Raw genomic sequence first — 532,780 nt, forward strand, 5'->3', positions numbered from 1 at the left:
AAGCCCAAAGCCATTGACTGACTGGTTATCTTCCTCCTCTATCATACTATCCTAAATATCAAGTAGCCAGAACATGACTGGTTGACAGCCACCTTGCCTGAAGACCTAGTTGTCATCATTGACTCAAGGTCCCTTGGAGCCACTAAGAATAGCTACAGAGGTATTTTTCATAACTAGAGGAGATCGGTGTGGATTTGAAAGAACACCAGTCCCATCTGAAGTGTCAACTGCTGAAACTCACTGTGAGGTAGCATTTTTCAAATGGAGAAGATTTTAGCCCTGACTCCCATGACTACTTTTCTCTCCAACACGACTTATTTCAGGAACAGTTTAGGAATAGAACTGGCTTCTATTCAAATTCAAGTTTATCACCCGCATACATTTTTGTCTCCACATCCTTTCATCTCCATGGGGTGTTCATTCTCTTTTGTTTCAGAAGAAGAGGTGCCAACATGGGCTGAGGCAATGCAGTGCCCAGACAAAAGGAAGGGTCCCCTGACTTGGGAAACACCTAATAGGTTAAGTGGCACTTTTACTTGGAAAGTGAATTCTGGACTGGAGAGATGGCTTAGTGGTTAAGCACTTGCCTGAGAAGTCTAAGGATCCAGGTTCGATTCCCCAGTACCAGATATATATGGTGGTTCATGCATCTAGAATTTTTTGCAGTGGCTGGAGGCTCTGGTATGCCCATTTTCTTTCTCTCTCTCTTTCTCTTTCTCTCTTTATCTAATAAATAAATAAAATAAAATAATTTTTGAAACTAGGTTTAGTGGTACACGCCTTTAATCCCAGACCTAGGGAGGCAGAGGTCAGAAGATCACCATTAAGTTTAACGCCACCCTGAGAATACATAGTGAATTACAGGTCAGCCCAGGCTAGAGTGAGAACCCTCCCTCAAAAAAATAAAAAGTAGTGAATTTTCACAAAAGATAAAACGTTTTAGAGATGCATGTCATGTCTCATTAAATCAAAATCTTGAACAAGTGCCAAAAGAGTCCTGCAGTAGGAGAAGCCTGTGACACACTCAAACATTATGTCTACGCAATCCATCGAAGTCTCCATGTTGCAGAAAAACTGCGACTCACAGCTTTCAAAACAACTTAAGCCCTAAAGCTCCCACATTCTGGAAACTTCTGGGGCATCCCAGGAACTCAGGAGTATTCCAAAGGTCAGCTCCCTCCTCTCCTGGCCTCCTCCCTCCTTCATGTTGATTCCCAACCAATGTTCTTTAAAAATCGGGACAGCAAGAAGAAATGCGTTTCCTCTGCTATTTTTAAGAAAAGAATTGTTGAGCTTAGACATGTCTGTCACTCACACCCAAAGTGTGATTGACACTTTACAAAAGGGGAGGGGGATGACAATTTCTGCATAGAAGAAGTCTTCTGTCGATTCAGAAGCATGAAGTTTTTGGCATGCCACTTTTGGAGGGGGCAGGGCTCTTGGAAAAAAATCTAGCTAATGTGGAATACATGTGTTTTTTAAATATTATATTTATTACTTATTTGCAAGCAGGAAAAAATTAAGGGGGAGGGGGGGAGAGAGAGAGAAGGCCCTCTTGTCACTGAAAACAAACTCCAGGCGCACGTGCCACTTTGTGCATCTGGCTTTACGCGGGTATTGGGGATTTGAACCCCGGCAATTAGGCTTTGCAAACAAGTGCTTTTAACCACTGAGATCTCTCTCCAGCCCACATTTGTTTAAATGCACTGTCCAGATGCCTTCTGGAGCTCTACAAACTCTTTGAGGATTCTTTCTCACTCAGCATCTGTGGATGGGGGGCGTCGATTGATAGATGCAACATTGACCTTCAGGCACACAGTAAGCTGGTGACCATCAAAGAACAGGCAAATATTAATGGGTGTGCTGTCCTTACTAAGGCAAGAAAGACAGTCAGGGCCTTTGAGAAAGATTCTCAGTATAAGGTGTTCTCCCTTATGTTAACTCACTGATGAAAGGAACTGGAGTCTAATTCACCAAACACTCCAGTTTAGCCATGGTTGCTTCTGGAAGGTAAGATCATTCCTGTAGGAAGCTTATTCCTTAATCCCACAGAGACCTGGGAAGGTCCTAATTTGTGCTGTTACAGTGACAACTCTCAGGGAAGACCACACAGACACCAAGTAGCCGGAAAGGAATCTTTATTAGCTGGCCAGCGACTCCAGGAGCCTGAATGCAGTGCCAAGCTGCATTTTAGGACTCCTTTTATAGGAGAAAACTGTAAGATTTCACATCTTACTTTTACAGTTCAGAAGTTCAACAATCATACTCCTATAAAAACAAGAACTAATTTCAGTTGATTTTAGGAAAAACAGGAACTTTTCCAGATTTTTCCCTCCTTGCATTTTCCCTCTCCTGCAACTGCAAGCAAGCAGCAGTTAATACAGAAGCTAAAGATGCATTTAGCAACAGTGAGAAAAACATCTTGTCTTGTGTTGACCCATTACGTTAAAAGCAACCAAGCATAAAGCTCAAGTGCAGGTGAGACCATATCTTGCAGTACCAGCTAGGTTGAACTTCCTTGCATAAGTTCACAATATGGAGTCACTCATGTCCTTCTCCAGCTTAGGCTCTTGTCACATTGCTGAATGTAGTGTCTGATACTGAGAATGCAGATATGCACACAACAAAGTTCTTGCATTCATAGGTCTTACAGGTTAGAGAGAAATAGAATAAAGTAACTTAGAATCAAATATACTACAAAGAGGAAGTGTAAGGTGACATATATATATGTATGTATGTATATATGACATATCATATAGATAGATAGATAGTTCACCATACATTAGAAATGATGATAATGATAGGTAGTCATGAACACGGAACATCTAATTTAGAATTCCTAAATCCCAGTAGTAAGTACATGCACAAAGGCACTGGGCTGGAATGGAGCCCCTTAAGAGAAAATAAAAGTAAAAAACCAGAGATAAAAACAATGTTAAATGATCCAGGTATGGTGGTGCACATCTCTGATCCCAGTACTCGAGTCTGAAGTAGGAAGATCGCCATGAGTTTGAGGCCAGCTTGGGCCTACAGAATGAGTTCCAGGTCAGCCTGGGCTAGAGTGAGACCCTACCTTGGGGGTGAGGGGAAGAAAAACTAAACCAAACCAAAACAAAACACTGTAAGCGAGCAGAGAGAAGCCAGAGATCAAGCTACGACTAGTCAGTCAGTCAGAACTCTTGGAACATAGAAATGAGTTCGTTCAAGCAGAAAGGGAAACTTGTGGCTGATACTTCTAATTGTCCTTATACCTATGCTGACTGTCTTCCCTGAGCAACAGAACCCCAAAATTCTAGATGGGAATGTGGCTTCCTCTAGTAAAAACTACACTTTCCAGAATCCCATGTGATTCAGTTCTGGCTGGAACATGACAGAAGCCCGTGTACCTTTCACCATGGCAAGGGCACAAGAATCCTGGATACAGATGTCTGAACATCTTCTACTTGAAAGAAAATTATACTGGGCACTTCTATTCCATGTTACCATGCTTATTTTGCACTTCCTGTTATTCTCCACTAAGCTCATTCTTAATATGTTGTTTATTTATTTAAGAGAGAGAAAGAAAGAGTCAGAGTAGGTGTGCCAGAGCCTCTGGCCACTGTTCATGAACTCCATACATATATCCACCTTGTGCATCTGGCTTACATAGGTCTTCGACCTGAGTCCTTAGGCTTTGCAGGCAAGTGCCTTAACCACTAGGCTATCTCTGCAGCCTCTAAGCACACTGAATTCATTTGTTAAAAATAGAGTTAAGGGGGCTGGAGAGATGGCTTAGCGGTTAAGCGCTTGCCTGTGAAGCCTAAGGACCCCGGTTCGAGGCTCGGTTCCCCAGGTCCCACGTTAGCCAGATGCACAAGGGGGCGCACGCGTCTGGAGTTCATTTGCAGAGGCTGGAAGCCCTGGCGCGCCCATTCTCTCTCTCTCCCTCTATATGTCTTTCTCTGTGTGTCTGTCGCTCTCAAATAAATAAATAAATAAATAGAGTTAAGGGCCGGATGTGGTGGCACACACCTTTAATCCCAGCATTTGGGAGGAGGATCACAGCCAGTTGAAGGCCACCCTGGGACTACACAGTGAATTCCAGGTCAGTTTGGGCTAGAGTGAGATTCTACCTCAAAAAACAAAAACAAGCCGGGCGTGGTGGCACACGCCCTTAATCCCAGCACTCGGGAGGCAGAGGTAGGAGGATCGCAGAGAGTTTGAGGCCACCCTGAGACTACATAGTGAATTCTAGGTCAACCTGAGCTAGAGTGAGACCCTACCTTAGAAAACCAAAAAAAGAAAAAAACAAACAAAAAAAAAAAAAAAAGAGTTAAGGAAAGACCTTTCATGATAAGATTATGAGCTGTTAAACTTACAAACTTCTGCGGCTTTTATAACTTCACTGATTAGATACTTAATATAAGAAACAAGCCTGGAGAAAACGTATTTGCATATTCATTAATGTATTCATTGACTTAATCATTTCAACATGTGTTATATACAGAGTATGTGTAGGTGTTGTACAAGACAGAATTCACCAACTATTTGACACCTTTCGTAAAAGGACTTACAATTTAGAAACACAGGAAGTGTCACGTAAACTGCAGGTCACCAATAAAGGCAGTTAAGAGAGGGGTGCTGTTGGAGACATCTGAGGTGATTATATATAATGCCCTGAGCCTGAGAAAGCTGAACTGTTTTTGTAAAGCCCACTCCAGTTCAGAATCAACCTCAGTTCCTACTTCAAGTCTCAGCACAGCAGGAAACTTGAGAGAAAGCCCTTTGTTTGTTTGGTTTAATCATTAACAGGACTCTTCTGACAGAAGCAGACCACTCAGACAAAGTAAACAGGCAAAAATCATTCCCTCCTCTGAAACGTGGAATTGACAAAGAAAAACTCAGCCAAACACTGAGCTTCAACCAACTGCTGGTGAAACCTGCTTTATCAATGTTGTTGCCAAAGAGCGTCCCCAGTCATGGGCCTGTCACCATTGCTGAGATCACTCGGGAATCAGTATTGAATGAGGTCACTTGGTAAAGTGCTTGCTTAAGTTCAGTCCCTACATTTCACAAAGAATGCCAGCACATGGCACACACCTTTAATCCCAGCACTCAAGAGGCAGAGGTAGGAGTATCACTGTGAGTTGAGGCCAGCCTGAGACTACATAATGAATTCCAAATCAGCCTGGGTGAAAGCAAGACCCTACCTCCAAAACAACCCAAAAACTAAATAAGAAGCAAAGGAGTCTGTATGTTATGATGCTACATATGAAAAAGAGAATATAGACAAACACCCAGGGAAAAACATCCCAAAACTCACTCAAGGGCTGGAGAGATGGTTCAGCAGTTAAGGACCTTGCCTGCAAAGTCTAAGGACCCAGGTTCAATTCCCTAGTACCCACATAAAGACAGCTGCACAAGATGGCTCATGCGTCTTGAGTTCATTTTGCAGTGGCTGGAGACCCTGGTGTGTCCATTCTTTCTGTCTCTGAGATAAAGAAAGAAAGGGAAAGAAGGAAAAAGAAAGAAAGAAAGAAAACATTAAAAAAAAAAACTGAATAGACATTGCTTCAGAGAAGTGGCCAATAATTTCACAGACAGATGCTCAAGGTCACTAAATCCTCAGGGAAATGCAAATCACAATCTCTCCAGCCACTGCAAATGAACTCCAGACATATGAGCCACCTTGTACATGTGGCTTATGTGGGTACTGGGTCCTTAGGCTTCGCAGGAAAGCACCTTAACTGCTGTATTTGTCAGGGTTCTCTAGAGGAACAGAGCTGATAGAACGAATTATATTAAAAGGAAATTCATTGGGTTAGTTTATTGCAGTTCAATAGCAGTTGCAAGCTCGAGAATCAAGGAACCTGATAGCTGCTCAATCCATGTGGCTGGAAGGCCTGGAGGCTTCCTGAGGAGCTACTGGTTTTCAATCCACATGGGTCTTCAGTCTGTGCTGGTCTTCAGTCCATGCTGGTCTCCAGTCCACACTGGTCTCCAGTCCACGCTGGTCTCCAGTCCTGGCTGGTCTTCAGTTCATGCTGTTCTTCAGTGCTGGCTGGAAGGCAGCAAGCAGCTCTAGCAGCCAAGTTGAAGGGAGCTCTTTTTACCCAGAGCTTCCTTATATAAAGTCCCCCTCTGAGAGGGGCCGCCCACTCTAGAGGAAGGGCTCACCCTGGGGGAAAGACTTCCTCCTTCAGTTAATCCTTCTTGGAGGCAACCTCAGAGACCCACACAAAGGGATGTCTGTGGATTAATAAATAGATCAAGTTGACAACAACTTAACCATCACAACCACTAAGCCATCTCTGCAGCCCCAAATCACAATCTATCTGCCTCTTTCTCTCTCTGTCAAATAAATAAAATTGAAAATAATAATAATAATAAAGCACTGGAGAGATGGCTTAGCAGTTAAGGCATTTGATTGCAAAGCCAGAGGATCCCTCTTCAACTCTCCTGGACCCACATAAGCCAGTTGCACAAGGGGGTGCATGCATCTGGAGTTCCTTTACAGTGACTGGAGGCCCTGATATGCTCACTTGCTTGCTCTCTCCCCCCTTCTTTCTCCCTCTCAAATAAATAAGTAAATAAAATATATTTTAAAAATTAAAAAAAAAAAACCTTAAGAAACTGACAGTAGCTACAAAGTTCTAGAAAGCAATACTAAGGACTTAAGACTTCCTTATGACCCGTCAGCCCTGTTCAAATTGCCATCATAAGTACATTTGGCTTTTATGATCTGAAAATTAAAATTGAGAAACTGATGGGCAGATGGAGAAGTTGGACACAAATGTAGAAAATTATGAAGGGACTTGTTCCTGAAGGTGTTACAGGTGCTAACCAGTCCTTTATTTCTTTCATAATAATTTCCACTTCTCAACCTAGTACCCATGTGAAGCTAGATGCCCAAAGTGATGCATGTGTCTGGAGTTCATTTGCAGCAGCTAGAGGCCTTGCCACACCCATTCTAATTCTCTCTCTCTCTTCTCTCTCTCTGTGCTTGCAAATAAATAGAAACTTTTAAAAATGAAGTCCTGATCCATACCAGGTAGACAGCCTTGAAAACACTGTGTTAAGTAAAAGATATAGTCACAAAGGGTGAATTATTGCATCTTCCAGTCTAGGTGAAAAGTCCAGTTACATGTGCATGTGGATGCTAAAGGTCAACATCAAGTGTCTTCTTCAATTTCTCTCCACCTTTTTTCTTTTTGAGGAAAGTCCAACAGATTGGCCTTTTTTTAAAAAAAATATTTATTTATTTGTTTTAAATTATTTATTTGAGAGTGAAAGAGAGAGAAAGAGGCAGACAGAGAGAGAGAGAGAGAAAGAGAATGGGCATGCCAGGACCTCCAGCCACTGCAAACGAACTCCAGACGCGTGCACCCCCTTGTGCATCTGGCTACCGTGGGCCCTGGGGAGTTGAGCCTAGAACCGGGGTCCTTAGGCTTCACAGGCAAGTGCTTAACCATTAAGCCATCTCTCCAGCCCTTAAGATTTATTTTTACTTATTTATTTATTAGAGACAGAGAGAGGGAGAGAGAGAGAGAGAGAGAGAGAGAGAGAGAGAGAGAGAGAGAGAGAGAATGGGTGCGCCAGGGCCTCTAGCCACTGCAAATGAACTCCAGACGCTTCACCACCATGTGCATCTGGCTTACGTGGGACCTGGAGAATTGAACCTGAGTCCTTAGGCTTCACAGGCATGCACCTTAACCGCAAAGCCATCTCTCTAGCCCCACCGTTTTTTTAATGAGAGAGAACCAGGGCAAGAAAGAGAGAGAGAATTGGTACACCAGGGCCTCTAGCCACTGTAATCAAACACCAGACACATGCACCACTTCGTGTGTATGTGTGACCTTGTGCATATGTCACCTTGTGCATTTGGCTTATGTGGGATCTGGGGAGTTAAACATGGGTCCTTAGGCTTTGTAGGCAAGTGCTTTAACTACTAAGCCATCTCTCCAGCCCTATTTTTAATTTTTAAAAATGTTCCTTATTTATTTGAGAATGAGAAAGAGGAAGAGAGAGAATAGGCACACCAGGGCCTTGAGCCACTGCAAATGAATTCCAGATGCACGTGCCACCTTGTGCATCTGGTTTATGTGGGTACTGGGAAATTGAACCTGGGTCCTTAGGCTTTGCAGACAAGCACTTTAACTGCTAGGCCATCTCTCGGGCCTCACCCCCTTTTTTTAAAGCAGGGTCTCACTCTAGCCCAGGCTGACCTGGCATTCACTGCACCTTCTCAGGGCTGGCCTGGAACTCACAGCGATTCTTCCACCTCTCCTTCCCAAGTGCTGGGATTAAAGGCGCACACCACCATGCCCAGCTCCCACCTTATTGTTTGAGACACAGTTTGTGACTGAATCTGGATCTCATGGATTTCTCTAAACAGACTGGCCAACAAGCCCCAAGAATCCCTCAACCTCCACCTCCCCAGTGCTGGAAATATGGGCATATGCCGCCAAGTCCAGTTTTCACATGAGTGATAGAGATCCAAACTCCCATCCTCACGCTTGCATGGTGAGCACTTCACTGACTGAGCCATCTCCCTATCCCTGAACTTTGCACTTTAAAATGGCAAAGTTTGTTTTCCCAAGATAATGTTTAGTATCAGGAAATTGTACATGGTCTTAAATGTAGAAAGCCATGGTTTAAAGGTGAATGGTTTCAACTTTTTTAAAAATATTTTTATTATTTATTTGTGAGAAGAGAGAGAGAGAGAGAGAGGGAGAATGGGCATGCCATGGCCTCTAGCCATTGCAAACAAATTCCAAATGCATGTACCACCTTGTGAACCTGCCTTTATATGGGTTCCAGGGAATCAAACCCTGGTCATTAGGCTTCACAGGCAAGTGCCTTAACCGCTTGGCCATCTCCCCAGCCCTCAACTTTATTTTTAGGCGTCAGTAGAAGAACATGATAGAAAGCAAAATGTCCGCAGTGATAATTATTTCTAGGTGGTAGAACCTGGTTGATTTGAGTTTCCTCCTTTATATCATTTTATATCTTCAAATCTCCCATCTTTTGCAGCAGTTAAGAGGCCCTGGTGTGCCCATTCTCTCTCTCTCAAACAAACAACAACAACAAAAAGAGCTGCTTTCACTCAATCCTGTCCACATTGCAGGTTTATGGCTAAAACAGGATTGTGATTTTAAAAAAATTTTTCTTTATTTATTTGCAAGGAGAGAGAGAGAGAGGGAGAGAGGGCTCCCATCTACCTTTATAGTCAGAAAAGAATAAGTAACCAAAAATAGAATCATGGGCTGGAGAGATTGCCTAGTGGTTAAGACACCTGCCCACAAAGCCAAAGGATACACGTTCGATTCCCCAGTACCCACACAAAGCCAGATATACAAGATGCATCCAGAGTTCATTTACAGAGGCTGGAGGCTGTGGTTCACCCATTCTCTCACCCTCTTTCTCTGCCTCTCTCTCAAATAAATAAATAGGGTTAAAAATATTTTATTTTATTTAAAAGGTAAGTTTTAAAGCATCATCTTTGTAGGCATTAGTGGTGCCACCACTGTCAAATTGTTGTCTCCTCTCTGAGCACTGTGGCATGTGGACCTCACAGAGCCATTATATGGGCCATGTGATATGTCACAGTGAACAGAAGTCATGTGTGGCACTGCATTTATTACTGTGCGGCAAAATGCCCCAAACAGTGCTTAAAATCATAATCCTGGGCTGGAGAGATGGCCAAGCGGTTAAGGCACTTGGCTGCAAAGCCTAATGACCAGGGTTAGATTCCCCAGAACCCAGGTAAAGCCAGATGCACAAGGTGGCGCATGCGTATTTAGTTCATTGGCAGTGGCTAGAGGCCCTGGTGCTCTCTCTCTCTCTCTCTCTCTCTCTCTCTCTCTCTCTCTATCTCTATCTCTATCTCTATCTCTATCTCTATTTCTCCTTGCAAATAAGCAAAGAAAAATTTTTAAAAATCACAATCCTGTTTTAGCCATAAACCTGCAATGTGGGCAAGGTTGAGAGGAAGAGGCTCTTTTTGTTGTTGTTTGTTCAGGGACACACCTGAGCATGCAGCTGGACTCAGAATGAGCTTTGAAAAAGAAAGGCTGCTGACCCACAAAGGCTGGTGGTTAACTAGCCTGAGTCAACATGATACTTATGTCCAATTTTTCTTCCTAGATAGAACAGGAGGCCAGGGACCTGGACTGTTATCTTTATGTCAAAGCAAAGGACCCATAGGACACAAGTGATCATTCTATTGTCCAACTTCTACCCAGAAAGACCTAACAACCCAGAAGGGAAAAACAGAGTGTAATTGTTGGAAACATGATAAATCTACCTGAGATGCATAATATCAGTGATAGAAATTGCAAAAATGTGGGGCTGGAGAGATGGCTTTAAGGTTAAGGCATGTGCTGGCAAAGCCAATGGACCCAGGTTTGATACCCCAGTAACCACGGGAAAGCCAGATGCACAAGGTGGCATATGCATCTGGAGTTCATTTGCAGTGGCCACAGGCCCTGGCATGCCCATTCTCTTCCCCTCCCCCCCCCTGCCTCCTTCTCTCTCTCAAATAAATAAAAATAAATTTTAAAACAGGCTTAAAAACAAGAAATTACAAAATGTTAGTCACCATTCTGTTTGTTCTACAGAAGAAGAAAATTACAAACATTTTTCAAGATGAAAATAAAAGCAAAGAAATCTCTGATAGCCTTTTCATGAAAAAGTCTACAGTATCCACTCCATTCCTTATGTACCACTCAAACTATGTTAATCACACTTCCCCTCTGAGCAAGTGGCCTCTCAGGGCATCATGCTGGACACAGGAGTGCCAGGTTCTCTGGCTATGGTAAAATAAGTGAGTCCCGTGTATATGTCATTCTGATTGCATCCAACAATTTCCATCTTTGTGAAAAGTGAGAAAACTATTGGAGTTGGGTTAGCACATTTTTTAAAATGTTTTACTTACTTGCACATTGTGGTAGTTTGAACATATGTCCTCCATAGACGCAGGTGTTTTATTAAAGCTTGTAACTTGGGTCTCCAGCTGCCTGATTGGGGGAAGCTATCACTGGGGCCAGATTCTGGGGTCCAGCCCCGAGGTATGTTTGGGGGCAGGTCAGATTTGTAGCCCAAGGGTATACAAAGAGGTTTGAGCTCTGCCTGGGCCCCTGCTGTTTTACTGCCAATTTTGTGCTTACTGCTTTTGGTTTCTTGGGCTGTTTGGTTGTTTCTCCCTGCTGCAATGGACGGAAGCAGCTTTTCCCCCCACTGATAGAACTTCCCCTGGATCTGTGAGCCTGAAATAAATCCCTTCTTCCCCTAAACTCTGCCTGGTTTGGATGTTCATCCCAGCAACATGAAGCTACTACAACACACACACACACACACACACACACACACACACACACACACACACGCGCCATGCATGCCAGGGTCTCTTGCCATTACAAGTGTTATGTTTGTGTATGTGTGTGTGCGTGTGTGTCTGATTGTATATGGGTGGCTGGGGAATTGGACCTAGGCCAACGGGCTTTGTAAGCAAGTATCTTTAACCACGGAGCCATCTCCCTAGCCCCAGATTAACACATTTTAAATAGGCAAATAAAGATTAGAAAGCAGGATGCAAGGTTAAGCAGATGTAAGCAGATGAGGACCACAAGGGAGCCAGTATTACAGAAAATTGAAAAAGGTCATCGATAAGTAAATTTGGTCTAAAAGAACTCTGACCTGAAAAGCAATCAACCTTTAAAAGTTTCCTTTGCACTGCCACTCTTGTGTGGGAGCAGATGGTGTCTTGTGACATTTGTCCTTAGCCTAGCCACACACTTGGGATGCAGAATCTAGGGGGATTTTTTTTTTTTAACACCAGGATTTTCTCCCTTCCAAGTATTAACTAGGCCTGGCCCTGCTTAGTTTCCGAAATCAGCCAAGATCAGGCACAGTCACAGTGGTATGGCTGTAGACGCCACCAGAATTTTCTAAAAGGTAATCTAAATCTATATTCAAATGCACAAACAAATTGGTGTGAAAAAATTGTTTATGTTTGAAAGTAAGCATTAGTTCACGTTCCTAAAAACCTGAATAGGGAGCTGGAGAGATGGCACAGCTGTAAAGGTGCTTGCAATACCTGGGTGTGATCCCTTAGTACTTTTGTAAATCATGATGCACAATGTGGTGTAAGCATCTGGGGCTCATCTGCAATGGCAAGAGGCTCTGCTGCACCCATTCTCTCTCTCTCCTTGCAAATAAGTGAATTAAATATTTTTTAAAACCTGAATAGAATGGGGCATTGGTGATGCATACCTTTCATCCCAAAACTCAAAAAGCCAAGGTAGGAGGATCACTGTGAGTTCAAGGCCACTCTGAGACTACATAGTGAATTCCAGGTCAGCTTGGGCTAGAGTGAGACCTTATCTTGAAAGAAACAAAAAACAAAACACTGAATCAAGGGTGAAGATAAGGCTCAGCAGTTAAGGAACTCACCTGCAATGCTGAACTACCTGATTTGATTCCCCAGTACCATGTAAAGCCAGATGCACCAAGTGCATATGTTTGAAGTTCATTTGCAGTGACTAAAGGCCCTGGCATGCTCATTCTCTTTCTCTCTCCTTCTTTCTCTGAGAGAGAGAGAAAGAAAGAGGAAAAAAAAAGAGAAAGTATTTTTTTTTTTAATCCTGAATAGACATTGCTTCAAAGAAATGACCAGTAAGATACTACCTCACTTCATGGGGTGGCTATTACATGAAAAACAAAACAACAAAAAAAGAATTGACAAGAATACAGTGAAATAGGGACCTTTGTGCATTGCTGGTGGAAATGTTAAAATGGTGGGGAAACCATGGAAAAACAGTATGGCTGTTCCTCAAAAACAAACAAACAAACAAAAAAAAAACATCAGACATGGAATTTCCATATGATCCAGTAATTTGACTTTTAGGGTATTGGCCTAACCACTGCAAGCAGGCACTTAAGCAGATATTTGCACACTAATACTCACAGCACTGTTTCTAGTAGATTGAAAGCAATCCCAATGTCCACCATTTTAGGAATAGATAAACAACAATGTGGCATATAGATCCAATAAAATATTACTTTGCTTTTAAAGGAATGAACTTCTACAGTTTACAGTTCCAGAGGGCAGAGTCTATCAGGACAGGGAAAAAATGGCTACAGCAGGAAGCCTGACTCTCATAGCCACAGGAAGCAGAGAGAGAGAGAGAGAGAGAAAGAGAGAGAGAGGGGGGGGGACAGGATGCAGAGCTGGTTATGACACCTCAGGGTCCACCCCCAGTGACATATTTCATCTAGCAAGACTCCACCCCCTAAAGATTCCACAACCTTCCCAAACAGTGCCTCCAGCTGGGAATTAAGTATTCAAACACATGAGCCTATGGGGTGCATTGTGCATTCAAACTTCCTCAGGGATGTATTAGAGGAATTAAGATGAGAGAATATTCACTGTAGGTATTTTCTGTGCCTGTAAGCTTAACAACATTGATTTAAGGAACCAAGAGACAGAATTGAAAGATTTTGCCTTATGGGCTCTGACCTCTCTTCTCTGGGTCAAATTTCCACCACAGAACTGAACTGGGGACAGTAACATATGATAATCTGTAAGCATTGTGACTGTGGAGATTCATGCTATTAGACCAGATTGAGAAACAGGAACCTATGTATTCAGAATGAATCCATTTAAACTGCCTAATTGCATGGGTTAGATTTCTTTTACCTATAAGTAACAACAACAACAATAAAACCTGGTGGAAATGGCTTAACCATTAAGCTTCAGCTGTATTCACAGGCTGACCACCTAGATCTTTCCAACAGTTGTTTCATCATAGAGACACCAGTTGTTTCCTCATGGGTTTTTGTAATTATCTGAAATGTAATTATCCCTACAGAGGTGGGCAGCCAGAACCAAGAGTGTGACTAATTTACTGTTTGGGAAGGGAGTGATAATTGCTAGCCATATAGTTCTTTCTCTCCAGTTCCCCCATCATTAAGAAGATAGGACCCCAGTGGTCATTGGAGATCAGTCAGTAATGAGTGTGCCAGTGATCTAGCTTTGCATCCATTTAAGATATTACAAAAGAGCAATACTTCTTGACTGGGCTGCTTTTGTCCTCATGGGGCTATTTGTCAAGATCTAGAGGTGTTATTTATTTTTCCACTTCTGTTGTGGAAATGGGTATTGCTAATACCAGTACAATGAGCTCAAGAAAAGACACTCTTCAATGCATAGCACAGTCTCCTACCTCTCCAACAAAGAATTACATGGGCTAGAATGTCAGGAATGTGTAGTTTAGAAAAGCCTGTGGTAGAATATCACATATGTATAATCATGGTAGAAACAAAATAAAACAATATAAAAGACTACCTATTTAGATGCTGGAAGAAAAGAAATCGGCATTGTGGTAGTTTCAATGTGACGGTTTGAATGTATGTCCCCCTGGACTGAGGTGGTTTATTAAAATTGAGTTTTCAACTTGATCCCCTAGCAGGCAGATCCCTGCTACAAGTGGGTGTGTCACTTGGGGCAGATCCTGGAGACCAGCCCAAAGGTGCGTTCAGAGCAGTTTGAGCTTAGGCTGTTCAAGCTTGCTGCAGTCGTCTCTCTCCACTTGGACCTGTGGAAGCAAGCAGTTTCTTGCACCACTGATGGAGTTTCCCCTGGACTCTGTGAGCCTGAAGTAAACCCCTTCCTTCCATAAGCTGTGTCTGGGTGGATGTTTGTCCCACCAATGAGTTGCTGACTGCAACTGGCATCATGATTAAAAAGAAAAATCAAAACAAATCTTGGAATTAGAATTCACAACTGACAATTGACAGAAAACCATCAAGGCAGAAGTAAGTGGCTAAGAACACAATATACACTATTAGAAAGAAATGCCAAACTGCCAATAAGATATGATTCCTTGGGGAAGTTCTAGAAGTGAGATCCCTCAGGACTAGCACAAGCTCTTGCACTAACAAAGTTGTGGTTTTGAAAAGTCACTCAGCAATGGAAGGGCCAGTTTCCTGGATGGTTTTCAAACATTCTGCTTAGCAGTAGAGACACCTTAGGGATTTTCTGGTAAATGTATTCCTTCCATCCACTGGATCAAATCATGTACTTGACATGAAATGAACACTGTGAACCCTGTGGTTTCCTTTGTATGGAGATCTGCTCTCATCTTCTTGGGCGTTCTTTCTAGTGGATGGGAAGAGAAGAGGATTGTAGTCTAAACTTGAAAGAAATTATTGCAAAATTTGCCTTTTTAAAATAGTGTCTTCCTGATTGACTTAATGTAAATTTGACATGAGGGGTTTTATTTGTGGGTGTTGTTATTGTTGATACATAAAATACCTTTTAAAAATGATATAGAAGCCAGGTGTGGTAGTGCACGCCTTTAATCCCAGCACTTGAGAGGCAGAGGTAGAAGGATCACCATAAGTTCAAGGCCACCTGAGACTACAGAATGAATTCCAGATCAACTTGAGCTAGAGTGAGACCCTACCATGAACCCCCCCCCCAAAAAAAAGATATAGAAATCTGGGCTGCAGAAGTTGCTCAAGGTGCTTGCCTGCAAAGCCTAATGACCTCAGTTTGATTCCCCAGTACCCAGGTAAAGCTAAATGCACAAAATGGCACGTGCATCTGGAGTTCATTTGCAGTGGCCAGAGGCCCTGGTGTACCCATTCTATCTACCTCTCTCTCTCAAGTAAATAACTATATTTAAAAATTTTTTTGGTTTTTGGGTTTTTTTAATTTTATTTATTTATTTATATTTATTTATTTGAGAGCAATAGAGAGAGACAGAAAGAGGCAGAGAGAGAGGGAGAGAGAGAATGGGTGCACCAGGGTGTCCAGCCACTGCAAAGGAACTCCAGACGCATTCACCCTCTTGTGCATTTGGTTAAGGAGGGTCCTGGAGAATCAAGGCTCAAACTGGGGTCCTGAGGTTTCACAGGCAAGCGCTTAACCACTAAGCCATCTCTCCAGCCCTAGGTTTTGAATTTTTGAGGTAAGGTCTCACTCTAGCTCATGCTGACCTGGAATTCACTATTCTCAGGGTGGCCTTGAACTCATTCACGGTGATCCTGCTACCTCTGCCTCCCAAGTGCTGGGATTAAAGGAGTGCACCACCATGCCCAGCTTTAAAATTTTTTTTAATGATATAGAAACCCAAAATAGGATACCTTGAATCATTAAAAATAGTAAAGAAGGGCTGGAGAGATGGCTTAGCGGTTAAAACGTTTGCCTACAAAGCCAAAGGATCCCAGTTCAACTCTCCAGGACCCATGTAAGCCAGATGCACAAGGTGGCACATGCATCTGGAGTTCGTTTGCAGTGGCTAGAGGTCCTGGTGTGCCCATTCTCTCTCTCTTTCTCTGTGCCTCTTTCTCTCTCTCAAATAAATAAATTAAAATATATTTAAAAATATTAAAGAAGTAAAAATAAATAATAAAAATAGTAAAAAAAAAAGCCAGACACAAAATATTACATATTGTATGTACAATTCTATTTATTAGAAAGATTGAGAATGGGGACTGGAGAGATGGTTTAACTGCTAAGGAGCTTGCCTGTGAAGCCTAAGGACACAAGTTCGATTCTCCAGTACCCACATAAGCCAGCTGCACAGGGTGGCACATGCATGTGGAGTTCATGTGCAGTGGCCAGAGGCCCTGGTGCACCCATTCTTTCTCTCTCTCTGCCTCTCCCTCTCAAAATAGGGAAAATAAAATAAAATAGAAATATTGATAATAGGGGCTGGAGAGATGGCTTAGCAGTTAAGGCGCTTGCCTGTGAAGCCTAAGGATCCAGGTTTGATTCCCCAGTGTGCACATAAGCCAGATGCACAAGGTAGTACGTGTGTCTGGATTTCATTTGCAGTGGCTGGAGGTCCTGTCATGTGCATTCTCTATCTGTCTCTTTCTCTGTCTCTCTCAAATAAATAAATAAATAAATTATGTTTTAAAAATAAAACAAAAAATATTGAGAATAAACATATCTATAGAAACAAGGAGTAGCATGGTAGTTTGAACATAATTGTTCCCCATAGCCTCAGGTATTTTTGATTAACCTTCCTACGTAGTTCCAGGCTGGTGGAGTCTTTGGGAGGTGCAGCCTTGCTGGAGGCAGGCTTTAGGGTTGAAGATTCCAGTTGTGCTCTGTGTTCAGAACTGGCTTATACTTGCTGCTGTCTCTCTGCTGTGGATGGACGATGAGAGCCAGCTTCTTTCCCATGATGAAGGTCCTGCTTGAAGCTGCGTGCCTGAAATAAACCCTTTCCTCCCATCAACCACTTTTGGTCGGGTGTTTTGTCCAGCAATGACAAGGGAATTGCTACAAGTACCTCACTGTTTAACAGGCAGGGCTGGGGAGTTGGCTGCTCATAGGCTGTTGGGGTTGAACCACTCTGTAAACTTTAAAAGGATGAATTTCAAGCCCAGTGGGGGCGCATGCCGTTAATCCCAGCACTCAGGAAGCAGAGGTAGAATTGCTGTGAGTTCCAGACCACCCTGAAACTTCATAGTGAACCTGGGCTAGAGTGAGATCCTACCTTGAAAAAACCCAAAACAACAACAATAAAAAAGATGAAGTTCATGATGTATGGGTTACATCTTGATAAGGTTATTATTTTATTTTTTATTAATTTATTTTGTATTAACAACTTCCATGATTGTAAACAATATCCCATGGTAATGCCCTCACTCTCCCCCCCCCACTTTCCCCTTTTAAACTCCATTCTCCATCATATTCCTCCTATCTCAATCAGCCTCTCTTTTATTTTGATGTAAGGCTATTATTTTAAGTGTTCAGGATGAATTTTGTAAATTTCATCTTTTCAATTTTTAAAAAAATATTTTATTTATTTATTGGCAAATAGAGAAGGTAAGGAAGACAGAATGGGCACCTCCTGCCACTACAAAGGAATTCCAGACACATGCACCACAAACCCAGGCTCTTAGGCTTTGCAAGTAAGTGCCTTTAGATACTGAGCCATCCCTACAGCCCAAAATGTTCATCCTCATTGGCTTTCTTACCTCCAAAGTTAAGATTTTTTAAAATAATTTTTAAATTATCTAGTTATTTTGAGAGGGGGGCAGATAGATAGAAAATGGGTGTGCTAGGGCCTCCAGCCACTGTAGACAAACTCCAGATTTGTGTGCCACCTTGTACATCTGGTTTTACATGGGTAATGGGGAACTGAACCTGAGTCCTTTGGTTTTGCAGGCAAGCACCTTAACTTCTAAGTCATCACTCCGGCCCAAGATTTGTTTATTATAAAGTATATTACCAAGAGACACAAGAATTTGGACTACATGCCTGCGGAGTTATTTCTCTGAATATTAAATTTTTACCAAAAAAATATTTTAAACTCCTTTACTACTTGTTTTTTTTCTTTAACATGCCTTAAGGCCACATTATTCTTGGACCAGTAATAACTCTACCTCCCTTTTAATTGCTACTTTGTATTATTTTGTAATTTATTTTCTGCTTCTCTGTGGGTCTACATTGGGGTAGTTCCAGGTTTTCTTTAGTAAAAATGAGCCTCAGTGGGAATTCTTCATAAGGAATTTTGGTATGTTTCCACAAAATCAAATCAGATAGCTGTCTTTGGGGAGAATGTTATGGAGGTGTGCTATTTAGATTTGCCTATGTGATTTTACCTTCTAATAGACCTTGCTTTTCTTCATAGAGCTGCCTCTCCCTATCTCATGCAGTTCTGAGCCAAAGGGCCCTGGGGCTCTAGTCATGGTGACTAATCCTCCAGAAGTACCTGGGACCCAACAAGGACTGTCAGGCCCCTTCTCTGAGATTTCATATACAGATCCTGGGAGAGACGCACATTTGCTTTACTTTGGGCACAGCTCCTGGATGCATAAGAACATGGAGCACTGGAGCCAGACTACCACCTGCTGGGACCCCACAGATGAGCCAGAAAAATAAGTGAGAATGAGACTGATAAAGAGAAAAACAGATTCAAGAAGAAGGACCCAGGCTGGGGAGATGGCTCAGCCATTAAGACAGTTGCCTGCAAAGCGTGATGACTCAGGTTCGATTCCCCAGTACCCACGTAAAGCCAGATGCACAAAGTGGCACATGCATCTGGAGTTCATTTGTAGTGGCTAGAGGCCCTGATGCACCCATTCTCTCTCTCTGTCTCTCTTTCTCTCTTTGCTTTCAAATAAATAAATTTAAAAGAAGAAGAAGCCAGAGAAGGAGGAGAAGAGCCAATGGCCTCATTCAAGTCTCTGCCTGAGGCAATTTCCACCTCTAGGCTGTCCCCGGTTATATAACACATTCTCTTTCTGGAGTTGGTCAAGACATCAATTGGCATCATTTAACACCTGCTGTCAGAGCCTGGCTTCCCACTGGAGCATAGGCTGTGGTTGCTTTGTAGCTGGTATTAAGGGAGGAAGGCCCTAGGTACACACAATACGCAGCCTGCACAGCCCCTAAGAAGCACATAGTGGCTGTTTGGTGAGACTGCTTCCAAAGTTACCCAGCAACCAAAATCCCTTCCCTTCCTTACAAACTCACAAAGTTGGCCTGTGTGTGTGTGTGTGTGTGTGTGTGTGTGTTAGAAAAGAAAATTGCAGAAACAAACACATAATATAATTTACTCCAAGACCTAATATTTGAAACCATGGACCGCAGCTTGGTTTACAGACTCAAAAGAGTCACTGGAAACCAGGTATGATGGTGTATTCCTTTAAAACCCCACATTCAGGAATCAGAGGTAGAAGGATTACCATTAGTACAAGCCAGCCTGGGACTACAGAGTAAGTTCCAAGCCAGCCTGGGCTAGAGTGAGATTCTATCTCAAAAAAAAAAAAAAAAAAAAAAGTTGCCGGGCGTGGTGGCGCACGCCTTTAATCCCAGCACTCAGGAGGCAGAGGTAGGAGGATTGACATGAGTTCGAGGCCACCCTGAGACTACATAGTAAATTCCAGGTCAGCCTGAGCCAGAGTGAGACCCTGCCTCGAAAAATCAAAAACAAAACAAACAAACAAAAAAAGTCACTGGTAGATTATAAGTAATACTAAGAAATTTTGCACTGTTCTTAAAATTCTTGCTGTATTATACTTAGCTCCTTTCATAAAAATTGTAGTACCTATAGTTAGCCAGCTTAAGCGACCATCTGAAATACCATAAACTAAGAGGCTTAAATAACAGAAATTTGTTTTATTTTCTTTTTTAAATTTAATTTAATTTAATTTTTTATCTTTTCACAATTTTCATTAACAGTTTCCATGATTATAAAAAGTATCCCATGGGGGCTGGAGAGATGGCTTAGCGGTTAAGCGCTTGCCTGTGAAGCCTAAGGACCCCGGTTCGAGGCTCGGTTCCCCAGGTCCCACATTAGCCAGATGCACAAGGGGGCGCATGTGTCTGGAGTTCGTTTGCAGAGGCTGGAAGCCCTGGCGCGCCCATTCTCTCTCTCTCCCTCTATCTGTCTTTCTCTCTGTGTCTGTCGCTCTCAAATAAATAAAAATTTTAAAAAAAATTTTAAAAAGTATCCCATAGTAATATCCTCCCCCCCAGCACTTTCCCCTTTGACATTTTATTCTCTATCATATTACCTCCCCATCTCAATAATTCTACTTACATATATACAATACCAACCTATTAAGTACCCTCCTCTCTTCCTTTCTCTTCTCTTTATATCTCCTTTTTAACTTACTGGCCTCTGCTACTAAGTATTTTTTTTCTCACGCAGAAGCCCAATCATCTGTAGCTAGGATCCACATATGAGGGAGAACATGTGGCGCTTGGCTTTCTGGGCCTGGGTTACCTCACTCAGTATAATCCTTTCCAGATCCATCCATTTGTCTGAAAATTTCATAACTTCATTTTTCTTTACCGCTGAGTAGAAAACTCCATTGTATAAATGTGCCACATCTTCATTATCCACTCATCAGTTGAGGGACATCTAGGCTGGTTCCATTTCCCAGCTATTCTAAATTGAGCAGCAATAAACATGGTTGAGCACATACTTCTAAGGAAATGAGATGAGTCCTTAGGATATATGCCTAGGAATGCTATAGCTGGGTAATATGGTAGATCAATCTTTAGCTGTTTTAGGAACCTCCACACTGATTTCCACAATGGCTGGACCAGATTGCATTCCCACCAGCAGTGTAGAAAGGTCTCTCTTTTTCCACATCCCTGCCAACATTTATGATCATTTGTTTTCATGATGGTAGTCAATCTGACAGGAGTGAGATGGAATCTCAATATAGTTTTAATCTGCAAAAAATTTGTTTTCTTAATATTACTTGCTCACAGTTCTTGGCAAGAAGTCTAACATCAAGTTTCTGGTCTACTTAGTTAGGGTTAAGGATGTGTTTATTCCTGGCTTGCAGAGAGTCACCTTCTCAATGGGCCATCCCTTCCTACATGTGTGGTGTGTGCAAGCATGATCTATGTGTATATGCATGTTGTGTGCCTGTGGGTGTGGTTGTGGGTGTGGTATGCACAGGGGTGTTGATCCCTTCCTACATGGCCACTGATCCTACCCAGAGTCCCACACTCATGACATCACCCAACTACATACCCACTTCCTTATCTCCATATAACATCCCACTGGAGTTCACAGCATGAACATGCAGATTTTGGAGGGATACAAACAATGAGTCCATAATAGTTTCCAAATATTCCTAAAATATTTTCCATAATTATAATTCACGTGATATTTACAATAGCCATGTCATACAACGGATTATATTCATTACATTTGATGTCATCAAGAAGTTAAGGGACTTGTCTAGACTCACACAGAAGACCAGATACAGTGCCTCTCCTACTTCTCAACTAACTTTCATGGTCCACATGGGCCAAAAGTTTAACAGAAATTCTCTTAAATCAAAGTTGGGCAAAGTGGCACACACATTTAATCCCAGTACTCGGGAGACAGAGGTAGGAGGATTGCCGTGAGTTTGAGGCCACCCTGAGAATACAGAGTGAATTCCAGGTCAGCCTGGACTAACGTGAAACCCTACCTCGAGAAAGAAAGAAAGAAATTCTCTCAGTCACATGCAATGCCCTGTTAGGCAAAGCAGTACTAAGATTGTGGGATATTTGCTGTGTTTTTGTTGTGCTTTGTTTTGACAGCACACATTGCCATTTCTCTCTTCCTCCATTTCAATAGCAAATTATGTTAAAGTCAGTTCAATAAATACAGGTATCTATTGAGGCCAACATGGCTACAAAGGTTTCATGCCGAGAGCAACAGACAGGAATATAAAGGTTAATTTTATTCTCATTCTGTGACATTGGCAGCATTTAGCACTGGTATCTCTGTCCATCTAACGGCTCACCAGAGTCCCAGTTACCCTGGATCCCAGATTCCCACACCCACCATATCACTCTGTCTCTACGAGTCCACATCCAGTGACAGCCTCCTCAGTTGGTTTCTTTGCTTTTCCTGTCTACAGTGGATAAATGTGGTGGCTCTTCTCTGTCATCAACTCGAGAGGGTTTAGAATCACCACGGGAACAAATACCTGGGCATGTTTGTGAAGGATTTTCTAGATTAGGGTAATGGAGATGGGAAAATCCACTCTGAGTGTGGGTGGCACTGTTCCTTAGGCTGGGGATCCTGGACTCATAAAAAGGAGAGAAGGCTGAGCTGCAGTGTTCATGGCATTCTACTTCCTCGCTGTGGACTGAATGTGACCAGCTGCCACAAACCCCTGCTGCCAGGCCTTCCCTGGCATGATGGACTGCGTACCCTTGAGCTTTGAGCTGAAGTCAACTGCCTTTTTTTTTTTTTTTGGTATTTGTTGCAGCAACAAGAAAGTAACTAATATGCCAAATAAAGTATTGACAGCCAAGTTAAACTTGAATTTCAGATTAATAATGAGTAAGTGGGGCTGGAGAGATGGCTTAGCAGATAAGGCACTTGCCTGCCAAAGCAAAACACCCAGGTTCAATTCCCTAGGACCCATGTAAAGCCAGTGGTACAAGATGGTGCATGCATCCGGATTTTGTTTGCAGTGGCTAGAGGCCTTGGCCTGCCCATTCTCTCTATATCTGTCTCTATCTGCCTCTTTCTTTCTCTTTCTCTCTCTCAAATAAATAAAATAATGAGCAAGTGTTGAAAAGGAGAGCTCACATATTTGAACTGTGGTTATTTACTGTGAGATTGAAGTATAAATTTTACTAGACACCATACTTGCTTATGTGTTTTTGGTTTACCTGTTGATAGAGGCTTTAAAATTTTTTTTTATTTTTTTATTTTGGTAAGGAGAGAGAGAGAGAGAGAATGGGAAAACCAGGGCCTTTTGCCACTGCAAACTAACTGCAGACACATGCACCACTTTGTGTATCTGTGTACTGGGGAATTGGACCTGAGCCCACTGATTGAATTTTAATTCTAGCAACACTTTAAATATATATATTTTATTTATTTGCAAGCAGAGAAATAAGATAGACAGACAGAGAGAATAGCCATGCTAAGACCTCTAGCCACTGCAAACAAACGCCAGATGTATGTGCCACTTTGTGCATCTGGCTTTATGTGAGTACTGGGGAATCAAACCTGGGTTGTTAGGCTTTGTAGGCAAGCACCTTAACCACTAAGTCATCTCTCCAGCCCCTGGAAAAACATTTGTGTGATTCCATTCTGTTGTAGTCAGGTTCACATTGTTGAGAGAAATCACCCAACCAAGAGCAGCTTGTGGGGAAAAAAAAGAGGTTTATTTTGGCTTACAGGCTTGAGGGGGAAGCTCTATGATGGCAAGGAAAATGATGGCATGAGTAGAGGGTGGACATCATCCCCCGGCCAACATAAGGTAGACAACAGCAACAGGAGAGTGTGGCATACACTGGCAAGGGAAAACTGGCTATAACACCCATAAGCCCACCCCCAACAATACATTCCCTCCTGGAGGTGTTAATTCCCAAATCTCCATCAGCTTGGGAACCTAACATCAGAACACATAAGTTTATGGGGCACATCTGAATCAAACCACTACATTCCACCCCTGGCCCCCATAAACTGATATTTATACATGATATAAAATACAAAGCATTCAGTCCAACTTTAAAGTCCCATAGTTTTTATCAATTCCAACGATGTTCAAACATCCCCATAGTCCAAGATCTTTTGACTGAGTCATAATACCAAAAATCCCCTCCAAACCCATAATGACACAGAATAAACATTCACACTGCATAGCATGGCATTGGGCATAGCAAAGCAATATTCAGCCAACATAAAATTTAAAACAACTAGGGCAAACATCAAACTCTGCTTCAAGTCCAACAACTCTAGCCAGTGACAAATCTCCAAGTCCAATAATTCTAACCAACAACAAGTCTCTGGCATTCCATTTCCGCCCCTCCAGCTAGGCTACTCACAGTCTTGGAAAACTTCATCTGGGCCAGGAGCTCTCCTTGGCAGCCATCTTGTGGTCCCAACATCTCCACTGGGTCTCCACTGCAATCTACATACAGTTCATCCTCATGGCTCCACCGGGTCTTCATGCAGACGTCCAGCAAACCTGCTTCACACTGCCCATGGCCATTTCCAAAGCACAAGACCAAATTGCATGCTCAATGATCTTCTCTTTCCTGCATTTCTTATACTCCACAATACCAGGTAGGGTGCCAATTTGTTAATCCAGGGGAGAATAAAGCAGACTTTGAAGAACATGACACTCCTTGAACACTCAGGACCTTTCAAAAGAATCTACATTCTTCCTGTTGCCCCAGTACAAGTCAGCTGGCCCAATCTCAAAGGTTGTAATCTCTCAATTGCAGCTGAATGGGTAGCAGTTCTCCCAAAGATTTTTCTTCCTGTGCCATATCCCTCTGCTCACACCAGTTCATTTTTGTGCAAAGCAACCCTGCACAACTTCTCAGGACACGGGCATAAGAGCAAGCTTCCCACATAATCTGCTAGCCCAGTCCAAGCAAAGCTCTTTCTCACCCTCATAAGCCAAACCTCACAGTCCGTAGTTCTTACTGCATTCAGGTCTTCAACTCTGACCAAAATAGTCTATTAAACTGTACTTACAGCACTGCAAGGCATCTCTTAGGCCAAAGTTTCAAATCCTTCCACATTCCTCTTGAAAATCAGCACCAAAAGGCCAAAGCCACGCAGTCAGGTGTCTAGCAGCAATTCTACTCCTTGGTAACACTTTACTGTTGCAGTCAGGTTCGCATTGCTGGCAGAAATCTCCCAACCAAGAGTAGCTTGTGGGAAAAAAAGAGGCTTATTTTGGCTTACAGGCTTGAGGGGGAAGTTCCACGATGGCAGGAGAAAATGATGGCATGAGCATAGGGTGGACATCACCCCCCTGGCCCACATAAGGTGGGTAACAGCAACAGAAGAGTGTGCCAAACACTGGCAAAGGGAAATTGGCTACAACACCCATAAGCCCACCCCCAACAATACACTGCCTTCAGGAGGCTCCAATTCCCAAATCTCCATCGGCTGGGAACCTAGCATTCAGAACACCTAAGTTTATGGAGGACACCTGAATCAAACCACCACCCATTCCAAAAGCTGGCTTCAACTCTCCAATATTGAGCCCTGCTCTTAAGGGGGAAAAATTAACTTTTTAATGTCAAACACTGCAAGCAAGGTAAACTTGTTGGTTGGTTCCTTGAATAGGGCTTCTTACATGTGTGTGTGACACACACAGACACAGGGACAGAGGTCTAAGCAAGTCATCTCCCTGCAATCCCTCACCGTACTCCTTGCCTGCCTGGCCCAGCCCTTGGTGGAGAGGGCTGATCATTGTCTATTCCTGGAGGTTTCAAACAGGGGGTACTGCTCTGCAGAACAGCCCTAGCCCCTTGACTCATCCCCAGTATAGGGGCAACCATTCCCCCATTGGTGGGTTTAGGAACAGGACCCTGACAGGCTTGCCTGGTCCCTCTCTCCTGAAGTTGCTGGTCATCCCTGTGGCCTGAGGTTTGACCCTGGCCATATCTCAGCCACATTTAAATCAGTCATAAAGGTCCTGTGTTTGTTTTGTCTCCAATCACCTTGACTCCTATGCCAGCCTCAGGTGTTTCTAAACCAAGACAGGTGTTAATTGTTAATTATTAACCCTCTCAACCCTCAGTAGCTTTCACTACTGCTAATACTTGTATGTTTATTTGTGTTTGTTGAACTGTTCAGCTAATGTGTAGATTTGTTTCTTTTTTTTTTTTTTTTTTGAGGGGGAGAGGTTTGAAGGTTCAGGCTGGCCTGGAATTTACTTTGTAATCTCAGGGTGGCCTTGAACTCATGGTGATCCTTCTACCTGTGCCTCCTGAGTGCTGGGATTTAAGGTGTGTGCCAACACGCTAGCTGTGTCTATTTTATTTCTTTTTTAAGTGTTTTATTTATTTATTTATTTATTTATTCATGAGCGAGAAAGAGAGAGAGAGTGAGAATGAGTATGGGCATGCCAGGGCTTTTAGCCATTGCAAATGAACTTCAGATGCATGTGCATCTGGCTTGTGTGGGTACTGGGGAATCGAACCTGGGTCCTTAGGCTTCACAGGCAAGCACCTTAATCGCTACACCATCTCTCCAGCCCTGAGTCTGTTTTATTCAGTGCTCTACTCCCTCATGCTTATGATAAGCTGATCAGAGTTTGGTCCTTTCAGGGTCAGGTTGACTGAATAAATAAATACTACTTGTTGTCTGCCACAGAGCAAACCACCCACATCACTCTGAACATAAGCACAATGTCACCTGGGTTGGCCATTGCATCCTAACTCTAGTACTGTATTGAGAAGTGAGCAGAACTGGTCCCAAGCTCATAATGAACCTGCCCTATAATAGGTGCAAACTATCTACCAGGCATTCGGAGGACTGCAGAGCCGCTTGCAAAGATATGACCTCCTTGGCATGCGGTGCCCTCCTCACTGGGGGCCACACTGTCTGGATGTCTCTTCTGACACTGGATTGCATATCTGCTCATCTTCTGCCCTGCTCCTCCCCCAGCAATTCCTGGCTTCCTGCCTTTCCTAGGGCGCCCAATAAAGTCATAGGACTTATGAGAGATGATGTCACAGCCCATAAACCTCTCTGCATGGAAGGAAACAGGATGCACAATGCCCTTGGCTGTGCCAAATTAAAAACAAGACCCTGGGGAGACAGCAGGCTCAGCTGTCACTTGCAGACTCTTGGATCAGAACTTCTGAAGTCTCCCTGGAGATTCATAGCCTCACGATGCAGATGTAGGTGATACACCTCAAAAGTTGTTTTTGTCAACTTAGGCCAAGCATCTTACTTTGCCTTTTCTCTGGTTTGACTTGGTCTGTTGGGGGGCAGGGGACACCTCCAATAGGTAGTTCCATCCTCCATAGTTCCCCTCTCTACTGGCCTTTTCTCCATCTCACATAGTTGACCACTGTGCTGGTTTCAATAAGAATGTATGTCCTCCATTGACTCAAATGTTAAAATTAAACTTCTAGGGCTGGCGAAATGGCTTAGCAGTTAAGGCACTTGCCTGTAAAGCCTAAGGATCCAGGTTCAATTCCTCAGTACCCACATAAGCCAGATACACAAGGTAGTGCATATGTCTGGAGTTTGTTTGTGGTGGCTGGAGGCCCTGGTGTGCCCATTCTCTCTCTCTCTGTCTCCCTTTTTCTCTCTCTCATTCTCTGTAATAAATAAACAAATTAGGGCTAGAGGGATTGCTTAGTGGTTAAGGTGCTTGCCTGCAAAGCCAAAGGACCTAGATTCAATTCTCCAGGACCCACGTAAACCAGATGCACAAGGTGGTGCATGCATGCATCTGGAGTTTGTTTGCAGTAGCTGGAGACCCTGGTGTGCCCATTTTCTCTCTCTCTCTCTCTCTAATAAATAGATAAATTAGGGCTGGAGGGATGGCTTAGTTGTTAAGGTACTTGCCTGCAAAGCCAAAGGACCTAGGTTTGATTCTCCAGGACCCATGTAAACCAGATGCACAAGGTGGCACATGCATCTGGAGTTCGTTTGCAGTGGCTGGAGGCCCTGGTGCACTGGTTCTCTCTCTCTCAGCCTCTCTCTGTCAAATAAATAGATAAAATAAAAAAAAAATATGAGTGGTGGCGCACGCCTTTAATCCCAGCACTCGGGAGGCAGAGGTAGGAGGATTGCCATGAGTTCGAGGCCACCCTGAGACTCCATAGTGAATTCCAGGTCAGCCTGGGCTACAGTGAGACCCTACCTCGAAAAACCAAAAAAAAAAAAAAAAAAAAGTTTTAAAAATTAATTAATTAATTAAACTTCTAACTAGGATCTCCAGTCACCTAGCTGGAAGAGGTGTCACTGGGATGCTCTCTGGAGACCAGCCCACAGGTATTCAGAGAAGCCTGAGCTCTGGCAGAGTCCCTGTCTGCCACTTTTGGTGTTCACTGGCTGTTTGGTGTGTCTCTCTGCTTGGATCTGTGAAAGGGGACCAGTTTCTTCCACCATTGATAGAACTTCCTCTGGATCTGTAAGCGTGAAACAAACCCACTCCTTCCCTAAACTATGCCTGGTTTGGATGTTCATCCCAGCAAGCTGGAAGGAAGCCTTTCTAATACAACCATCCCTCCCTTTAATTTTCCCATACAGACTCCTTTGTATTTTTTACTGTGGTTACTGTGTGTCCTAGCCAAGGCCTTCTGGCCCAGTGATTCCCAACACAGCCAGCAGAAATTATCTGGGTAGCTTTGAAAACAATTTCTGAGCAGCACCAAGACAGATCACGTTAGAATCTCTGGAGACAGACGCAGCTGGGCATCGGCACTTAAAATCTCCTCAGCTGGTTTGAGCTGATAGGTAAAGATGCAGCCACACTCAGGGCTGGAAATGCGTATGTGAAGAGCAAAGTGCACAAATGACCTTCAGGCTCCCTGAGGGAACCAGCGTGGGATGGATGAGGGACTTCAGGGCTAGAACAGCAGCCATATGGGATACACCACACTAACTGGGGAAAATGTCCTCAAGCAGGTCTCACAAAACCCACTCCATACCCTTGTGGGAGACTGACAGAGGGAATGAACTGGAAGTTCTGAGAAATGCAGTAGACTTGACCCCTCGGATTCCCAGATTCACTTGAGGACACCTATTAACACCTCAGGGAACTTGCTTATGAAATTCCCCTAGCCTGATCTTTCGGGTTGACCAAGTTAAGTGGCTTTAATTCCTCATGTTTACATAGACCACCCTGCGATGGATTTCTACATTACTAATGGCTGGACCATGTATCACTTTAAGTGTCTGGCACTTCCTCCCACCTGAATGCATTCCTGCACCTAAGAATGACAATTAGGGCTCAAAGTGACAATGTTAGGCACAGCTCCTGATAGAATATTAATCAGACATTTGACTAAAGTACTTTAAATATTATCATTTATTTACTTATTCAACAAGTGTTGATTGAATACCCCTGGAATCACAGCCCCTGAACCTTTCACAGGAGTTGCTGTGACGCAGGAAGAACAGAGTCAGGACTGGGGAGATGGCTCAGTGGTTAAAGGTACGAGCTTGCAAAGCTTGCGAGCCCTGAGTTCAATACCCTAGTAGCCACGTAAAGCCAGATGCACCAAGTGGCACATGTATTTGGAGTTCATTTGTAGTGGCAAGAGGCCTTGGCACAACCATTTTTTTTCTCTCTCTCACTCTGTCTTGCTTTCTTTGTCCCACTCTGTCTCTCTGCTTGCAAATAAGTTTTAAAAATGGGGCTGGAGAGATGGCTTAGTGGTTAAGGAACTTGTCTGAAAAGCCAAAGAATCCAGGTTCAATTCCCCAGGACCCACATAAGCCAGATGCACAGGTGGTGCTTGCATCTGGAGTTTGCAGTGGCTAGAGGTCATGGCCCACCCATTCTCTCTCTCTCTCCCTCTTTCTCTCTCTCTCTCTTTCTGTAATAAATGAATAATGATTAACAAATAAATAAGGAGGTTGGGGCTGGAGAGATGACTCAGTGATTAAGGTGCTTGCCTGCAAACCCTAATGACCCAGGTTTGACTCCCCAGTACTCATGTAAAGCCAGATGCACAAAGTGGCTCATGCATCTGGAGTTTGTTTACAGCAGCTGGAGACCCTGGTGCATATATTTTCTCTCTCTTGCTCTCTCTGCTTGCAAGTAAATAATTCATAAATAGGAGGATGTATTGAATCAGCTAACACAATATGGGCTGAGCAGTCCAACAATAGCTGTCTGCAGGCTAGAGAGTCAGAGAAGGTCTTCAGTGACTCCCTTCTGCTCACTAAAGGAGGTTTTATGCAATGGTTGGAAGTGGGGATTCTAGAATCAAGCTGTCTAAAGTCACCTCCCAGCTTCCACATGGATAGTCAAAGGGCACCTAAAAAGCTTTCTGAGATACTTAATTCTATTTTAAAAAATATTTTAGTAATTTATTTGAGAGAGAAAGAGGCAGAGAGCCAGAGAGTGACTATGGGTGCTCCAGGGCCTCCTGCCACTGGAACATACCTTCTTGCATGTGACACTTTGTGTGTCTGGCTTTACGTGGGGGAATCAAATCCTGGACACTAGGATTTGTAAGCAAGTGCCTTTAACTGCTGAGCCATCTCTCCAGCCCTATTTTAATTTTTTTTTTTTTCAGAGAGAGAGGGATAGAGTCAGAGAGAGAGAATGGGCATGCCAGGGCCTTCAGCCACTGTAAACAAACTCTAGACGCCTGTCCCCCTTTGTGTGTGTGACATGCACTTGTGTCACTGTGCATCTGGTTTGTGTGGGACCTGCGGATTCAAACATGAGTTCTTGGGCTTTTCAGGCAAGCACCTTAACTGCTAAGCCATCTCTCCATCCCATGTTTTTTATTGGTAAAATCAAGGTGATATTGCAACCTAGTACTTATGAGAAGTAAGTAACTCCTACAACGTACCCATGAACATGTTTGGATGCACAGGAAGTATTCAACAAATGTCAGAAATTACTACAACTACTAATGTTGAAATTGAATCCAAATTCCTTAGGCGGATCCAAGCACTCTTCCCTCTAAACCCCGCATTTTATTCTTTTCTATTGTAGCCCCACCCTGATTTCTTCAGTCATCTGCTGAAGCTGGTAGATCTGCCCTCTGGCTTCCGCCTTATTTCTGGGATTGTACTCCCCCACTTCAGGGTGCATGACAAGCCACCCCATTCCCACAAAACCTCCCTCGATGATATCAGGCCCAGCCATCCCACCTGCATGCAGCTCTCAGGAATCTAGTCCAATCATCCCAAATTAAGTAAGCAACAAGTCATCTTTTTTCTTATAGTTTTATTGTTGTTGTTTTACTTTTAAACTATAAAAGTACAATTGAATTCGGTGCATAGCACATTACCATTATTGGTCTGTGGGAGAGCACTGATGTTATCATATTGTCCTTTGTTATCTTTTTTTTTTTTTTTTTTTTTGCAGTCAAACCATTTTATTAGAGGCGAAGGCAGGGAGGAGCTGAAGACATCCACCAAGTCCCACATCCTTTGCAGCGCAGATCTCTATGTTCCCCTTGTTGCTGAAAACTGTTATCATTATTTAAGCACCTCCCCTTTATTCCCCATTCCCACACTCTTATAACTTCCCCCTTCTCCCTGAACTTTGTATTAAGACTTACCCATATTAATAGATGGATTAATATGAACTATTTCAGGTAATAACCAAATAGCATTTCATTCATTGTGTTTTACTTCTCCACGCTGTCGTGGAAGGGCATGAAGTTCATTTTGTTATGGAAAATTCTGGGATGAAGCTGTTGCTGGGTTCTCAGTTTATGTGCCCGTTCATTCCTTATTCAGTGTAGATCTATCAGGCTTCTAGTCTAATGCTACATGTGACTAAAGCTGGAGATGCAACATCATCAAAAATAAAGTTACCTACCTTATTTGAATAGGGAGAGAATGTAGACTATAAACATGCAATGTCGAGGGGCTAGAGTGATGGCTCAGTGGTTAAGGCACTTGCTGGCAAAGCCAAAGGACCCAGGTTTGATTCTTCAGTACCCACGTAAAGCCAGATGCACAAAGTGGTACATGTGTCTGGAGTTCATTTGCAGCAACTGGAGGCCCTCATGTGCCCATTCTCCCTCTCCCTCTCTTTCTTTCTCAAATAAACAAATAAGGATGGATGGATAGATAGATAGATAATATGTCAAGCCCTAGATGCAAAATCAAGATGAAAAGAAAGAGGAGCAAAAGGTGATGGTTAGATGGAGTGGTCCGGAAAGGCCTTTCAGAAAATGTAGTGGCACTTGGACAGGTTGTATGGAGGAAAGAGTGGGCCATGTCATTAGCTGACAAAGGAGCATTCCAGATCAGAACAGACAGTGCCAAGACCTAAAGTCTTGTGAGACACTTCCAAGAACAGAAGTGGGTGGGACCCAAGTATAGGGATGAGGGAGGAGGGCAGAAGGAAAAGAGAAACTATCACAGGAGTAGGCTGGGGACAAAAAGATAGGCTTTTTTTTTTAATGTAACACTTTGGCTGCAATTCTGAGCCAAGTGGGGAGTATTTTATTTCTTTATTCATTGATTAAATTTCAAGCAGAGAAAGACAAAGAGAGGGACAGAGAGAGAGAGAGAGGAAGCACCAGGACCTCTGGCCACTGCAAACGAACTCCAGACGCATGCGCCACTTTGTGCCTCTGGCTTTCTGTGGGCACTGGGGCATGAAATCCAGGTGGTTAGGCTTTGCAGGCAAGTGCCTTAACCACTAAGCCATCTCTCCAGCCCTTGTGGGAAGGATTTTGAAGAAAAGAATAAGACCCAACTTAAGGTCTTTTTGTTGTTGCTGTCTAAAGGTTCCTCTGACAACTAAGTGGAGAAACATCGTCTTGCCAAGAATCTCCAGAAAAAATGCAGCTCTGCTCTTCTTCAATTTGGCTCCAGAAGACCCTTTTGTGTGAAGCCCTGAAGACATATTGATATCAGCCCTGTAAGTCCCATTTGGAACTTCTGTCCCCAAGAATCATCCACAATAAATGTATGCTGTTCATGTCACTGAGTTTGTAGTCATTTGTTATAATACCAAAATGGAAGATTTATAGATTAATTTATTGATTTATTGTTTGTTGGTAATATTCTTATTTTATGTTTTCATGAGAGTGAAAGAAAGAGAGAGAAAATTGACGTGTCAGGGCCTTCAGCCACTGCATATGCCATCTTGTGTGCATGTGTGACTTTGTATGCTTGCATCACCTTGTGCATCTAGCTTATGTGGGACCTGGAGAGTTGAACATGTGTTCTTGGGCTTTGCAGGCAAGTACCTTAACCGCTAAGCCATCTCTCCAGCCCTGGTAATATTTTATCAACAAATTAAATAACAAATATTTAATATTTGTTATTATTTGTTGATAAATCTATCTTCCTTTTTTTTCTTTCTGTATGTTACTAGAGATTGCACTCACGGCCTTGTACATGCTAAATAAGTGCTGCCAATAAGCTATATCCCCAGTCCTCTTTGGACTTTTAAAAATTTTTTTATTTATTTACTTGCAGAGACAGTGAAAGAGACAGAGGGCAGATAGATAGAGAGAGAAAGAGAGAGAGAGAGAGAGAGAGAGAGAGAGAGAGAGGCAGGCCACAGCCATTTGCCATTGCAAAGTAACTCCAGATGCATGTACCACTTTGTGCATCTGGCTTTACATGGGTACTGGGAATTTGAACCCTAGACCATCAGGCTTTGCAATCAAGCAGTTTTAACTACCGAGCCATTTCTCCAGTCCTCTTTGGACTTTTTGAGACAGGCCATCACTAAGTTGCCCAGGCAAGCCTTGAACTCAGTCTGTAGCACAAAGAGGCCTTGAAACTATGATCCTTCTGTCTCAACTTTCTGAGAAGCTGGGATTATAGGCCAATGTCATCAGGCCAGGCTCACTTTCTTTGATATGCATCAATAGTAGCTAGGTTTACTGGAAAGACTGAAAGATACATGACTGGCATTAGCTAAAACAACGGGAGAAAAATATTAATAATAGAATTTAGGGTTGGAGAGATGGTTTAGCAGTTAAGGTGCCTGCCTGCAAAGCCAAAGGACCCAGGCTTGATTCTGCAGGACCCACATAAGTCAGATGTACAAGGTAGCACTTGCATCTGGAGTTCATTTGCAGTGGCTGATGGCCCTGGGGTGCCCAATATCTCTTTGTCTTTCTCTCTCTCTCTCTAAATTTTTTTTTAAATTAAAACAGTAATATAATCTAGGTAGTGAGGACATAGGTCTTAGTTCAAAATTCTTATAATTTTTCTGTATGTTTGAAATTGAAAAAACTAAAATATAACATTGGAGAAGGAAGTTTTCATAAATATTATGATTATTTCCTCAATACTTTTGTTAATAGGTTCCCATAAAAATAAGCTTCACAACCTCCTAGGACCCCAGGTAATCCTCACATCACCAAATGGCGTGTGTATCCTCCTCCATCACAGCAGCCGCACCCACCAACCCCTGCGGATGGGGTCCGTCCGCCTCCTGCACCAGGCCCAGCAGCCTCAGCCACTCCTTAGCCGGGAAGATGCAGGGAGCCTTCACGTTGTCCACCACAAGCTGAAGTGGGGATGGCAAGACTTGGATCTCAGCTGCCTTGAGTTTCGTTCAGGATTTTCCTTCTCCCAGCCCCAAGCACGCATCCTGTGTCTCGCCACTCCTCTGTGCTCTGACACTTCCTGTGTCAGGTCCTCAGCCAACACTCAAGGGGAAACCATTGGGGACACTGTGCCCTGGTCATTCTAAAAATAACTTGTGTCTCCCCAGTCCTGGTGTGGTGGCTGTTGGCATTTTATCTGCAGGTCTTATCCACATGAGTATTCTATGCCTTTATTGCTTTTTCCTCTACTGTAGTTTTTGTTAATGCTTCTATGCATAATCCTGTATAATTACTATCCCCCTCCCTGTACCTTGTTATGATTGTTTTAAAGGAGAGCATCTTGCCTTAATAGGAAGCAAAACAGAAAAAATAAATGGTGATGGGCAGGAGACAGCCACAGGGGATACACCTTAAGACATTATAAGTGACCTTATTTCTGCTTATCTAAGAATGGTGCTGCTGGGGAAGTTTCCTGAGACTTTGGCCATACATAAATGCACCTGAATTAAAAGAGTTAAAGCCAGGTGTGGTGGCACACACCTTTAATCCCAGCACTCGGGAGGCAGAGGTAGGAGGATCGCCATGAGTTTGAGGCCAGCCTGAGACTATGTAGTGAAATCCAGGTCAGCCTGAGCTAGAGTGAGACCTCACCTCGAAAAGCCAAAGTGGGGGGAGATGGGTCTCCATCCTGCCTGGCGGAACATAGACCCTAGTTCTCTAAGGTAGAGGGGAGCATAAATCTTAGGACAAACCCACTCCTCCGCAGAGCACCCACTCTGGTGTCTGTGCGGGTGATTTGCTGGATTGGTGCCTGGGGTTTTCTCTCCTGGAGGTGTGCACTCTGAAGGGTGGAATTTGGGGGGGGCCTTCCCTCACTCGCTAGACTAGCCAGGAAAGATGGAGTCTAAGGCAGTACTCACCTCCCAAGAATCTAGCCTACTGTTCACTGCTTTATGTGCATTCATTCCCCCACCCCTCCTTAAGGGGGAGGGGGAAAAGTTACAACCAAACAAACAAAAAGTAAGTAGATGGTTCTAAATGTTTTAGCTCATGGAACTTGGTTAGGCTGCCTGGGGTTACAAGTCCCTAACCGACCTCTTGCAGTAACCAGAGTGATTGGAATTCCTAGAAGTGGTACCTTAGGGTCAGAATGGGTTTGGGAAAGTGGGGTGGTCCGGTATCTTCTACTTTCCCTTCCTGGATCTCACATTACATGGGTCACAGGTTTGTCAAGGAGGAGTGATGATACCATAGACTTGGCTCCAGAGCACTATGCTAGGAAGGTGAGAAGCCAGTTCAGAGGAAGAGCCACAAAAATGCCTTAATTTGAGGCCATATCTACACCTGCTGAAGCGTGATTTGAAGTTCTTGGTTTTGTCTTCCTGTCCTTCCCTCTCCTTCCTTGAGTAACAGGTGGGTGTTTTAGGCAGAGTTTCACATTCTCAAGTGGCCATTTGACTATTTACAGTCAAGGTGTAGAACAACTTTTAGATAATCTTTTTCTATATATTTCCTAAATCTTTACATGTGACAGATTATAAGGAAGTATTTGTAAACACTTTACAACTTTTCCCTTCATATCAAAAAGCAAAAAAGAAATAAACAAAACCCCAATTGAATTTTGCCTTTTAAGCCCTCAGGTTTACCTCTAACCAGTTGGCTCTGTTCACCATCAGAGTACTGGAATTCTGGAACCAAGCAGAGGACTTGTGGAGATGAGCTTGTTTCTACCAGAGTTGACTTCCCACTCTGCCTCCAGAATAACCCTAGCATCTTTTGATAATGGCCAGAATTTTCTTATTTCTTCCCAGTCTCTCCCAAAGGAACTTCACTCCAAATGCTCAGCTTGTCCCTGGAGTCCTCAGAGAATGAAATTCTAGTTCATAATGTGGTCCATTGTAACTTCAGGTCTTTAATGTGATCACTTTCCAACTTAAGAGATACAGGTGCAAATATTTGTACTACACTGGTAAAATACCTGATTCAACACTGTTCTGTTTCAGTATGAGTGGTGACTTTTTAATGTCTGGTTTCATTCCTGTAATACAGCCATCCAATTTTGTGAGGTGGGGTATAATAATATGGCTTTTGTACAAAAAAAAAAAATAAGATTCACAGGACTTGACAGATTGCTGAATGGTTAAGACACTTGCCTGCAAAGCCTAAGGACTTAGGTTCAGTTCCCTAGTACCCATGTAAAGCCATATGTACAAGGTGGCACATGCATCTAGAGTTAGTTTGCAGTGGCTAGAGGCCCTGACTTGCCCATTCTATCTCTTTTTCTCTCTCTTTATCTGCGCTCTCTGTCTCTCTCTCTCTCTCTCTCTTTCTCATGTAGAATCTTTAGTCAGGAAGCATACGGAGGTGAATTCTGGTGCTAAGCTGATTTTCTTCTTTAAAAAAAATATTTTTTGTTTATTTGAGAGAGAGAATCGGTGTGCCAGGGCTCCTAGCTGCTGCAAACAAACTTCAGACGCATGTGCCACTTTGTGCATCTGGCTTATGTGGATCCTGAAGAATAGAACCTGGGTTCTTTGGCTTTACAGGTAAGCACCTTAGCCACTAGGAAATCTCTCCAGCCCTCCTTTATATTCAGTCTGGGATCCCAGCCCATGGAAGGGTGCCCTCTGCATTTAGGGTGGGTCCTCCCTCTTCTGTTAAACCTTTCTAGAAATACTTTCAGAAACATTCCTAAGGTGCATTTCCATGGTGATTCCAAATTCAATCAAGTTAACAGAGAAGGCTAACCATCATGCTGTTTTCTCTGTATCTTCCTTTAGCAAAGGCCTTGAATTTCTCTGGAAATGTTTCATATATACCTATTTACACTGCCTGGTCTCCTTGGTAACTAAATACAGGTCTTCTAGAAAATACTGGAACATAGCAAAGGTAATTAGACCCTGTGGAAACTAAAGACTTAACCTTGACATCAGCAGCAATAAGAGGTAATCAACAGTGCCTAAAAGGAAAAAAAAAAAAAAAAAAAGCTATATAACCTTGTAGGATGCTAACATGCTGATTTGTAAATGAGTTGGCTCTCTAAGTTCTTATCACATCTGAACTTCATGAAGTACTTGGGAAATTGATAACCATTCCTTACTTCAGTGGAAAAAGGCGGGAGGGGGACTGAGGAAATGTTTCAGTGTTTAAAGGCTCTTTCTCTGAAAGCCTGCTCACTGGGGTTCAGATCCTCAGTGCCCACATAAAGTTGGACATACACAGTGGGCTCACATCTGTAAAACCCACATGGCTGGGGCAGTGGGGGATGGAGGCAGGAGAATGCTGAAGCTTGCAGGACAACTAGCCTGCATTTCCAGCCGTCAATATAGTAAGAGAGACCTTGTGTCAAACAAGGTAGAGGGAGAAGACCAGCACCCCGAGGTTATCCTCTGACCTCTACATACATGCCTTACCATGTGCACACCCATACATGCAACACAATTCCTTTTTTTTTTTTTTGGTTTTTTTTTTTTTTTTTTTTTGAGGTAGGTTCTCACTCTAGCCCAGGCTGACCTGGAATTCACTCTGTAGTCTCGGGGTGGCCTTGAACTCATGGTGCTCCTCCTACCTCTGCCTCCCAAGTGCTGGGATTAAAGACGGGCGCCACCACACCTGGCCACAATTCCTTTTTATAATATTTTATTTCTTTACTTGAGAGAGAGAGAGAAGCAGAGAGAATGAGAAAATGGGTGCACCAGGACATCCAGCCACTGCAAATGAACTCCAGACACATGTGCCACCTTTTGCATATGGCTAACGTGGGCACTGGGGAGTCGAACCTGGGTCCTTTGACTTCATGGGCAAGTGCTGAGAATGATGGTGCAAACCTTTAATCCCAGCACTTGGGATGATGAGATAGGAGAATCGCTGTGACTTTAAGCCAGTCTTGGACTACAGAGTGAATTTCAGGTGAGCCTGGGCTAGAATGAAACCCTGCCTTGGAAAAACAAAAAAATATAAAAATATTCTTTAAAAAAAAAAAAAAACAGGGGAAGCCAGGTGTGGTAGCACACACCTTTAATCCCAGCACTTGGAAGGCAAAGATAGGAGGATCACTCTGAGTTTGAGGCCAGCCTGGGACTACAGAATGAGTTCTAGGTGAGCCTGGGCTACACTGAGATCCTACCTCAAAAAAATAAATAAATAAATAAGCCAGGCAAAAAAAAAAAAAAAAGTATTATTTTACTACCATGGTGTTAGGGATCAAAATGCAATATCCCAAGTGTGGTGGTTTGGATCAGAAGTCCCTGACAAACTTGTGTGTTTTAAATGCTTGGTCTCCAGCTGTTGGCAATCCGGGAGGTGGTGCCTTGCTGTAAGCAGCTGTGTTACTGGGAGCAGGCTTTGGGATGTTATAGCCAGCTCCTCCTTGCCAAGAGCTTGGCTCACTCTTGCTGCTATCTTCTACCTGCTATGGCAAGGAGTGGTGTCCTGCCTCTGCTCATGCCACGCTTTCCCCTGACATCATTAGTCTTCCCCCAAGATTGTAAGTCAAAATAAACACTTTCCTCCCGTTTGCTGCTTCGGGTCAGGCGTGTGTCCTAGAAACAGGAAGGTAACTGCAACAGTACAGTACGATTGGTGAGTACGTTTTGCTTTTGCTTTTGTTTTGTGGAGCTAGAGTTTGAACCCAGGCCCTCCGTGCATGCTAGGCAAGAGCTCTGCCATCCACTACATCCCTACCTCATGCTGAGGATCGTGAAGTAAAGGAAACTGGCAGACCTCAGATACAAGTTCTCTAGGTTCTTTGCCTGCCCTTCTGTTGCCCCTGAAGTGAGTCCCAGAATGCCTCTTCTTCCAGAAGAGAACCATAGAAAATAGGACTATTGCTTTAACTTTCTATTGCCTTTCTCTGTAGCAGCTGGCCATAAAGGAAGTCTCTGACCCATTCGACAGTAGGCCGTTCCTGAACAGCCCTGCTCTATGCCCAGGAGTAGGATCAAGAAGAATCTAAATGAACACTTCCCCTCAATGTAGATTATTAGATCACTTGTGCTTTATGTCCCGCCACATTCCTACTGTAGCTCATTCTTCTTCAAACCTAACCACAAATGTAGTTTTCCTTAGACCTTTTGTTCTTCATTTCTGAGGGCTCTTGTGTCACACAAAACGTTGATTAAATTTGTTATGCTTTTATTTTGTTAACTTAGTGAGAAAATAAAAGGAAACAGCATTGACAGAGCATTTCAAAATTGAGTTGGGAGGCCATTGAGGAAGCTTTTGGTCCTTTGGCTACAAGCATCTGAGACAAACCAGAACAGCTGGGTAACTTCATACACTGTACCCAGTGCAGCATGTCAAGACTCTTGCTTATGGAAATTTCCATTTGGTATATATATTCTTTTCTCTATCTTCATTCAGTCATGTAGCCCTTGCTTTCTTTTTTATTGTTATTTATGTATTTGGGAGAGAAAGAAGCCGACAGACAGAAAGAGAGAGTGGACATGTCAGGGCCTCTAGCCACTACAAATGAACTCCAGATGCATGTGCTACCTTGTGTATCTGGCTTACATGGATACCAGGGAATCAAACATGCATCCTTAGGCTTCACAGGCAAGCACTGTAACCACTAAGCCATCACTCCAGCCTGCCCTTGCATTCCTTCCAATGATAGGAGTTTCTTGAAAAATGATTTTACTGACCCTGGAATAATTTAAGAACTTTTGCGTATATTTATACCCACTTTTTCTACTGTGATAGTTTAATTGTTAACTTGGCTGTATTTAGAATCACCATGGAAACACACCCCTGGGTGTCTATGGGGGTGCTTTCAGAAAGATTTAATAGAGATGAGAAGACCCCATCCTGAATGTGGTCAGCAAAATCCCATGCACCATCTCTGCTTCCTGAAGGAGGATTCAATGTGACCAACCACTTGCCAGCCAGTTTCCACAGACTGCTCTCTGCCCAGGGTGCAGCAGGGCAGGGACACCCAGACAGGCATCTTCTTTTTTAAAATATTTTTGAATTTTTTTGTTCATTTTTATTTATTTATTTGAGAGTGAGATAGAGAAAGAGGGAGAGAGAGAGAGAATGGGTGCACCGGGGCTTCCAGCCACTGCAAATGAACTCCAGATGCATGCACCCCCTTGTGCATCTGGCTAATGTGGATCCTGGGGAATCGAGCCTTGAACCGAGGTCCTTAGGCTTCACAGACAAGCGCTTAACCACTAAGCCATCTCTCCAGCCCGACAGGCACCTTCTTGAAAGACGCTGACTCCTCTGAAGGGTGACTTTGGATCAAGGATGGTCAGACAGGCTTGCCAAGCTTTCCCCAGAACCACAGTGCAGCTCACCTTACTTCTTTCCCTATGGCCTTCTTCTATCCTTCCCCATTCCATTCTCACAGTGGTTCCCCTTAATATAGCACTTGCACAGTGCTGAGGTTACCTTTGCATTGCTGGCACAAAGCACCCAACCAAAAACAGCTTGTGGGAGAGAAGAATTTATTTCAGTTTATAAACATGAAGAGAAGATCCACGATGGCAGAAGAAAATGTGGCCTAGGTATCACCTCTGCCACAGCAGGTGGCAAACAGCAGCAGGAGAGAGAGCCGAACTAACACTGGCAAGCTAGGGGCTAATAAACCATCAGGGTCCACCCCTAGCAACACACCTCCTCCAGCAAGGCTCCACCTCCTAAACTGCCACCAGCTGGGGAAGCAAGCATTCAGAACCCATGAGCCTATAGAGGGACATCTGATTTAAACCACCACACATGGGGCTGGAGAGATTGCTCAGCAGTTAACACGTTTGCCTGTGAAGCCTAATGACCAGAGTTTGATTCCCCAGGATCCACGTAAAGCCAGAAGCACAAAGTGGTGCATGTTTCTGGAGTTTCTTTGCAGTGGCTAGAGGTCCTGGTATGTCTCTCTCTCTCTCTCTCTCTCTTTCCCTCTCTCTCTCTCTTCTTCTTTCTGCAGGGTGTGGTGACACATACCTTTAATCCCAGCACTCAAGAGGCAGAGGTAGCAGGACAGCTCTGAGTTTGAGGCTAGCCTGAGACTACATAGTGAATTCTAGGTCAGCCTAGGCTAAAGTAAGACCATACGTTGAAAACAAACAAACAATCAAAAAAAGCACCACACTCATTTAATCTTATCTTGGTGTCAATTTCTAAGAGACACATCAACAGCAATAACAGATTTGACTAGGAGGTCACTATCATTTCACCCCTGTGAACATGAACCCTGCTTGGAGCTTCATCTGATGTGTGATCTTAGCTGACCTGTTGTATATTTAGGAGACTTGAGAAACACAACACAGCTCCAAGAGTACCTTCTCCTCACCTACTCAACTCCAGCAGTGTATGTTTATACTAGGTGTAGTAGTTTGACTGTCTGTGTCCCATAGACTTGGGTGTTTTATTAAAGCCTGTAATTTGAATGTCCAGCTGCCTAACTGGGGGTGGGATTGGATCCTGGGTTCCAAGCCCTAATGTGTGTTTTGGGGGTGGGTCTGATTTCCAGCCTAAAGTTAGGCAGAGCAGTCTGAGCTCAGGGGGACCTGCCCACTGCGGGTTTGTGCTTGCTTGCTCATGGTGCTGGCCGCTTGGTGGTGTCTCTCTGCTTGGATCTGTGAAAGGGAGCCAGTTTCTTCTGCCATTGATGGAATTTTCCCATGGATTTATAAGCTGAAATAAATCCCTTCCTCCCTTGAGCTGTGTCTGGTTTGCATGTTCATCCCAGCAACCTACAATTATCTATAATAGTAGGGTTTCTCAGCCTGAGTTCAACTGACATTGGACAGGATAATTCATTGTTGGTGGGGAGGGCTGTCTTATGCACATGAAGATGCTTGACAGCATCATGGTCTCTGCTTCACAGACGCCAGTATGGACCACCCCACAAGATGACTCAAGACTGATCCACATGTTCCCTATAGAACAAACTCACCTCTAATGGCTCTGTACAGAGAAATAAGAAAGTATATATACTATAGACTAATGAAAGTTACAGAATGTGGTGGTTTGATTCAGGTGTCCCACATAAACTTAGGGGTTCTGGATGCTAGTTTCCCCAGCTGATGGCAATTGGAAATTGAAGTATCCTGGAGGTGGTGTATTGTTGGGGGAGGGCTTATGGGTGTCATAGCCAGTTTCCCCAGGCCAGTGTTTGGCACACTCTCCTGTTCCTACTGTCCACCTTATGTGGGCCAGGGGGTGATGTCCACCCTCTACTCATGCCATCGTTTTCCCTACAGTGCAGCCTTAAGCATGTTACTATATATTTGTATTTATCCAAATGAGGGTAAAGGCAGTTCCTCAAAGACCACTGTGGTGGTTTGATTCAGCTGTCCCCCATAAACTTAGTGTTCTGAATGCTAGGTTCCCAGCTGATGGAGATTTGGGAATTAACACCTCCTGGAGGCAGCGTATTGTTGGGGACAAGCTTATGGGTATTATGGCCAGTGTTCCCTTGCCAGTATTTGGCACACTCTCCTGTTTCTGTTGTCCACCTGATGTTGGCCAGGGGGTGATGTCCACCCTCTGTGCATGTGTTCATTTTCCCTGCTATCATGGAGCTTCCCCTCAAGTCTATAAGCCAAAATAAACCCTTTTCCCCACAAGCTGCTCTTGCTTTTCTACCAGCCATGTGATCCTGACTGCAACAACCATCCAGCCAAGATTTCTGACACCAGCCATAAACTTAGGGACTCCCAGTATTGATCCTCATTTAAGATCGGCTGTCTACAATTCAGAGGTCTCCCGAGGCCCCCTCTTGCTCACTAAGTTGCTAGAATAAGCTTAAGTAACCCAAGAAAGCACAATACATAATTATGAATACAGTTTGCTATAATACAAATCAGACATGCAAAGTCAGAGTCACATCAAGAAGAACTGGGACCAGAGGGTTCCAAACAGAAAACCTCTGGGACGTCAAGGACACATCACTGTCCAGCATCCATGTGCAGGAAGCTTTGTCAACCCTGGAAGCTCACTTAAGCCTCAGAATGGAGTTTTTATTGAGGTTTCATTATCCTAATAATTGAGAAGTTTCCCATGTGCTTGAATTTAGTCTCTGGCTCTCTCTAATCTCCAGAGATTGGGATGATAGATCCCAACTCTCTAATCAAGTAGTGAATCTTTCTGGCATTTTCCATTTCTATCCCTAGCCATCTAATTAGCATAAACTATCAGGAGTCCACCATCACATTAGAATAAACTCTGAAGTGTGGCCCAAGGGCTCTATCATAAACTGAGTAACAGACATTCCAGTAAATTACAAAAGTTTAGGGGTTACTCTGAGTCCTTTAATCCTCCTGTTCTTTAAGGGTCCTAGCAGGAACAAAGACATTCTAAAGAAAGACAATTCTTCCCTCCCTTTGACTAACAGACTAAGTCCCCAAGGAATTGGAATTTCCCTAGAAATCTCATGTCAGAGGAAGAGAGAGGCTGAAACCCTGGTACTAGCCAGAAGAGGAATTTGTCTCCAAGGAAGAGATTTTATGTGTGGCAGTTTGAATTGGTGTTCCCCAGAAGACCCATGAGGTTTTAAAAAATATTTTATTTATTTATGTATTTGACACAGAGAGGGATTAAGAAAGTGAGAAAGAATGGGCACACCAGGGCTCCAGCAACTGTAAAGAAACTCCAGATTGTGTGCCCCCTTGTGCATATGGCTTACATGGGTCCTGGGGAATCAAACCTGGGTCCTTTGGCTTTGCAGACAAATACCTTCACTGCTAAGCCATCCCTCCAGCCCAGATCCATGAGTTTTATTCAAGCTGTAACTTGGCTCTCTGGCTGCCTGGCGGAGGTGTTTCTGGGGATGGATCTGAATTCTAGCACAGATATGCAAAATGCCAGAGCTCTGCCTGGGGTTCCCGGAGTGCACTTGCTTGTGGTGTTGGTGGTGGTTTTTCTCTCAGCATGGACCTGTGAAAGGGGGCCAGCTTCTTCCACCATTATGGAACTTCCCCTCTATTTGTAAGCCTCAAATAAATCCCTTCCTCCATGACTGTGCCTGGTTTGGAAGTTCATCCCAGCTACGTGAAGCTGACTGCTATAATATGGCTGTGACAACTTGTCAGACCAACTTGTTAGATAGACTAAAGCCAAGGATGGTGGGACCATACCTATACCAGGATAGTTGTGCATACCTCTTGTCCTCTATTTAAACCTAAATATTGTGTCAAAACCTCAAAGACAGACTGCAAGGATAGTTACTGGATCACTTTGCTCCATCTTCTTTCCAGTGTGGCCATAATGACTGAATCTCCTTTCTGTGCTTCTAGTATTGTCTCTTTAACTAGCCCGTGAGCAGGTGCCTGAGCCTAGCTAGTTAAGGCTGCTAGAGCCCAGGCTTTGACCTTAACAATTCTGCAACACCTCCATGAGGAGCTTAAGATAAAGGTCAGGCTTCTCTTTGAGTAAAACTTCTCTCTCTCTCTCTCTCTCTCTCTCTCTCTCTCTCTCTCTCTCTCACACACACACACACACACACACACACACACACACACACACACACACACACACACCTTCTCTGGGGCTCAGTTTTCTCATTATGAGATACGATTAAAAATATTTACCTTGGGAGCTGAGGAGATGATGGCTCAGCAGTTAAAGGTACTTGATTACAAAGTCTGATGGCCTGGGTTTCATTACCCAGCACCCATGTACCACTTGACACAAAAACTGACCCATGGCCTGGAGAGATGGCTTAGCAGTTAAGGCATGCCTGTAAAGCCTAAGACCTGGGTTTGAGTCCCCCTAATCCACATAAACCAGATGTACATGGTAGTGCATACGTCTGGAGTTCTGCAGTGGCCAAGGGCCTTGGTGTGCTCATTCCCCCCCACACACCATAAATAAATAAATAAATAAATAAATAAATAAATAAATAAATACAATTATTTTTTAAAAACTGACACATGAGTCTAGAGTTTGTGTGCAGTAGTGATAGGCTCTGTTGTACCCGTTTTTCTCTCTCTCTCTCTCTAGTATAAATAAATAATACTTTAAAATTTTACCTTGCTTCTTTCTTGTTAAAGAAAGCACAGGTGAGGATCCCAGCACACTGTCTAGCAGATAACAGTGTCATTCTTTTTTCTCTTCTATTTCCCTGCATGACCAAGTCACTGCCAAGAAAGAATGTTTCTTTCTTGTATTTATCAGCATATGTAACAAGGTGAGAGAATTGCATTCTCAAAGCTACTGGTACATTATTTTATGTTCTGTTTTCGCAAATATTTTAATAAGCTCTTGGAGATATATACCAGTGAGCACTTGTGGTTCTACTTCTGATACACAGTAGGATATTGTGGTGGTTTGAATCAGATGTCCCCCTCCATAAACCCATGTGCTTTGAATTTTCTGTCCCTACTTTGGGAGGCAGAGCCTTGCTGGAAGAGGTATGCCACTGGGGGGTGGACCTTATGATTTCTTGGCTCCCAGTTTGCCAGCTCACTCTGTTGCAGCTTTCTGCCTGCTGCTGTGACAAGAAGTGATGTCCAGCCTCTGCTCTACCATCCTTTTCCTGCCATCATGAAGCTTCCTCCCAGAACTGTAAGCCAAAACAAATCCTTGACAACCCTCTACTGCTTTTGTTTCGGTGTTTTGTCCCAGAAACATAAAGGTGGCTACAACAGGTGTGTTGGCCCTCTTGAAGTGAAGTGTGGACACGTAAGTGGAAACGACACTTGGGAGGGATCAAGAGTAGGTAGTAACTTGGCCACATCCCCTTTCTTGTGCCATGTTGCTCATGGCACATCCATCAGGTGCAGCTCTGGCAGAGAATGGTGTAGAACAGCCCTCAGCTGACCTCTAATGAACACTGCACTGAGCAAGAAACAACCTGTGTTTTCATTTCTTTTCCTTAAAGAAATACCAATTTTTATTTAGTTTTGAGGAGGGAGGAGACAGAGACAGAACATGGGTGTGCCAGGGCCTCTTGCTGCTGCAAACAAACTCCAGATATATGTGCCATTTTGTGCCTCTTGTTCACGTGGGTACTAGAGAACTGAACAAAGGCTGGCAGGCTTTTCAAGGAAGCACTTTAACTGCTGAGCCATCTACCCAGTCTCTGGGTTGTTTTCATCCCTGAGCACATGTGGTTTGTGTTGGGGGCCCTATCATAATCTAGACCTTTCTGACATCACATGTCAAGGGAGATTCTGAGTTTAGATGCAAGGCTCCATTATAGGAAGAAGAATTTTTTTAATGTTTTTATTTATTTATTTATTTGAGACAGAGAAAGTGAGGGGGGGAGAGAGAATTGGCACACCAGAGCCTCTAGCCACTGCAAAAATAACTCCAGATGCATGTGCCACCATGTGCATCTGGCTTATGGGGGATATGGAGAATCAAACCTGGGTCCTTAGGCTTAACAGGCAAAGCACCTTAACGGCTAAGCCATCTTTTAAGCCCCAGAAAAAAATATTTTAATTAAATTTATTTATTTATTATCAGACAAAGACCACTCCATGGTCTCCTGCCACTGGAAACAAATGCCAAGTGCATATACCACTTTTTGCAACTGGCTTTACATGGGTACTGGGAATCAAACTTGAGCCATCAGGCTTTATAAGCAAGCACCTTATCCACTGAACCATCTCTCTAACCCATAAAGGATGTTGTGATCACTGGTTGAAGAATGCAAGGAAGAAAAAGAGCAAAACAAAGCCCTAGGAGCATGGGCAAAGACATCAAAAAGCACTTTAATTTATAAAACATTGAATTTTGTCATATTCAGTCTCATTTAGAAAAATAATTATTTGGTGTGTGGGAGGTCTTTCATTTTTATAAAGTGATATCATTACATAATTTAAGAAGTTGTGACAGAGGATGCCATTTAATTTCCTCACAAGTTGATCTGAAATAGGTTAAAAAGAGGTAGATGGATTTTCTGGGTGCTCCTCATCTCTCCAATCCTATCCTATGCCAGGGATAAGGGGGGTTCTCTCTCTTCATGCCCCTGCCAACTCTAGACCCACCTTTATTTATTGTTGCTGTTGACTTGATCATATCCCTTTAGTATGAACAAGTTTTATTCATAGAAAATTCACTAATGGGAAAGTTAGGCCAATGTTTCCATTTATTTATGAGAGAGAGAGAGAGAGAATGGGTGTGACAGAACCTTTAGCCAGCGCAAGTGAACTCCAGATGCATGCACCACCATGTGCATCTGGATTATTCTTCTTGGGAATTGAACCTGGGTCCTTAGGCTTCACAGGCAAGCATCTTTACTGCTAAGCCATCTCTCCAGCCCAGGTCCTTTTTTCCTTTTTGTGTGTGTGTGTGTGTGTGTGTGTGTGTGTATTGGGGGGGGTTTCAAGGTAGGGTTTTACTCGAGCCCAGGCTGATCTGGAATTCACTGTGTAGTCTCAGGTGGCCTTGAACTCACAGTAACCCTCCTACCTCTGCCTCCCAAGTGCTGAGATTAAAGGCATGCAACACCCCACCTGGCCCAGGCTAATTTTTAGATTAATACAGAAGTTCAAGGTAAGATTACACAGAAAGTGGGAATTCATATTCAGAATGCAGCAGACCCTCTAAACTGAGGGAGTATTAGTTGTCTTCTAGATAGCCCACTTTCCCCATGCAGAGCTCTCTGGCCTGTGTATTTTCTTTTTTTCCTTTTCCTTTTTTTTTTTTTTTTAATTTTAGAGAGAGAGGGAACTGAAGCACGAGGGCCTCAGCCACTGCAATCAAACTCCAGATGCTTGCACCTCCTAGTGGGCATGTGCGACATTGTGCTTCCTCCGCTTTTGTGCATTTGGCTTACATGGGCTCTGTAGAGAAATACATGGGTCCTTAGGCTTTGTAGGCAAGCACCTTAACGGCTAAGCCACCTCTCCAGACCCTGAGTATTTTCTGTCACCACCTTATCGTACACATGCTGGCCCAAAAGTGTGTCCATGGGCTGGGAATATGGCTGGAACAAAATTTCTGGTAATCTAGAAATCAGTATGTTATGTAACTTTTCACACCATGGTGGCATGATCACATTGTATAATTCTGAACTTGTACAGTGGACAACTTTGTCAGGATTTGTGTAATAGAGCACCTGGGGCACACAGATAATTCTAATTAGCAACAAGTCTCTGGAGTTCCAATTCTGCCCCTCCAGCTAGGCTACTCACAGTCCTGGAACATTTTATCTGGGTCCAGCAGCTCTCGTTATTAGCCATCTCGTGGTCTCGGCACCTCCACTGGGTCTCCACTGCAACCCATGGTCCATCCTCACAGCTCCAGTGAGTCTCCATGCAGGCAATCCTGTTTCACACTGCCCAAGGTCATTTCCAAAACTCAAGACTGTATTACAAATTCAATAATCCTCTCTTTCCTACCTTTCTTATACTCCATAATACCAGGTAGGGTGCCAATTTGTTAATCCAGTGGGGAATAAAGCAGACTTTGAAGAACAGGACACTTCTTCAGCATTCAGGCCCTTTCAAAAGAGTCTACATTCTCCCTCTTGCCCTAATGTAGGTCAGCTGGCCCAATATAAAAGGTTGTAATCTCTCATATAATTGCAGCTGAACAGGTAGAAGTTTCAGACCAAAGATTTCATTTCTGTGACATGTCCCTCTGCTCATACAAGTCCATTTCTACACAAAGCGACCCTGCACAAGTTCTCAGGACACGGGTATAACAGCAATCTTCACAAGCAAAATGCTTCTAGTCCAATCCAGGCAAAGCTCTTTCTCATCCTCACAAGCCAAACTTCAGTCCATAGTTCTTACTGCATTCATGTCTTTCAACTCTGACCAGAATAGTCCCTCAAGCTGTACTTACAGCACTGCAAGGCATCTCTTAGGCCAAGGTTTCAAATCCTTTCATATTCCTTTTGAAAATCAGCTCCAAAAGGCCAAATCCATAGTCAGGTGTCTAGCAGCAATCCAACTGTTCTGGTACCAATTTTACTGTTGCAGTCAGGTTCACATTGCTGGCAGAAATCACCTGACTAAGAGAAGCTTGAGGGGAACAAAAGGTTTACTTTTGCTTATAGACTCGAGGGAAAGCTCCATGATGGCAGGGGAAAACAATGGCATGAGCAGAGGGTGGACATCATCTCCTGGCCAACAACAGATGGACAACATCAGCAGGAGAATGTGCCAAACACTGGCAAGGGGAAACTGGCTATAATACCCATAAGCCTTCCCCCAAATACACTGCCTCCAGGAGGCATTGATTTCCAAATCTCCATCAGCTGGGAACCTAGCATTCAGAACACCTGTTTATGTGGGCACCTGAATCAAACCACCACAGGAAGTAACTCAGATTTTGGGTGCTAGACACTCACATTCACACAAAATTTCAAGATAGTAGCCTCTGTGTTCTTGTATTATGACTTCAACAAATGACATTTATATGCCATAGAGGATTATAAAAAGAGTTCTTTGCCAATACAGTAATGTGCCAATATACCAATAAATTTAGGGTATCCTGTAATCTCGCCTTAGAATTTAGAGAATTCAGAGGGTAAGGCTTAGAGAGACTTTATTAGATCAAGAGAAAGAAAGAGGAGGAAATACAGAGAGCTTCTGCCTTCTCTTTATAATGTTATTGTGGTACGCCTTATCCTCGGGCCCAGGTGAGTCTAAGAGAACATATTGGTCTGGGCTCAGGGCACTGACTCAGGGAGAGGTCAGCACACCTGCGTTGAGGGAGGAGAGAACTGATTGAATGGGCTGATCAGATGCTGAACTCCAGTTCTATTGAAGCAAGCAGGCATGGTGTTCCTCTTTGGACCCTCTAACTAGCTACCTAATTCCCCCTCAAGATTATTTTAGAATTATTTTATTACAGAGATGGAGCTAATAGAGCTTAACAGAAGGAAAGAATACAGAGCTCCTGTATAGCAGAAGGGGGCCTTCATAACAAATGGGGAAACCCACTTAGAGACCCAGATTGAGGTCTCTTATGGGAGTTTACTGGATGGTGGCTGAATGGATTAACCCTATGCCAATACCAGGCATCCAGGTGCTACCAGGCTTTTAGCAAAGGGAGTGTTGCAGGCAGGTTTGTGTTGCTGTCAGAAAAGAGCAGCTTGTGGAGAAAAGGGTTTGTTTTCACTTATAGACTTGCATGGAAGCTCCACAATGGCAGTGGAAAACAATGGCATGAGCAGAGGGTGGACATCACCTCCTAGCCAATAGCAACAAGACAGTGTGACAAACACTAGCAAGAGGAAACTGGGAATAATACCTATAAGCCTGCCCCCAACAATATATCAGCTCCAGGAGGTTCCAATAACCAGATTTCCACCAGCTAGGGACCTAGCATTCAGAACACATAAAGTTATGGGGAACACTTGAACCAAACCACCACATTCTGCCCCTGGCACTCATAACTGGTAACCATTCATGATTGAAAATGCAATGCATTCAGTCCAACTCTAAAAGTCTCCATAGTTCTAATCAGTTCCAGTAATGTTTAAACATCTCCAAGGTCTTTTAACTGAGCTATACTACTACTACTAATAATAATGATGATAATGGCACAGAATAAACATTCACACTGCAAAAGATGACACTGGGCATAGCAAAGAAATATTTAACCAATACAAGATTTAAAACAAACGAGAAAGCATCAAACTCTACAGCTCCAAGTCCAACAACTCTAGTCAGTGACAAGTCTCCAAGTCTGATCATTCTAACCAGTGACAAGACTCTGGAGTTCCAATTCCACCCCTCCAGGTAGGCTCAGTCCCTGAAAAAGGTGCAGCAGCTGTCCTTGGCAGCCATCCCATAATTCTGGCATCTCTATTGAGTCTAAAACTGCAACCTATGTTTCATCTTCATAGCTCCATTAGGTCTCCACACAGATAATCCAACACACCTACTTCATAATGCCCAGGGCTATTTTCTTATCCAAAACTGTGTTGCCCCTAAATTGTCTCACTTTCGGCTTAAAATAAGGAATATTTGGGACAAAGCAAGCATGGAGAAATCCATGAACAAGCAACACCTGGTCTGTCCAACAAATATCCTGTTTGGATCCTGGGGAGAATGGGAGCATTGAGCCGCCACCAGGAAGCAAAATCGTGAAAAGGGCCTAGAAGCCTTATTCTGGAACTTTCTAAAGCTGGTGGGAGCTTTGGGTTTTCACCTCTCAACTTTCCTCTTTCTTCAAATTCACCTCATTTTTCCAGAGCCCATAGCATTCAGCTCCAACAGTGTCACACTCTGGCTTTAAGCCATCACTTGTCACCGAGGATGATTTTTACTGACGTCCTATTCTCTCAGAGATGACTGACTTAGGGGAATGCACATTAGGAATTTATAAACTTGTTTTCAAAGACACCACAGGAGAAGTATACAATTTTTTCACACATGGCTTTGTTCCCTTCTGAAAAGAAAATAAAAAAGCACACAATGGAATACAGTGAGATAAAGGAAGGGTCCTAAGAGATAACAATTGATTTTCTGTGAAGTCTTTTCTTAGACTGCTTTTTCCAAGAGCAGCAGGAGTCCCCCTCATATTTCTTAGGGGTTCTCAGAACCATTCTTCTCTCTCATCTTTCAAATGGAGGTGAGACCCCTCACTGAGAGCTGGTTAGGGATCAGTCCCAGGCTTCATTATCTATTCAGGGAGGACAGAAAACAGCACTCCTGGTGAGCCCCAACTGCACTGAGCCAGACAATGTGGACAGAACTAATGCCACCAGCGACCTAGTGGCTATGGAGGAATCCACCAGCCAAGAAGCCTGGTGAGTGGAGTTCTGCAGCAGCACTGGTGTCAGGGCTGCCTGTCTCAACAGGGAAGTCACCAGAGGAAGCAGCTGTGTCACGATGGTTTGCCTGAGGGTCCTTTCCTTTACTGTGAAGACCCTGGTGGGGGGGAGGAGTGCATGATGAACAGAGGCTGGAGAGATGGCTTAGTGGTTGTTGCAGCCAGGTTCACATTGCTGGCAGAAATCACCCAACCAAGAGCAGCTTCTGGGGGGAAAGGGGCTTATTTTGGCTTACAGATTCAAGGGGAAGCTCCGCAATGGCTGGGGAAAACACTGGCATGAGTAGAGTAGAGGGTGGACATCACCCCCTGGCCAACATCAGGTGACAACAGGAACAGGAGAGTGTGCCAGTCACTGGCCAGAGGACACTGGCTATAATACCCATAAGCCCACCCCCAACAATACACTGCCTTCAGGAAGCATTAATTCCCAAATCTCCATCAGCTGAGAGCCTAGCATTCAGAACACCTAAGTTTATGGTGGACACCTGAATCAAACCACCACAGTGGTTAAGACATTTCCTCACAAAGCCTAAGGACCCAGGTTTGATCCCACAGTACCCATGTAACCCAGCTGCACAAAGTGGTGCATGGGTCTAGAGTTTGTTTAAAGGGGCTGGAGTCCCTAGCATGTCCATATTCTCTGTCTCTCTTTCTCTCTCCCCCTCTCATTCTCTCTGACTTTCACTCTCAAATAAATAAATATTTTTTTAAAAGAAACATGATGAACAGGGGCTAGAGAGAAGGCTTAGCAGTTAAGGTGCTTGCCTGTAAAGCTAAAGGACCTAGGTTCGATTCCCCAGGACCCACGTAAGCCAGATGCACGAGGGGGCGCACACATCTGGAGTTTGTTTGCAGTGGCTAGAGGCCCTGGTGCACCCATTCTCTCTGTCTGTCCTTCTCTCTCTCTCTCTCTTTCTCTCTCTCTCAATCTCTGTCTCTGACTTTCTCAAATAAATAAATAAATAAAACCTTTAAAAAAAAACATGATGAACAGTTTTCATCCTAATAAAAGCCAATTGTTTCCAAAAATGGTAAGCAGAGGCTGGAGAGATTGCTCAGTGGTTAAAGGCTCTTGCTTGAAAAGCCTAGTGGCCAAGCTTCAATTCCCCAGAACCCATGTAAAGCCAGAAGTACAAAGTGGTACATGCATCTGGAGTTCCTTGGCAGTGTCTAGAAGCCCTGATGCACTCATGTGCTCCCCTCCCTGCTCTCTCTAACAAATAATAAAATATTTTTAAGTGGTAAACAAGCCAGGCATGGTGGTGCACACCTGTAATCCCATCTTTAATTGGAAGGTAGAGGTAGGAGAGTTGCTGTGAGTTCAAGGCCAGCCTGGAGCTACAATGAGTTCCAGATCAATCTGCACTAGATCCTACCTCAGAAAAAAACAAACAAGAAAAGAGGTAAGTAGAAGAGAAAATACATTAGACCAGCACTGTCCAGTGGAAACAATATGAGAAGCATATTTGTGATTTTAAATTTCCTAGTCATCATGTTAAAGAAAGGGTATAATAAAGAAGTAGATGAGGGCTGGAAAGATGGCTTAGAAGTTAAGGCACTTTCCTGTGAAGCCTAAAGACCCAGGTTTGATTCCCCAGTACCCATGTAAGCTTGGTGTACAAAGTGGCACATGTGTCTGGAGTTTGTTTGCAGGTGTCAATTCTGATATTTTCTCTTGTTGATCAAAGTGTCCTTCTTGAGTTCAATATATCAAAGTGCCACATTTTGTGATATTGTTTTTAGAGTCCAACATGTTACTCTGATCATCTCTTAACAATAAAATTTAGAGTTCACATGGGTACACAGCACAAACTTCTGTATTGATGAAGAATAATACATAGAAACTGGGGCTGAAGAGATGGCTTAGCAGTTAAGGTGCTTGTCTGCAAAGCCTAAGAACCCAGGTTCAATTCCCCAGTACCCATGTAAGCCCGATACACATAGTGGTATGTGCACCTGGAGTTCCTTTGCAGTGGCTAGAAACCTTAGCATGCCCATTCATTCTCTTTCTCTCTCTCTCTCCTCTTTCTTCCCAATAAAATTTTTTAAATATTATACAGCATATATATAAGTAAAAGAACAGATTACAAGGGGTGGTAAGGTCTTAGTGAGGTCAGGAGAAAAGACTGAGTAAAGGAAGGGTGAGGGTAGGGTTAATCAAAATCTAAGAGGGTACGAATAAGTCTGTTATGGGGGAAACCAACTGCTCTCTCCTTGGATTGGAGGCTTGCTCCACAGGAGGGAATACATGCCTGATACTGAAAATCTATGATGGGGGATGTGGTAATTTGAATGTATGCCCCCCCCCACCATAGCCTTAGGGTTTTATATATATTTGAGAGAGACAGAAAGAGAGAGAGAGAGTACATGGGCAAACCAGAGCCTCTAGCCATTGCAAATGAACTCCAGATGCATGTGCCACTTTGAGCATCTGGCTTTAGATGGGTAATAGGGAACTGAACCCAGGTCATTGGGCTTTGCAGGCAAGTGCCCCATCAGGTATTTCTTTTTTTAGAAATTTTAAAAAATATTTTATTTACTTATTTGGGAGAGAGAAAGAGTCAGATAGAGAGAAAGGATGGGCATACCAGGACCTCCAGCTGCAGCAAATGAGTTCCAGATGCATGTACTACCTTGTGATACTACCTTTGTGCATCTGGCTTATGTGGGTACTGGGAAATCAAATCTGGGTCCATAAACTTCACAGATGAGCACCTTAACTGCTAAGCCATCTCTCCAGCCCCCATCAGGTATTTGTTATTAAGGTTAAACTTCCTGTTTAAGTCTTCATCACCCTGCTAAAGGGGGCGAGTCACTGGGGCAGATCCAAATTCCAGCCCATAGGTGTATGGAAGGGTTTGAGCTCTGGATTCATGTTTGCTGCTTTTTGGTGTTTGCTGCTCTCTAATAGGGAGGCTCTTCCGCCCCATCTTCATGGCTTGCTCAAGATTCCCCTTGCACACTTTTCTACTCAGTTGATCTAATTCTACCCTTTCTTCAATGCCTTTCTCATTTCTATATTCCCAATCCTTCTTATCCTGGTCTACTCCCCGCTCACACACACATTCTCTCTCTCTCTCTGAGGATAGCACATGGGAGGCACTCAATACATGTTTTTTCAGTGAATGAATTTCTGCTGGATGTATATATTTTTCAATCATTTAAAAATATTGAGTTTTCCTTCCCACATCATCCACAGACCATTTATGGACAATTTTGCTCAGGGTTTGTAGCTTCTTTTTTACAGCAAAACATAGAACTGGTTCTTTACAAATTTATGAAATCAATAAATTTACTTCCCCTCTTGTTTTCCAACACTGTCCCCATTTCAGTGTTTATTGAATTCCAACTTGAAACACTTAGCATGAGGATAATGTAACAGTGATGAAAATGTTCTGTATCTTCCCTGCTTGAGTGGGGCAGCCACTAGCTGTATGTGTTTCCTAAGCACTTAAGATGTTTCCAGTACAACTGACAGACTGAATTATTATTATTATTATTATTATTATTGTTTTTTCCAGGTAGGGTATCACTCTAGCCCAGGCTGACCTGGAATTCACTATGTAGTCTCAGGGTGGCCTTGAACTCATGGAGAGCCTCCTACCTCTGCCTCCAGAGTTCTAGGATTAATTTTTAATATTATTTTATATTTTTAATATTTTTATCTTAATAATCATTTTAATATTTATATTATAATATTTAACAATTATCTTAATAATTTTTAATATTACTTAACTGATGTACATTTAAATGGCTATATGTGATTAGTAGGTGGTATACTGGAAAGTGTAATTCCAGCCTTATATATCACTTATTACCTCTTTGAGAAGTTTCCTTTTTTCCCAAAAAATATTCTTACAAATACTTCCTTTGTCGTTATATGAATTAGGATGAAAATTGGTCTTCCTTCCTGTTGTAGTTCCCTTCTCAGTGCTGGGACAAAGCCCCTGACCAAAGCAACTGACGGGAAGAAAGTTTTCATTTTGGCTTTCAGTCTGGAGGGGAAGCTCCATGATAGCAAGGAAAAGCATGGCACGAGCAGAGGCTGGGCGTCACCTCAGTCACAGCAGGTGGCAAACAGCAGCAAGAGGGTGAGTTCAACTAACATTAGCAAACTGAGGGTACTAACAGACCTCATGGTCCATGCCCAGCAGCATATATCCTGCAAGGCTCCACCTCCCAAAGTGCTACCTGCTGGTTAAAGCATTCAGTACACATGAGTTTATGGGGAACACCTGATTCAAACAACAACACTTCCTATTTTTGAATGTGAGAAGGTACTGTAGAAAGACATGGCTTGTTAAGAATCAAATTTTAAGCACAAGTAACATTTTAATTAAACCTAAGATGGTCAGGGGAAGAGACTGGAATGACAGGGACAGATTTCCTATCATTTCTTGTCCACATTTCACTATTACTGCAGTCAGCTCCACATTGCTGGGACAAACTTTCAACCAGACACAGCTAATGGGAGAAAGGGAGTTTATTTCAGGCTTACAGAGTCCAGGGGAAACTCCATCAATGGCAGAAGAAGCTTTTTACTTCCAGCAGAGAGAAAAAAAAGAACAAAAAAAAACTGCAGCAAGCAAACACCAACACAGCAAGCACAAACATACCAGAGCTCAACCCGCTCCCTGCGTACCTTGGGCTAGAATTCAGATAAGCTCCCAAACGCACCTTAGGGCTGGACTCCCAAGATCCACCCACAGCAACACCTCGTCCCTTGTAAGGCTCCACCCACAGGGCACTCAAAATTCAGGCCTGAGTCTGTAGTTTAAACATATGTTTAAATGATCACATTCAAACTACCACAACTACCAACAACAGAGCTGAAACTGTATTCTTAACATTCCTTCCTTGAGCACTAGGGCCAGGCACTCTACAAGCATTTTTTTTTAATTTTTTTTGTTCATTTTTTTATTTATTCATTTGAGAGTGACAGACATAGAGAAAAAGACAGATAGAGGGAGAGAGAGAGAATGGGCGCACCAGGGCTTCCAGCCTCTGCAAACGAACTCCAGACGCGTGCGCCCCCTTGTGCATCTGGCTAACGTGGGACCTGGGGAACCGAGCCTTGCACCGGAGTCCTTAGGCTTCACAGGCAAGCGCTTAACCGCTAAGCCATCTCTCCAGTCCACTCTACAAGCATTTTTATCAATGGATTCACAGTACCTCTGTGCAGCCCATTGAGCTGTTATCATCCTCTTCAACCAGGTGAAGAAACTGAACTTGGCTGAACGTCACCTCCCACCAGCTGGCTCAGGACACCTGCATGGTCCCAGGGCCAGGCAGAACATGGAACTAACTCTCTCCCTCCAGGCCCAAGACCTAGATATGACTAAAGTAAATCCAAGTACGTTTGAGAGACTCTCTCCCATCATCATTCTATGCACACACCCAAAAGGCGAAGCTGTTCACCATCAGGAAGTAAGCTATCTTTGAAGTCTCTCATTAAGCCACTCAGCTTATTAACTAACAAAAAGTAACAACTAGTGTTGCAATACAAACAGTTGTCCCCCATTTACAGCCCCCCTCCTCATTATGTATCTGTGAGGAGGGGACCCAGATCCTACTTGAGTCTTCATTTTCATTCAGCTCTTGCTAAAATTGTGAAGATAATAATTCACAGTACTTAACAGCAACAAAGAATCTCCAACCTATGGCATCCCCACCCCTGCCATGGGTTCTCCTTCTCCACCCAGCAGGGGAGCCCCAGCATTTTATAATTACACGGTAATGAAGAACAGAATCCTTCCCTGTTTTATTCTGCATTTCATTTCCACAGTAATTTGGTGTGTGTGTGTGTGTGTGTGTGTGTGTGTGTGTGTGTGTGTTTGTAGGAGGGTGGGTGTGAGGAAATGTAAACAGTTCTCATTTATCACAGCTTTAATTTAGACCAGATCTCCCCCTAATCCAATTCTGAGTGGTGGCACAGTTTATCCCAGTGAGCTGTAAACACTAATGAAGATCAGCTGGTGGGAAGGGGCGGGCCAGTGTTTCTGCTGGGTGTGCCGGCCAGGGGACGGACAACAGTCCAAGCATGTTCTTGCTTTGCTACCTAACATGACATAAGTTTGGTTTAGAACTGTCTGGTTTTATGGGATGTATTCTTCCAACAATTTAGGTGACTGCTTTACCTAGACATTATGGCTTATCCTTGCCCTTGTTGCAAACCAAACCAACATCAAACTCTTCATAACCTTGGCTGTAGATTCTAATACCCTATTGTAGTTACCTTCTTGTTACTGGGATAAAACACCCAATCAGAAGCAGCTGATGGAAGGAAAGGGTTTATTTTGGCTTACAGATGTGAGGGGAAGCTCTATGATGGCAGGGGAAAGCATGGCATGAGCAGAGGCTGGACATCACCTCTGCCCCAGCAGGTAGAAAACAGCAGCAGGAGAGTGAGCTGAACTAACGCTGGCAAACTAGAGACCAATAAACCTCAGGGTCCACCCCCAGTGACATACTACCTCCAGCAAGGCTCCACCTCCCAAACTGCTATCAGCTGGGGACCAAGCAGTCTGACCACATGAGTTTATGGAGGACACCTGATTGAAACCACCACACCTATGTTAGTGTCCAATTGCTGATCTAGTCAGTTATCACAAACAGTGACTCAAACAACACAAGTAAGTTATCTTATAGTTCTGTAGGCCAGAAGTCATATGCAGGTCTCACAGGTCTAAAATCAAGAAGGGCTGGAGAGATTGCTTAGTGGTTAAGGCACTTGTCTGTGAAGCCTAAGGACCCAGGTTCAATTCCCACATAAGCCAGATGCACACGGTGGTGTATGCATCTGGAGTTCATTTACAGTTGCTAGAGGCCCTGGGATACCCATTCTCTCTCTCTCTCCTTACCTGCCTCTTTCTCTGTCTCTCTCAAATGAATAACAGCAAGATCAAGATGTTGGTAGGGCTTCCTAACACATAACCCAATTCTAGTAATCCTTCTACTCTCTGGGACCAAAAATCCTTCATTCCTACCACTTGAACTGTCTCTTGTCCTTCCTGTCTTTACTTCCTTCCTTAGCCTACCCTGAATCTCACACTTAATTATTACTATGTCTTCCATACACGTTCAGTTCCCTCATCCCTCCTCTCTAGCATCAGTGTTCTTACCTGGCAAGACATCCAAACCTTCTGTGGTGGTTTAAATCAGACATCCCCATAAACTTGAGAAGGAGATAGGGAACATCAAGGAGGGGAAGTTAGACAGGAACACCCATAAGAGAAATATTAATCTTAATTCCATCTGCCAAATGGATCACAGACAGACAAGGCTGATTACTAACAGCCTGCTTACATCACACATTCTCCCTGCTATCTGCCACAGCAGCCACAGAGCTGGAATTACTCAGGTGCACATGGAGTTCAAGCTCAGCCCCTTCCAGACGCTGCACCCAGGTGTGTTGGCTTCTTATTCAGTCCTAGAAACATAAAAAAAAAAAAAAAGAAGTCCACTGGGCATGGTGGCACATGCCTTTAATCCCAGCACTTGGGAAGCAGAGGTAGGAGTTCGAGGCCACCCTGAGACTACATAGTGAATTCCAGGTCAGCCTGGGCCAGAGTAAGACCCTACTTTGAAAAAAAAAAAAAAAAAAAAGTCCCCTTGAAGGAGCTAGAGAGATTGCTCAGTGGCTATGGCATTTGCCTGCAAAACTTAACTATTCAAGTTAGATTCCCCAGTACTCACAAAAAAACAGATGCACAAAGTGGCACATGCATCTAGAGTGTATTTACAGTGACTAGAGGCCCTAGTTGGCCTATTCGCTCTCTCTCTCTCTCTTTCTCTCTCTCATCTTACAAATAAACAAAATATTTTTAAAGCTCACAAAGAGGGGCTTTTTCCACTTTCCCAGTTCCTGGGCTGCTCACCTCCCAGCACTTGAAGTTTTCATCACCAGTAAAGTTTAATTCTTCTCACCCTGATGGCTTAGCTGCTGCCAGCGGGGGAAGGGGTTTTTCTATTTCCTCATAGGCCCATGGATATGGGACCTTAGACTATGTGGGTGCATCCAGTACCCTTCTTTGGTCTATGGACTCTTCCTCACTACTCCTGACTTGTGAATAAAAATTCTAATAATTAAGTATCTTTATCAGCCTTATTTTATCTAATTCTTTGGTTAAATGCAGACACAAACTCAGGTTTGGGTTCACATTTGAACCCCCATAAAACATAACCCCATCACAAACCCATGTGTTTTGAATGCTTGGTCCCCAGCTGATGGCAATTTGGGAGGTGAAGCCTTGCTGGAGAGTATGTTTGGGGGGGCGGACCTTGGGTATTATAGCCAGCTCTCCCCTTGCTAGAGCTTGGCTCACTCTCTTGTTGCTGTTTTTCACATGCTATGACAGAGGTGATGTCCAGCCTCTGCGCATGCCTGCTTTCCTTTGCCATCATGAAGCTTCCCCTCGAGACTGTAAGCTAAAATAAAACCTCTCCTCTCATTAGTTGCTTTTGAATGGGGAGTTTGTCCTAACAATGAGAAGATAACTACAGCACCTTTCTCTGCCTGCTCTGAACCTGCGTGCAAACTGCTGGGAAACTGGCCAGAACAAACACACTATCACACATGACCTTAATGTTGCCCCCGCCCCAAGTGTATGGTATATCCCTGGCCTATTACTTCTTCCACTCTCCTCCATGACAGTTTCTGTTCTCAAACTTCTAGATCCTTCTCCACTATCCACAGGTTCAGCCAAAGGCCCATTTCATTGAGCAAACAGAAGCAACCAGAAAAGAATCTTTGTAAATTTGTATACGCATGTGGTCTTGTGGGCTCTGCTGTCCTTTCTCTGAACTGTGCGCTCTCTATCCACAGCCAGGGCTTCCTCATCTTTCTTGATTTTCCCCCTCCATCCTTGCATGAGCCTGGTCTTCCCCACACCCTTTCTGAAGCAAAATTCATGGCAGAAATTATTTATGGGATGAACCAGGTCATGGTCAGCTGGCTCCATGTTTGTGGGCCTGGAGTAAAGCAGGATACTATGATGAAAAGCTACAGCAGAAAACGTCTCCAGTGGGAATCAAGAGATGGTTAAGGTACTTGCCTGCAAAGCCTAATGACCTAAGTTTGATTCTCCAGTACATACAGAAAGCCAGATGCACAAAGTGGTGTGTACATCTGGAGTTCATTTGTGATGTAGTGGCTAGAGGCCCTGGTGTGTCCATCCTCTCTCTTTTCTCTATCTCTCTCTCTCTCTGTGTGCAAATAAAAAATAAATTATCACCAGGTGTGGTGGCACATGCCTTTAATTCCAGCACATGGGAGGCAGAGGTAGGAGGACTGCCAAGAGTTCAAAGCCGCCCTGTGAACACACAGTGAATTCCAGGTCAGACTGAGCTAGAGCAAGACCCTACCTCGAAAAGCCAAAAAATAAAATAAAATAAATTAATTAATTTATATTTTATTTTACAGTGAGAAAAAGAGAGGGAGAGAGAATTGGCACACCAGGGCCTCAGCCACTAAAATTGAACTCCAGATGCTTGTGCCACCTACTGGGCATATGCACCCTTGCACTTGCCTCACCTTTGTGTGTCTGGCTTATGTGGTATCTGGAGAGTTGAACATGAGTCCTTAGGTTTTGCAGGCATATGCCTTAACCGCTAAGCCATCTCTCCAGCCCTAAAAAAATTAAATAAAAAATAAATTTAAAGGCCAATATGGTGGTACATACCTTTAATCCTAGCACTCGGGAGGTAGAGGTAGGAGGATCACTGTGAGTTCAAAGCCACCCTGAGACTACGGAGTGAATTCCAGGTCAGCGTGGGCTAGAACTTGACCCTACCTCCCAGCACCCCCCAAAAAATTATGCAGGTTTTATATAGGTAGTGTCAGCAACTGGGAGGTCATGAATATCAAGGCCACCTTTGTGTCTGGAAGACAGCATTTTAAGAGTTCCTCCCCTTCCATTGGCTATTATATTCTTTCCACCATTTCTTCTACAATGGTCCCTGAACCTTTGAGAGTATGATAGATACGTCCCATTTAGTGCTAAACACTCCACTGTCACTTCTTCTCAGTATCTTAATGAGTTTTGAGTCACTCCAGTGGTCTCCACCATCTGAAAAGAGAAGTCTCTCTAACAAAAAGCAGAGTTAAAATTAATATAAGAGCCACAGTGCTCTTAAAAGGAATTCCCTTGATTGGGAAGACGGCTCAGCGGGTAAGAGCACTTGCCACCCAAAGATGAAGAGCTGAGTTCAATCTTGCCTGCCTTTTAGCGGCAAGAGGTTTGTCTGCTGTAAGCACTCTAACTCTTGGTGACAATGGGTTGCTGGCCAAGAGGACACAAGTGTTACAGATATGAATCCTTGACAGGCTTCCAGATACCTGTCAAGAGGCATTAAAGCAGGAACATGGGCTGCCAGGCCAGCAGAAGGTCCCATAGCATCAGGAGCCAGAGGCTATGGAAGCAGTGGGTCTCCTCTGAAGCAGGAGCCAGAGGCAACCCAAGGCAGCGAAGTCCAGGCATCGAGGGCAGGAGTGTCAGGGCAGAAGCAGGAACAAGTTCAGCACCCTAAACTCAATAGCTTCAGGGACCCTGAGGGGCAGGAGCCCCAGTACAAACAGCTCCAGGATTTCTGAGGAATAGGACCCCCAGAGCAAGCAATTCCAGGATCCCTGAGGGGCAGGATCCCAAGAGCAAGCAGCTCAAGGGCCTCTGAGGGGAAGGACCCCCAGTGCAAGCAGCTCCAGGGCCTCAGGTCCAGCAACTCAAGTCCAAGCAGCACTAGGGTTCCTGCATGGCAGCCCCACCCCAAGCAGCCTTTGCAGATTTTCATCCTTCCTGGGAATATTCTCCCTTCTAAGTCCTGTGAACCTGTGCTGAGGAGTTGAGTACAAGACCTTACATAAACACAAGCAGTTCTGATTGGCACATACAATAAGATGAACTCATGGGTACCACTCAGAAGAGCCAACGAACCTGTCCAAAATTCAAAAGTTCCCACTAACGGAACTGGGGATGGTTAAAGGCTCTTGTTTGGAAAACCTGCCCGTCCTGGGCTTGTGTAGTCAGTTCTACAAGCCTGGGATGAACAGCCAACCAAACACAGCTTTATGGAGGAAGGATTTGTTTCTGCTTTCAGACCCATCAACGGTGGAAGAAGCTGCCTCACATCCAAAGATCCAAGCAGAGAAACTGCAGCAAGCAGACACCAACACCAGCTCACAAACCCTGCCAGAGCTCAGACTTGCTCTCTCATGCCTATGGGCTGGAATCAGATTTGCCCCCAGTGACACCTTAGGGCTGGATCCCAGTTTCTGCCCCCAGTGACACCCCCTCCAGCCAGGCAGCTGGAGATCCAAGTTACAAGTCTAATTTCAACACGTTAGTCAATGGGGGACAACATTCAAACTACCACAGCTTGATGCTCCCCCATACCCATGTAAAAAGCCAGATGCAAAAAGAGGCACAAGCATTCGTTTGCAAGAGATTCTGTAGTGTGTGTGTGTGTGTGTGTGTGTGTGTGTGTGTGTGTATGCACATGCAAATGACTTTTTTTCAAGGTGGAGTCTCACTCTAACCCAGGCTGACCTGAAATTCACTAAGTAGTCTGGCACTCACAGAACTCCTCCTACCTCTGCCTCCTGGGTGCTGGAATTAACAGTGTGCACCACCACACCTGGCTCTACTGACCATCAAGTAGCTGGCTTTCAAAAAGGTGGTGGAGCGCAGAGCTCCCTGGCCACACTCTGGCCGCTTCCCAGGAAGGGTCCTTTGCTCCAGACTGTAGCATCAGCCAGCAATGCAAGAGGCACTCAAGTGTCCAATGCAATCAAACCATCTGCAGCTGTTGTCAGGTTTTCCTGTGCTTGTTTCCACAGAAGGGGAGAGCTCTTCTCCTTTCCTGTCTCACTTCCTTCATGTCCCCAGGCCTTGGGTGACTGTGTGCTTCCATTCTCGGCTCTGTCCCTGTGCTGCCAAGGCTCCCTTTGCATGACTTCAGTGATGCCTCAACTCTTTGTCAGGGAACCCTCTGATGCTCAGAACCCCTGGGGTCTCTTCGGGTACTAAAAGTGCCTATCACTTATAAGTGTGTCACTTATAAACAAAGAGTGTGAGCTGGGGAGATGGCTCAGTAGTTAAAGGCACGTGCTTGCAAAGCCCGGCAGCCCTGGTTCAACTCCCCAGTACCCATATACAGCTATATGCACAAAGTGGCCCAAGCATCTGGAATTCATTTGCAGAGGAAAGTGGCCCTGACATGCCCAATCTCAATTGCACTCTGTTGCCTTGTAAATAAATAAAAATAAATATTTATCTTAAAATTTAAGATATTTTAAAATAATAAAAATAAACGATGATGGGCTGGAGAGATGGCCTAGCGATTAAGGCGCTTGCCTGTGAAGCCTAAGAACTCCTGTTTGAAATCTCCAAATCCCACTTCTAGCAAGACCTAACAGTGACCCAAGCATGCAATGCCACACATGCCCACAAGGGGAGCACGTGATTGGAGTTTGTTCACACAGTGGCTGAAAGGCCCTGGAGTGCGCGCACTCTCTCCCTCCCTCTCTCTCTCAAAAAAAAAACAAGGAATGTAAAAGCCAGAGATGTGAAGTGACTTTCCCAAGACCCTGAGTGGTAGCATATGCTGATGGGCCTAGCCCAGACCAGCCTGGGCAGCTGAGGCTCATGGTGCAGGAATGAATGGAAGTAGGCTAGGTCCAGATCACATAAATTGTTGCAGATTTGGACAAAGCTTGATCTTCAGCCTGCCAGCAGTGAGGCACCACTACCTACATGCCTGGATCATATCGTCCACTTTCTCAAGGAACTTAATAAGTTCCTAAACCACCCCTCCTCTCTCTCTGTTGTTTCATTTGCTCTTCCCACCACATATCTTGTCTTTCCCTTTTGAGGGGGAGTTGGGTAGCCAGAGAGGAAGAAGGTCCCAAAGAGCTAACACTGTCCCTGTCTGCTGCAACAGAACCACACAGTTCAGCATCCCATCCAGTCTATCCAATCAGCTCTCTCACTCCTGAACCCAGACCAGTCAGCTCTCAGACTCACCTGAGCCTGAGGGTAAAGCCCACCACAATAAGATTATAAATAGATCTTTGTCAGGCAGGCCATCCCTCATCTTGGTTTTTCATCTCCCCTGAACTTCTAGGTCCTCGCTCTGGTAAGCCTCCCTCATTATCAGCCTAGCCAGTACCCTGAGTACTCCTGACCCCCACTCCCAGGTGGGCAACCTACCCCCTCCATTCCACGTGGTAGGAGCTTATGTGGGTGGTAGGGCATTGAACCTGGATCCTTTGACTTTGCAGGCAAGTATCTTAACCACTAAGCCATCTCTCCAGCCCTAGGCATGCATTTTTAAAACATTTTTATTTATTTGTGAGGAGGGGGAGTGAAGGAGAAAAGAAGTGAGAGATACAGATAAAGAGAGGGAACAAACTAGGGCCTTTGCATCTGCAAACAAACTTCAGAGACATGCACCACTTTGAGCATCTGGCTTTACCATGGGTACCAGGAAATTGAGCCCAGGCCATCAGGCTTTGCAAGCAAGTGCCTTTAAATCACAAGCCTATCTACACTGTAAAAGATCCTTTTTCTTCCCATTTTGCAGAGCTGTAACCTGAACTCACGTTTGTTTTAACTACCACACCCAGCTGATTTACTACAAGAACCTGGACTATCAAAGGAATTCAATAAATGTTTGTGGAACCAATGAATGAGTCAGAGTTCTCCCATACCAACACTACAAGGAACAGAGTTGGCAGTTCTTGCTTTGTTCAACGTTAAAAAAAAAAACAAAAAAAAAAACTGAGTTCTGGTTCCTGCAAATAATTACAATCTCCATGGCAAACACAATGTGCTAAGCTGACCAAAGCACAGAGGTGACGAATTGGTATCAGAAAAGAATTGCATTTTGCAGTCAAGATCATCCTTGTGGTGGCTCACACCTTTAATCCCAGTGCTTGGGTGGCACAGGTAGGAGGATCATCCATGAGTTCAAGACACCCTGAGACTACATAGTGAATTCCAAATCAGCCTAGGCTAGAGTGAAACCCTACCCCCCCAAAAAAAATCTCTTACAAGTGACCCCATATGGTTGTTTTCTGTGTACATATTAAACAAACATCTTCAGCCTCCAACAGTATAGTTTATTTGATCATGTCTTCATTTTCTGTTGTTTCAAAATGCCAGCTGGCTTTCATTGCAGTGGTTGGAAAGATGAAAAAAAGAAAGACAGGTGAAACTGAAGACCCTCTCATTTCCAAAAGAGGCTCTTGAGATATAAAGAAAAACTTTCTCTCCCAGCAGTCTTGGAAAATAGAAAGTGCCTGTAGATGTCAGCCCATCTTTTGCATGGCTTGTTTTCTATCATGGGTCCTCACTAAAAGTAAAATATAGCAATGATAAGGGGGGAAGAGTTGTTTTTATTCTTTGTTGTTAACATTTTATTTTTGTTATTTATTTGAAAGAGTGAAAAGGGGAAAGAGACAGAGAGAGAGAATGAATGGGCACACCAGGGCCTCTAGTCATTGCAAACAAATTCCAGATGCATGTGCTAACTTGGCTTATGTGGAATCTGGAGAATTGAACCTGGGTCCTTAGGCTTTCCAGGCAAGTATCTTAACCACTAAGCCATCTCTCCAGCCCTCTTCCAGCATTTGGATTAGAATCTCACTGGCCTTTCATATCAAGGCAGGAAAAAGTCTGGATAAATAATCCATAGGGTGGTTTAGAGTCCAGAGTAATTATCTGAACAGCAGAAGTGAGCGCGGAATAAACTTCCTGCTTTGATCAATCATGAGGTCAGTGGTAGCCAACCCCAGCTATTTTTGTTTTTTTTTTAACAGCAACTGCAATGAAAACAAAAATGTTTTTCTGTGGTCTGCTCAGCTCATTCACAGGGAAATCTCATTTCTGCTGATTCTTCAAAATCACCTCTCAGAGCTGGAGAGAAAGCTTTGCAGGTGCTTGCCTGCAAAGCCTAAGGACCCAGGTTTGATTCCCCAGTACCCATGTAAGCCAGATGCACAAGGTGGTACATGCATCTGGAGTTTGTTTGCAGTGGCTGGAGACCCTGGCGTGCCCATTCTCTCTATCTATCTGCCTCTTTCTCTCTAAAGAAAGGAAAGGAAAAGAGGATAAAAAAAGAAAAGTTCACCTCTCAGGTACAACATGGCATCAGGACTAATTAGCAGAGTTCATTTTCTGTCACCCTTGCACACAGAACTAAAGAATTTAGATCCAGGTCACTACTAGACAGATGTAATTCATTGTAAGTATGCAGGGCAGGCTTGTTTATTTACCAGCATTAATGTCTTTATATCATATATTGATTGAATGTGCACAGTGTTTTCTCGTCTCTCTCATTAAATCCATGTAAAACTATAGTTGACATATTTTTATGAGAATCTCTGATTTAAGCAATTAGGTTCTTGCATAAATTCAAAAGAGGTGATAAATTATGACCTTAAAATTTTCTGTGTAATCAATATTACTTAGATTACACAATCTAAGCTACATGTTGAATTTTTTAAAAATATTTTTGTTTGCAAGCAGAGACACAGAGAGAGGATGGTCATAACAGGGCTTGCTGCCACTGCAAATGAACTCCAGACACATGCGCCACCTTGTGTATCTGGCTTTATGTGGGTACTGGGGAATCAAACTCTGGTCATTAGGCTTTGTAGGCAAGTGCCTTAACTGCTAAGCCATCTCTCCAGCCCTAGAGATGATTTTTTATTATGCAGAAAAGCTTCATCCTTCAACATTTTTCTTACTCTCTGGGCATGAACTTATACCCAGGTTAAGTTTTCCCTTCAGAAAACCCTCTCTCTCTTTTTTATTTTTCGTTTTTTGTTTTTTGTTTTTTGGTTTTTTTTTTTGTTTGTTTGTTTTTTTGAGGCAGGGTCTCTTTAGCCCAGCCTGCTCTAGAACTCATCTATAGTACCAGGCTGGCCTTGAATTCACAGTGATTCTCCTACCTTTGTCTTCCGAGTGCTGGGGTTAATTTTTTTTTAACTTTTTCTTTTTATGTTACTTATCTGAAAAATAGAAGAGGCAGGCAGGGAGGAGGGGAGTTGGGGTGTGCCAGAGCCTCCAGCCACTGTAAATGATCTCCAGATGCATGTGCCACTTTGTGCATCTGGATTTACATGGGTACTGGGGAACTGAACTCAGGCCATTAGGCTTTGCAAGCAAGCTCCTTTAACCACTGAGTAATCTTTCTAGACCCGTTTGTTTTTTGTTGTTTTTTAACGTGATAAAGGAGGAGAAAAGAGGATGCAGTTCAGTTTTCTTTCTAACTGAGATGTCTTATCAGTAAATACCTAGGCTCTTGGATCAATTCCTGGTGAGCAGGACAAAATAAAATAATTAATGTGAGTTCAGGTGAGGTGAAATGGGAGCTGTTGACTTGACAGGGTGCCTGTGTTTTCATTCTGTTACAGCTGCACATTCTTTTCTCCCTCTGAGTGAGCCAGGGCTGGGCTGAGCTTTGGGTACATGCTGACCAGATCTCATTAGAAGGCTGTTAACCTTGACCATCAACTTGACTGAACTGATGCCTAGGAAATCAGTAAAGCACACTAAGATGTGTTTCCAGAGAGGGTTAACTGAGGGCAGAAGAAGACCTGTCCTTGAGGTGGGTCCTACCATACATACCATACCATACCTACATAGGCTGGGGGTTTGATAAAATTAAAAGGGGGGGGGCTTGACAGATGGCTAAGTGGTTAAGGCGCTTGCAAGCAAAGCATAATGAGCTGGGGTTCACTTCCCCAGTACCCACGTAAAGCCAGCAGCACAAAGTGGCACATGCATCTGGAGTTCATTTGCAATGGATATAGGGCCTGGCATGCCCATTCTGTCTCTCTCTTTGCTTGCAAATAAATTTTTAAAAAACACTAACACATCCTTCTTATGTGGGGGATATGTCTTCATACCACAAGTGAAAGATAGGCCACAGACTGGGGAGATGGCTCAGTAGATAAAGGCATTTGCTTGCAAAGCCTACCAAACCATGTTCAATTCCCCAGTACCTGTATTAAACCAGACAACATAAAGTGGAGTGTGCCTCTGGAGTTCATCCGCAGCGACAGGGGGCCTCGGTGAGCCCATTCTTTCTCACTCTTGCTATCTCTCTGCTCACAAATAAATAAATAAAAATATTTTAAACATAAAAAGATGATAGCCAAGGTCTAAGGTTCTTGGATTTACTGGCCATGGGCCTGGCACCTCTGATTTGAGTGCCTGCTTTGATCACTGTGGGCTATTGAGCCCTGACTATTTTTCCCATCTCTCCCATTCCTGCTTTCAGCTACTTCCCCTCTCTTTCATAGCAGTACCTTGTCATACTTGGTTTCTGTGATCAAAATAATGATCCACTTCCTTTTTAAAGGTTTTTTTTATCACTTTTTTCTTATTTATTTATTTGAGAAAGAGGCAGAGAGAAAGAGTGAATGGGCACACCAGGGCTTCCAGCCATTGCAAATGAATTCCAGACACACGCACAACCTTGTGCATCTGGTTTACGTGGATCCTGGGGAATCGAACTTAGGTTCTTCAGCTTTGCAGGCAAGTGCCTTAACTACTAAGCCATCTCCCCAGCCCAAATGGCATTTTCTTTACCTACCTTGTCATACTTGATGGTCTCTGTGACTGAAACAATGCTCCACTTCTTCCCTTGCTGGCGAGATGAATCTGTACTCATCCCTCAAGAACCAGCTCGAATTTCTCTCCCCGTGTGACCTTCTTCTCAGATCTCCTGCTCCCATCCTGACCACTCTAGCCAAAAGGAACCACCACCTCCCCCTCAACAGTCAAAACCTACTGTGGTGGTTTGAATCAGATGCCCCCCATAAATTCATGTGTTTTGAATGCTTGGTCCCCAGCTGATGGCAATTTGGGAGGTGGAGCCTTGCTGGAGGTGTGTTATTGGTGTGGGCTTTCCTTATGGTTTTACTGGACAAACATCAGAAGAGAGACACTGGGATTGCTCAATAGACAAGTCCTCTCCTTTGAAGAACATAGTAGGTTGCCCTTTGATATCTCATTTGAAATTAGGTGTGGGACTGGAGTCATTGATGGCTTAGTGGTTAAGATGCTTGCCTACAAAGCCGAAGGACCTGGATTCAATTCCCTGTTACCCACGTAATCCAAATGCACAAATTAGCACATGCAACTGCCTAGTGTGCCCATCCTCTCTCTCATAAATAAATGAAATTATATGTGGTCATGTAAGTTGCTTTGTGCAATGAAGTCACGAAGGGGCATATGACACTTATGGCAGGGCCATTTAGTTGCCCATGCACAATGCTGCAATGTCTCTGAGGAAATCCCACAAGTGAGTGCAGAGACTGAGCCCCAGCCAAGTTGAATGAACTTAACTGAATAATGAACTCCCACTGCCCCACCTGAGCTATGGAGCGTGTGCTCAAAACAAACTGTTTTATAAAAGCAATTGAGATCCAAGGATGATTACTTGGGGCTTTTGTTTGTTTTGGTGTGTGTGTGTGTGTGGTGTACGTGAATGTGCATATTCATGTTCATATGTATGGGCTCACTTTGAGTGGGTACATGTACTTGTGTGTATGTGGAGGCCAGAGGCCAATGCTAGTTTTCTTTCTGAATCACTCCACTTTAGTTTTTGAGACCAGGTCTCACTCTGCATCAAAGCTCATCTATTCAGCTAGACTAGCTAGCCAGCAAACTCCAAGGAGCCTCCTGTCTATGGTTCTCCAGCCCTGGGATTCCAAGTGTGTGCCGTTGCACCCAGCTCTTCCAGGGTTCTGGGATTCAAGCTCAGGTCCTCATGCCTGCCCACACTTGTACAACAAGTTCCTTCTTTACCCTCTGAGAAATCTCCCCAGCCCTGCTATTTGGATTTTTAGATTTTCTTTTTGTTTGTTTCTTCCAGGTAGAGTCTCACTCTAGTCCAGACTGACCTGGAATTCACTATGTCATCTCAGGCTGGCCTCAAACTCACAGCAATCCTCCTACCTAGAATATTTTTTAATTAACTTATTTGTAAGCAAAGAAAGATAGAAAAGCAACAGACAAAACAGACAAGAGAATAGGCACACCAGAATTTCCAGCTGCTATAAAAGAACTCCAGACACATGTTGCCACCTTGTGTATCTGGCTTTACATGGTTACTGGGAAATCAAACTCAGGTTCCTAGGCTTTGCAGGCAAATGCCTTAACTGCTGAGCCATCTCTCCAGCCCCAATTTTACTTTTTTGCATATGTATGCATGTTCATATAAGCGTGGGTGTATTTACACAGGTGTGTGAGCACATGTGTGCTCAAGTGTGTGCAGATCAGAGATTTACTTCAGGTATCTTCAATTACTCTCACCATATTTTTTCAGAAAGGATCTCTCGCTGAACATGGAGTTACTGATTTGCTGACACTAGCTAGCTGGCAAATCCTAGGAGTGGTGGTGTGATTCAGGTGTCCCCCATAAACTTAGGTGTTGTGAATGCTAGGTTCCCAGCTGATGGATATTTGGGAATTAATGCCTCCTGGAGGGAGTGTATTGTTGGGGGCGGGCTTATGGGCTTTATAGCCAGTTTCCCCTTGCCAGTGTTTGGCACACCCTCCTGCTGCTGTGGTCCACCTTATGTTGACCAGGGGGTGACATCCACCCTCTGCTCATTCCATCGTTTTCCCCTGCCATCGTGGAGCTTCCCCTCGAGCCTGTAAGCCAAAATAAATCTCTTTTTCTCAGAAGCTGCTCTTGGTTGGGTGATTTCTACCAGCAATGCGAACCGGACTGCAACACTAGGGAAGCTGCCTGTCTGTGCCTCTTCAACACTGGGGCTAACAATCATACACTACCCACCCAGATTTTTCCATGAGTGCTGGGCATCTGAGCTCAAGTCTGCACGTTTGCACAGCATACACTTACCCACTGACCCTATTTTACTTCAGAAAATAAATTATGCTTCCTCAAATTTTTGTCTCACCACATAGCCCAGACTGGCCTCAAACTCACAATGCTCATGCCTCAGCACCCTGAGTGCTTGGGTCAGAGATGTATGTCACTATTCTCAGTTATCAAGTTTTTTGTTTGTTTTTGAACTTTTTATTGGCAACCTCCATGCATATAGACAAATACCATGATCACAACCCCTTCCCGCACCCTCCTTTTCCCTTCCTCCACTGAATCCCTTCTTTCCAGTAAGTCTCTCTTCTATTTTGATGTCATGTTTCCTCTCCTAACATGCAGGTCTTGTGTAGGCAGTCTCAGCCACTTTGTTATGGCCAATTTGTGTCTGGAAGACAGTATCGTAAGCAGCCCTCTCCTTCCTTTGGCTCTCACGTTCTTTCTACCACTCTAACGCAATGGTTCCTGAGCTGTCTCAGTGCTAAACACTTCATTGTCACATCTTCGCACTCTGGTGAGTTTTGAGTCACTCCCAGTAGTCACCACCATCTGAAAGGAGCAGCTTCTCAAGCCAAAAGCAAGAGTGGGCATAAACATAAGATTCGGAGGGCAGTTTGGCGGTTATAATGTATTCATTTAGCCAGACAACCCTAGTTTCCCTCCCAGGGCTTATTACGTCCCTAGCCATAGGTTTTGATTAACTTTTCAGTACCAGGCCTGAATTCACTCTTGCAGAACAGGCCTCAGATCTCATCAGAAAGCTGTTGATTTCCCTCTTAACAGACATGTCACCATTGTACCAGTTGGCATATTTGGTCTGGCTGGCCACCAATAAAACTTGCAAGGTCCACCGCTGATTGAGAGACCACTGGTGACTTTTCTCCCCCAACAAGCTACCTAGCTCTTTCCAGCATCTTGATAGCTCAGCAACAGGAAGGAGGCTTCCAGCTCAGCTCTGGCTTGACTTCTCGGTGACCTGCAGCCCATGCATGTGGTGGTGTCAGTACAGCAGGGTCTCACCATCTAGTTTTGGTGGGCAATCAAGACTTGGCAACAGTCTGCAGTGTTCTGGGGGCATCATGGTCCTCCCTGACCAACAACTCACTGGAAGGTATCCCACCCATGGCACTGAAATTTTCTTATATCACAAAAAAAATTTTTTTTAGAGCCCGATGTGGTGGCACACACCTTTAATTCCAGCACTGAGGAGGCAGAGGTAGGAAGATCACCATGAGATCAAGGCCACTCTGAGACTATATACTGAAGTCCAGGTCAGCCTGGGCTAGAGTGAGGCTCTACCTTGAAAAAGTAAAAGAAAAAAAAATTTTAATGAGAATAATGTTCTTTTGAATTTTTGAAGATTATGAGTCTGTCTAGTACTAGAAGGAATGCTGCTGATTAAAGAGAGTGTGCCCAGGCATATCCAAACTTGACACTGAAATGCACCACTGTCAAAGTTCAAGCTCAAGACCTGCACAGCTGAGTTCCTGGTCAGAAACTGAACCCCCCAAAAACAAAAAAAATCCTCATAAGGTTTTAAGCAAGTTTTTGATTTTGTGTTAGACCACAGCCTGGCCACAGTCTATTCCTAAATTTAATTCTAGAACACTGTGATCTAAAAAGCACTCTTATTTCCCCCAAATTGAAGAACGGCATGATCAGTGTGATTTTGGGACTACTGAAGCAGACTGCTCGAGTTCAACTGTTTCATCCTGAATAACTTGTTGCCTTTTTTTTTTTTTTTTTTAAGCAAACAACATCTGTGACTTAAGATTTTTAGTTTGAAGTGTTTATTGCTTGAGACAGACAGTTCATGAGCCACCATGAAAAACCTGGAGTGTGGTTGGAGGTCCTAAGCTTCATCCCCAGCACAGAAATAAGAAGGAAAGGAGGACAGAAGGAGGAAGAGAGGGAAGGAAGGAGGGAGGAAGAAAAGAAGGAAGAAAGAAAGACTGGTTTAAAAATCTTTTCTTTTGCTGGGTATGGTGGCACATGGCTTTAATTCCAGCACTCAGAAAGCAGAGGTAGGAGGATCGCTGTGAGTTCGAGGCCACCCTGAGACTACGTAGTGAATTCCAGGTCAGTCTGGGCTACAGTGAGACCCTATCTTAACACCCACCCCCAAAATCTTTCAATCTCAGATTATAAATATTTTATTTTTTAAATTTATTTGCAAGCTGAGAGAGAGAGAGAATAGGCACACCAGGGCCTCCATCCACTGCAAACAAACTCCAGATGCATGCACCACCTTGTGCATCTGGCTTTATGTGGGTACTGTGGAATCCAATACTGGTCATTAGGCTTTGCAGGCAAGCACTTCAACCACTAAACCATCTCTCCAGCCCCTGATTATAAGTATTTTAATGAAATCAAAACTAAATATTATAAGCTTATTTTATTGAGATATACTATACTACAACCCTTCAAAGTATTTTCTTAGTATATTCATGAGCCACGTAGCCATCACCACTAATTTCAGAATATTTTTATCACTCCCAAAAGAAACCTCATTAGTAGTCCCTGCAGTTCCTGGCAACCACTAATCTACTTTCTCTCTCCATGGGTTTGCTTTCTCAGGGCATTTTTTAAAAATTATTTATTTATTTATTTATTTATTTATTTATTTATTTGAGAGCGACAGACACAGAGAGAAAGACAGAGGGAGAGAGAGAGAATGGGTGCACCAGGGCTTCCAGCCTCTGCAAAGGAACTCCAGACGTGTGTGCCCCCTTGTGCATCTGGCTAACGTGGGACCTGGGGAACCGAGCCTTGAACCGGGGTCCTTAGGCTTCACAGGCAAGCGCTTAACCCCTAAGCCATCTCTCCAGCCCTTAGGGCATTTCTTATCAATGGAAATATGGAATATGAATCCATTCGTGTCTGGCGTGTTTTACTTAGCAGAATGTTTTCCAGGGTCATCCCTGCAACAACAGGAATGCAGGTGTTACTCTTCACTGCTGAGTGGCATCCATTGTGTGGAAATTACACTGCATTTTATTTTATTTACTTATTTATTTTGATTTTTCAAGGTAGGGTCTCACTGTAGCCCAGGCTGACCTTGAATTCACTATGTAGTCTCAGGGTGGCCTTGAACTCACCACAATCCTGCCTCTGCCTCCCAAGTGCTGGGATGAAAGGCGTGCGCCACCACGCCAGCCACTCCATTTTATTTACTCAGTCATCAGCTAGCTGATGGACATCTGGGTTGTTTCTGTTTTGGGCTATTAGGAAGAACGCTGATCTGAGAAATCATGTAAACATGTTTTTAAAAATTATTTATTTATATTGGGTTTTTAAGGTAGGGTCTCACTCTAGCCCAGACTGACCTGGAATTCACCATGTAGTTTCAGGCAAGCCTCCTACCTCTGAGTGCTGGGATTAAAGGCGTGTGCCACCATACCTGGCTCGTAAAAGTTTTTATCTGTGCATCTGGTTTATGTGGGTACTGGGGAATAGAACCTGGGTCCTTAGGCTTCATAAGCAAGTGCCTTTAACCGCTGAAACATCACTCCAGCCCCCCCCCCACACACACTAGAATTTTTAAGGCAAAATACATGGCACAGATTTATGTAACTAGTCACTGGGTAGCAAAGTGCAGATTAAAGATCTTGCCTCTCTGTCAGGCCCCACATGAACTCCTGGGGAGAAAGGGACAGGTGGGAGATTTCCAGTTGACCATTTTTGGTCCCAGCTTTGTCTAGGTAGGAGTTCTCTCCCCAAACCACCACCTTCTGCCAGCCCCCTCCCATCCTTTCCCTGCATTCCAGCAGGGTTCTTAAACACCCCAAAGGTTCTCTACTCATTGGGACTCAGGTTTCTGAACACAGATGCCAATCACTGGTGCTGGGAGACAGACTAGTAAGGGACCATTAGGATTTTTCTGGACAATCATAAATACAGGCAGTTTTGACTTGATGTTGAGGGGGCCTATTTGTGTATGATACACTGGGCTGATTTTAGGAGAACTTATGGTCTATCATTTATATCCTGCACCCCTTTCAAGATGCTCCTCCCAATCTTTTTGTACCTGTACCCCTCTATATCTTGGGGGTTTGTCTAACCTTTTCCACCCTGAACTACATCTGCAGCTTTCTGCCTTTCACTTATACCAGTTCAAGACTCAAGTAGGCCACTCTCATTTTCTTGTCAGAGGAGAAAGGGTGGCTCATGGATGGCTGAATGGATTAAAAGTTAGGAGGTTGAAAGTAAAGGAATTTATTCTAATGTAGAATTTTGCTGGGCTGGAGAGATTGCTCAGTGGTTAAGGTGCTTGACTGCAAAGCCTGCCAGCTTGGGTTCCATTCCCCACATCAAGCCAGATGCACAAACTGGCACATGTGTCTGGAGTTTGTTTGCATTGGGCAGTGGCAGGGGGCCCTGGGGTGCCCATACTTTCTCTTCTCTCCTGCAAATAAATAAATATTTTAATTGTTTTTATTTTGAGGTAGGGTCTTGCTCTAGCCCAGACTGACCTGGAATCCACTATGTAGTCTCAGGGTGGCCTTGAACTTACAGCAATCCTCCTACTTCTGATATTTAATTTTTTAAAAAAGAGCTTTGGAGTGAGAGGAGAAAAAGAAGAAATGCTCCAATTGAAACTTGCAGTTTTGCCATGGAGACCTTGAAGATGAAGGAGGTAGGGAAATCACCTGTCATCCCATCTGTAATTACCATGAGGGGCCACACCAAATGATGCATTTGGTTTCTGTGTGTCCCAAGCTATGCCCAAGGATTATTTGTAGAATTACTTCTTATGAAAATAAAGAGAGCATTCAGGAAAAAAACCAGTAGTTTAACTGTTGATTATTTTGTCCCTGAGAATAGCAGACATGTTCGAGGGGAATCTCACAGAGCCTTAGGATCTCAGTGTCAGAAGCTAAGAATATGTCACTAATATCTTTTGTATTTTTCTTTTTCTTTGCTTTTCTTGTGTTATTTGAGAGAAAGACAGAGATGAGAGAAAGACAGAGAAAGAATAGGTGCACCAGAGTGCTTAGCCACCACAAATGAACTCCAGATGTATGTGCTACCTGTGCATCTGGCTTTACATGGGTACTGGGGAATCGAACCTGGGTCCTTTGACTTCACAAGCAAGCGTTTTAACTGCTTAGCCATCTCTCCAACCCTCGTTTGTATTTTTTTCTTTCCTTTTTCCACTTCTTCCTTTCTTCCTCCTTCCTTCCTCATTTTCATTTTGCACTTATACACTGTGGAAAGAAAGGGAAGCTTAGACTATGAGGATAGAAAAGCAAACAGAATATCCAGGACCAACCTCCCACAGGTCAAATCCCCAGAAGGACAGGTTGTATAACACAAAGGAAAGAAAAGCCCCAGGCTGACGCATCCTTGGAGGAGTAACCTGGCAAGTGGTTAGGAGCTTGGAGTCAAGATGAAGGGGCAGTAGGGCTGGTCCACCATGAGCCTGACCACTCTTCTGTTAAGAGATGGAGCTCATAGAAAGTGTGGATAGGCACCCAAGACACTGCACATGAGGCTTAGGCCTGGAGTGCTTAGGTGGGACCAGGTAGCTTTCCAAAGACCAAGCCAAGCCAGTCTCCCCAAGGCCAACAGAATAGAATGTGGGCTCAGCTGGTCACCCTGCTGCTACAACCAGTGAGGGTCCAGCAGGGAACAGCAGCCTTCCCCACCACCATTATTCCTTATCAAATGTCATCTGAAAATAAGATTTAAGTAAGTAAAAATATACCCACCTAGTGGCCACTATTTTCAAGAGAACTGCCATTTTCAATCAGGCTGGCTGACCATGGAGCCACAGTGATTCTCTTGTCTCTGCCCCCTCGGGACTGTGGTTACAGGCATGCATGGCCATGCCCAGCTTAAAAAAAATGTGTTTATTTATTTGAGAGGGAATGGGCACACCAGGGCCTCTAACCACTGCAAACAAACTCCAGATGCATGTGCCACCTTGTGCATCTGGCTTTACCTAGGCACTGGGGAATTGAACCTAGGTCCTTTGGGCTTTGCTGGCAAGCGTCTTAACCACTGAGACATCTATCTCTCCATTCCCATGCTCAGCTTTTTACATGGTGCTAAGGAATCAAACTCAGGTGGCCTCAGGCTCACGCAGGCCCTTGTGCTTGCACAGTGCTCTTAACCACTGAGCCGTTTCTCCAGCTCCAAACAATGGACTTTAAGGGTGAAAAATCTATGTATATTGTTAACAATCCAGTGACAGGAATGTGTGATACTTTTATATATATATATATATGTTTTAAATTTTTACTTATTTGCAAGCAGAGAGAAAATGGGCACCAGGGCATTTAGCAGGCGCCTTAACTTAACTCCATCCCTGTGTGGTACGTTTATAACACCATGTCTTGGAGCGTTTAGCTAAAGCCATAGTGTTTACTTGCTGGATTCAAGAGTGAAGATTTTTGGTGACCTACTGTGAATTCCTGAGCGGAAACTGTTTCTTTCTGGAAACAAGACAAAACAAAAAAATATGTGTTCCCCTTTTTGTTATTTTGGATGCATCTGTGGTCCAGTTGCAACATCTGGAACCTGTTGCATTTAGTTCCTTTTACAAACAAAAAGATTTCTAATATTAATTTTGTTTCTTATAGACATGGATATTTATTTAAATTGAAGACTGATCTGAAATTCAGTGTTCAGTGTTGGAGAAAAAAAAACAGATTTGTCTAATTTGTGGCTTGAAACAAAAGGTTTGATGATATTGGATTCTGGGGGAATTTTGTTGGTACTTGTCAGATTTCATACAAACACCCATTAAACATTTGAATGGGCTGTTTGGCATAGCATTCTTTTTAAACAACAAACAGAAATGTCAAGGAAATTCAAACAATGTTATACTTAAAACGTAGCCAGGGGCTGGAGAGATGGCTTAGCAGTTAAGGCGCTTGCTTGCAAAGCCAAAGGACCCAGGTTCGATTCCCCAGGACCCACATAAGCCAGATGCACAAGGTGGTGAATGCATTTGAAGTTCAGTTGAAGAGGCTAGAAGCCCTGGAGCACCCATTTTCTCCCTCCCTTCCTTCCTCCCTCTCTCTTGCTCTCACAAATAAATTAAAATGTGTTAAAAAAAAAAAAAAAAGCCAGCCTCAGGAGACTGACTCAGGAAGATCATGAGTTTAACCTGAGCTTAATAGTGCGCTGCAGTTCCACTTGGGCTATAATTAGGTGAAGGACAGAGGGGAGGGTCCCACTAAACAGAGAGCTTACTGGAAAGATGCAGGGGTATATCACTGGATGTAATGTATTTTTATTTTGTATTTATTTATTATTTATTTGCAGACAGAGAGATGGGCACACCAGGGCCTCTAGCCGCTGAAAACAAATTCCAGACACATGTACCACTTTGTGCATCTGGCTTTATGTGAGTACTGGGGACTCAAACCCAGGTCATTGGGCTTTGCAGACAAGCATCTTAACTGCTTGAGTCATCTCTCTAGCCCCTGTTTGTTTGTTTGTTTTCTAATTTTTATTTATTTATTTGACAGAGAATGAGGCAAATAGAGAGAGAAAGAGAAAGAATGGGCATACCAGGGTCTCCAGCCACTGCAACTAAACTCCAGACACATGCACTACCATATGCATGTGGCTTTATGTGGATTCTGGGGAATCAGACCTGGGTCCATAGGCTTCAGACAAACACCTTAACCACTAATCTATCTCTCCAGCCCCTGGTTGGTTTTGAAATTATTTATTCATTTATTTACATGTGTGTTTGAACGTGCATGTATGCACCAGGGTCTCTTGCTACTGCAGGGTGCAAGCAGATGTATGCACCCAGATTTATGTGGGTCTTGGGGAAATGAATCTGAACCTGAGGGCTCTGCAAGTAAGTTCCTTAGACTACTGAGCCATCTCTCCAGCCCCTCTTTTTATTGTTATTGTTGTGTTTATTTTATTTTTATTTATTTATTTGGCAGAGAAGAGGGAAGGAGAGAGAGAGGGGGAGGAAGAATTGGTTCACCATGGCCTCTGGCCACTGCAAATGAACTCCAGACGTATGTGCCCCCTTGTGCATCTGGCTACCATGGGTCCTGGGGAATCGAACCTGGCTCCTTTGGCTTTGCAGGCAAACACTTTAACTGCTAAGCCATCCCTCCAGCTCTGTTGTTGTATTTATTTATATATTTGAAAATAACAGACAGAGAAAGAGGCCGATAGAGAGAGAGAAAGAGAGAGAGAGAATGGGCGTGCCAGGGCCTTCAGCCATTGCAAACAAACTCCAGGTGCGTACACCCCTTGTACTTCCGGCTAATGTGGGTCCTGGGGAATCGAGCCTTGAACCGGGGTCTTGAGGTGTCACAGGCAAGCACTTAACCACTAAGCCATCTCTCCAGTCCCCTGTTGTTGTATTTCTTAGGCAGGGACTCAACTCTAGCTCAAGCTGACCTGCACTCACTCCGTAGCCTAAGCTGGCCTCAAAATCATAGCGATCCCTTTACCTCAGCCTTCCAAGTGCTACAATTACATGCATTAGCCGGGACAATGTGGTTTAATGTTCAGCTATAAAACAAAGTCTAGAGTGTTCCAAGGGATCTTAATCAAGATCATAATGGAAGAGATTGGATTTATCATCTTGAATCAAGCTACATTCCCATCCAATTGGTGTAGCTGGAAGAAAGAGATCTTGGCGCATCTTGAGCTGCACGTGGCTGATGGTCACGTTACAGACATCCCCTCCTCCTCTTTATGACTAACCCTACCCTGTTTGCTAATCCAATTCCCACAAAGTATGTTACCTATAAAATATAGTGAGTTGATGCAATGATACACTTTGTTTTAAAAAACCGTTTTGTTTTCCTTTAAAATTTTAAGAGTTCTAGGGCTGGAGAAATGGCTTAGAGGTTAAGGCACTTGCCTGCAAAGCTTAAGGACCCAGGTTCTATTTCCTAGTACCCATGTAAGCCACCTGTACAAAATGGCACATGTGCCTGGAGTTTGTTTACAGTGGCCAGATGACTTGGCATGCCCATTTTTATCTCTTTCTTGCTCTCTCTCAAATAAACAAATTTCCTTTAAAAATATTTTTTTTAATTTAATAGTTCTATATATATCTTAATATGCATTGCTTGAAAATGCAACACAATGAACCTAATTTCACAGGTATTATTGCTTAAGACAACTCAATTAAAAATATAAGGGTAAGAGCCAAAGGAAGGGTAGTACTGCTTGCAATGCACTCTTCCAGACACAAAATGGCCTGGATATCCATGACCTCACAGTGTCTGGTACTACCTACACAAAACCCTCACAACAGGAGGAAAAGATGATAACATCAAAATAAAAGAGACTGAGAGGGTGAGGGTTATGATAGAGAGTAGATTTGTGAGAAGGAAAGTGGGGAAGGGGAGGCAATTATCATGATTTATTTTTTATAATTATGGAAACTGTCAATAAAAAATGTTTTTAAAATATATTTAAATGACCAAGGAGATGGCTCAGAGGTGAAAAGCACTTGCTTGCAAAGTTTAATGGCCTAGGTTTGAATCCCCAATCCCTACGTAAAGCCAGATACACAAAGTGGAACTTGTGTCTGGAGTTTGATAGTAATGGAAAAAGGTCCTGGAGCACCAGTACAACAAAAATTATTACAGTGGTTTCCAACTGAATGAAGTTCCTACATGCCTAGTAATATGAATCTTCTGTCCAAAGTCCTAAGCTTTGGGAACTCAGGAGAATTAGCAAAGGCATTTAAGAATTCTAACTACCTTTCTTTCTCTCTACTCTCTGTATTGTTAGGAAGCAATTTGGATTTATTTAATTTAATTATTTTTATTTATTTATTTATTAAGCTACTAATCTTGCCACAATGAAATGGTTGTCATCAATTTTGATTTATTATTGGGCAGGGGGAGAATGGACACTCCAGGGCCTCTAGCCATTGCAAACAAACTCCAGACACATGTGTTACCATGTGCCTTTGGCTTACATGGGTACTGAGGAATTGAACCTGGGTCCTTAGGCTTCACAAGCAAGTGCCTTAACGGCTGACCCATCTCTCCAGCCCAATGCTTGATGCAGCATTGGGTTGGCTGCTCTGCTTTTTTGTTGTTGTTGTTGCATTTTTTTATTTTCTCAAATATTTTATTTTTGTTTATTTATTTGACAGAGAAAGAGGGAGGGAAGAAGGGAGGGAGAGAGAGACAGAGAGAGAATGGGTGCGCCAGGACCTCCAGCCACTGCAAACGAGAACTCCAGACATGTGCGCCCCTTGTGCATCTGGCTACCATGGGTCCTGGGGAATCAAACCTGGGTCCTTTGGCTTTGCAGGCAAACACCTCAACCACTAAGCCATCCCCCCAGCCCAGAATTTAAAGTTTTCAGGTAGAGAAACCCAAGAGTTTACCACCTCACACTGTGCCACTCAAGCAAATTTTAAAGAATTTACTTTGGGCCCAAGGAAAAGATTCCAGAAGGAAGACCTGAGAAATGCGAATAAATGATAAGTAAATAATTGTTTATGTTTGTGGGTGGGTCTAAAAACCAACTAATTCATTGGAGGAATACAGGATAAAAACTAAAATAGTGAACAATTGGTGGATGGTTTAGCAGGTTAAAACAGCCTAAAGTGATTGTATTATGTAAGAGGAGAATAAAGATATTTATTAGTTTTATGTAAAAGCAGAAAATAATTGCTTGGAAAATACAGCATATTTTATATATTATTTCAAATAAGTTGTGGGAGGGATAGTATAGGAAAAAGAAAGAACAGGATATATATACACTATCAAAAAAGAAGCTTCTATAAGTCATGATATTTTAGTTTTCTTTTGTTGTTGTTTTGTTTTTCAAGGTAGGGTCTAACTCTAGCCCAAGCTGGCCTAGAATTCACTATGTAGTCTCACGCTGGCCTTGAACTCATGGTGATCCTCCTACCCCTCAAAGGCATGCACCACAATGCCCAGCTTAGCTCTCTTTTTTTCTTCTTTTTTTTGTATGCCATTCTTCTTCATGGTAAATTAATATTTAAAAATTTTTTAGTGTGTGTATTTTAAGTAGAATTAAACCCAGACTCTCACCCAAGCTAAGCAAACACTCTACCACTGAGCTGCATCCCCAACTCTTTATTTGGAGACAGGGTCCAAGTTGCCAGAGCAGGCCTAGAATTTTCTATTTTCCTGCCTTAGCCTCGGCTTCACAGTAGCTAAAATAACGGGCCCATGCCACTAGGCCCAACTTCATGGGCGCTTATCTTTGAAGAGTTCTTTTCTCATGAGAATTCCTTTCAGTGTAAGTTGTAGAAGTATCCCGGTTGGTTTTATGTTTGCTTCACCCAAGCATTCAGAACCACCATGTCTGGGGAATCTTTTGGGAGGACAGGGGATAATAAAGTGAGAAGACTGACTTCTTCATTTTCAGATCCTAGTAATATATACATATATTATTTTTTAAGTTATGGTATATATTATAAATTACTTTATGTAATAATACATACGTACATATATAAATTTAAATGCCAAATGCATGAAATTCAGGCCTAGATTTTTACGTTTTAATCAGGATTAATTCATTTTTGGCTTTGTTATACAAGTCTGCTCATCTGTCTGTTCGGGTCTTATCTCTTCCCCTAATCTACCTTGCTCTGATGCTTTTCAGCAACATTGGCTTTTTATTGTGTGACTCAGTCCCACTTTCTATTAGTTTAGTCTTTCACACCCTGCCTCCATACATTTAGACCTGGAGTTAAAGATTAATACCACCTTATCCACACTGATGATGACCAACCATCCCAGTGTGTTTGTGATGTAGGCTTTTTCTCAGCACTAACATCAGTCAAGTCAGGGACAGAAAAGTATGGATTGTTCACCCCACACCCCAGCCCCTTAACCTAGAATGAGTTCAACCTCTCTGATTTTTTTTTTGACACCTGGGTAGTTCCCCCCCCCTTTTTTTAATGGGTGCATTACAAAGCAGTATTATAAAGATGGTTATTTCACCCAGCACCACAGTCTATTAGTTTTTTTTTTTGTTTTTTTTTTTTAAGTCCTACCATTTCCTCAGCTCTAAAAAGTCCCTTGTGGTGGCCCATGCCTTGATCCCAGCACTAGGGAGGCAGAGGTAGGAAGATCTCCATGAGTTGGAGGCCACCCTAAGCTTATAGTGAATTCCAGGTCAACCTGGCAAGAGTGAGACCTTCGGGGGAAAACAACCTGCCCACCCCCCCCCCCACCCAAAAAGAATAGTTGCTTTTCATCAATACAAAAGGGAAGTTTGAGGATTCAAAAGTCATAGCCAGTTACCCATGGTGTTACAAAGGTAATCCAAGGGGTCCCCAGTGTTATTTTCTCTGTCAACTGGCCAATAGCCCTTGCCCTTGCTGTGGCCCTAGTTCTCCAGCTCTGAGAATGTTCTAGAATTCTCTAGGTAGGCCTAGCTTCTTTCTATAAAGACAGGAGATACATTCTCCTGTATACAGGGCCAACTCCGTAAGAGGAACAAAAAGGTAAGGCCAACTCCCCTTCAGGCACTGATAACTGCCGCCTTGACCAAAAAAAGGTCTTGAAAGCTGTAATGGCTGCCCATCAGGTCTTCCCTTCCATTCTACTCCATCGACCTCAAAATGACCCAAAGGCGTCATGATGTCTGGGCTGTTGATTCTTCCTTCCCTGTTCTCCACAGACTTGCTTTTACTTCTTATTAGTTGAGGCATTTTATTCATGTTTTTTGTTGCTGGACTTTTGGGTAAATCTCGTTATTGGATGCTCCGGCCACCATTTTGGAAATTACAACCTTGGCAGAGGGAAATTACTTTTCCCCCAAATACAGAAAATCTGGTCTGTGACTCCCTCCGTACACATATTTATGTCATGAGGAGGGTCTCAAGGGCATTTCTAGGGGTAGGGTAAACGTTTGCAACTGTCCATCTGTCTGTCCAACGCCCGCCAGTCCGTCTGTGGGGTACGGGCCTGACGGGCAAGCACACACAGGACCTCGTGCACATCCTCGAGTGCGCACGCAGGCCGGGACGCCATCACTCGCCCATCCCCAACGTAGGTGCCCCCCCTTCTCGCACGCACGGGGAACGCCTTCGCCCATTGGCTGAGGCGGGAAGCACGTGCCCCTGACGCACGGCCACCCCGGAGCCCGCCAGGCTCGCGTCAGTGCGTGGCTGCCCGCTCACCCGGCTGGTCGCGCTCCTCCACCTCGTCCGCCTTTTTTTTTTCCCTTCCTTCCACCCGTGCCTCGGGGAGCTGCGCGTGCGTGCTGGTGACAGCCGCGGAACCCCCACGCAGCTTTCCTCCGCTCCTTTTCGTGCTTCGTCGCCTCACCACCACCTGCACACCCGCCGCCATCATGGTGAGTTGACGGAAAGGCCGAGCTAGGACGAGGCTCCCCCAGGGGTGGGCTTTTTGGGGGCCGAGTGAAGTATAGGGAGAGAGGGGGCTCAAGGCATGTGTCCCTCCAAGACCCCTCCTCCCCCGTCCTTCAAGTTCCGCGGGGTCTGCACGACGGGCGGCAGGCTTCGGCCTGCAGGGTGAGGGGTGACCGCGGCTCGGGGAGAAGATGTCAGGGCAGCGGCAGGCCCAGCTCTCGCTCCCCTGCCAGAGGATCACGTGCAAGGCCCGGGCTGCCCACGTGACGACCCCCATGTTGTCTGGCTCGGCTGGGCTTTAAGGCGAGGGGCCCACCGCACCCCCACCCTCCTTCCCCAGGAGGGGGGAGGGGGAAGAACTTGTCTCTGAGGTGGCGGCGTCGTCGTCGTCGTCGTCGGGTACTTGGAGGGGGCGGAGCTGCGTCCTGGTTGCCTGGGCCTTGAGTAAGGCGGCCAGTGGGGGAGGAGCTGCCTGAGGTGGCGTCGCGTGCCTGAGCGTGGGGTTCGGTATTTGAAGAGGGTGGGGGAGGGGAGGAGATTGAGGAGCTTCTGATTGGCTGAGCCTGCCGTGGCTTCACGTGCATGAGCGTGGGGTTCGGTATTTGAGGCGAGGGAGATGGGGGAGGGGAGGAGAGTGAAGAGCTTCTGGTTGGTTAAGCCTGGGCCAGTGGGGGTGGGGCTTGCTGACATGTTTGTCCTCTCGCCAGCGCGTGAGCGTGGGGTTTGTGTATTTGAGGAGAGGAAGATGGGGGAGGGGAAGAGTGAGGCGCTTCTGATTGGCTGAGCCTGGGGCAAGTGGGGGAGGGGCTTCCTGAGATGGCGTCAAGTGCTGCTTGTGTTCTGTCAGCTGAGGCGCTCTAAGCGTAGTTCTGTCAGGGACTGGGGGGGGGGGTTGATGAGAGGGGTGGAGCTGCTGCCGGTTGGCTGGGGCTTGCAAAGTAGGCCAATGGGGAGGAGCTTCTATGGTTTGTGTAGTCTGCGTTGTCAGCTGCTGAGCATCCACTGGGATTGGGTATTTGAGGATGGGGGAGGTTCTGATTGGCTGAGCCTTGTAAGGGGCCAGTGGGGGAGGGAAAGAAGCTTCTGGAGGTGGTGTCATGCGCTGAGTTCTTTCAGCTAAGGAGCTCAGTTCTAGCATGGGGGCGAAGCTTCTCTGAAGTGTGTGTTCCGTCAGCTGCTGAGTGATCTAGAGAAATGAACCTGGGTCCTTGGGCTTCGCAGGCAAGCACCCTAACTGTTAAGCCATCTCTCCAGCCCTAATTGCTTTTATTTATTGACGTTTTTCCATATGGTATTTTATTCTATTGATAGTCTATCAATATATTTTTCTAGTCTTAGTGGTATGTGTTGAAAGTGTCAACCACCAGGGAGGCAGGGGCAGGATTATTCCTTGAGTCCAAGAATTTTTGCCCAGCCTTGACAACAAAACAGGACCTTATTTGAAGAGAGGGAGAGAGAGAAAAGGAAAGGGGTTGGGAATGGGGAGATGGCTCAGTGGGTGAAGTGCTTTCTGTGCAAGCATGAGGGCTTGATTCGGATCCCAGCACCATGTAAAAGTGCTGGGATGTGGTGGTAGTTGCAATCCTAGCACTATCAAGGTGGAAACGAGGTTTTTCTAGGGGCCTGGAGTGATGGCTTAGCAGTTAAAGCACTTTCCTGCAAAGCCTAAGCCCATGTTCAACTCCCCAGATCCTACGTAAGCCAGATGCAGGAGGTGACACATGCATCTGGAATTCAATTACAGTGGTTGGAGGTCCTGGTCCACCAATTTTCTCTCTCCTTTCTCATATAAAAGAAAAGACCCCCCCCCCCAATACAGGCCAGGCATGGTGGTGCACACCTTTAATCACAGCACTTGGGAGGCAGAGGTGGGAAGATCACCATGTGTTTGAGGCCACCCTGAGATTACATAGTGAAATCCAGGTCAGCCTGAACTAGAGCGAGACCTTACCTGGGGGTTGGGGGGGGGAGGCTTTCCTAGGGCTTGCTGACTAGACAGTCTAGCTGACTCTGAAAGCTCTTAAGTTCAGTGCAAGACTGTACCTGAAAAAAATTAGGTTGATAGGGCCAAGAGATGTCTTAGTGACTAAATTGCTTGCCATGGGGCTCAGTGGCTAGCTAGACTAGCTGAATCTGCAGTCAGAGACCCAGTCTCACTAAAATGTAGAGTGATAGAGGGAAATACCTGATGTCTGCACGCAAGTGCAATCACACACACCTGAAACCATGCATGTGTGCATGCCACATACGTAAACACATGGGAAAAGTAGATGGCATGTTGCAGTAAGCTTCTGATTGCTGGTAAAAAGCACCCAACCAAGAGCAGCTTGTGAGAGGAAAGGTTTATTTTAGCTTGTGGAGCTCCATGATGGCAGGGGAAAACAATGGCATGACCAGGAGGCGGACATCACCTCCTGGCCAACCAACAGCCATAGGAAAGTGTGTCAAACACTGGCAAGGGAAAGCTGGCCATAACACCCATAAGTCGGCCCGCACAATATACTAACTCCAGGAAGTTCCGATCCCCAAGTTGCCAGCAGCTGGAGTACCTAAGACTCAGAACACATAAATTTATGGGGGACACTCGAATCAATCCACAGCAGATAGCAACTGAAGAAAATACCCAGTGTCAATCTCTGGCCTTCACATGTATGATCATACCCATACACACATGTACCCCCACCCATACAAACATGCATTTATACCACACACAAAAATTATGCATCATTGTTTATCTTGAGCATTTATTTGTTTGTAGGATATTTGATTCAGAGTTTAAAAGTATCCATAAGTCATCTATAGATCATGGATATTTTAGATGTAAATTATAATTATATATAAATACATAGTAAGAATTAAAATCTATGCTGTTGAGACTTGTAAAAATGGAGTAGTTTGTTTACTTTGTTAGCTTTGAGTGCCACCTGCTGGAAAAGGATTAAGATATGATGGGCCTTCCTTAAGAAATTGTCTATTAAAGTGGTGAGATAAGTTTTATATTTATTAACAGACAGTAAACGTGTAAGACTAAGCCAGAGTCATGCTCTGTAATATTTAATACATTTTCTTATCAAATTATTTATCCACTTTTAATTTTGTAAGCAAAATAAGACATGTCATCAGAGATCTTTTCAATAATACATTTTTCAAATAATAAAATAAATTCTAAAAGACTGATATTGAACAATGAAAAGCAAGTTCGTCTATAAAAAATTTCCTCCTCAATTCTGGTGGCACTGTAATGTGATTTCTCAACCAAATCAATGTTCAAATTTGGGGGAAAATAACTCTTGTTGCAGAGGACTGGTGGTTGGCATTGTGGGCTATTTAGTGGTATCCCTAGCCGCCTGTTTATCTAGTGCCAGGAGTATACCTCACTTATGACAAGAAATATCTCCAGATCCCTTTGTGCTCCTGGGACACAGCTTTCAATAGATTACTGCTTTCTCCTTTCATTGATTACTGCTGGCGTATTATTGTAACTTCATATCCTAGTAGGGTTCTCTGTTCACATGTTATACTTGTAAATTAAAATACATCAATATATTATGATGCAAGCATTGATAATAGTATAAGGTGTCGAATAAAACTATCCAAAGTTCGTTCATCAATGAAAAGGAGATTGATGACTAAAATAAGTCTCTTAAGAACTTCAGAATGACTGCTAATGTGCTTTGGTTTTTTGAATAAATGAACTGGCGGGATTAACATTCTAGGGAAAAGAGATCTAGTTATGCTCTCAATTGTCCAAGATATGATGCTTATATATATTCACATCTCAAAAAAAATTAAAGCTACATATGATGTTAGAATAAGGAAAAAATTTTAAAATAACATTTTTACTCTGTCACTTCATCGTTAGGAAATAAGTGTTATACTTAAATAAGGTAGTAGAAACAAGTAACAGTGTAAGCTTAAATGGGTAAAGAAAAGCAAAAACTTAAGTGATTTGACAATTAGGATTTCTAAACTTTGTGTGTATACCAACACATAGAGCCCAGAAAGTTGATATAGGGAATCTTTCTCAGTTGCCCTCTGAACATTACTCTTCCAGACAGGGTCTCTCACTAAACTCTGGTCTCTCACTAAACTCAGAGTTCACCAACCAGCTAGCCAATGAGCCCCAGATATTCCTCATCTCTGCCTTACCAGCGTTGGTGTTACAGGTGCATGTCTTCATGCCTGGAATTTTACGTAGATAACTGGGAATTCAAATTCAGGTCCTCGTACTTACTTGAGCGCTTTACACCCACTGTGCTTTCTCCCTAGCCCCTATTTCTAAAATTTTGTGACTAACCTTTCAAAATACACCTGTTGGCTCCCTGTCTATTTTTTTCTTGAACAGGTATATGTATAATAGCTTCCCCTTTTCCTTGTGACCTTTAGTGTTTATCTCCTATATAGTCAGTTCATAAGTGAATTTCAAGTGTATGTGTGTGTTATAGTTTCATGAAATTCCTATTAGATTTTTTAACTCTTTATTGATAACTTTCATAAATATAAACAATATACCATGATCATAAACCCCACCCATCACTCTCCTAAATCCCCCCTTCTTTCCAAGTAGTCTCTCTCCTATTTTGATGCCATCATTTTCCCCTTCTATTGTACATGTAGCTCAGACACTAAGAAGTCATGAATACTATGACCACTTTATGTTAGGAAGACAGCATTACAAAGCACTCCTCCCCTCCATTGGCCTTTACATTCTTTCTGCCACCTCTTCCACTATGGTCTCTGACTGCTTGGGTCCAATTAGTTAATAGGCTACTTGCACAAAAAGTCTATTGAAGTACTAAAACTACTAAATAAACTTGAAAACAAAATCTATTGAAAATAAATTCAAGGGCTGGAGAGATGGCGTAGCAGTTAAGCTGCTAGCCTGCTAAGCATAAGGATCCAGGTTTGATTCCCCATTACCCACATAAGCCAGATATACATGATGGCATATGCATCTGGGGTTTGTTTGCAGAGGCTGGAGGCCCTGGTGTGCCCATTTTTTATTTAAAAAATTAAAAACCTTGTACAAATGCATCTCACTGTTTATAGATAAATATTACTTTAAGAAAACATGAACATATATTAAACTAATAAAATATATGCTAAAGGCTGGAGAGATCGCTTAGTGGTTGAGGCCTATGAAGCCTTAACGAGGTTTAATTCCCCAGTACCCATATAAACCAGATGCACACAACGTAGTGCATGCACCTGAAGTTCGTTTACGGTGGCTAGCAGCCATGGCGCACCCATTCTCTCCCACCCCCATCTCTTTCTCTTTTTTCTCTCTGCTTGCAAATAAACGTTTTTTAAAAGAGAATAAATTCAAATACCAGGACACTATGTTGATAACTAACTTAGAATGAAAGTAATTTAGATGAAATATTTTATACTTTAAATACAAAAATGTTTCACATTGCATACATTTTTTTGTGTGCATATCTAAAAGTGTGTGCTTTTCAAATTTCAGTCTGCTGCAACTTCTGAGACTCCAAATTCAGCCATCTCCAGAGAGGCCAGCACCCAGTCATCCTCAGCTGCCACCAGCCAAGGCTATGTTTTACCAGAAGGCAAAGTCATGCCAAACACTGTTTTTGTTGGAGGAATTGATGTTAGGGTATTGTATTCATATTTCATTCACATTTTAAAATATGTTGTGAAGGCCTGGAGAGATAGCTTAGCATCATTATTAGTTAAGGCACTTGTCTGCAAAGCCAGGTTTGATTCCCCAGGACCCACGTAAGCCAGATGCACAAGGTGGTGCATATGTATGGAGTTTGTTTGCAGTGGCTGGAGACCCTTGCACCCCCCCCCAATAAATAAATACAATATGTTGTAACACCAAGTATAATGGCATACACTTGTACCAGCCACTTGGAAGCTAAGGCATGAGGATCACTTGAGCCCAGAAGTTCCAGACCTGCCTGGGCAACATAGACCCTACCCTGGCTTAATAAATTAAAATTTAATTTAATTTTGTGAATAATGGGATTTAAGCTTTGTTGAAGACCTAAAGTTTTTTTGGTTTTGGATTTCATAAAAATTTATAGCCCAGTGTGGTGGCACACACCTTTTATCCCAGCACTCAGGAGGCAGAGGTAGGATGATTGCCATGAGTTTGAGGACATCCTGAGATGACATAGTGAATTCCAGGTTAGTTTGGCCTAGAGTGAGACCCTACCTTGAAAAAAAAAATGATTCATAATTGATTCTGTGTTTAAAACCCATAGGACTGAAAATACCCGTAACTAAGTGCTGTAGGTAGTTTGAAAATACTTACAGAAGATAATTCTCATATCTTCATATCTCTTTACAGTAGACTTGAAAATATTGACGGATTTTTTTTATTTTTTTGGTAGATGGACGAAACTGAAATCAGGGGTTTCTTTGCTAGATTTGGCTCAGTAAAGGAAGTGAAGATAATCACTGATAGAACTGGTGTATCCAAAGGGTGAGTAAGTAGAACATGCTCACTGTAAATTCTTAAAATCCTGAACTTCTACAGGATCAGAGGAAGTACGGTGCTCAAACTGCCCAATGGTATGGAATGTATTGCTTTGTTAATTTATCTCATGAATAGAAATTTGTTAACTTTTATTTAATTCCCCTCATAATTTGTATTTCAAGATTGCCTATCTTTATTTTAATGAAACAAATAGATTGTTAAAGAATTGGGTTTTTTCACATTTCACTATAACTTTATAACTTCAGCTGTCTTGCTTTTGAAGTAAGTTCGATTTAGGTTCATAGATAGGTATCCTTCATCTTTTATTATCACCTCAGTTATTTAATAGAATTCTAGATGCTACAAACCATGTACTAAGTAGTAGTGATTTTATATTTTATTTGATTTTCTAGCTATGGATTTGTGTCATTTTACAATGACGTGGATGTGCAGAAGATAGTAGAAGTAAGTAATAGCCTTATGGGATATTCATCTTATTTAGCTGATTGACGCAGTGTTCACAGAGTTGTGTCCTGAAGAATTTGTTCAGTCTTAACATAAAATTCAGACAAAGATATACTTCTGTTTGTTTAAAATGAAAGCTTGGGTGGTTTAACCTATCAGAGCCTGCTTATTTGGGATCCTCTAGTTTCAAGAACTAAAGACAAGGGTTAGAGACAGTTCAAATTCCATTCACTACTTCTTGACACTTTAATACAGGGTAATAAGTAAGCTAGTTTTATGATAACACATTTTGATTTGAGACAGTTATTGCTCTTCTCTGACAATAGGCATTTAGAGAGAACTTTGGAGCACTTACCCAAATCTTGAAGAAAGACTTAAGATTGTAGTTTTGTTACTGTTTTGTTTTTAGTCACAGATAAATTTCCATGGTAAAAAGCTGAAACTGGGTCCTGCAATCAGGAAACAAAATTTATGTGAGTAAAAAAACATTATTCTTATTGGAACTGTTCAGATTTTCAAAGAACTATAAAGAACCATAAATGGGTTTTGTTCTTTTTTACTTTTAAAAAGGTGCTTATCATGTGCAGCCACGTCCTTTGATTTTTAATCCTCCTCCACCACCATTTCAGAGTGTTTGGAGTAGCCCAAACACTGAAAATTATGTACAGCCTCCAACCATGATGAATCATCCCATTACTCAGTATGTTCAGGTAAGAATTGCCTCTACTCCTGTTCTTTCATTGAATATAATCTCCAAGCCCTCTGAAATTATACCCATAATTTTTGTAATGAATGTTATGTATTTAATTATGTTTCTCTTTGTAACCGTGTTGTGTGTGTGTGTCTGTCTGTCTGTGTGTCTGTCTGGAAAAAAAAAAAAACAATGAAGGATGGGTTTATTGCGGCTCATAGTTTTTGAGTATTTAATTCATCATGATGGTGAGATCATGGCAGCAGGTGGGCCAGGTAGCTGGTCACATTGCAGGCACAGTTAAGAAACAGAAAAGGCTAAGTGCTGGTACTTTGCTCACTTTCTCCTTTTTCTTCAATTCAGAACCCTAGCCCATAAAATATTGTCATCTGCATGTAGGGTTGGATCTTCTTACCTCAATAAACCCAATCTAGAAACTCCTTCACAGACATGCCCAGAGATTCATCTTCTAGGTGACTAGATATTATAAGCTGGCAACCAGTATTAACCTTCAAAATTCTAACACTCAAACATGCCACTTTTGAGCCTTAACCTTCCACCTATGTTGCTAGGTTCATAGAAAATTCATTCAGGGCCTGGAGAGATGGCTCAGCAATTAAGGCACTTGTCTGCAAAAGCCTAACCCGAGTTCAATTCCCCAGTACCCAAATAAAGCCAAATGCAAAAAGTGGTGCATGTGTCTAGAATTCATTTGCAGCATCTACACTTGTTCTCATTCATTCATATTCTCTCTCTCTCTCCCTCCTGGCAAATATATTTAAAAAAGTTTAATGCATTCAGTCCAACTTCAAAAGTCCTCATAGTCTTTTAACAGGTCTAACACTACGAAAGTATAAGGGCAGACTTGGGCAATCTTTTAAGTGAAACCTCTGCAATGTTCAAAAATAGGTTATGTAGTTTCAACATACGGTAGCATAAACATTCTCATTCCAAAAGGGAAACATAGGGTCATAGCAAGGAAAGATTGGGTAAAAACCCAGCAGCACAAACACCTAAACCCTTGGCTTCATGTTCGGCATCTAGGGCTGTTCATGGATCCAAGGGGTTTAGGGTAAATCCACCCACCCAGCTCTGCGACATCCATAGCCTGCACTGCACAGCTTCTCCCTTGGGTTGTCCTGACTCCATACCTACAGCTTTCCTTGGATATCCCACAGTTATGGTGTCTCCACAACATCCTGGAATCACTATTGCAATTTAGGCTTCACCTCCACAGCACAGATTGAAGCAATGACTGCTCAGGGCCTTCATGCCACACATTGCTGGACTTGAATATCCTGAGAAAGTTTGGTTTAAGCTCCCATGACTCCCTAATTCTTGTGTGTCTCATGTCACATAGATGGCACTTGACAAATTGTCCTTCTAACTCAAGATGTAACCTTGGGCTTCTAGGCTGGCCATTGGGAAACAGGTTGTTTTCAAGCAGGTAACTCCAGTAGTGGTGTGATGATTTATATTGTCAAGTTGCTTGGACCTACGGTAGCCTAGGAAACAAGCTTCTACACATGACTTGAGGGAATATCTTCCTTAGGATAACTGAGGTGGGAAGATCCACCTTAACTGGGTAGCACCATTCCATAGGATAGGCTGGCAACCTGGACTGTATAAAAAGAAGAAAGCTGGCTGAGCCCTAGCGTTCATCACTTTCTTCTTCTTCACCCTCACTGTGGACTGAATGTGCCTCAAGTTCCTGCTACCATGCTTTTCCCCACCACGATGAACTATATAACCTTGCACTGTAAACTGAAACAAACCCATGCTCCCTTAAACTGACTTTCTAACGGGTATTTTCCCCCCTGCAGCAGCATTCTGGGACTTTTCTAGCTTGAGTTCCAAACTGTTCCATATTCTTCTTCAAATAAGAACCACATGATTGAATTTATCATAGTAATGCCCCACTTCTCCATAGTAACTTTTTGTATGACTTTCCTTATTGATGTAACAAAATTTGTGACAAAGACAACATTAGGGAGTTAGAGTTTATTTTTGTTTTGTTTTGTTTTTTGTTTTTGTAGGTGGGGGTCTCACTCTAGTCCAGGCTGACCTGGAATTCACTATGTAGTCTCAGGGTGTCCTTGAACTCACAGTGATCCGCCTACCTCTGCCTCCCAAGTGCTGGGATTAAAGGTCTGCTCCACCACACCAGGCTAGAGTTTATTTTTAATCATGGTTTAAGAAGTTCATTTAGGACAGCGAGGCAGGGATGGCGGCGGAGTGAGAAATGGAAACAGCCACTCACATTGTGTCCATAGTCATGAATAAGAAACATTTTCTTTTTTACCACATGAAGACAGCTTTCTTCCCTTAGTTTATTCTTCCCTGCAGTTATTACTTCTAGCTCCTTTTTAAAATTTCATTTATTTATTTGCAAGCAGAGAGAGAGTGGGCATGTGAGGGCCTCTAAACCATTGCAAATGGACTCCAGACACAGATGCCCCTTGTAAATTTGGTTTCCATGGGTCCTGGGGAATTGAACTTGGGTCCTTGGCCTTCATAGGCAAATGGCTTTAACCACTAAGCCACCTGTCCAGTCCCTAGCTCATTTTTATTTGCAGTGATTTCCAAGCCTCATGTATGTTCCTGATGGCTAGATTTATTTTAATTCTAGAATGTATAGAGTCTTGATGTACTTATCTATAAACTGTAAGCTTCTGGCATTTAGTATTTCTGGTCTTGATTAATACTGGAAGTAGAACTCTTATATGCATATTATGTCTGTTGGTACAAAATAACATTTTTTTTCTTGAGTCATTTTACGGTCTTCAGTTGAAAGTTTTTTCCAGAAAAGAAAATAATGGTGAAATAGTTCTGTAATATCTTACTTTTATTTTCTGTCTACCTGAAATGTAGGTACCTTCTTTTTTTTTTTTTTGTTTTTGCTCTAATATGACTAATAGAAAAAGTCCAGCTCATTTCTAACATTGACTTTGAATCATTTCTGATTCTAATTAGTCATTTATAGTACTACAGATATATTTTCAGTTAATAGGTATGACAGTTTTGATTATGCTGCACTGAATTTTTAGAAATGAAACACAAAAAAGCCATGAAGACTGGAGGAGTACTACAGATTTTCCATTGATGTTACCAAGGGCTATATATTGTCTAAAAGTTTGTATAAACAAATAGCAGTTGTATTAATTTAACTTGTGTTTCAGTCAGCTTCATATTGCTAGAATGAGCATCCAAACCAGATACAGTTTATAGGAGGAAAGGTTTATTTCATTTAGTGGTCAGATCCAAAGGGAAGTTCCGTCAATGGCAGAAAAATCTGGCCTCCTTTCACACACCCAAGCAGAGCAAAACTACCTTCAGCCAGTAATCACAATCAAGCAAAAAACGGCCACCAAACAGTAGAGACCCAGACAGAGTTCATACCTCTTTTCATACCTTTAGGCTGGAATCAGATCTGCCGCCCCCCCCCCAACGTACCTTAGGGCTGGACCCCAGGATCTGGTTCAAGTGATCCCTCTTCTAGGCTGGCAGCTAGAAATCCAAGTTTAAATAGACTTGGGCCATATCATATTGAAAATTGTATTCAGTCCAACTTCAAAGTCTCCATAGTCTTTACCAACTTTAAGATTGTTCCAAAGTCCCAAGTCTCATATGAGATTCAAGATTGTCTCTTAACTGTAAGTCCTATAAAATGAAACAAGTTACATCCAACAAATATCACAGAGTGAATGTTTCCATTAATATAGGGCATAAAAAGGAGAGACTTGATCAACGTAAAATCAATAACCATTAGACAAACAAACATACACAGTTCAAGTCCTATATGAATAACCAGGGATGATGAGTCTAGATTATCAGTTCTGTCCCTCCAGCTGAGCTGAGTAACCCATGAAAACCTCCATTGCAAGCCAGCAGCAATACGTAGTAGCTTGCACAGTCCTAGTATATACCCAAACATCTCTGGGTCTCCATTGCACACCACTGTCCATCTTCCAGTTGCCTCACTGGTCTCTTATCAAGGGCTTCATGCCCTGCCTCATATGCCACATCTCAGCAGCAGCTCCTGGACCGGTGTGTACTTCATGACTCACTCCAGGTTTTTTCATGTTTCTGAAAACAATACCAGGTTGCAGGTACCAGGGGTGAAATAAATCATGACTGTGAAGAGCAGGTTTCTTCCTTTGAGTCACCTCCCTTCAAAAAGAGTTAGCACTTCTACCACTCAGTCTTTCTGGTCAGAATCACCTCAGGCATTCTTACCATTGTGTCAATTAGTAGGGTCTTCTTCCTCAAGAATGCTATTGTGTTTGACAATAGCAGCTTCAGTAACCTAAAACCAGTCTCTCTGACTGTAATTTTAAATTTCTCCAATTTTAAATTGTATATCTCTGAGCTCTGTATCTTCCACCAAGCATATCTGTCCATTACTTTTATAAATCCAACCTTGATCAAAAACACTGTAGGCATGGAGAGCAGAACACAAGCCAGCCCTTATGCCAGTCACCCAGTCCAGCAAGGTTCTCTGTGGTCTCTCCTTACTTTAGAAAGTTCATAAGCAAAGGTACAAAGTACAATTCTCTCTTCATTTAGCATTTTAAAACTCTCACCAGAATAGTCCACAAAACTTGGGCTTACCTCTCTGGAAGCCATCTGCAGGTGCAGGCACCAAGTTGTCCCATTTCTCTAGCACAAAAGTTCCAGAAGATCAAAACCCACATAGTCAGATGCATCTCAGCAAAGACCTCAATTTTCAGTACCAATTTTTTCTGTCTTAGCTTCACATTTCTGGGATTGGACATCCAAACCGGACAGTTTATAGGAGGGAGATTAGAAAGCTAAGTTTTAATAAAACACCTGAGTCTGTTAAGGGACATTCAAACTACCACAACTTACATGGAAATCTGTTCTTCTAGACTTTTAATTATTAGACAGTATAAGATGAACTCCTTATGAAAATAAATACAGAAGGTAAATGGAGGCTTGGAAAATAAGTCTTATGTTGTAATTTTCCCTTCATCCTGTACCCAAAAAACAAACAGTTAACAGAATATGTTCTTCATGAAGGCATTTATTTAAAGTCCTACCTTTATTGATTAGAGAAAAATAAAAATTTTTATATATTTCCATTAGAAATAATATTCCTTAATTTTCTAAAACAAATTTACTTCATTAATCCATTCTTTCCACAAATTTTGCTCTCAGGCATATCCTCCTTACCAAAGTTCACCAGTTCAGGTGATCACTGGATACCAGCTGCCTGTTTATAATTATCAGGTAATTTTTTAAGGGAGGGGAAAATGACTTACTTTGGAATATTACTTAGGGTCTTCATGTAACTTTCACATAACTTTCTTATAGTGTGCTTGTTAAACTAAGTGTGCCTTAAATTAAAGGAAAAATGTACCGAGTCTGGAATTCAGACCACTGTACTATTAGACATAAAGAAATATTTTAACTACTAGGTAATAACTTTGTCTAGAATTGTCTTACAGATCCAAAGGGAAATACCTTCAATGGCAGATAAAAACTGTCCCCCTCTAAGGTCATCTCTCAAATAGGACTAGAAAAAAGCTATTTATTGCAATAGGCTTCAAACCACTATCTTTTAATTTTATTGAATGCCAGCTCCTAATGAAGAGGGGAGAGGGTTATATATGGAAGTAGCAAAGAAAAAAATAAAAAATAACAGATATTAGGACACATAAAGTACTTCTGTCCTTTATTCTGTTTTGTTATCATAACACATTAAAGGAACCAGCAGAATAAATACATCAACATTGTCTTATCTCCTATCTTTGTAAAAGTTACAGGTATATTTAAATTTTTTGTATCCTTTTTTTAAAGATGGCACCGCAGTGGCCTGCTGGGGAACAAAGAAGTTATTTTATACCTCCGGTAAAATGAATTAGCCAAACTTATATACACTTCCTATTCTTAATTTAAAAGTATTTTCTTGGCCAAGTGTAGTGGTGCATGCCTTTAATCCCAGCACTTGGAACGCTAAGGTAAGGATTGCTGTAAGTTTGAGGCCAGCCTGAGACTACATAGTGAATTCCAGGTCAGCCTGGGCCAGAGCAAGACCTTACTTCAAAAAGGAAAAATTTTATTTATTTTGCAGCCCTGTGTATGTCTATAAATATTTCAAATACCTTTTTTTAAATTTATGCATCATGCTCTTAATTTTTTGTTAATGTAGTTATATACTCACATGGAAGAAACTGCTTCTTTCTGAGATTCCTTTTGTGTGATAGAAAATAGAGTCCAAAAAAAGTAATATTAATTTGGATTTAGAGTTAACATTGAATCTTCCTAGAATCTGTCTGTGGTTTTTCTACTCATAGAAAATCTGTTGAAGAAAAACAGGTATTTTATGGTTAATATTACTAAATTTAAAAAAGTAAAACAAGAAGGTTCTACCTTTAAAACACCTGCGCTTTTGTTAACCTATCTTTAAGCAGACTGGATGTTTTAAAACACACCAATTTAGAGTTCTTAGGTACTCTTTTCTACATATGACAGTTCATTTTTCTCAAAATTTACTGATTCTGATGTTGATATGTACAAGACATTTTTTAAAAAAGCACTACTGAATTTCAGTTATTTGAGTTTAAAACCATGTCCTATTTAACTGAATTTCAACATAACCTACATTTATGAAACTTTTTTCATTAAAACTTTGATATCAGCACAGCAGTTTGAGGAATAGATTACTTAGAAATGTATTTGTATATGTTAATTTATCTTTTTTAATGTAGACTTATGCAGCTGTTAACTACCCCTCTAATGAAGTTGATCCAGGAGTTGAAGTTTTGCCAAATGATTGCTTGACGCATGAAGCTACTCCAGCCTCTGGAAATGGCCCACAAAAGGCAAATACCTAATTTTTCTTATTGATTTTCACATTTTATATTTATTTGCTAGGCTTTAATAATTGCCCCTTGAAAAGCAGGCATGTTTCCCCATTAAAAATGAATGTCATAGACCATAGAGCTTGAGAAACTAACACTCAGCAATGAATATCAAAGATAATTTAATTTTAGATGTCCCCAAAGTTGTAATGTCCTATACAGGCAGTTTCTGACTCAGCTAGTCTATCTTCCCTTCCAGTTTCATTGCTTTTTTTGTTTTTTCTTAACTCATAAGTTGATATTGAGTATGACAAATCCTAACCACTAGACATAAGTTAATTTATGATTTGTCAGAATGCTATCAGCAGTTTTCTGCAAGAAATTTTACCTTTGAAAAAATAGTATGAATTATAGCTACCTTGTCTTTTACAATTTAAACATTTACTTACATGTGGTATTTTATCTGATGGTATTAACTCTCAAGAATGATAGTAACTACACAATACTGGACAAAGCACCCATATCTTTTTTAAAATCATATATTCACTTTCAAATCCTAATACATACCTATTGGCTGGATAGAAGTAGGTAATACATTGGAAATACATAATACTGAAGGATTCCATTGAAGGGATGCTTCATTGGTGCATTTCTCAATGAAAAAAAATGACAAAAACTGAATGATGGGATGAAAAATCTGTTTTTTTGAAAAAATAAGGGTGTGATGGTACATGCCTGTAATCTCAGCACCTGGAGGCAGGAAGACCAGGAGTTTAAAGCCAGTCTGGACAACATGAGACCCTGTGTCTGTCTGTCTGTCACATATACACACATGTAGCTTGCAATGAAACTATACCACCAGATGTTTTTCTTGAAGGAGTAAAGTTAAAAGTACTTGAAAATAAAATACTTGAAAATAAAATAATAGTTTTAGTAAATTCAACTTTTTAACCAGTGCTTTCTCGTTGAGGAAGAGAATTCATATACTACTAAATGATAGTGTAGTAAGAGTTACAGATTGCATAAAAATTCTATAGAAATGAGTGTGTATGTTGGCTAAACTTTGGGGGGGAAAAGTGAATAAAAGGAGTAGTCTTTAGATTAAGTAAGTTTCTGTGTTTCAGAAATCTGTGGACCGAAGCATACAGACGGTGGTGTCCTGTCTGTTCAACCCAGAAAACAGAGTGAGAAACTCTCTTGTTGCTCAGGATGAGTACTTCAAGGTATAAGAATAGTATGCAGGATAAGACATGTATATGTGGTCTTTGAATCATCTTTTTCCCCTGTGATGTAACCCTCTGTGTTTTAAGTTTTATGCAGTAGTACTTGAGGCTGCTCAGATAATTAATATAGTATAGTTTGTGTTTAGGGAAGAAACCTAACAAAAGCTTACAATTCAAAGAGTTCATGAGAGAAGACAGGGATAAAACCATAGTTTTGCCAAATAGTAAAAGAAAATGTTAGAAACCAGAACCCAATGCATTGATGGTAAGAAACTACTCAGGATAATACAGTTGAACAATATGGAGAGGATAGAGAGGCAAAATTGAAGTGGTTGCAAAGAGGAGAGCAGAAAGAATGGAAATTTACTTAGAATTAGTGAAGTAGAAGCAAGTATGAGTGTTTGAATTTAGGAAAGGTGTTTGAATCTTGTTCTGTCCACCTTGGATAGATCTTATTTCTTACTAGGACTCCAGTTGCTCTGGGATTTTGGCAGTGTTTGGTTATGGGGCTAGAATCTTACACATACTAAATACTTGTTTACCACTGAGCTGTCCCCTCATCCTTAAGCTTCTATTTGTGTAAGTATAAGATGAGGGTGCAGATGATCAAAGGTCTTGGGAACAATCAGTTAATCCATTGGATGAGAATATTGTTTGTTTAAGGAAGAGTTTTTTTAAGTAACATGTTGATATAGGTATGCAATTTGGATACTATATATGTTACCCACTTAAAATTACTTGAGTATATTCACAGAATTGTGCAACTCTAACCACTATCAAGTTAGTTTAGAATATTTTAGTCACCTCAGAAACAACCACCCTATCCATAAGCAGACAATCCCACTTTATCACAAAAACTGTAGCCTTAAACAGACAATAACATATGTATTTAAAGGATTTTATTATTCTAGACATTTCATGTAAATAATACAGTATATGTATGGTGCCTGACCTCTTTCACTTAATATTTTCAAGGTTTATCAGGGTATCATTTCTTTTTAGTTATAACTACACCACATTTTATCAGTTCATAGATATCTGGGTTGTTTCTGCTTTGTGGCTATTAAGACTAAGTGAGTATTCATGTACCAAGTTATTGTGTATATGTGTATCTTTATTAGGATGAAATTATAGATGCATGTGGTAACTCTGTTTAACCCTTTGAGGAACTGCCAGGATTTATCCAAGATGACCACCCCATTTTACATTGAGAAGGCAGGGTGTTTTTGGGTTTTGGTTTTTGGTTTTTCAAGGTTGGGTCTTACTCTAGCCCAGGCTGACCTGGAATTCACTCTATTCTCAGGGTGGCCTTGAACTCATGGTGATCCTCCTGCCTTTGCCTCCCAAGTGCTGGGATTAAAGGCATGTGCCACCACACCCGGCTCAAGAAGGTAGTTTTAAACCACTTCTTTGTGTCTTAAAATAAAGGAAGGAAATGCCCATTAAAAATCTGTGCTCATGGGTTGGAGAGATGGCTTAGCAGTTAAGGCATTTGCCTGCAAAGCCAAAGGATCCCACTTCAAATCTCCATGTAAACCAGATGCACAAAGTAGCACATGCATTTGGAGTTTGTTTGCAGTGGCTGTAGGACCTGGTGTGCCCATTCTCTCTCTTTCCCTCTCTCTCCTTCTCTTTGACTCTTTCTCTCAAATAAATAAATAAATAAAAATGTTTTTTAAAAATCTGTGCTCATGACCCACAGTCCCCATGGAGTAGACCTGCATCCCCAAGGAGGAGGGCCTCTTTAGAAAAAGGGCCAGGATGAGGGAAAGGATGATACCAACATGGGTTGTTTACATATTAAGTATGTCCCTATCTAATAAAAATAAATTTAAAAAGGAATGATTAATATTTATGTAATTACATTATATTAACTTCAAATAAGTATTTACATTAAAAAACTGAAAAAAAAAAAACCTATGCTCAGCTGGACATGGTGGCACATACCTTTAATCCCAGCACTCAGGAGGCAGAGGTGGGAGGATTGCTGGGAGTTTGAGGCCACCCTAAGAATATATAGTGAATTCCAAGTCAGCCTGTGCTACAGTGAGACCTTACCTCAAAAAAAGTATGTGTGAGAGATGTCTTATCAGTAAAGCACTTGCCTGTGAAGCCTAAGGACCCTGGTTCGAGGTTTGGTTCCCCAGTACCCACATAAGCCACATGTATCTGGAGTTCATTTGCAGGGGCTTGGAAGCCCTGGTACACCCATTTTCTCCCCCCATCTCAAGTATTCTTTTTTAAATCTATACTCAGGGCTGGAGAGATGGCTCAGGGGTTAAGGTGCTTACTTCAGAGCCTAGTAACCAGAGTTCAGTTCTTCAGTATCCATGTAAAGCCAGGTGCACAAAGTGGTGCCTGCATCTGTAGTCCATTTATAGTGGCTGGAGGCCCTGGAAGCCCCATTCTTTCTCTCTCTCTTTTCTTTCAAGTAAATAAATGGAAAAAAAAAAAGTTGGCAGCTTGCATTTGTCTTTGAAATTGAACACATAAAGCAACTTGATTGTACTTTTGCCATGGTAAATCCCTCTTGTTTTAATTGCAGCCCCTTCTTAATCTTGTTTCCTACTTGATATCTACAAATTAGAGCTTTTGACCACTTTCTGTGATTGAACTGAAATGAATCATTACAAGTTAGATGATTTAGAAGTCACCCTTTAAAAAACTTTAAAAAAAAATTATTTGAGGGAGAGAAGCAGACACAGAGAATAGGCGTGCGAGAGCCTCCTGCCACTGCAGACAAACTAGGCATTTGTACCACCTTTTGCATCTGCCTTTGCATGTGTAGTAGAGAATTGAGCGTGGGCCATCAGGTTTTGCAAGAAAGTGCCTTTAACCACTAAGCCATCTCTCTAGCAGCAGAAGTTACCTTTTTGATAAAGCAACTGAACCTAACTCATAGGAAAGGGGCACAATTAAACTACTTGTATAGAAAAGAAAATACTTTCATTTATTATCATTTAAGTATACTTTCATTTTTGTTTCTTCTTTTAAGGCTTCACTTTCCTTTGATCTATATATTTATAAGCAACAGAGGGAAAAAAACACTTTACCATGTACAAATCTGTCCTCTGTATCCATGAGTTCTGGGTCCTTGAATTCAACCAATTACATAGAGATTTTTATTTTTACCCTGTACAGACATTTTCTTGTCATTCCCTAAACAATAACAGTATAACTATTAAAGTGGAAGATTCTTATGACTACAGGAAGATTACATAAGTCATGTGCAAATACTATGTTATTTTCTGTAAAAGACTTAATCCGTAGGTTTTGTTACACATGGTGGTTCCTGAGACCAGTGCGTCTGAGAAGACAAGTTGTTTTTTTTTTCTCTTTGTTTCTTAAAAGATAGGATAAGGATAGAGCCTTTAAGTATATAAGACTTAGAGGTTTTCATCTAAAAAAAAATGGCATTTCAGTCTGAAGTAGAGTGCTATTTTCAAGCCATAATTTCTAGCAGATACAATTTAGTTTGTAAAAACAATACTCGTAAGAGTTGCATACATTTTCTACCAGCTGTCATTGGGAAACAACTGCCTAGTCATTAATTTTAAAGTGCCTAAAATAAATCAGGCATGGTGGCGCATGTCTTTAATCCAAGCATTAGGGAGGCAGAGGTAGGAGGATTGCCATGAATTTGAGGCCACCCTGAGACAGCATAGAGAATTCCAGGTCAGCCTTGGCTAGAAGCAAGATCCTACCTTGAAAAAATACCTAAAATAATATTGATTCTAACTTGTAAATGATTATGATCTAACTTGTACATTTCTGAGTTGCTGGAATTTGCTTTTTGATTCAGCTGTGTAATAAAACCTAGCAAGTCTTGGTGCATTCATTACTATAAAGTTCAGGATTTCCCTCAAAGGATCTCCTTTTTTGTTTGAGTATAATATCCACATTAGGAATTTTATGATTCTTTTAGGTCAGTAGCTGTTTCAAGATATTTTCAGTGATTTAAAATGACTCTTTCTTCTAGGATAAAAGAGTGCATCACTTTAGAAGAAGCCGGGCAGTGCTTAAATCTGTGTGATCCTCTGCTAACTTTCTAGTCTCAAGAGAAGTTGCTGGTTCTGAATACTAAGAAGAAGCTGAAAGGTTTTCACTATTACAGAAACTAAATTCTAAATTTTGACTAACCACACTCCTACTTTCTGTAAAAGTTACTTTAGAGTGCCTAGTTTTATGTTGAGATTGTTCTTTATTAGATGCTTGTTTAGAAACTAGTTCTGTGTTTAATATATAATAGAAAGAAAAAAATTAAAAGTAAAAAATGATTTTCAAATACTTAAAGACAGTTGAAAGTAATACGATTCATCTGTAAGGATTTTTATTGAAATTGGCATTTTAAAGAATTTAAAAGCAAGTCCTGATTTTCATAAAAAAATTTTAACCTATTTTGAAAGTTCAGAATTTTGATAGCTTGAATCCAAGCATTTTACATCTCCAACAAGAACCTATAAACAGAATAGTATTTATAGTATTGTGCTTTGCATTTATTATTTGTCTAAAAGTTTACCACAAAAGCAGAATTTCTAAGACTGCATTTTTAATCAGTGGAACTCAATATATAGTTAGCCGTATTGAAGTCTTCCTTATCTAAACCCAGGAAAACAATTTTTAAACAGTCAAATCAGTGGGTCTTATATTTTATACAAAATATCCTTTATCTAGAATCCACATACACCTACATGCATATCCTATTTATTTGGTTGGGATTGGAATTAGGATATCTAAATTTCTGGGAATAATTTTATTTAAAGAATCCTGGACAGACTGACTTCACTATATGTATAAGCTTCATAGTAAGGTAGCATTAACCCTCCTTTTAATCTTTTTCTGAAATGCTAAATTCAGTGGCTGACTTAGATTGTGCAAAATATTGGTATTAAAGAATGCTGAATTTTTTATGTCATTTAAAAGTAAATCAGAGTATCTGAAAGAAATTGTTTTTATAAAAAAGCATTAAAATACTATTTGTTGCAGAGTAGATTTTTTTATTGTTTGCTAATATATTTCTTTTTGTAAAGTAAAATATGTCTTAAACAGTCAAAACAGGTAATTTTGGCATTTATAAATTACAAAACTTGTTTCATAAACATATCTCAAGAATGTGCTAGATGCAGGTAATGTGTTTTTAGATTAGATGGAAGGTAGCACTGGCACCATACCTTTCTAAGGAACAGTTTTATTGGAAGTATTTGACCTGCGATGGGCATGAATGACTATTAAAGTGCCTTGTTTGACTTCTTTCCTAAAACATCAAAAAACTGCTCACCCTTAATTTAATGAAACTGCCATTGTTCATGTCATCTATGCCCACTGGGGTTGGTAATTTCCATCCTGCATCTGAAGGGTGGAAGCTGTTTAAGGATTGCTGAGAAGGCTTTTATACATCAATATTAAAGAATGTCCTGAAAGTCATACTTTAGCAAAATCTCTGTCCTACTTTTTTGTGGTGTTATAATCTTACATGTATCACTCTGCAATACAATTGCCAGATTACTATACACAATACCTAAATTCTGAAAAGTCAATTGTTGTCCCAATATGACTTTAAGGAAAAGTAAGGGAATAATCTTAACTGTCTGCTATTTTGTGAAGCAAAGTATTTAAGAGTAATGTAGAATGAGGAATCAAAAGTCCTGAACCTTTCAAAATTGGAGATTAATTTTAAGTGTCCAATATGTTCCTATTATATACTGTCATTGCATAAATAAATAAAGCTTTTTCTGCAAAGTATTCTTGACCTATTAATGTTATTCACAGAAATGATGGGGAACTTTATGGATACTGTGTGGAGGAGTTTGAATGAATGACCCCCCAATATATTCGGGAGCTTATATTAAAAATAGTAATTTAGATCTGCAGCCTCCTGGCTGGAGGTCTCACTGTGGGTGGACCTTAGGGTCCAACCCTAAGGCAAATCTGAATTCCAACCTAAGATAGGCAAAGTGCCTGAGTTCCAGACTGGGGTTCCTGAAATGTGCTTGTGGTGGCTTTTGGCTTCTCCTCCTCCCTCCCCTCCCCCCTTCTCTCTCTCTCTCCCCCCCTCCCTACCTTCCTGTCCTTCTCCCTCCCTCCCCCTCTCTCTCCCTCCCTCTCCCCCTCTTCCCCTCCCTGTCTCTCCTTGGTCCTGTAAGAAGGGGCCAACTTTTTCTGCCATTATGGAACTTCCCTGGATCTGTAAGCTTCAAATAAATTCTGTTCTGTAACTGCCTGGTTTGGAAGTTCATCTCAGTCACCTGAGGCTGTTTGCTATGGTGTTTACAAGGTATAAATCCTTAAGAATCAAAGGTATAAATACTGCTCGATTTATTAAACTGACAACTTAAAACTGTTTTGTTACATTTTGTTACTCAGTCCTGTAAGAAATTGTTTATACATCTACATATATGTATACAGATATATACATATTTTATGAGAAAAATTGCCCCTTTTTTAGCTGAAAAGGTTAATATAGGTCACTGCAGTGCACTAACAGAAGACATAGTAGGACAGCTAGAGGAGACATCTGATTCCAGTCCCAACCCCTTGATCAAAGCCAACCCTGTACATACTTTTGAGGCCCACTTTGGACATGAGACCTCTGTCCCTTCCTTTATTTGGGAGTATTGTAATTACCCTACAGGATCTTTGATCTTTCATGTTACATTTGCTTCACATAAGGATTTATTTAAAGAAAAAAAAAAAGCAGTATTCACCATCTTTCCCCTTTCTAGTCCCAGTACTTGCATTTGTATGTTACCAAGATTCTCAACACAAAACCAAGTCTTGGGGACTGGAGAGATGGCTCAGCAGTTAAAGGTGATGGCTTGCAAAGCCTAATGGCCTGGATTTGATTCCCCAGTACCCACATAAACCCAGATGCACAAAGTAGCACAAGTTCATTTACAGTGGCAGAAGGCCCTGATCCACCCATTCTCCCTCCCCTCATTTTTTTCAAGGACCAAGTCTTTAGGATTAAAAATTCCCAATTTTTTCACAGAAAATTGAATTTGGGGCAAAATCAAAACTCCAGAAAAATTGGTCAGTTTTTTTACTTAAACATTTTCTTTGCAATGATTTTCTCTATACAAATAGCACCGTTATTGCAAGACAGTTGTCAGCTTCCAAAACCACATCCTTTGTAGTAGTTCCTGTGGTTGTACAGGCTCTGTATCCACTCAAGCCCTCTGTGAATTTTGAAGGTAAACTCATAAAAATAGGCTGCCACGTTGCCTAATCGTTTTGCTGGCTTTCACTGCTGCTGTTGGAGGGTAATCAGGAACAGCAGCAGCCATGAGGCGGCGTGCCACTCTGCTTTCACAAAGAGGGCAATAAGAGGGAGAAAAGCGGCAGTATTTCCCATTGACCAAGTCTTGCAAAATAGGGCCAGCTGTTGAGGATGATCATTTGGAATCCCTGAAACACTTCTTTGAAATGAGCATTGCTCCTGTTACATATTTTGAAAACTAATGTAGCCCTTCCCAACATTATGTATAATACGGTCTCTGTGTGTATAACTGACTTTTTTTGAGCAATTCCTCACCACCCATCAAGGACTCGAGTTTTCCATCTGTAGACAGTACATTTGGTGGTAGAAAACAATAAACATGAGAAGTTCAAGCTATAAACATGCGTTTTGAATGCTCATGCAAAATATCCAATCTGCATAGCAAAGAAATGATAGGTAATTCTGCATTGCATTTAGAGTTAAAAAACATCTGTCCAATATGGCTGTAGCTGTAGGCCAATCCCAAGAAAATGCAAAAAAATTGTCTCCTGATAGAGAAGTTGAAACTAGCACTATATAATTAAGTTCTATGGTAGCTATATTTTATATTTTTAACTGGTATGAAACAAAGTTTTCTAGTTGAATCTCTAGTTCATTTTCCCAAGGCAAGACTTTGTATCTTATGTGCAACTCCATTAAGGCTGCATGTCAGGAATGTGCTTTTTACCATGCTTAAAACTCCCAGATACCAGTTCACTAGGTCTTTAAGAATAGAACAAATGCTTGTGTGACTGGGATATTTTCAGGTCATGAAAGCTCTTTATTAATTTAAGCAGTAGTAACATTTCAAGCAGTTCAGGAAGTTTGAGGTTTTACAATCCTTAATTAGTTCTTTTTTACAGAAAACAAATTACCAAAAATACATTAAGACTATATAATCACATCTCTTTCTACAGAAGTAAATGGATACACTAGCCTAGTTCTACCTTGAGTGAAATATTTATTGTAGAATAAAGTACAGTTGATAGTTATCTGCACTGAGAGTGTCAGACTAGCTCTTCACAATTATATCCCTTTGCCTTTTTGGTTTTTAGAGGTAGGGTCTACTCTAGCTCAGGCTGACCTGGAATTCACTATGTAGTCTCAGGATGGCCTTGAACACTTGGCCATCCTCCTGCTTTGCCTCCCATGTTCTTGGCTGGGCCAGAGAAAACAGAGGAGAATTTTTTTTTTAATTTTTTTAATTTATTAGAGGCAGATACTAGGAATGGGCATGCCAGGGCCACTGCAAAGGAACTCCAGACACATATCAAGTTGTGCATCTGGCTTATGTGTGGGTACTGGTGAATCAAACCAACATTCTTAGGCTTTGCAGGCAAATACCTTAACTGCTAAACCATCTCTCCAGCCCTTTAATTTTCATCAGTGGTCACCGTACCTAATATTCAGGCTGTTTCACTGTATGAGAAAAATCTAAACAGTATTTGAGCAACTCACCAGCTCTCTGAGAAGAATTTAACTTTGCCCCTTTTATTTTCTAAACATGATTAGCACTTTGGTTGGTTGTATGTCTGTCTCTGACAAAATACTTGTGCACTCAGCATCTAAATTTATATCCATAATAGATCAAACCAATAGTTGATGGGCAAGTTTCCTCCGTGATACTAATCCAACAGAAGTCAAAGGATCAAAACCATTGCCAGGACTGGGAAGATGGCTCAGCAGTTAACACAACTTGCAAAGCCTAACAACCCAGGTTCCATCCTCCTGTACCTACATAAAAAGGACTGGAGAGGTGGCATAGTGGTTAAGGCATTTGCCTGCAAAGCCAAAGGAATCAGGTTTGATTTCCCAGGACCCATGTAAGCCAGAAGCACAAGATGGTGCATGCATCTGGAGTTGGTTTGCAGCAACTAGAAGCCTCGGCATGCCCATTCTCTCCCTCTCTCAAAAATGAATTTATTTATTTTTATTTTTTTCGAGGTAGGATCTCACTCTAGCTCAGGCTGACCTGAATTCACAATGTAGTCTCAGGGTGGCCTTGAACTCATGGCGATCCACCTACCTCTGCCTCTCAAATGCTGGGATTAAAGGTGTGTGCCACCATACCTGGCTTGAAAATATTTTTTAAGAAGACAGATGCACAAGTGGCTCATGCATCTGGAGTTCATTTGCAGTGGCTAGAGGCCCTGGCATGGCCATTCTCTTACCCCCACCTCACATCTGGCAAATAAAAATAAACCATCGTCAGAACTGTCATATCTTCTTTTCAAAGATGCAGACTCCAGGGCTGGAGAGATGGTTTAGTGGTTAAGCGCTTGCCTGTGAAACCTAAGGACCCCGGTTCGAGGCTCGATTCCCTAGGACCCACATTAGCCAGATGCACAAGGGGGTGCACACATCTGGAAATCGTCTGCCGTGGCTGGAAGCCCTCGTGTGCCCATTCTCTCTCTCTCTCTCTCTGCCTCTTTCTCTGTCACTCTCAAATAAATAAAAATAAACCAAAAAAATTAAAAAGAAAAAGATGCAGACTCCAGAGCTCCTCCTACATACTCATTCTAAAGGTCTGGCAGCCTATGAATGAATATGCACTTGTAGTAGGTGTGCTAGATGACTCTTCCTAGTCCGCACAAAGTGAACTTAGAAATGCTTCCTGCCTGGGGTGAGACTTTCAGTGTTACTAACTCAGGGTACTGGATGTGTTGGATAACACTTAGAAAATAACTGTCAAATCCATTATGACTCAAGGGATCTTGTTAGCTTGATCCCAGGAATACCAGCCTATAGGCAACTGTTAGTCGTGAACAAGCTAATTTGATTAAATCAAGTCTGACAACCAAGACTTGTGGCCTCAAGTGAAGGTTTGGGAGTGACTGCAGAGAGAAAACTGACCAAGTCCAACTACAGACAAGCCAGGTTGCAGCGGAGTGGACATTGTGAAGAGCCTCCTGGAGTGACTAACTTGTGTGTGCTTTCGGCTTACTTGAAAACAAAAAGTATTCCTTATTTTTAAATATGGCCTAACAGTGATATTCCTCATTTCTTAATATTTAAATTCTTAGAATCATAAAAATAACCAGAAATGTTAAAAGATCAAGCTCTACAAATAGACATTTGGTATTTGTGTCTTTAAGATATACATGTAGGTCTGGAGAGATGGCTTAGCAGTTAAGGCACAATGCCTGTGAAGCCTAAGGACCCAGGTTCCATTTTCCAGATCCCACTTAAGCCAGATGCACATGGTGGTACATGCATCTGGAGTTCATTTGCAGTGGCTAGAGGCCCTGGTGTGTCCATTCTCTCCCTCTCTCTCAAATACATGAAAAAAATATTTAAAACAAAGACACACATGTAATTTCACACAAATGTGTACAAATATACACCTTTAAAAAACAATGAAGTTCACTTAAGAAGCTCAACATCCTATTACTTTATTCTCTTGTGTGCCCTCCATGATGTTACTCTTCCTCCCCAACAAGAAACTACTAAATTTTTGATAGAATTTTCTGCTAAACAATTTATTTTTTTTCTTCACATAATTTTTGAACTTTATGTACACTTCCCATCTTGCTTTTTTTTTGTCTATTGTTAGACCCAATGAAATTTATTTGAGACAAGATTTATTTTCAAGGCTTTTATTATATTGAATAATGATGGTTTGTCCCTTTAGGAAGGAAAATTGGGCTCCTGTTTTGTATTTTTTTAATTAAAAATGTTTGAGTATTAGAGATTGATAGCTATTAGCATGTTGCTATGAACATTCTTTAAGGACCTTATCCCGCTAATCACTTTAGAACCCTCTGCAGGTAGATACAAGGATGCTTTTGTGTTTTTTGCTTGTTTGTTTGTTTTTAATGTACCTATTTGCAAGCAGGGGGAGAAAAAAATGGGTTGGCCAGGGTCTCTGACCACTGCAAATGAACTCCAGGTGCATGTGCCTCATTGTGTATCCATCCAGCTTTATGTAGTACTGGGAAATCAAACCCAGGTCCTTGGGCTTTGCAGGCAAGCACCTTAAGTGCTGAGCCATCTCTCCAGTCCCCACTAGGCTGTTATTTTTAAAATGTGAACTTCAAATCCCCAGTCACTTCTCTCAGAGCTTCAGTTGGTCCCTATGCCAATCTTGTGCAGCATTGTCCTACACCGTAGTCCCTGGTGCCAAAGGTCCATGTGCTTCAAGTATTATATGTCCTACTTTGAACCAGCCTTTGTTAATTAAGTACATAGTTCTCACTTTTTCTGTATCCTTTCTAAAAGAGCCTAAACTGCCACCTGTGTTAGAGGTGTATCTTGGCTTACAGTCTGGAGAAGCTTTATGATGACAGGGAAACGATGGTAAAGCAGAGAGGCTAGGCATCACCTTCTTGCCATAGCAAGTGGAAACAGCAGCAGGAGAGTGAGCCTCACGAACACTGGCAAACTGATGGCTAATAAACCTCAAGGTCCTACCCCAGTGACACACCCTCCAGATTGCCACCAGCTGAAGCTGAAACCTACAAACACAAGAATTTATGGGAGACATTGATCCAAACCACCATGGGATCTAACTTCATTGACATATAAAGACTGTCCCAGAAGCATTTGTTGGTGAGATGATTTTTCAATTTATTTATTTGAGAGAGAGCGGCAAATAGAGAGAATGGGTGCATCAGGCCCTCTAGCCAGTGCAAATGAGCTCTAGATGCCTGTGCTATCTTGTGCATCTGGCTCACATGGTCCTGGGGAAAGGAGCCTTGGTCCTTTGGCTTTGCAGGCAAACACCCTAACCACTAAGCCATCTCTCCAGTCCAAGATTTTTTTATTAAAGCTCCATTAAAGTGTCTTTGCACCTTTTCCTTTGTAAAATCTTGCATGGTGTTGCAGTCAAGTTTGCACTGCTGGCAAAAAACACTCAACAAAGCAGCTTGTGGGTGTGTGTGTGGCGGGGGGTATTTTAGCTTACAGACTCTAGGGGAAGCTATATGATGATGGGAAAATGATGGCATGAGCAGAGGGTGGACATCACTTCCTGGCCAACATCAGACGGGCAACAGCAACAGAAGACTGTACCAAACACTGGCAAGGGGAAGCTGATTATAACACCCATAAGCCCATGCCCAACAATGCACCGTCTCCAGGAGGCTTTAATTTCCAAATTGCTATCAGCTGGGGACCTAGCATTCAGAACACCTGAGTTTATAGGGGACACCTGAATCAAGCTACCACACATGGTTAAAATCACTTTATCTTATTGAATCAGTTCCATGTTTCCTTGATACCTGCTGCCCAAGCAGACTCTGCACACCCACCTCAGACTTCTGAAATGCTTGTGCTAAATGTCCACCTCCCCACTAGCTGCTTCTCTTCCCAGTGGCAAATTCCAGCCTGTAGCCAGTGTGGTCCAACCTGTATCTGCATGCAGCTGAGATCACCATGAACATGATCCCACACAAAATCATAGGGTTACTCTAAAGTACTTTTAAAATATTTTTAAATATTTTATTAATTTATTTGAGGGAGAGATGAAAAGTCAGGTGAAGGGAGAGAGAATGGGTCAGACAGGGATGTTAGCCACTGCTAACTAACTCCAGATGTATGTGCCACCTTGTGCATCTGGCTTTACAAAGATACTGGGGACTTGCATTTGGGTCCTTTGGTTTTGCCAGCAAGTGCTTTAATCACTAAGCCATCTATCCAGTCCATAAAGCACTTTTTACATGACAATGTTTTGTACATGTTTGCAAGTTTGGGGGTGCACCAATGTCCTCTGGGACCAAGACCATTAAAGCTTTTCTATTGTAGGCAAACATACCAATCATATGTCCTGGATGTCATTCTGACACATTTGCAGCTTTGCTTGGCTTCATTTTTTTCCCCTTTCTTGCTTTTTTTCCAGAGAGAGAGGGGGGCGGAGGGAGGGAGAGGGGGAGAGAGAGAGAGAGAGAGAGGGAGAGAGAGAGAGGAGAGAGAGAGAGAGATATCACTACAGGGCTGAAGAGATGGCTTAGCAGTTAAAGTACTTGCCGGTGAAGCCTTAGGACCCAGGTTTGATTCCCCAGTATCCACCTAAACCAGATGCACATGGTGGCACATGCACCTGGAGCTCATTTACAGTGACTAGAGGGCCTGGCACATCCATTCATTCTCTCACACTCCCACTTCTCATAAATAAATAAAATGTAAAGAAAAAAAAAACAAATGTATTGCAGTATAATTGGTATACAATAAACTGCACATACTTAAATTGCATGTTCTTGTAAATACATATTTCCAGGGCCTCCTGGTAATCCATTTCCCCTTGCAGTGCTCAGCTAAGCTGCTTAGCTTTCCAGTGCTAGAACTTCGTATCCCTGGAGTCTTGGTGTGTCTTCTTTGACACCACATGATTTTCAAGTCCATCCATAAGGAGATAGGTCAGTAGCTTCTTTGTATTGCTGAGTAGTATGACATAGCACAGATTTTTCCACAACTTGCTTATCCTTTCAAGAAATGTGGATGGAGGGCTGGAGAGATGGCTTAGTGGTTAAGCACTTGCCTGTGAAGCCTAAGGACCACGGTTCGAGGCTCAATTCCTCAGGACCCATGTTAGCCAGATGCACAAGGGGACACACACATCAGGAGTTTGTTTGCAGTGGCTGGAAACCCTGGAGTGTCCATTCTCTCTTTCTCTCTGCCTGTTTCTCTCTCTCTCTGTCACTCTCAAATAAATAAGAATAAACAAAAACAACAACAACAAAAAAAGAAATGTGGATTGAGCTGGGTGTGGCGGCCCACACCTTTAATCCCAGCACTTGGGAGGCAGAGGTAGGAGGATCGCCATGAGTTGGAGGCCACCCTGAGAGTACATAGTGAATTCCAGGTCAACAGCTACAGTGAGAGTCTACCTCAAAAAGAAAAAAGGGGAAATGGCTTGGCGGTTAAGGTGCATGCGTGCAAAGCCTAAGGACCCAGATTGGATTCTCCAGGACCCACATAAGCCAGATGCGCATGGTGGCACATGGGTCTAGAGCTTATTTGCAGTGGCTAGAGGCCCTGGCATGCCCATTCTCTCTCTCTCCATTCTCTCTTTTTCTAATAAATAAAAAAAATGTTTAAAAAGAAAGAAGAAAGAGAAAAGAAAAAGAAATTGTGGATGGACCAGGAGAGATGGCTCAGTAGTTGAGATGCTTGCTTGCAAAGCCTTCAGGACACAGGTTTAACTCCCCAGTACTCACATAAAGCCAGAGGCACAAGGTGGCACATATGTTTTGAGTTAATTTGCAGTGGCTAGATGCCTTGGCATGCTCATTCTCTCTCTCTCTCTCTCTCTCTCTCTCTCTCTCTCTCTCCTTTCTGCCTCTTTCTTACACACTAAAAAAAAAAGGAAATGTGGGTTGTTCACAGTGTTTGCTTATGCAAATAAAGTAATTGTGAACAGTTGTATACAAAGATGACTTTGGACATATGTCCCCATTCCATTTGAGTAAACACCTAGGAATTGAATGGCTTGGTCTTATTATAGGTGCATTTTACCTTTTTTTTTTTTTTTTAATGAGAGAGAAAATTGGCACACCAGGGCCTCTAGCCACTGCAATTGAACTCCAAATGTATGTGCCACCTTGGGCACATGCATGACCTTATACGCATGCATCACTTTGTGCATCTGGCTTACATGGGTTCTGGGGAGTTGAACCTGGGTCCTTAGGCTTCACAGGCAAGTGCCATAACTGCTAAGCCATCTCTCCAGGTCCATTTTACCTTTAATTTTTTTAATTTTTATTTATTTATTTGAAAGTGACAGAGAAAGAGGCAGAGAGAGAGAGAGAGAGAGAAAATGGGTGTGCCAGGGTCTCCAGCCACTGCAAACGAACTCTAGATGTGGGCGCCCCCTTGTGCATCTGGCTAACGTGGGTCCTGGGGAATTGAGCCTCGAACTGGGGTCCTTAGGCTTCACAGGCAAGCGCTTAACCGCTAAGCCATCTCTCCAGCCCCATTTTACTTTTTAAATAAAAATTTCGGATTATTTTCTGGAAACACAATTAAGGTGGCATCTTACCTCCTGTCACCTTTATGATCTATGACAATTGGAAGTTCCTATAAAAACATGAACCTTTCAGTCCAGGTCAGCCTGGGCTGGGGCCAAACCCTAGCTGGAGGCCCTGGTGTACTCTCGCTCTCTCTCTCTCTCTCCTTGCAAATAAATAAATATATTTAAAAACTATCTTTAAAAAAAAGAAGGGATAAACTTTTCCAAATCATTCTAATGTGAAGCCCAAACTAAAATCCACTGGAGACTAGAAAGATGTTTCAAATATTTAAGTAATGATAGATATTTTTATTATGCATTCCCTTCTTTCACGAACTCGTTTATGTACTCAGAGCTACCCAGCTGTATTTTATTAAGTATTGGGAGTATAGTGAAAACCCACACCCTACCCTCAAAAAGCTGGCAGGAATGTTGTTGGGTTTTGTTTTTATTTTTTATCTCTTGAAACTAGATTTTTCCATTGAGTGGCCATAGTCATTTCAGACAGTTTAGTTTTCAACTGATCTTTCTTAAAATTTTATAACCCTGACCTAAGGTCAGTCGTGATGAAAGGGAACGAAAAGTTACAAAATCATAGACATGTTTGAGAAGTTTCTGTTGGTTTTGCCTTTTCCCCCAGCCCCTTTTCCCACCTCCAATACTTATGAATATTTCGCTGTGGGAACATCACCTTTAAAAGGCCATCATACAGACTCAGAACAAACAAAACGAACACCTCTGGATCTGCCTCAGATTAACAATAAATAGTTAATTTCAGCTTAATTTCAACCATAGTGCTTTCTCTTTCTGTTTTTCAAATTGGAACTTCCCCAAGATCAGACTTTACAAATGTAAATTTTGTCAAAAAAATTTGATTCCCATCTCCATTTATTTTTAGTTAGTTACTTGCAAGCCTGGAGTGGTGGCTCATGCCTCTAATCCAAGCCCTGGGAAGGCAGAGGTAGGAGGATCACTGTGAGTTGGAGGCCACCCTGAGACTACATAGGGAGTTGCAGGTCAGCCTGGGCTAGAGTGAGACCCTCCCTACCTCAAAAAATAAGTGAATGAATATTTATTTATTTATTTATTTGCATGTATGTGTGTATGCATATGGGTGTGCCAGGACCTCTTGCCACACTGCAAAGGGACACCAGACAGTAACACTGCTTTTGGCACCCTAATAATGTGGGTGGCTTGAAATTGAACCCTACCAGCAGGCTTTGCAAGCTAGCAGAAGCAAGTACTTTTCACCACTGAGCAATCTTCCCAGCCTCTCCATTTTTATTTGTTAGGAATTCTCACTATCTGTCCTTGGATGTGTTGTCACTTTTATTTTGAATTCATTCTACCAGGAATAAATAACATTTAGAAATTGGGTAAAACCTTTTTTTCCAACATTTTAGCAAAGTTGCAGTGGTCGCCGTGGCTCTCTGAGCTTCGCTGTGCTGCCTAAAGACGCCAAGAAAGACAAAACCCAGTCAACAAGTCTGGGGGACAAGGCCAGAAAGAAGAAGTGGTCCAAAGGCAAAGCTCAGGACAAGCTCACTACCCTAGTCCTGTCTAACCAAGCTAAAAACTCTGTAAGGAAATTCCCAACTCCAAGCTTATTACTCCTGTGGTGGTCTCTGAAAGACCGAAGATCTGGGGTTCCCTGGCCAGGGCTGCCCTTCAGGAGCTCCGTAGTAAAGGAGTCATCAAACTGGTTTCAAAGCACCAGAGCTCAAGTGATTGACACCAGAAATACCAAGGGTGGAGATGCCCCCACTGCTGATGAGGATGCGTGAACAGGTTCAACTCAACTGACTGTACATTTGGAAAAATAAAACTATTAAGTCAAACGAACAAACAAAAAGAATTGGGTAAAAGATTTCTCTTTTAAACATTTGAGGTCATTTGATGAGACAAAAAGCACAGGTGCATAAGAAACAAGAAAAGCTATGGTTGTGGTATACTGTTGACTCGCTACGCCCAAAATGAAAACATCCAGAGTCCTGGGGAGTATCTCCAAGAACAAGGTTGAAGCATCCTATTTCAGCTCTCAGCTGCTCAGCTATGTTTTTCTTCTCTGCTCTTCTCCACTCACCAGTAGATCTTGGGATTCTGGCCCTCTCCAGGCCATGAACACGGTCCTAGATGAAGATAGACACCTGATCTTGGGCTGAGTGACATTGAACTTTCAAATGGAAATAATTTGGGGACTGGAGAGATGGCTCAGCAGTTAAGGCACTTGTCTGCAAAGCTTAAGGACCCAGGTTCAGTTCCCCAGTTACCTATGTAAAGCCAAATGCACAAAGTGACATGCATCTGGAGTTTGTTTGTAGTGGCTGGAGGCCCTGGTGTACCCATTCTCCCCCTCCCCCCATCTCTCTTTCTCTCTGTCTCCTAGCGAATAAATAAATAATGTACATTTTTGAAAAGGAAGTCATTTTACTTGAGTCAACCAAGCAAAACACTACACAAAATACAAAAGCATAGAAATGAATAGGGTCAGAGTCATGCTTCCCTAATGTGGACACTTTAATCTAGGACCCCCATACAGAGCTTGGTGCCAGACCCAGCCAGTCCACTTCTAGAAGTCCTCAGAAGGTGACACGTGAGCATGTGTCCAGAAACCAACAGTAGATGGCCTACTCATCAACAGAAATTGGCAATAAGCTAATTGTGTATCGACAGGACTAATTTGAACAGAGTCTTTTCACACTGTTTAATTCTTGGCCACAAAACAGTTATTAACTAAAATTTTCTGTGAAAGACGGATAGTAAATATAGATTTGTGGACCATATGGTGTCTGTCACAAATAATAAGTTCTGCCATTGTCGCATAAAACAGCCCAAGTCAATGTGGAAGGGAAGGGGCATGGCTGAGTTCTAATAAAATCCCTATTTATGAAAAACACCACCAGGTGGGTTTGGCTTTAAGGGCCTTAATTTGAAGACTGGCTTATAGAGATATGGATTTATATTTATTGGCATGCAGAGTTCATTGTAATATACTGTTGGGGGAACAGGCCCATCTTAGTATAGCATGGGTAGTATAAGGCTACGTATATAAAATGAATATTCATATGCATGCAAATCAACAGACAAGGGCCTAGAGGGATGGTCAGCAAACAGTATTGGAGAAATCACTAGGTTGAGAGATTTGCAATGATTTTTCTTTACACTTCTATATATTATCATTTTAACTTTTTAATATTTTATTTATTTATCTTAGAGTGAGAAAGAGAGAAAGAAGCAGAGACAGGGAGAGAATGGTGAACTCCAGACATGTTCACCACTTTTGTAATCAAAAGTGAGAGTAGCCTTAATCTATGGCCATAAACATCAGTATTTACAGGGAAGTTTGATGGGCATAATATATCTATTTAGCCAGACAACAGCAGTGGTTTCCCCACTAGAGCTGATGACTTCCCCAGCCGTAGGTTTTTGATTAGATTTCCAGTACCAGGCAGGACTCTCACCTTCCTCTCCCCTTGCCCCCCACTGCCATGGACTGGGCCTCAAGTATAATGACCGATTTTAGTTCTTTCTTCCTGATAATTGTTCAATCTGTTCTTTATGCTTTCTTCTCCTCTTTCTATCTTCTTTGTAATCAATTAGGTTAGATTAATTGGATTAATTTTGCTCCAGTTCCTTTATAGACTCACTAGCTTAATTTAGCTCTGTTTTATTACTTTACTGGTTGCATTCACTTGTTAAAGTGAAATAAATTTGGCCTAAACTTGAATCTGTACTTGGGTGATAAAGTTTGGCCCATAGCAAACTGTGCATCATAAACTGTACCTTAGCTTCCTATGCAAGCAAATTCTAACCTCACCTACCTAACCTAACCTTAAAGCTGAGCAACTGAGTCTCAGCCAATCACAGCACTTAACTTCCAACTAATCCCAGGCTGTCAACTGATCAACATACCGCATAAAGGATTCCATCTGCAGCCAATCAAGTTGTTTCTCTCTCTGACTACAAATACAAACTGCACCTATGGCGGAGCGGGTTTTCCCAACCAGCTTCAGCATGGAGCACTGCCTGGTTCTAAGAACCTTGTTCTTTGTGCTGGAGAAATGGCTCAGCAATGAAGGCACTTGCCTGCAAAGCCTAATGACCTAAATTCCCCAGTTTGATTCCTCAGTACTCATGTAAAGCTAGATACACAAATTGTTACCAGCATCCATAGGCCATATGTAGCAGCTAGAGACCCTGGTGTGCTCATTCTCTCTGTCTGTCTCTCTTCTATCTTTTTCTGCTTGCAAATAAATAAATAATATCCTTTTCTGAGGCAAGCCCAATAGACTGGCCTTCTTTTTTTTTAATGTGAGAGAGTGAGAGAGACTGACACACAGAGAGAGAATTGGTACCCCAGGGCCTCCAGCTACTGTAATCTAACTCCAGATGCATGCACCACCTAGTGTGCTTGCCTGTGAAGCCTAAGTACCCCGGTTCGAGGCTCGATTCTCCAGGACCCACATTAGCCAGATGCACAAGGGGGCACAGGCGTCTGGAGTTCATTTGCAGTGGCTGGAAGCCCTGGCATGCGCTCTCTCTCTCTCTCTCTCTCTGCCTCTTTCTGTCTGTAGCTCTCACATAAATAAATAAAATAAACAAAAAAAAATTTAAAAAGAAGACCCTTGTTCTTTTATTAAAATAATTGTTAAATTTCACTGGTCTAAGATTTCCTTTCAACACATTTTTATCTTATATCACAACAGACGTCCACATGATACTAAGCCACTTCACTCACAGCATGAGAACTTTTCATTAGCATAGTTCTATTTCTCTCCCTCAGGCTTCATGTTCTTGTCTTATGCTTTGTTTAAAAAATCGGTTTTTAATTTAATTTAATTAAATTATTTATTTATTTATTTGAGAGAAAGATGGAGAGAGAAAGAGAGACAGGCAGGTGTGACAGAGAGAATGGGCATGCCAGGGCCTCTAGTCACTGCAAACGTACTCCAAACACATGCACCACTTTGTGCATCTGGTTTACGTGGGCACTGGGGAATCAGACCTCAGTCTTTAGGTTTTGCAGGCAATGCCTTACCCACTAAGCCATCTCTCTAGCCCTAAAAAAAAAAAAAAAAAACAAGCCGGGCGTGGTGGCACACGCCTTTAATCCCAGCACTCGGGAGGCAGAGGTAGGAGGATCGCCATGAGTTCAAGGCCACCCTGAGATGACAGAGTTAATTCCAGGTCAGCCTGGACCAGAGTGAGACCCTACCTCGAAAAACCAAAAAAAAAAAAAAAAAAGAAAGAAAGAAAACAAACAAAAAAAAAAGTATTTATTTGCAAACAGAGACAGGTAAAGAGAAGAGATACAGACAGAGAAAGTAGATGCACTAAGGCCTCTGCAAACAAATTCCAGACACATGTGCCACCTTGTGCATCTGGCTTAATGTAGGTACTGGGGAATCAAACCTGGGTCCTTTGGCTTTACCAGCAAGTGCCTTAACTGCCAAGCCATCTCTCCAGACCCTGACCTTTTTTTTTTTTTTTTTTTTTGTTGTTTTTCAGTTTGCAACATTCCAGTTTGTTGCCCAGTCTGACCTTGAACTCACTCTGTAGGCCAGTCAGACTTTGAAGATTCTCCAAGTAGCTGAGATTACAGGCACCAATCAGACCTTTCCATGCTTATCTTAATTACTGCTGAGAAGTGCCCGGTACATGATGGGGGCTCAGAGCATGTTTGTTGAATGAATAACGGATGAAATGAGTGGACAATCTTTTCTTCATAGCATATCCCCAGAAATTAAGAACTATTCACAGGCTGGAGAGATGTCTTAGTGGTTAAGACACTTGCCTGCAAAGCCAAAGGACTCAGGTTTTATTCCCTAGGACACATGTAAGCCAGATGCACAAGGTGACACATGTTTCTGGAGTTTGTTTGCAGCAGCTGGAGGCCCTGGCATGCCTATTCTCTCTATCTCTCTATCTGCCTCTCTCTCTCTCTCTCTCTCTCTCTCTCTCTCTCTCTCTCAAAATAAAATATTTTTTTAATTGTAAAAAGAACTATTCACAGTGGGCATGATGGCACATACCTTTAATCCCAGCTCTCAGGAGGCAGAGGAAAGAGGATTGCTGAGAGTTTGAGTCCATCCTGAGATAACATAGTGAATTCCAGGTCAGCCTGAGCTAGAATGAGACCCTGCCTTAAAAAAATCAAAAATCAATAAGATAAGTTACTATTCAAGGAGACAGTGTGGTTTTAGAGTAACCCACCACTGCTCAGGAACTTTTAAGCTCATCAAGCATGCTTCATGTCACCTCTACAGGTCACTGGGTCCTGCTCCAAGCAACCAGTGTCTCATGTAGAGAGACTGCCAGTTTAGTTTGGCCTTTTTGTCACTATTCTTTTCTCCCCCACCCCATCTTCTGAGGCAGTTGAGGGGCAACAGGGCCCCTAAAAGTAAAAGTCCGAAATGTCATTGAGCCCACAGGGGGAGAACCTGGGTCCTCCTCATCTCCTTCCCTCTAATGGAGTCCTTGCAGCCTCACTTTGCTAGAGGACAGGAACGTAAGGAGAGGACCTACCTATTCCTTGTCTTGTTCTTTCCCAGAAGAGAAAGAGACAAAAACCTGATTATACCTGGATACCTGAGATGGGGGCTGGACTAACCAATTCAGTCCTTATCTGGTAAACTCCCACAGAAGACCCCAGTCAGGGTCTCCCAGTTGGCATTCCTATTTGTGGGAACCCCTCTTGCTCTACAGGAGTTCTGTGCTCTTTCTTGCTCTAATCTCTGTAATAAAACCCTTTAAAAAAAAACAACTTATTTATTTATTTTATTTTGAGAGCGAGACAGAATGGGCATGCCAGGGCCTCTAGCCACTGCAAACAAACTCCAGACACATGTGCTAAATATTTTTTAAAAATGAAGTTCTGTTTAGGCAAGGACGCTGGAGCTCACAGACAGCACCCTGGCCAAGATACATGTAAGTAGCTAGCAGCCGGGTCAGTTTGAGGGTAGCATCTCATCTGGCCGGAAGTGGTCAGGAATTGTCCTCCTAGCTGGTCCCCTCTGTTCAACAAGACAGAACTAAAGGGATGCCACAGGCCCAGTGCAATCTGCCACTTCTCCAGTAGGTGACGCCTTAAGCCAACAAAGCTTTCCAAGACAATGTCTGTGGAAATTGCTTTTCTTTCATTATTACAAGATTTTAAGTCAAAATCATTTTCTCCCCTTTCTTTAAAAATACACAATATAGTGTGGCTTCCTTGCCAGGCAGAAAATGAAATTTGTCTTAATCCATTGCCTAGGAGAAAGTGCTCGTCACAGTTGACATCTGTTAAATTTTAAACGAGGTAAGGACGGGAGGCAGAAGGTCTGAAATGCGCTCTTTGTCCAAGAACCGGGGCGGACGCCCCTCCCATGCGCCAGCTCTGCTGACAGCCCCTGTGGGCAGAAATGCAGAGGTGCCTTCTGCACCCCTCCAGCCAGGGAACACGTGTGCTCGAGTTCAAGTGTGGAGGCTGGGCACAGCCAGGAGGACCGTGCTGACAGCTCTATTACCTGCTACTGCCCAGGATGGGGGATACCAGGCCTGACCCTTGACACCACCCCTCCCCCACTTCCTCTCTGCACAGTGTGGAAGGCTGGGGAAGGAGAGCTTCACCCTGAGATGTCAGAAGAGTTCAGCATGTCCTAAATTCTATTCTTTTTAAATTATTTATTTATTTGCAAGAATTGGTATGGTAGGGCTGACATCTTGGCTGGAGGCCCTGGAGTACTCTCTCTCTCTCTTTCATTAAAAAAAAAAAAAGCCAAAAAGAAGAAGAAAAGGCCAACCTCCAGATGCATGTGCCACCTTGTGCATCTGGCTTAGGCGGATACTGGGGAATTGAACCTGGGCTTTGAGGTATGCACCTTAACCACCAAACCATTTCTCCAGCCCCTAGCTCTATTCTTAAAGCCAAATGCATTTTTCTTCTGTTATATTTCCCTCCAGCCAAGACTATTGAACCAATCACTCCAGCTTAATTAATCCTGTTATTATTCAAACTTCATCAGTTAAAGAATGAAAGCAGGATGTTCTGATATGTAGCTTAAATGTCTGCTCACAGTCCAGTCTCCAGCGAGAAAGGAAAGACTTTAAGAATTTTTTTTAAGTATTTTAGGGCTGGAGGGATGGCTTAGTGGGTAAGGCATTTGCCTGCAAAGCCAAAGGACCCAAGTTCGATTCCCCAGGACCCACGTTAGCCAGATGCACAAGGGGGCACACACATCTGGAGTTCATTTGCAGTGGCTGGAGGCCATGGCACACCCATTCTCTCTCTCTCTCTCTCTCTCTCTCTCTCTCTCTCTCTCTCTCTCTCTCCCTCTTTCTCTGTCAAATAAATAAATTAAATTAAATATTTTTAAAGAAGTGTTTTATTTATTTATTTACTTGAGAGAGAGGGAGAGAAAAAGAAGCATTGAAAGAGAGAATGGATGTGCCAGGGCTTCTAGCCACTGAAAATAAATTAGAGATGCATGTGCCACCTTCTGCATCTGGCTTTATGTAGGTACTGGAGCATCAAACCTGGGTTCTTTGGCTTTGCAGGCAAGTGCCTTAACTTCTGAGCCATCTCTCCAGCTACCCCACCACAGCTGTTGTAGTTACCTTCATGTTTCTGGGACAAAACACCTGACCAAAAGCAGTTGATGGGAGGAAAAGTTTTGTTTTTGTTTTTCAAGCCCAGACTAACCTGGAATTCACTCTGTTGTCTTAGGATGCTCTCAAACTCACAGTGATCCTCCTACATCAACCTCCCAAGTCCTGGGATTAAAAGCATGTGCCACCATGCTGGGCCTAGGAAAAGTTTTTGTTTTGGCTACAGTCTCCAGGGGTAGCTTCATGATGGCAGAGAAAAGCATGGCATAAGCAGAGGCTAGACATCACCTCTGCCACAGCAGGTGGAAAACAGCAGCAGCAGATTTGAGCTGAGCTCTGGCAAGGAGGAGCTGGCTATAACACCCCTAAGCCCACCTTTCAAAAACACACCATCTCATGCAAGGCTTCACCTCCCAAAATTGCCATCAGCTGGGGACCAAGCATTCAAAACACATGAGTTTATGGGGAACACCGGATTCAAACCACCACACAGGGACAGCCAGACAACCCTTCAGTCTCAACTGTCAATGCCATCCTTGCCCTGACCCCTAGAGGAGACATAGGAAGGTAAGGCAGTGATCCTGAAGTCTTCCCAAAGTTGATCCTCTTTCCCCAGCCTCCCCCAGGGCTGACATGATACCACTGTCCTGGCATGTGGAATGCGGGCAGCAGTGGTGGTTGTGGCCTGAGACACTTAGGAGCCTGTGCGTCCACCATCCCTGCCACACATCCTAGAGGCCACTCATTTGGAGTGATGTTCTCCTGACGGCAAGCAACCTGGCCTGGCCACAGGGCAAGAGAGAAACCAGGTGTGTCGGGCGGCAGAGATACCATGGGCTTCATTGTCACCTTGGGCTTCACTGTCGCTGCAGACTCCGGGAGCCAGGATGGAGCTCAGAGTGTGGAGCTGAGTGCCAGGCCTGCTGGGGAAAGCATCTGCTCCTGGCCTCGTCCCTACTGTACCCACTGTCTCCTCCTATAGCATTAGACTTTCATCCTCACAAAGTCGCCTTCCTTCAGGCTGGTTTGAGCTGGGACTCGCAGTTTTCACCTGAGACTTCTGCTTACCACAGAGCAGCCAAGATGTGCTGACATTTCTCTCTGGCTGTCTTCTCTTCTGAAACATTTTTCATGTCAGTAAATGTATTTGGAAACCACAATTTCAATAGCATTCATTATATTCATATATATATTATATTATTATATATTATTAATATATTATATATTATTAATATATTGTATTATATTCATATATATATACATTCATAGATTTCATTGCATTCTGTTGCTGTGTGATGGATTCTTTTCATTCTATATTAAAATCATAATTAAATTAATTAAATCATATCTCTCTTTATTTTCTCCAGGTAAGTTTCCAAATGCAGAATTTCTTTTCCAGTGCATAGGTCCATAAAGACCTCTGCTACATATCACCAAATTGCTGTCCAAGAAAGTGCTACCAAATTAGAGTAAAAGTGCCCTTTCAGGGCTGGAGAGATGGCTTAGCGGTTAAGCACTTGCCTGTGAAGCCTAAGGACCCCAGTTCGAGGCTCGATTCCCCAGGACCCACGTTAGCCAGATGCACAAGGGGGCGCACGTGTCTGGAGTTCTTTTGCAGTGGCTGGAAGCCCTGGCATGCCCATTCTCTCTCTCTCTCTCTCTTGCTTTGAAATAAATAAATGAAACTTAAAAATAAAATAAAATATATTAAAAGTGCCCATTCCATGCATTCTTGCTGAATTTTATAATGTCCAAAATATTTTTATTTATTTATTCATTTGCACAAGACAGAGAGAGAAAGAGAGAGAGAGAATGAGAATGGGTGTACCAGTGGCTCTTGTCATTGCAAATGAACTCAAGATGCATGCATCACTTTGCACATCTGGCTTTATGTGGGTACTGGGATACTGGGAAATCAAATCCAAGTTGCTAGGCTTTGCAGGCAAGTGCATTAACCACTGGGCAATCTCTCTAGCCCCCCAATTTATTTTTAGAGAGAGAGAGACCAAGAGAGAGGAGAAATAGAGAATTGATGTGCCAGTTCCTCAGCCACTGCAATCAAACTCCAGATGCTTGCACCAACTAGTGGGCATGTGCAACCTTGCTCCTGCCTCACCTTTGTGTATCTGGCTAATGTGGGATCTGGAGAGTCGAACATGGGTCCTTAGGCTTCACAGGCAAGTGCCTCAACCACTAAGCCATCTCTCCAGCCCCCCCCCCCCAAATATTTTTAATTTGATGAAAACTCGTCCTGGTTGTAACATAGGTTTTAATTACTAGTAAATTATTTTATTTTCTCTCACATGTCTGTCTTGAAAAGTTACTTTCCTTGTTGCTGAGACAGAATGTTTGATAGAGGTAAATGATACAATCTTGGGATTAGGTTTATTTTCTCTGCCCATTAAGGAACTTAAAGGCAGGAATGTGTTTGGAAGAGTAAAGTTTATTTCAAATTAAGAGATAAAGAAAACAGAGAGAACAGACTCCTCTGGGAGTAGGAACTGGCTTTTTTGTTTCTTTGTTTGTTTTGTTTTGTTTTTCAAGGTAGAGTCTTGTTCTAGCCCAGGCTGACCTGGAATTCACTATGTAGTCTCAGGGTGACCTTGAACTCACAGCACTCCTCCTACCTCTGTCTCCCAAGTGCTGGAATTAAAGGCGTGTGTCACCGCGACCAGCGGAGCTGGACTTTTATTGAATGAGGGAAGCTGACCCCTCTGGAGTCTGGGATGGGTCAGTTTAAACAAAGATGAAGGCACTGGCTGGTTCATAATACATCAAGGGTGGAAAATTCACTTAGGCTGGGAAGAACTAGGAAATGAATCATCTTCTTCACTATCTTGGGTCGCCATATTTTGGGTCTCCATCTTGGGTCCTCTAATGTACTCTAGAATATAACTACATACTGAGGGCCCTTTTTCCTTGTCTAGCTAGTGGAGGAAACTATCTGGCTCCTATGGTATATCGTTAAGGCAGGAAAGATTTATTATGGCCCACAGTTTCATGGGTCATCAGTCCATCCTGACCAGGAGGGCATGGCTGCTGGGGTAGCATCAGTAGCTTGTTCACCCCCTGGAGGATTAGGAAACATAGACCTCAGATCAAGGCCCATCTCTAAGGGCCTATATCTGCCAGCTGTGCCCCTCATTCAAAAGGTCTAATAACCTCCAAAACCAGTGTCAGCAGCTGGCTATCAAGTGTTCAAACACATGAGCCTGCACTAGACATTGAAATGACATTTAAATCACAATATTGTTTTAATAGTTTTGTGCTCATATATCTATTTTTAAAATATTTACTTATGACACAGAGAGAATGGGTGTGCCAGGGTCTCCAACCACTGAAAACAAACTCCAGATGCATGTACCACCTTGTGCATGTGGATTATGTGGGTACTGGGGCATCAAAGCTGGGTCCTTTGGCTTCACAGGCACACATCTTAACCACTAGGCCATCTCTCCAGCCCTTATTTTTATCTTTATTTACTTATTTATTTTTTTATTTTATTTTTTTTCTTTTTGGTTTTTCGAGGTAGGGTCTCATTCTGGTCCAGGCTGACCTGGAATTAACTCTGTAGTCTCAGGGTGGCCTTGAACTCATGGCGATCCTCCTACCTCTGCCTCCTGAGTGCTGGGATTAAAGGCGTGCACCACCACACCCGGCTTTATTTACTTATTTATTTGAGAGAGAGAAAATGGGCACACCAGGCCTCTAGCCACTTCAAACAAACTCCAGACACATGTGCCACCTTGTGCATCTGCTTACATGTGAGGTGGCAAATCAAACCTGGATCTTTTGGTTTTGCAGGCAAGCACCTTAACCACTAAGCTATCTATCTATCCAGCTTCTTATTTTATTTTCCTATTGAGATATTATTAAATTGTTATTTATTTCTAAGGACTCTTTGTATATTTTTGATATGTCTCTGTTCCCTGTTGATATAACAAAATAGATTATTTATAAAGAATAGAAGTTTGATTATTTATAAAGAATAGAAGTTTGGGGCTAAAGAGATGGCTTAGCAGTTAAGGCACTTGCCTGTGAAGTCTAAGGATCCAGGTTTGGTTCCCAGCTATCCACATAAGACAGATATGCAAAGTGGCACATGCATCTGTAATTAGTTTGCAGTGGCTAGAGACCCTGGTGCACCCAAATCTTTCTCTCTTTTTCTATCTGCCTCTCTGAAATAAGTAAATATAAATAAAAATGTTTTTTTTTTTAACATAGAAGTCTTTTGGATGTGGATTCTGGAATTTGGGAAGTCTAAGATCATGATGTGAGTATCTGCCCAGGCTAAGGACCTTCCTACTGCACACTGAGACAGAAAGAGGTTAGCTCAGGTCTCTTCCTTTATCTATGAAATCTAACAGTGTCATAGTGACATCTTGCCATGACCTTATCTAATCATAATTCTCTCCCACAGGTCTCAACTCCAAAGACCAATAAGATTCTACTTCAGAGATGAAATTTCCAACACAAAGACTTTTCAGGCCATGTTCAAGCCATAGTGGATATTAATTCCTTGTTACAATGTCATTGCAGGGCTTCCTCCAATTTTTTATTTGCTTTTAGATTTTTTAAACATATTATTTATTTATTTATTTGAGAGAGAGCTAGAGAGATGACTTAGCAGTGAAGGTGCTTGCCTGCAAAGTCTAAGGACCCAAGCTCACCTCGCCAGAATGCACATAAGCCAGATGCACAAAGTGACACTTGCACCAAGGTGACACACACACCTGAAGTTCAATTGAAGTGACTAGAGGCCCTGGTCCGCCAATTCTCTCTCTTATGCTCCCTCCCTCTCTCTCTCTCTCTCTCTCTCTCTTTCTCTCTCTCTCTCTTGTGTGTGCATGCTCTCTGTCCTAAAAATAAAAATAAATAAATAAAATAAGAGAGAAGGCCGGACCTGGTGGTTCATGCCTTGGGAGGCAGAGGTAGGAGGATCTCCATGAGTTCAAGGACACCCTGAGACTACATCGTGAATTCAAGGTCAGCCTGGGCTAGAGTGAGGCACTACCTCAAAAAAGAGAGAGAGATTAAAAAGGCAGATAGGAAAAGAAAGAATAGACACAACAGAGCCTCTAGCCACTACAAATGAACTCCAGATGCATGTACCACCTTGTGCATCTGGCTTTACATGGGTACTGGGGAATTGTACCCGGGTGTTTAGGCTTTGCAGACAAGCACCTTAACCACTGAGTCATCTATCTAGCCCTTAAATTTCTTTTTGTTTTTTTTTTTTATTATTTGTTTGAGAGTGATAGAGAGAGAAAGAGGCAGAGAGAGAGAGAGAGGGAGAGATAATGGGTATGCTAGGGCCTCCAGCCACTGCAAACGAACTCCAGATGTATGCACACCCTTGTGCATCTGGCTTATGTGGATCCTGGGAAACTGAGTCTTGAACCGAGGTCCTTAGGCTTCACAGGCAAGCGCTTAACCGCTAAGCCATCTCTCCAGCCCAAGTCCTTAAATTTCTTATACAGACATTTATTTATAAATTTCATGCCAGGATGAGCATCCAACCAGACACAGTTTATGGGAGGAAGGGATTCATTTCAAGCTTACAGATCCAGGGGAAGGTCCGTCAATGGTGGATGCAGCAGTTTACCTCCATAGATCTAAGCAGAGAGAAACAACTGCTGCAAACAGACACCAACAGTATCAAGCAGGAACCAGCAGAGCTCAAACTGCTGTCCACACACCTTGGCACTGGAATTCAGATCTGACCCCCCCCCACACACACATACACACAAACACACTCCTTAGAGCTGGACTCTATGATACCCCTCCCAATAACAGGTGCCCCCCCCCCAGCAGAACAGGAAGGTGGGCTGTCTGCCAGGGGCTGAAGTTGCAAATTGAGTTTTTTTAAGCATTTTATTTATGAGAGAGAGAATGAGAATGGGTGTGTCAGGCTTCCTGCTACAGCAAACAAATTCTAGACACAGGCACCACTTCACTTCGTGCATCTGGCTTTGTGTGGGAACTAGGAATTAACTCGGAACATCAGGCTTTGAAAGCAAGCACCTTTAACCTCTAAGCGACATCTCTCTATCCCCCTCACTTTTTTTTAAAGAAGGCATTGCTAAGAGAAGAAGGATATGATGCCTAGAGCAGTTGCAGTCATTTTGTGACCATGAAAGGGACAAGTGTCTTGTTATCTCAAGTCTGGAAAGTAAGAGACAGGAGGTTCTCAGGGCAAGCTGACTAGGTAGACGAGCCACATGGGCCAGTGACAGTGAGATACATCACGTGCCTTATTAACCCAGGTCACATTTTTAGGAAGCAGAAGTAGAACCAAACACAAGGCAGGCTCACATGTTGGTCCAGTGTGAAGCCAAAACCAGCAGATAAAAGACATTAAAGAATGGAGGTGATTTGTGACCCAGGCAAGGAGGGCTCCAGAGCCATTTCCGCAGCTCAGCCCTGCATAAGGGAAGCCTGGAGATTTCCTTTTTATTTTTTTTTTCCTTTAAAAAATTATCACTAGCAATTTTCATTCATATACATGATTCTTTTTCTTTTCTTCTTCTTCTTCTTTTTTTTTTTTTTGAGGTAGGGTCTCGCTCTATCCCAGGCTGACCTCAGATTCACTATATAGTCTCAGAGTGGCCTCAAACTCACAGCAATCTTCCTGCCTCAGCCTCCCTAGTGTTGGGATTGAAGGTGTGTGCACCACACCCTGCTTACATTACTTCTTTCCTTTCTTCCATTATGTTCTTCGAGCCTTGGAGCGGGTCACAGAGATGTCTCACTTAGCACTGAGCTTTCAACAGCCTCCAATTCTCAGCACTTTCATGACTCTGTGTGTGTGTGTGTTTGTGTGCGCACGTGACCTTTCTAGGCAGGGTCTCACTCTAGTCCAGGGCAACCTGGAATTCACTATGGAGTCTCAGGGTGGCATTGAACTCATGGCGATCCTCCTCCCTCGTCTTCCCGAGAGCTGGGATTAAAAGCGTGTGCCTCCATGCCGGGCTCTCTTTCATGAGTTTTGCATCTCCCCAGGAGTCAGTAGCTTCTCTGATCAAAGGTGAGAGCAGCAATAACCTGACAGGAATGGCACCTCCCAGGAAATATCTGACGATTTGCCGTTCACTGGTTCATATGCGAGCCTTTAAGCAGATCACTTTCCAGGAGTGGCAGCCAGAATTAGAGTCACCAGGAACCTGGTGCCAATGCACAACTGGTCCTTGTACCCCCAAATCCAGAGCTGCCGCCAGGTCTCCAAGGGCTCTGCAGGCAGTGCTCCCCGGAAGGCCAGCTGCCTTGTAATGCCCATTCACATTCTCCCTCCATCCCTCCCTCCTTCCTTCTCTCCTTCTCTTTGTCTCTCTGCTTGCCAATAAGTAAATCAAAATACCTTTTTTAAAAAAGTGAAGTTTGGGCTGGAGAGATAGATCAGTGGTTAAGGCACTTGCCTGCAAAGCCTAAGGAACTGGGTTTGATTCCCCAGTACCCACGCAAAGCCAGATGCACAAGGTGGTACGTGTGTCTGGAGTTCATTTGCAGTGGCTAGAGGCTTTGGCATGTCCATTAGCTCTCTCTTTCTCTCTCTGTCTCCTTGTCTCTCAAATATATAAATAATTTTTTTAAGTGAAGTTTGGGCTAGAGAGATAGCTCAGCAGTTAAGGCAGTTGCCTTTGATGCCTAAAAAGTTGGATTCACTTCCCCAGTACTCATTTAAATCCAAATGCACAAAGTGCTACATGCTCCTGGAGTTTGTTTGTAGTGGCTAGAGGCTCCTCTGCCTCCTGAGTGCTGGGATTAAAGGCGTGCGCCACCACACCTGGCTAAATATTTCCTTTTTAAAAAAATAAAGTTTGGGTTGGAGAGATGACTTAGTGATTAATGTGCCTGTCTGCGAAGCTAAGGATTCAGGTTTGTCTCCCCAGAATCCACATAAGCCAGACACACAAGGGGACACATGCACACGGGTGGCACATGTAGTTCATTTGCAGTGACTAAGGCCCTGGCAGTCCGATTCTCTCTCTTTTTCTCTCACTCTCTCATTAAAAAAAAAAAAAATAAAGTGAAGTTTTACTGCAGTGGTGGTGCACACCTTTAATTCCAGCATTCAGGAGGCAGAGGTAGGAGGATTGCTGTGAGTTCAAGACCAGCCTGACACTACATAGTGAATTCCAGGTCAGCCTGGGCTGGAGCGACACCCTACTTCAAAAAAACCAAAAATAAGTAAATACATAAATAAGTAAGGTTTTATCTCTACTTGGTGTTTCGATCCACCCCCCATTTCTTCTCCAAAAGGGCCAGGTGCAGAGATACCCCCAAAGAAGGGGCTGTGGGCTGAGCTCAAGCCCCCTGGGGAGGCATGGAAAAAGGGGACCCTGTTTCGGCCCACGGGGTCTCTCTGCAGCCACTCTGCCTTGTGGGAATTGTTTGCAGCACAAAGTAGAAGGCCACTGCCCCAGGGGAAGGATGGTGGTGGAGGGGACAGGATGTCCCCTTCACCCAGCCTGCAGGGGACTGTGCAGTCTGGGGCTGAACAGGGTCCCCTTGGGTAGGGCCTGGGAACTCAGCTCTCTTCCCTGCAGCTCTTCCTACTGGGGCTGCCCTATTCTGGTAACTCAATGGGAAATGCATCCACCCAGAGTCTGGCTGGCCTTGGGAGGAAAGTATGTGAACAAAGAGAGTTTCATTGCCAATTCTTGAGGCCATGTGTTCGCAGGGATAAACAGGAATACTATGGAGTGGGAAAATGGGCGTGTCTTACACATCACATCTCCACAGGCAACAGCCATGCCAGAAAAGGCCAGAAAAGGGGCTTTGTGCCTTTTTTTTTTTTTCCATTTGGACTGAGGAGGGGGAGCACAGCCCAGCGTGGAGCACGCAGAGCCCTTCAGACTTAACATCTCTAGATCTTCACTTTTGTATTTTTGCATGTGTATGGGTGGGGGGATACATGCATGTGCAGGGTTGGGGTAGAGGCCAGAAGTTGACTTGATCCTTGATCACTTTGAACCTTATCCCCCACCCCCAAGTTGGTTCTCACTCTACCCCAGGCCGACCTGGAACTCACTCAGTAGTCCCAGCTTGGCCTTGAACTCACAACAATCCTCCTATCTCTGCCTTCCGAGTGCTGGCATGCACCACCAGGCCTGGCTGAACCTTATTATTACTTTTAAAAATTATTTATTTATTTACTTGAGAGAGCATGAGAGAGAGAGACAGAGAGAAAGAATAGGCATGCCAGGGCCTCCAGCCACTGCAAAGGAACTCCAGACTCATGCACCACCTTATGCATGTGGCTTATGTGGTCCTGGGGAGTCAAACTGAGGTCCTCTGGTTTTGCAAGCAAACACATTAACTGCTAAGCCATATCTCCAGCCTGAACCTTATTTTTTAAAAGCATTTTTACTTATTTATTTATTTGCAAGAAGAGGGAGAGAGAGAGAATGGGTATACCAGGACCTCTAGCCACTGCAAACAAAGTCCAGATATATGTACCACTTTGTATATCCAGCTTTACGTGGGCACTGGGGAATCAAACCCAGGTTGTTAGGCTTTGCAGGAAAGTGCCTTAACTGCTGAGCCATCTCACTTGGCACCTTATTTACTGAGGCAAGCATCTCCCACTTGAAGCCAGATCTGGCTCATTTGGAGTGTAGCTGGCTAGCTTATCCTGAGAATCTCCTGCTTCTCTTCAAAAAAATATTTTTTGTTTATTCATTTGAGAGAAAGAGGCAGAGAGAGAGAGGGAGGGAGGGAGAGAAATAGAAAGAATGGACATGCCATGGCCTCACCACTTTGTGCATCTGGCTTATGTGGGTACTGGGGAATTGAACCTGAGTCTTTAAGCTTTGCAGGCAAGTGTCTTAACCACTAAGCCATCTCTCCAGCCCTGTGTCTTTCTTTTTTTTTTTAAAAAAATAATTTATTATTATTATTTTGCAAGCAGGGAGAGAGAGAGAGAAGGAGGGAGAGAGGGAGAATTGGTGCACCAGGGCCTCATGCCACTGCACATAAACTCCAGATGCCTGTGCCATTTTGTGCATCTGGCTTTTACGTGGGCACTAGGGATTAGAAGCTGGGCCATCAATCTTGCAAGGAAGTGCTTTAACCATGGAGTCATGTGTCCAGCCCCTCCTGTCTCTTTCTCTGGAGGGCATGCACACCTGCCTGGCACTTATGTGGCTACTGGGGATTCAAACTCGCATGCTCATGGGCATGTGGCAAGTGCTTTACTGACTGAGCCATCATCTCCCCAGCCCTCAGTCTTGAGACTAAGAGAGCATCAGTCTCATTACTCAATTGCAATAGAAAGTAGCTACATTTTCTGGAGACCCGACTTCTGAATCTCTGCTGGACTGTAACGACCACACAGGATGAGCTTTGGGCCTCTGCGCAATACATTTCTGACCCTAAGGGCCTCAGGAAGTTGACGTGCAGAGAGGCTGAGCGCCTTGGCCAGGATTGCACAGGTCCCTGGTTCCTCTCCGGATTCCCTCCTCCGAACCTTTTCCAGGTTTCCGAGTAAGGCCCAGGCATGAGGGGAGGCAGAAACTCCACTCTACAGCAGGATACTGGACTTATAATGGGGTGCTAGGGATTCAGGAAGAGTTCTTGAACCCTAAACCCTTAGGTTCATGTCTGATTTTAGTCAAAGAATTGAATAAAATAAGACTGAGAAAGATAGTTTTCAAATTATTATATTTACTGAGGGAAGTACAGAACCAAGGGAAGGAGATTGAATACACCCACGTGGCTTGAGAGTCCACTCGGAGGGCCTGACAAAAGCCACAGAGAGGCCGGGGGTGGGGGCTGGCGCACGCCTTTAATCCCAGCACTCGGGAGGCAGAGGTAGGAGGATCGCCGTGAGTTCAAGGCCACCCTGAGACTACATAGTGAATTCCAGGTCAGCCTGGGCTAGAATGAGACCATACCTCAAAAAAACAAAACAAAACAAAACAAACAAACAAACAAAAAAACACAGAGAGGACAGAGCAGAAAGTACAAAGCGCCCTTGCCAGTAAAGAACAAAAGGGGGTAAAGAGTCCATGTGGAAAGTAAGGGCTTGGGGTCTCTCCCCAGCCCTGCTGGGCAGAGCAGAGGGGAAGCTCACCAGCAGCCAGAGGTTCAGGAGAGGTCAGGAGGCACAGAGACCTTGCTCTTCCCCTGCAAACGTATTTATAGCCTTATGGTGGTGGCCCTGTCTTCTTGCTCAGGTGAGCCAGAGGGACAGCTGATTGGTTAGGGCGAGGGGCTGTCTCAGGAAGAGGCCAGCCAAGTTCTGGGGGTCTAATCTTGACCAACTACAATGTCAGGATTAGATTTAGATCCCAGGAAAGACCTTCCTCCCAAGAGGGGCCCAGGTTGTTTGTGGAAAAACAGGTCTAGGGAACCAGGTAAGAGCAAGAGCTAAGAAGTCAGAACATAGACTTTCCTGCCTTTAGGGGCCCAGTCACCTTTATTGCTGACAAGAGCTGCCTGACACCCTGTCAGGTGTGGTGGGAATTCTCTGGATCACTATTCCGCATAATGCTTTTCTCTACTCTAGGCTAGCTACAGTGAGAGTATCGGCCTTCTCCCAGGAGGAACATCAGCACGGGGATAGAGAAGCATGCTCTTCTGCCCCCCAAAACCAAAGCTCTGAGATGCAGTGTGGACCCTGCACCCTAAAGGAGAGATGTACCAAGTTTGTGCCCGAAATAGCAGACCTGGGAAGAATGAAGAAGTTACAAGAGCTGTTCTTCCTACCGGGAGAGACTGGCTGCTATTAGACCTCACTGAGAGAGGGGGCTATGCCCTGGTCCCCACCATATGTGGCTCAGTACCTAAGGGTGAAGTGGGGGACTCAAGTGTGGAGAGGGAGTAGCTTTGAAGAGGCTTTGTAGAAGGAGAAAGGACAGAAAGGAGATCTTCCTGGACCAAAGATGGAGATGCAAAGAACAGTGAGGTCACTGAAGGTAAGGCAGAGCAGGGCCAGGTGACCCCAGGGTGCATGACCACCCTTCCCTACCTGCTCCACTGCCATGTGAGTCCCAGAACTGAGACATAAGCCTGCGTATGAGGGGACTGATTTCTCTCTTGAACCATCTTCTTCTCCAGTTTGGTAGTTTGAAAAAGGATCAAATGACAGCAATTTCGAATCACTCAGTATAATGTCAGCAAATCCTGATCTGCCAGTCATCAAGTTCCTGTCATCCAGGGAGGAACACTTTGAGTGGAGATGAAATTTGGTCTATGTCAGACATACATTCTCTCTTCCTGCTCGGAGGATGCATGCCGGGCTCACTCCCAGACTGGTGTGAGGCCACCAGGGCCCATGGAGCTCTTGAGCTGGTCTTGATCTTCAGGAAGAGCTGGGGGCATCCCCTACAACATGCATCTATGAGCAGAATGGCCTCTCCTCAACATCCTGCCTGCAGTAGCTTTGCTACCAGAGCAACATCCCTGAGATCAGTTCACTCCAAGAGGAAACATTTCTTTTGGCTCACAGTTTGAGAGGATTTGTTCATGGTCAGTTGTGTGTTGCTTCTTAGCCTGCAGGGAGGCGATGGACATATGGTACCATGGCAGGAGATATGGTGGCCAGGGTGCAAAGAGAAGGCCTAAAACATTTCAGGAGGACCTACCTTGGTGGTTTGAATCAGGTGTCCCCCATAGACTCATGCGTTCTGAATCTTTAGTCCCCACCTGGTAGCAATTTGGGAGGTGGAGCCTTGCAGGAGGAGGTGTGTTGTTGTAAGGTTTTGAGGTGCTATAGCCAGCTCCCCCTTGCCAGAGATCATCTCACTCTCCTGCTGCTGTTGTCCACCTGCTGTGGCAGAGGTGACATCCAGCCTCTGCTCATGCCGTGCTTTCCCCTGCCATCATGGAGCTTCCCCTCAAGATTGTAAGCTAAAATAAAAACTTTCTTCTGGATGGAGAGATAGCTCAGTGGTTTAGGCCCTTGCTTGCAAAGTCTAAAGGACCAGGTTCAATTCCCCAGTGCCCACGTAAAGCCAGAGGCATAGAGTGGCACATGCATCTGGAGTTTGTTTGCAGTAGCTGGAGGCCCCTTCTCTCCCTCTCTCTTCTTATGAATAAATAAATAAAAATTTAAAAATAAATGATTGAATCTATAAAACAAACAAACAACAAAAGCTTTCCTCTCATTGGCTGCTTTGGTTGGGTGCTTTGTCCTGCAACACTGACGTCACTACACCACCGCCACACTTAAAGGTTTCACCACCTTTCAATAGTGCTAAGCTGGGTCAGCCTTTAACACATGGGCCTTTTGGGGACAATGCAGACCCAGACTAAAGTGCCTTCATTTTAATTTTTTTTTATTTTTTGGTTGGAACATAGATAGACACAGTGCAAATTTGTTCTCTCATTACACTGAAATCTGGTTAAAAGTGTCACATGTCGGGACTGGAGAGATGGCTTAGCGGTTAAGCGCTTGACTGTGAAGCCTAAGGACCCCAGTTCGAGGCTCGGTTCCCCAGGTCCCATGTTAGCCAGATGCACAAGGGGGCGCACACGTCTGGAGTTCGTTTGCAGTGGCTGGAAGCCCTGGCGCGCCCATTCTCTCTCTCTCTCTCTCTATCTGTCTTTCTCTCTGTGTCTGTCGCTCTCAAATAAATAAATAAAAATTTTTTAAAAAGTGTCACATGTCATACCCAGTGAGCATGCAAAAGTCACTTCAGAACACAGATAGAGGCGGAAAAGACCATCACCTTGATTTTAAGAATGGGGGGAAGGCTGGAGAGATGGCTCAGTGGTTAAAGTGTTTGCCTGAAAAGCCTAAGGGTCCAGGTTCAGTTCCCCAATACTCATGTAAAGCCCAATGCACAAAGTGGTGCATGCATCTGGAGTTCGTTTGCTGTGGCTAGAGGCCCTGGTACTTCCATTCTCCTCTCTTTCTCCCTCTCTCTTTCTCTCTCTCTCAAATAAATAAATAGTTTTTTAAGTAAGGTTTCAGGCATGGTGGCACATGCCTTTAATCCCAGCACTTGGGAGGTAGATGTAGGAGGATCACCATGAATTTGAGGCCATCCTGAAACTTCATAGTTAATTCCAGGTCAGCCTGGGCCAGAGTGAGACCATATCTTGAAAAAAAAAAAAAAGTTTTGGGTTGGAGAGATGGCTTAGCAATCAAGGTGCTTGTCTACAAAGCCTAAGGACCCAGGTTTGACTCTCCAGAACCCATGTAAGCCAGATGCATAAGGGGACCCGAATGCATAGGTGGCCTATGCACACTAAGTGGCGCATAGTTCATTTGCAGTGGCTAAGGACCTCACGTGCTAATTCTCTCCTTCGCTCTCATTAAAAAACAATTTTTTAAAGTGACGTTTTACCAGTGTGGTGGTGCACACCTTTAATCCCAGCATTCAGGAGGCAGAGGTAGGAGGATTGCTGTGAGTTTGAGGCCACCCTGAGACTCCATGGTGAATTCCAGGTTAGCCTGAGCTACAGCAAGATCCTACCTCAAAACAAACACACAAATGGGCTGGAGAGATGGCTTAGTAGTTAAGGCACTTGCCTGAAACGCCAAAGAACCCAGGTTTGATTCCCCAAGACCCACATAAACCAGATGACCAGGGCGGCACATAGAAAGCAGACAGAAACAACTACCAGTTACTGCCCTTTTCATTATTGAGAGCCAGAGACCAGTGTTGGTCACTTGTAAGCAGATAACCTAGTACTGTGCCCTTTGCCAAACAGTTTTTCAGCCACAAACCTTTTTTTGTTGTTGTACTTTTTGGGGGGAGGGTTGGGCTTTCAAGGTAGGGTCTCACTGTAGCCCAGGCTCACTTGGAATTTACTATGTAGTCTCAGGCTGGCCTCAGACACACAGCCATCCTCCTATCTCCGCTTCCCAAGTGCTGGGGTTAAGGCGTGTGCTAGCATTGGTCACTTTATTCTCTGCTGAAGACTAGACAAAGGCTTCCACTATTTTTAGGATGAAAAGCAAACATTAACAGACTAGGAAGGCCAATCCTCTGAAAGGTGAAAGGGCTTTATAGTTCATTATTTCAGACATACTGGCCAGAGCTGGATTCTGAAACTCATAGTTTGTGATAACATCACCTCCCAATAACCCTCTGTTGGCACTCAGTCAAGTCTCCTAAATTTGCCTGGGAGATGAGGAGCTTATATAATAAAGCCAAAGAAACATGTGGTTTGATAGAAAGATGTTGAAATTAAGCAAAAACTATATAGGGAAAAAACTTTGAACAATAGTCACCCTTATTTATTTATTTATTTTTCATTTTTCAAGATAGGGTCTCTTGCTGACCTGGAATTCATTGTGAATTCTCAGGGTGGCCTCAAACTCATGGCCTTCCTCCTAACTCTGCCTCCTGAATGCTGGGATTAAAGGTGCGCACCACCACTCCAGGCTCCCTTTTATATTTTAAGAAAATATGTTTAGTGATTTGGAAAGAGAGAAAGAGATGGAGAGAGAGAGACAGAGAGAGGAAGAGAGCATATGAGCATTCCAGGGCCTCCTGATATTGCAAACAAATATCAGGTCTATGTGCTGCTTTGTGCATCTGGCTTTTCATGAGTACTGGGGAATAGAACCTGGGCCATCAGGCTATGCAAGCAAGGGCCTTTAACTACTAAGCCATCTCTCCAGTGCCCTTTTTCTTCCTTCCTTCCTTCCTTCCTTCTTTCCTTTCTTTCTTTCTTTTTTTCTTTTTGAGGTAGTCTTGCTGTAGCCCAGACTGACCTGAAATTCACTATGCAGTATCAGGCTGGCCTCAAACTCACAGCAATCCTCCTACCTCAGCCTCTCCAGTGCTAGGATTAAAGGCATGTGCCACTATGCCTGTATTCCTTTTCTTTCTCTTTCTTTCTTTCTTTTTTTAATAGCTTTTTAAAATTATTTATTTACAAGGAGAGAGAGAGAAAGAATGGGCATACCAGGGCCTCTAAGTCACCATCAGCAAACTCCAGATGCATGTGCCACTGTGTATCTAGCTTTATGTGAGTATTGGAGAATCAAACCCAGGCCCTTAGGCTTTACAGGCATGTGCCTTAAATGCTAAGCCATCTCTCCAGCCACCCCGTTCCTTTTTTCAAGGACAGCTGCATGTTTCTCAGTGAGGAATAAAAAGTGGTAAGATTTTGGATAAAATTGTTCAGGAGCTGGAGAGATGGCTTAGCAGTTAAAGTGCTTGCCTGCGCTTGCCTAAGGACCCAGGTTCAACTCCCCAGCTAATTTTCAAGGCCATAGCGAAAATGATGTATCACATAGACGGGAATCCATGTTTGCACTAGGTCAAGGTTCAGCAATGTATACCAGCCTTTTTGGACTTGCAAAGCCTTTAATATGTGCTAGGTACGCATTTCTTCAGAGCCATGGACAGGGTCTCTGGTTTCTAGAGGGACGAAGGTTTGGTGACTGTTGCAGTTACCTTGTCATTGCTGGGACAAACACCCGACTGGAAGCAGCTTATGGGAGGAATAGGTTTATTTCAGTCTTAGAGATTCCAGGGAAAGCTTCATTATGATGTAAGAAGCTGGCTCACTTCATCATATGTCCACAGTAGAAGGACAATAGCCAGCACCCTTGGCTGGGCTGGGCTCAGACCCTCTATATCAGTTACCTTTCTCATGGCTGTGGCCAGATACCTGATTAAAAAACAAACAAACAAAACAACAACAAAACAGGGGGTGCTGGAGAGATAGGCATTTGCCTACAAAACATAACCCAAGTTCAACTCCCCAATACCCACATAAAGCCAGATGCACAAGCAACTGGAGTTCATTTGCAGCATCTTGGGGCCCTGGCATACCGATTCTTTCTCTGTCTCTCTTTCTGCTTGCAAACAAATAAAAATACTTAAAAAAAAAAAAAACAAGGTAAGGGAGGAAGGGTTTATTGTAGCTCACAGTTCAGAGAAGCACAGTCCATCATGGTGGAGAAGATGTGGTGTCAGGGGTGCTTGGTCTATGGTGTCCTCCAGGAAGAGAAGAAAGTGGAATGTGGTTGCTTAGCTTACTTTTTCTTTGTTGCTTTATGAATTTATTTCTTTTTAAGACAAGGTCTCATGTAGCACAGGCTGGCTTTGGACTTGTTAGGGCTAAAACAATCGTTAGAAGGCTGGAGAGATGACTTAGCAGTTAAGGTCCTTGCCTGTGAAGCCTAAGGACTCATGTTTGACTCTCCAGGTCCCATGTAAGCCAGACACACAGTGACACAAGCGCTCAACGTCACACATGCACACAAGGGGGCGCACGTGTTTGCAATTCAATTGCAGTGGCTGGTGGCTCTGGCATGCCGATTCTCTCTCTCTTTCTTTCTCTCACACTCTCAATCAAAACATAAAAAGGCAGCTTGTCTCAAAAAAAAAAAAAATAGTTAAGAGTTAAAACCAGTGAGGTTGGGCTTGTTGAGGAAGAGAAACAAGAGGGCTCACAGCTAGATAGGAAATAGCCAAGCTAATTAGATAAGAGGTGGGACTAGGCTCTGGGAAAAATACCAAAGCTGCTCTCAGAAGTTTCTAGACAGCTCCCTTGAAACCTTTCCTTGAAGAATATGTACCAGACATCATTTTCCTTTCGTCTCGTAAACTGCTCGTCGGATAGGGGCTCCAGGCCCTCCAGGCCCTGCAAATGAACTCCAGATGCTCGTGCTACCTTGTGCACCTGCTTTACGTGGGTACTGGGGAACCAATGCCGAGCCAACAGGCTTTGTAAGCAATTTCCTTAAATCACTGAGCCATCTTTCCAGCTTATTTATGTTTTTAGAGTTTCTGCTGTCCTTAAATATCTCTTTCTTAAATATTTATTTGAGGGAGAGAGAGAAAGAGGGAGAGAGAGAAATGGGTGCACAAGGACCTCTGGCCACTGTAGATGCATATGCCACCTTGTGCATCTGGCTTTTACTGGGGAATTGAACTTGGGTCTTTAGGCTTTGCAGGTGAGCACCTTAACCCCTGAGCCATCTCTCCAGCCCATCCTTGAAGATTTATTACTAAAGAAATTGTCGACCATTTGTAACCCCAGCACTTGGGAGGTAGAAGCAAGATGATAAGGCACTCAAGTTCATCCTCAGCCACATATGAAGTTCAAGGCCAGTTAGGCTATGATGAGACCCTGTCTCAAACAAAAACACACACCTCTGAAACACAACAAAACAACAACAAAAGGGAAGCAAAGATCCAGGTGTGGTGGCACACGCCTTTAATCTCAGCACTCCAAAGGCACAGGTAGGAATTTTGCCATGAGTTCGAGGCCACCCTGAGAGTACATAGTGAATTCCAGGTCAGCCTGGGTTCGAACAAGACCCTACCTCAAAAACCAAAAACAGAAAAAAAGAAAAAAAAAAAAAAAGGAAGCAAAAGCAACACTCAGGAAGTAGACGCAAGAGAACCCCCACAAGGTCAAGGCCAGCCTGGACTACATAGAGAACTCAAGGCCAGCCTGGGCTATGGTGTGAGACCCTGTCTGTAAAGAAGAGAAGAGAAAAAGGAAGGAAGAAACACAGGTGGTTAGAACAGTGGAGCTCGGAAGATGACTCAGTGGTTGAAGGTGCTTGCCCGCCAAGCCCGCCAGTGAACTCAGAGCCCCGGCGTCCATGTAAAGCTGGGATCACAACGGCTCCGGATCTGTAATCCCAGTGCGCCCATGGGCACGGGTGGCAGAGTCAGGAGGATCTTTCTCTTACTCACTGCTTCCTTGTCTGCCACAAGGGTGTCAGTTCGGCTGGAGGTGTGTATCGTGGCTCCAAGCTCAGGACACCTCATTTTTGTTAGAATAAAAAAGAATGGGACTTCCTAAGATCCTTTCCAACAGCTATGTTCAAACGGGAACCAGCCTTACCCACCATCAAAAGCACAGATAAACAAACGCTGGCCTATTTACACAAATAGACACAAAAAGACAGACAGCTTGCCATCAAAAAGAATGACTAACAATCCCACTGAGGCTGAATCTCAAAACCATTATGCTGAGTGAGTGAAAGGAGATGTCTATATAACTCCATAAATTTGAAATTCTGTAACAAGTGAAATTAGTCGTGGTGGTGGTGGGGGGGTTTGTTGGAGAGATGGCTCAGTGGTTAAGGCGCTTAACCTGCAAAGTCTAATGACCTGGATTCAATTCCCCAGGACCCAGTAAGCCAGATGTGCAAGGTGATGCGTGAATTTGGAGTTCATTTGCAGCAGTTGGAGGCCCTGGCGTGCCCATTCTCTCTCTCTCCCTCTGTTTGCAAACAAATAAACAAATTAAAAAACAATAGTCTATAGTAGGAAACAATCCCCAGAATCTTCTTGCCCTGTCAGGTGGAAGTTTGGAAAGACTTGGGAGATCTGCAGGAACTTCTGGGAGCGAATCTAACACCCTGGACCAAGGCTTGAGATGGGGCGGTCAGAAGTCATCTGTGGTGCACCTTAGATGCGTGCACTGCATCATGTCTAAGTTTTACCTTAAAAGGAAAAAACAAGTTGGGAAGATAGCTCAGTCGGTCAGGTGTTTGCCACGCAAGCATGGGGACCTGAGTTGGGTTACCCAGCACCCACATAAGAGCCAGGCACAGTGGTCAGTGTGTGAAATCCCAGAACTGGGGAGCTGGAGACAGGATGATCCTTTGGGATTGTTGGCTAGACTAGCCTAACAGGTGATCTCTGGGTTCAGTGAGAGATCCTGTTTTAAAAAAGAAAAAAAGTGGAGAGTGACTGAAGATGACATGGGATGTTGACCTTTGGCCTCCATGCGCAATCCCACACACACGCACGAACATACACACACAAGCACCTCACCCAAGACATTTTTTTTAAGAAGCTTTAAATTTTTTAAATTTTTATTTATTTATTAGAGTCAAAGGAAGAGGGAAAGAGAGAATGAGAATGAGTGCACTAAGGCTTCCACCCGCTGCAAACAGACTCCAGACACATGCTCGCTCTTGTGCATCTGGCTAACATGGGTCTGGGGAAATTGAACCTGGGTCTCCTGGCTTTGCAGGCAAGCACCTTAACCACTAAGAAATCCCTCCAGCCCCAAAGACATTTTTTTAAATGGAACACATGGGGCTGGGGAGATGCCTCAGTGGGTAAAAACACTTGCTTGCAAAGCCTGACAGTCCAGATCTGATTCCCCGGTATTCACTTAAAGCCAGGTGCACAAAGTGGCATATGCATCTGGAGTTCATTTGCAAAAGTAAGATGCCCTGGTATTCCCATTCTATCGCTCTAAAATAAATAGATAAAAATATTTTTAAATGGTGCATGCACAGCACACGTAAACATTGCATAACATGCATGAGCATGCACACACACACATGTGCACACACATACACAGCACCTTTAACCACTAAGCAACCCTCCAGCCCCACACAAGAGTTATAAGCAGAGGGAAACCTGTGCACCCATATTTCCAGCAGCACTGTTCACAAAAAGGCAGAAAGTGGAAAGCACCCAGCTGTTGGCTGAAGGGTGAATGTGGACACAAAGCGTGATCTGTACAGTGGAATATTCTGCATTTTTTTCTTTTCTTTTAAATTATCGATTTTGAGAGAGAACGAGACAGAGAAGGAGAGAATGCAGGTAGGGGTAGAGAGGATGGACGCACCAAGGCTTCTAACCACTGCAAACGAACTCCAGACACATGCACCCCTTTGTGTAGCTGGTTTATGAAGGTACTGGGGAGCTGAACCTGGGTCGCTGGGCTTTGAAGGCAAACACCTTAACTGCTAAGCCATCTCTCCAGGCCTGCTTTTCTTATTCTGAGACAGGGTTTCCTATGGTCCAGACCAGCCCCCATCTCCTATGCAGCTGAGAAGGATCCTGTGACCTGCAGATCCTTTTGCTCCCACTCCTTGGATTACAGGCACGTGCCACCTCGCCTGGTTTATACTTTGTCGGGGAATCAAACCAAAGGCTTTGTACAAAGGGAAGCAATTCTGACCCAGACTACAACATGGCTAAACCTTGAGGTTTAAACCATGAGGACATGATGCTGAGTGATGGAAGCCCAGCACAAAACAATACGGTAGTGTGTTTCCATGTCCATGAGGAACCTAGAGCAGTGAAATTCTTAGTGACAGGAAGTAGAAGGAAGGGTCCTGGGGACTGAGAAGATAAAGGAATCAGGAGTTAGGATCTAATGAGTACAGATTTTCAGTTTTGCATCAATGGGACATGTTTAATTCCACTGACTGCACTTAATTATGGCTGGCATGGTGACCCTGAGATGCCACAGTGAAACACGTCTTTAACGTGGGAAAACAGGAGAGATACAAGCATTGGACTCTAGGTAATGATATATGTGCTGAAATGTTTAGAAACCAAGTGTCCTTTTGTCCACAACTTTGCAACGCATTAAAAAATAAATAATGGGCTGGAGATATGGCTTAGTGGTTAAGTGCGTGCCTGTGAAGCCTAAGGACCCCGGTTCGAGGCTCAGTTCCCCAGGTCCCACGTTAGCCAGATGCACAAGGGGGCGCACGCGTCTGGAGTTCGTTTACAGAGGCTGGAAGCCCTGGCGCGCCCATTCTCTCTCTCTCTCCTTCTATCTGTCTTTCTCTCTGTGTCTGTCGCTCTCAAATAAATAAATAAATAAAAATTTTTTAAAAAAAATAAATAAACAACTATTACAACTTTACCCCTTTTAAAAAAAAATAAAAAAATAAAAAATAAATAAATAAATAAAATGGGGCTGGAGGGCTGGAGAGATCTTCGCTTAGTGGTTAAGGTGCTTGCCTGTGAAGCCTAAAGACCCAGGTTCGATTCCGCAGTGCCCACATAAGCCAGATGCATGAAGTAGCACATGCATCTGCAGTTCGTTTGCAGTGGCTGGAAGCCTGGCACATCCATTCCCTCCCTCTCTCTCTCTCTCTTTCTCTCTCTTTCTCTCAAACAAATAAATAAACTCTAGGGCTGAAGAGATGGCTTAGCAGTTCAGGTGCTTGCCTGCAAAACCTAAGGACCCACATTTGGCTCCCCAGATCCCATGTGAGCCAGATGCACAAGGTGACACATGCGCAAGGTCACACACATGCACAAGGTGGCACACGTGTCTGGAGTTTGATTACAGTGGCTAAAGGCCCTGGACTGCAGTAGGAATTTTCTCTTTCTCTCTCTCTCTCTTTTGCTCTCACTATCTCTCCCACTCTTGTTAAAAAAAAAAAAAAAAAAGCCAGTCTGTTGGGCTTGCCTCAAAAGAAAATCTACATGTAACTGCATAAATAAATAAAGAAATAAATAAAATGGGTGAGTAGTCTTGCAAATATGTGATTAAAAATAAGAGCAGTAAAGGCATGGTACTGCACACCTTTAATCCCAGCACTCGGGAGGCAGATGTAGTCTCGGGTGGCATGAACTCATGACAATCCTCCTACTTCTGCCTCCCAAGTGCTGGGATTAAAACATCCACCACCATGTTTGGTCTTCCATGAGTTCTTGATACACTCCAACTATACCCCATGGTAAAGCACTGAGCTCTGTAAAACAGCCTCGCAGTGCCTTCTTCAAAACCCCAAACAGATGCCTGCACTCGGGGAAGATACAGTCACTGCTGACCCTAAAAACCTCCTCCATCCCCTTGTTCCCACACTCAAGATTGCCTGCTCAGGGCCATCCTAAGAACAGGTTTCAACATCACCCGGCGCCTTTCTCTCCCCACTCCTCTTCCCTCCCCCTCCCCTACCCAGTCATGCCCCCTCACACACACCTCATGTTCCATCTGTCCGTCTGTCTGTGAAGCCTCGTCAGTCTCCTACTGGACCACTTTCTCCTCCTTTTCGACCATCACTACTGGACAACCCTTCTTCCACTGGGGCCCCAACCCTTCCTCCTTCCTACGGGCAGAGCAGAGTCTCCCAATGCAAACTTGGCCCTGCTGCACCCCATCAAAACCCCCAGTGCATGCAGGGAAACTTCAAGGTCCCCTGGGCCACTCACTCTTCAGCAGGTGGGGTTCTCCCCACCCCACCCCCTCATTACTCCCAATTCTTCCCAGAAAGCATGTGGCTTTGGCACGTGCTGGTCTATCTCCATCCAGTTCACTTCTGGTCATCCTTCAGATTTTAAAGTTCTTTTTTTGTTATTTATTTATTTATTTATTTGACAGAGAAAGAGGGGGAGAGAATGGGTGAGTCTGGGCTTCCAGCCACTGCAAACGAACTCCAGACGCGTGCGCCCCCTTGTGCATCTGGCTAACGTGGGTCCTGGGGAATTGAACCTGGGTCCTTTGGCTTTGCAGGCAAACAATCTCTAAACCATGCCTCCATCCTTCAGATTTTAGATCAGCATTGAGTTCAAGGTCACCCTCCCTGTTCCCCCTCTGTGTTGCTAAGTTCTGCCAAGGCCTCCACTGGGGACCACTTCCCACACTGGCTACTCTACATCATCTGCTGGGTTGCTGTCCTGGACATCTGTGTCCCCAACACAGTGGAGCCTGGAGGCAAAGATGTTTGGGCTGACCAATATGTCCCCTGGTTTAGGATAGATAGCCATTTGCTATTTAATGAAGGAGAGCGTGTAGCCAGGCCAGCATCCAGCCCCCCGGGAGGAGAGCCGGGGCAGTCCATCTCCGGGGCAGTCCATGGTTCATCGCTGGGCTCTGAAGTTGGGCCGTGGGACTCCTCAGGTCCTCCCTGATAGGCCTGCCGAGCCTGTGGACAGACACACTGCCGTCACCCCTCCCTGCTCCAGTCAGGCATGAAATGACCAAGCCTGACCCAGCCCCTGCTGGGTTTCCTCCAGCCCACATCTCCCTCCAGTCTTTCCTGGCACCTTGGCACCAGTTCCTCAGAAGACCCGCCTTGTATAGAGGGAGGGAGCCGGTGTGGGAGCTGCAGGCTGTGGCCTGTGCTCTCATAAGTGAAGGCTCCTTCTACCCTAGGTGGGGCAGCACCTGGCACCTGCCCACCTTCCACAGCCTGTGCACACCCACATAGCACTGCTCAGCCCACACATCTGTGTGTATGCTCACACACATCTGTGCACACACCCACACGCAACCTTGCACACTTCACCCTACCATGAACACCCACCAGAAGCATGCAAACAACACACCTACCCCACTCACAACCCATACATAGTCACGTCCCTGCCAACCTCTGCACACCCCCAATGCCCGTGAACACTCGTGAGCAACAGACCTGTGCCACCGCTCTGCTACCACCACCAAGCACACAGCTCAGCAAACCTGCACACACCCACAGACAGCTCTGCACACCCCCACACATCCAGACACGCGCACACACAGTGGCACACACCCATGCGTATAGACATCCATGAACATCTCACCCAGCCATGCATATCCATGCACATCTGGACACACACCACATATTGTACACACTGCCACACAGCCCTGACCACACGCAAACTACATGCCACGCAACTCACAACCCACGGTCACCCTGCAAAATCCCCCCCACAGCCTTGAACACCCACACCTATTTCTGCATACACCCTCATCCCTGCACACACCTAACCCTCCACCTGGTACACACACACGCACACACCAACAGACGGTCCTGCACACCCCACACAGCCACGTGCGCTCCCATACATGCCTGCACACACTTCTGCACACACACAGCACGGTGCCCCCACGAGACATATGCAAATAGCACACAGTCCACACCTGCCATCTGTGCACATTTGCTCACATCCTGCACACACTCAAGAGCCATGTGCATTCCTGCATACCCACTTTACCCCCACGTCCTGTCCGGCTCCAAACACCCATGAAATACACACAGCAACACACACAGATACTCACTTGCACACATGCCAGCACACCCTGAAAACCTCTGCACACTCCCCCTGTGGGTAGCCCTCTAAACCCATGAACACCCTTGCGTACCCACACACTCACTTCACATATATATCTACATATACCCATGCATACCCACACACCCCTGACATCCAGGCACAATGGCACCCCCCCACACACACACACCTGTGCACACCTCCCACAGTCCCACACACTGACACACATACACGTACCTCTCCACATGGTCATTCCCACATGCACAACATCATAGACTTATGCACACCCATGCATACACCCACAAAACACATACAAATAGCATCAGCCACGTATACCAGCTCCAATCCTCACACGTCTCTGCACAGTCCTGCAGGCCCTCCAGCCACTGCAAACGAACTCCCGACGCATGAGCTACCTTGTGCATCTGGCTTTCGTGGTTATTGGTGAATCAAATGTGTATTGTTAGGTTTCACAGGCCAGCGCCTTAACCACTAACACATCTTTCCAGCCCAGTGTTTTCAGTTTTGTCATGAGTGAATTTCTTTCTTTCTCTATCTCTTTCTTTCTTTTATTTATTTATTTGAAAGAGAGAGAAGCAGATAGAGAGAATGGGTATGCCAGGGCCTCTTTCAAACAAACTTCAGACATGTGTGCTACCTTGTGCGTCTGGCTTACATGGGTACTGGGGAATCAAACCTGGGTCCTTAGGCTTCACAGGCAAGTGCCTTAGCTGTTAAGCCTCCTCTCCAGTTCTGAGTGTATTTCTCACTGTGTCTCATGGTCAAAAATGTTGGGAACTCTGAAGAGTGGGATGCTCAAGCTCCCCATCCTCCAGGCGTCCTTTATCCATCTCAGTGCTCCTTTTAAACATTTAAAAATGTTATTTATTTTCATGGAGAGAGAGAGAATGAATGAATGAATGAATGAACATGGGCACACCAGGGCCTCTTGCCACTGCAAAGGAACTCCAGACGCAAGCACCACTTTGTGGATCTGGCTTTATATGGGAACTGGAGAATCAAACCCAGACTATTCAGGCTTTGCAAGCAAGTGCCTTTAATCACCAAGTCGTGTGTCCTGCCCCCAGTGCTCCTTTCAAAGACTGCTCCCTACTACATTGGCAGAGTGGTTCTGGGTGAGTGACAGGTCCTTGTGGATAGCTCTCCTCCAAGCTCTCAGCTGGCCTGGAGCCCACAAGGAGTTAAGGGCTTGCAGACTCCATGCCTGTCACCAAGTCCCTAGGTCAGAGCTTCCCAGACTCGTGGGAGCACTTAAGCATCCTCTTCTTTTGATTCCTAGCCACTTGGGAGCACATGTGACTCCCCAGCTATGCACGGACAGATAGTGGCCAAGCTCAGGGTGCTCTGTGGCTTCCTCACTACACTGGCCATCTCTGATGCATTGATAGGCTGAGAAGTGGCTAGAACCTTGTGTGACCATGGTAGTGTCTGACCATCTACTTTCATGGGGATGTTATGTGCCCCCTTCTGACAGACAGAGACCACCCACCTTGGGATAGGGACACCAAGTAGCTTTCTTTCATTACATCCCAACACATCTCCATGACACCTTTGCACTGACTCCTGGCTCCTCTGCGCCAAAGAGGCAGCAGTTTGTTAGAGAACAGCCCTGGGCCTGCAGAAATGACAAGAAAGTCAGGAAAGTGGTCCACATGGGGAAGGACTGGATTGGGCTCACTCTTCCTACATTTTAAAAATATTATTTATTTATTATTTGAGAGAGAGAAAGAGGCAGATAGAGAGAATTGGTGTGCCAGGGCAAACGACCTCCAGATGCATGTACCACCTTGTGTATCTGGCTTACGTGGGTACTGGGGAATAGAACCTGGGTCCTTAGGCTTTGCAGGCAAGTGCCTTACCTGCTAGGCCATTTCTCCAGTGCCTTCTTACTTTTTAAAAATATTGTTTTTGTTTTTTTATTTAAGAAGAGAGAGAAAGAATGGGGGCACCAGAACCCCTAGTCACTGCAAACAAACTCCAGATGCATGTACCACCATGTACATGGGTACTGGGGAATCAAACCTGTGTCCTTAGGCGTCTCAGGCAAGGACCTTAACCGTTAAGCCATTTCTCCAGCCCCCTACTTGTTCTTTGTTGTTGTTTTTTCGAGGTAGTGTCTTGCTCTAGCCCAGGCTGACCTCACATTCACTATGTAGTCTCAGGGTGGCCTCAAGCTCATGGCAACCCTCCCACCTCTGCCTCTGGAGTGCTGGGATTAAAGGTGTGTGCCAACACACCCGGCTACTAACTCTGCTTAGAAAAGCAGAGGGATCTAGGCAGGGTGCTCTGCAACTGAAGACAGGAAGTTCCAGCCCCGTAATAGAGCCTGGTCCTCTCCTGTTCTCACCAGCAAGAAGGTCAGTGCCTTGTACAGGGCGAGGGAAGTTGAGGAGGTGTTACCTTAAGACTGGTCTGGTAGTCTGATCTGAGGAGTCCCTAGGCCCTATGGGCAAAACCAGGGCTCTGGCCTGTGACCAGTCACAGTGACACAGATCAGTAGGTTTGAAAGGGGGCTTTGCAAAGCTCTGGACCATGCTGCCTCTGGTTGAGCAGGTGACAAATTGCAGCCCAGAGAGAGTAAGGGACTTGGACTAGTCCATGCAGCCCTTACCTATCACGGCACAGACAGAAGTCATGGCCCAGCCCGATGTCTGGTTCCCATTCTAGGTCATTCCCACCTGACCAGGCTGTCTGCCCAAGTCCCAACAGTATTGTAAACGAATTCTGGCAGAGGGACAGGCAGCCACACAGCCCATCTAAAGGAGCCTTGAAGGCCTCTGAGAAGACAGAGCACAACGACACGAGGTGAAACTGACAGCGGCAATGCATGCTATGACATCTCTGGCTGACTATTAATTTATTAAGTATTCCCCTATTCCCCAGGGCTCCCCTTAACCTCATAACCTCATGACATTTGGGGTTTTTGTCCAACCTCTGACTTAGTCACGACTCTTAGACATTGTGCATGGTTGCATCTGGCCGTCCCTTGGATTCCCCAAAGTCAGCGCTTCTGTTCGTGGTTAGAACCTCTATGGCTTGGCTGCTTCCTCCGACTAGTCATGACCGTCACCATGTTGAGGCAGCGCAGTTGAAACCACCAAGGGAGACTCCCAGGACATGAAGCCAACTCCCACCCCCTGTGGAGAGAGGGCCAGGCGCTCAGGCTCACGTGGTCTCTCCTCCCTGAGGTCATATGAGTGGTTGAAAATAATAATAATAAACTGGGTGTGGTGGTGTGTGCCTTTAATCCCAGCACTCCGGAGGCAGTGGTAAGAGGATTGCCATGAGTTCGAGGCCACCCTGAGACTCCATAGTGAATTGCAGGTCAGCCTGGGCTGGAGTGAGACCCTACCTCGAAAAACCAAGCAAAATAATAATAATAATAAATATATTAAAAATAATAATAAAGTCTGATGGGGGGGGGATTCTTGGTGTGGTTGCTTGCAAATCGTCCACAGGTCTTCCCAGTTATTTGGCTGATGGTGAGTCTCCTTATGGTCCTGTGAACGACCCCAGGAAACTCATGCTGGATTTTGATGGAATCTTCCTTTGGTCTATCGGTGCCTCTTCTATATTTGAGGTGAAGAGACTTGTAAAAAGTATATTAAGGGCTGGAGAGATGGCTTAGCGGTTAAGCACTTGCCTGTGAAGCCTAAGGACCTCAGTTCGAGGCTAAATTCCCCAGGACCCACGTTAGCCAGATGCACAAAGGGGCGTACACGTCTGGAGTTCGTTTGTGGTGGCTGGAAGCCCTGGCGTGCCCATTCTCTCTCTTTCTCTCTCTCCCTCTTTCTCTCTCTGTCTGTTGCTCTCAAATAAATAAATAAAATTTTTTAAAACTATATTAAAAAATATTTTATTGGGGCCAGGTGTGGTGGTGCATGCCTTTAATCCCAGCACTCAGGAGGCAGAGGTAGGAGGGTTGCCGTGAGTTTGAGGCCACCCTGAGACTCCATAGTGAATTCCAGATCAGCCTGGGCTAGAGTGAGACCCTACCTCGAAAAACCAAATATATATATTTTTTATTGGGCTGGAGAGATGGTTTAGCGGTTAAAATGCTTGCCTGCAAAGCCAAAGGACCCAGGTTTGATTCCCCAGGACCCATGTAAGCCAGATGCACAAGGTAGCACATGTACCTGGAGTTTGCTTGCAGTGTCTGGAGGCCCTGAGATGCCCATTATCTCTGTTTCCTTGTCTCTCTCTCAAATAAATAAATATTAATAGTTTTTGTAAAAAATTATTTATTTATTTGAGAAAGAGAGGAATAGGCAGAAAGAAAGAGAGAGAATGGGTGCACCTGGGCCTTCAGCCACTGCAAATGAACTCCAGACATGTGCACCCTCTTGTGCATCTGGCTAATGTGGGTCCTGGGGAATTGAACCTGGGTCCTTTGGCTTTGCAGGCAAATGCCTTAACCGCTAAGCCTTCAGCCCCTATTTTTTCTTTATTACTTTTTATCAGAGAGCTTGAGAGAGAGAATTGGCATGCCAGGGCCTCCAGCCACCACTCAAACTCCAGATCATGTGCCGTCTTGTGTTCATGCGTGATCTTGCATTTGCGTCACCTTGTGCTCCTGGCTTACATGAGACCTGAAGAGTCGAACATGAGCCCTTAGGCTTCATAGCCAGTGCCTTAAGCACTAACCCATCGTCTCTCCACCTGGCCCCTCTCTATTTTAAGAATGCCTAAGCAGGGCTAAAGAGATGGCCTAGGTGCTTGCCTGCAAGCCTAAGGACCTGGGATGGATTCTCCAGTATACATGTAAAACCAGATGCATGAGGTGGTGCATGCATCTGGAGTTCATTTGCAGTGGCTGGAGGACCTGGTGTGCAAATTCTCTCTCTCTATCTGCCTCTCTCTCATAAACAAACAAATAAGTAAATAAATAAATAAAATATTTGTAAAAATGCCTGAGAAGGGCTTAGTGGGTAGATTGTTTGCCTAGCATGTAGCAAGCCCTTGGGTTCATTCCCTAGCACACATGCCTGCAATCCCAGTGCTCTGGAGGCAAGAGGAACAACAGTTCAAGGTTATCTACAGCTACATAGTTGCAGGCTAGCCTGGGATAGTTGATAGCCTATGGAGAAAGAAAATGGGGGATTTCAGGGGAGATGCTCCCCAAACCAACGTACAAAGTTGTGAAGATTGGGCTTGGTTATGAACTTGGATGGATGAAAAGATGTCTAGACTGGGGGATGGCATCATGCATGCTTGTGGGGATGTTTTCAGAGAGGGTTGATATGTGGGACAGTGATTGGAGGGGAATGACCCACCCAGAGTGTGGGTGGAGCTGTCCAGTGGCTTGGGAGAGTAAGAAGGTAGAGTTTGGCCTGACAGCCTCTTTCTTTCCTGTTTCTTCCACCTTCCTTTCAATGTAAACTCCTGCCAAGAACTTCTAGACCCTGGGCACAGAATTGGGAATGTTAAGTGTCCCACCTCCTTGGATCAGACAGTTGTCTAGTGGTCTCCCTCTGCATCAGACAGACGCTAATCCAATCCACCCTTCTCATCCCTTTCTGGTCCTCTGGAGGACCCTGACTAACACAAGAGCCAACTGTGAATGGTCAATTTCCTGGGAAAGCTGGGATCCAGAGAAGAGTGGTCTGCACACATCCCAGGAAAGAGAGTGTTGAGAACAGAAAATATTGCTTTGCCTAGACCATGCTCATAGTATGTGTTTGCAAAAATAATGTAACTACTGTGGGTTGATGTAATTTCCCATTCTCAACTCCTTGTCCAAGATTACACTTTCAGTTGGAGGTGGCCAGGCTATATAATTCTGAACATTAGACCATATGTGTGGGGCTGGAGAGATGGCTTAATGTTATGGCGCTTACTTATGAAGCCTAAGGACCCAGGTTCGATTCTCCAGGTCCCACGTAAACCAGATGCACAAGGTGGCTCATGTGTCTGGAGTTCATTTGCAGTGGCTGGAGGCCGTGCCACAACCATTCTCTTTCTCTCTTTCTTTCTCTCTTTCTCTCCCTTTCTCTCTGTCTCAAATAAGAATACATTAAAAAAATAAGTGTGTGGGCTGAAGAGATGGCTTAGTGGTTAAGGTGCTTGCCTGCAAAGCCAAAGGACCTCAGTCTGATTCCCCAGGACCCACACACATAAGCCAGATGTACAAGGTGGCGTATGTATCTGGTGTTCGTTTGCAGTGGATGGAAGCCTTGGCAGCCTATTCTTTCTCTCTCTCTCTCTTTCTTCCTCTTTCTCTTTCCATCTCTCAAACCAACAAATAAATAAAAAATAAAATATAAAAAAAATGTGTTTGCAAGCTTATTTTCCCCAATAGGCATGCTGCTTTTTCCCCTTCGGACTTTTTTTCTGATGGAAACTGGCTGTGACACTTGAACTACAGCAGCCATTTGCAACCTTGTGGGCAAAGCCAAAAACATCGCGAGCTACAAATCAGGGACAGCAACTGTTGTCTTCAGACTCATGTTATCCAAGAGGAACAAATCCATGGGCTGGAGAAGTGGCTCAGCAGGTGCTTGCTTGCAAAACCTGATAGCCCAGGTTCGATTCCCCAGTACCCACAGGAAGCACAAGATGGCACCTGTGTGTGGAGTATGCTTGCAGTGGCTAGAGGCCCTGGTGTGCTCATCTCCCACCTCTCTGCTTGCAAATAAATAAAAATAAAATAAAAACTCACCCCACCAGTTGTTTACACCACTGAACTCAAGTTATTTGATACTTGTAACCAAAACAATCCTCACTTGGATAAAACAAATAATACATGAGATTCATTTGTAGTCAGACATAAGAGCTCAAAGGTTATAGAAGCTGGATCTTAGAGTTCTAGACTTGAATGGGGTCCTTTCTTAAAGTTTTCCGGTATCTATCCATTCAGACTTTGTGAAGGTGGAGAAGACACGCTTCTCTTACCCAAAGGGATCTTATAGTTAAATAGAGCTTAAAATTTAGGCCAATGTTGAACAAAGAATTCCCTTTCATGTTTCATTCCCCAATGGTTCAATTAAGCCAGTTTGCTTTTTTATTTCCCCCTCAGTGGCGCTCATGAACGGCTAGTTACCAGCTTTTCCTTAACAGGGGGATGGCTTAATTAAAATACTTTTCAGTTTCTGTTGTGTTTGTGTAGTTTGGTTTGTTTCTTGGATTCATTATTATCATTTTCTTTGACTTTCTTCACAGATCTGATTCCACAGGCCTCTAATCTTTACAACAGATCTGATCAAACAAGGAAGTGCGACAGAGTTCTGAAACCATGCGCAGTCACAAAAGACCTCCTCTGGTCTAGCCTGGTTGCGACAGGAGAACAAAATTGCAAGGATTCTTTCTTTTCCAATCCTCCAGGGCCTCGCAGGAGCCACCCAACCTTCCCTGGAGATCAAAATTTCTTGTCATCCTTGTTCCACATTACTGGAATCAAGATTCTTGTGGGCAAAGGGACAGGGTCACCTGGCTCTGGGTAGAGTCAATGTGCCTACTGTGGTCATTCTAGCCCTGTCCCTCTGAGGATCCTTGGGATGGGTCTCCTCACGGGACCTCAGTCCCTTTGTTAGGAGTATGTTCTCTGTTATCTTTCCTGGTGACTGCTCCCTGCTTGATCCTTCTGGTCTGAGGGAATGCATTTCATCTTTAGCATGTGACTCAGGCCTGGCTAATCAAACCTTCATATCATCCCCCCTCTCCCTCCTTGCAAATAAATCCTTGGCCACAGTGATTGGTTCAGGCATAGCCATGTGACTAACCAGACCAACCAGAGCCAATGACACTCAATGAAGGGACTTTTATAACCTTGACTAGAAATGAGCCTTTTTAGCAACAGTTGTTACTATTTTAGGCCAATGCACTGGGGAGTGACTTGTTAGTAATGAAATCTGAATCATGACCCTCTTAACCTCTATCAAATTCATGTTTCTACCTCATCTTCCACGGTCCTGTCTGGACACAGCTGTTGATGGACCCCTGACAAACGTGTGTGGGGAAGTTGCGGCCTTCTAGGTTTTCAGCGTCTGGAAGATGGGGTGACACAGGCATTTGTGGGTGACCATTGTCATCCAGTCATACCAGGAGGGGTATACTCCAGGAACAGGTGGCTGTCTGCTTGCTATGTGGCAGAGGATTCAGGGCTGTATTTTCCCTCCTAAGCATATTGTACTTCCAATATTAATAATGTTTTCTGGGAAACTCCCAGATGTCAGGGTTTGAAAATCCTGAGGCAGCTGCTAATTGTGTCTTGGTTTTGTTTAAGTGAAAATGCTAATGAATGTTTTTTCTGTGTGTCATAATAAGAACCAAAAACGGGAACTTGAGGCTGATGTAAGCTTTGGTCACTGTCCCCTTGTGGGCCACAGAACTCTTCCTTCCAATGATTAGAGTTGATGAGTCTTTTTTTTTTTTTTACTTTTTTTTTTTTAATTTTTTAGCGAGAGAGAGAGAGAGAGAGGGAGAAAGAGAGCCAGAGAGACTGTCATCTCTCATAACTTTTGTGAGGCAGGATTTGGGGAAGGCTGGCCTCGCTGGCTCTGGCTCAAGCTTCTCATAGTTTGAACCGGTAGGTGGCTACAGGGGTCAGGGTCTGCCTGCACCTCTCCATCTTGATGTGGTCTCCAGGTCTCTCTGGGTGGGTGGTCTCTTGGGGGTCAGATTGGGCTTCCTTGGAACTTGGAGGACTGTTAGTGCTGTAACTGAATGTTTCACAGCATATGCCATCCATCCATCCATCTACCCGTCCATCCACCCATCCATCCATCCAGGTGGAAACCGGGTCACCTTCTAGCTATAGAAGTCACAGAGCTTTACTTTAGCTCACACTGTGTTGGTCATAGTCCATGTCCTGCTGGGAAAATGACAGGGCACCTGGGGCTCATTCTGCAGGAGAGAGGCCGTTTCAGATTCTATCTGGACAATGACTCCACTCTCACTGTCCCTATTCTGAGCCAAGTCAAAGTGCTGTGGAGTTTTCTTTACACCTTAGGGTGACCAGAGCCCATTGCACTGGTATACAAAAAGAACCCAGCCTGACCCACTCTGTGTGTGTATGCATGTGTGTGCACGTGCACATGTATGTGTGTGTGTGTAAGTGCATGTTTACATGCATGTGGAGGCTAGAGGACAACTTCAGGTTTTACTCCTCGGGTATCATCCACCTTTATTTTAAAAAAGCCAATTACTTATTTTATTTGCAAGCAGAAAGAGAGAGATTACAAACCTCTGCCATCACGGCTGGCTTTTTTTACATGAATTTCTGGGTTTAAACTCAGGTCCTCATGCTTGCAAAGCAAGCACTTTCCCTATCTCCCCAGTCCCTGAGCCACTTTTAATTAACTACAGTGAACTTTCATTAAATTTATTTATTTATTTGCAAATACAGAGAGACGGGGAGAAGAAAGACAGAGAGTCAGAATGGGCACGCCAGGGCCTCCAGCCACTGCAAACGAACTCCAGATGCATGTGCCATCTTGTGCATCTGGCTTACATGGGTACTGGAGAATCGAACCTGAGTCTTTAGGCTTCACAGGCAAGTGCCTTACCCGCTAAGCCATCTCCCCAGGCCCTCCTTTGTTTGACACAGTCTCACTATGTAGTCCAAGTTAGCTTAAAACCTCCACCCTGCACCTCCCTTCTGTTGGGACTATTAGCCTGAACGTGGGTGAGAGAAAAATACAAAAGAGAGGATGGCTTTTGGACTGTTTTCCTCCTTAAGCTGCTCAGTCTAAGGACCTGGAGAGGACAGGGGAAGTGAGAGTAGGCCTTGCTTTATGCCTGGACCACCAAGGTCCTGTCCTGTGTGACTTCATTAGCTGTCTGATCAAGAAATGGCAACATTTGTACAATATTGATACTCCTTAATAACAGCATTTGCAATGGTGCCCGTTGCCAAAGCTTGGAGAAGAAGGCAGATGTTTGAGCCTGGCCTATTGCCACCCAGCTGTTTCTCAGCTGAGGCTGGGTGCCAAAACCAAGATTTTAGGACCATTAAGAAGCCGCTCTGGTGCTTTCCCCCAATTGCCAGGGCCGTTCAGCCGGAGTCCACACATGGGCCTGGGTACGGCGGGGCGGAGAGAAAGGGCCTCGGCAATGACTGGCAGAGTGCTCTGCTCCCAAATTCCCATTTCAGATGAGTAAAAGCCGACCAGACAACAGCAGAGAATGGGCAGACAGCCATGACAGTCAAGCGGGGAGAGAAATGGTATTTATTCATTTTTTTTAAAAAAAGAGAAATGGTATTTATTTGTGTACTCATCCCCTTGTTTCTTCTGTGACTTGTTCATTTATTCATTCAGCATGTTATTTTATGAGTCTGGATGCTGGGTAAGAGGGAAGTGACTAATCAGAACTCTCCTCTGGGAAGGTGGCTGGGTGGGGGGCAGGAATGGGATCATGGTCGCCCTTTAACAAAGTCTAGCCGTAGGGGAGGCAGGTGTTTTGAGAAGTTTTGCTCACACGTGGAATCCCAGCCATATGCCGAGAGCTCGAAGAGGGGTTAGGGATATTCAGGCTAGAATTGTCCTACTTCCTGCCAGGAGGAGGGGTGGGCGAGATGTTTATGTCCGTCAGTCATCAGGGTCAACTCACCAATGTCTAACGTCCCCCCGGTTACAACACACATGCCTACTTCCGGTCAGCAGGTGCCCAGCTGAGCTGGCTGCACATCTCGACCTCTGTTTCCATAGCCGCAGAGCGGAGGGTGGGAGAGGGGGCGGCAACCTCTTCCTGGCCAGTTCCAGGGCTGGTCAAGCTCTCAGAGCTGTGCTGATTTCTAGGCCAAGGTGTACACAGCATGGGCTGTCCCTGGTCAGTTACCTACATTACAGAAGGGTGCGGGGAATTCTTCCTCTTGCCCGTTTGCCTGCCATGCCCCATTGTGCCATGCCCCAGCTCACATGCTGACTCCCGCCCTCCTACCCCTGCAGGACCCAGGGGCGTCTTGTTCCTTTGCTGTCTTCATGGATGGATGCTAGGACTCTTCAAGGCACTAGTCACAACCTTCTGTCACCTCTGCGTTTCCCTTGGCTATTCTGAGGTCATTCCATGGCTTCCATGGTATGACAGGGTCAGAGAACACAGGCTCTTCTCTCCTCTGCTGCCTGATTCATGTGGAGCCCTGTCCTTAGGTTCCAGTTAGTGAGACAGTGGGACTTTGCCCCCGTTTGGGCAGATCTGTGAGGCATCAACTGAAGCCTGCTGTCAGGGACACCCTCCTGAGGATGCCTTGATTTTCCAAGCATCAGTTCCCGACTAGCTTCTGCCTGTTTACAGATACTGTCACACCCCAGAGAGCTGAGTTAACTCATAGGTTTACAGACACAAGCACATCTCTAGAGAGCTGTTCCCTCATAGGTTTATAGACATCATCACACCTCCGGAGAACTGTGTTAGCTCATAAATTTATAGATATCGTCTCATCTCCAGAGAGCTGAGTTATCTCATAGGTTTGGTCCAATTATCTGTCCAGTTAGTAGAATATAAACTATTTTACCAAACCTATGAGAAAATATCTGCCTTTTTGTGGCAGGGGCTTGATATGAAAGAAGTATAGAACTTGCCATGTAGCCTACACTGGTCTGGGATTTACCATCCTCCTGCCTCAGCCTCTCAAGTGCTGGATTACAGATGTGTGCCACCATGCCCACTTCTGCCCATCCCTTCTTTGTTTGTTTTTCTTGTTTTTCGAGGTAGGGTGTCATTCCAGCCCAGGCTGACCTGGAATTCACTATGTTGTCCTCTCAGGCTGGCCACGAACGCATGACGATCCTCCTACCTCTGCCTCCCGAGTGCTGGGATTAAAGGTGTGCGTCACCATGCCTGGCTCTATCCTTCCTTTTTAAGAAACCACCTGGACAGGATATTGGATTGTCTTTCCTCAAGAATTCATCATGTCCTCATTTCTACTTCCCTTCAGTCTTTTCTCCTGCTTGCAGTGTGCAGTGTACCCGTCCTCTGGGGCTGGAGAGTCTTATTCTTCCTCTTCATTTCCCCCCTGACTTCTGAGTCCTCTTCAACATGTGAAGCTCAAATACTAAGCTTTGAGCACGTGAAAATTTTTCCATGCCTTTCTTCTGAGAAAACAATTCCTAAAGAACAGATACCATATGGTTTGAGCTGGGAGGAGAGAATAATAGGAAATTGTAAGACATACAGAGATTAAAGAATATCAGCTAATAAATTATTCCTGGGGTGGCTTAGTGGTTAAGGCACTTGCCTGCAAAGCCTAATGACCCAGGTTCAGTTCCCCAGCACCCACATAAAGCCAGATGCACAAAGTGGTACGTGTGTCTGGATTTTGTTTGCAGTGCCTGGAGGCCCTGGAGTACCCATTCTCTCTCTGTCTGTCTCTCTTCTCTCTCTCTCTCTCTGTTTGAAAATAAACAAAATAAAACATTAAAAATTATTCTTTTTTAATGTACAAGTTTTATTTGGACATCTGTTTCGAAATTTCTAAGATATATACTGAGAAATATTTCTAGGTCATGGTGAGGTGACTTACGTAAAAACTAATTCTTTTGTATCAGACATATACTAACATTGAGTCATTTTTTTTTTTTCCCACCAGCTTTGGGTATCAAGCTCTGGGCCTCGTACGTACTAGATAAGTGCTGGAGCCCTAAGCCACAGCCCATACTTACAGTGGCAGTTTAGTAAGAGTGGGTTTGGTGCCTCTGATGGTCCAGCCAGTAGCTGCGATTGGGGCTGGGGAGAAGCCAGTGAATCAAGCATCTACTGTGCAAGCAGGAGCAGCAGATGCTGTAGTGGGCATCTTTAGTCCCAGAGCACCTACGAATACGAGGTGAGAAGTAGTGACAAGAGAATCCCTAGAAGCTTGTGGAACGGCTCACTTGGCAAATACAGCAGTGAACTTCGACAGGCCCTGCCTCAAACAAGAGGGACGTGGAAGAGGAACCCCTGAGGTTCTTCTCTGCCTTCCACACACAGCTTATCATGGCATTCATGGGTCTGTGCTCACACCCGTGAACATGCACGAAACAACAACAACAACAAAAAATTAGGAAATGTGGGGAGAAATCATTAGCATGTATAGTAGTCTCTTTTCTTGTTTCCATGATAAAATAGCTGAAAGAAGTCACTTTAGGAACAAAGGGTTCATTTTGGCTCATGGTTGGAGGAGACACAGGCTGGTAAGGCCGAGCCCTAGGAGCTTGCTCACCTCTGGGTGAATCAGGAAGAAGAGAGGGCCAGAAGCAGGATAGAGCTAGGAACCTCAAGCCTCTGCTCTTGGAACCGATGCTGCGGAACACGCTAGAACCTCAGCAGAGGCAGGAAACCTGTTGTTCATCCTCCACGGACCTTGGCAATGAACACCTCTCAGCAGCAGCAGCAACAACTTGTGGACTATCCAGAGAGACTGACTCTTACCACCTGGGGTCAGCCTTCAGTGAGTCCCTTCTCTCTGCGCTGTGACACAGTACCCATCAAAAGCAACTTCAAAAAGGAAGGATTTCTGTTGGCTTACAGTTTCTGGGTGCAGTCCATCATGCAGGGAAGGCATAGTGGTGAGAGATGGCTGGTGTGTGAGGCAACTGGTCACGTTGTTGTTATTATTATTTACTTATTTTTAATATTTATTTATTTATTTATTTATTTATTTATTTATTTGAGAGCGACAGACACAGAGAGAAAGACAGATAGAGGGAGAGAGGGGAAATGGGCGCGCCAGGGCTTCCAGCCTCTACAAACGAACTCCAGACGCGTGTGCCCCCTTGTGCATCTGGCTAACACGGGACCTGGGGAACCGAGCCTCGAACCGGGGTCCTTAGGCTTCACAGGCAAGTGATTAACCACTAAGCCATCTCTCCAGCCCTATTTTTAATTTTTGATGTTATTTATTTGAGAGAGAAAGAGGCAGATGAGCAAGAAAGAGAGAGAATGGGCACATCAGGGCCTCTAGCCACTGCAAACAAACTCCAGATGCATGCACCACCTTGTGCATCTGGATTTATGTGGGTACTAGTTTCTGAACAAGTATGCTGAACATGTCCTGCCCCCTGCCCCCCCTGCCCTCCCTTTTCATGGTCCCCTCCCGTTAGTTCTCTGTGTTCCCCTAGACAGTTTTACTGGTTCATGTAATATGTACATACATGATTTTTCCTTTTTGGTTTTTTGAGGTAGGGTCTCACTTTAGCCCAGGCTGATCTGGAACTCATTATGTAGTCTCAAACGCAACACTCATCCACCTACCTCTGCCTCTCAAGTGCTGGATTAAAGGTGTGCACTACCACTCCAGGGAAATGCACATGCAAAGAAAAAAAAAAAACATGATATTTGTTTTTCTGAGATCGACTTCAGTTACTTAATATGATTACCTCCAATTGCTTCCGCTTTCCTACAAACAGCATTAGCTTTCTTATTCTTTATAATTTTTAAAAAAAAATCCCACTGTGCAGCAGAGGAGGTGGCTCAGGTTAAAGGAGCTTGCTTGCAAAGCCTGCCAGTCTGGGTTTAATTTTCCAGCAGCCTCAGAAAGCCAGACTCAATGTGGCTCACGCCTCTGTGATCCCAAGGCATTTAAAACAATGGGAGGCAGAGCCAGGAGAATTGGAAACAAGTGTAGCATTTGTTGGCAGTCTGGCTGTTGCTTTGCATGGCCAGAGACTGTCTCAAAGGAGGTACAGCCAGGCATGGTGGTTCACGCCTTTAATCCCAGCACTTGGGAGGCAGAGGTAGGAGGATCACTGTGAGTTCAAGGTCACCCTGTGGATCTGTCAAGGAGCCACCGTGTGCCAGCGCTATGCCAGGGACGGCAACACTGCAGGGACCAAACAGGCACTGTTCCTTCCTCAGAAAGCTTTCAGACTAGCCACACTCGGCACTCATCTGCTGACTGAAAATGAAATGTGGCCTAGAGAGATTAAGAGACTCGTCCAAGGTGACACGGTTAATAAAGTATCTGCTGGGATTGGAACTCCAGCCTTTGTCTTTCCTCCAAGCCACCTTAAAAATGACAGAATCTGTATAGCTGCCATGCTTCCTTACTTCCTCCCTTGATCCTTCTCATTTCATAATTAGTACTGGAGCGAGGCCTGACAGGTCAGCCATTCTCTAATGTATGATGAATGAACACACGAGAGCATTGAGAAGGGTTCATTACAGAGCTGGAGAGATGGCTTAGCAGTTAAGGCACTTGCTTGTAAAGCCTGAGGACCCAGGTTCTATTCCCCAGTACCCATGTAAGAAAGACAGATTCACCAGGTGGTGCATGCATCTAGAGTTTGTTTGCAGTGGCTGGAGGCCCTGGCATCCATTCTCTCTCTCTCTCTCTATCTGCCTTTTCTTTCTCAAATAAATAGATTAAAAAAATTTTTAAGGGAGAGTTCATTATGACTGAGTTTTCTGGTGCTGTGCACATGCTGGGTTTAAAGGTGTGTGCCACCACGCCTGGCTTTTTTTTAATTTTTAAAAATATTTTAAGACCCGGTGTGGTGGTACACGCCTTTAATCCCAGCATTCAGGAGGCAGAGGTGGGGTGATCATCATGAGTTCAAGACCACCCTGAGACTACATAGTGAATTTCAGGTCAGCCTGGGTTAGAGTGAGACCCTACCTCAATATATATATATACATACGGGCTGGAGACATGGTGTAGTGGTTAAGACACTTGTCTGCAAAGCTAAAGAACCTAGGTTCAATTCCTCAGTACCCACATAAAGCCAGATGTACAAGGTGGCATATGCATTGGGAATTTATTTATTTACATGCTCATTCTCTTTCTCTCTCTTTGTCTCTTTCTCATTCTCTCTCAAATAAATGAATAAAATATTTTTAAAAAATTATTTATTTGAGAGACAGAAAGGGAGAGGGAGGGAGAGAGAGAGAAAAGAAGGAGGAGGCGGAGAAAGAGAAGGAAGAAAAAGAAACAACTGGACATTCCAGGGGTTCCTGGCACAGCAAACAAATTCCAAACACATTTGCCACTTTGTGTATCTGGGTTTACATGGGTACTGGGGAATTGAACCCGTAGCCATCTGGCATTGCAAGCAAGTGCCTTTAATTGCTGAGCCATCTCTCCAGTCCTCCATTTTAAATATCTATGGAATATATTGGACATACACACACATGTATATGGGGATTCACTTGCCAACACACATACATATATGTTGAACAAAATGCATATATATTAAATGTGTATATATATATATATATATACACACACACACATACACATACATACACATACATACATACACACACACATATGTATACATATGGAGGTATATATATATATATTCCTCCCCCCATCGCTGAGAGTAAAGTTTATTCACAGACATAAGCCAGCAAATGTATTTGATTGATGAACTAACCCATAAAAGTGGTGGATGTGGATGCAGATGGCTTTTGGCATGCGGGGGGCAAGGCTGCAAATAGCAGCGTGCTTCACACACTATTCCTGAAATTCAGTCTCTAATGGTGCTTTGCTCCAGGGAGCAAATTCTATCTCAGCCACAGGAGGGCCCCTGGTCCCTTGAACTGCCTGTCTGACACAGGCTGGGCATTCAGCAGTAAAATGAAGAGCAGACTCAGGAGTAGAATACCAGTAATTTTTTTTTTTTTTTTTGTATGGGTGGTGGGAATGGAATATTTGGCGGCCATCCAACATTTCCTCAAATTGGCAATGCCTGTGGGTGGCATTTTCAAAGTATTAGCTTGACTATAGTTTGGACAAAAGTTCCCGGCCCGCACAGATCAATGCATATGCGAAAACACCCTCTCAAGCTCTCTGCCTCCACTCCAATTCACACATTTCTTTCTTTTTCGTTTTGTCACCGGCTCAAGTGTGCTCTGTTCCAGTGTGACTGGGTGGGACCAACTTGCCAGGGTTGCTCCATCTCTGTGAACAAAGGGCAGAGAGGCTGCTCTGAAACAGCCTGGCTCTGAACGGAAGCCTCTGTCACCATGTCTGCTGGCAGAAGCCCTAGTCACCAGCTTCCTGCTAACCATTGAGTATGGAGCTGTGGCCAAAGGTGACCTTACTGTGGCTTCAAAGCCACTTCCAATACTCACTGTGATGATGGACCACTCTTGCTTCTCCAGGACATAGATGAGTTGACATATCTCACCCGCCAGGTCTGAAATGCCACCATTCTCAAGGTGGGCATAAGCTCTGGATTTCCAGCCTCGTGAATAAACAACGAGAACCTACAGGGCCACAAAGCTTTTAAAATATTTCATTTGTATTTATTTGAGATAGAGAGACAGAGAGAGAAAGAAGCAGACAGAGAGAGAATGGGCAGGCTCGGGCCTCCAGCCACTGCAAACGAGCCCCAGATGCATATGCCGCCTTGAGCCTCGGGTCCTGGGGAATCAAACATGGGTCCTTAGGCTTTACAGGCAAGCACCTTAATCACTAAAGCAATCTCTCCAGCCCTCACAAAGCTTTTGCCAGGCCCATTTTCTGCCCTAAATGGTTACTGCTCTTTGCACAGTTGATAGGCAAGTAGAGATGTCTGGGTCTAGCTAGATTAGGAGCGGTGACAGACTCAGGTGGAATTGTGGGGTTAGGGTGGACGAAGGCAAGCAGGAATCACCTTCCATGAGAGGATAAGCGTAGCTAGGATGCTGCACAATGGCTCTGGCTGCTGGTACCCAAACCTCAATCATTGCCCAAGTGGGGTGATGCTACAGAGGCCAAGACAGAATGGCTCCAGCAGGGGGGCTCCTGCCACTGAGCTCTTCCACGAATTAGAGCCTGGCCGCACTCCTTCCCGGTACTTGTCCAGACTGGGTTAACTCTTCTCTTTTTCCACACCCCATTAACTCAGGGCCTGCCTTTCATCGACTTCCAACAACTCAGGAGCCCGGTTCTGGGGACATCTGTGACCTGTTGTGCAGTAATAGCTTGGTTTTCCCCGTGTTCGGCTCCCTCCTCGAGTACTTAGTGTTAAATCATAGGGGAGGGAAGTGTGAGCAGAGGAAAAACAGCACTATTACGTGACCCCTGATGAGACCGCTGTGATAGAATTAAAGGCTGCCGCCCTAGGACATTCTAACAGATGACATTGTGAGGTTGCCAAGGTAACCCACCAGGATACAGTTCCAACATCTTTGGGGTTGTTGCTGGATAGATGAGGTCAGTTAGAGGTAAGGCCCAGCTGCCCAGGGTCTGTCCCCACTAGCTGACCAACCCACAGCAGCTGAGGGGAAACTGGAGGCAGCTTCTGTAAGACAGAAGTGAATCCAAGGTTTTGCAGAGAGTGAATTAGAACCCTCTGGGCTGCACAGAGCTTTAAAAGATACTAATGCCTCCACTGGTTCCTCCATCAACATTTATTGCACATATGCGCAGGGAGGAAGCATTGGAACATACAGGAGGGAAGGCCAAGAGTTCTAGAAAAATCCCAAGAAATGTACAGGGAGGGGGTGGGGATGTCATTTAAAACATTTAAATATACAGAGTTAATACTTAGGAAAACATCGAGTAGAAGAAAATGGAACGGTCAAAAGAGCTTATTCTGGTGTTTAAAAACAATATAACAGGTCAGAAAAAAAAAACCCAACAAAATAACAACTAAACACAAATAACAGAGCCATATACCAAAATGAAACTGCAGGCAAAAATTTTAGAGTAGACCAGGCATGTTGGCACAGGCCTTTAATCCCAGCACTCTGGGAGGCAGAGGCAGGGGGACTGTCATGAGTTCAAGGCCAACCTGGGACTACAGAGTGAGTGCCAGCCTGGGCTAGGTTGAGACCCTGCCTTGAAAAACAACAACAACAACAAAAACCACCACCAACAACAACAACAGCAAAATAGAATAGACATGATTTGTTTAAAAAGAATTAATGTGGCTGGAGAGATGGCTTAGCAGTTAAGGTGTTTGCCTACAAAGCCAAAGGACACAGGTTTGATTTCCCAGGACGCAAGTAAACCAGGTGCACAAGATGGTGCATGTGTCTGGAGTTTGTTTGGAGTGGCTGGAGGCCCTGGTGCGCCCATGCTCTCTCTCTCATAAATAAATAAAAGCAAGGCCTGGAGAGATGGCTTAGTGGTTAAGCGCTTGCCTGTGAAGCCTAAGGACCCTGGTTCAAGGCTTGATTCCCCAGGTCCCACGTTAGCCAGATGCACAAGGGGGCGCATGCATCTGGAGTTCGTTTGCAGTGGCTGGAGGCCCTGGCACACCCATTTTCTCTCTCTCTCTCTCTCTCTCTCCCCCCTTTGCTTGCAAATACCCTGGGTTTACCTGCGGACCACTGGCTGGCGCCTAAAGTAGTGTTTTTGTTTTCTCTCTGTGCAATGACCATCAAAGGTATTTAAGTAGCACAAACACCTCTCCCTTTGGCTTCATAAAGAGAAGTTCAACACTAGCTCGACCCTGGACCCTTGTCCTGTCTTTTTTTTTTTTTTTTTTTTTTCTCCCAGGTGATAAGCTCAAATGAAGAACATTGGGGCGGCAGTGGCAAAAGGATGTCAGGAAGTGGTGGGGCAGAAAGTGAACCAGAGAAAGAAACAGAAACAAATGGGGTGGGGGGAGGGGAGAGGAAGATGAGCAGAAGTGGGATGGCTACAGGGAAGAAAATCCCATTGTGGCTCTAACAAGATGAATTCTTACAAACATGACAGTGCTTCTGCACCCCCACCCCCGTACCAGACAGACCTCATTAAAACTCAGGGCCTAAACCAGCCCTCACCCACAGGAGCTCCAATGCCTAAGACCCCCTCTTTGTCCAACCAGAGCAAGGTGATAATCAACTAGATGATGTTAGGCCCCTTATGGTAACGATAAATAATAATTTAAAAATAAATCAGATAGAATGCTTCCAAACACTTTACATTTAACCCATGAGGAAGTGCTGTTGGGACAAATGCATGGGGCCAAAGTCACTTAGGCAAGTCACAGGAGTAGGGACAGAAACCAGGAGGCCATCCTGACTATTTGTCTCTAGTACTCTCTCTCTCAACAAGGTAATTTTGGCTTTGTTTGAATTGGTTCAAGACCTTATTTATTTGTAAGATAGAACCAGAGATGGATGGGGAAGAGTATGGATGTGCACCAGGGTCTCCTGCCACTGTAAATGAACTCCAGACACATGTATCACTTTGTGCATCTGGTTTTACGTGCATACTGGGGAATTGAGCCCAGGCCACTGGCTTTGCAAGCAAGTGCCTTTAACTGCTGAGCCATCATCCCCAGCCTAGAAAAAAAAAATCATTTTCTAATGACCCACTGCTTCACACCCTTACTTCATTCATGCAACCTTGTCCTGGAGACTTGATTTATGCATGTCATCTTCTCCTTGGGCAGCCCACCCACCACCAGACCAGGTTCCATGACTCCCCTCCTCCTCCACCACAAATCACAACAGGGCGCAACAGTGGACCACTGGCACTGACTGTCTCTCAGGAAGCACTCGCTCACTGCCAAGAAATAACTTGGGCAGCAGCACCCTGAGATGTGATGCGCGAGGAGGCTCCCACCTGTGGAAAAGGGGTCAAGGAATGGTCCCCTCTGGATGGCAGTCACCGTTCCAGCATCCTGGCCAGGACCTTGGGGAGCAGGAGGAGGGAGGAAGCGAGAGCATCCCAGTGTCCCCACGCGTCACGAAACCTGGCTGCGTGAGTGAGGAAGAGGAGGGGGTCGCGTAGGATCCCCGGGGGTGGCTCAGGGCGGGCCTGTGGCTTTTTTATTATTTTTTTTTCCTGCTCCCCCTGAAGATGCCGCGCGCGGCATATTTTGCACATGAGTTCAGAGGAAGAGGAAGTGTAGCTGGCGGGCGCGCGGCGGCGGCGGGGGCGCGGCGGGGCTGGCCGGAGTCTGGAGCGCGCCCTGGGAGCTCTCCGGGGCGCAGCGCCACGGGGCGGGGAGCTCGGCGGGGCCTCGGGCTCCGGGGAAGGGGGAGGGAAGAGGGAGGGAGGGACCCACGCGCCGCCGGGGCGCCCCGAGGGGACGGACGGAGCGACACGCCAGCATCCTCACCCCACCTCCCCAAGCGCGCTCGGTCCCCACCCCGGCGCCCTGGTCGTCCGCGCGCGCCGCCGCCTCCTCTGCATGGCCCAAACTTTCCTCCCGGGACGCCGCACGCTGTCGCTGGGAGTCCCCCGCGCCTGGGTCGCCGCCGCCGGTAGCCGGAGGTAGGTGGGCGCTCGAGGCCGTGGAAGCGGGGTGTGTGTGTGTGGGGGGGGACAGGGACTCGGGGTGTCGGCGTGTACCGGCCCCTCCTGGTGGCTCGGCGGACCGGGTCCCTGGAGACCCTAAGCGAGAGCCCCTCGTGGCATCTCCCTGCGGACTGTCTGTGGCCCTGGGGGAGGGGGACGCTGCTGGATGAACCCCTCTCTGACCCCGGGTGGGATGGAGATGGGGACCCATTGGATGGGACTCCAGGGCTCAGGCCAACTTTTTTTTAGGAGGGGTGGGGACCGGCGCGTGGTATGGAGAGGCAGTGGGGAGCATCTTGTTGGGGGTCTGCGGTGGCTCGTCAGATGAGGGGCGCCTGGAAGGGCACAAGTGGGGCGCTTTGAGGCTACAGGTGGGTTAGGGACTCGCTGCTGCTGGGGTCCCTGGCGTAGAACCCCTCCCCGAGCGAGGGTTAGTGGGCTTTTGACCTGAGGTCGAGGTGCGCGACTCGCGCAAGCGGACGAGCGCTGCGCTCCAGAGCTTGAGCCGCATCGGCGGGAGCCACGGAGATTGGGGCGCCCGGAGCCCTTGGCACTGCAAAACCGTGTGTGGATTTTTTTTTGTGGGTGGAGGGAGGTGTCTCCTCTGCTGTAGGGAATTTTCTTGTCTCGTCCTAACCCACTTTTATAGGCACTGGGGACTCTGGCGTGGGGATGGGTCTTGAGGCAGAAGAGGAGGTGGTGGTGTGTATTTCCGGGCAGCTTGGTTGGCAGACACGCGCACCGGGTCCCTGGCCAAGGCTGGTGGTGCCCTTCACCTCGGGCAGGCAGGGAGAGGAACGGGGGTGGAGGCCAAGGTTAGCCCCAGGCGCGCCTCTCTGCTGGCTCTCAGCTGTCCCATGTGGCTGTGGGTGGTTCCCTGGGACGCTGGGTGGTGTCAGTGAGTTTGGGGCTTACAAATAAACAACTGCTTTTATTTATTTATTATTATTTTTTAAAGTCTGGTACAAATCTCAGTAAATGAGTGGCTGCCCTGGGTCCCAGCAACGTCTCTTTCTTGTAACCATCCAGCTGTTTGCAGATGCGGGGCCATGCAGTCAGAACAGGCTTCCCTAAACAGCCCCTGCCACCAGCGAGTGTCATCTCAGGATAAGGGTAGGCCTTGCCAGGAAGGAAGCCCTGTGTAATGTGAGCGACCTGAAGGGGCCTGTGCGTAGGGCCACTCAGCACCCTACGGCCCCCCTCCTTGCAGCCAGGACTCCTAATTTGCACTTTTGAATGGTTGCATTCCGAGGAAGTTCAAGTGGCCCCAGATGTCACCAGCCCCACAGTGGAGTTCAGCAACAAGCTGTTTGGGGCTCTCTGGTGCATGTGCCCTAACCTCAGTGAAATCATTGTAACCTCAGAGTGCAGTCCTGCATCCTCTTTTTTGCCTGAACCGGGGATTTCTGGCTGGTCTGAACAATTCCAGCCCTAGAGATAGCTGCCTGCATTTGTGGCACTGGGTTAGATTTCTTTGCTGTTTTTTTTTAAATATACATACAATGGTATTTTATTTAATTATTTATTTACTCGCAAGCAGAGAGATAGAGAGAGAGAGCTAATGCATGGGTGTGCCAGGGCCTCTAGCCATTGCAAATGAACTCCAGAAGCATGTGCCACTTTGTGCATCTGTTTGTGCGTCTGGCTTTACGTGGGTGCTGGGGTATCGAACCCAGGTCCTTAGGCTTCGCAGGCTAAGTGCTTAAGTGCTGAGCTATCTTTCCAGCCCTTCTTTGCTTTTTTGACTTCATGAACACAGAATAAGTGAAAGCGGAAGTAGGGCATGATGGTGCAAGTCTTTAATCCCAGCACTCTGTGAGGCAGAGGTAGGAGGATCACCGTGAGTTCAGGGCTACCTTGAGACTTTGTAGAGAATTCCAGGTCAGCCTGGGGTAGAGCGAGACCCTACCTCGAAAAACCAATAATAATAATAATAATAATAATAATAATAATAAAATAAATAAATAAAAATGAAAGTGGAGTGTGGTGCAGCTAGCTAATAGATTTGGTGCTGGAATTGAAGTGGAATAAATTGGACATACAAACCTGTGAGTTCTTTCTCTCTCAAGCGGGAATTTTTGGCTTACCTTCAAATAATTGCTTTGTCTATAGGGAAACAGGCAGAAAATCTTTGTCATGAGTGATAGGCGTTCCTGTAAAGCCACTTGGGTCCCTCCAATCTCCACGTTTCATCAGAGGTGAGACTCTGTGATTCCATGCCTTAGTGAACGCGGAGGCTATTGCAGTCAGGTTCGCAGTGCTGGCGAAGACGCCTGACAGGAGCGGAGCTTGTGGGGAAAGGCTTTATTTTGGCTTACAGACTCGAGGGGAGCTCCATGATGACAGGGAAAATGATGGCATGAGCAGAGGGTGGACATCACCTCCTGGGTAACATCAAATGGACAATAGCAACAGGGGAGCATGCCAAACAGTGGCAAGGAGAAGCTGGCTATAACACCTGTAAGCCTGTCTCCAACAATACACTGCCTCCAGGAGGCTTCAATTGTCAAATTGTCACCAGCTGGGGACCTAAGCATTCAGAAAACCTAAGTTTATAGGAGTCATCTGAATCAAACCACCACAAATGCCTAGCCAACTTTCTAACTTGGTAGACTAAGGGAAGAACACACGATTTCACCCCTATCTTTTTATTTATTTATTTTGTGTTATTTTTATTTATTTATTTGAGAGTGACACAGAGAGAGAAAGAGATAGATAGAGAGAGAGAATGGGCGCCCCAGGGCCTCCAGCCACTGCAAACGAACTCCAGACACGTACGCCCCCTTGTGCATCAGGCTCACGTGGGTCCTGGGGAATGGAGCCTCAAACTGGGGTCCTTAGGCGTCACAAGCAAGTGCTTAACCGCTAAGCTATCTATCCAGCCCTTTAGTTATTTTTAATTAATTAATTTAAGAGAGAGAGATAGAGAAAGTGAGCATTCCAGGGCCTCTAGCCACTGCAAACGAACTCCAGAACCATGTGCCACTTTGTGCATCTAGCTTTACGTGGGTGCTGGGGAATCAAACCCAGATCATTAGGCTTTGCAGGCAAGTACCTTAACCGCTGAGCCATATTTTTATTTTTTGATACAGGGTCTCATTATGCAGCACTGGTTAATCTGGGTCTCACTGTGTAGACCAGGCTGGTATCAAATGGAGCGATTCTCCTGCCTCTGCCTCCTGAGTGCTGGGATTACAGGTGTGTCCCATCACACATGGCCCCCATTTTTTTTTAAGATACAGGAGAATTGCCACAGTGACCATACAGATACCCATTCCTAGCTGGGCACATTGGCATGTTCCTGTAATTCCAGCAGCCAGGAGGTGGAGATTGGGCATCATAATAAGACCCTACGTCAAAAAAACAAGACAAACAGGCTGGGGAGATGGTTCCAAGGATAAAAGTGCTTGCTATACAAGCAAACATGAGGACTTGTGTGTGATCCTTGGAACCCACGTAAAAAGCTGAATATGGGGCTGGAGAGATTGCTCAGTGGTTAAGGTGCTTGTCTGCACAGCCTAAAGACCAGGGTTCAGTTCCTCAGTACCCACATAAAGCCAGATGCACAAAGTGTCATGTGTATCTGGAGTTTGTTTTCAGGGACTAGAGACCCTGGCATGCCCATTCTCACTCTTTCTCTCTGAGCCTTTCTTCTCTCTACTTGCACATAAATTATAAATAAATAAATAAGAAACACAAGCTGTCGACACCCCTCTCATCATCCTGCCTGAGAGAACGGGCCTTTAGTCCCACTCTGGGACGAGCAGCGGGGCCTGGCCCCCGTTGGTTCAGGAAACAGGAAGTGGGTCTCTCTGACTGATGGGACCCAGGATGAAATGTTTATATGTCTTCAAGACGTCCTGGTGCTGACCAAGCTTTGCCAGCCAGGTGACCCCATAATGCTGCATTCAGACATTGGGTAGGGCCTGGTAACTGCCATTCATCAGGCCTTGTATAGTGCCTGCTGCAAGGTAGGGACAGAGTAACTTACTGGCTGAATGACTGGGTGATTGTGTTCCTGGAGGTTGACAGTGGGTGCCAAGATGGTTTACTGGAGGCCGGTTCACTCTGGCCTGGGAATGCGTTCCAAGTGTGTGGAGCTAGGACAAGTTTGCCAGCTGTAAACCTCATTGTTTTAGCACCATTATGTTTTTAAAATCTATTTATTCATTTGTAAGCAGAGAGAAAAAGAAAGAGAAAGGAGAGACAAAGAGACAGATAATGAGAATGGGCCCACCAAGGCCTCTGTCTGCTATCAATGAACTCCAGATGCGTGCGTCACTTTGTGTATCCAGCTTTATGTGGGTACTGGGTCATTAGGCTTTGCAGGCAAGTGCCTTAGCTGCTAAGCCATCTCTCCAGCCCAACCACTTTGCTTTATTACAGGTTTTACCATTGTCATTAAGTACCAGTGGCTGAGAGTGCCTGGCACTGTTGGGCACCTGTGCATGTCAGCCGAATGTCATTTTCAGGAGAGCAAGTACTGACCCGATGTGCCCTTTAGCTTTTAGGGAAGTGAGCTCAGCAGGTTTGCTTGCCCTAAGTTCACACCTTCATGTTTCTGAGACTTTAAGGGGAGAGACTGTGACATTCTGATCTAGTGAATGCAGCAGACACAAGCCATAGTTTAAGGAAGTGTCACCAAGTGACAGGAAATGGCACGCTGGAGTCACCTTCTCGGTTTTTCTTTTGGTTTAAGTTTGCTGAGTTTGGTGCTGCTGGGGTATGTAGAGAAGAGTTGATTTTGCAACTGGGCATCACTTCTACCCATAAGTACTTGGGGGCCAGAGGCAGGAGGATGGAAAAGTCAAGGCCAGCTGGGCTATGAGACCCTGTCTCAAAAAAGAAAATAAAAGCACTACTTTTGGTCATAATTTAAGATATTATTGGACAATCAGGAATATGATTTAAAAATTATTTAGCTACTTGCAAGTAGAGAGAGAGAGAGAATGGGCACACCAGGGCCTCTAGTTACTGCAAACAGACTCTAGATGCATGTGCCACTTTGTGCATCTGGCTTTACATGGGTGCTGGGGACTCGAGCCCAAGTCACCAGGCTTTGCAAACAAGTGCCTTTAACGGCTGAGCCCATCTCTCCAGCCCCAGGATTGTGATTTTTATTGGGACTACAAATATGTCACTGTTCAGTCAGCCGGGTTGCCTGATAGAATGGCCACCAGCTATGTGTGGCTGCCAAGCATGGGAACGCCAATGAGTTAAAATCAGGTAGAGCCAGATCTGTGGATCCTCAGGTGTCCTCATCACATTTCAAGTGTCTGGAGACACATATGGCCACAGGAGCTGGTCTCAAAGCTCTCCAGAGTGTGTCTGTCACTACCAGAGCTCTGCGGGACAGTCACACTCTATAGTAAGCATTTCCTTTTTTTTCCTTCAGTGAAGAATTGGCGGCAGGGGTAACTCAGGCTTAGGGTATTTTTCACTGACAAAGAGATACATTTAGCCAGACTTTTAGGCCTCTTAAAGGATTTTTTTTTTTTTTTGGAGGGGTGTGTGATCTTTCTTCTCCTTCACATTCAATTTTTGACATAAATTCGAGTTTCCCTTTTTTCCTAGGCCCCCGAAGGAGCTTTCATTATTATCATTGAATATTTTATCCAGATGCATTCTTGTAAAAGATCAGTACAGCAGGCGATTCATAGCCCCTGCTTGAGTCCTGTTAATTCCTCCACTCTCCAAATAAGAATCCCGTTCAGCTTTTAAATATGCATTTGTGCAACTTGCTTCCTACCTGGGCTAAATTCAGGAAGAGAAATCGCTCTCAGTGGGGCCAGATCCAAAGAGCTAGAAAATCGGGTCACATTCTGCGGGGGAGGGGGGAGGGGAAGGGGAGGGGAGGAATGACCACCTGCCAGGATTGAGGTGGAGAGACATCATTTGGGGCTACTTGAAAGCTTATTTGGGGCTCTCCTGTGTCTGATGTGACTCGGCGGTGCAGAGGTGACAGAAAGGGCAGGAACTCCAGTGTCCCTATTCTGCCGTTGGCTGTTGCCTGTTCTGTGGGCTTCAAAGGAGAGCGGCAGCCAGTCCTGGGGGGATGGTCCATGGGCAGGGAGACCAGAAAAGGCCTCCTCAGGCTAGATTTATCACTCACTCACGGGCTTTATGATCTCGCGCCCTTCCCCCTTTCCTTGGCTTCTCCATCTGAATGATACCTTGGGTTCAACCCAGGTAATGGCGCTCAGGGGCACTACTGCTGGATGAACTCCTCCTGGGGCTCTGGCCTCCTGGTCTGCCCTGAAGGGTTTGGGCATACCAACTCCCACAATCCAATGAGCCAGTTCCTTAAAATGAGTTTGTCTATCTAATGATCATCCATCCATCCATCCATTCATCTATCTGCCTGTCTGTTTTCTATATCTATCTGCCTGTCCAATATCACATATGCACACACACCCCTTCACAACATCTTTTTGTGCGTATTTTAAAAAATATTATATATTGTTTTAATTTAATTTATTACAGAGAGAGAGGCAGATATATATATATACAGAGAGATTCCGTATGCCAGGGCCTCCAGCCATTGCAAATGAACTCCAGACTCATGCACTGCCTTGCGCATTGGGCTTTACATGGGTACTCAGGAATTGAACCTGGGTCCCATAGTTTTGTAGGCAAGTACCTTAGCCTCTAAGCCATTTCTCTAGCCCTATTTATTTTATTTTATTTGCAAGCAGAGAGAGACAGAGAGATGAGAGACAGGGAGTAGGGAGAGAATGGGTGTGCCAGGGTCTCCAGCCACTACCAAACAAACTCTTAATGCATGTGCCACTTTGTTCATCTGGCTTTACTTGAACATTGGGGAATTGAACCTAAGTCGTTAGGCTTTGCAGGCAAGTGCCTTAACCACTAAGCCATCTCTCCATGATTCTTTCCCTGGGAATCCTGGCTGCTTCCAAGGGTCCAGGTGGAAGGGAAGGATGCCAGCTGGAGATGTAGCGGAGGAAAGGTCTGGTGAGGGCGGGCTCTGGAGAGCACACAATAGCAAGTGATGGCTTAGTGTGACTTGAATCAAGACGGAGGGAGGTGGTGCTTAGGGCTCTAGGCTGGGCACTCTAAGTTGCCTATATGGAACGGGAGAGGGCACTGTAAATGCTGGTGATGGGAGCGGGGTGGGTGAGAAGACCAGTTTCAGAATGGCTTTGGCTGGTCCTGGAATGGCAGGTGGTTTCAGCACATGGAGTGGATGGGTGGAAGCATCCCCCCAGCACGGGCCATCAGACCAGTTACCGACAGGAATGGTGCCAGGGGAGGCCGCTCCTAGAGCAATGGTGCTACCTTCTGTCCTAGGAGGACGAGCAGGTTGGGTGGCCCTGGGTCCTTAGGCTTCACAGACAAGTACGTGCCTTAACTGCTGAGCCATCTCTCCAGCCCTTTATGTTTATATTGAATATATTTATTTGAGAGAGTGAGCAAGAGCCAGAGTATGTTTGGTTAGGGCAAGAGAGGGAATGCAGTTGCCTAGGGGGGGCAGTAGCACGTATGCAAGTTTTTTTTTTAATTTTTATTTATTTATTTGAGAGCGACAGACACAGAGAGAAAGACAGATAGAGGGAGAGAGAGAATGGGCGCTCCAGGGCTTCCAGCCTCTGCAAACGAACTCCAGACGCGTGTGCCCCCTTGTGCATCTGGCTAACGTGGGACCTGGGGAACCGAGCCTCGAACCGGGGTCCTTAGGCTTCACAGGCAAGCGCTTAACCGCTAAGCCATCTCTCTAGCCCTACGTATGCAAATTTTTGAGTATGTGTAGCATACTGTATTGGGGTCCCAGGACAATGCAGGGAGCTCATTCATGGAATGGGAAGGGGGACAAGGGATAGTTGACACGTCTGAGGAGAACCCAGTGATATCTGCTGGTTGCTGCTCTTAGTTTGAGGCAGTTCACAAAAGGAATTGTTAGGCAGTGCCATCTTTTCAAGGTGAGATTTTGAATGGTTGCTGAGAAAATGAACTGAGGGTGGCAATTTCTAGTTTGACCTTGAGGTTGGTTACATCCAGCTTCTAATATAAGCAGTCACTGTGTAACTGGGGTTCCTTTCTTTCTTTCTTTTTTGTTTGTTTTGATGTTTTTCAAGGTAGGGTCTCGTTCTAGACCAGGCTGACCTGGAATTCATATGTCGTCTCAGGGTGGCCTTGAACTCAGTGATCCTCCCACCTCTGCCTCCTGGTGCTAGGATTAAAGGCGTGCGCCACCACACCTGGCTTTCTTTCTTTCAATTAGGTGTACTTTCTTTTTAAGTGGCCCAAGTTATCAGGCTAGACATAGTGTGTTGTTTGGGCTCCTGCTCTCTCAAATGAGACTGTCAGAAATGCTTGTAGCCTAGGACTGCTATGCAAAACTTACTGAGACTTTCTGTCCTCCCCTCCCCCCCACACACTGATAAGACTCCATAGTCTCTATAATGTGTTGCTCTGGGTATCACAGGTGGACTGTAAAAGAGTAAGCGCAGAGATTGCAGGATAGAGGAAAAGGAAGGACGTCGTCTTTTGCAAAAACGTCAAAAAGATGTGAAGAAATGAGGTGAGGTGTAAGCATTTGTTACATCCAGGTGGCAGGCACCTGGACCTCTCATTTCTGCGCTTTCCATATGCCTGAAGTGGTTTGTAATTAGGATACTTTGAGGGGAGTGAAACAGGAGGAAGGCCCAGGATGGCAGTTCTGGGTGTGAGTGTGTGCTTGGGAGGATAGCAGAGGAGCTGGAGAAGGGTGTCAGGGACAGGAAGGGGTTCAAGAGACCGGGTTGGGGGGGGTGGGGTCTGAGGAGATGGCTCAGTGGGCAAGAGCGAATGCTGCACAAGTATGTTTGATCCTCGATACCCATGGACAGAAGACAGAGGGATCCTCTGGGCTCCCTGGTTAACCCGTCTTCCTGAAAAGTGGCTAGCTTCTGGTTCAGTGAGAGAACGTGTCTCAAGAAAATAAGGCAAGAGAAAGGAAGGGAGGAGGGTACTTAATAGGTTGATATTGTATATATGTAAGTACAATGATTGAGATGGGGAGGTAATATGATGGAGAATGGAATTTCAAAGGGGAAAGTGTTGGGGGGGGGGAGGAAGGGAATTTCCGTGGGATATTTTTTTATAATCATGGAAAATGCTAATAAAAATTTAAAAAAAGAAAAAAGAAAATCAGGGCTGGAGAAATGGCTTAGTGGTTGAGGACCTTACCTGCTAAGCCTAAGGATCCGGGTTCTATTCCCTCGTACCCATGTAAACCAGATGCACAAAGTGGTGCATGCTTCTGGAGTTCATTTGCAGTGGCTGGAAGTTCTAGCATGCCCATTCTCTCTCTATCTGCCTCTTTCTCTCTCTCCCTCTCCTTTCTCTTTCAAATAAATAAAACACTTTTTAAAAAAGGAAAAAAAAAAAAAAGAAAAGAAGGCATGATGCGGAAGAGGTGGCGGAAAGAATGTAAGAACCAAAGGAAGGGTAGGACTCCTTACAACATGCTCCCTCCAGACACAAAATGGCCTGGATCTCCATGACCTCACAGTGCCTGACACTACCTACACAAGACCATCATAAGAGGAGGAAAAGATCATGACATCAAAATAAAAGTGAGACTGGTTGAGATGGGGAAGAGATATGCTGGAGAATGGAGTTTCAAAGGGGAAAGTGGGGGGAGGGAGGTTATTACCATGGGATATTTTTTATAATCATGGAAGTTGTTATTAAAAATTTGAAAAAAAAAAAAGAAGGGCTGGAGAGATGGCTTAGCGGTTAAGCGCTTGCCTGTGAAGCCTAAGGACCCTGGTTCGAGGCTCAGTTCCCCAGGTCCCACGTTAGCCAGATGCACAAGGGGGCGCACGCGTCTGGAGTTCGTTTGCAGAGGCTGGAAGCCCTGGCGCGCCCATTCTCGATCTCTCTCTCTCTCTCCCTCTATCTGTCTTTCTCTCTTTGTCTGTCGCTCTCAAATAAATAAATAAATAAATAAATTAAAAAAAAAAAAGAAAAGAAGGTAGAAGCACAATAGAGAAAGACACCCAGCATCATCTCTGGCTTCTGCACACACGTGCATGGAATTGCCCATCTGTCCACATATGCACACCACACACCCACACACTTTAAAATAAGATTGGGGGAGCTGGGCATGATGGCACACACCTTTAATCCCAGCACTGGGGAGGCAGAGATAGGAGGATTGCTGCGATTTGAGGCCACCCTGAGACTCCATAGTAAATTCCAGGTCAGCCTGGGCTAGAGCAAGAGCCTACCTTTAGGGGGTAGAGTGCAGGAGCTGAGCTCTGGAAGCTGGGCATGGTGGCGCACGCCTTTAATCCCAACACTCAGGAAGCAGGGGTAGGAAGAGCACTGTGAGTTCAAGACCAGCCTGAGACCACATAGTGAATTCTAGTTCAGCCTGGTCTATAGCAAGACCTTACGTCAAAAACCAAAACAGAACAAAACAGGGATGGAAAGATGGCTTAGTGGTTAAGACACTTGCCTGTGAAGCCTATGGACCCAGGTTTGATTTTCCCAGTACCCACGTAAGCCAGATGTGCATGGTAGTGCATGTGTCTGGAATTTGTTTGCTGTGGCTAGAGGCCCTGGTGTGCCCATGCTCTCTCCATAAATAAATAAATAAATAAATAATATAAACAACAACAAAAAGAACAAGCTCTCAGCCACAGTACATGCCTGTTTCTTGTCATAAGGAGCAAGATTTTAATGTAAACTTCCTGAAGCAGTTATATGTGGATGTGTGGCAAAGTACTCTCAAGCTCTAGCTTGAAACAGCAAACATTCTTTCCATGGGAAGGAAACACAGAAGTGGGGCTGAGGCTGTGGCTTAGTGGAAGAGCACTTGCCAGGCATCTGCAGGGCCCCACGTGCCATCCCTAGCATTGCAAGAAAAACCAAACAAAATAAAAAAGTGTTACTGGGGCCGAAGGTCAGGGTGGACTGAAAAAAGGCCTCGCACGTGATGTTGACTTGGTGCTGGCCACTGGCAGGAGGTCCCATTCCTCTGCCATGGAGGCATTCCATAGGGGAGACAATCAGGGTGTGTGTTCTCAACGTGCTCAGAGTGAGCGAGCCCAGGGGAGACCCCCCCAGTGTTGCCCCTAACCTGGCTTCACAGTGCACACATGCTCATTTCTGCGGTGTCTTATGTGGATGGACGGACAGCCTGCGGGCTCCGTGGGACAGCCCCATGGCGAGTGGGAGGGGAGCGCACAGGAACATCACCAAGGCTTATCTTGTGGCTGGCTGTGATTCCCTCACTGTTCCCTGTGGTGACAGTAATGCATGCTCACCATGGGACGCCTCACACGTGATCACATGTCCCAGAAGAAAGTTCTGTCAACATGTGACCTAGATCCTGCGAGTTGAAGAATGTGGATGTTGTATGCACATAGAAACTTAAAAAGTAGCACTGTTTTATATAGTTGTTCTGTGAGCTTGACATTGGATTGTGAACATTTTTGAGGTGTTTTGAGGTAGGGTCTCACTCTAGACCGGGCTGACCTGGAATTCACTCTCTAGTCTCAGTGTGGCCTTGAACTCATTGCAGTCCCTTACCTGTGCCTCCAGAGTACTGGGATTAAAGGGCGTGCACCACATGCCCAGCTTGAATCATGAACATTTTTTTTTATAATTTTTTTTCGTTCATTTTTTTATTTATTTATTTGAGAGCAACAGACAGAGAGAAAGACAGATAGAGGGAGAGAGAGAGAATGGGCGCGCCAGGGCCTCCAGCCTCTGCAAACGAACTCCAGACGCGTGCGCCCCCTTGTGCATCTGGCTAACGTGGGACCTGGGGAACCGAGCCTCGAACCGGGGTCCTTAGGCTTCACAGGCAAGCGCTTAACTGCTAAGCCATCTCTCCAGCCCTCATGAACATTTTTAACAGGTAATTTTTAGTCATTCTTGGGTTTCTTGATCTATGTTTGCTAGATATCAAAAGTCAACATTGGGCTGGAGAGATGGCTTAGTAGTTGAGGCACTTGCCTGGGAAGCCTAACGACCCATGTAAGTCAGATGCACAAAGGTGAGGCAAGTGCAAGGGTACACATGCCCACTAGGTATACAACACAAGCGTCTGGAGTTCTATGGCAGTGGCTGAGGCTCTGGTGTGCCAGTTCTCTCTCTTTCTCTCCTTCTCTGTCTCTCTTGCCTTCTCTAAAAAAAAAAAAAAAAAAAAAAAAAAAAATTTTTTTTTAAGATGTCAAAGTCCTTTAAAAAAAAAAAAGTCACCTGCCAGGTGTGGTGGTGCACACCTTTAATCCCAGCACTTGGGAGGCAGAGGTAGGAGGATTTTCGTGAGTTTGAGGCCACCTTGAGACTACATAGTGAATTCCAGGTTGGCCTGGGCTAGAGTGAAACCCTACCTTGAAAAACCAAAAAAAAAAAAAAAAAGTCAACATCAATGAAGTAGGTGGCTGCATTTTCATGTTTTTATTTATCTGAGAGAGACATTACTCTGTAGGGACTTTTAATTAGGATCATAGCTTCTTTCTTTGAGTGACTGAATGATGTCATAAACACACTTGAGTCTTTGAGTATGGAATTTGAGTGTAGAAAGAAAGGCTTGCCAGTTCAGCCAGCATCACAGTATTTAATTGCTCTGACTTGGGTAGCGTGTCATGAGCTGTTGGCATTTGTTAAAATTAGCTTTACAAGCTGCCTCAGATTAATGGCAAGTATGGTGAACATGGACCCACTCTTAATGAGACCAATTTGTTCAAAATATGACTATACAGATTGCCCCATAATTTAAATGTTGATAGTAAAGTGAACTTTTCAGCAGAAGCTTGGAGAAACTAGCTGAATAATCTTTTAAGAAGGTTATGCTTTTGAAGTGGGTTTCCAGTGTATTAGGCTATCTTGAGTAGCACTTCTGAAACAATTAGAAAATGCTCTTAAAATAACAACCTCAGGGAAGGAGAGAGAGCTCAGTGGTTAAAGGGGCTTACTTGCAAAGCCTGATGGCCCGGGGTTCGATTCCCCAGTATCAACATAAAGCCAGATGCACAAAGTGACGCATGCATCTGGTGTTTATTTGCAGTGGCAAGAGGCCCTGATGTGCCCATTTCCCCTCTCCCAGGTCTCTTTCTCTGCTTGCAAATAAATTATTTAAAAAATAACTTCAGGGGCTGGAGTGATGGCTTAGCAGTTAAGGCACTTGCCTGCAAAGCCTAAGAACCTAGGTTTGATTTCCTAGTACCTATGTATGCCAGATGCACATGGTGGCGCATGCATCTGGAGTTCATTTGCAGTGGCTGGAGGCCCTGGTGTGCCCATTCTCTCTCTTTCTCTCTGCTCTCTCATAAATACATTAAATAAATAATAACTTCCAGATTTAAAGTGACGAAGGACAGACCTCATACTGTATTGCTGTTGGGTGTCATCTGGAGCCACACCCATGGCAGTGTACTCTGAGTTTATTATTTTTATTTTTTTAAATTTGTTGGCAAGCTGGGTGTGGTGGTGAATGGCTTTAATCCCAGCACTTGGCTGAGGCTGAGGCAGGAGGATTGCCATGAGTTCAAGGCCACCTTGAGGCTATATAGTGAATTTCAGGTTAGCCTGGGCTAGAATGAGACCCTACTTCAAAAAATCAAAATTAAATAAATAAATAAATAATAAATAAAAATTTATTTGCAAGGGAGAGATACAGAATATGAGAATGATAATGGGTAAGCCAGGCTTCTAGCCAATGCCAATCAACTCCAGTTGCATGCACCACTTTGTGCATCTGGCTTTATGTAGGTACTGGGGAATTGAACCCAGGTCCTTGGTCTTTGCAGGCAAGCGCCCATCTCTGTAGCCCTGCTCTGAGTTTATAGAACTTAGATTTTTCTCCCATGTCCTGCACTCTTTGCCACATGGGTCTGCTCATTGCCTGGGTCGTCCTTTTATCTGTGAGCTGGGCAAGGGCCGGGCCTTGCCTCCTCAGTTCTATTTTTAATTTTTAAAAAAAATTTTTTGGTTTTGTGAGGTAGGATCTCACTCTAGTCCATGCTGACCTGGAATTCACTATGTAGTCTCAGGGTTCTGGGTTTTTTTTCTAATATTTTATTTACTTATTTGAGTTTGTGTGTGAGAGAGAGACAGAGAATGGGCGTGCCAGGGCCTTCAGCCACTGCAAATGAACTCCAGATGCATGTACCACCTTGTGCATCTGGCTTACATGGGTGCTAGGGAATCAAACCGTGGTCTTTTGGCTTTGCAGGCAAGCGCTTTAACTGCTAAGCCATCTCTTCAGCCCCGGGTTCCAGTTTTTTAATCGACTGACTCAAAGCAGGCACTAAGGTGTGTTGAGTGGGTGTAAATATGATGGATGAATTTGGAACATGAACCCCTCTCTCACAGAGCCACAGCTCCTCCTAGAGCTGGTCCGCTGGTGACCACAGACACGCCCTCTCTCAGCTCTGACCTGGAAGGAATGGGCTGCAGAATGTCGCTGGGGGTACTTGCTTCCCGGTCACTGCAGGCATCTGGCATCCTGTGCGCACCGGGGAGCTGAGACCTTGTTCCAAATACCTCCTTGTCCTTGGAAAGCATCAGTTCCTGGTTGCTCTCAGTCACTTTCTTGTAGAGAACACAGCGACTCTTTTGGCAGCTTTCCCTGTTCCACCATAGGACTGGGGAGATCTCCTCTGGTTTTTTTTCTTCCCCTTTATTAGGAATTTTTGGCACCTTAGAGAGCTTTTTCTCATCCCTTGGTGCTGGGGAGACCCACACGCATGGTTGCAGGGATGTCAGAGGAGACATGAAAGGAGGAGCCAGACACCTGCCTGACGCCCATCAAAGCCCACGCAGTAGGCAGCTTATGCACAGAATGGGTAGGCTGACTTAGTGTGGATGTCAGCATGAGGCAGGAAGTGACCATAGGAATTTGGAGGGGCCAAGCTCAGGTGATTCATGGACCTAGAGAGGTAGGTAGGTTTGTTTGTTTTTGTTTTTGTTTTAATATTTTAAGATATTTATTTATTTAAGACAGGGAGAGGGGGAGAGAGAGAATGGGCATGCCAGGCTCTCTAGGCACTGCAGATGAACTCCAGATGCATGCGCCACCATGTGCATCTGGCTAACGTGGGACCTGGAGAATTGAACTTGGGTCCTTAGGCTTCACAGGCATGTGCCTTAACCCCTAAGCCATCTCTCCAGCCCTGCTTTTGTTTTTCGATGTTGGGTCTCGTTCTAGTCCAGGCTGATCTGGAAATTGCTATGTAGTCCCAGGCTGGCCTCAAACTCATGGCGATACTCCTACCTCTGCCTCTCAAAATGCTGGAATTAAAGGTGTGCTCCATCGTGCCTGGGGTCAGTTGGTAGTTTTGACCATGTTAGTGAAATTTAAATATGGGGAAGAACACGGTGAATAGCAGACCATTGAGGGGCTTAATGAACTGTCACAGACCAAACATACCTGTGTGTGACAAGGATTCCAGAAGTGTCTCCTGTTCCCCCAGGTGGCCAGTGCCCAGATGCTAACACTAGGGAGTAGCTTTGCCTGTTGGGGAGAAGGGAGATGTGTCCTGCTCCCCCCGCCCTTTTCAATTCAGCCACTTACCACCCTGTTTCATGTGGTTTCTGTTTTCTTTGCTTTCTGCCACCTCATTGCATTGCTGTGCTTCAACGTGTAGACTTCCTCTTTTACTTGGCATTTGGGCAGCTTGAAATATGGGCTGTTATGAACAGTGGTGCCATGAGCGTCCTTGATGCCCACACGGACACGGTTCTGTGGTTGCATGCCCACAAGAGCACTTCGTGGGTTGTAGGATAGGGTGTATTCAGCTTCCCCACGCACTGCCAGTTTCCAAGCGTTTGTACAATCTGACGGAGTCACTAGCCGGATAAGTAGCGGAATCACATTTTCTCTGTGTCATCACCAATACTGGGTGCAGGGGTAGACTCTAATGTGAAATGCCTGGGTCCAGAGCGTTTCAAGATTTCGCAGTCTTTTAGATTTGGAGATATTGGCCTAGATTTTTTTTTTTTCCAGTTGAACACCTTCAGTCTGAAAGTCCAGAGTCCTAAGTGGTCTCAAATCTGTGTTTCCAGTGCATCATGTCTGAGGGAAAAAAAAAGTCGGGCTCTCATACTTTGAAGTTTCGGGTTTAGGATGATGCCTGTGCATAAACAGCCGCTCTGGTGAGCTCTCTTCCATTGCCCTGATGAGCATGACCTTGACCTTGTCATCTGTTCCTGGGTCTGTTTATCATGAGTCCTCACTGGGCCCTGTTGGGTCAGGCACTTCAGGATGGCCTTGATGGACCGTGGGCTTAGTCACTCTGGAGGGCGATGGCACCAGAGCCACTCACATAAGCTTGACAGAGCTGTGGGCAGCATTGCCTCCCAATGTGTTATTTATTTATGTGTGTGTGTATGTCTGTCTGTGTGTGCGTGTGTGTGCATGTGAGAGAGAGAGGGAGAGAGAGAATGGGTGCACCAGGGCCTCCAGCCACTGCATATGAACTCTCGACACATGCGTCACCTAGGGCATCTGGCTCATAGGGGTACTGGGCAATCGAACCTGGGTCCTTAGGCTTCACAGGCAAGTGCCTTAACTGCTAAGCTATATCCCCATTGTGTTTTGGTAACACTGTTGTGGTAGCTTTAAATTTACATGGTGGGAGGCTTTATTTATATTTTAAAAAAATTTTAAATTTATTATTTTTTTACGTGCGTGTGTGTTATATATACACAATATATGTTAGATATTTTTAGATATATTTTGTGGCAGCACATGAGCTCCTCTGGGTGGTTGAGATGGACCTTGGGTGAACCCCTCCAACACTTTTCCATCTGGGTTTTGTTCTGGAGCCGGAGTCTCCTTTTACTAATTCTGGAGCTTGCGTAGCTCCGAAGATTCTTGTCTCTGCTCCCCTGTGGGACTGGAGTTACGGTGCGTGTGGCCATGCCCAGCTGTGCTCCATGGGATCTGGAGGTTTGAACTTAGGCAGTTTCAGGCCTTCAGACCCTCATACTTGTGATGAGCCATCTTTCCAACATCATTTTTTTAGGTTCTTTTTTTTTTTTTTTCCCTGAGGCAGGGCCTCACTACAATCCAGGTTGACCTGACACTCACTCTGTCGTCCCAGGCTGGTCTTGAACTCACAACAGTCCTTCTACCTTTACCTCGCCTCCTGAGTGCTGAGATTAAAGGCATGCACCACTATATCTGGCTACATTTTTTAGGTATTTTTTGAGGAAAGGTCTCATGTAGATCAGGTTGGCCTTGAACTAGCTATGTCGCTGAAGCTAGTCTGATCCTTCTGCATTTACCTCCCAAGTGCTGGGGTTATAATTATAGGCCTGCACAACATGTCTGGCTTGTGTTATGGGAACAGGTGCTTCATTTTAATCTGTGCCATTCATTTTGCATTGTATTTAAGAAATATCTGGGGCTGGAGAGATGGCTTAGCTGTTAAGGATACTTGTCTGCAAAGCCAAAGGACCCAGGTTCGATTCCCCAGGACTCACATAAGCCAGATGCACAAGGTGGGACTTTGTAGAGGTCAGCAGCCCTGGCACACCCATGCTCCCTCCCTCCCTCTCTGTCTACCTCTTTCTCTCTCAGACAAATAAATAAAATAAAAATAAAATAAAAGGAAGTCTTTTGTTTCCCGCATGCTTCTTCCTAGGACTGGCTCATTTTGTGTTTCTGGACAGCCTGCTTAGCTTGACTTTTCCCCTACTGAGACAGCATCAGTAATGTTGTAAAAGTTGCTCACAAGGGGATAAGTTGGGGCTTTAAGTAGCCTTTGCTCTACTCTGGAAGCCACAGATGGAGACAGAGCTGCCTTCCTCAGAGGACCGGGCACAGTTTAGCAATTCTCCCAAAGGCACATACATGGTGGAGGGCAGTGGCCCTGACCCAGACATCCTTAGCCCTAGGCAGCCGGGCTACACTGCCTGTCTTTCCTCTTCTTACCATCACCCTGGTACCTTTAGCTCTGTGCTCTTGTGGGGTCTTTAATGTCTCTGCATCGCCCCTCCACATCTGCATGGCAGAGCTGATCTCCAAATACCCACAGTTTTCCAGCATCCTTCCTCTCCCACCAGACTCAATCCGTGGGTGCTGGCTCTAGAGGTGTGCAGTGTGAATGAGGGACTGGGATCACCACTGGGCTCTCTGCAATCCTGTCGTCCTCCAGGTGCCCGTCTCACCAGGGTGCCCTGGTCCTAGCACTTGAGATTCTCCTATTCATTTCTTTCTTTCTTTTTGGGGGGGTTTTTCGAGGTAAGGCCTCATGCTAGCCCAGGCTGGCCTTGAACTCATTTTGATTCTTCTACCTCAGCCTCCCAAGTGCTGGAATTAGAGGCGTGGGCCACCACATCCCGGCTCTCCTGTCCATCACTGCTTTGCCCTGCCCCTGGCCTGCTTTCTCAATGTTCCACGGGCAGCGTCTGCACACATCAGCTATTAAGTCTACAGAAGGGCCGAGTATTTTCCAAGTAATCAGTTCACGCAGACCGCCCATAAATCATGTCTGCTGCGGCCCTTTGGACACAATGTCCCCTTATTAAGGCATGAGCCAGTCTTCCAGTTCTCGTCCATTCTCTCCAACTTCGTTTTTAATTACTGAGAAGTAGACCCAGCTTTTGCTACACCTCCCACCTCCTTCCACTCCCTGCCCTGTGCCCTCAGCGCTTTTTTGAAGTTTGGTTGGATTATTATTCTGAGTTTGCCAAGTTGCCTTAGGAAGCTGAATGCCTTGTGAATGGACGGAGCAAAAGGAAGTTCTTCTCTGTCGAAGGAAGCAGTCCCCACATTTGTGTGTGTGGTATTCTTGGCCAGTTCATACTCTTAAAAACTATTTTATTTTTATTTATTTGAGAAAGAGAGGGAGAGAATGGGTGTACCAGGGCCTCTAGCCACTGAAGATGAACTCCAGATATATGTCCCACCTTGTGCATCTGGCTTACATGGGTCCAGGAGACTCGAACCTGGGTCCTTAGGGTTAGCAGGCAAGCACCTTAACCACTAAGCTATACACCAGTCCCAGTTCCTACCCTTTAAAAAAAATATTTATTTATTTGAGAGAAAGAGAGGCAGATAGAGAGAAAGAATAGGTGCACCATGGCCTTCGGCCACTGCAAACAAACTCCAGATGTATGCGTCCCCTTGTGCATCTGGCTTTCATGGGTCCTGGGGACTTGAACCAGGCTCCTTAGGCTTTGCAGGCAAACGCCATAACCGCTAAGCCATTTCCCCAGCCCCCAGTTTCTACTCTTGGCAGACATATTACAGTGGCTGCCCTGTCACCCCAGAGAGAAGGCAAGTATTGCCCATGCCCAGTGCACAAGAGGAACATACATCTTCTCTTCAAGTCTGGGAGTGGGTAAAAAGTCACTTCCTGAACTTCATTCTGCCTAAACAAGCAAGCAAGCAAGCAAGCAAACAAACAAACACACAAACAAAAACCTCTCAGAGTTTTCAATCTCTTGGAAGAGTCAGCCTCTTTATTATTCCACTTTCTCCATTTTCTTTTCAAATGAAGCCACAGCTCTTCCCTGAAGTGTGCATCCGCATCTCTCTGGACCTGCTATTACGCTCAGTCAGTTTTCATTTTGGTCTCAGATGACTCTCCGAGCTGGCAAAGCATACTATTATTTCCTGCAGTTTGGTCTGAAAAGAAGAAAAGTGGGGGGGGGGGGAGACTTTTAGACAAGGCCCGTTAAAAATACGGCCGTCGACTTTTTTTTTTTTGAGATGTTTTATGAATGTAAATTTCTGTCCAAATAATTACTGTTGAGTGTAGAAAGGACACTGGAGTTTAGAGCTTGTAACAGCAACTTATTATTCTCTCTTAGCAACCATGGGGAAGGTGACATGTCTCTCGATTTTTTTTTTTTTTTTTTTCCTGCAGATGGTTTGTCACCATAATGCACGGTATTGCTTTTTAGGTCTCATTTTTTTAATCATGTATACAGATGATAGTGGAAGCGAGGTACTCCACGGTATTATTTCCTTAGATGGCGGGGAAAAAAAGAGATATAAAGCAGGTATACCTTGGGGTCACTTTGCAATCCTTTCAGGGCTGGTAATGGTGTCCTTACAGGAGGAGGTGACCCGGGTCCTCTGTGTTCCAGACCGGCATTAAATTATGGGTACAATTTCATGCTGCCTGAGGTCTTTTATGTATCCTTTAGTAAAAATTGTTTTTTTTGTTTTTGTTTTTGTTTTATTTTTACATGATGGTGTTTCCAAACTAAATTCCTGGAAAAAAAAATAAAAAAAACCCTCTCTTTCTTCTTTGTGTTTTTCTTTTGTGGACAGCTGCTGAGATGGGTTGCGGATTAAACAAATTAGAGAAACGCGATGAGAAGCGGCCAGGGAATATTTATTCAACTCTGAAGAGACCTCAGGTGGAAACCAAGGTAGAGGTGGCCTATGAGTACCGCTTTCTGGAGTTCACGACTCTGAGCGCTGGTGAGTCCCCCCCCCCCTGTCCCCGGAGGGTGTGTGGCTGAGGCCTAGGTGGAGAGGTGGGGCTGGTAAAGCTTGGGTGAAGGGGACAGGTTCGGAATCCAGGCTTCTCTTTGCCAGAGAGATGGGCGAGGTGGCCTGGCGGGAGGTAGGAGGCTCTAGGGATGTTCAAATCCAGCCTGGGTTACATAGCCAGACACTGACACAGAGAAACAAGCAAAATCAATCAGTCATTTCACTTGTTGACTAAGTCTATCAATCAATAACAAAGTAAAGCCAGGAGTGTGCAGGAAATCCACATGGATGGTCTGAACTTGGTCCATGGCAGACTGCTTGGTAACCAGCCTCATAAAGACTTCCATTCTCTATTTTTATTTTATTTTATTTTTTAATTCTCTAGCCTAGGCTGACCTGGAATACACTATGTAGTCTCAAGCTGGCCTTGAACGCACAGCGATCCTCCTACCCCTGCCTCCCAAGTGCTGGGACTAAAGGCTTGTGCCACCACGTTTGGTTCTGTTGGGAATCTGAATGTGCCCATCTTCCCAAGTTCACCTGTCCATTGTCACCCTCCTGGGCTTGACTTTTTCTCATCTGACAGAAGGAGTCCGCGTCATCTCCCACAACTAGTGCCCAAGGTCTGAGGGAAACAGGGCGTGGCCTGAGGCAACTGGGGGAACATGTGTGCCACTGGGTTTGGGAAAGTCACCAGCTCATCCTGGGGCAGAGAGGCCACAGAGGCACAGATCAACGACTCAGCATGTTCTCAGCCTAAGTTGGATGGAGCACAAAGTGGGTGTTGGGGAAAAAAAAAAAAGAACACCGCTCCTTTTAGCTCTCAGGAAGTTTGGAGCACACACCTGTACTTTCCACAGAGGTCTTGCTTCCTTCCTGGGCTCCAGGATACATTGGAAGCTTCTAGGAACATGGAGGAGAGTGAGAGGGTAAAGCTGTCATGCATGTGGCATTGATCCTAACTCTGCTTTATGGTGTAAATCACGAGCCTCTCGAGTCGACAGGCTCCCCAGTCTATACAGTGAGAGTCTCCATCACAGGACGGGCAGACTCTTGCTATTCCCCTCTGCCCCTCTCCTTCCTCTTTCTCCTCTCCTTGAGTGTTTAAGGGTCTGCGGCTGATAGTGCTATTATGGGGAGGAAGTGGGGACATGTCTGTACTACCTGGACCCCAGTCTCTCCCCTCCCTGGCCTTTTGCTTGCCAGAGATGAGTGGCAACCTCTACCTTGTGCTTGAGTTGCCTCCTCCAGGCCTAGAACCTGTGGAACCAAGGACTAGGGTGGACAGAGGCCATCGGACAAAACAGTTTGGCCCTGCAGGTTTTTTTTTTTAATTTTTTTTTATTTTTATTTTTATTAACATTTTCCATGATTATAAAATATATCCCATGGTAATTCCCTCCCTCCCCACCCCCACACTTTCCCGTTTGAAATTCCATTCTCAATCATATTACCTCCCCATTACAAACATTGTGATTACATATATACAATATCAACCTATTATTTCATTTATTTTTAAACAGAGAGAGAGAGAATGGGTGCACCAGGGCCTGAAATTGTTGCAAACGCACTCCAAATGCACGCACCTCTTTGTGCATCTGGCGTCACGCGGGTGCCGAGGAGTCAAACCCAGGTCTTTAGGCTTTGCAGGCAAGCACCTTAACCCCTGAGCAATCTCTCCAGTCCCATTTTTTGTTTTTTTGAGGTAGGGTCTCGCTCTAGCCCAGGCTGACCTGTAATTCACTGTGTAGTCTCAAGTCCACACAGTAAACTTATGGGAGTCCTCCTAACTCTGTCTCCCAAGTGCTGGGTGGGATTAAAGGCATGTGCCACCGTACTTGGCTATTGGCTACATACCCATTTTCTCTCTTTTTTTTTTAATACTGATTTTTTTTAAAAGTATTTATTTACTTGAGAGGGAGAAAGAGAAAGTGGCAGAGAGAGACAGAATGGGTATGCCAGAGCCTCTATATAGCCGTTACCAACAAACTCCACAAGCATGTGCCACCTGTGCATCTGGCTTTACATGGGTACTGGGGAATTGAACCCAGGTCTGTCGGCTTTGCAGGCAAGTCCCTTAACTGCTGAGCCACCTCTTCAGCCCTGTTTCATCTTTTTAACATCTTTCTCTTGAAAGCTTTCTTTGATATTTGTTTGTAATTTCTACCTTTTCTGTATGCTCTGGATCTTTCCATGCCATTTCTTACCACCTAAAGGACTATGTATTTTTGTGCATTTTACATATCACTGCTTGTTCTCTGCCCACCTTCTTCCTCACAGAGTAGAACTCCTGGGCATGAATGTGGGAATTTTGTCTGTTTTCTACTATACTCTCAGCATTTAAGACAGTGCCTGGCACTTACTGAATAATTAATTTAAAAATGTTCTTTTTGAGGTAAGGTCTTGCTCTGGCACAGGCTGACTTGAGATTCACTATGTAGTCTCAGGGTGGCCTCAAACTCACAGCGATCCTCCTACCTCTGCCTCTCATGTGCTGGGATTAAAGGTGTGCGCCACCACACCCAGCTTCAATATGTTGTGTTTTGTTTTGTTTTTTTGCCTTCTGCTGTTTTGCAACTAAATGTTGCAGAGCTGGGCATGCACCTTTGCTGTCCATGTGCTCTGAAAGCATGATTTAGTGGCTCTGTATGATTTAATCACTCAGTGTACTATAATTTATTTAGCAGTCCCCTTTTATTGAACATTTAAGTTATTTTGGGCTTTGAGCTATTATAAATAATGTTGTGATAAGCAATGTTGTACATAAATCTTTGTGTACATTTCTGATTATTTCCCCGGGAATTGCCAAGTTGAAGGATGTGGATGTCAGGGACTCTTGATAAATTGCCAACTTTTCCTCCAGATGGGGTGTGTTTGTGTAAGACATACATCTCATGAGTCTCCACTCTCTGGTAGGTGTGCGTGGACAGATGAAGTTAGGGGTTGCTTGGCTCTGCCATTGTGGAGTCTCCCTCTGGCCCTCTGTAGAGCCCTGTCCATGACTGGGCTATGGCCTGCCTCCGAGAAAGAGGGGGGGGGGGGAGAGAGAGAATGGGCACACCAGGGCCTCTAGCCACTGCAAATGAACTCCAGAGACATGTGCTACCTTGTGCATCTGGCTTATGTGGGTACTGGGGAGTCGAACCTGGGTCCTTAGGCTTCCCAGGCAAGTGTCTTAACTGCTAAGCCATCTTTCCAGCCTTAGAGTCTTATCTAAAGGGATTCACACAATATATACTCACTTTGCTCTGGTCTTTGCCTCTGGCTGGGAGCTTCTTCTGTGTTGCCTGTGGCCTTCCCTGTCACATCCGCTGTGGACAGACCACACTGTCTGCTGTCTATTTACCTGTTGATGGACATGGAATCATTCCAGGTTCTGGCTTTAATAAATGAAGTAGACATATGTATGTGTGTATGTATATTTAATATTTGCAAGCAGAAAAAGAGAGAAAGAGAGAGGGAATTAACTGTACCAGGGACTTTAACCACTGTAAATGAACTCCAGAGACATGTGCCACTTTGTGCATCTGGCTTCACATGGGTGCTGGGGAATCAAACCTGGGTCCTTAGGCTTTGCTGGCAAACACCTTAACATCTGAGCCATCTTTCCAATCCCTAAATATTTGTGGGGTTCTGTGTGTATATGTGTCATTTCATCCTTGCAGTAACCCATGAATTATCTCCATATGTTCCATCCTTCTCATGTGTAATGTGTATAATATATGTATGTGTGGTGGTTTGAATGTGAATATATGTCACTTCATAGCCACAAGTATTAAAAAAAAAATTTACTTTTTTGCAAGAAGACAGACAGACAGACAGAGAGAGAGAGAATGAGAGAAAGAGAGAATATGAGTGAGTGTTTGCACAGGGTGTATTGTCACTGAAAACAAACTCCAGGCACATGCACCACTTTGTGCATCTGGCTTTATGTGGGTGCTGGGGAATCAAACCCAGGCCTTCAAGCTTTGCAAACAAGCAACTTTCACTGCTGAGCCATCTTTCCAGCCCATTGGGGAGTTTTGGTTAAGGTTAAACTACTACGTATGTCTCCAGCAGCCTGCTGGAGGAGGTGTCACGAAGGTGGATCTGGTGGTCCAGCCCTAAGGTGTGTTCAGAGGTTGGAGCTCTGGCTGTTCATGGTTGTTGGCTGTTGATGGTGTGTCTCTGCTATGGTCTCTGGAGGTGAGCCAGCTTCTTCCCCCGTTGACGGTGTTTCCCTTGGATTCTATAAGCCTGAGTGAAATAAACCCTTTCCTCCATAGGCTGCTTTTGGTTGGTTGGTTGTCCAGCAGTGTGAAGATAACTGCAACAGTGTGTTCATGTGTGTGCAAGTGCACGTATATGCACATGTGTGTGTGGCACCATCCACTTTTTTATAGTTTAGTTTTATTTATTTGAGAGAGAGAGAGAAATGGGCAGATAGAGAGAATGGGTGCACCAGGCCATTGCAGACAAACTTTAGATCTGTGTACCACCTTGTGCATCTGGCTTATGTGGGTCCTGGGAAATTGAACCTTGGTCCATAGGCTTCATAGACAAGCGCCTTAACTGCTAAGCCATCTCTCCAGGCCCACACCTGGCTTTTTATATGGGTTCTGGGGATCAACCTCAGAGCTTCATGCTTACAAGGCAATCGCTTTGCCAACTGAGCCATCTCCCTAGCCCTGAGCCATCCTTCTTGCCGATGAGAAAATGAAGGCTCAGATATTGTGACTTACCCCCAAAACAGTGCCAGGAAGAAATTAAAACAAATCTCCCAGGCATCCATGTTCTTGTGTCTTATGAATTGCAAGATGCTAGACAAATGCATATGAACACCAGTTAGAACATCTGGTACTCATGTTATCATGTAGAAGGGCCTAAGATGATTTTCCTTTCATGGGCTGGCACTGCCTTCCGCCAGAGATTAGCTGGCTTGATATGCCTGTTTTCCACGGAGAAGATGTTTAGCTGTCATCAGCGAACAGGAATCAGGAAAGCTATGGCTGGTGTCCACCTGGGGACTTAGGCAAAAGGGGACCGGGTGTTCCTTTGTATAAATCAAAATCTGAGTTAACATGACTGTCCTCTTATTTTATTTGTTTATTTATTTATTTTGAGTTGGTGCCTTGTTGAGTGAGAATGGGACAAGCAGCCTAACCGTAGGGTTGGTTGAAAAACAGCAGGAATCTCTGCAAAAGTGTATAAAACGCAAAAAAAAAAAAAAATCTCTATTCTGGGTGAGTTGACTGGGTCTTAAATTTTCAATTAAATCTGGTCACCGACAGCCAAACCTGCGTTCTGATGGTCTCATCGCAGCCAGAGGTTCATAAAATATCACCATATTTGCAGAACCGTGTGCCTCATGTCGGCTTTACGTCTGTGCTTTGCTGTTTCTCTGTGCCAGGCCCCTCTTGTGCCACTTGAAAGCTGCCCACATCAGCTCTGTGAGAAGCAACCGTGCTTTATAGCATGTGACACTGGGGACAGTTGGCACTGCCTGGTCCTGCACTGTTGAGGGCCAGAGCCCCCAGCCACCTGGCTCACTAAATGTGATCATGCATTTAAAAGGAGAAAAAATGAGGGCTGGAGAAATGGTTTGGCAGTTAAGGCGCTTGCCTGTGAAGTCTAAGGACCCAGGTTTGACTCCCCAGGACCCGCCTAAAGCCAGATGCACATGTATCTGGAGTTTGTTTGCAGTGGCTAGAGGCCCTGGTGTGCCCATTCTCTTTCTCTCTGCTTCCTCCTCTCCCTCTCAAATCAATAAATAAATTTTGAAAAATGGGATGCCGTCTCCATCACACTAGCCACACGCTCAGTGGCCACATTGGACAATGCAGACAGGGACTTTCCATGAGCTCAGAAAGTTCTGGTGAGTCAGCACTGTGCTACTTCTAGAGAGGAAAATGTGGTTCTAGGTTGGAATATTCATTTCTAATATATAATCATATACCCACGAATGTTTGCCTTGGCATCTATGGCAACCCATGATGATGGTCCATTCATTCCACAAATGGTTATTGTAGGCTGACCCAGGCCACATGCTGTATCTTGGGGGCTTAGGGCTAAGCTAGAGGAAGATATTCCCCATCTTTAGTCTGCTGAGGCTGCAGTAACAAAACACTGCAGAATGAATGGCTTGTAACAAGGTGGTTACTTTTGGGCTGGAGAGATGGCTTAGCAGTTAAGGCATTTATCTGACAAGGCTAAGGATCCAGGTTCAATTCCCCAGAACCCACGCAAGCCAGATGCACAAGGTAGCGCATGCGTCTGGGGTTTGTTTGCAGTGGCTAGAGGCCCTGCCATTCCCGTCTCTCTCTATCTGCCTTTCCCTTTCCTCTCAAATAAGTGATAGCACAGCTGGTTATGTGTCTGGCTTGCAGACAATAGCCTTAGTTCTGTTTCCTCTAAGAGAAGAGAGGGTGGGGGTAGAGGGAGGGAAAGAGGGAACACTCTTGTGTATCATAAGGACACAGGTGCAGTTAATGCTATTTTAGTGGGGCCTCCCTTTTATGATGACACTTGACCTCAATTTCTTCCTTCCTTCAAAAACAATCACGTTGGGAGTTCAGGCATCAGCACAGGAGTTTAGGGTATGATTCTGTCCTGGTCCACTTGCCCCATTGGTTCAAAATCTCTTCTAAGATGAAGACTCAACATTGATGCTCACGGAGGTGACAGAGGGGACCCCGGTGGTCCCTAATCTTCATGCAGGGGTAGAAGGCTTGCAATGTACAGGTGTATTTGGAGTTAACCTTGCAAAAGAGGAGCTTTAGAGGATGGAACGAGATCATTCCAGGAAGAGGAGGCAGCCTATGAGAAATACCAAAACCCAGGGACAATACTGTATCTATGGAAAGCTGAAGGCAGTTCCATCTGGCTGCAGTGGGTGACTTTGGGAGAAGGCAGGGGTGGGCACATGATAAAGTCTTGGTTGTGGAACCTAGGGGTTTGGGCTCTCTCAGGAGCCCTGAAGCTTTGGAAGGTGGGGAAAGGGTGAGTGATAGGACCAAAATTGCATCCTGAAAAGACCTCTCTGAGTTTAGAAGGAAGAAGAATGATAGAGAAAAAAAAATGGGGGAGGGAAAGCCATTTTGGAAGTCATGGCAGGCCATGGGCAAGGTACAGGTGGCCTCAGTCAAAGACAGTGTGGCAGGGGACCAAGAGAAGGGGGAGGGTCACAGGAGGTCAGGCTGTGGTCCTGGGAACTGCCTGGTAGGCCAGGGAGAGCGAAGAGAGTAGGGAACTTACTGCCTAGGCGGGCGGATGGCCTGAGGCCACATAGTGGACACTCTGACTTGACTTTAGGCTGTTTTGGATCTTCCATGGAGCCCTAAAAATCTGGGAAAATGATGACTTCTCCCTTTATGTTTTAGTTATCCATATATTTTCTTTTTATATATAGTTATTTTCTATCAGAGAAAGAAAGAGAAAGAATGGGCACACCAGGACCTCCTGCCACAGTAAACACACTCCAGATGTATACACCAACTTGTACATCTGGCTTACTTGGGTGCTGGGGAAATCAAACCTGGGTCTTTTGGTTTTGCTGGCAAGTGCCTTAACTGCTAAGCCATCTCTCCATCCCATTCATCTATTTCTCATAGGAGGATATTTCTTTTTTTTTTAATTTTTTTGAAGTATTTTTTATTCATTATTTATTTATTTATTTATTTGAGAGTGACAGACACGGGGAGAAAGACAGTTAGAGGGAGAGAGAAAGAATGGGCTTCTAGCCACTGCAAACGAACTCCAGACACGTGTGCCCCCTTATGCATCTGGCTAACGTGGGACCTGGGGAACTGAGCCTCGAACCGGGGTCCTTAGGCTTCACAGGCAAGTGCTTAACCACTAAGCCATCTCTCCAGCCCAGGATATTTCTTTGACAGGTGGTTAAGGAAGAAGTGGGATGGGGCATGAGCATTAGCTCTCCCATAGCCTTGTCCATAACATAGATGAATGTGAGCTGGGATCCAGCCCTTGAGTCCTTCTGTGTACCTCTGGGTGGGGTGGAGCAAACATCTCATTCAATTTACATACTATGACATGCCTATATTAAGTGTTTAATTTCTTGTGTATTTAAATTTTTAAAAATTTATTATTTATATGCAAGGAGGGGATAGGCATGCTAGGGCTTCCTGCCATTGCAAATGAACTCCAGACACATGTACCAATTTGTGCCTCTGGCTTTACATGAGTACTGGGGAATCAAACCTGGGCCATCAGGCTTTGAAAGCAAGTGCCTTTAACCACTGATCCTCAAGTTTGATGAGCTTTGATAAATGGAGACATCTTTGGAATCCCCTACCACACTCAAAGTAGACAACTTTCCATAGGGCAAGGTGGTATGTACCTATGATCCTAGCATTTGAGGTAGAGGAAGGAGGTTGGAGAGTTAGAGACCTTCTTATCCTAGATAGCTGTGGTCTTCTGGCCCCTGCGGACTTACTTTGCTTCTTACTTGATGTGGTAATTTGAATGTATGTCCCCCAATAGACTCAGGTGTTTTCTTAATGTTTGCCAACGAGCTGCCTGGCTGGGGGATGTATGACTAGTGTGGATCCTGGAGTTGAGCCCTAAAGTGTCACTGGGAATGGAGCTGATTCTAGCCCAAAGGTATGCGGAGAGGTTTTTGAGCTCTGCCTGGGCCCCTGCTGTCTTGCTGTCCATCTGTGCTTGTGGTGCTGGCTGTTTGGTGGTATCTCTCTGCTTGGATTTATGAATGCGAACCAGTTTCTTCTGCCATTGATGAAAGGTCCCCTTGGATCTATAAGCTTGAAATAAGTCCCTTCCTCTTGTGTGTGGATGTTCATCCCACAACGTGGAGCTTACTACATCACTGAACCATATGTAAGTGGAATTCCTATGGCATGTCTGTTTTTAAATTTATTTATTTATTAGAGAGAGAGAGAAAGAGAAAGGCATATAGAGAATGGGCATGCCAGGGCCTGTAGCCACTGCAGATGAACTCCAGATGCATGTGCCACCTTGTGCATCTGGCTTATGTGGGTACTGGGGAATCGAACTGGAGTCCTTATGTTTTGCAGGCAAGTGCCTTAACCGCTAAGGCATCTCTCCAACCCCACAATCTGTCTTTTTCTTGTCTGACCTAACTTGGCTAATGTTTCTCTGACCCCTCCATGCCACTATATTCCATTCTGTTCCCAAGTAATATTCCATGGTTTGGATGCTCTCTCATTTGTTACATTCATCTCCCATTGGACAACAGATTATTGCAGTTTGGGACTACTAGTTTTTACTTTTACTTCTTTGTTTTTTTCTCCCGAGGTAGGGTCTTGCTCTAGTTCAGAGCTGACCTGGAATTCACTCTGTAGTCTCAGGGTGACCTCAAACTCATGGTGATCCTCCTACCTTCGCTTCCCGAGTGCTGGGATTAAAGGCATGTGCCACCATGTCCGGTTTCTTTTTCTTTCTTTCTTTCTTTTTTTTTTTTTTTTTTTTTTTGAGGTAAGGCCTTGCTGTAGCCCAGGTTGACCTGGAATTCACTATGTAGTCTCAGACTGGTCTCGAACTCATGACAATCTCCTACCTCTACCTCCTGAATGCTAGGATTAAAAGTGTGCACCACAACACCTGGCCTGATTTGGGCTATTTATTCCAGACTTGGAATTACATTAAAATCTTTCCTCCTGTTTTTTTTTTATTATTGTTGTGATTATTATTATTGAGAAAGACACAGATAGAGAGAAAGAGGCAGAAAGAGAATGAGAGAGTGGGCACATCAGGGCCTCCAGCTACTGCAAATGAACTCCAGACACATGTAACACCTTGTATATCTATCTGGCTTACGTGGGTCCTGGGGAATTGAACCTGGATCCTTAGGCTTCACAAGCAAGTGCCTTAACTGCTAAGCTACCTCTCTGTCCAGCCCTATAATATCTTTGAAACAAACCAACAACACTTCTAAATTGGGTGGAGACTCATTCATGTGACAGAGAAGTAAACTGAGAGATGGAATTAGGGGAGGTGATAAAAGGAACTTGCTGTGAGGCCCGCATGCTGTCCTGTCAGATTTGCAAAATGTCCTGCAGAGTGTCTGACTTTCTTCAGGCTCGCTGGGTCCCTGAGTCTCTGGCCTTCTTTGACAAGGGTAAGAGAAAATCAAGCACTCCTGCATGGAAAGTTCAGAAGTCTCATCTGCTTGCTTTCTATCCCTTCAAGCCTGTCTCTCTCTCTCTCTCTTTTTTTCCTTTCTCTTCTTAATTTCTGGCTTGTAAATCATTCCCATGAAACATATTACCACTTCCAGGATCAGGCCCCATGGCACATTTTTAAAATTCCCATCCTGGTGGTTTTCCTGTCCTGGGGTCTAGAAGGGCTGACCTTTGGGATTTTTCTCCAACATTGTGCTGACCAGGCTCATACTTACATTTTTTTGGCTGCCAGCCTTCCAGCCTTCAACGTTGTATATAAATTTTGGGTGGTCGTGATAACACGGGGACATTCCGCTATTCAAAACACGCATATTGTGCAATGAATCATGGGAGGGTCTGTTCTCATTTGGCTTCCAGTCGGGGTGACTTTGCCCTTCTGTACCCCCAGAGGAGTAGCTGAGTCACTAAATTTTCCTTCTAGGCTTCCCTCACAGCGGGCTGGGAGGGGGGGTGGAGACTGACCTGGAAAATTGGGCCACAATTTACAGCATGATCCTTTTGACCAAGAACTAGAGTACTTACTAGTTATCAATCCTGCCACTGTTGGTCCTTTGGATTTTAAGCATGGTGAAGCGATGAGACAGGCCGCTGCCAAGGGATCCCCCAAAATAATGTTTATTACCAGTTGAAGTTGTGGTCCTCAGACTTGAGGCTGCTTCAGAGTCATCTAGGGGCTTGCTGAACCCCAGATGCTAAGCCCCAGCATTGAGATCCCCAGCTCAGTATCTGTGGGGTCTGGAAGCCCATATCTGTCATAAGCTCTCAGGTGCTGCTGAGGGCACTGGTCTGGTTATGGAAAATCCATTTCTTTTACGTGAGCGGAGACTGTTCCACCAATGACGCTCTGTGATTATTTTAGTATAAAGCATATTCAGTAAGTACATATCTAGCTGTAGATTAACCAACATAACACTTTATTCCCTTAGACCAATCCAGTTAACTCTGGCCAGGGGCCAGGCCTTGGTGTTTAAGTTTTAAAAAATATTTTTTTTTAATTGTTTGCATGCATGTGTGTGTTGTGTGCATATATGTGTAGTCACACATGCACGTTCAGGGGCTCATTCACATATGTGTAGATGCATGGAGAGGTTGACATCAGGGGTCACCTTCAGTTGCTTTCTATCCTATGTTCTTTGAGACAGGATCTTTTAGGGAACCCTGAGCTCATTGACTCAGGTAGACCAGTTGGCTATCCAGTGACGGGGTTTCCTGTCTCTGCCACCCCAGTGCTGGGGATATAGACGTGGGCCACTGTGCCTGGCATTTTACGCAGGTGTGTCGGGGACCTGAAATTGGATGCTTACAACTGCATATGCCTTACCCACATTAGCCATCTCTACAGCCTCTTTGGTGCTTTTTTTTTTTCCCCTCCTTGGTGCTTTTTATTTATTTATTTTTGAATTAATTTATTTTCAAGCACAGTGAAACAGACACAGAGAGACACACAGAGATAAAGAATGGGCACGCCAGGGCCCCCAGCCACTGCAAACGCACTCCAGACACATGTGTCACTTTGTGCATCTGGCTTTACATGGGCACTGGGGAATGAAACACGGGCCGTTAGGCTTTGCAGGCAAGGGCCTTAAACCACTGAGCCATTTCTCTGGCCCTTCCTTGGTACTTTTTGAAATGATAGGGGACCCAGCCGAAGCTAGGGTCCTGTGAGCAGCCATGTATGGTGGTACATGCGGGTATTTCAACTCACGGCTGTCACGTGGGTCACTGCAAGTGGAGACTTTGACTCCCATTGGCTCTCGGGGCTGCTCAGATCTCCTGTGGTTGCTGTCCATTCTTTGAAGCCAGCGCTTGCCTGGAGCATTGTGGGAGCATGTGACAAACATGACATGGTCCTGGGTGCCCTGCTCAGTGGTTCAGCATCCATGTTTACAAACCACCTCCTCAGGGCTAGGCTTTCTGGGAGGGCCTTTCCAGAGAGGAGAGGTTGCCATTGTTGGAAAGGGAAGGACCTAGATTCACCTTGGCATGATGGACAGGGGCTGCCTCCAGCTGGGAGAGAACTAAGCAAAGGAACATTCTTGGGGCTTCTGCCTGGTGAGAGGGACATAGGTAGAGAGAATGTGTTGGTGTTTCTTGGGGGCAGCCGTTTAAGGGTCTGTGGTGCCCTGGGGAGGTGGCATGTGTGGTAGGGAGCTGGGTTTCGCATGCAGTTCAGATGGCAGAGGGGGACTCTTCAGGTGTGGTCCTCCATCAAAGCAGTTTCCTGAAACTTGTAAAAGAAATCTTCCACCCCGCTCCAGACCCCTCGAATCACCAAGCACAGTGTTTGAAAAGCCCACCAGACGCTTCTGATGTTTGTAAAGTGTGGGGCCAACTGGAAGGAGAGGGTGCAGCCCCTTGGATGGGAATAAGGATTTGCAAGAAGCCCTTGGCTCTGTTGAAGGCCCCAATGTTCATGAAAGCTTAGTTTTTGTGAGAGCCGGTTGTTCTTGGCTAGGTTTAAGCCAATGGCCTGGTCCTATCAGCAACCCGCTCCTGACTCAGAGGCCTTGGCGAATACACATCAGGCCCTTCACCCCTGGCAAGGGTAGGTCAGAGATTGGGACAGTCCACGCTATGGCTCTGCCCAGCACACATGTCCCTCCACCTGATCACACCCAAATCAAATGGCACTTCCACAGCTTGCTCACTTCTGTCTAATTGTTCACTTCAGAGACAGACAGGTTTGTAGGCTGTGGTCAACCAATCCAGCCTTGGCTCTTTTCTGGAAGGATTTTTTTTTTTTTTTTTTGCCTCAATAAGGTTCTCCCCTCCTCCCCCACCAGCTACCCTTTCCATTCCTTCCTTGCTTCCTGCCAGACTGACCACACCCCATAGAAATGACTTGGGGTTGACAAGGAGCCCAAGTATTGGTGGTCTTGGTCTGTGCATGAGGGTGTTTTGGGGGTCAGCATCTGGCTGGGAAGTCTCCTGCTTAGGGAAGCTACTGAAAGGAAGAGAACGCACTGGGGAAGGGCCAGTGTTTGCATTACAGGAGGATTCCTGGTGAAAGTGGGTCTCTCCACAGGGTTCCTTTAGATAGCTCTTCAAGGACCCTGGAGTGTTTGTTTTGCCCTCCCTTAATGAGGTATTTATTACCTCTCTAAATATGGTACCTGCAGCTTGAATAAAGGAGAACAAATGCATCTGTGACATTTTGCCGAACTAAGCCAAAGTCACTGTGCTGTGGCTTTTTTTTTTCTCTCTCTCTCTCTCATTTTTTGTAGGTGAAAACAAGCACATAAACCTTAAAGCAAAACACCAGCAGTTGTGGAGGAGGAAGGATGAAAAGAAGAGCCTGAAACATCCTTTGATAGGCCAAGGCCCCACATCTCAGTTGGGGCTTCCCTTTTTATAACCCCTAACCTGACGCTCACGGCTCTGGTTTACAGCCCTGCATGGCACAGAGGCTGTCTGTGCTGTTCCTCTGCCCACTGGTCTTCCTAGAGATCCCTCCAGTTCACCCACTGTGACAAGAGCCCCGGGCTTGGCTTGGATGATGGGACGAGGTTTACAGGACACCCACAATATTGTTGTTAACCGTAATAAGAACCAAGGTGCCACACACTGTGCTTACTGCAAATTAACCCTCCTGATGCTCCTAAGATTACCAATGAGACCAGGCCTCATGAAGTCTCCCAGCGTGCCCTGGGGCTTGCCTTTGCTCTAGGGCAGTGTGGACCAAATCAAAGCTCTCCCGGGTATAGCTTTGAGATTTGAGAGGTCTGACGTTGCTGGGATAGCTCTGTTTGCGGTGCGCCCGGTTCAAATCAAAGGTGTTGGGGATGTAAGTAGCCTCTGGGGGCTATCTTGGACTATGTGGTTCACAACCCAGCATCATTGTGTTTGCTCATTTAGTTCTTGCTGCTCCAGAAAGCTGGGTTTAGTTATGCTGTTTGTGGGAGGCATCAGGCAACATGCTTCACAATCTGAGGTCTTTCTGTGTCCACCTGGCCTGTATATCTACCCTCTGTCACCTAGATCTCGGAGGATTGGAAGACACTTTAAAGGCCACATCTGCTAGAGACCACTTTAAAAAAAATCCTAAACACAAGTTTTTATAGACAACCTCCATGCCTATACACCAGGATCATAATCCTCTCCCACCACCCTCCTTTGTCCCAACTCCCCTGCCCCCCTTCCACTGAGCCCCTTTTTCTTTCCAGCTAGTTCTAGTTCTGTTTCGATACCAGCATTTTCCCCTCCTGTTACCCGGGTCTTGTGTAGGTATTGTCAGCCACTGGAAGACAGTATTCCAAAGCACTCCCCTCCCCTTCCTGTGGCTCTTACATTCTTGTTGATTTTGGTTTTTTGAGGTAGGGTTTCACTCTAGCTCAGGCTCTCCTGGAATTCACTTTGTAGTCTCAGGGTGGTCTTGAACTCACAGCGATCCTCCTACCTCTGCCTGGGATTAAAGGCCTGCGCCACCATGCCCGGCTTTCTTACATTCTTTCCGCCACCTCTTTCACAGTGGTCCTGGAGCCTTGGAGGGTATGATAGAGGCCACTTTTCGTTCTTTCTTTCTTTTTTTAAAAACATATTTGTATTTATTTGCAAGCAGAGAAAGAGAGAGAGAATGGGTGTGCCAGGACCTCCAGATATGTGCGCTACTTTGTGCATCTGGCTTTACGTGGTACTGGGGAATCAAACCCTGGTTGTTAAGCTTTGCAGGCAAGCTTCTTAATCCCTGAGCCATCTCTCCAGCCCCCACACTTTTTATGTATCAAAATGATGAGTGTCTGGCAGGAATTCACTGGGGGAGAGCACTACCTTCTCTTTGTTACTTGTTTTTAAAATATTAATTGAGGGGGGAGGGATACGATGGAGAGTGGATATGTGATGGGGAAAGTGGGGGAGGGAAGGAGCTTAACATGGTTTATTGTTTCTAAGTATGGAAGTTGTCAATAAAAAAAAAAGTTTTAGGGCTGGAGAGATGGCTTAGCGGTTAAGTGCTTGCCTGTGAAGCCTAAGGACCCCGGTTCGAGGCTCGCTTCCCCAGGTCCCACGTTAGCCAGATGCACAAGGGGGCGCACGCGTCTGGAGTTCGTTTGCAGAGGCTGGAAGCCCTGGCGCGCCCATTCTCTCTCTCTCCCTCTATCTGTCTTTCTCTCTGTGTCTGTCGCTCTCAAATAAATAAATAAATAATTTAAAAAAAAAAATTTTAGCTGTTTGACCTCTAACTCAGAGTTAAAAGGCCAGGTATGAATTTGGCCAGGTGTGGATGGTTACATTGAGTCCCAGCTTTGTAAACACACTGAGCTCAGAATTAAATATCAGCTCCTCCTTTGTTAAAAACAGTTCGTGCAGGAGTTCAGAGAGGCATTTTTTTTTTCCTCCTAGAAAATTGCTCTCTGGTCCTGGAGGTAGCATCGACGTCTGTGAAACCATCTGTTCCCTCCAATATAATTTCCAGGCTATGTGATTAAATAGTTTCTTCTGACCCACTTTTGGCTTCTGTCTCCTTTCACTGTTCATCAATAAGTGACGCGGCGGAGTTTTCATAGAGAGCGTGTGTGTGTATATTTGTTTAATTTCAGTGTGGGCCAAAGCAAACTGTTGGGTGCCGCTGTGAAGTTATTTAATTTCCTACCTGGCTTTCATCTATGTTTCCGGTTTCTACAATTGCTGAGGGTTAGTTTTGTTTTCTTGTTCCTTTTTAAAGATTCATGCAAGGAAGGGGCATGAGTTACCAAGTCGAGGCTGTGCTTCCTGACCCTGTTTTTAACAGACTATGCAAACACATGGTTCCCAAAGGGAAATCGGGTTCCATAAGACATGTCTTGCCTCAGATAACTATGTGCACAGTTCACAGGGATTTTGTAAGCTAGCTGAGATAATATATGTGACATGGAGCAAAGCTCCCATATGCATCTTCTACACAGTGGCTTTTGATGTGGTAACCCGCCTGCTATTAGAACTAATGTTATTGTTACACACTTGCTAATGGGCGCGATAAGATTAGATTTAAGGGAAGCCAGGCATTCTCAGCATTCCTTTCCTAATGTGAAACCTCTTCATCCAGTGTCCCTAGCTACTCTAAATCCAGACCAAGAAACAACAGTGAGTCTTGGGTATAAATATACACAGAAGTGAGTGTGTGTGTGAGAGCAAGCTGAAAATTTCAGCATCTTCACGCTCCCTGTAATAAAAGGAAGCTCCTTGGTGATGACTGTTATCTGTCAAAGAAAAATCAAATTATTTTTTTCCCCAGGGATTCATAAAAGCAGCCCTGTGATAATGGTCATAATTTTATCTAATTTGATTAAAGCAGAACAGAAAACAAGTGTTTTATGCGCCCTAGTAATTGTCATTGATATTACTTCAAAAGAATTCTTAGCCGGGCATGGTGGCGCACGCCTTTAATCCCAGCACTCAGGAGGCAGAGGTAGGAGGATCACCGTGAGTTCAAGGCCACCCTGAGACTCCATAGTGAATTCCAGGTCAGCCTGGGCTAGGGTGAGACCCTACCTCAAAAAAACAAAACAAAACAAACAAAAAGAATTCTTACCAAGTGGCTTTATCCCATTTAATTGGGGTCTAATATCATTTTCATGAATGTGCATTAATTATGCAAAATAATGGGTTTCATGATGACATTTTCATACACGTATACCACATCTGTCCATCATATTCACCCTCAATGCAGTATGAGCCTTAGAGTTTGACCATGTTTCATTGATTACTTTGGAAGGCAGGAGACCTGTGGAATTTTATCTCTGAAGTATTTTCATGATCAATTTAAGGTGAGAAAAGGCAGGTGTCTGGCTCCCAGGGGCATGTCACTGTCATTAAGTCTAGAAAGTCATTTCCTTGTTGGTCTTTCATCTGTTCTCTGCTTATAGCTCAGATGTCCTGATGAGTAACAATGACATAGCAAGGCATGCTTTCTGTCTTTGCCAGCCACTGAGATTCACCCCACCCCCATGCCCCTTCTGTTGTATGTTTTTAAAATTTTTATTTTTTTATTTATTTGAGAGAGAGAGAGATACAGAAATAGGCAGGGGGAGAGAGAGAGAGAATATGGGCGCACCAGGGCCTCTAGCCATTGCAAACGAACTCCAGACACATGTGTCACCTTGTGCATCTGGCTTACTTAGGTCCTGGGGAGTTGAACCTGGGTCCGTTGGCTTTGAGGTAAATGCCTTAACCACTAAGCCATCTCTTCAGCCCTGTTGTATGTTTTTTGAGGTAGAGTATCTCTCCAGCCCAGGGTGACCTGGAATTCACTATATAGTCCCAGGGTGGCCTTGAACTCACAGTGATCCTCCTACCTCTGTCTCCTGAGTGCTGGGATTAAAGGTGTGCACCACCACACCTGGCAGGGACAGCTTTTCAAGGGTCACATGGGAATCATGAGGAGGCAAGCATCATTTGACGGGATCAATGAGTCCTGTTAAGAGGAGAAGGATTATTTTGATTGAGCATCATGGGTATAAATTCAGCATTAGTCTATGTAGTAGTTTGAATGTATGTCCCCCATAGACTCAGGTATTTTATGAAAGCTTGGGTCTCTAGCTGCCTGGCTGGAGGAGGTGTCACTGGGGGAAGATCCTGGGGTCCAGCTGTAAGATATGTTTGGGGCAGATCTGATTTCAAGCCCAAAGGTGTGCAGAGAGGTCTGAGCTCTGGGGGTCCTGCTTGCTGCTGGTTTGTGTTCACTGGTTTTTTTGTTTGTTTGTTTGTTTGTTTTGTTTTGTTTTTTTTTTGGTGTTTTACTGATTGCTGGTGGTTTCCTTCTCTGCTTGGGTGTATGAATGGAACCAGCTTCTTCCGCTATTTGATGGAACTTCCTCTGGATCTATAAGCTGGAAATAAATCCCTTCCTCCCATAAAATTGTGTTCGGTTGGATGCTTATCTCAGCATTGTACAGTCTATAAGCACAGAACCACATGGGACCATAAGTAATAAAGGTTGCTTATGACACAAGATCAGTAATGTATTCCTAAGGAAGCTGGCTTTCTTAATGGGGAACTTTTCCTTAATGTTGGATGCAGTCTTTGTGGCAAGGTCAGTCATTCAACCAAGTTCATTGAGTATTTACTGCTGACCTGATCTTGGGCTCTGTGTTGAAATATAGTGTTGCTCTGAGGTTGGGTTCTTAAAAGGCTGTGGCTGCCATCTTGACTCTCATGGTGTCCTTCTGAGGGAAGCCCACAGCCACATTGAGAACTGTTCTGTGGAAAGATTGATGTGTAAAGAAAAATGAAGTTATGAAATTTGCAGAAAAATGGATGGACCTGGAAAGGATTATACTAAGTGAGGTAACCCAGGCCCAGAAAGCCAAGCGCCACATGTTCTCTCTCATATGTGGATACTAGCTACAGATGATTGGGCTTCTGCGTGAAAATGAAAATACTTAGTAGCAGAGGCCAATAAGTTAAAAAGGAGACATAAAGGGAAGAGAAAGGAAGGGAGGAGGGTACTTAATAGGTTGATATTGTATATATGTAAGTACAATGATTGTGAGGGGGAGGTAATATGATGGAGAATGGAATTTCAAAGGGGAAAGTGTGTGTGGGGGGGAGGGAATTACCATGGGATTTTTTTATAATCATGGAAAATGCTAATAAAAATTTAAAAAATTTAAAAAACAAAATATTGATGTGGCAAGAACCTGAGGGAAGCCTGCTGCTAACAGCAGCCTAATGAATGAACTTAGAAGTGGGTCCTCACTGGTGGAGCCTGGAGTTGACTTCAGCTCTGGCCAATGTCTGAGGCAGCCTCCTGAGACAGGGTGAGCCAGGGTCACCCAGCTAAGCTAGAGTTAGCCTCCTGACTCCCAGATACTTTGATCATAAATGTAAGCTGTTTGGCAATTTGTTACAGATTATTATTTGTTATAGATTACATTAACCCTAGCAGTTCATGTTAAAGGATCCCTGTGTTGTGAGAAATTACTTAAGGAGTTGTGAGAACACAGACTTGAGCCAGACTGGCTTCATTTGTTGTGTGATCCTAAGAAAGTCACTTAAAGACCTCTGTGCCTCATTTGCATGTGAGAAATAGCATTTTTAGTTTACAGCTTCTATAAGAAAGTTAGCTGCAAAGGGGTGGACATGGGTTCTCACTGACATAGTCCACAGTCTTTCCATCCGTGAGTCTTAAGCTGTTTTCAAGGTAGGGTCTCACTCTAGCCTAGGCTGACGTGGAACTCACTGTAGTCACAGGCTGACCTCGAACTCACAGTGATCCTTTTACTTCTGCCTCTTGAGTGCTGGGATTAAAGACATGCACTACCACACCTGGCCCACAGTGAGTCTTTTACTGTTTTTATTTATGCTAGTGGAGGGGGGCAGGTAGAGAGGGAGAATGGATGCACCAGGGCCTCTTAACACTGCAAACAAACCCCAGATGCATGTGCCACATTGTGCATCTGGCTTTACGTGGGTACTGGGGAATTAAACTGGAGCCAGTAGGCTTTGCAAGCAAGCACCCTTAACCTCTGAGCCATCTCTCCATCCCCTTGGTGAGTCTCATAAGTACCCAGACCAGGTGTTTTCTGTTTGGCTGAAGGCAGACATCCAGCAGAAGGGGCAGCTATAAGTCCTTAGCAGCCAGAATACAGCAGGGCCCCAGGGACCACCATGCAGGGTCCTTAAAGACCATTAAGGAGAGTGATTTGCACAGTGATTTTCTGCTAGCCAAGAAGCAAGTGATCACCGCGTTCATTTTTCCATCTTCGTCATTTTCTTGATGCTGTAGGCGGACAGCCGTGGCATGTGTAATTTCATGCCATGGGCCTCATGAGCAGAGCTCATCTCGTCTCCAGACTAAATGATATGTTTACGGAAAGCCTTCTGCTTGAACCACAGCTTCTCATCAGTGTGGTCTTAAGTCGCTAAGCCAGCTTGTAGCCCAAGGAGTCAAGATTTGTGACATTTAAACACACTGACAAAACGCAAATGCTCTGCCCATGGTTAGCCTTCTAGAAAACTCAGCACTCATAAAAGCAGATGACTGAGGAGTTGGCAAGGCCGGACAACTTGTTCCCCCTTGACTTGGAGGACTGTCTTTCTGTGTTGACCGCTGTTACTAGGAATGGGGTGTAGCAACTCCCTGTTCTCAGTTCATTGTGGGCTGTTTATGTGTAGATATATAAACTCGGCTTTTCCCCTCCCCTCCCTTCCCCTGTCCTTTCTCCTCCTCTCTTCTCCCCTCCCCTCCACTCCTTCCTTCTCCTCTTTTCTCCTGTTTTCTCTTCCCTCCCCCTCTCTTCTCCCTCCCCCTCCTCTCCTCTCTTCTCTCCTCCCCTCCCCTTCCCTCTTCTCTCTTTTCTTCTCCCTCCCCTTCTCTCTTTTTTGATGCTCCTCTATTCAGTTTTCCTCTTCTAAAAGTAGACATTAATGTTTTTATTGATTCTGGAAAAAGAAAAGTGCATACACACACATACAGGTGACAGTAAGTCACCTCATCTTTTGAGTGACTCGTGTCATCTTGCTGTCCTCACTCTCCGGCAGGAAAATAAAATGGCATTCGATTTGGCATGCCGTCCCGCTGGGAGTCCAAGACGTATTAAGCTGTGCGTTGTTCCTCGTGGTGATGAAATGGTGGAAAATCTCCAGCAAACCTTGAATGAGATAGGCGCTGGCGATTTATCACTATCAGCGAGGAATATAATAATTTACTCATTTTTTCCCCCATTAAAGCAACGCCACATACATTGGGGCAGCTGATGCTGCATGAACACGACTCTGCCTTAATGGAGACACCATTAATAATTTACCTTAATAGTGTAATAGTTGCTATTTTTTTGTGACCAAAATTTTGTTTCAAGCCCTGCTTTATGGATGAAAAAGTAGGATCAATTAATATTGAGTGATGACAGCCTCCCTGTGGAGAGAAAATGGGAAATCTTGGTGTCGTCATCTGCCTTGTGACTAAGAAATAGCTTTTCTTAATTGTACGGAACAGAGGAACCCAGGGGGATGTAATTCATTTCCCTCCAGCTTGCGATGCAAATTGAAAGCACAGAAAAATAACCATATGCCAGAGCGGGACGTGAACCCGGCTGCCCAGCCATGTCTGACTGGGCGGTTTGCTGGAAATAAGCAAGGCTTCCCCGAGATGGGGTCGCCTTTGACCGTGGCTGTTCCAAGTACCACCGTGTCACGTGCTCCCCCCACCCCCACTGCCAAGGAGTGTTTCCCTGTAATGGTGTCCTGGAACTCTCTGCCTGGAAGTCTCTGCCCCAGCTCTTTTTTTTTTTTTTTTAAATTTATTTGAGAGCAACAGTCAGAGAGAGAAAGACAGATAGAGGGAGAGAGACTAAATGGGCGCGCCAGGGCTTCCAGCCTCTGCAAACGAACTCCAGACGCATGCGCCCCCTTGTGCATCTGGCTAACGTGGGACCTGGGGAAGCGAGCCTCGAGCCGGGGTCCTTAGGCTTCACAGGCAAGTGCTTAACTGCTAAGCCATCTCTCCAGCCCTCTTTTTTTTTTTTTTTAAATTCATTTATTAGAGAGAGGCTAGGAGTGTCAGGGCCTCCAGCCACTGCAAACGAACTCCAGACACATGTTCCGCCTTGTGCATCTGGCTTATGTGGGTTCTGGGGAGTTGAACCTGGGTCTTTAGTCTTCGCAGGCAAGTGCCTTAACTAGCCCTGCTGCAGCTTTTTTTAGGGCTCTTTCCTTCCTATTGTGGCAGTCTCTGCCGAGAGCTGTCTTCTCAGATCTTCCCTGTCTTCCATCTGGCCAAGTAGCTCCTCCCCTTGTCCTACAGTGCTCCCCTCCACTCCTGGCTCTTCTTTCTTATGGAACCTGCTGCCGCCTTCAATCATACTGTCGTATCCCTCGGCCCTTGTTGCTGGCTTCCCCAGCTGTAACGTAAGTTCGAGGGGCGGGAGGGGAGATTGGGATGACCGCCTCTCCTCGTTCATTGTCAAGTCCTCACGCCCGCAGTCACTGAAGCTATTTGCTGAGGGAATGGGAGGATGATTAATGTAAAATACCTATAATGCAGAAAAAATCTTTTTAAATGTTTCATTTATTTATTTGCAAGGGGGGTGGGGGAGAGAATAGGTGTGGCAGGGCCTCCAGCCACTGCCAGCGAGCTCCAGATGCATGCACCACTTTGTACATCTGGCTTTATTAGGTACTGGGGAATCAAACCCAGGTCATTAAGCATTGCAGACCATTAGGCATTGCAGATAAGTGTCTTAACAGCGTAGCCATCCCTTCAGCCCCAGACGATTTTGTGTGTGTGTGTGTGTGTGTGTGTGTGTGTGTGTGTGTGGTGTTCACGTGTGTGAGTGCCCGCACGTGTGTGCCACAGCGTGCATGTGGAGGTGAGAAGATAACTTTGGGGGAGGGGGATCAATCCTTGCCTTCCACTTCATTTGAGGCAGGGTATGTCATTCGGGTTGTTTATTGCTGGGTATGTCCAGGGCACCCGGGGATTGCAGAAGCTCACACAAGTTTCTGGCTTTTATGTGGGTTCATGGGATTTGAACTGGGGTACTTGTGTGGCAAGTGCTTTATCTACAGAGCCATCTCCCCAGGAAGTACTTGAAAAGTCTCAGGTGTATACACCAACCTTCTCTAAACATACATTGATGCCATTCACATGACAGATACAAGCTGGGTTAATCCTCCAAACATAGTTTGGTGCCATTATCCTCAGGCATTTGTGCCAGTATTCAGAAATCTCAGACTGGAGCCACCCCAGTGACCCAGTCTTGGGCAGAGGGACTTTGCACTATTGCATGTACTGAGGACACGTGCATCTTGCACTAGTGAACATGACTCCTTATTATTCAGCATCTTTTCCCTCACTGGCTTTTTGAAGTATCTGGAGGATGGAGCCTTTTCTGTCTCATTAACTTCATCCTTAGCAATTGCCAGGGAGCTAGATGAAACTGGTTTTGAGAGGATTGGGGAAGGCTGTCAACATGAGGGTGCAGTGCTAAAACACAGGGAGGGGTCTTCTCCCCCCACCTGCCATGACATGTCCCCTGCTGGAGAAGCCTCAGGGCCCAGGCGACAAAGGAGAGATGCTGGCTGCACTGCCCTCGCCCGCTCCACACAGGCACCCAGAAGGAGGACTTAGAACTGAGACTCAGTGAATGGAGCCGCCCAGCCCATCCTCAGACCCACGTCCCCCTCCCCCCCACATGTGCGTGTTTGTAACTTGACGAAGCAAAATGATCCTTTGAAAGACTCTCACTCTTACAAGGACACCTGGCTCAGGGTGGCATGGGCTGTCTTCCTGATCTTTATGCAGAAGATCAGATGGGATTGGTGGGATGAGATGAAGATTGGCTTTGTTCAGAGATGGAAACCGGGGCTGGTAGAACTTGCCTTTCCTTTTTTTTTATTTTTTTATTTTTTTTAAATTATTTATTTATTTATTTATTTGAGAGCGACAGACACAGAGAGAAAGACAGATAGAGGGAGAGAGAGAATGGGCGTGCCAGGGCTTCCAGCCTCTGCAAACGAACTCCAGACGCGTGCGCCCCCTTGTGCATCTGGCTAACGTGGGACCTGGGGAACCGAGCCTCGAACCGGGGTCCTTAGGCTTCACAGGCAAGCGCTTAACCACTAAGCCATCTCTCCAGCCCTTGTCTTTCCTTTTCAACCAGTGGCTGCCTGTGGCTGGGGTTGGCTGCCTGTCGGTAGTGAGGTCTGGGGAGCTGTGTCCTCAGGGTCAGTCTCTGGTTTTCGCTATTCTTGCTTCTGTTTTCTGTTAATGTTTGATGTTTACATTTGCACGTAGAAGTAATGAGAGGCACTTAGCTGACTCTTGAGCCACGCTTATCCTTTTCAGCCCAGTATGTGGCAGGAATCCAGATCTCTTTGGACATTGGTATTATCCCTTGCTCTCAACAACTCTGTTCACCATTTTTTAAAAAAATATTTTATTGCAAGGAGAGAGAGAGAAATTGAGGATGAATATGCATACTAGGGCCTCTAGCCACTGCAGATGAACTCCAGATGCTTGCACCACTTTGTGCATCTGTTTGCATGTGGGTACTGGGAAATTGAACCTTGGTTGTTAGGCATTGCAGGCAAGTGCCTTAACCGCTGAGCCATCTCTCCAGCCCTCGCCTTTGGTTTCTATGGCATTCATAACACAAACTGACCAACAGGCAATCTCAGCCTCCAGATACCTAAAGCCATCAACTGTGTCTCTCTTGAGAACCATCACCACCAAACTAACAGACCCCAACTTGTACGGGACCAGGAAACAGCATCCTAAGTATGCTGGTCTTAGAAGGAAGATCTCTTTCCACTCTACCACTGTTTCTGATTGGAGTACTCTGGGCTGTGGAGGGAATAGAACAGACTGGGTTTACATCCCTATCTGGAACATGTGCACCCCACTTTGTCAGGAGTGGCTTCCTGGCTGGCCTCTGGGGCAGCACCTGAACTGATAGACAGTGTTTTGGTGAAAAGCCTGCAAAATTTTACAGACAACAATGGTAGCTAAGGCACCTTTTTGACTTTTAACACCATACTGCGTAGTGAATCTGTGGTTTAAAAATGCCTTTGGCTAGAAGCCCATTTCTTTACCTCTCCTTAAGTGCTTTAAAGTGGCCATCAGACACCCATAGATGTCCAGCTCCATGTTCCCAGCATCACTCATCACTAGAGGGTTGGCTGGCTTCCTGGGGAACATCTTTCTCCTGTGCTAAAGGTCAGCCAATGTTTATCTTACGGGAGGGGGCCGAGTAGTAGCTGCCTTGACTAATTAACCAGAAGCAGATTAATAGCCCATGTCCTCCTGTGTTAGAGAGCAGACCTGGCAAAACGATTAAAAGCATGGTATTGGGCTGGAGAGATGGCTTAGTGATTAAGGTGCTTGCTTGCGAAGCCTAAGGACCCAGGTTTGATTCCCAGTACCCACATAAGCCAGATGTACAAGGTAGCACATGTGTCTAGAGTTTGTTTGTAGTGGCTAGAGGTCCTGGTTGTGCCCATTTCTTCTCTGGCTCCCTCTCTCTCTCCCTTTTTATTTATTTAGTTGAGAGAGAGAGAGAGAGAGAGAAAGGCAGAGAGAGAGAGAATGGTCACGCCAGGGTTTTCAGCTACTGCAGACAAACTCCAGATGCATGTGCCACCTTGTGCATCTGGCTTATGTGGGCTCTGGGGAACCAAACCGAAGTCCTTCGGCTTTGCAGGCAAGTGCCTTAACTGCTAAGCCATCTCTCTAGCCCAAAATAATTAAATTTTCTTTCTTTCTTTTTTTTTTTTTTTTTTTGAGGTAGGGTCTCACTCTAGCTCAGGCTGACCTAGAATTCATTCTGTAGTCTCAGGGTGGCCTTGAACTCACGGCAATCCTCCTACCTCCGCCTCCTGAGTGCCGAGATTACGCCTGGCTAAGTAAATATTTTTTTAAAAGCACGGTGTTGGTGTGGCACAGCCTGGGCGGGAGACCTGTCTCTCATCTGCTCTGTGGCCTTGGATAAGTCATTTGGTCCTTCTCTGTCTCTGTCCCTTATCTATAAAGTTCCTGGTGTTATTACAATTGAATGAGACCAGCAGAAAAGTCATAGACTAGGTCCAGAGATAATTATCAATACTTGGTGGCTATTTTCATTATCCCAAGTACAGAGAACACCCCACTGTGAGGATGGAATTTCCTGACCCCAAATATAAATTATTTTAATGATTCTTTGGGGTTTTGTTCCCTCTTCTGTGAAATGAGGATCTTCGGGGTCCCATCCGCCATTGCAATGATGGTGATGTACCTTATATTGGGTGGCTGATGCCTGGACAGGGCAGTGCGGAATGTGGCACCACCCAGGTCACCAGGGTAGAGTAGAAGGCAGTGTTTGGACAGCACGAGTTGCCCAGAAGTGTATGCCATGGGGCAGGGCAGGGTGGAGGACTGCAGGGCTACTTTGGGGGAAGCTCACTGTCTAAGACGGGAGCTACAGCCTTGATGTTCCAGGCATACAGAGAGCTCCTGTCAGCTTTGTCTTACTGAATCACCTAATAAGAAACCAAGCCTTAGACTGAAGAGATGGCTCCGAGGTTAAGGTTAAGGGTTTAAGTCCCCAGAGCCCACATGAAGCCAGATACACAAAGTGATGCATGCACCTGGAGTTATTTGCAGTGGCTGGAGGCCCTGGCGTGCCCATTCTCTCTGTCTGTCGATCTTCTATCTATCTCTGCTTACAAATATATACATATATATATGTATGTGTGTACATATGTATGTAACAAATACCAGGCTGGAAAGTGGTTAAGGCACTTGTCTGCGTAGCCTAAGGACCCAGGTTTGAGTCCCCAGAACCCACGTAAGCCAGAAACACATGGCGACACGTGCATCTAGCGTTTGTTTGCAATGGCTGGAGTCCCTGGAGTGCCCATATTCTTTCTCCCTCTCTGTATCTAATAAATAAATAAAAATTTTACAAAGGCTGGAGAGATGGCTCAGCAGTTGAAGTACTTGCTTGTAAAGCCTAAGGACCCAGGTTCAATTCCCCAAAACACACATAAGCCAGATGCACATGGTGGCACATGTGTCTGGAGTACATTTGTAGTGGCCAGAGGCTCTGGCACACATTCTCTGTTTCTAATAAATAAAAAATAACCCAGTCTCACTGAACTTACCAGTAGACACAATAAGAAGCCAATCCGCCCTGGAAGTTTGGCAAAAGCCAGAGTTCCCAGGGGTCTGGTGTCAGGGCGCGTTTCCAGATTTGGAGGTGGAAGTGATGTGCTCTGGCTGACAATGTCGAATTGTGCTAAAGAAATAGGCAAGAGGAGATGGTGTCTGAGATTCTCATTTGGGCATTCATGCGTGTGGGTGCGTGACGGTTGTCCACAGGGGTTTCCTCAGGAAATTTAGGTGGAAAATGGGTGTCACTGATGGTGATGTGGATAATGGTGATTTCCAGAAGAACTTACAGGGTCTCCTCATCCAAGGGTAACACTGTGCAGATGAGGAAACGGGCCATTGGTGGAGAAAGAACTTTTCTGGGGCCTGTCAGCCTAGCGCTAGCCTCTGGAAGAATCTAGATTTCAAGTCATCTGCCACTTTCTCAGCATTTTTTTTTTTTTTTTTTTTGGTTTTTCAGGCTGACCTGGATTTCCCTATGTAGTTTCAGGGTGTCCTTGAACTCATGGTGATCCTCCTACCTCTCTCTCAGTTTTTGATTGTTTAATGTGGTATTAACCCCTCAGCTTCCAGAAGCCCTCACACTTACGTAACTAGGAGACTACAGTGCAATCTTGTGCAAATTATCTTAAATTGGGACAGGGCTTTCCTCTAATTTTATTTTTTTAATTTACTTTTTTATTGTCAGTTTCCATAATTGTAGACAATAACCCATGGTAATTCTCTCCCTCTCCCAACTTTCCCCTTTGCAATTGTACTCTCCATCATACCCCTTGCCCCTCCCTCTCAATCAGGCTCTCTCTTATTTTGATGTCATGATCTTTTCCTCCTATTATAATGGTCTTATGTAGGTAGGTCAGGCACTGTGAGGTCATGGATATCCAGGCCATTTTGTATCTGAAGGAGCATGTTGTAAGCAGTCCTATCCTTCCTTTGGCTCTTACATTCTTTCCACCACCTCTTCCTCAGTGGACCCTGAGCCTTAGAAGGTGTGATAGAGATGTTTTAGGACTGAGCACTCCTCTGTCACTTCTCAGCCTTCTGAGTCATCCCAAGGTCACCGCCATCTGAAAAGAGAAACATCTCTAACCAAAAATGAGAGTAGTATTAATTAATAAATGGGTATGAACATTAAGAGAAGCGCTTACTGGGAAGTTTGGTGAGCACAGTATATGCATTTAGGCAGACGTTACACCCCTAGAGCTCATGACTAACCCTGTCATAGGTTTTTAATATCGGGCACGCATGACCTCCCATGGAGTGGGCCTCCAGTCAAATTAGAGGGCAGTTGGTTTTCCTCGTAATAGACATGCCACTATTGCACCTGTTGGCTCATTTGGCCTGGCTGGCCAAATTTAAGGCTTGCAGTGTCCACTGTTGAGTATCTCCACTGGTGATTTCTCTCTCTTCCATTGAACTGCATGCAGCATATCTTTTTCCAGCTTTCTATCAGTTGGTCTACATGGAGGTGGTTTTCAGCTCAGCTCCAGTTGCCTCTGTTTTTATTGATTGATTGATCTTTTGGAGGTAGGGTCTCACTGTAGCCCAAGCTGATGACCTGGAATTCACTCTGTAGTCTCAGGTTGGCCTTGAACTCAAAGCAGTCCTCCTACCTCTGCCTCCCAAATGCTGGGATTAAAGGCATGCACCACCAAGCTCTTGCCTGATTTTAAACAGGAAGTCATTCTCCTTGAAGTGCAAACATGACCAAGAATTGACTTGGCTATGCTGAGGTTCTGTTCCACATATTCTAGAAGTTCTCATACATGCCTCCTGCGTGGTATACATCTCAGAAGTTCCTGTGACCTTTGGGGCTTCTCAACTTTTCTTCTCTTCCAGGCCTCAGTTGAAGTGAGATTTTGTTCTGAGAAGTTTTTTTTTTGTTTTTTTTTTTAAGGTTCTTGTTTCTCCTTATAAAGTAAGGACTGGGCCAGAGGCTCTTGGCTCCAATTTACATCTGCTTATTTAGACATCTCTGTCTCTTCCTCATATTCAGTACTTAATTAGCAACTATTATCATTCTTAGGCCCTTTATTCAGTCATGGGGAGGAAGAGCCATGTGGAGAAGGACACGTCGCCTCTTTGTGGTTTCCTGTCCCAACACCTGTTTTTTTTTTTTTTTTTCCAAAGGCAAAGTCCCAAATTTTATAAACAATTATTCCACTTACAATTTGACTTTACCTCCTAAACTTCTTAGAAGGTATCTATATTTTTAAAATAATTTTTGGTATAGATAATTGATTTATTTATTTGAGAGAGAGAGAGAGGGACAGGGAGAGAGAGAGAATGGGCATGCCAGGGCCTCTAGCCACTGCAGATGAACTTCAGGTGCATGTACCACTTTGTGCATCTGGCTTATGTGGGTACATGGGGAATTGAACCTGGGTCGTTAGGCTTTGCAGGCAAGTGCCTTAATTGCTAAGCCATCTCTCCAGCCCCAGTATTTGCATTTTTATTTTCAGTTTAAACTGTGTGTGTGTGCGAGAGAGAGAGACAGAGAGAGAGACAGAGAGACAGACCTAGGATGCACATATGTGTAAAGTTGAGGGTTACCCTCAAGTAGGCCATTTACTTTCTTTGAGGCCCGGCCTCTCATGGTTTTGAAGCTCATCGAGGCCCAGGAATCCTGTTTTTATGTCCCCAGCACTAGGATTTCATGTGCACACTGAGAGGGAGTCAGGAAGCTTTGTCAGGCAATTAGGGTGACTGGGCCCCTGAAAGTACCAAGCAGGAATGTCCTTGGGCTTTGCTAGAGATCAGAGAGGAAGCTGGCCTCTCCTTATCTCTTGCCTAAAGGAGTTCCCAGATCTATTTTGCCACAACCTGAGCCCTTCCTGGTAGGGAAGTCACCTTTCCTAGAATTTAAATCTAATCCCGACATTGTGGTGGGTCAAGTTCAGCCCCTGGCCCAAACCAGTCCAGTCCCCACTGTGGCTCACCTGAGTTGGAAGGTGAAACCAACCTCAATAAGGTTATAATAGATGAGTACCAGGGCACAAGCTCTCTCTTGGCTGGTTCTTGAACTTTGAGGTTCTGGTAAGCTTCCCTCCTCTCACCCAGCTGGGCAGAGTCGAGGGGTGACCCCCTCCCCGGCTTAGCCCCACATGGGCTCTTCACACTGTCCTGCGCTCCTCAAGGCAGGAGCTCTTAGTGGATTTATCAGTTTTCCTTCCCTTGGTTTTATACTAACCTAAATAAATATAATAATTTAATAATTATCCTTCTCAGTGTGAGTTGCCCCATTTTGTTTAAATACAACAGTGAACCCAGGGTTGGGGGTTCAAAGACTTTCCTGGACTCTACACAGATCCCATATTAATGGTACCACGCTTGGCATTTACAGGAGTATTGGGGGTCAAACTCAGGCCCCCATGCTTGTGAGGCAAGCACTTTACTAAACTGAGCCATTGCCTCAGCACAGCTGAAACTCCTTGAATGAGGTGTCAGCTGTTGGAGAAACAAGAAGAGAAAACCAGAAACTATAAGAACCATGTGGAGGAGGTCTGGAAGTAAATGGTGTGAATTCTGAGGCCCAGTGTAGGTGCCAGGAAAGTGATGGGGTAAAAATCATAAAAATAAATAAATAAATGAAGATACTCATGTATATCTTATCTCCCCAGGAATGTTTTCTAGAAGGATGGAGTCATCTACATCATGAAACCTTTTACAAAGTCAAAGAAATTCTCCCCCTGCCCCCAGGCAGCCCAGGCTGGCCTTGCACTGATGGCAGTCCTCCTGCCTCAGCCTCCCAAGTGCTGGGATCAAAAGCATGCACCACCACACCTGGAGTAATAAGTATTTAATTGTCTAATTTTACACATCTTTAAAAATCAAATTTGAGTCATGACAAAGTTGTAATTCTGTTTTTTGACATATTTTATTTATGTATTTTAGAGAAAATGAGAGAGAGAAAGAGACAGATAGAGACAGTGAGTGTTCTAGGGCGTCCAGCCACTGTAAATGAACTCTAACGCATGCATCACCTTGTGCATCTGACTTACATGGGTACTGGGGAATTGAACCTGGGTCCTTAGGCTTCACAGGCAAGTGCTTTAACCGCTAAGCCATCTCTCCTGCCCATTTTTTTTTAATTGTTCTAAATTTTGTTGTTGTTGTTTTGTTTTTTTGATGTAGGGTCTCGCTCTAGCCCAGGCTGACTTGGAATTCATGGCGATCCTCCTTCCTCTGCCCCCTGGGTGCTGGGATTAAAGTGTGCCACCATGTTCAGCTACTGGTCTAAAATATTTTAGGGAATTAAGAATAACCAGTTTATAGTAGTTGTTCAAAACCAAGAAATCTTTTATTAGTATTTTGTGTGTGTGTGTGGTTATGTGGTGGAACCCAGAGCTTTGCTTATGTGGAAGCAAGTCCTCAGTCACTGAGCTGCCCTCCCAATGCTAAATGTAAGAAGTAAGTTCAATCAGAAGAATGGATCCAGGCTCCACTCCAAGTTCTGATATTGGCTGGCTGGGCAATGCTGGGCAGGTCACCTCCTCTCTGTCACCTCCTTTGCAGTAGCTGTTTATTCACACTTGGGTGTGTACCAAGACTCTACATAGGCCTGCATATGAATTGTCATAACAGTCCTGTGAAGCAATGACAATTACTCTCCACACTTTCCACTAGGATAAGGAGGTGCGAAGGGAACTAAGTAACTCATCCAGGGAGACAGCTTTTACGCTGTGAGGCTGGGATTCGGGCCCAGGCTATCTGGCTTCAAAGTCCATGGCGGTAACCACTGTGTAGGCTGTTCTTTCCCATTGCTTAAGACACTCTATACCATGGGGCCAATTTTTGGCTTTTTCAAATGATTTGTGTGGATAGCATATAAACATGCTAAGCTTTGATTTATAGTAAAACATTCTTATTTGTCTTTGTGGCTTGTTTAAAAAAAAAAAAGGCTCAGTAAGAAATCCAGTCCTTGAGTAGATCATGTTTCTAGAAGAAAGATGTTACCTATTAAAATGATAAATTTTATTTTGCAGCCTCTGAAAACAGGTATAAGAATAGGGGTCACCTACCTTCTAAAAATTATTTATTTACTTATTTATTTTCAAGCAGAGACAGACAGAAAAAGGGTGTTCCAGGACCTCTAGCTGCTGCAAACAAACTCCAGATGCATGTACCATTTTGTGCATCTGGCTTTATGTGGGTACTGGGGAATCAAAGCCAAGTTTGCATATAAGCACCCTAACTGCTGAGCCATCTCTCTAGCTCCTAAAAATTATTATTTTTTACTTACAAGAGAAAGGGAGAGAAAGTGTGTATGTAGGTACGCCAGGGCCTCAGGCTGCTTGCTACCAGTGAACTCTGGACACACGCTCAACTTTGTGCATCTGGCTTTATGTGAGTACTGGGGAATTGAACCTGGACTTGCAGGCTTTGTAGGCAAGCACATTTTTAAACCATTGAGCCAGGCTGGAGACATGGCTTAGTGGTTAAGGCGCTTGCCTGCAAAGTCCAAGAATCCAGGTTCGATTCCCCAGGACCCACGTAGACCAGATGCCCAAGATGGTACATGTGTCTGGAGTTTGTTTGCTGTTGCTACAAGGCCCTGGTGTGTCCATCTATTTGCCTCTCTTTTTCTAAAATAAATAAATAAATAAAATATTTTTAAACCACTAATCCATTTCCTCAGCTCCCACATTATTATTTTGTAAGTGGGGTATATGTGAAACTTTGCAAAGCACGTTTTCCTTGCCTGACTACATTTCAGCCTTGAACCACTTCATGATACATGCTGGACAGCTGCTGAGAGTAATTATAACTCTCTCTCTTCTGCCATTCCCCACTCACGTCAGCAGCGAAGTAGCCAGAGCTGTATTCTCCCAGTGTTTCTCCAAGCCAGTATGACTATTGGAATATTTTTTTCCCCCTGTTTTGGCTTCTATGGTTCAGATGGGAACCTGAGGTCATCAGTCACAAAATCTCATCTGGAACAATGTCAACTCACCCCTTCCTACCATCTCTGCCACCTTGGTTCCCTCCTCATGGCCCTCAGAAAATTGCTCTGTAGTCTTACCTGCAGGAGAGTTCATCGGCTTCCTTAGCCATAACAGAATAGGAACTGAAGTCCAGTAACGCTAGTTACTTTTTTTTCCCCTGAGGTAGGGTCTCACTCTAGCCCAGACTGACCAGGAATTTACTCTGTAGTCTCAGGCTGGCCTCGAGCCCACAATAATCCTCCTACCAAGTGCTAGGATTAAAGGTGTGTGCCACCACAGCTGGCAGCATTCTCCTTTTGTTTTTTTTTCCCCCTAAACAGACATGCCAGGGCCTTTAGCCACTACAGATGAACTCCAGATGCATGTGCCACTTTGTCTATCTGGTTTTCTATGGGTCCTAGGGAATTGAACTCTGGCCCTTAGGCTTTGCAGGTAAGTGCTTTAACTGCTGGACCATCTTTCCAGCCCATCATTCACCATTTTTAAGGTGGACAGATGAAGCCCATGAGGTAGTGTTTCTGAGCAGGTCAGTAATGACACAATCCATGATCCTGCTCTGTACCCCTGGTCTTTCTCAGGCCCAGGTATTTTGCTGTTCTGGGTTGGCTTAGTGGTTGTTCAAAGGAAACTTCTGCTTTAAGGTTCTGAGAATACACCTCAGGCCCCCCTTGCCATTCCTAAGGAGCACCTTGAAAACCATCCATTCCTGGGGCTGGAGAGGTGGCTCAGCGGTTAAGGCACTTGTCTGAAAAGCCTAAAGACTGAGGTTCGATTCCCCAGTACTCATGTAAGCCAGATACACATGGTGATGCAGGTGCCTAGAGTTTGTTTGCAGTGGCTGGAGGCCCTGGTGTGCTCATTATCTCCCTCTCATAAATTAAAAAAAAATCCATTTCTGACACCAGAGGGTATGATCCTTAGCTGGAACAAGCCTTCAGGAAGCGTCAGTGTGTGCATAGAGAGGGTCTTTGGGATGTATTTGATATTATTATTTGTCCCAGCTTCCCATGACCTTGACCTTTACTATGTGTACTGTCAATGTGTGAGGGAAAAGGAGGCTCCATGTTGGAGATGGGTAGGTATCCCCGCAGGGCCTGTGGACATCTGCAAGTCTTGGAGGGGCCTCAGACCGTGGACGCCTTCTTCCCTCCTCTTCCCCACAGTGCCCATTTTCCACTCTGCTTGCTGTGGCGTCTTCAGTCCTTGCCTCTCCTCCAGTTCCTCACCTCCCGCGCTCGGCTCTTGTTAAAAGCCGTGGATCTGTCTTAATGGTGGCTGTTGCAGTTAACTTGTTTTCCCCATTTGGAATGCCACTGGCTGTTGATGGAAATTCTTGCAATTATAGAGAGCTTAATTATAGTAATAGTAATAATAATAATAACAACAACAATAGTAGTAAAGATACTGTGATGATGTAAATAATAATAATAATAAACCCGGCTGGCTATTGATGGCAACTCATGCTATTATGAACTCTTTAATAATAATAATAATAACAATAATATTGAAAAGTACTTAATAACATCAGTAGCAACAACAACCAATTTATATGGCATTTACCATATGTCAGGCACTGTTTCAAATCTTTCACTTATATTAACTCATTTAGCCTGCTAATAAAGCATCAATAGAATGTGATCAGAGTGAGGTTGGAGAGAGAGCTTAGTGGGTAAGGCACTTGCCTGCAAAGGCTAAGGACCCAGGTTCTGTTCTCCAGTACCCAGTAAAGCCAGCTGCACAAGGTGCCCTAAGCATCTGAGTTTGTCTTTCTTTCAAATAAATAAATAGATAGATAGATAAAAAAAATTTTTAAAGAAATGTGGCCAGAGTGACCCATTACTATGTTTAGGCCATGTTAAGGAGGAGCCCAGCCAGGCTGTGAGTCTTAGTGCCCACTCCAGGGGCTGTGCCCTTGACCGTGGTGGTGTTAGACAGCTGCATCTGTTTCACTCGTGCCCGGGAAGATGCCTGTGGAGCGGGGACAGTGTTGTTCTTGAACGTATTTGAGTCTGAGTGAGCAAGGAACTCAAGGATTGTCAGTGGCCTGTCGCCAAAGGAAACTCCACCTCAGTGGGCTGGTGCTGGCTGTGGTCCAGGCAGGCTGGGTGGGGGGCGGGCGATGGGCGACGGGCCTGCTGCCAACGTAGACATGGCTGCCCGTCTGCCCTCGTGGGTCAGCCACAGGAAGGGGAAGCGTACGGACCCTTTCTTGGCATCGTCTTAATTATGTGGCATTTTTGTCTCAATTATAAAGATTTAATTACTCCATTGTACTGGGGCATGGGGCCTTTTAAGTCATCTTTTATGATCGGTGATAATTGGCTCAGCTTGAGTTGGCTTCAATAGTCACAATTTCCTTACCACTTTTAATCCAAGATCTGGTTTTAGGTTTATCTTTTTTTTTCTTTTCCTGAATAAGGTTTTTCTATTTTAGTATATTTTTAAAAACTCCAACACTGGGTGCCCTTCACTGTACTGGCTTATCTAAAGATTTGATTTAAAAAAACAACACTCCAATGGCTAGAGAGATGGCTCTGCCATTAAGGCACTTGCCTGCAAAGCCTAAAAACCCAGGTTTGATTCCCTAGCACCCATGTAAGCCAGATACACAAAGTGACACATGTATCTGGAGTTCATTTGCAGTGGCTAGAGGCCCTGGTGTTCCCATATTCTTTCTCTCTTTCTCAGCTAAGTAAGTAAATAAAACAAAACATCGTATAGTCTTTCAGTGGATTGGAAAAGAGAACGCCCAAAGAGGACACTGGGCCCTGCTTGCTCTGTGGGTGCTGTAGGGTCTGCTGCTGGGCCACAGAATCGTGGGGACACATGGAACAGTACTGAGGTGCAGGTTAAAAAAAATTGTCAGGGAGCTCCTTCTCGTGCATGAGAAACTCAAACCAGAACTCAGCACATCAAAAAATTAATGATAGCCAAGATTTGGAAAATCCTAAAGATAAGTTTCCAGATGAAAAAGATAAAAAGCCTGTCACCCCCCCACACCCCCGAAAGGGAATGAGGTATGAGCCACATAAATTAAGCCGGCAGACTTTCTCGAAAGTGAAAAGTATGCTGAGACATCACCAACTGTGGTATATAAATACATGTCACCCCATTACCGTCCCAGGGTCCGCCATCTCCATATTGATGTTTGTGTTTTGAGTCAGCACTTCCTGAATGCTCCAGTCTTTGAGTCGGGCAGACTTGATTTATGAAGAAAAGATGACGGCAATGAATGGGAAAGGTCTACTGAGGGATTAATTTGGGGTGGCTGTGGAAGCCAGCCTGTTTCTCCCAACCTCTTCCCCCAAACTGGGATGTGCACACACAGTGGCTGACATGCCACAAGGTGTGGCATGAAGGACCGGGTGCTCTTCCATCTTCCTTCTTCTGGGGTCCCGTCCTTGCTCATCGGCTATGGCCCTGGGTAGTGTGAGCAGCTCTCCACCATTTCTTTTCCTTAAAAATAAATTTACTGGGCTGGAGAGATGGCTTAGTGGTTAAGACATTTGCCTGCAAAGCCAAAGGACCCAGGTTTGATTCCCCAAGACCCACGTAAGCCAGATGCATAAGGTAGCACATGTGTCTCGAGTTCATTTTCAGTGGCAGCAGGGCCCTGGTGTGCCCGTTCTTTCCCTCTCCCTATCTCTCAACTAAATAAATATAGTTATTTATTTATCTGTAAGCAGAGAGGAGAGAGAGAGAGAAAAAACATGGGTTCACTAGGGCCTTCAGCCACTGCAAACTCCCGACTTTGTGCATCTGGCTTTACATGGGTACTGGGGAATCAAACCCGGGTCATCAGGCTTTGCAGCTTTGCCAATGTCATCACCACTTGATTCTTCTCTGTGGTATCTTTATGTTTTTCTCTCTTGACATTCACGTTCCCCCTCCCTCCACTGAGAACTCAGGTCTCAACAGTGATCTGTGCCAGGGATCTCTTTCTTCCTCAGACCCCACCTTCTTGTCTTAAAAAATGAAGTTCTTTACAGAACAAAGAGATGGTGAAAGGATGGGCATACCAGGGCCTTTTGCTGCTGCAAACGAACTCCAGACACATGTGCTGCTTTGTATGTCTGGCTCTACGTGGGTACTGGGGAATTGAATCCTAAGCTGTAAGGCTTTGCCAAGTGCCTTAAGCTGCTGAGCCATCTCCCCAGCCCTCCCCCATCTTTTCCTTGCTTGTGTATTTTACACACACTATTAGACCAAATGTTACTTGCAAGGTAGTTTTCTCCAGGCTCTGTCTGTCTGTTTTCTCTCTCTTTGCTTGGAAATAAATAACTAAAGATATTAAAAAAGAAATGGCAGACTGGAGAGATGGCTTAGTGGTTTAGGCACTTCTCTGTAGAGCCAAAGGGACGCAGGTTCAATTCCCCAGGATCCACATAAGCGAAATGCACAAAGTGGCACATGTGTCTGGAGTTCATTTGCAGTGGCTAGGGGCCCTGGCCCCCCTGGTATGCCCATTCCCCCTCTCTCTCTCTCTCTCTCTCTCTCTCTCTCTCTCTCTTTCACACACACACACACACACACACACACACACACACACACACATCTTCCTCTCTCTCAAAATACAAATAAGAAAATAATAAAAAAGAAATGGCTACTTTGTGTCTTTATTGTCTGTTGGGATGTATATTTTTTTACCTATTGGGCTTTTACAGCTTTTATATACTGAGGGTTTTAAAGAAATATATTTTCGTGTATTTATGCTGGACTATGGAGAGCTGTGTCTGTTGTATTAAGGAGCTTGGACTCCAAAATTGGGTGCTAGGGAGTCATTAAGCATTCAGAAAAGTGAGCTAAAGCCATACTTTCATCTTTCTCTCTTTTAGAGAAGTCAAAATGCTGGAGAAACAGCTATGGGATCTTGTCAGTGAAAAACTTGCCTTGCCCTGCTCCCAAGGGATTCGTTTCTTTGGGAAGGACATGAGTCCTTTGCTTTATAACTTGGTCTTTCTCTCTCTCATGCTTTGCTTTAGCCTCCAAGCCATTTCTGAAACAGTGGGGTTCCATGGCTGGCTGAATGCAGACATGTCCTGTTTTGTCTTCTACATAAGATGTAGTGAAAAGATAAAAACTGACTGCCTCTGATGTGCGTGCATGCGTGCGTGTGTGTGTGTGTGTGTGTGTGTGTGTGCGCGCGCGCGCGTGCATGTATGAGGTGGGGGGTTAACTGATGATTCTGAGATTTTTAGCATCCATAATTGACGTGATTGCTAAATTCTATCACTCATCAGATAGACAGTCTTACTCAAAAGAAGCAAATTGGAGCTGAGAGAGATGACTTACTGGTTAAGGCATTTTTCTGCAAAGCCTAAGGACCCAGGTTCGATTTTCCCAGTACCCATGTAAAGCCAGATACACAAGGTGGTGCATGCGCCTGGAGTTCATTTGCAGTGGCTGGAGGCTCTGGTGTGCCCATTTTCTCTTTCTCTCTCTTGCCTCTTTCCCTCTCTCTTAAATAAATAAACAAGCAAATTACCTTGTATTAAGTAGAAGAGGGGAAAAAGGAAGATGAAACGGCTGGCCTTTCTTTCAAGTCATTGTTAAGTTTGGAACTGTTTCAGATTTTTAAAAATTGTTTTGTTTATTCAGGCATAGAGAGAGAGTCCCCATTCCCGTCCCTCTGAGCTGCCATTCTCTGGAGGGGTGATTTTCCCCCAGCTCAGAGAATTGCCTTGATGAAAGCTTTCAGCAATCAAATGGATAAAAATTGAACCATTCTTGAGGATTTTTTTTTCCATTGTTCCTCCTCGCACGTTCGTTTTCTGAACATCAACAACAAAAAACCCTGTGAAATATTACGACGTTTTTTTAACCTCAAAGTGGCATTTCTTGAACAGTTGCCTTCTGTTACTTGTTTTAGAAGATTTCCAAGACGATTGTCAAGATTCCTCAAATAGCCCCCCAAAATAAAAATAAAATAAGAACAGCCCTTAATCGTGTACAAAGATACTTCCCCTTTCCTTTACAATTATCTGCTTTTACTCACCCCTCTTTCCTTATTGTGTTAACGTAAAAAAAATGTTTAAAATGTTTTTAAAAGGGATTTATTATAATCATTGTAATAAGAAAATTAAAAGAGTGCAAAGTAGCTGAGATAAGAACCAGGGAAACTTGGATGTAGTCATCTCCCCGAAGTTGCCTTGTAACACTGAGTGTGTCTTAACCTCACTTTACTCCATATAACTAGCCATCTTTTTTCCCATAAGGAAAGACAATAAAAACTTTTAGCTTTGTGGGCAATATGATCTCTGTTGCAAGTACTCTATAAGAGTTTTTTTTTTTTTTTTTTAGTACCAACACAAAATAATATAGGTGATATGTAAATGAGTGGACATGGCTGTGTTCCAATAAAACTTTATTTATAAGCAAGACTGCACTGGTTGGCTCACTCTTGGTCCACATGACTGAAGTGAAAAATACTTCCACCTTTCTTATAGGATCAAAGGGGGAAGTCAAATATCACAGTGAAAGTGCCATGAAAAATATCAAAATAAATGATTTCTGCTTCGAGTTAGGACCAGGTAGCTTGAGGCAAACTAGTGATTCTCCTCAAAAACCAAGAAAGTAACCCAAGCATGGTGGCGCATGCCTTTAATCCTAGTACTGGAGAGGCAGAGGTAGGAGGATTGCTGTGAGTTTCGAGCCACCCTGAGACTACATAGTGAACTCCAGGTCAGCCTGGATTAGAGCAAGACCCTGCCTTGAAAAACAGAAAAAAAAACAAAAAACCAAGAAAGTCTGTATTCAACAAAAGATAATGCATCTGGTCGGGTGTGGTGGCACCCACATTTAACGAAAGTCATGCGTGCAGAAAGGTGAGGGCAGTGTGTCAGGAGCAGCTTGGTGGGGGCCAGGCAAACTGAAGCCCTGAGGGAGACAGGAAGGAGCATCCACGTGTGACATGGTGGCTTCTCCAAGATCTGCGTAATTGGACTGTTAGAAGATAACTTGAAGCAGACTTTGAAGAGACAATGGCTAAGAATTTCTCTAAACTTAGAAGAGCTATCAACCCATAGGCTCAAACAGCGGTGGTACAAGCTCTGACATTATAGTATCAAGGTGGCGGATGGATAAAGATGTTATTTGAGAACAAATACGTTCGCCTTGTAGGTTTCTTTTTTCTTTCTTTTGTGTTTGTTTCAAGGTAGGGTCTCCCTTGAGCCCAGACTGACCTGGAATTCACTATGTAGTCTCAGGCTGGCCTCAAACTCACTGTGATCCTCCTACCTCTGCCTCCAGAGTGCTGATATTAAAGACGTGTGCCACAATGCCCATCTTGGCATCGTAGGTTTGTTTCATCTCTTTTCTTCATTCTCCATGGTTATAGCACCCGCCCTCAGTGTTACCATTTCTCAAACGCTCCCTTACTTTAAAAAATATTTATTTGGCGCTAGAGAGATGGCTTAGCGGTTAAGGCACTTGCCTGCAAAGCCAGAAGGATCCCAGTTCGATTCTCCAGGACCCACATAAGCCAGATGCACATGGGGGCACATGTATCTGGAGTTTGTTTACAGTGGCTGAAAGCCCTGGCTTGCCCATTCTTTCTCCGTCTCTGCCTCTTTCTCTGTATCAAATAAATAAATAAGACATATTTAAAAGTCATTAAAAATATTTATTTATTTATGAGAGAGAGAATGGGTGTGTCAGGGCCTCTGGCTACTGCAAATGAACTCCAGACACATACGTGACCTTGTGCATCTGGCTTACATGGGTACGGGGGAGTTGAACCTGGGTCCTTAGGCTTCACAGGCAAGTGCCATAATTGCTAAGCCATCTCTCCAGCCCCCTCCCTCACTTTTGATGTTATCATTGTCATTTATCATCAAGATAAAGCTTCAAGGTCCAACAAACCTTCCCATTAAGGTGGTGTATGGGTTGCTGGAGCCAATCAGCAACCAGTGTAAAGTGACGACAGAAATTTTCTCACTGTTGTATGATATTTATAGGAACTGAGGATTAGGACATGGATACACTTTGTGGGGATCCTACAAAAGGTAATTATCCTGTAATAATGTAGGTACTGAGGCATGGAAGTTATGTGCTGAGAACTTGCTAGATGTATGGCATGAACGATCTCACTCCTCATGTGGATTCTGTAAACTAAATTCCATGCCACCAGAATATATTAGAACTGGATTTTTTTTTTTTTTTTTTTTGCAAGGAGAGGGAGGGTAGGGAGGATGAATTGGCATGTGTCAGGGTCTCTAGCCACTGCAAACGAACTCCAGATGCATGCTCCACTTTGTGCATCTGGCTTTATGTGGGTACTGGGGAACTGAACCCAGGTCGTTAAGCTTTGCACTTGCCTTACCGTTGAGCCATCTCTCCAGCCCTAGAGCTGGAATTTGAACCCAGACATTTGGGCTTTGGATGTTTCGCCCTTCATGGCACACAGTCAGTAGGATTTCTGCTTGAAGTGTAGCCTTTAGACCTTAGACCCTTTCTAGCTCAAAAATTCTAAGGTCCTTGGTTTTTCGAGGTAGGGTCTCACTCTGGCCCAGGCTGACCTGGAATTCACTATGTAGTTTCAGAATGGCCTCGAACTCACTGCAATCCTCCTACCTCTGCCTCCCAAGTGCTGGGATTAAAGGCATGTGCCACCACGCCTGGCTTGAGATTTTTTTTTTTTAAATCAGGAACAAAAAAGGGCCAAAAACCCAACTTCAAACCCAAATTATTATTACTATTATGTTTGAATATTTTGTTTTTATTTTTTTACTTATTTGACAGAGAAAGAGGAGGAAAGAGAGAGAGAGAATGGGAGTGCCAGGGTCTCCAGCCACTGCAAATGAACCCCAGACATATGCGCCCCCTCGTGCATCTGGCTAATGTGGATCCTGGGGAATCCAACCTGGGTCCTTTGACTCTGCAGGCAAATGCCTTAACCACTAAGCCATCCCTCCAGCCCCTCAAACCCGAATCATTAAGAACCTAATCAATTTTACCCTCCCCGCTAGTGGGGAAAATTTGCTTACAGTGCTTACAGAGGGGATGATGCGAGTCTGCCACCGTGCATTTTGATATTTGCTGATGGTAGAAGTGTTCTGGAAGGAAAGATTACTTCTGGACGCACAGGCCCAGTCTATACTGTCTGAATGAGTTGAGGTAATTACTTAGATTGTTTGGGCTCTGCCTTCCAGGTAATTGAGGTAAATGAGGTTATTAATTTGAAGTAGCTGGGTAATTGGGCCTGCCTCCCTTTGATAATATAAACATGGTCATATTGTGGCATTCCATAATTGGCTGCAAGGGCTCTATCCTTCTCTCCTGAGCACCCACAGTGACTGGGGACTGGCCATTGGGTTATAGTATAACACTGTGATAGATTATTACCGACAAACCCCAGTTCTTAGCTTGAGTTTCCTGAGGGAAAGCCATTGTTACGTATGGATGTATTTGTGTGTATTTCTGATTAAAAGAGAATGTATCCATAGTATTTTTGAGGTTTGATTTTCGGCTCATTGTTCCAAGCCTGCTATGATGTCTGTATTTGACTCTCCCGGGAGACGCATTAGAGCATCATTCCCTGTCAAAAGAATAACTAAGTTCAGTTCATTAACGTCTTCCTAAACAGTGCCTGAGGGGAGCTGTGTGTGGTTATACCAGGGATTGCTTACATTGAACCTGATCTTCTTCTTCCTGTCCACGCTGTTACAGAGGCTGCCCTGAGGGGCTGTTATCTCTCATTTCATGTCACAGGTGGCTAAACTGTATTCTGAGACTTCTCGGTTTTACATCCGGGCCAAGCTTACATTTTTTTCCCCCTTGAGGTAGGGTCTCGCTCTAGCCTAAGCTGACCCGGAATTCACTATGTAGTCTCAGGCTGGCCTTGAACTCACAGAAATCCTCCTACCTCTGCCTCCCATGAGCTGGGACTAAATGTGTGCGCTACCACTCCCAACCAGCCAGGCTTATCTTTTTGGTCATTTACTTAAGAAACTTGCCCATGGAGCTGAAGAGATGGCTCAGCAGTTAAAGGTGTTTGCTTGCAAAGCTTGACAGCCTGGGTTCAATTCCCCCACTACCCAAATACAGCCAGATGTACAACATGGTACATGTGTCTGGAGTTTGTAGTGGCAGGAGACCATGGTGTGCCCATTTTCTCTCCCTCTCCTGTCTCTGCTTGCAAGTTAAATAAATAAATAGTGTTTTTTTAAAAAGACTCTTTCTAGAGTGGAGCAGGGTCTGGGTGAGCGGGTGGGAAAACTGCCACACATGTCAGATTTTCTGGAACCACCTGGTCCTCAAAACATTCCTCATGGTTTTAGACCTTAAATCCTGAATTTTGGCTTGGAAAATGAGGCCCCAGAGATGCCTGCTCATATGTCTCTCACATTAGTTATCTGTGTAACAGGCTTCTCCCATGGCTGTTTCTGCCCTAGCCAAAAAAGGAGAAAACTGGGAAGATAATTCAGGTTAAGCAAATAGACTCCCCGCTCCCCCCCCCCAACCTCTGATTGAAATGTGAGGCTTGGGTCTTGGACAGTGGATGGAAATTGTTGACATCACCGTTCTCATTGGTTCACTCTCGGCTTCAGTTTGCTTGCCCAGATGTGGTCCAGAGACAATGAGGGCTGTTAGATAAAAACAGGCTGAGAAAGTTCCAACAGAATGTCTATTCGAATCTTTTCAATACTTCTTTCTGGGTTATGGGTTTATTTATAAGCCTTTTGGGCTTGGGGAAAGGGAAAGGCAAAAAGGGAAGAAGGAATTTGTTCCTCAAATGAAAGTCAAATTTACTTCATTTAAAAGCTCTCCACCCCCTTGTTCACCCTGCCAGCCCCCAATAAATGTAAAATATCAATAAAGTCATGTTGAACAAAAGAGGTATTAAGACAACCTGGGTGTTCTGGAAAACCAGAATGGCTCACAGAACTTACTCCTTCCACCATGCTCATTTTATTCTACATTGTCTGACTCTATATAATAGTCACATGTCATTTGTGGATCAAAACTCATAAGAATTCAGAACAAAGGCCGTGTCCACACAAAGTGGTGAGCTAAGCCATTCATTTGGAAAACTCATGCTTTCAAAAACATCATGGCTTGAGTCATTGGATTCCCCCCGCCCCAACTCTTCATTTAGGTCTCTAGATATCAAACAGCTAAAAGTTATAGAAACAAAAATGATAACCTCCTTTTAAAATGGGAATTATGGGACTGTTAAGAGTTTACTTTCTCTGGCATATCAATACATAGTCATGGTCCATTCTATATCAGTATTTTTATTTATTTATTTATTTTAAAATATATATACATATATATGTATGTGTGTTTGTGTGTATATATGTGTGTGTGTGTGTGTGTGTGTGTGTGTGTGTGTATATCTATATGTGTGTACATAGCTATATCAGGTATTTTTTTAAAAAAATCTTTTTCCTACTCGTGCATGGTGGCGCACGCCTTTAATCCCAGCACTCGGGAGGCAGAGGTAGGAGGGTTGCCATGAGTTCGAGGCCAACCTGAGACTACATAGTGAATTCCAGGTCAGCCTGAGCTACAGTGAGAACCTACCTTGAAAAACCAAAGGGGAAAAAAAAGTTTTTTTCCTGTATGTGATATTTAGTAAGATTATTAAGGTATAGATAATAGCTATTTAAGCAAATGCATTCTGATTATGGACAAGAATTTTTTTAAAAATCAAGTAAATGTCAAGCATAGAGTTTAGATTGATTTTAAAAAATTCTAATTTATTTGGGACAGAGAGATTGTGTGTGTATGTGTGAATATGGGCGTGTCAGGCATTTTGCCACTGCAAGCAAATTCCAAACATATGTGTCACTTTGTGTGCCTGGTTTTACTTGGGTACTGGGGAATTGAACCCAGACCAGCAGGCTTTTCAAGAAATTGCCTTTTAACCACTGAGCCATATCCCCCAGCCCAAGGTTGATTTTACTGTTTGATCTTTAGTGGCATAAGAAAATAGCTGGCACATGCCTTTAATACCAGCTCTTAGGAGGCAGAGGTAGGAGGATCACCACAAGTTCAAGACCAACCTGGAACTACAGTGTACCAAGTCAACTTGGGATAGAGTGAGACACTACCTAGAAAAAAAAAAAAGAAAGAGAGAGAGAGAGAAAGAAAAAAGAAAGGAAAATGGACCAAGGACAAGGAGTCTTCATGTAAAAGTTGGAAATACTTTGGGTGTGGTTCTGTTAGGACTAATTTCATTCAGAACACATAGTAGTGTTGGTTTGTGACTTTAAAAGAACTCCTGGAGCTGAGTATCATATTCTCAAACTACCCTTCTGATTATTGTACTTCTAATCTGCTGGAAAAACAGACAAGCCAACTCATTTTATGTGTATATAAAACAGGAACAGCCATGGCCTGAGGGCCTCTCCAAGGGAGACTGAACTTTATAAAAAAAAAAAAAAAAGTACTGTGGTTTTGAGAATTATTTGGGCTTCTAATGTTGTGTGTGTGTGAATCTGAGATTTTAGTTGCTGGAACTTGACGTCTAAATAAGAGCCTGTTACTCTGATATGTAAATAGAATGTGTGGGTCGAAATGCTTGTCATTATGGAAGTTGAAAGGACAATTTATGACTTACGGAGTCAGGCAAGCTCAATACAGAGCTAATATTGACGAGCTGAATCAAGCTGAAGATAGATGGGCTTCTTGCAGATGAGAAGAATTAATGACAAGGGAAAAGAAAAATTTACTTCACTGTCAGGGAAAATGTTTTCCAAATGTCAGCAAGGATGTTACGTTCCCCCTTCCTCTCTGCTCCAGCCCGGGGACAGGGCTCAGCTGCCTGTGACCCCAGCATCCTGGACACACCGGGACCTTGATCCACAGTAGTGGTAGCTCTGTTTAGCCCATGCATAACCCTGTGACACTTTGTATGTCCTTTTTGGATGCTTTATTTTGATCTTCCTGGGACCCAGTACAAGCTTGACGTGTAGTGAATGTTTTGGTTAAGTGTGGTAGTTAGAATGAATGTCCCTCAGAGGCTTAGGTATTTAAAAAAAAAATTTAGGGGTGGAGAGATGGCTTAGTGGTTAAGAAACTTGCCTGTGAAGCCTAAAGACCCATGTTTGACTCCCCACAGCCCACATAAGCCAGACACACGAGGGGACGCATGTGCAAGGTCACATATATACACAGGTGGTGCATGCGTCTGGAATTCGATTTCAATGGCTGGAGGCTCTGGCGTGCCATTTCTCTCTCTCTCTCTTGTCCTTGCTGTCTCTCATTTTAAAAAAATAATAATAAAGGCCAGTCTCTTGGGCTTGCCTCAAAAAATATTTTTTATATATTTATCTGCAAGCAGACAGAGGCAGAGAGAGAGAAAGACACTCCTGCCACTGCAAATGAACTCCAGATGTATGTGCCGCTTTGCATCTAGTATTGCATGGGAACAGGAGGGGTTGAACTTGGGCCTTTTTGGGCTTTGCAAACAAGCACCTTAACTTTTGGTTAAACATCCTGCTTAAGTCTCTAGCAGTCTGCTGGAGGGGGCATGTCCCTGGGGTAGATCTGATTCTAGCCCAAAGGTGTGGAGACAGCGAGTGTGAGCGCTGGACCCGCTTGTTTGTGGTACTGCCTCCTGGTGTGGGTGTTTTGCTTGTCTGTCTGGATGTGTGGAAGCGGCTTTTTCTGCCATGGATGAAACTTCCCCTGGATCCGTAAGCTTGAAATGAATCCCGTCCTCCCATAAACCATCTGATTCATCCCAACAACATGGAACTGACTGTAATAGTAAGTTTCTGTTTGCTTTGTGCTGCAGTGATGAAATACCTGAAGCCAGGCAGTTTATAAAAGAGAGAGATTTACTTCTCACAATTCTGGAGGTTGGAAGGCCTGGTGTCTGCTGATGACCTGTTCTGCACGTCCAAGTTGGTGTTCTGACTATGTCTCCAGTGGGAAGAAATCCTGCATTCTCACATGACAGAAAGAGGAGTTGGCAAGACACCCCAACTCCCATCAGGCCCACTTTTTTTTTTTTTAATTTGAGAGCAACAGACAGAGAGAGAAAGAGGCACAGAGAGAGAGAGAATGGGCGTGCCAGGGCCTCCAGCCACTGCAAATGAACTCCAGACGTGTGCGCCCCCTTGTGCATCTGGCTAACGTGGGTCCTGGGGAATCGAGCCTTGAACTGGGGTCCTTAAGCTTCACAGGCAAGCGCTTAACCACTAAGCCATCTCTCCAGCCCAGGCCCATTTTTAATGACATTAATCCATCATCCAGGCTAAGCCCTTACTACCTAACTCACTACCTCACTACCACTTCTGAAAAGGTGATGCGTCCTGATGGTTACATTGACAAGTTTCTAGTTCGTGAATTTTGGGGTCCACATTCCAACTATTGCATTGTCTCTTAATTACCTTAATGGTAACAAGCCTTTTTCTGTGTGTAAGAATTAGTTGTGGGCTGGAGAGATGGTTTAGCGGTTAAGCACTTGCCTGTGAAGCCTAAGGACCTTGGTTCAAGGCTCCATTCCCCAGGACCCACGTAAGCCAGATGCACAAGGTGGTACATGCATCTGGAGTTTGTTTGCAGTGGCTTGAGGCCCTGATATGCCCATTCTCTCTCTATCTATCTTTCTCTATCTGTTGCTTTCAAATAAATAAAAATGAACAACAACAACAACAAAAGAATTAGTTGTATGCTTGTATTCGTTACTTTCTGGTTGCTATGACAAAATACCTGACAAAACCATTTTAGGAGATGCTGGGGCATTGTGGTTCATGTCTTTAATCCCAGCACTTGGGAGGTCGAGGTAGGAGGACCACCGTGAGTTCAAGGCCAGCCAGAGACTACATAGTGAATTCCAGGTCAGCTTGGGTTAGAGTGAGACCCTACCTTGAAAAACCAAAAAAAAAAAAAAAAAAACCACAACCCCCCCCCACAAAAACAGCCCAGCAACAACAACAAAACCCCATACATCTTAGGGGGGGATGGCCTGCAATGGGCTGTGCAAAGTCTTATAGCTTGGGTTCAATTCAACCTGGGTACCCATATAAAGCCAGATGCACAAAATGGTACACGCATCTGGAGTTCGTTTGTAGTAGTTGGAGGCCCTGGCACACCCATCCTCTGTCTCTGTCTTGCTTGCTCGCTCTGCTTGCAAATAAATACATAAAATATTTTAGCCAGGCGTGGTGGAGAATGTCTTGAATCGCAGTACTCGGGAGGCTAAGGTAGGAGGATGACCATGAGTTCAAGTCCAACCTTCAACTACATAGTGACTTCCATGTCACCCTGGGCTAGAGTGAGACCTTACTTCAAAAAAAAAAAAAAAAACCACACACAAAAATTAAAAACTCATAGGGCAGGAAGGTCTATTTGGTTCACAGTTTGGGAGTATGACCTATCATGTAGATGGGGAAGTCATTGCACTCAAAGTGAGGCTGGAGAGAGAAAGAGTGAGAAATACTGGTTTTCAGCCCCCTTTCTCCTTTGTTCAGCCAAGGAGCCCATTGGTGGCTGACACCCACATTCAGGGCGGGTCTTCCCCCTTCAGTCATTCTCTCTGCAAACACCAGCATAGACAGACCCAGCGGTACGTTTCCTTGGTGATTCTAAATCCAGCCAGGTGGTCAGTAAGATTAACCATCACTAGGTCATGACTGCCATCTTAATTTGTTTAAATGTGCTATATATGTTGTCTACATATGGATGAGGTCACCTGATAGTCCCTCTTCAGAAAGTATTTTTTGTCTGAAGTGACCTATGACCTTATTTAAAGTTGACTGAACTAAATAAGAGGAGTTTTATTTGCACACGTGTGGTTTTTGTGCACTCTTGTGTGTATGTGTGTGCACGCACACATGGAGGCCAGAGGAAAACATCCAGGCATTTTCTTCTGTCACTCGCCCATTGTTTCTTTGAGACAGGCTCTCTCTGAACTGGGAGCTGAAATTGTTAATATTTTATTTATTTGAGAGAGAGAGGACAAAGAGAATGGGTATATCAGGGCCTCTAGCCATTACAAACAAACACCAGATACATGCGCCCCCATGTGCATCTGGCTTATGTGGGTCCTGGGGGATTGAACCTGGGTCCTTAGGCTTCGTAGGCAAGTACCTTATCCATGAAGTCAGCTTCCCAGGAGCTGAAATTTTTATCACCCCAGCAGTTCTCCGATTCTCCAGTCTCCTTTCCTACAGGCCTGAGGTTATAGGCGTGTGTGGCCACACCTAGCTGTTTACGTGGTGCTGGGGACCAAACTGAGGCAATTTCGGGACCTTTCGGGCCCTCATGCTTTCAAGGCATGCGCTCTTACCATTAAGCCATCTCTCTCTAGCCCAGTAAGTGGCTTTCTGGGTACAATTACAGTACTTCTATCTCTGAAGTTTGAGCATAAAACTATATGGAGACTTGAAGGACACTTTATATATAAAAGAGTGTGATGATAACTGCCTTTTATTGGGAGCTTACCATGTCATATGCATCCGTTGTATCCTCTTAAAGGCTTATTATATAAAGCCTGCCAGATAAAACACCGTGTATTATTCTCTCTCCAAATACTCAGGGAAAGAAAGACACAGAGAGACTAGGTACCCCAACCAAGGCCACCTAGCCCAGTCTTGGACCCAGGAAGTCTAGAACCAGAGCCTGTGCTCTGAACTATTTGGCTAAACGACCTCTTGGGAGAGGCCTGCAGCGCTTATGGAAGGGAATACCTCTGCCCAGATCAGCCTTTGAGTGTTGAAAACATCACAGAGCTCCGCAGGCACAGCAAGTCATTTGTTCTTACTGAGGCTATAAAAAAAGAGTGGTGAGCTGTAAAAGATGAAAGAGTCAGTTTTCCCTGTCAGCTGCCGGATCTGTTCACATCTACTTGTCGAAACTCTCATAGAGCTGGCATTTGTCATTTATAAAATCTTTCCTTCAACACATAATGCACATAAGTGTTGTCTGTTGTTATGACAGAAATGGTTCTTGGGGACAGGCATGGTGGTTTATGCTTGCAATCCCAGCATAGTGAAAGCTGAGGCAGAAGGAATTGTAGGTTCGAGACCAGCCTGGGCTACATGCTGAGACCTTATCTCAACAAACAAACAAACAGTGAAAACCAAGAGCCCTTGGAAGAGCTGATACTTCTCTCCTGCTTAGTCCTCTCTATGGTCACCAAGCTGACCTGAAGGTCAGCAATTCTGGGTGTGATGTGGGGACTATCTGGATGCCAAAGTTCTACTTTTTTTTTTTTTTTTTTTTTTGGTTTTTCGAGGTAGGGTCTCACTCTAGCCCAGGCTGACCTGGAATTCACTCTGTATTCTTAGGGTGGCCTCGAACTCATGGCAATCCTCCTACCTCTGCCTCCCGAGTGCTGGGATTAAAGGCGTGCACCACCACACCTGGCTCTTTTTTAAATATATATACTTTTTTTCATTTTATTTTCAGAGAGAGAGAATGTGAGAGAGGAGTTTGCAGGGCTTCTTGAAGACACATGTGCCACTTTGTGCACTGGCTTTACATTGGTACTGGGGAATCAAACCCAGACCATGAGGCTTTGTGCAGAAGTGCCTTTAACCACTGGGCCATATTTCCAGCTTCTATTCACCTTGTTAACTCTTACTCCAGAGTTTTTCAGAAATGTGATCACATTGTCACTGCTTGTATGTTCTTGTTTGAAAGTCTGAATTTAATTTTTTATATAAATACCAACAGTTCTAACCCACTTAAACTTTTAGGGAGCTGTCAAACATTTTTAAAAATAGTGAAAAGTATTAAGACCCCTTTCCTAAGAGTGTGTTCTAAAAATACCTGACTCTACAATCCTCTTTTGCTATATAGAGGTTGGAAGAGATGAAATCTATCTTACAAAGATGCATCATTCTCCTTTTTGAGTGTCTTACGGGGTGTTGCTCACAAAGCCCTAAACAACGTAGTTTCTAAAAGGAAAGATGTTCTATCCATCTGCCTTAGTTCCCCGGAAGAGTGAGTCTTCTTGCTGACTTAGCCAGCATTGGTTTGAAAAGAGTAGCTCTGTCTGTTGTATTTCTGCGGTAGTTTGAATGGATGTCCCCCAGTAGAGTCATGAGTTTTATTAAAGCTTATAACTTGATGTCACTGTGGGTGGCTCCAAGGATCTGGCCCTAAGGTGTGTTGGGGGGGGGGGTCGGATGTGGAATTCCAGCCTAAGGTCTGCAGAGGGCTTGCGCTGTGCCTGGGGTTCCTAGAGGGTGCTTGCTGGTGGTGGTTTTTCTCTCTATGTGGATTTGGTAAAGGGGGCCAGCTTCTTCTGCCATTTTGGAAGTTGCCCTGAATCTGTAAGCTTCAAATAAATCCCCTCCTCCTCCCATAAACTATGTCTGGTTTGGAGGTTCATCCCAGCAACGTGAAGCTGACCAGGACCACTTCTTAGTGAAGCAGGCTTCGTGTGAGTGCCAGGGTCCATTTTTTCTGTGTGATCAGAATTAAGTAAGGGTCCTCCTGCTGGTATGAACAGTACCCACTGTTCACCATCTTAAGAATTAGCCACGCATAGTTGAAGTGCCTCTAATCAGCCCATTTTACATTACTGTGTTAAGTTTCTTTCACGCTCTGTGGAGAATTTGATTTTCATTTACTGACCATGATCACAGTACAGTAAGTGGATTCCCAGGAAATTTCTTGAAGAGGAGTAGTAATGCAGAGATAGGAGACGGGGAGTGTGTGTGAGAGAGAGAGAGAGAGAGAGGAGGGGGCAGGGAGACGGGGAAATGCTGAGCTAATTGATTAGTTTAGAATCTTCTAATTTCCATGAGGAACGGAGGAGCCCAATTTGTATTTCTTCTTGGCATCGCATCCTCGCAAATTGTCTGATGTTTCATTATCATCTTGACGGAACAGCTGATGTATAATTCTGTTGAATAGGATATCTGCTTTTTTTTGCCATGTGCATTTATTACTTCATGATGAGATTATTTTGACTCTGTTAGTTGATTATTTGAGAGCTTGCGGAGTTGGGATAACAGTAGCCCTTCTGTGAGTCCTGAATATTTAGTGCCAGTATGCTTTGCCCACAGTGGACGCTCCTCCCCAATGCTTTCATTCTGGGTTTTCAGGACTAAAAGTACCTGGCGCTCATGTCCTCCCCAAAGAGAACTTCTGGGCAGAATGTATCCTTGATCATCATTTTCCTAAACCCTACCCATTGCCCGCTTCATTGTTTCCTGTCTGTCAACAATGGTTCTTTGCCTAGTCTCAGTGTTAATTTGCACCCACGTCACCCTGAGGTCTTTGTTACTCTGGCCCCAGCCTGTGTGTGGAGTCACTTCCCAGTGGATCTGACAACTCCAGGCTCTCCCAGCGTGAGGATTTTCACACGCGTTGGCAAAGTAGAGGGGAACAGACTGGGTTCACTTGCCACATAAGGTCCCTTGGTGTCTTCCTTCCCACCCCAAAATAACATCATTTCTCCAAGCGAGAGTTAAAGGAAAACACCACAGGGCAAACTGTACTCACAAGCACACACCACTGAACAACAGGCGGCTGTTGCCCCAGCTGTTGGCTGATATGACAGCATCCAACTCCTGTGAGCAAGGAGGTGTTGATGGCCTGAAAGTCCCCATCGAGGACTCCCAGGCAGGCCTAGGCTGCAGCGGGACCTCTGGCTGTGACCCGATTCGATCTGTGCTGATTAGCCTGGCTTGTCTTGCTCAGGAGGACTTGGCTCTTCATTAGTGATAATGCGAGGTAGCGGAGACTCATGAGTTTTACTCTCTAGTCCTTCCCCAGCAACTGGCTCTGTGTTTGCTCTTAAACAATTAAAAAATATTTTATTTCTTTAATTTGAAAGCAGATAGACAGATAGATCATAAGAGAATGGGCATGCCAGGGCCTCTGGCCACTGTAAATGAAGTGCAGATGCATAAGCCACTTTGTGCATCTGGTTTAGGTGGGTGCTGGGGAATTGAACCCGGTTACTAGGCTTTTCAGGCAAGTGCCTCAACCGCTGAGCCATCTCTCCAGCACTCCTCTCTTATGCCTGGAATGGTAGAGCACACCTTTAATCCCAGCACTGGGGAGGCAGAACCAAGAGGAGCGCTGTGAGTGAATTCTGGGTCAGCCTGGACTAGAGAAACCCTACCTCGAAACTCCCCAGCCCTGGAAAAGAAAATATGGTTGGAGAGATGGCTTAGTGGCTTAGGCACTTGCTTACAAGGCCTGAGGGCCCAGGTTGGATTCCTGAGGACCCACGAAAAGCCAGATGCACAGAGTGGTGCATGTGTCTGGAGTTTGTCTGTAGCGACAGGAGGCCCTGGCACTCACTCACTGTCTCTCTCTCCTTGCAAATGAATAAATACAATTGTTTATTTGCGAGGGGGAGGAGAGATAGAAAATGTAGGTGCGCCAGGCCCTCTTGGCACTGCAAATGAATTCTAGGTGCATATGCCACTTTGTGGAAGCAAGTACCTTTAACAACCTTTAACAATGGCTGAGCCATTTCTCAAGTGGTGATTCAAGTGCGCAAGGTCACACATGCACATAAGGTGGTGCACACATCTGTAGTTCTATTACAGTGGCTGGAGGCCCTGTTGTGCCAATTCTGTCTCTCGCATAAATAAAAAGGCCAGTCCACTGGCTTGTCTTTAAAAAAAAGAGAGAGAGAGAGAACCAAGTGGCCAAAACCAAGTCTGCCTTCCCAGGAGGGACTCACTAGAAACCCATGATTTCAATGCTTGTGACTGTTAAGTGGTACCTTCAATAGGAGGGAGGCCTTGGTGGACTGTTGGAGGAAGATACTTTCAGAAAGACATGAGGAGGAATGAGTAAAGATTAACTAAGTAGATCAGAAACAAGGAGAGGAGCCAGAAGTTGAGATCTTATTTATAGTCATACTTTGGTGTACACAGTAGATTTCAAATACTACAAAGAGACCAAGTCCATATATAAGATGGGTAGTATTTACATATCCTCTTTAAATGATCTTTATTTAAAAAAATAAATTTTTTTTTGTTTTTTTTTTTCCAAGGTAGGGTCTCACTCTAGCCCAGGCTGACCTAGAATTCCTTATGTAGTCTCAGGCGGACCTTGAACTCACAGTGATTCTCCTACCTCTGCTTCCCAAGTGCTGGGATTAAAAGGCATGTGCCTAGAAGACTTAATGCATAGTATATACTATATCAATAGTGTCAGGAGATTGGCAGACTCAAGTAGGAAAAGACAAGTTTATAAAAACAAAGGTAAGGGGAGCAGTAGGCGGCCTGTTTTGAAGTGGTGATGGTGGGCTGCGGATGGTTTTGATTTGGGAGCTATCCTCATTTTGATTTTGGTTCCCATCATGCAATCCCTGCTATGCAAATGAGGACAATTCTGATTGGCTGATGTTTGACTCTAGGTGAGCATTGGGTTTACAAGGAGACAGCTCTGTGGTACCTGGTAGTGGTGAATTGGTTGGCAGAGCTCAGTTTCATTGGCTTGGCTAGAAAGAAACCTATGTTTGCTTTCATGGTGTTCTTAGGAATTCCTCCTGGGTCAGCTTGAATTGTGGAAAAGTCCCTGACATTCCCTTTTTGGGTTCACAGTTATGACCTTCACTCTACAAATAGTTTTTGTCCTACATTGTTGACAGGATGATTACAAGAAAAAAAAAGCATGCACATGTTCAGTACAAATGCAAGGTGATTTGAAAAAAAGGTATTTATTTATCTGTGAGGGTTCAGAGACAAAGTGTGTGAGAGTGAGTATGAACACACCAGGACCTCCTGCTATTGCAGATGAATTGCAGATACAGGCACCACTTTGCGCCTCTGGCTTTATGTGGGTCCTGGGGAAGTGAATCCAGGTTGGAAGACTTTGCAAGCAAGTGTCTTTAACTGCTGAACCATCTCTCCACGCCAAATGCAAGTTTTTTTAAATTATTTTTGTTATCATTTATTTATTTGTAAGCAGCGAAAGAGAGAGGGAGGGAGTGAGAAAACAAATGAGAATGGGCGTGCGAGGGCCTCTAGCCACTGCAAATGAACCCCAGATGCATGCCCCACTTTGTGCATCTGCTTTATGTGGGTACTAGGGAATCAAACTGGGGTCATTAGGCATTCTAGGCAAGTGCCTTAACTGCTAAATCATCTCTTCAGCTCCCAAATGCAAGTTTAAAAAAATATGTTTTTTCTCTCTGGGGTTGGTTTACTCTGTGAACACGGAACCTACAGGTAGAGAGGGTTGGAGGGTCACCTGTATATCTGCATTGAGTCCCCCATTTCTGCCCTCAGGCCAGGCATTATTAATTGATTTGAGTTTTTTCCCCATGAGCTCATCCTTGGCCTAACGGTTTTCTTCAGAACACGGCTCCACTGCATTAGCTGTGATCCCCAACTTGCAGGGAGAACACTGAGCCCATGGCCTTGACTGTCAATGCAGCCTAAGGCCTGCTGATGACCTTGTCCACAGCTTGCTGTTTCTTCCTGGGGTCAGAGCCATTTGTGGGACCCAGCCCCCCCCCTTTGCAGATGGGCTTGCCACCTTCCTCCCCACCACCCTGCCCTGAGTACTGACGATGTCTATGTCTGAGTTTTGCTCCCAGAACAGAGGTCAGGACTCTTCATCTGCCTCTTCACCCCTGAGGATTCTGAGTTCTGAGGCACCGTAGTATATAAAAAAGGTTGCTGCAGAGACAGGTCTGTGGCTTAGAGTGAAGGAAAGGCCCGCGTGCAAAGTGGAGATGTTGGTCAGCCCTAGCCTGGTTTCAGACAGGAAGACCAGCGTGTGGATGTGAGCGTCCACCCGGCTTGCTGATCACTTGTGAGGTTCACAAGGGCTATGAGTCTCAAGGACAGTAATGATTTTAGTGGCTGCTACATGGGAAACAGTAAGATGTACAGCCCAGTTCCAGTGCTCTCTAGACATTCTCTCCTTGAACCCTCCCAGCACCTAATGAAATAGGAGTTACATTTTTAGAGTTCTATTTTCTGTGTAGACTCAACTGATGGTAACAACCGGCTTTCTGGCATATAAGTTTCTGGATCTCTGTTTTGTATTTACATCATTGGATCTGCATTGGGTGTGCAAGATGATGACAGTCTGGGCTCCGTTATTGCAAAATGATATTACTGCTCATGCCTTCGGTGTGTGGGAATTTTGGATGTCTGGAAGCTCTAGGGAACTGGTAAGGGAGGCCAGGCGGAGAGAGAGCTGTGTGAAGCTGCAACATTTACTAGGTGCATTTACTAAGCATGAACGGGGAAAGTCCTGGAATGTCACATGAGGCAGCTGGAAACTCTTATTGGAAGTATTTCCAGGGTTGCCACCAAACGGGCCAAGGGGCCACTGTCAGTTGGCATTGCCACTGTGAACAATCTCAGTTGTTGTGCTTGCTGCTTCTGCTGCTCCCGACAGCTATGGAAGAGCTGCCACGTGGGACCTTGGTTCCCTCGTGGGAGCAGAATTAGGAAAGATATGCTGGGATGTTCTGGATTTGCTAGCAGAGGGATCGGGAAAGGGGTAGAGGGCCTGCATACTCCTGGTGGCTAAGTGGTTTTAGAAGCTGGTGTTTCATGTCTCTAAGAGGTTCTTTAAAAAAAATGGGGCTGGAGAGCTGGCTTAGTGGTTAAGCACTTGCCTGTGAAGCCTAAGGACCCCCAGTTTGAGGCTCGATTCCCCAGGACCCACGTAAGCCAGATGCACAAAGTGGCACATGCATCTGGAGTTCGTTTGCAGTGGCTGGAGGCCCTGGCGCTCCCATTGTCTCTCTCTCTCTCTCTGTGTCACTCTCAAATAAATAAATAAAAATGACCGAAAATATTTTAAAAACTGTTTATTTTCAAAAAGTGAGAGAACGGGCATGCCAGGGCCTCTTGCCACTATATACAAACTCCAGACACATGCATCACTTTGTGCATCTGGCCTTATGTGGGTACTGGGAAATCAAACCCAGACTGGCAGGCTTTGCAAGCAAGTGCCTTAAACTACTGAGCCATGTCCCTAGTCCCTCACTAGTGGTTCTTGAAAAATATGCATTTAAGGGGTTCAGAGTACAAAACCCGAAGTGTGAAGGCTATTGGGAAGGTTTATGTTTTCTCTCCACTATGGCACGAGATATCTAGTAAAAAGCAAGAACTGAATATGCTAGGAGGAACGTTTCTCACTCCATTCCACCCCCTCCCCCGCCATCAAGAGCATTTTGGCAGCTCTCTCCCATTCCTTGGTGTTTTGGGTTTATTTTGGGAAAAAGAAATGACCTTCCTCAAAGCTGAATTTAAATGATACTTAAATTGGCAGTTGTTTAAAAACAAAAGTTTCCACAAAAGACCTGTGCAACAGAAATAGAAAGCAAGCCATAGATGTTATTTCTAATTTTCTAGAAGCCTTATTAACAAAGGAAGTCTTATTAACAAGGCCAGACATAGAGGTGCTTGCCTGTAATCTCAGCACTCCAGAGGCAGAGGCAGGAGAATCAGTAGTTCAAGGCCAGCTTGAGCTACCTAGTGAGTTTGTGACCAGCTTGGGCTAATGAGACCCTCTCAGAGAAAGAGAAATTAATTTTCACTTTATGTTTTATTTAACCCAGTACTTTAAAAGTTATCATCATTTGGGTGATTGGGAGTGGGGATGTCTGTGTATTTGTGGCGGCGGGTGTTGTTGCTGCTTTATCAGAGAAGGGAACAACTGCCTTGCACGAGTTCTTATCCCTGTGAGGTAGATAACTTTCGAATTCCACATTGACTAGTTGCTGTCCCCTTGAAGTATGTAATGAAACTATGAATTTCATTCTATTGTCTCAAAATAATGTTAAATATTTCAGCTAAGCTTAAGAGGTAAATATCACCCAATGAACTGATACCATATAAACTCTAACAATAAAATTATCTTTTGAAGTGTTTAACTAAAAAAAAAAAAAAAAGTTATCATCATGGACTGGAGAGATGGCTTAGCAGTTGAGGTGCTTGCCTATGAAGCCTAAGGACCAAGGTTTGATTCCCCAGTACCCACGTAAGCCCACATGCACAAGGTCACACATGCATCAGGAGTTTGTTAGGGTCCTTGGTATGCCTGTTATTTCTTTCTCTTCTCTGATTTTCTCTACCTGCCTCTCTGCCTCTCTCTCAAATAAATAAATAGATAAGAATGTTATCATCAGGCTGGGCACATGCCTTTAATCCTAGCACTTGGGAGGCTGAGGCAGAAGGATCACCATGAATTTAAGGCCACCCTGAGACTACAGAGTGAATTTCAGGTCAGCCTGGGCTAGGTCAAGACCCTACCTCAAAACACCAAAAATAAATAAATAAATAGTTTTCATCTTAATGTACCATCAGCATATACCATTAGAGATTTTGTATTCATGGGGGGTGAACACTCAGCTTAGAAATTCTATGTGTATTTTATGCTTCCTGGTGACCACTGGGACATAAGGTGGGGAAGGAAAGAAAGAAATTGGGAGGCAAGAAGAAAGGGAGGGAGTGAGGACAATGATGGAGAAAAATCTCAGCATCCTTAGTAGGTACACATATGCCTTTCAGAGTCACCAACAGTCCCCAAAGCAGACCCTCAGTGGTTGGTTTCCAGAAGCCACTTAAAGCAAGCTAGCAAACTCCTTCTTTTGCCTGCTAACAATCTCTCTTCCCTTCCTGGGCAAACTGTCAATGGGTTGCATTTGGGCTACAAATAGAGATGATTTTCACTAAGTCCATTTTGTTTTAATATTTTATTTATTTGGTTTTTTGGGGTAGGATCTCGCTGTAACCCAGGCTGACCTGGAATTCACTACGTAGTCTCAGGGTGGCCTCGAACTCATGGCGATCCTCCTATCTCCGGAGTGGAGTGCTGGGATTAAAGGCGTGCGCCACCAAGCCCCACCTTGTTTTAATATTCTAAAGAACATCTTTCTGGCCACTTTATCTCACCTCAGTGTTCAGTCTATCTCAGTTTCTCAAATTCCTTTTTTTTTCCAGTGGAATATATGAAAAGGTAATAGGGACATAGATGTGCACTAAACTATTCACGAGACCCAAAATGCCTCATAAAAGCAACCTCTCAAGACATCTGAGACGCCGCCTCTTAAACAGGCAAAAACTAAACCAGAGCACGCCGATGACAAGTTTGCATATGCAAATTTGTTTGGCAGAGCCGGAGCCACTCAGCTTGTTGGGGGGGATTTGCTTTTTCATGCACCGATTTGGGAGTTTGCACACGAGCATGGTAATTGTTCATGCAAAGCTGAAAATGCGGGTTGTAGGAACCCTCTTCAGAGTGTGAGAAGTGTCTGGTCCTGTTTGCACTTGGCTGAGTTTAGTCGAACCTTTTGTGGCATCTTACATAGAAGAATGTTACAGCCGGGCGTGGTGGCGCACGCCTTTAATCCCAGGTAGGAGGATCGCCATGAGTTTGAGGCCACCCTGAGACTATGTAGTGAATTCCAGGTCAGCCTGGACTAGAGTGAGACCTTGCCTTGAAAAACAAACAAACAAAAAACAAAACAACAACAACAAAAAAAGAATGTTATTTATTAAAATGCACTTACAGCATGTGGGACTTTCTGAGTCTAGTGGGTGGTTTGTGTGACTGTGTCACTGGGTCTAAGTCATGACTCCGCTACAGTGAGGAAAAAGACTCCCCCTGTGGGAATTTGCTGGGGTGCTCAGAGCATGACTACCTGAGAGCAAACAGATAGGTTTCACTTGTAGCTAATCCCACAGAGAGGACTTAATTCTGTGCTATGCTTCTTCACACTAGCATTACACATGGTGAGTTATGGCTTCTTTTTTAAAATTTTATTTATAAATTTTATTTTGTTTGTTTACTTGTTTATTTATTTGATTGAGAGAGAGAGAGAGAGAGAAAGAGAAATGGGCACCCCAGGGCCTCTAATCACTGCAAATGAACTCCTGATGCATGTGCCACCTTGTGCATCTGGCTTAAATGGGTACTAGAGAATCAAATCTGGGTCCTTGGGCTTTGCAGGCAAATGACTTAACCACTAAGCCATCTGTCCAGCCCCAGTTTTAATTATTTAACTGTTTCTGTTACATGTTATTAATATTTCTTGCATTCAGACATTTCTGAAAATTCTTAAGGACTTTTCTTGACACACCGATGGGGAATTGTTCCGACATTGAATTCCTGATCCTCCTACCCTTGAGCCCCATACTTCTTGGGAAAGCCCTTGTTTTCCATTTTCTGCTGCGTGGAGTGCAGTTCCCACACAGTTCTTGGGTGCAGCCTTGGTCTCTGTTCTGTCCTTTCTTTGGCCATCCCCGCAGAGCAGAAGTTTTGCATTCTTTCTTTGCTTTTTTTGTGAGGCCAACCTTTGATTTCTCTGGTGACATTGAATTATCCAAACTCTCAGCAGCTTGTTCATTCTGACTCAGCCTTTTGTTGTTGTTGCTTCCGCCTCCTGGAGGTAGAGAACGGAAAGATGGAGATGTGGAGGAATGGTGTTGGTTGTACTTTTGCCCCATGGGAGCTGAGTAGGGATGGAGAAGTTTCTGGGCGTAGATGATGGTGATTGTTGCGTAACAGCATGAAGGTACTCAGAAGCTACTGAAACAGTGCTAAAAGAGTAAATTTTATGAGATATATATATATATATATATATATATATATATATATATATATGTATGTATATATGTATATATATATATATATATTTTTTTTTTTTTTTGAGGTAGGGTCTCACTTTAGCCTAGGCTGACCTGGAATTCCCTATGTAGTCTCAGGGTGGCTTCGAACTCACAGCGATCTTCCTACATCAGCCTCCCAAGTGCTTGGACTAAAGCCATGCACCACAATGCCCGACCTAAAGTATGTATACTTGACTGACTATAGATCATAAAAGGTCTCCAAGTTTCTCCCAAGTTGACTTGCTGACAGAGTTCCAGAACCCTGGCACCTCAGAGTTCCCCTGTCCCCCAGAGTGAGCATAGGCATTGGACTTTGTTAAATGAGAGAAGTGCAGATGCAACCATGCGTGACGTGGGCTTGTCCGTGGAGAATTGCCTCTGTAATGACGGCTATTGAAGGGTCTCCTCCAGGCACTCTGGGCTGGCTAGCTCGCAGGTGAACCGGCAGGCATGGCTCTTTGTCTAGCAGAATTTTACTTAGTGGGGAAAGACGGGAAAAGAAGTCAGTGAATAATTTGTATAATTAAAAGTTGTGACAGATGCTGTGAAGTAAGTGACTGGTAAATAATGACAGAGCAACACTCTCCAGTGGAAATAAATGCATGTCAGGACTCATGTATAAGCTTATATTTTTTAGTAGCCACACTTAAAAATGGTAATAAAAAAAAAAGGGTGGCTGGAGAGATGGCTTAGCAGTTAAGGCACTTGCCTGCAAAGCCAAAGGACCCAGGTTCGATTCCCCAGGACCCACAGAAGCCAGATACACAAGGTGGTGCATTCATCTGGAGTTCATTTGCACTGACTAGAAGCCCTGACACACCCATTCTTTCTCTCTCCCTCCCCCCTTCCCTCTCACAAATAAAATAAAATAAAAGGCAAGAAAAAACCAAACAACATTTCATTTGACTCCTGCATACCTCATTTTGTCATTTATCAAAATTTTTACTTAGGAGTTTGGTCTTTTCTCTCATGTCTTTTTACAGTTGGTATATATTTTTCATCTTAGCAGACTAAGTTTATATTAGAGTTCAGAAGTTATTTGGGGACTTGTGGCTACTGTTTTGGACAGTATAAAGAAGAGAATTGTGTATGTATACGAGAGAGAGGAAGAGAGAATGAATAGGGAAGTTAATGGAGGACTTATATTTAGCTGGTTTGGCTAAGTAAAGCATCATTCTCCCTCAAATTATTTTTTATTTGCAAGGAGAGAGAGAGAGAGAGAGCAAGGGGGAGAGTGAGAGAATGAGTATGCCAGGGCCACTAGCTACTACAAACTCCAGATGCATGCACCACTTTGTGCATCTGGGTTTATGTGGGTACTGGGGAACAAAGTTGGGTCCTTAGGCTTTTCAGGCAAGTGCCTTAACTGCTAAGCTATCGCTCCAGCCCCTTATCTACAGTTTCTAAGCAAATGACATTTGGAGGATGTGCCTGTTCATATGGTCATCTGCTGGCTATTGAAAACTCAGTATTTTTTTTTTGTATGAGTTCTATCTCAATGACATTAGTTCGTCACTTTGATATGAAGCTTGTTTTTGCTTGTGTGTGTGTGTAGGTGTGTATGTGGGCGGGGGAGCCCCACGTGCTTGTCTAATGGTGGGGCGGCGCTTGCCTACAGTGGCTGGATGGGAACATTGGGTGTCCTGCTCTCCTGCTCTTCCGCCCTGTCTTGACGTGAGCCAGAGTGTCTTCATTGATCCCAGAGCTTGTGGGCTGTAAGGATTCTTGGGTCTCTGTTTCCCTGTGGGACTGGGGTTCCAGTTGCGTGTGGCCAGACCCATCAGTTTACGTGGGATCTGCAGATTCAAACTCTGGCATTTTTCAGGCCCTTATGCTTGCACAGGATGTACTCTTAGCTGCTGAGCCACCTCTCCAGCCCTGAATTAATAATGAATTTAATAACTAATAATGAAATTAATTTTTTAAAAATAGTTGATCTTTACTCACCTGACCTGGCCCCCATCCCCTGAGTTCAGAATGTTACTCCTGGGGCTGGAGAGATGGCTTAGCAGTTAAGGCGCTTGCCTGCAAAGCCAAAGGATCCCGGTTTGACTCTCCAGGACCCACATAAGCCAGATGCACAAGGGGGTGCATGTGATCAGAATTTGTTTGCAGTGGCTGGAGGCCCTGGTGCGCCCATTCTCTCTCTCTCTCTCTCTCTCTGCCTCTTTCTCTCTCTCAAAAATAAAATATATTTTTAAGAAAAATGTTACTCCTGATGGGTCTTCTGTGCCTTTCTTATGCTGTTTGGGACCTAGACACATGTGTGGGGTTTAGACTGGTTTGCAAACACGAACACGCGTCCTGCACGTGTCACTGGGAGCTTTGCTTTTCTCAGGCTGCCCTAGAGGTCACTGAAGGTCAGAGCTTTGGATCTGACTTTGAACTCTCTTGCATAAGTCTAGAGTATAAAGGGGCCTTGGTGGCTGCAGCCTTTGTAGTGTTGACAGGCTCTGGATTGCACAGATATAAAAATTGACATGGCATTTCGGGGTGGTTCAGATGCGACAGATAGTAGTGTATCCCTTGCTTGCTCTGAAAGAGCTCATGGACTGCCGGCTTCTAGTAACTTCTGAATTCTTGTTTTATTTACTTATTTGAGAGAGAGAGGCAGAGAGAAAGAGAGAGAGAGAGAGAGAATGGGTGTGCCATTCTGTGCTGGCTTTGAGTGAGTACTGGGGAATTGAACCTCGGTCCTTAGGCTTCATAGGCAAGTGCCTTAACCACTAAGCCATCTCTCCAAGCCCACATTTTTGTTTCTGTTTTGAGGTAGGGTCTCACTTTAGCCCAGACTGACCTGGAACTCACTCTGTAGTCCCAGGCTGGCCTCAAACTCACAGCGATCCTCCTACCTCTGCCTCCTGAGTGCTGGGCTCAGAGGCTCTTCTGGTGGCTGGTGATGCTTAATCGGCACTCTCTCATATAACCATGGGCTATTAGCAAAATGTCTGTTGGGATAATTTGCTGGCTGTGGTAATCAGGCCATGTGGCATTTTGCTATTGAGTTGTATGAGTTCTTAAACACTGCTTCTGATTCCTTAACGAAGTCACAGATAAGCAGAGTGGAAGTGTTGGTAAGACAGAAATCACTTCTGCAGGTCTGTCAGATGGCAGAGGCCTTATCAAACAGGTTCTTTTATTTTGGGCAGCCTGCCAGACTATAGACGACTGCTGGGGGAAGGCAAACTAATAAACAAGTCGTTATGGGTTTGCTCCTTATTCCAAAGGGTCATGTGTTGTTAGTGAACCACACTTGCTTGTACAATACACTTTAGTGTCGTAATGTCAGTGGCTACTGTTGTCCAAAGGCGTCTCCCTGAGCAATTGCTGTGACTGTCAGCGATCCAACCCAACAGAAGGGGTACTGCCCATCTCACCAGTTCATTTAGTCAGAAAACCTGGACTCAGATTTTTCAAGACTTAATGGGATGGTATTGTGTATATGTACGTAGAAGAACAGATTAATGGGAGTGAAAAGGCCTACGTGAGGTCAGGGGAAGAAGGTTTCCTAAGCACCAGCCCCATGCTGCTGAGATGCAGTCATGGGTACTCACACTTGAAAAACAACCAGCTAGGACCCAAACCTCAGGAGGAAGCTCACAAGTGCCAAATGCAAGGCCAGCTTGGGCTACATAGTAAGACCTTGTCTCAAAAGTGAGAAGAAGGGCTGGAGGGATGGCTTAGCAGTTAAGGAACTTACCTGCAAAGCCCAAGGACCCAGGTTCTATTCCCCAGATCACACATAAGCCAGATGCACGTAGCAGCACATGCCTTAGTAGTTTGCATTGGCTAGAGACCCTGATGCATCCATTTTCTCTCTCCTTTCTCTCTCTCAAATAAATAAAAATAAAGAAAATTTACATAAAAAAAGTGGGAAGGGGCTAGAAAGATGGCTTAGCGGTTAAGGTGCATGCCTGCAAAGCCAAAGGACCCAGGTTTGATTCCCTAGGACCCACATAAACCACATAAACCTGTCTATTCTCTCTCTCTCTCAAATAAATAAAAATAAGATATTTTTTTAAAATGGAAAGGTTGGTGGTATGTGTCTCAGTAGTAAGAGTGCCTATTTAGCACATGACCTGGATTTCTGCCTCAGCACAGTATAAAAAAAAAAAAAAAAGAAAAGAAAAGAAAGAAAGAAAGCAGGACTGGGGGATAGAAATTAACCTCCAGAGTACTAGCAAAATACTCCATACACTCAAAACACACTTGATAGAAGAGCACACAGTAGGGTCACCAACCTTCCGAGCTGCTAAGCAAGAAGCTCGTTTGTCACATCTCAGAGAAAAGCTAGTTACCAATATGATCTGCTGTTTTCCTGATCAAACAGAACAGCGTGGCTGTGGACCCTCTTGGTAGGTCCCTTTTGATTCTGAGAGCCTGTTAAACTGATTGCAAGACTAGTCGCTAATGAATATGTACAAACACTATGGAAACTAGATGATTTAGAATATAAATGAGGCCCTATGTGGATTTCTACAGCACAGTTTCCCGACTTTATCAGCACTGGGGCTGAAACGTGGCCCCGGTGACTTACCAGATTCCAGGCGTCCCTGTGCTAGCTTGGGATGCGCCTTAGTTTCAGCTCCCAGGTATCTTCTCAGGCACCTGTGGGTAAAGGTGTCCCCTGATGGAGCACCTCCCATGGATAGTAGGTACAGGGCAGCAAAGCCATTTGGCCCCTCGGGGCCCATGTGTTCTTGCCTGCCCACATCACCGAGTGGCAAAGCCTCTAGGAGTGGCTGAGTAGGAGACTCCATGCTGTCGCATGAGGGCCTGAGTTTAGATCCCCAGCACCCAGCTAAAATGTTGGGCTATAATCCCAGCGATTAGGAGGCAGAGACAGGGATCGCTAGGGAAAGCTGGCTAGCTTTGGCCAAATCAGCGAGTTCCAGGGTCAGTGAGAAATCCTGTCTCAACAAAATAAGGTGGACGCTAAAAGACACTGACAAAGAGGCCCGATGTGATGAGACCTCTGGACCCTCCCCACATGCAGGATCGAGGAGATGAAGGTCAAAGTGAAGAAGGTTGTACTTAGGTGGGATGAATAAATCCAGAGATAATACATAACGTAAAGACTGTACATAGCCCGGCAAAAATGAATTCTTTAAAGTTAAAGTTAGAGCCGGGCGTGGTGGCACACGTCTTTAATCCCAGCACTTGGGAGGCAGAGGTTGGAGGATCGCCATGAGTTCAAGGCCACCCTGAGACTACATAGTGAATTCCAGGTCAGCCTGAGCTACAGTGAGACCCTTCCTTGGAAAATAAAAAACAAAAACAATAAAAAAGTAAATTTACAATAATGTTTTATGAAAGCTCATGGATCGCTGCCAGTAACTAGAGAGAGAGGAGAAGAAAGATCACTGAGTAACTGTAGTGAACACAGGATTCCCTCCCGAGGTGGTGGAAACATTTTAGGTATAGAGACAATTGGTGATTAGTATCTATATCTGTACTAAATGTCACCAATGTGCTCAGTTTATAATGCTGAAATTTATAATGGGGATTTTACTTTGATCACAAGCTATAAGGATGTAGTCTCCTGAGCCAGAGTTCATTCATTTGTTCATTCTTTCCTTCCTTCCCTCCATCCCTTCATCCCACTCTCCCTTTAGAAGCTTGAATTTTAAATGAGAAGATGATGGAAGTCTGAGTTTTAAAAAGTCTGTAATGAAAGTTTTTACTTGATGCATATCCAAAGCCAAGGGGTGCAAACAGTGTTTAAAAACATTGAACTCCAGGCTGGAGAGATTTAGTGGTTTTGGCACTTGACTATGAAGCCTAAAGACCCAGGTTTGATCCCCCAGAACTCACATAAGCCAGATACACAAGGTTGCATATGCATCTGGAGTTCATTTACAGTGGCTAGAGGCTCTGGAGTGCCCTTTCTCTCTCTATCTGTCTCACTCTGCCTTTTTTCTCTCTCTCTCAGATAAATAAATAAAATATTTCAAAAAAATTTGAATTCCTATTCCTTACCTATATGTTGAAAAACCCCACACTGAAAAATTTATTGTTTAGTATTTTGCTAAATTTGATCTACTACAAAACCCAGGCAAACAGATGCTATAGAAACAGTAGTCTTGGGGCTAGAGAGATGGCTAAATGGTTAAGGGACTGGTCTACAAAGCCTAAGGACCAGGCTTCAATTCTCCAGTGCCCACGTAAAGGCAGATGCATAAAATGGTGCATGCTTCTGGAGCTGTTTTGCAGTGGCTGGAGACCCTGGCACTGCATTCTCCCTCTGTCTCTCTCCCTCTCTCTCTCTCTCTCTCTCTCTCTCTCTGTGTGTGTGTGTGTGTGTGTGTGTGTGTGTGTGTGTCTCTCTCTGCCCTTGTCTCTCTCTCTTTCTACCCCTCTCTCATATAAAAAATTATTTAAAAATGAAGTTTAGACTGGGTGTGGTGGTGCACACCTTTAATTCTAGCACTTGGGAGGTAGAGGTAGGAGGGTTGCTGTGAGTTTGAGGTCACCCTGAGACTACATAGTGAATTCCAGGTACGCCTGGACTAGAGTGAGACCTTAACTTTAAATAAACAAACAAGCAAACAAACAAACTTTTTTTTTTAAAGAAATAGCAGTCTTCAAGGATCTTAAAACAAAACAAAAAAATTAAGAAGAAAAACAAACAACAGGGCTGGAGGGATGGCTTACTGGTTAAGATGCTTGCCTGCAAAGCCAAAGGACCCAGGTTCGATTCCCCAGGACCCACATAAACCAGATGCACAAGGTGGTGACTCATGCATCTGGAGTTCATTTGCAGTGGCTGGAGGTCCTGGCATGCTCATTCTCTTTATCTCTCTTCGTATGTGTCTCAAATAAATAGCTAAAACTCTGTTTCAAAAACAACCCCCCCCCAAAAAAAAAGAATAAAAAAGATTTGGTTGAACAGTTTTATTATTGGCCTCACTTGTGAGGGAAATTTCCTGAGGAGGTGGCATCTCCCTCGAATTCTGCTCCACACTATTGACAGATTCATTAATGGATGTAATTAGAGAAGCACAACTGGACTGTGAATAATTAGGTTAAAGTCACAAATGATGACTGGACAGAATAATAGGCGTCGTGGCCTGCTTGATGGAGCTGCGTTTAGCGCCATGGCTGCGTGTGCATGCGAGGTTTCTTTCCAGAGACGTCTGAGGAGCCTTGGAATAAATGGACTACAGAATGTTTTGTTAAGTAGTATCTAGTCATAGCAAAAGACAAAACCAACCACATCCCAGGAGGGTTGAGAAATGTGTGCATTGTGGATTTATGGTTTACACCCTGTTTTTCCTTTCTTTTCCATTTTCTTTAACTCTTGAAAGAATGGTTAATTTATTTATATGGAATTACCTTCTGCAAGGAAAAAAAAAATAAAAACCTTTATTTTGGGGCTGGAGAGCTTGCTCAGTGGTTCAGGCCCTTGTCTGAAAAGCCAAAGGACCCAGGTTTGATTTCTCAGTACCCACTTAAATCAGATTCACAAGGTGGTACATGTGTAAATACATGAATAAATAAATAAAATATTTTTAAAAACTTATTTTAAAAGACCTCTGGACTCTCATGCTGCCTCAAACACCTTTTAGTGGTGTCTCCATGTTTTGATTTTAGAAAACACTACAGTTGGTAACTGAGTCAGGGAAAAGGAAGATTTTTAAAGGAGTCAAAAATATAATTCTGAGGCTGGGTGTGGTGCACACCTTTAGTTCCAGCGCACTCGGGAGACCAAGATAGGAGGATCACTGCAAATTCAAGGCCAACCTGAGACTACATAGTGAATTTCAGGTCAGCCTGGGCTAGAGTGAGAATATATATATAAAGCTCTACCTTGTGATGGAGTGTTTTAGCTCCAGAGCGAGACCCTGGTCAAAAGTCAGGAATCCAAAATGATGTCACCTTTCTTCCTGAATCAGTCTCTCAGGAAGAAGGGGACTTGTCCCATCATCAGACTAAAACACCCCTTTCTGTCCCACACAGTACTGGTGTTTGAACTCTTCCGTAAGTCTTCCATGTGCCCAGGAGACTGTGGCAACTGCAGGATTCTCCGTAATGCAGGGAGGCAAAATGCATCTGGGTGGGCAGCGGAGGGCACCCTGCCCACAGGCAGCAGGAACCTTCCTACCTCTGTCATCTCTCTACCCCCTGTATATCCAGTCCTTTCTTATTCCCATATTGGCTGTGGATCTGGGAACTCTTTAAGCTTTCTCTCTCTTTTTTATTTTAGTTTTTGATATTTCGAGGTAGGGTTTCACTCTAGTCTAGGCTGACCTGGAATTTACTATATACTCTCAGGGTAGTCTTGAACTCACAGTGATCCTCCTACCTCTGCCTCCTGAGTGCTGGGATGAAAGCCATGTGCCACCATACCCGGCTCTTACAGCTCTCTTTGAAAACATGGATTGTGTCATTCGGTGTCCACATATATATATATATGTGTGTGTGTATATATATATATATGTGTGTGTGTGTGTGTGTGTATGTATATGTGTGTGTGTGTGTGTGTGTGTGTGTATATATATATATATATGTATATATATATATGTTGTTTTTTTTTGTTAGAAACAGATTCCTTAGTTTTTAAGTAGAAGTAATGGAATTACCGCATTTAGTTGGAAACTGCTTTCACAGTTGCCCATCCAAAATCTTCATTTCATTACAAAGGACTCAGAGATAAAGAGGAGTGGTGTGACTTACCCAAGGTTATGTAATCTAAAAATGAAATCAGGGCAACTATTACATAACAAAATAATAGAGAGGTTACAATGATGGGTAGGGTGAGAAACAAACATGCAGGCTGCAGTTAGTACATTCAGCTGAACAGAAATCATTCCTTTGTTTTGATAGTAATAACATCGGGAGATTGGCTACTATTGAGAACTAGTCTTTTTATTTTTGTATTTGTAAGGTGAAGGTTCACATAGAAACATGAAATTAAGGTCTTTAATCATGTTTACAATTGGAGTCATCTTCATTGCTGTAAAAATTGTTTGGATTTACTTTTATTTGTTTTTTAACCATGAAGCTAAACTTACTTTGACAGCAAACATACCAAAAATTAAAGCCATAAAATTGTCAAGTTTTGTTGTGGGGGATGCATCTTTAGATTTTTTTAAGATAAAATTTTAAAGGGTATTATATTTTATTCAGGAAGCTTTAAACCATAAAGCAGTTGATTGACTAATATTTTCATGCATTGAATTAGGGGTGTGGATGTTAAGAAGTTGGGTGGCTGAGCCATCTCTCCAGCCCCGTTAAGAGTCTTTAATTGATACTATTTTTACATATAAAGATAGGAAAGATAATGCCTTATAAACTTTGTACTGCTATGATCCCTATTCTTTTTTTTTTTTTTTTTTTTTCCCCAAGGTAGGGTCTCACTCTAGCTCAGGCTGACCTGGAATTCACTCTGTAGTTTCAGGCTGGCCTCGAACTCACAGCAATCCTCCTGCCTCTGCCTCCCGAGTGCTGGGATTAAAGGTGTATGTCACCATGCCCAGCCTGATCCCTATTCTTAGTAATAGTTGTTTTTTTTTGTTTGTTTGTTTGCTTATTGGTTTTTTTGGTTTTTTGAGGTATGGTCTCACTCTATAGTTCCAGGCTGAGTTGGAACTCACTGTATAGTCCCAGACTGTCTTCAAACTCACAGCAATCCTCCTACCTCTGCCTCCCCAGTGCTGGAATAAAAGGCATGCACCTTCATGCCTGGCTCAGCAATCGTTTTGAAAGATTCATTTTACAAAAAGACTTCCCATCCTTTCCTCTCTACTTTCATCTCTCTCTCTCTCCAATATTGGTACCTTTGTATTTTTATCTGAAAAAAAGTATTATTCTTGTCTTTATATCCTTATATTTTTTAAATAAAAAAGTGACCATAGTACTAATAGGTTATTTTTCTAGAAACAAAAAATTACAGTGTATCTTGGGCAATTTTTCTGTCATTACAGAAAGATTTACCTGCACCTTCTTTCTGTTTTTGGCACTCTGCACAGCGTTAACTATTCCTCAATGAAGAAAGCTGTACTTTTGGGTTTTTGCTATTAGAACAACACTGCTGTTGATTTCTTTGTCTATAGAACTTTCTTAGTGTGAACTTTCCTGCAGTATTTCTCACTTTGAAGAGTCCAGTCATTTATAAACATGAAGAAAGAGTGTTAAGATGGACCGTTACATGGTTACATGGCAACCCAGTTCCATTGTCAGGTCCAACAGGCAGCTGGGTCTCTAGGATCCTCTCTTGGACTTTCTCACCCAACAACATGTATTTTTAAAATATATCTAAGACATCTGGTCTCTACCTATGTATGTCTTGATATACATTTTATAAGGTGGGATTCTTTTTAATTTTTGTGTTTTATTTATTTGAGAGAGAAAGAGGTAGAGAGGGAGAGAATGGGCACACCAGGGCCTCCAGCCACTGCAAACAAACTCCAGAGGTATGCACCACCTTGTGCATCTGGCTTTTGTAGGTACTGGGGAATTGAACCTGGGTCTTTTGGCGTTGCAGGCAAGTGCCTTAACAGATAAGACATCTCTATAGCCTGGATTTTTTTTTTTAATACACGACCTTAGTGCCATCACCACACTTAAAATATTACTGTGCTTCCTTGGTATCTAGTCATTATGTCCTTCTCCTCGGCTGCCCTACCACTTCCTGAACCATTGGCAACGGTCAGTAGGAGAGATTTCGTTGAGGTGGTGGAACGCGAGAATAGCGGGAGGTGAGGAGAAGCCATTGAGCACTGAGGGACACTCGTGGGAGAGACACACATCCTAGGTTTCTGTGACAGGTTGGGTGTGAGCATAAATAACCTGTGGGGGGGGGGCATTCTGTAGTAAGAACATAGTAGGGCCCCTTAGGCTGGAGATAGGTGGGTGTTCAAAGCTCAGGCCAGCGCTGAGGAGGAGCTTTGGGACAGCAGGGCCAGTGTCTTCCAGGACAGCCAATGCAGGACCATGTAGGTGTCTTACTTTACATTCAGATATAGTTAGAGAGACCCTCTATGAGAGAGGTTCAGAGATAACTGCTATAGGGGTGACTAGGTGACCCTCTTAACTGGGACATTGCTGCTCCATCACTATGTTTTTGAAAGACATTTTAAGAGTCCAACCATATAGGGCTGGAGAGATGGCTTAGCGGTTAAGCGCTTGCCTGTGAAGCCTAAGGACCCCGGTTCGAGGCTCGGTTCCCCAGGTCCCACGTTAGCCAGATGCACAAGGGGGCGCACACGTCTGGAGTTCGTTTGCAGAGGCTGGAATCCCTGGCGCGCCCATTCTCTCTCTCTCCCTCTATCTGTCTTTCTCTCTGTGTCTGTCGCTCTCAAATAAATAAATAAAAATATTTAAAAAAAAAAAAGAGTCCAACCATAGAAACGCTACGTGTGTGTGTGTGTGTGTGTGTGTGTGTGTGTGTGTGTGTGGTGTTGGAAAGAGGGTGTGTGCATTGGGGGTTGAAGGTGCCCTGCTGTCCAGAGAGATGAACTCCATAGTGATGTTTATGTCTGCTTCCTCAACATAGGCATTAATAGAAGTGCAATCCCAAAATCTGTTACTCCAGTAGAAATCACATACATAATAACTAGGAATAAACTTGATAAATACACAACGTCCATGTAAAAAAACTTTAATATGTTACCATGGGACCCAAAAGAAAATTCAAGTGGGGGCTGGAGAGAGCTTAGCAGTTAAGGCACTTGCCTGCATAGCCAAAGGACCCAGATTCAACTCCCCAGGACCCACATAAACCAGATGCACAAGGTGGCACATGCGTCTAGAGTTCGTTTGCAGCAGCTGGAGGGCCTGACACGCCCATTCTCTCTCTCTCTCTCTCCCTTCCTCTCTTTCTTAAATAAATAAATGAATAAAAATAAAATATTTAAAAAAGGAAAATTCAAGTGAATCGAAGTTAGGCCATGTTGTTGGATGGGAGCTTGCGGCATACTGAAATATAGCCACGCTCTCTCAGTTAAGCTATCATTTGAACATGATCCAATACAAATAGCTTTTTCAGGGGGATAAGGAAGAATTTGATGAGCTGATTTTAAGAGATGATTTAGAAAAACAAATTAGGTAAGGATTTAGGAAATAAATAGGAAGATAGAAAAATTCGAGAAATAATTGAAACAAATACAAAACACAACATGAAACTAATAATGCTAGTTTCATGAGAGTGTTATACACAAGTTAGTAGATTGCAGTCATGAATGTAAATATACACATTAAAAATGTATGATAAATGTCACATCTTAAATCAGTGAGAAAAACTGGATAAACTTCAGGGGGATTGAATTCGTATTGCATGCTTTGCTTAAATTAAATCTGAGATGTATCTACGATTTACATGCAAAAATAAAATATATATTATAAATATTCACAAGAAAGTTGTTTTATAATCCATGTTCTTTCTGGTATATAACATAAAGCTCAGTGTAACCAGGCATGGTGGTGCATGCCTTTAATCCAACTTCATAAAAGTAGCCAGGTGTGGTGGCACACACCTTTAATCCTAGCATTGGGAGAGTGGGGAGGCTGAAGTAGGCAATCACCATGAGTTCAAGTCCACCCTGAGACTACATAGTGAATTCCAGATCAGCCTGGCCAGGAGCAAGACCCTACCTCAAAAGAAGTTGGGGGTTGGAGTGATGGGTCAGTGGCTAAAGGCACTTGTTTGCAAATCCCCAGTGCCCACATAAAGCCAGATGCACCAAATGGTGCATGCATCTAAAGTTCATTGTGGAGGCAGGAGGGTCTGGTGCATCTATACTCTCTCTCTCCTTGTGAATAATAAATAAAATTTTTTTTCATGTTGGTTGTGTTGAGCAAGGCATGGCACTTCTGTTTGAAATCTCATTGTGAGTGTGTGTGTGTGTGTGTGTGTGTGTGTGTGTGTGTGTGTGTGCGCGCGCGCAAGTGTGGGCAGGGGCAGGGCCTCTAACCACTGTAAACAAATTGCAGGCTTTACATGGGTGCTGGGGACTCAAACCCAGGTCATTAGGTTTTGCAAGCAAATGCTTTAGCCACCAAGCCATCTCTCCAGTCCCTCCCTCCTCTCAACCTTATAATTGCATGTAGTCATTTTTTAAAAATTTTTAATTCATTTTTATTTATTTAGTTGAGAGTGACAGAGAGAGAATGAGGTAGAGAGAGAGAGAGAATGGGCACACCAGGGTCTCCAGCCACTGCAGACAAACTCCAGACGCGTGCGTCCCCTTGTCCATCTGGCTAATGTGGGTCCTGGGGAATCGAGCCTTGAACTGGTGTCCTTAGGCTTCACAGGCAAGCGCTTAACCGCTAAGCCATCTCTCCAGCCCAGTCTTTTCTTTTTAAAACTGGTTTTAGTTTATTTACTTGCAAGCAGAGAAAGAGATAGGAAAGAGAGAGAGAATGGGTATCCCAGGGCCTCTATACACTGCAAATGAAATCCAGACACAAGACAACGAGAGAGAGCAGGAGAGAATGGGCCTCTAGCTGCTGTAAACGAACTCTAGATGCACAGGCCACTTCATGCATCTGGCTTTAGGTGGGTACTGGGGATTGGAACCCGGATCGTTAGGCTTTGCAGGCAAGTGCCTTAACCGCTGAGCCATCTCTCCAGCCCCCTCCTGCTCCATTCTTACAATTGCGTGCAGTCTTCTTTCTGCACTTCCCTTGGATTTTCCTTCATGGTTCCTCAGAACACTGATTAGATGGAAGACTTGGATTGTTGATGCTTTAAATTTGTTAAACAAGGGCAGCTGCTCATGAAGTCTCTTGGAGGCACATTTGGCCAGAAGAGACGAGAGAGAATCATTTGTGGGGCGGTATTGGGGGTTAGTGGGTGTCTGACGAGCCTCTCTTCTCTCCATCTCCCAGCGGAGCTGCCCCGGTCCTCGGCTGTGAGGCTGGCCTCCCTGCGGGACCTGCCCGCCCAGCTCCTGGCACTCTACCAACAGGGCTTCGCCCTGGTCGCTCTGCACCCCTTTGTGCAGCCCACGCCCAGGCAGGAGAAGACGCCCCTCGAGCACATCTTCAGGGCCATCCTGGTCAAGAAAACTGACAGGTAAGGACTCGTTAGTGCCATAGCGTGTGAAAAATAAGATGTGGTGCATGGAGATGATAAATTTGTGTCCAAAAAAAAAGGCAACAATAGCCAAAGAAATTGCCCCCACTTCCATCCCCCAAAGCACTGAGTGGCTAAGTGCAAGCAAGTTCATTATAAAACAGTGTTTTCATAGGTATTTTCTCTCAACCGATGCTACAAACATTTTTGTTGCATCAGGAAAAGACCCCCCCACACACACAACTAAAAAGTAAACAAGCAAGCCAGCCAAACAGCCCATAAACTCTTTCTAGTTTAAGAAGTAAAAACAAAATAAAGGAATGCTTACATGATGAATTTTTAATAGACAGTGTGATACTGTTGACAAAGACTGCCAAAGTTCTGACAGCTGTAGATACTGTTAAGTAAATTACTTCGTTTTAAAAGGGGGAGTAAATGCCTGGTGACTATTTCCCAAGTAGGTCACTGTGGTTCTTAGCTTCAAGTTGCTGGACAAACACCCTACCAAAAATAGCTTGTGGGAGGAAAGGGTTTATTTTGGCTTGCAGACTCAAGGGGAAGCTCCATGATGGCTGGAGAAAACGTGGCATGAGCAGAGGGTGGACATCACCTCCTAGCCAGCATCAGGAAGAAACAGCAGCAGGAGAGTGTGCCAAATACTGGCAAGGGGGAGCTGGCTATAACTCCCATAAGCCTGCCCCCAACAACACACTACCTCCAAGAGGCTCCAGTTCCCAAATTGCCATCAGTTGGAGATCAAGCATTCAGAACACATGAGTTTATAGGGGACCCTGGAATCAAACCACCACAGATACATTCAAAAGATCTAGTTAAACTTTTTATATCACGATCTGTCCATATGAAGTTTATGGGCAAGAATCACCATGAAATGACTACTTGAAACTTGGTGAATCTGAAGTGTTTGAATCGTGAACCCACACTTTTCAGAAAATGACTGATCTTTGTTTTTGTACAAAACAGCATCAGGAAAAAGAACAGAGGTATCCAAATGTACATGTATTCCTTCTTCCCTCCTCCCGTTCCTTCTTCCTTTCATCCGTTCATCCAATTGCAACACTTACTGAGTTTGTGTGGGTCCACCTCATAGATATTGTGGGTTCGCTTCCAGACCACCACGCTAAACAAATATCACAATAAAGCAAGTCACATTTTTTTTTGTTTTCCCAATTCTTATTGATGCTATGTTCATATTGTGGACTTATTAAGTATGCAAGAACATTATGTTTTTAAATTCACTTTAATTTAAAATTAACTTACTTTGTTTTTTATAAAGTTAAGAGAAAGGGGAGAATATGAAGATCTCCAGCCCATGAGAAGGCAGGAGGGGGTGAAACCCAACTTGGGGTCATTTATGGTTCTGAAGGGAGGCTGAGCTAACCAGCCATGCCACCAAGTTTTGGGGCTGAGCTAAGTAACAATGCCAGGTTCAGGTTTAGTCCTTCCAGGAATCTTAATCCTAAGAAAGGGGAACTCCTTCCTAGGGAAAGACTCAGGTTGTTTATGAATAAACAAAAAGTTTTGGGATAGGGGTGTAATGGGGTTTTTGGAGTTCAGGAAAAGTCCTTAAGCTCTAAGCCCTGAGTTCATATCTGTTTTTCACAAAGAATTCAAATAAATGGTCTGAAAAGGATAGTTATAAACTATTACATTTATTCAGGGAAGTCAGAGCTATGGGAGAGAGTCCAAGAACTGAGGAAGGGGATTGGATATACAACCACATGATCCGAGAGCCCATGTGGAAGTTGAGCTTAGGCCTGGGGGGAAAAAGTGAAAGATTTTTATTCTTTTAAAAAAATATTTAGGGCTGGAGAGATGGCTTAGCGGTTAAGCGCTTGCCTGTGAAGCCTAAGGACCCCGGTTCGAGGCTCGGTTCCCCAGGTCCCACGTTAGCCAGATGCACAAGGGGGCGCACGCGTCTGGAGTTCGTTTGCAGAGGCTGGAAGCCCTGGCGCGCCCATTCTCTCTCTCCCTCTATCTGTCTTTCTCTCTGTGTCTGTTGCTCTCAAATAAATAAATAGAAAATATTTAAAAAAATATTTATTTGCAAGAGAGAGAGACAGACAGAATAGGCACACCAGGACCCTGCAGCCACTGCAAATGAACTCCAGATGCATGTCCCACCTGTGCATCTGGCTTCACGTGGTACTGTGAAATTGAACTCAAGTTGTTAGCCTCTGCAAACAAGCACCTAAACGTTAACCACTAAGCCATTTCTCCAGCTAGAAAAGACATTTTTCTAAAATGGTTTGCCATTTAAGAAATTTAAAAGGGGCTTGAGGGATTGCTTAGTGGTTAAGATGTTTGTCTGAAAAAAAAAAATAAAACAGGTTAGATTCTCCAGGACCCTCGTAAGCCAGATGCACAAGGTGGCACATGCATCTGTTGCATCTGGAGTTTGTTTGCAGTGGGTGGAGGCCCTGGTACACCCATTCTCGCTGTCTCTTTCCCTGCCTCTTTTTATCTGTCAAATAAATAAATAAAAATAAAGAGAAGTTTAAAAAGGCCATGAAAATAGTAAAAATGGAATATCCTTTCCCATTCTGGCTACAAGAGTGGGAAGGACATGGTCTTACCGACTGGGACCGCCGAGACTGAGGCATTGAGATGAACAGCCAAGGAGCCAGAAAAGGATTAGAGATCGTGGCCCCTGGTAATTCTCTATGTATTTGGAATCAAGGAGGCTGTATCCAGAAGAAGTTGGCATATCTGAGTGCAGCAGGAGAGCTGATTGGCTTGTGCTTAGAGGAGGGGCACACACACACACACACACACACACACACACACACACACATCTGGGTAAGGTGCAAGAGAAAGAAAACTAGTTGGGTGAGATGAGCAGACACTGAATTCCAGTTCTGCTGCTGGGATAGAGTGATGGCAGGGCGACTGTGTGATGGAAGATTTCTCTCTTGTAAGCCTTTTCCCTAAGTTACCTGACGCCCTCTCAGAGGGACTCCTTCATAGGAAGGGAATCAGGTTGTTTCCTGTTAAAAGATGCTAATGATTGTCTGAGACACTGGGAGAATAGAACCACTAGATGGGCTCAATGCATGATACAATGCTGCAGGTTTTGTAAAACGCATAATAACTACGGAGCCCACCGGAAGCAAGCTGCGCCTAAGTTCCGTTGAAGGCATTGTGTCAGGAGCTCTACCTGGTGGGGAAGATTGAGGCACCTGCTTTCTGGTAGTTCTGTTGTGAAAACTTCCATAGCATACATCTCCTGAGTCTTGTTCCTGGGAGTGTGGAGAAAGGAGACGTCCCCTCCCAGTGGAAAAGAAAAAGTTTGAATATGTTTAAGATAGAAGGAGCTTTAAATTTGGACTTTATGTCCTTGGGCAAACATGAGGATGGTGAGTGTGAGGTGGGAAGAATTTAAGTCATATAAAGAAATGCTTTCAAAAAAAGAAAGGAAGGAAGGAAGAAAGAAAAGAAAAGAAAAGAAAAGAAAAGAAAAGAAAAGAAAAGAAAAGAATGTTTTCAGGCTGGAGGGATGGCTTAGCAGTTAAGGCGCTTGCCTGCAAAGCCAAAGGACCCAGGTTCAATTCCCCAGTACCCACATAAAGCCAGATACACAAAGTGGCCAAGTGCTTGGATTTCGTTTACAATGGCTATAGGTTCTGGTATGCCCATTCTCTCTCAAATGAAAAAAATATATAAAAGAAATTCTTTCTATTAATATTTTTATTATTTGAGAGCCTTGTTGATAGACTAAGTCATTATTGAGTCACCCCAGTAACAGTCTTCTAGGACTTTCTGCCATTTTGACAAAATTTCACAAAAAGAAAAGTCATCAGATCTTTTCTTTTGAGACTTCTACCTACCATTTTTATTTCAAGAGCTGGCCAAGCCGCACCTAACTATAAACCATTCTTTTGTGTGTGTGTGGGGGGGGGGGGTTAGAGGTAGGGCCTCACTCTAGCCCAGGCTGACCTGGAATTCACTCTGTATTTTCAGGGTGGCCTTGAACTCATGGCTATGCTCCTACCTTTGCCTACCGAGTGCCGGGATTAAAGGCATGCGCCACCACACCAGGCTCTATCTATAAGCCATGCTTAATTTAAGTGTATTGAATTTTGCCAAAGTCAATTCCTTGGAAAAAGGACTCCACTATGGGTAGGTGAACATGAATTGTTGGTCAATAAATGGAAGCTGCGTTGGCATTTCCTTTCCTCAGTTCTTCCTTTGCCTCACTGAGTGATTCTTCTTTTATTTGCAAGCAGAGAGAGATGGGGGAAGGGAGAGAAAGGAGGTTAAGGGAAAGGGAGAGGGAGAGAATGAATGAGTGTGCCAGAGCGTCTAGCCACTGCGAGCTAATACATGCACCACTATGTGCATCTGGCTTTACATGGATACTGGGGAATTGAACCTAGGTCATTCGGCTTTGTAGGCAAGTGCCTGAACCACTGAGACATCTCTTCAGCCCTCAATGAGTGATTCTTTTTTTCTTTTTATGAGAGAGAGAGAGAGAGAGAGAGAGAGAGAGAGAATTGGCTTTCCAGGGCTCCCAGCCACTGCAGTCAAATGCCAGAGGTATGTGTCACCTTGTGCGCATGTGTGACTTTGCATGCTTGCATCACCTTGTGCGTTTGTCTTACGTAGGACCTGGGGAGTCAAACATGGGTCCTTAGGCTTTGCAGACAAGCGCCTTTAACCACTAAGCCATCTCTCCAGCCTCATGTAGGGATTCTTAATAGACTATAGTTACATTTAGTCTGAACTCAAAGTGTAGTTGAGTTAGCATTCTTTTTTTTTTCCCTCTCCTGGGCAGCTTGTCTTAAAATGAAAGCCCCCCCCCCAAAAAAAAAATCTTAAAACTGGAAAGCTTAGAGAAATTGGTTATTAAAATGTCACTTCTGCTGTTTGATAAGTGTGGCTTTAATTCAAGGTGGTTTTACAGTGGTGGGTGGAAGTATAAAAAGAATTGTTTCAGCTATTAAATCATCCTTTGCACTTAGAGAGTGGGTTTATATCTAGTTCATTGTAGTGTTTTGTTTTGTTTTGTTTTGGTCATTGATGGGTTGAAGATATTTGGGTCTAACTTCCCTGGACACTTGAGAAGTCTGCAGATATTTAAAAGGTGCCTTTTAGTCCAGGGGGTGGTGCTTACGGAGGAGCTGATGTGGAGAAGGGTAGAACATTTACTTCATCACAATTACCTTGACAAACTTTTAAAGGATTTAAAAAATATATTTACTTAATTTATTTATTAACTTATTATGAGGCAGAGAGAGAGAGAATATGGCGCACCAGGGCCTCTAGCTGCTGCAAACAAACTCTAGGTGCATGTGCCACCTGTGCGTCTGGCTTATGTTCCTGGGAAATCAAACCTGGGTCCTTTGGCTTCACAGGCAAGTGTCTTAACTGCCAAGCCATCTCTCCAGTCCCAAGATTTTTTTTTTTTTTTTTTTTGAGAGAGAGAGAGAGACTTGGCATGCCAGGGCCTCAGCCACTGAAATCGAACTTCAGACATTTTTGCCACCTAGTGGGCATGTGCAACCTTGTGTATGCCTCACCTTTATGCATCTGGCTAACATGGGATCTGGAAAGTTGAACATGAGTCCTCAGGTTTCCAAGGTGAGCTCCTTCACCACTAAGTAATCTCCCCAGCCCTAAGGTTTTTTTAAATATATTTACTTGTGTATTTAAGAGAGAAAGAAGAGAGAGAGAGAATGGGTGCACCAGGGCCTCCTGTTGTTGCAAATGAACTCCAGACTCATGTGCCACTTTGTGCAACTGCCTTTTACATGGGCACTGGGGCATTGAACTCTGGGCTGCCAGGCTTTGCAAGCAAGCACCTTTAACTGCTAAACCATTTCCCCAGCCCATCATCTTGGTAAGCTTTTTAAGTTCTTATGCAATGCAATACTGTAGCACTTTTCTACCTGACCAGTACATTGTCTTGATTTGAAAATTCTATTACCAGAATAATAGATCAAACTGCTATTTCCAATAGTGAGCCCCTTGAGTCACTGAGCTGGTTTGGGTTTACAGGGGATATTCACTGGTATCCCTCCAGGATGGTGAGATGGCTGTCCATAGGGAAGGGCATCTGTGGGAACTGAGATGGGGAAACAGGAACTTCCTTCTCCTTTTACAAGACCATTCCAGGCCCTATCTGTCTGTTGACTAAGATGGAACTATTTTGGGTAGCAAATGTCCCCCTCCCTTTTAGCTGAGTTTCTCTAAGATAAATGCATATTATGTAATTTTACCATGGGAAGATGACTAAGGAGCCAAGAAACATAACTTTCAGGTGGCTGTAAACTACATATGCAAAGTATGGTAATACCTGGGTAGTCTGAAGGTCTTGGTTCACATCTGTAGCAGGCATTTGTTTCACTGGGGAGCTTTTGAGAAAGAGGTTCATTTGCTGTGGGTTTGGAGTGATGTGTAGATTTGAACAGGGAAGAGATAGTGGGTAGGGCCTCCCAGGGAGACAACCTGGCCCAAGATGACCTGTAGCCCTGGAAAGCAAAAGGTGGACCATGGGGCTGGAGAGATTAAGGCGCTTGCCTGCAAATACTAAGGACCCGGGTTCATTTCCCCAGTACCCACATTAAGCCAGATGCACAAGGTGACACATGCTTCTGGAATTTGTTTGCAGTGGCTAGAGACTCTGGCATGCCCATTCCCCCCCACCCCTCTCTCCTCTCCCTCAGTCTCTCATAAATAAATAAATAAATAATATTTAAAAAAAGAAAAGGTGGACCATGATGCTGTGGGAGAAGAAGCATGAGGCTTGAGGCCTGGAATTGGAAGAAGGCTGAAGGCGGATGTTGCTAAGCCACCACGAGCCTGTGAGGCTTGGGCCCACTGTTCCAACTTGCTGATACAGTGAAGGCTGCCTGGTCCTTACTCTTCCAGGTCTCTCCACTGATTCTTTAAAAGGAATGCAATGAGTTGCTAAGAACTAGAGCAAGCTATTTTCATTCCAAATGGTCCATATGCCTGGAGTCTGCGAGATTTTTCCTTTTTTGAAATATTTTAAAATTTTATTTATTTATTTATTTATTTATTTATTTATTTATTTATTTATTTATTTAGGAGAGAGAGAGAGATAAAGAGGCAGATAGAGAGAGAGGGAGAATGGGTGCCAGGGACCCTAGCCACTGCAAATGAACTTCAGATGCATGAGCCACCTTGTGCATCTGGCTTAAGTGGGTACTGGGGAATCGAACCTGGTCTTTAGGCTTCACAGGCAAGCACCTTAACTGCTAAGCCTCATCTCCAGCCCTCGTTGTTCAATTCTTTCATCCTTGAATTACATTTTAATATTTTATTTTTATTTGCTTATTTATTTATTTGAGGGAGAGACAGTGAGAGAGAGAGGGAGAAAGGAACAGGAGAATGGACATTCTAGGTCTTCCAGCCACTGCAAATGAACTCCAGATACATGTACCACCTTATGCATCTGGCTTACGTGGGTCCTGGGGAATTGAACCTGGGTCTTTGGCTTTGCAGGCAAGCGCCTTAACTGATAAGCCATTTCCCTAGCCCTCATCTTTGAATTCTTATTATTTCCTTTGTGTGCTAGTAGGTGTTGCTTAATACAGTTTTCCTGCATGGAGTCAAATAAAACCATGCCCTGGAATTTTGCTACAGTTGTTCACTAAAGGGTCATTACAAAGTGGGTCTTTATTTGGCTTACTTTTTTATCCATACCAGAAACACATCTTGATAATGCAGTCACACAGGAGAGACATAATACACACACACTCCTTTCATGGGTAGAATAATAGTGATTTACCACAAGAGTATTTGTGTGCTATTTTTCACTCCCGCCCTTTTTTTTAAAAAAAACATTCAAAGGATGGCCTTCAAAAAGAAGAAAATCTTTGTGGACCTTAAGTGAGGTAAAAAAATGCATTGGGTTGCTTTTTTTTTTTTTTTTTTTTTAATAGCCCGTAAGATAACACGAACATTTACTTTGGCATTTGAAAAGGGCAGAATTGGAAAAGTGCAAAATTATATTGGAATGAAAAAAAATTCTTAAAAAAAATTACAGTCGAAAGTGTCCCCTTTAAGTGGACTTCATGTCTAATTTTTACCAATTACTCTGACTCTTGGGAGAATTATAGGGCTTCTAGAAAGAGGCTTCATAATTAAGAGAAATACACAGGGGGTAAGAGCGTCTATCGGGATGTGCCCTAGAAAGTGCTCGCCTGCAAGGCAGGGGAGCAGCCTGGAGCTAGCTGATTGTTGGAATCACACGTGGGGAAGAAAAGTGATGCTGAGCCTGGCTGTGACTGACACGTGTTACTGCCATGGGGACCCGCGGCGGAGCCTGCTCCTAGAGAACAGAAGAAAGCCGGGAAAGTGGATTGGAAGCTCGGTTCTTAAATCCGAGCAGGAATACATAAGCAGGTGTCTGTTCGGTGTGGAGGTCATTACTGTGGATTCAGAAATAGGAAAGATGCTCATGGGGTTCCCCAGCTTCCTGAGGTGTGGGGGAACCTGATTAGCTCCCTGGCTGTCCCCTTACCCCCCTGAGGAGCTGTCCAGCACCACCCCAGCCTACTCTAATTTATTCCTTCTATTTCCTGGGCTCGCTGTGGAGTGACACCCTATCTGGTGTGTTGAAGTTGCAGGATTCCCCGTTAATTATTGTGTTTACACTTCCCCATCTAATATGCCAGCGTCAAATCACATTCTCCTGGGGGAAGAGCTTTTTTTTTTTTTTTTTTAATCCACACCCCTAAACGGCTTGCTGAGTGTTCTCATTCTCTTCCGCCAGTGCAGGCCTTTGTCCCAGAGGAGAGAACAGGAGAGACGTGCTTGGTTTGTGTGAGAGCTCATTTCTCCTGTCTGAAGAGCTAGCATTGATTGTCTGTGTCTTCCCCTGTCGTTTTTAAAAATTTTTTTATCTATTTTGCCAAATTAGCATATGAGTGTTTCTGATCTTTCCCCACAAGTATTCTGGAATAGCAGAGAATAGACAGCAGGTAACCTCCACACAGATGCATGAGGATTAAATTTCTTAGAAATTTCCTTCAAAAGTACCGAAATACCACATCATCCTGAAGTATCCATTTCTGTTTTTTTTTTTTTTTTATTTTTTAAAAAAATATTTTATTTACCTGACAGGAGAGAGGCAGATAGAGAGAGAAAGAGTGTGCCAGGGCCTTCAGCCACTGCAAACCAATTCCAGACACATGTGCCGCCTTGTGCATCTGGCTTACTTGGGCCCTGGGGAATCAAACCTAGGTCCTTTGGCTTTGTAGACAAGTGCCTTAACTGCAAAGCTATCTCTCCAACCCCATATTTGGATTTTTAAATATAGTTTTAAAAGTTTATTTGTTGGTAAGCAGAGAGAGGGAGGAAGAGAGTGAGAGGAGAGGAGAGAGAATGTGCATGCCAGGACCTCCACCCATTGCAAACGATCTCCAGATGCCAACTTGTGCATCTGGCTTATGTGGATCCTGGGCAATTGAACCTGAGTCCTTAGGCTTCGCAGGCAAGCATCTTAACTGCTAAGCCATCTCTCCATCCCTGTATTTGGTCTTAAATGGAATAACTAAGGTTCCTTCCTTGCACACAGGCCAAATAAAGATGAACTCACCAGGGAGATGTATGCTGAGGCATTACAGGGGACCAGAGGAGCACTTAGATACAATTTTGAAGGCTGTATGTGTAGATGATTTAGTTGCAGATAATTTTATTAAGGTGTTAGATTTTTGCGGGGGGATGTATGTCTTCTCTACATTAAACTTAAGGATTCAGGTAGTCTTACTTTAAACATTCCTGGCAAATTCTTTTTTTCTTTTCAGTCTTCCCCTCTCTTTGTCAATCTAATGGACATCACCAGTGGTGGGACCTGAAAAATGCTAGCATTAATTAAATTTTACATTTTTAGATATGAATGCAGGAACAGGTGAGAAATACATTTCAGATGCATATGAGGACATTGTTAGTGAGTGATTTTCAAGTTCTTCAGATTTTGATGTAGATTATAGTCTACCCAAATGTTTTCTATAATATTCTAAATGGTTGAAAGACAGAGCCATTTTGACATAGAGGTAAACTCTATAATATGATTTAGCAGGGAATATCATTTCATTTGCTTCCTATTCATTCACCACAAGTTGGGACTTAAAATGGCTACAAAGACTTTCAAAACCAAATTAGGAACTTGTATTCATACAGCACCTGCTTCTGGGGGCCTGAGAGCTCTTAGCTCATCCCTGTATGTGTGAAGTATTATAATTAATTCTCTCCCTGTATCATCCTGGTGGCTGTTTCTGTTGTTAATATTTGTTGAAAACACTATTACACGTTCAGCAGAGGTTTTATACTTATGCTATTTGGTAGCTGAATGATACTGTTATGTTTCCTTGTCTCCCATCTGTCACAGTCAGCTTCAGTTGCTGAGATGAACTTCCAAACCAGGCACAAGGTATGGGAGGAATGGATTTATTGGAGCTTACAGATGCAGGGGAAGTTCCATAAAGGCAGGAGAAACTGGCCCTCTTTCACGGGTCCACGCAGTGAGAAAAGCCACCCGCAGCACCAGCATAAGCAAACACAGTCCAGGAACCCCAGGCAAGGCTCAAGCACTTTGCATATCTTTAGACTGGAATTCCCCAAGCACACCTTAGGGCTGCACCCTAGGATCCATCCACCGTGACGCCTCCTCCAGCCAGACAGCTAGAGATCTAAGTTACAAGCTTTCATAAACTCCTAAATGTATTGGGGGATATCCATTCAAATGACCACACCAACTTTCCGTTTCTAACCTCAAAAGATGAGGCAGAAGGACTTCTTCATGATGTCTCAGTACTGAAGTGGAGAAGGCGGGTGTGCTCAGGGAGAACAGAGCTCAGGTTTCACCCTGAAGCTCATGGCGCCAAAATGTACCTTCCTTGGGCTCACAGGTCCCAGGGCTTATCGAGGTATCCTCAGGGACCTCCATGTAGTCTCTGGGTTCTATGGCACCTCATTCCCCTGGCAAGGCTGTGGGAACAGAGGCCTTGTTCATCCCCAGGCTGGCGAAGACCCTTTGGAGCTATGACATCGGCTCCATCCAGTCGGCTGCCCGGGTTTGGGCACTTTCAACAGATGATTGTTCTTGGGCCAGGCACGCAGTATTTCCTTTCTGCTCCCTCAGAGTCTAAATGTGTGAGTAAGGTGTTGGTTGTATGTCTTCTAAGTGGTAGCCTTCATTAAAATGTGAGCATAATCGGCACCAGGGGATTTACAACGTACCTCATTTGTGTCTTGAAATGCTTACTTGAGTGCTGGAGAGATGGCTCCGCAGTTAAAGGCACTGGCTTTCAAAGCCTGATGACCAGGTTTGATTTCCCAGTACCTATGTAAAGCCAGGTAGACAAAGTGGTATATACATCTGGAGTTTGTTTGCAGCAACAGGAGGCCCCATACACACTCTCTTTCTCTTTTTCTGTGTATATGAGACTCACTGTCTCTCAAAAATAAAAATATTTCTTTAAAAATACATATTCAGGTTTGGAGGGATGGCTTAGCTGTTAAGGTGTTTGCTTGCAAAGCCAAAGGACCTAGGTTTGATTCCCCAGGACCCACATTAGCCAGATGCATAAGGGGGCACACTCATCTGGAGTTCATTTGCAGTGGCTGAAGGCCCTAGTGTGCCCATTCTCTCTGTCTTTCTTTCTCCCTCTTTCTCTGTTAAATAAATAAATAAAAGTATTTTTAAAAGACATATTCAGGGCTGGAGAGATGGCTTAGCGGTTAAGTGCTTGCCTATGAAGCCTAAGGACCCCAGTTCGAGGCTCGGTTCCCCAGGTCCCACGTTAGCCAGATGCACAAGGGGGCGCACGCGTCTGGAGTTCATTTGCAGAGGCTGGAAGCCCTGGCGCGCCCATTCTCTCTCTCTCTCCCTGTATCCGTCTTTCTCTCTGTCTCTGTCGCTCTCAAATAAATAAATAAATAAATCTTTCAAAAAAAAATAAAAGACATATTCAATCTAAAGCCTGAGAGCTTAAGTCCTTAAAATTGTTGTGCTTGGGGCTAGAGAGAAAGTTCAGCGATTAAGGCATTTACCTGCAAAGCCTAATGACCTGGGTTTGATTCCCCAGTACCCACGTAAAGCCAGGTACACACAGAGAATCTCTAGCCACTACAAACAAATTCAGCTTCATGTGACACCCTGTGCCCCTGACCTTATATGGGTACCAGTGAATCAGATCTGGATCATTAGGCTTTATAAGCAAGTGCCTGAACTGCTGAGCCATCTCTCCATCCCTCTTCTGCTTATTTTTAACATTAGAGTTGGAAGCAGGATTGGGGCAAGGCAGGGCAGAATTTCTTGCCCTTTGCTCTTGACATTTTGAGACAGGTCATTGAGAGGAGGAGGCTGCCCTGTGTCTCACACGGGGTTTAGTGACATTCCTGACCTCTTCATGCGAGTGGCCACCTCTCCTCCCAGTTCCCACATTTGTAGCAATCAGAAATACAAACAGGCACTGTCAAACATCTACTGATACACCAGACTGCCCCCAGTTAGAGTTAGAGAGTGAGGTAGAGTACTCCAACTTTGTTTTCTTCATTTTCTCTACCAACAGCATTTATTAGATGAATCTCACTTTGCCATGGAGTAAAATGGCACCTTTTTGAAAAAAAAAATTAATTTATTTGCAAGGAGAAAGAGAGAAGGGGGCTGGGCTGTGAGGATCTTTAGCCACTGCAAATGAACTCCAGATACATGTGCCACTTTGTGCATCTGGCTTTACGTGGGTACTGGGGAATTGAACCCAGGTCTTTACGCTCTGCAGGTGTGGTGGTTTGATTCAGGTGTCCCCCATAAACTTAGGTATTTTGAATGCTAGTCTCCCCACCTGATGGCAATTGGAAATTAATGCCTCCTGGAGGGAGTGTATTGTTGGGGGCAGGCTTATGGGTGTTATAGCCAGTTTCTCCATGCCAGTGTTTGGCACACTCTCCTGTTGCTATGGTCCACCTTATGTGGGCCAGGGGGGATGCCCACCCTCTGCTCATGCCATCGTTTTCCCCTGTCATGATGGAGCTTCCCCTGGAGTCTATAAGCCAAAATAACCCTTTTTTCCCCAAAAGATGCTCGTGGTCAGGTGATTTGTACCAGCAATGTGAACCTGACTGCATCAGTGGGCAAGTGCCTCAACCACTGAGGCATCTCTCCAGCCCTGACATGACACCTTCATTACAGTTAGTCTTTCCATCTATGCCTTAATCTCTTCTGATTCTTTATTGTTGATTCTTTATTAATCTGTTTTTGCACTATTCCCCTCCCCCCACCAACACCCTGCTGGGGATCAAACTGAGGGCACCCTGCTTTCCGAGCACCTTCTCTACCACTGAGCCGCCTCCCCCAGCCTGGGCGCCACACTGTTTTGGTTACGATACATGTGTGGTGTGTATAGCAGGAAGAGATCTATTCAGGGTCTTGGCCACTTTGGTACATTTATTTTTTTTTTCCATATAAAGCTTGAATTAATGTTCTACAGTCCTCACTAAACCTGTTGTGAAATTGTAATTACATTAACATACTAATTTGAGAATAATTTTCACCTAGGATTTTCAAAAACATGAAGTTCAATATTATTGTTGGAAGTAGATTTTATTTTAGAGCCTCGTAATTTTTTCACTCTTTAACTTTTCATTCTGAAAATCCTGTGGACTACCTCTGCCAGGAGTGGCCAGAGTGTGTGTGTGTGGGGGGGGTTGTCTCTACCACTGAGGGAGAGCTGAGGTGCCTCTTTTCACTTTTTTTTTTGAGAGAGAGAGAGAGAAGGAGGGAATTGTCACACCAGGACCTACAGCCACTGCGATCAAACTTGAGATGCGTGTGCCCCTTGTGCACATGTGCAACATGTTGCACTTTTGTCACTGAGAGTCTGGCTTATGTGGGATCTAGAGAGTCAAACATGAGTCCTTAGGCTTCACAGGCAAGTGCCTTAACTGCTAAGCTGTCTCTCTAGCCCTATTCCACCTATTTTTACTCAAAAGATTTGTAGAGAAATGAGGCATGATTAGTATGTGATGTTCAGGTCAATGATGGTATCCTGGCTTGGTGTCATCTGTTTAGATCTGTTTAGAGGTGGCCTTGGTTCAGAGGAACACTTTCCAGTGAGATCTCAGAAAAGTTGGTTTGTGAATCATTTGCATTTTATTTAAAGTAACCTGAAGTAATGATGTTGGGAGGGGGACAAAAATACCATGTTTTCTATTACTTGCAGACTCTAGATTTAACTACATATACACACATATATGATATGAAAGCAAAAGATGGACTGTGGGGCTGGAAAAATTGCTCAGTGGCTAAAGGCAGTTGCTTGTAAAGCCTGACATCCTGGGTTTGATTCCCCAATGCCCACACAAAAGCCAGATGCACAGAGTGGCACATGTGTCTGGAGGCCTTGGTGTGCACATTCTCGTTCTCTCTCTCAAATAAATATTTTTAAAAATATTTATTTATTTATTTGACAGGCAAATATGGAGAGGGAGAGAGACAGAGAGAGAGAATGGGCATGCCAGGGCCTCTAGCCACTGCACACAAACTCCAGACGCATATGTGCCACCATGTGCATCTGGCTAATGTGGGTCCTGGGGAATCGAACCTGGGTCCTTTGGCTTTGTAGGCAAATGCCTAAACTGCTAAGCCATCCCTCCAGCCCTCAAATACATATTTTTTAATAAAGGGAGGGACTATTATAGGTAGGAGGGAGAAGGGGACCAGTGTGGGGAGAGGAGTGATGGTGGAAGGTGGGAAGAGGGACAGACAGAAGGACACGGCAGTGGTAACATGTGTTGTAGTCAGGTCCATGTGGCTGGCACAAAGCAACAAAGGCTTACAGACTTAAGGGGATGTTCCATGACCACAGAGGAAAACAATGACATGAGCAGAGGCTGGACATCACCTCTTGGCCAACAACATATGGGCAACAGCAGAGTGTGCCAAACATGGGCAAGGGGAAGCTGGCTATAATACCCATAAGCCTGCCCCCAACAATACAGCACCTCCAGGAGGCTCCAATTCCCACGTTGCCACCAGCTGGGGACCTAGCATTCAGAACACATAAGTTTATGGGAGACCCCTGAATCAAACCACCACCACATGTATGAAAAGCTCAGTATTGAAGTCCATTCTTTTATACACTCACTTGAAAAATAACCTTCATAAGAATACACTGTCGCTGGGCGTGGTGGCTCACGACTTTAATCCCAGCACTTGGGAAGCTGAGGTAGGAGGATTGCTGTGAGTTTGAGGCCATCCTGAGACTACACAGTGTATTTCCAGGTCAGCCGAGGCTAGCGTGAGACCCTACCTCAAAAAAAAAAAACCAACCAAACAAACAAACATACAAAACTGTAAAGTCATCACAGATGGATACCCCAGACTATAAATTCAACCCTCTCCTCCCCACAGTCATAAACACAGAGAAATATTTAACCCTGATTATTACTGTTCCTAAGTTTGCTAGGCATAGTGAGATTGAAGCCCGGATCTACTCAGGTCTGATTCAAATAAATTTGGAATTATCAAGGCTTTTTGAAATGTGGATATCCACCCGTGATTCTTAACAGTGGATCTCATTGCAAGCTGATATTATGCCTTGAGATACTCCATACTAGTATGAACTTCCTGCTTATCAGCTAGGGACACTGTTTATTTCATCTGTTACTCATCCTTTTAAGTTTTTGTTTGTATGCATTATAACATATGTGAAATGTCAGTGTGGTTATACATAGGAAATTTTTTGTTTGTTTTGTTTTTTTGAGGTAGGGTCTTACTCTAGCCCAGGCTGACCTAGAACTCACTCTGTAGTTTCAGGCTAGCCTCAAACTCACAGAGATCCTTCTACCTCTGTTACCCAAGCGCCGGGATTAAAGGTGTGCACCTCCATGCCTGACAAGAATTTTTGAGGCAAGCCCAACAGATTGGTCTTTTTTATTTATGCAAGAGTGAGAGACAGAAAGCAAGAGAGAGAATTGGCATGCCAGGGTCCCCAGCCACTGCAATCAAACTCCAGACGTGTGCGCCACCTTGTGCGCATGTGTGACCTTGTCCGCTTGTGTCACTTTGTGCATCTGGCTTACAGGGGACCCGGAGAATCGAACATGGGTCCTTAGGCTTTGCAGGCAAGCGCCTTTATCGCTAAGCCATCTCTCTAGCTAGGAATATTTTTTGTTGTCAGAAAAATGTCCAGCCAAGTATTGTGGTGCCCGCCTTTAATTCCAGCACTCAGGAGGCAGAGGGAGGAGGATTGGATCTGGACTCAGACTCTGCAGGGGTACCAGGTGGTCTCTGACACAGTAAACTTCCTGTTTGTGTATGCTTGTGGGGTGTGCATGTGCACACGTGTACATGTATGTGTGTGCATGCGGAAGCCAGAGGTTGATGTTGAGTATCTTCCTGGGTCCCTCATCTGTATTTTACCAAGGTCTGCCTCCGTCCTTAAACCTAGAGCTCACTGATTCAGCTGCTCTGGCTAGCCAACTTGCCCCAGGGCCTACCTATCTCCACCTCCCTTCCCCTGGGATTACAGGCAGCCACCCTGCCCACCTGGCATTGATCGGCATGGGCACTGGGGATCCAGGCTCCAGTCTTCACACTTGGGTGACAAGCACTTTATTCACTGAGCCATCTCTCCCTATTGCCATCCAAGTTCGAGAATGAACTGCTTTCCCTTACAACAGACGCTGGCTGAGCAGCCATTGGAGTTAAGTTAATTCAGCTTCCAGCTTCAGCTCCTCAGTTGCACCAGGTGCATTTCGGACGCAGTGGGTGTAGAGCCTGCCACCCCTGACCTCAGTCAAGTAGAGGTGCCGGATGGAGAGCTAGAGGAGATGACAAGCCAGCTTGAGCGTGGACTATGCAGGTTCCATGTAGACGGAGAAGCGACTTTGTGTCAGTCACCTGGCTGTGGCCCATTCATGGATAGCTATCTTTGTCATTTCTGTCTGCAGATATGTGGCTTTTTCTAAACCAATAAGTGTTAGGGAGATCTGTTTTCATTCCATGTTCTGTTTATGATAAAAAAAATATTCTTAATTATGCATTCTTGCTAATATTCTTTCTGTGTCTTTCCTGGGCCTCTCCAGCCCCTCCAGGTCCCATCCCCTTATGGCAGCCCCTTTTCTTTATGTAGCCCAGCTTGCTGGAGGTTGAAATTCTTTCACAGCTATATCGAACTGGGAGCACTGAGATAAAGTGTCTCTGTTTACCTTTTGGGCTTTCAGGGTGAACGGTGAACCTTTGCGGTTCACATCTGGTTTATCTGCCGGGCCGCCAGCCCTAACTGTAAGGGCTGAGACAGGATGTGGCAAGATTTCTCGAGAACAACTATCAGTGTTGGATGTTAGATGTTGCTGGTGACAGGCACCCACTTGGCAGTGCACAGCTCTCTGCTAGTGCGTGGTGACAGCGTCGTTCACACATCTCCTCCCTTCATTTCCAGAATGTTCCTGTAGATACTAAACCCTTTTCAACAGAAGTGGTGAATGTCTGTTGGTGAAAGAGGAAGGGAAAATTAGAAGAAAGGGCAGTGGCCTGTGGATTGGTTAATTCTCCTTCCTCTTCCTCCTCGGACCTCCCCTACTAGCTAAAGATTAATTCTAACAATTTAATTTGTTTTTCAAGTATTTCTTTATTTCTCCTCCCCTCCCCTGCCTTCCCCTTCTCTTTCTGTCTATCTGCTTCTCTCCTTCCCTCCCTTCTTACTTTCCTTCTCTCTCTCTTTCTTTCTTTTTCCAAGTCAGTGATCCCCCTATCTCTGTATCCTGAGTGCTGGGATCAAAGGTGTGCACCACCATGCCCAGCTTTGTTTCTCAAGTATTTTTTTCCTCTTTCCTCTGGAAACAATTTATTTTCAAAACAGTTTTCCAATAGACATGAGAAAAATCTGAACAGTTTTGGGCTGGTTACCTATACCTCATAATTTTGTTACCTTTCCATTTTAATTACATATAGGATGAATGAGGAGTTATAAGTTGGTCAGGCTTAGGACCAATAAAGTTTTCAAATCAGCTCTAATTTTCAGTCATTTCTAATGATGGCCAGACTTCTATTCATTCCACAAATAGACTCTGAGCATCTGCTGTGGCAGGTGTTGTGATTAAATCCTACACAAAGATAGGGTGGATGGATAGATGTGTGCATGCGTGTGTACATCCATAGATGGGAAACTAAGAAAGCAAGCCAGAGAGAAAGCGCAGTCAGACTAACAATGCGCGCCATCTTAATTTTACTTAGCCACGCAGGTGAGGATACAGGGAAAGCCCCAGCTGTCTCACAGAGATCCCTTTAGAATCCCTCAGAACACAGGCTGGTTTGCCCATCATCATAGGCTCAAGGTAGGTCAAGGTACTGCTCTTCCCAGAGTACTGTTTCCATGGCCCCTACGACGCTGGCCTTGTCTGCCTGGTTATGATGGGGCATAGACCATTTGGTTTCCAGGTCATGAGGAGTGAGAAGGAAGCAGTATGAACATGTACCTGAAGTTTTCCTTTTCTTATTTTTATTTTATTTGTTTATTTATTTGAGACAGAGAGAGGGGAAGAGAGAGAGAGTGAGAATGGGTGCATGAGATCCTCCAACCACTGCAAATGAACTTCAGATGCATGTGCCAACATGTGTATCTGGCTTATGTGGGACCTGGAGAATCAAACCTTAGCGGTTAAGACACTTGCCTGTGGGCTGGAGAGATGGCTTAGCGGTTAAGCGCTTGCCTATGAAGCCTAAGGACCCCGGTTCGAGGCTCGGTTCCCCAGGTCCCACGTTAGCCAGATGCACAAGGGGGCGCACGTGTCTGGAGTTCGTTTGCAGTGGCTGGAAGCCCTGGCGCGCCCATTCTCTCTCTCTCTCCCTCTATCTGTCTTTCTCTCTGTGTCTGTTGCTCTCAAATAAATAAATTAATTAAAAAAAAGACACTTGCCTGTGAAGCCTAAGGACTCAAGTTTGACTCTTCAGATCCCACATAAGCCAGACGCACAAGGTAACACAAACACACAAGATCACACATGTACACAAGATTGGAGCATGTATCTGGAGTTCAGTTGCAGTTGCTAGAGGCCCTGGCATGCCCATTCTCTCTCTCTCTCTCTCTCTTGCTGTGTCTCATTTTTTTTTAAAGGCTATACTCTTTTTTTTTAAATTTATTTATTTGAGAGTGACAGACATAGAAAGACAGATAGAGGGAGAGAGAGAGAATGGGCGCGCCAGGGCTTCCAGCCACTGCAAACGAACTCCAGACGTGTGCCCCTCTTGTGCATCTGGCTAACGTGGGACCTGGGGAACCGAGCCTCGAACCGGGGTCCTTAGGCTTCACAGGCAAGCGCTTAACCGCTAAGCCATCTCTCCAGCCCGGCTATACTCTTTTTTAATGTTTTTATTTTTTTTAATCTTTTCACAATTTTTATTAACATTTTCCATGATTATAAAAAATATCCCATGGTAATACCCTCCCCCCCCACACACACTTTCCCCTTTGAAAAGGGCTATACTTTTATATCCCCTCTTCCTGCATCCTCATTCCACTGGGGGTCCTCCTTAGTGAAATTACTAGTATTCACTGTGGGGTCATGAAGGCCTCAGCCAGTCTCTTTGGGGAGGGAGGACAGTGATTCAGGCTAATCCCACACACCCTGAGGCTCTACAGTCTTTCTACCCTGTCTTCCACAATGTTCTCTGAGTCTTGGCTGTTGTGTTAGAATCTGATTTAATGTTGCATTGTCTGTAAGCCTCTGGACCTCTGTTTTGATGAGATTTGATGTGGTCACTCAGACCATAGTGTCTGTCGCCATCTCCCTGGAGCTGGTTTTTGGGCTAGCAGTGAGAGCAGTACTCACGACACCTTTTCCGCAATGACTCCTGGGCCCGACGGATGTGGTGGAGGTGACCCATCTCGTGGTAGGCAGTCAGCCATCTTTTCTTGTATTGACCCTGGTTCTCCCCAGTCTTCTCTGCCATCTGTAAGATAGAACCTGTTCTCCAACCAAAAGTGAGAGCAGCCTGGATTAAAGGGAATAAACACTTGAGAGACTTGTTGATGCGTGTACCCACTCATTTCTGCCAAAGAGCAGTGGAGGTTCTCTCTGGAGTCTGTGCTTTTCCTATCCTTGGGAATCTGGCTTGGTTCCTCCTAGCCAATCAGAAAACAGAAGCCTCATAGACTGGGTGTCACTGTCGCACGGGCGTGTACTTCTTGCTTGGCTTGGTTGACTTTTCTGTCCTCCAGCAGCTCCTATAGCACTTTCCAGCACCATGACGGCTAGCCAGGAGGGAACCGGTGTCCCTTTCAGTTCCGGTGTGGTCTCTCGATGTCCTGTGACTACAGCCTGTGGTGTCTTCAGCAATAGGATCTTACCTTTTAGCTCTAGCAGGTAATCAAGAGCTTTGGCAATGGCCTGCATTATTTTGCAAACCTCATGGGTCTCCCTGGCCAACAGCTAACTGTAGGGTACAAGGTTTGGGAGTGACCAAGACCACGCAGGACCACTCCGAGGCAAAGATGAAAAAACTTTTGTTTAGGAAAAGCGCAAGCTGACGGGACTGACTCACAAGAGAGGAACACAGCCCACCTGAGTTTTCAGGTAGTGGGCTGTATAGGGCTTGTTCAGTTGGGGAAAGGTGAGGAAGGAAAAAGAATTGTTTGTTAAGTTGAATAGAAAAGTCCCTTTAGGGGAGATCATTACATTAACCATTTAAAATAGCTAGGTTGGCCCGGCGTGGTGGTGCATGCCTTTAATCCCAGCACTCGGGAGGCAGAGGGAGGATGATCACCAGGAGTTTGAGGCCACCCTGAGACTGCATAGTGAATTCCAGGTCAGCCTGGAACCGAGTCAAACCCTACCTCGAAAAACCTAAATAATAATAAAATAAAAAATGAAATAGCGAGGTTGTGACAGCAGAGCAGTAACCAGATGACTTACAAGATAAGGAGCAGGAAACCATGACCTGGGGCACAATTAGGCAAGGAGGAGCTAATGACTGGGTGGTTTCTTGAAGAATGTGGACAGTCCATGTGGTGGTCCATGTGGTGGTTTGAGTCAGGTGTCCCCCATAAACTTAGGTGTTCTGAATGCTAGCTCCCCAGCTGATGGATATTTGGGAAGTTACACCTCCAAGAGGCAGTGTATTGTTGGGGGTGGCCTTATGGGTGTTATAGCCAGCTCCCCCCGGCCAGTGTTTGGCACACTCTCGTGTTGCTACTGTCCATCTTATGTTGGCCAGGGGGTGATGTCCACCCTCTGCTCATGCCATCATTTTCCCCTGCCATCATGAAGTGTCCCCTAGAATCTTTAAGCCAAAATAAATCCTTGTTTTTTTTCCCAAAAGCTGCTCTTGGTCGGGTGATTTCTGCCAGCAATGAGAACCCGACTGCAACAGTCCACTTCCCCCTGCTCCCGTCACCTTTCTGCCAACTATGGTGACTCCATCTTGAGAGCCTGTCCTGACCTAACGTTCCAGCCTTTTGTTAATGATAAGGGACAGTCGTCTCTCTCTCTCTCTCTTCTGTGATTTCTTCATGCTGACCGTAGGGGCAGTGAATTCTTAGGGGAGAGGCTGGATGATGTGGTCAATGGGTCTCCCTTCAGGGCAATGACGGGCCGTGTCATGGTGGATAGAGGCCGATTGGTTTATACGATAACAACATTCCTTGTTGAGGAAGTGCGTTTTCTCCCTTCTCAGCTGTGATGAGGTCAGGGGCTTGACAGTTCTGAAGGACTACTGATGCCAGTGACGTGAGCTGCTGCTGTAGCGGGTAACGGGCTGTAGCAGAGTTTAATGGCTGTACTCAGGGCTATGGAAACTGTTGATAAGAGATTAGCCGGTGTCCAGCCTACCTATAGCCAGTCCTGCAGCTGCTACATTAGTTTATTAGTGAAGGCAAATGGACTGTGACAAGCTCAGCCTTTTGGGATGTACTTCCCTTAGATAAAGAGGCAGTCTCGATTATCTGGTCATCTGAAACAATAGCGAATCTTGTTACTAGGGGCCCCTGTGGGGTGATAGAAGAGTTTCCAGCTATACTCCAAGTACAGTTAGGGTCATGGAGGAGAGACTGAAATCCTGGGGTTGTGGAGGTAAGCTTTTCTACAGTCTTTTCTAAAGACAGAGGAGTGTGTAAGTTGCGTAGGTAGAAGGGCAGCTGGGTTAGGTGGGGGCCAGGAGTCTGAAGTAATGTTGAGGTTATCTAGAAAGGTGACATGAAAAAATTGAAGTTTGCATGGGGTTAGGGGTTTAAGTAGCCTCCATTTGAACCTGGGGTTTTCATTAACATTTTAGGCCTTGAAGAGTGATCCAAGGGACCTAGGTAGATGAAGTTGGATTGTCACAGAATCATCTGAGTGTGGGCTAACTGTACCGAGAGGTTACAAGGTTAAGATTGTAGTTCAATACACAATATCCAAATTACCAGCAATGACAGACATGATCATCATTTACAGAGTGGTGTGGTCTATATCCATTCTTGTCACAGTGAGCAACTCTATCTAAAGTTATAGTCTGGGCTGTGATGATTAAATCTTTTAAGATATACCTTACTTTTGGCTATATTTTTCTTTTAATAATTTTTTGTTTATTTTTATTATTTGAGAGCGACAGACAGATAAAGAGGCAGATAGAGAGAAATAGAGAGAATGCGCCAGGGCTTCCAGCCACTGCAAATGAACTCCAGACGCATGTGTCCCTTTTTGCATCTGGCTGACGTGGGTCCTGGGGAACTGAGCCTTGAACTGGGGTCCTTAGGCTTCACAGGCAAGCGCTCAACCACTAAGCCATCTCTCTAGCCCTGGCTATATTTTTCTTTTAGGGAGACTTCTTAGGGACCTGGGAGGTGCTCTGTGGCTCTCTCAGCATTTGGGTCATCTGCTGGGATGAGTCAGGGCCGTGCTGACCATGAGGCTTCCCTTTCCCTGGAAGCATTGAGGGCTTTTCCCTGTGTTCTGACTCTCCTCTGCAAACTGGATAGTGGTTGGAACCCATTTTTTGGGTCTCCATGTCTTCTGGGGAAGAAGATAGGTGACTTACCAAGAGCTTTAGGATCCTCTAGTGAAAGAAGTGTCCTGTTGTCTCTTGAGCCCTTCTGACCTGGAGGGCCTGGAACCAAAATACTGGGTGCCCTTTTAACCCCAAAGTCCTCATTGCTTCTGGCCACTACATCTGCTTGTTAAGCACTCAGGAGAAAAATGGGAATATAAAGTGTGTCTCTATCTTTTGTCTTTAACAAAACAGATCTTGTTAAAACATAGTATTACAAAACCTTAGCTGGGTGTGGTGGCACAGGCCTTTAATCCCAGCATTTGGGAGGCAGAGGTGAGTTCAAGGCCACCCTGAGACTACAGAATGAATTCCTGGTCAGCCTGAGCTAAAGTGAAACTCTACCTCAAAAAAAAAAAAAAAAAAAAAAAAAAAAAAAAAAAAAAAGGCGTGGTGGCACACACCTTTAATCCCAGCACTCGGGAGGCAGAGGTAGGAGGATTGCCATGAGTTCTAGGCCACGCTGAGACTCCATAGTGAATTCCAGGTCAGCCTGGGCTAGAGTGAAACCCTACCTTGAAAAATAAAAAAAAAAAACCTTAACATTTTGTTGTAACATTTAACTTATGTTGTCTGATGACATGGTAAGCCATATCTGAAAGACAGGAAATTTTACATATATATATATATATATATATATATATATATATATATATATATGTATGTATGTATGTATGTATGTATGTATGTGTGTATCGTTTAACATTTGTAAGTACAGACAAAGCATTTTAACAATCTTGGAGACAATTTTTATTAACATGTAAATTTTGACCTTTTAATTGAGTCTGTTAATCTAAAATCAGAAGTGAATTTTGAAAACTTGTTTTTTGAACTTAAAATCCTCTGGCTGGGCGTGGAGGCGCACGCCTTTAATCCCAGCACTTGGGAGGCAGAGGTAGAAGGGTTGCTGTAAGTTTGAGGTCACCCTGAGACTACAGTGAATCCAGGTTAGCCTGAGCTAGAGTGAAACTCTACCTCGAAACCCCCCCCCCCAAAAAAAAAACCTCTGGCTATTGTAGCAGGTATAAACAAGCATTTTTGGCTGTAAAGTAAAAAACCTAGAAGTCTGTCTGTAGTTACTTAGAGTCACTTTTAAATGTGTCTATGTACCTGTGTATATTTTAGTGTCTTTAATCTTTTTTGTCTAAACTGGATTAGACATCAACTAATACTGATAAAGAAATCTATAACAATCTGATGATGCACCTTATTTAGGGTTACCTTGATAAATATAAACCATTTTTGTCTCATTATTCTTGTTACCCATGACTATTAAGATATCTGATAGTTTGTTTAAGTTACATTGTTTGTAAATAACAGATATTAGTATTATAACTCAATTTGGTCCAAGAATTGTGAATGGAGCTCCTCAAAAGTTGAGAAAGCACATAGTTGATGTAGTTATCAGAATATGGGGAAACGTCCTTATCTCCCTAAGAATAAAAGTTACAATGAATGAAGTTGGATTATATCTTTTATAAAACTTGAGTTATAAACACAATGACTATTTAATAGAATTAGTTTTATGAAGAAAAATCAGTAACTAATAAATAAATGTTAATCTTATTAAGACTCAAGTTTTGTAGTTAAGAGTTTAACATGAAGTATTATCAACTTAATTAAACATTGGAAGGCAATTTTTATAACTGTCACCATGAGCAAAACAATATCAGTGAATCAAATTTTAAACTTTGTAACCTGTTGACTTGAGACGTTTTTATAATCCTATGAAACACATTTTTCAAGCATGGATTTGTAAGTGTGGGTAAAACTTGAAAATGTGTTCTTGGAGATAAAACACACTTGGAAATTGAGAGGGAATTAAATGACAAATCTGGACTATATTTATGATATAACAAATTAAGATTATCTGTTTATAGTGAACTTACACAAAAGAGAAATTGAGAGAGAATCAAAATTATGTGTTGCTGGTCATTTTCCCTTTCCTCATCCAGAGGCAACAGGCCAGTTTGCCTAAGGACAAGGTGTGGATGACACGTGGTTTTAAATGTGCTTGCAGTCTGAGTTGGGGGAGCAACCCATTTCTCAGAATCCAGCTTACCATGAATTTAAATAGCATATTACAAGTAATATAATTTATATTACAGTGAAATAGAAGCAGTCATTGACAAATATCTCTAATCACTAAGCAAACCTACCAGTTCCTAGATGTCTGGCTTTTTGCCTTTATCTGGCAAACATTAGGATCCTTTTTTTTTTTTTTTTTTTTTTTGAGCCTGTGTGTCTGGCTGTGGCATGGGGGTCTCTCTGTCACCATCCTGTTATTGTTTGCCATCTAGCATGGGTTATAGCCTTGTTTGTGTGTCCCATACATAGCATATTCCCATATGCAGAGTCTCATCAGTATGACTGCACGTTACTTGAATCTGTGTCTCAAAGCATTTCCTGCAGACACACACCAGTACAGCCAGAATCTGTATTTTCTACAGGTTCGCACTGATCATTAAGTATCTGAAATTCAGATTAATGTTCAATCTCACATTCAGGCACAATCATTTAGAGTTTAAAATAGTTGTTTTTATTAATTTGTGTTGTTTTATCTAAATGGGGTCAGTATCCTCTTGGCTAGAAGAATTTGGTGAGCAGGGTAAGGCCCAAGATGTTTGAACATGGGGAATCTCGAACCATTGGCCAGTGCTGTGGCAAGTTTACTTAAATCAGTAAGAATTTGGAAATCAAAAGATATGGATCTATTGTCTAATTCATATTGTGGCCAGGCCATGTTGTAATAAAAGATTAAATGGCAAGGTTTGATATCATCTTGGAGCCTTAATTTCTTTAAGTTTTGAAGTAGACAAGCCAGGGGAGGTGATAGGGGCAGTTTGGGAAGTCTTTATTTCCCATCTCAAATTAGAGGGAGAAGGAAAGTGGTAAGAGGAGACTCTTGTAAGGAAGGGAGAAGGAGAAAAATAAGGTGTGCTCCTGAGGGAGTAATTATTAGATTAGTTGTGAAGAATGAGGTCTCAAGCGGGGGGGGGGGGGAGCATATGCGTGTAGCAGCGGGGTCCCCCGGGGGTGCTCAGACCAGAACAGCTTGGGAGATTAAGCTTCAAGCGGGTGGGAACATGTAAATTACAGTGGCTCAATGGCTCAGTGGCTAAGAAAACCCAGCAGCAAGGAGGACAGAAAAAAAAGGGGGAAGAAAGAAGTGGCGAGTTGGTCCCTCTTTGTGCATGGCTGATCAAGTTCGATTGGCAGTGAGAGGAGGGCCAAGGAGCTGCCCTCTCCTCTCTGGGCAGAGGGAAAGGAAAAACCAGAGTGTCCCTAGGCGAGCAAACTGAGCTAAAAGGTGCCCCTCGGGGCTCGATGGGCCTGACAGAGAGAGTCCCAGGTGTTTAGAGTACATCTTTCTCAAGACCTGGGGAGTCCAGAAATGGGCAAGGAGGATAGCCTAACGTCCCAGTACGGTTTAGATGAGAGCAAGGGAGGGGGACCTCTGAGAGAATGAGAGCTGGCCAACCCACGTCATGAGAGGCACTCTGAGGGAGGAAGGGTACGAGGAGGTTTAAAGGAGAGAGGGAGGGAGAGTGCATCTGAGAGCAAGCCGATTTGTGGAAGACGCTTATGAAGGTAGAGGATGAGGGAAGAGGACTGATGCTGAATCGTGGTGGGCGGAGGAGCCTGTATCTGGCAGGTGGTCCAGGGCCATCAGTGGGTCAGTGGAAGCTTGGTGGCTTGGTCACAGGAAAGGGGGCACCCTGGGGCCTCCTATTCGAGTCACAGCACCAGATGTAAGGTTCAGGAGTGACCAAGACTACGCAGGACCACTCTGAGGCAAAGATGAAAGCTTTTATTTGGGAAAAGCACAAGATGTCAGGGGTGACTCACAAGAGAGGAACACAGCCCACTTGAGGTTTCAGGTAGTGGGCTTTATAAGGCTTGTTCAGCCGGGGGAAGGTGAGGAGGGAAAAAGCAAACCTCATTTGTTAAATTGAATAGAAAAGTTTCTTTAGGGGAGATCATTACATTAACCATTTAAATAGCTAGGGTATGATATCAGAACAGTGAACCGGTGATTTACGAGGTAAGGAGGCAGGAAACCATGACCTGGGATTTTTTCTTCACTTACGATCACCACCAATGAAAGACGAGACATGCCTAACATCTTTCCTTTTCCACTGATCACTCCTTCTGTGAAAATCTTATTTTTCATGTATTATAATAATTTCACCTACTTAATCTAACTGACCTGTGACTCACCTTTATGTCAGAATTAAGGCAAGTTCCATCATTTCTTTTCTGCCTCATTTTCCACCCTTCTGCTTTAACTACCAGAGAGCCCTCCCCAGATTCATTCTCACAGTGACTTAACTCAGCCACGCCTCTGTTAGACTGCCATTACTGATCCAGTAACAATCAGCCTCCGCTTTCATAGACCTTTTGCCAACCTGATTTGTGATTTCCATCACGCAACTCATGCTTGTTTTCTGTCTGGAACTTTATTAATTAATTTTTAAAAATTATTTATTTATTTATTTGCAAGGAGAGAGAGAGAAAGGGAAGGAGAGAGATAAAGAGCACGCCAGGGCCTCTAGCCGTTGCAAACGAACTGCAGACACATGTACTACTTTGTGCATCTGGCTCTCCATGGGTACTGGGGACTTGAATCCAGGTCATTAAGCTTTGCAGGCAAGTGCATTAACCTCTGAGACATCTCTCTAGCCCCCAAACTTCATTAATTTCTATTGTCAGTACCCGGAATGTCATTTTGTCCGTGGTCCTGTGACTAATTTCCACAATCTCAAAGACTCAGCTCATGCTTCAAAAAAAAATTCCCTGATTCCTGACACTGGAAATAACTCTCATAGCATTTTTGTTCATATATCATTTATCTTCCCCCCTAGATGATATATGTTTCTTGGAGGCAGGCTCTACCTCTGTATTGTCAAGTCCTTACATGTTTACATGTTGGTGGCCACACAGGTGATCTGAATAATAAGTAGATATCTCTCTCTCTCTCTCTCTCTCTCTTTTATTTATTTATTTTTTTTCTTTGGTTTTTCAAGGTAATGTCTCACTCTATTCCAGGCTGACCTGGAATTCACTATGTAGTCTCAGGCTGACCTTGAACTCACAGAGATCCTCCTACGTTGGCCTCCCAAGTGCTGGGATTAAAGGTGTGCACCACCATGCCCAGCAAGTAGGTTTTTTGTTACCAATAATTATACATATGTTAATGGGAGCATATGCCATATTTTTCTTTTATTTATAAATCTTTTTCAGATCTTTAGTTTGTTTTCTACTCTTCCTTTAAAAATAACCAAAAAGCTATTCTGATCATTCTGCTTGCACCTAATGTCACTTTGGAGAAGAATATATGGAGGGGAAAAGTTCCAACATTTCTTCTTGTTCCCCAGAGATAAAATTTTTCTGTAGGGCTGAAGTGATGGCTTAATGGTTAAGACACTTGTCTATGAAGCCTAAGGACCCAGGTTTGAGTCCCCAGTACCCACATAAGCCAGATGCATAGGGTGGCGCATGTGTTTGGAGTTTATTGGCAGTGGCTGGAGGCCCTGGCATGTCCATTTTATCTGTGTCATTCTCTCTCTCTCAAATAAGTAAATAAAATATTTTTAAAAAATTAATACTATGAAACTGCTCTCACCCTTGGTCAGAGTATGTTTTATTTAAAAATGAAAGAATTTTTCTGTCAGCAGACATTTAGTAACTATTTTATTTTATTTTTTTCTTGGTTGGAGAAGTGCCTAGTAATCTAAGCTTGGGTTTGTCTGCATTTTTTTCTGATTATTTCTAAATGAAACAAAAATAACCCTGTTGATGAACTACATATTATCGCCTTTCTTTTTATGGATGAAACTTAAGCTCTGTCTAGTGGCCCAGGAATAAGGAAGTTGTTTAAGTTTATAGTCTTCAAAGCAATCTAAGAGATTTAGTAATTGAAGTGAGATCTATCTATTACATATTTATTACTCAAGCTGGCCTTTAGTGCCAACAAAGGTAAAAGGATTGCTGTGAGTTCAGGCCACCCTGAAACTACATAGTGAAACTACATAGTGACTTACAAGTCAGCATGGACTAGAGTGAGACCCTACCTCAAAAAACAAAAAAAAAAAAAAAAAAAAAAACCCAGCCAAGCATGGTGGTACACCCCTTTAATCCCAGCACTCTTGAGTCAGAGGTAGGAGGATTGCCAAGAGTTCGAGGCCACCCTGAGACTACATAGTGAATTCCAGGTCAGCCTGGGCTAGAGGGAGACCCTACCTCAAAAAAACAACAAAAAAATACAAAAACATGTTTATTAGTCAAAAATCATGTGCTAGCCAGGGGTGAAGGCTTATATATATAATCTCAGTATTCAAAGGTTGAAATAGGAGGATCGCTGTGAGTTTGAGGCCAGCCTGGACTACTGAGTGAATTCAGGTCAGGTTGGGGTAGCGTGAGACCCTGTCTCAGAAACAAAACAAAGCATGTACACCATAGTTTTTAGTCACATGTTTATTATTTGAAAGAATTGGAGCTGAGGAGATGGCTCAATGATTAAAGGCATTTGCTTGCAAAGCCTGTCAGCCAGGGTTCAATTTCCCAGTACCCATGTAAAGCTAGATGCACAAAAGTGGCACATGTGTCTGGAGTTCATTTGTAGTGGCTAGAGGCTCTGGTATGCCCATCCACTCTCTTTCTCGCTCTCTATCTCCCAGATAAGTAAAAATAGTTTTTTTGTTTTTTTTTAAAGAGTAGTTTGTATTTTTAAGGCTTTTACAAATATTTTTGCATGCAAAGAGAGAGACAGAGAAAGAACGGGCAAACCAGGACCTCTAGCCACTACAAACGAACTCCAGCTACATGCACCACTTTTTGCATCTGGCTTTAAGTGAGTACTGGGGTATTAAACCCTGGTCATTAAGCTTATTTGGCAAGCGCCTTAACCACTGAGCCATGTCTCCAGCTCGCAGTTTGGTTTTCTTTAGTAGCTTTGCATTTGATCTGCCCTTGAGATCAAAATGAATTCAGCTTTCTAGCTATTCTGTCAGAATTCAGGGCTACATTTTTTGCTTCCAATAATTTATATTTAATGCAACAGAATTGTTAATAATGTGTACTTGGAAATACCCCCCTTTTTATTTTATTTTTCGAGGTGATGTCTTGCTCTAGTCCAGGCTGACCTGGAATTCACTATGTAGTTTCAGGCTGGCCTTGAAGTCACAGCAATCCTCTTACCTTCCCAGTACTAAGATTAAAGGTGTGCACCACACCCAGCGGAAACATCTATTTTTAATGGCTTAGAAAAGGGCTGTGACGGGCTAGAAAGATGGTTCAGTGGTTAAAGGCACTTGTTTACAAAGCCTACTAGCCTGCGTTCAATTCCCAAGCCATCCAGGTAAACTGGATGCAAAAAGTAGAGAGGCATCTGGTGTTCTATTGCAGTGACAACAGGCTGTGCCATGTCTGTATGCAAACACACACAGACGTGTGTGCACACACCTGTAAATAAATAAAAAAAGAAAAAGGAAAGAAAAGGGTTCCATTCTGGCCATAGTGACAGCAGAATCAGTTGGGGCTCGGTCACAGTCATTTGCTCTCTCTAAGAAGTGAGATATCTCTCTTGGGTTTATGAGTGAGTTATTTTGATTGTGATGCAATTGAATAATCCATTCGCTCTTTTTTTGTTTGTTTTTTGGGGGGTAGGATCTCACTGTAGCTCAGACTGACCTGGATTCACTATATACCCTCAGGGTGGCCTCAAACTCACAGTGATCCTCTTACCTCTGCCTCCCAAGTGGAGTGCTGGGATTAAGGCCATGGTGGTTAAAGGCAATAATCCCTTATCTGTACCCTGGCCTTCATCTTGCTGTAATTTACACTTGAACCAGGAAAAACACAATCAGGTACTGGGCAAACAATGTACAGCCAGGGGAGGAGTGGGGTGACCTTTAACAGGATTGGTGGGTTCCAGATGGAGAAATACATTGTAACCATGTAACTATAGTTAAGGAACTAGCTGCTTTGGTTCTAGGATGTTGGGGAACATCGAGGTATTCAGAGAGGGGATCTGACTTTTCATTGATTGGCTCAGTTACAGGGAAATACCTTGTTGTTCCTGGAGATCAACAAGAGTATATGAACAATATGGAGAGCGTTTAACAAAATGGAGTTCCTATTGTTAGCTTACAACATGTAGTTTCTGTGGCTAGCTTAGTCCTATCAAAAGTGTCATGCATCTGTAGTTCGTTTGCAGTAGCTAGAGGCCCTGGTACACCCATTCTCTCTCCCCCCCCCCTTACTTCTCTCTCTCTCTCTCTTAGCAAATAAATAAGTAAAATATTTTAACATAAACATTTATTGTGTATGAGGGTCACATGCGTTCCATGAAGCACATGAGGAGGTCAGAGGACAACCTCAAGGGGTCCGTGCTCTTCTTCCTTCTTTGACACGGGATCTCTTGCCACTGCAGACAAATGCCAGTCTGCTTGGCCTGTGACCATCAGATACTCCTGGCTCCATGTCCCATGGTCTTAAGGGAATTAAGGTCACAAGTGCATGCACCACTTTACATCTGCCTTTACCCAGAGGATGGGGAATCAAGCTGGAGTCGGCAGGCTTTGCACGCAAGCCTCTAACATCTGAGTCATCTCCCCAGCTGCTGTCTTCAGGCTTTCACTGTGACATTCATTATGGAACCCTGCTGCTCCCAGAAATGGAAATGGGAAGAGCATTCTGATGGAACTAGGAAGAAAAATAGAGAGGACAGTATTCTTTAAAATATTTTATGTTATTTATTTATTTATGAGAGAGAGAGAGAGGCAGACAGAAAAGAGAGAATCGGCATGCCAGGGCCTCTAGCCACTGCAAATGAACTCTAGACACATGTGCCACCTTGTGCATCTGGTTTTAAGTGGGTACTGGGGAACTGAATCTGGGTCCTTTGGCTTGGCAGGAAGTTGCCTTAAGCACTGAGCCATCTCTCCAGTCTGAGAGGACAGCATTCGTAGTGGCTGTTGTTATGTCTGTATCTCAGAACAGTGTGTGCATGATGGATTTCAGGGGAAAGTACATAGATGGTTTTCACTCATTGCTTAGGGGGATTGTTGTAGTCAGCACCACGTTGCTGGGATGAACATCCAACCAGATACAGTTTAGGGGAGGACGGGATTTATTTCAAGCTTACAGATCCAGGGGATATTGCATCAGTGGTGGAAGAAGCTGCTCACTTCCATAGATTCAAGTGGAGAGCGAGACGCCTACAGCAAGCACACACCAACACCAGCAAGCAGGAACCACCAGAGCTCAAACTGTTCCCTCCACATGTTTGGGCTGGAATTCAGATCTGCCCCCCCCACACACACACCAGTAGCCAGCTGTTGGCAGCTCAATTAACCTTAATTAAAAGTACCTGATGGGGGCTGGAGAGATGGCTTAGAGGTTAAATCATTTGCCTGTGAAGCCTAAGGACCCAGGTTCGATTCCACAGTACCCACGTAAGCCAGCTGCACAAGGTGGCACATATGTCTGGAGTTCATTTGCAGTGGCTAGAGGCCCTGGCATGCCTCTCTCTGTGTCTTTCTCTCTCCTTATAAATAAATAAAATTTTAAAAATACCTGAGGTGATGGGGACATACATGCACATTTAAGCAAAGGCCTTTACCACTGAGCCATCTCCTCATCTTACATTCGCATTCAAACCACCACAAAGTTTGCAACCTTGTTTGACCCTCAGGCTCACTGGCTGCCAGGGGAATGGCCACAGAACCCTTGACAACCATGCTATCTCCGACAAGGGACGGTTTCCAGGTCCATCTAAGTGTGTATGGTTTTTATTTCACTTGCTGTTCACGTATGAGTGACAAGGTCACTATGACACCAAGGGGTGGTCTTTTGTTACGATGTTCTTAGCCTCACTTCTGCAACTGGTAATGGTGACATTTGAGACACTTCAGCACATAGCACAAGGGTTCTCTGCTTCTTCTAGTGGTTAGGAAAGGCTTGAGTACAAGCGCTGTTGTCTAAAGCTACTTTTGTGCATTAGTTTGATGAACATCTATTTAATGTTCTGTTAACATTCAGTTTGGGTCCAGCTCCCATTTACAAGGTGTTCAGGATACAAGGGAATTTGGATTCCAAAGGGATGGAGAGTGGCAGTGATTGTACTGACAGCATTGCAGATGCATTAATGACAGTGAATTATACAAATAATGGCTAAAATGGTGAATGTATTATAATGTGTATTTTATCAGAACAAAATATAAAAGGCTCAAAAAAAGCAAGTTGGATTTACTTTTGGGTTTTTCTGGCTAAAGGAAGTAGAGACCCTCCCACCCCCACTAAACAAAGCTTTGGGTTCCTTTTACAGCCATTCCATATATATGTGTATCTCTCTCTCTCTCTCTCTCTCTCTCTCTCTATATAGATAGATATATATATATATAGAGAGAGAGGAGGAGAGAGAGAGAGAAAGAGATGGAGCGCAAATGAGCTAGTGCCAGGGCCTCTTGCCACTGCAAACGTATTGCCATTTGGTGCACCTGGCGTTACATGGGTACTGGGGAATTGAACCCCAGTAGGGGTGCAATTGCGACCTTGTTTTGGGCCAGCAGGGTTTACAAGCAAGCATATTTAACCTCTGAGCCATCTCCCCAGGCCTATGTCCATTCCTTTTGCTTGAAGATTTATTTCCTTCTAAAAGTGTAGGAGTCTACATGACTGATCTCCATAAGTTATTCTTTCTGGATTCTTTTCCATGGACATTGCCCCCAATTGTCTTCCAAGGAAAAATCTCTAGGAAAGTGAAAGATAAAAATTACCCAGCTTGAATAATTCGAAATTTAACAGAAAAGTTAAACAAAAATATTACAGAGAATCCTCATCTATCCTTTACCAAGTATTCCACACTCAATATCCTACAAACCAGGGCTGGAGGGATGGCTCAGCAGTTAAGGCACTTGCCTGCAAAGCCACATGACCTGGGTTTGATTCCCCAGGACCCATGCAGAGCCAGATGCACAAGGCGGAGAATGTGTCTGGAGTTCTTTTGTAGTGGCTAGAGGCCCTGATATGCCATGCCCATTCTTTCTTTGTCTGTTCTCTGTTTCTCTCTGCTTGAAAATCAATAAGAATATATTTTTGAGAGAGAGAGAGAGAGAGAGGATGGAGCATGCCTGGGCTTTCAGCCACCGCAGATGAACTCCAGACATGTGTGCCACCTTGTACGTCTGGCTTACGTGGGTCCTGGGGAATCAAACCTGGGTCCTCTGGCTTTGCCAGCAAGTGTGTTAACTACTAAGCCATCTCCCCAGCCCTGTCCAGCTGTTCTGTTTGGGCTCTAGAGATTTGAACTCTGGTGCTCTCAGGCCCTCATGCTTATCCAGAAGGTGCTCTCAACTGCTGAGCCATCTCTCCAGCCCAGTGGTGGTCTTTTAGATCTCACCCAGCCCTGGAGTCTTAGCTGTTTTCTCTGCTGTCCCTGGCACTCAGAGCTCTCATGCTTTGTTCCTTGGGAACATCATAGTTCTGCACTTTTAGGAAGTTAGTTTGTCTCATCTCCTCCATTCATTGCATATCTGCACAACTTCCTTTTATCCCCCCTTTCTTTCAGAAAATCTTTGGAGTGGCTGAGATTAGACCTCCTCTATTCTCCAGGGCTATGGGACAAGGGAGAATCCCATGCTGTGAGATGAGCTGAACTCTTTTTAGTTAATCTTTCCCAAGGTTGTTTCTGGGAAATGACCCAGACACATGATAAATTTGTTTTCCAAAGGGCTCCGGGTATTCTGAAACAACTTGACCTATTTTTGACAATCTTCCAATTTAACAGGATATTCACATATGAAAGGTAAACAGATTTCTTCAAATCTTTTCCTTAGGATGAGCTCCTCTTGAGATTTCAAAGGGATATGTAAATTGGAGAGAGGGTGATAAGCTTGTTAATGAAAGGAATTGACAAGGTGGCTTGTACCATCTTGTGTGACAAGTTTCCTTAAACTGACTTCCAGAGTAACACATGCCTTGGTTCCCCTTCTGTCCTGATAACTCCTTTTTTGTTGTCTTTGCTGCTTTCTCTTATGTAGTTTTTTTACTTTATTTGAGAGGGGGTAGAGGCAGATAGAGAGAAAGAGAATGGGCACACCAAGGCCTCCAGCCACTGCAAACAAACTCCAGATGTATGCTGCACCTTGTGCGTCTGGCTTACGTGGGTCCTGGAGAATCAAACCTGGGTCCTTAGGCTTCTCAGGCAAATGCCTTAACCGCTGAGCCATCTATCCAGTCCTCTCTTATTGTTTCTCTCCCTAACCTTTTATGGTAGAGGGTCTGGAATTTTCATGTTGGCCTCATCTAGTCTCATGCCTTCAATGCCATCTGGATGCTGATGACCCAAGACTTATTTCTCCTACCACCCATCCTGTAGTCCAGACCTGAGAATGTGTTCAGTTGTCTTTTAGACATCTCCACACGGATGTCTGCTGCATAGGTCACAGACAGCATATCTGAATCTGAGCTGTCAATCTTCTCCTGATCCCCAAGCCTATGCCAACTCGAGTAAGACCTCCTCACCATGACTGGCAACTGGATAGAGTGTCACGGGGGTTAGGGCACTGATCCTTGGCAGTCCTTTCACGTCTACAGCTCTTATGAAGCTTCTGCCTTGAAAACAATCAGAACCCACCTCTTCTCACCATTACCAACCACCAGAATCTTATCATCTGGACTGCAGGGCTAATCTCCCAGCTGCCCACTGAGGCTGAAGGCACCGTTTTCAAATAATCAGGTCCTGGGATGACCCTGTTCAGAGCTCTTCAGTGATTTCTCCCATGGTTGTGAGTCAAAGCTCTGTATTCACCGTGCAAGGCGGGCTCTGCAAATTTCATTTCCATGGGCTCTCTAAGAGACAGCTGCTCACTGCCGTGGTCCCACTTACAGTGACAGGAAGTAGAACCCCAGAAGTTCACATAAGTTGCCCTAAGATTCACAGCTGGCAAGTAACATACTTCTAGCTAAGTCTAGATCCCCTAGCCTCTGAGCCACAAAGCCTGTGGCCTGTATGGAGTTGGGGGTGGATAATGATGAAGGGGGAGTTGTTATGCACCCTGGTCTTCACATCACAGAAGAGCCATTTGGTGTTAATTTCCAGGCAAAGCAGGCAGGGAGGTCTTTGTGGGTAAGTGACCCCATACTCTAAGAGGACTTTGTGACCGTCCTCTTTCCTTTTGTTTAAATCCACGTCTCTGTTCTTCCCAGTAGAAGTCACAGCTGGGCTTTTAGTCCAGGGGAGGTTGGTGGTTTCCTGTGTCCTTTTTCCGGCACCACACAATGACATGGCCTTTTGGAAATGTAACTGACATTTCCCTCACCCACAGGAGGGTTGCAAGTGGTTTCTCAGCTGGAAGTCGCCAGTGAGTGCTTCTTCCTTATAAATGGGATTGATCACCCAGTCTTGGTTCCCTTGTGCTGTGGGTCTCTGGGTAGCCAGTCCCTGGACTCCGGAGGCTTCTTCTAGGAGATGTCTACTTCTGCCTCCCAGGGGTCCCTTCCAGGGACACAGAGCACTTGTCACTGACAGTGGCCGTTCTCACATGCCTGAGTGGATCTTGGGGGGTTCAGGCCTGTCAGCATTGACAGGTCTGTCCTGAGCACAAAGCTCCCACATCTTCCTCTTCAAAAATGGACTTCGTTTTTATGCTGTGTACTGAATTATGATCAACTTGGTGGCTCAGAATAACATGTTTGTTATCTCTCAGCTTCTGTAGTTTATCTCTCTAGAGCTTATCACATTGCCTTGCTGGGGCTGAAGTGATGGCTCAGTAGTTAAGGCACTTGCCTGCAAAGTCTTAAGGACCTGGGTTCAATTCCCTGGTACCCATATAAAGTCAGATGAACAAGGTGGCACATGTATCTTGAGTTTGTTTGCAGTGGCTAGAGGTCCTGCTGTGTCTATCCTTTTTCCCTTTCTCTGTCTGCCTCTTTCTCTCATAAATAAATAGATAATTAAATAAAAGGACTTATAAAAATGGCTGTGTTGGTGTCACTTAAGATCGAAGTCTCATCAGAGGCTTGACTGGGACAGACCCACTCCAGTCTCTCTCAGATTGTTGGCAGAATTTGTCTCTTTTTTTTTTCTTATAGCTGTTGGCCAGGAGCTGCCCACAATTTTCATATGGTCCTCTCAGGACAAGATAAATTCCTTTGTCTTTTTTTTTTTTTCATTTTATTTTATTTGCAAACAGAGAGAATGGGTGCTCCAAGGCCTCCAGCCACTGCAGATGAACTCCAGACACATGCACCACTTTGTGCATCTGGCTTTACATGGGTACTGGGGAATTGAACTCAGGTTGTTAAACCCTAGCCTTAACTGCTGTGTCATATCTCCAGCCCCTTAAATTCCCTTTCAAGGCAGTAAGGAATCTGCAAGGTGCGTATTAGGACAAAATATAGTCATGGTATTGATATGCCACCCATTTTGCTATAGTTCATTGAGTTCATTGAGTCCAGTCACAGGCTCTGCTTCCCCTAATAGGGAGGAAATGCACAAAAGTGTCACTGGGGTCACCATGGCAAACATTGTGCCTCCCACTCATTGCTGACGAGCCCAGGAACTGCCTCATGCAAACAAGCTTTCCTGGTGGATCCTCACATAGGATTGGTGGCAGGAAGAAGGCCGTGTGTTTGTGTGTGTGTGTGTGCGCGCGCGCGTGCGTGCGCACACATGCCATAGCACGTGTGTTGAGGTCAGAAGACAACACCTTGTTTAAGACAGGGCCTCTTTTGTTCTATTTTGCGAACGCAGACTAGCTGGCCCGTGAGCTTTGGGATTCTCCTGCCTCCCGCCATTGCCATAAATGTGTTGCAATTACAAATGCATGTGCCCCCGTGCCTGGCTATATGTGGGTTTAAGGGATCTCAGCTCTGGTCATCAGGCTTGTACAAGTACTTTTTACCACTGACCTGTCTTCCCAGTTCAAGAGGGCTTCTGTGGCATCTGTAGCCTCCATTCAGCTCTGGCTCCTACTGGACCACAGCTAGTGGAGTTAATTCTGTGATGTGTGTGTAATGTGGTGTGTGCATGCATGAGGTGTGGTTTGTATGTGTGCGGTGCATGCGCCCATGTGGTACCCACCCATGCCTATGGTGAGGTGCACTTGTCTGTCGTGGCCGGAGTCAAATGTCTACTGTCCCACTCCATTGTGTCTGGGCTTCAACAGAGCTTGTGGGGGCGCTGATGTTCCTCAGATCTTACGCCCCTTCCACCCCCGTGAGACTGAGGTTATAGGTGCGAGTGGCCACGCCCAACTGGGATGTGGAGATTTGAACTCTGGCAGCCTCTGGCCCCCTCAGGTCTTCATGTTTGGTCAGGAAACACCCTTAGCCACTGAGCCATCTCTCAAGCCCCGTTGTGGAGTTAATTTCTTAAGACAAGGGGAGCCTTGGTAATTTCCCATACATTCTTTCGATATGCACTAGATTTCCTTTTCCAAAGGACTCTCAGACTAAGATGTCATTGTTTCCCCATGGTTCATTTAGAAAATTTGTAATGCCTGTTCTTATTGGTCTTCTTTGTCCTCGTTCATTTCAGATGTAATTGAGTTAATTATTGGGTGAAGTGAACCAGAGCTCCCTTTCTTGTTACAGTGCTTCCTGTTTCAGAACCAAAGGCCGTAGTTATTAACTCCTGTGCTAAAGACGGTTTATGAGTTTGGGCTGTGAGATATCTTATAGGCAGACTTATCTCCTCATTTATTTTATGAGCATTTTTATGAATTAAGTATACTGTTGACTTAAACTATTATAATTTTTCAAATCTAATCACTTCAAATCTCAATGGCCATCTATAAATAACCTGGTGCAGGGCTGGAGAGATGGCATAGCAGTTAAGTGCTTGCCTGTGAAGCCTAAGGACCCCAGTTCAAGGCTTGATTCCCCAGGACCCACATTAGTCAGATGCACAAGAGGGCGCATGCATCTGGAGATTGTTTGCAGTGGCCGGAGGCCCTGGCACACCCATTCTCTCTCTCTCTCTCTCTGCCTCTTTCTCTCTCTGTCTGTTGCTCTCAAATGAAAAAAAAAAAATGCTATTTAAAAAAATAACCTGGTGTAGTCTGGCATTTGTCTCCATGCGACATAGTGGGCTTTTACATTTTACATTTTGGTGGCATATTCCAATATTTGCTATGTTAACTTTTATTTATTTATTTTTATGTGAGAGAGATAGATAGAGAATGTGTATGCCAGACCCTCCTCACTACAATTGAACTCCAGACACATGAACCACCTTGTGCATCTGGTTTTACATGGGTTCTGGGGAGTTGAATCCGTGTCTTTAGGCTTCGTAGGCAAGTGCTTTAATCACTAGCTATCACTCCAGCCCTCTTTGCTATTTTTTATTGTTGTTTATCAAGGTAGGGTCTCACTCTAGTCCAGGCTGACCTAATATTCACTTTATAGTCTCAGGGTGGTCTCGGACTCATGGCAATCCTCCTACCTCTGCCTCCTGAATGCTGGGATTAAAGGCATGCACCACCACGCCCGGTCTTCTTTGCTATTTTAAATGCCATGTATGTATGTATGTATGTATGTATGTATATATGTGTATGTGCGTGTGTGTGTGTGTGTGTGTGTGTGTGTGTGTGTGTGTATGTCAGTATGCCTGACCAAATATTCTCTTTCAAAAGTCTATATACTTCTATCTTTGTTCTTCTGAGGGAGAGAAGTAAGAACATCTCTGAGCAAGTGTTAAGGCAAGAAGGCTGGGGTTCTGCACTGCATTATTATTCTTTTAGAATGAGTTTATTCCGGCTTGACTGGTTTGAAATCAGCTTATCCTTTCTACGCTTGAGACATACGGGCCTCATTATGCTACCCCAGAAAGGATATGTCAGAAAAAACACAAAAATAAAAATAAGCTCATTGAAGTTTGCTTTCCAAACCACAGTTGCACACCTGGGGAAAACCAAATCCTCTCTAATTTTTTTTTTCTCTTTTAAATTTCATGTAAATCACACCCAGATGGTTACTGGTAGCATAAATTGCTTTTCACGCTCCATAAGAACCTTGTAAATTCATTTTTTAAACTATCATAACAAATATTCATTCACGTGCACGCCCCAGGCTGGGTGGGCGGTGTGTCTCAGGAGGACAGGGTGAGCGTGTGTGCTATAGGGGTTTTCAGGCCAGGCCTCTTTGCCAGAGCCTAAGGCCTTCTGGACCTAGAAATCCCCTTTAATTTTCAGTATGACATGGCTCCTGAGGTTCTCCCGACTCACATGAGTATCACATGGAAACCACAGAGAGCTGACTGAAGTTCCCCTCTGGGGCCCCCTTGCCCATGGTTTTGATAGCTCAGTGTGCAGCGTCAGGGTGTGTTCCTATGGGTAAACGAGGGAAATAGTTGCACTGCAGTCAGCCCAAGACCTGTACCTCATACCAACCTTCATTTCCCAGAAATCCCGCTTGTAGTTACCTCACGGTCTTTCTTCGAAAAATCGTGCCAGGTGTGGTGGAGGACACCTTTAATCCCAACAATTGGGAGGTAGAGGTAGGTGGATCGCTGTGACTTCAAGGTCAGCCTGAGACTACATAGTGAATTCCAGGTGAGTCTGGGCTAGAGCGAGACCCTACCTCAAAAATAAATAAATAAATAAAAATAAAAATAAAATCCTAAATTTTGATAGATTTTTGTCAGGTTGCTCTCTCTATGTAGGTTGAACTCTTTTAAAGACTTTAAAAGTTAATTTTTAGTTTTCTTACTGATATATGAGTCCATTTTGTTCTTCGCTAAAAATGAAAAGTTAGAGCTGTGGCTAAAGTCACTTGCCCTCAGTCCCATTCCCTCATAGGCCCAGTCCATCCTCAGAGGCTGGGTGAGTATCTCTTCTTAGTTCTTTCCCTGTGTCGTAGCAGATGCAAACCAACGGAAATATGTTACTGGAGTCCTTTCCTCCCTCCGTCCCTGTCTCTCCTCCCTTCCTCCCTCAGGGTCTGTGTCTTATCTACTGTGGTAGCCATGTTGTTCACACCTGTCATCTAAGATGTCCTGGAGCACTTACGTGCTAAGAGCCTTTCTTCCCTTCCCCCTCCTCCCCCTCCCTCTTCCACTTTCCTCTCCTCACTTTGAGATCCCAGGCTGAAACTTGCTGTGTAATCCAGGCTGGCCTCAAATTCACAATCCACCCATCTCAGCCTCTCTGAGTACTGGAAGAATACATGTGCACCCCTATGCCTGGCTTTCTTGGAGGTTGTTTTTGCTTCTCTGTGTGTGTGTGTGTGTGGTATGTGCAGGTGTGTGTGTATGTGTGCATAGTGTGTGTAAATGTGTGCAGTGGTGTATGTGTATACACGGTGTGATGTGTATATTTGTGTGTACGTGTGTGCCATGGTGTGTGTGTTGTAAGTAGTGTGTGTGTGTGCATGGTGTGATTTGTGTGTACGTGTGTGAGGTATGCTGTGTATGTGTGTGTGTGTGTGTGTGTGTGTGTGTGTGTGGTGTAGGCAATGTGTGTGCCCTTGGCATACCCTGTATGTTTGTCTGCAGAGGAGCTGTCAACTGCCTGTGGTGGGCAGAGTTGAAACCCTGGGCGTTCTGCTCTCTCTCTTCCACCTGGTCTTGTTTCTGACTACATCTCAAGCTTGTGGGTTAAGTCCCTGGTCTCTGCTTCCCTGTGGGACTGGGGTCGTAGGGTGTGCATGGTCATACCAAGCCATTTTATGTGGGATCTGGAGATTTAAACTCCAGCGGTCTCAGGCCCAAATGCTTGTGCAGGAATCACATTTACCCAATGAGCCATCTCCCCAGCCCTCAAGGTCTTTTGATAGCTTAGAACTAGAGGTATATTCTTTTTGAAGATTTATCTTATTTATCTGCAAGCAGAAAGATAGAGACAGAGAATAGGCGCACCAGGGCCTCTAGCTGTTGCAAACGAACTCCAGATGCATGCGCCAGTTTGTGTATCTGGCTTTATGTGGATACTGGGGAATCAAAGCCAGCTTGCTAAGCTTTGCAGCCAAGTACCTCAAATACTAAGCCATCCCTCCAGCCCTGGATATTTTTTCAGTTGTCCACCATAAATGGTTTTTCCTCAGTGCTGTTTTTGGAAGTTAGATTCAGGAGAGATTCTGGGACTTCAAGGATCCTGTGACTTTTTTTTCAGTATTAGGTAAAATATCACAGTGTGTGTTTCTGTTTCTCTCTTCAGATCTCAGAAGACCGAGCTTCACAATGAAGGCTACATCTTGGAATTGGATTGCTGTACTTCCTTAGACCACCTGGAAGACCAAAAGCTCATCCCAGAGTTCGTTAAGAAGGTGCGCGCTGTGGTGGGTCCCCAGTACACAGAGCTATACCTGAATAGCAGATCATCTCTGCTCTAGGGATCTTGGAGTGAGCCTCTTAGACCTTCGGGGAACCCCCCTGGGTGCAGCCCCTCCCATATATCACTCAGTCTGGAGGTGACTCTGGAACAAAACAGCCTCTCCTCCTCCTCCTAGACTGGTGGAATTCTGAGTCCTGATGAAAGGGCCAGATTTTAGAAGGCATGTTAGCCTACAAGCACACTGCTCGGCTCCACTTAAACCCTTAAGGGGGTCTGACCCCCAGATCCCACCTCCGCTGGTCCCGTGCCTCTTGGTTGCCACAATGCCCTTCCTTTCCGAGCAGGAGAGCAGGCCACTGGCATGTGATTCATCACGGAACATTGCATACTTGTAGGGAGTTCACATCTGCCCATAAATGTGTGTGTGGTTTTGAGCTCGTCTTCATGCCATACGCAGCTCTGTGCGTAATTGCAGGGTCCACTTGAGTGGGTCCCGTGTGACGTTCACAGCAGAGGCAACGACCTTCCTCCAAAGTTAGGCTGAATTCCGCCTTAGTGTGCATGGGCTCTCTCTTAGTCAGCCTCCCGGTGCAAAGCCATGAGTCACTTGGTGATGGGGACATGTTCTTAGAACAGTAGCCCTGTGTGACTTCCAGAGTACTGACACTAACCTACATTTCATAGATCTATCACGCAACGTGGTTTACCAATACAAGGTGATAGGCCTAATATGGCATGCTTTTTAAAAAAAAATTTATTAACATTTTCCATGATTATAAAAAAAATCCCATGGTAATACCTTCCCTTCCCCCCTCCACACTTTCCCCTTTGAAATTCCATTCTCTATCATATTACCTCCCCATCTTAATCATTGTACTTACATATATACAATATCAATCTATTAAGTACCCTCCTCCCTTCCTTTCTCTTCCCTTTATATCTCCTTTTTAACTTACTGGCCTCTGCTACTAAGTATTTTCCTTCTCACGCAGAAGCCCAATCATCTGTAGCTAGGATCCACATATGAGGGAGAACATGTGGCGCTTGGCTTTCTGGGCCTGGGTTCCCTCACTTAGTATAATCCTTTCCAGATCCATCCATTTTTCTGCAAATTTCATAACTTCATTTTTCTTTACCGCTGAATAGAATTCCATTGTATAAATGTGCCACATCTTCATTATCCACTCATCAGTTGAGGGACATCTAGGCTGGTTCCATTTCCCAGCTATTATAAATTGAGCAGCAATAAACATGGTTGAGCACGTACTTGTAAGGAAATAAGATGAGTCCTTAGGATCTATCCTAGGAGTGCTATAGCTGGGTCATATGGTAGATCAATCTTTAGCTGTTTTAGGAACCTCCACACTGATTTCCACAATGGCTGGACCAGATTGCATTCCCACCATGGCATGCTTTTTTAAAAAGTATATATGTTTATATATTTATTTGCAAGAAGAGAAAGAAAAGAGAATGAGAATGGGCATGCCAGGGCCTATAGCCGCTGCAAACTCCAACCTGTGCATCAGGCTTCACGTGGCTACTGCTGAATCAAACTCGGGTTGTTAAATTTTACAGGCAAGCTCTTTTACCACTGAGCCATCTCCTCAGTCCTTCATGATGTTTCATAACAAACTTTATATATGTGTGTATGTATAGGCAGAGAGAAAGAGAGAATATTGTAAATTTAAAAGTATAGTGTCTTTAATCCCAGCACTCGGGAGGCAGAGGTAGGAGGATAGCAGTGAGTCTGAGGCCGTCCTGAAACTACATAGTGGATTCCAGGTCAGCCTGGGCTAGAGCAAGACCCTGTCTTAAAAAACCAACACACACACACACACACACACACACACACACACACACACACGGTACATTCTAAAATAAAAAGAATACTATAGTGAACATATCAACCAGTAACTGTCATTTGTTATGAAGTGTCACGTACAGTAAGAGTTGTACTTCCATATGACTGATGGCAGTCGCTTTGTTGACCTCAGCACCACCGCAGACGTGAATAATGCGTTGTGCGGTGACGTTATGACTACAATGTCAGTAGGTTTTTTTCAACTCCATTGTCATCACATGCTACCATATCCTGTCGTTGAGTAAAAGGTTATGAGGAACGTGACTGTAATGGACACTTCCCCATACGGGAAGTTTGGAGTCCAATCAGCCAAATTAGTGGATTTGCTAACAATCCAATCTTATTGGTTATTGACTTGGGGCCAGGAATGGAAGCAGGTGCTGGAATGCAGAGCACAGACCCGTTGTGGTTCTATCTCACGTTGTCCCAGTGCGTAGGCAGGCCCTGGCTAGGAGGGAAGCGGCCAGGCTGGAGCACAGGTGATGGAGGCCTCCAAGCAGAAGGAACAGCATATGTTCTAAGAGAAGAGGGACCAGTGATCAGAAAACCCTGGTGGACTGCAGAGATGGATCAGTGGTTAAGGCGCTGGCCTGAAAAACCTAACAACCCAAGTTTGATTCTGCAGTACCCACGTAAAGCAAGATGCACAAAGTGGCACATGCATCTGGAATTTGTTTGCTGTGTCTAGAGGCCCTGGCACTCTCTCCCATCCTTTCTCTGTCTCTCTCTGTCTCATATCTCTGCTTGCAAATAAATACATAAACATTTTTATGAACAACAACCCTGGAGACCATTGTGAAGAGGGAGAGAGAGAGTGTAAGGGGCTCAAGTGAAGCCAGAAAGAGCCAGGGCTCAGCTGTAAAAGCAACAGTAAACCACGGTGAAAAGTTTTGCAGAAGAGGGAACTGATGAGCCTGTCCTTTGAAGGGTGTCTGCTTCCTTCCTGCCCCTTCCCTTGAACATTTGTTGAGCTTTCAGCTGCTGGAGGCCCTGGGCTTGACCACTCATATGCGGAAGGAACCTAGGCCAGGAGTCACCTGATCTTATAGGTCCCTATTTCAGGAGATTCTCGTGGGATAGAGGAGACTTTCTGCTCTGGTCGAATTCAGTGTCTATTTAGAAAATGGAGGGGGGGGCTCATTTGTGTTTGTGCGTGCATAGATGGTGTGAGAACGTAAGTGTTTTGTTCTGACTCAAGTAGGTGTCTTCATAAACCAGGGCTGACTTTTTTGAGGTCCTGTAAATAGTACTCAGATCAGCTCAGGTTAGGGAAGCCACAGAGGCTGAATTCTCCTGAAATGACCTGAAACCCAGGGAAAATGAAGGAAGAAGGGGGTTTCACTATTATGACTCAAACGCTTGGGATATAGGAGAGGTGTGTGAAGGAAGATGTGGGCATTGGGCTCTGCTCTGCCCAGTATGCCCATATGAAAACCTGGGGTAGGATGCCCTTACCTAACCAAACCGGATCATTTTATGCTAGACCTGTTGTATTAGATGTTAAGAAAGTAATGACCTGTTTTGGGGTTGCCTGGTAGCTGTGTTTCCGTGGTACCCAAGTAGAGGTGGGTGTCTGTCGGGTAGAAGATAACTTCAGAGTTATGCCATCTAAACCCTGGAGGACATTAGCTAGGTTTTAAACTTTTAGGGTTTTTTTTTTTTGGAGTGGGGGGGTTATTTGTTTGTTTTTTTCAAGGTAGGATTTTGCTCTATCCCAGGCTGACCTGGAATTCACTATGTAGTCTCAGGGTGGCCTCAAACTCACAGCGATCCTCCTACCTCTGCCTGCCCAGTACTGGGATTAAAGGTGTGCACCACCATGCCCAACAGTATTTAAGGATTGGCCCAGTCATTGAATATGATTGACACTTGCTCACTCTAAGAATTCTTAACATTTGGAAATGGTACGCTTTAAACTAGTTTGCCATGTCACCCAACTCCTCTCTCCTACATACCTTCAAATAGAAAGTACTGGATCCCGGGAATGGGGACATAGCTTAGTGAGTAAATGCTTGCTATGCAGGCATGCAGACCTAAGTTCAGCTCCCCAGCACCCATGCAGAAATGCTGGGCCCAGGAGCACATGCCTATAACCCCAGTGCTGGGGAGGCAGAGGCAGGTGGACCCCTAGGGCTTGCGGGCCAGCCAGTCTAATGGAATCAGTGAGCTTAGAACCAATGAGGTAGAGAGCCATTGAGGAGGACAGATGCCCACCTCTGGCCTCCACATGCTGGTGTGCCCACACATGTGCATACAAAACTAAAATACAAGACAAAAAAGAGAAAAGGGCTTGAGAGATGACTTAGTTCAGGTAATTGCCTGTGAAGTCTAAGGACCTAGGTTCAGTTCTCCAGTACCCACGTAAACCAGTTGCACAAGGTGGCACATGCATCTGGAGTTTGTTGGGAGTGCCTAGAGGCCCTGGTGTGCCCAATCTATCTGTCTGTCCCTGCACCCCCCCATGAATATTTTCAATGAAATGACTGGATCCCAGCAGATAGACAGCTTGCAGGCTAAACACATGGAGACCGAGCTGACATTTCTGCCCTGGAGTTGGTTGCAGAGTCGCTCAACTCTAAACGAAGAGTGGCCCCTGGTCATCGTCGCCCTGGAGGAGCCAGTGTAGGCAGGCTTCCTCACTGCCTCCGCCCTCGGTTTGCCTGTTCACCAGGGCTGGACTTGGAAGGTGTAGTCAGCTTCATGTTGTTGGGATGAACCTCCAAACCAGACATAGGTTATGGGAGCAATGGGATTTATTTGAAACTTACAGATCCCGGGGACATTCCATAAGGGCAGAAGAAGCTGGCCCCCTTTCCACAGCGAGAAAAGCAACCACCGCCGGCGCCTCCACAAGAAAGCACACTCTGGGAACCCAGGCTGAGCGCAAGACTGTGCTCTGTGGACCTCAGGCTGGAGTTTAGATCCACCCCCAAACACACCTTAGGGCTAGATCCTGGGATCCACCACCAGTACCACCTCCGCCAGCCAGGCAGCTGGAAGTCCAAGTTACAAGCTTGAATAAAACACCTGAGTAAAGCCAGGCATGGTGGTGCACACCTTTAATCCCAGCATTCAGAAGGCAGAGGTAGGAGGATCACTGAGAGTTCAAGGCCACTCTGAGACTACATAGTGAATTCCAGATCAGCCTGAGCTAGAGTGAGACCCTACCTCAAAACAAACAAGCAAACAAAAATTTAAAAACTCCTGAGTCTGTTGGGAGACGTACATTTAAACTATTACAGAAGGAGTTGACATTTCTAGCTATTAGTTTGGCCTTAGTTTCCAGACCAATGACCGTGACAACTAGAACAGAATGATGCAACTCGGGTCCCCTTCCCTCTGCTACTCTTGTCAGTGTTTTTAGAGAAAACTCCACTTCTGGGGCTGGAGAGATGGCTCAGCAGTTAAGACACCTGCCTGCCTAATGACCTGGTTCAATTCCCCAGTACTCACAGAAAGCCAGATATACAAAGTGGTGCATGCATCTGAAGTCTGTTTACAGCAGCTGGAAGCCTTTATGTGCCCATTCTCTGTCAGTGTCCCTCTCTCTCTCTCTCTTTGCAAATAAATAAATAAAATATTTAAGAAAAAGAAACGAAAACTGTATGCAAAGAGCAGAGGAAATCTAAGTGCCCTTTTTGGGCCACAGTGGTTCCACACGTGTCTATTTTGTGTCTCCACACAAGCCAAAGAGCACAGGTGCTTCCTTGGCAGAAGTAGACTAAAAGTCAGTGGTGAGTTTGGTTTTCTTGGGTTTTTTTTGTCCGTTGAAAATATTTAATGAGTAGCATGATCCCTATTTACAGATATGTACTGGTGACACTTGTTAATTGCCATTCAGATAGGCTGAGATGAAGATGTGGTCGTAGGCTCCTGCTGCTTGCTGTCATGACTTTAGATCTGGGTCATTATTTTGTGTGAAATAATGGCTCCTGTTCCGGTGACAAGCAGATCTGTCTTCGCTCGAGATACAAGATGGTAATTAACTCACTGTGTCATTGTTCCGTCATGTGGGATAAGCTCATATTCCCTGCACAGTAGCATTGAATTCCAGCCGATTTGATTTTTTTCCCCCCTTAAGAACAATGTATTAGTATTATTTTCTTCCCAAATGTTTTAAATCAGCAGAACCTTTGGGTAAAGAATGTAAATAGAAGGGAGAGAGGATCTCATTGTTTCCCATAATTAGGAAAAATAAAGTTATTCTCTATGTGTCATTTTAGCAAGAGATGCTCTTCGTACAGCGGGGAGAGCTCTCGCTTTGTGATTCTTACATCGATGGTTAATAAGACAGTTATGTGTAGGTGACTGTTCCCTCGGATGGGGCCCGAGGAGTTCTGATGGGCTGTCCACTTCAATACTGGTTCTTGCATTCTGCCTGTCCCTCGTATCTCCCCCAGTGCTCAACCAACCGGCCTGTGTGTCAATTATTTATTAGAAACCACGGAGCATTTAAAATGCAGTTGTGGGAAGACTTTGTAGAGAAGATATTTCCAAGTTCTAGGGCCAAGTACACAAGGAACAGACAGTCCAGAGGCTGTGGGAGAGTGACGGAGTCCTCTGAATTCCTTTATGACAAGGACTCAGCCCTTGTCCCAGAGGTACTTCTGGGGCTGTCTGTGGGGACCTCTGGCATTTCCTGTTCCCAGAGGACTGTGAAGGAGACGAGCCACCCAGAACAAAAAGCCTGCATGTTCATTCACTGGGTGTTCAGATTACACTCTCTGGAGATTCTTGGGAAAGTCGTAGGGACAAAAGCTATTCTTGAGCCCGGCGTGGTGGCGCACGCCTTGAATCCCAAAACTTTGGGAGGCAGAAGTAGGAGGATTGCTGTGAATTCGAGGCCACCCTGAGACTCCAGAGTGAATTCCAGGTCGGCCTGGGCTAGAGCAAGACCCTAGCTAAAAGAACAAGAATATGACAACAATTAAAAAAAAAAAAAAACCCTTTATAAACAACTTAGAAATGTTTAGTTTTTGTATCTATTCTCTGAGTAAAATGTTTATGAAGTTTACTTTTACTAAAGAGATGCAATTAATTATGATGAAGTATTACCAAATAAACATTTTATAAAATAAAAAGGCATTATTTCATAGTAAACAAGGATATAAATAATGACAGCGAGCCGTAGGAGCCAGTGCTACATTTCCATCTCGTCCTACTTGAACAGCAGTTAACAAGGACCACTGCTTACATATGTGTAAATAGGGAGCAAAGTAGAAAACACGCCAAGGTTTCCAGCGCCTCTGCCTACACCTGACTCTTGCTTCACCAGGGTTGATCCACGTGCCAGGCTGGTGGAAACCACCTTTCAGAGAAGACACTGGGTTGGTGACGATGCAAGCTGTGCCGGGGATGGGGAGAGAAGCTAGCAGTGTTGAATGGTGGAGCTGGATCTGACCTTCCCTAGAGGAGGCACCATGTATGGAGAAGCGATTTGGGAGTGAAGAGAAGTGTTCTCTGCCTAGGTGGACTTGGAAGGGTCTGGAAACTGGTGGTGTCCAGTGAAGACTATGCACAATAGGAAGAGGTTGGCACTTGAGGGCAAGGGGAGGTGGGTGGTGCAGGCTAGGAAAGAGCTTTTCTTTTGGGCTGCAGTTGGGCTGTGTGGAGAAAGAGAAAGGAGGTCTGTTCTTGGGGCTTTTGGACCATGTGGTGCCAGGCCCTGCTGTGGCAAGTTCAGATGGGTTTCCTGTGAGCGGGTAGGAAGGACCAGGGCAGGGGTGCTGGACGGTAAGAAAACCAAGGTAGAGAGCTGGATATAGTGCCATACACCAGTTATTCCAGCACTCAGGAGTCCTGGAATTGGCAAGAGAATTGAACATTTTAGAAAAGACTGGGCTACATAATGAGACCCAGTTTCATAAAATTAAGGGGTGAGCCTGGGTGTGGTGGCACACGCCTTTAATCCCAGCAGTGGGGAGACAGAGGTGAGAGAATTGCTGTGAGTTCGAGGCCACCCTGAGACTACATAGTGAATTCCAGGTTAGCCTGGGCTAGAGTGAAACCTTACCTGAAACAAACAAACAAACAAACAACAACAACAAAAACAAACAACTAAGGTAAGAGAGATGGCTTCAACCCCCAAGGTGCAATAGAGAGAAAGACAGACAGAGTTTAGTGTTTCTTTCCACATACATATATTTATGCATCGATGGGTCTGTTTGAAATTTAATTAATAAATTGGCGTTTGACTCTATAGACCTATCGTAGCACCTATAGTGCTTTGTGTAATATATATGTATATGTATATATATGTACACACACACACACACACATATATTTATCACACTCCTTATCACACACAAACGGCTTATTTCCATTTGATAGAGAAACTGAGGCATAGAGAAGCCATGCCTTTTGTCTCGGGTTATGACTATAAAGCAAGCCTAGGATTTGAACACAGCCTGTTGGGCTCCGAGATCATGTTCATGACCATTTGGCCATGCCACCTCTTCCCTGGAGCATATCTCTCCAGGGGCACAGAGAGTAGCTGTCTGAGCTTGGAAATGAGGCTGGGTGTGGGGGTACAGATGGGGTGCAGCCTGTATTGGTGGCATTTCTAACACAGATGAGAATCACCTTCATCCTGTCCACTCTGAGATGCTGGGGCTCTGCTTCTGAGGCTCGCTTATGATGGAGCCTGCAGCCTATGCGGTTTACTCCGGAACCAGCTGTGTCTCACAGTGAGCCTGAAGGAAAACATCTGTAGGGAGGCCTGGGTAGCTTTGTCCAGTGGAGGGGAAAATGTGATCCAAAACTCAGTGGCCTGGATTCAGCAAGATATGTCGCCCTTCGGAAAACCAAATCCTGCTGACTCCTTAAGATAAAGGACAAGCCTGAGGGTTTTCAGAATCTCAGTGAAAATGAAACAGAATCCACAGGCCTCATGGTTCCGTTTCTGGTTGGTTATTGAGTATTTTCTGCAAGTCCAAGAAAGAGGCTAATTTTAATAGTGTAAGACATCAACTCAGAATGAAAATAACATTCTGGTAAAAAAAAAAAAAAAAAAAGCTTTCCTGTCTCCTCACTGCACCCTCACTTGCTCCCAAACCAAGAGAACTGTAACATACGTATGTATGTATGTATGTATGTATGTATGTATGTATGTATGTATAATTTATTTATTTGAAAGAAGAAAGAGGGGGGAGAGAGAGAATGGGCATGCCAGGGCTTCTAGACACTGCAAACGAACTCCAGACACATGCACCACCTAATGCATCTGGCTTACATAGGTCCTGAGGAATCAAACCTGAGTCCTTAGGCTTTGCAGGCAAGCGCCTTAACCACTAATCCATGTCTACAGCCCAAACTGTGACATTTTCAAAAGTTAAAAGTAGCAGAGTATAGTGGCACATGTCTTTAATTCCAGCACTCAGGGGACAGAGGTAGGAGGATGGCAGTGAGTATGAGTTCATCCTGAGACTACATAGTGAATTCCAGGTCAGCCTGGGCTAGACTGAGACCCTACCTCAAAAAAACAGAAATAAAAATACAAAAAATAAGAGGTTAAATAATAGTGCAGGTCTGGAGAGAGGTTTAAAAAAAGTGGTGGAATGCCAGAATGAAGGTATGCTTTTTTCTTTTTCTTTTCTTTTAGCTCTTTTTAAAAGTTTATTTATTTGAGGGGCTGGAGAGATGGCTTAGCAGTTAAGCGCTTGCCTGTGAAGTCTAAGGACCCTGGTTGGAGGCTCCATTCCCCAGGACCCACGTTAGCCAGATGCACAAGGGGGTGCATGCATCTGGAGTGCATTTGCAGTGACTGGATGTCCTGGTGCACCCATTCTTTCTCTCTGACTGCCTCTTTCTGTCATTCTCAAATAAATTAATTAATAAAAAATTTTTTAAATGTTTAAAAAATTTATTTATTTGAGAGAGAAAGAGGCAGAAAGAGATAGAGAAAATGGGTGTGCCAGGACCTTCAGCCGCTGCAAACAAACTCCAGATGCATGCGCCCCCTTGTGTGCATGTGCAACATTGCATGCTTGCGTCACTGTGCGTCTGACTTACATAGGACCTGTAGATTCAAACATGAGTTCTTAGGCTTCACAGGCAAATGTCTTAACCACTAAGCCATCTCTCCAGACCAGTATTATTTTATTTAAAAATTTTTGTTTATTTTTATTTATTTGAAAATGACAGAGAGAGAAAGAGGCAGAGAGAGAGAGAGAGAGAGAGAGAGAGAGAGAGAGAGAGAGGGAGAGAATGGGCGCACCAGGGCCTCCAGCCACTGCAAATGAACTCCAGATGCGTGTGCCCCCTTGTGCATCTGGCTAACGTGGGTCCTGGGGAATCAAGCCTCGAACCGGGGTCCTTAGGCTTCATAGGCGAGCACTTAACTGCTAAACCATCTCTCCAGCCCCTCAAATAAATAAATTTTTAAAAAGAGCTAAAAGAAAAGAAAAAGAAGAAAGCATACCTTCATTCATTCTTCATTCAGGCAAGCACTTAACCACTAAGCCATCTCTCCCAGTATTTTTTAAAATATTTTATTTTTACTTATATACTAGAGAGAGAGAGAGAGAGAGAGGCAGATTAACAGAGAGAGAGAGAGAGACAGAGAGAAAGGGGGAGAAAGAGAGAGATGGAGAGAGAATGGGCCCAGTAGGGCCTCTAGTCACTTCAAACAAATTCCAGCTGCACCCGTCACCTTGTGCCTCTGACTTACATGAGTCTAGGGGAATCGAGCCTGGACTGGCAGGTTTTGCAAGCAAGAGCTTCTAACCACTCTGTGATCTCCCCAGGACATAGCTGCGAGAAGCTGATCACGTTTATCTTCTTGCTGAGAAGGCTTGATCTTTAAGGCCGGGCTTTAGCTCAGTAATGGAGCGGTTGTCTAGCATATTGAAGTCCCGGATTCCATTTTCATTAGCACAGACTCGGTTTTCCAATGGGAACAGACCACACCACTCTCAAACAACAAGAAGAGCAGGACTGAAATTTCTCAAACAACAGTGAAGAAACAGGTCTCTCCCCATCCTCAGCCTAATACATCATGGAACAATACCTGTTTATAATTTTCTTTTTTTGAGGTAGAGTCTTACTCTAGCCCAGGCTGACCTGGAATTCACTGGGTGGCCTCAAACTCACAGTGATCCTTCCACCTCTGCCTCCTGAGTGCTGGGATGAAAGGCGTGTGCCACCACACCTGGCTTGGAACAGTCTTTTTAAAACCCAGAGAGAAGGAGAAAGTGAAAGACTGCTTGTGAAGTCCGGGGAGAAATGGAAGTGTGTGATGTCACAGAATCTGAAGAGAGAGCTTGCTACCAGTCCTGATAGGAGGAAGTTTTGTTTGAACTAGGAGGTTTGTAAAAAATATTTTCTTTGTTCATTTGATGGAGAGAGATAAAGAGGCAGAGAGAGAGAGAGAGAGAATGGGAGCTAGAGATGTGGCTTAGCAGTTGAGGTACTTGCCCTGGAAGTATAAAGACCCAGGTTCTACTTCCCAGAATCCACATAACCAGATGGGAGCATGTGTCTGGAGTGCGTTTGTAGTGGCTAGAGGCCCTGGCATGCCCATTCTAAAAAGAAATGTGAGGGGGGGGGGAGGGAGGGAGGGAGAGAGGGAGGGAGTATGGTCATGTCAGGGCCTCTAGCCACTGCAAAGGAACTCCAGACACATGTGCTACCATGTGCATCTGGCTTTACATGGGTCCTAGGGAATCAAACCTGGGACCTTTGGCTTTACTAGCAAGTGCTTTAGCTGCTAAGCCCTCTCTCCAGCCCTAGAATACTTTTATAAAGGTGAAAGGTGCCAGGAGAGAAGGGAAAGTTAAACTGGGCTTGGTGACAGAGCTTGTAATGCCAGCACTTGGGAGGCTGAGGCAATAGGATCATGAATTTGAGGTCAGCCTGGGGCAAGTGGATGCAGTCAAAGCCCTGCTTAGCTATTGCTTCATGGACCTCAAAAGAGCTCTATGGAGACTGAAGCTTAGCTTCAGTGGCACCTTGATGTTGGAGATGCAAAGGAGGAATGGGTGGATTTAATAAAACCTTGTCTCAAGAAAAAAGTAAAGCCAGGCATGGGGGCGTATTACCTTTTTACCTTTAATCCCAGGATTTGGGAGGCAGAGAGAAGAGGCTGTCCATGAGTTCAAGGCCACTCTGAGAATACAGAGTGAATTTCAGGTCAGCCTGGGCTAGAGTGAGACCCTACCTTGAAAAACCAAAAAAAAAAAAAAAAAAAAAAAATGGGGCTGGAGAGATGGCTTAGCAGTTAAGGCACTTGCCTGTGAAGCCTAAAGACACAGGTTTGATTCCCCAGATCCCGTTCTAAAAAGTGCCCATTCTAAAAAGAAATGAGAGAGAGAGAGAATGATTATGTCAGATGCATATGGTGGCTCATGCATCTGGAGTTTGTTTGCAGTGGCTGGAGGTCCTGGCACACCCATTCTCTCTCTCTCTCTAATAAATAAAATAAGCTATTTAACAAAATAATAAAGCTACTTTAGTATAAAATAAGTCCAAGGGCTCAGTGGTGAAGAGTACATCCCACATAAGCATGAGGACCTGGATCTGAGACCATCCTGGTTCAACTCCCCAGAATCCATGTAAAAAAGATGGGTATGGCCACAGAGGGTTGGGGGGCAGGGACCAGAAAATCACTGGAGCTCGCTGACCAAAAAGGAAAAAAAAAAAAAAAAAAAAACAAGAATGAAATGCCATTTTCAGAGAGAGAAAAACATGGGAAGTCACTCTGGTAAAGCCAATATATTTGAAGATCTAGTTGGCATCAGTGGTGGAAATACTGGGGAAGGAGGGACTAAGAGAATGCAGAAGGGAAAAGGGAGGGAGGTCTTGCAATATCTTGCAATATAGCCCAGGCTAGCCTTGAACTTTCAATCTTCAGCCTGCCTCAGCCACCTGAGTTCTGGGATTATAGGCAGGTGCCACCACACCTAGCTTGACATACAACCTTTTTGGAATACACTTCAAGCAATTACATTTATGCTTATAAATTATTTCATAATTTATAAAATTATAATAATTGTAAATAATTATTGATTGTCTAGTTGTACCATGTGTATTTTAAATTATATAACCTGTGTAAATTTAGAAATCATGCTCTTCCTCTCTTATTTACATTTCCTGAAGTGATTTTATTCCCACATCTTTCCTCGTGCATCTTTACACTTCGTAACTCTCATAAGTAGAGTGATTTTTAAAAATATTTAATTTATTTATTTGCAGTAGAGAGATAGAGATGAGGGTGGGAGAGAAAGAGTATGTGAGGATGGGCATGCCCAGGCCTCTAGCCACTGCCAACAAATTCCAGGCGCATGCACCACCTTGTGCATCTGGCTTCTGTGGGTACTGGGGAATCAAACCCAGGTTGTTATGCTTTGCAGGCAAGTGTCTTAACTGCCAAGCCATCTCTCCAGCTCAGTAGAGTGACTTTTTGGCGGTCACGTAACACAGGTGTTGCGGCCATCCTCACTGTCACTGAAGTTGTTTAGGATCAGCAGTTTTTCTTTTTTCTTTCTTTCTTTCTTTTTTTTTTTTTTTTTTTTTTTTTTGGTTTTCCAAGGTAGGGTCTCACTCTGGTCCAGGCTGACCTGGAATTAACTCTGTAGTCTCAGGGATGGCCTTGAACTCATGGCGATTCTCCTACCTCTGCCTCCCGAGTGCTGGGATTAAAGGCGTGCACCACCATGCCCGGCAGTTTTTCTTTCTTTTTTTTTTTTTTAAAAAAAAGATTTTATTTATATTTATTTGAGACAGAGAGAGGGAGAGAGAGAGAGAGAATGGGTGCGCCAGGGCCTCTAGCCTCTGCAAGTGAACTCCGCCCCCTTGTGCATCTGGCTGACTTGGAACCTGGAGAATTGAACGGGGGTCCCTTGGCTTTGCAGGCATGTGCCTTAACTGCTAACCCATCTCTCCAGCCTAGATCAGCAGTTTTCCAATTCATGAGTGATGATGTTGCTGGAAACCCAACACACAGCTCATTCATTTCACATTAGGATGGCTGATTTCTTTCATCCAGTTCATAGGGGAATGTGAAATCTCTGCAGTGGAGCCACTTATTCTGTTGGGCTCCTTGAAAAGAAAGAAAAGGACTAGGGAGAATGCTCAGTGGTTAAAGGTGCTTGTGGCAAAGCCTGCTGACCTAGGTTCAAACCCCCAATACCCACATAAAGCCAGATACACAAAGTGGCACATGTGTCTGGAGTGCATCTACAGTGCAAGTGGCAAGAAGCCCTGGCACATCCATTCATTTTTTTCCTTTCTCTCAAACAAGTAAATAAAAATATTTAAAAATAAATAGGGCTGGAGAGATGGCTTCGCAGTTAAGGTGCTTGCTTGCAAAGCCAAAGGACCCTGGATCAACTCCCCAGGACCCACAGAGCCAGGTGCACAGGATGGCTCATGCGTCTGGAGCTTGTGTGTGGTGGCTGGAGGCCCTGCTGTGCCCATTCTCCTTTTAAAAAAGGAAAAAGAAAAAGATAGAAAATAAATAGTCCAGTATGGTGGCATAGGCCTTTTTTATAATTTTTTAAAGTATTTTTATTTATTTATTTGACAGAGAAAGGGGGAGGACAGAATGGGTGCACCAGGGCTTCCAGCCACTGCAAACAAACTCCAGACGCATGTACCCCCATGTGCATCTGGCTAATGTGGGCCCTGGGGAATCAAACCAGGGTCCTTTGGCTTTGTAGGCAAACGCCTTAACTGCTAAGCCATCCCTCCAGCCTTTTTGTTTGTTTGTTTGTAATTTTGTTAATGAGAGAGAGAGGGAACGAATTGGGCCTCCTGCCACTGCAAACAAACTCCAGACGCATATGCCACCTTGTACATCGGGCTTATGTGGATCCTGGGGAATCAAACCTGGGTCCTTTGGCTTTACAGGCAGGTGCCTTAACTGCTAAGCTACCTCTTTTTAAAAGCCAGCTTGGGTTGGAAAGATGGCTTAGCCCAAAGGTGTGGAGAGAGAAGTTTGAACTCTGGATGTTGGAATTTTGTGGTGCTGGCTGTTGGTTGTTATCTCTGTTCTTCCCCTGTAAGCCCCAAATAAGCGCCCTTCCTCCCATAAGCTTTGTCTGGTTGGCTGTTTGTTTCAGCAACGTCTAGCCTACTGCAACTGTAATGACTTATGCCTTTGCCACAGTGTACTTAAGTGCTTCCAATCTCTTCTTCATTTTGCATGTGTGATGTATATAGATATGTATGTATATACATATGGATGTATGTAAATAATGATGCAAGGACCTCACTCTGTAGTCCAGGCTTCCCTGGAACTCATTATGCTAACTACACTAGCTTCAGACTTGAGCAATCCTCCTGCCTCAGCTTCCAGAGATCTGGGATTACAGGCATGTGCCACCTCGCATGGCTTCCGTTTTCTTTTTTAAAAAATTATTGATTTGAGAGAGAAAGAGGGAGAGAGAGAGACTTAGCACACCAGGGCCTCCAGCCACTGCAAATCAACTCCAGACACATGTGCCACCTTGTGCAACTGGCTTACGTAGGTACTGCAGAATCGAACCTGGGTCCTTAGTCTTCACAGGCAAGCACCTTAACTTCTAAGCCACCTCTCCAAACCCACATTACTCAGATCTTGTCACCTCTTGAGATACTTTACATACTATGTTCATTTTATTTTTTTATTTTTTATTTATTTGAGAGCGACAGACACAGAGAGAAAGACAGATAGAGGGAGAGAGACAGAATGGGCGCGCCAGGGCTTCCAGCCTCTGCCAACGAACTCCAGACGCGTGCGCCCCCTTGTGCATCTGGCTAACGTGGGTCCTGGAGAACCGAGCCTCGAACCAGGGTCCTTAGGCTTCACAGGCAAGCGCTTAACCACTAAGCCATCTCTCCAGCCCTCATTTTTTTTTTTAACTCTCTTGAACATGTTCAAAGCAAGGTGCTGAATGAACAGACGAATGAAAGTAAGAGGCCACATGTTTTCCCGCTTGCAAGGCCTCAGCAGTCGGTAGGAACAGGTGTGTTGAAAAGCGATGTATGTCGACAGAGGGTTCAGACAGGGGGATGTTTTCTTTGTCCTGTCACGCAGTTGTGTTTGCCAGGGTTCGGAAATTGAGTTAGCCATCCCTGAAAGTGACCTGGGACCTAGCTGCCACATGTTTCTACTTCATACTCCTCATCGCACAGCGTTGTAGATGTGGACCTTGCTGTTATCACCAGGAAAAAAAAAAAAGGACAATAGAGATATTCTATAAGCATATATAAACTTTCTGAGATGGCTCATGTTTTGAGTGCTAATTATGCACCGTCAGCGAACACTTGTAAGAGGTAAGGGGTTGATCGTATGTTGACCCCCCTCCAAGTTCACAGGTGCTGATCACCCACCCCCTCCCCAAGGCCTCCTGCCCTTCTGCCAGCCGTCTGGGACCTGGCACGTGAGCTCGTCTCCTCCGAGGGCCCAGTTGTGCATAGAACACCGCAGCTGCCTGCTGTGTCTCCCTGAGGCTGGCAACTTGTGCTCCTGTGGCTTTTGATTGTGGCATCAGTTGTTTGTTTGTTTGTTTGTTTGTTTTTTCCTGAGGGTTTTAAGAGCCAGGGTGAAGGAATCACACCTCCTGTAAGGTTTTCTCCCTCTCTGTCTTTGGGAGAGCCACCACCATCCCCTTAGGATCCAAGTGGGTAGTGTTGAAAATAGGGTGAGGAGCAGGGCGTGGTGGCACACGCCTTTAATCCCAGCACTCAGGAGGCTGAGGTATGAGGATCGCCATGAGTTCGAGGCCATCCTGAGGCTACAGAGTGAATTCCAGGTCAGCCTGGGCTAGAGTGGGACCCTCCCTCAAAAAACAAAAAAGAAAACAGGGTGAGGAAGAGAAAGTGCTTAGACAGAAGACAATTAGTTCCTGAAGCCTGCTTGCCTCCTCTGGAAAAATCTGGAATTTTAAAGGCTCAATTCTAGAATTTTCTATTCCAGTAAAGCTGACCACCTAATTAATAATTTGAGCAGCTATTGAGGTAGGTCCCTTTGTCAAAATATGGTCTTCTGTACCAACATGATAATCCCCAAGATTGTTAACAGCACAAGTTCTATGGTGACGGGCTAGTCTGACTTTTATTTTTATTTGTTTTATTTGAGACAGAGAGAGAATGGGCGTGCCATGGTCTCTATCCTCTGCAAATGAATTCCAGACCCATATGCCACCTTATGCATCTGGTTTATGTGGGTCCTAGGGAATCAAACCTGGGTCCTTTGGTTTTGCAGGCAAGTGCCTTAACCACCAAGCTATCTCTCCAGCCCCAGTATGGCTTTGAAATAACTCCTCCTCATTCTCAAAGAGGTCTGGATTGAGATTGTGGCATGCTTGACCTTATAGTTGGTCCTGTTTTTAAATGACTTGCCCTCATTTTCAGAGAGGCCAGGATTAGGACTGTGGCATGCTGGCTCTTAGCACCATAGGCCCTCATTGATGAGGCCTAGTGGCTCTTTTTAGAATTCCCTCTCTTCCTTATCTGGTCTAGCAGTGTTTGTTGAATAATTCATAACTATTTTCTGTCCCTTCCTTAACTAATCAAGTGTCATCAGAACTCAACAGAAGGGTTGCTATTTTCACAAAGTTTTTTTTCTTTTTAAATTTAAGAGTGAACGTTGCCTTCTGATATTTCACTACAACAAATACTGTCATGAGAAAAATCTAAAATTTAAGTGATTCATTTGTTGGGTCTTTTATGTCTTTTTTGTTTTGTTTTGTTTTTCGAGGTAGGGTCTTACAATGACCTGGAATTCACTTATGTAATCTCAGGCTCAGGAGTTGGAGGCCCTGGCGTGTCCATTCTCTCTTTCTCTCTCTCTCTCTCTCTTTCCTTGCCACTAAATAAATAACAATATTTTTTAAAGGTACTTCGGAGGAGATGGGTAGTAGGAATGAAACTGGTTCAGGTGACAGGGATGTTGGGGGGGGGGTTACAATCTTGCTATTGGGCAGAAGGCCAAGAAATTTCTAGAAAAAGTAATTGTGATATTCAGGTTTCAGGAAGTAGAAATCAGAATAAAAACACCTGAAGAGATTGAGAAACTTTAAAAGAACATGTTTAGGTATATCCCTGGTGGAAATGGTGTTTTGATGGAAATGTTCACTGTTCAGTTGGTATAGAGATTTTATTTTCAGTGACTTCCTGTTTTGAATGGGAAGCAGTTGCTTCTGCAACAGGCTTCTGAGACACTCCCCAGAGGGTGACAGAAGCTTCTCTTCACGCTGCCAGAGGAGTCACATAGATGGCTGTTTTCCTAAGCCTCACATGCACAGGACTCTGTGACCCTTCCTGCCTCCGCTCGTGCCTGGGAAGGTGGGTGTACCACGCTTCCTCTCGAAGAGCAGCGCACACATCATCATTAATTCATGCTCTGCACATTTGTAACTTGTGATAAGCAAGAACGCAGCCTGAGTTCGCCTACAGGTTTGTAAGCCGATTAATAATGTAAGCCCTCCTGTGCAGGGCCACCGTATGCTTACCTCAAGGGTACCTGCTTTGCACCCACAGTTTGGATACACCATCACAAACTGAGAGGCTAATTACAAGTTGCTCTTACCTCTCTGTATTAAAGCAGGGCCCCCCGAGGCCCACTCCTGGGGAGCATTTCTTGTTTCGTAGTTTACATTTCTGCATATTTGAGAGAGCTGCGGATTACATCTCTTACAAAGGATTGTAGCGTGTTACATTTTAAGAAGTGTTGGCAACCTGGCATCTCCTATGGGTATGAATTAGTGAAGACCACCGTATTCTGAGGGATGGGGGAGGGGAGAAGAGAAGCCATCTATTGCCCTGTTAACACCCTCCCCCTCTCCTGCCTCACTCCCCACCTTCCCCAAACATTGTGACTTAGAACAATAATCATTTTTTTTTGTTCAAAAGCCTGCACATTGGGCAGAACTTCCACAGATAGCCAAGCACTCTTCTTCATGGTAGCAGCTGGGTGATTTGGTGGCTGGGGACCCACTGTTGTTTAGTTGTTTTTTGTTTGTTTGTTTGTTTGTTTTTTGAGGTAGAGTCTCGGTTTAGCCCAGGCTGACCTGGAATTCACTATGTAGTCTCAGGCTGGCCTCAGACTCACTGTGATCTTCCTACCTCTGCCTCCCGAGTACTGGGATTGGGACCCCCTTTTAAAAAATATTTTTGTTTATTGTTAGAGAGAGAATGGGTGCGCCAGGGCCTCCAGCTGCTGCAAGCAAACTTCGAATGCATGCGCCACCTTGTGCATCCAGCTTTACATGGGTACTGGGGAATCGAACCTGGGTCCTTTGCCACCAAGTGCCTTAACCACCTTAACCACTAAGCTATCTCTCCAGCCCCAAGACTCACTTTTATGATGGCACACACACATGACTGCAGGACAGATGCTGTCTGTTGACCTCTGCTGGCTTGGGCTTCCTTCAAACATGACAGCAAGGTTCTGAGGTTTGGTTTGTTTTGTTTGCAAAGCAGGATCTTCCTCTTGTGGGATCACTCTGTAGTCCCAAGCTGGCCCCAAACTTATGGGGTCCTCCTACCTTCAGTCTCCTAAGTGCTGGGGTAAAAAGACAGGGTTGGGAAGTGGTGACTTCCGGTGACGGCCAGGTTCAAAGGGCAGATACTCTAAGAAAACAAGGTGGAAGGTCATGGAATCCTTTTTGACCATCAGCCCCAAAAGTCACATAAAGTTCTTTTCACCTTGCTCATTGGTGGAGGCATCACATAAACACTCCATTTCCAGTACTGGGGACCCCCCCCCCCCCCGTCCAGGCTCCTCCTCTTGGTGGAAGAAGAGTCAAGGTTCTAGCTTATCACAGGAGAGGAAAGGATCGTTGTGACTATCTTTGGAAAATGCAGTCTGTCACATACACAAATGCAGACGTGGGAGTTCAGAGCCAGTCCATTCTAAGCTCATGCAAGGGTAAAGTACCTTTTTTTTTAAATTTTTATTTATTTATTTATTTGAGAGCGACAGACACAGAGAGAAAGACAGATAGAGGGAGAGAGAGAGAATGGGCGCGCCAGGGCTTCCAGCCTCTGCAAACGAACTCCAGACGCGTGCGCCCCCTTGTGCATCTGGCTAACGTGGCACCTGGGGAACCGAGCCTCGAACCGGGGTCCTTAGGCTTCACAGGCAAGCGCTAAGCCATCTCTCCAGCCCGTAAAATACATTTGAAAAACTTGAAGGCAGGCTGGAAAGATGGCTTAGCAGTTAAGGTTCTTGCCTGCAGGGCCAAAGCACTTTGGTTCAATTCCCCAGGACCCATGTAAGCCAGATGTACAAAGTGGCGCATGCGTCTGGAGTTCATTTGCAGTGGCTAGAGGCCCTGGCATGCCCATTCTGTGTGTTTGTGTGTGTGTGTGTGTCTCAAGTAAAAAAATAATTTTTTTTAAATAAGGAAAAAAAAAACTTGAAGGCAACATGGTGGCTCATGCCTTTAATCCCAGCACTTGGGAGGCAGAGGTAGGGGGATTGCCATAAGTTCAAGGCCACCCTGAGACTACATAGTGAATTCCAGGTCAGCCTGGGCTAGAGTAGGACCCTACACAAAAATGAACAAAAAAACTTGAAGGCAGCAAATGAGAGTAAGAAGTTGAGTATTAAATTCAATTAAATTCAGTAGCCATTGAGATAATCTCTACTGTATGCATCTCAAAATCTTCCCTCTCTCCCCACAAAAATAATCTGTTGTGGACTAGAGAGATGGCTTAGCAGTTAAGGCATTTGCCTGCAAATCCAAAGGACCCAGGTTCAATTCCCCAGGACCCATGTTAGCCAGATGCACAAAGGATACATGCATCTGGAGTTCGTTTGCAGTGCCTAGAGGCCCTGGTGTGCCCATTCTCTCTCTCTCTCTCTCTCTCTCTCCCTCTTTCTATGTCAAATAAATAAATTAAATAACCTGTTGTGTGCTGGAGGGAGTGCTTAGTGCTTAAGGCTCTTGCCTGAAAGCCTAAGGACCCAGGTTTGATTCCCTAGTACTCACAAGGTGGCACATGCATCTGGAGTTCGTTTGCAGTGGCTAGAGGCCCTCGTGCACCCATTCTCTTTCTCAAATAAATAAGTTATATATATGAATACTTTAATTTTTTTTTAATTTTTATTTATTCATTTGAGAGAGAGAGAGAGAGAGAATGGGCACACCAGGGCATCCAGGCACTGCAAATGAACTCCAGATGCATGCGCCACCATGGGTCCTAGGGAATCGAACCTGGGTCCTTTGGCTTTGCAGGCAAGCACCTTAACTACTAAGCCATCTCTCCAGCCCTATGTGACTACTTTAAAAATATAACCTGTTGCTAGTTGGGGATCCCACCTGTCTTCATGAGCTCTTCAGCTCTCTCAGATCATTTCCATTTTCCACAGACCATCCTGAGGTTCCCCAAGGCATTTACAGAAGAATAAAACATTCATTTCTTCAGCACATAGCAATTGAAACCATCCTCCAATACTTAGTTTAACTGCCTCGTTCACCCTGGGACTTAAAGTGTCATTAAGACTGTTATATTTTTGTTGATCTGGAGTCATGGGAATTAAAGAAAAGGGGGGAGGGCTTTTTAACCAAGGGTTAAAACCAGGATAGCAGTGCCCAACTGCACCATTTCGACATTGTGTTAAAAGTGCCTTTCATTAATGTTGTGGATGCCAATGTAAATTGTGTTGGTGGGAGAAAAAGTCACGAATGCTGGATGTTAAAGCAGTGTGGTGTGAAGGGGAAACATCTGCTCCTGGTTACACTCTTTAAACTTTTAAGCTCTTTTGCCTCCATCATTTAACGGTGCTGCTGAGATTTGAGTTCCACGAAGAGTCTAAAGATGGTTTTTCTGGAACATTCCAGGAGTTCTAATAAGCCCTTGAGTCTTAGCGGACCCAGCTTGTCATACATTCCAGAGTTATTGATACAACGGTGTGAGTATACATTTCTGGTTGTCAGCTCTAGGATTCTAGCCATTTGTTTGAGGATAATTATGGAGTTCCCAGGTGGTACACCGTAATCATATATCGTGGTCAGTACACTACATTGCGTTTTGGGGTGTTTGAGGAAAGTAATCACCTCATGTGTATTAGTGGCCCTCTCATTGCTGTGACCAAATACCTGACCAGAAGCAAGTAAGGAAGATTAGGTTTATTTCTGGTCACAGTTTGAGGTTATGAACCATCATGGCTGGATCTTGAGACAGCTGGTCACATCCAGTCCACAGTGAGGAAGCAGACAGTGGTGAATCCTAGCTCTCTCCTTTCTATATAGTCCAGGTCCCTAGCTTATAGACTGGTGCAGCCAACAGCTGTGAAAGGGAGCTGGAGAGATGACTTAGTGGTTATTAAAGCGCTTGCTTGCAGAGCCTGATGGCCTGGGTTCGATTCTCCAGTGCCCATGTAAAGCCAGATATATAAAGTTGTATATACATCTGGAGTTCATTTGCAGTAGCAGAAGGCCCTAGCATGGCCATTCTTTCTTTCTTTCTTTTTTTGTGTGTGAGTGAGAGAATGTATGGGCTCACCAGGGCCTCCTGCCACTGCAAACAGACTCTAGATGCATGTGCCACTTCGGGCTTCTGGCTTTACGTGGGTACTAGGGAATGAAACTTGGGTTGTCAGGCTTTGCAAGTAAAGTGTCTTTAACCACTGAGCCATCTCCCAAGTCCCACATGTGGTTCTTTGGTTGTTTTTTTTTTTTCTTGGTTTTTTTTTTTTTTCCTTTTGCCTCATGGCCCACTCATGGAGCCACACACACAGAAACGCCTGGCAAAGCTATCTGTTCCAAAGCTAAGTGTCAACGCTTCACTACAGGCAGCTTCAGATGTGAGCGCAAGCCCATGTTATTTTTGAGCCTGCCTTTTGAGAAAGCTGCATCAGTTGAGGTGACAAAAGATGGGAACGGCTGTGTGTGTGTGATAAAATATTCACCGTAAAGACTTATGTGAACCGTGTAACCCAGAGCAGCACTTTTTGTACCCAGTCTGACATGCAGTAGATTGGCTGTTTGTAGGCTGTCTATGTATATCATGGGTCCTCCAGCAGGGGCCCTTGGGTTATGAAGAGCGTCAAAGGGGCAATGGTCTGGCCTAGGGATGTCCTATATGCCTCTGAAATCACAGTCAAAACCTCTATTTCCATCATTCTGTGTTGTTTTTTTTAAATTTTTATTAACATTTTCCATGATTATAAAATATATCCCATGGTAATTCCCTCCCTCCCCACCCCCACACTTTCCCGTTTGAAATTCCATTCTCAATCATATTACCTCCCCATTACAAACATTGTAATTACATATATACAATATCAACCTATTAAGTATCCTCCTCCCTTCCTTTCTCCACCCTTTATGTCTCCTTTTCAACTTACTGGCCTCTGCTACTAAGTATTTTCATTCTCACGCAGAAGCCCAGTCATCTGCAGCTAGGATCCCCATATGAGGGAGAACATGTGGCGCTTGGCTTTCTGGGCCTGGGTTACGTGACTTAGTATAATCCTTTCCAGGTCCATCCATTTTTCTGCAAATTTCATAACTTCATTTTTCTTTATCGCTGAGTAGAACTCCATTGTATAAATGTGCCACATCTTCATTATCCACTCATCTGTTGAGGGACATCTAGGCTGGTTCCATTTCCCAGCTATTATAAATTGAGCAGCAATAAACATGGTTGAGCATGTACTTCTAAGGAAATGAGATGAGTCCTTTGGATATATGCCTAGGAGTGCTATAGCTGGGTCATATGGTAGATCAATCTCTAGCTGCTTTAGGAACCTCCACACTGTTTTCCACAATGGCTGGACCAGATTGCATTCCCACCAGCAGTGCAGAAGGGTTCCTTTTTTTCCACATCCCCGCCAACATTTATGATCATTTGTTTTCATGATGGTGGCCAATCTGACAGGAGTGAGATGGAATCTCAATGTAGTTTTAATCTGCATTTCCCTGATGACTAGTGACGTAGAACATTTTTTTAGGTGCTTATATGCCATTCGTATTTCTTCCTTTGAGAACTCTCTATTTAGCTCCTTAGCCCATTTTTTGATTGGCTTGTTTGATTCCTTATTAGTTAACTTTTTGAGTTCTTTGTATATCCTAGATATTAATCCTCTATCAGATATATAGCTGGCGAAGATTTTTTCCCATTCTGTAGGTTGCCTCTTTGCTATTTTCACTGTGTCCTTTGCGGTGCAAAATCTTTGTAATTTCATTAGGTCCCAGTGGTTAATCTGTGGTTTTATTGCCTGAGCAATTGGGGTTGTATTCAGAAAGTCTTTGCCAAGACCAATATGTTGAAGGGTTTCCCCTACTTTTTCCTCTAGCAGTTTCAAAGTTTCCGGTCTGATGTTAAGGTCTTTAATCCATTTGGACTTAATTCTTGTGCATGGCGAGAGAGAAGAATCTATTTTCATCCTTCTGCAGATATTTATCCAGTTTTCAAAACACCATTTGCTGAAGAGGCTGTCTCTTCTCCAATGAGTATTTTTGGCATTTTTATCGAATATCAGGTGGCTATAGCTACTTGGGCTTACATCTGGGTCCTCTATTCTGTTCCACTGATCTACATGTCTGTTTTTGTGCCAGTACCATGCTGTTTTTGTTACTATGGCTCTGTAGTATAGGTTAAAATCAGGTATGGTGATACCACCAGCCTCTTTTTTGTTGCTCAGTATTATTTTAGATATTCGAGGTTTTTTGTGATTCCAAATGAATTTTTGGATTGTTTTTTCTATTTCCATGAAGAAAGCCTTTGGAATTTTGATAGGGATTGCATTAAATGTGTAGATTGCTTTTGGTAAGATTGCCATTTTCACGATATTGATTCTTCCAAGCCAGGAACAAGGGATGTTTCTCCACTTTCTAGTGTCTTCTGCAATTTCTCGCTTGAGTGTTTTAAAGTTCTCATTGTATAGATTCTTTACTTCCTTGGTTAGGTTTATTCCAAGGTCTTTTATTTTTTTTTGATGCAATTGTGAATGGGAGTGATTCTCTGATTTCATCCTCTATGTGTTTGTTGTTAGCATATACGAAGGCTACTGATTTCTGTGTATTTATTTTGTATCCTGCTACATTGCTGTAGGTTTTGATCAGCTCTAACAGCTTGCTAGTAGAGTCTTTAGGGTCCTTTATGTATAGAATCATGTCATCTGCAAATAATGATAACTTGATTTCTTCCTTTCCAATTTGTATCCCTTTTGTGTGTGTCTCTTGCCTTATTGCTATGGCTAAGACTTCCAAAACTATATTAAATAGAAGTGGAGACAGTGGACACCCTTGTCTTGTTCCTGATTTTAGTGGAAAAGCTTCCAGTTTTTCCCCATTTAGTAATATGTTGGCTGTAGGCTTGTCATAAATAGCCTTTATTATATTGAGATATGTTCCTTCTATTCCCAGTCTCTGTAGGACTTTTATCATGAAGGGATGTTGGATTTTGTCAAATGCTTTCTCTGCATCTAATGAGATGATCACGTGATTTTTGTCCTTCAACCCATTTATGTAATGTATTACATTTATAGATTTGCGTATGTTGAACCATCCCTGCATCTCTGGGATAAAGCCTACTTGGTCCGGGTGAATGATCTTTTTGATATACTCTTGTATTCTGTTTGCCAATATTTTGTTGAGAATTTTTGCATCTATGTTCATGAGGGAGATTGGTCTGTAATTTTCTTTTTTTGTTCTATCTTTGCCTGGTCTTGGTATCAGGGTGATGCTGGCCTCATAGAAGGAGTTTGGTAGAATTCCTTCTTTTTCGATTTCCTGGAAAAGCTTGAGAAACAATGGTGTTAGCTCTTCCTTAAAAGTCTGGTAAAATTCAGCAGTGAATCCATCCGGGCCTGGGCTTTTTTTAGTTGGGAGATTATTGATAACTGCGAGGATCTCCATGTTTGTTATAGGTCTATTTAAGTGATTAATCTCATTTTGATTTAATTTAGGTAGGTCATATAGATCAAGGAAATCATCCATTTCTTTCAGATTTTCATACTTTGTGGAGTATATGCTTTTATAGTATGTCCCTATAATTTTTTGAATTTCTCTGGAATATGTTGTGATGTTACCTTGTTCATCTCTGATTTTATTAATTTGTGTCTCTTCTCTCTTTCTTTTGGTCAGATTTGCTAAGGGTTTATCAATCTTGTTTATCCTTTCAAAGAATCAACTCTTTGTTTCATTAATTCTTTGGATTGTTCTTTTTGTTTCTATTTCATTAATTTCTGCCCTAATCTTTATTATTTCTTCCTGTCTACTACTTTTTGGTTTGCCTTGTTCTTCTTTTTCCAAGGCTTTAAGGCGAAGCATTAGGTCGTTTACTTGCGACCTTTCTAATTTCTTAATATAGGCACTTAAGGCTATAAATTTACCTCTTAGAACTGCCTTCATTGTTTCCCAGAGATTTTGGTATGTTGTGTTCTCATTATCATTTGACTCTATAAATTTTTTGATTTCCTTTTTGATTTCTTCATTGACCCACTCATCATTTAGTAGTGTATTGTTTAGTTTCCATGATTTTGTGTATGCTCTATAGCCTTTCTTGCTACTGATTTGTAGTTTAATTCCATTGTGGTCAGATAGAATGCAAGGAATTATTTCAATTTTCTTGAATTTGTTAAGATTTGCTTTGTGTCCTAATATATGGTCTATTTTAGAGAATGTTCCATGTGCTGCTGAAAAGAATGTATATTCTGCAGCCTTTGGATGAAATGTCCTGTATATATCTGTTAGGTCCATTCCTTCTATGACCTCATTTAGTCCAGATGCCTCTCTGTTTATTCTTTCCCTGGATGACCTGTCAATTGATGAGAGTGGGGTGTTAAAGTCACCCACCACCACCGTGTTTGGTGTTATCTGTGACCTTAGTTCTAATAGTGTTTGTTTGACGAATTTGGGAGCCCCCATGTTAGGTGCATATATGTTTAGGATTGTAATGTCCTCCTGTTGGAGTGTGCCCTTAATCAATATAAAGTGACCTTCCTTATCTTTCTTGACTAACGTCGGACTAAAGTCTACCCTGTCTGATATTAGGATAGCAACCCCTGCTTGTTTTCTAGGCCCATTTGCTTGAAACACCGTCTTCCAACCTTTCACCCTAAGATAATGTCTATCCTTTGTAGAAAGGTGAGTTTCTTGGAGACAACAAATTGTAGGATCCTGCTTTTTAACCCAGTCTGCAAATCTATGTCTTTTCGTTGGGGCATTGAGACCGTTGATATTAAGATATTATTGAAAGGTGTGTATTTATGTTTGCCATTTGTGTGTGTGTGTGTGTGTTACTTGTTCTACCTGTGCTCTCTTCTGTTAACTGGTATTTGAGTATAGCTGGTTTTTTCTAGGTTCCTTATATGTGTGCTTTTCCTTTTGTTCAGCATGGAGGATTCTATCAAGTATTTTCTGTAGAGCTGGTTTTGTCTTCAAATACTCCTTTAACCTGCTTTTGTCATGGAATGTCTTTATTTCTCCATCTATTTGAATGGATAACTTTGCAGGATAAAGTAACCTTGGTTGACAGTTGTTATCTTTCAGAACTTGGAATATATCACTCCAAGCCCTTCTGGCTTTAAAAGTTTGTGTTGAATAATCTGCTGTAATCCTGATGGGCTTGCTTTTGTAGGTAACTTGATTTTTCTCTCTAACTGCTTTCAATATTTTTTCTTTGGTTTGTGTGTTTGGAAGTTTGAGTATAATGTGGCGAGGAGAGGTTCTTTCTGGGTTTTGTCTGGCTGGGGTTCTAAAGGCTTCCTGTATCTGTATTGGCACCTCTTTCCCAATTTGGGGGAAATTTTCCTCTATGATTTTGTTGAAGATGCCTACTATGCCTCTGGAGTGGAGTTCTTCTCCTTCTACTATGCCCTGAATTCTTATATTGGATCTTTTCATAGTGTCCCGAATATCTTGAAATTCCCACTCATACTTTTCTATAAGTTTGTCTTTCTCTTTGTTGGACTGCATTAGGTCTGCCACCTGATCTTCTAGCTTAGATATTCTGTCCTCTCCCTCATCCATCCTACTGGTGAGATTTTCTACAGAGTTTTTTATTTCATTAACTGTGTTCTTCATTGCTAGTAATTCTGACTGGTTTTTCTTTATTATTTCTATTTCCCTATTTATGTCTTGTATTGCCTTCTTTATTTCATTAAATTGGTGTCCTGCCTCTTCTTTGATTCCTTTGATTTCCTCTTTGATTTCCTCTTTGATTTCTTCTTTGATTGTTTTCATGTGTTCTTTGACCTCTTTGAACATATTTATAATTATTCTTTTGAACTCTTTCTCAGACATTTCCTCTAACTCTTTCTCACTGGAGGACATTTCTGATGCATTAATATTTTTAGGTGGATTTATATCGTCTTGCTTTTTAGTGTTTCTTGTGTTATAATTATATATTTTTGCATCTTGGATTAAGTTAATGCTTGGATTTTCTAGCTAGCTGTGTATTCTTAGCTGTATCAATTGATTTGATGTAATATATTTTCAGGGTAGGACCTTAAGGTATTAGGTGTGGGTCTTAAGACTCTCAGAGTATCTACAAAGATGTTCTTAGGGGTTGAGTTTCCCTGCTATAGGAGTATTCAAGCAGGCTGAGTGGAATAAAATACTGGTAGATTCTAAAATTTAACTAAACACTGTACACATTCAATCAAAAACAGCCCCGAGTATGTATGCAAGAGTAGTTATTATAATGACCAGATCCTCTATCAACAAAGAGGTTTAGATTTCTGGTCTGTTGAGGTATCCAAGTCAGCTTGTGACCAAGTGAGTCCCTTCCCCGGTGCAATCCCAGTTACCTTGGGTGATTGTGGTCTCAGTCAAGTTGCTGCCTGGGTTGTCGGGCTGCTGTTCTGATTTCTGGAGCTGGGCACTTGCTTTTCCTACGGGGCAAACTGAGCCGCTGCTGCTGCCTCTGCTGCTGTTGTAGCTGCCACCACCGGAGCCACCACCGCTGCTGAAGCTGCCACTGCCGTGTCCACCGCCGCTGCTCACCCCGAAGCCGCTGCTGCGGGATCTGCCGCCGCTGCCGCTCCTGGGTCCGCTGCTGCTGGGGCCGCTGGTACCGGTGCTGGAGCTGCTGAAGTTGCTGCCGCGAACTCTGCTCCTGCTTGGGTCCCGCCGTCAGCCCAAGTTGGCGTGGCCGGGTCCCGGGCCGCTGCTGTGTTCGCTGGAGCTGGGTTCAGGCGGTGGGAGAGGGGAGGGAGCCGCGGCTGCTCTGGTTGTATCGCTGCTCCATGTGTGCTTCTACCTTGCGGTCTTCTCCTCCGCTGCTCGCTGCCGCTCTCCCCTCACGTTTCCCGAGTTGCGGAGAGCACGGTGCGAGGGGAAAATCCCGCACCTGGCTTCTCCTGCGGCTCGAGCCGAGAGTCCGGCGGCTTTCTGCCGCGCCGCGGCTGCGGCGGTTGGCCGAGCTGACCCGGAGCCGCTTTTCCCGCCTGTGCAGGCTCTGGATGCTCTGGAACTCTTCTACTTCTCCGCTGCCGCCTCAATTTCCTATACACCTCACTTTTTAGTAAAAGTGTGTATTTTGCTGGGTTTTTTTGGTCTTTTTCCCCGCTAAGCTGCTTTGGCGTGGTACCTACGCCGCCATCTTAACCGGAAGTCCCCATTCTGTGTTTTATAGTTTTTATTTAGTTATTTAATAAGAGAGAGAGAGAGAGAGAGAGAGAATGAGAATGGGTGCATCAGGGCCTCCAGCTATTGCACAAGAACTCTAGACACATGTGTCATTTTGTGCATCTGGCTTTGCAAGGGTACTGAGGAATTGAACTGGGGTCCTTAAGCTTTGCAGGCAGATGCCTTAGCTGCTAAGCCATCTATCCAGCCCTATTCAGTGTTTTATATAATTTATTATACTGAATAGAACTTTCTGAAATGGTGAGAATGTTCTAGATTTGCATCATCCAGTAGGTTAGTTACTAGCCACCAGTTGCTGCTGAGTCCTTGGTATATGACTGAGGAATTGTCTTATTGTATTTTATTCAAATTAATAGAACTAGCCATACAGATTTCACAGCTCTTGATTTTTTTGTGTGTATATATGTGTATTGGGTGTGTATACAGGTGTGTGTGTGTGTGTGTGTGTGTGTGTGTGTGTGTGTGTGGTCAGGGGATGTTAGGGTATTGGTCCAACCCCTTACACCTTGCTTGAGACAGGGTCTTTCTTATTGATTGACCCTGTGAATACCAGACTAACTGATCTATGAGCTTTGGGATTCTGTTCACTTCTGCTCCCATTGCAAGGTACATTGGGATTACAGAGGCGTTTGCTACCTGGGTCCAATTTACATAGGTTCTGTGGAGTCATCAGGCTGGCTCAGCAACACTGAGCCATCTCTCTAGTGTACTGTTTTGCAAAAATATTTTTATTGCTGGGCATGGTGGCGCACACCTTTAATCCCAGCACTCAGGAGGCAGAGGTAGGAGGATCACTGTGAGTTCGAGGCCACCCTGAGACTACAGAGTGAATTCCAGGTCAGCCTGGGCTAGAGTGAATCCTTACCTCAAAAAGAAAGAAAGAAAGAAAGAAAGAAAGAAAGGAAGGAAGGAAGGAAGGAAGGAAGGAAGGAAGGAAGGAAGGAAGGAAGGGAGGAAAAGAAAAGAAACGAAACACATGGATATTTTTTTATTGGTTTATTTGCAAGCAGAGAGAGAGGATGGGCTCATGGCAAATGGATTCCAGATGCATGCGCCACTTTGTGCTACTGGGGAATTGAACTCAGGTCGTTAGGCTTTGCAGCCATCTCTCCAGCCCCATTTGCTTTTTTTTTAAAATAGTGCATTTCTAATTCCTACCATTCATTGGCTCATGAGTCCCGGGCTCTGCGTTCTGAGCATCTCTCCAGCCCCAGCATTAAATTCTACACTGGATTAGGTTCTACTTGCCATGTTCCTGTTTGGGTCTCATTAAATCCTTCAATGACTGGATCAAGCCCACTGCATTATGGAAACTAACCTATTTTCCTGAAAGCCATGTCATGTGGATAGCATGAAAAAAAATATCCTTGCAATGAGATTTAGGCTAATATTTTACAAAGCCACCAGTCACCACCTCATAGTCAAGTCGAAACAAAATTAACTACAATGTCCTCCTCATTAGATTCAGACACAGCTACTTGGTTTTTCCTTTTTTGTTTTTATTTTAATTTTGGGGTTTTTTTTGAGGTAGGGTCTCACTCTAGCCCAGGCTGACCTGGAATTCACTATGTCAAACTCACGGCGATCCTCCTACCTCTGCCTCCCAAGTTGGGATTAAAAGTGTGTGCCACCACGCCCAGCCACGCAAAGCTACTTGGAATGGAGATCGTCACTGATGGAGTCAAGTGTGGCCTGTGGGCACCCCCACTTGTCAGCAGAGAGTTTGGGGCTCCTTAACCATGTTGCACGTAGCTTTCATTTTCACTAAGTCTAGCCCGTGTCCCAGTTCTCCCTAGGTGGCCCCACCCTTCCCAATGCACGCCCTGTAAAGCACAAATACTCGTTTGGAAAGTGGACTATCAAACAACACGTCTGAGGTTTTCTGGGACTGACCTGTTTGTGTTGCTGTCGTTTTGAGAAAGTGATTTGCTGAATATATACCCGAAGATAGTGATTTTTTTTTTTCACCATGAGTCGAGACTTTTATATAATTAAGTTTACAAAGTCATCTTCTTCATAGTATTCTAATTATCGGTGCCAAGGAATCTCCTCTGAGATCTGACCGCATGAAGTTCTGGATGAGTCAAGATGGTTATATCCTGGCACCTAACCCAGCAATTGTTACTCCTTTAAGTGCTTGAGGCAGGATGATTCTAAAAGGCTACAGAAGTGGGGGGGGAGGTACATTTGGGGTTATGTTGGTATCCCTCTGGGCATCTTGGCAAAGACTGCTATAGCAAGTGGAAAGGCTTAGAATACTCAGGGTTGAGCCAGGTGTGGTGGCACACATCTGTAATCCCAACACTCAGGAGGCTGGAGTAGGAGGATTGCCATGAGTTCAAGGGCACCCTGAGACTACGAGGTAAATTTCAGGTCAGCCTGGGCTAGAGGGAGCCCCTACCTCAAAAAGAAAAAAAAAAAAAAAAAAAAAGAAGAAGTCGTCGATGGTCAAGTCCAAGATTGCCTCTGATGAGCTCTGGGAAGTTTGACCAGCCATCTAATCTTCTCTCAATTAGTCTCCTTTCCCATAAAGGTGTTGCTTTGAGGTGGAAGTTCTTACAAGAGTTATGCAGTGTTCATTATTGAATTTTTAATATTTTATTTATTTAATTAATTACTTGAGAAAGAGGGAGGGAGGGAGAGAGAAAGGAAGAGGCAGATAGAGAGAAAATGGGCACACTAGGACCTCTAGCTGTTGCAAATGAACTCCAGACACATGCTCCACCTTGAGCATCTGGCTTATGTGGGTACTGGGGAATTGAACTTAGGACCTTAGGCTTCGTAGGCAAATGTCTTCACCACTAAGCCAGCTTCTCTCCAGCTTCTCATTCTTGTTTTGACTCATGGCCTTTGGGGTCATGCATGTGATAGTCTTTGGAAACTTGACAGCTGACATGTCCAGATCATTCATGACTTGTTCTTCAATGCTACTTTGATCCTGGGAACCCTGGGGAGAAGCTTGAAAGCCCGGAGATGTCCATGTGTTCAGGACAGGGGACAGTAGGCTCCCTTGGCAGTACAGAGAAGAGGAGGAAATGGCATTAACATTGGGGTAAAGCTGGCAAAATGTGGTGAGTGGGCATGTAGGGTTAGAGGAGGTGAGGAACTGCAGCTGAAGAGACCAGGAGGATGGTGGCCCTGGCAGCAGAGGTCATTGCCTGTGTCAGTCTGAACCACCAAAAAAAGTCAGGGCTGGGGTCCAGATATAGCCATAATTCATACAGTAGTGTCTGAAGCTATGTGACGATGGTGTCACCTAGGAGAGAGTAGAGTTGAGCTGGTGGCCCAGGGTGACCAATGCCTGGCCAGGGCCATCAGTGTTCACCAGTATTATGCACTTGACACTGGCTCCGAGAAGGTGTGGAAGGAATGAATGAGAAACAAACAGGATGGACAGGGTCCAAACACTTTCTGAAAGACAGAAATCTAAGTGTCTTACATGGGGGTAAACTAGAACATGGAAGAACAGGACCCGTAGGGTCTAGCCAGACATTAATTCCTTTAGGGAAGAGATTAGAAGACACCTGCTCAGGTCATTAGCAAAGTGACTGTGCTTAACTCGGGTAATTGGTGCAAGGGGTTCTGTGAAAGCCCACTTTTCTTCAGCAGCCAGTAGCCCCATGCATGTAATTTTTGTTGATTTATTTTTTATTTATTTCTTATTTTGTGTGTGACATGTGTACATGTTCTTGATGTGAGCATGTGTGAGGGTGCGTGTGCACATTGATGCTTGTGTGTGTGGAGGCCAGAGGTTGTCATCAGGCCTCTTCCTCAGTTGCGCTCCACCTTATTTATTTATTTGACAGAGAAAGAGAACGGTGTGCCAGAGCCTCCAGCCACTGCAAATAACTCCAGGTGCGTGAGCCCCTGTGCACCTGGCCAATGTGGGTCCTGGAGAATCGAACCTGGGTCCTTCAGCTTTGCAGGCAAACGCCTTAATCGCTAAGCCATCCCTAGAGAATGGGCACATCAGGGCCTCCAGCCACAATAAACAAACTTCAGATGCAAGTGCCATCTCATGCATCTGGCTCTCGTGGGTGCTGGGGAATTGAACACAGGTCTTTCAGCTTCATAGGCAAGTGCCTTAACTGCTAAAGCCATCTCTCCAGGCTGCTGGTCTTTTGTTTGTGTGTTGCTTTTTTTTTTTAGGTAGCTAGCCCAGGCTAACCTGAAACTCACTCTACCCCAGGCTGACCTGGAACTCACAGCAAACCTTCTATCTCTGCCTCCCTGAGTATAGGGATTAAAGGCATATATCACCATGCCCGGCTAATTTTTGCTGATTCTTGCTGGCATTTGGTGATCATTATGGACCTCAGGATTTCTGGGGTCACCTGCTTAGGGGTTGGGGACTCAGATCAAGAAGATTCTGAAGGCTCTACCTCCTCACTGGTCACCTGACTTGAGGATCCTTCATGGAAAGTCCCCTCAAGTCCAGTTCTACTTTTGCCTGGCTCTTGCTTACTTGATTACACTATTACTTCTAGTTTTTCTTTTAAAGTTCCAGCTACTGAATTCAATGGCCTGTTTTGTTTGTTTGTGTTTTTAGGGAAAATACAAGTGTCACAGCATGCCTTGCAGGTGTTCATACCCAGGTAGTGGGCTCAGGAAGTAAGAGGGCACATCTGACTGTCTTGATTCCCTACACGGGATAGTGTGGACCAGAGCTTGGGGAGTCAATGACCTGATTATAACTGTGGGTCAGGCGTAGTCAGAGGACTCTGTGGCTTCCCCTTAGTGAAGAGCCTTTGCACAATAGCAATTCTCCGCACCCCTGACCGCTGCCCAAACAACTGTCTCCAAAAGACAGCTCTTTGGGTGCTGTGTTGCCCCCTGGCAGTTAGTAGATGGGTATGTAGACAGACTCACTGCATCTGTGCAGTAGGCTCATGAGCAGGAAGTGGTTCAGCAGAAAACAAAAATTAAACTGTTACCCACATGAGTTTCCCTTTTCAGATTTTGTTGATCTGAGTTTGTCTTTTTAGATTCTTTTTCCAGACTCTTAAAAAAAAATGAAAATAGCCAGGCATGGTGGCACACGCCTTTAATTCCAGCACTCAGGAGGCAGAGGTAGGAGGATCGTCATGAGTTCAAGGCCACTCTGAGACTACGTAGTGAATTCCAGGTCAGCCTGAGCTAAAGTGAAGCCCTACCTCAAAAAATTAGGGTCAGGCATGGTGGCACACGCCTTTAATCCCAGAACTCTGGAGGCAGAGGTATGAGGATCGCCATGAGTTTGAGGTCACCTTGAGATTACATAGTGAATTTCAGATCAGCCTAGGCTAGAGTGAGACCCTACCTCGAAGAAAAAAGAAAGAAAGAAAGAAAGAAAGAAAGAAAGAAAGAAAGAAAGAAAGAAAGCAAGCAAGCCTGCCAGCCAGTGCACATCTGTAATCTCAGCATTTGGGAGGCAGAGAGGCAGGAAAGCTCAAATTCAAAGCCAGCTCAGGCTATATAGTTGGACCTGTCTCAAAATAATAATAATAATACAATAATAAATAGCTGAGGAGATGGCTCGGCAGTTAAAGGCACTTGTTTGCAAAGCCTACAAACCTGAATATAATTCACCCAGTACCCATGTAAAGCCAGTCATACAAAGTGGCACATACATCTGGAGTTTGTTTATAAGGCCAAGAGGCCCTAGTGCACCCAATTCTCTCTCTCTCTCTGTCTTTCTGTTTCTCTCTTTTTTTCTCTCTGTCTCTCAAATAAAAGAATGAGCTTGGTATGGTGGCACATGTCTTTAATCTCAGCACTTGAGAAGCAGAGGTAGGAGGATCACCGTGTGTTCAAGGCCACCCTGAGACTCTATAGTGAATTCTAGGTCAGCCTGAGCTAGGATGAAACCCTACCTTAAAAAAACAAAAACAGAATGAATAAATGAGAACTGGAAAGGTAGCTCATTGGTCAAAGGCACTTGCTTGCAAAGCCTGATGGCTTGGGTTTGATTCCCCAGTACCCTAGTAAACTAGATACAAGAAATGGAGCATGTGTCTAGAATCTGTTTGCAGTGGCAGGAGGCCCTGGTATGTCCATACTCACTCTCCTGTGTGTCTCTTTCTCTCTCAAATAAATAAATATTTTTTTAAAATAGGGCTGGAGAGATGGCTTAGCAGTTAAGCGCTTGCCTGTGAAGCCTAAGGACCCGGGTTCGAGGCTCGGTTCCCCAGGTCCCACGTTAGCCAGATGCACAAGGGGGCGCACGCGTCTGGAGTTCGTTTGCAGAGGCTGGAAGCCCTGGCACGCCCATTCTCTCTCTCTCCCTCTATCTGTCTTTCGCTCTGTGTCTGTCACTCTCAAATAAATAAATGAAAAAAATAAAAAAAAATTAAAAATAGGGCTGGAAAAATGGCTTAGTGGTTAAACTCTTGCCTGTGAAGCCTAAGGACCCCAGTTCAAGGCTCAATTCCCCAGTACCCTCATAAGCCAGATGCACAAGGGGGCTCATGCATCTGGAGTTTGTTTGCAGTGGCTAGAGGCCCTGGCACGCCCATATTATCTCCCTCCCTCTCCCTCTCCCTCTCCCTTTCCCTCTCCCTCTCCCTCTCCCTCTCCCTCTCCCTCTCCCTCTCCCTCTCTGTAACTGTCAAATAAGTAAATTTAAAAAATATTTTAAACAATAATGAATCATCCGGGCTTGGAGGCGCACACCTTTAATCTCAGCACTCTGGAGGCAAAGGTAGGAGTACTATGAGTTTGAGGCCATCCTGAGACTGCATAGTGAATTCCAGGTCAGTCTGGGCTAGAGAGAGACCCTACCTCAAAAAACCAATTAAAGAATTCTTCGAGAAAAAAAATAAAGAATGAACTAAGGGGCCTGGGGAGATAGATGGCTCAACAGGTAAAGTGCTGGCTGTGAAAGCCCGAGGACCCAGTTCAGATTCCTAGCACTCACGTAAAACGGCAGGCATGATGTGTGTACCTATGATCCCAGTGTTGAGGAGGCAGAGTCAGGGAGTCTCTGAGGTATACTGGCTAGCTAGTCCAACCCAGTCAATAATCTCTAGGTTTTGGGAGAGATAGACCCAATCTTGAACAATAAGGTGGAGACTGAGTTAAAACATCCAACATCAACCTCTGGTCTTCACACACACACACACACATGTGCATGCAAAACAATAACAACACAAAAAAACAACATCCAAAAAGGATAAAATGAAAACTGAGAGACTGGGGAAATGGCTCAGTGGTTAAGGCACTTACCTTCAAAGCCTAACAACCTGGGTTCAATTCCCCAGTACACACATAAAGCCAGATGCACCAAGTGGCACATGCATCTGGAGTTCGTTTGCAACAGCTGCAGGCCCTGAAGTACCCATCCTTTCTCTGTCCTATCTCTCCCTGTTTGCAAGTAAAGAGATGAAAAGAAAAGATTTCAAAAGCAAACAAAAGAAAATGGTTAGGTCCTACTGAAGCATTTCACAGAAGGGCTATCACAACCCTTCAGGAACAAGTGCTTTCTTTTTCCCTTCAGACCACACAGAAACATACACCAGGCCTGTCTGTGCCCTCCGGGCCAGAGCTGTACTGTCTTGGGGACATGGCACCTCTTAACAGGCTGGTGTTCTTCCTGGTTACCCTGAGACATGCACAGAGGCCTCATTGAGCTGTGTGTGACCCTGACCTGTGACCCTCTGGTGAGCCATTTACAACGGTCCTTTCATTTTCTTCCCTTCTCAGGTGCAAGAGGCTGCAAGCCGGGGCCTAAAGTTCATTGGTGTCGTCCCTCAGTACCAGGCTCCTGTGCACTTGGCAAGCAACAGTCCTCTCACACCCAAGGCCAACAGTACTTCAGATACCACAGATGCAAAACATGCCTGCGGGGACCAGGCGTCCCCGGAGAAGGAGCACCCAGGAGCCGCGGATGCAGATGCTTCTCCTACAGGACCGAACCGAAGCCCAGAGCCTAGCCTGGGCTCCACAGGGGAGGGGCCTGGGGCCGATCAGCCCAGCTTCCCCTCGGGAGATGGGGAGGCTGGTGAATTTCCACCACTGTGGGTGAGCCCACCACTGGATGGACCGGAGAGTGACCCTCTGGGTGTGCATGAAGAGACGCTGTCAGGGAGTAAGTATGTCAGCGACGGGAGTTTTAACTGCTTAAAGAGAAGCTAACGGCTTTTTGCTGTTCCCCGGGGCCTCTTAGGGGAAAAGAAATGGAATTAAGAGTTGTAGACACAGCAGTCCGTCAAACAAGAGCAAGTTTATCAAGCAGCTATCTGGGCCACCCAGCTATGTACACGCTGCAGTTTAACTCTCAGGGAAAGCACAGCCACATGAAATTGACTTGCAAGTGCTCTAGAATGTCAGGCTGGAAGTTATTTCAACCCCTGCCTTTTTCACTGCTCATGAATTGCCCTGCATTCTTCACACAAGGAAGCATTTGTGGACCACACACCAATGAGCTGGGATGCCCCGTGCCTTTGAATATCTGCTTAAAGCCAGGAACTAAGAAGCTAATGGAAGGCATATTGTGGGGGGGGGGTAGATGCAGGGGGGGGGATTGGCTTGGCTTGGTAGAATGAAACAACTAGATTTCAGGGAGTCCATGTGATCAACAGATCAGCCTGTGGAGAGAACACCTCACCAAGGAGAGGCCACAAGGGAGTGGGTCCTCTTAATCACATGCTGATGACCATTAATACATGATCAACAGTAACAGCTAACATTTGTTAAATCTTCCCAATGACAAGGCCCTGTGCCAAGAATCTTTTTTAAAGAAATTGTTACTGGTTTATTTGCAAGCAGAGAGAGAGAGAAAAAGAATGGACAGGGCCTCTAGCCACTGCAAACAAACTCCAAATGTATATTCCACTTTGTGCATCTCGTTTACATGGATACTGAGGAATCAAACCTGGGTCTTTAGGCTTTTCAGGCAAATGCCTTAACTGCTAAGCCATCTCTCAAGCCCTTTGATTCTTTTTTTATTTTATTATTTATTTATTTATTTATGAGAGCCATAGAGAATGAGCAGGCCAGGGGCCTCTTGCCATTGTAAATGAACTCCGGACACGCATACCACTTTGTGCATCTGGCTTTACGTGGGTACTGGGGAATCGAACCTGGGCTACCAGGTTTTGTAAGCAAGCGCTGATTTGGCATAAGCATCCAGATAAATGGCCAAATCCTAATCCTGAAGCTGCATCTTGAAGGTGGCGCTGAACTCAGCAGGAGCAGCAGGAGCACCTGGAGCCCTTTTCTACAATGCAGGAAGGAGCTCAGGGAGCATCTGGGGCCAGGCCAGAAGTAGATCCCTGGGGGTGCGGGGGGCAGGACTCATAGGAAGCACACAGCATCATGGCTAAGAACCCACTGCCTGTGTACGTTCCCGTCACCTGCTACCCAGCTAGTAGCCTTGTCAAGACATTTACCCGCCTAACCCTAACGCTAACTATATATATATATATCTATCTTATACAAAAAGCAACAGTGGCCTGTGAAGAGGCTTAATTTGCACTGGCACTGCAAGCTTCCCCAGTACGAGCTACTGTTAGCCACAGGCTCGAAAGGGCCACCCCTTACAGGACACTGCCCATGAGAAAGAGGACGGTTAATCCCAGAGGTCCATCAGGAGCCCAAACCCACCTTTCTCCAAGACTCCTTGACTTCATGCTTCCTGTGGCTGACCCCAGGGAGAAATACTGGGGAGGCTTTTCTAGGACCCTCCCCAGATACCCAGCATCCTGCGGCTGCTGCCTCATGGCTCCTTCCCTGCCTCATCTAGGGTCTCCTAACCCTAACCCTCAACACCCAGAGCATCTTGTCACCCCCGAGGCCCTGAGCTCTTTCAAAGACACTAACCCTACTGGGGAACAGTGGGCTATCATGGGATTTCCAGCTGCGGTGCTAAGCCAGAGGCTGGGGTCTCAAGGCCCCCGTGTATCAGTCTCCCTAAGTAGCCAGCTGCCTAGGCTCCTGGGCTATGCTCTGCAGGAAGCTCACCCTGACCGTGCTGTGTCTCTGGTGGAAGAAATGAGCCTTTGGCTTTTTTTTTTTCATCAGTTGATAAACATTCAGGGGTCACTAGTGGGTGGGTGGGCCCGTGCAGGGTGGACCGATGACTGTCCCGAGGGTGTCCAATCTGAGGGCACCTTTCCAGTTCGCCGCAAATGGCATCTCAGTTACTCCTTACAACTGACAGGAGATGGGACTGTGGCGCCCATCTCACAGATAAGGAAAGTCCCCACCCTTGTTCTCAGACAGCCTGAACATTTGGCCCTCCCTATAGACCGGACATCCAGGGACCTTGTCCCCACCGGTCATGGCCCTCACCTGACCCCGGCTTCTCTACTAATCTTTTTTTCTAGGGCGTCTTGCCATTTCCTTCCCTGGGAAGTCTGTTCACCGTCACCCCTCAACACACAGACACACACAGCTTCCCCCTCCCCCCAAGTCTCCCCTCTGTGGTTGGTGCCTGCTCCGCTCTGGTTTGCTTTTCTTCTAGGGCCCCCCTAAGTGAAGTGGTTTTGCCCCTCTTTCTGCCAGGTGGGCTTAAATAGGCAATCACAGCAAGACAATTAATAAACAAGTCCTAAGGGAACTCCTTATGGTGACCCCCTCCTCCCGGGTTCATCTGTTTCCTATGCAGGAGGTGGAGGAGAATCCAGGCCATGACTGCTCACTCCATGGGGAACAGGCAGGCTGTCCCCCCTTGCTGCTGCGTGGTCCTGAGACTTCCCATTGGCTTGAGATTCACACTGGGCAGTGACCACATGAGCTCACACGGGGACAGCCCCAGTGTCTCTGTAGTCTGCGCCTTTGCTCGGAGCTCCGAGGAGGGCGCCTCAGTTAACGTAATGAAAATAATTCCTCACAGGAATGAACTGAGGCTAACCTAATTTACATAATCCCTCACAGGTAATTCTAGGTCTTGTCAAGTTGATAATAAAAACCATCATCATCACATTCATGGGAGCCTGAGCCACGTGCCCTCTGACCTCTTGCCTTCCCTTCCCACTACAGCGTTGTAACAGACAGCTTCAGGCTCGCTGAGATGAACTTCCAGACCAGGCATGGTTTTGGAGGGAGGGATATTTATTGAAGCCTACAGATCCAAGGGAAGTTCCATGATGGCAGAAGAAGCTGGCCTGCCTTCACAGGTCCAAGCAGAGAGAGAAGCACAAGCCACAAGCCAAAAGCCACACAGCTCTGCACACTTCAGGAACTCCAGCTAGGCACACTTTGTATATCTTTAGATTGAAATCTCAAACCCACCACCACACCTTAAGATCCTCCCAGTGACAATGCCTCCAGCCACGTGGCTGCAGATACAAACTACAAACTAATAACACATTGAATATATTGGGGGGCCAGCTATTCAAACTACCACAAGGGTCCCCAGCCCTGTCTTCCCAGTGAAAGTCTTTCATCTTCGTCCCCCCTACACATGGCCTCAGAGGGCTGCATTCCCCACCCACCTATGTCTGATTCTCACCAGTTCCTTCCAGTATAGCTGACCCTAAAAGTCTGGCCTGCGGAGCCCCCACACTTCCAAGTCCAACTCTGAACTCTCTCTTCCCTTTAGACCAGCAGTGTCCTTGGATACCGGGATCTCACGCAAACGTTACTGCTCTCTGGGGCCACATCTACAGACTTCCATCCCACGCCAACAGCCTAGCACCCAGCCCAAAGCATGGGCGTCAGAGATGGATAGTTTTGCTTTGCTCCCCACGGGGCTCCGCACATTCCACTCACCCCCCACCCCCCGCTCAGGTTCATCTCTGAATACATATGTGGCAGCTACCATGGCACTTTGCTGACATGAGGGATGGAGAAGAGACAAGGCAAGGCCTGTTGTCACAGGGAGAGAGGAGTTTATGAAGACTGCCTGATGCTCCCTAGATGCTCTGCCAGCCAGGTCCTTTCGTTATTCTCAGAAACAATGCTTTCCCTGCTCCTTTGGGACCTTCCCGTGTCTGGAAAAAAAATCTTCCAACTGGAGTCATGGCAGAGTTATAGAGCAGCTGAGAAGATTTTAAATAAACTTGGGACTCCTTTTTGGAATCTTTGGTCCTTGTTCATGTAAGGGTGTGTATTGTATCAGAATATGAGGACATCAGAGAAGGTCATTTTGGGGCAGTTTCTCTCCGCTGATTCCCACGTGAGTAGACAGGGCCCGTGGCCAAGGAGACGTTGACCGAAGGTTACGCTTCTGAAATCAGGTTTCTCCCAATATTTCATAGCCACTCATTCGGGAAGCATTTCCTTTTCCTTCCTGAAAAGATTTATTTCTGTCTCTGGCTTCAGTCTTGCCCCCTGGGGAGGATGGAGCTGGGAAAGCTGGGGTGCTGGTGGCCCTGTCTGCCTTGCCTGGTAGCTTCCTGCTCTTCACACACCCCACATTCTGTCTCTCCTTGGGGTCTTCCCCCTTTTCTATTACCTTACGCACTGGGGAGAGGAGTGGGCTTTTAAAAAATACTTTACTTATTTGCAAGCAGAGAGATACAGAAAGAGACAGACAGAGAGTATGGGCATTCCAGGGTCTCTAGCCACTGCAGACAAACAAAATGGGTGGACTACTTTGTGCATCTGGCTTTATGTGGGTGCTGGGGAATTGAACCTGGGTCATTAGGCTTTATAGGTAAGCATCTTAACCGCTGAGCCATCTCTCCAGCCAGAGAACAGGGTTTTAATTTTCCCATATGTTGGGGGGGCTTTTGTGTGACCAAGTGTTACCATGTGTGTTTGGCCTGTGGCTATGTCCACATTCCCACTCACTTCTCCCACACAGCAGTTCCTTAACATCTGTGACTGACTGGAATAGACCCGAGGGACGGTGCTCTGGACCACCACCTTAGGGTCACCTGCGGATAATTCTGGAAAAGCTCACAGCTTGCTTTGCCTCTCAGTTTGTAGGCATTCTTGGCAATGGGACCATTTGCCCAAGGAAGTAGTGCCTGAGGAGGTGGCTTTCAGTCCATGAAGATGGGTATTCTGGCTTCCTTGTCTTTGGTGGGTGTATCTGAGGTGTGGTCTACCCTATGGCTCTGGCTCCTTGTTGGGACTGAACCAGGGATTGCCCAGGTACCTATTGGTAACCTGGTTCTTAAAGAAATTTTTTTAATATTTTATTTTTGAGTCGGGTGTGGTGGCACACACCTTTAATCCCAGCACTCGGGAAGTAGAGCTAGAAGGGTTGCCATGAGTTCAAGACCACCCTGAAACTACATAATGAATTCCAAGTCAGCCTGAGCTAGAATGAGACCCTATCTCTAAAAACCAAAAAATAAAATTATTTTTATTTGAAAGAGGGGGCCAGACAGAGAGAGAGAGTGAACACGCCAGGGTCTCTAGCTGCTACAAATGCACTCTAAATGCATGTGCCACCTGTGCATCTGGCTTATGTGGGTTCTGAGGAATCAAACCTGGGTCCTTCAGCTTTGCAGACAAATGACTTACCTGCTAAGCCATCTCTCTAGCCTATAACCTGGCATACACACACACACACACACACACACACATATACATATAGGCAAGCTCAACAAACTGGCTTTTAAAAATATTATTTATTTATTTAACAGAGAAAGAGAGAGAGAGAATGGGTGTTCAAGGGTCTACAGCCACTGCAAACGAACTCCAGACACATGCACCCCCTTGTGCATCTGGCTAACGTGGGTCCTGGGGAATCAAACCTGGGTCCTTTGACTTTGCAGGCAAATGCCTTAACCACTAAGCCATCCCTCCTGCCCAAACTGGCTTTCTTTTTTAACAAGAAAGAGAGAGAATTGGCATGCCAGGACCTTCAGCCACTGCAACTGAACTCCAGGCGCATACACCACCTTGTGCACATGTGCAACTTTGCATGCTTGTGTCATCTGATGCATCTGGCTTATGTGGGATCTGGCAAGTCGAACGTGGGTCCTTAGCTTCCCAGGCAAGTGTCTTAACTGCTAAGCCATCTCTGCAGCCCTGTAACCTGCATCTTAGTGTTACTTGTCTTCTTTGTTGCCTCCCTTTATTCCTGACATCACTCCCAAGTCAACTGTTTGCACACAGAAAGCTTTCTACATTCATGTTTGAAGAAATCCAGATGACGCCATTGTCTCACTAATGCAGGCTTGTCCTCTTGCCCTCAGCAGCTACTGTTTTATTTGTACCCCTAGCAACTAAGGTTGGAAAGCCCCAACCTTCTAGCTCATTCCTGTTCCCAGTCCTAATCCCAGGCTCGGTTCCACTCAAAACTGCTTCTGAGACACTATTCCTAAGGTTTGCATTTCGAAGTCATGATATACTGTAGCAATTACTGGCTCCACAAACCAGGACCTAATTTCTTTTTTCTTTAAATACATTTTATTTATTTATTTGGGAGATAGAAAGAGGGAGAGAGAGAGAATAGGTGTGCCAGGACCTCCAGTCACTGCAAATGAACTTGCATGTGCCCCCTTGTGCATCTGACTTATGTGGGTCCTGGAGAATTGAATTAGGATCCTTTGGCTTTGCAGGCAAACGCCTTACCTGCTAAGCCATCTCTCCAGCCCAGCTTAGTTTCTTTTGTGAAAGCATTGTCTGGCTATAGATGTCATCTTGAGCTAGGCTGGTGGTGGACCGGGTGGGGATGATGACCAGCCTAGAGTTGATGTTAATAGTCTGAGTGGCCACTTCTGAAGATAGGTGCTATTTCTGTTGGATGGATAGCTCGACATAGCTCCCAGGCAGCTTAAGGGTTACTGAAAACAGGCCTGGAGGCCCAGAGACCTCCAGCTATGTGTGTATAGACACAGCTTGAGAAGGCTCCCTTTATCCCAGAACTCAGCAGCTACCTGAGAAACTTGCAGATGTAATGGGGCTGAACATTGAGGTCTAGTCTGGCAAGTGTGTGTAGTTTGCCTTTGTGGTTGTTGCTGGGAGAAAAGGGTTTATTTTGGTTATAGTTTCCTGGGGAAGCTTCATCCTGGGGGCAGGGAAAGGATGGAAAGCAAATCAAAGGCTGGGCATCACATCCTGCCACAGCAGCTGGCAGAAAGCAGCAAGAGTGAGCTGAGAAGTTGGGGAGGTAGCTCAGCAGTTATGGCACTTTCTTGCAAAGCCTGCTGGTCTTGGTTCAGTTCCCCAGTAGCCAAATAAAGCCAGAGGTACAAAGTGGCACATGCATCTGAAATTCCTTTGCAGTGGCAAAGGGACCTGGCACACCCATACTCACTGACTGTCTTTCTTCTCTCTACTTGCAAATAAGTACAAAAAAAAAAATTAAAAAAAGAAAAAGAGTGAGCTGAGCTCTGGCAAGGGGGAAGCTGGACCTCAACCCCCAAGTGGCACACCTCCTCCAGCAAGGCTCCACCTCCCAAATGCTGCCAGCTGGGGAATAGGCATTCAAACTAAACAAGGCTGTCAGCCTGAGCTAGAGAGAGAGACCCTACCTCAAAAAAATAAAAGATAAAAGAAGCAAAGTTTCAGGTGGACATGGTAGCACATGCTTGCAATCCCAGTGCTTGAGAGATGAAGGTTGGAGGGGAGAATCAGGAGTTTAGTCCAACCTCAGCTAATAACAAGTGTGTGGCTAGTCTGAGCTACATGAAACCCTGTCTCAAACAAACAAACAAAGGAAGCAAAATTTTCATGTGTAAATGGATATACTTGGATCAGGAAAGGTGGGCTAGGACCGGAGAGATGGCTTAGCAGTTAAGACGCTTGGCTGCAAAGCCAAAGGAGCCAAGTTCTATTCCCCAGTACAAGCCAGATGCACAAGGTGGCACATGCATCTGGAGTTCATTTGCAGTGGCCAGAGGCCCTGGGACACCCATTCATTCATTCTCTCTCTCTCTCTCCATCTCTAAAATAAAATAACATAAATTTTAAAGCAGGGGAAACAATTTTAAGGTGGGGAAGCTGGGCATGGTGACGCACTCCTTTAATCCCAGCAATTGGGAGGTAGAGATAGGAGGATCGCCATGAGTTCCAGACCCACCTGGGATGATAGAGTGAGTTTCAGGTCAGCCTTAGCTAGAAAAAGAACATACCTCAAAAACTGAGAGAGAGAGAGAGAGAGAGAGAGAGAGAGAGAGAGAGAGAGAGAGAGAAAGTGGGCCAGTTAAAGAGAACTATCAGCTAGGACTTAGATACCATCCCAATGGTGCAATCCTGAAACTTAGGAGCCAGCACCCCAGACTGTGGGTCCAGAACATTCATGTGCTTTGTACTTCTTGTGAATGTCAACCATTGTTTATGACCTTTAAAATTTCTGTCTGAACGAAGAAGGGTGGGGATTTTCGTATGATTTTAAAAGACATTTCTGGCAACCAAAGTTTAATCCCAACCAGCTTGTGTAAACCAAGCTTTCAAAGCTGAGTCAACTCTTGTAACTTGACCAAATGAGTGTCCCAAGAATAGACCCGATAGACTTCGATTGAAATTCCAGGTATTCACTCCTGGCAGTGACTCCTGCTGACCCCCAGCAGGCGGCACAAGGGACAGGCGGCCTCAGAGGCTGGCTGGTAGTGGTTATTGATTTCTGAAGAGCCGGACTATAAATGAAGGAGTGGAAAATTCCAGGTTTCCTCCCGGGGCCTGCTTGGCTCATTGAGCCGACCTGCCACTCCTGGCAGGAACTCTCGTTTACAGGAACATATTTATTTTTACATATCATTGATGTATTTTTGATGTACTTGGTTAAGTATTATGACTTCTGCCCCAGGAAACACTATTACACTTTATAAATAGTGAGTTCAGGGATGTACAATGTTCCTGGAATCAGAGCAATAGTTTTGTTTTTATGAATCTCCGTAATTAGCCTTTTCCCCAAAAAACCCACTCTCACCCAAATGTATTTCCTTTTACTCCCCAAACAGTTCTTTGTAAACATTTTTAAAAATTATTTATTTATTTAGTTGCAAGTAGAGAGAAATAGAAAAGAGACAGAGAGAATGGGCGCACCAGGGCCTCCAGCAACTGCAAACGAACTCCAGATGCATGTGCCACTTTGTGCATCTGGCTTTACGTGGGTACTGGAAAATCAAACCGGTCCTTAGGCTTTGCAGTCAAGTGCCTTAACCACTGAACCGTCTCTCCAGCCCTTGTTACGCAGTTTTAGAAATGCCTACAGTGTCTTTCCCCCAAATACCCAGTTTCTCAGGCTCCTGGGATGTGACACTAAACCCAGTTTGTCAGACTTGTTTCCAGTTGACCTCTTCTCTCTCTATTCCTTTTCCAAATTCCAACAGAAATGGAGATCTTCACCTTCTTCAACAGACCTAAGAGCCAACAGAAGTGCCGGCAATACTACCCGGTCACCATTCCCCTCCGGGTCTCCAAGAACGGCAGGACGGTGAGCAGCCTGGATGCCAGCTGGTTGGAGCACATGAGCGATCACTTCCGGAAAGGAGGCGTGCTGGTGAACGCCGTCTTCCACCTGGCCATGGTGAACGGTACGGAATCCCCTGCAGCCCCGCTTCTCACCCCCGGGGACTCAGCCCCTCCTGTAAGCCTGCTCTGTTCAGAAAGCTGTATAATCAATCAAACATGCAACATTGGACGTCTAATTAACACATCTTGAGCAAGTTCCCTGAAGTGGAGGCCTTATGTTCTTGAAGGCTCTCCAAGAGTCAGCCAGGTGACTTCGGAAATGCCTGAGAGAGGGCAGTGATTCAGTCTCACCAGTGGTGGCTTCTATCTTTGTTGTTATTTAAAAGCTTTAAAAAAAGATGACTCCTTGGGACTGTTAATTACCCCTGGGGCCATGCTATCCCAGAGGTGCAAATTGTTTGTAGACACTATTACAGTTTGAAGTAGCAATAGCAGCGCCTTGGAACCGACTGTAGAGAAACAGGTCTCACCGCCTGGCTCCTGCACGTTCCAGCGGGACACAGGCTTCCTGAATCTCAGGCTCTCAGCACTGTTGTGCTAGGAAAATGGGCTTATCTCTGGGGCTCTGCTATCAGGAATATAGCACTATTACTGTCAACTTTCCAGACAGAAGGAAAATCTGTCCACAGTGAGCACGAAAGAGTTTGGGGTTCATATGATAGCAAGGTGGGTCCCCAGAATATGTCAAATCTGGGAGGCAATTTCAGGAGTGGGGCAGATCCCGAAGGGCAATTGACCAAATTGTTAATCCCAGCAAAGCCTGGCAGGGGATATCAACAACATCAGGTCTGGTTAAACAGTTTTTCTCTCTCAAGAGTTAGCAGGAGCAGGGCACATTGGCGCACACCTTTTAATCCCAGCACTTGGGAGGCAGAAGTAGGAAGATCGCTGTGAATTCAAGGCCAGCCTGAGACTACATAGTGGATTCTAGATCATCCTGGGCTAGAGTGAGACCCTACCTCAAAAACAAAAAATAAATAAATAAAATAAAATAAATACTTTGAGATCAGGAATGGAATTTGGATTTCCTATTATTTACAATCTGTGAGGTGCCCACAGGCATCCTTAGAATTGAGATTGCATTTTGAGTGGGTAGACTTTGGCTCATTCAAAGTCTCGGGAGATGACACAGATGTAAGTTTCTTGTAAGTAGCTAACTATCAGCGTTAATATCACCATGCCGTTACAGCAGTAGCAGGCATCGTGTAATGTAGTGGGCATAACCATTTGGTGAATAGATGAACAACACTCAATGGCTAGATGACTTAAGAAGGCAATCGACGCCTTATAAAGACACCTAGAGAGATGCTGTCCAATGATACCTTCTGGAATGCAGGAATGTTCTATATTGTTGCTGTCCGATAAGATAGCTACCAGCCATCTGAAGGCATGTATGACTCCGAAACTGAATGTTTATGTAGTTTTCATTCATTTAAGTTCAAAGAGCCATATATGGTTAGTGGAGTGGTGAGCTTAATACTAGAGTACATAACAGAGTCAACTTCCATCCACTCGCACCCACCCCTACCACCGTGGCAACGTCATTATCTCTTAGCAAACAAGAAAAGCCTTCATGGGGGCTGGAGAGATGGCTTAGCGGTTAAGCGCTTGCCTTTGAAGCCTAAGGACCCCGGTTCGAGGCTCGGTTACCCAGGACCCACGTAAGCCAGATGCACAAGGGAGCGCACGCATCTGGAGTTCGTTTGCAGTGGCTGGAAGCCCTGGCATGCCCGTTCTCAATCTCTCTCTCTCTCTCTGTCACTCTCAAATAAATAAATAAAAATTGAACAACAACAACAAAAAAAACCCTTAGCTTTTAAAAAAAAAGAAAAGCCTTTATGGATAGCTATAGGGCTGTTCAAAGCCAGGAGTTGTCACATGCTGTTTGGAGATGCAGCATAAAACCCCAGGGGCAGGGCTGGAGAGATGCTTAGCAGTTAAAGGGCTTGCCTGCAAAGCCTAAAGACCCACATTCAATTCCCCAGTACCTACGTAAGCCAGATGCATAAGGTGGCCTATGTGTCCGGAGTTGGTTTGCAGTGGCTTGAGGCCCTGGTGTGCCCATTCTCTCTGCATCTTCCTCTCTCTTTCTCTCGCTCTCAAATAAATAAAATAAATAAAATAAAAAAAACACCAGGGGCAGTCAGATTTATGAGTACTGAGGGAGCCCCTCACCTCCTGCTTCCTGCAGGGGCTCCCCATCACAAGTCTTACCCTGGGGCAGGAGCTGCTCCTTTCACCTTTCAGTGCCCGGAGATTCTCTCTGTGGCCACACATAGTTCCCCACCTGCCCTTCCCTCGGGAACTCAATGACTAGTTACATATAGATATACAGGGAGCTGCTGGGGGTGGGGGCAGCAACTCTCCAAGTGGTCACTGCCGGGTAATTTTTTCTCTCCTCTTAGAAGAATTTGGGGCATCCAAAGTAAGGGGTGTCTTCTCTGATCCCACTGCCTGAGCCCAAAAGAAAACACTGCAGGTTTGCAAAGGCACCAGTGTCTTTGTCACAGAGAAATCTTGGGGGGTTGAGTCAGCTTCCTTGGCTATTTCCTCACAGCAGTCTCCAGCCATGCCTCCCCAAACACTGAGGATTATAGAGTTCAGGTTCAGATTTGTTTGAGTGTTTGAAAAGCTCTTATAGCCTCCCCTGGCGTGAGCTGCATTACATTTGGCCTTCCTGCCTCAAAGACACATCACAAAGTGCCCCGTGGCAAGTCCTGCATGAGCCCGTGACGGGCCCTCCATCCAGCCATGCCTTGCGCTCACTCACAGCCCTATGGGACACTCAGGCAGGGTTCATCAGAGCGAGGCTTGAAGCGCGGTTCACCTGTGCGTGTGACTTAGCCTGACTTCAGTGAGTGAGGGTATTTCTGTTCTGGAAAAGACCAGGGAAGAAATAGAAGCCTAACCTTTCCCCAGAATTTATAAAAAGAGGCACACTCATCATAAGCACGAGCCTATTTCTACGGAGATAATTAGCATCCTTACTAATAAACCTGGCAGGGTGGGAAGCACCTTTAAGCTATTGGCCATCTGGAAAAGAGCCGGTCATGACTCCCAAATGGCTATTAGCATTCCAGAACAATTTCCACAGGGTCATAAAACTCATGAAAACTTTGTCCCACAAACAAGGTGATGTCCGTCTGAGATACCCAGTGGAGACTCGGGCTTCTAGTTTTATCCTTCTCCTGGGACATAGAAAAGCTTATTCAGTTCCTAGGTCTGGGCTCCTGGGCTGGGGTTCTTTATTAATAGTCAGAATAGGAAAGTGTCTTGGGCTAAGGAGGCCCCCAGGTGCAAGGCACAGGGGAGGTGACGGCTGTTTACATAACCGTGTTGGTGTCGTTCTGTGCAGTGCCAACAGAGCAGCTCATGGAGTCCTTGTCAAAGCTCCCAGAGACTAGGGCTGTCATTATCCCTGTGGGATAGCTGAGGGAAACTAAGGCAGATCGTCATTCCCAGCTAGCAGGCGGTAAGTGAGTAAGATGGAAGAAGAAAGAAGGGTGTGGTCAGGGAAGAGGAACGGGAGAGGAGAGGGAAGGAGCGGAGAGGTGCTTGGGTTAGTGGGAGATTGTCACGAACCCACGAGGTTGGGAGAGGACACTTCCAAAGTCATCTGACCAGGGATGGACCCCAGGCCCCTCAGCAACTCTCCAGCTATTGAGTCTGTGTCAAAGAGGGGGCGTCCTTGGACTAAGCTGACTGCAGGTGGGGAGTTGGGTGGGCCCCAAGAGCCAAAGGCAAAGTCAAGAGGGAGTTGGAGACCCCCCATCTGAAGACAACCCCCTCCCCAGGAAGCTTATCTCTCTCCAAGGGTTGTGAGCCTGCCGGGTCCCTGCAGCAATGAGCGCCCACCCCCACCCCAAGCTGCCTGGGTGTCGCCTCTCCACGCCCTGCCCCCGCCTTCTCCCCCTCCCCCACCCCTGGTTCTGCCCTTACCCTCGTCTTGTACCCCGCTCTTTCCTCACCCTGCCCTGGCCTTCTCCCCACCTCTTCTCGTACTCCCACCCCATCCTGCCCTCAATTTATCCTGCCCTGCCAGCCCTTCCTCTCTTTGTTTCAAAAACGTCCTCTACACCTGATAGTCCAAACCAGAGCCCATTATGCAATACACGCAGCTGAGAGTAACTGCATCCATACTCTCTTGTTTGGTGTTTGGTTTTTCGAGGTAGGGTCTTGCTCCAACCCAGGCTGCCCTGGAATTCACTATGGAGTCTCAGGATGGCCTTGAGCTCACAGTGATCCTCCTACCCTTGCCTCCTGAGTGCTGAGATTAAAGGCATGTGCCACCACACCTGACTCTTTTTTTGTTAAAAAAATATATATTTTTTGTTTTACTTATTTGCAAGCAGAGAGAGACAGAGAGAGAGAGAGAGGATGGGTTGTCCAGGGCCTCCAGCCACTGCAAATGAACTGAATACATGTGCCACCTTGTGCATCTGGCTTTTCGTGGGTACTGGGGTCGTTAGGCTTTGCAGGCAAGCGCCTTACCCGCTGGGCCAGCTCTCCGGCCCTTAGGCGCTTTATACCAGCAGAAAGAAAGTAACTAGAACGCCCGTGAAGGCTCAGGTGACAGACAGCTGACGGGCTGTTTGGAAGCAGTTGGATCATGAAAGTGTTCATGGATTCATTTGTGGACTGGTAGAGTCAGAATGTGATGGCAGTACTGGAAGTGGTAGAGACGGAGGAGAGGAGCCTAGCTGGTGTTGAGTCACCTTTCCAAGCGTACCTTTGAAGGTGTCTCTTTTCCCCAGCCCCAAAAGAGGTAGGAGGGTCTCCGTGAGTTCGAGGCCAACCTGATACTACCTCAAAAAAAAAGGCAATTGACTAAAAGCAGTGAATGGAGGGGAAATTGCTCATGTTGGCTTTCAGTCTCCAGGGGAAGCTTCCTGATGGCAGGGGAAAGCATGGCATGAGCAGAGGCTGGGCATCACCTGTGCCACAGCAGGTGGACACCAGCAGCAGGAGAGTGAGCCAACCTAACCCTGGCAAAAAGGGGGCTAATAAACCTCAACATCTGTCCCCTCCTCCCCCATGGCACACCTCCTCCAGCAAGGTTCCACCTTCCAAATTGTCACCAGCTGGGGACCAAGCATTCAGAACACATGAGTTTATGGGGGAATCTGATTCAAACCACCACATGGGAACACATCATATCCATGCATATTACAAATAAAATCCATATGTGGGTTAGATACCCTTCTGGCATGTGCATGTGCACGTGTACATGTGGTGTATGTACATTTGCATGTGTGTGTGCATTAATGTGTTTGGAGGCCAGAAATTGGCACTGAGTGTCTTTGATCACTCTCCATTTTATTTTTTTTTCATATTTACTTAGTTATTTGTAAGGAGATTTGGGGAGAGAATCGGCACACCTGGGCCTGTTGCCACTGCAATAAAACTCCAGACACATGCTCCACTTTGTGCATCTGGCTGGGGAATTGAACTCAGGCCACCAGGCTTTGCAAGCAAGCACCTTTAACTGATGAGCCATCTCCCCATCTCCACTCTTCACTTTATTTACTGAAGCAGGGTCTCTCACTTGAGCCCAGAGCTTGCCAGTTTAGCTAGTCTAGCTAGCCAGGTTGCCTCAGGGATCTCCCGTTTCCACTCTCTAAAGAGCTGGGAGTATAGATGGACTGCCACATCTACCTGGCATTTGTGAGGGTGTTGGGGGTAGGGTTTGAACGCCACAGGTCCTCATGCTTACGTGCACTGAGCCATCTCCTCAGCCCTTACACAGACTTAACCCCACATCCTGTATTGCTAAGCAGCCTAGAGCCTAAACCCCTAAGCACCAAGGTAGAAAACGTGGGTCAGTGGTCAGAGCGACAGTTCAACGACCACAGTCCTCAAGTCTGGTTTTTGCCTAGTCCCACCCTTAGACACCATCTGAGTCATCATGATGGTGGTTTAATAAGTATTTCTTCGGTATTGAAAGCATATAGGCTTTCAGAGCTGAAGAGATGGCAGAGTGGTTAAGGCACTTACCCATAAAGCCTAACGACCTGGGTTTCATTCCCCGGTACTGCCGTAAAGCCAGATGTCCAATATGGCACATGCATCTGGAATTAACTTACAGCAGCTGGACACCCTGGTGTGCCCATTCTTTTTTTTAATATAGAGATTTTTTTATTGACAATTCTATACTTACAGACAACAAACCATGGTATTTCCCTCCCCTCCCCCGCTTTCCCCTTCATAACTCAGCTCTCCATCATATCCCCGCCCACTGTCCATTAGTCTCTCTTTTAATTTGATGGCATCATCTTTTTCTTCCTATTATGAGGGTCCTCTGTAGGTATTGCTAGGCACTGCGAGGTCTTGGATATAGAGGCCAAGTTCTGTCCAGATAGTTGTATGTAAGGAGTGGTACCCTTCCTTTGGCTCTTACATTCTTTCCGCCACCTCTTCCATGATGGACCCTGAGCCTTGGAGGGTGTGAGATGTTTCAGTGCTGGACACTCCTCCGTCCCTTCTTCTCAGCACTATGTTGCCCTTTGGGTCATCCCAGTGGCCATTGACATCTGAAAAGAGAAGCTTCTCTAACCAGAAGTGAGAGTAGCATTAATATATGAATATGAACATTAAGTATAGTGCTTTCAGGGCAGTTTGGTGAGAATAATATATACATTTATCGAGACAGGAGCAGGCTTTATAACCCTAAGGCTCATGACCTCCCTTGCCATAGGCTTTCGATTAGGTTATCTTTCTTTTCTCTTCTCTCTCTTTGCTTGCAAATAAATAAATATTTTTTTTAAAGCACATAAGCTTTGGGATCAAACTGTACTTCAAAGCTTGGCTTTGCCATTCCATGTGAACTTGGACAAATTACATAACTGCTGTGACTTTCATTGACTCGTGAATTAGAAGGGAATGATGGGGGCTGGAGAGATGGCTTAGCGGTTAAGCGCTTGCCTGTGAAGCCTAAGGACCCCCGTTCAAGGCTCAGTTCCCCAGGTCCCACATTAGCCAGATGAACAAGGGGGCGCACGCGTCTGGAGTTCGTTTGCAGAGGCTGGAAGCCCTGGCATGCCCATTCCCTCTCTCTCCCTCTATCTGTCTTTCTCTCTGTGTCTGTCGCTCTCAAATAAATAAATAAAAAATTTAAAAAAAAAAAAGAAGGGAATGATGGTCAGCAGGGTGCTTTCCACGCAGTAAACACTGCATTACAGTGTTTCTTCCCGTCTGGTCAATCACATGGTACTAAACTTAAAGGCAGATCCCCACTCCAGCTAAAGAGGAGTGACACCTTTTCTTGCAGCCAGGCGTGGGGACACACACCTCTAATCCCAGCACTCAGGAGGCAGAGGAAGAAGGATCACCATGAGTTCAAGGCCACCCTGAGACTACATAGTGAATTCCAGCTCATCACGAGCTAGAGTGAGCTCCTACCTTGGAAACAAAACAAAACAAAAAATCAGAATGCAAGCGGGAAGGTAGGCAGGCCCTGAGCAGCAGAAAGGGCTCAGGGGGGTAGGAGCTGGCACAACGGCTCATCCTTTGGTAAGAGGGGGTTCACTGTAGTTTCATTGGGAACCAGCACGGTGCCATTATCCATGATTGGGGTGAACAGCAGTTATGTCTTTAGGGACTTGCATGTCAGCATGACCGCACGTGCACACTTGACATCGCATTTGGTCAGAGCTATACCAGGAATCACCATGCAGCGTCCAGTGGGGACCCCAGGAGACCTCTGCCGCCAGATCCAGCAGTATAGACCGGTTAGTCCCACCTCTCCACTTCAAAGAATAACTAAAAGCAGTATTTGTTTGTGAACCCACAAAACCTAGACCGAACACCTTGGCCACTTGTCTTAGCATGCACATTCCAGTGACTTCTCTGGGAGACAGGTACCGGGGACTGAGCCTGAAGGTGAACTTGGCAGACAGTCTGGACGTCTGTAGAAGAGCAGTTGTATAGACAGTTGACCTCTTGAGAGAGTATGGCAATTTTCCCCCCACACCCTTCTTATAAATCATAAGCTCGGAATGTTAAGGTGGCCTTTTGCCAAAAGATCAACATCAAATATTTATACAATAGCTGAGCAAATAGCTTTTTGTGCACAGTAGGGGAGCATCTTTACTTTAATAAAAAAAAAATGCAGTGATAATGGAATGCTTTCCATAGACAGAGGGTAGTTTAACCTTTTTACATCAGGAGCCTTCACTGTGAGATAGACCTATTTATGCCCAAGTTGGCGCACATGTCAAGGAGGCTGAGCCATGAAGGCAATGAGCTGGCAAGGGGATGGGCCCGTCAAAACAAGGGGCTCTTTCAAAGCCCAGCTGTCTGTTCTCTGTGGTTCATTGACTGTTTTTGCTGTTACAGATGACCAGACTCTGACAGCCATTCTGACTTACTTCATAGTCAAGCGGGTGAATCAGCCTTTTAGATTCAGGCGAGCGGAGCAGAGCAGCCAGCCTCAGGCTGGAAGTCAGACAGAAGGTGGGAGAGGTGGACCGTGGATAAGGACCCAGTGTGTCCTTAGCCTGGGCCGTTGCTTTCCTTGGTCCTCACCAGCCTCCTGAGGCCTGTAGCTAGGGAAGAAAGGGGAAGCCAGGCACCATTCGAGAAGCCTGAGGCGGCTGCAAGTGTTCCCTCCTCCTCCAAGGGCAGCTGCACCCAATGCCCTTGGCAAGCGCCATCATCCTTTTATATTGAATCGGGTACTTCCATTCTTAAGACACATGGCAGGCGCCTTTAAAGGGCCTGGATATTCTCTACTGAGGAGCTGTAGATGGAGGCTTTGGAAACTGGATTACCTCAATATCTGAAGGACTTTGGTTCCCGGAACCCCTCAGACACCACAACTACAGATACTCATGTCCCTTGTAGAAAAATGGCTTGCAGACTTCATATAGCCTCCCGTGTGCTTTTATTTATTTGTTTATCTATGAAAGAGAGAGAGAGAATGGGCATTCCAGGGCCTCTAGCCATTGAAATGAACTCTAGACACATGTGCCACCTTGTGCCTCTGGCGTACATGGGTCCTAGGGAATCAATCCTGTCCTTAGGCTCTGCAAGCAAGCGCCTTAACCACTGAGCCATCCCTTCAGCTCCCCCTCCCTGTGCTTTTAATCATTGTAGGGTGATTCATAATACCCAATACAATGTAGATGCTGTGTAAATAGTTGTTACACTAAATGACTGAGGGAGTAATGACAAGGAAAAAGCATGTGATACGCAATCCAAAATATAGTATTTCTCCATCTACAATGGGTTGAATCCACTACTGTGGAACCCGCAGATGCAGAGGGATGACTGTAACATGTCTCTGTGGAAGTCTTGAGAAGAATACGTACTGTGCTGGTCCAATCCAGAAGGCATCATCGAGTGCCTTTCTGGTGTTGAGACTCCCTAATCCAGATGGGGTCACTTGATGCCGAGGAATTTCTTAGGGTACCTCTCCTGTGACAGGGACTCTACTCCCAGAGTATTCCTGGGAATTCTAATGTTTTCATTTATTTATTTATTTAAGAGAGAGGCAGATAGAGAGGATGGGCACTCCAGGGCCTCTAGCCACTGTAAATGAACTTCAAACACATGTGCTACCGTCAAACACATGTGCTACCGTCAAACACATGTGCTACCGAGTGCATCTGGCTTTAGGTGGGTACTGGGAAATGAACCTGAGTCCTTAGGTTTCACAGGCAAGCCACTTCTCCAGCCCCTTTTTGATAACTTTAAACTGAGCTAACTATGGGGTTGTACTTGCCTTGTCCCTGAAGATACAAAGGAGGTGATTTTACTGAAGAAAAAGTGTTTAACCCCTGGGCATCAATGTAAACTGTTCCTTGGAGGCCAGTAAACAAACACTTGGGAATATGTTCCAGCAAATCACTTGAGAGAGGCAGGTGTGGTTCTTATGAGGAGGTGGATAGTTGGCTGTAAAAATAGGAAACAAGTAGAAAACAGAGGCTTGGAATTGACATACTCTCAGGGATACCGTTGGGCATGGTGTATTACCTTACTGGGTTGGGATAATGGAATACAAGGCAGCTGTGACCTCATGGCCATGACTTGGGCTGTTCAGGCCTCTTTTGTCATTCTGGATAAGGAGTAATCCCAGGCTGAGTCAAACGCCCTTGTCTCACGTTACTTTTAGTCTAGGTGGAACACTGCATCAGTCAGCTATTGCTGTATGATGCTGTGTAGTGAACCACTCCAGAACTCGTCGGCTTCAGAGTATCAGTTTATTCCAGCAGATTTTCTGGTTTGCTGGAGCTCTGTTGGTCAGCTAGGGCCAGCTCGGCGCTATGTGTCTTTGATCTAGCTGGGACAATGTCCTATCAATGTAGTGATGGCAATCACACATACTATTCAGGCCTCTCTGCATCTTACTTGCTAGTGTCCCATTAGCTAAAAAGAAAAAAGCCATGTGGATAAACCCCTGGCTGGCCCTTCCCCCCACTGGGTTTCTCAGCCCCTGCAACTCATCTGGTCCTTGGCTGTCCCTCTCACGCTTATATGTAGGCTGATCCCTCAGCCACTGGGAACTTGCAAACTCTGAGATCCATAACCTTGCTTCCTTCATTTGCAGCTGTAAGAGGCCCTGGCATGCTCATTCTCTTTCTCGCTCTCTTTCCTTATAAATAAATAAACAAACAAACAAACATTGAAAATATATAATGAGTGAGTTGGTCATGGTGGTGCACACCTTTAATCCCAGTACTTGGAAGGCAGAGGTGGGAGGATCATTGTGTGCTCAAGGTCAGCCTGAGACTACATAGTAAATTCCAGGTCAGCCTGGGCTAGAGTGAGACCCTATCTAAAAAAAAAAAAAAAAAAGATAAAGACAATTTTAATTATATTTCATTTTAGCATCCATAACCACTTCTAGTATCTTGTATATTTCCACAAAGTATATTTATCTAGACATTTCTAACATTAAAAATGGTACTTAGGGCTGAAGAAGAGGTGGCTTACTGATTAAGATGCTTGCCTGCAAAGCCTAAGGACCCATGTTCCACTCTCCAGATCCCAAGTTAGACACACAAAGGTGAGGCAAGCACAAGGTCTCACATGCCCACTAGGTGGCACAAGCATCTGGAGTTCAATTTCAGTGGCCAAGGCTCTGGCACACCAATTCTGTCTCTAAAAAAAATTTTTAAATGGTATCTAATTCATATAGAAGTATTGTATCTTTTTTCTCTATAATATTGTTTGTAAACCATTCTGAATCCTTAAATTCCCATGATATTTTCCAAGACAGTGTAGGGTTTTTTTAACTTTTAAAAAACTTTTTATTTTAATTTATATATTTATTACACAGAGAAAGAGAGATAATGGATATTTCAGGGCTTCTAGCCACTGCAAACAAACTCCAGATTCATGTACCACCATGTGTATCTGGCTTACATGGGTGCTGAGGACTCAAACCTGGGTTCTTAGCTTCACAGGCAAGCACCTTGACTGCTAAGCCATCTCTTCAGCCAGAACAGTGTAGTTTTCAGTTGTATCAAAACCTAAATCACTTACTGTTTTTCTGTGGTAGAATATTTGGATTAGTTTAGGAGTTTGTTGGTTTTAAGGTAGGACCTTATTCTAGCCCAGGCTGGCCTAGAACTCACTCTGTAGTCCCAGGCTAGACTCAAACTCACAGCAATCCTTCTGTCTTAGCCTCCTGAGTGCTGGACTTAAAGGCATGTACCACCACACCCAGCTTTTTGTTTTGTTTTGTTTTTATTAACAACTTCCATGATTGCAAACAATATCCCATGGTACTGCCCTCCCTCCCCCCACTTTCCCCTTTGAAACTCCACTCTCCATCATATCCCCCCCACCTCTTTCAATCAGTCTCTTTTTTATTTTGATGTCACAATCTTTTCCTCTTATTATGAGGGTCTTGTGTAGGTAGTGTCAGGCACTATGAGGTCATGAATATCCAGGCCTTTTTGTGTCTGGGGGGAGCACGTTATAAGGAGTCCTACCCTGCCTTTGGCTCTTACATTCTTTCCACCACCTCTTCCGCAATGGACCCTGAGCCTTGGAAGGTGTGATAGAGATGTTGCAGTGCTGAGCACCTCGCTTATTTTTTTAAGTAATTTTACAAACAATCCTTATAGATAAACACCTAATGGCATTTGGTGGTTATTACCTTAGGGCAGACTAATTGAAATAGAATTTTCGAGTCAAAGAGGATAGACTTTGTGGTAGGCACTCAGACGTTATGAAGTTGCTCTCTGGGAAGATTGTACAGCTAAAATTCCCTTAAGCACTCCAAACTCCCCCATATTCCCATACCTCTATAGCCATTAAACACTTCCTTTTCAGAACTTGCTAATCTGATAAACAAATGAGGCTATATTGTTCTTCAATATTTACCAGCCATGGAGAATTTTTTTTTTTTTTTTTTTTTTTTTTTTGGTTTCTCGAGGTAGGGTCTCACTCTGGCTCAGGCTGACCTGGAATTCACTATGTAGTCTCAGGGTGGCCTCGAACTCTCGGTGATCTTCCTACCTCTGCCTCCCGAGTGCTGGGATTAAAGGCGTGCGCCACCACACCTGGCTCGAGAATTAATTTTAATATGAAATAATACAATAATATTAAGCATAGGCACTCATTTATTTTTGTTGCTGCATATATAACTTTCTCCTGTCAGTCACCCTTCAATTTCCTGAGGGGAGATGCAAGCTTTGTGTTGGCATTTGTCACTCTTTTTTATGTGATTTCTGGAAAATACCAGGAACAGCATCATTCAGGGTCTTTCTAAATTTGTAGGGGGAAATCACATTACTAGGTATTTGTCCATCTAAGAAGTGTCCTTTTGGGGGCTGGGAAGATAGCTCAGCAGTTAACGGTGCTTGCTTGCAAAACCTGCCAGCCTGGACTCTATTTCCAAGCCACTCATGTAAGCAGGACACACACACACAAAAAAAAAAAAGTGGCACAAGCATCTGCTGTTTGTTTGCAGCACCAGGAGGCTCTGGTGAGCCCTGCCTCCCACACATGTGTGTGCATATGCAAATGGATAAAAACTTTTTTTAAAAAAAAGACAATATTATTGTCTTTAAAAAATATTTTACTTATTTGTTTCCAAGCAGAGAGGTAGATAAAGAGAGAGAGAACTGACACACCAGGGCATCTAGCCATTGCGAATGAACTTCAGATGCATGCGCCATGGTATGCATCGGGCTTTATGTGGGCACTGGTGAATCCAAACCAGGTCATTAGGTTTTGCAGGCAAGCTCCTTAACAGCCGAACCATCTCTCCAGTCCCTGAGAATATTTGGGTTTTTTTTTTTTTTTTTTTTTTTTTTGAGGTAGGGTCTCACTCTAGCTCAGGCTGACCTGGAATTCACTATTAGTCTCAGGGTGGCCTTGAACTCACAGTGATCCTCCTATGTCTACCTCCTGAGTGCTTGGATTAAAGGCGTGCGCCACCACGCCCGGTGAGAATATTATTTTGTAGGAGTGTCCCTTTTTACTGGGAATGGTGGTTCATGCCTGTAATTTCAGAAAGATCAGAAATTCAAGGTTACTATGGCTATATAGAGAGTTTTAGGCCAAGCTAGACTCTGTCTCAAAGAAAAAATGGCATTTTTTAAAAATAGTATGAGACTCGAGAAATGGCTTAATTGTTAATGTACTTCCTTATGAAGCCTAAGAACCCGGGTTCAAGTCTCCAGTTCCCGTTTCCAAAAGATAGGAGCCTATGGCCTAGGTGCCAGCAAATTTGGTAAGGGCTGTTGTCCTAGCTTGTAGACAGCCAACTGTCACCTTGCTGTGTCTTCACATGGCTTTTCCTCTGTACACATCTGGGGACAAGGGGGGCAAGAAAGCATGTTAGAGCCTGTGTGTGTGTGTGTGTGTGTGTGTGTATGTATATATATATCTTATTTTTTTCTTTATTTTATATATATATATATATATATATATATATATATATATATCTTATTTACTTATTTATTTATTTTCATGTTTGCACAGCAAGGGCTTTATTCACTGAGCCATCTCCCAGCCCTCATGTAGCTTTAAGTGTGTGTATATATATATATATATATATATATATATATATATATATATATGTATTATATATATATCTTATTTACTTATTTATTTATTTGAGAGACAGAGTAAGAGGTGCGTGTGTGTGTGTGGAGAGAGAGAGAGAGAATGGGCACGCCAGCGCCTCTAGACACTGCAAATGAACTTCAGGTGTATGCTCCACCTTGTGCATCTGGCTTAGGTGGGTACTAGGGAATCGAACCTGGATCCTTAGGTTTTGCAGGTGAGTGCCTTAACCACTAAGCCATCTCTCTGGCCCCCATTTAGCTTTTTAACTTCACTAGAGGCTGTCACACTGGGAGTCAGGGCTTCTTCACCAGTTGGATCCACAGCAATGTGACAGAGCAGCGTTGGAAGAACAAGCTCTGTGAGTCAAGAGGGACTATCTGTTCACAGTCCTATTTCATGGATGAACAGCTAAGTTCCTGGAAGGGACCCTGTCTTCTATCTACATCACTGGCATCCATCTTGGTCTTCTTTTCCACAATCTTACCTCATGACTTTAGGACATGCAGGAGCCACTCACCATAAGAAGGCAGGAGGTCCCTCCCTGCCCATCGGTGCGTGCATCCTCTAGTCTGTTTCTCTTTAAAACCCTCCTGGGCTCAGACATTCTCCAAGGATGCTATTACACTTCATGGCTGAACTGTACAGAACTCAGAATCCGTATCTCTACTACAGCAATCCCCCCTCCCCTGAAACATTTTCAGTGGTAAAACATTTGGGAAAAGCCCCTCCCACAAATTTCACCTCTTCATAAGAGCTGCCAGAAACGTCACCCATTCGCACAAGCCCCCAGGAATCAACGTAACATGAGTGCGCCTGACAAGCTCAGATCTGGCATGTTGAATCTATCCTGCCTTAAAAAAATTTTTTTTTCACAAAATATCCCTCTCACCTAAAAATAGTTTTCTTCTAAAAGCTGGCTCTAACTGGCTGTTTTCTGCCCTGGATAAATTCTCCCCAGTGCTTCCTGATGTTGGAGCGTGAAAAGGAAGGTAAGCGCGTGAAATCAGATGGTGATTGCTAACAATGAAATTTGGGCTCATAAAATCAAGGATATTATTCAAAACTGCAAGGTAAATTAGTCTCATTCATTCTGATGGGGCTAGACTCTATGGTTGTGTGTGCCTTCTTTAATTAACATGCTGAAAAGATGTTCTGATTGGGATTATTAATGAAATGCAGTGAAAAATTTTTGCTGTTTGTAAGGGTTCTGCCTCAGACAGCTTACACAGACTCCCCCCACCCCCCCCCCACCGTTTTTCTCTCTCTCTTTTTTTTTCCCACAGATTCCTTGCATGGCCTGACAGATGGAGTATTCATCTTTGAAGCTGTTTCCACAGAAGATAACAAAACCATACAGGGCTACGATGCTATTGTTGTGGAACAATGGACAGTCCTGGAAGTAAGTGTGGGCTTGGCTGTGGTACCGCTTTTGTTTGGGGCCCTGATTGTTTTATCCGCTTGTTCCACTGGCTAGTGCTCAGCTCTGGCCTTCTTCTGAAAGAGAGTTCACCTGGGTAAACACTGTGAGTGCCCCCAAGCAGAAATGAACCCCACTTCTTCTCTTCTGGAAGGAAAACATCTTGCCTCATGTTTCAGACCACTGGGTGGGAAGGGTCATCGTTTGCATATTCCTGAAAGCACTGGGAGACGTAGATGAGGAAAGTGCACAGAGCTGTAATAAAAAGAGCCACACAGTCCTGGGAGGGACAGCCTCTGGCCTCCTGCTGGTGGGCTGTCCTTGCAAGAAACTCACCTACTCGCCCTCAAGCTCTTCAACTTAATCTTCACAGTGAGCCAATGAGTGCTGTTCTTGTCCATTTTACCATTAGGAAACTGGCACAGAGAGGTGAAGTCTCTTACCCAAGGTTTTCAGTAAGTACCGCAGGATGTATTTGAGACATGCTGACCCATGTGACCACCAGCCACATGGCTATGGGCACAGGAAAACCTCAAGCCAAGAGCTGTCCAACTTCCAAGGTGCCCTGGCCTTTCTCCAGCTGTGAAGCATACATATTGTAAGCCAGTCTCTTGTGTAGATAGAGGACTGATGTTTTTTAAAAAAAAATTATATTGGGGCTGGAGAGATGGCTTAGTGGTTAAGCACTTGCCCCTGAAGCCTAAGGACCCCGGTTCGAGGTTTGGTTACCCAGGATCCACGTTAGCCAGATGCACAGGGGGACGCACACATCTGGAGTTCATTTGCAGTGGCTGGAGGCCCTGGCATGCCCATTCTCTCTCTCTCTCCCTCTCTCTCTTTCTGCCTCTTTCTCCTTCTGTCTGTCGCTCTCAAACAAATAAATAAAAATAAACAAAATTTAAAATATTTATTTATTTATTTGAGAGAGAGAGAGAGAGAGAGAATGGGTGCACCAGGACCTCTTGGCCACTGCAAACCAACTCCAGATGCATGCACCACCTTGTGCATCTGGGCTTAACGTGGGTATTGGGGAATCTAACCCAAGGTTGTTAGGCTTTGCAAGCAAGTGTCTTTAACCTCTGTGCCTTCTCTTCAGCCCTAGGGGAAAGATTTCTGAGTACCCTGGAAAGAGTACAGGGTTGGCACAGCTCTGTAGGGTGGGGTGGGGAGGAAATTGGCATGAGGCATGTGGCCAGGACTTAGAGGCACCAGGCAGCTTGTGATGACCACCCTTTGGCACCTGCCTGCCTTGCAGCCTTGAGGCAGCCCTGGCAGGTGGGCAGGAATCGCACATCCACAGGGCATCGTTACTCTGATTTGTAGGCCAGTAGTGCTGGGTAGAGGTGAAGAGAGGTGCTCGCGGCTGGGGCATGCCTATATGTAAGCAGGAATGGGAATAATTGTGTATACATAACAGCCACTAGTACACAGAGAGACTGGAATAATCCAAAACAGGCGTTGACAAAGGCCCAGCCGCCAGGGCCACTTAGTGGAAGGAGCGGAAATCCTGAGGGCATATGTAGAAAGGGAAATAAGTGTCCTCACAATGACCTTGTTTATGTCATGTAGCCTCAGCCTCCTAGCCTGAGGAGGAGGGAATGGAGTGCCAAGAAAGTGAGGCTGGGCTTCAACCACAGAGACTTGGTTTAAATAGAGAGAGTGTGGGCAGGTGGCGCCACCTGCCAGGAGCCTCCACTTGCCCCACCGTGGGCGGCACCATGATGTTCTTTCCGCCTACTGCCGGTGGTGAAGTGGGGGCAGGGATAGGGGATCACAGGAGTAGCCGGGATGAGGATATGTGGGACCTCATGGCACCTGGGAATCGTGTGTGTGTGTGTGTGTGTGTTTTCATACTGGCAGGCCACAGGAGTGTCTGCACATTAACATGGCTGTTGAAGGATTGCTCCCTTGTTAAGGCCCTTGCCTGCAAAGCCTAGGGACCTGAGTTCGAATCCCTGGGTCGCACATAAAGCCAGACGCACTAAGTGGCCCATGCATCTGGAGTTTGTTTGCAGTGGTGGGAAGTCCTGGTGTGCCATATTCACTCTCTGTGTGTCTGCCTCTTTCTCTCTCAAATAAATAAAATTAAAAAAAAAAATCACAAGTCCAAGGTGCATTTAATAGACCTTGCCTGCCGAACCTTATAGCTGAGCAACACACATCATGTTCTTGAGTTTCCTCCTGGTCACATGGCCGAGGGGGAGCTGGGACTCGCTGCTGCCATTCAGCATCAGGGAAAGGATCAAAATGCTGCCAGGGAAGATTTGAAATGCAGGTTCTACTGAATGTGTTCCTGCTTTTGCAACATAGTTGGAAAAAAAATCATAGGTTGAACTGTCATCCTCTCTATGTGAAATGTTGTGGAAGGAAGAGAAGTTACACACTAAGGTGAGTAGATCATTGTCTCTTTTGAATTCTTTTAAATTTATTTATTTGAGAGACAATGGGCATGCCAGGACATCCAGTCCCATGCACCACCTTGTGCACCTTGCTTATGTGGGTACTGGGGAATCGAACCTGGCTCCTTAGACTACACAGACAAACACTTTAACCCCTAAGCCATCTCTTCAGCCTCAACATCATTAACTCTTAAAGAGATCAGTTGTATGGCTGGCCCAAGAAGTTAGATCAGGAACAATCCAGAAACTTTCCCTGAATGTGCACATGGGTCTTCATTAGGTTTATTTGTCAGACGTTTTGACTTTCTTCTCTTGACTACTTACTTTTGTCCACTAGTCTCTTTGATGACACTAATTTGGAAGCAAATCAACCCTTTCATGCCTGCTTCTTTAGCTACCCCCACCAGGAATCCTTGAGAATATGTATATTTTTACATAGATATAATGGGTTTATATTCCAGCCCACAAAGACAGTTGTATCTATCCCAACTCCACATTTGGAGACGTCAGCTGGCTCATTTGAAATGGTCAAGGTGGGAGTATTTACACCATGGAAATTGGCAACGCTAAATATTGCTCCCCTGCCCCCTGTGCCAATGGTAAGCACTTCCCAGCATGCACAGGGTGGGCCTTTCTTTCATCACATCCCAACCCTATGAGATAATCATGTGGCTGGTATTCAGCAATGTAGAAATGAGCTTTATGAATTTCCATAGTAGTGATGACAATTGGACGGATGGTTTGATGTAGCTCACCAACAGTCTCCGCACACATCTTCAAACATGCTGTTCCGTATGGTTCCTGGCACAGCCCTGAATTTCCCACAGTAGAAACAGACTTTGATCCCTGTAACTGCAACAACCTCTGAGATGGCCATTGTCCAGGGATCCTCACCAGGGCAGATGTCCGTCAGGTTTATGACTGCCCCTTCCTCTTGCAATTGGCACAGGCACACACCAGGCTCAGTGCATAAGTCACTTACTGCCAACCATGGTTCCTTTTTTTTTTTTTTTTTTTTGAGGCAGGGTCCCACTCTAGCCCAGGCTAACCTGGAATTCATTATGTAGTTCTCAGGGTGGCTTCAAATTCATGGTGAACCTCTTATCTTTGTCTCCCAAGTACTGGGATTAAAGGCATGTGCCACCACACCCAGATTCAAAATGCCAGAGATGTTTGATATCTATCTATCTATATTTTATTTACTTAAGAGAGAAAGAAGCAGATAGAGTGGCGCACAAAAGCCTCCAGCCACTACACACGAACCCCAGACACGTGCGCTACCTTGTGCATCTGACTTACGTGGGTATTGGGAATCAAACCTCAGTCCTTAGGCTTCACAGGCAAGCAACTTAACTGCTAAGCCATCTCTCCAGCTGTCACTGCTATGCATTTGACCATTGGGAGTTCAGTAGCCTAGGAATATTCATATCTTCTCCACTGTGACCCCCAAAAGTGCTCCCTGAATTGCACTGAAGGCCTTCAGTTCCAGCCCATGACTAGGCTAGCATTCCTCAGAATGGAGCCCATGTCTAAGTAACCTGAAGGGATTTTCAAATAGAGCAATCCAAGGCTCTATCTTGGGAGTTTCCAGTTCAGTGTGTGGCTTAGTCAGCCACAGATAGACTTACACAGAGAGTTGATTGTCTACTTTGGGAAGCTGGAAAGTCCAAGGTCAGGATTTCACAAGGGGTTGGTTTCTGTTGAGGTCATTGTTCCTGGCTTGCAGCCAACCAGCCACTTGGCCCCCCATGGCCTTTCCTCTGATCATCTTGCAGGAAAGAGCCAATGAGCCTCTTGGGTATCTCTCCGCAGAAGGGCACTAATTCTGTCGGATCAGGGCCCCATGCCTCTGTGTGTGTGTGTGTGTGTGTGTGTGTGTGTGTGTGTGTGTGTGGTGTACACTCATGCTCACGTGTGTGAGTGTATGTGGAGGTCAGAGGATAACCCTGGTGTTGGTCCTCACCTTCTACCAGGCTGGCTTTCTCACAAACGTCTGGGGGATTCGTTTGTCTCTGCCTCCCATCTCACCTTAGACACGCTGGGATTAGAGACTCTCACCTCACATCACCTGACTCTGTGTGGGTTCTGAGGATCCAAACTCACACATCGTTCAGTCTCTAATAGCAGGTATGAGACAGGGAAAGTGTTTCCATTTCTAATGCCTTTTTAAAATAAATATTTTATTTTTATTTATTCATTTATTTGACAGAGAAAGAGAGAGGGAGAGAATGGGCACGCCAGGGCATCCAGCCACTGCAGATGAACTCCAGATGCATGCGCCCCCTTATGCATCTAGCTAACATGGGTCCTGGGGAATTGAACCTGTGTCCTTTGGCTTTGCAGGCAAACACGTTAACTGCAAAGCCATCCCTCCAGACCTCTAATGCCTTTTCAAGTGACTCAGTGCTGCTTATCAGAGGAACAGACTTTAGAATCCCTGCCCCAGAGGGTCTGAGTGCACATTACAAACACATCAAGCAGAGTCCAGCTGGTGTCCACTCTGACCCATAGTCAACCCCTGTCCACGGCACATGAGTGTTGCCAAACCCTTACACCTTCCACCCTTGAATCTAGCTACCTCCTCTTCCTCCTCTCCTCTGGCCTCTAGCATACTCTTTCCTGATGGAGCTCAGGTCCCTCATAGATTCTGGTTGACCTGTTTTTTTCTGAAAAGCATTACCCTTCAAGGACAGCCTTTAACCCTGGGCTTTCACTGTGAAATGTGAGCAGCCCTCTCTCCTTCCTCAGGTGAGCCTTGATCTGCGTTTTTATTCCTGGCCTGACCCAAGGACCTGTGTGCAATTCTGCCATGACATCTCGGCTTCCCCCTTGACACACACACACCTTGCCCAGGAAGCCCAACTCGATGTTCTGGGCTCTGAGACAGTGTGGCGTGCTGAGAGGAGGAAGCTGGTCCTGGTGTGTCCTGGTCCTCCAGTTCCAGCTTAGCCGCCGAGTGAAGAGGAGAAAACCATTTACTCTGCTTTTACACTTTCCTGTTTTACAAACAGGGATGTGGCAAAGCTGATGCAAATTGTATTTATTTACTTGCAGGTATATATATAGTTGCAGTCAGGTTTGTACTGCTGGCAGAAAACCACCCGACCAAGAGCAGCTTGTGGGAAAAAGGGTTTATTTTGGCTTACAGACTCGAGGGGGAAGCTCCATGATGGCAAGGGAAAACGATGACATGAGCAGAGTGTGGACATCACCTCCTGGCCAGTATCAGGTGGACAACAGCAACAGGAGAGTGTGCTAAACAATGGCAAGGGGAAGCTGGCTATGGCACCCATAAGCCCACCTCCAACACTACACTGCCTCTAGGAGGCGCTAAATTCCCAAATCTCCATCAGCTGGGAACCTAGCATTGAGAACACCTAAGTTTATGGGGGACACCTGAATCAAACCACTATGTGGTGTTTATATATATCCATATACTACATATATACTTACATACATATATATATAGAGAGAGAGAGAAAGAATGGGCATACCAGGGCCTCCAGCCATAGCAAACAAACTCCAGACGCATGCGCTACCTTGTGCATCCGGCTTACAGGGTAGTGGGGAACTGAATCTGGGTTCTTAGGCTTCGCAGACAAGCACCTTAACTGCTATCTCTCTAGTCCTAGATGATGCAAACTAAAGGAGAAAATTTAGCTTGAAATCGTGGCACACACCTACAATCCCAGATGACGCACTCTGGTGACATCCATAGACCCTCCTTGCCGGGTTACCATGTCCAGATACACAGACACAGAGAGAAGATTTCTGTCCATCTGTCTCTCTCCACCGTCCTCTGTCCTGCTTTTTACCTGCTCACCAATGCTCCTCCCTTTTTATTCCCAATCACCCTTGCTACTCACATTCAATATTATAAACTCAAAGGAAGCCAACAAAATCCCTCTTAGAAAAATGTCTTACAGAGGGACTCTTAGTGACTCTTCCAAGTGTCTTTCATTTTCAGATATGGATTTCCAACTGAGAAAAGAAAATCATTTGCCTGTGTGTGTGCATGCCTGTGTGTGTGTGTGTGTGTGTGTGTGTGTGTGTGAATGGGTGTGTACATGTCATGGCATGTGTGTGAAGGTCAGAGAACAACCTCAGGGGGTTGGTTTTCTCCTTCCACCTTGTTTGAGACAAGGTCTCTCTTGCTTATTGTTGCTGTGAACACCAGATTAGCTGGTCTGCAAGTTTCAGGAGTCTCCTGACCCCCTCCCATTGCCATAGGCACTTGGGATGACAGATACATGTGACAGATACATGTAGATCTGGCTTATGTAGTCTCAAGGTGGCCTCAAACTCATGGCATTCCTCCTACCTCTGCCTCCCAAGTGTTGGAATTAAAGGCGTGCATCACCGCATCTGACTTTAGGTCCAACTTTTTTTTTTTTTTTTTGCTTTTCAAGGTAGGGTTTCACTCTAGTCCAGGCTGACCTGAAATTCACTATGTAGTCTCAGGATGCCTTGAACTCACAGCAATCCTCCTACCTCTGCCTCCCAAGTGCTGGGATCAAAGGTGTGTGCCACCACGCCCGGCTAGGTCCGACTTTTTATGTGAGTGCTAGGGATCCAAATTCCAGTGACAGGCTGATAGAGAGTATGCTGTTAACCACCGAGCCATCTCTCCAGCCCCTTTTTCTTTCCCTTTTTAGAATGGGCGTGCCCAGGACTCTAGTCATGGCAAATGAAGTCCACACACATATGCCAGCACGTGCATTTGGCTTATGTGGAGAATACCACCTGAGTTCTTAGGCTTTGCAGGCAAATGTCTCAAATGCTAAGCCATCTCTCCATCCCCCTTCTTTCCTTTTGTAAAAACCATAGTGAGCATATAACCCAGGCTGGTCTCAGTCCTCCAGCCCAAGCCTCCCAGGGACTGGAATGACAGGCCAGCTTCTGTTGAGGCATCTCTGGTCGTGTCGTGTCTTAGAGGATCATCCCAGCTTGTGCCTCCCTGCGGGTTTCATGTGCTTAGTGGCTTGTGTAGGATCCCAGTGTTGAGTGGGCCAGATCAAGGTCACCATGTTTTGGCAGACTGCAGGAAACTTGCCTCCAGTCCCCGAGGATGACCTATCCTGTAGAGTAGTTTCAGACAGGCATCTTGTTGTACCAAATTGGGTCACCATCTCCTTTATTCCTAAAACAGACCTAAACAGTTCTTGAATCTCCCTTGTCCTGTAACCCTATCCTGTGGCTTGTGTGACAACACCTTCATTTTATTTTTTTAATATTTTGCTTATTTATTTGAGAGAGAGAGAGAGAGAGAGAGAGGAAAGGGCAGATATGGAAAGAGTAGGCATACTAGGGCTCCCAGCCACTACAACGAACTCCATGCTCATGGGCCACCATGTACATCTATCTGGCTTTCATAGGTACTGGGGAATAGAACCTAGCTCCTTAGGCTTCTCAGGCAAGCACCTTAGCTGCTAAGACATTTCTCCAGCCCCACCTCATTCTTTAAAAAAAATTTTTTTTATTTATTTGCAAGGAGAGAGAGAAAGACAGAGACAGAGAACTCCAGGGCCTCTTGTCCTGCTGCAAATGAACTCCAGGTGCACAGGCTGCTTAATGCATCCGCCTTTACATGGGTACTGGGGAATCAAACCTAGGTCCTTATGCTTTGCTGGCAAGCGCCTTAACTGCTAAGCTATATCCTCTGGCCCTGGACTGAATTTTAAGATTTTTTTTTTAAATGAGAGAGAGAATTGGCACACCAGGGCCTCCAGCCACTGCAGTCAAACTCCAGACATGTGCACCACCTGTGTGCATGTGTGATCTTGTGGACTTCTGTCACCTTGTGCGTCTGGCTTACATGGGACCTAGAGAACCTGGATCCTTGGGCTTTGCTGGCAAGCACCTTAGCCACTAAGCCATCTCCCCAGCCCCTGGACTAAATTTTAAGATTTTTTTTTTAAATTTTATTTTGTTTATTAATTTGAGAGAGAAAGGTGGGGAGAGAGAGAGAATGGGCACACCACAGCCTCTAGCCACTGCAAATGAACCCCAAACGCATGTGACACCTCGTGTATCTTTCTTGCATGGGTGTTGGGGAATCAAACCTGGGTCCTTAGGCTTTGCAGGCAAGTGCCTTAACCACTCTGCAATCTCCCTAGCTCCAGGGCTGAATTTTTAAAATGCGTCATGTCATTCTAGGCTTAACCTTCATCCTCCTTTATTTGAGTTTGCTTAACTTTTCAAAAAAAAATATCTTATCTATTTATTTGAGAGAGAGGAAGAGGCAGAGAGAAAGACAGAATGGGCATGTACCACCTTGTACATCTGGCTTACGTGGGTCTTGGGTAATCGAACCAGGGTCCTTAGGCTTCACAGGCAAATGTCTTAACCTCTAGGCCATTTCCCCAACCCCTGGGTTTGCTTAACTTGTGTTACCATCCCTGGACAGTCATGTGTCCCATCTGTTCTTCTAGATCCACAGTGTTGGGATTTGAATATGAAATGCCCCCACCCCCAAAGTCTCTTGTATTGGGGGGCTTGACACCCAGCTGATAGCACTGTTTGGGGAAGTTCTGGGAATTTTAAGAAGTGAAACTTAGTCGGAGGAAGTAGGTCACCAAAGGCCCCTTCCTGTCTCCTCTGCTTGTTGTCCGCCATGAAGTGAAGAAACTTCCACTTCTCTTTCTCTGGTTCATGGTATTCTGCCTTATCGTGGACCAGAATCAATGAAACTCGGAACCTATGAGCCAGGATAAGCCTTTCCTCCCTTAAGTTGTCTCTTAACACTGTGATATGACAATACCCCACTTTGAAATCAGTGTCCATTGTGGCCTCACAATACCTTCTTATGACATATTTCCCCACTATGACATCACAGTGCCCAGCTGTGGTATCACAATGCCCCATGTGACATCACAATGCCCCATTGTGACACCCAGTACCCCATTGTGATACCACAATATCCCACTGTGACATCACAATGCCCCACTGTGAGATCATAGTACCCCACTGTGATATCACAATGCTTCTCTGTGATACCACTATACTCCACTGTGAGGTTACAGTATCCTACAGTATAATGACCCACTATGACATCACAGTACCCCCACAGTGATGTCACAGTACATCACTGTGACATCATAATACCCCACTGTGATACAGTACTTAAATGTGAGATCACAATACTCCACTGTGAGATCACAGTATCCTACTGTGACATCATAATGACCCACTGGGATGTCACAATATACCACTGTGACATCATAATACTCAGCTGTGACATCATAACACCTCACTATGATGTCACAGTATACCATTGTGACATCATAATATCCCATTGTGATGTAACAATGCTCAACTGTGACATCACGGTATCCCACTGTGACATCACAATGCTCAGCTGTGAGATCATAAAATCCTACTGTGGTATGACACTGATCAGCTATGACAACACAACTGTGATGCTACAGTATGCCATTGTAATATTGTAATACCCCAGTGTGAGATCACAGTGCTCAGCTGTGAGATCATAATACTCTACTGTGATGTTATGATGACCCACTGTGACAGCATAATTCTCCACTGTGTTTCATCACAATGTCTGCAGTGACATCACAATCCTGCACTATTTTGGTGACAAAAACAGTCAGTCATACATACACTCATCCGTGCCCTTAGTGATACTGGCTTCTTAGCTGTTTCGGGCTTTGGCTTTCGGGTGGTACCTCCCCTTGGGAATTAACTTCCCAGTATTTGTCCCCAAGGAGGCATAGTGAAGTAAAGTTTTGAACACTTTTGTTTGTTTGTTTGTTGAGTGTGTAGGATGCAAGTGTGTATGCATATTGGTGTGGGTGCCCAGGTGTGCGCAGGGGTCTGTACACATGCATGTACAGGCCAGAAGAAAGCTGGAGGTATTAGGTGCCCACCTGTTGGTTTATATTTTATTTACTTATTTATTTTGAGAGAGAGCATGTAAGGGGGATGGGAGAGGATGGGCATACCACAGCCTTTAGCCACTGCAAACAAACTCCAGAAGGAACTCCAGACACATACGCCACCTTGTGCATCTGACTGTGTGGGTTTACACTGTCAGCACTCACGTAAGCCAGACACAAGCGGCACGTGTGTCTGTACTCTCGCCACACCTACAGCGACGGGAGACAGAACTGGGAGGACCTCGGAGCTCGTGGGCAGCCAGCCTGGCACTGTCAGTGTCAGACAAGTCAGACCCTGTGTCAAACAAGGTGGAAGGAGAGGCCCGACACCCCAAGGTTGTCCTCTGATCTTCACATGTATGTTATGTCCTATGCTTGACATGTGTGCTTGCGAACACACACACACACACACACACACACACACACACACACTAAAGAATAGCACCTCCAGGGACCCAGGTGTAACGGAACCCTTCGCACCCTGGTCCCCAGTCTACATTCCATGTCTCGCCTCACACTTCTAGTCACAGGGTGACTGCAGCAGATCCAGGCATCATGTGCAAACATGGACCAGTTTTTAAAATATTATTTATTTGTATGGAGAGAAAGAAAGAGAGGGAAGGGTATGCCAGGGTGTCTTGCCACTGCAAATAAACCCCAGATACATGAGCTCCTTTATGCATATTGTTTTATGTGGGCACTGAGGAATTGAACCCAGGCTATCAGGCTTTGCAAGCAAGTGCCTTCAACCACTGAACCATCTCCTCAACCCTCTGGTGATGATTTTTTTTTCCACCATGAGTCCATCCTTTTTAGGCCAGTAAAACCTTTCTCAGAAGGCCCTGCCCAGTTTCTCTCAGGTCCCCTTGGCCAGACCTACATCACAGTTAAGAGTCAAGATCAAGCCAGTCGTGGTACCCCATGCCTTCAATCCCAGCACTCTGGAGGCAGAGGTAGGAGGATTACTGTGAGTTCAAGGCCAGCCTGGGACTAGACTGAATACCAGGTCAGCCTGGGCTAGAGTAAGACCTTAACCTCAGGGGAAAAATAAAATAAAATAAAAAATAAAAGGGGCTGGAGAGATGGCTTAGTGGTCAAGGCATTTGCCTGTGAAACCTAAGGACCCAGTTTTGACTTGCTAGTACCCGCATAAGCCAGATGCACGAGGTGGCACATGCAAGTGGAGTTTGTTGGCAGTAGCAAGAGACCCTGGCATACCATTCCCTCTCTCTTTCTCTCTTTGTCTCTCTCTCGCTCTCTCAAATAATAAATAAATAAAATAAACTCTATTGTCCTGTTTTCTGCAACATCCATATTTTACTCCAAGTGCAAGCAGTGAAACCTTTTTAAAAATTCATTCTGCAGATAAATATTGAGTTCCTACTGTGTGTCAACAACTGTGGAGACATGATGGATGAGGAGATCCGGGCAGGGTGGATTGGTTCCCTTGAACTGGAAGGAGTGTGACCATTAAAAATGGATGCCCACCCTCTGGCTTTCTACACATAGCAATAATTTCTCTTTGTTGTCAAACTTCCTGCGGGGTGAATCACCGTCAGTCACAGGAACCTTTTAACATTGATGCAAGGGGAGGGGCAGATGCGCTGCTCAGTGGAGGTAGGGGGTAAAGTTTTGCTGCAGAAGAAGAGAGAGGGAAGAAGTGATCACAGGTTCAACTCCTGTGACCAATGCGGTTTTCAAAAATAACCCCCTGCTAGGGATGGTGGTGCATCCTTTTAATCCCTGCGCTGGGGAGGCAGAGGTAGAAGGATCGCTGTGAATTTGAAGCCGCCCTGAGACTTCATAGTGAATGCCAGGTCAGCCAGGGCTAGAGTGAGACCCTACCTTAACCAAATAAACAAACAAAAAAGCAGAGAGAAGTAACCAAACAGCTCATGAAAACCAAGAGCAACAGTACTTATGGGCAACAAGCAACAGGGTCTCAGCAGGGCTCAGACCATTCTCTTGTACCTTTGGGCTGGAATTCAGATCTGCCTCCCATGACTCCTTAGGGCTGAACCCCAGGATCTGCCCCCAGTGACTCTTCTGTCCAGCCAGGCAGATGGAGATCCAAGTTACAAGCTTAAATAAAACACCTGAGAGCTGGAGAGTTGCCTCAGCAGTTAAGGTGCTTGCCTGCAAAGCCTGAGGACATAGGTTCAATTTCCCAGTACCTACTTAAAGCCAGATCAAGGTGGCACATGTATCTTGAGTTTGTTTGCAGTGGCTAGGGGCCTTAGGGCACCCGTTCTCTGTGTGTATGTCATAAATAAGTAAATAAATACATTTTTTAAATGATGTTTAAAATAAATTTCTTAGTCTATGGGGGACATATATTCAAACTACCATAGCATGTATGCCCTAGAATAATCAGCAGGAGGCATATCAAGTCAAGGTCAGCATTCTGCAGGGAAACAAAGCTGATACAGGATATTGTATACACAGACACACACACACCAGATTTATTGTAAGGCATTGGCTTAAGTGATTATAGAGACCAGATCTTGTTGTATGGAAGCCAAAGACCCAGGAAGGCCACTAGTGTAGTCGTAGGAAGGATGGTCGAGAGCCAATCTAAGGCCTAAGCTTTGAGATCCACTAGTTACAGCAGCAGAGTAATGGATGCTGCAGCTCAGGCAGGTTCCATCCAGGTGCCCCCACTCCCCGCACCGGGCAGGGCCATATGCCTCACTGCTTCACCAAGTGAAATGATAAGATCTTCCAGCATCAAACGCCCTCTTCGACATACCCCGAGTCAGTGCTGAGCTAATACAGTATCTCCATCAAGTTGACAAACCTCTCCACATGGAGTCATTATAAGAAGGGCTTGATCTTTTAAGTTTTCCCGATGTGTTTGAGATTAGAAAAGTAGGACACAGTTCTATAAGATCTTTAGACACACACACACACACACACACACACACTTTGATTTATAGTTTTCTCAGTTGGGTCCTACACACTTTGATTTTTGTTTGTCTGTTTTGTTGTTTGCTTGGCTTTTGAGGTAGGGCCTCGCTATAGCCCAGGCTGACCTGGAATTCACTATGTAGTTTCAGGGTGACCTTGATCTCACAGTGATCCTCCTACCTCTGCCTCCCTAGTGCTGGAATTAAGGCATGTGCCACCATGCCCAGTACACACACACACACACACACACACACACACACACACACACACACAGAAAGAGAGAGAGAGGATAAGTGCACCAGGGCCTCTAGCTGCTGCAATTGAACTCCAGAGACATGCACCACCTTTGCGTCTGGCTTTACATGGGCACTGGGGAATTGAGCTTGGGTCGTTAGGCTTTACAGGCTAGTACCTTAACCACTGAGCAATTTCTGCAGCCTGACAGGGTTTTTCCAAGGTTGAAGTCAGGTCCAGCAAGCTGTGTGCCTCACTAAGGGGAAGATTCCACCCCCACGTTCACTTACGCATTCAGCCACCCTCAGTTCCTCGTGCTGTAAGACGGGCTCTTATTTCCTTACTGATGTGTCCTTGCGGTCCTTTTGTGTGGCTTGTCCTCGAAAGCTCGTGTGCTGGAAGCTTGGTCCCCAGTGTGACAATGCAGAGAAATGGTGGAGCCATTAAGTAGGTGGCCTACTGTAAGGTAGTTAAGTCATTAAGTCACTGGGATCTCCATCTGGGCTCCTCAGGTCTCCAGTCCTGTGAACTCCAGTGGAAAGAATTTAGATGAGGCCCACAGAGCAGAGGGCAGAAGATAGGATTTGTTACAGAACAAAAGGGACCACTCTGGGCTGAAATGGCTTAGCGATTAAGGCACTTTCCTGCAAAGCCTATAGACAAGTTTGATTCCCCAGGACCCCTGTAAGCCAGATGCACAAGGTGGCGTAGGGGTCTGGAGTTCATTTGCAGTGGCTAGAGGACCTGGCACACCCATATTCTCTCTCTCTCTTCTCTCTAATAAGTAAATTTTATTTTTTTACAAAAAAAAAACTAAAAGGCAGGGACCATGTTGAAGAGGAAGTGAGAGTAGACAGTGGCAAAAGGGACCATTGTGTCAAACCACACTCTAGAAAGATTGCTTTCCCTGAAGGGCAGTTTCCTATGGAAGTGATTGACAGGCCCATTTGAATGAGCTGTTATGGAAGGGGCTAATGCTTGTGTTCTTTTGTTTGTTTTTCAAGGTGGGGTCTCACTCTAGCCCAGGCTGACTTGGCATTCACTATGTAGTCTCAGGGTGGCCTCGAGTTCATGGCAATCCTCCTACCTCTGCCTTGTCTGTTTTGTTGTAAAGGAGTGCTGGGATTAAAGGTGTGCACCACCTGGCCCAGCCTATGCCTGTGTTCTTTATGGAAAGCCTCAGCTAGACAGTATTCGTGGTTCTCCTGGGTAGTTCAGAAGGCCATGCCTCCACCCAGGGCCAGAGACATGACCCAGATCCTAGTTAGTAGATTCTGGCAATCTCAATCCTTAGCTTTATAAGCTGCTGATTATGAGGGAGATGTCCCCCCCCCCCCCCCCCGCCAACCCCAGACTTTCAGGGCTGTTCAAATCTAGATAGCTATGTAACAATGGAGACATTGTTCTCTTTCCCTCTCAAGGGTGAAAGGATTTTTATAAAGGGAGATCCTCACTAGAGGCTGAACAAGCCAAGAAGTCTGATCATAGAATTTCAGGCTCCAAAACTGAGACCTGAATAAAACCACTAAACTTGGGCTGGAGAGATGGCTTAGAGATGGTTAAGGTGCTTGCCTGCAAAGCCTAAGGACTCAGGTTTGATTCCCCAGTATCCATACAAGCCAGATAGATGCACATAGTGGCGCATGTATCTGGAGTTTGTTTGCAGTGGCTGGAGGCTGTGGCTTACCCATTCTCTCTCTCTTTCTCTCTCTCTCTCTAATAAATAAATAAATAAATAATATTTTTAAAGAATATTTAAAAAATTGACAAAGTCCCCCACCTCTGGTGTTTTGTTTTAATAACAGGAACTGCATGAGCTTCTTTCAAACATACTTTGATAACCATAGAGGAAAATGGGGCCAGTGGTTCTCCCAAGGAATGGAAGGAGATCGGCTGAGTTGAGGCAGAGGGTTAGAAGGTGTCGCAGAGTCAAATATCTACTCATTAGCACTTCTTAGAATGTATTCAATTTGAAGTTTACTTGGTCAAAAAATGTTGTTTGTGCCGGGTATGGTGGCACACTCCTTTGATGCCAGCACTCCGGAGGCAGAGGTAAGAGTCACTGTGAGCTGGAGGCCTCCCTGAGGCTACTGAGTGATTCCAGGTCAGTTTGGGCCAGAGAGAAACCCTACCTCAAAAACAAACAAAATACACAAAAAAATTATTTTTAACTTATTTGACAGAAAGAGACAGAGAGGAGAATGGGGGGCACCCAGAGCCTTGTGCTGCTACAAACTCCAGACACTGGTGCCACTTTTGCAGCTGCCTTACATAGGTACTGGGAAATTGAACCCTAGGTTGGCAGGCTTTGCAAGCAAGCACCTTTAATTGCTAAGCCATCTCCTCAACCCTGAGAATGGTTATTGGTTTGGTTTGGTTTGGTTTGGTTTGTTTGGTTTGGTTTGGTTTCTTTGCAACAGGATCACTCTGTAGACCAATCTGGCCTCAGACTCTCTGTGTAGCCCAGGCTGGCATTGAACTCATAGTGATCCTCCTGCCCCAGCCTCCCAAATTCTGAGATTCATAGACATAAACCACCACACTTGACCAAGACCAAAATCGTTAATAAAAGTAAAAGGGGTCGGAGCGCAGCTGCGGCATCTGCGGACGCCAACCCAGGAATGATTGCTGACGTCTTCCCTCCTTTCTCCATTTACTGCTGCAACAAATCGAGGATGTTTGCACCTTAAAAAAAAAAAGTAAAAGGGGATGTGATGATATGGCTCAATGGTAGAATACTCACCCTGGCATACCCATATTCATTCTCATTCTCCCTCTCTCTCCCATCATAAATAAATATTTTAAAAAACAAAAAGGAAAATCCTGAAGCCTTGAAAACTACTGATGTAATTTAGTTTCCAAAATAGGTTTCCCTGATTTCTTAAACCCCTTCCAGTTTCATTATTTATTATTTTATGCATGTTGAGCCTAAATCAGCTCAACAAAATGCAATGGGATACATTGGAGTATCAAAAAAAAAAAAAAAATCAACGGGGGCTGGAGAGATGGCTTAGCGGTTAAGCGCTTGCCTGTGAAGCCGAAGGACCCCGGTTTGAGGCTCGGTTCCCCAGGTCCCACGTTAGCCAGATGCACAAGGGGGCGCACGCGTCTGGAGTTCATTTGCAGAGGCTGGAAGCCCTGGCGCGCCCATTCTCTCTTTCCTCTATCTGTCTTTCTCTCTGTGTCTCGCTCTCAAATAAATAAAAAATTTAAAAAAAATCAATGGCATTTAAGTTCAAAACATCAATACAGAATGGGGAATACCTGACTTGACAGCAATTCTAATGAAAAACAGTTTAATGCCAGTTGTGACTGTCCCTGCCGCTCCCCCCCAGGTGCTCTGGGTGGTGACAGAAGTTTTCTGATACTTTATATGTTACTTTATTTATTATTTTTTTGTTTATTTTTATTTACTTACTTGAGAGTGACAGAGAGAGAGAGAGAGAGAGAGAGAGGAGAGTGGGCGTGCCAGGGCTTCTAGCCATTGCAAACGAACTCCAGACATGTACACCACCTTGTGCATCTGGCTAACGTGAGTCCTGGGGAATCGAGCCTTGAATGGGGGTCCTTAGGCTTCACAGGCAAGCACTTAACCGCTAAGCCATCTCTCCAGACCTTTTATTATTATTTTTATTAGCAACCTCCATGATTATAAACAATATCCCATGGTAATTCCCTCCCTCCCCCCATTTTCCCCTTTGAAACTCCACTCTCCATCATATCCCCTCCTCCTTTCAATCAGTCTCTCTTTTATTTTGATGTTATGATCTTTTCCTCCTATTATGATGGTCTTGTGTAGGTAGTGTCAGGCACTGTGAGGTCATGGATATCCAGGCCATTTTGTGTCTGGAGGAGCACATTGTAAGGAGTCCTACCCTTCCTTTGGCTCTTACATTCTTTCTGCTACCCCTTCTGCAATGGACCCTGAGCCTTGGAAAGTATGATAGAGATATGGCAGTGCTGAACACTCCTGTCACTTCTTCCCAGCACCATGATGCCTTCTGAGTCATCCCAAGGTCACTGCCATCTGAAAAGAGAAGATTCTCTACCAAAAGTGAGAGTAGCATTAATTATATATTACTTTATTCTCTCCCGCCCTCTTCTATTTTATCTTCACTTTTGAAATCCTGAGTCACCCTTCGTGGGCCAACCCTCAAGTCTCCATCTTTGTGAGGTCACTTTGACACCCAGTGTTGGGCTTGCTCTCATTTTCTTTCTTTAAAAACATATTTTAAGGGTTGGAGAGATGGCTTAGCGGTTAAGCACTTGCCTGTGAAACCTAAGGACCCCGATTTGAGGCTCGAATCCCCAGGACCCACGTAAGCCAGATGTACAAGGTGGCACATGCATCTAGAGCTCATTTGCAGTGGCCGGAGGCCTTGGTGCACCCATTCTCTCCCTCCCTCCTTCCCTCCCTCCCTCCCTCCCTCCCTCTCTGTCTGTCTGTCTCTCTCCCTCTCTCTCTCTCTCTCTCTCTCTCTCTCTCTGCCTCTGTCTGTCTCTCTCAAATAAAGAAAAAAAATTAATGTTTTAAACCAGGCATTGTGGTGCATGCCTTTAATCCCAGCACTCAAGAGACAGAGGTAGAAAAGTTGCTGTGAGTTTGAGACCAGCCTGAGACTTCATAGTAAATTCAGCCTGGGCCAGAGAAAGACCCTACCTCAAAAACTCAAAAAAGGAAAAGTTTTTATTACAAATTTTATTTTATGAACCTATCAGGTGCTGGTCATATTACCATCGAGTCGAACTCTTAACGTCCCTCGCCCCTTCATGTGCCGTGTATGGAGGTCAGAAGAGTTGTCAGGGCTCCCCCTGCCTTGAGATGGGGTCTCTTGCTGCTCCAGTGAGACTGGCTCATAAGCTCTCTTGGCTTTACCTCCCATTGTTGTAGACAAGCTGGGATCATGGAGGCATGCACCCACCGCTCTGCATCTGCCTCTCTCTGGATGCAGCCTTTGCAAGCAAGTGCCTTTAACCACTGAGCCATCACGCCAGCGCTGGTGTTGTGTGTTCTGGGCATTTGCACACGTGTAAAATGGTTTGCATTCATCCTTACAATGTCACGGAGAGGTTTCACTCCCCTAACCATCTTGTGTAATCTACCTCTTCATACTTTCTCTTAACCTCCTACCCGGGCAATTACGGATTATTTTTTATCATCTCCATAGTTTTACCTTCCACAGCATGTTGTGTAGTTGGAATAATGTTGTAAATAACCTTTTCAAATTGATTTCTTTCACTTACTGATGTGGATTCAAAGCTTCACCATGTTTCTCGTGGCTTGACAGCTCATTTCTTTTTAGTGCTGAAGGGCGTTGCATTGTCTGCATGTTCTACTTTCCTCGATCCATATTTGCCTACTGATGGATCTCCTGGTTATTTCTAAGTTTGAGATTTTATGAATAAAGCTAATATAAACATCCATGTGACAGTTTTTATGGGGACAAATGTTTTCAGCTCATTTGCATAAACATCAAGGACTGTGGCTGCTAGATCATATGTTTAGTTTTGTAAGAAATTGCCAAACTCCTTCCAAAGTGGGTATACAGTTTTCCATTCCCACCAGCAAGGAATGACTTTTCCTGTTGCTTCATGTCCTGGCCTCAACTTGCTGGTGTCTGTGTTTTTGATGTCAGCCATGCTACCAGGCGTGTTAGGTATCTTATTTATTAAAAATATATTTTAGGATTTTTATTATTATTTTATTTTTTAAGATATTTATTTATTTATTCATTTAAGACAGAGAGAGGGGTGTGGAAAAAAGAGAGAGAGAGAATGGGCACGCCAGGGTCTCTAGCCACTGCAAACGAACTCCAGATGCATGTGCCACCATGTGCATCTGGCTTACGTGGAACTGGAGAATGGAACCTGGATCCTTAGGCTTCTGCTAAGCCATCTCTCCAGCCCCCTTATTATTATTTTATTTTTGAGAGCAAGGCAGACACAGAGAGAAAGAGGGAGAGAGAAAGAGAGAGAGAATGAGCATGCCATGGCCTTTGCAGCCCCTGTGAATGAACTCCAGACGCATGTGCCCCCTTGTGTGAATGTGTGACATTGAATGCTTGCGTCACTACCTCTGGCTACATGAGGCCAGGAGAATAGAAGACACAATCTTAGGCTGTGCAGACAAGTGCCTTAACCGCTAAGCCATCTCTCCAGCCCAGGGTATCTCATTTTTGTTTGCATTTTCCTTATGACATGATACTAAGTGTCTTGTCATGCATCAGCTTGCTGTCTGGATATCTTCTTTGATAAGCTGTCTATCCAGATATTTTGTAAATTTTTTAAAATTTATTTACAAGCAGAGAGAGAGAATGAAAAAGAGAAAGGGAATAAGCACACCAGGACCTCTTGGCACTGCAAAAGAACTCCAGATGCATGTGCCACTTTATGCATCTGGCTTTATGCGTGTACTGGGGACACCCACCCCTCCCCCTCGACCCCCGCCAAGCAAGCACCTTTACCACTGAGCCATCTCACCATCCCTCTTTTTCCTTTTTTAATTATTTATTTATTTATTTTGCTTTTTCTATTTTTCAAGGTAGGGTCTCACTCTAGCCCAGGTTGACCTGGACTTCACTATGCAGTTTCAGGGTGGTCTGGAACTCAGGGCACTCCTCCCATCTCTGCTTCCCAAGTGCTAGGACTAAAGGCGTACACCACCACGCCCAGCATCTTTTTCCCACTTGTTAAAAATGGTTTATATCTGTTTGTTTGTGACAGGGTCTCCATAGCCCAAGCTAGCTTCAAATTCATGATCCTCCTGCCTCAACACCCCCCCACACCCTTGTGCTGGAAGTGCTGGTATAGGACATCATTCCCAGTGGATTGTTTGTTTATATGCTGTTGAGATTTAAGGGTTTGTTGGTTGGTTTGTTTTTTTATGTATTTTATTACCTGTTGGTTACAAATATTTTATCCCATTCTGGATCTACCTTATTCTCTTGAGGTCCTTACTTGTTAAAACTAGTGTTATGAATTTTTTATCCTACGAAATGAAATTTTACCTATGATTTCACCTTGATAATTCAGAAGGGGTTCGAGGCAAGAAAATGAGAGGTAAATATTTGCATAAGAGCATTCTCCTACTTCTGATCCACTGGGGCCATGAGACACTGCAGGGCTCTCTTCCATCCCAAGGGCATTCACATGGAAAGAGCAGACTTGTCCCTGCTGAAGATCGAATGTTTTGCTTTCTAGTCTGTAACAGTGTTTTTGTTGTTGTTGTTGTTTTGTTTGTTTGTTTTTCTGAGGTAGGGTCTCACTCTAGCTCAAACTGACCTGGAATTCACTATGTAGTCTAAGGGTGGCCTCAAACTCTCTGAGATCCTCCTACCTCTGCCTCCCAAGTGTTGGGATGAAAGGCATGTGCCACCATGCCCAGCCTTGTAACAGTTACTTTGCAATGTAATAAACTACAGCAAACATAGTGACTTCATCTTTTTTGTTTGTTGGTTGGTTTGTTTTTGAGACAGGGTCTTATTGCATAGAGCTCCCTGTGGCCTCAAATTTATGGTGCCTCCACTTCCTGAGGTCTGTGATTACAGGTGTGCATGACAGTTCTTTAAAGGCTGAGCCATCTCTCTGGCTCCCAAGCATCTAATTTCTATATGCAAACATACTTCCAATTTCTATATTACCGGGGTGGAAAGAGGCAAGACAGCATCCTAATGAATTAGCTCACTTCATCTGTGGCAGATTTCTGTCTTGGTCGTGGTGGATGTGGTTTACAGCCATTTTGCAAAAATGCAAGACATGGGGGCAGAATTCACTCGCTCACTCACTCGGTCACTCAGTCAGCTACTTATGGAGAGATGCTCCCCTAAGAGAGGCCTTGGATTCACTGGCAGTGAGACAAATCCCCTAGCCTCTCCGTAGAGAGACCCTGTTGCATTGTAGGAGGTAGCAGTCAACAGAAGAAGTAAGAAATGCCAAGTCGTGGTCGTTTTGCTGATGGGACAAGGAAGGAAGGGAGGGTGGAGGAAGGATTCCCAAGATTTAGCCATTCTCTCTGAGCCCATTTCAATTGTCTTGACTCTGTTCTTTTCTTCATCCGCTCATGCTTGGCAACTCATAGGTCCAGACAGATGCTGATGGGGGCCCAACAACACATCTGCTGTACTCTGGTAGATTTCTTGGGCAGGTGGGGGTCGGGGGATGGACCTCACGACTCCTAGCAATGGGGTAATCAATAGCCCGGGCTCTGGCATGTTGTGGTAGTTGCCTTCACGTTGCTGGGACAACACACCTGACCCAAAGAGCAGCTGATTCGGGAGGAAGGGGTTGAGTTCAGCTCACAGTCTCAAGGGAGAGTTTTCATCATGGCAAGGGAACACATGGTGGCGCAGAGGCTGGGCATCACTTCTTGCCACAGCAGCTGGCAGAAAGCAGCAAGAAAGTGAGTTGAGCCGGACATGGTGGCACACCTTTATTCCCAGCACCCAGGAGGCAGAGGTAGGAGGATTGCCATGAGTTTGAAGCCACTCTGAGACTACAGAATAAATTCCAGGTCAGCCTGAGCTACAGCAAGACCATACCTTGAAAAACCAAAAAGAAAAAAGATTAAAAAAAAAAGAAAAGAAAGTGAGCTGAGCTCTTATTGGCAAGGGTAACTAATGGGCTTTAACATCCCTAAGCCTGCCTCCAGCAATACACCTTCTCCAGAAAGGCTTCCCCTCCCCCAAGTTGCCACCAGCTGGGGACCGAGTATTCAAAACATGTGAGTGTATGGTGGGACATCTGATTCAAACCACCACCCGCACCCCAGTTGCTGGATGTTCTGACTGGAAGTGTCATGAGCCTCAGAAACCCTATTAGAGCGCCCAGAGTGGTGGCGCGCACACCTTTCATCCCAGCACTCAGGAGGCAGAGGTGGAGGATGGCTGAGACTCCATAGTGAATTCTAGGTCTTCTTAGCCTAGAGTGAGAACCTACTTCGGGGGAAAAACAAAAAACACCTTCTAGAGCCATGCTGGTGCCATGGGTCCTTACAAGACATGCTGGGGGGTTAGCAGCATGTCATTTGGTTGGAGGGGAAGGTAGCTTGAGAGAAAATGGAGTTTAGAGTGGTGGTAGCCATGGCAACCAGATGCTGACAGTTGGGTCACCGCAAAGAGAATATTGACTGACTGTGATTGCCTTCATACTGATTGGGAAAGTGGCACTTCGGATTTGTCAGGGTGAGAAAAATCACAGGGGCCTTTGTGCGGTTCTGTCTCTTGCTAGCCTGGATGGTGGACTAACCCTTCAATTTCTGTTTCCTCCTCTCGAGCTTTTGAACCAATCTTTTATTCAGAGGCATCTGCTGGGTTAGAATTTTATGATTATTGGTATACTCAGGTAAGCAGAAGTGATAACTCTGACATAGAATTAAATTCCCCAAATTTTAATTGTCTACTTTGTGAAAAAAAAATATTTTCAATTCTCATTCTAATGAACAGATAAAGTTTTAAAAAATGAGAAAGAAAGGGTTATAAATATGACTCCTCAGTTCCCTCAATTTATCTAAAGGAGAAAGTAATAAATCACATTTATTCCGAGAAAGTCTAATTTTCTCTCATTCATCCAAGCACGTGGGAAGGACTTGGCAAGACTCTCTTGATGGAGAAAATGTTTCTTGTTTAATTGTTATCAAACCAAGCTGTTTGCAGGTCTGTACAGAGGAGAGGCTTGCTGTCGCATTCAGTGTGTGTAAGATGACAGCTTCAGGAAGCCATCACCTCCCTGTCACAGCATGCGGTCCGGTCCTGCTGCATGGCTGACGGCCTGTTGTGCCTTTGACTTGCTTAACTGTTTGCATGCAGAACTGCATCGTCTGTCCCTACCGATGGCAGAGTCCGCCCCAGTCATCACGCCCTTGACCCCTCAATGTCCAAGCCTCGTTAGCTTCCCTGTGATCTGAGAGCCCTGGGCTGGAACCCTCCTCGCCTGGTGTTCCTTATGCCAGCTCAGGCGTACGTGAGCACGCATCTGTCAAAGCACGTACAGCAGGCCGCCTCCCGCCTCTCCTTCTCATGACCCATTTCCCCAGCTCACCTCCGGAGCATATGATAGATATGAAAGCAGCTCGCCAGCATGCCCAGAATCCAGAGGAGCGTTATCTTGCCCATGCAGGTTTTGCTTTCCTGCCAGCTTGGCATGGGTACTGTAGAAAATGCCAGGCAACAGCTGGAACCAGGCGGTTCTTCCCCATGGTGGGGTTTTTATCTCTCCCTCCCAGGATATGCGATGGTACTGCTGACCTCACAGGTTGCCATAAATTAGACATCAAGACTTCAGAGGTATGCAGGGTCCCAATGTGTCTGGCATGGAGGAGGAAGTGAGGGCAAAGTGTGCCAGCCTTGAACAGGGTGAAAAATTAACAACCTGGAGTCTCCCCCACCTCTGGTAGTAGCTATTATAATTTATTTCTCTCCAATCAAACAAGGTGACTTTCACTGCAATTTTCCTTCTAGAGATTTGCTAGAATAATAATAATAACAACAACACACTGTCAGAGGTGAGGAGACTGAGACATTGAGACATTGTTACCCTCAGCAGCCTGGGGAGCAACCCTAGACTTTTAGGGGCCTCAACTGCTGTAAACCTAGGATTTGAGGCTCTCACACAGAAAAGAATTTCAGGAAGAGCCAGTGTGAAGCAGAGTTGGGGATTTTATTAAAGATGTTAACACAGAATTAAGGTTCCTCTTCCTTCTCACGTCACCATAATTTTCTCTTTGTTCCTCTCCTAGCTCATATACCCCTCTAGCTTCTACCATGTAATAAAGTGCTCCAAGGCTTAGTGAATTAAAATAGTCATCTCTGGGGCTAGAGATATGGATCAGCGGTTAAAGACACTTGTATGCAAAGCCTTATGGCTTAGTTTGGATTCCCCAGTACCCATGTAAAGCCAGATTCACAAAGTGGCACATGTGTCTGGAGTTCATTTGTAACAGCAAGAGGCCCTGGTACACCCATATTCACTGTGTGTGTGTGTGTGTGTGTGTGTGTGTGTCTTTCTCTCTCAATAAACACATTAAAATGATTTTTTTTAAGGGCTGGAGAGATGGCTTAGCAGTTAAGCGCTTGCCTATGAAGCCTAAGGACCCTGGTTCAAGGCTCAATTCCCCAGGACCCACGTTAGCCAGACGCACAAGGGGGAGCAGGCATCTGGAGTTCGTGTGCAGTGGCTGGAAGCCCTGGCACACCCATTCTCTCTCTCTCTCCCTCTGCCTCTTTCTCTCTCATCTGTCACTCTCAAATAAATAAAGAAAAAAATTAAAAAAAATAAAAAGTAAAAATAAAATGATTTTTTTAAATAGTCATGTTCGGGGCTGGAGAGATTGTGCAGTGGTTAAGGCACTTCCCCACAAAGCCCAGCAACCCAGGTTTGAGTACCCGGTACCCACGTAAAGCCAGACGCACAAAGATGCCTCTGAAGGCCCTGGTGTACCCATTCTCTTTACTTGTCTCCCTCTCTCCCCCCTCCTTGCAAATGAATAATATTTTTTTTAAAAATAGTTATGTTTTACTTGTGCTCACAGGCCATAGGCTAGCTGGGTGGCCTTGCTGACAGGATTAAGCTCCCCTCATTTCAGCTGATCTCCCTAACCTCCCTGTGCAGTCTCTGAGACCTTGACTGGCAGCTGCCTGTTCCAAGCTGGCATCTCCCACGTAACTTTCGACTGGTGGTTGGCTACACTGCTGTTTAGCATCAGCGAACGGGCTGCCTAGTTAGGCTTGTCTCCTGGTCGTAGGCAGGCTTCCTGTAGAGTAGGCTGATGCAGCAAGCAAGGCCCCTCCAGGGCTAGGTTCAGAACTCCTGTGATCACCGCTGTCAGATTGTTTGTCAGAGCAAGTTCGAAGAGCAGTCAGGACTTAAGGAATGATAAAGGGGTCTCTCTCTCTCTCTCTCTCTCTGTCTCTGTCTCTGTCTGTCTCTCTCTCTCTGGGAGAAGCTGTGGTTATATTATGAAGGGTCCTGGACAGGAAGGTCACAGTGGAGACTACTTTTTGCAAACAGTGTACTTCATGTGGTAATAACAATTATTATCCCTTATTGGGCTGAAAGGCTACAGTTTGCTGTCTCTCTGGTGCAGTGGAGACAGACAGACAGACAGACAGGACTCCACCAGCCGTTGGGGAAGGAGACTTGGAGCTGAAGCTTCCTGCACACTGCATGCACTTTCGTCCGCCCTCCCCCTTATTCTCTTTGAACATTTTGAGAGCCAAAGTTGTCTAAAAAATGAGATGACTGCTCTCTCAGACTCTATTATGTTGGCCTAATTACATATCAGCAAAATGGTTTTTTTTAGGGCATTGTGTGTAAAACAAAGAAGAAAACAACATTTCCAGCCGGCCAGCACGTCTCTCCCTCCCCCTCTGGCTGGCAAGCACAGTGTCCCGCGAGATGGCATGCGGCGCGGGGGTGGGGAGGTTGGCAGAGCTGCCCTGTGCTGGCTGCCTTAGAGAGGTCTTGCCCTTTCTTCACAGAGAATGGAGGGCTAAGTCGTTCCTTCCTCCTCCTCTCCCCACCACTTCCATGGCCTTCCAACCCTTGTGTTCACCCTGGTCTGGACATGTCCAGCAGAAGAGCTCAGATGCCCTTGCTTCTAAGTGCCCAGCACAGAGCCAAGCCAACACAATGGGATGCCTGAAAGAATTATGGCACCTGGCAACAAATAAGAAAAAATAATAATAATAATAAAACTATGACTGGAGAGATCGCTGAGCACTTAAGATGCTTATATGTGAAACCTAATGAACCAGGTTCGATTCTCCAGTACCCACATATCGCCAGATACACAAAATGGCACATGCATGTGGAATTCATTTGCAATAGTTAGAGGCCCTGGTGAGCTCTCACTCACTCTCTCTCCTTTCAAATAATTTTTTTTTTTTGGTTCTTTGATTTTTTTTGAGGTAGGGTCGCACTCTAGCCCAGGCTGACCTTGGCATTCACTATGGAGTCTCAGGGTGGCCTCGAACTCACAGCAGTCCTCCTACCAAGTGCTGGGATTAAAAGCGTGCACCACCACGCCTGGCTCTTTTTTTTTTTTTTTTTTTTTTTTTTTGGTTTTTCAAGGTAAGGTTTCACTAGCCCAGGCTGACCTGGAATTCACTATGGAGTCTCAGGGTGGCCTCGAACTCACAGCGATCTTCCTACCTCTGCCTCCCAAGTGCTGGGATTAAAGGCATGCGCCACCATGCCCAGCCTAAAAAACTTTTAAAAAAAATTTGAGCCGGGCGTGGTGGCACATGCCTTTAATCCCAGCACTTGGGAGGCAGAGGTAGGAGGATTGCCGTGAGTTCGAGGCCACCCTGAGACTCCATAGTGAATTCCAGGTCAGCCTGGGCTAGAGTGAGTCCCTACCACAAAATACAAAAACAAAAAAATAAGAGGTTTTTTGTTTGTTTGTTTGTTTGTTTGTTTTAGGGCTGTAGAGATGGCTAAGTGGTTAAGGCACTTGCCTGGGAAGCCTGAAATCCTAGGATTGATTCCCCAGTACCCACAAGGTGGCACATGCATCTGGAGTTCATTTGCAGTGGTTGGAGGCCCTGGCGCACCCATTCTCATTCTCTGTCTTCCTCTCCCCCTCTTTTATAAATAAATAAATATTTTTGAAGTTTTTAAATGAACAATAATAATAAATAATAAAAATAATAAATAGTTCTCACCTTCAAGGGAGTAAGAGAGTTTATTCTGGAACTGAATATAAGTGGCCATGGCCTGGAAATACAAACTAAGACTACCCCAAGTTCCAACAGAGTGACAGCTTTTTTCAAATTATTCAGTAGTAACCGAACAAAGAAATTCATAAATCAGAATTCTTTTTTGTTGGTTGAAGCATGAGGCAGGCGGGTTGTAGCAATGTGGGGAAGTCTGTACTGGAGGCTTGAGACACTTTGTAATGACGTTCTTAGCTTTTGAGCTGACAGAAGCTAAGGGCTTGTTTGTATATTCCAAAAGGATTCTACCTCATCCGTCACAAGGATGTCAGATCACACACAGTGGGGGGCACTAGATGGCTATTTTTAAAAAATATTTTATTCATTTATTTATTTGAGAGAGAGAGAGAGTGGGCACACCAGGGCTTCTCGCCACTGCAAACGAACTCCATATACATGGACCCCCTTGTGCATTTGGCTTTATGTGGACACTAAGGAATTGAACCTGGGACTTCAAGCTTTGCAGGCAAGTGCCTTAACTGCAAAGCCATCTCTGCAGCCCAACAGATGGCTATTGAAGGCGCTAAGATAATGTAGCTCTGGACCTACAACATTCCAAGTCTCCACAGTTACCAAAGTTCTAAGTAGTAGTCAGTCAGCCTTATGGAATGTTCATTATAGGTGAGGTTTCCTTCTGAGAACTAAAGTTAACAGGATACCAGGGATACACTGAGATTTCTATAAGACCGCTCCACTGTGATACCATCCACTTTCCTTTTTTTTTTCCTTTTTAATATTTTATTTATTTATTGGAGAAATAGAAGCAGAGAGAGAATGGGTGTGCCAGGGTCTCCAACCACTGCAAACGACCTCTAGATGCATGTGGCACCTTGTGCATCTGGCTTATGTGGGTACTGGAGAATCCACCTGGGCCCTTAGAGCTCACAGGCAAACGTCTTAACCACTAAACCATCTCTTCAGCCCCCGCTCCCACTTTCAATTTTCTAATAGTGGTAAAATATTCCCTCTTTCCAGCTTGGTATTCTCTACCACCTGCCTTTCCTTCGAGAACCTATGCACCCTTGTAGCGGGTGTCATCTTTTCCTACCCTGCCTCACCGAGGACCCTACGTACTGCAGTAACCTTCTGGGTGCTTGGACAAACACCTGACCAGAAGCAGTGTATGGGAAGAAAGGGCTGATTTCAAGCTTACGGTTGCTGCACGGTGGTGGAGGAAGCTGGCTCTCATTTCCTACATCCATAGCAGAGAGAGACAGCATCTAGAGTCCATGCTGAGTGAGAAGAACACACCTTAGGGCTGGACTCCAACCCGGAGCCCAGCCCTGGTGTCATACGTCTTCCAACAGGGCTCCACTTCCCAAATGCTCCACTTAAGCCAAAACACCTGGGGGTGGGCAGCGTGGAGAAATGGCTCATTGGTTAAAGGCACTTGCTTGCGATGCCTGATGGCCCAGGTTCGATTCCCCAGTACCCATGTAAAGCCAGATGCACCTAGTGGTGCATGCCTCTGGAATTTGTTGATAGCAGCAGGATGCCCTAGTGCACTCATTCTGCCTCTCTCTCCCTGCAAATAAAGAAATGGTAAATAAAAAATGTAAGCCTGTGGAGGACATTGCAGATTCAAACCATATCCTCATCAGGGCCTAAAGCCAGGGTATTGACGGTCTCCCTGCGCCTTCTGGACACTGTAGGAGAAATCCATTGCTGGCCTTTCCCAGTTTCTGCCCATAGCCTTTGGTTATTGGTCCTTCCTTGCATCTCTCCAGCCTCTGAGTCTGCTATCAGAGCTCCCTTATAATGGCCCCTCCTTTTTAAAATTTATTTATTTTTAACATTAGACCCAGCCAAATAATCCAGGATAAACTCCCCACCTCAAGAATCCTTCACTCATTCACAGCTGCCCAAATCTTTTCACTATGACTTGAACTCAGTCAAAAGCTCTGGGGGTTATGATGCAGATGTCTCTGGTGGGGAGGCATCATACTGCCTCCCACATAACCTTTTCATTTAGCAATTCCTGGACATCTCTGAAGATTCTCCTTGTGGCATTTCTTCTCCAAGTCTCTTGTCCTCTGTGTCCTGAAAGGCTGTTATGAAGCCATTGTAGGAAACAAACAAAAAAAAATGTTCAGCAAGTGTAGTGTTGGTGAACCCTGGGGGTGGTTTCCCATGTTTTGCTATTACAGATGGTTCTTCAGTGAATAGATTTGTATATTTTTTTCATTTTTTAAATTTTATTTATTGATTTGAAAGCGGGGGAGAATGGGTGAACCAGACCTTTTATGTGGGTACCTGGGACTCAAACCCCAACCAACAGGCTTTGCAAGCAAGAGCCTTTATCTGGTGAGCCATCTCTCCAGCACCCCCTCCCCCCATATTTTCAGTTTTTATATGGAGGATAAATCCCCAGAAGTGAGATAGCTGCGTCAGAGGGTAAATGGACTTGTAATTTTGAGAGATATTGCCAAGTTATTCCCCAGAGGGTCCATTCAGTTTACCCTTCCATCAGCAATGTGTGAGCATGCCTGTGCCCTGACACCCTTATAAACAAAGTAGGTTGTCACACTTGAAGGTATAAGTTTTTTTTAAAAAAAAAAAAAAAAGCATCTCAGGGTAGTTTAATTTGCATTTGTTTTATTTTGAGATTCTGATCTTTTTTTTCTCCATGTGCTTAATGTTTATTTGAGTCTGTGATTTCCATATCCTTGTCCATTTGAAAATTTTGGTCACTGGATTTTTCTTACCAATTTCTCAAACCATTTATTTTTGTCTGTAACATGAGCCACAGATGTTTCCCCATTTTGTCTTTTGTCTTTTGAATTTGCATAGATTGTCTTTGTTATATAGATTTGTATGCAATCAAGTTTATTATTCTTTTTTTTTTCCCCTTTGGCTTGTAAGGTCTAAGTTATTTAGAAGGAGTATCCAGTAAGTCTTTTAAACATTAGAATAATCAGATTGTGCTAAGTGAGAGCAATTGGACACAGACACCTGAAAAATCCCAGGGAAGTGATATTAAAGAAATAACACAGATGGAAAATAGATCATGTTGATCCTCATAGCCTCAAATTCTGTTTTCACAAATTCACCTGCCCACCAAAATTTATTTGCAACTTCAGACTCAATCCTCCCCAGCTCCTAAGCAGGACATTTTCATGGTCTTTTGCAAATACATGCAGAATAGAACATCTGAGCCACCTGATGTTCATCTTTCCCACCGAGGCTGGACAAAGCCAGGCTCAGATGCATTGTCTTGATCCTCATTCTGTAAGCAAAAGTGTCCTGTGTCTATGAGATGCCACATTTTCCCCATCTTTGTGTTTTCCATGGGTACCTTTTTAAAAATATATTTTTTATTTATGTATTTTCAAGCAGAGAGAAATAGAAGAGATACAGAGAAAATAGGCACACCAGAGCCTCCAGCCACTGCAGACGAACTCCAGATACATGTACCATCTTGTGCATCTGGCTTTACGTGGGTACCAGGGAATCGAACCTGGGTTGTTAGGCTTTGCAGGCAGATGCCTTAACCGCTAAGCCATCTCTCCAGCCACTCCATGGGTGATTGTGTTAGAGTAAGGCTGAGGTCTTTCCTTGTGTTCCTAAGCACAGAATGTGCTTTGCTTTACAGAGCAAATACAAGTAGATGATGGTTAGTTCATGTCCAAGTCACATGCTGTTGGCAAAGAGTTCAACATCAGTGAGTCAACAACATATAGTAAAGGTGTTCTTTTAGCATAAACAACCATAAACAAACTTTGATATTGATTGGTTGACAAAAATATAACCCAAGAGCTTGAGAGACAGCTCAGTGGTTAAAGGTGCTGGTGGAAGTCATAATAAGACTTTAATGAATTCCAGGTCAGCCTGGGCTAGACCGAGACCCTACCTCAAAAAAACAAAAAAGGTGCTGGTGTACCAGTCCATTCCCCTCTCTCTGCTTGTGATAAGTAATAAAGATTATATTTGCATACATACATATCTAGAGAATGTGTGTGTGTGTGTGTGTGTGTGTGTGTGTGTGTGTGTGTGTGTGTGTGTAATCTCCCAAGATTTACAAGTACCTAATCCTGTATTTCCCTCAGGAAAAATTAGCTCAGTATTCACTAATTTAATGCCTACCCTACCTTGAAAAGCCAAAAACAAAAACCCAACAACAACAAAGAAGGCCTTCCCCTCCTGGTAAAGATCTATGTATACTCTCACCATGGTGGGCTTTGCCCTCAGACTCGGGTGAGCCTCAGGGTGTTGCTTGGTGTGAACTCCAGGCTGGCTCAGCAGGAAGCCAGCCATGACACCAAGTTTTGGGGCTGAACTTAACCAAATACAATGCCAGGATCAGATTTAAATTCTAGGAGATGAGAACTCCCTCCCAGGAAGGGGCCCAGGTTGTTTATGGAAAAGCAGATCTAGGTAACTCCTTTCATCAAGATATAAGGAGAGGAAAACTAGAGAGATGGCTTAGAAGTTAAGGCACTTGCCTGTGAAGCCTAAGGATCCAGGTTCGGTTCCCCAGAATTCATGTAAGCCAGATGCACAAGGTGGCACATCCATCTGCAGTTCATTCTGGAGTTTATTTGCAGTGGCTGGAGGCCCTTGGTGTTCCCATTCTCTCTCTCCTCTCTCTTTCTCTCTCTCATAAATAAGTAAATAAAATAGAAAAAAGGAGAGGAGATAACCTTCTCTGGTCTCTAGTAAAGTGAAGATTGCAAGGACAGACTTAAGGACATTTCTGGTTTTTTTTTTTTTTTTTTTTTTTCTTTTTTGTTTTTCGAGATAGGGTTTCACTCCAGTCCAGGCTGACCTGAAATTCACTATGTAGTCTCAGGGTAGCCTCAAATTCAAGGCGATCCTCCTACCTCTGCCTCCCGAGTACTGGGATTAAAGGTGTGCGCCACCATACCTGGCTTCTGCTTTTTTTCTTTTGGGGCCCATTCATCCTAAAAACTACCTGACTCCCTCTCACTCCTTTTGTGTATCAGTAGGAGGAAAGCAGATGGAGGAGTCTAACTGATGTAACAAAGTGGAAGAAGTGGCTCCCTGAGTGCAAAGAAAACACCAGGCTTCAGAGCAGAGCTCACCAGAGGATGGAAGGAAGGGTGTAGAGCTGAAAACCAGACCAGAGGTGTAAAATCTCAGTATGGGGTGTGGTCAGATCCTTCGCTTACCATGTCTGTCATTGTTTGGGTAACTAGAGCCATGGTGCAGGGATCAGCAGAAACCACTTAAAACAGAGATAAAGTACTTGTATCCATGGAACAAAAACAGGATACTATTAAAAACATAAACACACAATTGAAAGATAAGAAAGAGCTCTGGGGTCTTAAAAATAGAGCAGAATGCTCAATTTATAATAGCTGGGAAATGGAACCAGCCTAGATGTCCCTCAACTGATGAGTGGATAATGAAGATGTGGCACATTTATACAATGGAGTTCTACTCAGTGGTAAAGAAAAATGAAGTTATGAAATTTGCAGAAAAATGGATGGACCTGGAAGGGATTATACTAAGTGAGGTAACCCAGGCCCAGAAAGCCAAGCGCCACATGTTCTCTCTCATATGTGGATCCTAGCTACAGATGACTGGGCTTCTGCGTGAGAATGAAAATACTTAGTAGCAGAGGCCAGTAAGTTAAAAAGGAGACATAAAGGGAAGGGAAAGGAAGGGAGGAGGATACTTAATAGGTTGATATTGTATATATATAAGTACAATGATTGTTATGGGGAGGTAATATGATGGAGAATGGAATTTCAAAGGAGAAAGTGGGGGGGGGAATTAACATGGGATTTTTTTTATAATCATGGAAAATGCTAATAAAAATTTAAAAAATAGAGCAGAAAACAAACAAATAAATAAAATAGAGCACAAGAAAAAAATTAAAGCATAATTTAAAAAAAAAAAAGGCTGGAAGATGAAGCATAGAAAATTTGTAGGGAGTAGAATAAAAAGGTTTAATAAAAAAATGGGTCCAGCATGGTGATGCAGGCCCTTAATTCCAGCCCTTAGGAGGCCTAGATAGGAGGGTTGCTGTGAGTTCAAGGCCAGCCTGAAACTACATAGTGAATCCAGGTCAGCCTGGGCTAGAGACCCTACCTCAAACAAAAAATGTAAAATAAATAAATAGATAAAATAAAACAGGAGTAGGAAGGTGATGAAATTAAACTGTCAAGCCTACATTTTGATGAAAAGGAGAACCAAAAAGAAAGAAGGCAATTTCTTCTGGCTTGGGCTTTCCTGCTTTGCTTTTCCCTCCTAACTGTCCCTAAAATAAGCCTCATAATTCATAATTTACCCTTCTCTGAGTCTGTGTTTCCAATTCTTCGATAACTTGGACAAGGACCTGAAGTTTGGATTCATGGGCCTGCAGTTCTCCTGTTTCTTTGTGGACATTTAGTCCCTCCCATGATTTCAATGTTACATCACTTGGGAGGAATAGATTATCAAATAATAATTTAAAAAAAAAAAAAAAGCCCGGCGTGGTGATGCATGCCTTTAATCCCAGGCAGAGATAGGAAGATCACCATGAGTTCGAGGCCACCCTGAGACTACATAGTGAATTCCAGGTCAGCCTGGGCTAGTGCGAGACCCTACCTTGAAAAACAAAAAACGATATACTTTTCAGAGTTGAAAGACAACAGCCCGTAATCCAAGGCCATCATTTGTATAGTCTTTGAATGAAAAAGACCTATACCAAGGCAAACTGTTGTGAGATTCTGGAATATCTAGCCCAGGCATAGTGGCAGAGTGGTGCATCCCTTTAATCACAGCACTCAGGAGGCAGGGGTAGGAGGTTCGTTGTGAACCTCCTGGGACTAGAGAGCAAGTTCCAGGTCAGCCTGAGATAGAATGAGACCCTACCTCAAAAAAAAAAAAAAAATCCTAGAAACATTGAAGCAATACAACAGGTTACATTCAAATGATTCATAATCAGTGTTTGTGTAGAGAGAGGGAAAGAGAGAGAAAAAAAAAAACAATGCTGTGATGACATCTGGAAGTTAGTGGATTTAAAATTTTTGATGAGGAAAAAATTTTTGATGAGGGGGTCTAGAGAGATGGCTTAGCTGTTAAAGTGCTTGCCTGCAAAGCCTAAGGACCCAGGTTTGACTTCCCAGATCCCACGTAGGCCAGATGCACAAGGTGGCGCACGTGCAAGGTCACACATGTGCACAAGGTGCCTGCACCTAGAGTTTGGTTACAGTGGCTGGAGGCGCACCAGTTCATTCTCTCTCTCTCTGTCTCTCTCTCATAAAAAGCTGGGCTTGCCTCAAACTTAGTTAAAGGTGAGGACAAAACCTTTACCAAGGGCTGGGGAGGTGGCTTAACAATCAAGGTGCTTGCCTGCAAAGCCTAAACACCAGAGTTCCATTCCCTAGTACCCACGTAAAGCCAGATGCACAAAGTGATGCATGTATTTGGAGTTCATTTGAAGTGGCTAGAGGCCATGGTGCACCCATTCTCTCTCTGTCTGTCTCTTTTCTATCTCTTTGCTTGCAAATAAATTAATAATAATAATAATAAACTTTACCAAGTTGTAACATTTAATGTAATTAGAATTATATCAGAAATTATAGATAGAAACATGAGAAAAAGAATAACACATTGATATCCCAGGACACAAACTCTCACCAGATCCATATGTGACCTCTTAATTCTTTCCCTGCATCCCTGGGGATTTAACTCACTTCCAGGGCACGTCCTGTTTTCTAGGCATCTAGTAAAGGGTATGCTCCAGCAAAATGAGAGACAGAAAAGTAAAAAGATAACATATAAGTCATAGACACCTATTAGGAGAACACAGGCCTGGAAAGGGGGCCATATCAGATTGAATCAAAGGTTCAGAGAGTTCCAGAAATGATATCCCCCCATGGAAAACCTGAAGAATGTATATAGGCATGTAGACTATTACTGATGGCATCCTGTAGAATGCAGCATGTGAGATAAATTAATTGTGGATTTCTGTAACTACCGGGGAGAAGAAAAAACTGAGGTAATTGAAAAATAAAGAGTCACAATAAAAAAAAAGTATGAAGCCAGGCACGGTGGCGCATGCCTTTAATCCCAGCACTTGGGAGGCCAAGGTAGGAAGATCGCCGTGAGTTCGAGGCCCCCCTGAGACTCCATAGTGAATTCCAGGTCAGCCTTGGGCTAGAGTGAGACTCTACCTCAAAAAAAACAAAACAAAACGAAGAAAAAGTGTGGCTATTGTCATAGCTGGTTCCATGTTGCTGGGATGAACCTCCAAACCAGACAACACAATTGATGGGAGGAAGAGATTTATTTGAAGCTTACAGATTCAGGGGAAGTTCCATGGATGGAAACTGACCTCCCTTCACAGATCCACAGAGAGAAAAGGCCACCACCGGCCCCACCAAAAGCAAGCACACTCCGGCCGCAAACAGCAAGGAAACCCTAGGCAGAGCTCAAGCACCCTGCACACCTTAGGCTGGAATTCCAGATCCGCCCGCAGTGACACCTCCTCTAGGCAGGCAGCTAGAATCTCAAGTTACAAGCTTCAATAAACTCTTGAGTCTGGGGTGGGGGGGTCGGATATAAATTCAAACTACCATAGTCAAGATTCATTTACTCAGCCCAGCATTGAGCAGTTTAATAAGTTGCAATGATATAAACACTGACTTTTTCCTTAAATATTTTATTTATTTATTATTTGAGAGAGAAAGAGAGAATAGAAGAGGCAGATATAGAATGGGTGTGCCAGGGCCTGCAGCCACTGCAAACGAACTCCAGACGCATGTACCACCTTGTGCATCTGGCTTACATGTGTGCTGGGGAATTGAGTTAAGCCATCTCTCCAGGCCAACACTGACTTTTTTTTTTTGGTTTGGTTTATTCTAGTCCAGGCTAACCTGGAATTTACTATGTAGTCTCAGGGTGGCCTTGAACTCAACAGTGATCCTCCTACCTCTGTCTCCCCAGTGCTGGGATTAAAGGTATGTGCCACCTCACCTGGCCAACACTGACTTTTGATTTCATTACATCATGGGCTGGGTATGGTGGCGCACGCCTTTAATCCCAGCACTTGGAAGGCAAAGGTAGGAAGGTCACCTTGAGTTCCTGACCACCCTGAGACTACATAGTGAATCCCAGGTCAGCCTGAGCTAGACAGTGAGACCCTGCCTCGGGAAAAAAAAAAAAAAAAAAAAAACGAAAGAGAAAAACTACATCGTGAAAATTATAGAGAGAAGTGCAAAGAACACACTGACATTCAGAGATTCAGAGTACAGACTTTCTTTGCAGATTAATATGTGACCTCTTGATTCTTTCCCTGGTAGGGTGGGGGTCCTTAATCCAAAACAAATACATTTCTTAGTAAGAGATACATTTTGTTGCTAATTTGTGAGGGAAGGGAGGTTGTGTTGGACTTGCGTCTCTTTAGTTGATTTGCAACCACTGGAGAAGTTGCAGGGAACAAAGGGGAAAAGAACCATAAATACAAATGAATTCCTTTTATACAAGTTGGAAAACCACAGGATATGCTCCACTTTTTTTTTTTAACACTCTAGGTGTGATGGGAGATTAGGTATCCACCCCGGGAGAGAGGAGAGTTAATTAAAATTTTTGCTCCAGCTCACAGGAAGAAATGTCTTTTCGTTTGATAAGCAGGCTGGCTTTTGAGTGCAATTGGTGCTTTCTTCTCTCCTCACTGGAGTGTCAGGGAAAAAGGAGATCAAAGCGAGCCTCCCGTCCCAGATGTGGTCCTTACCACCTTTCTTAGCTAATAGACTTAAAAGTGTCTTCCACCGAATGAGTGGGGTTTATCTTGTGTTTTAGAAGTACCATCTTATTGTACTGGTGATCTGCTAACCAACATGGATAAATGCCTATGGAAAACCGTATTTAGCATTAATTAATGCTGAGACCAGCCCGGATCTTTGCAGTGAGCCTCGCCTTGTCGCATCGCCTTTGCCATTGTATTTTACGCGTCAGCTCTGATTGACGGCCAGAAATTAGCCCTTGAGATTGAACTAGCCAGGCACGGTGGGGTTTTGTGGTGTCTCCCCTTTTCCTTCTGGTCTTTGTGATTCGACACCCCATGGCTGACATTTCCTACCCTGGGGGGGGGGGCGGTGTTTGGGAAAAACCCTGCTGTTTTTCTCTTCAAGATAGTGACAAAATGAAATAAAATGGAGCAAAATGGAAGCCGTCCTGGTGAGGGCCGACAGGTCAGGCTACAGCAGCGGTGGTTCATTGTCTCGCAGCTCTGGGCACATGCAGAGAAAAACCCGGGGCAGGGCTCCAGCCACCAATGAAAGGACGCCCTCCTTCATTCTGCCACTCAGGGCTTTGTGAGGTGCCAAAGCTTGTCCTGGTTGCTATGGCTACTGTCTGATTGTGGCGGGTTTGTCACAGTGCTTGATAAAGTGGGAAGGTTATCCTAGATAGGCCGAAGTAATCACAACCTCACAAAGCTTGAGAATGTGGATTTAAATTTCCCACCCCCACCCCATTCCTCTCTCTAAGCGGGGAGGGGGGGGACTGATGGGAGGCAGGGAATCTGTGGCAATGGCCACCGGCCCTGAGGACCCTGCTGCTTGTCTGGGGAGCCGGCGCCCATGGCCTCCAGGGACAGCGGAAACCGAGGCCAGGCTGCTGGTCTCCTGCTGAGCCATGACTGGCCTGTAGGGCTTCCGAGGGGCTGATCCTGACCCCTCCTCTAACTGAGTATATTTCTTTCCCTCCAGTTCCATCCTTGCCACCAACAATGTTTCTTTCACACAGCTGACCCTTTGCAAGTCTTTTTTTTTTCTTACATAGAGAGCAGCAGGAAAGGCTAGAGCAGAAGAGCCAGCAGAGGGATGGGAAGATGGCCCAGCGGTTAAAAGCACTTGCTTTGTAAAGACTGACAACCTGGGTTCGATTCCCTAGAACCAACTTAAAGCCCAATGCACAAAGTGGCTCATGTATCTGGAGTTTGTTCCCAGTCCAAGGAGGTCCTCACATGTTCATATTCTCTCTCTCTCTCTGTCTAGTAAATAAATTTTTAAAAAAAAAAACCCTTTTTTTTTCAGGCTGGAGAGATAGCTTAGCAGTTAAGGCACTTGCCTGTGAAGCCTAACGACCTAGGTTTGATTCCCTAGTAACCACATAAGCCAGATGCACAAGGTGGCACACGCATCTGAAGTTCATTTGCAGTGGCTGGAGGCTCTGGAGCACCCATTTTCTCACTCCTTGCTTCTTTCTCTCTCTAACTTATTTTTAAGCCAGGCATGGTGGTGATGCCTTTAACCCCAGCACTCAGGAGGCAGAGGTAGGAGGACCGCCGTGAGTTCAAGGCCACCCAGAGACTACCAAGTGAATTCCAGGTCATCCTGAGCTAGAGTGAGACCCTACCCCCAAAAAACAAAATAAATAAATAAAATAAAATTTTTTAAAGAGCCTGCTGGATGTGGTGGTGCACACCTTTAATCCTAGCACTCGGGAAGCAGAGGTAGGAGGATCACTGTGAATTTGAGGCCAGCCTGAGACTACATAGTGAATTCCAGGTCAGCCTGGGCTAGAGTGAGACCTTACCTCAAACCACTTTCCAGAAAAAAGAAAGAGATAGAGAGAGCTGGTGGCTCTGGTCCCGGGATTATAGGCATGTCTTTGGCCAGGAGGTACTACCTGAGACTATTTTAGCAGACCCTTCATTATAGATTCTGGGGTGCTCTCAGAGTTCCTAGTTCAGGATGGCTGGACTGGGCCTGACCATCTGCATTTCTCGCCATGTTCCTAGATAGGGCCCAAGCCACAGGCTCCTGGCTAAACTTTGAGAGTCAGGGCCTGGGCCATGAGGCAGCCGAGGCTCCCACAGGATAGATGAGTAGCCAGGGATACCTTGACTTGACCATGTTGTCGTCGTTGTATGGGTTTGGTTCCCAAAGGTCACTAATAGGACATCTGAACCCACCGCAGGCACTAATTCAAAAGACAGCATAGGCAATCATTCATGTATCTCAGCATGACAGAGCGTAACCCAGGTGAAGATGCTTCCGGGTGCCTGTGTCTGCTGCGGTAGCGGGATGCAAATGACTCCTGTCATGTGTCAAATGTAATTTAGCTCCCTGCGACATATACACTGTGAAATCCCCCAGAGTGGCGTGTGGTATCATATGCACTGAGCATGCCTCAAAGGCAGGGTAATTGTATTTCTTCAGTGAAACTCACAGGACGCTATTTGTCCAGACAGGAATAAACAAAATTAATGGATTAATATTTTTTTATTTTTTTTGTGTGGTAGGGTCTTATTCTAGCCCAGGCTGACTTAGAATTCACTGTGTAATCTCAGGGTGGTCTCGAACTCACATCAATCCTCCTACCTCTGCCTCCTGAGTGCTAGGATTAAAGGCATGCGCCACCATACCTGGTCCAGATTAATCTTTTTTTAAAAGGTTCTTATTAAATTAAATTAATTTATTTATTTGAGAGAGAGAAAAAGACAGATATAGAGAGAATGGGTGCACCAGGGCCTCTAGTCACTGCAAACAAACTCCAGACACATGCGCCACCATGTGCATCTGGATTACATGGGACCTGGAGAATCGAACCTAGGTTCCTAGGCTTCACAGGCAAGCACCTCAACTGCTAAGCCATCTCTCCAGCCCAGAATTAATCTTTTGGCTCCAATTCCTTGCTAACTACACAGACTTGAGACAGGCCTGCCTGAGACCAGAAATCTCATGTTGGCAGTCTTACCTGCTCCAGTGGTTTGGTGGATGGCAATGGTACTGTCCCCGTGGCTGGGGAGCTGGCCTCACGTGGTATCAGTGCTAATGGTGCTCTTTCTCCCCAGGGTACCGAGGTGCAGACAGACTATGTGCCTCTGCTGAACTCGCTAGCAGCCTATGGCTGGCAGCTCACCTGCGTTCTGCCAACTCCCGTTGTCAAGACTACCAGGTAATGAGAACAGAAGCCATGATGATTATTATTGTGATGGGAGTTTGGGGGTTCCTTATACACCAGCACACCAATAAATTTGGGATATCCACGGATCCTCGTCTTATGAATTATGAGAATTAAAATTCATGCCAGGCATGGTGGCACACACCTTTATAATCCCAGCACTCAGGAGGCAGAAGTAGGAAGGATAGCCATGAATTTGAGGCCACCCTGAGACTACATAGTGAATTCCAGGTCAGCCTAGACTAAAGGGAGATACTATCTCAAAAAGAGAGAGAGAGAGAAGTACAGAGAGCACCAGCCACTGGAAGGCAGGAGGGGGTAGACAGCCTATATGGAATAAAGGCCTCCTTTGTCCACCCTGTCAATCCAGACTGGGTTGGGACCATGGATGCTTACCTGAGCAGGGACCTGGAAGTTCAGGAGAAATGAACAGCCCAAAAGAGGCTGTGCCCACCTGGTAAGGATCTATTCATAATCTTATTGCGGTGGGCTCTACCCTTAGGCTCAGGTGAGTCAGAGAGAGAGAGAGATAGAGATGTGCGGACTCGGGGCTGGCTCAGGAAGAGGTCAGTACACCTGAGTAGGTGGGGGGAGAGCTAATCGGATGACACTGGATCTGACGCTGAACTCTGGTTCTACCAAAGCAGTGGGACATCCCTTCGTGCTTCCCTCTTTGTGCCCTTTAACTGGCTACCCGAAAATAAAGCTACCTGACTAGTTCTCCCTCAGTAACATCATTGTTGTATCCACGAGGCGCTCTGTGTAGATAACCTGTTTGATCTTGCAACAGACCCATGGGGCTGTCACTGTTACTGCTTACTAGAACACTCTGCTGTGGGTGCTGGACCAGGTGTTGCCTTTCTCCCCCCTCTGTCACCTAAAGCAAGTCCCTCCCCGTCCTCCTGTCATGGAGAAAGGAGCTTTGGCCAGCGAGTTAATACTGCCCTGTATGCCTGATACCAAAGCCCAGGAGGACCCACAGAGGCAAAAGAAATTCAGCATCCATTGTGCAAAGCTCCATAGCACTTTGCCTAAACTGTCTCAATCCAGAGGGAGGCGGAGACCAGCGACCTATGCGATGATTCTTGTCTTGTTTTGTTTTTGAGACAGAATCTCAGTAATCCATGTTGGCCTTGAACTTGTGACTCTTCCCCCTCAACCTCCCAAATGGTATATGCCGCCATGCCTGGCTGATTTGTTATTATTAAATCTGTGGCACAGCTAAGGAAGATATAGGCAGAGATATTAAGGGACTTGCCCAAATTCACAGTACAAAGGGAGTGTGGGGATCTGGCGTCTTGGGTTTTGTTTATCGGCTCTTCTGTATCAGTTACTTTTTCCTTACCGTGAACAAACACGTGACCAGAAGCAACTTAAGGGTTTAATTCGTTTTACAGTTTTGAAGGGAACTGTAAAATGAATTCCATGGTAGGGAAGGCAAGGCCACAGGAGCAGAAGTAGAGCTGGCCACATTGGCAGGCTGGAAGGAAAAAACAACACAAAACAACAAAGTGGCCCTTGTGAGGCAGAGGTAGGAGAATTGCTGTGAGTTCGAGGCCAGCCTGGGACTAAAGAGTGCATTCCAGGTCATCCTGGGCTAGAGGGAGACCCTACCTGGGTTGAGAGGGGAACGGAACAGGAAATGGGGCAGGACTAGAAAACCTCAGGGCTTACTCTCCAATGATCCCCAGGAAGGTTCTGCTTCCTAAAGGTTTCCCACACAGTGCCACCAGCTTGGGGACAAAGTGTTCAAACACATGAACCCATGGGGAGTATTTCACATTCAGATTCCCAAAACTGTACTATTTCTCAGCTGAGATCTTCGCACACCACTCGCTGAGCCCAGTCATACCAACCCTGAAAGGCCTTCCATCTGCCCTTCGGCTCTGCAGGCAAGCGCCTTATCCGCGGAGATCTCTCCAATCCCCTCCTAAGTCTTGCTGCTGCTGAATCAGTTCCCTGGTCAGCTTCCAGACACTGTGACTGTGATGAGAATGGATTTCAACAGGAGGCCTCAGTTGTTCTGAGCCGTGTGAGCCTGGGAGTGCAGAAAGCTCTCTTTCCATGCCCCGGACAGTCACACTTGCTTCTCCTCCCTCTCCATAAAGGACACAGAAAGGGATCAGGCAACCTTGTGTTTAATCCTCCAGGGTGAGCCTGAAGCTGCTTTTCATCTGAGATTTCCCTTTTGGTCTGTAAAGGTGGTAGTGGGCTTTTGCTTGGCAGCAAGTGAGGCTTGCGATGAGCCCTTTATTTATTTTATTATTATTTTTACTTTTATTATTTGGTTTTTCAAAGTAGAGTCTCACTGTAGCCCAGACTGACCTGGAATTCACTGTAGTCTCGGGGTGGCCTCAACTCACAGTGATTCTCCTACCTCTGCCTCCTGAGTGCTGTGATTAAAAGGGTGTACCACCACACACCCCTATGAACCCTTTAAAAAAATATTTTTTTAAATTTATTTGCAAGGGGGAGAGAGAGAGAGAATGGACATGCCAAGGCCTCCTGCCACTGCAAATGAACTCCAGATGCATGTACATCTGGCTTTACGTGGGTACTGGGGAATTGAACCCAGGCCATTAGGCTTTGTAAACAAGTGCCGTTAGCCTCTGAGCCATCTCTCTAGCCCAGAAATGAGCCCTTTTGAATGAAATCACCAGCCAGGCAAATGTTAGTTCTCTCCTTCCTTTCCCACACACTCTTCACTGAATGCAGCGGGGAGATGTTTGCAAACAAAGGTTGGAGGTGGGGAATAATCATGGCTCTGTCCTCTTTAAAGACATGCCATGGAGGCTGGAGAGATGCTTGGCGCTTAAGGAACATGCCTGAGAAGCCTAAGGACCCAGGTTCCATTTTCCAGATCCCACGTAAGCCAGATGCACAAGGTGGCACATGCGTCTGGACTTGGTTTGCACTGGCTGGAGGCCCTGGCGCGTCCATTCCCCCTCCATCTGTAATAAATAAATAAATAAAAATAAACCTTAAAGACACGCCATGGGGTCCTGCCTTCCTACCTTATAGCCTGCGAGCTACCTGCCCCCTTACCTGATTAGTGCAAGTCAAAGCTGATTACCTGGCACCACCTCGCTGCCAGCCTGTCCCTCCTGGCATCACCATGCCAGCAGGAGCGACATGGCGTCTGACCTGCAGGTCAAGCCTGCCCTCTACCACAAGTGGAGGAACTGAGCTCATGGCTCGGTCCTTATCCTCCACTGATCTCTGCCATGGGGGCCAAAGATAGAACTGGAAGAGGCCGCACCCCTTCCAGACTCCCTATAGCAGCCAGTGTGTCCTCACTTAACCAAGGCACCAGCTGCTGCTTGCCCTCAAGGGCAGGGGAGGTGGCGGCCAGGAAGCAGGGATTCTCAGGCACTGTTGGCGGGTGTCTATGACAGCCCCTGGGCTGGAGGTGGGAGAGAGGAGCAAGAGTGGGGGCTCTGACTCTCCCTTCCCCCATCCGGGAGCAGTTTGAAGGAAGTTAGGGAATGTAGCGTGTCACATGACTCATCCTCAGCCGCTGTGTTGTAGGGAAGGGACCGTGTCCACCAAGCAGATTGTTTTTCTTCAGAGACCGTGTCTACCTCAGAAAGCCAAGAAGAAGGAATCCAAGGTAAGAGACTTGGGCTGCCTCCCTCCCTCCCTCCCTCCCTCCCTCTCTCTGGGGGCTCAGGGTTCTTGGGGCATCTGCAGCACTTGGGTCAGCAGTCAGCTACTGCCAAGGGCCCTTAGAGCCCAAGAAACACACATGGAATATTAGATCACACTATAGGCTGCCAAAGTGGAGCCTGTGATGGCCAGGCCATTAGGGCAGAGGGCAGGGACTTTTCTGGTCACCCACATGTGCCAGAGTATCCCATGAGGCCAATAATAGGACATTAAGTCAGCTCTGGTTTGACTAGAAGATGGAGTGACTTGAGCTCATAGCCGGCTTCCCTTCTTCATCTTACTAACAACTGGTCAGAACTCTGGCTTGCCCATTGGATCCCTTGGGACACCAGAGTTTGCTGATCTTGGCTAAGTATGGTGAGGCATGCCTATAATCCCAGGGAGACAGGAGGGTCATGCGTTCCAGACTATACATTGAGACCTTGCCTTAAAAAAAAAAAAAAAAACACTGGAGAGATGGCTCAGCAGTTACAGGTTGTTGGGTTTTTGTTGTTGTTGGCATTGTTTGTTGTTTGTTGTTTTTGGAGGTAGGGCCTCACTGTAGCCCAAGCTGTTCTGAAACTCAGTCCCTAGGCTGGCCTCAAACTCATGGCAATCCTCCTATCTCTGTCTCCTGAGTCAAGTGCTGGGATTAAAGGTATACACCACCATGCCCAGCTTTAAAGGTGCTTTCTTACAAAGGCTGACGGTCCAGGTTTGATTCCCCAGTGCCCACACAAGGCCAGATGCACAAAGTGGTGCAAGTGTCTGCAGTTGGTTTACAGTGGCTGGAGCCCCATCATGCCCATTCTCTTTCTTTCTCCCTCTTTTTTTTTCTTATTAGAAGAAAGCAGCTGGCTGGTTGTGGTGGTACATGCCAGTAGGGTATTGTTGAAGAGATGGAGGGAGAAGGATCAGGAGGTCAAGGCCAGCCTAGGCTAGACATTAAAAAGAAGAAAAAGGGAGGGGCTACATAGTGAATTCCAGGTCAGCCTGAGCTAGAATAAGACCCTACCTGAAAAACAAACAACAACAACAAAAAAAAAAAAAAACAAAAACAAGGAAACAGAGAGAGAAGGCTCATCAGTTAAAAGCACTTGCTTGCAAAGCCTGCTAGCTTGGGTTTAGTTCTTTAATAACCATGTAAAGCCAAATGCACAATGTGGCACATGCATCTGGAGTTCATTTGCAGCAGCATGAGGCCCTGGCACACTCATTCTCATTTTCTCTCTTTCTCTCTCTCTCTCTCCCTCTCACACACAAACAAATTTAAAAAAAAAAAAAAAAAGGTTTTAAAAAGAAAAGAAAAACCCAGACATTTCCCAACCCGTAGGCCTATGGGTGACAGCTAGTGATTCAGACAGAGGCCAGCATAGTCTGTGGTGGTCAGTCCTCGGACCAGGCTGAGCTCAAGGGCTCCCTGGGGCTCTTTTTATCTTGCTGGACTTTTCAGGGCCATGGCTTTGCCTGCCCACAGCTTCATCGAGAGACAGCCATTGGCAGAGTCACTTCCCTCTGTGTCTCTGGAAGCTGCACCAGCTGCTTGAGCCAGATGACTCTGACTCTCACCCCTGCACGCTGTGCAGCTGCTGGATACTTCTGTATGTTACAGTGTGAATCCTCAGCATTCCCCAAAGGCTCATGCGCTGATGTCTTGGCCCCTAGCTGATGGCACCACTGAGAGGCAATGGAACATTTACAGATGTGAGGCAGAGCAGAAGGAAGGAAATTAGGCCATATCTCCATTTGAAGGGGATATTGGGACTCCAGCCCATTCCTCTCTGCTTCCTGGCCCCTGTGATGTAAGCAGCCTCTACCATCTGCCAGGATGCGCTGTCTCACCACCGGACCAAAGGCAGTAGAGCCAACCGGCCACAGACAGAACCCTCTGAAATTGTGTTCAAGAGTAAACCTTTCGGGCTGTAGAGATAGCTTAGCCATTAAGGCACAGGTCTGTGAAGCCTAGGGACCCAAGTGTGATTCCCCAGTGCCCACATAAGCCAGATGCACAAGGTGGCACATGTGTCTGGAATTTATTTATGGTGGCTAGAGGCCCTGGAGTGCCCATTCTCTATCTGTCTGTCTATCTCTTTCTCTCTACCTCTTTCCCTCTCTCAAATAAATAAATATTTTCCTAAAAAATTAAACTAAAAGGGGTAAACCTTTCTTTCTCTTCAGTTGACTCTTTTGGGTATTTTGTCCCAGCACCTTGTGCGTTCCTGGTTACTCAGGAAGTTGAATGAATCAACTGCCAAAGCCTCGTTGTGGTGTCAGCGGGACTCGGGGCGCGGCACTCTGCTGGCTGAGGACGCGCCTTCGCAGAAGCTGTTGACCTGCTCAGCTCTGCGTGCTTGGCACGATGCCCACGCCCCCCCTCCTCACCCACTCTTTGTCCCTCGTGGTCTCTGGACTCACAGTTCCGGGCAGGAGCATCCAGCCCGTGAACAGATTGGACTAGCCCATTTCCAGCCAACTAATCCAGAGGGGGCTCACTTGCGAAAGGAACACCAAGGCGATGATGATGTTGAAGCCAGATGGGTTGGAGTGCATTGGAAGGTCTCTCCCAGGCACTGAGATTGTTATGTGACAGGTGACAGCGGTGGTGGACCAGAAGGCAGCCGCTAATCCACCATGAGCCACCAGGAGCAGGCAATTAGGCACAGGCTGGAAGATGGATGGCTACCGGCTGGTGTCAGGTAACTCTTAGCCATAGGCTCACAGGATGCCACCATCCACAGGAAGTGACATTCAGTGAGTGACAGCAGTGCAGACAGTTTGCCAGAAGTGGAAAGGATCAGGTTTGGGCTCCTCAGAGGGAGACGGCGCTGGCTCTTCTTGCCGGGTGTCTGATTTGGGGCAGCTCGGGTTTCACAGAAAGGCCCCAACATCTCACAGAGGGGCCATGTCAATGGCAGCCTGATTTTTTAATTTTTTTTTTTTAAGGTAGGGTCTTGCTCTAGCTCAGTCTGACCTGGAATTCATTATGTAGTCTCAGGGTGGCCTTGAACTTACAGCAATCTTTCTACCTCTGCCTCCTGAGCGCTGGGATTAAAGGCATGCACCACTACATCTGGCCACGGCAGTCTGATTCTATTGTGTGTGTGTGTGTGTGTGTGTGCACATGCGCGTGTCATGGTATACATGAGGTGGTCAGAGGACATCTTCCAGGTGTCTGTGCTCCACCTTCTTTGAGACAGGGTCTTTTTTTTTTTTTTTTTTTAGAGAAGCAGAGAGAGAGAGAGAATGGGCGCTCCAGGGCCTCTAGCCACTGCATGTGCCTCCTTGTACATCTGGCTTACATGGGCACTGGGAAATCAAACCTGGATCCTTAGGTTTTTGTAAGCAAGCGCCTTAACCACTGAGCATCTCTCTAGCCCTGAGACAGGGTCTTTTGCTGCTATAAATGAACTCCCGTAAAGGAGCGTCCTACTAACTGGCTGTGAGCTTCAGATTCTCCTGGCTCAGCCTCCCATTGTCATAGGTCCATTGGGATCACAGGTGCATGCACCACGTGGCACCTGGCTTTAGTGTAGGTACTGGGGAAGTGAACCCAGAGCTGGCTGGCAGGCTTTGCCAGCGAGGTGCCTTTAACTGCTGAGCCATGAGCCCGAGACAGGATTGGAAATGTTTTTTTTTCTTGGTAAGAACTTCCAATCCTAATCTATCTGCTGGGCAAATACGGGTGGATCATTTTCTCTCTCTCTCTCTCTCTCTTTTCCCGAGGTAGGGTTTCACTCTACCCCAGGCTGACCTAGAATTCACTGTGTAGTCTCAGGGTGGCCTTGAACTCATGACAGTCCTCCTACCTCTGCCTCCTGAGTGCTGGGATTAAAGGTGTGTGCCACCATGCCCAGCCTGGATGACTTTATTTTTTTTAACTTAAAAAGAGTTTATTTACTTGCAAGGAGATGGTTGGAGAGAATGAGCATGCCAGGGCCTCTAGCCACATTGCAAACAAACTCCAGATGCATGTAACACTTTGTGCATGTGGCTTTATGTGGGTACTAGGAAATCAAATCCAGGTCATTAGACATTGCAGGCCAAGTGCCTTAACGGTTGAGCCATCTCCCTAGCCCCACTTTCTCTTTTTTAATGTCCTGCATTACTCCAAGACTGGCATAAGCCCTTGTGGAGACCCTCTGAGACACCATGAGAGAAGTTCCAGAGAGGGGATTTCACACCAGGCTTCTAGGAAGAATCCTGTACACTTGCTGCCTCTGCTCCTTTATCCCTATTACTCACGCCTCACCCACCTCATCCATGTCCCCGTGGTGATCCTGAGGGTGACCCCATCCAACCTTTACCATGGCTCCTACAACACCAGAGTGTGCGCCCTTTTCTTTTGGTTCCATCTCACCACAAGTAATTATTGCTTTTGTCAGTGCTACTTTAAGGCTTAAGATGGGATACACCCCATAACGGCAGGAGCCAGAGGCAGCCAGTCACCTTGCCTCCATAGTCGGGAAGCAGAGAGGGCAGGAAGGGAGCTGGGCTTATAAAACCTCAAGGCCTATACTCAGTGACTCATTTCTCCCAGAAAGGCTTAACCTCCTAAGGTTTCCACAACCTTCCTAAGCAGCCCCATGTGCTGGGGTCCAGGTATTCAAAACCATGCACTTTTGGAGAGCACTGTACATTCAAACCACAACAGAATGTTCTGATTTTCCAGAAAGTTCTCCAGGACTCAGCCACAGGTCTGTTTCTCCTCTCCCTCTTCCCTAGACACTTCAACTCCACCTGAGCCCCTTCCCTCTCTCCTGTCACTTGCCCCATCTGAGAGTGTACACGTGACCCTGCCCCTCCGCACACCTGGCTCACCTCCCCATTTCTAGAGGAAATGGCACATTCCCACCTCAGGGGACATCCCTGACTCGTCCTCATCTTCCCCCTGTTTCAGTCTACCCTTTAGCTCTGTCTGTTTTAGGTCCCAGAAACTCAAGAACTCTAGAGTTCTAGAATCCCTTCCCTGCCGTGGTCTCCACCCCTCCAGCATCCTGATACCAGCTCTCCCTCTGGCATATGTTTTCTATTCAGAGCTAGAGTAATCTTTCGTTCCTTTATGAGAGAGAGTGAGAGAGCACACGGGCACCGTGCCAGGGCCTCTCACACCTGGCTGCAAACCAACTCTAGATGCATGCGCCCACTACTTTGTGCATCTTGGCTTTACATGGGTTCTGGAGAATGGAATTCGGGCAGGCAGGCTTTGCAGGCAAGTACCTTTAATCTCTGAGCCATCTCCTCAGCTCTCCAAGCAATTTTTTTTAAGTAGAAACTTCATATGGACGCATCATGTGGTGATGGTACCATCATTTCCCTCCTCCCTGTCCCCACTCCACTGAGGACCCTTCCTCGATGGAATTGCTGGTGTTCACCATGCGGTCGTGAGTTGTGAGAACAGCAGTCCGTCATTGTGAGGGGGGCAATGCCTCTGGATATTCCCTCCCACCCTGTGGCTCTTACATTCTTTCTGCCCCCTCTTCTGCAAAATTCCCTGAGCCAGGTGGGTGTGTTTTAAGTCTACTGTAGTGCTGAGCTCTCAGCAGCTTCTGGATTTCTGAAAACAATCTTTTCAATCTTTGTTTTATTTTGTTCTTCCAGGTAGGGTCTCACTCTAGCCCAGGCTGACCTCCTCCTGCCTTTAGCAATCTCTCTTTTTAAAAAAAAAAAAAAAATTGTTTGCTTTTATTTATTTATTTGAGAGAGACAGACAGACCGAGAAAGAGGCAGAGAAAGGCGGAGAGAGAGAGTGGGCCCACCAGGGCCTCCAGCCACTGCAAATGAACTCCAGATACATGTGCCACCTGTGCATCTGGCTTACATTGGTCCTGGGGAATGGAGCCTCGAACCAGGGTCATTAGGCTTCACAGGCAAGTGCTTAACTGCTAAGCCATCTCTCCAGCCCCAGCAATCTCTTTTAAAAGCCAGCTGGAGTGTGTCACCACACTGCTTACAAGAGTTCTGACGCTCGCACTTCCTCTTAAAGAAACCATGAAACCTCTCACGTCGCCTGCCAGACCCATAGAACATTCCAGCTACATTGACCTCCATGCTCCTCCACTGCCATTGGCCAAAGGCCCTTGCTTTGGCCAGTTGCCCCTTCCCACAGCCTAGGAGGCTCTCCTCCATTCTCTCTCTCCACTCAGCTTCCTTACCCAAGAATGGTATATTCCACTGAGGTCAAGCTCATCTCCTTTGTAACTGTCATTCACTCTTCTTCTTGCTGTGACAAATACCTGAGGACAAGAAGTTTAAAGGAGAAAATATATTTTGGCTCAATGTTAATCCAAACTTGACTGGCCCCATTGTTTAGGGCCTATTGCAGTCAGCTTCGTGTTATTGGCAGAAAGCACCCAACCAAAAGCAGCTTGTGGGAGGAAAGGCTTGCAGACTCAAGGGGAAGCTCCACGATGGCAGGGGAAAACATGGCATACACAGAGATGGTGGACAACACCTCCTGGCCAACATCAGTGGGCAACAGCATCAGGAGAGTGTGCCAAACACTGGCAAGGGGAAGCTGGCTATAACACCCATGAGCCCTTCCCCCAGCAATACACCACCCCCAGGAGGCTCCAATTCCCAAATTGCCACCAGCTGGGGACCTAGCACTCAGAACACATGAGTTTATGGGGGGACGCCTGCAGCAAACAGCCCAGGGCTACAGCCGAAGCAGAGTATTGTGGTGGCAGAAGAGCAGGCCTGGGGAGGAGGACGTTCACCTCACAGTGGCCAGGAAGCAGAGCTGAGCCAGGAACGGATGTGTGCCAAGCCATATTCTTCCGAGACATGCCCCATCTCCTAGTTTTCTACCGCCACCCAATAATGCCCTCATTCTATGAACCCATCGGTGAGCCCGCTCATCAATGAAGACAGTAGTACCCTCGGGTGCAATCGCTTTTCACCCATGAGCCTTTTTTAAAAATTTTTATTTATTTATTTGAGAGTGACAGACACAGAGAGAAAGACAGGTAGAGGGAGAGAGAGAGAACGGGCGCGCCAGGGCTTCCAGCCTCTGCAAACGAACTCCAGACGCGTGCGCCCCCTTGTGCATCTGGCTAACGTGGGTCCTGGGGAACCGAGCCTCGAACCGGGGTCTTTAGGCTTCACAGGCAAGCACTTAACCGCTAAGCCATCTCTCCAGCCCTCACCCATGAGCCTTTTGAGGGAAATGCCTGACATCTGTGCCACCACAGTGACACAGGAGGAAAGAACGCAAGGCCTGTCTTGCTCTGCTCCGGCTTAGGTATTTGTGACCCTCTCTTGTTAAATGCATACATCCAGTCCATAAGAGCAGAAGCTTCCCCTCTGATTTTTTGGTTGGTGCTCAACAGCTGTCATTTTTTAAATGTATATTTATTTAAGATAGAAAGAAGCAAACAAAGAGAAAGAGAGTGCGTATGGGCCTCCTGCCACTGCAGACACACTCCAGACACATGTGCCACTTTGTGCATCTGGCTTTATGTGGGTACTGGGGAATCAAACCCAGACCATCAGGCCTTATAAACAGGCCTCCTGGGAATCTAGCTGTAGCCTTTGTGATAGCTGGGGGACCCAGGCAGAACCAGGAGTCACGAAGTCCTCAGAAACCCATCTCAGGACACAGGAAACAGTGCAGTCCTATAACATTTTTTAAGAGATATTTATATTTGGGCTGGAGAGATGGCTTCGTGGTTAAGCTTGCCTGCAAAGCCTAAAGACTCATATTCGGCTCTCCAGATCCCACATAAGCCAGTGGCACAAGGTGACACAAGTGTGCAAGGTTGCACTTGAGCACAAGATGCCTCATGTGTCCAGAGTTTGATTTCAGTGGCTGGAGGCCCTGGTGCACCAATTCTCTCTCGCTCACACACAGGCACACAAAAAATATTTACTGGAATGGGGAAGAGGGAGAGAATGGGCACACCAGAGCCTGATAGCACTGCAAAAACACTCCAGACACATGCGCCGCCTTGTGCATCTGGCTTTACATGGGTCCTGGGGAACTGACCCTGGGACTGCAGGCTGCACAAGCAAGCACTTTAACCGTGGAGCCATTTCCCCAGTTCCCACCCTCTTAGAAGGCATTTGGCTAAAGAACAGAAAGTGGCTGAAATAGGTCCTGACCAGCTCACAGTGACAGGCCAGATCCTGTCCTCGGAAACCAGGAAGGGTCCTAGAGAAAGCAGCTGTCATGCTGTTCTTGTCCCGTTTCACTGCGTCAGCAGAACACGGCCTCCTAAAAGGGACCCTGTGACCAGGTTCCCATGAAGGAAGTATGGGACTGTGGATTTCTGTGGACTGTTTTGTTAGGCCAGCTAGTGAGAGTATCTGGATTTGTTGTAAACAGCTCTACATTGCATATAGTGGCACATGCATTTGGAGTTTATCTGCAGTGGCTACAGGCCCTGATGTGCCCATTCTCTCCTTCTGTCTCTTTCTCTCTGCTTGCAAAAATAAAAAATATTTTTTGAAGAAACATTTCCAGGCTTAACAGTTAAGACACTTGCCTGCGAAGCCTAAAGACCCAGGTTCAATTCCTGAGTACCCATGTGCCACCTCAGCCAGATGCACAAGATGGCACATACATCCAGAGTTTGTTTGCATTGGCTGGAGGCCCTAGTGCACCCATTCTCTCTCTGCCTATCTGCCAAACACCTCTACCCTCACCGTCAACTAAATAAAGAAGTAAATAAATAAAATATTTTAAAAAGCAACATTTCCAGGGCTGGAGAGATGGCTTAGCGGTTAAGGCATTTGCATGCAAAGCCAAAGGTCCTCAGTTCGATTCCCCAGGACCCACGTAAGACATGCATAGGGTGGCACATGCATCTGGAGTTTGTCTGCAGTAGCTCAAGGCCCTGGCATGCCCATTCTTTCTCTCTCTCTCTTTCTCAAATAAATAAAGTATTAAAGTTGTATGTGAACCTGGGATAAGGGACAATAACCATCAGATCCAAACTTGAACTTGCATTCCATTTCCTTTCTCTCCTTCTGTGGAATATTCAAATTTATGTCTTTCTTGTCCCAAAAGAATCCTGTGTTGCATTAAGTCTTTGACCCCCTATAAGTGTGTAAGAGAGATAGATCTCAGCAGCGGAAAACTCTGCCAAGGTTTAGTTTTTTGTTGTTTTGTTTTGTTTTGTTTTTAAAGCATATTGTTTTTTCCAACAAAGTTCTTACAGCTATTTACAATACGGTCTGAGTTTCCTGGCTCATAGTGTATCTTCAGGCCTGGGCTCCCCTCTCGCCCTATTGCACATCACTGAAACTGAAGGCTCTATTTTTTTTTTTTTCATTATTTTCTTGTGACAGGGTCTCCCTGTGTTTCAGGCAGGCCAGGAACATGACCCTCTTGGCTCAGCCAACCAAGTTCTGGGATGACAGGTCTCATGGGCCATGACACCTAAGCTAAAATGTCTTTGAATCACAGAGCACTGATGATTTGCATACGCATTTGGCGCATGTGTGGTGTGGTGCAGATAAAGTGGAAGGCAGTGACAGGTGGGAACTTCAAGTTCACGTGTGGACTGTGGTTCACAGAGCTAACTGGCTGTCAGTGAGTGGTAGACCCAGGCAGGCTTCGGTAAGACCAGGGATGCTTGCCTGGTCACTGGGTATGTATGTGACCACGGGACTGTGAGCCCCTGCTGACTTCCTGTCACGTGGAAAAATGCTTGCTAGCAGGTTGGGATCTCTGGGAAGTACTGTTTGGGTGGAGACTTTTAGGGATGGTGCCCTGGAAGGCGCAGGTAGAGGAGGGAGCTAGGCTAGGCTGCGTCACAACCCCCAGGTAGCTCTGAGCTGGGATGGCTTTTCAGAGGTGGGAGGCAATGATTTCTTATATATCACCCAGGCCAGTCATTGGTTGAGGGTCTTCTTGCCCTCCCCCAAAGGAGTGTAATCAAAGAGGGCTGTCAGCAGACCAATGTCCCTGCCGCTGGGGGAAGGAGCTGCCAGGCATATCATGGAGAGGGGCTGGGGGTGGGTAGCCACATTCTGGGCCCCGCCTCACTCAGGTGAGCTGAGAGAATGCCTGCCTAGTGCTTGGTGATCAGTCCACAGCCTGCTCACAGTGAGACTCACTAGCAGTCCTGGCTCTCAGGAGCAGTGGCCTCTTGCCTTTCTTTGTCCTGGTTCACCAAACAATAGCACTTCCGAAACCCCTTGCTCCTTTTTTTAAAAAATCATTTTATTTATTGGGCAAAGAGAGAAAGAGTCAGATAGAGAATGGGTGCACCAGGGCCTCCAGCCACTGCATACAAATCCCAGACACATGCGCCACCTTGTACATCTGGCTTACATGGGTCCTGGGGAATTGAGCCTGGGTCCTCAGCCTTCACAGACAATTACTTTAACCACTAAGCCATCTCTCCAGCACCCCCCAAATTATTTATTTATTTAAAAACAAAGAGAGGCGGAGAGGGGGGTGATGGGGAGAAGAATGGGCAAACCAGGGCCTCCAGTCAATGCAAATGAACTCCAGATGCATGCACCACTTTGTGCTTCTGGCTTTATGTGGGTTCTGGGGAATCAAACCCGGGTCATTAGGCCCTGCAGGCAAGCACCGTAACTGCTGAACCCCCTTGCTCCTTGTGACTTGGGAATTGAGAGCAATTGAGCCTCTCCTAGCTCCTGGGTGAGCAATTACTCAGGAGCTGGGGTGCTGGATGGCCTCAGTCACACAGAACTTTTACTGAGTCAGTGGCCTTTGGGTTGTCTTGTGACAGTGGACAAATGAAGCCCACACACAGAGGATATAGTTTAGAAGGATTTTACTGTAGAGCTTATAGGTCTTAAGAAAAGGAAAAAATACCCTTGCCCCAAAGGAGGCAAGAGCCATGTTCCTGGAAATGGGAAAGCTCCCCCACCCCAAGAGACTCAGATTGGGGTCTTTTGTGGGAGTTTACACATGGGGCTAGTTGGTTCAGCCCTGTCTCCAGTGTTAGGCACTGCCAGGTTTTGGGGGAAGGAAGTGATCTTATCTCTCTCTTTTAAAAAAAAATTATTTTTTTATTTGAGAGTGACAGAAAGACACACACAGAGAGAAAAAGGCAGATAGATAGAGAATGGGCATGCTAGGGCCTCCAGCCACTGCAAATGAACTCCAGCTGCATGTGCCACCTTGTGCATCTGGCTTATGTAGGTCCTGGGGAATCGAGCCTCGAACCGAGATCCTTAGGCTTCACAGGCAAGCATTTAGCCGCTAAGCCATCTCTCCAGCCCCTCTCTCTGTCTTTCTCTCTCTTTTTTAAATTACTTATTTATTTATTTGAGAAAAAGAGAGAGAGGCACAGATAGAGAATGGGCATGCCAGGGTCTCTAGCCACTGCAAACAAATTCTAGACCAGACGATTTGCCAACCTGTGCATCTGCCTTATGTAGGTACTGGGGAATTAATCCTTGGTTCTTAGACTTCAAAGGCAAGTGCCTTAACCAGTAAACCATCTCTCCAAACCTTCTCTCTCTTTATTAATATTTACTTATTTGTAAGGAAGGAGAGAGGGAGATAGTGCATAAGTGCACCATGGCCTCTTGCCACTACCCATGAACCCCAGATGCATGCACCATTTGGCGTGCTTGGCTTTATTTTACATGGGTTCTAGGGAAATCAAACCTGAGTTGGCAGGCTTTGCAAGCCAGCACTTTAACCACTGAACCCCAGCCCTCATCTCTTAATTATTTTCTCTTCTAGGAAAGAAAAGAGATAGGGGAAAACTAAATCTTCCCCTTAGACATTCCTGGCCTGTAGCAAAGTGGAGGCCGAAAGGACTCCCTAGGGAAAAGGAGATAAAAATGTCCCACACTCCCCGCCTGAAGGCTCAAGGACATTCTTCTCTTTTGCTTTCTGGGGCTCTATTGCTCCTTAAACTGCCTCACTTTGCCACAAGGTCCATCAGAAAAAACACCCCTCTATCCCTACAGTACCCCTAATCCTTATGTAGCGTGGCACAGGCCCTGAGAGTGGGTGGATGGGTTGTCTGTGGAATCTGGGAACCATCACCCCAGAGATGTGAGGTATGAATGCAAACAAACTTCCAGGGGGCAAGCTAGGCGCCCCCGAAGCTTGCACACTTATGCATACATACATACATGCATGCATGCTTGGAGCCTTCAGCTCTGTTTTCTTTTTAATCTTTTCCTCTCTGGTTTCTAGTTTCAATGGCGATTCTCCCGAGAAGAAACACGCCACGGCAAGCAGATGAGAAGACCCAAAGGTAGACTGGGTGCCAGAAGCAAACGCCAAGCGGAAGAAAACGAGAAGAATCTAGAAGACCCATTCTCCAAGGCTGGAGATGTGGGAAACTGTGTGATGGAGAGTCAGCAATGGGGTAGAGGCTCCGAGGTGGACAGGGAGGAATTGCAGGGCGGGGAGGCTGTGCGGAATGGTCCTGCTGCTGGCCGCGGGGTCCCCTTAGCCCCTCGGGGCTCTGATCCTGGCATGATTGCTACAGAGCCTGCTCCAGCAGAGGCCAACTGAGCCTGTGTTCTACGCCAACACTGGATATGCAGAAGTGTGTTGGAAACTCGTTCATTGTTGTTACCCTTTGGCTTGGCTTGGCCTGTCCTTGTGAGCTCTGGGGAATGTCCCCTGACAGCGCTGATTTCTTTGCATCCACTGGAAAGGTATAACCACCCACCTGTGTTAGAGTACAAGGTCAGGTTATCTTGCTAGACCTCAGGACAGGAGGCTGGGCTCTGGCCCCTCCATCCTCCCTAGAGAGGGTCTGGACCATCCAGTGCCTGTCTTGCCTGCCCCACAGGGCTCCAGGGCACATCTAGATCAACTCCTTGGATGCCCATGGCTACAAACCAAGGCTGTTAAGCACCACCACCACCACCCCCACTCTCTGCTGCTCTGTGTGGCTGCTTGGTGACCTTTAATCCCCGCCCCCCAGGCACTTGGGCTGACCTTTACCACCTAAACCCTGCAGACTTGCTGCTTTGGTAAAGATGGTGACGTTGAGGAAGAGGAGGTGCCCAGCCTCCCAGCTTTTCTCAAAGTAATCTTATAGCTACTGGTAATCTGGAAATGAAGAGGTAATTCTGTGTGCACCTGCCCTGGCAGAATGTTCAAGAAAGTGTTCTGTGTTAGTAATTATGCCAAAAAGAATTTTTTTAAGAAAAAGATTTTGTATTCCGCACACCCTGTGAATACACATTACTTCTGTCATTTCAGGGCACCTCGGCTGTTTGCGTGTTCCTGTCGTGTTTTAATCAGTGTACCATTGGCCAAGTTGTTCAACCCATGTAGGCTGTGTCGATCATGTGTTTATACTGTCCAGAGAGTATTGTTAAGGCTTTAAGTAGGCGCAGCTGGCAAACCTTGGAGAGCGAGAGGGAGCGTGCCAATTGTCTTGACAGAAACAATAGGCCTGTCTCTTCCCTTTCTTGTTTAGTTACTTAAAGCAATAAATCATCGAATTTGGTGCCTGGTGAGTGTAATATTTACTGTGTCACAACAGAAGTCCCTGGCCTAGTGTTCAAAAGCCTCCGTCCCTCCTCCTCTAGTCAGATTTTTAAAGTGTTGACCTCTGGGCAGTGTGGTGAACAGGTTTGTGTGGAAGACATCAAAGCCAGCTGAACATGGGGACTTCCCAGTATTGATGAGTGGCAAGTAAGATTCAGATGGCGGGCTGGAGAGATGGCTTAGCGGTTAAGCACTTGCCTGTGAAGCCTAAGGACCCCGGTTTGAGGCTCGATTCCCCAGGACCCACATTAGTCAGATGCACAAGGGGTGCACGCATCTGGAGTTCCTTTGCAGAAGCTGGAAGCCCTGGTGCACCCATTCTCTCTCTCTCTCTCTCTCTCTCTCTCTCTCTCTCTCTCTCTCTCTCTCTCTCTCTCTCTCTCTCTCTGCCTCTGTCTGTCACTCTCAAATAAATAAATAAAAGATTCAGATGGCACCACATGAGAAAAAGAACACAAGATAGTGGAGAGAAAACCCTTCCCCAATCAACAATAATGCTGGGTTTTTGTTTGGTTTGGTTTTTCTAGGTAGTTTCTCACTCTAGTCCAGGCTGACCTAGAATTCACTATATAGTCTCCAGTCGGCCTCGTACTCACAGTGATCCTCCTTCCTCAGCCTCCTGAGTGCTAGGATTAAAGGCATGCACCACCATGCCCACAGCTACATTGGTTTTTTAAAGCATGTTTCTAAGCTTTGGAGTAAATTGTTGCATGAGGAAAGTCCTTTTTTATTGACTAGTTTATTAGACTGAAACCTGCCCTGAGCTGGAGACATGGATCAGAGGTCAAGGTGCTTACCTACAAAGCCTAACAACAGGGGTTCAATTCCCCAGTACCCATGTAAAGCCAAATGACAAAGTGATGCATGTGCATGCGCCTGGAGTTCATTTGCAGTGGCTAGAAGCCCTGGTGCGCCCATTCTCTCTCATTTGTCTCTCTCTGCTTGCAAATAAAAAAATATATATTAAGCCGGGCCTGGTGGCAAATGCCCTTAAAGCATTTGGGAGACTGAGGTAGGAGGATCGCTGTGAATTCAAGGCAAAGCTGAGACTACCCAGTAAATTCCAGGTCAGCCTGAGCTAGAGTGAGACCCTACCTCAAAAAACAAAATAAAATAAAACCTCTTTGTATATGTGCACACAGCAGACCTGCAAACCCTCCTACAACCACATTATTCAGTCCCTCTCAACACACCCCCACTTAGTGCTCAGTCTTTAAAAATACCAAAGGTGCCTGTTTTCAAAAATGGGATTTCTCGTGATTAGACCCAGTCATTAGTATCTGCATTGTGATTTAACACAAACACCTGGACATAATGCTTACATGTAGGCTAAGAACAACAAAAACATTACTGTGAACAAGCTGGAGCAAAAAACGACCCTGAAAATTTGTGAAAGTAAACGTTTAATTATGGCTACGTTTTAAAATAATTGACAGTTGCCTCTGCTGTATTAGCTGTGAAGGAAAAAATGATAATCAATTGTGACTGTAGCTAATTTGAATTCCCCAGAGACTTTGCCCCTGGCATCACAGCAGGAAATGATACCAGGCAAGTCTTGGGTTTTTTTTTGTTTGTTTTTTTTTTCTCCCTTGTTTCTCCGCCTCCCTGCTGATTCTGGCAAAGCGTCGTTGGTCAACAGTCAAGCTAACAGCACCTTGGAATCATTGTGTGGGCCAGTTTCACAAAAAGCTCCCGTGTGTGTGTGTGTGTGTGTGTGTGTGTGTGTGTGTGTGTGTGTGTCTCTAAGGTGTGCTGAGGTTGAGAATCACTGGCCACAGGATACTATGAAATGCACCAGTTGGTTTTCTGTGAAGCGAAATGCTTTTCCAAACCAAGGCCCCCAAATCCAAGTCCCATCCCACGTGTGCAGACACCTGAAGGAAACCTTCTTTTCCTGTGATTGCCAACAGGATCAAGGGCATTTTGATGAGGCCTGGCGTCTAGTAAAATCTGCACATGAATGGTGTTGGCATGAAGTAGCTACCACTGTAGTGGCAGTTTGGGGGCTGTGATCACAGACGACAACAAGGAATGAGGAGGTAGACAGTGGTCAGGTGACCAAAGTCTAATGCTCTTCTAAAGTTGAGGCTGCATTCTGATTCACAAGAAAAGTTTTTTGCTGTTGTTGGACGTAAGTTCTCCTGTGTGGCCCAGGCTGACATGGGACTTGAGGTCCACCTTGAGGGCTGGGATTAGAGGTATGCAACCTCATGCCTGGCTTCACTTGACCGTCATAGAGGTTGGAGAGAGGGTTTTAGGTGGAGTTTAGTGTCACTTACAGAGCAATTGGAAGAGAGATGAATTATTTTATTCTTTTTTTTTCTTTTTTTTTTTTTTGGTTTTGCGAGGTAGGGTCTCACTCTAGCTCAGGCTAACCTGGAATTCACTATGTAGTCTCAGGGTGGCCTTGAACTCATGGCGATCCTCCTACCTCTGCCTCCCAAGTGCTGGGATTAAAGGTGTGCACCACCACACCCATCTTGAGATGAATTCTTAACCAAATGTAGGTAAAGAAAGCAGGCATGGGTTAGATATATGGCTTAACAGTTAAGGCATTTGATTCCAAAGCCTAAGAACCCAGGTTCGATTCCACAAGACCCACGTAAGCCATAAGCACAAGGTGGCCCATTTGCAGTGGCTAGAGGCCCTGGCATGCCCAGTCTCTCTCTCTCTAATAAAATAAAATAAAATTTAAAAAATATTTGGTTTTTATTTATGAGACAGAGGGAGGGAGAGAGATACTGAGAGAGAGAGAGAGAGAGAATGGGTGCACTAGGGCCACTGCAAACGAATTCCAGATGCATGGGCCACCTTGTGCACCTGGCTTTTGTGGGACCTAGAGAATCGAACCTAGGTCCTTAGGCTAGTGCCTTAACCACTAAGCCATCTCTCCAGCCCAAAATAAGATATTTGTTAAAAAGCGGGCATACTGGCTCTTAAGAGTACAGGACCAAAGGCCAGAGTCTTGTTACATGAAGAACAGAGGGCCCCTGAGTTAATGAAGTGGGGATACTCTTTTTTTTTTTTTTCTTTTTCGAGGTAGGGTCTCACTCTAGCCCAGGCTGAGCTGGGATTCACTAGGTAGTCTTAGGGATACTGTTTTATATTGGTCTTGTGTGGGCAAGCTTTGGAACTCGATAGAGCTGGTTAGAATGCTGGCTGTGCATAATCTACACCGGGGTTGGATCCTTCACTGCACTGTGAGAAGGGTCTACAGCGCTCACCTCACCAGGTGGTTGTAAGTTGTGTGTGAAGGCCTTAGTGTGTGGGCAGCAGCTGGTCATAATATTGACCATCAGTAACTGGTAGCCTCACCTGTGGGCTCCAGGACTTCCTGACCCCTCACGAACAGATGAGATATAAGCCTCTTCTGACCTCACCTTTCGTTTCCAACACCCTTGATGGAACATGAAGACGGAGGTGTTAAGTAACTTCGGCTTGTTGAACCAGACGATGCCGAGGCTTGCCCTTAGGGACACCTGGCGCATCCTGTGTCAGCGAACAGAAACACCACAGCAGTGTCATAAAGTCCTGGTTTGCAGGCTAGTGTTTGTCTTTAAAGGTGAGTAAACACTCCCTGGTTTCCTGTCTGGAGCTTCCCATCTTCACACCGCTCCTACTTCATGAATGGTGCTCATGCCCTATGGGAGCCACTTCAAAAGACATTAGCAGGGTCCAGAGAGATGGGCTTAGCACTTGCCTGCAAAGACTGACAGCCCAGGTTCGATCCTCCGGTACCCACGAAAAGCCAGCTGCACAAAGTGGTATATGCATCTGCGGTTTGTTTGCAGCAGCTAGATGCCCCAGTGCACCTATGTTCACTTGCCACTCTTTCTCTCTGCAAATAAAGATTTTTTTTTTAAAAAAAGGGGGGGCTGCTGGAGAGATGGCTTAGCGGTTAAAGCGCTTGCCCACAAAGCCAAAGGATCCTGGTTCGACTCTTCAGGACCCACTTAGCCAGATGCACAGGGGGCGCATGCATCTAGAGTTCATTTGCCGTGGCTGGAGCCTCTGGCGCATCCATTCTTTCTCTCTCTGCCTGCCTATTTCTATATCTCTCTCTCTCAAATTAATAAAAACAAAATATTAAAAAACAAGACAAAACATTAGCAAGGGTCTGGGGAGATGGTTCAGTGGTTAGGCACTTGATTACAGAACCTGACAGCCTGGGTTTGATTCCCCTGTATCCATGTAAAAAGCCAGATGTACAAAGTGGCACATTCATCTGAAGTTCATTTGCAATGACCTACTCTCTCCCTCTCTTTCTCTCCGTGCTTGCAAATATGAAAAAATAAAAAAATTTTTAAAAAAACACTTTAATCCTAGCACTCGGGAGGATCACCATGAGTTTGAGGCCACCCTGAGACTACATAGTGAATTCCAGGTCAGCCTGAGCTAGAGTGAGACCCTACCTCGAACATTATACACACACACACACACACACACACACACACACACACACAGTCAAACGCATGAGCAGGAGGGTTCTAGGCCTTTCTCATGACACATGTTCTATCTGTCAAATCTCAGCCAGGTCTGTACCAAGACCGTCTCGGGGACAGATCACTCAGTGGTGACAGTCTTCTCTCATCAGGCCCATGTTGCCCCAAACCCATCATGCATGCAACACTTTGGGGGTCCCTTCCCAGCACACGATCAGGACTCCATCATGCTGAGGCCCACAGCCTGTGGGACTGAAGGATAAAGAGTGGGGGAAGGGTGAGGCCTTGCACTGACTAGTCATGGTGGCAGGTCCCATTTCCACAGCCCCACAGGAAGTCCTGGAGGCTGCCTTCGTGAGCAGCGCAGGGTGGGTCCCTGGTGATTTGCGCTCTGTCCGCTCGGTGACCTGCCAAAGCTAACTGATCCAGCTTCCCAAGAGAGCCTGGGCTTCCTGGACCTGGCTTCCAGAGTTGGGAACAGGGAAACGTGTGGACATTACATCTCAGGACAAGACCCATTAGGTCTTTGGCTGGGATTTGAGGAGGCTGTCATCGCCCGAGAAGGAAACAGAGCAGTATTCAACACAACTTCCTGTTGACAAAAATCATTTCTGTGGCACAAGTGCGGTTGTAGTTTCTCCTGCTGGCACAGAACACCTGAACAAACATGGTTTATTTTGGCTTAGAGGCTAGGGGGAGGGGGCGGGGGCAGGGAGGAGCTCCATGATGGCAGGGGAAAGCGGGGCATGAGGACATCACCTCCTGGGCAACATCAGGTGGGCAATAGCAACAGAAGAGTGTACCAAACACTAGCAAGGGGAAGCTGGCTATGGCACCAATAAGCCCGGCCCCAACAACACACCTTCAGCAAGGATCCAATTCCCAAATTGCCATCAGGTGGAGAGCCAGCACTCAATATGTGAGTTTATGGGGGACACCTGAGTCAAACCACCACAGATGGGTTCTGTTAATTCTTGCAGCACGGTACTAAGTGCTGAGGACACCATGGGAAGGGCTTCATGAACCCCGATAAAGATTCGGGTACTGGTTTTCATGGTAAGAATACTTAGTAGGGGAGGGTACTTGTTGTTTTAAGCAGGGAAATAATAATAAATTTGTATTTAGCACTTGGGAGGCAGAGGTAAGAGGATCGCCATGAGTTTAAGGACGCCCTGAGACTACAGACTGAATTACAGGTCAGCCTGGCCTAATGTGAGACACTACCTCAATAAACCAAAAAGAAAAAAGAAAGAAGCATCGTTAGAAAAGACTCCCTCTGGCTACTGAGTGGGAACGGTATGAGGGTCTTCAGATAGGGGCAATGAGGCAACTTTAAGGCCAGAGCTTTAGTCTACCTGGGAGTTACTGGTGGCTTGCACAGGAGAGAAGGAGACAGAGTTGAGAATCATTTAGTAGCCAAAACTGACTGGGTTTTGGTGACTGGCCAGGGAGTGACGGAGACACTGAAGCTCAGGCTCACGAGAATCAGGCGTTGCCTCAGCAAGCGAGCCATGTTCTGGCATTTTCTTAGAATCTCTTGTGGGAGCCAGTTTTCAAGGGCTTGAATGACCTATTCAACTTAGTCAACAAAGTCACTCAAACTGAAACCTGTGTCCCTGTCTTTGAGGTGGCTCTGTAGTTAAAGGCACTTGCTTGCAAAGCCTGATGGCCTGAGTTCAATTCCCCAGTGGCTACGTACAGCCAGATGCACAAAGTGGAGGCCCTGGTGCAACCATTCTCTCTCTCCCTCCCTCCCTCTCTCTCTCTCTCTCTCTCTCTCTCTCTGAGCTATGTCTTGAAAAAAAAATTTTTTTTTTTGAGGTAGAGTCTCACTGTAGCCCAGGCTGACCTGGATTCACTATGTAGTCTCAGCGATCCTCCCCCCTCAGCCTCCTGAGTGCTGGAATTAAAGGTGTACACCACCACGCCTGGCTGTCTTGATTCTGAGAGGAAGGGTGTTTCTGGGAACCCAGCAGCGGTGGTGGGGGAGGCGCCGTGGGCATGCAGGTGGAAGTACCAGAGAACTTGCAGTCTGCAGTGCAGAGCTGAGTTCTGCCCCTGACCAGGGCTAACAGCTGTGCTGGCGCTCACAGCCTCACCCCGGCCAGGCCCTGGTGGCACCGGCGAGGCCCGTGGCTGTCAGCTATGGGGCTATGTACTGCAGACAGAAAAAAAGGTAAGTTCATTCAGAGTTTGGAATCCCCAGGGAGTTGATGCAAAAAGCCCATCACCTTATAACTAATGGATAAAAATGCGTACTTCTGTGTTTGAATGCATTGTTCACGAATCATTAAGTTCAGGATGAATATGGATTTTTTTCTCCTGCCTTATTTCATTTATCAGAGTGAGCATTAAAAGTTTCCCATAATAGGGGCTGGAGAGATGGCTTAGTAGTTAAGGCACTTGCCTGGGAAGCCTAAGGACCCAGGTTTGATTCCCCAGTACCCACATAAAGCCAGATGCACAAGGTGGCCACATGTGTTTGGAGTTTGTTTGCAGTGGCTGCAGGCCCTGATGCACCCATTCTCCACACACGCCCCTCCCACCTCTTTCTCTTTCAGATAAATTAAAAAAACATTTTAAACATTTCCCATAATGGACCTCTGTGTTTGTGATGCTTCAGCCTTGGGTGCCTTGGACCTTATTGAGTTTTCATCAAAAGAATAAGAAAATCACCTTAAAAACAAGAGCAGCCAGCGAGCTGTCAAGTTCCTGTAACCATGAAATCTGTTAGGTTATTCGCTGTCAAGTTCTTCTTTGTAACAAAGCTGGGGAACTATCAATTCAGCCCCCTGTTTCAGTCAAGTCCACTTTAAGCCCCAATGGGCAAATACTGTCTATTTTATTTCTTATTCATGGCGATTCCACTGTTTCCCCTGCATCCTAGCTTCGAAATTTAATCAGCAGTACAATCCAACAGCCCTGTACATCAAACCAAACTTTGCCCTTGCTTCATTCCAACGCAGTTTCCTCTTCCGCTATGAACAGCTGAGCTGCAAGCAACAGTCACTGCAGCAATTAATCAGATACCTGAGAACAGTTAACATACTTCTTATTCACTGACGAGAACTCCGAGAGACCCTTAGAGATGGTGGGTCTTACTCAGACACCGTGCAGACTGCGACAAGACCACTAATCATGGCCAAAGAGGCCATGAGGAGATTGCACTGTGATACCCAGCTGGGAAGAAACTCGATTGCATAACAAACTAATGTCACAGGAGATGTCTTTAGGGGAATGTGGTTTCCTAAAGAGGCCACCTCATAAAAGTGGTAGAGATATTCCTTGTACCAAGGATCATAAGAAATATGAAAAAACCAACATAATATGAGCCCTCCTAAAGACTGTCACTCTCTGGTAACAAGAGTTCATAAGTGTCTGAATATAGAACAGTGACACTTCCTGAAGATTGCAACTGTCTAGTAACAGATTCCATAAATATCAGGATTGATAGGCTGTCTGATAAAAGAACAATATGATACCTCCTTAAAGTTGATAATTCTCTAATAACACATTCTGTAATTGTCTGGATTGATGGACTGTCTGGTGGCAGAATGATGAGACCTAGGACTGTAATTGTCTAGTAACAGATTCCATAAGTATCAGAGTTGCTAGACTGTCTGATAACAGTTTAGATAACTTTGAGGAATAAAGAAGATTTCAGGAAAGCTGGAGAGATTGCTTAGTGGTTAAGGCATTTGCCTGCAAAGCCAAAGGACCCAGGTTCAATTCCCCATGACCCACCCTAGCTACATGCACAAGGGGGCACACACATATGGAGTTTGTTTGCAGTGACTGGAGGTCCTGGCATTCCCCCTCTGCTCTCTCTCTCCTTCATTTTTTGTCAAATAAATAGATAAATAAAAATAAAATATTTTAAAAAAGATTTCAGGAAGGCAACACAAGATATGCACAGGATACTTGGCAAAAAGTACTTTGAAAAAGAAATAAATAAAAATACTAGAGTTTTAGGGCTGGAGAGATGGCTTAGCATTTAAGGCACTTCCCTGAAAAGCCAAAGGATACAAGTTCAATTCCCCAGGGCCCACGTAAGACAGTTGCAAAAGGTAGCACATGTGTCTGGAGTTTGTTTGTAAAGGATAGAAGCCCTGGTATGCCCATTCATTCTCTCTCTGCCTCTTTCTCTCTACCAAATAAATAAACAAAGATAAAAATGAAGCAATTTTATTTATAATTTTTATTTATTTTAAATTGTTATTTACTTGCTGGACAGACAGAAAGGGAGAATGGGTGTCCCAGAACCTCCGGCCACTGCAAGCAAACTCCAGATGCCTGCACCACTGTGTGCATATGGCTTTACAGGCATCCTGGGGAATCTAGTCTGGGTTCTTTGGCTTTGCAGGCAAGCGCCTTAACTGATAAGCCATCCCTCCAGCCCTAAAGCAACTTTTAAAAATATTAAATATTAAATTTTTGATCTCAGTAAGTCACATAAAAAATTCAATTTAAAAAAGACCTATAGTAGTAGGAGAACTTACTGGGTAGAAAAAAAGAGTTCAGTAGAAGTGAATGGTGATAACAGAGGATAATGGAGGATTAATACAGAGAATAGATACAAGAAAATTTAATTTTTAGAATACCACTTAATAATCAACTATCCATATTATTGACTTGTCTAGAGGATAGGAAACTATAATGTCCTGAATCTTAATGACATGGACATCCGTATTTGACGCCTATAGACATGACCAAAAAGATGGTCACCACAACATATAGCCAAGCTGTCAAAATTAGAAGATGAAGATTTTTTTTTTTTTGCCTGTTTTAAATGTAGCCATCTGAATGGTTCTGTTTTATTTGTACAAAAAAGAAATAAGGCAGTTTATAGTCCAGTTAGCATAAGAAAACTGGGCCAAGCTCAAAGATTTCCTCCCATCTCAGATAGATTTCTACCTGGGAAACTGAACTGACCCCAAGGAGTGGCAGCTCCCAAGGAAGAGGGTCAGCGAGGCCATTGTCACTTGCACTGTTCATGGCCCATGTATTCATCCATGTCCACATCAGAATCGAAGAGCGAGTGTCCAGTGAAATCTGTGTCTGGGGTTCTGGAAAAACTGTTCTCGGCTCCCTCGTCTTCAAAGGTCTCTGTCCTTGAGTAAAAGCTGAAATCCAGCAGGGGTGTGTGGGTCTTGCTGCATTCACTGCTCTCTTCAGACTCATAGATGGTATTGTCATCATCATGGTGCCACTCGGGCCAGAATTCCTCCTGATCCTCTCACAGTACATGGCAAGGTTAATCAGTTCACCTTTGATTAGTCGCTCAGGTCTTGTCCCTGGTAAAGTCCACATTGCTTGTGCCAAGTGTCCAAAGATGGTGGCATCAAGAGTGGAAAGCTTGGGTCCCATGATGTACTTCTTGTCACCCAAGAGCCCTGCTAAAGACCGCATGTCCTTCTCCATCAGCATGTAAATCTCCTCCTCTGAGAAGCGGCCAATGCCGTGGCCATGCATCTCGAGCTTCACAATTCCTTTGGTTATGTGGCACACGACCCACCTCAGCAGGTTACTGAAGGGACCACCACCACTAAGAGACAGCATCTTCCGGGTCTCATTGAGATTGTCCACCCACTGGCAATAAGCTAATGTCCAGTAGAAGTGCTCCTCCACCATCTTGGTTACGGCTCGCGACACAGCTCTCTCATGAGGGCCAAGGTTCTTGTTCAGGTTCACTCCCAGTTTCTCTTCCAAAAAGTCAATTATGAACTCTGTGCCAGACACTGTCTCATTATTATATTCAATCCAAGGCATTTTACCTTGAGCAGACAGCTTTCCACCAAAATAGTTCTGATATGGTAAGTCAGCCATCCGTAAATAAGTTTCCATTTTCAAACAAAAAGGAGATAAACTGGGTACACCATGGTTAGGTCTTGCAAACTGATGTAAAATAATAGCATCTTTGGAGTCAAGCTCTTGCTGTTTCCTAATGACCAGAAGTTCGTGGAACAGATACGCAGCTGCGGCCAGCAAAGCTCCCCCGGTCAAGTAAAGGGTTTTCTTCCACCAGGGATCGGAGCCCAGCCCTGCCATGATTCCACCGTAATCCTGCAAAGGGAAAGCGATGATGTCCCCATAAAAGGAGAAGGGCTCCTCGGACGCGGCCCACCAGCCCAAGGAGACGCTCTGGTTCCAGCTCAGGTCCACCACGCACGGCCTGGACGAGGCCAAGCCAACCCCCCAGTGCATGCTGCGCGGCTGGCTCCGGGCGCCCCTCCCGGGGCCCGCGCCGCCGGCATGGGAAGGCCCGGCGCGGGCTCAGCGGCGAGCGGAGGGCGCGAGCTCCGGCAACCCAGGCGGCGGTGGCGGAGGAGGAGGAGGAGGAGGAGGAAGGGCGTGGGCGCGCGCGGCTGGCCGAACTGGAGGGGCCCCCGGGCCCGGCTCAACCAGCAAGGGACTCTCCAAGATGAAGATTTTTAAAAAGATCAAGTCAAAGTTAGGGATAACTCTATTAGACTAACAGAAGATTTCTCACCAGGACCCCTACAAACCAGGAGAGTATGGGATGACTTATTTCAAATCCTTACAACTAAGAATACCATACCCAGCAAGGCTCTCCTTCAGAAGCCCAGGAGCCGGGCTGGAGAGGTGGCTCAGCAGTTAAGGCACTTGCCTGCAAAGCCAAAGGAACCAGGTTTGATTCCCCAGGATCCATGTAAAGCCAGATATACAAGGTGGCACATGTGTCTGGAGTTCCTTTACAGTGGCTAAAGGCCCTGGCATGCCCATTTTCTCTCTTACACACACATAAATAAAATATAAAAAATAATAAGATAAATAAAGATTTCAAAAACTCAGATTTCATGAGCATCAGACCAACCATGGTGCTTACAAGAGCCCTCTATCCAGAAGAAGAAATGTAAAAAAGACAAATACTGTCACAGTAGCTTGTGAAAGTGTAACTTCCATTGGGAGATTAGATACAAAGAAAATAGAAAATTACCAAGCATACCAATATAGCAAATCATCAAACTATAACTGTGAACAGGTAGAAAAATGAGAGAATACTTGAAAGAACTAGAAGAAAATCAACAAGACAATAGGCATAAGTATCTTTTAATAATAGCTCTGAATGTAAGTGGGCTTAATTCTGCAGAAGTTATAACGTAGCTAAATGGGCTAAAACAAAAACAAGACCCAACAATATATTGCTTATCAGAAATTCATTTCACCAGCAAAGGTGCATACAGATTAAGCATGAAATGATGGAAATGATATTCTAAGCAAATGCAATCCTAAATAAAGCATGAGTGGCTACATTTACCTTTTTCAAAATGGGCCTTAAAACAAAAACAGTATGAGGAAACAAAGAAGCTTGTAATTTAAGGGATTAGTACACCAGGATATAATAATTGTAAATCTATGTGTGCCTTCTATCAAATTTTATAAAACAAACACAATTTGAATTAAAAAGGAGATCTATGCTCCAACAAAGTAATAATGAGAGATTTCAACCTCAGTGCCCTACACCTACCAATGGACAGGTCTTTCAGACATTTACCCCCACCCCAATCAACAAAGGAGCTACAGAATTTACCTGCACTATAGGTGGACATACATAACATTGGCACATGGAACTTTTCCTAAAATAGACTAGATATTAGGCCACAAAACAAGTGTTAAAGTAAAAAAAAAAATAGAATAGAGCTGGAGAGATGGTTCAGCAGTTAAGGCACTTGCCTGTGAAGCCAGCACCCCAGGGTCAATCCTCCAGTACCTACGTAAAGCCAGATACACAGCATGATGAATACTGTTCAAGTTCGTTTACAGTGGCGAGAAGCACTGGCATGCCCATTCTCTCTCTCTCTTCTATTTCTGTTTGCAAATAAATATATATATATTTTTAATTTGCAGCAAACCAAAATGGCAACATATCAAAACCTGTGGCATGCAGCTAAGGCAATAAATATCAGGAGGGACATTTATAGAAAGGGGTGCCTACATTTAGAAAGTCTCAATAACTTAATTTCAAAGTTTATAAGCTTTTAGCTAGAGAAAGAAAGACAGAAGACCCAAATTAGAGGTAAGAAAGTCACTCATACCACAGAAATACAAAGGATTATTGGAAAATTTCTGGACACACGAATTCTAAGATTAAACAAAGACCTTATAAAAACCCAGTACAGACCAACAGCAAGAAGTGAGGTCACATCAGTAATGAAACATTGCCATAGAAAGAAAAGCTCAGAAACAAATGGCTTCCCCACTGAATCTTACCAAAGTTTTTTTTTTTAATTGGTTTTTCAAGGTAACATCTTACTCTAGCCCAGGCTGACCTGGAATTCACTCTGTAGTCTTAGGATGGTCTTGAACTTGTGGTGATCCACCTACCTCTGCCCCTCAAGTGCTGGGATTAAAGACGTGAGCCACCATGCCTGGCTTACCAAACTTTTGATAATGCTTCTCAACCTATTCCACAGAATAAAAAGGGAAGGATTCTTTAAGACTCATTCTATGAGACCAGCATTTTCCTGTTGCTAAGCCTGATAAAAAAACAAATAGAAAAAAAAGGAATAACATATCTCTGGGGAACAGAGATCCAAGCATCCTTAATGAAATACCAGCAAATAAGTTTAAACACTTCAGTAAGATCTTAATAACAAACTGATTTCATTTTCTTTTTCTGTTTTGGTTTTTCACTCTAACCCAGATTGACCTGGAATTCACTATGTAGTCTCTGGGTGACCTTGAGCTCACAATGATCCTCCTACTTCTGCTTCCCAAGTACTGGGATTAAAGTGTGCACCACCATACCTGGCTTCATTTTTTATTTTATTTATTTATTTATTTTTTTGACTTTTTTGAGGTCAGGTCTCCTCACTCTAGCTCAGGCTGACCGGGAATTCAGTATCAGAGTGGCCTCAAACTCATGGCAATCCTCCTCTGCCTCCCAAGTGCTGGGATTAAAGGCATGCGCCACCATGCCTGGCTTCATTTTCTATTTTTAATAATTTGCAAGCAGAGAAAGAGAGAAGAAACAGAGAGAGAGAGAGAGAGAGAATGAACACACCAAGGCTTTCAGCCACTGCATACAAACTCCCAGATGAATACACCATTTTGCAGCCTATCTTTATAAAACTTTTTTAAAGCAACTTCCATAATTTTAGACAATAAACCATGATAATTCCCTCCCTTCCCCCACTTTCCCCTTCACAAATCCAGTCTCCATCATATCACCTACCTCTCTCAATCAGTCTTTCTTTTATTTTGATGTCATCATCTTTTCCTCCTATTATGAGGGTCTTGTGAAGGTAGTGCTAGGCACTGTGAAGTCATGAGTACTGAGGACAATTTCTGTCTGAAAGATTGCATTGTGAGCAGTCCTGCCCTTCCTTTGGCTCTTACATTCTTTCTGCCACCTCTTCCGCAATAGACCCTGAATCTTGCTTGGAAGGTGTAATAGAGGTGTTTCAGTGCTGAGCACTCCTCTGTCACAACTTCTCAGCACTATGGTGCCTTTTGGATCATTCCAGTGCTCACCACCATCTGAAAAGAGAAGCTTCTCTAACCAAAAGTGAAAGTAGCATTAATACATGGATGTGAGCAATATATGGGTAATATATGGCTATGAGCAAGGCAGTTTGGTGAGCATAATATATGCATTTAGCTGGACAAGGGCAGGTGTTACACTCCTAGGGTTCTTGATCTTCCCCACCATAGGCTTTTGGTTAGGTTTTCAGTACCAGGCGTGTATTCCCTCTCATGGAGTGGACCTCCAGTCCAATTAGAGAGCAGCTGGTTTCCCTCCTAACAGATATGACACTATTGCACTCACTTGGTAATTTGGCCTGGCTGGCCAAAATTAAGGCTTGTAGTGTGCACTGTTCACCACTGATGACTTCTTTCACCATAGGGCTACATGAAATACAGCTTTTTCCAGCTTTTTGCCAGAGTAGCCTATCTTTACTGGGTAAGAATCTAGGGTGGCCAGGCATGGTAGCACACGCCTTTAATCCCACATACAGAGACAAAGGTAGCAGGATCTCCATGAGTGGGTTCAAGGTAACACTGAGACTACATAGTAAATTCCAGGTCAGCCTGGGCCAGAGCAAATCCTACCTTGAAAATAAACAGGAAGGAGCCATTCTCAAAAGAATAAGCAAATGGCTAAGAAAAGTTTAAGGTAAAAATTGTAATGGAACTGGCTGGAGAGATGGCTTAGTGGTTAAGTGCTTGCCTGTGGAACCTAAGAATCCAGGTTCAAGGCTCAATCCCCCAGGACCCACGTTTGCCAGATGCACAAGGGGTACACGCATTTGGAGTTCCTTTGTAGCAGCCGGAGGCCCTGGCACACCCATTATCTCTCTTTATCTGCCTCTTTCTCTCTGTGTCTGTCGCTCTTAAATAAATAAATAATTGTAATGGAACAATTGGAAAATCTATTTTAAAAAAATTAACTGGGTGTGGTGGTGCATGCCTTTAATCCCAGCACTTAAGAGGCAGAGGTAGGAGGATGGATATGAGTTTGAGGTTACCCGGAGACTACATAGTTAATTCCACGTCAGCCTGGGCTACAGTGAGAGCCTACCTCAAACAAACAAACAAACAAACAAACAAACAAAAAAGTGACACAAACACATATAGCTGTGTCTTTGCAAGATTAAATCATCACACCACATCTAGAAGAATGCCTAGCCAGCTCTCTTCGCAAGGTTCCTTGCAGACCCGGGAATGCGATAGGAGACAGGACTGCTTTGGCATTTATTTTTTCCCAGGTTAGGTCTCACTCCAGTCCAGGCTGACCTAGAATTCACTATGGAGTCTCAGGATGGCCTCAAACTCACAGCAATCTTCCTACCTCTGCCTCCCGAGTGCTGGGATTAAAGGCATGCACCACTATGCCTGGCTTGTTTTGACTTTTTTTTTATGTTTTGCTCACATACAGCAAAAAGGGATGTGGCAGTGAGATGGAAGAGACTTTAGGCTAAAGACCCTGGGATGAGTTTTTTTTTCTTTTCAAATTTATTTTTTATTAACAACTTCCATGATTATAAAAAATACCCCATGGTAATACCCTCCCTTCCCCCACTTTCCCCTTTGAAACTCAATTCTCCATCATATCCCCTCCCCTTCTCAATCGGTCTCTCCTTTATTTTGATGTCATGATCTTTCCTTCTATTATGATGGTCTTGTGTAGGTAGTGTCAGGCACTGTGAGGTCATGGATATCCAGGCCATTTTGTGTCTGGGGGGAGCACACTGTAAGAAGTCCTACCCTTCCTTTGGCTCTTACATTCTTTCTGCCACCTCTTCCACAATAGACCCCGAGCCTTTGAAGGTGTGATAGAGATATTGCAGTGCTGAGGACTCCTATTACTTCTTTCCAGCACCATGATGCCTTCTGAGTCATCCCAATGTCACTGCCATATGAAAAGAGAAGATTCTCTACCAAAAATGAGAGTAGCATTAATATATGAGTGTGAACATTAAGAGAAGTGCTTACTGGGCAGTTTGATGAGCATAGTATATACATTTAGCCAGACAGCAGCAGACATTACACCCCTAGGGCTCATGACTACCCCTGTTTTAAGTTTTCAGTATCAGGGATGTATTCCCTCCCATGGAGAGGGCCTCCAATCCAATTAGAGGGCAGTTGGTTTCCACCATGACAGACATGCCACTATTGCACCCATTGGCTCATTTGGCCTGGCTGGCCAAATATAAGGCTTGCAGTATCCACTGTTGAGTATCTTCAGTGGTGATTTCTCTCTCTCCCATTGAACAGCATGCAGGATGGCTTCTTCCAGCTTTCTGTCAGCTGGTCTACGTGGAGAAGATGATCAGCTCAGTTCCAGCAGGATTTCTCAGTGGCTTTGTGGCCCAAGTATGTGGAGTCTTCAGCAATAGGGTCTTGCCGGGCTGAATTTTTAGAACTCAGAACAGACCAGATCAAGATGGTTCATCAGCAATAGGAAAATTTGGCTTTTCTGAGCACAACGCATTTTAAAATGTATGCCTTGGTTTGACAGCAGGTTAGTAGATATCTTTGCATGTCATCACCACACTGCAAGCTTATATGAATATTAGCAGAAAGTAATATTAAAGACAGCTCACCATCAATGAGAATAGCATATACACTTCTTTGAGTTTGATATAAATTTTTTTTTAAATGAAATAACAGAGGAGCTTGGGTTAAACTATCAGTACACAATCATCTTCAATATCCAGGAATAAAGGAAATTGCTGTTTTTTATTCAGAAAGAAAAAAATTCTTAGCAGGGGACATACGACCCTGGGTTGTTTGGCAGTCACTGCATGCATGCATGTATTTACACTTGCAAGTGTGTGATTTATATATTTATTTATTTAAATATTTATCTATCAGAGAATGGGCATGCCAGGGTGTCCAGCCACTGCAAATGAACTCCACACACTTGTGCCACCTTGCACAGCTGGCTTACATGAGTAGTGGGGAATCAAACCTGGGTCCTTAGGCTTTGCAGGCAAGCACCTTAACCGCTAAGCTATCTCTCCAGCCCACAAGTGTGTGTTAATTCCACTTGCAGCTATGTGCCTGGTGACAGCAATCCCTAATAAACACATACCCTTTCCCACATCCCTGCTTGTCCAGCACAGGATTCCGTCACTCCTGTGACTCATCAATCAGTCACCCAATTTCCACTGCCTTCTCTTTTTAACCAGTGGTAGCTGCGAACAGCCTGTCTCTCCGAGCACCCCTCTCTTCCTCCAAGCTTGTTGGAGAGTTTCAGTATGAATACACTTGCTGGTAGTGGTGCTGGTTTTCAAACAGGGTCTTGATGTGTGTAGTAGACACTGAGATGAACTTCCAAACCAGGCACAGTTATGGAAGAAGGGATATCTATTGAAGCTTCTAGATCCAGGGGAAGTTCCGTCATGACAGAAGAAGCTGGCCCAGAGCGAAAAGCCACTACTAGAAGCAAAGAAGCACACTTCAGGAACTCCAGGGAAAGCTCCCACTCTGCATCTCATTAGACTGCAATGCCAAATCCACCTGACACTTTAGGGCTGGACCCTAGGATCCACCCACAGTGACACCTCCTCCAGCCAGGTGGCTTCAGATCTAAGTTACAAGCTTTAATAAACTCCTGAATATATTGGGAGACATCCATTCAAACCACCACACTGTTAGCTAGGCTGGTCTCGAACTCCTGTATTCAAGCGATCCTCCTGTCTCAGCCTCCTATGAGTTAGTACTGCAGGCATGCACCAACTGGCTTATTGTTTTTTTAAGAAAATATGCCTTTCAAGTAATTCATGAACTAGGCATGCTGGTGCATGCCTTTAATCCCAGCACTAGGAAGAGGTAGGAGGATCGCCATGTGTTCAAGGCCACCCCGAGACTACATAGTGAATTCCAGGTCAGCCTGGTCTACAGTGAGACCCTATCTCAAAAACAAACAAACAAACAAAAACCTGAGTCATTAAATCTTTCATGAGTCCCAGTAAATATAGTTTCTTGAAATATTTGTTTCTTTCTCATGATAACCTGCCTCATATGTTCCTATTTATTTATTTATTTATTTTGGTTTTTTTCAAGGTAGGGTCTCACTATCTGCTTCCAGAACAGCACTGTTAGTGGGGACCAAGCCTTCAACCCAGCAGCTTATGGGGGTCATTTCCTATTCAAATCCCCAGTGGGAGCCCATGGCATGACTCTTCAATACTTTTTCGTACAGTCAGGCTGTTGTACTTCCCGTCTTAAACAACAATAGGGTTTGAGCCGACAGCTCAGTGGTCAAAGGCACTTCTTGCAGTCTGCTGGCCCAGGGATCAATTCCCCAGTACCCATGCAAAGCCAAATGCAAGTGGTGGTGGGTGTGGCGTATATGTTTGCTTGCAGTGGCAACAGATCCTAGCAGGCCCGTGCTCACTTTATCTCTTTTACTCACACATAAATGAAAGTATCTGGGCTGGAGAGATGGCTCAGTGGTTAAGATAATTACCTGCAAAGCTTAAGGACCCAGGTTCAATTCTCCAGTACACATGTAAGCCAGATACACAAAGTGGCATATGTGTCTGGAGTTTGTTTGCCATGGCTAGAGGCCCTGCTGTACCCATTCTCTCTCTCTGCCTCTTTCTCTCTCTCAAATAAATAAAAACTATTTTAAATAAAAAGAGGGAGTAATACTAGTACCATATCAATACTAAACCAAAGGAGTTTTATTGTTGTTTTTAAATATTTAAAAAATATTTTTATCTATCATTCATCTATCTATCCATCCATCCATCCATCCCAGGCAAGCTTCTTAACCGCTAAACTATATCTCCAGCCCATCCAGCATTATTCTCAATACTTTTATGAACTCAAGATGCTTTCCTCTTGTGGCCATTCCTTTCCTCCTACTTGGTTGTGAGAGCATTCTTTGTACCTCTTATGAGCCCCAAACCCTAGTAACCTTTGACTTCATTTGGGCCACCAATAGCAGGGCGATGTGAGACTAGCTGAATAACAAAAACTGGCCTGCAATGACTGAAAATACTTATATGTATATAAAACCATGAGCTCAAGACATTAAAAAAAAATTCTCACGGGTCTTTGAAGGCTGCCAAAACACCAACTTACAATATGCTAATTGATAAATTAGCTAATTGATCAAGGAAAGAAATCAAATACTGATTCCACACCTTTTCTTTACATACTCATTTTGGGGTGATCACAGTTAATAAGGGAAATGCTCCTTACAGAGCAAACACAGATAATGGTGTAGAAAGTAAGAGAGTAGGTAATTAGTTCTTGAAATAATAGGCTGGTCAATGGCTGCAGAGACAGGTGAAAGGTTTCTGCTGAACTTATTTATTACTTACTTGCAAGGAGAGAGAGAGAAGGAGGGAAGGAGGGAGGGAAAAATACATATGCCAGGCCTCCAGCCACAGCATACAAACTCCAGATGCATGTACCACCTTGTATACCTGGCTTAACATGGGTACTGGGGAATCAAACCCAGGTCATTAGGCTTTTCAGGCAAGTGCCTTAACAGCTGAGCTCTCTCCAGCCTTTGCTGAACTTTATATTGGTTGGATTAGGCTTACAACATTGAAATCACTGCTCAGTTCTGACAATGAAAGTAGATCAGACTATGTGCCCTGTATGATACAACAGGAAGTACTTTATAATTAGTACTTTATAATTAACCTTGAGAAGCAACTGACTCTAAGCTCTAGATTTAATAACTGGCTTACATGAAACACAGAGGATATTAACTGCAGCTTGAGGATACAGTAAGCTGGTTTCAAAATGTAAAATAATATACAACGAAGGAGCTGGGTTCAACATAGGAACTCGGAGTGTGTAGGGAGGATGTCATTGATTTTAAAAAAAGATGAGCTGGGAATGGTGGCACACACCACACCTTTAATCCCAACACTTGGGAGGCAGAGGTAGGTGGGTTGCTGTGAGTTCGAGGCCACCCTGAGACTACATAGTGAATTCCAGGTCAGCCTGGACTAGCGTGAGACCCTACCTCAAAAACCTTAAAAAAAAAAAAAAAAGATGAGGGGTGGAGAGATCAATTAGCAGTTAAGGTGTTTGCCTGCAAAGCCTAAGGACTCATGTTTGACTCCCCTGATCCCACGTAAGCCAGATGCACAAGTGAGGCAAGAGCAAGGTCAAGCATACGCACAAGGTGGCATATGTGTCTGGAGTTCGATTGCAGTGACTAGAGGCCATGGCATGCCAATTCTCTCTCTCTCTTGCTGCTCTCACTCTCTCTCATAAAAAAAAAAGAAAGATGGGCTGGAGAGATGGCTTAGTGGTTGGGCGCTTGCCTGTGAAGCCTAAGGACCCCGGTTCGAGGCTCGGTTCCCCAGGTTCCACGTTAGCCAGATGCACAAGGGGGCGCACGCATCTGGAGTTCGTTTGCAGAGGCTGGAAGCCCTGGCGCGCCCATTCTCTCTCTCTCTCTCCCTCTATCTGTCTTTCTCTCTGTGTCTGTCGCTCTCAAAATAAATAAATTAAAAAAAAAAAGAAAGAAGGAAAGAAAGAAGGAAGGAAGGAAGGAAGGGAGGGAGGGAGGGAACATGAGCCGGGCATGGTGGCGCATGCCTTTAATTCCAGCACTCAGAAATCAGAGGTAGGAGGATCGCCATGAGTTCGAGGCCACCCTGAGACTACAGAGTGAATTCCAGGTCAGCCTGGGCTAGAGTGAGACCATACCTTGAAAAACCCAGCAAGAAAAACAATACCAACTTAATGTGGTCTTCTGTGGCTATGGCGAAAATACCACAAAGAAGGATAAATGTGACTTGTTCCTTGTGTGGTAACAATGTGATCATGGAGGTGATTCATCTATTAGAGATCTATACTGAAGAATTTATAGGAGGTATGACAAAACCCAAAGGAATTGAAGCTGGGTGCACATGGGGATTCATTTTTCCTATCTTTGCTACTGCGGCATACAACTGGAATTTTTCTGAACAAGCTTTTCTTCCTTCTCTCTCCTTTATTTTATTTTTATTTATTTTAAAATATTTTTATTTATTTATTTGAGAGAAAGGCAATGAGGTAGACAGAGAAACACAGAGTATGGGAGCACCAGGGCCTCCCGACACTGCACATGAACTCCAGACACACATGCCACTTCGTGCATCTGGCTATATGTGGGTACTGGGGAATCAAACGAGGGCCTTCAGGCTTTCTAAGCAAGTGCCTTTAGCCACTGAGCCGTCTCTCCAGCCCTTATTTTTATTTTTTTATTGTGTAGTGTAAACATGTGGGCATATGTGTGTGTAAGTGCATGTGTGTGTGTGTAGAGGCCAGAGGTTGACATCAGGTGTTCATCTGCACCTATTAAGCTAGGCAAGCTAGTGAGTGCGTGCCTCCTAACAATGCCTCCTCAGCACCGAGATTACTGCTGTACTTGGGTTTTATGTGGGTACTAGGGGATCAGCAAGCATTTGATCCACTGAGCCCTAGGTCTCACTCATTACATTTTTGTTTTTTTTAAAAAAATATTATTAAGAGAATAGAGAGAGAGTAGGAGAGGGAGAATGGCTACATAAGGCCTCTAGCCTCTGCAAATGAAATCCAGACACATGTACTATCTTGTACATCTGGCTTTTGTGGATACTGGGGAACTGAACCTGGCCCTTAGGCTTAAAAGGCAAGTGACTTAACTGCTAAGCCATCACTCCAGCCTTTTAATCTATTTATTTATTTTAAGGTAGGGCCTCGCTCTAGCCCAGGTTGACCTGGAATTCACTATGTAGTCTCAAGGTGGCCTTGAACTCACAGCGATCCTCCTACCTCTGCCTCCTGAGTGCTGGGATTAAAGGCATGCATCACTATGCCTGGCTGGCCTCTTTCCTTTTAAAGTAGGAATTGGTTTGAACCAGGGTCCCATGTCCACTTGCAGACAGTCTTATAGGAGGCCCCTCTTTATATGGGATTTTGGGAGTTCAGAGAGGGCTTATGAACCAACTTTTAGGTTCTTGTCTATTTTTAACAAAGAACTTAAAAAAAAAGACTGAGAAGGATAAAAAAATTTGAATTTTTATTTAGGGGAAAATTATGGATCCAGGGAGGAGGCTGGAACAGGTACATAAGAAGGAAGAACCCGAGAGCCCCCCAAAAACCCACCCGAGAGCCCATGTGGGGAGGCCAAGCATGGAGTAGAAGGGAAATGTGAAGGATGTTTCCAGAGACATTGAAAAGAGCCAGAATTTACAGGAACACATGCACAAAGTGGAGCAAAAGAGAGTAGAGGCTCTTTCCACATTAGCAAAAGGGAAGCTAAATGACAAAAGAGGGCCCATAACTTAGAAGAGAAACAAAATGAGAAGGAGAAACATTCCTCCCTACCCCGATCCCAGCAGCCAGACAGCTGGGATGGAGGACGGCCTTCCCGGACCAGGGACCCTGAGGTCCAGGCAAGAAGAGGTGAACAGCAAAGAAGGCCTTGCCCACCTGGTAAGGCTCTCTCATAGCTTATTGGGGTGTTGCCATCAGGCTCTGGTGAGTCTGGGGGAGAGCTCATTGGTTTGGGCTCGAAGGGCCGGCCCAAGCGGGCGGCACACCTAAGTATGCCAGACTAGGGAAGAAGTAGAGGGCACTGTGCCAAGGGATGAGACAGGATCAGATGCTGAATTCCACGTCTGCCCGGGTAGGTGGGATGACATCGTTTTGTTCTCTCTCTCTGGGCCTTTGCTTAGCTGACTACCTAAAAGAACGGCCTGGCCCCTATTTCTCCCTGAGCGTAAACTGAGAAGGCCAAGTGTGTGCTCTGTTGCTCTTTATGGCAATGAGCTCATCTTAATCACAAGAAACACTTCTACAAACTCAAGAGGGCTGAAGGATATTTTGTTAAATAGTTTATTTATTTATTTGCAAGCAAAGAGAGAGAGAGAGACAGACAAGAGAGATTGGGTGCACTAGGGCCTCCAGATGCTGAAAATGAACTCTAGATGCATGCACCACTCTGTGCATCTGGCTTTATGTGAGTCCTGCAGAATCAAACCCTGGTCACTAGGCTTTGCAGGCAAGCGCCTCAACTGCTAAGCCATCTCTCCAGACCCCAGAGGATTTTTTAAAAGCATTTTTTTTTGATTTTTGGTTTTTTGAGGTAGGGTCTCACTCTAGCCCAAGCTGACCTGGAATTCCCTATGTAGTCTCAGGGTGGCCTCGAACTCACAGCAATCCTGCTACCTCTCTCTCTGAGTGCTGGGGTTAAAGGCATGCACCACCACACGCAGCTTTAAAAGGTTTTGCTTGTGTGTGTGTGTGTGTGTGTGTGTGTGTGTGTGCGTGTGTGCGCACACCAGAGCTTTTTTGCTGTTGCAAACACCAGACACTTGCACCATTTTTCTGTACCTATCTTATGTGGGGAGCTGGGGAATTGAACCAGGCCAACAGGGTTTGCATGCAAGCCCCCGTAACTGCTAAGCCATCTCCCAGCCACTAAAGGCTAAAGAATTCTTGACAAGTCCTTGAACCCAGCCCACCAGCTCTGGGCAGGCCTTTAAATAACAAATGTTTTTATAAGGTACTTATTATGTGCCAACTTCAGTACTACACACAGACAGGCCTCTACACACAGGGCTGCTAGCAGACTAAGTCAACACAATCCAGCCCACTGAGATCCCTTCTGAGTAAGACAAGGAAAAGCAAATGAATGACAAGAGTCACGCAGTGCTCCGCTCACACTTACCGTCACATTTAATCCCTCAGAAGCCCCTTGAGGAAGGCAGTGCATTCTCGTCTGTTCGCATGTAGGTACAGGTGTGAAATTTTAAATGAGACAAAAAGTAGAACACACGTGGTATCAAAGTACAGAGGCAGAGGTGACTGGGGGGGAAAGGTTTAAGGGGGACAGGAGCTGGAGGACATGGAGGATGGGTAACCAAAACTAAGACATATGGAAACCTATTCCTTCGTCAGCTTATTTTTTTTTTGTTGTTTGTTTGTTTTGTTTTTTTCATTTCAAAGAGAGAGAGAGAGAGGGAGGGAGGGAGAGGCAGGCAGATAGAGAGAATGGGCATGCCAGGGTCTCTCAGTCACTGCAAATGAACTCTAGATGCATGCACTACCTTGTGCATCTGGCTTTACATGGGTCCTGGGGAACTGAACCTGGATCCTTTGGCTTTGCAGGCAAGCACCTTAACTGCGAAGTCATCTCTCCGGCTCTCATTTTCTTTCTTTTAAAACATATTTTAATTTATTTATTTGTAAGCAGAGAAAGACAGAATGGGTGCATCAGGGCCTCTAGCAGCTGCAAACACACTCCAGATCCATGCGCCACATGGATACTGCCCCTAATTTTCTTTTGTTTTCATTTTTATTTGCAAGCAGAGAGAAGAAAGACAGAAGGTATGAGTACACCAGGGCCTCCACCCACTGCAAACAAACTCTAGACACACGTGCCACCCTGTGCATCTGGCTTGATGTGGGCACTAGGGAATTGAACTCAGGGAGTCAATCTTCACAGGCAAGTGCATTAACTGCAGAGCTATCTCTCCAGCCCCTAATTTTCTTTTTTTAAAAGAGTTTGAGGGCTGGAGAGATAAGTCAGTGGTTAGAGGTGCTTGCTTGCAAGGCCTCATAGCCTAGGTTCAATTCCCCAATTCTCAAGTAGAGCCAGATGCACAAAGTGGTGCATGCATGTGTCTGGACTTCATCTGCAGTGATAGGAGGCCCTGGTGTTCCCATTCTCACTTTCTCTCAAGTTATTTTTTTTTAAGGTATGTTGTAGCCCAGGCTGACCTGGAATTCACTATGTAGTCTCAGGGCTCAGGGAAAATTATGCAAGTTAAGGGAAGGAGGTGCAGCAAGAATGTAAGAGCTGAAGGATGGGGAGAAGTTCTGTGGAAGAGTGCCTTTCTGGACACGAGGTGGCCATTCCACTCATGATCTCACAGCAATTCTTGTCACCTGTACCAACACTCATCAACATTCTGTCACGGATGATGGAGGACAGCCCAAGACTCCTCATTCTTCCCTGAGGCGTTATTGGCAGTTAATGGAGAGAACGGAAGACACTTAAGCAGTGGCGTGGCCACTGGTGAGTTGCACAGACTGTGGTATATAATCCACCCCTGTGCTCATGAGGCAGCTGTAATTAAATCTGGTTGGTCACAAAAATACACAAGAAAAAAAAAAGACATTAAATTAGAGAAGGGACTATTTGGGAAGATGGAATTCAGTGGAAGGGAGTAATGGCAAGAGGGATTATCAAAATACATTACGTATGTATATAAAAATTATCCAGGGCTGGAGAGATGGCTTAGCAGCTAAGGTGCTTGTCTGCAAAGCCTAAAGACCCGGATGTGATTCCCCAGAACCCATGTAAGAAAGACACACAAGGTGGCACATGCATCTGGAGTTTGTTTGCAGTGGCTGAAGGACCTGGCATGACCATTCTGTCTCTCTCTCCCTCTTTCTGCTTTTTTCTCTCTCTGAAATATATAACAATATTTTAAAATAATTATCCAGGACCAGGAGTGGTGGTACACACCCATAATCCCAGTACTTGGGAGGCAGAGGTAGGAGGATCACCATGAGTTCGAGGCCAGCCTGAGACTATATAGTAAATTCCAGGTCAGCCTGGGCTACAGCAAGATCCTACCTCAAAAGAAAAAGAAAAGAAAAACTAACTGATTTACTAAGAATCACTTACTGAAGAGGCAGCATAGCTGAGATGTGAACTCAGGCAGTCGAGCTCAAATATTCTCTCTAATCTATATTCTCTAGCCATACTCCACATTGCAAGTCACTGGGCTGCAGTTTGCCCTGTTTGAATGCCAGAGAGATGTGGACTGACTTGGCAGGCAAGATCAACGGGGTATTCTTGGCCAGCAGACCAGAAAATCTATTCAGCACTTAGCACTAGGGCGAGAGAACTGACAGGGACACCACCACAGACAAGCGAAGGTCACCACCTGGGTGCCACCCGCACAGCTCACAGTGGTGACAAGTGAGCTGGTGCACGGTGGCAGGCACACAGCATGGTGGCCCTCCCTGTGTCCCACCCACACTGCTCTGAGAATGTTTCCCCTCCTGCATAACCACTTCTGACACACACAGGGTTAAAGTCCCTTTGGCTCCTTCCTCTGCTGGCTGAGGTTGCCAGCTGGCAGGAGAGCCCCCTGCTGACCCCAAAGCCCTGCATCTCATTATGCTGTGCCCCCACACCACTTCAGAGGGCCACTCCAAAGCCCAGCTCTCAGCCAGGCGCTCTGTGGCAGCACAGGGCATCTCACCTCTGAAGTGCAGATGATCACTTCCTGGGACCGACTTTGATATTCCCCTTGGGTCCTTCCTCCCACTGAATCCTGAATCTAACAGTCATGTGCTGCATAATGATGTATTGGTCAGTGAGGGGTCACCCACAACAGCGGTCTCAATATTGTACCACTGAATGACAAAGGCCACCCCAGTCTGATGTCTCTGTGATGTCTGCACCATGATGGAGTCGCCTAACAGCACAGCTCAGAGCGCATCCCATCCAGTCATTAGTAGCACATGACTGCAATCAACAAAGATTCCCAGCTTTAAACAAGACAGAACTTAAGGGCTGGAGAGAATGGCTTAGCGGTTCAGGCACTTGCCTGCAAAGCCAAAGGATCCAGGTTCAATTCCATTCCCAGTACCCACGGAAAATCAGACGGACAAGGCGGGCACATTGTGTCTGCAGTTCATTTGCAGCAACTGGAGGCCCTGGTACACCCTTTCTCTCTCTCTCTGCCTCTTTCTCAAAGAAATTAAAAACAACAACAAAACCCCAAAAAACCATGACAGCCAGGCACGCCTTTAATCCCAACACTCAGGAGGCAAGGGTAGGAGGATCACTGTGAGTTTGAGACCAGCCTGAGACTATACAGTAAATTCCAGGTCAGCCTGGGCTAGAATGAGACCCTGCCTCAAAAAACAAAAAATAAAGTGATACCTAAACCAACACAGGCATTAGTGACACTGACCCTCCTTGGCAAGGGCATCAATGATGCCAGCAATAAACTCTTGGGCCTAGAGTCCCTGGAATGTGTGTAGCAACACAGAGAAGAACTCCTGTCTGCTCAAGAACAGATCTTACCTGGCCCTCCTGGGTCTCCTGCACGTTCTTGTTCAGATTTCTCACCCTCCTATGTTCTCTAAGCAGCTTTGGGTGTCAGTATTTTTATTTTATTTTTTATTTTTATTTATTTGAGAGCGACAGACACAGAGAGAAAGACAGATAGAGGGAGAGAGAGAGAATGGGCGCGCCAGGGCTTCCAGCCTCTGCAAACGAACTCCAGATGCGTGCGCCCCCTTGTGCATCTGGCTAACGTGGGACCTGGGGAACCGAACCTCGAACCGGAGTCCTTAGGCTTCACAGGCAAGCGCTTAACCGCTACGCCATCTCTCCAGCCCTGGGTGTCAGTATTTTTAAACTACATCTGGTTCATGCATGCTAGGCAAGCAGCCTACCTACTGAATACATCAGCTCTGGGCCCAAGACTTCTTGTGTCAGCCTGTGAACTTCTTGTGGACTTCTCCAAAGCTAAACTTCTGTCCCAGCAGCTTCATCAGAGCAGTCCTGGTATGAGACTCCACTTGTCCATTCTGGGGACTACCTCCCAACTCCAGATCCAGAGAGAAGACAAAAATGCTAGCTGCTTTCTTTCAGTCATTCAGGAAGTGTATTACCTACCTGTTGGTACCAGACACAGCCCGGGAGAGGGGAGGAGGTATATAAAAAAGCAGAGAAACAGTGCTTGGTAATGGTTCTACAACCCCTTTTCAATCCTCAGCACATTTTCACAGACAGCCACTGAAGGCAGATTCAACATGGGACATACCAGTTACCAACACCTTGGCCCCCGATAAGAAGCCATCTGTTCCGCTGGTAAGGCTGGCAGATGGGCAACATACAGAGAGGGTTTCATTATAGAAGGAACTAACCATTATTCAGGATGAATAGGATATTCAGTGCCAAGAAGGCAGGTATGCTATATCTGCTTCCTAAAGCCATGATTCTAATGATTTTGCATTTTCTGATGCCACTCTAAGGGTTCAAATAAGGCTGCAGCTCATTCATTGTAGAAGAAAACTCACACTTAAATATGAAGGATTTTCAAAATTAAGAATGTATTTAGGGCTGGAGAGATGGCTTAGCGGTTAAACGCTTGCCTGTGAAGCCTAAGGACCCCGGTTCGAGGCGCGGTTCCCCAAGTCCCACGTTAGCCAGATGCACAAGGGGGCGCACGCATCTGGAGTTCGTTTGCAGAGGCTGGAAGCCCTGGCGCACCCATTCTCTCTCTCCCTCTCTCTCTCTTTCTCTCTGTGTCTGTCGCTCTCAAATTAAAAAAAAAAAATTTAAAAAAAAGAATGTATTTAAATTATAAGTTCTGGATTGGGAAGATGGCTCAACAGTTAAAGGCACTTGCTTGCAAAGCCTGCTGGCCAGGGTTCAATTCCTCTTTACTCATGTAAACCCAGATGCACAAAGTGGTGCATGTGTCTAGAGTTCATCTGCAGTGGTAGGAGACCCTGGTGCACCCACACTAACACATTCTCACTCTCTCTGAAATAAATAGTTCACTAAACACAAAATATAAGAATTTCTGTTAAATAATTTAATGATGATCTGTCGGTCACTCCCCTCCTCCATATTTTCCTATAATTAAATGTAAGCACATACTTCTTTTTCCTGTAAGGGCAACAGAAAAATCTATATTAACCAATTTGTGGTATAGCATGAGATAATTCAATAGCTATTAATGAAAGAAAATCAATATTGTAAAAAATGGCTTGATCAGGGAGGCCTGTACAGGAGTTTATGATGCAAGTCTGCTGACGGCTTCTCCTGGCATCCTCTGGTTTAGGTCACAGCCTCAAACACAAGGCAGCTCAAGTGGAGATGAGACACTTCCTCCTTCCCTGGAGAGAACCTCGGGGTTCTTCTGTGTCTGCTCCCACTCCCTACCACCATTTCTCATAGCAAATGTGCTCTCTGGGAATGTGGCTATTTTCCAGTTGCTTGGAGAAAAAGTCCGTCATTGGAGGTGGGCCACAAATATAGAACAAAGTCTCTCTTGAAATGTGATCTCGTATCTCCTTCTCTGTTATTCTTCCTTCTACCGAAACAAAAATGACAAAAACTCAAAACAGAATAAACAACAGATTAAGCCAGACATGACTGCATCATGCAGCACACTAGGACTAAGCACACCTCAGCAGCGGTGCACGTCTGTGGTCCTGCAAGCTCGGAGCCTCTGCGGCCTCCAAGGCCGATGGCAAGCTGAGTGGAGGCTCACCACCTGCACCTGAGAGAGGCCCGGCCAGCTTACTGGCTTTTGCTTGAGATGCAAAACTGCCCTCAGCAAAGTCAACAGGTTGTTTCTATACAATCCTTCCAAACAGGGAGAACCATGAGTAATTTCAATGACCATTAATGGCAAATGGAAACAATTTGGCCAAGGCAGGAATACAATTTTTTTTTTGTCTGCACACTAAAGTGATGACGCTGAGGCCTACTAAAAACTGTGAAAAAATAAAATTTTAATATGGCAGCAGTACAGAGTAAGTCAGTCCAACTAAACGACCCCACGATGATTCATCTCAGCTCTCCTGGGAGTGGCATCCCAACAAGGAAACATGAAAGCTGTCTGTTCAGTAACTGCATGGACAGTCAGACTCTCTTCTGGGGACTCACCCGTGAGGTATGGCTTGAGTTCCGCACTGACTTCTGTAGTCTGCTTTGTAACATGGAAACTGCATGCAATCTTCTCAGGAAATTCGTTTACTATATCGAGGATATTTTTCTGGAATGTTAAACATATTGGTCACAGTACAATTAAAAAAAACCAAAACAGATGTGCAAAAGCGCCAGTGTGGAAGCTCAGCCCCATTCTGCACATGACCGCCGCTCTGCTCCCTCCCTCCCTCCCTCTCTCTTTCTCTCTCTCTCTGTCTCTTTCTCTCTCTCTACTCATTGTTCAAAGCCTTGCAGGCCTTGGGGCACAGAGGGCAGCCTGCCTTTAACTGAAATCTGAATATGCTAACAAGCACATTACCAGCTCCTGGAGTTTTCTTTTCCCTTTTTCTCAAGCACTGGCAATTAAGCAGCAGTTTTACTGACCACAGCTGTGTTTTAACTGTTTCCGTCCTTTTGTTCATTCCCACGGCTACTACGAGGCAGTGGTGCGAGAAAGTCGTCTTCACTGGATGTACTCAGAGATGGGGACTTCCAGATTACCCGTGCTCACCGACCCCTACAACAACCTGAGCCCATCTGCAGCTCTCATGTAGCCAAGGCTGGCCCTGAACTCCTGCCTTAGCCTCTCAAGCGCCTGACCCTGGTGGCTTTTCAGTGCAATCAGTCTATTAACCTCTGGATTCTATCCTACCAAGACCCATCTCATTCTGTCACTGGTCTGGGATGGTCCTCAACACTAGCAGTTTTAAAGGTCCTGGGTGAGAGGTGCTAATTCTCTCCTGATTAAGCCTGGTCAAGCACTTTGGGTGAACCTTTGCACCGGCAGAAGAAATATCCTCCCTCCCTTTTCATTGGCATATATTCACCGTGCAGAGTGGCGGGTTTCAGCAAGACATTTTCACAGAAGTACATCATATTCACCCCCAACCTGCATTCTCCCCTCTTCGTCTCATTATCCTGGGTCATTTCCCAGTCTCACTTGTACTTTCATCTCCTTTGTAAATATATGATTTAAAAAATTTTTTTGTGTGTATGTGTGGTATAGTGTGTACAGATGCGCACACCCATGCACGTGTGAGGAGCCCAGGAGAATGTTGGGTGCCGCCCCGCCATCACTCTCTGAGTGCTTCCTTGCGACTGAGCCCCTCACTGATTGCAGGACTTGTGTTTCACGAGCCCCAGCGCTTCTGCACTCTCTGCACCCCAACAGAACTGGGGTCACAGATGCGCATGGCCGCAACCAGCTGTTTCTGTGGGGCTGGGGAACGAACTCAGGGAGTGTCGGGCCCCTTCAGGCCTTCACGCTCGCCTAGGAAGTGCCGTTAGTGTGCAGCCATCTGCCCAGTGCCGGCGTGTGTGTTTTTAAATGAGTAATATCAGTAATAAAGCTCCACTGAGGTCTGTTCATACACTTTGTTTTGGTTGATCCTGTCCCTACCCGACTTGTACCCTTCTGCCCCAGTGGCTAGTCCACAGGATGCTTATGAGCAATTAGGACCACAGACAAGCTTGCGTAGAGCGCCCACCTTGAACAGGAGCTCGCGGGTATCCTTCGCGCTGTAGAACAGCTGGACCGTTCCTACCGCGTCCCCGCGTCCTTCCAGCGCGCGCGCTCGGTGCAGGTCCGCCCAGTGCCGCAGGATGGAGAGCAGGGGGTTAATCCCAACCCCTCCGGCAATCAGCACGAGGTTCCGACGGGTGTCCGTGGGCTGGGGGTCGAAGAAGAACTCTCCGCCCACTCTCACAGCCACTTCAGAGTCAAGTGTACACTGAGGCAGGAGAGAAAAGATGCGTTAGACCGAGCACTCCACTTTAATCAGAACCAGCTGGGGCGGCCAAACTGCTTGTGCTTAGCTACCCCCCCCACTAGTCCATTCTGTGGGGGCCACTCCAGGGCCGAGAAGGTGACGGACTCAGGCGGGGACCCACTCTGGACATGGGAGACGAGACTGCCGTGGGCTTCGAGCTGAGCAGGGTGAGGCCCCGGGGCTTCATCCTTTCCCGGCAGAGCTGGGCACGGCGCCGCGGGCTCGGGCCAGCACTGCGGTGCGGCTGGGCTCCGCTCACTTCTTTCTGGGGCGCGCAGGCCTGAGTCTCCCTAGCCAGTCTTGGTGAGCTTGCTTCCACCACAGCTCCCATCAGAGGTGAAGACACTGATTCCCACTGGGACAGCACGGCCTCTGGCAGGGTTTTCTGGAAACTTGTGGCAACGTTTCGTTGTTTAATTGTCACAGTGATTTGGGGAAAACCAAAGTGGCATCCAGAGATATTAGACATCCTATAAAATTGGTCATCATGATGGCTGATGGCTCAAACTGCAGGAATTTTGTGAGCCACTATCTGCTGGTGCGCAGCCACTGACTGTTACTAAAATTTAGGACACAGAAATAGCAAATAGTACAATTTTTTCTTTTTATTGAGTGTGCATGTACAGAGTTCACGTGTGTGGGCACAGGTGTGTGCAGGAGGTACATAAGTGTGTGGGGGGGAGTGTCTCATGCCATTCCTGCAGCACACAGGGCTGCTGGAGTGACTTCTGACCGGCCCATGTGTGTCACTCCCGTGAAGGCTGCTCCGCAATGATCTGAGACCAGGGCTAACTCTTTTAGTCAAGCGTCTTTGTTGCCGTAAAAACTGCCGAGAGAACAACTTCAAAGGAGCAAAGATTTATTTTACAGGTTTTACTTCATGGCTGGCCGGCTCCATTGTTTCTGGGCCTTGGTGAGGCAGAACATGATGACAGGAGATCTGTGCACCTCACGTGGCCAGCAAGCGGAGGGGGAATGCCTGTGATAGCGGGTTTTCTCCTCTTCCCCCTTATCCCATCGAGGCGCCCAGCCTACAAGATGGTCCTGCCCACCAGCACTTCTGCCCTTAGTTAACCCTCTCTGGAAATGCCCTGACAGAATGAATATCCCTAGGGGCTAAGCCTTACTAACATCCCTGTTTCTCCATCCAGTGGGGTTGAAAGTCAAGGTTAACCAGGACACTGATGCATAGAAACAAACCTAAAGGTATTTCAGCACAGATCTAATTTGGTCTGCCGTTTTTAGAATGTAACAACTGTGTGGATGGAGCTTGGTTGTAGTCAGAACTTTTCCAAGCGTGCTCACTGTTCTGAGAAATCACATCCCAGGTAGTGACAGTTTAATTCTATTTTATAGTTTTGATAGGCCCAAACTTTTACATATGTGATTTTTTTTAACTTTAAATTTATTTATTTATATGGGGGGGGGGGAGAATGAATGGGCACATCAAGGCCTCTAGCCACTGCAAATGAACTCCAGATACATGTGCTGTCTTGTGCATCTGGCTTACGTGGGTACTGGGGAATTGAACCTGGGTCCTTTGGCTTTACAGGCAAGTGCCTTAACTGCTAAGCCATCTCTTCAGCCCTATTTATTATAATTCATGCTTTCTCCTCTGTATTGTAGTTAGAGAACTATGGTTTTTGGATTCATGTGTTTATCACATTGATTATGAATTTTATTTCAGAAAAGTGGAGGTACTGAATCTGATGCTGTTTCTCATTTGGAGTGTGATTTACGAGTTAAAACATTGAAATTTAGACACAGTCCCAAGGCAATCCAGTAAGTCTTTAGCTTTGCTAAATCTCTGCTGCCACCCCTAGAAACAGGCCACTGCACCAGGGGCGCACAGGGACCATCCCAGGGGTCAGGCTCTATGAGAGCGCAGGCTGGCTACTGCCATTCTCATGGGAGGAACAGTCCTGGGTGTGCCTGCTTCCTTCTTTCCCGTCTCTAAACACGAAATCCAGGAATAAAGACACTTGTATTACAAGCAGTTTTGTCCCATTACATGTTCCTGGCATAAATCACGTTACTGAGTGCCATCCTTATAAGTAATAACATTTCACCTACTTTTGGAGGATCAAACCCTAGGCATTCAAACCCTGGCACCTCATATGCCAGGTAAGAAGAAAATACTTCTAGGCAGGAATTTAATTTGATGTTTCACAACTTAGAGATGACTAATCTAAAGGAATCTAAGACAAAAATGAAAACTACTTGAATTCACAAAATAGGTCCCTTTTAGTAAAGAACTGTTGAAGAATGGAAATCCTTTCCTGGGGTAAAAACACCTGAACCTGACTTTTTAAATACATAGGAAAGTGTTAAACGAATGATAATGTGTTGTCACTTTGTCAGAAGAAATTAGCAGCAAGGTAACTTAACTCTAGGCATGGCTGCATTGGCTACAGTGCTTGATTTCCAAGTCCAGGAAACAGAGTTCAAGCTGCAATAATCCTGTCCCTCTCCTGCCTACACACCTCTGTCTAGTCATAAGACCCGGGAGCATGAGAGACTCAGAAATGAGAGAAATCCTGTTCTCCAGCAGCCATTTTCAGTGTTCAGTAATGACAACAAAGAAAGCCATTAGATTATTATTTTGAAAAACTTGAGTACATATGTTCAACACTCTAGTCAGCAAGAACATGTGCCTCAGGGAAGAACACGGCCCAAGAAGCCTGACTTTCCCTTGGCGACAAAATAATCTCCAGTAGGTCTGTCTTCTAATTTGCAGCATCTGGTAAGAATCAAAGCACCTTTGTCTTTTGTTGCTCAATAAAACCTGCTGGGGCCGCATGAATGCAAGTGGAGGCATGGCGCACTGAACATGTAAGCAAGTAAAAGGACATCCCTTCGATCATACAGCACTGTACTGAATTTGAGTATAGATTTTCCACCGTGAAATAAACAACCTTTCCACCGCAACTGGAGCTGAACACACAATAACTGCCCAGAACCCTTTACCCTGCCAAGAGCTTGAGCCAAAGCCCATAAAATAAAGGAAGACGTTTATGGCATTTTTTCCTGTGTCTCAACAGAGCAGCCTGCTGCCACCCAGACACTCACGTGCCTCCATTGTCCACCCTAATAGCTTAATAAGACGAATCCTCAGGAGGAAACCAGCCACCTGAAAATCAGGAAGGCTGGGAGCAGTTCCCACTGGGCAGACTGGGGCAGGCAGCTGGTTGGCATGTGCGCTCAGGCAGTGCCACTCAAAGGTTTTCCACAGCCTCCAAGAACGAGCTCCTTCACTGAAATGCCAATGAGGCATGAAACCAGGCAGGGAACTGTGGATGGAGAGCAGGCCACGTGGGAGGGAGGCTGAGGACAACTGCAGGGAGGGGAGGCGGCACCAGCAAACGGGATAGCCGCGCTCACTTTAAATCTATCTTGAAGATTCAGAGAGCAGCTCAGAGGAGGTGATGGGTTAAAATATACATAGAGGCTGGGTGTGGTGGCTCACGCCTTTAATCCCAACACTCGAGGTAGAGGTAGGAGGATCACTGTGAGTTCAAGGCCAGCCTGAGACTACATAGGAAATTCCAGGTCAGCCTGGACTAGGCTGAGACCCTACCTAGAGCCCCCCAACAAAAAATCTACATAGAATTAAAAAAGAATGAGGCATGTGAGGTCACACTGGAGGAGATGCAGAAGGGGACAGGTTCAAAACATGCTGGCAATCATTTACAATGGAGATGTTAAGAATGGTAACCACCTGGGCTTATCCTGAGTGGACACAGCTTGACATTCGGGAGAACATTACCACAATAAGAGTTTAAATTTGTTTGTTTGTTTTTTCTAGGTAGGATCTTGCTCTAGCCCAGGTTAACCTGGAATTCAATACACAGTCTCAGGCTGGCCACGAACTCAAAGTGATTCTCCTACCTTTGCCTCCTGAGTGCTAGGATTAAAGGCATGTGCTATAATGCCTGGCACTTTTAAGATTCATACAGTAAAACTTCTTTTTCCTTTTGGTGCAAAGGTCTTATGATTTTAACAGATGACAGACAGTAGCTAGAGATCAACACAATTACCATCAAAATCAAAATACATGTTTCATGGCCCCCTCCCCAAGCCCTCACAGCCTGGCCGTCTCCAACTCATCTTCAAGCTCTGATTTGTTTCCCAGTGTTTTTGTCTTCCAGAATGTGATGTGAATGGACTATACACAGGGTTTTGCGGAGACTGGCTTCTTTTACTCAGCATAATGTCTTTGCAGTTCACCCATTTTCATTGCTGATGCCAATCTATCCATCTACTTACTGGAGACCTGTGGGTTGTTTCTGGTGTTTGAGACTGAGGTACAGGGTTGCTGTAGACATTGCTAGAGGGTCTATATATGAACATAGCTCCCATTTCTCTTGAATAACACTCAAGAGGGGTGTTACTGCGTCAGGTGGTAAGAATGTGGTTGGCTTGACACAAAGAACAACTGTACCGCTGTCATTCCTGTCAGAGCCCCAGTTGCTCTACAGCCTCCCCAGCACAGGCATGGCACGTGTTCCCATTTAGTCCTCCGAGGCAGAAGGACAATGTACCATCCCACTACCTGCATAGCCACAGTGGTTATTAATGACAGACAAGTTCTCAGTATTACAATCTTTACTCCTTTATAGCAAAGGGTCTGTCTAAACTTTGCCCATTCTTCAAAATTATGCTGCGCAACTTCTTTTTGTTGACTCTTAAGAGCTCTTTGTATATTCTGAATACAAACCTTTACTTGGATATCTGATTTGGAAATATTTTTTCCTAGTCTATACATTATCTTTTAATTGTGTTTACTGTCTTTTGAAGAGAAAGTTTTAATACTGGTTAGCTGTTCTGCATCTTTTTTTCTTTTATAGTTTTTTTTTTTTTTTTTCCAAGGCAGAATCTCATTCTAGCCTAAGCTGACTCTCTCTGTAGCTTATACTGGCCTTGAATTCAGTGATCCTCTTACTTCTGCCTCCCAAGTGTTAGGACTAAAGGTGTGCACCACCACACACCCATCCTTTTGTATTTCCTTTTTTTTTTTTTTGAGGTAGTGTTGACCTAATTCACTATGTAGTGTCAGGCTGGCCTTGAATTCATACTGATCCTCCTACCTCAGCCTCCCAAGTGCTGGGATTAAAGGCATGTGGCACCATGTGTGCTGTAGTCCTTTCTGATGCCCTCTTACTGCAATTAGCTCCTCATTGATAGGGAAGAGTGTCCAGCCAGACATAGCTTATGGGAGGAAGGAGTTTATTTCAGGCCTACAAATTTCAAGGGAATACCATCAATGGCAGAAGAGCTGGCTCATTTCCATAGATCCAAGCAGAGAGACACCATCAAACAGACAGGCACAAACAGCCAGAGCTCAAAACAACCCAAAGAACAACAACAACAACAAAACCCCCCTGCTCTCCACATACTTTAGGGATTGACTCCAAGGTCTGCCCCCATACACAACTTAGGACTGGGTTCCAAAATTTGTCCCCAGTGACACACCCCCTGTAGGAGGGATCTGTACGCCAGGGGCTTATGCTATAAACTCAATTTTAATAAAACATCTGAGATGATGGAGCCATTACATTCAAACTATCACACATGTATAAGAGCTGTCTATCCTCAAGTTCCAAATACTTCCTAAGTTTTCTTCTAGAATTTTCATAGTTTCATGCTTCACTTTTTCTTTTTTAAATTTTTTATTTTTGGAGGTAGGATTTCATTCTAGCTCAGGCTGATCTGGAATTCACTATGGAGTCTCAGGGTGGCCTAGAATTCAATGGCAATCCTCCTATCTCTGCCTTCCGAGTACTGGGATTAAAGGTGTGTACCACCATACCTGGCTTCATGTTTCACCTTTTGATCTATAACCCATTTTAATTTTAAATATAAAGCATGAGATTTAGGTTTTTTGTTTTATGTAAATATAATTGTTCCAGCACTATTTTGTTGAAAAAGCTATCATTTCTCCACTATCTTTTTTTTAAAGAAACATTTTATTTATTTATGAGAGAGAGAAAGAGGAGGGGGGGGAGAATAGGCACATCAGAGCCTCTAGCTGCTGCGAATGAACTCCAAACCATGTTAAGGAGAATGTTCTGTTATTCTGGGTCTCCATAACACTGTATGCCTTTGATTTCTTGTACATGATTATAATATGAACTGTGATCATTTTTAGGGATCAACCATTTAATGAAAGCTGGTCCTATATGGGGATGGACTAAAAAAGTATCCTAAGCTGGCTCATTTCCATAGCATAAAAGTGCTCTTCTGTTACAAGGACATGTTACTTCCTACAAATGGTTTCTCTGTGATTCTTTGTTGGCCCCTCTCCTGATGGAACCAAAATGCAGCCTGGTTTCCAAACTGTGTTTTGTGAGAAAGTACTACATGTCCCGCCTCTCACCTTTGTGTTCTTGTCGGTGCTCTGTTGAGATCTGCTGTTGGTGGCCTCTCTCCTATGCTTATTCCCATATCGCTCTTCCACCCTCACACAGCAATTCTCTGCATCCCTAGAAATAGACTAGAGCTGGGCTAATGACCTGACTTCAAAGTCCCAGCACCACTCAAGTGCTGAGCATGGTGATGTACATGTAATCCCAGCGCTTGGGGGCGGGGATGGAGACAAGAGGATCCCTAGCTGGCCACAAAGTGTAGCTGAATTGGTGAGTAGTTCATTATGAGACCCCTTCTCAAAAAACAAAGTGGGAAGTGACTGAAGAAGATGGCTGATGCCAACTTCTGGCCTACACACAGACACACACCCCACATAATGTTCATTCAAACCAACACACACAGATGCACACCACCTATGCCAACTATATACATATACTATGTGTGTGTATGCATGTGTGTGTATGTGTATCAGAGTGTGTTTCTAAGTTTTCTGAGAATAAAATTTTTGTTTTCTTCTGCTGACTGTCAGTGATTTCCAAGAAAAAAGTGGGACAATACTGAGGTTTTTTTTTTTTTTTTTTTTTTTGGTTTTTCGAGGTAGGGTCTCACTCTAGCCCAGGCTGACCTGGAATTCACTATGGAGTCCCAGGGTGGCCTCGAACTCACGGCAATCCTCCTACCTCTGCCTCCTGAGTGCTAGGATTAAAGGCGTGTGCCACAATGCCCGGCAATGCTGAGTTTTGAAGCTATGCTTGTATGGTTTATCTCTTTTTGGTAAAGGAGATGAGAAAACACCTGGACCAGGACTGAGGCTGTTGGTAAACACAGAAACCACATTCTAGTAATGAAGTGGGTGGCAATGGCAAGAGAAGGGCCAAAAACTAAGATGAGTCAATGACTCACTTTGTTATTGAGTTCTAGCAGGTAATGACAGGCAGCTTACATAGCACTCATGTTGAGCCTGTGGTATAGTACAAGTCACAAGCCATAGTAAAAGAGAGCTTCCCTCTAGGAATCCTGTGTGAAGAGTCCTCTGGAGACTGGGGCAGAGTATCATGGAATCACCTTTGGGCATCCACACTGTTCTAAAATCAGAAACCACATCCCCTCCAAATCTGGGTAGAATAATGTCCTTTATAGTTCTAGTTAAATACACATTTAAATAAATACATTTACTATTTATATGGTAGAGCCAATTTTCAAAACCTTACATAAAATTTTTAGTACAAACAGAATATTTTCAGGTGAACCATTTTTGTTTTGTTTTTTTCCAAGGTAGGATCTTGCTCTATCCTAGGTTCACTTGGGACTTGATCTGTAGTCCCAGGCTGGCCTCAAGCTCACAGCAATCCTCCTGCCTCTGCCTCCCAAGTGCTGTGATTACAGGTGTGCACCACCATGCCCAGTTCTGAATCATTCTTTTTTAAAATTTATTTTTATTTGTATTTATTTATTTGAGAATGACAGAGAAAGAAAGAGGCAGTTACAGAGAGAGAATGGGCACGCCAGGGCCTCCAGCCACTGCAAATGAACTCCAAACGGGTGCACCCCCTTGTGCATCTGGCTAACGTGGGTCCTGGGGAATCGAGCCTTGAACTGGGGTCCGTAGGCTTCATAGGCAAGCATTTAACCACTAAGCCATCTCTCCAGCCCCTGAATCATTCTTAATGTATCAAAAAGGTTGTTTCTCTGCCCTGTTTCATACCCTGCAACTCAATACCATTTTTTTTTCTGGTGGATTAAGTAATATGAATATAAATTTTGTGGGAGGCAGATATGCCCAGATTTCTGGTTTTGGAAGTTGCTCACCTTATTGTGAATCCAGAGTGCAGGAGGGTGGTTTGTATATTTCACTGCCAATTCTATAATTCTCTCTTGTTCTAGCAGTCTGGGACTGGAGCATATTGAAAACCCACCAACCACTGAGACTCCTGGGATAAAAAAATCAACCCTAAAAGGAAAGGCAAATGAATAATTATTGTTAAAGTAATTTTAAAAGTTAAGAGTATGCAACAAGATAAACAAAGCTGCTATGAATTTCATTACACTAAGAAAAAGATAAATTACTAAAATAAAGATGGGACCATCATTACCACATTACACAAACAAAAAGAATTATATAGGAATTTTATCAATAACTGTATGCCAAATTTAATTTAGATGCATCATACATAGTACTTAAAAAGATATAAAATACCAAGAATGAGCTGGGCGTGGTGGCACGTGCCTTTAATCCCAGCACTTGGGAGGCAGAGGTAGGAGGATCGCCATGAGTTCAAGGCCACCCTGAGACTACAGAGTTAATTCCAGGTCAGCCTGGACCAGAGTGAGACCCTACCTCAAAAAACCAAAAAAAAAAAAAAAACCACCCAAGAATGGCACAACAGGAAACAAAAAATCTGAGCTGACCTATATGAGTCAAATTGGTAATTTTGAAACACCCACAAAGAACAATGAAATGTTACCATTGGTAAATTTTACCACACACTTAAAGTAGAACTAATACCAATTCTCCACAGATTCCTCCAAAAACAGAACAGATCACTTTACAACTTACTCTAAGAAGCTGGTGGCACCCCAATACCAAAATCAAAAACACCAAAAGAAAACTACAGACTGACTGATATTCCTTCCAATCAAGCCACAAAGATGAAAAGAAAAGACATAAAATACAGCACCCATTTATCATAAAATACTCAAGAAACCAGGAATAAATGACAACTTCCTCAACCCAGGAAGCGCACGTACAAAAGGCCCAGAGCTACCATCATAGCTCACGGTGCAACAGGGACAAGGCCGTATGCCCGCTCCTACCCTTCCCATTCAACGTCATACTAGAGGGCCAGTGAAGGAAAGTGAGCAAGAGAATGAAATGAAAGATTCAGATTGGACAGAGGAAGCTGGTGGCACAATTTCATTCACAGAAAACTCAAAGGAATTCACTGAAAAGAGAGTAGAACTAGTAACTTCTTTCAGAAAAGGATAGAGAAATAGCTAATAAAGCTCATGAGTGTCCAACATATTCATTACTAGGGAACTGTGGATCAATTCTACAATTATTATCACTAACCATCCACTTTGTGCATCCGGCTTTATGCAGGTACTGGGGAATCAAATCCAGGCCATCGGGCTTGGCCAGCAAGCATCTTGAACCACTGAGTCACCTCCCAAGCCCATCACTACACATCCAGAAGGAAAGTATAATGAAAGCATGAGCAATATCAAGTGTGAGGGTTTGGAGAAACTAAAAGACATGTGAAAAGGTGCAGCCACTTCAGGAAGCACTTTGGCAGCATGTGGAAGTATTTCAGAGTTACTGCCACTTTCTTTTCTTTCTTTCTTTTCCCCCCTTTTTCTAGTGGTGGCAGAGACTGAACTGGGGCCGAGTGTGCACTAGGAAAGCAACGGTCTCTAAGCTGCAAGTCCCACCCCACTCCTACATTTACATCCACCAGAAATGAAAACATGTCTGCAAAACCTTGAATGCAAACGTTCATAGCAACATTATTCATAACAATTCAAAAATGGAAACAAACATGGGCTGGAGGGATGGCTTAGTGGTTAAGGCGCTTGCTTGCAAAGCCTAGGGACCCAGGTTCGCTTCCCCAATACCCACATAAGCCAGACGCACAGGTGGAACATGAATCTAGAGTTCATCTGCAGTGGCTAGAGGCCCCGGTGCGCCCATTCTCTCTGCCTCTTTCTCTCTCGCTCTTAAATAAAGTAAAAACAATTTTAAAAAGTGAAGCAATCTTAATGTCTATTAACTGATTAAACAACAACTCATGATATATGCTACAATACAGACAGACCCTGAGGTCATGTCAAGTGAAAGAAACAACAAAAAAGACCATGTGTTTTATGATTCCATTTATATTAAGTGTCCAGAAGAGGCAAATCCACAGAGACAGAAAGTAGAGTGACAGTTGTCTGTGGGAAAGGGATAGAGAATGGTACAGGGAGTCTGTGGGATGATGAAAATGCTGTAAAGATGGGTTATGTTGCTGGCCTCACAACTAACTGTGAGGTACACACTTTAAGTCTATGAATTTTATATGCAAATTATGTTTTAATACAATAATTTAAGTACAAAAAAGGTAATTAAAACAACAACAACAAACTTCTTTCAATGGTTTTGCCAGGCTTAGGCAGGCTTGCATGGCCTTAGCTCTGAAAGCCTAAGGTTCCTTCTTTTCTTCTAACAAACTCTTAGAGTCGTGAACTCTCATGAATTCCAAACCTCCAACAACAATTCTACACTGCAGAAATTTTGGTGAGAATTATAAGAAATGCAACCAAAGGGCTGGAGAGATGACTCAGCAGCTAGAGGTGCTTTTATGCAAAGCCTTAAGGCTCAAATTCAATTCCCTAGTACTCATGTAGAGCCAAATGCACGAAGTGGTGCATGCATCTGGAGTTTGTTTGCAGTGGCAAGAGGCCCTAGTGTGCCCATTCTCTCTCTCTTTCTCAAAAAAAAAAAAAAAATATATATATATATATATATATATATATATATATACATACATACATATACACACACATATATGGTTTTGTTTTTCAAGGTAGGGTCTCACTCTAGCTCAGGCTGACTTGGAATTCACTATATAGTCTCAGGATGGCCTCAAACTAACGGCCATCCTTCTATCTCTGCCTCCCGAGTTCTGAGATTAAAGGCGTGCACCACCATGCATGGCCTCAAATAAATACATATTTTAAAACAGAAGAAATGCAAAACACTTGTTTACATACCAAGAAAAAAGAATTACTAGAACCTGGCACCACAAGAAAGTCTCATCCCTATAGACACCAGAAATGTAAAACATCCACCATAGGTGTTTTTCTGCCGTTAAAGAGCAGAAACTATTTGTCCCCAGTGGTTTTCCAACAGGCAAGCATACCTGGAAAGCACATGATGCTTGCTACTGCTCTGAAGTATGACCTTAAATATAGTCCTCTAAACCACAGCAGTAAATGTCTGATCATTTTTTACAGTCTTAACACCAGCTTAGGGGGCTGTGGATTAGCTCAGCTGGTAGAGAATTCCTTAGCACGCATGAAGCATGGGTTTATTTCCAGCACCACAGAGATTGGGTGATCCTAACACTCAGGAGGTAAAGGTAGGAGAATTCAAGTTCAAGGTCATCTTTGGTCAGTATGGGTTCAAGGCCAGCCAGGGATTCAGAGGTATCACACCTTTTGTCATCAAAACAGGATATTGTTGCTGGGCTTGGTGGCACACGCCTTTAATCCAAGCATGCACGCAGGAGGCAGAGGTAGGAGAATTGTCATGAGTTCGAGGCCAGCCTAAGACTAAATAGTGAATTCCAGGCCAGCTTGGGCTAGAGCAAGACCCTACCTTGAAAAACCAAAACCAAAAACAACAACAACAGCAACAAAAAACCAGGATATTGTTATCTGCAAAGTCCATGCTTGCACACTGTGTTAAAAAAAAAACAACTCATAATGTTTTAAGTAAGTTTATGACTTTGTGTTGGGTCACATTCATAGATCTCCTGGGCCACATGCTGCCTGTGTCCAGAGGGCCACAGGGTGGACATGTCTAAATGAGAACCTTCTCAAAAAAATAAATAAATGAGAGCTGGGCAAATGGCTCATCAGTTAAAGGTTTTGCTTGCAAAGCCTGCTGGCCTGAGTTTGATACCCAGGACCCACGTAAAGCCAGATGCACAAAGTGGAACATACACTGGAGTTTGTTTGCAGCAGATAGGGGCCCTGGCATGTTCAACTCACTCTTTCTTCCATGAAAACTTCAACTTCCCTTTAACTTCAGACAAAGTAAAAAAACTTTAAAGTCTAGTTCAAAGATGTTAACACTGCTGCTTTATGCCATTAGTGCGAGGGTCCGTAACCTCTGTTTCCATGCGTGCCAAATGAGAGCTTCGCGTCATCTCCTGAGCTACAGTGCCCTCTGCTGCTTGATGCTGATAAGCCTTCACAGAAGAGTGCAAGGAACCTTTAAGAGAAAAGGATCCTTGATTAAAAGACACAAAAGAATTCAAATTAATATCTTAAATCCTCATTTTACTGAACTTAAGAAGATATGCACAACAGTATTTCACAAGACATCTGTCCAAGAAAGAACTAAGCTTTAAGCACACACTTTCAAGAAAGCACCCTGGGCTGGAGAGCTGGTTTAGGTCAAGCTACTTGCCTGCAAAGCCTAAGGATCCAGGTTTGATTGCCTAGTACCCACATAGGCCAGATGCCCATGGCGGTGCATGCCTCTGGAGATTGTGGTGGCTACAAGCCCTGGTGCACCCATTCTTTCTCTCTCAAATAAATAAATAAAAATTTTAAAAAAAGAATTTAACAAAAAAGGAAGCACCTTCAGCAGGATGTGTGTCCCTAAGGAAGGCACCTCCTTCCTGGATGCGCTCAGAACCAAGGGCAAGGGTGGACTGAGCTACACCTCCATGCCCAACCCTGACTCAGTAGGCAACACTGTCCAGGGAGGCAACCACGGTGCCCAACATGCAATGATCAATGACAGGGTGCTGTGAGGTCGCAAGGCCCTGTGCTACGGCACTCACAGCGCTTACTGTTCACCTGCTTGTGTGAACACCACACACAGCACCTGAGCAGCACCGTGGACTTACGGGAGGGAGCGGGGCAGGGATGTTGCTGATGCCCTGCTTCCTGCCCTCAGGGAACCCACTCAATGGCAGGAAAATTCATAATTCAATTAAAATCTCTGAGAAATTCTGCTCAGAGTGGGGAGCCAGGCAGAGGAAAGAGTAGCTAGTTCTCCTAGAAGTGAGAGAAAAAAGACTCCACAGGGAGAGCGGACTGAAGGACGAGCCAGGGGAGTCGCTGTTTCTATGGGGGGTCACGGGAGTGAGGGCTGGAGCAGGGGACGATGGAAGGTGTACGCAGTTTGAGGCAGCAGCTCTGTCGGGTCTCACTCTTCCATCGGCTTCACTACACACATGCCTCAGCTTTGCTTCCTCTAGTGGCCTGTGCAGCCCTGTGTGGCCCACGCACTGATCCGTGTCACGTGGCCTCCTGCACTCACCCACTGCAACAGTGTCACGTGACCATGTGCACTCATCCACTGCAACCTGGGCCACTGCAACAGACAGAATTGCTTGTCTGCTGGATTGCAGAGGTGTTAATGATCTAACTGGCTTAGTTAAATACTAACAGTCATAGAAACTCAAACCAAACCAGTAAAGCCAACATTAGGCACTGTGCAGAGCACTCTGAGTGTACGGATACTCAGGAAAACGACTGCATCTCTTACAGCATGTGACCACCCAAACCCAGGGAAATACAGAAGCCATTCCAGAGCCAGCAGGGAGAAAGCAAGCCTGTGAGGCAGGCAGTCTCCACAGCATGAGGACCCAGCAGCTTTGCTCCCAGCTCTGCAACCCTCACACAGGGTGATGAGTGCCACGCTGCAACATGAGGACTGTTGGTGGCACCCTTCTCACCCCCAGGGAGGGAGGAAGAATTCTGACTCACCAGGGAGCTAGGTGCTAGGCCTTCCAATGAGGGGAGTCCAAGAGCTTGCCCAGATCACTGCTCACAGGAGAGGGGGGCTCCTCTGTCTGCCCTTCCCGCTAGGCAGGAGTGCTCTTGGGACTGCTTTTCCACTACAGCAACCAGTCCCCCCTGGAGGCCCAGCTCTGGTCTAGGGTGAAGGTGTCTCCCTGGGGGATCTGAACAGAGCATCCATGGTCACGGACAGCAGTCATTTATTTGTCTAGAGCTGGGCCTATAACCTTACCCTAGAGTTCAGCAGGGGTCAGAGGTGGCACCAGTTATTCAGAGATGAAGGCCTTGGCTGAGGCCAGAGCCAAGCTCTGCAGTGCTCCAAGCCTTCACCTCCAGCGGGCAGCCTTGCCCCGCCTCCTCACACTAATCCTCACACTCCTTCCTTCCCTTCCCAAAGGGTCAACAGGCAGCTACAAGCTGCAAGTCTAGGCACACCGGCGGCACAAACCACCCTAACAGAAACAGAACAAAACATCACTACCCTAGGCCCAGCAGCCACTTTATCAATCATTACGTTCAAGTAACTAAGGGAATGAACGCCCAGTGCCATACAGTTGTAGTCAGCAGTACAGGCATAGTCATCTAAAAGGAGAGGACCCGGGAGTGGGAATGAGTGCTGAGCCACACTGCTAACCAGGGAAAGGTCACAGAGATCATGGCTACAGCCTGACCCCTGAAGCCAAAGGCCTTCCCTGGACTGGGAGACAGCTCCTGGCTCTGACTGCTCGCATCCTGAGACTCCCTGTGGGCCCATTTCTACATACATCCCCAGGGCAGCCTGATAAGTAACACTCAAGGCTGAAGGCGCACAGACGATGCTATGCGCAGGGCACACCTCTGCATAAGGAAACACAGAACAGCATCATTACAATTAAAGTTGCCAGTTTCCAAAGTAGTAACTGCTCAACCACTTTTGAAGGGCAAATATATTGCCCACCCCCCAAAAAAACTGCCAAAATACATTTAATATGTATCACAGAACATGTGCAAAGATTGCACTAAATTGCTTCACAAACCTAAATTATTGCAATCAGCATCTTGTTTTCTAGTTCTAAATTCAAAGGCAAACTATCAACACAAGACTGCTAACTCTTGCTATTATCATACTTGCTATTATCACACACCCTCCTTCTAACAAAACCACATTTCCAGATGGACTGCCAAAATTAGTCAAGTGACTCCCAAGAAACACTACCAAGACTGACATGCCAGAAATTCATTTAGAAATGAATGCTTTATTTAAACAACGGACACACACACCCAAACACACCTTTCCTAGGGAAATACAAGTTTCTTTATTGATAATTCCACTGGAATCACAGCTCAGTGAGGCCATTTGGAGGAACAGTGGGACAGCTGGGCTGTTAGCCTGTCAGCATACTGATTAGTCCTCAGAGTCGAATGGGACACATTTAGGATTTGTATGTGATGACAGGGGGTGCTGGGCCTGACTGGGGAATCCAGATAATGGATTAAGCAAAATATTTAAGCTCAACCTAGACAAGGTATGAGTAATACTGGAACTCGCCAGGAGGATGGTTAGACCTGCGATGACATAGCCGTTACTCTCTTCCGGATGCTCTGTATGTCCAGTGTTGGAATACAGATGACTTTTTAGGAACCCAGGACTCCCCAGCAACAATCTCAGACAGACGAGATACATTATAGCAGCATCCTTTCTGGAGAGTGTGAGGAGCAGAGCTGTCGGTTTCCTGGACCAGAGCTTTTAAAACTGGAAATCTGGAGGCAATTTTACACATGACAGAGGTGAGCTTATGATGGCCCATGCTCAAACAGGCTCATCATCAACAAAAGTGACCCAGAATTCCTCTCCCTTGGGAGTAGCATCTAACCACAGTTCTTTCCAGGAAGAAAATTCAATCCCTTTTATCTCATGGCACCTTCTTAAATATACACCCTTGGAAAAAAGAACCACCACTTACCACTGGCCAGCCTTAAAGGAAAAGTCTTCGTCAGCAATGAGCAAGCGGAGGTTCCTCACCGAAGGTGACTCGTCCACCACTCCACACACCTTAGCTGCGGCCACCACCTGAAGCCAAAGGGGTCAGGGCTCCGGTTAGTGCACACAGCCCAAGAGAACCAACAGCTTTCTGGAACTAAGGTTGCCAGGACTCTCAGAGACGTGGGTTTTAAAAATGTCAAACAAGGCAAAGCACATGCTTTCTGGTTCTGCCTACCATTAGGGAAGTCAATCTCAATGATCTCCACTTGGACAAGGCTAATCCTATTCTGCATACAGCACCCTGCTGGTGAGCACCCGTGACAGGCCAGGCACCAAGCTGGGCTTTGAGAGGAGCTCAGGGCTGAGAATCCGTTGGCAACCCTGCTCGGCATTTGAACTGGCAACAACACTAGGCAAAGTGAGGCCCGCTGGTGGGTAAGGCATCCATGACAAGCTAACTAGAAATTCAAAGTAAGCACATGGAATCTTTTTTATTGTTGCTGTTGTTTTTGAAGTAGGGTCTCATTCTAGTTCAGGCTGACCTGCAATTCATGATGTAATCTCAGAGTGGCCTCAAACTCAAGGCGATCCTTCTACTTCTGCCTCCCAAGTGCTGGGATTAAAGGAGTGCACCACCACATGCAGCTGGAATCTTTTATTAGTTCACAAAGTGACTGCATTTGATGACTCCAAAAACAGAGGAACTGGATTTGTACTCATGTGCTTATTATTTCTTTTTCAAATTTATTGTATTTTCCAAAATATAAACAGTTCTTAACCTTCCAACAAGAACTACTCAAAGTCCTTTCCCGAGTGTTTGAGAAGCACTCCTCTGATGTGGAAACTATGCTGAGCTGCGTGACTTGGGGGCAGTTCAGTCAAGTGCCACCCACCTCAGCAGCCTGCAAATGTAAAATGTGTTCACTTCCTTCCTGCATTCCTCCTCTCCTTTGTGCCTCTCTTCCTTCCCAAAACATGGGGCCTGAGAGTGGAAGGCAGGCACAGCAGCAGCTCTCCCCACTTTCTTCTGCTCACCTCCAGTGGTAGCAAATCCAGCCAGATCTCAGTCCTCTGGAACCCTCCCACCCTAAAGGCAGCTCGTCCTGCCCCTTTCTCCAGCAAGTCCAACCATCTCGCAGCAGAAGGCAATTTTCAAAAACTACCAGAAGGGCTGGAGAGATGGCTTAGCGGTTAAGGTATTTGCCTGCAAAGCCAAAGGATCCCAGTTTGATTCTCCAGGACCCAAGTAAGCCAGATGCACAAGGGGGTGCATGCATCCGGAGTTCATTTACAGTGGCCTGGTGCACCCATTCTCTCTCTCTCTCAAGTAAATAAATAAATAAAAAGTTAAAAAAAAAAAAAACAAACACAACCAACTACCAGAAAAGTCTTGTCATGATGGATGATGGTCGCCTTCACCTCCTCCAAATAGCTCCTAAACAGCCTCCCTTCTTGCTCCTGCAAAGTCCCTCGCCATTTCCATCACCTCTTCTTCCTCTCTTGGACAGAAAAGTAGGTTATTCCCTATTCCAGACCCCAAACCTACACTCTGCCTCTGTTTCTATTTGGTTGGGTTTATTTAATTTTGGGGATTTTGAAAAGGTAGGGTCCTGTTTTTGGTTTTTTGAGGACCCCTGATACTGATTTCCATAGCAGCTGCACAAGCTGACAGTCCTGCCAGAAGCTGAACAGCTCTTCTTTCCCCACATCCTCACCAGCACTTGTCATTTGTGTCCCAAAGACGTTAATGGAAGACTTGAAACTTTGAAACTGCTAAAAAAAAAAAAAACATACGGGGGGCACTTCAAGGCATAGACATAAATAAGCAAGGACTTTTTTGTTTTTGTTTTTTTGGTTTCTTGAGGTAGGGTCTCGCTCTAGCCTAAGTTGACCTGGAATTCACTACAAAGTCTCAGGGTAGCCTTGAACTCATGGTGATCCTCCTACCTCTGCCTCCCAAGTGCTGGGATTACAGGTGTGCACCACCATGCCCGGCTTTTTCTATTTTTAAAATATTTGTATTTATTTGCAAGCAGAGAGAGAGAGAAGAGACAGACCGAGAGAATGGGAGTACCAGGGCCTCTAGCTGTTGCAAACAAACTCCAACATGCACGTACCACTCTGTGCATCTGGTTATTGGGTACTGGGGAACTGAACCCAAGTCATTAGGCCTTGCAGGCAAGAGCCTTAATTAAAGAGCCATTTCTCCCGTCCTCTACTTGGTTTTTAATTTTAATTTTAATTTTTTGAGGTAGGGTCTCGCTCTAGCTCAGGCTGACCTGGAATTCACTATGTAGTTTTAGCGTGGCCTCAAACTCACAGCACTCCTCTGACTTCAGCCTCCAGAATGCTAGGATTAATGGTGTGTGCCACCATGCCAGGCTTGGTTGGTTTTTTGAACAGGGTCTCACTACATACTTCAAGCTGAACTTGCAATTCTCCTCTGCCTCAGCCTCCCAAGTGCTGAGTGTGGGATATGTGCAGTATTCTGAGCCCTAGTCCCTAGCTGGGAAATGGTGCTCCATCACCAGCCACCAGCCCTTTCTTTCCCAACGAACCCTCTCTAGCCCCTTCCTTTTTATCAGTCTGCCTATGCCTATGGCAAGCTATGGGAAACGGTGGAAAATGCTGCTAGCAACATGGGTACTGCAGCTAGACAGACATATCACCACTTACCACTGTGTGGCTCAGGGCAAGTTACCCAGACACCCTTGACAGCAACTGACACCAGTTACATCTATGCCTCACAGGGTCGATAGAAGTCTACATGAGGTAGTATGAGATGCACTGGTGTTGCTGGACTACAGTACTGTCCTTACACAGTATGTACTGTTGGTCAGGATGCACTGACCACATTAATGTGCTTTACACACTCTACTTCATTTGCTTTTTACTACACGTGGCTGCCGTCAATCAGCTCCTGAGACCACAACATGTAGGACCCCAGAGGGCTCAGCAAACATCAACAAAACAAATGACAACCCTGAATGTCACTTCAGGTTGGTTCCTCTACCAAGTACTGTTGCTGACAATCTCAATTCCTGTCCAGGATATAGGGCATGTCAGAGGGCACAGAGACGCCTTAAGAACTGGTACCCTCCTCTGTTGGCCACACAGTCAATGCTACTTGTTTCAGAGACCACTAATGGGAATAATCTCAGTCTCTCTATTACTATTCCCAATGTTTTTATGCTTACAAAAAGGAAATACTACTTTATAAACACACCTTTGTAGTTTAATGATTTGTAAATTGCTGAGGGCTGCATGATTTCATTTCTAAAGAGCTGATCTGGCATCTGTGTAGATTCACAGCAAAACAAGGGATATCTTAGTTTAACCACACCCAGAAGAATCACATAGCAGCAGGAATCCCACATTCATAATAGCTGTGGGGAAACATTTTAGGTGATACACATCAGAACGCTTTATAATCAAATGCTAGGACTATGTGAAGTGGAATCATTAGCCATTTCTCAATGTCCAAATATAACATGCAATGAAGAAAATTATACATTTTTTTTTTTTGAGGTAAGGCTTTATTCTAGTCCAGGCTGACCTGGAATTTACAATGTAACCTCAAGGTGGCCTCGAACTCACGGCAATCCTCCTACCTCTGCCTCCCAAGTGTTGGGATTAAAGGTGCGCGCCACCATGCCCAGCTTACATTTTTTGTTAAACCATCATTTCATGTGGACAATACCTATGACTAAATCCTTCCCATATGCGTGATAGCCTGTGGTATTCATGCAAACATCTATAAATTATTGCTATGCATTCTGACAATGTGGACTAAACTGCTACAACTGGAGCCCAAAACACATTGCACAGGTACCATCTTTACAAATGCCTCCCTTCACTACTTTATTTTGCTATACACTATATATAGATTTCTCTACACCATATACAGATTTCTAGTCATGTGTACACGTCTTTTTGGAGGTCACGTATGTATTTTATATTGAAGTCAGTTCAGGTAATTGAGGTCTGTACTGTGGCTCTTGTTACACACCATCCTCTCTGGAGAAGCCAAATATCAAGTGAAACTGTATGATTTAACATTCATACTAACTCTTATACTTAGTGGATGAAAAAGTTTCACAACTCGCCATGTTCTAAGTTAAAGCACATGGCAGGAAATGAAATTTTCCATAAAATAACATCTAGACTCTTCTACTGTGTAATAAAATAACAACACACTTGCCAACTTTCACTGGTGCACACTTTCAATGTGCTTACAGAGGCAGCATACAAGAGGAAATCCCATCACTTTTATTTAAAAGCTGGTTTTATGTAGGGTATTTTGATGTTACTGCTGATGCAAGTCTCTGCACAGGAAATAGGTCCATGGAAACCTGACTGGCTGCCCCTGTGGTTACTCCTTTTTGTTCAGTTGTTTTTGGCTTAAAATGTAGGCAGAGCCAGGATTAGAGATAACTTAAAAATCAAAAAATGTTAGGACTCAAGAGAATTAATTAGTAGGTCAGTTAGCACATGAAAATGTCAAGACCCAAGGACCTTATTCAACTGATGGCAAAACACCAACTTGATTAGAGGAAGAAATTTTATTTTACTTAATTTACTACATACAAAGACCACACAGAGCTGGGTATCATTGTACATGCTTAGAACCAGCACTAAGACTGAGACAGGGCGACAGTGAGTTCAAGACTACTCAGAGCTGATAGCAGTGTGATGGTATGTGCTTGGAATCGGCACTAGAGAGGCCGAGACAGGAGGATCCTGAGTTCAAGACCACACAGAGCTGACTGTGATGGTGCATGCTTAGAACCAGCACTCAGGAGGCTACGACAGAAGGACAGAAGTGTGGGGCATGGCGTCTCCAAAAAAAAAAAAGTCACAAGATTCTTCTCTGTAGACTATATAATTTTATCTAAGTGGCACATGTTGTCACCACCGTACCCTGGCACGACGGGTGTACTCCTTACTCCTCCAAAGGCTACCTGTGCACCTGGGCTGGCCTTTTCAAGCTTCCCTGCAGCAATAGCAATTGTCCTCTCCTGTCACCCCTCCTGTCTCCCTCAAGGGCCATGTGAGCTCTAGGATCTCCCACCAAAGACAGCAACAGCACCACCACCAGACAGCACACATCACGTGATGAGCGCATACTTGGACAAGACCTTTAAACCAAGGCCTACAGTATCATCAACTGTTTAAAAGAAACCAGTTTGAATAAAAGCAGGCACCACTGAGAACTACTTATGAAATCAGGCACATGAAGCAGGGCTGTCCTGGCAAGCTACAGGGTCATCCCAGTGAAATTTCTGGGTCTGAACTCCCTCACGTTGGAACAGGAAACATCTATACCTCCCTCCCAGGTGCTGGGAGGATCAAGGACAACTTAGCACATAATTAAAATGCTTCTTAAACAAACACAGCAACAATACACACAAGACGCTGTAGCACAAAGACAGGCTTCTAAAAGCAAACTGGTGTCAGTGAAGAATTTATTTTTCTAAAACCAGCTGTGTGCATGAGATCAATTCTGTGGACCAGAGCACACTACAACCTGAGAGCAAGAGCTGTCTGTCCTCTCCAATGCCCAGCCCCTGTTTGGGGTCTGCTTAGTTCCAAAAGGAAAAATGAATGCAGAAGAATTAATTCCAAACCTTTCAATGCCAACCTCTGATGGACAGAGGACATCTCACTCAGTGGGCTAGTGATTGCCAGAGAAGAAGTAGAGAGTGACCCCTCCAGGATAACAGTGGTCTTACTTCAACTATTTTTTAAAATATTTTTTTAGCCAGGTGTGGTGGCACACATCTTTAATCCCAGTACTCAAGAGGCAGAGGTAGGAGGATCACTATGAGCTCAAGGCCACCCTGAGACTACATAGTGAATTTGAGGTCAGCCTGGGCTAGAGTGAGACCCTAGCTTGAAAAGAAAATTTTTTCTTCTTCCTTATTTATGTGTGTCTGGGGGTGGGGGTTGGTGGAAAGAGAGGGAGAATATATGCTGAAAATGAACTCCCGATACTTTGTGCATCTGGCTTAACATGGGTACTGGGGAGCTGAACTCAGACAGGCAGGCTTTACAAACAAGCGCCTTTAACTGCTGAGCCATCTCTCCAGACCCTGCCTGAATGATTCTTACAGCCTTACAATAGTTCTCTTATCTTCTTGACATTTCTAAGGTTGCTCAGATTGCTTATTCTTTGATCTTTATGAAAAAAAAAGCAAACTGGGAGTCAAATGTCATTCAAATCAGATTCCAGCTTCCTGTCGCAGATTGGTCGCACTTGACAATGCCAAGTAAGAAGCACTAGGGCCATAAAGCCATCACCCCATAAGCTTTCCTGAGGGACTACAATGCCAGCACTGAAGACATCGTTGCATGAGGTGGGTCCACTCTACCACTAGGGGACTGGCAGCAGGGTCTCTGTTCTAGGAATCTGGAGCTGGATATTCTGTGCTCTGGGGAAAGCCCCATGACATCCTGGGATGTTCTTCTGGAAGGTGCAGATAGCCTCTATTACTAGGCTAGCTCATGGAGTTGCACTGAGGAACAGATGATACATAAGATCTGAAAAGTACACTGTATTTGCTGTATAGACTAAGGGCAAGAAGGAGGATGAGACCACGAGGAGTTGGTCCACTTCTGTTATGGTCCAGCTTGAGGGTCTGTCCATTTCAACAAGTTGGAGGTCAAGCCCCATTCTGTGGTTTGAGCACCCACTGGAGGGCTTGGGGTGATGCCCTGATTCCACACACTGCTAAAGTCCCATCCAAAGACCCATCTAGCTCTTTCCAGTTCCTCCCATCTTCTCCCAGTTCTCATTCTGTTTGGGAGTGGAAATTAGAAATAATGGAGGAGATACAGAAATTACAAGTTTCTTCCTCTGAATTAGAATTTTAACCCTGTTATTTTCTGATTTCTGGGCATGGAGATGTCCAACTATTCAATTATAAAATTAGGAGTTTACCTAGCTTTCTTTTTTTGCCCTAAACTTGAATCAAAACAACCTTTTAGGCAGGAGAAATGGCTTAGTGGTTAAGGCACTTGCCTGCAAAGCCTAAGGACCCAGGTTCAATCCCCCAGTACCCATGTAAGCCAGTTGTACAAGGTGGCGCATGCATCTTTGTATTCATTTGCAGTGGCTAGAGGCCCTAGCATACCCATTCTCTGTCTCTCTCTATTAAATAAATAAATAATTTTATTTAAAAAAAAAACCCAACTTCCTAAAATCCCAAAACTTTTTCCCTATAAAATCCTGAAATGAGGCTGGAGAAATGGCTTAATGGTTAAAGTGCTTGCCTGAGAAACCTAAGAATCCATGTTCAACTCTCCAGGTCCCATGGAAGCCAGATGCACAAGATGGCATACATGTCTCTGCAGTTCAATTTATAGTGGCTAGAGGCCCTGGCATGCCAATTTTCTCTCTCTTGAAAAAGAAAAAAAAAAAAAACAACCTTAAAATGAAGATTCTAATTCAGGGACTTTCCACTATTACCCACAGGCCAAACCTGATTGCTGTGGTGAATTACTTACATTTTATGGGGACACAGCCACACAGTGGGATTGTTCCCACACAGCCATTGCCTCCCGCCACAGAGACATAGCTTAGCAGTTGTGAGTCAGCATGCCCCATAAAGCCTACAATATTTACTACCTGACCTTTTGTACGAAGTTTGCCAATGTTAGCTCTAATTTAACTACTCGCCTTCACATACAACAGAAGAATACAGTTCAGCTTGTTAAATAAACTAGTTTTCCTTCACAACTGGCAGGGTTTCACTTTCATAAAGAAATTCTAACAAGCTTCATATTTACACAATCAGCATTTTTGTGTGTTGAGTATTTTCAGATTTATCATCAATGGGAAAAGTACATTTTCCTACAGGCTTATGAAATGACTACTGATCTAATTTTACACACTCCTCAAAAAGAAAAAAAAAATTAAAGCTGAATCAGCAAACACATCACCCTCAGTCCCAAAGCAATTCTCTTAAAAGATTTTTATTAGGGCTGGGGAGATGGCTCAGTGGTTAAGCACTTGCCTGTGAAGCCTAAAGACCTTGGTTCGAGGCTCGATTCCCCAGGACCCACGTTAGCCAGATGCACAAGGGGGTGCATGCATCTAGAGTTCATTTGCAGTGGCTGGAGGCCCTGGCGCGCCCATTCTCTCTCTCTCTCTCCCTCTTTCTCTCTCTGTCACTGTCAAATAAATAAATAAAATGATTAAAACAAAAAGATTTTTTTTAGCTAGGCATGGTGGCACATGCCTTTAATTCCAGCACTTGGGAGGCAGAGGTAGAAGGACAGCTATGAGTTCAAGGCCAGCCTGAAGCTACATAGTGAGTTCCTGTTCAGCCTGGGCTAAAGCAAGATCCTACTTCAAAAATATATACAAATATATATTTGCAAGCAGAGAGAGACAAAGAGGAGACAGAGAGATGTGTGCACGTGGCCCTCTAGCCACTGCAAACAAACTTCAGACACATATGCCACTTTGTGCATCTGGCTTTATGTGGGTAGTGGGGAACTGAACCTAGGTTGTTAGGCTTTGCAGGCAGGTGCATTAACAACTGAGCCATTTATCCAGCCCCTAAAATAGTTTTAAAAGGCCTAAACAATATGCTTTTACATCAAAGCGTCTCCTGTTAATACATAAAGTTAAACTACTGAGACAAGCTGTCTCTTTTTTCCAAGTTTGCAGAGACACTTCAAAGTCAAATTTACCTGAGTATGTGTGGAACAACTCAAAGAAGCAAAAGCAAATACCCAGTGGACGTTTTTAAATGAAACAGGGTTACTCACTGAGGAGAAGGGTGAGGACCCTCTATTTCCCCCCTTGACGCCCCTCCAGAAGCAGGTTAGCTTTCTCTAGTCTGAGCATGATGGAAAGTCTGTACACGAGAAGGGTGACAAGAGCGCGTCCACCTTCCTTCCTCAGACGTTAGTGCTGCTCTGATGAAACAAGAAGCGGTTCTAGAGCAGGGTGAGCAAGGGCTGGAGACGGGGTGTCAAAAAGAAACAAAGAAAGGAAGAAGTAAGCTATTCATAAACTGTGGGTCCTAAACGTTCTACCTCTAAAATCTGTCCCTAAACACATAGCCCGTGAGGGTGGCAGCTGTAAGTGCTGGTATTTTCTCTTGATCGAAACTCAGTCCGGAGGCTGTGGACGTAGCTCAGTGAGTCAAGTGCTTGTCTTGCAAGCATGAGGACCCGAGTGTGAATGTAAAATGCTAGGCATGGTGGCACATGCCTGTTATCCCAGTACTGGGAAGGTGGAGACAGGTGGATCCCTGGAACTCACTGGCTAGCCAGTCTTTCCTAATCAGTGAGCTCCAAGCCAAATGAAGTGGTCAGCTCTGTCCTCCACATGCACATATATATGTGTGTGTACACACAAACACCCAACTTAAAGGAAAACCTGGGGTACTGTTTGGTCATTTCTTTCAAACTATATGTATTGCTCAGATCGTTTCCATTTTGTCCTTCAAAAGGACCAGTGTCACCTAACGTCTTTCCTATAAGGCTTCCATGAGCGTATACAAACTGTCCAGCCAGAAAACCCTGCTGCACCCCGAATACAAACCTCCCGTCGAGCGACACTTGCAGTTCTCTCCAAGTGATCAGTTTTCCTCCTGGATTTCATGATGCTTTAATAAAAAGTAACACTGATTATTAAGTATTATCCTCATAAAATAATAAAATTAGTTTCCCCTCTACATGATATCATAGCTATCCAAAATACAGTGTATTATGGATCCTACAGCATCCTGCAAGTTGCCCATGGACAGCTGCACTTGTAACAAGTATAACCGTTTGCTGGCGTGCACGCTGACACCCAGACAGGCCTCCCTCCCACAGTCCTCAGCACAGCAGGTCTCTGGGAATCACCCCCAATGAACTGAAGGCTGAGCACTCACCTGGCTAGAGAGAGGTGACGTGAAGCACCAGACGCCAGTCTCCACACTGCAGTCTGCGTGCTGATGGCTCCCAGAGAGCCTTGCCACAACCTTGGAGTCAAAACTGCAGCACAGCCCATGGTGCTTCCTAGGCAAATGGAACTGAAATTTAGAATTCATTTTGGAAAAAGTGGGAAAATTTTGGGCTGGTTTCGGGCCCAGTGAGAAAGACTTTGTATTTGTGTTGGTTCAGTTAAGACTTGGTCAGCCATCCAAGCAAGCGAGGGCACAATTTCGCCTGGCAAGGTCTCTACCACCACTCAGCGCTCATGCAGCCCTGCAGTCAACAGTACAGAAGTATGGAGTGACCGGTGCTGTCATACACATGCTTCACGAGCAGGGGCAGTGGTATGTCCTGAGAATGGCTCTGTCACTGTATGGACATCACAGAGAGAGATGAGGTAGGCTACCTGACATGTCTCTCTTTTGTTTTTGGTTTTTCGAGGTAGGGTCTCACTCTAGTCCAGGCTGACCTGGAACCTACTATGTAGTCTCAGGGTGTCCTCGAACTCACAGTGATCCTCCTACCTCTGCCTCCTGAGTGCTGGGATTAAAGGCGTGCACCACCATGCTTGGCTCTCTGACAAGTCTCTTGAAGCAAGCAACAGACACAGTAAACATGAGATGGGTGAGGCTGCTGTCAGTACAATGTGGTATACTGCTTTACAGCACACTTCTGTTTACAAGCAAAAGAATTATACCCCAAAATACTAACAAAAAGTATGATAAACACAAACATCACAACATGGTCACTTATCATCAAGGATTATATATTTAGTATACACCTTACTTTTATGCAATTGGCTATCTAGTAGGTTCACAGCACCACTGTGTGTTAGGCTGTGATATTATAATGGCTACAGTGTTGCTAGGCAACTGTAATTGTTCATCTCCATTACAACTTATAAGATGTATACACGGTTCTTTGTGGACTGAAGTGTCACTGTTCATTTTCTCTGTTGGTTTCCAAAATCTTTGATCAGCTGACAGGATGAAGATTACATTAATTTAACTGCCTGATAATTGTAGTAGTCCACCTGAAGAGCCCCACATACCTTAAATACTAGTTAGATAAAATGCAAGGGGCAGACTTGTTTCAAAACATAAAAAACTTAAAAGTTCATGAGCATATACTGAAAACAAAAGACATTTTTACTGGGCTGGAGAGATGGCTTAGTGGTTAAGAGCTTGCCTGTGAAGCCTAAGGACCCTAGTTTGAGGCTCGGTTCCCCAGGACCCACATTAGCCAGATGCACAAGGGGGCGCATGAGTCTGGAATTCGTTTGCAGTGGCTGGAGGCCCTGATGTGCCCATTCTTTCTCTCTATATATATGTATATGTGTGTGTGTATCTGCTTCTTTCATTTTCTCTCAAATAAATAAATAAATATTTTAAAAAATAAAGAAAAAACTACTATCAGGTAAAGTGCTGATGACAAGTCACATATCTACATTTCAGCTCCCACATCAACTTCCTGTGACAGTTTTTAAATGTGTTCACCTAAAACTGCCACATTTAACATGCTAGCATATTAGTCCTTTCCCATCTTAGTCCTTTTGAGAATAAAGGAAAATGTATGTGAACACATTGTTCCTGAGCACTTTAAATGGCACTGCATACATTAATTGTTATGTGTTTTATAACAGGAGAACATTTCCAACCAATTAATGAAGCTTCATACTATTTAATCCTCCATTCAACAGTAATTGTCATGAGCCCGTATGACACAGGCACTGGCCTAAGCTTTGGTGACACAGGCATGAAGAAAACTAAGATACTTTCAGAGTAGTTACATTCTAATAGGCAGAGTCTTAAAAAATAAATAACAATAAATTAGGTGGTGATATAGTTGACATATATTTGACTATAACCAAATCATATCACAAAACTTTCTCAGTAGTCTTTAGCTATTGGATGAACATTTTTTAAAAAATTACTTTATTTATTTGCAAGGAGAGAGAATGAAAGAGAGAGAGAGGAAAAAAAAAATGGGCATACTAGAGCCTCTAGCCACTGCAAGCAAACTCCAGATGCTGTGCCACTTGGTGCATCTGGCTTTACAGATACTGGGGAATTTAACTTGAAACTTGGGTCATCAGACTTCACAAACAAGTGCCTTTAACCGCTGAGCCCTCTCCCCAGACCTAGAAGATGGACCTTTCTTAACCATAGTATGATACAACATGCCTGTGAATAAACATGCTACTGACTACCCACCGCCCCCCACGTCTGCTGCCAATAATCGAAAGACTTATAAGGCTTCTGTCATGTCACACAAGACCAGTAGAGTAGTTTTTCTCCTTTAAGTGTGCTAAACGAAAAATGCTGTGAAAGAAAACAAAACTTACTTTAGAATGCCATGCGATTTTAGAATTCTGTGAGATGTGAGAAGACATTAAGCATGAGGCTGGCTGACAGAATATTTTGGTTCAGGAACTATATTAATACCCTTGGAAACACAGCAGTTGGAACATGGACAGCTTTCCCATCAGTTGTAGTTCTCAAAGCATTCCTGCAAAGGCAGAGACACAAGTAAGTCCAGTGATGGGAAACTGAGGAAAAGCCCCACTAAGTCTCAGCTGCACGAGGAAAGGCTCACTTAGGGGCACAAGGTGTAGCTGAGTGCTTGTGTGGCACACACAGGGCCCTGAGACCCAGGTCAGCAGCAGCAAACAACACCTCACAGCATACACACTTCATTATTCTCTTCCCATCCATTCTTCTGGCCATGTTTCCAGCTCTTTCTTGACCACTACTCTTGTTGATATTCCTTGGCCTGTCTCTCCTACTACTTAGGCTACCTATCCTTTAAAATGCCCTTCCACTGTATTTTTGTTTTTAATTTTAAACATATTTTTATTTATTTGAGAGAAAGGCAGAGAGACAGGGAAGGGGAGAGGGAGGAAGGGAATATGAATGGGTGCTTCAGGACCTCCAGCCACCGTAAATGAACTCCAGACACACTTGCCACCTTGTGCACCTGGCTTACGTGGGTACTGGGTAATTGTACCTGGGTCCTTAGGCTTTGCACCAAGTGCCTTAACCACTACACCATCTCTCCAGCTCCCACTTCTTAAAATACTTATTTATTTGTAAGGAGAGAGAGAATGACAGACAGAAGGAATGGGCATACCAGGCCCTCTAGCTGTTGCAAATGAACTCCAGACGCATGAATATTTTGTGCATCTGGCTTTATGTGGGTATTGGGGAACTGAACCTAGGTCCTTAGGGTTTGTAGGCAAGTGCCTTAACCACTGAGTCACCTCTCCAGCCCCCTTCCATTGTTTTGATTTTGTAGTTTGTCTATTTATCTTACTTTGTGGTCCATGCTGACCTTTCACTCAGGATGATCTTTCTACCTCAACCTCCCAATTACTGGGATTGGAAGTGTGACCCACCATTCCAGGCAGGCTTCCTGTTTTCACCCTGCCATCTGCTGGCCATTCCCCTTGTGTGGATGGGGGTCAATCAAATAAAACCATAGTCAAAAACTAGATGTTACAGTTCCATGTCACTTAGGGCAAAGTCCCCTGATGAAATTTAGCTGTTAGATAGTGAAATATAAAAATTCTGTCCTACTTAATGTTTTATACAACTAGTGCTAAAATCTTTATGATCTTATATATCTTTAGTGACTATGCTTCTTAACTTACCTGGAAAGCAAAGGAATGTAACTTTTAAAAAGTGGTTCTTTCCAAAATTCTTAGATTTAATTTTGTAGCAGAAATCATGACCAAGAGTGCCACCTACTGACAAGTAACATGCATTTTTGTAAAACTGTTTTTAATGTGCTAGCTAAGTTTTATGCCAGTTTAATGCTTGCAATAAAATACTACCTATTTTATATATCCAAGGGTACTTGATCAACCAAAGCAGGTCAACATGTATTAAACAATTTCTAAAACCATATTAAGAATATTTCATAGTGCTGGAGAGATGGCTTAGCAGTTAAGGTGTTTGTTTGCAAGGCCTAACAACCCAGGGTCTACTCCCCAGTGCCCACATAAAGCCAGATGCAGGGGTGCATATGTCTGGAGTGTGTGGTGATTGGAGGCCCTGGCATGCCCATTCTTTCTCTTTCTCTATTTGCAAATAAATAAACATTTAAAAAAGAGTACCTCATCAATCTTTGTACTCTCACAAGCTCTGTATTTAAAAAAAAAAAAAAGCCTTAACAATTTCCAAATCAGAAAAATTATCACAGGGCTGGGGGGATGACTCAGCAGTTAGAGGTGCTTGTTTGCAAAGACTACTGGCCTGGGTTCAATTCCCCAGCACCCACATAAAGCTATGCACCTGAAGTTCATTTGCAGAGGCCGAGGGGCCCTGGCACGCCTATACTCAGTCATTCACCACCCCCACACCCACTTGCAAAGAAGTAAATAAAGACATCTTTAAAAATCATCATAAATGTTGAATAAAACTGCTGGTCATTATTAATATAAGTAGTAAAACAAATGACTCAAGCAAGGATTAAGATTCAAAACTAAGTTCACTGGGCCCAGTTCAACAAGTACAAGCCGGTGCTTTCAACAATTCCAAGGGCACCAGGCACTATTTTCGGGCCCTCGGACACACACTTAGGAAGCAGATGTGAAGCATTTGCCACTATGAAGCCATTACTGTAGCAGGACACAGGTGATAACAATAAAGGGATGGCGGGTGTTTAAGAGGAGGGAGGGAGGAAGGGGCAGGGAGTAGTAGTTGGGAAGAGGTGGTGGCACAGAGTTGACGCCTGCGAGCAGCAGCCATGCAGATATCAAAGGGAGAGCATTCAGCAGCGAGGTCAGCAAGAAACGAGCAGAGCAAGGCGAGTGAGAAGAGCCAAGGGGAGAGCCATAGCAGCGGAGGGAGACTGGTAAGAAGTGTAAGTAGATGCCTCCCTGATGGCAGGAGGTCATGGTCAGGGTGTGAACTTTGCCTGAGGGGAACTAGAGAGCAAATGAAGAATGTGAATGTATCAGACAAGGACACAATCTAAGTGACTTTTTTTTTTTTAAAAAGCATCGTTGCTTTTTTTCTTCATCTTTATTTGCAAGCACAAAGGGAAGGAGGTAGAGACAGGATGGCATGCTAAGGCCTCCAGCCACTGCAAACAAACTAGTTGCATGTGCTACTTTGTGCATCTGGCTATATTTGAGTATATATACATTAGGGGCTGGAGAGATGGCTTAGTGGTTAACCGCTTGCCAGTGAAGCCTAAGGACCCTGATTCAAGGCTTGATTCCCCAGGACCCACGACAGCCAGATGCACAAGAAGGCACACACGTCTGGAGTTCATTTGCAGTGGCTACAGGCCCTGGCATGCCCATTCTCTCTCTGTCTGTTGCTCTCACATAAATAAACAACAAGAAAAAATTAAATTTTTTTTTTGTTTTTCATTTATTTATGAGAGGGTGGGGGAGAAATGGGCACACCAGGGTTTCCTGCCATTGCAAACGAACTCCAGATGCATGTGCCACATGTGCATCTGGCTTACATGGGTTCTGGGGAGTCAAACCTAGGTCCTTAGGCTTTGCAGGCAACCACCTTACCTGCTAAGCCATCTCTCCAGCCCACAATAGTCTTTTTAAAAAATATGTATATTTATTTGAGGAAGAGAGAGAGATACAGACAGACAGAGGAGGGGAGAAGTACGGGTACATCAGGACCTCTTGTCACTGCACACATACTCCAGACACATGCACCACGGTATGCATCTGGCTCTGTGGGTACTGGGGCATTAAACTTGGACCAGCAAGCTTGAAGGCAAGTGCCTTAACCACTGAACCATCCATCCAGCCCTCAATAGTCCTTTACTGGCATCTATCAAAGTGCTGAGCAGAGTTTAAAAGCCTCCATCATATTCTTTCTGGTTTCACTTTCTTTACTAAGTAAGATACAAGTTCAAACTAGGTAGGCTGTAAGAGCTAAGTGCAGGCAAGGAGGATGGCCAAAAGATAAGATGAAGACAGTCTGAAATCCTAGAACTGCCCATCTAGGCCCAGAGAAGCCTGTCTTGCTGAGCTTGCCTCCTCTAGCTCACCTGAAGAGCATAAATGTCATGCAATTAGTTGAGAGACTGCAGGGAGGGCGGGCTGGGGACATGGTTCAGGTCAGGTGCTTGCTGCTCAAGCATGACAACTTGAGTTCAGATCCTCGGCACCCTTATCAAAGCCAGGTGAGGGAGTGGGTGCCTACAGATCCAGGAAGGTGGAGACAGGAAGATCTCTGGGGCATGCTGACTGACTATATTAGTGAGCTCCAGGTCAGTGAGAGACCCTGTCTCAAAAAATAAAGCAGTGGGCTGGAGAGATGGCCCAGTGGTTAAGGTGCTTGCCTGCAAAGCCTAACGACCTGGGTTTGACTCCCCAGTACCCATGTAAAACCAGATGCACAAGGTGACACATGTGTCTGGAATTTGTTTGCAGTCGCTAAAGGACCTGACACACCCATTCTCTCTATGCCTCTTTCTTTCTCATTCTCTTAAATAAAAATTTAAAGAATTTTTTTAAAATTTTTATTTATTTACTTATTTGAGAAGCAGAGACAGAGAGAGGGAGGGAGGGAGAATGGGTATACCAGAGCCTCCAGCTGTTGCAAATGAACTCCAGATCCAGATGCATGTGCCACCTTGTGCATCTGGCTTACGTGGGTAATGGGAAATTGAACCTGGATCCTTAGGCTTCACAGGCAAGCATCTTAAGTGCTAAGCCATCTCTCTGGCTCAAAGTCTGTTTAAAAAAAATAAGGTGGGAGCTGGGGGTGGTGACGCATGCCTTTAATCCCAGCACCCAGGAGGCAGAGGTGGGAGGATTGCTGTGAGTTCAAGGCCACCCTGAGACTCCATAGTGAATTCCAGTCAGCCTGGGCTAGAGTGAGACCCTACCTCGAAACACCACAAATAAGGTGGGAAATGATTAAGGAAGACGCATTACCTCAACCTTTGGCCTGTACGTGGATATACACTCACAAAGAGAGTTTGGGTTCTAAAAACAGATAAATTTGAGTCATTCCTGTGGCTTACTACAACTTACTAGCTTTGTTTTAGCAAATTCTCAAGCCCTGAACCCCACGTTTGCCAACACTAAGGATGAAGATGAAAACATACTTCACTGGGTTGTCCTAATGAAATACTGCATATAAAAGATTTGTACAGCATCTCACATTGTGTGGGATAGCATTAGTAAGTGGTCCATTAGTCTTTCTCCATTCTAGGTAATACATACAGAAAAGTTGGAAAATTGCAAAGAAAAACTGGCTGGCCGGGCCCAGTGTGGTGGTGCACACCTTTAATTCCAGCACGTAGGAAGATCGCCATGAGTTCGAGGCCACCTTGAGACTACATAGTGAATTCCAGGTCAGCCTGAGCTAGAGTGAGACCCTACCTCAAAAAACCAAAAATAAATAAATAAATAAATAAATAAAAATTTAAAAAATAGCTGACACCCTTGTAACTTTTAGGACTATTAACCTCAGAATTCTTATTAAAAAAAAAAACAAAAAACACATTTGAGAGAGAGTGAAAATGGGTGTATGGGCATGACAGGGTCTCTTGCTGCAGATACATGTGCCAATTTGTGCAACTGGCTTTATGTAACTGTTTGGCTTTGCAATCAAGTACATACCCAGGCAGACCCCAGTTAATCCTCAATAGGTTTCAAATGTTCCCTCACTGCTATGTAGCTCTCCAATTATGGGGAAAACAAAAGTGTGCAAAACCTCTGAAACTATTTTCTATAAACTTCTTTCATGTTTCTTGTGTGTGGTTTGGTTGTTTTGGTTTTTCGAGGTAGGGTCTCTCTCTAGGTCAGGCTGTCCTGGAATTCACTATGTAATCTCAGGGTGGCCTCAAATTCTCGAGATCCTCCTCCCTCTGTCTCCTAAGTGCTGGGATTAAAGGTGTACACCACCACACCCAGCTCTCTTGTTTCTTTTCGTCTTCTTTTTGTCTTTACACTGTCAAATTTTAAAGAGCTAAAAGGTGGAACAGGAGGGGAGAGGGAGGAAATTTGTTCCTGGACTTTAGTGACATATAGGATCTTCATTATTTCATACATATGTGAGTTTGGTCAAGATGCCTGCTCTGTAATTTTTAAAGAGTAATCAAATGAGGGCTGGAGATATGGCTCAGCCATACCCACATAAAGCTAGATGCACAAACTGGTTCATGCATCTGGAGTTCGTCTGCAGAGACTATGATAGGAAATAGAAATTGGCTAGGCTATTTCAGGGTAACAGAACCTCAAAAGGGAATGGTATTTAATTTCTTGACTAAAAACAGAAAATGTCACTAAGCTTGCAGACACCTGGAAGTTACAGTACCCTCCAGGAAAGATCCCTAGATTAAGCTTGCACTCTTCCTAGAGGACAGAACCTGATCATCCTTACCTAAGATTCCTGGCAAATCTGTAAAAGCTGGTCTTTGTCCATAGTAACCTGAGAACTCCCTATAAAAAACTCAAATCTGAACCTCTAGTGGGTTTCTAGCCTCTCTGGGCACTAGCTACACCTTGCTTCTTTTATGTTCTGGCTTAAGCCCCCTTCTCTTTGTTCTCCTAAAATTTAAGCCTATAATAAAATCTTGCTGAACCGTATCCTCTGGTTTGTGGATTTTATTCTTCGAATTCATAGGACAAGGATCCAGGAAAGCCTCAAATTATCAGTACACTGGCCTACAAAGAACCCCAAATTCCTATATCACCTGGAGGTCCTATCAAGCCCCCCCCCTTGCAAATAAATAAAATATGGTTAAAAAGGAGTAATAAAATGGAAGTCTGAATTCCTAGGGTTAACAGGAGGACCACAATGAGCACACACGTGACCATTATGCAACATGAAATAGCCCAAATCAAGCAAGAGGTTAACAAAACTCACGAAAACAAGTTTTTGTCGGGCTAGGGACAATGGTTTCCAACCATAACCCCAACAACAGTCATGGGCCTGCTAATCACTATAGTTCATAGTAACACGTCTGGCAGGTCTCGGTCCTCCCTCCAACACAGTGCAGGATATGTGAAGATGCCTGGGGTGAGAAAGGCAAGGGAGTACCTTGCCACAAGCTCCCCACAAGCTCGGAGGTCGCTCTGAGCCGAAGGTCACTTGGTGACACGCAATCCCAGGGGAGATGTCCGTGGTCCACGGCGGAGAGCCGGCGGAGCGGAGCGGCCCGCCCTCCTGCGACGATGGCTGCGGCCTCCAGCGGACTGTGGCCTCTGGAAGGTTACACAGGGACACGGCCACCACGACTTAACAGACCCGGGACATATCCCGGTCCCAGGTGCCCTACACCACGCTGGTTCCCGAAGTGACGTCGAAACAGCGCCACCGGCCGAGGCTCACTTGCCATTGGTCACTGCCGTCCAATGGGCGAAGCGCTGAGCGCGGAGACGCCATCTTTCCAATGACTCCGCCTCCTTCCTCAGCTGTCTCCATGGCGACCGCGTGACCCACTCACCCTTTGAGCCTGCGCGGCCGGCCGGCCGGGGTTGCGTCATTGGCTGTGCGCCGGAAGTAACGTTCCTGCTTTCAGGTGGGTCACGAAGGCGGCTCCGAACGGACACGCACGTAGTTAGATCTTGAGACGCAGGCCTGTACGATCTCCCTCGTCCCCGTGACCATGGCAGTGTTCCACGACGAGGTGGAGATCGAGGACTTCCAGTATGACGAGGACTCGGAGACGTATTTCTACCCTTGCCCGTGTGGTGACAACTTCTCCATCACCAAGGTAACTTCAGCGCCCTTAGGCAACAGACGTGAGCATGCGCATCTTCGCTCCCTGGTGTTCTGATAAATCACCTTCAGAATCCCCGGGCCCCTAACACGCCGAGATGTCAGTGGTCACGTGGACAGGGAAGAAGTGCCCAGAATAGCCGGTCTTCCTCCCACCTTCATCTTAATGTTTTTAAGGAATGTTTTTGTTTATTATTTATTTATTTATTTATTTGAGAGCGACAGACAGAGAAAGAGGCAGAGAGAGACAGAATGGGCGCGCCAGGGCCTTCAGCCACTGCCAACGAACTCCAGACGCGTGTGCCCCCTTGTGCATCTGGCTAACGTGAGTCCTGGGGTATGGAGCCTCGAACCGGGGTCCTTCCGCTTCACAGGCAAGCGCTTAATCGCTAAGTCATCTCTCCAGCCCCTTCATCTTAATTTTTTAATTTTTAACTTATTTATTTGAGAGGGGGGGGGGAATGGGCACACCAGGGCCTCTAACCAGTGCAAATGAACTTTAGATGCATGTGTCACCTTGTGCATCTGGCCTATGTGTGTGTACTGGAGAATCGAACCTGGGTCCTTAGTCTTCGCAGGCAAGCCCCTTAACCATCTCTCCAGCCCCTTGGGCCTCATGTTTTATAAGGTGACACAACCTGGCCCCATTTGCCTGGGATAAATGACTCATGGGGAAGAATCATTGTGTTCTCATGCACCCCAGGTCAAGGCAGGCTACCCTGACACTTGCATATTAGGCGTGGGAATGGTCTGGTGGGGGGAGGAGGTAGAGGTGGTGATGAAGAGAAAGGCTGTGCTGACTGACCACATGTTGTTTGACTTTGTTGTAGGAAGATTTGGAGAATGGGGAAGACGTGGCAACGTGTCCTAGCTGTTCTCTCATTATTAAAGTGATTTATGACAAAGTAAGAAAGACATTTTAAGGGGGGTGGGTGGGTATGAGGCCATGACAAGAACCTAGAACACCACCAGCCTGGGATATACGAGTTTAGGAGAATGGTTTTCTAAATGGTGTGCCAGGGGAGGTGCTATTTTTAAGGTATTGAAAAATTATTGATAAACAGCTATATCGAAAACCAAAGAAGTTAAAGTTGAAGTTATATATTCGCTTTAGAGAGGATAAGTAATTGTTTTTTGCTTATTGAGGTAGGGTCTCACTCTAGCCCAGGCTGACCTGGAATTCACTATGTAGTCTCAGGGTGGCCTCGAACTCACAGCAATCCTCCTACCTCTGCCTCCTGAGTGCTGGGATAAAAGGTGTGTGCTACCACACCCAGCTTCATAATTAATTTTCATTATGAAAAATTGCTTATTCAATGGAAGAAAAATAATGAAGGCTATTTTAACTGATTAAAACAATTCTTCTCTATTTAATGTGTTATCAGATTCAGCTAGCTCCAGGACATATCTTGAAACGCACTATTGTATATTGTTTCTTGCCTGGCTTATCCCTAAAACCCTAAATTATCTTGTTTGAGACCTAATTCCTAGTTGCGGTTTGTGGTTTCACATTAGTCTTTAGTTGTTCTGTCCCCTGTCACCCAAGAAGGTTGACAGTATATAAGAGGTAAATGTTTTTACTCCCCTAAAGTTTCAGTTTAAAGCTCTGGAGTCTTTAGTAAGGAATTTAACAGTCTTACAAGTGAACTCTTGGGATGAACATGGGGGAGAGTGAAGCTATGCTAGAACTTCACAAGAAGGAGGCTGTAACTAGATGATAATGTAAAATTTCTGTATATTTTATTTATTTACTTATTTTGAGAGAGAAAGCTAGAGAAAATGGACCCACCAGAGCATCCAGCCACTGCAAATGAACTCCAGACACATGTACCACCTTGTGCATCTGGCTTAAGTGGGTCCTAGAAAATTGAACCTGGGTCCTATGGCTTCACAAGCAAGTGCCTTAACTGCTAAGCTGTCTCTTCAATCTGGAGTTTAATGATTCACTCTTGTGTTCTTGGAACAAAATGGAAGAGGAAGGTCAAGAGTGCTGGCCTGGGAGGAGGCTATCACTTTATTTATTTATTTATTTTGGTTTTTCCAAGGAGGGTCTCACTCTAGCTCAGGCTGACCTGGACTTCACTATGAAGTCTCAGGGTGGCCTTGAACTCATGGCAATCCTCCTACCTCTGCCTCCCGAGTGCTAGGATTAAAGGTGTGCACCACCATGCCTGGTGAGGCTATCACTTTAAATGACAGGTGAATGCTAAGAGGAGAAGATGGTTCTGGTCACTGAGTATGGACTTTGAACCAGTTAAAGGACTTGAAAGCCTTGAGGCACTGTGTGAAGGAGGAATGCATATACGGGCAGCCCAGAGGGGTTGGTGTATGTAGTCCAGCGTGGGTAGATGATGGCCACAGAACAGAGTAGTAATGTCACAGTCTTGTGAGGTACGATTCAAGTAGAAAGTAGTACACAGTAGAAAGGGAAGGAGAGAGATGACAACCAGGAGCAGTAAACTCCTTATAAGCTCTGTGGTACTGGGGCACTGAGAACATAAAGCCATCACTAGGGGAAACTGGAAACTGTCCTTAGGCTGTGGCTTCATGTTGCCCTTAGTGCTATTGACATTTGCAACCAGCTGACTGTTGGACAGGGCTAGCCTATGGCAGGCTGACTGTTGGACGGAGCTAGCCTGTGCACTGTGGGGTGTTTAGTAGTATCTTTCACTTCTCTGCTAGACACCAGTGGCAACCCCCTTACAGTTGCGTCAGTTCAAAATGTCATTGTCAAATGTCCCTTGGAGACAGAAGAACATAGTTAGGTCAGAGGTTGAGAGCAGCATTGTGCTAGTGAGTGACTGTGAATTCAAAAAGCACAGTGTGTAAGGTTCCAGATGATGAGCAGGTGAGAGAGCCACATGGACAGACTAGGAGCTGAACCTGTGGGATTCAGATTGTAGGAGACGAGGGGTCAGTTGGGACTGTTCTTTTGGTGGCTGACGTAAGCCAGGGTAAAAGATGAGTTCCGTCTACTAAGTAGCTTACATAGCAGAGGATCTGTGTTGGGAAACAAAGACCAAAGTAAGTACTTGGAAGTGCTTGGATCTCTTTGGGTTGGTTGGGGGAGCAGGACCTCACTCTTAAGTCCTGGAACTGTAGCTCAGGCTGTCCTTTACCTTATGGTAAGCCCAGCCCCCTGGGTACTGGGACTGAAGGTGTAAGCCACCACAACCAGCTCAGGAGTACTTTGAAGATGTGTGTATGATCTGAGTGACCATATCTTGAATTGTTCAACCCAGGAACTTCCAAGACATGATGCCTCTTTATGTTATGTCTGGGAAGTGGTTGCTCTCTAGCCAAGATGGGCATGTTTGTAAGATATGGTGCCTCGTTTAATAATGAATTCAGAATGAAAGCCCAGCAAAGTAATATTGCATTTGTGATACTATAACTCAGTGGCTAATGATATTTCTCCCTCTGTCTTAGGATCAATTTATGTGTGGAGAAACAGTTGCAGCTCCTTCAGCCAGCAAAGAATTAGTTAAATGCTAGGAAGCCATCAGGAAGTCACATCTTGAACAGAGGAATGAACCCCGATGGACATAGCAAGTAGACAGTGACCACCTTGTCACAGGACAGCTATTTCACGTTGCTGTCTCATTCATGTGGCTCTTTTCATCAGCTGCTGAGTTCAGCAGAAAATACAAAAGTGAGCCTCTGGAAATCATACTTAGACCTTGGAATTGGAAGGATTCCTAATTATTTATCTGAACTTTAAGGAAGATCATTTGGAATCAGTGCTTTCTCATTCTACCAGGAGCACCATTGTGATATCTTAAACCTAATTCATTATCTGGTAACATTGCCATCTACCTCAGCCATTAAAGTTTTTTAATTTAAAAGATAATATTTTTGACTTGGTTAGTACAATGATTAAAACGAGCCCATTCTTTGAAGTTTTACTTCAGCTTGGTTCTAAACTCATAGAGCCTCTCAGCACTGTGTTTCTGGTTCCCTCCGCACCGTCTCCTCAGTGTCGCCATCCCTGGCTTGCTCACGTGCTCACTCGATCACTTGTTACGCATCACGCACACAGTTCTGTCATGGAATTGAACTGTTGACTTGAGAAGCCAAAATTCTCCATAGCTGTCAGAGAAACAAGAGAAGTCTAAAATGAAGTGGCCACAGAAATAAAGTCACCAGTATTCTACAGGCTCCTTAAAGTCAGGACAGGATAACAAAGGACGTGAGTGCAGTTGGCAGCACTGAGAGGCATGAACACTTCTGACTTGGTAAAAGTGCTTGAGCAATTTTTGCAATTTTGCCATATCAGAAAAGCATTTCAAAAAAAAACAAAACAAACAAAAAACCAAGTATTTCTGCCTCTGCAACAGATTACGAGCTTGAAAATGGGAAATCAGCTGTGACCATAAGGTCACACCTCACAAGCCTTCACAGTGGGTGGCGGAGAGATGCTGCCCTGGAGAAGGGAAGGGCACCTTGCTGGGCTGTCACTCTTCCTTCGCTGCAATGCCTGGAGTAGCAAGAAGTTAGAATCTCTTCAGTGGAAATGCGGCAGTTGTGTTATAAACACAATGTTGCTGTGTATATGTAAGGATTTGGAAATGCATTTTATCTGACACATTGTTTTGGTGTGGTTCTTGCAATTAGAAAGTAGCTGATAGGGCTGGAGAGATGGTTTAGTGGTTAAGTGCTGCCTGTGAAGCCTAAGGACCTTGGTTCGAGGCTCAATTCCCCAGGACCCACATTAGCCAGATGCACAAGGGGCACACGTGTCTGGAGTTCATTTGCAGTGGCTGGAAGCCCAGGTGCGCCCATTCTCTTTCTGTGTCACTCTCAAATAAATAAAAATAAGCAAAAAATTAAAAAGAAAAGAAGTGCTGGAGAGATGGCTTAGCGGTTAAGGGCTTGCCTGTGAAGCCTAAGGACCCCGGATCGAGGCTCGGTTCTCCAGGTCCCACGTTAGCCAGATGCACAAGGGGGCGCACGCGTCTGGAGTTTGTTTGCAGAGGCTGGAGGCCCTGGCGCGCCCATTCTCTCTCTTTCCCTCTATCTGTCTTTCTCTCTGTGTCTGTCGCTCTCAAATAAATAAATAAATAAGTAAAAATTTAGCTGATGAATGTGCTGCACCCCCCCGCCCCCCGTAAATTGAAACCCGTCAGCATGCTTGTTTATAACTGGGGAGCAGCATGTGTTTAGATTCAGCCATCAGGCTGAGTTGTAGTAAAGAGTTGCTATAAGCACATTATATGGCCTTTGTTTTTCTATTTTCTGTGGTACTGGGGCCTCACATGCCAGGCAAGTGCTCTGTCACTCAGCTGTGTCCCAAGCCAAGCACATTTTTGATAACAATAGAAAAATCTCATTGATGCGCTGGAAATAATCCACACTTTTTGCAAAGCAAAACAATTGTGCCCATGAACAGAGTAGGGTGGTACTATGGGAATGAGCTGTCCCATGCTTGTGCCAATGGTTTTATAGATAGCACTAATGCAAACTTTCTCTCCTGTTGAATATTTTTTTTTTATGAGAGAATCGGCGTGCCAGGGCCTACAGCCAGTCCAGATGTGTGTGCCACCTTGTGCATCTGGCTCACGTGGGTTCTGGGGAGTTGAACCTGAGTCCTTAGGCTTTGTAAGTAAGCACCTTAACTGCTAAGCCATCTCTTCAGCCCTCCTGATGAATTTAAAACAAAATGTTGATTGAGGTCTCCACTGAGCACAGAGGAGGAAAAGTCACCCAAGTTCAAACACTCCAAGAGAAAGAAATGAAAACAGGTTGGTCATCAGTGGCCGGTGGGAAGCTGAGTTAGGAGTAGTTTGGTTCTTAAAGCAGCAGTCACTAAGTTTGTGAGTATACAACAGACCTGGAATTCATCCTGTGTAAAGCAGCAAGAAAATCCAAGTGCTTCACCTCTCACTGGAGTTGTGTGTTTGTGTGTATATGTGCCTTCCATAGTCCAGACATTCCTAGAACGCCTCTGATAACCACCTGGTAACCACGCTCTGTCTCTGGTTAGCTTGTAGCAAGGCCAGTGGATCCCTTGTCTGTATACAGTCAGGAGACTGGGCCAGGTCACCTCTCATTTCAGGCCTGGGGGCCGAAATCTTTATAAACCTAGAGCTAAATCATGAACCACAGCAAATGAAGTCTACATTTCTCTTCAACAGCCCCATGCTTCTGAGTTTGAAAGTGTTGTCAGCTTACAGGGTTCTGCAAATATGCTCACATAGGTGTTAGAGCACATTTTTCTTGAATGACACCTAAGATTGCTTTAGAACTATGTATTTATTATGGGGAAAATTGCATTGGTATGCCAAGTAAAGTCAGATTATTCAGATTGACTTGTCTACGTGTAACTTTTTTTTCCTTTATCAAAATTTCCTAATAGGAGCTAGGAAGAGGGCTCAGAAGTTAAAGGTGCTTGCTTGCAAAGCCTGGGTTCAGTTCCCCAGCACCCACATAAAGTGGAGCCCAGACAATTCTGATCTCCACATATGTGCTGTGCACATGCGTACACACACACACTCACAAATAATTTAAATAATTTTTACTTAAAAAATTGATGTCATGTTTTATGTAGGGTAGAACTGTTAAAACTGGGGCCACTGTAAGGTTTCTAGTGTAGGCTGTAGAGTTCTTAAACAGGAAAGAAATTGCCATTGTTTTTGTACTTGTGACAACTGGATTTGGACTCTGAGTTTTTGTTGTTGGGAAAAAAAAGGCTTTGAATTAAGTGTCAGTAACGCCTATATGGTTGGCATTCTTATGTGCGTTTATGGCTGGGAGAGAGGGCTGATACCTGAGGCTCATGAGCAAATCTTAGATTTGTTTGAGAACCCAGCTTTGGTCAGGATTCAGTTTGAATCATTTCTTCCATTATTTAGACAAATGACTCATGTCTGCCTTGGCCTGTAGGATGCTAACCATATGCCACTGTGAATACTCAGCACTTACCTCTGGTGAGTTTGCTATATAATGGTCACTGGGTAAAGACATGGGTTCTACCATCCCATGCTTCCTGGAAGAGACAGGAAATAAGCATCAGACTGGTTAGGGCCCAGAGGGAATCAAGCCAGATAATGTGATAGTAACTGGGGTTGGGAGGGCTTTTTTTCTCTCTCTCTCTTCAATTTTTATTTATTTGCAAACAAAGAGGAGAGCGACAGAAAATAGGTACACCAGGGCTTCTAGCTGCTGCAAATGAACTCTGGACACACCTTGTGATCCTGACTTTATGTGGATACTGGGGATTTGAACCCTGGTGACTTAAGCACAGAGCCAGACCCAGGGCAGGTGTTTTTTATAAGAGTAGAGGTGTGGTCCTTTTTACAGACCTGGTAGATGGGAATGAAACTACTTGGAAAGTGATCAAGCTGATGACATTTAGCACAAGTCCTATCATTTGTGGAAGAAGGGACTGAGCATTATTTCAAGCATTGACCGCATCCTTAGCCTAAATAGAAGTGCAACATTTCACTTGACTGAGGGAGGCTGAGATCTTAAGGTGGCCTCGAACTCAAGGCAATCCTCCTACCTCTGCCTACTGAGTGCTGGGACTGAAGGTGTGCGCCACCAAGCCCGGCTAGGTATCCTGTATTTTCCTTTTTCCAAGAGATAGAATTGGCATGCCAGGTCCTCAGCCACTGCATACAAACTTCAGACACTGCGGTCGAACTCCAGGTGCTTGCGCCACAGAGTGTGCGGGAACGAGAACCTTACCTCAAAAGACAAAAACAAGATGGCTGTTTCTCAGTCTCCGTCTGGATGCAGCTTAAGCATTTGTCTAACATTCCCGTAAAAACCCCTGGGCTCAAAAAGCAGATATGTCATAATCATAAGCAGGACCCTTTTGTCTTACCTTTTTTTAGTGGTCACACCTGCTTTGCATGGGCAACAATGAATGAGCACTCAGCTGGCCACACACTGAATGCAGGCCTGCAATCAACCTTCACAAAGAGCCAGTGGGAGAGGTCCAGTCTAGGTGGCCGCTGGCCCTTGTCTTCTGTTTAACCAGACCCTCTCTCTTTTCAGCACACGCTCTGGCTGCCAATTACCAAAGTGACAGCTTCCGCAGGTGTAAGTAATTAGCAGTTGTTTAAGTGGTTTTAGTAAGACTGCCGCTGTCTGCTTCCTACCAAGTAAATTGCCGGTGATTACGTATTCGCTGGAGAAGCCATTTTACAAATTATTCCTCGTTAAGTGTTTAAAACAAAGGATGTGCAAAAAAAGAAATCAGTTGAAAAAGGCTACCCCTGAACACCCCAAAATGCTCAGAACAGGAGCAGTAGGTAGGGTAGGGGAAAATCTCACCCTCCTTGGCATACTTAGAAGTTAAGTGCCTCTTACCACTGAGCCATCTCTCCAGCCCTCCTGGCATATCACAGAGACAATTGTAAAAGAGGCCTAAATCTTAGGAGGAAACAGCTTGTAGATTTCTTGATGAATATTAATCAAAGTCTAGGGCAGCAAGTTAATTTTAATATTTAAATTTTTTTTTCCAATTATTTGAGAGAGAGAGAAAAAAAGAGAAAGAAAGAAAGGGCATACCAGGGGCTCCAGCCACTGCAAACAAACTCCAGATGTGTGCAACCCCTTGTACATCTGGCTTGCATGGGTCCTGGGGAATCGAACCATGGGTAGTTTGGCTTTGCAGGCAATTGCCTTAACCACTAAGCCATTTCTCCAGCCCAATATTTTTTTAAATAGTTTTTAAAAAATTAATTTGAGAGAGAAAGAGTTAAAATGGGCATGCCAGGGCCTTCAGCCACTGCAAACAAACTCCAGACACATGTGCCCCCTTGTGTGCATGTGTGACATTGCATGCTTGCATCACTGAGTCTGGCTTACATGGGACCTGGAGATTTGAACAGGAGTTCTTAGGCTTCACAGGCAAGTGCCTTAACCACTAAGCCACCTCTCCAGCCCAAGTTAACATTTTTTAAAACAAGAATGGTGTGTGATCTGGTCATGGTGGTGCATACCTTTAATCCCAGTACTTGGGAGACAGAGGTAGGAGGATCACCATAAGTTCAAGGTTACCTTGAGACTACATAGTAAATTCTTTGTCAGCCTGGGCTAGAGTGAAAACCTACCTAGGGGGGAAAAAAAAAAAGAATGGTATGTGAGCTGAGGAAACGAATGAATAAAAGCAATTGCTTACAAAGATGGCCATATGCAACACATGCACACACAGACACATATGTAAGTAAGTTTTATTATTTTCAAGGTAGGTCCTTGCTCTGCCTAGGCTGACCTGGAGATCACTATGTAGTCTCAGGCTGGCCTTGAACTCACAATGATTCTCCTACCTTGGCCACCCGAGTGCTGGGATTAAAGGCATGCACCACCACACCCAATAGTAGATTTAAAACAACAAGAAAAAAGGAATTGTGGGCTGGACAGATGGCTCAGTTACAGGCACTTGCTTGCAAAACCTGATGGCCTGGGTTTGATTCCCCAGTACCCACATAAAGCCAGATGCAAAGGGTGGTACATGTGTGGAGTTCATATGCAGTGGCAGGCGGCCCTGGCTTGCCCATACCCTGCCTCTCCCCTCCCCTCTCAAATAAATATCTTAAAAAGCCGGGTGTGGTGGCACATGCCTTTTAACCCTAGCACTAAGGAGGCAGAGGTAGGTGGGTTGCTGTGAGTTTGAGGCCAGCCTGGGAATACAGGGTGAGTTCCATGTCAGCCTGGGCTAGAGTGAGATCCTTCCTCAAAAACAAGACAAAAAACAATCGTGTTTTAATTAAAATTTTTTGTTGTTATTTTATTTATTTTAGAGCGACAGACAGAGAGAAAGGCAGAGATAGAGAGAATGGGCGTGCCAGGGCCTCCAGCCACTGCAAACGAACTCCAGACACATGCGCCCCCTTGTGCATCTGGCTAATGTGGGTCCTAGGGAATCGGGCCTCGAACCGGAGTCCTTAGGCTTCACAGGAAAGCACTTAACCACCAAGCCATCTCTCCAGCCCAACAATCGTGTTTTAGTCTTCAGACTTCAGCACTAAAATTAGGGAAGAAGTTACTAATGGCCGGGCGTGGTGTCACATGCCTTTAATCCGAGCTCTCAGGAGGCAGAAGTAGGAGGATTGCTGTGAGTTCAAGGCCACCCCGAGACTACATAGTGAATTTCAGGTCAGCCTGGGCTAAAGTGAAGCCCTACCTTGAAAAAACAAAAAGAAAAGTCACCAATGGGTCTGCCCCAAGCCCCGGTGCAGGTAAGCGTGTCCAGGCTTGCCAGGAAGTGGGAAGCAAAGGCCATCCAGCTGCTGGGAGGGCTGATGGGTACTCTCCTTATTTGAACTTGCAGCCAGGCACTGGAGGAGAGCTTGCGGGTGGGGAGGGTGGCTGCTGCTACCAGTAGAGTCTAGTGTCAGGAACATGCTGGGTGCTCAGAAGGAAGGAGGAAAGAAAACAAGCGCCTTTAGCCATTGAGCCATCTTTCCCTGCCAGCACGAAGCAGCTCGTTGATGCTGTAAACCACCACAAAACCAGTCCTCCCATCAGCTGCTTTAGGTCGGGTGTCCCAGCAACTCGAAGGGGACTTCACTTTCACAGTATAATTAATATTAATATTTCTGAAGTCTGCCACAAGCACCCACTTGAAGATCTTTGGGCTCTAACTGTAAAGAGAAATGGGACCATTAAACGTGAGATAGAATTCCCAGAGACCTAGACGACTTCACTGCGATGTCTGCTTCCTGGATGCTGGAACTCTGGGCTGATTCATTTTCCATTTCTGTTGCAGCTAATTGCCTGATACATTTCCTTGCTGCCCAGCAATCTTCTATCCTGACACTTTCGAATCAGGAGAGCAGTTCTCACTCTAAGACCCCTGTGATAGAAATAGCCAGAGCTAAAATCTTGAACTTTTGACCTTGAACAAAATCTGCCAATCATAACATATCTTCCTAGCAGAGTGTGACCTACTGATCGTTGGCCTAGCTGGCTTGCTAAACATCCTTCACATCCTGCCGGGCTGGGGCCAGAGAGGTGGGGTGGAAATGAAGGAATTTGTTTGGAAAAACATAAATTTAGTTACTTCTATTGTTTTTTGTTCTGTTTTGATTTTTTTAAATTTATTTTTTATTGACAACTTCCATAATTATAGACAATAACCTATGCCCTCCTTCTGCCCACTTTGCCCTTTGCAACTCCACTCTCTATCATACCTTTTCCCCCTCTCAGTCAGTCTCTTATTTTGATGTAGTTATCTTTTCCTCCTATTATGATGGTCTTGTGTAGGTAGTGTCAGGCACTGTGAGGTCATGGATATCCAGGCCATTTTGTGTCTGGAAAAGTGCCTTGTAAGGGGTCCTATCTTTCCTTTGGCTCTTACATTGTTTTCGCCACCTCTTCCGCAATGGTTCCTGAGCCTTGGAAGGTGTGATAGAGATATTTCGGTGCTGAGCACTCCTGTGTCACTTCTCAGCACCATGGTGCCTTCTGAGTCATACCAAGGTCACTGCCATCTGAAAAGAGAAGCTTCTCTAACCAAAGGTGAGAGTAGCATTAATATATGGGTATGAACATTAAGAGAAGTGCTTACTGGGCAGTTTGGTGGACATAGTATAAACATTTAGCCAGACACCATTGTTTTGAATTTTGAGGTCGGGTCTCGCTCTAACCCAGGCTGACCTGAAATACACTATGTGGTCTCAGGGTGGCCTTGAACTCATGGTAATCCTCCTACCTCTGCCTCCTGAGTGCTGATATTTAAGGCGTGCACCACCACGCCCAGCTGTTAGTTACTTCTAAATGGATGCACAGTGTCCACTCAATATGCTCCACGCATTTCCTTGTTTTGAGAGTTAAACTTAACATGCAAAAAGGGAGAGTTTAACAGCTAGAATAAGGGGTTGGAGGGATGGCTTAGCAGTTAAGGTGTTTACCTGCAAAGCCAAAGGACCCAGGTTTGATTCCCCAGGACCCACGTTAGCCAGATGCACAAGGAGGTGCATGCATCTGGAGTTCATTTGCAGTGGCTGGAAGCCTTGGTGCGCTCATTCTCTCTTTCTCTTCCTCTATCAAATAAATAAATAAAAAGTAAAAAGTAAATAAATAAAAACAAAAGCTAGAATAAAACCATAAAAATAATTTCAAGAACAAAAAGGAAGTGATGTTTTCTACCAATAAGTGACTCAAATGTGTGTGTTGGTGGTCAAATGGCTAAAAGCTTTGTTCTCTTGACCAAGCATACACCTTACTCATCAGAGTTAAAGGAATTTCTGTGTGGGCATACAGAGGCAGAAGGAAAGCCTGACTGTGACCAGATGGTTCCTGTTTTTCTTGCCATCTGTAAACAGAACAGGTCAGTGCCCTGGGCAAAGAGACCAAAGACATTCTGGTCACCTCTCCACCTTGGTGTCTCCAACTATAATGCAGGAGGGGAGGTGTTGAAGAAATGATACTTTAAAAAATATTTTTATTGAATCATTTGAAAGTGAATATGGGTGCACCAGGGAATCTTGCTACTGCAAATGAACTCCATGCATGCATCAATTTGGGCACCTGGCTTTACATGGGTACTGGGGTATTGAACCCTGAGCTGGAAGGGATTGCAAGCAAGCACCTTTAACTGCTGAGCCATCACTCCAGCCCCTGAAGAGATGATTCTTTTAAAAAATACTTATCTATTTGAGAGAAAGGAAGGAGAATGGGCACGCCTCTACCCAGTGCAAAAGAACTCCCAACACATGCGCCACTTTGTGCATCTGGCCTTACATAGGTACTGGGGAATCGAACCTGGGTCCTTTGGCTTTGCCATCAAGCGCCTTAACTGCTAAGACATCTCTCCAGCCCAATGATATGAAAATACACACACACACACACACACACACACACACACACACACACACATGTATAATGTATATTATATATTTGTTTTTCCAACATATATATATATATTTTTTTTTGAGGTAGGGTCTCACTCTAGCCCAGGCTGACTTGGAATTCACTATGTAGTCTCAGGGTGGCCTCAAACTCACAGTGATCATAATACCTCTGCCTCCTGAGTGCTTGGATGGACAGCGTGCGCCACCATGCCCAGCAAGACGTGATTCTTAAGGTCTCTACCTGCTTTGTTCTGATGTGGCTGAGCACGCACGTTTGTTTCTCTTCATGGGTGAAGCTGTCCTGATTTACCCGAATTTAGAGGATGCTAGTTGAGGACTGAGGGCTGAGGGTTTCTAGAAAGGTTGGGGAGAAGGAAGCAAAGAAGATGGTAATGCTCACCATGGCCTGTAGGGGGAGCCAGACCCCACTGGATCCCAATGTTGGCAGCTCAAACCTAGACCAGCTTGTAGAAAGGCCTATGAAGCCAAAAAATAAAAATAAAAAACAATCTCTAGAGCCATGTGTTCCTTCTCCCAAGGGGCATCCTGCTTAATGTGGATATCTGGGGCAGCTGACACTTGCCAGACCTTCACCCTGAGGTCTGAGGTAAAAACTGCTAGCTGGTCACTAACCTGGATGACATCTTCCAAAGCACCTAGTGTGGCTTCTGAGTTCTGGCCCTGCACTGTCCACAAGGCACTGAACAGTCACATGTAACTTTTTCACACACACACACATACACTTAAATATTTATTTATTTATGAGAGATAGAAGCAGAGAGAGAATGGTCCAACCACTGCAAACGAACTCCAGATGCATGCACCACTTTGTGCATCTGGCTTACATGGGTCCTGAGGAATCAAACCATGGTCCTTTGGCTTTGCAGGCAAGCACCTTAACCACTAAGCCATTTCTCCAGCCCACATATATATTTATTTATTTGCAAGAAGAGAAAGTGAGTATGACCATACCAAAGCCTCTAGCCACTGCAAATAAACTTCAGACGCATGGGCCACTTTGTGCATCTGGCTTTACTTGAGTACTAGGGAATTGTATCTGGGTTGTTTGGCTTTGCAGGCAAGCACCTTAACTGCTGAGACAGCCTCCCAGCCCTTAACTTTTTTTTTTTTTTATTTTTGGTTTTTCGAGGTAGGGTCTCACTCTGGCTCAGGCTGATCTGGAATTCACTATGTAGTCTCAGGGTGGCCTCGAACTCACGGCGATCCTCCTACCTCTGCCTCCCGAGTGCTGGGATTAAAGGCGCCAGCCCTTAACTTTTTGACTTTATAATTAATTTGAAGCTTTGGTCCTCAAAACTAAAGACACACGTGTTCCTCAGAAACAACACAGGAGTCCCTTGAGGTACACAGAAAATGATCATAAGGCCCACCCAGTTGTCACTCAAGAAATTTTGCTGTATTTTCTAGTACTTTACAGAGTAAATTATATGAAATTCTATCTAGAACTTGTAGTTGCTTTGTGCCACCTAATACGTGAATCTGTTGATAGTTACCTAGTTACAAAGTTGGCAGCATCCTATTATTTCCTCCAAAGAAACAAAGGATGTTTGGATTTACATATTGGATGGCGGTTCAAGAGGAAAGACGTCTGGAGGGGCTGTGCTCAGAGCAGGGGGAGGGAAAACGCCCAGCTTGTCTTTGCTCCCCAGGAGCCAATACACAGAGGCCCAGGGGCAGGAGGTGGGCAGGACAGCTAGTGTACTTTGCAGGAGGCCTCTCTCTCCCTGGGGCTGGGCATAGAGCCCAGGGTCTTGCACATGCTAGGTAGGCACTCACTCTACCACTGAGTTACATACACTCCCTGCCCAACAACATGCTACTTCTCCTAAATGCTGACATGAGATGTCTGCTATAAACACTGCAGGGCTTTACCTAAATGAGTTTTAAAATATTTGAGAAATATGTGTGTGTATGGGCACACCAGGACCTTCTGCCACTGCAAACGAACATCAGATGCATGCACCACTTTGTGCATCTGGTTTTACGTGGGCCAGGGATTTGAACCCTTGGCCATCAGGCTTTGCAAGCAAGTGCCTTTAATCACTGAGCCATCTCTCCAGCTCCTCATGTGAGTTTGAAATCTCTGAGAAGAAACCCCAAGTCCCACTGTGAATGAATGATGGAAGGTGGCAGATCCTGGGAGCGTGTGGCTCTTATGCATGTAAGGATGGGTCACCCAGGGGCTGAAGGAACAGCTGGGAGTGCGTTATTTCCTGTTCCCAAATCCAGGACTCACAGCTCAGCCCTCTGAAACACGTCAGCACCAAAAAAAAAAAAAAAAAAAAAAAAAAAAAAAAAAAAAAAAAAAAAACAGTTCCAAATGAGAATGTAGTCAAAGCTAAAAACCTAAACATGTTCTAATCCATGTCCTTTGAAGTACTGGTGACTTATTATGTCATGGAACATTTGACAAAAGCTTTGCATATGTGCATACTTTGACAATTTTCTGTTATATTCTGCTGTGTAACATTCATTTCTGCCAAAGTTCCTGGTTCATATTGCTTATAATTAAAAATATGAGGCAATAAATATCAATAACAGATTCCCATTAAGTAGTACATTCCATGACAGAAAAATCATGAAGTCCAGGCAAATGAAGGGAGAAAATAAAAAATAGAACTTGGACTGAAGAGATGGCTTCGCAGTTAAGGCACTTGCCTACAAAACCTAAGGACCCAGGTATGATTCACCGGAACCCATGTAGGCCAGATGCGCATGGCTTCTGGAGTCCTTTGCAGTGGCTAGAGATACTGGCACTCCTCCTTTTTTCCCTCCCTTTTCCCCCTCTCTCTCTAATAAATGAATAAATAAGAATTTTAAAAAAAACTTAGAAAACACAGAACAGCAGTTCTTGGTGCCCTGGCAACTAGTGCCTTGAAGTAGCTTGGCCCATTTCTCTCCTAAGGCTCTCTGTTTCAGTCACTTCTCCTGCTGTGACAAAAGCAAGGTAAGCAGTGAAGACTCACTGTTTGATGGTCCAGTCTACCATAGCGGGAAGTCATGGCAGCAGAGGCTTGAGGTGGCTGGTCACGTTGCATCCTCCATGAGAAAGCCGAGAGAGGAGTAAGGCGCTCAGATAGCTTTCCCCTCCAGCCAGGACCCCGGGCCCTGGGCATGTGGAAAGTTGCTGTCTACAGCTAGAATAAATCCTCCTATCTCTGTTAACCCAATCTGGAAACTCCAAGGTTTGTTTCCATGGTGATTCTAAATCCTGTAAAGGTGACAATCAAGATGAACCATCATTGGGCTGGGGAGATAGTTCAGTGGTTAAAGGCGCTTGGCTTGCAAAACCTGCTGGCCCAAGTTTGATTCCCTGGTACCCATGTAAAGCCAGATGCACAAACAGGTGCGTGCATTTGCAGTTTGTTTGCAGAGGCAAAGAGGCCCTGGTGCTCCCATACTCTCTCTCTCATAAATAAAATGTTTTTAGGACTGGAGAGGTGAATCAGTGATTGAAGATACTTGCTTGCAAAGTCTGATGATCCAGGTTTAATTCCCCAGGACCTACATAAAGCCAGATACACAAAGAGGCATATGCATGAAGTTCACTTGCAGTGGCTAGAGGCTCTGGCATATACATCCCCCTTGTCCCTCTCATTCTCTCTCTGCTTGCAAGTAAATAAAAATATATGTTTAGAAAGATTAACACACACATCTCTCTTCTTCCCTCCTCTCCATGGGCACACCACAAGCACACACAAATGATGTTCACTTTTATTTAGGCATATATGTACCTTTATTTCTACAAAGGCAAAATTCTGTACACCATATATATATATATATATATATAGTGATATATATATATACACACACACACATATAGATATATACATATATATATATATTTAATTTGAGAGAAAGAGAAGAAAAGGGGGAGAGAGAGAGAAAGAATGGGTGCACCAGGGCCTCCAGCCACTGCAAATGACCATCAGATGTGCCACCTTGTGCATCTGGCTTATGTGGGTACTGGGGAATCAAACCTGGGTCCTTAGGCATCACAGGAAAGTGCCTTAAGTGCTAAGCCATCTCTCCAGCCCCACATTTGTTTTAAGTTAGCACACTTCATGTAAATAATTTACTAGTCTTGGACTTCTTCCAGACATTCCCTTTTTAGCATGGGTGGATTATTACAATGTCCTGTTTTTTTTGCACAAATAATTGACATAAATGAATTAGAATTAAAAAAAAAAACTAGGAGAACAAAACCACTGCAAAATTCTAAGAGACTGGATCTTTGGGCAACTGAGTGCCTCTGGTGACCCAGGTCCCATTTGCCATTGGGAACAATAATCTTATCCCCACCCAACAAGCCAGGCAGTCCAGCATACATGGTTCCCAGCACTGCCCCCAGGCTTCCTGCGGAGCCTCCCACAGCATCCTTCCTGCCTAGCCTCCCATGGCCTCCTTTCTCTTTGCTATGCCCCAGGCATCACTGTTCCCTGTCCTCATTCAAAGGCAGGAAGGCCTAAGTTCTGGTCCATATGAGGACATTCCAGATGACTGCGAGATGCTGATGGGGCCTTTGTGCCCCTCCCCAGCCTACCCCTGATCCTCCAATCCTAGTTCGTAGTGGTCAGGGATCCCACCAGTAGATGGATATGCCAGGCTGTTTCTTTTCTTTTTTTTTTTTTTTTTTTAAATATTTTTTGTTTATTTATTTGAGAGTGACAGACAGAGAAAGAGGCAGAGAGAGAGAGAGAGAGAGAGAGAGAGAGAGAGAGAGAATGGGCATGCCAGTGCCTCCAGCCACTGCAAACGAACTCCAGACGTGTGCGCCCCCTTGTGCATCTGGCTAACGTGGGTCCTGGGGAATCGAGCCTCAAACCGGGGTCCTTAGGCTTCATAGGCAAGCGCTTAACCGCTAAGCCATCTCTCCAGCCCCGCCAGGCTGTTTCTTGACAAACAATTCACTTTAGTAGACAGTATGGGTCTGGAGCAAGAGTCATGGTAGATTCCAATACGGCCTCCGTCCGCTGTGAGTTAGCTGTGTCGCCTTAGGAACTGACTTGTCTCTGAGTGTTAAGTTCTTCTATACAACAGGAATGAGGATTAAACAAATAACCGATGTACCCAGGTGTGGTGATGCACACCTTTAATCCAAGCACTGAGGGAAGGGGGATTGCTATGAGTTCGAGGCCAGTCTGAAACTACACAGTGAATTCCAGGTCAGCCTGGGCTAGAGTGAGATCTTACCTTGAAAAACAAATACAAAAGGCAAAGCAAAACAAAAGCATGTAAGCACTTAGTGAAAGGCCCAAGAATTCAGAAGCCCAGAAATACTATCATGCTCCAAAGGGAGCTTAAGCGGGCCCCTGCATACCTCAAACTCCAGGCTTTACTCTCTGTTGAAAGCAAGTAAAGAATCCCTCTTCTCATTATATCAGAGCCCGCTCCTAATATAAAACTAGGTAAAAAGGGCATGAGATAGCCCTCAAGGATGGGAAATGAGTAATGAAGTGAACCACTTATTTGGTTTCTGTAAATAGCCTGCACCATAAGCCTTAATAGCCCACACTGTAAGCCTTAGTAGCTCGCACCATAAGCTGTAGCAGCCTGCCTCAGACCACCAAGGTCATAGGAGACTGATACCACACTCTGCTACCCCCACCCAAGGACCTGCGCAAATGCTGACCACCGAGGTCATAGGAGACTGATTGGTCCACGAGGGGCTTGAACAAATTAAACTAATTGGCTTAGAAACTATGGAGTGGCACAAACTGACTGGCTCGCACCCCGCGGGCTCCTGGTATTAAAAAAAATGATTGGTCTAATGCACAGGCTTTGTTAGAAACCCTATAAAAACTGTCCCGTTCCTGCATTCGGGGCTCTGCAGTCCTCTACCCCTGTGCGGTGTACGACTGTGGGCCCCAGCGCGCTTGGAATAAAATCCTCTTGCAGTTTGCATCAAGACCGCTTCTCGTGAGTGATTTGGGATGTCGCCATATCCGGGCAGAGCGTGGGGGCCTCGTTTCGTGGGTCTTACATTAGCACCCACATCGCAGGTCATAGACACACACCCTTACTTGGTGTCTCTCTAGTTTGATTTTTGACACTTTAGCTTCTCCTTGTCTGGTCTCCTCTGCAAAATGGGGAGGGTTACAGCACTGGCCTCTTGGGATTTCTGAAATCATAGTTTCTACTATGGTTTGTTTCATAAGTTTTTGCTAACCACCACTCTGGTTTGAATCAGAAGTCAACACAGGCTTGTGAGCTGAACTGCTGCTGCTGCCTTGGGAGATGGTAGAAACTTTGGGATGTGGGGCAGGATTGGAAAGAGTTACTGGTATCTTTCTCTTTCTCTCTCTCTCCCTCCTTTCTTCCCTTCTTTTTCCTCCTCCTCCATCTCTTTTATTAAAAAATATTTTTTTGCTGGGCGTGGTGGCGCATGCCTTTAATCCCAGCACTCGGGAGGCAGAGGTAGGAGGATCTCCGAGAGTTTGAGGCCACCCTGAGACTACATAGTGAATTCCAGGTCAGCCTGAGCCAGAGTGAGACCCTACCTCAAAAAAAAAATTTTTTTTTATTATTTGTTTGCAAGCAAAGAGAGGAGACACAGACAGAATGGGCACATCAGGACCTCCAGCCACTGCAAACGAACTCCAGACGCATGTGCTACTTTGTGCACCTGGCTTCACGTGGGTACTGGGGAATTGAACTTAGGTTGCCAGGTTTTGCAGGCAAGTGCCTTAACCACTGAGCATCTCTCTAGGCTGACCTCAAACTCACAGCCATCCTCCTACGTTGGCCTCCCGTGTGCTAGGATTAAAGGTACGTCACCATGCCAGGGTCTCCTCCTGCTCCTCTTCTTTTTCCTTCTCCTTTCCCTCTCTGCCCTTTCTTCCCTTCTTCTTTCCCCTTATCCATCTCTTCATTCTCCTCCTCTTTCTCTCTCTCTCCTCTCCTTCTGTTCTTCCTACTGCTTTTCCTCCTCCTCCTCTTCCTTCTTCTTCCTCTCTCTCTCTTTCCTTTATGCCATGAAGTGAGTAGCTCTGCCTCACCATGTGGCTGAGCCATTATACCATGATGTTCTGTCTCCCCTCAGGCCCAGAGACAACAGAACTGGCCAACTATGGACTGAAATCTCGGAGCCAATGAGCCAAAATTATTATTTCTTCCCTTTTATTTCAAGGCGGGGTCTCACTTTTGCCCAGGCTGACGTGGAATTCACTATGTAAAGGCTGGCCTCAAAATCACAGTGATCCTCCTACCTTGGCCTCCTTAGTGCTGTGACCAAGGTGCTTGCCTAGTGTTATGATTAAAGGTGTGTGCCACCACACCTGACAGAGAGAGAGAGAGAAGAGGGACAGAGAGAATGGACATGCCAGGGCCTCCAGCCACTGCAAACAAACTCCAGACACAGGTGCCACTTTGTGCAGCTGGCTTCATGTGGGTGGGTACTTAAGAATCGAACTCCAGTCATTAGGCTTTGCAGGCAAGTGCCTTAACCACTAAGCAATCTCTCCAGCCCTCCAATACTTTTATAAAAAAATATTTTTACTCACGTATTTACTAGAGAGAAAGAGAGACAAAGAGGCAGACAGGAAAAGAGTGAGTATGGGTGCATCAGAGCCACCTGCCACCACTTTGTGCAGCTGGCTTTATGTGGGCACTGGGGAATCAAACCTGGGCTGTCAGGCTTTGCAAGCAAGTGCTTGCTGTTAACCATTAAGCTGTCTTCCCAGCCCCTCCAAAACCTTTTGATGTGCTGTTATACATGTTCTTACATCAGCTATGTGTGTGCGTGTGCGTGTGCATGTGCCTTGGCACATGCATTTACTTCTGTGTGTGAGATGCCATTTCAGAGACTGTTGGGGAGGCAGAAGGCGGGAGCGGACAAAGCCTTCCCCGTGGCTCTGCTGGGCGGCGCTGGTGAGTAGGAACAGCCTCCGCCTGGAGCTGCCCTCGGGGTCCAGTGTGCTTGCTGGAGGCTCCCAGCTCCCTCCAGCTGCTCAGCGGGGGTCTCACGTGGATTAATAATTTCTTACACACCTTCACTTTTTGGTAGAAAAGTGTATTGTGTGTTATATTGCTTCTTTTATTGTCCTCAAGTTTCTTTGGTGAGGCTCCTATTCCATCATTTTAACTGGAGGTCCCTCAAGAGGCAGAAGGAATAAGAGCTCCCTCTTCCTCACACACACACACACACACACACACACACACACACACACACACACACAGGAATAGACTAGAAGGAGATTTACTTGTCCCCTGACTAAGGTGCCTGTAATGTTTAATGTTCTCTTTCTCTTTCCCTCCCTCCCCTTCCTCTCCTTCCTCCCTCCCTTCCTTCCCTCCTTCCTTCCTTCCTTCCTTCCTTCCTTCCTTCCTTCCTTCTTTCTTTCTTTTATTGGTTTTTCAAGGTAGGGTCTCATTCTAGCCCAGGCTGACCTGGAATTCACTATGGAGTCTCAGGATGGCCTCAAGCTCACAGCAATCCTACTACCTCTGCTTCCACGTGCTAGGATTAAATGTGTGCACCACCACACCTGACTTAGATGTAGGCTTTTATTTATTTATTTATTTTATTTAGAGAGAGAGGGAGAGAGAAAGGCGGGGGGGGGGAGGGAGAATGGGTGCACCAAGGCCTCCAAGCCACTGCAAACTAACTCCAGATGCATGCGCCTTGTGCATCTGTCTCTACAAGGGCCCTAGGGAAGCGAACCTGAGTGCTTTGGCTTTGCTGTGCCTGTAATGTTTTCTAGGAAGGACCAGGTTGCCATGTTTTTCTTTGTTGAGAGGGAGCAGAGAGAAGGCAGAGGACAGAAACTCCCTAGTAAACATTGTCCGCAGACTTGTATCAGTTCCTCCCGCTCATTGCTACCACAATTGCTTGACAAGCAGCTTAAGGTTGAAGGATTTATTTCAATTTCCGGTTGACGAGGTTACAGTCCATCGTGGCAGGGCAGGAATGATGGCAAGAATGCTGATGCTCAGCTTGGATTCTCCTTTCCGTGCAGAGGGAGCCCAGGCCATGGAATGGTGCATCTGCCTCCATTAACGAATCTAGGCAGCCCCTCCCAGACTTGCCAGGGGATTTATTTCCAAGGTGATTCTAAATCCTGTCCAGCTGAAAACTGAGATGAACTATCACATTGCCCTGCCCCCATCAAACAAGTCAAAACAGAGAATGTGGTTATAACAGAGCGCAGACGTCCCCCCTCCCCAGGCCAAGGGAAGCCCTGGGAACTTGGAAGACCAGTGGGGTTATTTTTGAAATACTTTTAAATTTTTTATTTATTTGAGGGGGTGGGCAGATAGAGAATGGGCACTCCAGGGCCTTTAGCCACTGCAAAGAAATTCCAGATACATGCCCTCCTTTGTGCTTCTGGCTTTATGTGGGTACTGGGGAATCAAATCCAGGTCATTAGGCTTTGCAGGTAAGCACCTTAACCGTTGAGCTATCTCTCCAGCCCCAGTGGGGATATTATTAAGCGGCTTTTAAGTTCGTAGGATTGAGAACAAAGATTGCTTTGCAATGGAAAACTGCTTCATCTCAGAGGCACCCTTGCGTGTGACTCAATGTAGCCACGTGTTGTCTTTTCTTTTCTTTTCTTTTTTTAATTATTTATTTGAGAGATAGAGAGAGAAGGGAGGGGGGGGAGAGAGAGAAAGAATGGGCGTGCCTCCAGCCACTGCAAGCTAACTCCAAACGCATGCGCCCCCTTGTGCATCTGGCTTACGTGGGTCCTGTGGAATCGAACCGAGATCCTTTGACCTTGCAGGCAAAGGCCTTAACCGCTAAGCCATCTCTCCAGCCCCATGTTGTTTTGGGAGGAGTGGGGAGACGTGGGGCTTGGGTTGGGATACAGATGTGTCGGGTTGCTTTCTCAGGTTCCACCAGTGAGGCACGGTCACGTAGTTTCTGTTCCAGTTCTGCCGCTAGAGGGCGCAGGTCTATGTGCAGAAGGCAAGGGCTCTAGACTGCCTTTTCTGGGTCAGAATCCTTTCTTAGCCTAGGGCCCCTTCTGTAAGGCAGGGGTGATGGAGATAACCTTGCAGGGTGCGTGTGAGGATTAGATGAGACAACACACGCTCAGTGCCTTGCACAGTCATGCTGAGTAATTGCAGCTTTTCTCTCCTCATCCATTCAATATATACTTACTGAGCCTTATTTATCATAGCTAACAAGGCCTTTTTGCTCATCCAGCATCCTATATTATCCTATATTATAGTAGGGTGTTTTATACACACACAAACACATACTACTATTTTGGTTGGATTATAAAACATTTCCACATCCCAGTTCAAATTCACCCATAATTCATTTATTCTTGCACTTAAGAACAGACTAATGGCAGAATATGTAGCAATAATACGATAGCAAAAAGCACTGAAGACTTTTACTCTCAGTGATCCACCTACCTCTGCCTCTTGAGTACTGGGATGAAAGGAGTGTGTCACCACATATTTTTATTTATTTTCAAGCAGAGAGAGAGGAGAAAGAGAAAGAAAGAGAGAGGGGGAGGGGGTAGAGAGAGGGAGAGAATGGGCACACCAGGGTGTCCAAATGAACTCCAGATGCATGTGCCACTGTGCATCTGGCTTTAAATAGATACTGGGGAATCAAACCCAGCTGGTTAGGCATTGAAGGCAAACGCCTTAACTGCCCCAGCCGTTTATGTCTTTTCCTTCAGCTTTCTTAGAAAAATTACAAGTCATAGACCATACAGCTCCACAGATAGGATTTCAATTGTCCCCTGTAATTTTTATTTTCACTATTTTATATCTCAAGTCCTTCTACGTCAAGCCTTCATCGATGGGGAGACTTGTTTGCACCTAGATGATAGTGTGTTTGCACTCCAGAGTCAGCAGATTTTTTGCTGTTTTGTTTTTGTTTTTGCTTCTTTTTTTTCCCATTTATTTATTGGGGGGAGGCATATGCCGTGTGAAGATCAGAGGTCAACTTTGAGGTGTCTGAGCTCCACCTTCTTTGAGACAGGGGCACTTGCTGCTGCAAATGTCTCCAGACTGCAAATGAAGGTCAGACTAGTTGGTCTATGAGTTTTGGATTCACCTGGCCAGGTATGTGGGGAGAGTTGCACATCAACAGATGTCGGTGTTTGTCCACAAGCAATGGCAGGTGGAAGATAGAAGCGGCGGGGAGCTGGCTATAACACCCCAAAGCCCTCCCCCAGCAACACACCTCCCCCAGCAAGTCTCCACATCCCAATTTGTCACCAGTCGGGGAAACAAGCACTTAAAACACATGAGTTTATGGGGGGGGGGCATCTGATTCACACCACCACATCACATGTGGTTTGGGTTAGCATTATGAGAAGTAGAGCACGGGGTGAGATCCTGGGGCAAGTGGCTTATGGGGTGACAAGCCTGGAAAGCAGGGTGTTGGGAGTGGGACAGAAAGGGGGTTGAGGGCTGGAGAGATGGCTTAGTGGTTAAGGTACTTGCCTATGAAGGATAAGGATTTGATTCCCCAGTACCCACGTGAGATACACAAGGTGGAACATGTGTCTGGAGTTTGTTTGCAGTGGCTAGAGGTCCCTGTGTGCCCATTCTCTCCCTCCCTCCCTCCCTCCCTCCCTCTCTCTCTCACTGCCTCTCAAAATAAATAATTTTTTTTTGAGGTAGGGTCTCACTCTGGTTCAGGCTGACCTGTAATTAACTATGTAGTATCAGGGTGGCCTCAACGCTCAGAGATCCTCTTACCTCTGCTTCCCAAGTGCTGGAATTAAAGGTGTGTGCCACCATGCCCGGCTAAAACTTTTTTTTTTTTTTTAAGAAAAGGTGCAGAAAGGAAAAGCCACCATAAAGCATGTTACCAAAGCCGCTGCTGGGTTCTGAGAAACGCACAGCACACTTCTACGGTGATCTGCTTGAGAGAAAGAGGTTGAGGCATCTGTCTACTGGATCTTATCTCCTCAGTGACTGAGGGTCGTTCCGGGAGGTGTTAACTGGACCACCAAGTCAGGCTGCTTGCTCTCTGGCTGTTATGGCTTGGGTATGATGTGTTCCCCAAAGGCTTGTGTCTTAAAGGTTTGGGGCCAAGCATGGTGGCACACACCTTTAATCCCAGCACTAGGGAGGCTGAGGTAGGAGGATCACTGTGAGTTCGAGGCCAGCCTGAAACTCCATAGTGAATTCCAAGTCAGCCTGGGTATGAGTGAGACCCTACTTCAAACCCCTTTCAAGCGCCTATGGTGGATTGATTCAGGTGTTCCCCATAAACTTAAACTTAAGTTTTGAATGCTAGGTTCCCAGCTGATGGAGATCTGGGAATTAATGCCTCTTGGAGGTGGTGTATTGTTGGGGATAGGCTTATGAGTATTATAGCAAGTGTCCCCTTGCCAGAGTTTGGCACACTCTCCTGTTGCTGTTGCCCACTTGATGGTGGTCAGGAGGTGATGTGCCCCCTCTGCTCATGCCGTCATGTTCCCTGCCATCGTGGAGCTTCCCCTCGAGTCGGTAAGCCAAAATAAACCTTTTTCCCACAAGTTGCTCTTGATCAGGTGATTTCTGCCAGTAATGTGAACCTGACTGCAACACCCCCCCCAACAAAAAAGGTTTAGTTCCCAATGAAGCAATGGGGATGTGCGGAGCTGATTGACTCACAATGGCTCTGAGTCATGGGTGGATTCATCCCTCGAGGGCTTCATAATTTCATGGGTTTTGGGTAGTGTCAGAAAAGTAGGCGATAGGACCTAGTTGGAGGGGATGGGTCCTTGAGGGTTATGCCCCTTTGAAATATTTCTTTTTAAATATATATTATATTTTTATTTATTTGAGAAAGAGAGAAAGAGGGAGAGAGAGAGAGCATGCACACACATACCAGGGCCTCTCACCACTGCAAACAAACTCCAGATGCCTGCACTACCCTGTGCAGCTGGCTGATGTGGGTCCTGGGGAACTGAACCTGGGTCCTTCGGCTTTGCAGGCAAGTGTCTTACCCACGATGCCATCTCTCCAGCCCTGGAATTATTTCTTCTCCTTCTTGGTGCTTCCTGACCTTAAGCAACCTTGTTTAGCCACATCCTTCAACCACAATGTTCCATCTCACCATCGTCCCAGACATGGTGGAGCCAGCTGACCATGGTGTGAAATCTCTGAAATGTTAGCCAAAACAAAGCTTCCCTCCTCTGCCTCTGAGGACATGGGACACAGCACCAGAGGTGTCTCTGTTATCCCTGACTGAACTTCGCAGTCATATTATAAGAAGCCCCAGGGTGGGTGATGTCACCCTGACCCACAGGAAGGGTCCTCCTGCTCACATACAGAACAGAGCCCTCTGTGGAGGACTCCAGTCTGAAGATGCAGCCTGGGGACAACACGAAGCTTCCAGAAGGTGCCATGGGCTCGTTATTGAATTTGCATGACATCAGTGTCGGTTATAAGGTTGATGTGGGTTTCAGGGAATCTGCACCTCCTTTACTGGGTATCCCAACCATGCTGACGTCCTTCAGCCTTTGGCTAGATCAGTGGCATTGGAATTTCTCATCTGTGACCCAGCCTGGGCCTTCTACTGCCAGCGGTCAACACAGAGCTTGCGCAGCAATCCTGTCACTGAAACCACTCCGCAGGCTCCAAGTCCTGGGACGGCGGCAGCCAGCAGCTGAGTCTCCAGCACCTCAAACGTTGTCATCCTCCTCCCTGGCAGGATTTTGTGGCCAGGAACATTATCTGAGCTGGCATTGTCAAGCTCTGACACCCTCAGATGAGTGGCAGGAAATGCGGGGGTGACCTCTGTCAGTTTCCTTAACTAAGCTAAGGTTCAGTGGTGAATATGGTGACTGTGAGTCACTGAGAATGGAGAGAGGCCACTCACATAGTTCCACAAGATTTTTTTTTTCGAGGTAAGGTTTCACTCTATCCAAGGCTGACTTGGAATTCGCTATGGAGTCTCAGGCTGGCCTCAAACTCACAGCGATCCTCCTACCTCAGCCTCCTGAGTGCTGGGATTAAAGGCGTGAACCACCATACTCGGCTTCCACAAGATTTTTTTAAAAATGTTTTTATTTATTTGAGAGAGAGACAGACAGACAGAGAGAAAGAATGGGAATGTCAGGGCCTCCAGCCATTAAAAATGAACTCCAAACGCATGTACCACCTTGTGCATCTGGTTTATGTGGGTACTAGGGTATCAAACCTGGGTCCTTAGGCTTCACAGACAAGCGCCTTAACTGCTAAGCCATCTCTCTAGCCCCCTCCCACAAGATTTCTGGAGATGTAAGAGTTCTATTGATCTGTGACTGACGACGATTTCCCGGGGTTAGCTGTTGCTTAGAGCCACGAGACTGGGCTCACGGGGGCACCTGCCATTCTAACCATCCCTGCCAAACAGACATGACTGCACAGCACACCAGCGTCTACCCCGCTCACCCTGTGGCTGAGGTGGTGAGGCAATAGTGAGAGCATACTGTTATTAAGGCCTAGCAAAGACAAAAATAAGGGCATGGGGGCTGGAGAGATGGCTTGGCAGTTAGGGCACTTGCCTGCAAAGCCTAACGACCAGGGTTCAATTCCCCAGTACCCATGTAAAGCCAGGTGCACAAAGTGGCACATGCATATGGAGTTTGTCCATGGCAGAGGCTGGAGGGCCTAATGCACCCATTCTCTCTGTCTCTCTCTTCTCATTCTCTGCTCACAAATAAATAGCTTTTCCCCCCAAAAAACAAAACAAAACAAACAAACAAAAAAACAAGAACCTGAGAAAACTACAAAAATGATCAAAGAGTGTTCTCAGCAAATATAAGTGGTGTTTCTAACCCCATCCTATCTCTCTCAAACTTCCCAGATAAAAATTATTAAAATGGAGGCACGACCTTTGATCCTAGCACTCAGGAGGTGAGGCAGGAGGATCACTATGAGTTCGAGGCCAGCCTGACACTACAGAGTGTTGGCTTTGCAAGCCCGAGGACCTGAGTTCAATGCCCAGAACACAAAGACACACATAACAGGATCTGGGTGTGACCACGCATGCCTGTCACCCCAGTTCTGTCAGGGCAGGAAGGGGCAGGACAGGGAAATCACTGGGGCCTGCTGGTCAACCAGTCCTACTGAACCTGGCAGCTCAGGGTTAAGAAGGAGATTCCATCTCAAGACAGCAGCGTAGAAGAGTGATGGAACAGGACACCGACATTCTCCTCTGGTCTCCACACACATGCGCATGGGGCACACACAAGTGAATATAACAGACATGTACACCACACATATGACATACACATACCAAAAACAAGGTGGAGCATGATAGAGAAAGATATGTGACTTTGACCCTCTGGCCTCCATACACAAGCTTGCATATGCACATACACACCCTTACATGTATACGTACCCACAGACAGGCAGATAGAATGGTCGCGCCAGGGCCTTTAGCCACTGCAAACAAACTCTAGATGCATGCGCCCTTGTGCATCTGGCTTATGTGGGTCCTGGGGAATCAAACCTGGGTCCTTGAGCTTCGCAAGCAAACACCTTAACCACTAAGCCATTTCCCTCTCACAAAAGTTTTGAAATATTTTATTTGAGAGAGGGCAAAAGAAGCACACACACATATATATATAGAGAGAGAGAGGGAGAGAGAGAAAGAATGGGCCCGACAGGGCCTCTAACCACTGCAAACAAATTCCAGATGCATGTGCCACCTGTGCATCTGGCTTTATGTGGGTACTGGGGAATCAAACCCAGGTCCTTTGACTTTGCAGGCAAGCACCTTAACCACAGAGCCACATCTCAAGCCCAAACCACACACATTTTTATTAAGATGCCCAACCTCAGTCGTTGCACATCCTGACAGCATCAAATCTAGAGCAAGACGATGTTTCCTCACCTTTTCCCCAAGTCACCTGAAGGTGCTTTCCTAAGATGGATCGCGCGCGCGCGCGCGCGTGTGTGTGTGTGTGTGTGTGTGTGTGTGTGTGTGTGTGTGTGTGTGTTCCCGATGGCACTGGCTAGTGAAGACAGACAAGTCCAAAGGGACGTGGTCAGTCTTGTGCAAGAAGGATGTCCCAGGAGCCCCCTTGCTGTCTGGGCGCCATTTGCCAAGGCCGTTTGGCATCTGACCCAGAGGGAACCTGGACTGGTTGGTTCCTACCACAGATGATTTTGGTGCTTAGTGTTGCACCCCTGACCCTCCACATCACAGTCTCAGCTCTGGCCGACAAAACATTATAGACCCGACTCACCCTACATGATGCTGACTCCCAACCTTCTCCACTTCCCTTTTTTTCTTTAAAATTTTAATATTTTATTTTTATTTATGTGAGAGAGAGGGGGAGGGAGAGAGAGAGAGAGAGAGAGAGAGAGAATGGTTACACCAGGGCCTCCAGCTGCTGCAAACTCCAGATGCATGCACCACCTTGTACATCTGCCTTACATGGTTACTGGGGAATTGAACTTGGGCCCATAGGTTTCTCCAGCAAGCGCCTTAACTGCTAAGTTCTTTCTCCAGCCACCTCCTCTCCACTTTTCTGCCTTATGGTCGCTCTGCAGCCTCCAAAACCTGCCCTGCCCTTGTACTGTCTCCAGGTGTAACCTTCAGCCCACGAGGGATGAAAGCTGGTTAGAAAATGTCCCACCCCGCTGTGCATTGGTTGGTCAGTCAGTTCTGGGACGTGCTCTGTAAGCATATCAGGATATGAAGGATCAAACCTCAGTGCTCACAGCACCCTTGTATGGGCCTTTCTTCCTCCTTGCCCTACTCTCTGGCTCCCTCTCCCAGACATTACCACCCCCAAAACCACCTGCTTCCAGTGCCTTATTCTTCTGCTTTATGATGTGGATCTAAAAAATGTCTCCACAGGCTCATGGGTTCAGTGCTTGCTTCTTAACCAGTGGAAGTATTTGGGGGAGGCTGTGAAACCTTCCAGTGCCTTGTTCAGCCTCTTTACAATAGCCATACTTTGAATGCTTTCTTCCTAGCTGGTGGGGCTATCTTTGGGAGGCTGTGAAATCTTGAGGAGGTGGCCCCTTGCTGGAAAAAGTGGGTTACTAGGTGTAGACCTTTGAAGGTGACACTAAACTCCTGGCTCAATTAAAAAAAAAAAAAAAAAGGCCAGGTGTGGTGGCACACACCTTTAATCCCAGCACTTGGGAGGCATAGGTAGGAGGATTGCAGTGAGTTCGAGGCCAGCCTGAGAGTACATAGTTCCAGGTCAGCCTGAGCTAAAGTGAGACCCTACCTCTGAAAACAAACAAACAAAAAAAAAATTAAGGGCTGGAGAGATGGCGTAGCAGTTAAGGCGCTTGTCTGCAAAGCCTAAGGATCCAGGTTCGATTCCCCGGTACCCATGTGTCAGTTACAATGAGTGGCAGGCAGAGAGCGCAGGTTAGAAAGTTCTTAAGGTCTGAATGTGAAATGTCCCTCACGGGCTCCTGGCACTGTGATCTTTTTTATTTTGTCCAAGCACATGGGGCCAAGAAATTATGTACTGAACATTTTGGTCATAACAGTGAAAAGTTAGCTGCCACAGCAAGCAGGAGGACGTCTGGAGGCCACGTCAGTGAGCCTGGCAGCACTCTGGCGTGATGGGGAATCATCAGAGGGGCTTCAGCAGGGGAGGTTTAAGACGGGACACATGGACGCCAGTCTACACTAGAGGTCCTGAAGTGAGTGAATCTGAGGTTCAGAGAGTCGAGGGCTGGAGAGATGGCTCAGCAGTTAAGGCCTTTGCCTGCAAAGCCTAACACCCCGGATTCCATTCCCCAGGACGCACATAAAGCCAGATGCACACAAAGGGGTGCCTGCACGGGAGGTTCATTTGCAGTGGCTGGAGGCCCGGCGCACCCATTCTCTCTGTCTGACTCTCCTCTCTCTACTTGCACATAAATAAATAAAAAACAAAAAAGAAAGAAAGAGAGAGAGAAAGAAAGAAAGAGACAGTCACAACTGGAGGAGCAAGTGGGAGAGAGCCAGAGACAAATGCATCATTACTTCACAAAGATGTAATTTCACGCCAGACAATTCCTAATGACAATGCTGGAAAAGAATTGCTATTTACACATCTAGGTCTATCGTGCATCTCAGTTGGCAGATGCATCAAAAGGCATATTCATCTGCTTTCCTGGAATTGTTTTTGGAAATAGCCTGGCCTTCCCAGAAACCGGGGAGGACATATTAAGCCCTCAGTCCATGAAGATGATATTTTGCAACTTTTGATTCATGGGTGACTCATCAAGTTGTCCAAGCCAACAGCACAGAAAAATACAAGGACACAGAATCGTCCTTGATAGACAGTCAATAGATGTTTTATTGTGTGTGTGTGTGTGTGTGTGTGTGTGTGTGTGTGTAAATCTGGAGAGGGATTCTAAGAACTAGAATTCATTCTGGAAAAGTCATTATAATCTGAGCTGCTCACAATAAATGATGTCATCCAGCAAGCTGACTTTTTGATCTGCAGGTCACTGACATCAGCTGCGGGGGATGTGCATGCCACACTTCCTGTGTTTACTGACATGACTGAGGAGGGGTGGATTAGAACCAAAGGTTTGGGGGATTTTTTTCTTAAGCACTCGCCAAGGAGAATAGTCATAGCACTTGTCCAGTGAGGACTTTCTAAGCTCTGAACAACGATTTAAAATGCTCCTCGGGCCATAGAGATGGCGTAGCAGTTAAGGCACTTGCCTGCGAAGCCTGTGGGCCCAGGCTTGATTCCCCAGAACCCGCATAAGCCAGATGCTCATGGTGGCACATGCATCTGGAGTTTATTTGCCGTGCCTAGAGGCCCTGGTGTCCTCATTCTCTGTCTCCTCTTTCTAATAAATAAAAATAAAATATTATCTTTAAAAAAAGAAAAGGCTTCTTGGGCCAAGTGTGGTGGCATATTCCTTTAATCCCAGCACTTGGGAGGCAGAGGTAGGAGGATTGCCATGAGTTCGAGGCCACCCTGAGACTACATAGTGAATTCCAGGTCAGCCTGGGCTAGAGTGAGACCCTACCTTGAAAAACAAAGAAAGAAAGAAACACAAAAAGTGTCTTGAAGAATTTAAGTGTTTGCCTTGAATACAACAGTATCAGTCTTACTTTTCAGCATATTGGGATATAGAATATTGGGTCCCAAACACAGACACACGGAGTCAAAAACTTGCATTTAATAGAGTCCCCCTTTGTGAGCATAGTAAGATTTGAGGAACACTAGTGTAATGGTTTGAGTCAGATGTCCTCTATAAACTCAAGCATTCTGACCTCTTGGTTCCCCAGCTGATGGCAACATGGGAAGTGGAGCCTTGCTGGAGGGGGTGTGTAACTGGAGGTGGACCTCGAGGTTTATTAGCCCCTAGCTTGCCAGTGTTAATTTGGCTCACTTCCTTGCTGCTATTTCCACCTGCTGTGGCAGAGGTAACGTCCAGTCTGTGCTCATACCATGCTTTCCCCTGCCATCATGAAGCTTCCCTTTGAGACCAGAAGCCAGACTAAAAAACTTTCCTCTCATCAGCTGCTTTCGGTCAGGTGCTTTATCCCAGCAATGAGAAGGTAGCTGCAACAATTGGATTAAACAAAAGAATTTTAGGATTTCTCCTGAACTCTAAGGGCAGCGATACAGCAAGTCATGGGGTGGGGAATCAAACTGGAACCAAAAAATTAAGTACCATCAAGATGCTCTGTTGGGAGCTTGGGAGATGGCTCAGCAGTTACCAATGCTTGCTTGCAAAGCCTGACAACCTGGGTTCAGTACCCTAATACCCATGTAAAGCCAGATGCACAAAGTGGTGTATACATCCAGAATTCCTTTGCAGTGGTGGGACACCCTGGCATGCCTATTCTCTCACCCTTATAAATAAATAGAATATTAAAGAAAGGGTGGTTTGTTGGGCTAAGGAAGTTGCTTGGTGGTTGAACATTCACACAAAGCCCTGGATTTGATTACTAGTGGAAGAGAAACAGGAGTGAGCTAGCTTTTTAAAAAGAATTATTTATTTATTTATTTGAGAGAGGGGGAGTGTGAGAAAGAGCAGAGAGAAAGTGCACACCAGGGCCTCCAGCCATTGTGAACGAGCTCCAGATGCATGTACCACCTTGTGCATCTGGTTTTATGTGGGTAAGAAGCCCAAAGAAGACACAAGAAGATGCCATTATGTCAGACCTGGCAAAACTGGAACTTGCATCTGAGCCTGTCTCATAAGATGGCTGCCAGCAACACTCCCCAGTAGAAACTTTTGGCTTCTTCCTCATCTCAGATTCTCTGGGTCAGCCCCCAAGTCCATGAACCAGTCAGGTCTCCCCTTACATACCTGCGGCTGATAAAAAGGCTCACCCTAATTGGATGTCTGATCTTTATAAAGAAGGTTGATCACATGGGCCCTCCCTCTTTTTTAAAAAATATTTTAAAAATCTAAACGTAATTTAATTTATTAAAAAATTGTTTTCCAAGGTAGGTCTTGCCTTAGCCTAGACTGATCTGGAATTCACTATGTAGTCTCAGGGTGGCCTTGTACTCATGGCAATCATCCTACCTCTGCCTCCCAAATGCTGGGATTAAAGGCGTGTGCTGCCACACTTGGGTAATTTATTTATTTGAGAGAGAGAGGAAGGGAGAGAATAGCCATGTTAGGGTCTCCAACTGCTGCAAACGAACTCCAGATGCATGTGCCACCTTGTGCATCTAGCTTATGTGGAGTACTGGGGAATCAAACCTGGGTCCTTATGCTTTGTAGACAAGTGCCTTAACCGCTAAGCCACTTCTCCAGCCCCTGGCTCATCTTCTCACTGAGAAAGAATACTGCATTGTAGAATCTGTCATGGGTACTAGAATGTCAACTGACAATGAATTAGATGAATAGTCTGGAAAGCGGGTTGTTAGTGATCCTTTATCTTCAAACTACCATCCTAGGGATGAAGAGATTCAATGGCAATTACAAAAATTTATTTATTTATTTATTTATTTATTTATTTATTTATTTATTTATTTATTTATTTATGTGGGCATGCATGTGGGGAGATCAGAGGACAACCTTGAGGTATCTGTGCCTCGCCTTTTCTGAGACAGGGTCTCTTGCCACGGCAAACTAACTGCCAGACTGCAAGGGAACATCAGACAGGCTGGCCCACCAGCTTCCAATTCTCCTGCCTCCACTTCCAATCGTTGTAAGCACTGCAGAAATCACAGGTGCATGGGCCACTTTGCATCCAGCTCTAGGTGAGTTCGGGTTTGAATGCGTGTCCCCCATAGACTCAGGTGTTTTATTAAAGCTTGTACCTTGGGTCTTCAGCTGCCTGGCTGGAAGTGGTGTCACTGGGGTTGATCCTGTGGTCCAGCCCTAAGGTGTGTCTGGGGTGGATCTGACTTCCAGACAAAAGGTGGGCGGAGAAGTCTGAGCTCTGGCAAGGACTCACTGCTGCTTGGATCCTTGCCATTTGCACTTAGTGCTTTTGGTTTTCAGGGCTGTTTGGTTGTTTCCCTCTGCTTGGATGTATGGAAGCTGCTTCTCCTGCCATAGTTGGAACATCCCCTGGATCTGTGAGCTTGAAATAAATCCTTTGCTCCCCTAAACTGTGTCTGGTCTGGATGTTCATCCCAGCAGCGTGGAGCTGTCTATGACATGGGGAATTGAAACTGAAACCAGCAAGCTTTGCAAGCAAGCAAGCACTTTTAACTGTAGAGCCATCTCCCTAGCTCCTTGATGGTTAATGATATTGTTTTTAAGCCACTAGTCAGGCATGCTGTTTATGGGATGTGAGAGCTTGTTCGTCCTCACTCACCATAGCAAAACAATGTCAAGGACACACTTCAAGAGCCCAGGAGCACACTGCAAGTTGAAACTGGCAATGAGATTGGAGAGACTACTATTAATGCAGGGAGAGTGAAGGGTGCTAGAATCCTGGAATTATCAGCTTTTTGGTTCTTGGGCTTGGAACTGTGTTTGGAAAATGCTCAAATTCAGGTGTTTGAATCATCAGAGCAGGGTTTGTAGATTCTTTGGGTTTGGACCAGAAATACTCAACAATTTGCACTTTTCAAAAGAGCATTTGCTGGAGTGATAACTAAGCAGTCAAGGCACTTGTTTGCATGCATAACAACCAGGGTCCGATTCCCCAGCACCCATGTGAAGCCAGATGTACAAAGTGGTGCATGCATCTGGAGTTCGTTTGCAGTGGCTGGAGGCTCTGGTGCACCAATTCTAGTTCTCTCTCTCTGTTTTCTCTCCTTGCAAATAAATAAATAAAAAGAGATTTTATTTTTTAATTTTTGAAGTTAACATGCAAAGTAATGGGCTTTCTTATGCCATTTTTGTCTATATATGTCATTATACATTGTGCATATCCCTCAACTCCTCTGTTTTATTAAAAAGATTTTTTTAATTAATTATTTATTTATTTGAGAGCCATCTCTCCAGCCCTATAAAAATGATTTTAAAGGCCAAGCGTAGTGGTGCTTGCCTGTGATCCCAGCACTTGGGAGTAGAGGCAGGAGGATCAGGATTTTTTTTTTTTTAATTTTTATTTATTTATTTGAGAGCGACAGACACAGAGAAAAAGACAGATAGAGGGAGAGAGAGAGAATGGGCGCGCCAGGGCTTCCAGCCTCTGCAAACGAACTCCAGACGCGTGCGCCCCCTTGTGCATCTGGCTAACGTGGGACCTGGGGAACCGAGCCTCGAACTGGGGTCCTTAGGCTTCACAGGCAAGCGCTTAACCGCTAAGCCATCTCTCCAGCCCGAGGATCAGGATTTTAAGGTTATCTTCTGCTACGTAGGGAATACAAAGTCAGTCTGGGCTACAAGAGACTCTTTCAGAAAAAAGTGGGGCTGGAGAGATGGCTTAGTGGTTAAGGTGCTTGCCTGAGAAGCCTAAGGATGCAGGTTTGATCCCCCAGTACCCATATAAGCCAGACGTACATGGTGGCGCATGCATCTGGAGTCGTTTGCAGTGGCTGGAGAGGCCTGGCATGCCCATTCTCTCTCTCTCTTTCTATCTGCCTCTTTCTTTCTCTCTCTCAAATAAATGAATAAAGTATTTTTAAAAAGCAGGGACTGGGAAGATGGATCAATGATTAAAGATGCTTATACTTGCAAAGTTTGTTGGCGTGAGTTTAATTCCCAAGCCACCCACAATGCAAAAGCTCACGTGAGCATCGTGTTCTTTTGCAGAGGCAAGAAGTCCTGGAGCATGTGCACATACATGTATGCACTCACAAATAAATACAAATAAGAAAAATAGGCCAGGCACGGTGGTATACACTTTTAATCCCAGCACTCAGGAGGCTGAGGCAGGGGGATCATCATGAGCTTGAGGCCAACCTGGACTACAGAATGAGTCCCAGGTGAGCCTGGACTCTAGTGAGACCCTGCTTCAAAAAACAAACAAACAAACAAACAAGCAAACAAATGTCATACATTAAAAACAATGAACATATTTTTAATATTTTTATTTATTTGTGAGAGAATGGGCATAGCAGGGATTCTTGCCACTGCAAATGAACTCCAGACACATATGCCACTTGGTGCATCTGACTTTACATGTGTATTGTGAGTTGAACCCAGGCTGACAGGCTTTGCAGGTAAGTGTCTTTAATGACTGAACAATCTTCCCAGTCCAACAAAAGTATTTTTCAAATTTATTTATTTGCAAGGAAGGAGAGAGAAGGAAAGAGAGACACAGAGAGAGAGAGAGAGAATGAATATGGGTGTGCCAGGGCCTCTAGCTGCTGCAAATGAACTCCAGATCATGTACCAGTTTGTGTATCTGGCTTTATGTGGGCACTGGGGAATTGAACCCCAATTGTTAGGCTTTGCAGGCAAGCTCCTTAACCACCAAACCATCTCTCTATTCTAGAAGTATTTTAAAAAGGTTTTGAATAAAGCCAGGAGTGGTGGTGCACACCTTTAATCCCAGCACTCGGGAGGCAGAGGTAGGAGGATCACCATGATTTGGAGGCCACCCTGAGACTACATAGTGAATTCCAGGTCAGCCTCGGCTAGAGCAAGACCCTATCTTGAAAAACAAAGAAAGAAAGAAAAACAACAAAAAAAGCTTTTGAATAGCAAGCATAAGTAATGTTCATAAGTAGGGTTGTGCCCAGCACAGTAGCTCATGCCAATGTTTGCATGTTTGTACCACTCTGCACACTGCACTTCTTCTTCTTCTTCTTCTTTTTTTTTAAAGAAATGTAACTTGTTTGAATTTTTTTGTTGTTGTTCTTCAGATTTGGTGACTGAGATCCCTTAGTGGTCATCTGGCTTATTTTTTAAAAAATTTTTTGAGGCAAGCCCAACAGGACTGGCTTTTTTGTTGTTGTTGTTTCTTTTCTGTTCTTTTATTGTTTGTTTTAAAAATATTTTATTTATTTATTTGAGAGAGAGAGAGAGAGAGAGAGAGGCAGATAGAGAAAAAGAGAGAATGGGTGTGGCAGGGCCTCCAGCCACTGCAAACGAACTCCAGATGCATGTGCTACCTTGTGCACCTGGCTTTTGTGGGTACTGGGGAATCAAATCAGGGTCCTTAGGCTTTGCAGGCAAATGTCTTAACCACTAAGCCACTTCCCCAGCCCCTAGCCTTTTTCTTTTTATGTGAGGGGTGGGAAGAGAATTGGCTTGCCAGGGCCTGCAGCCACTGGAATTGAACTCTAGATGTGTGCAAGCCCTTGTGAGACATTGCACACTTGCATCACTGTGCATCTGGCTTATGTGGGACCTGGAGAATCGAACATGAGTCCTTAGACTTCACAGGCAAGCACCTTAACTACTAAGCCATCTCTCCAAATGTCTTTTTTCACAGTCTGCAAAAGAAAACGGAACTCCTTCAAGGTGGACATGATAACATGAGCATGAAAATGTCAAGTTCTGGTGCAGTGAAAGCATCACCATCATGGGCCTGGGAGACCTTTGGGTGAGGATGGAACTCTGGGTTTGTCATAGGATCTTCTGGGATGATCTCTGCTTTCACTGAAGTGTGTCTTAGCACACAGAATCTGAGACTGTGGTCTGCCAGCTGCGTACTTCTCTCCACCACCCTAAGGGAATTCTCTTTAATGTTTATCATTATTAATAGGATGTTTTGTATGGATACAGCGTGTGTTGGGACCCTCTTTTCCCTTGTGTCTGCCCCCATTCCATTGGGGATGCTAGGAGATACTTTTAAAAAGAATATTTTTATTGATTATTTATTTGCAAGGAGAGGGAGGGAGAGAGAGACAGAAAGAGTGATCCAGGGCCTCCTGATACTGCAAGGAAACTCCAGATGCATGTGCCACCTTGTGCATTTGGCTTTACATGGGTATTGGGGAACTGATCCCAGGCCATCAGGGTTTGTAAGCAAGTGCCTTTAACCACTGAGTAATCTTTCCAGCCCCTTAAAGGGATACTTAATAATGATAGTGAGCCTGGTGGGAGTAATGATGAAATTCAATCTTAAAAAAGCAAAAAACAAGTGTGATCATAAAATTTAGGTAGACAGATGAAGTCGAACTTGGGAATTGGGTCCCTGCCAAGATTCTCTACTTTGAAATGACATGCATGCTGAGCCCATAGAGAACTGGAACGCTGGTTATATTGTAAGAAGAGGGTTCTTTAGAACTAAGCAGAGGCATCTGTCTTGTTTAAATTAAGGGTCTTGTAAGTACCATCCAGGGATTGGTTGACAGTCATTTCTATAACTAAGTAATGAATCATGGGGATGGTTAAGGAAGCAAGAAACACCGCATTCTTGCTTCGTTCAACCAATTAAGCAATAAGCCATCTGGGACCTTTTGTTAATCACCACAAAATACAATTTATTTCATTGAATTTAGCCTTTCATTTAATTATATTAATTTATCCCAACAACTTCAAATATCTGCCATGCCGATAATAAAGTTCATTTTATTTTTAAAATATTTTAATTTTTATTTATTTATTTGAGAGAGGGAGTCAGAGCAAGAGAGAGAGAGAATGGGCGTGCCAGGGCTTCCAGCAACTCCAATGCATGCATCACCTTGTGCTATGTGGGTCCTGGGGAATCGAACCTAGGTCCTTTAGCTTTGCAGGTAAGCGCCTTAACTGCTAAGCCATCTCTCCAGCCCATAAAATTCATTTTAAAATATAGATCTTTTACCATTTTTTCCAAAGGTAGGATCTCAGTCTAGCCCAGGCTAACCTGAAACTCATTGTAGCCCCAGGCTGGCCCCCACTCACAGTGAGTCTCCTACTTCTGCACACCAAGTGCTGAGATTAAAGGTTTGTGCCAGCACTTCTGGCTTCTTCTAACAATTAAAAAAAATTTTTTTGTACATTTTTATTTATTTATTTGAAAGTGACGGAGACAGAAAGAGGCACAGTGAGAGCGAGCGAGAGGGCTTCCAGCCACTGCAAATGAACTCCAGATGCGTGCGCCCCTTTGTGCATCTGGCTAACATGAGTCCTGGAGAATCAAGCCTTGAACTGGGGTCCTTAGGCTTCAAAGGCAAGCACTTAACCGCTAAGCCATCTCTCCAGCCCTCTTTTTTTTTTTCTTAACATTTTTTATTCTTCAACCATAAATACCTTTTCAAAGGTTGCCATCTGAGAATTTTTAGCTTCAATTCAGTCTTAGGATATTAGAAGAATTTATTTTAAATATAGGCAGGTCTGAAGTGGGAAAGTGGTGGCTAGAATCTTTTCCTTGCACAGGAGGTT

General features: G+C 44.9%; 5 protein-coding genes across 6 annotated transcripts; 3 read left to right on the forward strand and 2 right to left on the reverse strand.

The window, feature by feature from the left end:
* Window positions 1–85,968: 85,968 nt before the first annotated feature.
* Window positions 85,969–105,015, forward strand: Dazl (deleted in azoospermia like). The gene is made up of 11 exons (XM_045135661.1): window positions 85,969–86,001; window positions 90,748–90,894; window positions 91,637–91,728; window positions 92,136–92,187; window positions 92,597–92,660; window positions 92,758–92,897; window positions 98,057–98,128; window positions 98,699–98,749; window positions 99,610–99,723; window positions 100,827–100,925; window positions 104,905–105,015. Exons 1-11 carry the CDS (start codon window positions 85,969–85,971, stop codon window positions 104,956–104,958), a joined length of 918 nt encoding a protein of 305 aa, XP_044991596.1. The 3' UTR covers window positions 104,959–105,015.
* A 64,724-nt stretch (window positions 105,016–169,739) lies between these two features.
* Rftn1 (raftlin, lipid raft linker 1) lies at window positions 169,740–426,526 on the forward strand. Of its 2 annotated transcripts, none has more exons than XM_045136163.1 (10): window positions 169,740–169,933; window positions 190,719–190,871; window positions 264,877–265,063; window positions 307,238–307,346; window positions 344,423–344,807; window positions 353,896–354,099; window positions 369,343–369,458; window positions 409,369–409,472; window positions 413,007–413,088; window positions 425,254–426,526. In XM_045136163.1, exons 1-10 carry the CDS (start codon window positions 169,831–169,833, stop codon window positions 425,575–425,577), a joined length of 1,767 nt encoding a protein of 588 aa, XP_044992098.1. In that variant the 5' UTR covers window positions 169,740–169,830; the 3' UTR covers window positions 425,578–426,526. The 2 variants fall into 2 exon arrangements, with proteins under 2 accessions (XP_044992098.1, XP_004661312.2); XM_004661255.2 differs by lacking the exon at window positions 169,740–169,933 and adding an exon at window positions 170,296–170,449.
* A 9,422-nt stretch (window positions 426,527–435,948) lies between these two features.
* Window positions 435,949–437,213, reverse strand: LOC123455325 (failed axon connections homolog). The gene is given in 2 exon segments (XM_045136051.1): window positions 435,949–436,232; window positions 436,235–437,213. Coding segments are annotated over 2 exon segments (1,224 nt in total). The 3' UTR covers window positions 435,949–435,987.
* Window positions 437,214–455,026: 17,813 nt separating this feature from the next.
* On the reverse strand, window positions 455,027–492,999 carry Oxnad1 (oxidoreductase NAD binding domain containing 1). Its single transcript, XM_045135849.1, has 9 exons — window positions 492,741–492,999; window positions 486,059–486,222; window positions 483,672–483,798; window positions 483,338–483,401; window positions 473,762–473,868; window positions 466,113–466,254; window positions 457,656–457,898; window positions 456,127–456,235; window positions 455,027–455,548 (listed from the first exon to the last, which is right to left on the reverse strand). The coding sequence occupies exons 3-9, from the start codon at window positions 483,788–483,790 to the stop codon at window positions 455,394–455,396; spliced, it is 939 nt and encodes a 312-aa protein (XP_044991784.1). The 5' UTR covers window positions 483,791–483,798; window positions 486,059–486,222; window positions 492,741–492,999; the 3' UTR covers window positions 455,027–455,393.
* Window positions 493,000–493,205: 206 nt separating this feature from the next.
* Window positions 493,206–498,010, forward strand: Dph3 (diphthamide biosynthesis 3). Its single transcript, XM_004661322.2, has 3 exons — window positions 493,206–493,416; window positions 494,252–494,326; window positions 496,851–498,010. Exons 1-3 carry the CDS (start codon window positions 493,309–493,311, stop codon window positions 496,914–496,916), a joined length of 249 nt encoding a protein of 82 aa, XP_004661379.1. The 5' UTR covers window positions 493,206–493,308; the 3' UTR covers window positions 496,917–498,010.
* Window positions 498,011–532,780: the final 34,770 nt, after the last annotated feature.

Source organism: Jaculus jaculus, chromosome 16 (genome assembly GCF_020740685.1).
Source record: "Jaculus jaculus isolate mJacJac1 chromosome 16, mJacJac1.mat.Y.cur, whole genome shotgun sequence".
NCBI classification, from domain to species: domain Eukaryota; kingdom Metazoa; phylum Chordata; class Mammalia; order Rodentia; family Dipodidae; genus Jaculus; species Jaculus jaculus.

Coding starts and splice junctions, on each gene's coding strand:
- Dazl (XM_045135661.1), top strand. CDS start 85,969: ATGTTTGTCCTCTCGCCAGCGCGTGAGCGTGGG. Junction 92,661..92,757: donor AATCAGGAAACAAAATTTAT/GTGAGTAAAAAA, acceptor ACTTTTAAAAAG/GTGCTTATCATGTGCAGCCA. Junction 99,724..100,826: donor CTGGAAATGGCCCACAAAAG/GCAAATACCTAA, acceptor TCTGTGTTTCAG/AAATCTGTGGACCGAAGCAT.
- Oxnad1 (XM_045135849.1), bottom strand. CDS start 483,790: ATGGGCTGTGCTGCAGTTTTGACTCCAAGGTTGTGGCAAGGCTCTCTG. Junction 473,869..483,337: donor CAAGTGTCGCTCGACGGGAG/GTTTGTATTCGG, acceptor CTTTGGCTTCAG/GTGGTGGCCGCAGCTAAGGT. Junction 466,255..473,761: donor TCCTTTAAGGCTGGCCAGTG/GTAAGTGGTGGT, acceptor CTTTCCTTTTAG/GGTTGATTTTTTTATCCCAG.
- Rftn1 (XM_045136163.1), top strand. CDS start 169,831: ATGGCAGTCACCGTTCCAGCATCCTGGCCAGGACCTTGGGGAGCAGGA. Junction 169,934..190,718: donor GCGTCACGAAACCTGGCTGC/GTGAGTGAGGAA, acceptor TTTTGTGGACAG/CTGCTGAGATGGGTTGCGGA. Junction 369,459..409,368: donor AACAATGGACAGTCCTGGAA/GTAAGTGTGGGC, acceptor CTTTCTCCCCAG/GGTACCGAGGTGCAGACAGA.
- Dph3 (XM_004661322.2), top strand. CDS start 493,309: ATGGCAGTGTTCCACGACGAGGTGGAGATCGAGGACTTCCAGTATGAC. Junction 493,417..494,251: donor ACAACTTCTCCATCACCAAG/GTAACTTCAGCG, acceptor ACTTTGTTGTAG/GAAGATTTGGAGAATGGGGA. Junction 494,327..496,850: donor TTAAAGTGATTTATGACAAA/GTAAGAAAGACA, acceptor CCTCTGTCTTAG/GATCAATTTATGTGTGGAGA.